Source organism: Macrotis lagotis, chromosome 4 (assembly GCF_037893015.1).
Source record: "Macrotis lagotis isolate mMagLag1 chromosome 4, bilby.v1.9.chrom.fasta, whole genome shotgun sequence".
In the NCBI taxonomy this organism is placed as follows: domain Eukaryota; kingdom Metazoa; phylum Chordata; class Mammalia; order Peramelemorphia; family Peramelidae; genus Macrotis; species Macrotis lagotis.
In genome coordinates, this window is record NC_133661.1 from 145711197 (window position 1) to 146287912 (window position 576716).

At 36.0% G+C, this 576716-nt stretch overlaps 1 protein-coding gene and 1 long non-coding RNA gene across 2 annotated transcripts; both read right to left on the bottom strand.

The window, feature by feature from the left end:
- Window positions 1-18125: 18125 nt before the first annotated feature.
- On the bottom strand, window positions 18126-432648 carry OTUD7A (OTU deubiquitinase 7A). The gene is made up of 15 exons (XM_074236215.1): window positions 432492-432648; window positions 321085-321200; window positions 221491-221630; window positions 199242-199297; window positions 197110-197170; window positions 179349-179503; window positions 132138-132326; window positions 96206-96307; window positions 89559-89686; window positions 85813-85925; window positions 62207-62334; window positions 60210-60359; window positions 26358-26472; window positions 25914-25998; window positions 18126-19715 (listed from the first exon to the last, which is right to left on the bottom strand). Exons 5-15 carry the CDS (start codon window positions 197136-197138, stop codon window positions 18297-18299), a joined length of 2613 nt encoding a protein of 870 aa, XP_074092316.1. The 5' UTR covers window positions 197139-197170; window positions 199242-199297; window positions 221491-221630; window positions 321085-321200; window positions 432492-432648; the 3' UTR covers window positions 18126-18296.
- Window positions 115829-128948, bottom strand: LOC141521575 (uncharacterized). The gene is made up of 3 exons (XR_012478009.1): window positions 128686-128948; window positions 121996-122123; window positions 115829-118357 (listed from the first exon to the last, which is right to left on the bottom strand). It is a non-coding gene; the product is annotated as an uncharacterized LOC141521575 (long non-coding RNA).
- Window positions 432649-576716: the final 144068 nt, after the last annotated feature.

Consider the following 576716-nt stretch of genomic DNA (forward strand, 5'->3'; position numbering starts at 1 on the left):
AGAATTGGTGGTTCAAACAAGAAATCATAGAAACATTCAATAATGTGCATGAAGGAAAATGACAACAATGAGGTAACATACAAAATTTATGGGATTCAGTACTTAGAGGAAATTTTATATCTTTAAAAGTTTACATGAATAAAAGAGAAAGAGTAGATAATAAAGGAAATGAACATGTAATTTTAAAAAGGTAGAAAAAGAACAAATCAGCACCTCCCCAATTAAATATGGAATTCAGAATTTAGAAAATCAAAGAAGAGTTTAAGAAAATTGAAATTAAAAAAGCTATTAAACTAATAAATGAAGCTAAAAGCTGGTTTTATGATGAACCCAGTAAAATAGATAGCTTTTGGTTAATTTGATTTAAAAAAGGAAAGAAAATACCATATTACCAATATCAAAAATAAAAAGGGTGAATTCATCACCAATGAAGAGAAAATTAAAGCAACAATTATGAGATATTTTACCCAACTGTATCCCAATAAATCTGACAACCTAAGTGATAGTAAGAATAGAATTGTCCAGGTTAACAGAAGAGGCAAAAAATTATATAAATAACCCCATTTAAAAAAATAAATTGAAGAAACTAAATCTCCAGACCATATGGCTTCATAAGTGAATTCCTCCAGATATTTATAGAAAAATTAATTAATTATTTGGAAAAAATATGCAAAGAAGTTCTACCAAATTCCTTTTATAATATAAATACAGTGCTGATACCTAAACCAGAAAGAGCCAAAACAGAGAAAGAAAATTATAAACACATTTCCCTAGTGAATATTATTACAAAAAATTAAATAAAAATATTAGCAAAGATATTACAGCAATTTATCATGAGGTTAATACACTAGGACCAAGTGGAGATTTATACCAGGAATGCAGGACTAGTTCAAAAAATGGGAAAATTAGCAGCATAATTGACTATATCAAATCCAGGCACTATATACACAATTACAGAACATTTTTCACACAAATAAAATCAGATCTAAACAGTTGGGAAGCTCATGGGTAGGCTAAATAATAATAATAATAATAATAAACAACTAATAAAAATGACAATTCTACCTATTTTAATCTACTTATTTAGTGCCATGCCATTTAAATTACCCAAAATTATTTTGTAGAGCTGGGAAAAATTATAACAAAATTCATCTGGAAGAACAAAAAATCAAGGGAATTAATGAAAAAAGATGTGAAGGTGTAGCCTAATTGTACTTAGTTGTATCTAAAACTATATTATAAAGCAGCAATCATCAAAATTATTTAGTACTGGCTAAGAAATAGAGTGATGGATCAGTGAAATAGATTAGATAGACAAGACATAATAGTAAATAATTATAATAACCTATTGTTTGATAAAAGTAAACTCCAGTTTCTGGAATAAGAACTCACTATTTAACAAAAACTGCTGGAAAACCTGGAAAACAAGATGGCACAAATTAGTCATAAATCAAAATTTCATATCTTATATCAAGACAAGGTCAAAATGGATATATCATTTAGACATAAAGGGTGGTACTGTAAACTAATTATAAAAAACAAGAAATAGTTTATCTGTCAGAACTATAGAAATGGGAAGAATTTATGACCAAACAAGAAACAGAGAACATTATGAAATCAAAAATGAATTATTTTGATCACATTAAAGTAAGAAGAGTTTGTATATATACAAAGCCAATGCAATCAGGCTTACAAGTAATTTTTACAAGTGTTTCTGATAAAGGCCTAGTTTCTCAAATATATAGAATGCTGAGTCAAATTTATAAGAATATAATTCATTTACCAATTGATAAATGGTCAAAGGATATGAACAGGAAAATTTTAGATGAAATTAAAATGAGCTCTTGTCATATAAAAATTGCTTTAAATTATTGTTGATTAGAGAAATTCAAATTAAAACAACTCTGTTGTACTTCCTCACATCTATCAGATTGCCTAATATGGCAGAAAAGGAAAATGATTAATTTTGGAGAATATATGAAAAAATTGGAACACTAATGCTTTGTTGGTGGAGTTGCAAACTGATCCAACCATCTGGAGAGTTATTTGGAATTATGTTCAAAGGACAACCAAAGTGTGCATATCCTTTAATCCAGCAAAACTTCTATCCCAAAGTGATCTTAAAAAAGGAAAAAGGACCTATGTGAACAAAATATTTATAGCAGCTTTTTTTTGTGTTGGCAAAAAATTGGAAATTGAGGGAATGCCCATCAGTTGAGAAATGGATAAACAAGTTGGTATATGAATGCAATGGAAAACTATTGTGCTATAAGAAATGACGAGCAGATAGATTTCAGAAAAAACTGGAAAGACTTCCAAGAACTGATGCTAAGTGAAGTGAGCAGAACCAGAAGAACATTGTACACAGTAACAGTGATGATCAATTATGACTGACTTAACTTTTCTCAGTCATACAATAATCTCAGATAATTCCAAAAGACTTGTGATGGACAATGTCATCCATATCCAGAAAACTGTGGAGTCTGCATGCTGTTTGAACCATACTATTTTCACTTTTTAATTTTTTTGTGGCTTTTTCCTTTTGTTCTGTTTGTTCTTTCAGAACATCACTTATGTGAAAATATATTTACATGATTCCACATACATAACCTAAATAAATTGCTTGCTGTCTTGGGAATTGGGGGATAGGAGGAAGAAGGGAGAAAAAATATGAAATTTAAAATCTTATAAGAAATGAATGTCGGGGGCAGCTAGGTGGTGTAGTGTATAGAGCACTGGTCCTGGAGTCAGGAGTACCTGAGTTCAAATCTGGCCTCAGACACTTAATAATTACCTAGCTGTGTGGCCTTGGGCAAGCCACTTAAACCCATTTGCCTTGCAAAAACCTTAAAAAAAAAAGAAAAGAAATGAATGTCACTATCTTTACATTTAATTAGAAAAAATAAAATACTATTTACCAAAAAAAAATTCTCATTATCTCTTAGCCATACCTTATTATTCATGGCATGAATAAAGAATTGGACCACAGCCATACTAGAAGTTGTTAAGTAATTAAATCCTTATGCGAAGGCTTGTTTCGAAAAGTGAACTGCCTTTGGTTTAACAATTCAATTTACAGTAACCTGGCTGGATTGATCCTGTCATTTAACCAAACAAAAAAGTGGGATCTGCATAGAAAGGAAATGGTGTAGGCCCAATCTGAATCTCCCAAGACTGGCCTCGGCTTTTCCACTGCTCTCCAGCCAGGAGTTAAGTAACTAAACACACCTATGAGTTGGCCAGGAGGGTAAGATAAAAAGTGACATGTCTAATTACTCCCTAAGTGATTGCTTGCAGACACATGCTAATAGTGTTCTGCATCCACATCAGCTTCATGGAGCCCTGTTGTGATGATCTAACTGTATTACTCAGTGTGAGTAATGCCCAGGAGGAGAGTTTGTCTTAGGATGGACATTACCATGATGTTCTGTGAACAAGACCTCACCGCTCTTGAACATGAAATAGGCAAGAGACCACATATTCCGCCCAGAGAGCCTGCTCTAGTGGAAATTCAGTGGAACAATATTCATTAAACTCTTATTGAGGACAATATGGTATAATGGAGTCTGACTGCAAAAATGAAAGTCCCTGCCCTACTGTAGGAACAAGATTAATTGAGGAAGACATAAAAGAAGTTGTATGACAGTAGAAAGAGAGCTTCAAAAAGAACAGTGTTCAAATCTTGCCTCTGATACTTACTGGTTGTGTGACCTTGGGAAAATTAATTTGACCCTTAAATATCCTTGGCAACTCCCTAAGTTTCAAATCAGCCTGAGAGCTTCTCTCTCTTATCCCCCAATACAGGAGGCATTAAATGGAGAGATATGAAAGGGTCAAAGACCATAGGTGGGGATCATTTGTAGCTGTAGGAAACAGAAGAGGCATGTTAAGGTAGGGTTTTGGTATAGTACTGTAGCAGAACAGGTTTAAACAGCTTTGAATTGATCAGAACCAATTTTTAATATGTTTAAACTGATTTTAACCTGTTTGAATTGTTCAGAACTGATTTAAATGTGCCCAAACCCATTTAAATGGATTTCAGTTTAAACTGGTTTGAACAAATCAGTTGGAACTATTTTAGACTGGTTTTAACTGATCAGAACTAAAATGGTTAGAACTGCTTTGAGCTGGTTTTAATTGATATAAATTAGTCTTAAAAAGTTTTTCCTCCATCACCATAGGAACAGGAACATATCTGTGAAAAGGAGGATATAAAATTGGGAGTAAACAGAGCAGTAAGTTCTTTCTCTCTATCCTTCACTCCTTACCTCCCACACATCTTGGGAAGCTCAAGCCTATATTACTGAAAGAACTATTTGAAAAGAATGGATTAAGAAAGCATTAAATAATATCATTAAATCTTCTGGGGGGGGAGAAAAATGCAGAAATATTTTAGACATGTATTTTAGCCACCTTTTCTGGAACTGGTTTTGGAAACTGTTGTAACCCTCATTATGAAGTATCCATTTCCTAAGAAAGCAACTTAAGTGCTCCACATAGAAACCCTCTTAATTCAAGTAGGATGTGTTTATGTGTTTTTTTTTCCCTTCACTAAAACAACTCGCTTTTCTCCCTATTTAGGCCCACTTCTGAATCAGGAACTTGGATTGATTCATCAACTCCAGATTCAGTCCAGAGAAGAACTATTCTTGCAATATTGTGACATGTTTAGAAGTTCTTTTCACATAATTCTGAAACCTTTCTGATGTATGTTAGCAAAGTAAGTCTCCTATAATCTTTTATCTTTCCAGGAAATAAGAAAAGAATTGCTGTCTTCTGATAGGCAAGATATTTTGGAACCCCAAGTAATGGTGGATACTAGAATAAAAACTTAAACATTTCTTACTGACAGTCTCACATTCTTTCAACTTAAAACTGGAATTTTTGAAGGAGAAATATTAGAGAAATATTTGTCAAACCTTTTCTGTAATATTAAGTAACTGTGCTTTTCTGACATTTTCTATGGGTCTCTGACACTCTTCCCATTGTTCAGTTTAGCCCTCTTTTCAAATGCAGATTCACTAAGAAAATTCTAAGCAACCTTAGTCCTTTTCTTCTACCCCTCCTCCACCCCTCTGGCTCCTAGTCTTCCAAGGTGTATGCCTGAATCCAGTCACATCCAGATGGGTCATTCCTTGATCTCCTTCCCCTGACTCCTTCATGCACAGGGAGTTAGACACCTGTGGGTTAGACTTCCTATCAAGGTTTGGCCAACCCATTTCTCTAGGCTGGATCCATGATGATCCAAGCCCAATCACCTTCTCATGGCTATTTCCCCTTCTTAACAATTTTACTATTCTCTCTAGCTCAGTTGGTAGCTGTCTCTTCTTTGCTTAAACTTATTATCTTATTAAAAATTCATCTTCTTAGGTATACACATATAACCAATGTTAGACTGCTTTCTGTCAGGGAAGCAAGGGCAGGAGAAAATGTGAAATTCAAAAACCTTAGCAAAAATGATTTTTTGAAAACTATCCTTGAATAAATAAATAAGTAAATAAATAAATATCTTGTTAAAGAGCCTAACCTGCAAACTTTTGTAGTACTCTGTGAATTAAAATCTATGACTTTTCTTGCCCCGGTTAGTCAGAGAGCCTGGTGAATTCATCACCCAAATGAACCCATATTGATCCTTAAAGCACCTTGTAGAGCCTATTTTCCCAACATCAGAATGAACTTTGCAGGTCACCAAATCTAACCCTCTTATTTAAAAATTGATGAAATAGACCCAGAAAGGTGAATAGGAGAATGTATCCAACATCATAAAGAAAGTAACAGAGATAGTATTCAAATAGATTCATTGTTCCTAATTCAGGAATTTCCCCCCCATCCCATACTACTCTCCACTCTGTCTTCCATGAGGAGATTTCTTTTTTATGAATGAAATAGTCTTAAACTAAGTCAATTCCTTATACCTTCTTTAATAAACTGGTATTTCATAATGTCATTGTCCCTTTGAAGAGTATTTTCCTTTGTCCTTTCCAGTTACTATTCTTCTTTTTCATCTGGAACTCCATTTGGTATCTCCATGACAGTAAATGTGATTTCCATTGTACACTCCTCTTTCTTAGCAAGTCTTTTCCCTGTTCCTTATTTAAATTTTAATCAACTCAATTATCAAATTCATAGTTTGGGAGCCAGATTATCATTAACCTGTGGAGGATAGTGTTCTATAGGTTTATGTTATGGGGTGAGGGCAAAGGGTAAGATTTTATCTCTTGCCCTCTTTTGGAATTCAGGCTTTTAAAAGGCTGCTCTCACTGTCTACTGGTCACTTAAAGAACCTTTAGAGTGGGAGGGACCTTAGATGTGAATGAATCAAATCTTAAAAAAAATGTTTTCATTTCCTTCTTTCCTTTTTAAGATTTCAAGTCTGGTGTCTGAATATTTTCAGTGATGAGGTAACCAGTGATAAGTTGACCATGCTCATGAAAGAATGCTCGCATGAGTGAGGATATCATTATTTGTGATCTTCTCTGTTCACTTTACTTCCGCTTAGGTCTCTATCCTTATTTCCAAAAAGAGCAGCCACTTTGGCATTCAAAGGGATGTATTGTCCAATTTATACATAGAATCTTGGCAGAAAAAGATCTTAGAAATCAAGGTCAACTACCTCTGTCTTCTTAAATGAATGTAAGAATGAGAATACATTTAATAAACTCCTGTGGACACAAATCCAAAAGTAAGACACTACCCCCTGTCTTCAAGAAGCTTTTATTCTAACAGGAGAGATAATATATAGAAGGAAGTGATAGCCAGGAGGACTGTTTTGGTTTGGAAAGTCAAGAGGGTAGTGATTGGAGGCAGAGGAGAGTGAAGTGATATGCCCTTTTCTGGAAGCAATGAGAATAGTGATTTGATTTTGGTTCCAGAGCTGGGGATTAGGGGTAAGCAAAGGAAGGGACTGTATCAGACAAGAACATGACTGTGAGGTAAAGTGAGGCATGGCCAGGGCTGGCAGGATATTGTAGGACAGGTGAAATATTCACAAATCAGGTCACTTAGGGCTCCTGGGGTGGAAATTCCAGGGCTAAGATTACTAATTTTAAAGATAAGGGAAAAAGGCTCAGAGTTAGGTGATGTTTCTATGGTCACATAGCTATTTGGTGGCAGAGTTGGGACTAGAGCCTAGATTTCTTGACTCTGAACCAGTACTCTTTCAACTACAACCCACTGTCTTCTAAGCACAATGCAAAATTCTAAATGCAATAATTCACATTTAAATTGGCAGATACACTGGGCCTTCTGTACTCTCAGCAATCTCCCCTGAAAGGAGTCTTTCAGGTCCTGTTCTGAAAGAATCCAGGGAAAAATTTATATTTTGTAACATAATAGAACATTTAGACAAAAAAGGAGAAACCCCACCCTTTAGACCCACATGCTGGACTTACATTAAAGCCAGCCCTGAGATTACTATAAAAGAATTCCCTCCTCTTTTAAATTACTAGTCCCATTTTGTAGTCTTCTTTGTTTTGGTACCCCAAGGCAGTTAACCATTCACTGGGAATTCCCTAGCATTAATTTAGAAAAGTGACCAAGGGGTGTCAGGTGCTGACTGCCTTCAAACTTTGGTCATCTCAACAACCCCCCCCCCCTTCTCTGATTTCCATTTTTCAATATATTTTGCTTCCTTGCCAGCATTTTTCAAGACAAAATATAATGACTGTTTTTAGACTGTATATTAAGCATCTAGATGATATTTGGAAGATCTGAGTTAACTGTGTGACCCTAAACAAATCATTCAGTTTCCTCCAGTCAGTTTCCTCAACTGTAAAATGGGGAAAAAAATAATACTAATTTCCTCACAGGATTGTTGTGAGGATCCAATGAGATATTGTTAAGTTGTCGGTATGGTATTTGACATATATTTCCACACCTATTGACAAGAGGATTGCCGGTGACATGACTGCAGCTTTTATCTAGATACTAATAACTGGGATTGCTATAGAATTTTCCCACCACAGGATGTATTTTACTATTTGTTTAAATTGTCTCTTCTTTCTTCATTGGCATTATTTCCTCTCTTGCTAATTAATTTACCTTCCTAAAGAAATCTCTTCCAATTGTTTTCCCATTCAGACAATTGAATTAAAGACTACTTAATTTGGAATGAGAAGATCTGAGTTCAAATTTTGTCTGTTCTTTACTTACATGGGGCAGCTAAGTGGCACAGTGGATAGAGTGCTGGGGGCTCAAATACAGTCTTGGACATTTATTAGCTTTATGACCCTGTGCAAATCACTTAATCCTATTTGCCTCAGTTTCCACATCTGTAAAATGAACTGGAGTACGAAATGGAATCTTGTCAAGAAAATCCAGAGTCAGAAGCAACTGAAATGTCTGAACAAATATATCCTCATACAGGTTTCCTTACCTGTAAATGGAGGTGATTAGATTAAATAAACTCTGAGGTTCAATAGTCCCAAATAAATGATTCTAGGAGTAACACTGACAAACAAGCTCTGTGGTAAAGTTGAAATATCTGAACCAGGAGTCAAAAGACCTAGGCTTGATCCAGTACTCTGGAACTACTACCTGTATAAATTTAAGTCTCTTAAATTGTATTGAGAGAAATGATTTGGGGAGATTCAGAGTTCTCTTCTTTTTTCTAAAGATATCATTTCAAAATTTTGTCTCTGAAAGACATTATTGATAATGAGATTGAATTACTCTCTTCTCAATTTTGTTCAGATCCCACCCAACCTTATAAAAAATTCAATCTAAGGTGGGGAAGTTCATTGTTCTTTACACAGGCTTTGGGTGGTGATAATTTTTTTGATTATATTGCCCAAGGCTAGGCAATTTAGAAGTGAATGGCTTAAAGTTATATCCCCCAGTCCTTCATTAGAATAGATCCACCTCTCATTGTATTATTCATTCTCTCTCTTTAATGTTAAATAATCAGAGTTGATTACCATCCTCAGTAACATCCATTTGCTTAAGAGCATAGAAACTATGAGCCCATCACCATGGATGGTCCTTGGTTTTAGAGAGTATCACTAATCCTTTTATTAATAATTATTACATATATTATATAATTGATATAGAATAACAATATTCTGTCATTATTAATAAAATGACTACCCAGAAACTTTGTTTCACCAACTTTTTAAATGTCACAATTTATTTCTTACTCCTCTCTCAGGATCAATATTAGGATCAAATGAGCTGGTCTATGAAAGCCCTTTGTAAAAGCAAAGTATCCTTATTGAATGATCCATGAGTGTGCAAAAGAATTCACACATGGCTACTTTACAAATAAGTTAATTTTATTGAATAGGCATTATAGCTTCTCTCTGTTTCAAATGATGGAGAAGCTGGGTCACACAGATTACAGAGCTATCATTTACTTGAAGTAATCTTTCATAAAAGAAAGAAATTAAATATACAGTTCTGCTATAAAAAGTGCGACAGTCATAACTTGAAGTTTTCCAAAACGAAAGCAAGGTTTACTACATATTGCAAAAATTGGTTTTAGTGCTTTAATACTTTACAAAGTAACAACCCAACTGCTAAAAACAGCTCTTACATGTCTTTCTTTGTCCAAGAATAGATCAGATTAAAAATAACATTGGACTTTAATCCGGATGACAATCACATGTAGAAAAAAAGTTCTTTATCACTTGCATTTTGTTCAAAGCAACAGAATTCAGGCCCATTTTTTAACATTGATGGTCTTGTTGATCCACTTCCATCAAGTAAGAAATGGTGAGAAACTAAATACACGAGAAAACAGTATTGTTTCAGCCAAAGACTGATGATAATCAGTCAATCAAACCACAGAAGGGGAAAAAATGTACCATTCACTCATTTCCACACCAGCTGAACACATATTTAAATGGACACATTGAACACAGGGTAACCCGGAAAGTCACTGTGGCTTTAAGAAACGCTTTTCTTCATTTCTTATAGTCACATGAAGTAGCCTTAGTAGAAATATCTGCTAGAATTCTTGAAACTTATCAAAGATGATAATAAACTTGGCTCAGCTCTGGTAAGGGCCAGATGGGGATGGCTTGGTTACTAAGAATTTTAATTCTCCTATAGAGTCAGGCATATTTAATTCTCATTGTTCTAACACTTGATTTATTTAAATATCTAAGAAAACCCTGTAACCCACCATCCAGTTATGGACCTGTGAACTGAGAAGAGGCATTTTTATCTCTATCACTGGGTACTTTGAATGCTCTTTGTTGGTGTATGTATTGGTTTTCTTAAGTCTTATTTATAGATTCTATCTTTAATCACTTCCACATACTAACTTTGGGCATCATTGAGTGGAAACAGCTTTTTCCTCCCCCCCCCCCAGTTATCCTTATCATCCTTGAGTTGCTCCAATTTCATTACTCAAATATACAGGATCTTTCCAACAAAGAAACATCAATGGGCATCCTTATATGATGAGTTGATGGAAGATTACATGATTTGGAAATGGGGGAGGAAAGTATAATCCCCTCAGCAAGAGTTCTCTTGCAAATAAGTAGAGGGCAAAGGTTTACAGCCAAACAGTTTGACAACAAAAGGTTGTTTTAAGGTATCTTTAAGGTATTTAAGAAACAAATTGCATGTCCTTGGGTACACACTTGAGAACCTATTGATTTGTGTTTTGGTTTAAGTTACAGACAATTGGACACTAGCAAAAAAAATGTGGTCAAGGCAGTGTCCAGAAATGCCATTGATTTGTCTTTTAAAAATGTGGTCAATGGGATCAAGGTCAGAGATTAAAGACAGTTGGGAAGGTTTTGGATTGTGCTCCAGTCTACCCTAAGGCCCTATAAAATATTAACAGCATTTTGCCACCAACCCTTAAAAAAGACAAAACTTAGCCAAAGTATCCAAGAAATAAAGCGCCAGTAGATAGGTTTTTTTTAATATATAGGGTTCCACAATAGAATAGATAATCTCTATGAGGGAAACTGGGCATTATGGAAATACTGTTGTCATCACATGAGAGGGCTTAGAAGAATGAGAAGGGTAGAAATTGCAAATTGAAAGCCATGAGACAAGAACCTGCCTTGTCTCTCTCTGGAGCTCCTTCCTTACTTAAGTTTAAGTTGTAAAGTCCAGGCTGATAAGGCTGTGTCCACAAAATGCCATAACCACTAGTTAAGAAGTAAGAAAAATCAGCCAGATTTGGGGCCTCAAAAGATGTTTTAGTTTTCATCTGGCTGACAACTTCCTCTTCTTTATCAACTTTCTCCTCCCCAAACAACCCCCCAAAATAAAAACCTAAGCAAAATCATAAAAAACTCACTTTGTGCTTGGGGATGTGCATAACTTTTTCAATCCATCCAAAAGTCCCAACATCTATCAGGTTTGCTCTTCCAACCTTTCGGGACAACTCCCTTGGGGATTGGTCCCTTGGATTAAAAGAGATACTTGCAAAAAGAATTAAGCTTAGTGCCTGAAACATGCTTATTTTTTCCCTCCCCCCTCCTCTTGGAGAATGGCTCACAAAAGCCACTCTAATATATTCACTTTCTTTAAAATATCTCATTATAACGATTGGAGAGGCAAAGTGGGAACTGTATAAAGAGCCTCAGATCAAGAATCAAGAAACCACTTCAATCCTGCACTTTCTATAAAGCAGAAGTTATTGGGCAGAAAAGAAGGAAGGAGGGGTGGGGGGGGGGAGAGGAGATGAAGAAAGAGACAGAGACAGACAGAGAGACAGAGACAGAGAGAGACAAAGAGATGGAGAGAGGAAGGAAGAAGAAAAGAAAAAAGAAAAGAAGAGGAGGAAGAGGAAGACAAGAAGGGGAAGGGAGAGGAGAGAAGGAGAATCACCAAGAAGGTTGACTCACAAGTAGTAGTGGGTTTCATTGTCATGGCTCCTGAGCCATTCTTGGCTTTAACTTTAACCTCTAAGATAGATAATTGAGCAGTCAACATTTATGGAATGATCCATTAGAGCAAAGTACAAATATTGACCACATTTATATTGCCATAACTGTTAGTTATCTATGACAGTCAGATACATATTCTAGAACATGACTTGGTGTAAGGAGGCAGGTGGAGAGATGGAATTCAACTAGTTTGCTTGATTTAAATGGTGATAGGAGTGCACTCAGTGGTTGGGACTGATGCTGAAATTCCCTTTTTCAGGCATCTTAAGGGCTCTGCTTTCCTTTCCTGTCAATTTTTTTTAAATTATGTTGACAGCCTGAAATAATTGAATTGATTGATTTTTCCTCACTAAGTTAGTTGATGTCTTGGACAGACAGTGAAAAACTGGGTTGAAATTTTATTTGTATGCCTTGGTTTTTGCAGAATGGACCGAGTTTTATCATTAACAGCAGGTATATTTATAAAGTTCCTTGAGGCACTCTCCCAAAGGGAATTTTTTTTAAATGGTGACATTATCAGTATAATGCACTGCTTCCATATATATAGATTTATGGTTTGTATTTTGATTTGGTTGAAGCAGACAGCAAAATTTAAAAAAAATGAAAATATCTCCCAATTATTTTTGCAAGAGACAATAAAAAGATGAATTCCTTGGCATTGGAAGGGGCAGTAGCTTCTGAAAAGCTCCTGCACCTGAAAGCATTATCCTGATGTGAAAGAAGAGAGGAAAGGCCAACAGGCAGCAGTTGCATCTGAGCGGGCTTAGGGTAGCCTATACACTCCCCATAAAATGGGAGGAGAAAATGAAATACTGAGGAAGACCAAGAATAGTTGCTACTGGCCTTGGACCTTCAAGAATGTTTTGATATTGGTTGTTGATGACCACCATAAAACCCCTTCTGAAAACAGATTATTACTATGTCTGATGAACTATTTCACCCCAGTATGGGCTAAAAAGGAACTCAATGTCTGGTTATATACCATTAAACAACTGATAGTCTAAGTTTTTGCAGGAGGATCGCCTCCTTCTCCCACTGCTTACAGATACATTGATAAACATTCTTGGTCAGGGTTATGGGGAACTTTGATTTAAATGCTTGGGCTCCCTTTCCTAATACCGTGTGTGTGTGTGTGTGTGTGTGTGTGTGTGTGTGTGTGTGTGTGTGCATTCTATGGATAAGCATAACTTACCAGAAGGGCTACACTGGTCTAAGAGACCTTCAAAGCTTTTTAGCAAAAGACAGAACAAAAGCCGGCAGAGCAACACACAATTGGGGCAATTAGAAGTATTTACAGCCATGATTACAGGAGGAGGTGGGGACTAGAGGCTGTATCTAGTTCAGTGACTCCCAGTCCCCAGGGAGTCACAAGTTTAAGGCTGTTTGGAATTGGCTGGCTGCTAACTGCCTTGGACCTTCCACAGTGTGTATGAACATCAGCCATTTATTTGTCCTTGGAATATATATATATAAATATATATATATATATATATATATATATATATATATATATATATATATATATATACACATATAGTCCCTGGAGATGAAAAACATCCTGTGACTTGGGCCTACAAGTTCATTTTTCAATAGGTCCAAGTTCCCCTAAAAGGGGGAACATCAAATACTGGAGCAAGAAGTAATGATGAGGGTTAAAAAGTAGACTGATAAATGTTTGAGTTGGCTAAGGTCTTTATCTAGGAAAATGCTCTTATTTTCCCTTCAATCACTTGTAGTATTATATGGTTTCTATGAACATAATCTACATGAACCACAGCAGAACAAAGAAAAAAAAAGACATAGATAAAGATGCAAATACATGCAATACATAGTCATAACTTTCCCTCTGGTGGTTAACACACAAATGAGGATTTCCCAGCTTTCCAGAAGAATAGGTGAGATTTTTTTTTCTTGCAATTTATCCACTGTTAATCATACAAGTCTCTTTAGTTCCTTAATCACAGGAAATATATTTTTGTGGGCACATTTGATTTTAGTGAAGTTTGCTCATGGATCCTAAATGAGATTTTAAAACAAGTCAGGTTTCCAGGTTGTGTGGCTGAATAGCCATTTTCCCAAAAGTCTTGGAAGAAGTAAGGGAAGGTTAAGAATTCAACTCCCTACTGTGATTTATTTTTCCCAGATATTTTTTGGGGAGTGGGGAGAGGAAATGGTGCACTTAAAAATTCATGACCCTTCTGACAGAAAGTCATTGCAAATTGTAAATCCACTTTTGGAAATGACATGTATGGATTCAAATTGTTCTGAATTTCAGTTAAAGCCATCTGGGACGTAACATGTATTTAGATAACAAAAACTCCACGATAATTTAAGGATTCTGAAGCTGCTTGTTACAAGGGAAAAATAAGGACAAAACTCCACCAACTGAAAACAAAATCAAACTTTTCAATGAAGGACATTTGCATGTTCCACTTTTCAATAGGCAATTCAGGTCACATACACAAAAATAGCATTCTTCTCCTGATTAAATGTCTACATAAGAATTCTCAAGTTACCCCACTAATGTGACAACCCTGTTTATAATAAAGGCGCAAAATATTGCTCTGTGGCATATTTTGAAAATAATATAAAAATAATTTCTCTATTACAATTTAAACTTGGCTTGTAAAATGTCAACATAATACAGCCTGAAATCTACAAACAGAATATACTCACAAACACCTTCTTTTAACAATAGACCTTTCTTTTTGTTTTAATCATATACACAGGCAATAAGTGTGCAAATAAATGTTAAGAAAATTACTGAAACAGCTTCCATTGTGTTTTATGAATATTTGATAAGCCTCTTTGAATCTTGTTTTCACATCAGTTAGGACACCAAATAAAAGAGTTAAAGCAACCATGTGGACCACCTACAATCATTTGCTCCCAGGTCTGGGGCTTTGATCATCTAAATATGGCAGTTCCTCTGGAAAAGGTTCTTCTTCCTAATGATACTTATTAGTTTTCTAGGAAAAAAATATTCCTTTACTATTTATAATCCTCTTTGTTACCTCCCCCCCCCCCTTTTTTACTTCCAAAAGTAAATATATAGAATCTTAAAGCAATGTCATCTAGTCCAACCCCCTCATTTTGGCTGATGAGGAAACCGGAGCCAAAAAGGTTAATTAATGACTTGCCCAGTGTCACTCAGTTAGTCAGTCAGAACTCAAACTCAGCTCTACCAACTCCCAAGTCAATAATCTTTCCACCATATCACACTGGCACTTTTCTAAAAAAATGATTATGCATTCTAAAATGCATCTTGTAGCAATGAACTAATTCTTTTTTTTACTGGTTCACATTCAGCATGATATCCATGATAATTTAGTCAGAGAAACCTGGTCAGTCTTTTATGCAGCATGCAACAACATATTGGTGTCTGGGATTATTAAATTATAATATAAAAATAGTTGGGTTTTTTTTTTTTGCAAATACTGTTGGAATGATGGCTCTCAAGAAAAAGGACAAAGGATGCAACTATTTTATAAAGTGAAATGAATGACTCAATCAGCAAGCTTTAATTAAGTGCCAATGTCTGGGCTTGATTGGTGCCATCAAGGCCTATACCATGCATGATGAGTATGCTGGCCTGATAAGGCCATGTTGTCTTGGACACACAGAACATTTTTATGGTGAGGCAGGTCTAAAATCTTAGCTAGGGAGTAGAGTTAAAATTCCATCTAAAGTCTTTTTTTAAAAAGACTGCAGACTATTTTTCAATACATCAATGGTGGCATTGGGGTAGGGGTGAGATTCTTTTTTTTATTTCAAGGGAAAAGACTAGGCTGTCACACTCTATTAGAAGTGACAGAATTAATTACTCCACATAGAATTTAGAATTTCCTATTTATGATGGGCCTTGGGGGGGGGGGGGTTGGAAAAAGGGGATTGTGTTTGTGTTTAAACCAGACAGAGTGCATGAGAAAGGTAAAACATTTGCATAGCAAGTTTTGTCTTTGAAAAATTTGACAGGCAGAAGGACTGTACAATTAGAAAACTAGAAACATTGACTTTGATGCTCTCATTGCCCCCTGGGGTGCCTGTGAGGCTCCTATCCATTTCTGGATGTGTATTTGAGCATCATTAAAGTTAGCTGTCAAATTTGTATTTAATCTTGTTAGAAGGAGCAGCCATATGTTCCATATGTTTGTTTTATCTGTGTCTATGTCTGGATTCTACAAACGAAGCAACCATTTTCCTTAATGTGGTACACTTGGGCCACAGGGCGATAGTTCTGGCCTGAATAGATGAGATAAATCCAAAGAGCTGCTGGAAAACCCTTACAAGAGTTTAAAAAACAAAGAAAAAAATATTTTTTTCTTCTTTTGGGTAACAAAAAATTGTAATAGGAGAAACATATGCATTATTATTACACATCCAAAGTATTGTTCAGCATGAAAATTAAAATTTTCAAAAAATTTCCAGTAAAGTTTTTTCTATTTACTAAAGAATTTTGACTCAAGGAATTGTTCATGTAAAACTCCAATAACTTGCAGAAAACCTCACATGCCGCAGAATAAAAAAATTAATCACTCACAGGAATTACTCTATTGTAATACTTAAAACAAGTAAAAAAGGTATCGCTTTTTTTGTTGTTTTTTGTTTTTGTTTTTGTGTTTTTTTGCTGTTAGTGTTCCTTCTTAGCATCTTCTCCAGTTGTGAAGCAGTTGGCTCAAATTAAGAGACAGCTCTACCTGTCATTTTTTTTCTGAGGTTTTAATATTGTCTTGACCTCACACAGAAGCAGCTGTCAAGGAGGAATCAAATGCTATTCTAAGGCTCTTAAGAGTACTTTTAATTTTTCTTTTGTCATTGAGGTTTCGGTCCCTTGTTTCTAATTCCTCAGAAACCAATGGGTTCTAAAATTTGACTGGAATGGCCAGTTTTGATGTTAGCCATTTCCTTGTCAAAGAACTGTCATCACTAGAGGTAACCCATGAAAGGACGATGGGTATTGCTGTACAAAAAGGGGTTGCTAAGGATACACTTTTGAGAAATTTATGTTTCCTATGGGAGGCACCACACAAGAAAAGGGGAAATTTAATGAGTTTCAGTCTCGGTCTCATCATCCTATGGTCAAAAACTGTTACGGGATCTGTAATATCTGGTGTTGGTTCTATCGATTCAGCACAGAACTCTAGAGGGGGGAATATGTCTCCCTCATCCCCTACTTCATCCAATTTCTCCTGTGAATGGGTGCAGGTTCAGAACTCTCTCAACCTCTCAAAACCACTCTCCCTAGTGAGCTCCCAAGTGGACCAAGCAAAAATAGCTCCCTGACCTATCATCTGCCGCACCCTTGGCTATGTAAGTTTTCCACATGCCCGTGATCAAAAGTCCATTAAAAAAAGGTGGTCAAATTAAAAATCTGTGTGGACTGGTCTCATTTTGCTCATGCATCAGGATGAGTTCATTGATCATTCCTTCATGCATCCCACCTGCCTCTGTGGTGAATGGCAGGAATTTCCTCCTGGTTCCCTCTTCAATAGCTCCTGTCATCTGAGGCTCTCCAAGCAGCTGACAGACTTGAACAGAAACCTCACAACAGCCCTGTGAGGTAGGTTATAGTGTACCCATTTTAGAGAGAACTGGGCTACTTTTGATGGCAGTGTCAATGTCGCCTCTAGACGGATGAACATGGGAAGAGGGGTTTGCTTATGAGATGAAGCCTTCTGCTCCTAAAGGGTCGATGACAATGATTACAATATTGGGGGGGAAAAAAAAAGTCAAAAAAGACCTTTCTGGCCTCCTCCCCACCCAATCGGAGTGAGTGAGGGAGGGAGCGGGAGGTGGAAACAACAAAACAAACCCCTCTGCTTAGACGTACCCCGCAGAGCTACCCACCCGGACCTTCTCTTCACATTTTGTTTCTACATGATGCGTGGCTAATTGAATTCGTACAAACGCCAACCACTGCGGAAGGTGTCAGTCCCCGTGGTTTTTTAATCTTTAAGGAAAAAAAAAAGTACGAAAAATGATCCCCTTCTCAAAACAAAGGGCTGTGGGGTTTGTTTTTCTTGAGGAACACAAAGCTTCTCCTGATGGCTATTGGATCTTCAACGTGTATGAGGCAGATGCTTTCCTACCGCGTCATCGCACCCCCAGTGTGATGACCCCCCCCATCCTTCTACTACCTGAGTGACATCAGTGTAAGTTCAGGCACCATTAGTGATTTCTGACCACACATAGACACAGCACTGACAAAAATAAAAACTAAAAAAAGGGGTAAACAACCTTTCAGCTGACCGGGGCGTGTAAAAAAAGACACTGACAAAATGGAAAATAAATTCTTTATGATAAATTCATCTCTGATTTCTGGGCTCTCCCCCCAAGAGAAGCCCCAGGCCCACAGCGGCTGCCACTCCCGTGGGGAGGGGCTGGCGCTTCCCTCCGCCATTTTCAGGGGAAACACAAAAGAAAGTAAAGACGGCGGGCGGCGGGCCGGCCTCAGTGGCGGTGGCCGCGGGCCTCCCGCTCCCGGCGCCGCAGCTCCTCCCGGTAGCAGTAGGAGCAGTAGTGGTCAGTCTCGGGGCGGCCGTAGAAGGAGCAGTGCTCTTTCTGGCAGCGGTTCTGCGGCCCCGAGCCCCGGCCCCGGCCCTTGTCGCCGCCCGGCCGCGGCCGCGGCGCCTCCTCGTCGGCGTACTCCAGGCGCTCGCGGGCCTCGGCCGCCTCGAAGCCGTCGCTGTAGGTCTGCGACTTGGGCTCGGCGGCGGCGGGCAGGGCGCACGTCAGCGACTCCACCGTGTTGACCGTGCGGATGCCGGCCGGCCGCGCCGGGCTGTAGCTCTGCGAGGACAGCGAGCGGTTCTGCTGCGGGTAGGTGGCGCAGGTCTTGAGCGCGCCCACGGCCGGCCGGTAGGCATCGTCCGGGCAGCCGCGGCCCGGGGCCGGCGCGTCGCGCAGGTGGATCACGCTCTGCCGCTGCACGGGCGGCGTATGGCTGTAGTGGGCAGAGACGGGGCCCGGCCCGGGCCTGGGGCCGGGCGGGGAGGGGACGGCGCCCGCGGGGCCGGGGCCGGGGCCGGGGCCGCCCGCGCCCGGCCGGTCTCTGAACTTCAACACCAGCTGAGTCGTATGGCTTTGGGGCGAGCCCGGGGCCGCCGCGTCCGGGGCCGGCTCCGGCCTCTCCTTGCCGAAGGCCTCGGGCTCCGGCTTGCGCGCGGCGGCGGCCGGCGCGGCCTTCTTGTCGGCCTCCCGGCGCTTCTGCTCCTGCTCGGCGCTGAAGCGCTCCTGCGCGCTGCTCAGGTAGTAGCCGATCATCTCCTCGTGGAACTGGTGGCGGTGGCTGGTGAGCAGCAGCCCGGCGAAGATGAACTTGCGCTCGCCCTGCATGGCGGCCCGCAGGATGTTGAGGCTCAGCTTCACGTCGGTGCTGTACTTCCAGGGGTCCGCCAGCGCCCGGGGGGGCTTCTCGGCCGGGGAGGCGCCGGCCCGCTCGGTGGGGGACGGCGTGCTCTTCTCGGAGGGCGAGGTGCCGGCCGACTGCGCCTCCTCCTTGCTGCCCTTGCGGGCCTTGGCCTTCTTCTCCTTGGGCCGCTCGGCGCCGCCGCCGCCCTCGCCCTTGCCGTTGCCCGCGCTGGCGCGGCCCATCTTGCCGTGCACCAGCCCCCCGAGGCCCCCCATGTTCTTCTTGAGCTTGATGCCCAGGCTCTTGCTGAGGCTCCCCAGCTTGTTGGCCACGGAGTCGGCCCGGGTCCGGTCCTTGTCCTTCCTCGGCCGCTCCTTGTCCTTGTCCTTGCCGTTCTTGCCGTTATTGCTGTTGGAGTTGCTGCAGACGGAGTCCCGGTCCGAGTCCAGCGAGTCGGCCAGGGACTGCACGTCCTCCCCCGCCGACGCCGTGGGGGACTCGGGCTGGGCCAGCGGAGCCTGAAGGGGAACAAGGAGGAGCCGTGAGACCCGGGAGGACCCTGGGGGGGGGCTAGCCTCAGAAACAACCACACCCCCCGTCTCCCTGGGACTCTGCCCCCAGGCCCGGCGGACTGCTTCGGCCGTCCCTCCTGGGGGGCAGGAGCTTGGCAGCAACAAAGGCACCGCCAGAGCCGTCTATACTAATGCCCCCGGAGACCTGTGCCAGCACCTCTGAACACGAGCCCGGGCGACTCTTCTTCCTTGGTGAAGTCAACAAGGAGGGCGCCCGGAAACACAGCAGACTTGGGCTTTCTGTGGGGGCATGGGGCGGGCCAAGGGAGTGGCGTCTGTGGGGGTGACCCTCAGATAGCCGAGACTCTGGAGGGTAATCACTGCATCACGTTAGAGAGCCATGGGGTAAGTGGCTTGCCCAAGGCCACACAGTTAGGTAATGAAGTATCATCTGAGGCTAAATTTGAACTCAGGTCCTCCTGACTCCAGGGCTGGTGCTCTAGCTACCACACCACCTAGCCACCCCCATATTATGCCTACAAACATAACTCAAACTGCTTTTTGTCCCCCCCCCCCCCAAAAAAAAAACCCGGACAAGAAAAACTCATGATTTTAAATACAGGTGCAGGATTGTAGAATGAATTTGAACTGGAAGATCTCCCCTCCACCTCATTTTACAGAGGAAGAAACTGGAGACTAGAGATTTGTACAAGTCCTAGAGGAAAGAATGAGCAGACTCAAAATTTGAACTCACATTTTCCAACTTCAATTATCTAGTATTTATTCTCTTTGATCCACCTTATTCATCAATCCATCCACCCATCCATCCATTCATCCATCCAGCTCATCTATCTATCCATCCAGCTCATCTATCCATCCATCCATCCATCCACCCATCCATCCAGTTCATCCATGCATCCAGTTCATCCATCCATCCAGCTTATCTATCCATCCATCCATCCATCCAGCTCATCTATCCATCCATCCAGTTCATCCATCCATGCAACTCATCTATCCACCCAGTGCATCTATCCTTCCATCCATCCATCCAGCTCATCTATCCATCCATCCAATTCATCCATCCATGCAGCTCATCTATCCATCCATCCATCCATCTATTCATCCAGTTCATCTATCCATCCAGCTCATCTATCCACCCAGCACATGTATCCTTCCATCCATCCATCCAGCTCATCTATCCATCCATCCAGCTCATTCATCCATCCATGCATCCATCCATGCATCCATCCATCTATCCATCCATCCATCCATCCATCCATTCATCATATCCATCCATCCAGTTCATCCATCCATGCAACTCATCTATCGATCCATCCATCCATCCATCCATCCAGTTCATCTATTCATCCAGTTCATCTATCCATCCATCCATCCATTCAGCTCATCCATCCATCCATCCATCCATCCATCCATCCATCCATCCAGCTCATCTATCCATCCAGCCATCCATGCAGTTTATCTATCCATCCATCCATCCATCCATCCATCCAGTTCATCTGTCTATCCATTCATCCATCCATCCATCCAATTCATCCATCCATTCAGCTCATCTATCCATCCATCCATCCAGCTCATCTATCCATCCATCCAGCTCATCCATCCATCCATCCAGTTCATCCATCCATCCATCCAACTCATCTATCCATCCATCCATCCATCCATCCATCCATCCATCCATCCATCCTCATCCATCCATCCATCCATCCATCCATCCATCCATCCATCCAGCTCATCTATCCATCCATCCATCCATCCAGTTCATCTATCCATCCATCCATCCAGCTCATCCATCCATCTGTCCATCCATCCAGCTCATCCATACATACATACATCCATCCAGCTCATCCATCCATCCATCCAATTCATCCATCCATCCAGCTCATCCATCCATCCATCCATCCATCCATCCATCCATCTATTCATCCAGTTCATCTATCCATCCAGCTCATCTATCCACCCAGCACATCTATCCTTCCATCCATCCATCCAGCTTATCTATCCATCCATCCAGCTCATCCATCCATCCATCCATCCATCCATCCATCCATCCATCCATCCATCCATCCAGCTCATCCATCCATCCATCCATCCAGCTCATCCATCCATCCATCCATCCATCCAGCTCATCCATCCATCCATCCAGCTCATCTATCCATCCATCCATCCATGCAGTTCATCTATTCATCCATCCATCCATCCAGTTAATACATCCATCCAGCTCATCTATCCATCCATCCATCCAATTCATCCATCCATTCAGCTCATCTATCCATCCATCCATCCAGCTCATCTATCCATCCATCCAGCTCATCTATCCATCCATCCATCCATCCATCCATCCAGCTCATCTATCCATCCAGCCATCCATCCAGTTCATCTATCCATCCATCCATCCAGTTCATCCATCCATCTCATCCATCCATCCATCCATCCATCATCCATCCATCCAGCTCATCTATCCATCCATCCAATTCATCCATCCATCCATCCATCCATCCATCCAGCTCATCCATCCATCCTTCTATCCAGCTCATCCATTCATCCATCCATCCATCCATCCAGCTCATCCATGCATCCAGCTCATCCATCCATCCGTCCATCCATCCATCCATCCAGTTCATCTACCCATCCAACTCATCTATCCACCCAGCACATCTATCCATCCAATCCATCCATCCATCCATCCATCCATCCATCCATCCATCCATCCATTGACATCCATTAATCCATCCATCCATCCATCGACATCCATCCATCCATCCAGCTCATCTATGTATCCATCCATCCATCTAGTTCATCCATCCATCCAGCTCATCTATCCATCCATCCATCCATCGATCTATCCAACCAGTTCATCTATCCATCCAGCTCATCTATCCATCCATCCATCCATCCTCCATCCATCCAGCTCATCTGTCCATCCATCCATCCAGTTCATCTATCCATCCATCCATCCTTCCTCCATCCATCCAGCTCATCCATCCATCCATGCATATATCCATCCTCCATCCATACAGCTCATCTATCCATCCAGCTCATCTATCCATCCAGCCATCCATCCATCCAGCCATCCATCCAGTTCATCTATCCATCCATCCATCCAGCTCATCCATCCATCCATCCACTTTTCCATCCATGCAACAAAGTTTCTTAAGCACTTCCAGAAGACAAGTCAGAGTAGGTACTAACAAATTTAGAGATATATTCTCTCTGCTCAAAGTACTTATTACAAGTGGGGAGAGAAGGCATACACCTTTTTTTTTAGTTTTTGTTTTTGCAAGGCAATGAGGTTAAATGACTTGCCCAAGGCCACAAAACTAGCTAATTATTAAGTGTCTATGACCAGATTTGAACTCAAGTCATCCTGACTCCAGGGCCAGTACTATATCCACTATGCAAGGCATACACTTATAGAGAAGATAACTAGTATAGGAAAAGTGTCAGTAGTAGTGGTGGTGGTAAAAGGAGTAGAAGAATTTAGAGGAAGGAGTCATTTGTTAGGAGTGATCCAAAAAGATCTGGGGAAGTAGAAAGGGTTTAATAACTAGAGATTGAGGAAGAACTTCAAGCTTGAAGGGCACTATGAAGTAACCAAAAAAATATAAGCTATATTCATAGGACTGATTTTAAGGGCAGGAAGATGTAGTTTAAAGGTAAAAACCTTAGCTAAAACCCTAGCACAAAAAAAAAAATCTTGCCTCTTACCTCGAATTGTACCAGAAAGTTTACCATTAAATAATCACTCATTTGGTTCAATCACTGACTATTTGATCTTTTGGTGTCTCTTATTACAATTATTGCTGGAAATCTGGCACCTTAAATTAGCATCTATTTAGAAATTATTAATTATTAATTTTCCTTAAATTTTAAATTAATTTAATAATAAAAATTCAATAATAGCAATAGTTAACATTTTTATAGTGCTTTAAAGCCAACAAAGAGCTTTACATAAGTTATCTCAATTGTGTGAGGTAGCCACCATTATTATCTCCATTTTACAGATGAGGAAACACATTACAGGGGGTTTAAATGACTTGCTCAGGGGTCATTCAACTTGGAAATATAAGTCTGACGCTATGTCTACTGTATAGCTTAATAAAAGATTCTGAGGGTCAGGGTCACAGGACATATTCCACAACAAAGAAAGGCTCAAGGAAAGGAGATGCTAAGTTTTAAGTAGAGCAAATAGATCTTGAAGTTGGAAGTAGGAAGAAGCCAAAAATTAGCTTCAGTGTGATAGTCTTAAGGAGTAAAGGATGGGTCACTCTGCATTAACTACTCATTAAAAGAACTCATGACACCTGGTGGCTTCCTCTAGGACCTTTTCAGGCTGAGATTGCAATGTGGTAGGAGGTAGGCCCATTTCCTCCCTCTTAAGGATTCCTAAACCCAAAGATACAGAGCTGGATAGGTAATTTAAAAGTCCTATAGTTCAATCTCTTCATTTTATAGATGAGATAATTGAAGCTTTGTTTTATATTTTTTGTTTGTTTTTATTTTTCAGTTAAATGACTAACCCAAGATTACATAGATGTCCAATGGTAGAGCCAGGGTATCAGGGTATCAACCTTGATACTATGACTTCAAACCATGTAATCTTTCCACTGGACTATGCTTAAACAGCTAGGTTGGGCAATATGGGATGTGGAGTCTAACCCACAGTTTTAGACTAACCCTCCTCATCCTCACTTCACAACATTTCTACCACCTCCAAGATGCCAAGACATGAGCATTAAAACAGGGAAGCTAGGTGGCGTGGTAGATAGAGAATAGCAGCCTTGGAGTCAGGAGCACCTGAGTTCAAATTCTGCCCTAGACACTTTATTACCTAGCTGTGTGACTGTGGGCAAGTCACTTAACCCCTTGCAAACACTTTAAAAAAATCTTACAGAAGGCACTTAGAGTAAACCAAGTCTGAGACTAGAGAGGAAAAACAAATTGAAATCTAAGGAATTGAAAGAAAAGATGAGAGCCTAAGTTGTCCTTTGAGGAACCTTGGAAATAATTTCATCTGATTTCCCTTATTTTAATTATGAGGCCCAGGAGGGAAGAGACTTGTCCAAGGTCACAGAGAACACCACAAGACTCCAGCTTCATTTTCCTTACTGTCTACTATGCCAAACTAAATTTGAAAAACACTGCCATCATTCTCCCTCAGACTCCACTAATCAAATTACAAAATGGCAACTAAGTCATCTCCTTAAAGTGAATGGCGCTAAGAATTGTCAAGGCAGGGCTAAAACAGAAGCCCCCAACTCAGCCTACAGACTGGGCCAACCAGAAAGGGATGGGTATAGGATGACTTCCCCCAAGACAGCCTAAGGCCATACTTTTATTCCCGACTCCTGATGACTATCTTTTTCACATCACTGACCTGGTTACATGTAGGAAGAAAGTGCCACCTACCGGGAGAAGGAAGAAATTCATAGATTTTGTCTTTCATTCCTACCCCCTCCACCCCCGCTTCCATTCCCCATTATTCACATAAACACACAAAGCTTATAATTAATTCTTCTACAAGGGAGCACAGCATGTTCTGATCTTGGCAGAGAGGTATTTCTACGTTGTAACTTGTCTAAAGCCTGTTTTCTGAGCAAGCATGTTTTTCCTCTCTCCATATTTAAAAAAATAAAAAGAAATCCAGCCCTCCTCCCCCTTAGTCAATACACACACACACACACACACACACACACACAAACAGAAACTCAAAAACTCACAAAAGCAGGGGCTTTTTGACCTAATTCATACCCTAATCACAGGAAAAGAAGACAACAAGATGGATAGCATCTTTCTTATATGCTCTTTAAAAAAGAAAATCTTCCATTCATTAGAAAAAATGCAGCTCCTTTTTCCTCCTCCTCCTCCTAATCTCTGGTGAGAGTAAGAAATTATCTGAGAAGGGGGAAGGATAAGCAGTCCCCGTGGGAAGATGGGAATGTGGAGGAGAGCTGCTAATTTCTACTCTTAACAAGGGGGCCTCTGGAGGAGGGCACTTTGGGGGAGTTTCCTGAAGAAGGACAAGTCCAGACTAGGAGAGGATAATCATCAGGTGAAGAAGCTGAGGGAGCAGTGGAGTCCGGGCTACATCTGTTTTCTGCATTTCATTTTCCTATCATTTAGCAATTTGCCTCCAAACAAGAATACCAGGCCATGTTTGTTTCTGACCAGAGATGAGAGTCTTACCCGGGTTTCAGAAGGGATACGGATCCAGGTGACATTCATGTAGCTATGCAGAAGATTCAGCTTGGCTTCTAGAGACAGTATCAAACTGGGAAAGTTGGGAAAAATAAAACACAAAATGAGTCTAAAATGTCAGATGTTAAAATCAAGTCAAACATTTTCACTAGCTCTCTCTCTCTCTCTCTCTCTCTCTCTCTCTCTCTCTCTCTCTCTCTCTCCATTTCTCACCCAAGACCTTCTGCAACTGTTGGGAGAAAATGGTCTGACATCCTCCTCCATGCTTCCCAAGAATACAGTCACTCACTGGCCCCCTCTTAGATTCAATAGGAATGGACATTTAGCCCCTACCCACTCTAAAATTGGGTTCCACACCTCACTTCACTCTTCCCCTTTAGCATTAGAAAAAGGAGATTTGCACAGGTTGAAGGAAAATGGTCAGTGTCTTACTTGGCTAATCTGGCGTTATCATTGTCATCTTTTCCCCATTCCCAGTCCTTCCCAGGATCAACTGCAAAGTGCAAAGGTAGTAATTTGTGTTCAGAGTCGGTGAGAGGGATGACCGCTAGAGGAGAGAAAAAGAGAAAAAAGGGGGTATTCTATTTTGCTCATATGGAAGGATGCTTCAGAGATTATTAGATAGAAAAATGTGGAACTGGGAAACCAGGTGTTTTTTTCTCTTAGACAAACTTGATATATGAAAAGGGGGTTTGGCCATCTAGTAGAGAGACCTTGAACTTCCCACCAGGAAGGTGTGTGGGAGAAAGAAAGGAAGTAGAACTCCATTACAGGACATAGACCTGTCACATTCTTCTCTTCCTTTCCCCAGGTCCCCTGTAAATATTGGGAAAAGAAAAGCTGCTTCTTTCTAGGGGCAGACTTTTTTTGGTTTTGTTTTTTATTTGGCTGGGGAAGGGCCCTCACAGATTTCATTTTAAGCAGAGTTAAGACTCCAGACATCTTTTACAATTATTAAACTTCAAATGTAGCTAAATGGATGTTATATACATCAAGGCCTCAATCTTAGTTTTCCCTAGGGGAGTTTGCAACTTTAAAAGATGTGGCCCTGAAGCTAAAGCTTTTCTGGTGGTTAGTTCTCCACTGGGATAGAGAGTTCACAGCAGGTTATCCACAATCCCTTAAGAGTTATCATCAATGACAGAGCATGACCCCTTAGGACACCTATTTACCAATACTATATCTTCTACTTATAGCTTAAAGAGGAAAAAGAAGTTAAGTGTTGTATTAAAATTATTTCTTTATATTTTCTGTTTTTTTTTTTAATTCTCAGAGCACTGTAATTGGGGTGTAAATATCCAAATCATACGGATCAAATCAGAATTCTGTTCACTTTTGCTCTTCATTTCATAAGGAAAATCAGAGTAAAACTAAAAGGTGGAAGCTCTGGGGGCTTTAAAAAAAGGATGAAAGTGGATGCCAGTCCAAACCAATAAGTGCAGAAGCACTTTGCAATACAAAGGTTATATAAATATAGCCTATAAAATGATAGTTATTATTATCAGTGGTTATTTGCATAAGAAAGTTTCCTGTAGGGTTAGGCAAAGAAGTAGCCCCAGGAATGAACAGGATCTGCTTACTGGGAAGTCTCCAGGGCTGAAATGACTTTCCGCATCCTATGATACACTGAGCGATAGGCTAAAATATAGCCTATAATACCAAAATTACCTTTTATTATACCTATGGCCTTCTCAAACTCCTCTCTCTCTCTCTCTGTGTGTGTGTGTGTCTGTGTCTGTCTATTTTTGAGAGTCTGATATTTAAATCATAGTCCTTGACTCAGAAATGTTAGATTTGCTTACTGGTCCTTCCTCTTAACCTTTTAATTATGGATTTCTAGTAGATATCTACATATATCTACATATATATATATATATATATATATATACACACACACACATACACATATGGTTATATATGTATGTGCACATACAAGTGTATATGTGTATTTTACATATATTTACATAAAGGCTTGTAAATAAATCACATACATATCAGTTTGAAATCAGTACCTTAGATCTCCTTAGAACCATGTCTAATCCAACTCTGGCAATCATAAATTAACATTTAATACTGCTTAGTTCCAACATTTGACACCATTAATCATCTTGGAAGCTATGGCTAGAACCCAAAGGTGGAGTCTGAAAGACCTGAGTTTAAATCTCACCTCACTTACTCACTAGCTGTGTTACCCTAAGCAAGTCACTAAAGTTCTATTGGTTGGTTTCCTCATTAGGAAAATGGGAATGATAGTAGTACTTATCCTAAGATTTTCAGGAGAACAAAATGAGATAACATTTGTGTTACACTTTGCAAACATGAGTTACTATATAAATGCTAGTGGTGGTGTTGGTGATGATGATGATGATATAAGGATACTCTTCTTTCTGACTTTGTGACACTGCTCTTATCTGTCCACTCCCTTTCAACCTTATTTCTTAGTCTCATGACCAATAAACATGGATATCCCCCCCCTAAATATTGTCTTGGCCCCCCCTTGCCTTTTTCTTGATACTACCTCACTTAGTGATATATGATTCTCAAGTTATATATCTAGTCCTAAACTTTCTCCTGAGCTTCAGTCCCACATCACCAAGGGTCTCTTTAGCATTCTAACTGGATCTCCCAGAAACATCTCAAAATTACCATGTCTAAAACATTTCCCTGAACCCTCCCCCCCCCCCATTGACTTTTTACCTTGAAGGTAGCCCAGGCTCACATCCTTGGTTTCATACTTTACTTCCTCTAACTCATTCCACAAATAAAATTCATTGCCTAACCTTACCAATTCTACCTTCAGAACATCTGTCATAGAGGTCCCCTTTCTCTCCATTCATGGTCACCACTCTAAGGGCTTCATTATCTTTCATTTGGACTATTGAAATAGTTCTCTGACTATCTCCCTGCTTCTTGCTTGCTCCAGTGCATCCTCTCCTCTGCTGCCATGGTGATTCTTCTAAAGTATAGGTTTGCATATCCCTCCCCCTCCCCCAATTAATAGGTTCCAACATCAAACACAAACGTTTTTGTTTAGCCCTTAAAGTTCTTCTTATCCTGGCCTCTTTCTAACTTTCCACCCAAATCTCCATGTATTTTGTGATCAAGCAACCTTGGCTGGCCTATAACTCCTCAAATAGATTCCATCTTCCATGCACTGGTTGTCCCCTAAGGCTGGAATGCTTTTCTCCCTCCCCTTTACTGAGTAGTTTCCCTGACTTCCTTCAAGACTCAACTCATGTCTTACCTTCTTGCAGGAAGCCTTTCCAGGTTGCCTCTACTTGCTAGTGCCTTCTCTGCTTAGGACAGCAACTGGCACATGGCAAACACTTAAAAAATTCTTTTTTCCATTGGATTACAAGATCGAGAATGACCTTAGAGGCCATTAAATACAACCTCTTCATTTTATAAATGAGGAAACTTCAGACTCAAAGAGGTTAACTTGCTTGTTTAAGGACATACAGACAAGCAAATGTCTAAGATGGGATTTGATCCCAGGTCTTCCTAAATCTGAATTCAACATTCTATCCACTATAGCAGCAATTCTCAAAGGTGTCTGTTCTTAAGACCCTTTACATTCTTGAAAATTATTGAGGATCCAACAGTTTTTAATAAGGATCATATCTATCAATATTTGCTGTTTAAGAACTAAAATTTATAAAGCTGATAAAGTATTTAAGTATTTTTCTTATTTCATTAAAAAGAATAAATCTTTTACATGTTAACACATTTTATGAAATATCTAGCATATATTTATAACATATACATTAATAAATAATATAAAAACAGAATAGTAAATATATAATATATATGATATGTAATAAAGCCCTTAAAGTTCTTCTTATCCTGGCCTCTTTCTAACTTTCCAGCCAAATCTTATATATATAAGAATATATAATAAATAACATAGTTTTATAAAAATAACTTTTTAAAAAACAAAATAGTGAGATAAGTAGCATTATTTTTGCAAATCTCTAATATCAGGGTTAATAAAAGACAACTGATTCTTGTATAATAATAGTTGATATTTATATAGAGCTTACTATTTCCTCAAAATTGTGCTAACTACATTATAATTATATCATTTGATCTTCACAACCACCCTGAGATACAGATGCTCTTTTATAAACCTCATTTTTTTTTAGCAATTGAGGAAATGAGGTAGGCAGAGGTTAAAATGATAGGCAGCTAGGTGGCTTAGGGGATAGAAAGCTAGGCTGGAGTCAGTAAGACTTGAGTTCAAATCTGTCCTTATATACTTGCTAGATGTATGACCCTAGGCAAATAACTTAACTCTGATCATCTTAATCCACCAGAGAAGGAAATGACAAACTCCAGCATCTTTGTCAAGAAAACTCCATGGACAATATTGGGGTGCCATAGCCCACAGAGTCACTAAGCATCAGAAATGACTGCAGAGAACAACAATGTATCTGAGGCTGAAATTTGAACCCAAGTCTTAATGACTTCAAGTTCTGTCTTCTCTATCCACTGCTCCACCTCCCTACCCAAATCTACTTCTCCATTCAATTCTCTGTCCTATAGTATTGGAAAATATGAAGAAAATTCAGTTTCATACAGAGATGCAATTAGAAAAGGAAAGAACATTTTAATAGGCAAATTAACACCTGAATATCATGAAATTATTTTGACTTCATGGGCAACCTGAAAAAAGTCTCAGGGACTGCTGGAAGTCCATGAATTATACTTTGAAAACTGCTGATCTATTTACTATGCTGTCCAATAGTTAAGTGATAAAACCCTAAATTGGATTTCTTGTTTTGCAGTTTACTTGCTGTCTGACCATGGGAAAGTCCCTCAAAGTCTCCAAGCCCTAAATTTCTTTTAGATATAAATTGACGATAATGATGATGATGATGATGATGATGATTCTATGATCAATTTTCCCAGCTGTAAAATGGGAATAACAGTACTTGCTATCTATCTTTTACATAGAAATCTATATCCATATATCCATATTTACATACACACACACACACACACACATATATATATATAAATTGTCAAGAGGTTCAAAGGAGAGAATGTAAGTAATATGCTTTGTACATATGTAAATACCAGCTATACTCTTCAATATAAGTATTTCCATGTCTCTGTACCCAACATCTATCACTGTTCCTAGAACCAATAAGGTACATAATATTTATTGAATGAATTAGATGCATGAAAGGATGAGAAGAGAGAAAAAACTTCCCAGTGCTATCATTATTCTTTGCCACTATTTCATTTTCTACCAAGAAGGACTAGGAAAAAATATAGAATTCTGCTCTCAAACATTGCTATTCCCTTTCTCCTTTCCCTTAGGAGAAACAGAAATACTGGCAAAAGAACAACCAACTGTTTCCATTTAATTCTGAAAAATAAGAAACTTGCTGATCTCATCAGTTGACCTTTCAGTGATAGCATGCTGTAGGGGCAATGATGACTCTGACTTAGCAGCTGTTTTATTAGACAGCACTGACAAGTTTGCCAAGATAGGCAGGGTGATTGGGAAGACCCTGGGTCGAACAGACAATCTGTGACTGTAGTTACAATTGCTGATGGGAGAGACTTTTTCATCTTTTACCATGTTGTTTATTGTTCATACTGGAAAGAGTCATCAGTTTCACTAATGAACCAAGCAGAACCATGGAGAATCCCTCCAAAGTCTATTAAACCAGTAGGCAAATAAAAAAGAATGAGAACTCCCCTCAACTATAGCTGTGCAACCACAGATGGTAAAATGTGTACTGATAAGGTGATAAGAAGAGGATTTTTCTTCCTAAAACATGGGACTAGAGACTAGAGTTCCAGTTCATAGAATCCTATTATTTTTTATTCTCTCCTTTTGTAAAGATAATACAATCATGGTTCTCCTTTCTCATCTCTGAATTCCATTCCTTGTTTACTAGTTACTATTGAGAGGTAGGGGGCCTGAAGTCAGGAAGACTCATATTCCTGAGTTTAAATCTGGCATCAGACTCTTACTAGCTGTGTGTCCCTGGGTAAGTCATTTAACCCTGTCTGCCTCAGTTTCCACATCTGTAAAATGAGCTGGAGAAGGAAATTGCAAGCCACTCCAATATCTTTGCCCAAAATAGGTTCAACAACAACAATTGAACCACAAAAAGTATATAGTGGAAAGAACAATAATCTTTGGGCAGAATGATCTGGTTCCTAATTTTAATTTAAACTATAGAATTATAGATCTAGTAGAGGTATTAAAGAACTTTTAGATCAATGCCCTCATTTTTTCAATTGAGGAAAGTGAGGGCTATGGGAGCTAAGTGATTTTACATCTGACTCCAAATTCATCCTTTTTTCACTACTCTGAAAGAGCACTGGATTTGGAGTCAAAAGACTGGAGGTATGATCATGAGAAAAATGCTTCTCTCTTCCTGGAGCTCAGTTTTTTCATCTATGAATGAAAGAATTGAACTAGATGATCTCAAAGGTCCCTTCCATACGGGTAAATATTTAACAACCAGTTCTTCAAAAAAAAAAAGTACATATAATACATTTTAAAATTTAAATATTACTGATGCTTCCCCTTTTATTTTTAAAAATCTAATCAACAAAACAACCAAGCTTTGATTTGTGACTTTTGCAGATTTATCAGGTATAAATGCTGACTCAGGGAGAGCTGACTCTTGTTTATCCCTGCTTCTAGCTCTAAATCCTAAATCTAATCCTAAAATCCTATATCTATGTGGCCATTGAACAAGTCATTTAATTGTTTGGAGGCTCAGTTTCCTTGTGTATAAAATACGCAAAAATAATAAGTTATTCTTGTCTACCTATGATTTTTTGAATTATATAAGATAAGGTGCAACACACAGTTTAATAAAGTCTTGTGTAGACTGTATTCTAAAGCCCTTTAAAAATACTCTTAAAAAGCTATATGCCCATATTCTCTTAGCTCAAACTGAGAACATATGGTGTGATCTATTCCTTTTGTAAAAGCATCACCATAACCTCCTTTTCTTCAAATTGGGACTATATAGCTAAACACAAGTTGTTGAAACTAGATGGATGTAAGTTATTGCGATTATTATCTTTGTTTTCTATCATCCTCCCTCCACCCAGCATTGTAAACTGCTCTGTAAAAGTTTGTTAAGTAAATGCTGAATGAATTGTTAATTCATTATTATTTTCATTCCAACTGTTAAGACCTGTATTCATTTTTAAAGATTTAAACATGAACAAGCCAGCCACCTGGTGGCCAAAGTCTAGAACTACGGGCAGTTCTTGGAACAAGACTGGCCTTAGGAAGCTGGCCTTGGTGGCCAATACCACTTTTTACTGACCAGCCAATTTGAGGATGTGGAATCATTTGTCTTTTCAATTTGTGTCACTTTTTCAACTTTGAGCAATAATAATAGAGGAAGACGACTTTTGGATATCCTCTGTGCAGAGCTTTGAGCTAGACACTGAGGAAGATACAGCTTTGAGATCTAATTTTTACCTTCATGGAGTTTCCAGTCTAGAAATAACTCACTTTTATATGTGTCATCTATCTATCTATCTATCTATCTATCTATCTATCTATCTATCTATCTATCTATCTACATATGTCTATATATTACACATACAGTCTTATATATTTATATATGTATGTATACACATGCAACATCATAAGGAGTGTAAAAACCATTGTCCTTTGAAATGAGATAAGGAAACTGAGTCTATACATGCCCCTCTTCAGAACAGGGACTATTTAGTTTTGATTTTTGTACCTCCAGCACCTAGCAGACTGTCTGAAATGTAGTAGCTATTTAATGAATAGATTGTTCATCAAGAAAAGCTATGTGACTTCTTATAGAATGAGCCATGGTAGAACTTGAACCCAGGATTCCTGACTACAAATTTAGCGTTCTTTCTACCCCTCCTTACTGTTTTTTGAAGCAGGAACAGGCTTTTGGCACACTGGTCAATTTCTTCAACTCTTCTCTTTCCATCTTACTCATTTTCCTTATTCCTTCTAAATTGATTCTTTGCTCTCATTTGGATCTTCACTTCCTCAATTTGCTCTTTTTCTTCAAGTCTGTCAACTTTGTTCTGGTCTCCCTTTTTTTCTTCTTACTCTTTGAAAATTATCAGCTATTTTAATAATGTCTGCTTTTGCATCATTGAATCTCTTAGAGAATTGACCTTCTTGCCTTTCTGGCCTGTTGACCCTCAATCTTGGGAAACTATTGTCTGTTTAATTTTTTTGATCCTGAGTTTGAAAGCACCACTGGAAGAAAAGAGGAAATTAGTCCATTCCAAATTTATGTTCCCTAATTGCAAATGGAAGCTAGATAGTTCCATGGATAAAATGCTGGACCTGGAGTTAGGAAGATCTGATACAAATAAGATTTCAGATATTTAGTAGCTGTGTGACCCTGAGCAGTTCATTTAGCCTCTGATTGTCTTAATCTACCAGAGGAGGAAACAGAAAACCACTCCAGCAACTTTGCCAAGAAAACCTGATGGACAGATAATACTGGGATACTATAGTCCATGGGTTCATAAGGAGTTGGACATGACTAAACAATAATAACATTTGCAATTGAGCCTTCACTTATACTTGGCTATCTTTCTAAGATCTCTGGTTTTTGTACTACTGCTTTCTCATATTTCTTCTTCCTCCATTCCTTACTCATTTTTTGTTCTGTCTTGTCTATGCTTCACCCTCCTCCAATTCTTGAACATGTCCTCCAAAGTCCCATTTGAGGTCTTTTGCTCATCACTTGCCATTCTTTCCTTTAGTAAACTCATGCACCTTTATGCTTTTCATTATCACCTCTAAGCAGATGACTCCAAATCTAGGACTCTACCTTCACCTTTTCACCAGACCTCCAAGTTCTATGATACTGCCCCACCCACTAATCCATCTTTCCTATAATATTCATGTAACACCTGAACACTTATCAGTCCACGACCTCCGTATCTTCAATGGCTCCCCCACTGTCCTCAGAATAAAGTATATAAACTCATGATTCAGGCATTCAAGCATCTCCAGAACCTGGCTAAGTCCCAGGGACTTCTCTTTGGGAGGTCTTCCCCCCTCCCTAGAAGAAAGTAATCTCTTCCTCATTAAATGTCTCACAGTAGTTTTCTAAGACTTTTTGGTATTTATCTTTATCACTTTGTATCAGTTATTTGTGTATTGGTCTCCGCCAGTTAAGAGTTCAAGGTTTTGGGCATTTCTAGCACCCAGGGCAATGTCTCCTAAATAAGAGGCATTATTATTATCATTATTATCATTATTATCATCATCATCATCATCATTATTATTATTATTATTATTATTATTATTATTATTATTATTATTATTATTATGCCAATACTTTATTTTAGGTTTTTGCAAGGCAAACGGGGTTAAGTGGCTTGCCCAAGGCCACACAGCTAGGTAATTATTAAGTGTCTGACACCGCATTTGAACCCAGGTACTCCTGACTCAGGGCCGGTGCTTTATCTACTACACCACCTAGCCGCCCCTATTATACCAATACTTAATAAATGCTTGCTGAATTTATGAATTCTAATTCAGACCCTGACCTAGGTAGAATTATGAAGTTATTTAAATGTATTTAAAATGCCTTCTCCTTTTCCTTTCAATATAGCTATCCTTTTTCTTAATACTCAAATATACAGGCTTCTTGGGTTATGCTGTGTTTTCTATTCCCCAAGACTTGATCTAGTATATTAAACTAATTTTTCTTCCTCTTCTGAGATGTTACCTCAGAAGCCCTTAAGGTGGGGATTCTTTATCTGAGGTCCAAGAGTTTGGGGTTCAATATAATTGGCTTCTTTTGTAATCCTAGTTTTTTTTATTTTATTCATTTAAAAATATTATTCTGAGAAGTGATAAACAGAATTCATTGGATCATTAAAGGGGTCCAAGGCACCATAAAGTTAAGGATCTCTGTTTTGAGGTATTGAATTACCTTATTCCATAGGGAAGTTATATAAAAGGAGGAGACTCCAATACCAGTAAGTTTTCAAGACCTAGAAGAATGACTCATTTTAAAGGCATGTTAAAAAGGAAGATTAAAACGGTATTAAGGGCATGAATGACTGTAGCATATTACCAATACTTAAAGGTAATGAAGTGGCATAAGAGATTTTACCAGGAAATATCTGATGAAAAGAAAAAGGCCATGGACACATTGAGAGTTATTCTGTTACCCCCATGGAAAACTAAAAACCTAGAGGAAGTCATCTAGTACTGAGAGGAAATCCTCCAGGGAGCATTTATGAAAGGGTATAGCCAAGAATTACAAAAGATGAGAAGGTGTAAATGGGTTGTGGTTGGTATCTTTGGAGGAAGTACCCAAATATTTGAGGTTACAGACCTACTGAAGTAGAGGATATTTCTTGTTAAAAGGTCTCCTGGTATCCTTCAAATTAGACTCATAAACATCTTCATATCTACTATTCCTATTCCAAGATTATGAGGTCCTATTTTAATTGATGATGATACTGATGATAAGGAGAATTCACATGAATATAGTGCCTTATTATAGGGTATTCTATTTTCTTATTATTTGACCTTCATAGAAATTATTTTATAAGGTAAATAGCATAATAACACCCACTTTTCTATATGAGAAAACTGAGAATCAGAAGGACTGAATGACATGACCAAAGTCACACATTAAGTGGTAGTGTAAAGACTTGAAAACAAGGCCAGTGGTCTGACAGATTTTATCTTCCTGCTTCAAGTCTCTTTCTGCTCTACTCAACTGTCAAGGTAATTAATTTTTCTAAAGCATAGTTCTGACCATGTTAACATTCTGATCACCTAATTCCAGTGATTCCCATTACCTTCAACAGTGGAGTCAAATGCAAATAGAAATAGGGACCACTAAACTGCATAATCATAATAAGGATTCTTGTGAGTGCTTATTGATTTAGAAAATCTCATATTAACATTACCTATTTTTATTTATTCATTTAAATATTTCCATTCACTATCTTTCAAAACTCCATATCTCTGTACCATGAATAATAGCTAGTATTTCTATAGTGCTTTAAAGTATGTAACATATCTATCCACCCAACAACCCTGAAGAAGAAAAAGAGGCTGAGATGTTAAGTGACTTGTCCAGAGTCATGGTTAGTGACTCTGGCTAAGTATCTAAGGCTGAATTTGAATGCAGGTCTTCCAGATTCTAGGTACCCAACACTCTAATGGGCCAATGATTTGTTTCAGGGCAGAATGACTTGTTTAGTTTATACACTATTTATTGATACAAAGAGTTGTTTTCCATTTTGCTGCTAAAGGTGTTTAAAGAAGTTATTTTAAAAATCTCAATTTTTTTTTGAGATGAGCTCACTAATAGAACTGTGATATATTCTAATATCTAATATATATTCTAATTATTTTGAGCAGCAAATTGGAATAGTAGGTAGAATGTGACTAAAATATATTAAGTTCTTTGACCCAAGAGATTTCCCTACTAGGTATATACATCAAGGAAGTCAATGATTAAAGATTCTGACTTATTTTCAGATCTCTAAGAGATGTATAGAAGCACTTTCTGTATAGGAAAGAACTGGAAATAGAGGCAAATCCCATGATTTAGGGAATGGCTAAACAAATTGTGGTTCATGAATGTAAAGGATCTTTGCTATAAAAATGATGATTCTGGTGAATATAAGAAGCATGGGTAAACTAATATGAAGTACTGAAAGATGAAGCAAGCAAAACCATGAAAGCAATATGCAGAAGAACAATAATGTGATTGTAAAATATTAACAGTAGAAAAGAATGGAAATTAAATATCACAAAATTATAATGGCCAAGCTTCCAAAGAAAAGTAAGAGAAGACACCTTACAGCCTTCTTTGAAGAGGTGGAGTACTATGGATTTGGGATACTGTATATAATCAGACTATTTCAATGTGCTGGTTAGTTTGCTAAATTATTCTTTGTTTCATCTTTTTCTTTGTTATAAGGGATATCTCTCCAAGACTGGGCTTCAGATGTGTTCTATTTATTGGCAAACAAGGATGATGAGTCAGATTACAAAGCCCTTGAGATGTTCAAATTGATGTGATCTTTGTGTCATCTCTTTCATGGCTTCTCATACATAATAAAAGGACCTCAGATTCTTTACAGTTATGTGCACACAGAAGGCCTCCTGATAAATATACCCTCCCCAAATCCCCAACAAATATACCCAACTCTCCCTCACACATACACATCTTTCTCAGTCAAAAGTAATCAAACTTTTATTAAGTTCCTACTATATGTCATCCACTTTGCTAATTACTAGGGGAGGGGGTTGCAGAAAAATGCCAAAACACAGTTATTTGCCCTCATAAAAGCTCATTCTAATGGGGGGGGGAACAACATGTAAAAATTGTACATGAGATGCATACAATCTAAACAAAAGGTGATTATAGAAGGAAGATACTAGTATGGTGTGGGGGCTGGGGACAGAAAGAAGTGGACAAAAAATAGCCTTCTATAAATAAGGTGGGATTTCAGCTGAGTCTTGAAGGAAGTTGAGAAATTCAGAAGATTGGGGGTGAGAAGTGAGAAATTGAAAATATGAGGGATGTTTCTATCTATGATCAACTAACCCAGGTACAGTTCATTTTAGAAGAAAGATAGTGTCCCAAATGTATTTGTGCTTTCATTTCTTTTCTGTGTTTTGATGGCTTTCATTTCTTTTCTCTGTTTCGGTGGGTTTCTCACCACCTAAATGACTCTAGCCTATCTTTCGGTAAGTATATTTCCACTAGTATATTTGTGTTGGATCCAACTCTCAAAAAAACAAAAACAAAACATGGACAGTCAGATGCTTCCAGCTAATTCAGAATTCTATAATTTGAAAGTAAAAGCAGATCTCAACAAATGACTAGATCAATGAAATGACTTACTTGACAAAGGTAACACAGAGATCATTAGAAGAGGAGTCAAAACTACTACCACTAATAATAACTAACATTTAAATAGCACTTTATGGGGTAGCTAGGTGGCACAGTGGATAGAGCACCGGGTAGTCAGGAAGATCTGAGTTCAAATTTGACCTCAGACACTAAATAATTGCCTAGCTGTGTGACCATGGGCAAGTCACTTAACCCCACTGCCTTAAATAAATAAAAATTAAAAAATAAATAGAACTTTCCAATTTGCAAAGCATTTTACGTCTATTATTCAATTTTCACATCATGTCAGGGTAAGTGCTGTTTTTCCATTTTACAGATGAAGGAACCAAAATTGATGGGATTAAGTGACTCTGTTCAGAGTCATACAGCTAGTAAATATTTTAGGCTGTTTTTTTACTCAGATATCCCTGATTCCAAGTATAATATTTTTTTCCTACTATGGCACCTAGGTAGTTGCCAAATACATTAGAATCTAGGGTCTCCCAAATTCCATTTTAATGTTTTTCTCATGGTATCACAGTACCACTTCTGCATGTGCAGCTTATGGACTGTATTGCAGATGGTCTTTACATTCCTCTGATCCTTCCAACTTTTCTCCTTTGAACCTTCTCTATATTCTCTCCTTTACCCTTGAAAACTTTTTCATCCATTCAAATTATGTTTCTATCTTCAAAACCTTTTATTTCTAATCTAATAATATCTCTTAGTTCATGAACTCTTGTAAATACAATGCTGTGCTTTCTGTTTGGTTTAGAACTGACATAAATGTAAGGCTATTGTGGGGTAAGAATCAGCCTAACCTTTGCCACTCCTATAGCACTGATTCATCCCCAAGAAGAAAGGAAATGATGGGAATGTAGGTAAGACTGTTTAGCTTCTTCTGAATCAAAAAAGGAAGGATCTGTCAGTAACTTGGGAAGGTGTTGGGCTGAGAGTAGAGGGCAGCTGTCCCTTCCCTAGTAAGATTTTTTTTTGCATATCTACCACCTTATCCATTATAAGTTTGGTTGAAAATGAATGCAATCTGGATGGCAGTATTTAGGAGGCTTAGCCAATAGCCAGGGTATTGGTATGCATGGCATGGATATGTCTCTGAGTAGCTGGAGGCTGGTTCTGGCAAGAGTGGTTGCAGTGAGCATGTGTTGGGGTCTTGTCAATAGGTGAATGTTCAGGTTGAGAATATTCAAACATATAATTTGAGCCTGAGGCTCAGGAGACATCTTTTGGGATTGACTTGAGATTAGGATAGTATGGAGACCGAAGGCTTGATTATGGGCTAAACTAAGAGCAAAAAGGGTGGAGAGGTGGGAGGCTTCCATGTCATGGGGTTTGCCATGCAGGCCCTCCCCTTGAATGGGTCTTGTACAAGGATATGACTTAGTTGTTAATGTTCCACACACAGTATACGGCAATGTAGAGTGAATGTGGACAGTTGAATTCACTCTTGGCTTCTGTTTCTGGAGACGGAAGTAGAACTAAGAGGGCAGAGTAACAGGAAGACATATAGTGGAGCTTGACCCCACAATTTCTCTCCACACCAATCTAGAAAATGTATCAGATGAAATCTTGATCATGATATTCAAAAAAGAAAATCACAATGAGTCGTTTTACCAGTCCAAGTTGGCAAAGAGAGACAGAGAGGTCTCTGGACACTGAACAGGGTCCAGCAAAGAACAGCTATAGAGGGAAGGAAGAGATCCTGTATATGGGCGGGGGTTGGAAGGGGACTGACCTTGAACAGTGTCTAGGAACATGTGCTAACCATGAACTGTGAAGGGAATAAGTGCATATATATCTTATTATTGTAGCAAGCACAATGATAAACACTTTTTTATGAATATGATCTCATTTGATCCTCATAATGATCCTAGGAGGTGGATGATATTATTACCATCATCTTACAGTTGAGAAAACTGAGGCAGATAGAGGTTAAGTGACTTGCCTAGGGTCATGAGGCTTTTAAGTTTCAGAGGCTATATGTGAACTTTTGTCTTCTGGTCTCCAGGCCTTCTATTCTGGTTTTACCTATCAGGCAACTCTGTTTCTCATTCCCAATGCTAGGTCTTAGATCAAGGGTGAACTAAGGAGAGCTTAGAGGTGTCATTTCAGAGTGAGAAGTGGTCATGGGTCCTAGGCTATATACTGAGCAAAGCCTAAATTCCAAGGGAAATAGCAGCTCTATGGTTTGAACCCCAAAAGTAAAGTAGGATCTCAGTTCCAGGCTCTAGCCTAGTCTGAAGCCTGAAGAGAAATAACCTGGTCAGGAATTCCAGATGAAAAGTGAGTCAGTAGTTTGATCACTATGAACCAGAATCTGGTGTCTCCTATGACCTATATAGCCTTAGGACAAAAGGTGCTGTTCCTTCCCCTCTTTCCCTTCTGTCTCCCCATCCCCCACCTCAGCTCCCACCCCAGCACCATTTATTTTCCAATTCAAGGTTGTCTTTTATTTTAACTTGCCACAACCAATATCAAAATGTTGGGGGAAGAGGGACAAACCATATGCAAAATATGATCTTTTCAATGAATCCTGATTACCTCCAGAGTAAAGTTCAGATTCCTATATTTGAATGTTATCTTTTCTTCTAAGTCTGCCTTTCCTTCCAACCTCCTTATTTCTTTGTTAATGAAAGTATCTTTCCTGTCACTCAGGACCAAAGCAATAGAGTCATCCTTGACTATTTCATATTTCTCATCTTCTGCAAAAAGAAATTCCTTCTTATCAATGCGTATTGAACTCCCCCTCCTCAGATGGCCCTAGAGCATTTTATCTGACTCTCTTCTTTGCTATATCATGGAGAATGCTCCACATTTGATGTCATGAATCTTCTTGACAACAGAGTAAGCTTCTAGAGGGCAGCAAGTGTGATTTGTAATCTTTGCATCTTTACTTTCACCTAGTACCTGGGCACAATCGATGATTAATGTACAAGTAATAGTTGTACTTTTGACTAATATTCAAGGTCAGCTACAGTATGCTTCCATTGTATTTTTCTAATGACCTACACTGGACAATTCACTATTTTCTCCATACATACATACTCCACTTTCTTGCATCTATTTCTTTGTTCATATAGCTCCCTAAGGCTCAAATAATGCTTTATCCATTTTTTTCCTGTTGGATTTCTTTCCAACATAGTTCATAACTCAGACACTGGCTCAAGGGCATTGTAGAATGGTAGATAGGATACTAGAGTGGGAGTCAAGAAGATCTGCATTCAAATCCCATCTGATACACCAATTGCATGACCTTGGCTAAGTTACTTAACCTCTCTTTGCCTCCATTTCTTGATTTGTGAAATAAGGAGGCTTTTGGACTTCCAGTTCTGATCTTATATTAAAGCCTCCTCATATTCTCCCAGTTGATAATATCCTCTGTCCATCTTAAATCTCACAAATTTTATTTGCATAGTTCTTGTACATTTATCATGTACTTTTTTTTAGGGTTTTTTTTTTTTTGCAAGGCAGTGGGGTTAAGTGGCTTGCCCAAGGCCACCCAGCTAGGTAATTAAGTGTCTGAGACCGGATTTGAACACAGGTACTCCTGACTCCAGAGCCGGTGCTTTATCCACTACACCACCTAGCCGCTCCTAATGTACTTTTTTTAAAAAAATCATACTTATTTCTTTTTCTTATTCTTCTACTATTCTATGAGCTCCATGACAGTAGGGACTATATTTTAGCTAAATTTTATGTCTTCCCCAGTTCAACCCACAGTAAAGACACAATAAATTTTTATTGAATAAAATTGACTTACTTAGCCTGCATCCATGAAGGGACATCCTTGCCATCATTCTTTACATACATAGCAACATTACCAAAACAAAGTAACTTGTCTGTAATTAATGAACTTTCCATTTCCCTTTTAGCTACAATGAGATTCTTATTAAAAGGAAAACATTTGACTCTTTTTGGTCTAGAAATCTCAGTTTACATTCTGGTTTTTCTAAGGATCAAATTTCTCCTGCTGAAGTCTGAATGACTCTACTATCTTTTGCAAGAAATAAAGGTTTCTGTTGTTCTTCCTTGGAAATCACCTCAACATGTATCAGAACAATTAGGTGATGGTCGTACTGGCCATATTCCACTAGATGGTGCTGCATAGCACAATTTCTTTGGTTCCTTTCCTGAAACCCAGAAGCAGAAAATCTGAAGTACAGAAATAGTTTCTGGTATTGTCACTCCATTAACAAATGGACCACTTTCTTATGGTGCTGGGCTCAGGTGGAATATTAAATTTAATTGCTTCTATGATTTTCCCCAGGTAGTCTGGAAGCTCTGCTGATGCATCTTTCTAGGAGATTTCTTTGTATATACATATATGTGTAGAGCAAGCTGGGAGTGTTCAGAAAACTCTCCTTATTCACCCCCTTCACTACATCTTAGTGTTTATAGGTCCTGTTTTTGAAAGCCTGGCCTTGAGGTCATATGATTTAGGTGACTTTTTTTTTAACTTAATCTGTTTCCCAGATACATTTGCTAGTGATTTCCTAGAACAGACCAATGGAGACAAAAGAAATCAAGCTAAAGGGGACCTCACAAAATTGTCTATTATACAGAATTTTAATTTAGATACCAGATTTGGAGTCAAAAGGATCTGAGTTCAAATGCTGCCTTGGATAGTTATTAATTGTGACTCTGGGTAAATTGACAAATCTCACTGGGTCTCTGTTTCCTCATCTATAAGAAAATTTGTCTTGATGACTCTCTGGTTCCCTTTAGACTCTAAATCTGTGATTCCATGATCTGGCCCAGCTGCCTGCCTTCATATAGAGAAAATATGATTTGTTTGTCAATGGGTCAAGAAAGGCTAAGGTAGCTTACCCAAGATCACTAAGAGGCAGAATGGAAGAGTGGCCTTTGCCACTTACTATTCATGTGATCCTGGGCAAGTCCCTTTATCCTGCTTAGCATTTTTTCCTCATTTGCAAAATGAGGCAGTCAAAGTAGATGATGTCAACTGTCCTGGCATTCTAAGTCTTAGATACTGATATAGATGTAAGAATACACTAGAGAGAAATTTTTCCTTCTCTAAGAGGCTACATGAAACTTACTGGGCCGTGCTACTAATCATTAACATTATCATTGACTCACATTACACAGTATGTATTTGACTGAAATCATTCAATATGTCTATTTTTCTTTCTATCTATCTATCTATCTATCTATCTATCTATCTATCTATCTATCTATCTATCATACTATATAGTTTGCAAAGGACCCAACACATATTATCTCATTTGAGCCCCCAAAGAAAGAATCTGGTAAGGTACGATTATCCCCATTTTACAGATTACGAAACTGAGTATTAGAGTGGTCAAGTGACATATCCATGATCACGAAGCTGGTAAGTGTCAGAAGCAGGACAGAAAACCACATACTCTAACAACTACACTATCTTGCTTCTTAGTTAGGAAGTAGTTTTTATCAAGGTGGTAAATTTGTCATAAGCCATTGGACCTATTTCAAACTTTTCCTTATTCTGTTTGAATATCCTGTCTATACTTTTCTGGAAGAAATGCTGCTGGGCAGCTAGGTGGTGCAGTGGATAAAGCACTGGCCCTAAAGTCAGGAGGACCTGAGTTCAAATATGGCCTCAGATACTTAATGATTACCTGTTTGACCTTGGACAAGTCCCTTAACCCTATTACCTTGCAAAAAATAAAAAAAAATATTTCCTTCCATGCAAGTTAGTTTTCTTCTATTTGTTGTTTAGATAATCAAAGGATTTCTCTTTTGATCTCTTTCCACCATTCAAATTTCCAGCCTTTTTAGGACATTCCCATCTTCCATTTTTAGTGGAAAGAATGTTAGATTCAGAGATATGAAACTTAGATTTGAATTTGCAAGTTTCTTTGTTTACTTGGAGGATCAGGGTAAGTGACTTTAAAATCATTGAGTGAGAGTTTACACATCTATAAAATGGGAATAATATTAATATTAATGGCCTCTCCTTTGAAAGATTGCTGTGAAGAATGTCCTTGATCAGTCAAAGGATTTTGAATTGGAAGGGATCTCAAGGATAAAAGCCAACCTCCTCATTTGATTGAGTAAACTGAAGCAGTGCCAAACCTGAGATTTGAACATAGGTTGTTTGCAGTGCCATATAAACTTGAATTATTATTGTTAACCATATCCTCTAATGACTTTACAGATTTTGATGAAATTATTTCCAGATTTTGTCTAGACAGATTTGTTGAGTTGTCCTCTTCTGGATCATTGCCTGCTCTATTATATCTTCCCTAGGGTTAAGTGTCCAGGGTTGCCTAGTCTCCATGTGTGGATACAGGCATCACCTTCAGCAGAGACTGGACAACAAAGAAATATAATACATAACTTGTCCTTCTTTTCATCAATCCTAAGAGACTCCTTCAATTCAAGGAAGGTTATAGAGGGGGAGAACTCAACTTCAAATACTTTAGCAGCATTTATGTCTGAATAAATAGAAAAAGTAGGACCTTTAGGGTGAACAGTCTTAACTTGGGCAAACAACTTTCAAAGGAAGACTTTGTGTAGACATACAAATGGAAAGCAAATATGGATAGGTAAGGTTTTGGGGGGGGTAGAGAGAGAGAGAGGGAATAGAGCGAATTATTTGCATAAATGTTCCAGTTTTCCATCTCTGTGTATGATCCCATATCAATTTTCTTTAATTCCTGAAGAAAAAGAAGAGTTGCTTAAAGAAGGAAATGTGAGTCAAAGTTGGCTCTGCCATTTTAATGAATGATATTTTCCTGAGGTCATAAACTTGGCAGAATTTCTGATTTATATCCTATATTGATCAGTCTGTATTTGACATATAGGGCAATTTCTGGACATCACATTTTAAAAAGGGAATGCTCCAGTAAGGAAAAACTAGGACCAATGAATAGCATTAGAGAAGTAACTCTGAATAAAGAGTAATAAAAAAGGAAATTAAAAAACAAAATAGAAAATAAATACAATGAGGAGGAATAAAAAAGGAAAATTTTTTATAAAGATTTGAGTTGTCCAAAAATAGAATAGGCCACCTTTTGAAATAATAAATTCTCCATCACTAGGAATATTTAGGAAGAGACTGAATGGGATGTAGAAAATTTAGATTCCTATTATGTCCTTAGTCATGGTGTGAGCATATGCAAGTGGCTTACCCTCTCTGAGTCTCAGAAACCTCATCTATAAAATAGGTATGTACCTATCTTTCTGGGTCATGTGGAACAAATGAAGCAACACATGTAAAATGTTCTGCAAATGTGAAAGAGAAATATGCAAACATAAGTTTTTCTTATAATTATTGTTATTGTATTGCAGAAAGGACTCTGGTCCTAGAGAGGAGACTAGAAGATCTCTTCCTTCTCTAAGAGTCTAGAACTCTAAGCTAGGAAGTGGCTGCTCAGGACCTGTCCCAATGGGCCAGTAACTGGTTTTAATGACAGGACAGAGCAGCTCTGAGGAAATGGACTTCAAAGAGAAGCGAAATGAGCATTTCAATGACTTTCAGGAAGACAGTTTTGTGACATCATATCCCCAAAGACCAGGCTACTAGCAGCTCTTGCTGCTGAGCAGTGCTGATGACAAAGGCAGGACTGAGTCAGGAAGAAAGGAGGCGAGGAAGGGTGCTTGCCTTAAAGCCCGCTCTACTGGTGTTTCAAAAAAAGAAAATCTAGGACTATATTTGGTTTTTTTTGTTTTGTTTTGTTTTGCTTTTTGCTTAATTTTTTTGTTCTTCTAAATGTTGCAATTCAGGTGTTATTCTCTTGAGGCAAGAGTGTAAAGTTGTGGTTAGTCTATATTTAAGAGAGATGGAGAGAACACAATAGACTCTACGTCAGTGAGACACCCAGACAGTAGAGGAAAGCCAGTTTATATAGATCGGAAAGTTTATCATTTTGAACTGAAGCTGTCATAGGTAGTTTAACTGTACAAGAATCACAGAACATGTCCTGAGAATAGGTTGAGTTATATTTAAAGACAAAACAAAAACCCATATGATCTTGGGCAAGAAAATTCTCATCTCTCAGTTTCTGGGCCTCAGTTTCTTCCCCTGGAAAATGAGGGAGATAGACTAGACAATTTCACAGCTGGCATCCAGCCCTAGTATTCCATGAGCCAGCTAAGATAGATGTCTGAAGCTGGGAAGGCCAATGAACTCATCAGTTGTGAATCCTGTTGTAAAAGATAACATGCTATTCTTGTTTACTTTAAGAACCAATGGTTTGAGCACAAATATTTTAAGGTATAGATGAAATTTCACTTTCTCACTTGAAGTCTTCTCTAACCCAGTCCACAGAATTCACTTCCTTCTCTGAGCAAATTTGATATGAGCCAAAAGAGTTCTTTAGCAATTAAATGGGCTAATGGCTTCAGAGGTCATATTATTAGAACACCGCTTCATGGGATACCACAGTATTGCCATAGTTAGCTCATGGGAAGTAGGGATCCCAGGAAAATTGACCCTATTCAAAAGAAATCTGATAAATCATGGTCAGTGGTACCTCATCTTAAGAACAATAAAAACATCAAGTGCATTGAAAGAGACTGAGATCACATCTTAGGAAAAACAAAAGAGATTAGAAATGTCTACTTTGGAAAAAAGATTAAGCTGCCTTCAACTACTTAAAGGACTATCATTATAGCTGACACATAGATCATTTTATTGTTTGTGTAACAATATACATATATAATCGTATGTAACTAGGTAGTAGAATGTATGGTATAGCTCACTATTTGGTAGCCAGGAAGACCTGAATTCCAATCTTATGTCATTGGGTGATTCTACAAAAGTCACTTAACCTCTCTGTGCTTCAGTTTCCTCATCTGTAATATGAGGATAATAATAATAGCACCTACCTCACAGAGTTGTTCTGAGAGTCAGCTGACATGACATTTGTAAGACGCTTTCCAAGTTTTAGAGGGTTTTATATAGATGCTATATCTATCAATATCTCCAAGTATCTAGGCCTGGAGTCAGGAAGACCTGAGTTCAAATCCAGTCTTAGACATTTACTGTGTGAACTCATGAGCTGGAGAAGGAAATGGCAAACCACTCCAGTATCTTTGTCAGGAAAACTCCAAAGGGGCTCAACAAAGAGTCAAACACAACTGAGACAACTGAACAACAATAATAAACACCATCATCACTGCTTTGTGATATCCAAGGGAACAGAACTTGGATCAGCTGGTGAAAGTGATAGGCAGATACTAGGTCAATAAATGGAAGAACTAATTATGACAGTTGTTTAATAGTTGGCTGCTGGGCTTCATGAGGTAGTAAGCTCTGTTGCTGAAAATATTTGTAGAAAGATAGGATAATGGACCATTCAGGAATATTACAAGGAACTCTCACTGTGGGCAGTACTAGATGTCTCCATCTCTGAGGTCAACTTCCAGTCCCTTGATCCTGAGACCTCTTCCCAAAAGTCTTATCAGTACCATTCACTGATCACTTAATTTAACTGTCATATATAATTATCTTTTTTATGTATATTTGTCTTATCTCTGCAACCAGATCATCAGCACAGAGTACAGGTATCATGTCTAATGCTTCTTTGTATTGTCTCACAAGGATCTAGTTCCATGGCATGAACCTTGGAGATAAACTAGGGGTTAACTGTTATCACCATTAAGTCACAGATTGATAGTTAAAACATACCCTGGAAGTATGGCCAGGGAATGGGCCAAATGACTTGGCTGATTGCTGAAGTTAGAATCTGTATTTTGGTTGCCAGTAGAGGCAAGGAAGGGAGGGATAGTGGTATACATGATCACTGACTGAAGGGCTGCCATGCAAAGGAAAGATTTGAAGATGGTGATCATGCCCATCACCTCCTATTACCCAACAATTCTTTGATCAGTAAGAGTTTTAGGATTTTTTTTTAATTTGGCTTGATTGAAGGAATGGAATGTTTGCCAAGGTCATGCCTTAAGGGGTTCCTTGAATGGAAAGGTATTGCTATTAGAGAGTGCTTTGGGTTATGCCAGAGAATATCAAGCCACTATCTAGTGCCAGAACAAAGTCAGGCCTGTCTTAAAATAACACTCTTTCAAGAAAATATTGTGGTAGGGGAAAAAGCTTTGTATTTTCTTAAGAGCAGCTCATGGTTTTTAGAAATAATCATTGTCAAGGAAAATCTGGTATTTTCTTTCAATTTTATTTATGAAATGTGGAAATTCCTTTGATAATGCTGTCTTTTATGTTTGAAAATGACACCAAGGTGGGGGGGGATTGGTATTTTCCACAGGTAATAAAGAGATTGATGCAGAGCTGGAGAGAACTGTCAATCCAGCATCACAAAATCTCAAGAGTTAGAAATGATCTATGAGGCTCTCTAGACCCCAAAGCACCCCAACAGTATTCTCCTCTACCACAGAGTTCTAAGACATCTGCCCTGAAACTCCCACATTTCCACAATCCCACACTTCAGAGTGCAGTCCTCCTGAACCACATTAAAATGTAATTGGGATATATTTAACAAGATAAAAAATATAAGATGTAGACAATGTTAGTTTGTGACTTTCCAAGTCAATATGCACCTTCAAGGATGCTAATGTAGATTTAGTGGCCCAATTTCTATTTTTTTTTTTTTAGGTTTGTACAGGGCAAATGAGGTTAAGTAGCTTGTCCAAATCCACACAGCTAGGTAATTATTAAGTGTCTGAGGCCACATTTGAACTCAGGATACTCTTGACTCCAGGGTGGGTGCTCTATCCACTGCACCACCTAGCCACGCCCCTCCCCAATTTCTATTTGAGATTGATAATATTTTTTCCACAACATCCTCCAGGCTCCTTCTTCAATGAAGCAAATCATCCTACCTCTAAGGTAGCTTTTAACTATCTCTAGATTTTCTTTACATTGAGTTGGAATTTGCCTCTCTATGTTTTATAAGATTTGACTTAACAAACATTTATAAGTCCAAAGTACTTAAGACTGTGTGACTCATGGGACTTAATACTGTGTCAGTGGGAGTAGGATGGCCTAGTGAATAGAGCACAGGGCCTGGAAGACAGGAAGATGACTTCAAATTTGACCTCAGATACTTATTAGTTAGTTGAAGGACCCTTGGAAAGTCACTTTACACTATTTGCCTCAGTTTCTTCATTTGTAAAATGAACTGGAGGAAAAAGTAGCAAACTACACCAGTATCTTTGCCCAGACAACTACAAATGGGATAAAGAAGAGGTGGGCACAGTCAAAATGGCTGAACAACAACACAAAGAAGCAAAAAACAGTAGAAGGAAAGTTGGCCATGGACTTAGGAAAAACTAGGCTCAAGTCCTACCATTGATACATCCTCATTAAGTGACCCTGGACAAATCACTTTACATTTTAATGCTCTGGGTAATTCTTGAAGATTTTGATATATATATATATATATATATATATATATGTATGTATATATATATATATATATATATATATGTATATATCGGTAGAGGAATTTTTTTAAAATTTGGAATCTTATGCCAATGAGAAAGACCAGGTCAAATCTTAATCCTTATGTCTGGGAATATGAAGATAAAAAGGATAGTGCTTCCTTTCCCTTCCCAATTTATTTTTCACTATGGATATAACTTGTACACAAATAAGTAAATGGAAAGTAATTTAAAGAGAGAGTGAAACTATGTTGGAACCATAAGACAAGGATTTAGGGAAGGAAATAGTACATAAGCCTATTTTTAAAAGACGGTCATGTCACTTTTTAAATCTTGCTCTATGAAAGCTAAAAAACCCTAGTTCCTTCAATTGAATTCATATGGCATGATTTCTAGTATTCTCATCCTTGATGCCCTGTACTCATTTGTGAATACTCTACCTAAAATTTGTCATTCAGAACTAAATATCTCTTAGAACTTTTCTGGGGGGGGGGGGAGTTAGTGACAAACTCTCCAAATAAATCTTAGTATCACACACAGAAAAATATTAAAAGTTAAAAGTAAGCATTTATATTACCATATTGTTTCAAATATACACCCTCAAACAAGATATTTTGAAAACAAAAAAACTAGATATATACTAAAAAGAAAAAAAAAAAGAAACACCTTTTATAAACTCTACCTTGGATTTCTATCAGATAGATTAGGAATTCTATACTTGTGCTTATCTGGTATATAAAACTACTTAAGGCATAGTCCACCACCAGGAATGCTTGGTTTCTTGGTGGCTTGTAGCATTTTAGGAAACATCTTATTCATTACAAAGGAAGTACAAGTAGAAAAACAAAACCTTTAGCCTCAAGCAACTGGGCTCTTCAAGGCTATTATATTTCTTTTAAATTTAACATCCCACTTTCTCTGGTTTCCAACTCATATTTTTGTGAATGTCCCTCAATAATTCTCAATTTTGCATCTTGCCTGCCTACTTCTCTGCTCTCTCCATCCAACTACCTTTTCCAAATCTACTCCAACTGGGGCAAGACAGTCCCATTAAAAGCAGCGAGGATTAGAGTTAGTGCTGGAGTCAGGAAGACTTGAGTTCAAATCAGAACTCATAAACTTACTAAAAGTGTGAACCCAAGCATGTCTCTTAATCTCTACCTCTGTTTCCTCATCTGTAAAATGGAGAAAATAATAGGACCTACTTCTTCAGGTTGTGAGGATAAAATATTTGCAAAGCTCTATGCAAGTTTAAAGTACCATACAAGTGTGAATTATTATAATCACATCTATTATTTGGGGACAAAATTTAATGACTTGAGGGAAGCTAGGTGGCAACATGGATAGTGTTGGGTCCAGAATCAGGAAAACTTACCTTTGTAAGTTCAAATCCTACCTCAGATTTATTAGTCCTGTAACCCTCAGCAAGTCACTAAACTCTCTTTATCTCAGTACTTCATCTGTGAAACGAGCTATTTCAATATTGTTTTAAGAATGAATGTTATTTTGTCTATTATAAATACCCAAACTAACTCTAAAGGAAATATGAAGAAAGATGCTATCTGTATCAAAGAAAGAACCAATAAATAGAAAGTATATAGCATAATTTTACATTTTAACTATATTCTATATATCCATATATCCATATCTATTTGTGTATCCATCTTGGGGAGGGGAATTTACTTTATTTGGCTGTATATTGGAAAGCAATAGCAAGATGTGCATAGTAGACTGTAGTTTTATGTACAATCATCTTTTTTTATTACACTATGTAATGAAAATACTTGTTTTTATTTCATAAATTAAAAATAAAATTAAAAGAAATGAACTATAGAAGGAAATGGCAAACCACTGAATTATTTTTGCCAAGAAATCCCTGAATGAGGTCACAGAAAGTTGAATGCTGCTAAAGGGACTGAAAGCAAAAACAATTCTATTGTCAACACTGGCTCTATGGTCATGGAGTTCAGAAGAGACATCTTCAGAGGCCTTTACTTGATTAGTTGTTTGTTTTTTTTTTTTACCTGAAAGTTTGTCTCTCTTCTTGAGGTCTAAGTTCATAGTCTTCTTGCCCAAAAAATGTGATGCTAGGTTACTTTCTAGTTTTGTCCTTTCCCTCCCCAACTTCTTAGCAATGTTAGAAAGGACTTGCTGATAGACAGTGTGACAGAAAATGCTTTATTCTTCCATAGGAGCTTGGAATTCTTTCTCAGGAGCTAAGTCATGGATTGAGTGTATGTATCTGGTCTAACAGTCTACACTGATAGTCTAATGTTGCGCTGCTGTTCCAAATGAGAATAATATCATCTTTCCCATCTAATAAAGATGGTGTGAAGATGATTCAATTTAAAAATAAGCGTTGGGGAGTATTGAATTCCTAAGAGGTACACACTAGATTGAAAAAAAACCATGGATAACAACAATAAGCACTAATAGAAGGTAGGGGTGATAGGCTATAAAATGGTGGAAAAACAGAATCCTTGCCTTGAAGGACTTAAAATCTGGTTGGAAGGGCAAGATAAAGCAAACTATTATCATTATGCTAATGATGTTATCTGACCATATAACTGTTTAGCATTTATAGATTTATCTTTCAATAAATTAATACATCTTCTATCAATAGGACTTTAGTATCAAAGGAATCAAAGTTTTGATTTCCTGAACTGACACAAATGACTGTCCTCTTCTTGGATGTAAGAATAATTAACATTCAATCAAAAAGTCCTATTAGTTATTTTCTCCTGGGCCTCCATTTCCTTATCTGTAATCTTTTTATCTGATAGCTATGACTATAAGCAGTTTGCAGGTATGAGATGAAAAATGAAGCCACCTGGGTTTTTACTTGCTTGGCAAGCATCTGGTTTGAAGAGGCAGGATGTGGAGGAGGTGATGAGCTGAAGCTGCCAAGCTATATTTCTCTTCATGGGTTCAGCAAGCACCAGGATTTAAGGGAAGTTGTTTTTCTGCTTGTCACTAATGAACTAGGCATTTCCATATCTTTCAAAATTTCCTAGACAGTCTTAGGATTCTGGGAGGTGTTTTTCATTTCCACAGAACTACATACACACAAACATACATACATACATACATACATATATCTATATCTACATATTTGTGTGCTTGTATATATATTTTCTGGTTTCACCAGAAGGATTTAGAGGTACATCGTTTTAGTTTTTTCACCTCACTTAATATATTTTTGATCCTCTGACTCTGCTTTGAAAGCAAAGCAAAGTTTAGTTGACTTTGATTGAGTCTCATCAGGATGAAACAAAAGGTTTGATTGGAGGAAGAAGATCTTATTCATGAATTTCTATGATGACCGATGGCACCCACTTCAGAAATAGTCTGAAGTGATCCTTGCATTGTGCTAATGATTATGGAAATCAAATCTAACTTTCCAAGTTAGTATACCTTGAAGACATAGTCACCTCCAGATGGCCTTCAACTTAGAAAATTATCTTGTGGGAGATGAGTTTCATTGTTCCAAGATAATTTTCTATTTGTGTCATCTTTGGGCGAGTTATTTAACCTCTCTCAGCCTCAGTCTCCTCATTTGTAAATCAAGGGAATTGGATTAGATGACCTGCAAGATCCCTTCCAACTCTAGAAAGGACCTGCCATGAAGTGAAAAAAACTGAACCTACTACCTCACACTTTAATAAATGCTATTTGAATGAGCAATTCATTGCCTTCAAATAAAAACTCATCTACTTCAAATTAAGAGTCATTTATAATATTTGCAAATATCATTGTCATATGCTATGACTCAAACCATATCCTAAGCCTCAGGTTTTATTTCCTGGGTTCAATGGGTGCCATTTCATTTTTTGACTCTAGGTCAAATGAAGAACCATAAGGATTTGTTACCAATCACTTCTTCACTGACTCAATTGTCTTCTCCCAAGGCAATAACCATGAAATGCTAGGCATCAGACCCATTTTAAAAGAGTAAAGGAGAGGCAGCTAAGTTGCACAGTGGATAGAGCACTGGCCTTGGAGTCAGGAGGACCAGAGTTCAAATCCAGTCTTAGACACTTAATAATTAATTGACTGTGTGACCCTGGGCAAATCACTTAGCCTTGTTTAAAAAAAAAAGAGTAAGGGAGAGAGAGAAATAAAAGGGGTAATAGTGACTAGAGCTCATGGAATCACAGACCTACAAATTTAGATTTGGGAGGGACCTTAGGAATTATCTATTCTAACACTTTCACTTTACTTATGGAAAGACAAAACCAAGGCCAGAGAGCTAATATAACTTGCCCAAAGTCATGATAAAAATAAATATCAGTTCCAGGACTGAAACCCAGGTCTCCTAATCCAGCACATTTTCCACAACATCAATTAATCAAACAAAAAGCATTTATTAAATGGCTCTTAAGAACTATGCTAAATGCTGAGGATAAAAGCATCCTTTCCCTCAAGGAGCTTTACACCAAATTTTCCTTTAAACATCAAATTACAAAGAGAGTTTGGGATGCCTTTGGAAGGCAATTGCATACTGTTCTGTTACCCACAGTGGTCTGTGGGTAATCTGCATTTTTAAAGTGGTGAAAATATGTTTAGTCTGGGAGCATTACTGCTCTGCCACCCCTGAAAATTCCCTCTTTCGATGTGGCCTTGTGGGAATTTGCATGGCCTGCCTTGTTAGAAGCTCTACCAGACTTAGGAAACCCATCCCCCTTCACTTAACATCAATACAACACATTCACTGAGTTATTTCAAAGCACTGTTTTAGAAGTTACTGCAGGTTTGGATGACAGAGTATTTACATTTAAGGAAGTGAAGTGATGGCTCCTCTATTAATAAGAGGCCACTTTGAGTTTACCTAGATTTTTCTGCTATGGGGTTATTGTTTTCCCCTACAATCATTTCATCCTATCCCAAAGGGATAGATGGTGGGACCTTGTGAGACTTCATCATCAATTGCACTTCTCATCATGAATCAGGAATAGTTTGACTGCAGAGATATCACTTCAAGGCCTGTGGAGGGGTTTAAGAGGGTAGTGCAGGGAATGAATGTTTTCCCTTTGATCTTATCCATATTCAATAGTACTTCCTCTGAGGTGATTAGACTAATCAGGAAGAAGTGGCTGTCTGCTGGAGTTCTCATCTATGAGAATTAGCTGAGTTCAAGAGGAGAAGCAAGTCCAGACTGAATTCTCCTAGCAAAGTTACTGTCTTTGAGAAACAATTCAGTAAAACCCCAGGTTTCTACCTAGCTAAGAAGCAACAGCTAGCATGGAGCTAAGAATATAATCTATAATACTGGAAAGAGGATTAGGGTCAAAGGATTAGTGCTTTTTCAGAGTATGAAGCTAGAAGTTACCATTCTTTTGACAAGTTTTCACTTGGACCTTTACTAAAATGAAGCCTGAAGACCAACTAGATAAAGACTTAGTTTTTCCTTGCTGGAGGAGCACTGCTATGTGATTAGGACAAATAAAGGGACAGAACACCTACATAAAACAAGTCCAACTCTGAAGTTAGGATGGGGAGAGGTTTAAAAGAAAGTAGAGATAAATAATTGCCAGGGGAAAAAAATCAAAATTTCAATGGGTCATTTATGTCTTTAAACATCAGATTTACATTGGCTTGTTGGGAGGGCATGGTTTTCTACAAAAACTTCCAGTAGGCTTCAGATGTCCTATAATGACTAAAACTCATCTTCCCAAATAGCACTGAAAACTTATTGGGAATGACCAACAAAATAAGAAAAGCTATTTAACTCCTAGTCTCTTTGTATACCATTTAAATCAAAGGGTGCTTTGAGCTATGAGGGAGTAGAACCATTGCATTTATCCATTTAAGAAAAATCACTCTTCTTTAAAGGAAGTTATTGTGCCTTTGAATTGAGAAATTCATGAATGATGGCTTTTAAGAATAATCAACCAAACCTCATGATTAAAAGAATGCCAAGATGACAGTTACTTATTTCCTAGGAAAGGTCTAGAAACTAAGGAGTTCATAGCTAGATTTTCTTTTCTTTTCCAGTCATTGATCTTCAAAGAACACCAAACCTCTCTGATTAAAAAGAGAGGAGAACTTCAGATAGAATCCTCTCACCTTCTGTTTAATATAAATGAATGAATGACACCTTCTCAGACATATTAAAAACAAATTGTCACTGCTGTCAGGGTTTATTTCATGACACTTTTCTGCTTCTTTCCCTTCCTATTACAGAACTCAGATTTTCTTTTTAATTAAGGTAAAGGAATGGGAGTCAATTTTTTGTCCCTTGCACTCATTATAAACCTGCTAAGAAGTGGTTTGCTTCAGTAGCTTCCTCTTGAAAGGTTCAGTGATGAGAGTACTGGGCCTGTAATCCAGAAAGGCCTGAATTTATATTTGGCCTCAGACACTGTCTACCTGTGTGACCATGGGCAAGTCCTTTAACTGCCGTGCCTCAGTTTCCTCATCTGTAAAAATAGGGATAATAATAATGTTTAACTTTCAGAGTTGCTGTGAGGATTGAATGGGGCAACTTGGTGAAGTGCTTTGTAAACCTTACAACTCTATACAAATTGTTATGTTCTAGGTGCATAGGAGAAACTGTATATAAGAAGGAATGAATCTTTCATTGCTTTATAAGTAATAGTCTCTTTACCAAGGAAGTCATTTCTGGTCACACATGCTAATCCTGCATGGATGCAAACTGGATTTTATTTTGTCTCTCCAACCATGGGGAACCAATAAAGGATGCCATTTACTGTCTGTTTAGTTTTCATATCAGATTTCTGGTAAAATTTAAAATCAACCTGGGAAAGATCCTTCTAGGTGCTCAAGTAGCCAGAGAGAAAGAGAGGAGGAAACTGAAAACCTCTTCACAGAAGTTTGATAGTTACAAGTGTGATCAATATTCTGATAATTCCATTTGGTGCTGGCTTGAAGTTACAAGGATACAATCATGAATTTAGAGCTTGATCAAACTTCTGAGGTCACCTAGTCCAAACCCCTTATTTTACAGATGAGAAAACTGAGGTCCAGAGAAGGAAAGGGATCCCCCCCCCCAAGGTTACACAGTGGCAGAATGGGAATTTGAATCTAGACTCTTCTGATTCTAAATTTAGCAGTCTTTCTGCTTTACTACAAGGGAGTCAATATATTGCATAGAAAACCCTTCAGGAAAAAAATGATATCATTGCATAGAATCAATCACTGAAATAGTGCCTGGGATTAGTTATTTATGATAATAATAGTAGCTCAGTTAGATAGCCCTGGATTGTTGATAAAGCATATTCCCCCCTGCCCCCACTTACTTTCCTCAGGGCCTTGCACAGATTGATGCACATATCTATAGCATCTACTCACTGAATGTTTATTGTATAGTTTACAGAGAAGGTTGACTGAACAAGAATGTGCAGATAATCAGAAAATGGCAGTGGGAAAGGAACAGAAGAAAATAGGAGATTACTGATAAACAGGTAGAATCTAAATAGAATAGTCTCCTTCCAACCACTGGTTATACCTAATGTAAACCAAATATTTCTGGGCTTAAAAAGGAATTTTAAAGAAAATGAAATAAATTACAGCATTCCAGTAAAATGGATCATAGATAGTTAGAGATGTAGAAACAAGGTTGGGAAGAAATAAATGGGTCTAATCCTCTAATTTTGCAGAAACTGATATCTAAAGATTATGTCATTTACCTTAGGGTAGGGATTCTTAACTTGAAGGCTGTGAGTTTGTTCTTAATATGAATTTATTCTTAAAAATGTTTGGACAACATTATTTCAATATCATTGGCTTCCTTTGTAATTTTTTGTGTTTTTATTTTATGCATTTAAAAATATTATTCTGAGAAGTGGTCAGATAGCCCATTGTCGGTCCAGGACACACAAAAAAATTACGAACCCTTTGCACTATGATCAAATTCTCCTCTGATTTTTCACAACCTGATAATATTGAAGTAATTTGATATTTTCTTCTCCAGCCTATTTTACAGATGGGGAAACTGAGGCAAACACAGTTAAATGACTTGCCCAGGGACACACACACACACACACACACACACACACACACACACACACAGCTAATAATTGTTTAAGGCCAGATGTGAACTCAGAAAGAGACACCAGGAGAAATAGAAACCAGGCTCTTGATTCCAATCCAAAGTTCTAATTAGAGGTTCCTTTCCCATTTCATGAGTACACATGGTAACTCTTGAAGATAGTTATATGACAGCTGCATATTAAGAAAGCTGGATTTGGTTGGAGTAAGAAAAGATGTGAGTGGAAATTCTACCACTGATAATTATTCATTGTGAGACCCTGGGCAAATGACAGAATCTCTCTGAGAACTCAGTTTCCTCATCTGTAAAGTGAGAGATAAATAATACCTTACAGTACTTACATCACAGGACTGTTGTATGGATAATCTATATAAAAACCTTTTTTCAGAACTCAAGGTGCTATATATATATGTCAGTTATTACAATTAAAAAGGTGATGGTGACTACAGCTGAGACACAGCAGAGAAAACCAAGAAAGCCTTTCACTTCTAATTGGTTAAATATTTTTCTACTGCAAAAGTGATATGTCTGGAAATAGTGTAGAAAAACAACTTTATATTTCCATAACAGCTGGTTTCACAGAATTTTGTCTTAATTTCCTCTCTGACTCACATCACCTGGCCCACACCAAGATGTGTTATCTTTCCATAGTTTCTATTTCAGGTCTATGCAAACACCTGGGAAACTTAAACATGATGAAGTTTTAACAATTTAACTTTCCCATGTTTTTGATGATGGATCACTTGCAGGAGAAAAAAAAAGACAGAAAGAGAAATAGAGATATAAACAGAGAGAGAGAGATAGAGAAAGAGAAAGAAAAAAAGAAAGAGAGAGAGAGAGAGAAAGAGAGAGACAAAGGAAGGAAGGAAGAAAGAAGACAGGTGAATTGAACAGGTTCTATATTTTCACAGAAAACCCTGTCTTGAGGAAGAATACTCATTTTCTCTACTGCTGTTTTTCTTTTGAAGTTTTTCTGGCGACAAATTTCTTGAGGTATTTACATGACCAAAATAAGATGTCAAAACTTTAGCTGCCTTAGCTTCATGTTTCTGAACATTCTTCATTGTGGTTAGCAAATTCCTTGAAAAAAAAAAAAGCTCAGCAGCAGGGATTTTGGAAGCAATATTGATCTGACTTTGATCCCAGTTTAATCACCAACAGCACTTGTTTGCCTCATCCAAAGGCACAAGCTGCAACACTCTGAGCTAGATTCCTTTCACAAAATCATTAATATAAGATAAACAAAGAAAAAAAAAGGCAGCCACAAATATTAAAAAAAAAACTAAAATTCTACTTTTAAACAGATATACCTTGATAATACAGATATCTCTACCATGCTAATATATTCATACAACTTGAAAGGAAGTATCCATTAGAAACTCGAATGTGAGGATTTTAATGAAAACTCTGCCTTTCTAATTTAATCACTTTAAGTCCATCATCTATTGGCTGTGTGACTTTAGGTAAGTCACTTAACATCTGCCTCAGTTTCCCTAACTGAAAAATGGGGATAATAGCAACTAATTCCTAGGGTTATTGAGAGTATCATATAATATATGTTCACATATCTGTATGCATATATATATACACATACACACAAATATATATATGTATTTATATGTGCAAAACATTTAGCATAATGGCTGATTAACAGATGCTTATTCATTTATTTTGCTTGTTCTTGTCCTTTGCAGCTATATAGCAGCTTTATGAACCTGGGCAAATCACTCTATCTTTTCTTCTGAGAGTCAATAATATTAGATTATGAATTATGGACAAGTTGATATGCTGTATCTGGGGAGGTAATTCTCAATGTTGATGAAATAATTAACATGTACAAAAAGACAGAAACATACATATATACCTTGATAATACAGATACCTTCATCATGCTAATATATTCATATAACTTGAAAGGAAGTTTTTCTAATTTTCCTTTAAATAGAAAATACAGAATTTTCTGTTAAATTATTAAAAGCTACTATGTTCTTCCTCCTGGGTTGACAGAGTCCTCCTTCAAAGTTCCCTCTAAACCTACCTTGCTCTCTTTGTTGATCTTTTTGTTCCATGGACACAAGGGCAGAGAAATGAGCTTGATCATAGGCTAGGACCAGAGGAGAACAGTGACATCTGTTAGGTGGAACTTCCAGAGGCAAGTAGATTCCTCCAAATGGAATCGGAGCAAATGCTGTATGAAGACAAATATGATTTAGGAAATTCAATTCCATTTAATAAACCTCTATTAAGCATCTGCTAGACATCCAGATGATGAATGTAGAAGGCCAGCTTGCAAGGTTCAAGTCCTCCCCTGATGCATACTGGCGCTCAGCGCCTGCAGCTAACTCCTTTAAGTATAAGTTACTATATATTCAGTTTGGGGAGCTTCCACAAGAATTCCACTGACAAGATGAAGTTATAGATAAAATCTTTTCCCTAACCCCTAACTATATATACAAAGTATTTGAGATATAAATATAAAAACCATATAATCTCTGGCCTCAAGGAGTTTTGCAACCTAGTAGGAACATGAAAGTAGAAGATTTGGTGGAGAAGTTTGAAAGACTTGTCCTGCAATCATGATTCTTCAGAGAAAGTAAATAAGGTAAATCTGGCAGTCCTTCACACTGATAGGTCTGAAGTGACTGAGAGAAAACTGACAACTCTGGAGAGATGACTTGGCCAGATGGTATTAAAAAGATCTGGAGTTCATGCAAATAACATTGGTTCATAAATACCATCCCTCCTTTCCTCATCATCTTCCATACATCCTTCAGGACATTATCACTATGAAACCCTGGTCTGATCTAAAAGAGTGGGGGGAGAGAGTATATCTGCACCTCAGGACTATGCCAACTCTCAAACTCTTCTAAGAATGTATTTATCATGATCTAAATTGCATGAGAAGACAAAAGGGGCTAAAAGGCACATTGCTACAGAACATTTCAACATTAAAATCCAGTTATGTCTTATAGAAATAATGCTCCTGGAACACATAGAAGACCAATCTTCTTCCTGTCAATAATTTTCCTCTGGTTTATTTCCTCTGGTTTCCTCCAGTTTATTTATTTATTTATTATTATTATTATTATTATTTCACTTCCATTTCAAATTACAAATCTACTTGTATTCGGAGGCAATCAATTAAAATATTTCAATTTCTTAGTTATTAAATTAAGGCTGGATATCTATTCACTAGGCCAAGCTGGAACTCTGGACTAAGAAAAAAATTTCATGGACTTCAAGGTTTAATCCTTATTTTACCATTCAAACTTATCCAAGGGCAAGGCTATCCTTCCTTTTGATGCCTCAGCCAGTTCATGAATCACATAATTAGAGCAGGAATTTGGTAGATTTTTTTTTTTAGTATATCATGGATTCCTTTAGTAGGCTACTGAAGAATTAAGCATAAAATAAAATACAAAAGCTTATAAAAGAATCTACTTTGATTGAAATAACTGATTTAATTTTTTATAAACCTCCTGAAATCTATTAATGATCTTGGGGTCTATGAATCACAGGTTAAAAACCCCTTAGTTTAGAGTGAGACACAAGGGACAAGCAAATTTACTATACCTATAATTTTTTTTAAATATAATTTACCAAAGGGATTGTGAATTACTTCAGATAATGCAGCATCCTGTGGAATAAGTACCTCTATGTCTGAATTGCTTAGGCATAGTCTAGTTTGGTTTTAAAGAGAAGTTTTCTAGGTTTCTTTCTAACCTTTTTATCCTATTCTTTCCAGAATAAATCTCTATTCAAGTCAAGCTTTCTTAACAATATCTAGTATTGATAAAAAGGGATAGGGTTTAAAGACAGAACAAAATGCAGCCTTCCCTCCTATTCAGTCCTGTTGAGCAGAAAGCATCCCCAAATATAAAATTAGAATCATCTTTGAGTTAGAAGGACAGTACATACTGACTGATCTTATAAAAAGTTCCATATAAATCTTTAATTTTTCTCATCTTTAATAGGTAAGTGGAAGAAGATAATCTGTATGAAATGTATGGGACTTACCCGCCCAGGTCAACTTACCTTCTCCCCCTGAATCTCTTAACATTGTATCTGCTACAACAACAATTGGTCTTCTTAATATATGGGCTAGGACAAAAACATGGAACTCTTCTAAGCTTTCATATACGGGATCTTCAGAATTGTCCACCCTGGAAAAGACAATAAAATGGGATCAACTAATCATTCAAAACCTGTTTTCACAGTAAAGAGATAGCAGACAAGATAGAATGTCTCACTTTTGGCCAAGGATCACTTTGACTTTAGCTCAAACCCCTGCTGATTAAAAATTATCTGATGGCTCTTTCCCAAGCTGTTAATGTGTTAGTCTAAGCCAGAACCGAATTCATACCATTCCAATGTTTCAGTGAACTTAAAGGGTTAAAAAGACCTTTTTAAAGTATATACTCTCTTTCTCCCACCATCAAGATCCTAAGTCACATAGGACTGGAAACTTAGAGCTGGAAAAGACTTTCAGAGGACATCCAGCCAAAAATCATAACTAAATAAATGAGGAAAGTCAGGTCCTTGGAAGTGACTTTCCCAAGGCCATTCAATTAGTATATGCAATTTGAATCTTTGTCCACTGACTCCAAACCCAGTGTACCTTGTCTCTCCCAGAAAGGGAAAGGAAAAAATACATTTAGAAATGGGTGATAAGTTCCCTATCTGTATCATTCGGTAGTGCTGAGAACTGTAGGACCACAATGTGAAAGTGAGTGAGTAAATGCATAAAAAAGTCCTGGAAGTCGAAGGGAGATATCCCATCTGCAATTGACTTTAAGGGGCCAGGGAAGGCTTCACAGAGGTATCCTTGAAACTGGAGCTGAAAGGATAGGTTAGATTGCAATAGAAGCAGATGGAGAAGAAGAGGACAGCCCAAGATTTGATTTTAGACAAGTTTGAAAGTCAACTTTGGAGACCGATGACTTATTAACAAGAGGGATTTGGCTGCTCAAAAGAGCAAAAGTGTTAGGAGAAATGTCAAATGATAAGAGAGCAATTGAATTCTGTCTGCCAGTAATGTTTTTATTTAGCTAGGTTATGGTGACCTCTATATTTTTGGCCATATACGAATGAGTCAAAAAATAACTCAGACATTATAAGGGTTGTACACAGATTAGGGAAAACTGATCTTGCTCTTGCATAACAAAGACTTTATACAAAATTTTCTACAGGGTCCCTGAAGGGACAGTTATATGGATTAAGTGAATTCTAAAATATGAAAATCAACCATTCAAAAACAGAACAAAAGTTACACCCTGCTTTTGCTAAAGACTTCTTTACTTATTCAATGGGAAAATTAAAGGCATAATTATATTAGGAAATGATCTTCATTTCTGGGAAGGGACTACTAAGTATTATATTTGCAAGTTGAGTCTCATGGAAACTGTACCAAGCACTTCATTTATTAAATATGCAAACTGATGAAATGACAGGTCAGAACTTCCAAATAATAACAATTACATTGATATGATATTTTAAAATTTACAAAATGCTTTTTTCTCTCCTAAACCCTATGAGATAGGTAATGCAAGTATTATTACTTCTATTTTACAATGGAGGCACAAAGAGGTAAATAACAATAAGAAAAATTTATGGAATATCTACTAATAAAAAATTAAGAGGAATTATGTTAGCTGATGAAAGTAGAAAAGACAAGGGGCGGCTAGGTGGCACAGTGGATAAAGCACCGGCCCTGGAGTCATGAGTACCTGGGTTCAAATCCTGTCTCAGACACTTAATAATTATCTAGCTGTGTGGCCTTGGGTAAGCCACTTAACCCCATTTGCATTGCAAAAAAAAAACCTTAAAAGAAAGTAGAAAAGACAAAAATATAACTATCTTTCTCTTTAAGTATGTTTCACAGTGCAGGGAATTTTTATATACACAGAATGTACATCTGAATTCCTATGTACATAGAAACTAGGAGCATCAAGATAGAATATTCCAGCAATTTTTTCCCAATTATTAGATAAGACTTTTAAAATATCATTTTTACTATAGCAAAATGATTCTGAAAAATCATGACCTTCAAATATTAGTCCATTCCCTCCCCACCTCATTTTAACAAAGGAATGATGTAACTGAAATGACAAAGCCAGTTACTACTGAGAAGGAATATCATCCTCGGTCCAAACAAGTAAAATCATTTGACTAGTTAAGCCATTGAAAGTCAAAGGCAGAATGAAGTTTTACATCACCATTGTCCTTTGGCATCAGGCTAGTTTGAACCAAGGAAGAGTTGAATTTGATCAAAGAAAAGAAGCAAGATTAATATTTTGCCTGTAATGATGAAGGCATGGGATGATTTAAAACTGCTGACTATCTGGTTGTTTTGGCCTTGGCTGAATTCCAATTGAGCCTTGGCTGAATTCCAATATTGAGCATATTAGGAGTATTGAACTAATTATCAGCTGTAATCAAAACTATAAATTAGGTGGTCAGTTAATAAGAATTTGTTCAGAGCCTTCTAAGGTATAGGAGATATATCAATGGATTATTGGATATCCCCTCCAGCAGTATGGAATACAACCTAACCCCATCTAATCCTATGTAGCTCTTGTCTATATCTTCTCCTTAATCATCAGATGATGTGCCCAATGCCTCCCACTAGATTCTTTGACACTGTGTGAATAGCAAAGGAGCATATGGGTTGCTCATTGGTTGTCTCTCATTCCCACTAGCACCTACTTTTCTGACAATATATCTTTCTGACGACATCTTTGAGACAACTTCTCCTGTACAATTACTCATCAGTAATACATCACAGAGAACTCATCATGCTCACTGTATGCTTCTTTATTGCCCTTTGAAAGACCCACAATTCAGATTCTTCAGGGAATACGAAATTCCTAGTCATAGCATCATTAGTAGTATAAAGATACTTAAAAGATGGGCTTTTGTTTCAAGGAGAAGCTTTGGGGGGGCATTAAAAGGACCTCACTGGTAGCTGGTTCATTTTCTTCTTGTTCAGTTCTGGGTCCAACTCAGTTCATTTTGTATCTGTCTGATATACATGAATACATACAACCATAAGTACTGTGGACAATATATCAGCCTTGCTTTTCTCTGTACAAGAATATCACACACACACACACACACACACACACACACACACACACACATACATTTTCACTGATAAATTATACCTATCCCTGCTTGATGCAGTCTATGTATTGTCCACAATATCCAGATATTCTTCGTTCCCTTGGTGCTTTTTTCATTGAACAGTATAGTATGGTCAATTCTTTTGAGTAACTACATGGATCTAAGAGGGCTCCTTAGTGCTCTGTAGCTGGATGCAACCAATATCCAACACACAGTAATATCTGAAAAATCTCACCATATCTAGGGGATACTTCTTCCTCTTGATCTCTTCCCTAGATATTGTTTATGACCTTTTTGCAACGATCTTCTTGTTTTAATAATCAGAAAGCCTTGAATAAAGTTAATGTCTACAGTTGTTATATCTTTCAAAGAATCTTGTCTGAGTTGGCATCTGACTGAGGAGTGGGTTTTAAATATATAAATATTTTATTTGTTTTCCTATTACTTACAATAGTAGTGTCTACCAATAGTGTTTTGCAAAGTTTTGAATTTTACAATTTTTTGCTTTCTTAATCCCTTCTCCCTCCTCCCAACAGAAGACAATCTGATATAGGCTTTATATTTTCTTCCATGATATGCACAGATCAAAATTAAATGTGTTGAGAGAAGAATCATCCAAAAGGAAGAAAGAAAACATTAGAGATAGCAAAATTATGCAATACATAGGACAACTTTAAACAATTGAAGATAATAATCTTTGGTCTTCATTTAAACTCCACAGTTCCTTCTCTGGTTACAGATAGTATTCTTCATCACAGATCCCCTAAAATTATCTCTGATTATTGCACCGAGGGAGTGAGCAAGTTCATCAAGGTTGATCATCACCCCATGTTGTTGTTAAGGTGTATAATGTTCTTCTAAATCTGCTCATCTCTGAGGAATGCTTTGTTAAAGAGAAACCTGAATATAACATTTGTTCCACTGCATCAAATACTTTTTTATAGTCACATAATAAGTACAAAGGAGTCTTTTATTTTTCTTTTCATCAATTGTGTGATTGGAAAGATACAGTCTACTATAGGTTGTCATTATCAAACTTTTCGACTCCTCCTCAAACCTTCATCATGCATTTACATTTACATCACATACATTTACATCATTCTCATTAGAAATTTACAGAAAAGGAAAGTAGGCATGTGAATCATATTAAAATTTCTCAGCTGCCCTTTTTGGAATAAGAATAAGGCCTGCAATTTTCCCCCCACAGGTCTTTGGTATTTTTTGCTCTCCTAGATATTTTGAGACTTGATCTCTCTGTGCCCTCTCTCTCATTTCATACTCTTGGGTCATGTTTTCAGACTTTAAAAAATCTTCCTTCTCTATATTCACTTTGGTATTGAAGTTCCCAAATATTAAATATATGTTACTTTGGTGTTTACTGAGTTTTTCACAGAATTTCTCTATGTCTTTTTCATCAGCAATAAAATAGTCTTCCAGATTAAAGACATTTTTTTCTATTTGTATGAGAGAGATAGAAGATAATAGGAGAAAAAAAGACAAGGTAAAATATTTCTTTTGGGGAAGAAGAAAAACATAGTTCAGAGAAACTCAGACTAGCTCCCATTTATGTAGAAATGTGGGGATAACAAAGCATTTTCCTGACAACAGCCCTGTGAGTCAAGGAATGCAAATATTGGCATTCTCATTTTACAAATGGGAAATTCAAGGAAGGCCAGAGAGGTTAAGTGATTTATCCACTATTGCATAGCTAGAAATTAGGGCTGAAGTTCATACCCAGGTCCTTTGAGGCCAGTATCCTCCATGTTGCTTTAGAAAATCTTGATTTTAAAGTACAGATGCACTTCTAAGCTATACAATAAATGGGGTGGGGTGGGGTCGGAGCAGAGCAGGTAATAGCACTCTGGGGAAAGTCAGTCCTTTTCCTTTTCTGGATGAAGGGAGGGGAAAAAAAAAGATGAACCCTAAATTCATCATCAGAAAATATATATTCTGGGCCCGATGAGTCCTATAGGAGTCAAATAGCAGAATATTCTAACCACTTATTAGTCTCTGTGTTTCTATTATGCAACTTTCATACCATAATAGGAGTCAATGATGTTCCAGATTCCAATCAAAGATGTCAGGAATCCCAGGGTCTTCCCCCAAAGCATAGCTCTGATGGCAAACTTTACATTTGTATTACAGCCTCTTCCTGCTTTACATTACAAGGGGAAAAATAAAAATTCCCAGATCAATAAATATGGTTAACATGTAGTGAGCAGACTTTACAGACTGAAAAATGAATTTCTTTTCAGGACAACATAACCTCTGTCTACTTTTGTCTGAGAGGTGAATATCAGGAGGAAAGCCCCAAATTGGAGCCTGCCTTTTGTCAAGAGAGTGCCCTGTCCATGGCAACTGCTCTTAGGAGAACAGTTTTGGAAGTTCCCAGAAAATAAAATACAAAGAGAGGCAAGATGAACCCAGAGTGCCCTCCTTCAAAAAAAGAATTATATAGCAATTTGTGACATTAGTGACTATCCAAGAAAAAGCATCCAATTGATGGCTGGGAGTCGGTTTCATATAAGGGGAAGAGGATTCATTGTCCCCTGGAGATTGTGATGGGACTGCTTTTTTTTTCAATTACAATTTCCAAAGGCAGGGGTTTGGGGGTCAGTAGGAATTCTGTAAAAATTAAATTTGAAAAAATCCTATGTATTTGAAGGGCATTTGGGGATCATCATTACAGAAGGCATCTTAAATTGCTGAAATGTGTTCTAAGCACCGAGGGTGAAGGTGAAACAAACCTCTGAGCTCATTCTCTTTGCTTGGTCTCTAGAAAGGAATGGCTGCAATGCTGAAATTAAAGTCTTCCAGATTCCCTAGCTGCTTTAGTTTGGTTTTTTTTTTTTTGAGGGTTGGGGAGGGGAGAGAAGAAGGGTATAGAGTGTTTGGAAAGCAAAGTAATGGAGAATTTAGACTCTAGTAACAAGGCTCTGAAATGTTCAGAAAAGGGAGGGCTGACTGTTAAAATGCCAGTAGGGACAACAAGGAAGAATTCTTCCTGGATACTCAAAGTATTACTGGCAGCTCATCACATGCTTCATTTATAAATCTAAATATACAAACTTTGCTTCCTTTAGGGAGTAGGATGCATTGACAAGTCACAACCTCTCTTGGCCTCATTTTCCTATCTGAAAATGTGGGGACGATTTAATGGCTTTGAAAGCCCTTGCAACTCTAAATCAATAATCCTATCATTTTATGTAAGGGATCATGTTAAGATTAAAAATGCTTCCTTTTCCCATTTTCCCTTGACCTTTTTTTCCCTTCCAAATTCCTGTATAGGAATTTGCTATTCTTTATAACCAACATGCCAGCTACTGTCCCTAGTAGAGCTAGTGGGATGTGAGTGCCAGCTGCCTTCAAATTTAATGACAAGGAAGAGGATGTTAAGAACCCTGAAATTTACCTTCAGACATTATGTGTTCTTAGGCTAGGACTGTCCCAAAGTGAAGTGTTCAAGAAGCATCACAATGGCCCACAAAGTTACTTTTATTAAGATTAAGTACTTTTCTTGTACTTTGTATTTGTTGCCTGCTGCTTTTATAATTTAATTAATAATCTCTTTGTGAAAATTTTCCCCAAATGGTTTCAACTGCATCCTCCTTCAAACTCTTCTAAGTTGAATTAGTTTGGGATAAAATTCTGCTAGTGCTGGGGTGGGATGCTATTGATTTCCCTCCACATTTCCATTAATTGATCTATCTTTTCTCTTCAAAATTAACCTGAACCCATTTTCCATATACAGTGCAGGTTAAGGGGATCTGTTTTAAAAAGTTTTGATATATCTGAAGTTACTCTATATTTGGCAACAAGACAAAGGGAATGGGAAACCTCAAATCTTTATATACAATTCAGATCCTTCAACAAACTTTAGGGACTCTAATCCTATGTTTATGATTTCTACCTGTTTCTGCTGAGGGAAGTTTTGGTCATTCAAGGCAAGCTCAGAAGAAAGGCCCCTTGGTCGTCATATAGTCCAAACTTGCCAACAAAGGCCAGGTTCTGATAGTTTTTGGTATTAGTCAGTGTAGCAGTCTGCTATGCTGGCCTCTTTCAGTGACTGTATAACCACAACTTTCCCTATAAAGAACTGACTTCACTTTATAGCTTAGAGACTTTGCATCATAAAACCATTTAGAGTTATAGCTATTCCTGCTGAAGGCCATAAAGATGAAATACTGGGTAAACTTTGCCAACCAAACTTCAGAACAAAGGGATAAAATAGGTGTAAGATGCATACAACAGAAAAAGGAGGCCTTTCTGGATCTGCCCACCATCCCCCAATCGCTAGCTCTCCTAGATTCTTATTTTTTAGGATTTTGCAAGGCAGATGGGGTTAAGTGGCTTGCCCAAGGCCACACAGTTAGGTAATTATTAAGTGTCTGAGATTGGATTTGAACCCAGGTACTCCTGATTCCAGGGCTGGTGCGGAGCCGCTTCTGCTCTCCTACATTCTTGAAAATACTTTCTATTTAATGATTATTTATCTCTCTCCTTGTTAGAATCTAAGTTCCATGAAGGCAAAGACTATTTCCTTTTCTCTTTTTATCTCTAATACTTAACATAAAGCTTTGTACATATTGTCATTTAATTGATAATTATTTGTTAAAGAAAAAAGATCTTGGGAGAATCCAAGTAAGGTGTTTTATCTAGACTACATAAAAATAGGATTCTCTTTCATTTATTCTTCTTCATACTAAATTCTCTAAAATAGGGGTTGTGTATCCCAGGGGATGGTGGCATGATCCTAAGGAGTGTGTGATCAACTGGAGAATAAGAGGATAGACAGCCCAATCCATCAAAGATAACCAATGTTGTGCTTGTCTCCAAGGATTCCCTTTATCTATTATAGTTCAAAATGCACTCATTGACCCCCTCTCACTGCTGGCATCCTCTGCTTGCAAACCCTTCTAGCTGGTTATTATTTAATTAGAACTTGCTTGCTACACAGGCAAAATTCCCTGCCTGATCCCACAATCCCTAACACTTTAAGTTGTGTCCCCAGGGATGCAGTAGGCATTCCTCAACACTGCATTTTTTGTGGGACAGAGTGAGTCAATCAGTGGAGAGGCTAACCTCTCATAGAGGAGAGGTTAGTAAGAATGGCTTATGATCTGCATTACCAAGCTCATTATTTACTCCTCCTAACCCAAATCTTTATTCCACACTTCTTGCCTCACCAATCCTCCAGTCACCCAGGCCTTCAACTTCAGTGTCATCCTTTACCCCATATAACACCCACAGCCATCCCTTTTCTCTACTCACAAAGCTATCTCCTTAATTCTGACTCTTTATCATCTCTCATTTAAACTACTGCAAAAGAATTCTAATTGAACTGCTTGCCTCAAGCTAATATTTTAATGTTAAGATGGCAGAAAGTCTCTAGTGGAGTACCCCAGGAATCTACACCTGGCCTTATGGTATTTAACATTTTTATCAGTGATTAGGATAAAAACATGTAGACAGTTATGCAAATGATGCGGAACTTGGAGAGACAGAGTCAGTTTCCAAAAGAATTGGGTCATTTTAGAATCTGTCTCTGTTTTTTCAAGGAGTGTAAAGGCTAGTTGGAAGGAAGAAGGAAGAGACAGAATAGGCTACACTGGAGTAGCAGGCATGTTCTTTTTTATTTCTATTTTTTTTCCTTCAGCTACATGCAAAAACAAGTTTCAACATTTACTTCCAAACCTTGAGTTCCAAATCTTCTCCCTTTTTCTCATCCCATTTCACTCCATTGAGAAAGCAAGTTACTTGGTACAGATTAAAAACATGTAGCCATGAAAAACATTATTACAATAGTCATGTTGTAAAAGTAAATATACCCCCCTCCATAAAGAAAGAGAAACTTCAAGAAAAATAAAGTGAGGGGGGGAAAGCATGTTTCAGTCTGTATTCAGACATCATCAACTCTGTCTTTGGGATGAATAACATTCTTTCTCATAGGTTCATCAGAGAAATTTGCTTCAATATTTTTCCCATAGTTGCTAATGATAGCTATATTTCCTTCCATCCACACCCCACCCCCAATTATTCTATTCTCTTTCTCCTTTCACCCTTGCTCTCCTCAAAAGAGTGTTGTACCTGACTACTCTCTCTCACAATCTTCCTTCTCTTCTATTACGTATTCCCCCTCCTCCCCTTCCCCCTGTCCCCTTCTTTTACTGTTTTCCTCCAGGGTAAGATAGATTTCTATACCCAATTGAATGAACCACTTCTGATGAGAGTAAGGCTCACTCACTTCCCCTTACCTTCCCCAACTTCCACTCCACTGAAAAAAAGCATTTTCTTGCCTCTTTAATGTGAAATAACTTACCCCCTTCTACCTTTCCTTTTCCTTTCTCTAGTACATTCCTTTCTCCACCATTGACTCCATCTTTTTAATATATTACACCTTCAAATTCAATTCCCTCCTGTGCCTTGTGTGTATAAGCTCCTTCTAACTATTCTAATAAATGGGAAGGTTCATATGAGTTATTAGTATTATCTTCCGATGCAGGAATACAAGCAATTCAATATCATTAAGTCCCTTATAATTCAGCAGGCATATTCTTGCAAGGGAAAGACACAGTCCTGCAAACCCTTGCTATCATCAACATTTTACTCCCTGTCAAAATCATTCAAGGTAATTGTACTAAATAGGAGGCATCCAGCAGAAGAGTGAGAACTATGGCAGGGTCACTCACTTAATATTAAAATCACTGAAATTTCATCAGTCACCTATTTTACCTAATACTCTGCTGGGTTCTCTCCCCATAATACTACATAAACATAGATTCCATCTTGTAAGAGCTTAAAGAGCTCAATAGGTTACTTAAAAAAAATACACTTTCAGTTACAAAACTTGGACCATTTCTGCTACTTATCCTCCCACGGAAATGTGGCACAACCCATTTCATAAACCACATTCCAGACATTGCTAAATGTTTCATGATGGTCATTCCATCACTTAGAAATCTACAATTCCTTCTCTGAGGATAGGAATGAATGTTTGGAAAATCATAACCTCAAAAACTAGGCTTCTAAATAGGTCTCTATTCATATTGTTTACTTGGGTGTCTGTCTCCCATCAGTCTCGAAGGATTCTAAGTTTGTCTGGATACTAGAAAGCCTGGAAAACAACTCACTAAGGGAGGATTACAAGAAGAAAATACTGTAACCAAGGCTGGAAAACCTATTCACAGAAAGACCCAATTCAAATGTGAAAGAGAACATGCTAGACTTTCCCATTGACATAATTTTTTCTTCAGGATAGTCACTTTTCTCAAGGTAGAGTTCAGTTGGGGAAATCAAATGTGTCAAAGAGAAATACTTTGTGGATGACCCCCGAGACTAATTTGTCTTACCTTTGGCAAAATAAGGAAAAAGAAAAAAAATTCTAGTTTAGTCGAGCTATCCCAATGAAACATTTATCCCTCTTTTAAAGTGATAGAGTGTGGCCAGTTTCAACAAAATATTATGTTACTTTACAATGGGAAAAACCCCAGCATCAATAAGCCTAGGATATTAGATTTTTTTTCTGTTTGTGTATGGGAGAGGCAGGAAAACCCAAGTTCAAATTAAGCAGCTGATACTATCCTTGAGAATCATTTAACCTCTCTTCTTCAGGCAACTCCTTAGGACTTATCTTAGAAGTTGAATTCTCCTCTCTTTTGTACCCCATGTTCACCTTCCCTTTTTTATGTTTTTTGCAAGGCAAATGGGGTTAAGTGGCTTGCCCAAGGCCACACAGCTAGGTAATTATTAAGTGTCTGAGACTGGATTTGAATCCAGGTACTCTTGACTCCAGGGCTGGTGCTTTATCCACTGCGCCACCTAGCCGCTCCCACCTTCCCTTCTTAGAAGCCCTTGTAACACCTTCTACTGGGATTTACAGAGAAACATGAAATAACTTGAAATTAGGCTTGTTCTGACTTCTAGACCTATATTCTTTCTGCTGTGTGTGTGTGGGGGGGGGGTGGGGGGTAGAAAGAGAATTCAACTAAAAAGATCTAGGTTTGAGTCCAGATTTTGAAACTAGTTGTATAACTAGTGGGTAAGCCACTTAACTCTCTGTGATTCAGTTCCATTTGTAAAATGGGGACACTGATACCTACCTCTCCATACTTAATTTTTTCAGGTTGTGAAAATAAACTAATGCATTGTATAAATAGGACCTATTATTAATTTTCAATTGTGTCTAACTCTCTGTGACTCCATGTGGAGTATTCTTGGCAAAGATGTTGGAGTATTTACCATTTTCTTCTAATTTTACAGATGAGGAAACTGAGTTGCCCATAGTAGTAAGTGTTTGAGGCTAGAGTTGAACCCATGAAAAGGAGTCTTCCTAGTGCTCTATCCACTGCATCATCTAGCTGATCACTTATTATTAATATCTATCCATAATTATCCATTAGATAATGTCTTGAAGCTCTAAACCCAGGATTCAAATGAATGTTCCTTAATGTTACAACTGAAATTCAAATTCAAATTACTTCATCTTTGTTTATGGAAAACACATCTGAAATTTTGTTAATCTGAATATTTCTCTCTCTCTCTCTCTCTCTCTCTCTTCCTTTCCTTCCTTCCATTCTTTTCCTTTCTTCCTTTTCTTTCTTGTCTGTCAGTAGAATTTCTTGGACCCTTTATCATCTATACTGTTCTCAATGAAACTATCAATTTCCTTCCTTTTTATTTATAAATCTTAACTATCTCCCCTAACAATAACATAAATTTGTGGATTTTTTCTTTTCTATATAGATGGAGGTAGGCATCACATCCTCCTGAGCACTGTAACTTCTCTGAGTAGACAAATACCTGCTAAAGATTTGCTAGGACAATTCTATATCTCCCAGGCAAGCACAAATCTCTATCCTGGGCAAGAATTTATTGTTTTCAACTATATCTCTAGTTTCTCTCTGGAGTTCCCCAAAATTCTTCATTTTTAAGATGAATATATTCTAAGACACTAAAATCAAGTGCAAAAATCATTGCAAACTTTGAATAACTTCAGTGCTTTCATAGACTAGTGATTTTATTGGTGAGGGTCTTTCTATCACCTCATGTGACTCATATATATATATATATATATATATATATATATATATATATATATATTACACAGTATCATAAATCCCAGTCTGTAAGGAAGCTCTGATATTGTCTGCTGGCACTGACAGCAAATAAAAGGGAAAGTGATCTGTCTGTGAAAAAAAAGCAGCAAAGATGTGATTTGAAACCAGGTTCTCTAACTCCAAATATTGTCTTTTTTGCTTTTCCTCACTACAAATTGTTTTCTTTCTTTGAGCTTCCATAAAGAATTCACTCAATTCACTAGAGGCCTATTCCTGATTCATTTAATATTATATGAATTCCAGTGAAAGTCTTGGGCCATCCATCTGTTTATCTGTCCTTTACTGTCTAGCAAAATCTTTAATAAATCAATAACATATTCACTGAATATTAATGGTATATAATACAGAACCTAATTAATAATGACTCTGTAAAATATATATACTTCTTAGATTTGCTAAAGTACCTATATCTGTATATGTATATACGTGCAATTTCTTTATTTTGTTCTTTCTGTTTTCATTAACTTGTGGACTCTAAATCAATTCAGGGCATCATTAAAGCTACTTATACATCAGTCTGGAGGACTAGTCATGGAGGAAACTAGAGTATTTTGGTATGGGAAATCAAATCTGAGTTGTGGGGATCAAATGAGATAACATTTATAAAGCACTTAGCATAAATGCTTGGCATGTAGTATATGCTCTATAAATGCTGAAGAAGGGGAAAGAAGAGGGACAGGGAAGGAAGGAAGGAAGAAAAGAAGGAAGGATGGAAGAGGGAGGGAGGGAGGGAGGAGAAAGGGAAAAGAGAGGGAAGAGGATATGAAGAAGAAAAAGAAAAAAGAAGAAAATGAGGAGAAAGAAACGGAGCAGCAACAGCAGTAGAAGAAAGAAGAGGAGGGAGGAGGGAGGAAGAAGGAGAAGGAAGAGGAGGGAGGAGAAGAAATGAAGGTAGTGAGGATAGCTAGTCTGGAGTGCTAAAATCCACAAATACTTCAGGGTCCTTTTTGTAGCCATTAGGGAAAATGATAGGAAGAGATGAATAAATAATTCTTGAGTAACTGAGAAATTCAACATATATATATATATATATATATATATATATATATGTATTTCATGAGTCTGAATTTTTTAAAATCTATAAAAGATTTATTAAACATTTAGTTTAAAACACTGGGGGAAAATATAAGAAATAATGAAATATTGTCCCTAGAGGTACAGGGTGCTCTGGGATATCCAAGGGAAAAGAAAAACATCTGGCAATGCCATGTGCAGAAAATGAAAAGATTTGTCCACACATTCACAGAGCAGCTGTATTTGGAAAATGATATAGATTCAGGCTATCATTTATTTATAAGGACTGAGATTCAGAATGCCTCTATCTGAAACACTGCCTGCAGTCTGATAAGAAAAACAGAAAATATGATCCCATTATTAAAATAAACTTCCTGAGAAGTGGTGGAAAGAATTGAGTTAGCAACTATCATTGTCGCTAATATACTAAAGTCAAAGTTTCTGTCCCATTTTCTCTGTTCAGTTTGCAAAGTTGGACAAAGGAGTTCGACATTTAGTGAAGAGAGTACGTGACTGATTTCTTCATTTTAAATTACTTAGTCTTGGAATTGTGGAATGAAGATGTTGCATTCTCTATGCTGTTTTGTGCTCCTCTTTTTATGCATTTGTTTTGTTTTCATATATCTATATTCTTTCCTTGGAGGTTGAGCTGAAAAGGACTTTAGAGTCAACTAGTTTAAACACTTCATTTTACTTATAAAGAAACTGAGGGTCAGAGAAGGGAAGGAATATTTCTAAGGTCAACTGGTAAGTAGAGCTTGAATTCCAACATGGAAGGCCTTTCTGACCTCGAAATACTTTTCCTGTGTTCATCTTTATTATTGCTTAAGATTATATCATAATTGCTTTTTTAAAAATTTTGGCTATAATTTTAATTTTGATCATTAATTTGTGGTTATAGTAAAGGATGGATGTGATTTTTTTTACAAGAAAAAAAACCCAAAATAAAATTCTGCTTAATTAGAACTGTGAAGACATTCTGATAGGTGATACTTGGGGGCAATTATTTCAATTGGGACAATTTTTTTATAAATCTAGGGACATCAATGGAATTTTATAACTTTATAGTGAGTTTGATTACATTGTATGAAGTTGTTTCTGCATAAAACAAAGCTAGGATAAGCCACTTATATATAATACAGCTCTGTTAAAGTTTTTGAATAATGTTGAGCTCTGTTGTTTCTCACTTTTTTTTTCAAGGCAAATGGGGTTAAATGGCTTGCCCAAGGCCACACAGCTAGCTAATTATTAAGTGTCTGAGGCTGAATTTGAACCCAGGTACTCCTGACTCTGGGGCCGGTGCTCTATCCACTGTGCTACCTAGTTGCTCTGTTTCTCACTTTTAAGAGACTTGGCTTCCTTTCCCAATATCTCTATTGATTATTTCCTTTTTTATTCTGTATATAACTTTTCTGTACTTTGTTGTTTCCACTTTGTCTCTACTATTAGGCTATTAGTTTCTTGAGAATAGGGACTGTCTTTTGCCTTTCTTTGTATCCTCAGTACTTAGCACAATGTCTATTTTACACACACACACACACACACACACACACACACACACACACACAAATATGTATAGTAGGTGCCTAATAAATTTCTATTGTCTTCTTTACCATAAGCAGGTCCTCAGACCTAGTGACCCATGGCAGCAATTACTATTTTATTTCAAGTCCCTTTGAAGATTTCAAGTCTTTTCTGCCATTTCTATCTAGGACTTTTATTACAGAGGAAACTCCTCTGAGTTCTTCCACCAAAATAAAAAGATATGTACCCCAGACAAGATACAAAGACAGTATGTACCCCAGGAGTCAACAGGATCATACACAGAAATCAAACAACTATAGATAAGTGGGAAGTGAATGCTAATCCATGTACTTGGAAATTTGATACCATCTTGTGAATTTTGATAAGCTATGAATGTTGATGGCAGGCTAAGAGACATGCTGACCTGCTTCAAGGACTGCTATTTAGGACACATTGCTGTACTTAGGGGTCTGGATTTAAGTAGTGGCTCTGTTACTTCTGATATAATGACCTCAATGATCACTTAACCTCATCTGTAGAATGGGGGAGGGGGAATGAACAAGATGACCTGTGAGATACTTTCTAATTCTTGTATATATGATTTCATGATCCTAATGAAACTTCTGGGAGGGGAGACATTTATGACATTCATAATAAACTGAATTTTCTTCACTAAAGATATATTTGTGATGTATGTATTTGAATCTGGCTTTTCAGGCTGAAAAACAGTAAAGAGTCTGTAAGTCAGGTAATATTTGCCAGCAACAATACTTTATTGCTTAAAATAGTTCTTTAAAATAAATTCAATACATTTTTATTTACTAATGAGCCCTACATCCTCTCTTCCAACCTAGCACCATGTTGGGGTTCCCAATATACTTGTCAATTGACTGATAAAAACCCTTCATCTTTTAAAGGTGCAGAAATATTTGAAATAAAAATAAGAGGGTATGAAGATATTTTGGGAAAATACTTCCAAACTCTTCCACAGGTTGATGGATTTTTTACTTCAAAAGAATTCTTTAGAAATATTTAGTTTTTTATTCTTTTTAGTATCATTGGGGCTGACAATTTCCTTGGTATATGTGATTACTTGAACTTTAAATCTCTAGCTGCCAGCATTCCTTTTACAGACATCTGCTCCTCTTTTAGGTTACCTGATAGCTTTTTCTTTGTCAAAGTATGGTGCCTTGCAAAGTCAAGATATCTAGGATTTATGCTTAGTTTGTTCTCTGGGGTCCTTTTACTCTCTGTGGTAGCTAGGTGGAACAGCAAATATTGTGTTGGACCAAGAGTGAATACCTGAGTTCAAATTTAGCCTAGAGATTTACTGTGTGACAAGTCATTTAACCTCTGCCTGCCTCAGTTTATTCATATGTTTAATGATCACAATGGGATCTATTTCTCAAGCTTGTTGTCAGAGGCAAATGAAATAGTATTTATAAACCACTTTGCAAACTTTTAAGTGATGTGTAAATGCTCAAAAAATGTTTCTGGCTCTGCCACTTCTTAGCTGTGTCACCTTGGACATGTCATTAGCATCTTTGGGTATTATTTTCCTCATCTGTCAAATAAAGTTATTGGAATAAATGATTTAGAAGGTCAAAGTTCTATGATATTGGGAAGATATACTTAGGATAAGAAGCCACCAATTCTTCTTGTTTATAAAAGTTTCTAATTACTGAGTCTGGACACAACTCAGATTCTCTTGAAATAACTAAATAATGTTTAAATAAAGCATTGTAAATTCTTCCCTTAGCCCATATCTTGCCTTTTCCCATGATCCACCTTTACAATACAGAAAAAGGTAGATGAGATGTGAATTTTTGTGAGGTTCTACTTGATTTCAGTCCTGGTTCCCTCGTGAGGCTAGATGAATCACTCAATTGGGGTACACTCAGGAGGGAAGGAATAGCTATTTTCTTATTTGCTCCATTTTGCTTCTTCCTGTGTTATGGATATACTCCTCCTCAGTATGTTCTGTGATGATAGTAGCAAACTTATAAATTCAGGAAAGGGCAGCAAAAGAACTTTATAAACTTAGTTGCTACTCGAGAAAACAAAATGAAAATGAGATCGGTGAGTTCAATGACCACCTATTTCTAAGGTGGTGAAGTTCAAAAGTCTATTTTTCAGAGGTTCTTCTCAAGGTAATTCATATGGTTCAGCTCATTTTAGTACCAAAGGAAATGAACTCATTTTCATTTTACAAGTTGGTGAAGAGTCCAGGAGAAATACAGCGAGCTCATTATGTTGCTGCATGTCTCCCTGCTCCTGCACCCACTTCCCCACCCCCTCATGCCACAAGCGATGCTGGTATCTTTGATGTTTTAGGAAGCATGTTTTGCCAAGTTAGGAGGTTTAATGAATCTGTTTTCTATTGTGTTATAATCTAAATTGAAAGCTGATGTTTAAAATCAGTCAATTCTTCCTCCCAGATCTTTGTTGGGTTTCTGGACTGTGTTTATAATTTAGTCAAGAGGAATGAATTCATAGAATATTTATTATTCATCCTTATTTGTCAGGGTAGACCATCTTCTGCTCTGGATGCCTGTCCTTCATCTCAGGTTTATGGAAGTTTCTGCCCTGGTTTTCCCTACAGCAACAATGGAAGGCTTCAATACTATCCTAAGCTGCTGCGGTTTTACAAACTACAAACCATTTGGCTCCCTTAATAGTTTGATCAGTCCCATTAAGAGACAAAGCAAGGACTGAGGTGCCAGTTGAGGACAGAACATATTAGAAATCAACAGAATTTACCGTAGTATAAACAAAGATGGAAGCACAGCCCTGGAATTAGATGCAAAACAGGACCAGAGATCAGTAATACTGATGTGTGTGTGTGTGTGTGTGTGTGTGTGTGTGTGTGTGTGTGTGTGTTTGTTTTAGGAAATTTCTAGTTTGGCAACAAGAAAAAACCCAAAGAATTTTATGAAACATTCCATGAGGGGGGTCACTTTTATTTTTTAATAAATGTCTAATTAATAACTTATATTGAACATAAATGCAATTGAGGCACCTTCACCTTTTCTAATTCTTTCTGATATTTTTCCACATTGGAAATTCAGAGATGGATGAAGAAAGAAATTTGGTTTCTGACAAACATACTCACTGGGTCAAACTAACAGTCTGTCCAGTTCAGTCTTTGGTCTCTTGTCAGTTGCAAGACAGCAAGAGTAGGCAAACCCCAGCCCAACAGCTAAATCTGGCCTGCTTCCTGTGTCCTAAATACAATTTTATTTTTAAAAAGTAAAAAAAAAAAAGACCATTTGTAGTTTGCTGTCTTAAAAAAAAACAGGTGGTGGATCAGATTTGGTTCACAGGGTTATAGTTTGGCATCTCCTGCAATGCAGGATGATCTAATGTTATTACCTTAAAGACCAGGTATAGTACAACCAATAATAAATCATCTAACAAACATTTATTAAACCCTTTCTAAATGCTAAGTGCAAAAGCTGGTAATACACAAACATAAAAATAAATGATAATCCCTGCCTTTATGTATTTTATATTCTAATGGTAGAAGACAATACATAAAATGGAAGCTGAAAAAGTTGGGGCTGGAGGAGGGAAAGGGTAATGGATCAAGTAGAAGGAGATGATAACTGTCTAGGCCCATCACCATAAAAGTTCTATGAAGGGACAAGCAGAAAGAGTTAGAAGGCAGCAAGAGGCATAGAGGCTAAGTTCAGATAATCAAGGATGAATGGTCTAAAGCTCCTCCCCAAGATGAAGATTCCAGGAATACTCACAAAGTCCCTCAATTATGGAAAATTATGAATCCATAAATTTACTTAGATTCTTCTTGAATGTCAGTAAATACCTTTTTCAGCCTATTCCTTTAGCTAAAATTCTGAAAATTTTCACCCACCTGGTTTAAGTGCTACTTCCTTTCATTTAACTAAAACTACATTTTCCAACTTCAAGGAATATTCTGTAGTTGTAGTATTTGGTGAGCAATTCCACCTTCAACCTATTTATACACTTTATTTAGAAATACAATCATATCATACAAATGACAATCTACCCCCCACTTTGTCTTTCCATATTGAATTATTATTATTATTGCTGTTATTATTATTATTATTATTATTATTTTAACATGCTCTGACTCAGAAGTCTCTTTATTCCCTTGTCTAAGTTGCTCTTCTTTGGACTTTTAGAATTTGTGAAGTACACTAACTAGAATGAGCAGAGAATATCCTTTATTGGCACACTATGGTTCCTAAAAAAGATTTTCCATTTGATGTTCAGTTTCTTTTCTAATGAATTTTTTTAATCACTGGAGAAGTAACTTGCATTGATGTCTTCTGGGAATAATCTAAGGGCTAGCAAGCATGATAGCCAACAATATGTAATACTTTAAGGTTTGTAAAGCAATCCAGATAGCCTCTCATTTTTACAGCTTTAGTTTAGATTATTTTTCCTCAAATACAATTAATTTAACTATACCTGGTCACAGTCAGCTAGAAGATATAGTGATTAGAGTGCTGGGAAGACCCATCTTCCTGAGTTCAAATTTGACCTCAGACACTTAATTGTTATGTGACCCTGGGTACAACACTTAACTTTCTTTGCCTCTATTTCCTCATCTGTAAAATGAGCTAAAGGAAAAAAAAATGGCAAATCACTCTAGTATCTTTGCCAAGAAGACCCCAAAAAGGGTCATGAAGAATCAGACACAACTGAAAAATAACTGAAATACCTGTTCATACTAAACTTTACCTGCTACTTTTCTGCCTACTCCACTAGAACATAAGTCCCTTAAAAATAGAAACTGTTCCATTCTTTATATCTCTAGGGTCTATCAGAGTTCCTGGAAAATATCAGATAACTAATAACTGTGTGTTAGCTTATCTAATGACTGATATAATTACATCAGAAGACTTTTCTGAGATTTATCCCTATGAAAGTGACAGAATAGCCCAAAAAGTTTGGTGCTGCATATGTATTTAGGGATTTTTCTGATGGACCTTTTCTTGCAGATAATCTATTAAAATGCTAAGTAATCCTGGTTCTTGTCCTACTCTCTCAATAACTATATTGTTTATAGTTCTCTATTGGGAGAAGTGTCTGTTTTTTGATGATTTTTTTCTTTCAGTAAAATAGCATTTCATACCTAATCACAAAGAAATTCAATCTTTTAAAAAAGTTTTTTGAGAGTCTAGATGACAGAGATTGCAGATCTGCAATAACATAAATTTAGCTGATTTTGAGAATGTTTTGAACATTCTCAGAGATAACTTGGAATACTAGAGATTAAATGTTAGATTAGGAAGGGACCTTAGAAATAGTCTAAACCAATTCCCTTATTTTACAAATAGGGAACTGAAGTGTACAAATGGGAAGTGACTTTACCAAGGTCAGATAGTGAACTAGTGACAAAGCTAGCAGGAGATCCTGGTCCTTTCAATTTCCACTTCAATGTACTACTCTCATTATATGCTGCCACATTCTTCACATGTACGTTTTAAAGCATAAGTTAACCTTGAAATCTCATGACAAGTGCTTCTGTGAATAATTTAAAAAATAGGACTTCAATTTTCATGGATCATTTTGTTTTCTTAACACCACTTGCTTTCAAGAATTATCTTCATCAAATAACACAACCCCAATTTGATCTTTTGGTTTCACTGAGATTCCTTTTAAACTAAAAATTAAATAAATGCTCATTAAAAATACAATAAACAGATCAAACACTAAAAGTTCCCTTGCATAATCTCTGTTAATGAAAATGTAGCAGTAAGTAGCCATCATCTTGCTTTATTATGCCACATGTGAGACCAATAATGGAACACAGACATCCACCCTGTGGAGCCAAAATTGCAGGCATGTGCCTGTTTTTATTGTCCAATTAGTTACAGAAACTTCTTTCTCTGTTTCTGCTGAGTAGAGATTTTATATCCAGTGACCAGAATAAGTTGTATTCTTAGAAAAAGAACCCAGAGAAAAATAGCAAATTGGTTGAAGAAATTACTCATTTGCCTGAATCCCCTTGTATCTAGTGAAGATGAGAACCTAAAAATGTATGCATTTCTGAAAGAAGACAGTCTAGAAGTTTATATAATGTACATTGGATTTATGATGCTCTTCCCCTACACTTTGTACTTCAAATGAGCATAAATTGGTATTTGGATAGCTGTGTCACAGAATGTTAGGAAATTTTTTTTAAATGTCAAAGACTTTACATTGGTTTCACACTGTGAAACTAAACAAAAAACCCCAATTTTTTAGTAATTTATGAACTTTAATGAATATCAAAAATAGACACTTATTTTCCTGTGCCTAGTATATTTCTTCTAATGAGTAGGATACCCTGCCACTTCATATTATAAAATGAGAATGGTAAGGATTCTGTGTCTGCCATGGAATCCCAGGAGCATTGATGGACCAATACTTTCAAGCATCCTGAACTTTGAAGACAAACTCGGAACACTACAGTTTAGCTTAGTTTGCTCTCTGGAGACTCTTTACCCTCTGATTGCTTATCCTGTGGAATATTAAGTGCATAGGGAAATATCTTGCTGCTACCTATGTCAATGAAGAGTTAATATGAACATTCAAGAGTAGTTTTAGGAAACGTGGTCTGGGCATTAGAAATCCAGATGATGGAAGGGAAAAAAATTTTAAGATGTTTTTAAAAGAAGTTTAGTATTAACTTGGTTCTCCTCTTTGTACTAAACCATTTTAAGGATGGGTCCTGGGGCTCTCAAATCATAGATTCCCAGGGAGGAATTAACTTAAGGAATCTTTACCTTTGAAGACAGAGTAATCTTGACAGATCATTAACTTGGGGCCCATGGATTTGTTTTTTAAAGATATTTTCATAACTATTTCAATTTAATTGGTTTCATTTGTTATTTTGAGTACTTTATTTTATATATTTAAAAATATTATTCTGAGGAAGGGTTTATAGCCTTCCATAAGAGGTCAAGTTTCCATAGCCTGCCAAAGAGGTCAAAAAATAATCAACAATTCAGAATCTGCGCTCTATGTGGAAACCTATTTTTTATAGTTCATTAGAGTTGTGTCAACTAAAGGTAGCACAGTGATTAGAGTACTGGGCCTGGAGGAAGGATGACTCATCTTCCTGAGTTCAAATCTAGCCTTAGACATTTATTACCTGCGTGACCCTGTTTACCTCGGTTTCCTCATCTGTAAAATGAGCTGGAGAAGGAAATGGCAAATTACTCCAGTATCTCTGTCAAGTAAACCCCAAATGAGGTCATGAAGAGTTGGGCACAAATGAAAAGTGATCAAACCACAACAAAAACAATTAATGTTCAATATTCTGCACTACTATGACTGTGGTCCTGATATCCTGATACCCCACCTCTACTGAGGTGCCTTATTTCTGGCAAGCAACCATTTTCCTCCATTTTGCCTCCCTCCCAATACCCCAGATTGCTATTTTCTCAGGGCAGTTGGTTATTTACAAAAGAAAAGGCTACTTTAAAATATAATAAATATAAGGTTTTAGTAATAATTTTTTTTAAAAAAGGCATCTACCTAGCAACCACAGACTTTTAATACTCTCCTAATTAGTTGCTATTTCCTTTAGCAGACTGGTTGGCCATGATTCTCCTGGGTCTCAGAACATTCTGTTTTTGTATGATTTAAAAAAAAGAAAAGAGAAGGGTGTCTTGTCCTTTTGAATACTATCCTGATTTGGAATTAACATAGCCAGACACTATGGACCAAATTCATACATCTGGGACATCCCTAGCCAATCCGGAAGCTCTTGATTGATGGTACACTTTTCATGCTTCACCCTTATCTTCTCACTTTACTCTCTAGAGAAGTAGTTGTTATGTTCCTGCTTCAAGGGGATAATATCACATGACTGTGGGTACAATACTCCAAGGACCAACAGTATATAACCCCAAGCAATATATAATGCTCAAACTGAAGTGAAATTTATTCTCTTTCCAAAGTCCAAAAGACCCTTCTTTTTTTTTTTTTAACCATCTCTTTACTATTGTGTTCACATTATTATTGTTGTAATTTTTGGATTAATTCTTTTGAGCTCTTAACTTTCCTTTAAAATTAAAATTAAGTAAATGCTTTCTATAAAATAAAGTAATCCAGTACTAAAAGTTGCCCCAGAATAAACTCCATTTATGAAAACTAGAGCAGCAAGTTATCATCTTCTTTCTCATGCCACCTTCCAGGCCTGCAACTTGGCTGTGCCCATTTTGTCTTTGCCTTTCTCTGCTGGTTGTCAGAAATCAGATGAAGAGTAGGAGAGGGAGAGATGATTCATGAGCACTATATGCCAATGTCTTTGAAATAAAGATGTTGGAATGGGCAAAAGCCTCTTCTAAACACCTGGAAAGTTGCCAACCTACTTTCTTCTCTACCAATATGTCCCTTCTCAAGTAGCATTTATGTCAGGCTCTTCTTGGTTATTTGGAATGGAAGAGTTCTAGAGAACCAAGATGAGACATTTTTCTGCCTACCCTAAGGCATTACCTCAGTAATGACTCTGTGGCTGGAATTTGGTTGGGACTGGAGAGAAGTTGGGCTTCAGTGACCCTCCTCTATAATATGGCTTGGTGCTCCAGCTGGTGGGCTTAGCAGACCACCAGAGTTCTAGGTGACTTCAGGGGTGTGCTAACTAACATGGCACATGCCACAGGAGTCAGGAAAACCATGAATCCATTTGCATGAGATCATACACACATGCAGACACATATAATATATAAAACACACATGGGGCAGAATACAGAGTTCTATGACACGTAGATAATTAAATAGACTGGAACAAATTGCAAGTAGGCATTGTTCTGTATATCTCTGGGTTTAGAAAAATGCATTCTAGTGGTTAATGATGTCATAAGAAGGCACTGGAAGGCAGTAACTTACCCACCACCGGTGCCTCCGTTTTTGCTGAAATGAGTTCGAGGTTCACTGGATGCCAGCTTCAAGAGCTCATTCCACTCTCGCTCCCATTCTTCTTCAGTATAAACTAACCCTGACTAAGGAAAAAGAAAGTATCTATTTTAGGAAATAGAACTGAAACAGATGGACAATGGCCACCTCATCCCTACCACTTGACGAAAGGAATAGATGCTGGTACAGTATAGTGGACAGTGCAAAGAAGATGTAGGTTCAAAGTCAGCCTCTGATACTTTTGAGTTGTATGACCTTGGGAAAGTCATTTGCCATCTGTTCCTTCATTGGTCAAATGAGGGGTTTGGAGCTGATGGCATCCCTTCAGGCTCTAATCTTTGATCCTTTAATACAACCATTGGAAGCAATTATAAACATTGCCTTTGGATCATCTCAGTCCATTTTGAAACATAGCACAGGGACAAAGACAAAAAGGTCTTTGGTAGTGACTGCATAGTTATAGCTGTCTCTGATTTATTTTTCAACTTTGTTGCTGGTAAAAGTTGTTAAGAAAATCTTGAATTTATACTATTTGCTGCAGGGAGTTTTTCTAGCAATAAGGAGTTTGACCTTAGGCAGCCTTGAGGGCAGGATATGACCTAATAATAACTTGCAGGTTAGTCCAGTTTGAAGTAACCCATTAAATTTTAAATGAGTCCAAAAAAAAAGGACTTTCTTTAAATAATAAGCAGTTTCTTCTTCTAGAAAAGTCAGATCCAGGTTCTACTATGAAATAACTCTTAAAACAGGAATAGAACAACATTTGGCATGACAACTGAATAACTCAAAATGGAAACAAATAGCTTTTCGCCAAGAAATACTGCTTGATTCTTTTCTTTAAGCTACCCAGTCTTTATATTTATGTGACTTTTGTGGAGCAGGAAGGAGGTTCACCCCCCCCCCCCGCTCTTTATTGTGCAGAAGGGGAAATTAAGGTTCTTAGAGGGTAACTGACATCCCAGGGCCACACAGCAAAGAGCCACCTTATCTTAGAAGGGAACCCTGCAATTACTTGGTTTCAAATAGCTATATTTCCATGCTATAAAATATGTACCATTATAACAAGAGAGATAAACTTTCCATTCTTTCAATCTAGGTATGAAAACTTACCAATAATTAAAAGACAAGTTGATAATTTATATAGTGTATTCTAATTTCTAAATAATTTGCTTGTAAATGGGAGTTCTTTATAGAATTGGTTTAAAAACTTTTCTGGATGGAATCAATATTTGTCTTTTCTAAACTAGTGGAATGAATTAAAAAGTCCCAAATGAGAGTATTTAGCATTGTGACTTTTTTCTTCCTATTTTCCTGTCTTTTTAAAGGAGTAGAGATTCCCTAACTATAGTTCCTCCTTAATTTCATTTCATCTTTTATGTTTTGTTCTATTTGAGTATAAATTCCATGAAGACTGAGATCATTTCAACTTTTTTTTTTATGTCACTCCTTTGATTTCTTACACAGCATTTCTCAAATGTTTCTTGAATGACTGAAAAGCAAAAATAAAATAATCCATCTCTGGACTGATCTTAGAGAAGAAATCTTTGTATGGTCTTTCAGGCTTTAGAATAGAAAGCACTATTATCATTAGCCAAAAAAATATAATTTTACTAATCATAGTTATAGTGTAGGCAGCTAAGTGGCACAATAGATAGAATGCCAGGCCTAGAATCAGGAAGACATATCTTCTGAAATTCAAATATGATCCCAGACACTTACTAGCTTTGTGCACAAGTGTCTTAATCTTGTTTGCTTCACTTTCCTCATCTATAAAATGAATTGGAGAAGGAAATGGCAAACCGCTCCAGAACCTTTATGATGAAAATCCACAAATAGGTTCACAAAGAGTTGAACATTATTCAAGAACAACAACAAAAATTATTGTATATTGTGAATAATGTCCATAAATTATCCTGACTATATGAGATAAGACCCCTCTAAAAATTTCATGGATTATTTATCAGTTTATTTTCACTTAAGATAAATTGTGCAAGTTGAAGGTAGTAAAAGTATTTATTACTATTTATGCATAATGCTAATTGTTATTTTTTAAAATCTTGTTTGATGTGCCAGAAGATCTTATTATGTAAGTTAAACAAATAAGCTATTAAGTTAAGAAGAGCTATGAGAAACTAGTTTATTAACTTGGTGATTAGTGAAGCAATTAACGATAGCATATACACATCTACCTCTATACATATATACATACATACATACATAGATGTATTCTTTCTAGCCCTCAAAATGCTATACCCATTCAAAATTTGGTAATAATAATAATGATGATGGTAATAATAATAATAAGAAGAAGAATTCATTTTCCAGTGTTTTAGGCTTCCCTCCCAACAACTCTCTGTAACTATTGTCATTCTCATTCTCAGAGGAAGAAACCTCAGTTTCAGGAAAGTTAAGTCATTTGCTTAAGTTGATTTGATTGATGTTTTGTCCTTCGTTCTCAAAGGAGATCATGATATCAGGGAGGTGATGTTATAGTTACCCAGTTCTTGGTCTTGATCTTCTGAGAGAACAGAATTATTGGGTCTAGCATTCTTTACACTAAGTCATATTTTTCTCAATGCATGTTTGTTAAGGAATTTATTTTTTTTTCAGGCAGATAACAAAAAATGTAAATGTTATCCAAAAATAATACACTAATTCCTATGGTGAAAGAATACTCTCTAGGGTATATGTCCTAAGGAAGGATCTTCCCAAATAGGGATGTTTTCAGTGCAATCACCTTAAGCATAATGATTTTTTGGGTGGAAGGGGGCGGTACACACTGTTTACTTCTGGATAGTGACTTGAGAAGACACTGTCCAGGGAGAAGGTAACTGACAGTTGGTGCTGAGTATGACCCCAGATACATAGATATTAAATAAAACCATAAACTTCCATTTTCATAGTCTCAAAAGTATTTCTACGCTTGATTCACTCCTTGGCAATGCCCTTGACTTAACCGGTTATAAAAACTTTGGTAGGGGTAAACCCATATACAGTAGGATGTGTCATGTATCCAGGGATGGTCCCATTCACAAAACAAGAGGAAGGGGAACTAAAAATCTGAGAGATGACAAAAAAAAGGATGGAGAAGATTGTTCCAGAGCTTGCTTAGGGAGAAGATGCAAAGGAAAAGTGAAGGAAGTGTATGGATTTAGAGGGAATAATTTATACACTGGAAAATTCACTGCCCAACAAGATTCCAAGCTGAAGAGTCAGAATAAGTCAATATTCCCTTTCGGATCTGTACACAGTCAGTCACTTGGCTCTTCCAGATGGCCAGATGTAAAAAAAGGTGCTGAGTTGTATAATTTTCAGTCTAAACAAGGTCAAAGATAGAAGTGAGATGCAGCTCTCCTATAGGATATCTGTTCCCAACCATTTCTCCATTGCCCTCTATGAACTCTGAAGCAGCTGAAATTTAACTCCCTTTGCCAGAGGCTTTTTATTTTTTGCTCTTGACATTTTTGTTGTGGTGTTTTAATATGTTCCCTCCCTAGTGCATTGAAACTGAAGCTTTAATAATCTACTGCAGCAATTTTAGTATGGCACCCAGGAAGATGGAACACTGGCTTACATGACCAGCCCCTGGGGCTTGTATTCTGAACTCCGTTACACCCAACCCTGCCATCAGTCAGAAAGATGAGAATTAGCCATCAATCATGGCTTACTGGAGGGTAAGATTAGGGCCGGGTTTTTAAAACATGTCAGTGGGTACAAACCTCCTTATTCTGCTGGGTCTGTTGCCACCTCCACCTCCGCTTTAAAGCTTCCCTTTCAGCTCCACTCCTCATCATGGTATAGAGAGCCTTTCGCAAAACCAGGTCCCGGTCATGAAATCCCCACATACCTATGGAGTAAAGGTATACTTGTGAAAAAAAGGAACAGAAAGTGGAAACGAAGAAAAGGAATCATTAATAAGGGGTTGCAAAAGCTATTAAGATCATGCCCAACACAGTCCTCCCATTTCTGCAGGGATAAAAACAATTTTGTTAATTAATTGCCAAATTCTCCTCATTAGCTAATGATTCTCTTTCATTATTTCTAAGCCCTCCTAATGGAACCCATTAGTGTAAACAGACTAATGAAGAAAAATGTGACCTTTTAAGCAAGCTGATAGCCTAGTTAAAAAAAAACACAACAATAAAAAGCTATCACCACTCTAGTCTCTCTGATTCCAGTGGCAACTAGGTCTCAGTAGACTTCAACTTTACTACAAGGAACCAAATAGGTCTTGGGTCTAGGCTTAGAAATAACATCTGTGCTGTGTCACCAAGAGGTGGGGAATTGGAGGTAACAATAGACTCCTTTGGACTTGACTAAATCAATGACATACATTCTCATATGTTTCAGTATAGTCAGTGAGAAGCAGCAGTGAGTATGCTGCAAAGTTTTGATCGAGAGAATGGCATTACTGGTGTCTAGAGTGCTAAATACAGGAGTATTTGTTTGGTGGGGCTTCTGCTTGCCCGTAGGAGTAGGTTTCATGGTTTCAGTCTAACAGGTTGGATATGTATTCAGGTCATAGAAAATTTTGAGCTTTGAGGTGGCATCAGTTGCTCCCTATGAAATAGGCCTTGGATTAGCCTTTTACATCCACAAATGATGTATAAAGAAACCAGGATTGTGTTCGCATAGGAATAGAAATCCTAACTTGTCTGTGATCCAGTAGATAATTCCTATGAAAGGAAGCATTTGACATTAAGTGCCTCTCTAGTAACACAGGCATGATTTGAATATTGGGCTCCTTTATTCTAAGCTCTATCCACTATGCTACACTGATTCTACTCTTAATAGTATATCTAGTAAACATAAAATGGCCAATCCTTATATAAAAGAATACATACATTCATATCTATTTATATCCTTATAGAAAATAGTTTGGATCTGTCACAGAGATTTTCCTTTAACAATCCTAATCATTTGTCATTTTGGCATTTCAATACAAAAAGAAAACAACTGAAACGAAGTCCTAAGTTCCATTCTCTCACCATCCCCTTCACTTTCCCTCTCTCCCTTTCCCCACCCTGTCAGCTCTTGATTCCAAGTGACCAGGGACACAAGAGCTCTATTCACTTTGAGGATGTCCGGAGGATGCTTAGCAAAAAGCAAACTGGAATAACCAGAAGTAAAGCTCAGCAACCAATTCAATCTGTGCCCGAGTCCACAGTCAAAGACTTAAGGGCAAGTGGCTAGGGTCACCTGTAATGTCCACCTTGAGCCCAGGACAAAGCAATGATGTCTACAGTTTCACAATGGTGTGATGATTTTGTGAAAAGGAGAAATTTCTTTTTTCCTTCATGGAATTCTATTTGGATCAAAAAACATTATCCTTAATAATGTCTCTTCCATTTATGTGTTTCTTTCCATTCCCATTGTAATCATGTCAATCGAGGCTCTCATAATTTCAAGTCTAGATATTCTCAAGTCTCCTAATTGGATTCTTTGTTCTCGTTTCTCTCATACCCCTCAATCCATTCTTCAAAGTGCCTATAGCTAACCTTCCAAAGACTGCTTTATCAAAACCTTACATGTTTTCCTATTGACTGAAGATGAAATGGTAATTCAATAGAGCAAATTATTACTAAGTGCTTCTTATATGCAAAGATATGTGCTAAGGGAACCAAAGATAAAGATGACAAATCATTTTCTTTGAAGAACTTATATTTTCTATTCAGTGTAGGAAGAATATAAACATATATAATTATATATAAACATATAAGGTAAAGCATCTATATTTGTATATAACTATAAGTTTATTAAAAAGTGGAATATATATATATATATAATCTATACATATAAGGTAGTGAGTGATGGGAAAAGAATAAATATCAACAAACTGCTTCAGGAAAATCTGAGGAGTGAAAGAAAATATTTAAAGGGGAAGATGGAGTAGAAGAGTCAGAGGTTTCACAGAGAATGTGGTACTAGAGTTGAATCTTGAAGAAAAATGGATTTGGAAAAGCTAAGATGAAGAAAAGGTGTGTTCCTGGTATGGGAGCCCAATACAAATGGATAGAAACAGTTGGTAGCATCTTGAAGTCAAGGGATAGTTTTTGCTTCTGAAGAAGGTCAGAATGTAGATGAATTCTTCCAACATTTTCCCCCTTCCCCCCAAAACCCCAACAACTTTGAAATAATACCTCAAATCAAATCTTGGAATTCAGATGGAGACATTTTCCAACCTAAGACAACATAGGAGATCCATAGGAGAGGTCTGTAACACTGAAGTGGGCCCAGATCTTGAGTGTGGCAGAAGCATTAGCTCTTGACCTGGGAGCCAGCTACCAAAGCAGCAGTAGAAGCTTCTGAAGCTCTCAGTTCCCAGATAGCAAGAGGGCTGGACAACTGGTCAGAAAGAGATTACAGAGGGCCTTCTGCTGGTCCTTATGGTAACTGGTGCTGAATGGCACCTCTATTGCCCATAAGCAAATTTTGAGTTATGGTTCTAGGACAGAAAGGAGTGCTTACAATACATTATAGGGGAACAGGGGTCCTAGTCACAGTTCCAAGACTAGACAAACACCAGACCCTGCAACTAGAGGAGTCAATGAACTTGGTCACAGTTGAGGCCAAGAGGAACACTATACTTGAGGCTGCAGGGGAACAGGGGCACTTTTTGGATAAAGACTGGAACACAGAGCTGGAGAGCAGTGACCACATCTCTCTTAGGATAACAACATCTTGGAAACACAAAAATTTGTTGACCCCTCAAAACCAGCTCTGTAAATGGTAGCATGAAAATACCTACACTTGGCACAGTGGTTTTCTACCCCCCACCCCCACCCCAGGGTAAGCAGAGTTCAAATTTAAGCATAAATTTCAAAGTAAAGAAAGGAGCTGGGGAAATGAGCAAACAACAGCAACAAAATGAACTTGACCATAAAAAGCTAAAATGGTGGCAGGGAAGGTCAAAACACAAACTTAGAAGATAATGCAAAAACAGCTACAAGCAAAGCTTCATAGAAAAATCCTAATTGGACCCAAGACTATCAAGAACTACTGGAGGACTTGATGAAAGAAATACATGATAGAGGAAAGAAATGAAAGTGATGTAAGGAAAAAAATACTGAAGAAAATGTCCTCTTAAAAACAGATTGGCTTAATGATAAAAGTGGCAGAAACATTTACTGAAGAAGAGCTTCTTTAAAATCAGAATTGGGTCAAGTAGAAAAGGGGGCATAAAAACTCACTGAATAAAATAATTCCTTAAAAATTAAAACTGAGGGGTGGCTAGGTGGCACAGTGGATAGAGCACTGGCCCTGAAGTCAGGAGCACCTGAGTTCAAATCTGGTCTCAGATACTTAATACCTAGCTGTGTGGCCTTGGACAAGCCACTTAACCCCATTTGCCTTGCAAAAAACCTAAAAAACAAAACAAAAAAAATCAAAATTGAGTAAGCAGAAACTAAAGATTTCAAGAAACAATAAAACAAAATCAAAAGTTAAAAAAAGAAGAAAACCTGAAATATGTTATTGGAAAACACCATAGGAGAGATAATTTAAGAATTATTGGTCTACCTAAAAATCATTATCAATAAAAGATCCTAGCTATCAAATTTCAATATGTTATCAAGGAGAACTGTTCTTACATCCCAAAAGCAGAGGGTAAAATAGAAATTGAAAGGATATATACCATCTACTATATTTACTATATAGTATCTATATCTATATGATATTATCTCCTGAAAGAGATCCCAAAATAAAAATCTCTAGGAATATTATAGCTAAATTCCAGAGCTTCCAGGTCAAGAAGAAAACATTACCAGCAGCCAGAAAGAAATCATTCAAATATGGAGCCATAATGAGGATAACACAAGATTTAGCAGCTTCTACTTTAAAGGGTAATTAGAAGAAGTTATAATAAAAAGAGGGCATAGGTGTAAATTGATCACATTAGGATGGTCTCCAAAAAGAAGAAAGGTGAAAAAGAGGAATGCACTAGGAGAAGGGGGAATGAGGTAGAATGTGGAAATTTTTCTTTTATAAAGTAAGTACACAAGGAAGAACTTTTATAATGGAGGGGAAAATGAGGGGAGGATTGCACTTTCATTGTAATTGGATCAAAGAAGTAAGAATACACACACACACACATACACACACACACACACACACACATTCTGTTGGGTATTGAAATCTTTCCCAGTAAGGAGATAGGAGGGTAAGAAATGGGGGGGGGCATTAAAAGAGGATTGGGGGAGGAAGTCGTCAGAAGCAAGACTTTTGAGGAGGAACAAAATAAAAAGAAAGAATGAGAAGGATATACAGAAGAAAATGGGATGGAGGGAAATGAACAGTTAAGTGATCATAACTGTGAAAGTGAATGGAATGAGCTAACTCATAGAAAAGAATCAGATACCAGAATGAATAAGAAATCAGAATCCAATAATATGATGTATACAAGAGACACACTTGAGACAGAAGGACTTTTAGAGAATTGAATTAAAGGGCTGGAGCAGAATCTGTTAAGCTTCAGATGAAATGAAGAGGGCAAGGGTGGTAAATCATGATTTCAGACAAAGCAAAAGCAAAATTAGCTGATTGAAAGTGATAATTAGGGAAACTACATTTTGCAAAAGGTACCATAGTCAATGAAGTAATATAAAAAAATTACAGTAATTTCAGTAATTTTCTCTGATAAAGGCCTCATTTCTCAATTATATAGGTAACTGAGTCATATATACATACATATATATATATATATATATATATATATATATATATATGTGTGTATGTATGTAAGAGCCATTCCCCAATTGATAAATGCTCAAAGGATAGGCTCAATAAGCTATTTGCCAAAGAAGATATCAAAGGTATATGCTGTCATATGAAAAAATGTTCCAATTCACTATTGATGAAAGAAATGAAAATTAAAACAACTATGAGTACCACCTTACACCTATCAGAAATGACAAATGCTGGAAGGAATGGAGGAAAAATAGTTACATTAATGAATTTTTGGTGGAGTACTGAATTGGTCCAACCATTCTGGAAAACATTCTAGATCTTCGCCTAAAGGGCTATAAAATTGTACATTTTGAAACAGCAATACCTCTGCTAAGTCTGTTACCCAAAGAAATCAAGGAAAAAATAGGACCTATATGTATAAAATATTTATAGCAGTTCTTTTTGACAGAAAAGAAATGGAAATCGAGGGGATACTCATAAATTGAGGAATGACTGAACAAACTGAAATGACAAGGGATAGTTTCAGAAAGAAAAAAAAACAGGCAAAACCTTTATGAACTGAAAATGCAAATTGAAGCAATATAAACCAGGAAATCATTGATGTACAGTAACAGCAATATTGTGAGACCTGTCTACTCTGACCAAGTCAAGGATCCAAGACAACTCCAAAGTACCCATGATGAAAAAAAAAATATTATCTGCTTCCATAGAATTGATGAATGCTGAGTGCAAACTGAAGTTTAATTCTCCTGTTTTCTTTATTTTTTTGCTTTTTTGTCTAATATGGCTAATAGAGAAATATATTGTGTAAATCTTGTTGAATATTTGATTGATATCAGATTGTTTCATTTTTCTGTAGGTGGGGGCGAGGTGGTAGGAAAGGAGACAATCTAGAACTCAAAATTTAAAAAGTAAAGATAGGTAAAAATAAATAAATAATAATCTTTTTTTAAAAGTTTGGAAAGGTAAGTTGGAACCAGATTGTGAAGGCTGAGAATGCTGAGAGCATTTGTGTTTTATCTTAGACCCAGTAGGGAGTAAATGATTTTTATTTTTAATCAATAGAGAAACATGATCAAGTCAGTGCCTTTAAGGAGATTATTTTGGCAACTGTGTGAAAGACAACTTGAGAAGGACAAAATGAGAAGCACTCCAAAAAAAAACAACAACTCCTTAATCTGGTATCCTGAGAATTCTATTACCTTTCAAACATGATCTCCCACCATCTACTCATCAGCATAAATCCTCCATTTCAGCCAAATTGATCTACTCATTTTTCTTAAATATTTCACATGTATTCTTGAATCAACAATTTGTTCCTATTGTTCCCTCTACTGGATATACTTTACTCTTTTCCTGCCCTAAAGGTGCTGATCATCATCCAAAGTTCATTTCAAATTCTATATTTACTATGCCTTCACTAGACTTCTCTTAACTCTTTATTTTATTTGTATAATTTATTTTATTTTTTATTTTTTAGGTTTTTTGCAAGGCAATGGGGTTAAGTGGCTTGCCCAACGCCACATAGCTAGGTAATTATTATTGTGTCTAAGGCCGGATTTGAACTCAGGTACTCCTGACTCCAGGGCCGGTGCTCTATCCACTGTGCCTAGCTGCCCCTTTAATAAAGAATCTGAAATATTTTGGAAATCTATAGTTCTCTACTCATTGTTGGACTCACCTAGTGAGGCAGCATGTAAGAGGCAGTTTCCATCCCCTGTTGTTGCCAATGGAAGAAGACGCTTGCAACTTGTACACACCGTTGACCACCAGTTCAGACGACCTGAAATGGAAACTTAACTTTATTCACAATGTAAATTCCAAGAAGCAGTGGTTGTGATGCTAATATACATGCCCTAGAATGTCAAAGATAACCAGTAGGTATTGAATAGTTAAAAGTTTCATAGAAAATAATTTTGGTCTGTGATTATAAAAAAAGACTTTCCCAACTTCTTAAGCAAAACTCATTTTTTTTTCCCTTTAAGAAAAAGATGAGCTGGGGTGGCTAGGTGGTACAGTGAATAGAGCACCGGCCCTGGAGTCAGGAGTACCTGAGTTCAAATTTGGCCTCAGACACTTAATAATTACCTAGCTTTGTGGCCTTGGGCAAGCCACTTAACCCCTTTGACTTGCAAAACAAACAAACAAAAAAAAACTAAGAAAAGAATGAGCTACAGACTGGCCAATATAACCAGAAAGGATAATGATCATTGTTTGGAAGGATTGTGGGAAATCTGGGACACTATTACATGGTTGGTGGAGTTGTGAACTCATCCAACCTTTCTGAAGAGCAATTTGGAACTATGCTCAAAGGGCAACAAAAATGTGCATACCCTTTGATCCAGCAATACCACTACTGGGTCTATACCCTGAAGAGAACAAAAATATTCATAGCAGCCCTGTTTGTGGTGGCAAAGAATTGGAGCCTTGGCTGAATTCCAATATTGAGCATATTAGGAGTATTGAACTAATTATCAGCTGTAATCAAAACTATAAATTAGGTGGTCAGTTAATAAGAATTTGTTCAGAGCCTTCTAAGGTATAGGAGATATATCAATGGATTATTGGATATCCCCTCCAGCAGTATGGAATACAACCTAACCCCATCTAATCCTATGTAGCTCTTGTCTATATCTTTTCCTTAATCATCAGATGATGTGCCCAATGCCTCCCACTAGATTCCTTGACACTGTGTGAATAGCAAAGGAGCATATGGGTTGCTCATTGGTTGTCTCTCATTCCCACTAGCACCTACTTTTCTGACAATATATCTTTCTGACGACATCTTTGAGACAACTTCTCCTGTACAATTACTCATCAGTAATACATCACAGAGAACTCATCATGCTCACTGTATGCTTCTTTATTGCCCTTTGAAAGACCCACAATTCAGATTCTTCAGGGAATACGAAATTCCTAGTCATAGCATCATTAGTAGTATAAAGATACTTAAAAGATGGGCCTTTGTTTCAAGGAGAAGCTTTGGGGGGGCATTAAAAGGACCTCACTGGTAGCTGGTTCATTTTCTTCTTGTTCAGTTCTGGGTCCAACTCAGTTCATTTTGTATCTGTCTGATATACATGAATACATACAACCATAAGTACTGTGGACAATATATCAGCCTTGCTTTTCTCTGTACAAGAATATCACACACACACACACACACACACACACACACACACACACACATTTTCACTGATAAATTATACCTATCCCTGCTTGATGCAGTCTATGTATTGTCCACAATATCCAGATATTCTTCGTTCCCTTGGTGCTTTTTTCATTGAACAGTATAGTATGGTCAATTCTTTTGAGTAACTACATGGATCTAAGAGGGCTCCTTAGTGCTCTGTAGCTGGATGCAACCAATATCCAACACACAGTAATATCTGAAAAATCTCACCATATCTAGGGGATACTTCTTCCTCTTGATCTCTTCCCTAGATATTGTTTATGACCTTTTTGCAACGATCTTCTTGTTTTAATAATCAGAAAGCCTTGAATAAAGTTAATGTCTACAGTTGTTATATCTTTCAAAGAATCTTGTCTGAGTTGGCATCTGACTGAGGAGTGGGTTTTAAATATATAAATATTTTATTTGTTTTCCTATTACTTACAATAGTAGTGTCTACCAATAGTGTTTTGCAAAGTTTTGAATTTTACAATTTTTTGCTTTCTTAATCCCTTCTCCCTCCTCCCAACAGAAGACAATCTGATATAGGCTTTATATTTTCTTCCATGATATGCACAGATCAAAATTAAATGTGTTGAGAGAAGAATCATCCAAAAGGAAGAAAGAAAACATTAGAGATAGCAAAATTATGCAATACATAGGACAACTTTAAACAATTGAAGATAATAATCTTTGGTCTTCATTTAAACTCCACAGTTCCTTCTCTGGTTACAGATAGTATTCTTCATCACAGATCCCCTAAAATTATCTCTGATTATTGCACCGAGGGAGTGAGCAAGTTCATCAAGGTTGATCATCACCCCATGTTGTTGTTAAGGTGTATAATGTTCTTCTAAATCTGCTCATCTCTGAGGAATGCTTTGTTAAAGAGAAACCTGAATATAACATTTGTTCCACTGCATCAAATACTTTTTTATAGTCACATAATAAGTACAAAGGAGTCTTTTATTTTTCTTTTCATCAATTGTGTGATTGGAAAGATACAGTCTACTATAGGTTGTCATTATCAAACTTTTCGACTCCTCCTCAAACCTTCATCATGCATTTACATTTACATCACATACATTTACATCATTCTCATTAGAAATTTACAGAAAAGGAAAGTAGGCATGTGAATCATATTAAAATTTCTCAGCTGCCCTTTTTGGAATAAGAATAAGGCCTGCAATTTTCCCCCCACAGGTCTTTGGTATTTTTTGCTCTCCTAGATATTTTGAGACTTGATCTCTCTGTGCCCTCTCTCTCATTTCATACTCTTGGGTCATGTTTTCAGACTTTAAAAAAATCTTCCTTCTCTATATTCACTTTGGTATTGAAGTTCCCAAATATTAAATATATGTTACTTTGGTGTTTACTGAGTTTTTCACAGAATTTCTCTATGTCTTTTTCATCAGCAATAAAATAGTCTTCCAGATTAAAGACATTTTTTTCTATTTGTATGAGAGAGAGATAGAAGATAATAGGAGAAAAAAAGACAAGGTAAAATATTTCTTTTGGGGAAGAAGAAAAACATAGTTCAGAGAAACTCAGACTAGCTCCCATTTATGTAGAAATGTGGGGATAACAAAGCATTTTCCTGACAACAGCCCTGTGAGTCAAGGAATGCAAATATTGGCAATCTCATTTTACAAATGGGAAATTCAAGGAAGGCCAGAGAGGTTAAGTGATTTATCCACTATTGCATAGCTAGAAATTAGGGCTGAAGTTCATACCCAGGTCCTTTGAGGCCAGTATCCTCCATGTTGCTTTAGAAAATCTTGATTTTAAAGTACAGATGCACTTCTAAGCTATACAATAAATGGGGTGGGGTGGGGTCGGAGCAAAGCAGATAATAGTACTCTGGGGAAAGTCAGTCCTTTTCCTTTTCTGGATGAAGGGAGGAAAAAAAAGATGAACCCTAAATTCATCATCAGAAAATATATATTCTGGGCCCGATGAGTCCTATAGGAGTCAAATAGCAGAATATTCTAACCACTTATTAGTCTCTGTGTTTCTATTATGCAACTTTCATACCATAATAGGAGTCAATGATGTTCCAGATTCCAATCAAAGATGTCAGGAATCCCAGGGTCTTCCCCCAAAGCATAGCTCTGATGGCAAACTTTACATTTGTATTACAGCCTCTTCCTGCTTTACATTACAAGGGGAAAAATAAAAATTCCCAGATCAATAAATATGGTTAACATGTAGTGAGCAGACTTTACAGACTGAAAAATGAATTTCTTTTCAGGACAACATAACCTCTGTCTACTTTTGTCTGAGAGGTGAATATCAGGAGGAAAGCCCCAAATTGGAGCCTGCCTTTTGTCAAGAGAGTGCCCTGTCCATGGCAACTGCTCTTAGGAGAACAGTTTTGGAAGTTCCCAGAAAATAAAATACAAAGAGAGGCAAGATGAACCCAGAGTGCCCTCCTTCAAAAAAAGAATTATATAGCAATTTGTGACATTAGTGACTATCCAAGAAAAAGCATCCAATTGATGGCTGGGAGTCGGTTTCATATAAGGGGAAGAGGATTCATTGTCCCCTGGAGATTGTGATGGGACTGCTTTTTTTTTCAATTACAATTTCCAAAGGCAGGGGTTTGGGGGTCAGTAGGAATTCTGTAAAAATTAAATTTGAAAAAATCCTATGTATTTGAAGGGCATTTGGGGATCATCATTACAGAAGGCATCTTAAATTGCTGAAATGTGTTCTAAGCACCGAGGGTGAAGGTGAAACAAACCTCTGAGCTCATTCTCTTTGCTTGGTCTCTAGAAAGGAATGGCTGCAATGCTGAAATTAAAGTCTTCCAGATTCCCTAGCTGCTTTAGTTTGGTTTTTTTTTTTTTGAGGGTTGGGGAGGGGAGAGAAGAAGGGTATAGAGTGTTTGGAAAGCAAAGTAATGGAGAATTTAGACTCTAGTAACAAGGCTCTGAAATGTTCAGAAAAGGGAGGGCTGACTGTTAAAATGCCAGTAGGGACAACAAGGAAGAATTCTTCCTGGATACTCAAAGTATTACTGGCAGCTCATCACATGCTTCATTTATAAATCTAAATATACAAACTTTGCTTCCTTTAGGGAGTAGGATGCATTGACAAGTCACAACCTCTCTTGGCCTCATTTTCCTATCTGAAAATGTGGGGACGATTTAATGGCTTTGAAAGCCCTTGCAACTCTAAATCAATAATCCTATCATTTTATGTAAGGGATCATGTTAAGATTAAAAATGCTTCCTTTTCCCATTTTCCCTTGACCTTTTTTTCCCTTCCAAATTCCTGTATAGGAATTTGCTATTCTTTATAACCAACATGCCAGCTACTGTCCCTAGTAGAGCTAGTGGGATGTGAGTGCCAGCTGCCTTCAAATTTAATGACAAGGAAGAGGATGTTAAGAACCCTGAAATTTACCTTCAGACATTATGTGTTCTTAGGCTAGGACTGTCCCAAAGTGAAGTGTTCAAGAAGCATCACAATGGCCCACAAAGTTACTTTTATTAAGATTAAGTACTTTTCTTGTACTTTGTATTTGTTGCCTGCTGCTTTTATAATTTAATTAATAATCTCTTTGTGAAAATTTTCCCCAAATGGTTTCAACTGCATCCTCCTTCAAACTCTTCTAAGTTGAATTAGTTTGGGATAAAATTCTGCTAGTGCTGGGGTGGGATGCTATTGATTTCCCTCCACATTTCCATTAATTGATCTATCTTTTCTCTTCAAAATTAACCTGAACCCATTTTCCATATACAGTGCAGGTTAAGGGGATCTGTTTTAAAAAGTTTTGATATATCTGAAGTTACTCTATATTTGGCAACAAGACAAAGGGAATGGGAAACCTCAAATCTTTATATACAATTCAGATCCTTCAACAAACTTTAGGGACTCTAATCCTATGTTTATGATTTCTACCTGTTTCTGCTGAGGGAAGTTTTGGTCATTTCAAGGCAAGCTCAGAAGAAAGGCCCCTTGGTCGTCATATAGTCCAAACTTGCCAACAAAGGCCAGGTTCTGATAGTTTTTGGTATTAGTCAGTGTAGCAGTCTGCTATGCTGGCCTCTTTCAGTGACTGTATAACCACAACTTTCCCTATAAAGAACTGACTTCACTTTATAGCTTAGAGACTTTGCATCATAAAACCATTTAGAGTTATAGCTATTCCTGCTGAAGGCCATAAAGATGAAATACTGGGTAAACTTTGCCAACCAAACTTCAGAACAAAGGGATAAAATAGGTGTAAGATGCATACAACAGAAAAAGGAGGCCTTTCTGGATCTGCCCACCATCCCCCAATCACTAGCTCTCCTAGATTCTTATTTTTTAGGATTTTGCAAGGCAGATGGGGTTAAGTGGCTTGCCCAAGGCCACACAGTTAGGTAATTATTAAGTGTCTGAGATTGGATTTGAACCCAGGTACTCCTGATTCCAGGGCCGGTGCGGAGCCGCTTCTGCTCTCCTACATTCTTGAAAATACTTTCTATTTAATGATTATTTATCTCTCTCCTTGGTAGAATGTAAGTTCCATGAAGGCAAAGACTATTTCCTTTTCTCTTTTTATCTCTAATACTTAACATAAAGCTTTGTACATATTGTCATTTAATTGATAATTATTTGTTAAAGAAAAAAGATCTTGGGAGAATCCAAGTAAGCTGTTTTATCTAGACTACATAAAAATAGGATTCTCTTTCATTTATTCTTCTTCATACTAAATTCTCTAAAATAGGGGTTGTGTATCCCAGGGGATGGTGGCATTATCCTAAGGAGTGTGTGATCAACTGGAGAATAAGAGGATAGACAGCCCAATCCATCAAAGATAACCAATGTTGTGCTTGTCTCCAAGGATTCCCTTTACCTATTATAGTTCAAAATGCACTCATTGACCCCCTCTCACTGCTGGCATCCTCTGCTTGCAAACCCTTCTAGCTGGTTATTATTTAATTAGAACTTGCTTGCTACATAGGCAAAATTCCCTGCCTGATCCCACAATCCCTAACACTTTAAGTTGTGTCCCCAGGGATGCAGTAGGCATTCCTCAACACTGCATTTTTTGTGGGACAGAGTGAGTCAATCAGTGGAGAGGCTAGAAGGCCACTCATAGAGGAGAGGTTAGTAAGAATGGCTTATGATCTGCATTACCAAGCTCATTATTTACTCCTCCTAACCCAAATCTTTATTCCACACTTCTTGCCTCACTAATCCTCCAGTCACCCAGGCCTTCAACTTCAGTGTCATCCTTTACCCCATATAACACCCACAGCCATCCCTTTTCTCTACTCATAAAGCTATCTCCTTAATTCTGACTCTTTATCATCTCTCATTTAAACTACTGCAAAAGAATTCTAATTGAACTGCTTGCCTCAAGCTAATATTTTAATGTTAAGATGGCAGAAAGTCTCTAGTGTAGTACCCCAGGAATCTACACCTGGCCTTATGGTATTTAACATTTTTATCAGTGATTAGGATAAAAACATGTAGACAGTTATGCAAATGATGCAGAACTTGGAGAGACAGAGTCAGTTTCCAAAAGAATTGGGTCATTTTAGAATCTGTCTCTGTTTTTTCAAGGAGTGTAAAGGCTAGTTGGAAGGAAGAAGGAAGAGACAGAATAGGCTACACTGGAGTAGCAGGCATGTTCTTTTTTATTTCTATTTTTTTTCCTTCAGCTACATGCAAAAACAAGTTTCAACATTTATTTCCAAACCTTGAGTTCCAAATCTTCTCCCTTTTTCTCATCCCATTTCACTCCATTGAGAAAGCAAGTTACTTGGTACAGATTAAAAACATGTAGCCATGAAAAACATTATTACAATAGTCATGTTGTAAAAGTAAATATACCCCCCTCCATAAAGAAAGAGAAACTTCAAGAAAAATAAAGTGAGGGGGGGAAAGCATGTTTCAGTCTGTATTCAGACATCATCAACTCTGTCTTTGGGATGAATAACATTCTTTCTCATAGGTTCATCAGAGAAATTTGCTTCAATATTTTTCCCATAGTTGCTAATGATAGCTATATTTCCTTCCATCCTACACCCCACCCCCAATTATTCTATTCTCTTTCTCCTTTCACCCTTGCTCTCCTCAAAAGAGTGTTGTACCTGACTACTCTCTCTCACAATCTTCCTTCTCTTCTATTACGTATTCCCCCTCCTCCCCTTCCCCCTGTCCCCTTCTTTTACTGTTTTCCTCCAGGGTAAGATAGATTTCTATACCCAATTGAATGAACCACTTCTGATGAGAGTAAGGCTCACTCACTTCCCCTTACCTTCCCCAACTTCCACTCCACTGAAAAAAAGCATTTTCTTGCCTCTTTAATGTGAAATAACTTACCCCCTTCTACCTTTCCTTTTCCTTTCTCCACCATTGACTCCATCTTTTTAATATATTACACCTTCAAATTCAATTCCCTCCTGTGCCTTGTGTGTATAAGCTCCTTCTAACTATTCTAATAAATGGGAAGGTTCATATGAGTTATTAGTATTATCTTCCAATGCAGGAATACAAGCAATTCAATATCATTAAGTCCCTTATAATTCAGCAGGCATATTCTTGCAAGGGAAAGACACAGCCCTGCAAACCCTTGCTATCATCAACATTTTACTCCCTGTCAAAATCATTCAAGGTAATTGTACTAAATAGGAGGCATCCAGCAGAAGAGTGAGAACTATGGCAGGGTCACTCACTTAATATTAAAATCACTGAAATTTCATCAGTCACCTATTTTACCTAATACTCTGCTGGGTTCTCTCCCCATAATACTACATAAACATAGATTCCATCTTGTAAGAGCTTAAAGAGCTCAATAGGTTACTTAAAAAAAATACACTTTCAGTTACAAAACTTGGACCATTTCTGCTACTTATCCTCCCACGGAAATGTGGCACAACCCATTTCATAAACCACATTCCAGACATTGCTAAATGTTTCATGATGGTCATTCCATCACTTAGAAATCTACAATTCCTTCTCTGAGGATAGGAATGAATGTTTGGAAAATCATAACCTCAAAAACTAGGCTTCTAAATAGGTCTCTATTCATATTGTTTACTTGGGTGTCTGTCTCCCATCAGTCTCGAAGGATTCTAAGTTTGTCTGGATACTAGAAAGCCTGGAAAACAACTCACTAAGGGAGGATTACAAGAAGAAAATACTGTAACCAAGGCTGGAAAACCTATTCACAGAAAGACCCAATTCAAATGTGAAAGAGAACATGCTAGACTTTCCCATTGACATAATTTTTTCTTCAGGATAGTCACTTTTCTCAAGGTAGAGTTCAGTTGGGGAAATCAAATGTGTCAAAGAGAAATACTTTGTGGATGACCCCCGAGACTAATTTGTCTTACCTTTGGCAAAATAAGGAAAAAGAAAAAAAATTCTAGTTTAGTCGAGCTATCCCAATGAAACATTTATCCCTCTTTTAAAGTGATAGAGTGTGGCCAGTTTCAACAAAATATTATGTTACTTTACAATGGGAAAAACCCCAGCATCAATAAGCCTAGGATATTAGATTTTTTTTTCTGTTTGTGTATGGGAGAGGCAGGAAAACCCAAGTTCAAATTAAGCAGCTGACACTATCCTTGAGAATCATTTAACCTCTCTTCTTCAGGCAACTCCTTAGGACTTATCTTAGAAGTTGAATTCTCCTCTCTTTTGTACCCCATGTTCACCTTCCCTTTTTTATGTTTTTTGCAAGGCAAATGGGGTTAAGTGGCTTGCCCAAGGCCACACAGCTAGGTAATTATTAAGTGTCTGAGACTGGATTTGAATCCAGGTACTCTTGACTCCAGGGCTGGTGCTTTATCCACTGCGCCACCTAGCCGCTCCCACCTTCCCTTCTTAGAAGCCCTTGTAACACCTTCTACTGGGATTTACAGAGAAACATGAAATAACTTGAAATTAGGCTTGTTCTGACTTCTAGACCTATATTCTTTCTGCTGTGTGTGTGTGTGTGGGGGGTGGGGGTAGAAAGAGAATTCAACTAAAAAGATCTAGGTTTGAGTCCAGATTTTGAAACTAGTTGTATAACTAGTGGGTAAGCCACTTAACTCTCTGTGATTCAGTTCCATTTGTAAAATGGGGACACTGATACCTACCTCTCCATACTTAATTTTTTCAGGTTGTGAAAACAAACTAATGCATTGTATAAATAGGACCTATTATTAATTTTCAATTGTGTCTAACTCTCTGTGACTCCATGTGGAGTATTCTTGGCAAAGATGTTGGAGTATTTACCATTTTCTTCTAATTTTACAGATGAGGAAACTGAGTTGCCCATAGTAGTAAGTGTTTGAGGCTAGAGTTGAACCCATGAAAAGGAGTCTTCCTAGTGCTCTATCCACTGCATCATCTAGCTGATCACTTATTATTAATATCTATCCATAATTATCCATTAGATAATGTCTTGAAGCTCTAAACCCAGGATTCAAATGAATGTTCCTTAATGTTACAACTGAAATTCAAATTCAAATTACTTCATCTTTGTTTATGGAAAACACATCTGAAATTTTGTTAATCTGAATATTTCTCTCTCTCTCTCTCTCTCTCTCTCTCTCTCTCTCTCTCTCTTTCTCTCTCTCTCTCTCTCTCTTCCTTTCCTTCCTTCCATTCTTTTCCTTTCTTCCTTTTCTTTCTTGTCTGTCAGTAGAATTTCTTGGACCCTTTATCATCTATACTGTTCTCAATGAAACTATCAATTTCCTTCCTTTTTATTTATAAATCTTAACTATCTCCCCTAACAATAACATAAATTTGTGGATTTTTTCTTTTCTATATAGATGGAGGTAGGCATCACATCCTCCTGAGCACTGTAACTTCTCTGAGTAGACAAATACCTGCTAAAGATTTGCTAGGACAATTCTATATCTCCCAGGCAAGCACAAATCTCTATCCTGGGCAAGAATTTATTGTTTTCAACTATATCTCTAGTTTCTCTCTGGAGTTCCCCAAAATTCTTCATTTTTAAGATGAATATGTTCTAAGACACTAAAATCAAGTGCAAAAATCATTGCAAACTTTGAATAACTTCAGTGCTTTCATAGACTAGTGATTTTATTGGTGAGGGTCTTTCTATCACCTCATGTGACTCATATATATATATATATATATATATATATATATATATATATATATATTACACAGTATCATAAATCCCAGTCTGTAAGGAAGCTCTGATATTGTCTGCTGGCACTGACAGCAAATAAAAGGGAAAGTGATCTGTCTGTGAAAAAAAAGCAGCAAAGATGTGATTTGAAACCAGGTTCTCTAACTCCAAATATTGTCTTTTTTGCTTTTCCTCACTACAAATTGTTTTCTTTCTTTGAGCTTCCATAAAGAATTCACTCAATTCACTAGAGGCCTATTCCTGATTCATTTAATATTATATGAATTCCAGTGAAAGTCTTGGGCCATCCATCTGTTTATCTGTCCTTTACTGTCTAGCAAAATCTTTAATAAATCAATAACATATTCACTGAATATTAATGGTATATAATACAGAACCTAATTAATAATGACTCTGTAAAATATATATACTTCTTAGATTTGCTAAAGTACCTATATCTGTATATGTATATACGTGCAATTTCTTTATTTTGTTCTTTCTGTTTTCATTAACTTGTGGACTCTAAATCAATTCAGGGCATCATTAAAGCTACTTATACATCAGTCTGGAGGACTAGTCATGGAGGAAACTAGAGTATTTTGGTATGGGAAATCAAATCTGAGTTGTGGGGATCAAATGAGATAACATTTATAAAGCACTTAGCATAAATGCTTGGCATGTAGTATATGCTCTATAAATGCTGAAGAAGGGGAAAGAAGAGGGACAGGGAAGGAAGGATGGAAGAAAGGAAGGAAGAAAAGAAGGAAGGATGGAGGAGGGAGGGAGGAGAAAGGGAAAAGAGAGGGAAGACGATATGAAGAAGAAAAAGAAAAAAGAAGAAAATGAGGAGAAAGAAAAGGAGCAGCAACAGCAGTAGAAGAAAGAAGAGGAGGGAGGAGGGAGGAAGAAGGAGAAGGAAGAGGAGGGAGGAGAAGAAATGAAGGTAGTGAGGATAGCTAGTCTGGAGTGCTAAAATCCACAAATACTTCAGGGTCCTTTTTGTAGCCATTAGGGAAAATGATAGGAAGAGATGAATAAATAATTCTTGAGTAACTGAGAAATTCAACATATATATATATATATATATATATATATATATGTATTTCATGAGTCTGAATTTTTTAAAATCTATAAAAGATTTATTAAACATTTAGTTTAAAACACTGGGGGAAAATATAAGAAATAATGAAATATTGTCCCTAGAGGTACAGGGTGCTCTGGGATATCCAAGGGAAAAGAAAAACATCTGGCAATACCATGTGCAGAAAATGAAAAGATTTGTCCACACATTCACAGAGCAGCTGTATTTGGAGAATGATATAGATTCAGGCTATCATTTATTTATAAGGACTGAGATTCAGAATGCCTCTATCTGAAACACTGCCTGCAGTCTGATAAGAAAAACAGAAAATATGATCCCATTATTAAAATAAACTTCCTGAGAAGTGGTGGAAAGAATTGAGTTAGCAACTATCATTGTCACTAATATACTAAAGTCAAAGTTTCTGTCCCATTTTCTCTGTTCAGTTTGCAAAGTTGGACAAAGGAGTTCGACATTTAGTGAAGAGAGTACGTGACTGATTTCTTCATTTTAAATTACTTAGTCTTGGAATTGTGGAATGAAGATGTTGCATTCTCTATGCTGTTTTGTGCTCCTCTTTTTATGCATTTGTTTTGTTTTCATATATCTATATTCTTTCCTTGGAGGTTGAGCTGAAAAGGACTTTAGAGTCAACTAGTTTAAACACTTCATTTTACTTATAAAGAAACTGAGGGTCAGAGAAGGGAAGGAATATTTCTAAGGTCAACTGGTAAGTAGAGCTTGAATTCCAACATGGAAGGCCTTTCTGACCTCGAAATACTTTTCCTGTGTTCATCTTTATTATTGCTTAAGATTATATCATAATTGCTTTTTTAAAAATTTTGGCTATAATTTTAATTTTGATCATTAATTTGTGGTTATAGTAAAGGATGGATGTGATTTTTTTTACAAGGAAAAAAACCCAAAATAAAATTCTGCTTAATTAGAACTGTGAAGACATTCTGATAGGTGATACTTGGGGGCAATTATTTCAATTGGGACAATTTTTTTATAAATCTAGGGACATCAATGGAATTTTATAACTTTATAGTTGAGTTTGATTACATTGTATGAAGTTGTTTCTTCATAAAACAAAGCTAGGATAAGCCACTTATATATAATACAGCTCTGTTAAAGTTTTTGAATAATGTTGAGCTCTGTTGTTTCTCACTTTTTTTTTTCAAGGCAAATGGGGTTAAATGGCTTGCCCAAGGCCACACAGCTAGCTAATTATTAAGTGTCTGAGGCTGAATTTGAATCCAGGTACTCCTGACTCTGGGGCCGGTGCTCTATCCACTGTGCTACCTAGTTGCTCTGTTTCTCACTTTTAAGAGACTTGGCTTCCTTTCCCAATATCTCTATTGATTATTTCCTTTTTTATTCTGTATATAACTTTTCTGTACTTTGTTGTTTCCACTTTGTCTCTACTATTAGGCTATTAGTTTCTTGAGAATAGGGACTGTCTTTTGCCTTTCTTTGTATCCTCAGTACTTAGCACAATGTCTATTTTACACACACACACACACACACACACACACACACACACACAAATATGTATAGTAGGTGCCTAATAAATTTCTATTGTCTTCTTTACCATAAGCAGGTCCTCAGACCTAGTGACCCATGGCAGCAATTACTATTTTATTTCAAGTCCCTTTGAAGATTTCAAGTCTTTTCTGCCATTTCTATCTAGGACTTTTATTACAGAGGAAACTACTCTGAGTTCTTCCACCAAAATAAAAAGATATGTACCCCAGACAAGATACAAAGACAGTATGTACCCCAGGAGTCAACAGGATCACACACAGAAATCAAACAACTATAGATAAGTGGGAAGTGAATGCTAATCCATGTACTTGGAAATTTGATACCATCTTGTGAATTTTGATAAGCTATGAATGTTGATGGCAGGCTAAGAGACATGCTGACCTGCTTCAAGGACTGCTATTTAGGACACATTGCTGTACTTAGGGGTCTGGATTTAAGTAGTGGCTCTGTTACTTCTGATATAATGACCTCAATGATCACTTAACCTCATCTGTAGAATGGGGGAGGGGGAATGAACAAGATGACCTGTGAGATACTTTCTAATTCTTGTATATATGATTTCATGATCCTAATGAAACTTCTGGGAGGGGAGACATTTATGACATTCATAATAAACTGAATTTTCTTCACTAAAGATATATTTGTGATATATGTATTTGAATCTGGCTTTTCAGGCTGAAAAACAGTAAAGAGTCTGTAAGTCAGGTAATATTTGCCAGCAACAATACTTTATTGCTTAAAATAGTTCTTTAAAATAAATTCAATACATTTTTATTTACTAATGAGCCCTACATCCTCTCTTCCAACCTAGCACCATGTTGGGGTTCCCAATATACTTGTCAATTGACTGATAAAAACCCTTCATCTTTTAAAGGTGCAGAAATATTTGAAATAAAAATAAGAGGGTATGAAGATATTTTGGGAAAATACTTCCAAACTCTTCCACAGGTTGATGGATTTTTTACTTCAAAAGAATTCTTTAGAAATATTTAGTTTTTTATTCTTTTTAGTATCATTGGGGCTGACAATTTCCTTGGTATATGTGATTACTTGAACTTTAAATCTCTAGCTGCCAGCATTCCTTTTACAGACATCTGCTCCTCTTTTAGGTTACCTGATAGCTTTTTCTTTGTCAAAGTATGGTGCCTTGCAAAGTCAAGATATCTAGGATTTATGCTTAGTTTGTTCTCTGGGGTCCTTTTACTCTCTGTGGTAGCTAGGTGGAACAGCAAATATTGTGTTGGACCAAGAGTGAATACCTGAGTTCAAATTTAGCCTAGAGATTTACTGTGTGACAAGTCATTTAACCTCTGCCTGCCTCAGTTTATTCATATGTTTAATGATCACAATGGGATCTATTTCTCAAGCTTGTTGTCAGAGGCAAATGAAATAGTATTTATAAACCACTTTGCAAACTTTTAAGTGATGTGTAAATGCTCAAAAAATGTTTCTGGCTCTGCCACTTCTTAGCTGTGTCACCTTGGACATGTCATTAGCATCTTTGGGTATTATTTTCCTCATCTGTCAAATAAAGTTATTGGAATAAATGATTTAGAAGGTCAAAGTTCTATGATATTGGGAAGATATACTTAGGATAAGAAGCCACCAATTCTTCTTGTTTATAAAAGTTTCTAATTACTGAGTCTGGACACAACTCAGATTCTCTTGAAATAACTAAATAATGTTTAAATAAAGCATTGTAAATTCTTCCCTTAGCCCATATCTTGCCTTTTCCCATGATCCACCTTTACAATACAGAAAAAGGTAGATGAGATGTGAATTTTTGTGAGGTTCTACTTGATTTCAGTCCTGGTTCCCTCGTGAGGCTAGATGGATCACTCAATTGGGGTACACTCAGGACAGAAGGAATAGCTATTTTCTTATTTGCTCCATTTTGCTTCTTCCTGTGTTATGGATATACTCCTCCTCAGTATGTTCTGTGATGATAGTAGCAAACTTATAAATTCAGGAAAGGGCAGCAAAAGAACTTTATAAACTTAGTTGCTACTCGAGAAAACAAAATGAAAATGAGATCAGTGAGTTCAATGACCACCTATTTCTAAGGTGGTGAAGTTCAAAAGTCTATTTTTCAGAGGTTCTTCTCAAGGTAATTCATATGGTTCAGCTCATTTTAGTACCAAAGGAAATGAACTCATTTTCATTTTACAAGTTGGTGAAGAGTCCAGGAGAAATACAGCGAGCTCATTATGTTGCTGCATGTCTCCCTGCTCCTGCACCCACTTCCCCACCCCCTCATGCCACAAGCGATGCTGGTATCTTTGATGTTTTAGGAAGCATGTTTTGCCAAGTTAGGAGGTTTAATGAATCTGTTTTCTATTGTGTTATAATCTAAATTGAAAGCTGATGTTTAAAATCAGTCAATTCTTCCTCCCAGATCTTTGTTGGGTTTCTGGACTGTGTTTATAATTTAGTCAAGAGGAATGAATTCATAGAATATTTATTATTCATCCTTATTTGTCAGGGTAGACCATCTTCTGCTCTGGATGCCTGTCCTTCATCTCAGGTTTATGGAAGTTTCTGCCCTGGTTTTCCCTACAGCAACAATGGAAGGCTTCAATACTATCCTAAGCTGCTGCGGTTTTACAAACTACAAACCATTTGGCTCCCTTAATAGTTTGATCAGTCCCATTAAGAGACAAAGCAAGGACTGAGGTGCCAGTTGAGGACAGAACATATTAGAAATCAACAGAATTTACCATAGTATAAACAAAGATGGAAGCACAGCCCTGGAATTAGATGCAAAACAGGACCAGAGATCAGTAATACTGATGTGTGTGTGTGTGTGTGTGTGTGTGTGTGTGTGTGTGTGTGTGTGTGTGTGTTTGTTTTAGGAAATTTCTAGTTTGGCAACAAGAAAAAACCCAAAGAATTTTATGAAACATTCCATGAGGGGGGTCACTTTTATTTTTTAATAAATGTCTAATTAATAACTTATATTGAACATAAATGCAATTGAGGCACCTTCACCTTTTCTAATTCTTTCTGATATTTTTCCACATTGGAAATTCAGAGATGGATGAAGAAAGAAATTTGGTTTCTGACAAACATACTCACTGGGTCAAACTAAAAGTCTGTCCAGTTCAGTCTTTGGTCTCTTGTCAGTTGCAAGACAGCAAGAGTAGGCAAACCCCAGCCCAACAGCTAAATCTGGCCTGCTTCCTGTGTCCTAAATACAATTTTATTTTTAAAAAGTAAAAAAAAAGACCATTTGTAGTTTGCTGTCTTAAAAAAAAACAGGTGGTGGATCAGATTTGGTTCACAGGGTTATAGTTTGGCATCTCCTGCAATGCAGGATGATCTAATGTTATTACCTTAAAGACCAGGTATAGTACAACCAATAATAAATCATCTAACAAACATTTATTAAACCCTTTCTAAATGGTAAGTGCAAAGCTGGTAATACACAAACATAAAAATAAATGATAATCCCTGCCTTTATGTATTTTATATTCTAATGGTAGAAGACAATACATAAAATGGAAGCTGAAAAAGTTGGGGCTGGAGGAGGGAAAGGGTAATGGATCAAGTAGAAGGAGATGATAACTGTCTAGGCCCATCACCATAAAAGTTCTATGAAGGGACAAACAGAAAGAGTTAGAAGGCAGCAAGAGGCATAGAGGCTAAGTTCAGATAATCAAGGATGAATGGTCTAAAGCTCCTCCCCAAGATGAAGATTCCAGGAATACTCACAAAGTCCCTCAATTATGGAAAATTATGAATCCATAAATTTACTTAGATTCTTCTTGAATGTCAGTAAATACCTTTTTCAGCCTATTCCTTTAGCTAAAATTCTGAAAATTTTCACCCACCTGGTTTAAGTGCTACTTCCTTTCATTTAACTAAAACTACATTTTCCAACTTCAAGGAATATTCTGTAGTTGTAGTATTTGGTGAGCAATTCCACCTTCAACCTATTTATACACTTTATTTAGAAATACAATCATATCATACAAATGACAATCTACCCCCCACTTTGTCTTTCCATATTGAATTATTATTATTATTGCTGTTATTATTATTATTATTATTTTAACATGCTCTGACTCAGAAGTCTCTTTATTCCCTTGTCTAAGTTGCTCTTCTTTGGACTTTTAGAATTTGTGAAGTACACTAACTAGAATGAGCAGAGAATATCCTTTATTGGCACACTATGGTTCCTAAAAAAGATTTTCCATTTGATGTTCAGTTTCTTTTCTAATGAATTTTTTTAATCACTGGAGAAGTAACTTGCATTGATGTCTTCTGGGAATAATCTAAGGGCTAGCAAGCATGATAGCCAACAATATGTAATACTTTAAGGTTTGTAAAGCAATCCAGATAGCCTCTCATTTTTACAGCTTTAGTTTAGATTATTTTTCCTCAAATACAATTAATTTAACTATACCTGGTCACAGTCAGCTAGAAGATATAGTGATTAGAGTGCTGGGAAGACCCATCTTCCTGAGTTCAAATTTGACCTCAGACACTTAATTGTTATGTGACCCTGGGTACAACACTTAACTTTCTTTGCCTCTATTTCCTCATCTGTAAAATGAGCTAAAGGAAAAAAAAATGGCAAATCACTCTAGTATCTTTGCCAAGAAGACCCCAAAAAGGGTCATGAAGAATCAGACACAACTGAAAAATAACTGAAATACCTGTTCATACTAAACTTTACCTGCTACTTTTCTGCCTACTCCACTAGAACATAAGTCCCTTAAAAATAGAAACTGTTCCATTCTTTATATCTCTAGGGTCTATCAGAGTTCCTGGAAAATATCAGATAACTAATAACTGTGTGTTAGCTTATCTAATGACTGATATAATTACATCAGAAGACTTTTCTGAGATTTATCCCTATGAAAGTGACAGAATAGCCCAAAAAGTTTGGTGCTGCATATGTATTTAGGGATTTTTCTGATGGACCTTTTCTTGCAGATAATCTATTAAAATGCTAAGTAATCCTGGTTCTTGTCCTACTCTCTCAATAACTATATTGTTTATAGTTCTCTATTGGGAGAAGTGTCTGTTTTTTGATGATTTTTTTCTTTCAGTAAAATAGCATTTCATACCTAATCACAAAGAAATTCAATCTTTTAAAAAAGTTTTTTGAGAGTCTAGATGACAGAGATTGCAGATCTGCAATAACATAAATTTAGCTGATTTTGAGAATGTTTTGAACATTCTCAGAGATAACTTGGAATACTAGAGATTAAATGTTAGATTAGGAAGGGACCTTAGAAATAGTCTAAACCAATTCCCTTATTTTACAAATAGGGAACTGAAGTGTACAAATGGGAAGTGACTTTACCAAGGTCAGATAGTGAACTAGTGACAAAGCTAGCAGGAGATCCTGGTCCTTTCAATTTCCACTTCAATGTACTACTCTCATTATATGCTGCCACATTCTTCACATGTACGTTTTAAAGCATAAGTTAACCTTGAAATCTCATGACAAGTGCTTCTGTGAATAATTTAAAAAATAGGACTTCAATTTTCATGGATCATTTTGTTTTCTTAACACCACTTGCTTTCAAGAATTATCTTCATCAAATAACACAACCCCAATTTGATCTTTTGGTTTCACTGAGATTCCTTTTAAACTAAAAATTAAATAAATGCTCATTAAAAATACAATAAACAGATCAAACACTAAAAGTTCCCTTGCATAATCTCTGTTAATGAAAATGTAGCAGTAAGTAGCCATCATCTTGCTTTATTATGCCACATGTGAGACCAATAATGGAACACAGACATCCACCCTGTGGAGCCAAAATTGCAGGCATGTGCCTGTTTTTATTGTCCAATTAGTTACAGAAACTTCTTTCTCTGTTTCTGCTGAGTAGAGATTTTATATCCAGTGACCAGAATAAGTTGTATTCTTAGAAAAAGAACCCAGAGAAAAATAGCAAATTGGTTGAAGAAATTACTCATTTGCCTGAATCCCCTTGTATCTAGTGAAGATGAGAACCTAAAAATGTATGCATTTCTGAAAGAAGACAGTCTAGAAGTTTATATAATGTACATTGGATTTATGATGCTCTTCCCCTACACTTTGTACTTCAAATGAGCATAAATTGGTATTTGGATAGCTGTGTCACAGAATGTTAGGAAATTTTTTTTAAATGTCAAAGACTTTACATTGGTTTCACACTGTGAAACTAAACAAAAAAACCCCAATTTTTTAGTAATTTATGAACTTTAATGAATATCAAAAATAGACACTTATTTTCCTGTGCCTAGTATATTTCTTCTAATGAGTAGGATACCCTGCCACTTCATATTATAAAATGAGAATGGTAAGGATTCTGTGTCTGCCATGGAATCCCAGGAGCATTGATGGACCAATACTTTCAAGCATCCTGAACTTTGAAGACAAACTCGGAACACTACAGTTTTAGCTTAGTTTGCTCTCTGGAGACTCTTTACCCTCTGATTGCTTATCCTGTGGAATATTAAGTGCATAGGGAAATATCTTGCTGCTACCTATGTCAATGAAGAGTTAATATGAACATTCAAGAGTAGTTTTAGGAAACGTGGTCTGGGCATTAGAAATCCAGATGATGGAAGGGAAAAAAATTTTAAGATGTTTTTAAAAGAAGTTTAGTATTAACTTGGTTCTCCTCTTTGTACTAAACCATTTTAAAACTTGAGGATGGGTCCTGGGGCTCTCAAATCATAGATTCCCAGGGAGGAATTAACTTAAGGAATCTTTACCTTTGAAGACAGAGTAATCTTGACAGATCATTAACTTGGGGCCCATGGATTTGTTTTTTAAAGATATTTTCATAACTATTTCAATTTAATTGGTTTCATTTGTTATTTTGAGTACTTTATTTTATATATTTAAAAATATTATTCTGAGGAAGGGTTTATAGCCTTCCATAAGAGGTCAAGTTTCCATAGCCTGCCAAAGAGGTCAAAAAATAATCAACAATTCAGAATCTGCGCTCTATGTGGAAACCTATTTTTTATAGTTCATTAGAGTTGTGTCAACTAAAGGTAGCACAGTGATTAGAGTACTGGGCCTGGAGGAAGGATGACTCATCTTCCTGAGTTCAAATCTAGCCTTAGACATTTATTACCTGCGTGACCCTGTTTACCTCGGTTTCCTCATCTGTAAAATGAGCTGGAGAAGGAAATGGCAAATTACTCCAGTATCTCTGTCAAGTAAACCCCAAATGAGGTCATGAAGAGTTGGGCACAAATGAAAAGTGATCAAACCACAACAAAAACAATTAATGTTCAATATTCTGCACTACTATGATTGTGGTCCTGATATCCTGATACCCCACCTCTACTGAGGTGCCTTATTTCTGGCAAGCAACCATTTTCCTCCATTTTGCCTCCCTCCCAATACCCCAGATTGCTATTTTCTCAGGGCAGTTGGTTATTTACAAAAGAAAAGGCTACTTTAAAATATAATAAATATAAGGTTTTAGTAATAATTTTTTTTAAAAAAGGCATCTACCTAGCAACCACAGACTTTTAATACTCTCCTAATTAGTTGCTATTTCCTTTAGCAGACTGGTTGGCCATGATTCTCCTGGGTCTCAGAACATTCTGTTTTTGTATGATTTAAAAAAAAGAAAAGAGAAGGGTGTCTTGTCCTTTTGAATACTATCCTGATTTGGAATTAACATAGCCAGACACTATGGACCAAATTCATACATCTGGGACATCCCTAGCCAATCCGGAAGCTCTTGATTGATGGTACACTTTTCATGCTTCACCCTTATCTTCTCACTTTACTCTCTAGAGAAGTAGTTGTTATGTTCCTGCTTCAAGGGGATAATATCACATGACTGTGGGTACAATACTCCAAGGACCAACAGTATATAACCCCAAGCAATATATAATGCTCAAACTGAAGTGAAATTTATTCTCTTTCCAAAGTCCAAAAGACCCTTCTTTTTTTTTTTTTTAACCATCTCTTTACTATTGTGTTCACATTATTATTGTTGTAATTTTTGGATTAATTCTTTTGAGCTCTTAACTTTCCTTTAAAATTAAAATTAAGTAAATGCTTTCTATAAAATAAAGTAATCCAGTACTAAAAGTTGCCCCAGAATAAACTCCATTTATGAAAACTAGAGCAGCAAGTTATCATCTTCTTTCTCATGCCACCTTCCAGGCCTGCAACTTGGCTGTGCCCATTTTGTCTTTGCCTTTCTCTGCTGGTTGTCAGAAATCAGATGAAGAGTAGGAGAGGGAGAGATGATTCATGAGCACTATATGCCAATGTCTTTGAAATAAAGATGTTGGAATGGGCAAAAGCCTCTTCTAAACACCTGGAAAGTTGCCAACCTACTTTCTTCTCTACCAATATGTCCCTTCTCAAGTAGCATTTATGTCAGGCTCTTCTTGGTTATTTGGAATGGAAGAGTTCTAGAGAACCAAGATGAGACATTTTTCTGCCTACCCTAAGGCATTACCTCAGTAATGACTCTGTGGCTGGAATTTGGTTGGGACTGGAGAGAAGTTGGGCTTCAGTGACCCTCCTCTATAATATGGCTTGGTGCTCCAGCTGGTGGGCTTAGCAGACCACCAGAGTTCTAGGTGACTTCAGGGGTGTGCTAACTAACATGGCACATGCCACAGGAGTCAGGAAAACCATGAATCCATTTGCATGAGATCATACACACATGCAGACACATATAATATATAAAACACACATGGGGCAGAATACAGAGTTCTATGACACGTAGATAATTAAATAGACTGGAACAAATTGCAAGTAGGCATTGTTCTGTATATCTCTGGGTTTAGAAAAATGCATTCTAGTGGTTAATGATGTCATAAGAAGGCACTGGAAGGCAGTAACTTACCCACCACCGGTGCCTCCGTTTTTGCTGAAATGAGTTCGAGGTTCACTGGATGCCAGCTTCAAGAGCTCATTCCACTCTCGCTCCCATTCTTCTTCAGTATAAACTAACCCTGACTAAGGAAAAAGAAAGTATCTATTTTAGGAAATAGAACTGAAACAGATGGACAATGGCCACCTCATCCCTACCACTTGACGAAAGGAATAGATGCTGGTACAGTATAGTGGACAGTGCAAAGAAGATGTAGGTTCAAAGTCAGCCTCTGATACTTTTGAGTTGTATGACCTTGGGAAAGTCATTTGCCATCTGTTCCTTCATTGGTCAAATGAGGGGTTTGGAGCTGATGGCATCCCTTCAGGCTCTAATCTTTGATCCTTTAATACAACCATTGGAAGCAATTATAAACATTGCCTTTGGATCATCTCAGTCCATTTTGAAACATAGCACAGGGACAAAGACAAAAAGGTCTTTGGTAGTGACTGCATAGTTATAGCTGTCTCTGATTTATTTTTCAACTTTGTTGCTGGTAAAAGTTGTTAAGAAAATCTTGAATTTATACTATTTGCTGCAGGGAGTTTTTCTAGCAATAAGGAGTTTGACCTTAGGCAGCCTTGAGGGCAGGATATGACCTAATAATAACTTGCAGGTTAGTCCAGTTTGAAGTAACCCATTAAATTTTAAATGAGTCCAAAAAAAAGGACTTTCTTTAAATAATAAGCAGTTTCTTCTTCTAGAAAAGTCAGATCCAGGTTCTACTATGAAATAACTCTTAAAACAGGAATAGAACAACATTTGGCATGACAACTGAATAACTCAAAATGGAAACAAATAGCTTTTCGCCAAGAAATACTGCTTGATTCTTTTCTTTAAGCTACCCAGTCTTTATATTTATGTGACTTTTGTGGAGCAGGAAGGAGGTTCACCCCCCCCCCCGCTCTTTATTGTGCAGAAGGGGAAATTAAGGTTCTTAGAGGGTAACTGACATCCCAGGGCCACACAGCAAAGAGCCACCTTATCTTAGAAGGGAACCCTGCAATTACTTGGTTTCAAATACCTATATTTCCATGCTATAAAATATGTACCATTATAACAAGAGAGATAAACTTTCCATTCTTTCAATCTAGGTATGAAAACTTACCAATAATTAAAAGACAAGTTGATAATTTATATAGTGTATTCTAATTTCTAAATAATTTGCTTGTAAATGGGAGTTCTTTATAGAATTGGTTTAAAAACTTTTCTGGATGGAATCAATATTTGTCTTTTCTAAACTAGTGGAATGAATTAAAAAGTCCCAAATGAGAGTATTTAGCATTGTGACTTTTTTCTTCCTATTTTCCTGTCTTTTTAAAGGAGTAGAGATTCCCTAACTATAGTTCCTCCTTAATTTCATTTCATCTTTTATGTTTTGTTCTATTTGAGTATAAATTCCATGAAGACTGAGATCATTTCAACTTTTTTTTATGTCACTCCTTTGATTTCTTACACAGCATTTCTCAAATGTTTCTTGAATGACTGAAAAGCAAAAATAAAATAATCCATCTCTGGACTGATCTTAGAGAAGAAATCTTTGTATGGTCTTTCAGGCTTTAGAATAGAAAGCACTATTATCATTAGCCAAAAAAATATAATTTTACTAATCATAGTTATAGTGTAGGCAGCTAAGTGGCACAATAGATAGAATGCCAGGCCTAGAATCAGGAAGACATATCTTCTGAAATTCAAATATGATCCCAGACACTTACTAGCTTTGTGCACAAGTGTCTTAATCTTGTTTGCTTCACTTTCCTCATCTATAAAATGAATTGGAGAAGGAAATGGCAAACCGCTCCAGAACCTTTATGATGAAAATCCACAAATGGGTTCACAAAGAGTTGAACATTATTCAAGAACAACAACAAAAATTATTGTATATTGTGAATAATGTCCATAAATTATCCTGACTATATGAGATAAGACCCCTCTAAAAATTTCATGGATTATTTATCAGTTTATTTTCACTTAAGATAAATTGTGCAAGTTGAAGGTAGTAAAAGTATTTATTACTATTTATGCATAATGCTAATTGTTATTTTTTAAAATCTTGTTTGATGTGCCAGAAGATCTTATTATGTAAGTTAAACAAATAAGCTATTAAGTTAAGAAGAGCTATGAGAAACTAGTTTATTAACTTGGTGATTAGTGAAGCAATTAACGATAGCATATGCACATCTACCTCTATACATACATACATACATACATACATAGATGTATTCTTTCTAGCCCTCAAAATGCTATACCCATTCAAAATTTGGTAATAATAATAATGATGATGATGATGATAATAATAATAATAATAATAATAATAATTCATTTTCCAGTGTTTTAGGCTTCCCTCCCAACAACTCTCTGTAACTATTGTCATTCTCATTCTCAGAGGAAGAAACCTCAGTTTCAGAAAAGTTAAGTCATTTGCTTAAGTTGATTTGATTGATGTTTTGTCCTTCGTTCTCAAAGGAGATCATGATATCAGGGAGGTGATGTTATAGTTACCCAGTTCTTGGTCTTGATCTTCTGAGAGAACAGAATTATTGGGTCTAGCATTCTTTATACTAAGTCATATTTTTCTCAATGCATGTTTGTTAAGGAATTTATTTTTTTTTCAGGCAGATAACAAAAAATGTAAATGTTATCCAAAAATAATACACTAATTCCTATGGTGAAAGAATACTCTCTAGGGTATATGTCCTAAGGAAGGATCTTCCCAAATAGGGATGTTTTCAGTGCAATCACCTTAAGCATAATGATTTTTTGGGTGGAAGGGGGCGGTACACACTGTTTACTTCTGGATAGTGACTTGAGAAGACACTGTCCAGGGAGAAGGTAACTGACAGTTGGTGCTGAGTATGACCCCAGATACATAGATATTAAATAAAACCATAAACTTCCATTTTCATAGTCTCAAAAGTATTTCTACGCTTGATTCACTCCTTGGCAATGCCCTTGACTTAACCGGTTATAAAAACTTTGGTAGGGGTAAACCCATATACAGTAGGATGTGTCATGTATCCAGGGATGGTCCCATTCACAAAACAAGAGGAAGGGGAACTAAAAATCTGAGAGATGACAAAAAAAAGGATGGAGAAGATTGTTCCAGAGCTTGCTTAGGGAGAAGATGCAAAGGAAAAGTGAAGGAAGTGTATGGATTTAGAGGGAATAATTTATACACTGGAAAATTCACTGCCCAACAAGATTCCAAGCTGAAGAGTCAGAATAAGTCAATATTCCCTTTCGGATCTGTACACAGTCAGTCACTTGGCTCTTCCAGATGGCCAGATGTAAAAAAAGGTGCTGAGTTGTATAATTTTCAGTCTAAACAAGGTCAAAGATAGAAGTGAGATGCAGCTCTCCTATAGGATATCTGTTCCCAACCATTTCTCCATTGCCCTCTATGAACTCTGAAGCAGCTGAAATTTAACTCCCTTTGCCAGAGGCTTTTTATTTTTTGCTCTTGACATTTTTGTTGTGGTGTTTTAATATGTTCCCTCCCTGGTGCATTGAAACTGAAGCTTTAATAATCTACTGCAGCAATTTTAGTATGGCACCCAGGAAGATGGAACACTGGCTTACATGACCAGCCCCTGGGGCTTGTATTCTGAACTCCGTTACACCCAACCCTGCCATCAGTCAGAAAGATGAGAATTAGCCATCAATCATGGCTTACTGGAGGGTAAGATTAGGGCCGGGTTTTTAAAACATGTCAGTGGGTACAAACCTCCTTATTCTGCTGGGTCTGTTGCCACCTCCACCTCCGCTTTAAAGCTTCCCTTTCAGCTCCACTCCTCATCATGGTATAGAGAGCCTTTCGCAAAACCAGGTCCCGGTCATGAAATCCCCACATACCTATGGAGTAAAGGTATACTTGTGAAAAAAAGGAACAGAAAGTGGAAATGAAGAAAAGGAATCATTAATAAGGGGTTGCAAAAGCTATTAAGATCATGCCCAACACAGTCCTCCCATTTCTGCAGGGATAAAAACAATTTTGTTAATTAATTGCCAAATTCTCCTCATTAGCTAATGATTCTCTTTCATTATTTCTAAGCCCTCCTAATGGAACCCATTAGTGTAAACAGACTAATGAAGAAAAATGTGACCTTTTAAGCAAGCTGATAGCCTAGTTAAAAAAAAAACACAACAATAAAAAGCTATCACCACTCTAGTCTCTCTGATTCCAGTGGCAACTAGGTCTCAGTAGACTTCAACTTTACTACAAGGAACCAAATAGGTCTTGGGTCTAGGCTTAGAAATAACATCTGTGCTGTGTCACCAAGAGGTGGGGAATTGGAGGTAACAATAGACTCCTTTGGACTTGACTAAATCAATGACATACATTCTCATATGTTTCAGTATAGTCAGTGAGAAGCAGCAGTGAGTATGCTGCAAAGTTTTGATCGAGAGAATGGCATTACTGGTGTCTAGAGTGCTAAATACAGGAGTATTTGTTTGGTGGGGCTTCTGCTTGCCCGTAGGAGTAGGTTTCATGGTTTCAGTCTAACAGGTTGGATATGTATTCAGGTCATAGAAAATTTTGAGCTTTGAGGTGGCATCAGTTGCTCCCTATGAAATAGGCCTTGGATTAGCCTTTTACATCCACAAATGATGTATAAAGAAACCAGGATTGTGTTCGCATAGGAATAGAAATCCTAACTTGTCTGTGATCCAGTAGATAATTCCTAGGAAAGGAAGCATTTGACATTAAGTGCCTCTCTAGTAACAGAGGTATGATTTGAATATTGGGCTCCTTTATTCTAAGCTCTATCCACTATGCTACACTGATTCTACTCTTAATAGTATATCTAGTAAACATAAAATGGCCAATCCTTATATAAAAGAATACATACATTCATATCTATTTATATCCTTATAGAAAATAGTTTGGATCTGTCACAGAGATTTTCCTTTAACAATCCTAATCATTTGTCATTTTGGCATTTCAATACAAAAAAGAAAACAACTGAAACGAAGTCCTAAGTTCCATTCTCTCACCATCCCCTTCACTTTCCCTCTCTCCCTTTCCCCACCCTGTCAGCTCTTGATTCCAAGTGACCAGGGACACAAGAGCTCTATTCACTTTGAGGATGTCCGGAGGATGCTTAGCAAAAAGCAAACTGGAATAACCAGAAGTAAAGCTCAGCAACCAATTCAATCTGTGCCCGAGTCCACAGTCAAAGACTTAAGGGCAAGTGGCTAGGGTCACCTGTAATGTCCACCTTGAGCCCAGGACAAAGCAATGATGTCTACAGTTTCACAATGGTGTGATGATTTTGTGAAAAGGAGAAATTTCTTTTTTCTTTCATGGAATTCTATTTGGATCAAAAAACATTATCCTTAATAATGTCTCTTCCATTTATGTGTTTCTTTCCATTCCCATTGTAATCATGTCAATCGAGGCTCTCATAATTTCAGGTCTAGATATTCTCAAGTCTCCTAATTGGATTCTTTGTTCTCGTTTCTCTCATACCCCTCAATCCATTCTTCAAAGTGCCTATAGCTAACCTTCCAAAGACTGCTTTATCAAAACCTTACATGTTTTCCTATTGACTGAAGATGAAATGGTAATTCAATAGAGCAAATTATTACTAAGTGCTTCTTATATGCAAAGATATGTGCTAAGGGAACCAAAGATAAAGATGACAAATCATTTTCTTTGAAGAACTTATATTTTCTATTCAGTGTAGGAAGAATATAAACATATATAATTATATATAAACATATAAGGTAAAGCATCTATATTTGTATATAACTATAAGTTTATTAAAAAGTGGAATATATATATATATATATATATATATATATATATAATCTATACATATAAGGTAGTGAGTGATGGGAAAAGAATAAATATCAACAAACTGCTTCAGGAAAATCTGAGGAGTGAAAGAAAATATTTAAAGGGGAAGATGGAGTAGAAGAGTCAGAGGTTTCACAGAGAATGTGGTACTAGAGTTGAATCTTGAAGAAAAATGGATTTGGAAAAGCTAAGATGAAGAAAAGGTGTGTTCCTGGTATGGGAGCCCAATACAAATGGATAGAAACAGTTGGTAGCATCTTGAAGTCAAGGGATAGTTTTTGCTTCTGAAGAAGGTCAGAATGTAGATGAATTCTTCCAACATTTTCCCCCTTCCCCCAAAAACCCCAACAACTTTGAAATAATACCTCAAATCAAATCTTGGAATTCAGATGGAGACATTTTCCAACCTAAGACAACATAGGAGATCCATAGGAGAAGTCTGTAACACTGAAGTGGACCCAGATCTTGAGTGTGGCAGAAGCATTAGCTCTTGACCTGGGAGCCAGCTACCAAAGCAGCAGTAGAAGCTTCTGAAGCTCTCAGTTCCCAGATAGCAAGAGGGCTGGACAACTGGTCAGAAAGAGATTACAGAGGGCCTTCTGCTGGTCCTTATGGTAACTGGTGCTGAATGGCACCTCTATTGCCCATAAGCAAATTTTGAGTTATGGTTCTAGGACAGAAAGGAGTGCTGACAATACATTATAGGGGAACAGGGGGTCCTAGCACAGTTCCAGGACTAGACAAACACCAGACCCTGCAACTAGAGGAGTCAATGAACTTGGTCACAGTTGAGGCCAAGAGGAACACTATACTTGAGGCTGCAGGGGAACAGGGGCACTTTTTGGATAAAGACTGGAACACAGAGCTGGAGAGCAGTGACCACATCTCTCTTAGGATAACAACATCTTGGAAACACAAAAATTTGTTGACCCCTCAAAACCAGCTCTGTAAATGGTAGCATGAAAATACCTACACTTGGCACAGTGGTTTTCTACCCCCCACCCCCACCCCAGGGTAAGCAGAGTTCAAATTTAAGCATAAATTTCAAAGTAAAGAAAGGAGCTGGGGAAATGAGCAAACAACAGCAACAAAATGAACTTGACCATAAAAAGCTAAAATGGTGGCAGGGAAGGTCAAAACACAAACTTAGAAGATAATGCAAAAACAGCTACAAGCAAAGCTTCATAGAAAAATCCTAATTGGACCCAAGACTATCAAGAACTACTGGAGGACTTGATGAAAGAAATACATGATAGAGGAAAGAAATGAAAGTGATGTAAGGAAAAAAATACTGAAGAAAATGTCCTCTTAAAAACAGATTGGCTTAATGATAAAAGTGGCAGAAACATTTACTGAAGAAGAGCTTCTTTAAAATCAGAATTGGGTCAAGTAGAAAAGGGGGCATAAAAACTCACTGAATAAAATAATTCCTTAAAAATTAAAACTGAGGGGTGGCTAGGTGGCACAGTGGATAGAGCACTGGCCCTGAAGTCAGGAGCACCTGAGTTCAAATCTGGTCTCAGATACTTAATACCTAGCTGTGTGGCCTTGGACAAGCCACTTAACCCCATTTGCCTTGCAAAAAACCTAAAAAACAAAACAAAAAAAATCAAAATTGAGTAAGCAGAAACTAAAGATTTCAAGAAACAATAAAACAAAATCAAAAGTTAAAAAAAGAAGAAAACCTGAAATATGTTATTGGAAAACACCATAGGAGAGATAATTTAAGAATTATTGGTCTACCTAAAAATCATTATCAATAAAAGATCCTAGCTATCAAATTTCAATATGTTATCAAGGAGAACTGTTCTTACATCCCAAAAGCAGAGGGTAAAATAGAAATTGAAAGGATATATACCATCTACTATATTTACTATATAGTATCTATATCTATATGATATTATCTCCTGAAAGAGATCCCAAAATAAAAATCTCTAGGAATATTATAGCTAAATTCCAGAGCTTCCAGGTCAAGAAGAAAACATTACCAGCAGCCAGAAAGAAATCATTCAAATATGGAGCCATAATGAGGATAACACAAGATTTAGCAGCTTCTACTTTAAAGGGTAATTAGAAGAAGTTATAATAAAAAGAGGGCATAGGTGTAAATTGATCACATTAGGATGGTCTCCAAAAAGAAGAAAGGTGAAAAAGAGGAATGCACTAGGAGAAGGGGGAATGAGGTAGAATGTGGAAATTTTTCTTTTATAAAGTAAGTACACAAGGAAGAACTTTTATAATGGAGGGGAAAATGAGGGGAGGATTGCACTTTCATTGTAATTGGATCAAAGAAGTAAGAATACACACACACACACACACACACACACACACACACACACACACACACACATTCTGTTGGGTATTGAAATCTTTCCCAGTAAGGAGAAAGGAGGGTAAGAAATGGGGGGGGCATTAAAGAGGATTTGGGGAGGAAGTAGTCAGAAGCAAGACTTTTGAGGAGGAACAAAATAAAAAGAAAGAATGAGAAGGATATACAGAAGAAAATGGGATGGAGGGAAATGAACAGTTAAGTGATCATAACTGTGAAAGTGAATGGAATGAGCTAACTCATAGAAAAGAATCAGATACCAGAATGAATAAGAAATCAGAATCCAATAATATGATGTATACAAGAGACACACTTGAGACAGAAGGACTTTTAGAGAATTGATTAAAGGGCTGGAGCAGAATCTGTTAAGCTTCAGATGAAATGAAGAGGGCAAGGGTGGTAAATCATGATTTCAGACAAAGCAAAAGCAAAATTAGCTGATTGAAAGTGATAATTAGGGAAACTACATTTTGCAAAAGGTACCATAGTCAATGAAGTAATATAAAAAAATTACAGTAATTTCAGTAGTTTTCTCTGATAAAGGCCTCATTTCTCAATTATATAGGTAACTGAGTCATATATACATACATATATATATATATATATATACATATATATATATATATGTGTGTGTGTGTGTGTGTGTATGTATGTAAGAGCCATTCCCCAATTGATAAATGCTCAAAGGATAGGCTCAATAAGCTATTTGCCAAAGAAGATATCAAAGGTATATGCTGTCATATGAAAAAATGTTCCAATTCACTATTGATGAAAGAAATGAAAATTAAAACAACTTTGAGTACCACCTTACACCTATCAGAAATGACAAATGCTGGAAGGAATGGAGGAAAAATAGTTACATTAATGAATTTTTGGTGGAGTACTGAATTGGTCCAACCATTCTGGAAAACATTCTAGATCTTCGCCTAAAGGGCTATAAAATTGTACATTTTGAAACAGCAATACCTCTGCTAAGTCTGTTACCCAAAGAAATCAAGGAAAAAATAGGACCTATATGTATAAAATATTTATAGCAGTTCTTTTTGACAGAAAAGAAATGGAAATCGAGGGGATACTCATAAATTGAGGAATGACTGAACAAACTGAAATGACAAGGGATAGTTTCAGAAAGAAAAAAAAAACAGGCAAAACCTTTATGAACTGAAAATGCAAATTGAAGCAATATAAACCAGGAAATCATTGATGCACAGTAACAGCAATATTGTGAGACCTGTCTACTCTGACCAAGTCAAGGATCCAAGACAACTCCAAAGTACCCATGATGAAAAAAAAAATATTATCTGCTTCCATAGAATTGATGAATGCTGAGTGCAAACTGAAGTTTAATTCTCCTGTTTTCTTTATTTTTTTGCTTTTTTGTCTAATATGGCTAATAGGGAAATATATTGTGTAAATCTTGTTGAATATTTGATTGATATCAGATTGTTTCATTTTTCTGTAGGTGGGGGTGAGGTGGGAGGAAAGGAGACAATCTAGAACTCAAAATTTAAAAAAGTAAAGATAGGTAAAAATAAATAAATAATAATCTTTTTTTAAAAGTTTGGAAAGGTAAGTTGGAACCAGATTGTGAAGGCTGAGAATGCTGAGAGCATTTGTGTTTTATCTTAGACCCAGTAGGGAGTAAATGATTTTTATTTTTAATCAATAGAGAAACATGATCAAGTCAGTGCCTTTAAGGAGATTATTTTGGCAACTGTGTTAAAGACAACTTGAGAAGGACAAAATGAGAAGCACTCCAAAAAAAAAAAACAACTCCTTAATCTGGTATCCTGAGAATTCTATTACCTTTCAAACATGATCTCCCACCATCTACTCATCAGCATAAATCCTCCATTTCAGCCAAATTGATCTACTCATTTTTCTTAAATATTTCACATGTATTCTTGAATCAACAATTTGTTCCTATTGTTCCCTCTACTGGATATACTTTACTCTTTTCCTGCCCTAAAGGTGCTGATCATCATCCAAAGTTCATTTCAAATTCTATATTTACTATGCCTTCACTAGACTTCTCTTAACTCTTTATTTTATTTGTATAATTTATTTTATTTTTTATTTTTTAGGTTTTTTGCAAGGCAATGGGGTTAAGTGGCTTGCCCAACGCCACATAGCTAGGTAATTATTATTGTGTCTAAGGCTGGATTTGAACTCAGGTACTCCTGACTCCAGGGCCGGTGCTCTATCCACTGTGCCTAGCTGCCCCTTTAATAAAGAATCTGAAATATTTTGGAAATCTATAGTTCTCTACTCATTGTTGGACTCACCTAGTGAGGCAGCATGTAAGAGGCAGTTTCCATCCCCTGTTGTTGCCAATGGAAGAAGACGCTTGCAACTTGTACACACCGTTGACCACCAGTTCAGACGACCTGAAATGGAAACTTACTTTATTCACAATGTAAATTCCAAGAAGCAGTGGTTGTGATGCTAATATACATGCCCTAGAATGTCAAAGATAACCAGTAGGTATTGAATAGTTAAAAGTTTCATAGAAAATAATTTTGGTCTGTGATTATAAAAAAAGACTTTCCCAACTTCTTAAGCAAAACTCATTTTTTTTTTCCCTTTAAGAAAAAGATGAGCTGGGGTGGCTAGGTGGTACAGTGAATAGAGCACCGGCCCTGGAGTCAGGAGTACCTGAGTTCAAATTTGGCCTCAGACACTTAATAATTACCTAGCTTTGTGGCCTTGGGCAAGCCACTTAACCCCTTTGACTTGCAAAACAAACAAACAAAAAAAACTAAGAAAAGAATGAGCTACAGACTGGCCAATATAACCAGAAAGGATAATGATCATTGTTGGAAGGATTGTGGGAAATCTGGGACACTATTACATGGTTGGTGGAGTTGTGAACTCATCCAACCTTTCTGAAGAGCAATTTGGAACTATGCTCAAAGGGCAACAAAAATGTGCATACCCTTTGATCCAGCAATACCACTACTGGGTCTATACCCTGAAGAGAGTCAGTCATACTGGGAAAGTGTAGCACTTGACACCAGACTTCTACTTGGTCCCTCTCTCCTCCAAAGGTTGGGAAAGAGTATTTAGACCGTTGCTTCAGATGAAGTGTGGTTGGGAGAGAATTATGAGGTGGGATGTAATAACAATGGTTGTTCCAGCGAAATCATCATGTCCCAGGAAAAGGTACCCATAGTCTTGGGGGAAGACTCCATTAGCCCTAAGCTCTGATGAAAATATAATACAATGAAATGTGAGTTATAAGGGTATCACTTACAATCTGAGAAAGGAAATTTCCCAACTTTCAAGTTGTGTTCTATGAATATATATTACTAGGGACCAAATAAACATGATATAACTGACTTACCATGAATGGAGATTTTTTTTTCCTCCCCAAAGCTGGGGAGTTGAGCTGTGTTGACTCCATTCATCCATTCAAGCTTTCTGATCCCAACCCATATTTGGACCATCAATCAATATGCATTTGTGGATAGTGTGAGACGTGCCACATGATGTTATTAAACTGTACTAAAATGTTAAGTATTAGAAGTCTGAAAGAGGCAGTCCCTTTGATGTAAAAAATAGCTTCCAAGTGTTAAAAGATCAACTAATGGGAAACAGCTGTTTCTAATACAAATAATCACATAAAATCTTCTTTCTTCTTCTTGTCCTCATCTTCATCTTTGTCTTTCTCCTTTTTTTCTTCTTCCTCTTCTTCTCCTTTTCTTCTTCTTTTCTTCTCCTTCTTCTTTTCTCTCTTCTTCTTCTGTCTTCTTCTGTTCTTCTTCTCCTCTTCTCTCTTTTTCTTCTTCTCCTTCTCTTCTTTTTCTCCTCTTCTTCTCTCTTCTCCTTCTCCTTCTTCTTCTCTTCCTCTCTTCTTCTTCTCCTCCTCCTCCTCTTCTCTCTTCTTCTTCTTCTTCTCTTCACTTCACCTTCTTTTCTTCTCTCTTCTTTTTCTCTTCATCTTCACCTCCTTTTCTTCTTCTCCCCATCTTCTCCTTCTTTTATCTTCTTCTTTTCTTCTCTTCTTCTCTTCATCTTTTCCTTCTCTTCTTCTCTTCACCTTCTCCTTTTCTTCTCTTCTCTTCATCTTTTCCTTCTTTTCTTCTCTTCTTCTCTTTATCTTCTCTTTCATTTCTTCTTCTCTTCATCTTCTCCTTCTTTTCTTCTTCTTCCCTTCATCTTCTCCTCATCTTCTTTTCTTCATCTTCTCCTTTTCTTCTCTTCTTCTTCTTCTTCTTCTTCTCTTCATATTCTCCTTCTCTTCTTCATCTTCTTCTCCTTCTCCTTCTTCTCTTCTTCTTTCTTCTTCCTTTTCTTCCTTCCTCCTCATCTGTCTTTTTTCTTTCTGTCTGTCTCTCTGTCTCTCTGTCTCTCTTTCTCTCTCTCTCTCTCTCTCTCTCTCTCTCTCTCTCTCTCTCTCTCTCACACACACACACACACACACAACACACATACACCTCAAACCCAGATTTGTCTCCACTCTAGAGTGTGAGTAAAATTTGGAACAGGAAATTGTAATGACAAAAGTTATTGCAAAAAGGCCTCCTCCAGTATCACCCTCACTTGAAAATTACAAAGTTCCTGGTGCTAGGAAGTACAAAACGTCTTTAGGACTGACAAAAACAAATGTCAAGATTACATTTGCATCTCTCGACAGCTCTTGCTATGCTAAGACTTAGTTGCCATTTTGGGCACCAGGATTTCATAACAGAGAGACTAAATAAGAATCCAATTATGTAGCACTTGAACATCCAATTTAGAAACCCTAAAATTTGAATTCTATTAAAAACAGATGGGATTATTAGCCAGGCTTGATAAATACAGCTATAGCTAGCGTAGAATACGACATCTTCATGTAATATCTTCTTTAAAAAATCAGATGGTGGCAGATAATTGCTGCATTTATTAGAAGAGAAAATACCTAAGATTGTAAGATGTATTAAGATTTCAAAATGGATAATCACATTATATTAAAGCTACAACAGTCCTGATTTGCCCCATTTTCCATGTCTGAAAACTACGTATACTGCAGTCTTTGGTTCCTTAGGGGTGATCTGGTGGTGAAAAGCTCAATGTTAGAGGTCCTTCAATGAGATCTTTTATGAGGTGATACATGTGGTTAAGGAGTAACCTTGTGTTGAGTAAAAACCAGATGGTGGTAGTTGGGGATGGAGGTGGAAGAATGTTTTCTAACCTGCAGAAATGAATAAAATACACTGACCAGGAAGGAGTTCTGAGCAGAACAACATGCCACTTCTACAGTCTGCCATCTTCATGCCCTGCTTTGCAGCATTCCTTTCTATAATCTCCCTTCTTTATAATAAAAGTTCCTTTGGGACAGGGATTACCTTGCCTTTTTTCTGTCTGTTTCTTTAATACCTGGTGCAGAGTCTAGCACAGAAAAAGTGATTAATGAATGCTCTATCAACTAATCAAAAGTCTCTTCTGCTTCAAGATTAAGGAATTTGAGAGTTTTGCTATTGTTTCTTTTTTATTTTTTAAAATTGTTATTTTTTTAAGGCAATGGGATTAAGTGTCTTGCCCAAGGTCACACAGCTAGGTAATTATTAAGTGTCTGAGGCTGGATTTAAACACAGGTCCTCCTCACTCCAGGGCCAATGTTCTGTCCATTGTGCCAACTAGCTGCCCCTTTGTTGTTTCAATGATATAATATTAGCAGTTATCTTCAGTAACTTGTGGATCTTTTACCTCTGTATCACACTACCTCCTGAAATCTTTCAAGAAGATAAGTATAATTATTTACCTTGGGCAATGTCATCCTGTCTTTGAAGACAGGGTCGTTCAATTTTGTTCACCTGTTGGGATGATTCTCTCTCTGGCTGCTTGTAGTATTTTCCTTCATTGAATACCTGTGGTAGATTGGCTGTATGAACCTGTCGGAGTTGCTCATAGTCACTCAGAGCTGCAGTCAAGTCCCAGTTTTTGCCTACAAAGAAGGACAAAAGTTATGCTGTCTGTTGTGATCATGGTAGAGAATACCTAAGCTCATAATGTAATCAACATCTTTAATCATTTAAAATGGCAAGCACATAAAAGAACCACAGAGGGAAGAAAAAAGATGAGTAAGATATATGATTAGCCTATGAAAAGGAGAAAATACATATACAAAAGTAGTTACAAAAAACCCATTTCTGATTTTTGAGAGGAAAAAAGGAAGTACTTATGTAATATAATTTGTTGGGGATTAGAATCGGAATAGTTTTACATGTAGTATGTCTATCCCATAGTATAATGTAGCATTGTACTATTTTACTGTTGTCTAGAAAAACAAAAAGTTATTTGTACAACTTTCATATTACCATTGTGAAAATCAGAGGGGGGGAAAGACTTTTCCTGAAGCATGTGATACAGCATGTTGTGACAGGAAAATTAAAGAAATTATTTGAAGAATGAAAAAAAATATCTCAGAATATGAATTGGAAAAGATCTATAGTCTGTCTAGTCTAACTCAGACTTGAGGAGGAATCTCCTATAATACATATTGAATCATAAGTAATTGTCTGGCCTTTGCTTGAAGAACTCTAATAAGGGGGAATTCACTCCATGGGCAATGCATTTCACTGTTGGATAATGTAATTATTAGGAAGTTTTATTTCTTCTAATATAAAAATTAAATTTGCCATTTTACAATCCATCCATTGCTGTTAACTCTGTCCCCTCTTCTAAGGAATAATTCCTCAACTATGTAAAGAGGGAAACAATGCTATATCCCCTTCCCTGTACTCTTAGGTTCTCAATTCCTTCAACTGATCTTTGAATTAGCAATGAACTTGAGATCCTTCAATCTCCTGATTATCATTTTTTAGATCTCTACAGTGGTAATCTCAAATTAATTTACCAAATTCTCTCACTCACTGACTGAGTTATCAGTCATTAACTAAATTATCTCACAATCCTTTACTCACTACTGAGTTTGTATGTGAAAGGGTTCTAAGTCAATGAAAATGTGCCTATTTTAAGCTTAGTGTGTGCAGTCTAAACTCTAGTAAAAGGAGGGAAATATTGTACACAACTTTTTGAATTCTGACACTGTAGTGGTTTTGAAACTGGCCAATAGAATTTTAACTCTAATTTCATGGATCAAATAAAACTATATCTTCCCTTGGTTAAGTATGAATCACATGTATTAATTATTTTGATTAATTATGTATTAACTGAATTAGTGAATATGGAAAAACAAAGCCTTAAAGTGCAAAACAAAATCTGTACATCTCATTTTCTATTTTTGAAGCATGCTCACCCCAATCAATCATAACATCTCAAATTGTATTGCTTATTTTGATTTTGAGTACATTTTGGTACTGCCCATGAGCAAAGCAATAACAAAATATCTTAATTCATAAAGATCAGAAAAGTAAATCAATGTACTTTGAGTAAACAGAAACCAGAATTAAGCAGTTTTCTTTGGGGGGTAGAGGAAAGATTAAAAAGAGACATTTTATATATATACACATATAGTATATATTATATATTATATAGTATGTGAATACAAGATGTTATCATTATTATTTTAATTATATTTTATTTGGGATTTAATTTAAATATTTGGAAGAGCAATAGAATAGAATCTAAGCATGCATTTATTCTCTATACTGTCAGTCAGGAAATAAACATTTTAGCTCCATAGTCCTGGATTCTATGTGGTTTTCCATGAAAGCTATTGTATTTGTTTCTGGAGCATCTCAATCAATTCTTTTGACTGAAAATTCAGTTAATTATTCAATAAATATTGATAATCTGTTATAGGTTAGATACTTTGAAAAAAGAGAGCTCAAAGTGGTCATAGTCTAGTGAGGGAGAAAATAAGGGAAAAAATAGGAACAAATTATGCACAAGATAAAAATTGAAAAATCATGATTTATCTGCATAGACATATAACAATTTGTATTCTGAAGTCTCTTTCCTTTCTAATCCAATTGACAATTTTATCAAATGTGAACATTAAATGTTTCAAAAATATTCAGTAAGTCACTTGATGCTGAGAGAAATTCAAAGTGTGCATCAATATGACATGCAGATATTTAAGTGTCAGCAAGAACTGTAATGCATAATCCTCTATGGTCTTTTCTGGTTCTAAATCTAATTTGGAGAAAATTAGGTCACTGAGTATGTTCCACAATATCTGGTCAACACATTCCCCGACATTGTCCCTTGCTCACTGTTCAGACCAACACATTCGGCAGAAGGAAAAGTAGCCTCTCCAATCAATGATTCTGTAGCGTTTCCTGCCATCCTGCTAGGGAAGTCTGATGCAATTCAATTCAGTAAGTATTTTATCAGCCCTTATGTGTAAGCATTTGTGCTTCGCTAGGGATAGGAAGACTAAGAGAAAAATGAGTCAATGCTGACAAAGTGTTTGTGCTTTACTTGAGATTACAATGTGCATAGACAAATTGATATCATTTAATTTATGAAGGAGAGAACACCATCCCTTCTTGAAGGATTCTAAGAGAAAGATGGATGGCATTGCAAGAATGGTGGTTTTTGACAGAGTAAAGATGGGAAGTAAAATACCATGGATGAGGATCAGAGAGAAGATCAGTTGGCTTGGATTGTAGAGTGGGAAAAGGAATAATTTCATGAAATTGGAAAACTAGACTAGGGTCAAGGATAAAGGGTTTTATTTTATCTTGCAGGGCAATTGGGGTTAAAGGACTTGCCCAGGATTACACAGCTAGTACACGTCAAGTTTCAAAACCAGATTTGAAGATCTTTTCCCCAGTCCATTATCCAGGGTGTCACCCAGTTGCCCCAATAAAGGGCTTTAAAAGAGCAGTTTGCATTTGATTCTAGAGGGAATAGAAAACCACTGCAGTTTATTGAGCAGGAGAACACCATAGTAAAATCTTTCCTAAAGAAAAAAAAATCATTTTAGAAGCTGTGGGCAGGATGGACAGAAATGGAGAAAGATTTGAGGCAGAGCAAACAATTAAGAAGCTCTTGCAATAGTTCAGGCAGGAAGTGATGAGGACCTGAATGAAGTTGGTGGACAGGTGGGTAAAAAAAAAAGTTGTCTTATGTGATGGAGATGTAATTGAGGTAGAAATGTCAAGATCTGGCAACTGATTAGATATGTGAGATGAGGGAGAAAAAGAATTAGGCATAACAGGATTTCCATGGATTATCAAGGTGGAACACTGGAAAACTGGTGGTACTATTGAGAGAAAAGAGGAAATTTGGTAGAGGGGTAGGTAAATAGGAAAAGAAAATGAGTTCTGTTTTAGATAACTGAGGATATCTAGTTTGAAGTGTCTATCAAATCATTGAAAAATGTATAGAAAGGAGGGGTGGCTAGGTGGCGCAGTGGATAAAGCACCGGCCCTGGAGTCAGGAGTACCTGGGTTCAAATCCGGTCTCAGACACTTAATAATTACCTAGCTGTGTGGCCTTGGGCAAACCACTTAACTCCATTGCCTAGCAAAAAAAAACCTATAAAAAAAAAGAAAATGTATAGAAAGGAAAAGTGAAAAGGGCAGAAAACAGAGTCCTGGAGCGCATGCGCACGCGCATGCACACACACACACACACACACACACACACACACAACACACACATTCGTGGGAAGTGATTTTGGCAATAAGCTAGCAAAACATGCAGAAGACAAATAAGAAATAGAACTAGGAGTCCTGCAATAGATGCAATAGATTAAGGTATTGCACTAGTCAAGAAGTTCAGGAGCAGCTAGGTGGCACAGTGGATACAGCACCAGCCCTGGAATCAGGAGGACCTGAGTTCAAATCTGGCCTCAGACATTTAATAATTATATATTTGTGTAAACCTGGGCAAGTCACTTAACCCTGATTACCTCTAAAGAAGAAAAGAAAAAAAAAAAAAACTCCAAGCTCAAACCCTGGCATCCAAAAAAGCTATGTGAACCCTGGGCAAATCATTTCATCTCTGCCTGCCTTAGTTTCCTCAACAATGAAATGACCAATTATTAATAATAGCACCTACCTCTTGGGATCAATGTGAGGATTAAATAAAATAATATTTGTAACAATATTACCAAGGTGCTTGGCACATATCGGCACTTAAATAATGTTTGTTTCATGCCTCCAAATAGGAAGAATAGACTGAATTAATCCTGTGCTTTTGTGTGCTTATCAGACCTCCATATAAATCCAAAACACAGATTTTCCTCATTCTTATAAACTGCAGTTCAGAGAAATTGTGCTTAGTATGCAGCAGCAGAGCAGATATTAATTCTTCTCTCTTAATGTCATTTCCACAGATAAAGTCATATCAATATATGACAGTACCATGGACTTTGTATCCCAGAACTTTCTTTTTTGGGTCTTCAGTAGCTGTGGTCATAGAATCCATACATCCATGGAGGTTCTTTCTCAGGATGATGGTTGAAGGTAACACAAGCTTTTCATACTATTTTAAAGAAACAATGTGGGGGGGGGTAGGAAATAATATGGGCCATGTGTACCTTCAATTTCTATCTAGGGCATTTAAAAAAAAAACTTTCTCTTTTATTTTCATTTTGAATTGCCTTCCTCCTAAATCCACCCTCCATACAAGAAAAACCGAACCCATTATAAGCATGTATGGTCAAACAGAATGAACTCTGCATTACCCAGGACCCTCCTCCCAGAACCCCCCCCTCCCCAAAAAAAGTCACCAAATTCATTCTGACAGGTCTAGAGAAACACTTGTCTCTCCCTTCTTTTCTTTCAACTCTGTATCTGGAAGTGGGTATCATGTTTCATCATGAATCCTCAGAATTGTGTTTGGTCATTGTGTTGACCAGAATTGCTTAGTCTTGTAAAGTTGTCTTCACAAAGTGTTTTCTTGGTTCTTGAGAGAGTTGGGTCTTGACAACTATTTCAATTAATTGGTTTCCTCTGCAATTCTATATATTTTATGCGTTAACATAACTTTTTTTTTTCTGAGAAAGCATCTATAGAGTTCATCAGACTGCCTGCCAAAGGGGCTCATAATACAAAAAAGACTAAGGACTCCTGACTTAGGGAAAAGGGGAAGTCATTCATATTTGATCATGAGAAGTTTTGCTTCTTATTCATATGACTTATTAGAATTCTTTAATCGAAGACTTGCTTAGGGAGGTTGGGAAGACAAAGGCATATGTGGCCACTGACCCTAAAATATTAAAGGTCCTTAAGTGGGGGGAAATCTTTATAAACATGTTTGAACACACTTGTCTCTCCTTTTCTTTCTCTCTTCCTCACTCCACCTTTAAACTGTATTTTTTTTCAGTGACTTGCATGTATGTAACTCACAGGGTTGTGAAAACTGCATGAGAAAATGTATAGAAAGTATTTTATAAATGTCAAAGCCCTATACAAATATCAGCTATAATTAGGAGAAAATGAGTCATTAGTGTGCATTATCAACTGGGCATAAATTAATTTGTGTAAGATAATTATATCCTGGTTTGACTTGAAAGAAGTAATCTAAGAAGAACATGGAAGAGAAACTATTAATTTCTTACTGTCATCCATCACATTCAACTCTGTTTCTTAAGTAAAATACATGTTTTCCAAAGAAAACAATGGGTTCAAATAGAAAGGGTACCAGGAAGCACTCAATCCCTTATTGTTTTGCTAATAACCCCAGTAGGGATCTCCTAGGAGACAGAGAAACTAAAGTCCTGGCTGCAGCAAGGGTCTACAATAATTTGGTCAGTCTCCTTTGAATTCTTCAGTCTAAAATGTAGCCAAATTGACTTTTTCCAATTTCATTAAAGTGGTGTAACCTAAACAAGGAAGTTAGAATGATTGGCTTTTATTCTAAAAGTAATAGTTTTCTGAAACACATAGAGAGATAGACTATTAAACTTGATAAAATATTTCTTAAGCACCTACTATGCACAAAGCACTGTTGTAGCCCAAGGATACCGACTCCTTACTCTCCAGGAGCTTGCCATTCTACTGGGGTGATGCAATCTGTACTCAAATGAGTAAATATAACTTAATAACAGGGTGTGAAGAGTATTAAATTGATCGAGAAAGTTCTAGAGTAGGAAGTAGGGCAAAAGCTGTATTTTGAAGGAAGCTAGGGATTCTATTTAGATTGAATGAGGAGAGATTGGATATGCCAAAAGGGAAGTCATATCCCCAAACTCACCTAAAAGCTATAAATGACTGGCTATGGTGGTCTCCTTATGATCCCCACTACTGGGGATAACTGAGGTTAGTTGGATTCCTTAAGTTTAGGAGTTCTAAGTTGCAATACAGCTGAAGTCTGATGGTGTCTGTGATAACTGGTAATATCTTCCCCCCCAGATCCCCAACAAAAGGGGGGCTATCTAAGAAAAGATGAAGTGGCCCAGATTGGAAAAGGGAGGAGGTTAAATTGGGATCAGACCTGTTGATGGATGCTGCACTTCCATGACTTATATTTTTTTAAGCTATAATTTCCTACTAGAACATAATGAGCCCCTCAATCTTATACTAGGCTTTGTAAAGCATGATTTTCAAAACAAAAACTTGTTTTCTGGGCTTCAAACACTTGTGCCACGTATGACTGACCTTGGGCAATATCTAGAAGGCGTATAAAACATGTTTGTTAGATTGAACTGAAGTTTTGCCAGTGATTTACCTTTCTATTTCTATTTGTCTGGTACATCTCTACTCTCTTGATTATCTAAGGGTATCTGGACACCCTACCCTTGTTGTTGTCTGAGTAAAACACCAGGACTTATAACACCATTTCTATTCTCACTGAACTCCAGATTTTCCTATCCTGCCATCCAAATCCTGGCATGATAGCTATGTCCTTTTTTTATAAGTACAGTCTCCATGTAGAAAATGGAATTAATTCAGCATTCCATTAAAGAGAAATTTCCAAAAACTGATTTCATCTTTCTGATATTTTCACAGGACACAGTGGAATAAAATTCTGCTTAATTTCACTTTGTTCCCTGGTCTTCTGTTACCCTTGGCTGGTCTCCTTTCAGTTTTTTTTAAATAAGGGATACCTTTTATTTGTTGATCTTTTGCTTCATTGTGACTTTCTTAAAGTGATTTTAGAGAAAGCTTAGTTTAAACAGAACCCTCTATATTGTCATCTTTATGAGAAGATCTGGTGTCTGATAACATCCTTTATGGTACTTCTGCATATTCCTTATTGGTAACATATTAATGTCCACCATGACTTTCTTTATTGTCTTTTATGTGGATATCTACTTAATTTTCCAGTATTTTAGTACAATATTCTACAATTTCCATCATTACAAATTGCCAGGGTAAAAAGCTTAGGGTCATTAAAAGATTTATTTAGTTTCTCAAAGTGAATCCAGACTACTTTTCCTCCTTTTTTCCGTTTTTAAAATGTTTTTGTATTTTTTCCAATCACTTATAATTTTCAACATTCAATTTTTGTAAGACTTTAAATTCCACATTTTCTCTCTCCCTTCATTCCCTCCCCAAGTACAGCAAATAATCTGATATTGATTATTCATGAACAATTATGCTAAATATTTTCTCATTTTAGTCAAGCTGTGAAAGAATCAGAATAAAAGGGGGAAAAACCTCATGGTTTCTCATGAAAGGAAAAAAAAAACAAAAAATTTTAAAAAGTAAAAATATTATGCTATGATCTGCATTCAGACTCTATAGTTCTTTCACTGGATGTGGATGGCATTTGTTTTTGTTCAGCTGTATAGTTGAGAAAAGCTAAGTTTATTATAGTTGATTATCACACAAGGTACTATTGCTGTGTACACTGTTCTCCTGGTTCTTTCACTTTACTTAGCTTCAGTTCATATAAGTCTTTCTAGGTTATTCTGAAATCTGTTTGCTCATTACTTCTTATAGAGAAATAATATTACATTATATTCATATACTACAACTTTTTCAACCATTCCTCAATTAATGAGTATCCCCTCAATTTATAATTCTTTGCCACCACAAAAAGAGTTATTATAAATAGTTTTGCACAAAAAATCCTTTTCATTTTTGTAATCTCTTTGGGATAATACAGACCCACTATTATTATTATTATTATTATAGCAAAGGTTTTTTAGCCTGTTGGGCACAGTTCCAAATTGCTTTCCAAAATAGTTAGATCAATTTACAACTATACCAAAAGTGCATCAGTGTCTCCTCCAATATTTAACATTTCCTTTTCTGTCATACCGGCCAATCTAATAGGTGTGAAGTTACAACTCAGAATTATTTTAATTTGTATTTCTGTAATAAATAGTGATTTTTAGAATTTTTTTATAATACTGTAGATAACTTTGATTTATTTATCTGAAAACTGCCTGCTCATATACTTTGACCATTTGGGAAAGACTAGTATTCTTATAAATTCGACTCAGTTTTCTGTATATTTCAGAAATGATGCCTTTATCAGAGAAATTTGTAAAAAAATTTTCTCCAATTTTCTGCTTTCCTTCAAATCTTGGCTGCATTTATTTTGTTTGTGCAAAAACTTTTCAATTTAATGTAATCAAAATTATTCATTCAAAAATTCCATAATCCTCTCTATCCCTTGTGTGGTAACAAATTCTTTCCTTATTCATAGATCTGACTTATAAATTATTTCATGCTTCCCTATTCTAATGATGCTGTCTTAAAAATGAAGAAAACATATAGAAGAGACTTCAGGTTTTTTTTATATTTTCTGAGAATACAAAAAGGGCTTTTCCTGAAGTAAATTTGTTTCAGGATGGGCTAGTCACTGAAATACTAAATTTCTCTAGGTCCCATTTACCAGATTATTTTTATGCCCAAGGATGAAACAAATTACAAATAATACAAGGAAGAAATAGTGTCTTGGGATAGGACAATTCAGTCACAGTTTTAGCCAGGTACACCCTCCCCCCCCCCACTTCTGCATCCTTATTTTTCTTCTTCCTATATAGTACATGTCTCTCTCTTCATCTCTCATTCTCTTGAGTGTGAGTAATCCATCGATTTAACAAACCTCAATCTTTTAAATGTTCTATATCAAACAGTTACAACAAATGCATTGAAATGAAATGTTCAATCACTATATAAGTGAATTTCCTAGGTAACTAAAACTTTCCCTTCCAGTATAGTGTGTAGTAAAAATGCATAGTAGGGGCGGCTAGGTGGCGCAGTGCATAGAGCACCGGCCCTGGAGTCAGGAGTATCTGAGTTCAAATCCATCCTCAGACACTCAATAATTACCTAGCTGTGTGGCCTTGGGCAAGCCACTTAACCCCATTTGCCTTGCAAAAACCTAACAAAAAAAAAGTGCTTAGTAAAAGGGACATTGATTTGGAGTCAAATAAAAGTAAAAGTTCAAATTCAGTCTCTGCTACTTATTTTCTATGGTTCCTTGAGCAAGTCACCTTACCCTTTCTAGGCTTCAATTTACTCACTTGATGTAGTAGAAAGAACTTAATTAGATAGTGCTACCTCATTTTAGTCTACCAAATGGAATTTCAGAGGCTGGTTTATGTTACAATATGACAATGAGTTCTCTAATTGAATGCTAAGCCAGAAGAATTGATAATTCTGGGGTTTTGAGGAGAGAAGCGAGTATACACAAAAGAGGTGATCTTATCCTCTATCAGAGAAAAGGAAGGACTGGTCTACCTACTCAGTCAGGTGCTATGAGCAAATGACTGATCTTTCTCTTTCTGTTTCTTCTTTCCTGATCTTAGGTGAATGAATTACACAATATAAAACTGTTCTAACAGCAACTCTGTGATATTCAATAGCTTTGAAGGTTTGTGGCTACAGGACAGGTATCCACTAGAGCTGATAGCAGCATTCACCATGAAGGCCATAACTAATGACAATGGAAGGGGCTGCATTAGAAGGAGACAGACTTTTCTAGGATGCAAAGTTTTAGAGAATTTCACACATCCCTCAAGATGCAGAGAAGTTCCAGCAAGGGACCCTACAAAGGTATACACAAGCCCTAAGATCCCAGCAGTTACACCTATGGGAAATTTGTTACTACTCTATGATAGGAGAAAGAATCTCCTATCACCAAGAATTGTATTACACTTTTGCCACATGAATTCTCTTCAAGTGCTCCTCATTATCATTACACTTTGAGTCTAAACTGCCATTACCATATATAGTTTTCCTTAAATTTTTTTGGCCATATACCTTCACATCAGAGCAAAAAGTTTGATTTTTTTTCTTTTATGGGGTGTTTACAGTTCCTAACTGTAAAATTGGGATTAAGTATTTAGTCTTGGGTTATGTGTGCTGTCTGCTGCTTCGTGAGTCATCTGCAACTTCCACAGACCTCCCCCAAAACTCTCATTTAATTTCTTATGCCAACTCATAATATAGCTAAACCACAATGGAAAAAATGCAATGTGGAAGGAATAATCTAGGTTTTAGGGGAATGTGTTTTGTAACAACAGTTACTACCTTAGTAAATGTCTTTTGCTAAAAGCTAATTGTCTACTAGCTGATTGTTGATAAAAGCACCTCAGGGCTACCCCTAGAATAGTGGAATAGTAGTTAGTTATACCAATCTGTGAATATGAGAGCAAGTTTTGAGAAGTATCACTAGGGAGGGAGGTGATACACAAAAAGTTGGATTAGAGAATATCTCTAAAGTACCTTCTAGTTCAAAATCTATGATTCTTTGTTCACAACTTTATCACTTAGGATTAAAATCTTTCTAAAATTTGTTCTTTTATGCCTTGCCCTAAATAGAATTTGACCTTCCTTTAATGGTTCAGGATCAACATTATGGGTCATTGTTACTATACCTTGATATGCTTAGGTATGAAGGTAACTAGTGGCTCATTTTCCCTTTAGATAAAAGCTTCTAGACTGCTGTATAGTCTTTTGTTTCTTCCTTGACTTGTCAGATTGTCTTCAGACATTTATTGACACTATCAATGTGACTGCCTCTGGCAGTCCCCTCACTCATCTCATTTTCTGGGGCTGATTTACCAAGGACACAGAAGGAGAGAAAACCCAGCAGGATAGAATTATGCATTACATAATTGTCCAGAAGGCTCTCAGTGAGAGCTTAAAGGTCTCTCCCATGGAAGAAATTACATAGTATTGCTTCTAGTGTTTGAGCTACGGGACAGTTATGTTTTGCTCAGAAGTCTTTTTCACTTACTTCCAAGTTCAAAGGTGTATCCCAGAGAACATGTAAAAGATGAAGCTTGAAGTCTGGATAAAGGGCTTTTAATGTGATGCTTCACTGTAATCTACTATCCTGAAGGTAGAAAGGTTTATAAGTTACTAGTGAACTTCAGTTCGTTCCCTATAGGTCATTTGCCAACTTTTTTTTTTTTGGCCCTTTAATAGGACAGAGTTTAAAGCAAGGTAACAATTGTACAATATCATAGTTCATACACTGAACCAGGAATTCTTAGTCTCAGGTTATGAATTTAACTCAAGCCATGGCTTTTCCAATGAAATTGGGTACAACCTACTGGTACTTTTATCTTCTCAGTACTGAAATAAGATCAGTCAAAGGTACCTACTTACCACTTGACCTGAATGTGGAGCTACTGAACAATTAATTAGTTCCTCATTTGAAAGTACTTGAATGCTTATAAAAAGAGCAGACAACCCAACTGCTACTCCCAGTAAACTTCCATGCTAATTTGCATTAGGATTCAAGGTAGTATGACAGCTCCTAAAATGAAGCCTTTCTTAAAGTCCCTCATCTTTGTTAGCTCCTCACCCCTTGGGTTTCCTTTGCATATATTTTATATTTTCTTTTCCAAAGCCAGTTACTTGAAGCCTAGCATTGCTTTTGTTTTTTATATTTACTTGTATTCAATACCTAACCCTGGAACATAGTAGGCTTTTTAATAATTGCCCTTTGAATGAAGAAAGAGCAGCAAGTCTTCTGATGATTTGATTGCCTTATTGAAAATAAAGTTTTTAAGGGTTCTTTGAAAGAAAATAGTTAGATCTATCTTGGATCAAAGACCAAATCCCTTCCCTCAAAATATTGTGGCCCTTCTATGCTTCAATTTGGATGTCATTTGCATTGAGTAAACTCAATTACTAAAGGTTATGATGCAGAATGAGATGTAATTGGAGGCTTCTAATCTCACATGAAGATATACATAGAAGACTTTTATAAAAAATAAAGAGTTGCCTTATTATATGAAATCAGTGGCCAGTCAACTCAGTAGTCAAGATTGTCAGACCAATAAGGTCAGGCCAGTCTTATATATGGGAAAGATAGGAGATTCTCCATGTGGTATAATGTGGGAGGCTCCAGGAGAGCCTTCATTACTTTAAACATATATCCCAATCCAGAGTTCTGGCCCCTAAATTCTGCCATTCAAGTTCCTTTTGACTTCAGCAAGATATAATTTCCATAGTCTTCTATTAAAATACCAATATCTAAGGAAAAGATAACATGAAGACACTAATATACTGACAATTTATAGGAGGGACTGGGACAGTGGTAGGGGAGTATAGGGGAGTAAGGATACCAAACTGCTGTTAGAATTTGGGTGGGGGGAACAGGGTGAGGATATGGGTGATAAGTATGAGGGAATTTTAAAGGAATAAAAAAGGGAGACGAAAAGTAGCAGGAACAAGTGTAACAAGTTTGCTAAGGGACAATGTTGCTTCTAGTGACCCCAAAAGATATTTGGTTAGCAGAGATAGTCATAATTCATTCTTTGTTCTGGTTTCTGAATACTTTTCTCAAATACTTTTACTTAAAGATAAATTTAGGTAAAATATTTTACCTAAAGATAAATTTAACTTTGCAGATTTAAAGGATGAACAGTTAAAAACTCTTAAAATTTAACATATAGCTATAACATATTAAATGGCAGGCTTACAATGGAACACAAGCTTTTTCAAAACCCTAAAGTCTATTTAGAACACATGCTTTCAGATAGGACTTATGGAACTTAAGAGATATGAAACTCAACCGGATGAAAGGCCTACTGGCCCAAGGGGAGACATGGCTGTAAAGGTAAGGAAAGTGCTCTATGTAGGAGTCCAATGACAGGTCCACTATAAATTATAGAGCAGGGCTTGCTTAGACAGAAGAAAATAAAAGTAAAATGAGATGGATGCCAATGAGCAATGTGCAAAAGCCCAAAGATAGCACATTATAGGTAAACAAAGAAAGCTTTTAGGATAATTGGTTCATACCTAAGAAGCAACAGAATGTCATTGGTTAGAATGAAAGAAGGGTGAATAGAACTATGGTCAATTGAGAAACCAATATTACATAAGAAAATCACCTTCTAATAATGTTCTTGAGCCCCTCATGAAATGAAAGAACATCAAATAAATTCAAACTATAGAACTGTTTCCTGAGGACTGATGAGTATAGGATGCCCATAGCCTAGCTGAGTTGTCTTGATGATTCTTAAATTAGAATTAAAGGATCATAGATGGAGTTGAAAGGGAGCTGAAAGATATAACTAATTTAGTCTTTACCCAAATTACAAGTGTCATTTATAAACTGACTGAAAATATCTACTTAATATATCTACAATATCTACTTAAAAACTGGTAAAAGAGAACTCACTACCTGGAAAAGCAATCCATTTTAAGCTCTGACTGGAGAAATTTCTAGAGAGTTATTCTTGATGGTGAGGTGAAATCTTTTTAATTTTTTTATTTTTTTAAAATTCACTGGTTTTAGTTCCAAGCCAAGCAGAATAAGTCTGGTCTATCTGCTACATAAATATTTGAAAACTGATTTCATGTCTATCCCCTAAGCCTTCTTCTCCAGGTTAAATATCTCAGATTCCTTTAACTTAACCTCACATGATATTGTTTCAAGTCTTCTCATCATTTTGGTAAGTATCCTATGGATACCCCTCCAATTTGTAAATATAACTTGGAAAACCTGGAGCCCAGAGTTTCCATTGTACTTTAGATGTAGTATGACTTATCTATAACCTCTTTATTTCTGGATGATATCCTGATCTTCCACAATCCCTTTTGCTTTTTGCTCTTCACTAATAAGCATATAACCAAATTGTGACACAGAACACGATTTCCAAGAATGGCTTTTACATGTACCCTATATCTTATAGAAAAAGCTAATGATTTGGTGTCAGAGCTCACAAAGTTTTGTTTTGAAAATACTTTAAACAATCTGAATTCATCTTTGATATTTCTTAATCGATGTTATTTTCAAAAGAAAATAATTATCATATCTTCCAACTGTTCTCACAGGTAAGTAAATTCCTATTTTTTCTTTAGTTTTGATTGGATCATAAGTGCATGCATGAGGGGAGAACGTTTTTTGTTTGTTTTTAATATCTCCTCCACAGTGTTGGCTTCATGGTAGCTACTCAACAAATGTTGGTGACTATTCCTACCTCTGAAGAACTTGATATGTGACAGTGAGCATGTTACTTCCCTTTTTTAGGAATCATTTCCTCATCTGCAGAATGATGCAATGAACTAACTAAATGATCTTTTGCATTCTTCCTAACATTATAATGTTCTGACTCCAGAATTTAATTATTTGCTGCCTTAGCATTTCCACCTTTTTAAAAAAAGGCAGAAAAGATTAGGAGAATATCACATATTACCTTAATATCAGGAATATAGGATTCATAACTTTACTGAATTTAGCAATCATCTAGTCCAAACACTTTTTTTAAAAATAAGTGTCAAAACTGAGGTCTAAGTGATTTCACAGGATTTTGAAGTAAGAAGGAATCTTCTGTTTCAACTTGCCAAGGTCATACAAATTCTTCCTTGATAAATCCTTTGTACTCCACCCAGATGAAATCTCATACAGAACATTATGCATAGCTTTGGACTCCACATTTTAAAAGGGTCACTGATCAAATGGAGCATGTTCAAAGGATAGTGATAAGGAATTTAATAGTATAACATGAAATATTGAAAAAGAGGAGATAGAAAGTACATAGCAGAGAATGGATGTGAACACAGATCTTCTTATTCTAAATCCAGTGCTCTTTCTACCATTTATAGATTTATTTTACATCAAAGATTTGATGCAATTTTTAAAACTGAGAGACTTTGCTTCTGTACCAATAGTAGGTAGCACATAAAAGTTATTCACAGAATGAATATTCATGCTATTATAAAAAAGATTATTTAATAGAAGAAAGCTTATATTTTATAATGTTAAATTGTTATAGAAAAAACGAAATAGGAAAGTTCATTAACATTTCAAATATCCAAGGGAAGAAAAAATCTCATTTTCAATAGTGCCACTTAAGATGATTATGCATAGGGCCTACATGTAAAGCACATGTGCCTTAAGTTGCTTCTGATTAGAAATACACCAAGCAAAGTAGGGAGGGGAGAGTGGTACAACTGGCTGGAACACAAAGAATCAGCTGAAACTACAGAAAGTTTAATGCTCTTGGCTCTTTTCACTTTAGATGTTCCACATAAAACCAATTATATGATCACTATGAATTTAAAATACTGAGAAAAGCTTTCTTTTCACACTTCTTACACAGCATATAAAACTAGATTTATATAAAAATAGATTGATAATTAATACAGTATATATATTCATAATTGATAAAATTGGGAAAAATTATTAATAAGAGCCTACTGTCATATACATACTCACATTGCTAAATCAATCAATTGAAAAATGATAAATTTAATAAGCCAATTAGAGGCAGGTAGGTGGTGCATTTGAATTGGAGTTCAAAGCTGGTTTCAGACAATAACTGTTTGACCTGGGCAAGTCACTTGACTTTTGTTTGCCTCAATTTTCTCAGGGGTAAAATTGGGCTTACAGGTTTGTGAGGATCAACTTAGATAATATTTATAAAGAGCTTAGCATAGTACCAGGAGCATCTAGAAGACCCTCTAAAAATTCTTCAGCTTTCCTCTTCCCCTTTCCCTCAGATCAATTACGCCATTTATGCTTTTCAGAATCTTTCTCTTCTTTACCATTGTTTACCTGTCATCTTTTCAGTGTAGCCTTTCCTTATCCTCCTTTGTCAAACAATCCTAGAAGACTTTCACCTAGATTTCTCCTTTGTCCCCCATCATTCCCTACTGGATAATATATGTGTGTGTGTGTGTGTGTGTGTGTGTGTGTGTGTGATTCTTGCATCTTACCAGTCCTTCTCTCTTCCACAGAAACATATATGTTCCTTGAATGCAATATTTGCTTTTTGCTTCTCATCTGAAGTGACAGCAATTAACTGAATACTTTACATAAAGTAGATGCTTAATTAATGTTTATAGAGAAGGTAAGATGACAGAGTAGCAGGGAAAACAAGTACTGTGAGCTCTTTTTCACAAAACTTGTCCAAAAAAATCTAAAAAAATGTACCAGACTAACTTGTGATGGGAAAATCCAAGAAATAAATTTTTCCAGTCCAGGTCAGCAAAGGAAACAGTGTCCCTTGTGTATGCTGGGATTTGAGCCAGAAGAATAATCCAATGCCTAGGAACTGAAAGAAGACCAAGAAAGACAAGGTTCCAGACCCCATAGCAGGGCAGCTCAACCTTGTGTAGGGTTCAGGAACAGGAGCCAACTGGTAGTCATGTCACTCAGAAGAGTTGGTATTCCAGGGTGAGGAGCAGTAGTAAGCATTAGGCTGCTGAGAACTGAGCAGATTCAGAAATGAGCAACAGCTGTAGGGATCTTGGACACGAGGGGTAGATCAGGGCCTCAACCCTAGCCTCTGGATCATTCTGAAGCTTGCAGCAGAATAATCACGGAAGAAATCCCAGACCAAAGGGAAGGCCACTGTTCCGTCCCAGCTGGGGAGAATACAGCAGCAGTTTACTGAAATTCCTATGTAGGGAAACCCCTAAGTCTAGTGCTCATATTGAAAGAAGGGCAAGAACTTACAAAGCTCAGACTTGCCCTGGATCAGAGCACTACAGGAACAAGCATGAAGATCCCTAGGCTGAACTGTTCTTGACGTCCTAGAATAACACAAATCTTTATAATCCAATAATTCATCCATTTGACCCCACTTCAAGGCATAGAGAGCCTTGACTTAACATAAGTGAAGTATGGTGGAAAACAATGAGCAAAGGAAAAAAAAAGTCTGCAATAAGAAGCTATTATGATGTTGTAATGCCCAAGACACAAACCCAGTAGAGAATGGTTTCAAAACATATACAAGCAAAACTTCAAAGTGCAGCATAGTTCAGACATAAATTCAATTGAAATTCTTGGAAGGAATAAAGTAAGGGTTTAAAAAAAAGTTTCAAAAACTTTAGATTTAGTCTGGAACACTATTACTGGATGAGCTGTGAACTCATCCAACCTTTCTGGGGAGCAGTCTGGAACTATGCCCAAAGGGCAACAAAAATGTGCATATCTTTTGATCCAGCAATACCACTACTGGATTATACCCTGAGAAGATGATGAAAAAAGGGTACAAACATCACTTGAACAAAAATATTCATAGCAGCCCTGTTTGTGGTGGCAAAGAATTGGAAATCAAGTAAATGTCCTTCAATTGGGGAATGGCTTAGCAAACTGTGGTATATGTATGTCATGGAACACTATTGTTCTATTAGAAACCAGGAGGGATGGGAATTCAGAGAAGCCTGGAGGGATTTGCATGAACTGATGCTAAGTGAGATGAGCAGAACAAGAAAAACACTGTACACCCTAAAAGCAACATGAGGGTGATGATCAACCTTGATGGACTTGCTCATTCTATCAGTGAAACAATCAGGGATAATCTAGGGCTGTCTGCAATGGTGAATACCTTCTGTATCTAGAGAAAGAACTATGGAGTTTGAACAAAGACCAAGGACTATTACCTTTAATTTAGGAAAAAAGACTGATATCTTATTGTCTGATCTTGCTATCTCTTATATTTTATGTTTCTTCCTGAAGGATATGATTTCTCTCTCATCATATTCAATTTGGATCAATGTATACCATGGAAACAATGTAAAGACTGGCAAATTGCTTTCTGTGGGGGGGTGTGGGGGAAGGGAAGTAAGATTAGGGGAAAAATTGTAAAATTTAAAATAAATAAAATCTTTAAAAAAAGAAATAGAAAAGAAGCATACTAAAAAAATTTAGATTTCAAATGAGAGCCCTAAATGAAAAAACTAAAACAAAAAATAAATGAATGCTATGGAAAAAAGAATTGGAAAGGGAACGACCAGCTTGGCCTAAGAAGTATGAAATCTTGCTCAAGCGATAGACTCTCTGAATGTTAGAAAAGAATGGACATGTTATTAATTTTATGGGACAATAAAAATGTTAATGCAGTCAAAAACTAAAAGAAAAAAAAGAAAATTTAAGGTATCATATAGTAAAAACAACTGATCTGGAGAATAGGTCAAAGAGAAAAAATGTAAGGGTTATTGAATTACCAAAGCCATTACCAATAAAAGAGCCTAGACATAATAATTCAAAAAAAATCATAAAAGAAAACTCCCCAGGCTCCTAAGAATAAGAGGGCAATGTAGAAATTGAAAAAAAATCTTCTGATCACTCCTAAAAGAAATTATAAAACAATAACCCTTCAGTAAAATGATAGCTAAAATCCAGTTTCTAGATTAAAAAAACAAAACAAAAAACAAAACATATTACAAGCTGCCAGAAAGAAAAAAGTTCAAGTGCCAAGAAATCAGGATATTTATCACAATATTTAACTCTCAAAACTACAGAGGAGACTACAGTTTGGAATACAAATTCCAAGAAGGCTAAAGATATAAAGTTTATATCCTTTACTGGATAAGAATATCTTATTAATATATTTGCAAAACTAAGGGTAATCCTACTGGAAAAGAAAATTAAACTCTAATGAAAAAAAAGGACTTCCAAGCATTCCTGATGAAAAAGCAAGATCCATGTAAATGCTGACATAAACACAGAAGTTGAGAAACATAAAAAAGTAAAGATGGATGAACAATTATGAGATTAAATAAAAATAAACTAATTATTCTCCAATATGAGGAAATAATACATGTGTTCCATCTGAACTCTATTATGATTAGGGGTCATAGAGGAAATCTAATTAGATAGAAGATCTAGGAATGGTTTCATTATGTCTTAATGATATTAAAAGAATGGAAAGGGAAAGGAAGAAGAATATAATGGGGGGGGAAAGGAAAGGAATTTCAGGGAAAATATTTCTCATAGAGTGTGAAAGTAGAAGTCTATAGACACAAGGAGAGAGGGGTAGGGAGAGCAAGTTATACTTGAACCCTTACTTTCATCAAAGAAGGGAAGAATATATACACAGATGGATTCAGAAATATATTTCATTCAATTGAGTAATAGAATGGAAAAAGGAAAAAGGAAGAATAAGGAGGATAGATTAAAGGAAACAAGTAAAACAAATTCTTACTAAGATATACAAAAATATTTGCAGCTATTTTTGAGATGGCAAGGAATTAAAAACTAAATATTCATCAAATAAAGCATGGCTAGATAAATTAGGGTATATAAATTTTGATGAATACTATTACACCATAAGAAGTTATGAAGGGGAACTTTTCAAGAAACCAGGAAAGACTTGCATGAACTGATTCAAAGTGAAATGTGCAGAACCAGGATAATAATTTATAAAAATTCAACAATATTGTACAACCAACTTTAAAAGACTTAGTAACTTTGAATAACATGAATATACACATTTCTAGAAGTCTCATGATGAAAGATACTATCCTCTATTGAGAGAGAAGTTAAAAAATTATATATGAAACACATATATTTTGAGGAATGGGAAGGGAGAGGTATATGACCAATATGGAAATTTGTTTTATTTAACTGTACATGATTATAATAGAGAACCTGTTTTTCTTTCTCAGTTGTATAGGGCATAGGATGAGAAACAATAGTATAAAGATGAAAAAGAGAATTTTAACTAATTAAAAAATTAAAAATCAAATATTAATTGAATTAATTAATTGAATGTTAATAATTACAATAATATTAATTATAATTAGTATTTATATGTAATTTTATGGCTTTCAAAGAGCTTCATGTATATAATCTTATTTGATCTTCACAGTCACCCTTGGGAAGGAGATGCAATGTTTAAGCCCATTTACATTACATTACATTATGATGACTCAGATAGTAAATCTGAAGTTAACATTATATTTTAGTACTACAGTTGTACAGTTATCTTTATAAACCATTAGCATATGAGTATGATGGATTATTATTTTATTTCTCTATATTTGTATTTAGTTCTTTTGACACTTTGTGTCTTTAGCAGTTTCTTGATAAAGGAAAATCAGTTTCCTATATCTAATCTCCATATGGTTATATAGAAGCATTTTCTATAAAGGACCTTATTTACATAATTTTGGGAATACCCTAGACAAGAGCATTAACCTAATCTTTGTATAGGCGATTCCCATTGAGTCATCTCTGCTTCTGGCTCTTCATAGTCAGATTCCCCCAGAATAAATCTGCATGCGCTCAGAGTCTCTTTCTCTTACGTTGTAGGTCTCCTGGGGTACAGCTGAATTTTGTTACAATTTAGGGCAAGCTGGGTAACGTTTTGTATAAGAATACTTCATATGCCTGATTAACTTGCCTTTCAAACTTGGCCAGGATAAATAAATAACTTATCTTCTATCTAAAAATTGCTGACTGAAATTAGAAACAGGGGAAAAATCATATTCATTCATAAGGGTCCTAATTAATCATAGGCAAGAGATCCTGTCCTAACTACAAAATTATATTTCAAATAAAATCTGAAAATATTTTTAATAAAGCTGAATTCAGGTGAAGTGCATTGAATTGTACAAATGACAGTTAAATTCATGTACTTCATTGAGACTAATATTCTTTCTCTTGAAAGTTGCATTTATCAAAGAATTCCTTTTCCTAAATATAAGCTTTGCCATAGGTGAAAATAAGTTCAGATGCTATTTTAAAGGCTCTCCCATCACCATGGATGTTCAGTTAAGTATTCCCTGAGGCAGCCTCTTTAAAATCCAATCAAACTACATACTAAAGATTTTAAAAATAACAAAACAGGATTGTTCTCTTGGAAGGTTGCCATCCTGACCTCTTGATGCAGTCTTGATTTGTCTCTTGCAAATGAGTTGTACTTCAATTAGCCAAATCCTGCCAGGAAGTAAGATACACCTGGGAATAAACTGGGTGCTGTGATGAAGCATGTTAGGGTTTCCAACCACGGGGTGGGGGGGATAGGTGTTAAAACTGAAGGTGCATTTTATCATCACCATCTTGAACTAGCATTCTGTGTAAACATGGTTTTAAAAAATCTATAAAAGCCTATCCTTCATTCCCTTCCCCAACTTTTCAGAGTCTTTTCACATGTTTATTTTCAATGGACAAAATAACCAGGTAAGCTGGCCCTCATCAAATTTCTGGCTTGGCTGGTAATCAAGCACAGCTTTCAGATGTTGAAGTTGTCAAGGTTCCCTGGCAGATTCAGAGATTCATTCATATAACAAGCATTGATTAAGACATCAGTCACAAGCAATAATGCACTATGCTGGGAAATTACAATCCATGGGTGGGGGTGATATAAGATATGTAAGAAAACAAAGTTCACAGACATCACACTATGTGTTATCATACATATGTATGTATGTGACTATTGATCAGGTGTTCAGAAAGATGATCTGCACAGTTAATTTCTCCAGGTAATAATAATAATATTATGTTAAATGTACATCATCCATAAAAATTTACAGAGCACTTAACAAATATTATTTCATTCGGTCATTAAAACAGTCTTGTTGGGGAGGGTGTGCAAGTATCTTTATTCACATTTTGTATATGTGGTAAAAGAATATAAAAGACACTTTCTTGTCCAAGGTCACACAAAGCGTGTCAGTGCACAGACTCAAAGACAGGTTTGGCAGTTCAACCATACCATATTATTTCTTTATGGTATACATGAGTTACGGAGAAGCAGCCTCATTTCTTTGGAAGAAAAGTATTCACCTAACTTCTAGTACATGAATAAAAATTCAAAAAGATCTTTGCATTCCAAACTGACAGATTTGTATTTAACAAGATGGAATTCAATAGTGATCAGTATAAAATCTTGTATTTGGTCACAAAAAATAATCAACTGAATAAGTTTAGGGTGAGAGATATTTGGTTATAGAAAGCAGTTCATTTTGAAAAAGATCAAGGCAAATTTAGCTGACATCAACCTTTGACTCTCCTCCCTATATAATGCAGCAGTAAAAGGACCAGAGTGCTCAGAGCCAGGGAGATGTGAGTTCAAATTCAGCCTACTCACCTACCTTCTCTGAGGACTTCTAAACTGAGAGGATTGAACTAGATACACTCTAAAGTCCCTTCCTGCTCTAAATTTCTCATGTTGTTTCATGAGCTTATGAATTAATAAATATTTATTAATTTCTTACCACATACCAAGGTTTGGCACTGGGGTTACAAAGATGAAAATTAAACAACTCCCATCCTCAAGAAACCTACAATCTATTTGTGAGAAAAGAATAACATGGTCACATAGGTCAGAAACATATAAATATATATACATATATATATATGTATATATATATATATATATACACCTAGGTACACACATGTGCTTATATCTGAATATACATACACATGGTATATGTATGCATACAGGTATAATACATGCATCTATACCAATAAAACAAGATAAATTCAGATAATTTCAGAAGAGAGTAGCAGTTGACAGAGGATCAGAAAAGGCTTATATGAAGGGCTGTAGCTCTTGAATAGAGGTAAATTAGGGATGATAAAAGGCAGATATGAGGAGGGGATGCATTCTAGACAAGGGGGTAACCTGTGCAAATGCATGAAGGCAGGGGAAGACTAGAAGGTAGAAGAAGCAACAAGTAGGAATGTAAGAATCATTAAAATGATGAGCCTGGAAAGGCAGGCAGGAGCCAGACTGAAAAGAGCTTTAATTATTCAATAGATTTGATTCTAGAGTCAATAGCTAGACCACAAGAGTATTTTAAGCAGCAGTAAAATGGTCAGACCTGCGCTTTAGGAATAGTTCTTTGGCAGCTATGGGACATGATTAGAAGGGGGGGGGGGAAGGAGAGACTAGAGGCAGGGAATCTAATTAGAAGACTGTTACTTTTGTCCAGATGAGAAGAACCTTGAACCCCAGGTTAGAGCCTTGAACTGAGTGGCAAGAAGCGGAAGGGTAGGAGAGATGTGGTGGACTCACAAATGTATATGTATGGAAACTGATTAGATATGAGTTGTGAGGAAGTGTGTAAAGTTGAGGGTGATTGTAAGGCTGTCATACTGGATGATGAGGATGGTGGTATTCTTCACAGAAAGAAGTTGAGAAGACAGGTGGGGTTAGGAGGGGAAAAAATAAAGAATTATGCTTGGGACAATGAGCTTTCAAGCTCTACATTTTTTTTTCTTTCTTATGTCTTTTTTGTTTGTTCATTCTACTCTACTGCCACTCCTCCAGGAAGCCTCTTATATACAAAATGTATTTGCCTAGTCTCTCTATCTCTAGCTTTCCCCTCTTTTCATCACTGTCACATTAACCTTAACACATTGCTTTTACAGAAGCCACTAAACCCATCCTTTATAGCCTTTAACAACCCCACAGAACTTTTAGAATAAAACCCCAATAGGATCACCCCCCCCAACTAGACCTCATCTACCTCTGAAAATTTATTTTCCTCTAATAGCTTTTATGCATTATTTGCTGCAAAAATACCACTTCACTCATTATTTTCAACTGTGGAATGTATATTTTCACCTCTTCTCATACCATCCTCCTCCATGGAATGTCCTTCCCTCTTGTCTCCATTTGATTAAATTTTAATCCTTCTTTAAAGATAAAAAATCAAGTTCTCCTTCCTCCACAAAGGCTTCCCCAACTTCCCTAGCTCTCAGGGATCAGACCCATCTCTGAACTTCTATAGAATTTCTTAGTTATCCCATTTCTGTTGATTCTCAGAAAGAGTTCTCTCCTTCCTCCAGAAAGGCTTCCCCAACTTCCCTAGCTCTCAGGGATCAGTCCCCTCTCTGAACTTCTATAGAATTTCTTAGTTATCCCATTTCTGTTGATTATCAGAAAGAGTTCTACTTATATAACTTTGGAATAAATAAGGGAGACAAATATTACTCCAAATAACTCAAGATCTGTTGAACATTTGGACCACATAACATAGACTACTATATTCTTCTTTATGCGTACTTTCCAATAGATCAACCTGAATACTATAAGGACACAAAAAGAAATAATTCCATCTAATTCATTCAAATAATAAATCATTATTTAATAATTGTTACTGACAATGGAAATTTAATTCTACTCAACACAGATTTATCAATCAACCCCTACTGTGTGTGGATGTATTGGATGGGGGGGGATACATGAATTTATGAATTCATGTACATAATAAATAACAAATGGAGTGCATTACTTTTATATCATCTGATTCCCACAATAGTCCTCGGAGGTAAGTGCTATCATTCATATTCAAGAATATATTTTGAAGAGAAGGCAAATTCAGACTTGCACATAGAAATGACTTTTAAGATATCTTTTCAGAAAAACAGTTAAGGAAACGGAGGCAGACAGAGGTTATGAAATATAGTCAAGGTCACATAGCAAGATACTGTCTATGGTCAGATTTGTACTTAGATCTTCCTAATTCCAAGTCCATTATCCACTACGCCACCAAGATAACTAAAGTTTCACACACTAGAGGAAATAAAAATTTTAGTTTAGTCATGGTACCTGTACTCATAGAGGCTAAATTCTAAAATATTCTGGAGAAAGTAACATCTGAGTTGCTAGTAGGTATGTAATAGACCAAAAAAGGCAGTGATAAAATTTTAGGCACTGGGAAAAATATGAAAAATAGCAAGGTGGTAGGAAGTTAGAAAATGCTCAGGAGAAAAGAAAAACACTGAAAAAGACTATAGGCTCAGACATTTAAAATTGTATGAGGTCATCTCACTTAACCCCTTCATTTTATAGAGGAAGACAGTTTAAATAGTGGTCCAAGGTCCTGAAGCTAGTAAGACAAAACTGAGATCTGAAACTAGCTCCTGTAACTGGAAATCTAGTACTTTTCCTACTTTTTTATTATTTTTTGTTGCTCAATCATTCAGTTCTATTTGACTCTTTTTGACTTTATAGACTAATTGCCCCATAGGATTTTCTTGACAAATATATTTAAAAGTTACTTTTTCCTTCTCCAGTTTTATGCAGGCAGGGCTTAAGTGATCTGATCAGAATGACCATTTAGTAAGTATCTGAGGTAGCATTTGAATTCTAATCTTTCTTTTTTTTCTGATTAATATTTTATTTTAGTTTTCTAATTGCATGTTATGAAAGTTTTTCAACATTCATCCACTTTCATATTTATGCTACGCATTTTTCTGCTATCTTCCCTTCCCAACTTCCTCCCCTCAGAGGCAAATAGTCTAGTAAAACTAGTCTAAATGACACTAGGTTCTGTGCTCTATCCACTGCACCACTCAGCTTCCTCTCAAAGAATTAACAGTCTTGCTTAAGAGTAACCTGAAAGCTGTCATATTTTATATTAGTAACTATTTACTTAATTTAGAAAGGTCTAAGGGACAAGAGTTGGGATTTTAGAATATCAAAGTACCGATAAAGCTATTTCATTTTCTATTTGACAAAAATAATATTATTTTTCATCACAGCAAAAAGTGTCCTACTCTGTTCCTTGGTACCAGGACATTAATTATTTCAAGAAATAGTAAATACTCTATTGAGAGGATGGGCAAGTCAGAATTTGCTTTATGTTTACTCTTGGGAGCTATTCCATCACATACAACATACTGTGGGTTCAGCAGTTCATGGGGATGGTTTAAATACTGTCATCTTCGAGCTTCTGGCATATATTTTGCAGAGAATGCAAATTCAGACTTGTATATAGAAATTACTTTTAAGATATCTTTTCAGAAAAACAGAGCTAAAAATAAAAACACAGATTCCAGTTCTATTTTCCACACAGGAAAACAGATTTAAGCTCCTCAGTCTATTATTTGAGGTGGTTTTGCTTGTTTGTTTGTTTAGAACAAAAACAAAAGACAGAACTCACCCCCACATGCCAATAGTGGGCTAAAAGTTATTTCAAGTGGGGACAAGTCATCCATGACTTAAAATAGTCCCTGACTCCATATATTTCTTTAATTAAGTTGTTCTTCCTTCATTGCCTTAGAGTAAAACATTTACACCTGAATTTTGCCTTGAATGAGATTTACTAATTGGATAATATACTCAAAAGTCTCAAATGGAAAGATTATTGACTCTAGCCATTAGAGGATCTGGGTTCATATCCTACTGATATTTAACTACTTATGTGAGTGTGATCACGTACTTTAAACTCATCTAGAAAACAAATAAGTTCTGATAGATAACTTCTGATGTCTCTTCCAGTTTTAGTTTTCTAAGGAAAAAATAAGAAAACAATATAGCAACGACTATGTCATTGATATTTTTGAGTAGAGCCTGAGAAGTTAGATTTGATCTTGTATTTATGTGGGATAGGGCTGGTGGGGAAGCGGTTGTTATTGGTGCTGATGTTTGTTCTTTGTTCTTGAAGAGGACCATGACATCAGGGAGGTGATTTTATGACATTGAAGTGAATTGGATTTAAATGAAGGATGTCTGTACAAATTCACCAGATTCACTTTCTCCTCCAGATCTATCACTGTCCAATAGCCAGATGGGGATCAGAATGAATGGAGATGGTCTCAAATGTAGTAGGAGATATTGGCCTTTTTAAATTAGGTTCTTTAACATATTTCAGTTTGACTGAACCAAAGTCCATTCAGTGATTAAGCTAGGTGAGGAGGTGGAGTGGAGAAGGAGATAACACTCAAAAGTGATGCTGCCTATAATTCCTGATAGTCCCAATGGTGTCCAATAATCATGTCATTTATATGAATAAACCATTTGTCAGTCATGTCTTCCTAAGTTATAGTCTGCCTGCATTTGGAATCAAGACTGCTTGCTTTCAAACACCTGACCTCCAGTCCTCTAAGTTGGCAGACCATCAATTATCATTGACAATCTCTGGAGTTACAGTACTAGCTGTGACAAAGAGGTCAGTTTTTTAATCTTCTTGTATTATTAACTTGGTAATTGTGCTTATTCTGGTGATTTTTTTCCCTAATGGGTAATGTCACTGCAAATCATCTTTATACTCACCCTCACCTTTTACTAGGTTCTTGCTGAGAACTCAGTAGAGGCAATTGTGGAACAAATTGATTGGGAGAAAGAAGAATCCATTGATTTTTGGACTCATTTTCCAAAATGGCTTAATCTCTGCTCCAAGCCAAATAAGAGCTCTGTTGATTATGTGGAGATTTCTAGTAATCAAGCTCTTGTGAAATTTATTCAATGCTGCCCTGAACACCTATAAATTTAGACCTTCAAATAAAGATGTCTCTAGATCCATATTCACATATACCCACTTAAACAAAAAGAGAATAAAGAAGCAACTGATTCAAATAATGAAGAAGTACTATTACGGAAAAAAGAAGTTTTTCCAGTTGTGTGTAATCTTATAGGATCATGAGATTTAGAGTTAGAAGGGATCTTAGTAATCTTAGAATTAGATACTTTCATTTGATAAATGAAGAAACTACAGTTTTACAGAAGTGATATTACTCAAATTGACACAACAATAACCAAGATCTACAAGATCTATACAACATTAATGGTAGGTAATTTTAGAGGGTTGGCATGAGAAAAAAAGGTACCCTATGAAAAAGGGATTTGGCAAAAATAAAGAGGAAAGTGGATAAATGATGAACAGTGAGTAGGCTAGTATAAGCTGAATCATGGAGCATACAGAGGTGAATAAGATGGAGTAAGAAAACTAGAAACAGGATTTTGTATTTGAATCTGGGGATAATGGGTAGTCACTGGGGTTAATGGAAATGAGAGTGTCTGGAACAACCATTGGGGTGAGTGGGTTAAGTAATTAGAGGTGCAAAAGTATTACCTTGCTACACTGTGTAGGCACAGTTGACATGTAACATGAATTTGTGGTGGACTGAATATGATTTCATGACTTCTTTTAGTTCTATCCAGTCTCACAAATAAGAGCCAAGTAACCCTCGGGAGAAAATGAAAGTGTTAAAAAGACTTTGGAGGAGGAAGTGTTTATGTGGGCGGTGGGAGTGGTGCAGGATGATGGCTGTCTGCAAATATATTAAAGGCTGTCAGATGGAAGATTTAGACTGGTTTTGATTGGCCCCAGAGGTAAGAACTGGTACTAAGGGATGAAAGAAGCAGAGAGGCAGATGTTGACTTCTAACAATTAGAGCCTTTCAAAGGTAGAATGGATTGCCTTTGTAGGTAGCAAGCTCTCCATCACTGAAGCAGCTAGCCAAAGAACAACTTGTCAGGGATGCTGAAGAGGGGATCTGGTCCCGTATGGGTTTTATTACACAGCTTCTGAGATCACCTAGAATTCTCAGTGCTAAGGATGTATGGGCAGGATAGAAGCCTTAGAACATGCTGACAGTTCAGCCTGGGATCATATCTGGTATTTGAAGTGAGGGGAGAGAAAACACATTGTGAGACAATCAAGCTCTGGACTGAGTTGATAATGAGTCAAGTCTCCCTTGCACATGACCCTTTTGTATTCTGACCCTAGCTAGTCATAAATCTCCATTGAATGGGGAAAAGGGATTCCTTAGCTCTAAAGCCAGTTTCAAACTAGTTTAAAAAAATCCTCAGCAGTGGATGTCACATCTCAGAATTTTAAACAACCATAAAAAGCAGCTGTGACTATTTAGGACCATCTTGAGATAGCTACCTTCTCTAAACTGCCATTCATTCTTTAAAAAGCCTATGTAAGCAAACCAACTGAGAGCATGCTCCATTTGATAGACAAGGAAAATCCTTTGAATTACACTAAAGGGAGAGGTTTTTAAATATATCTTCAGAAGCGATTAACATCCCATTCCAAGCTAAAAGTAGTTTCAATTTTAGACATATCTTCAGGGTAATATCTAACCTATGTTCATAAAATCAGCAATATGGAATTTATTTAGTTAGTGGTGACAAGAGTTAATTGGCTGTCAATATTATCTGACATGTTTGAAAGAACTCTGATATGATGTAGGTTCCTGGTAATATTAGCTAGATAATGTTAATATTGACTTGGTATTTTTTTTTTTAGGTTTTTGCAAGGCAATGGGGTTAAGTGGCTTGCCTAAGGCCACACAGCTAGGTGTGACATTAAGTGTCTGAGGTCGGATTTGAACTCAAATACTCCTGATTCCAGTAGTCACCCCCCGGTATTTTTTTAAATCATTGTTTTTAAAACATTTTACTTTTGTGCATAACAAACATAACCATGGTGAACAAGGGTAATATCATCTTAGCATCCAGGTGCAAACTTCTGTGTTGTTATTGTTGCTATTGTTTTTTAACCAAATAATATTTCACTAATTTATTGATGTTTAAAATAGAAATTCTTGAATGGGCATGCATTACTCTCAAAAAGGTTCTTAAATTCCAAAGTTCACTTATAGCTTAGAGTTAGTATGAGGGTCCCTTAGGTAGGGAGACTCATTTTCCTACTGTCCATGCTTGATTAATTTGTTTTTTAGGTTGGAATTTTTAAAATGTTTTTTATATTAAGGAACATTTTTTCAATTAGAAAATATATCTTAAGGTATACATAAATATAGCTTATATTCAAATCGTTTTACATTAAAACTATGAACTATGCACATATGTATATTTGCTTCAATCTATAATTGTACCCTTTTAGTCTGCCTGCCTACCATGATTCATCTTTAGCCCAAATTTAACTGCAGAGTACTAGCAGTCAACCTCATGCCAATGGAACTGCTAATTAGGTGTACTGAAGCAATTAATGAGTAAAAAGCAGGGGAGGATGCTAAAAATCACAATGTTCTAATGACAGTGGTCATTGATGATATATACTCGATCACCGAAAGGAAGGGAGAGCAACATCTATTAAGAATAATTGAACTTAGATAACATAGAGAGAGAGTAAAGGAGCCTAACTTTTCCAATTATGAGACAAGCCTATTTATAAAATAAGATTCATTATTTGCAGAGAGCTTATGAGAACAAATTTTAATGCTATTGCTATTAGATCCACTTCAGAGATAGAACCTATCATTAAAAGTCAAGAGGTTAGGGAGTCATACAAATAAAAATGAGTAAAAAAATAACAAAAGAATTATGGGGAAACTATTCTGCCACTGACCTAGTTACAGCAATATAGCTTTACAAAAAATTTTCAAAACTCTTAAGTGGGAAAGATATTTGGCTCATTAAATAGCTTATTGTCTTAGCAATAACTTTTCTTTTCTTCATTAAGATTCATATGTTCATTAAAATATTTACATGCATGGCTCTGTTAAGGATACTTTTTCTGTCCTTATTACTAGATTATAATCACAAAAGTTGATTTAAACAATAAAAGCAGTTAAAAGAGAAACATGTTTATATGACATACTACATGGCAAGGATATTATGGCTCTCATGTGCTAGAGCAAGGCCTTTTTGTCAAATTTTGCAAAATATTCTAGGATTGAAATGTATGTAACATATGAAAACTTCCCTTTGTTGCTGTTCAGTCCTGTCCAATTCTTAATGACCCTATTTGGGATTTTCTTGTCAAAGATTTTGTCAAAGATTTCCTTTTCCAGCTCATTTTTACAGATGAGAAAACTGAGGCAAAGAGGGTTAAGTGACCTTCCCAGGATCATACAGCTAGTAAATTTCTAAGGCAAGATTTGAACTCAGGAAGAGAATCTGATTCATGGTCCTGTACTCTATCCACTGTGCCATCAAACTTCTCTACTCTCCTAAATTGAAGTGTTTGTTTCAATTCTAGAATAGTAATTTGATTCTTTTTGTTTGTTTCATTTCCAATTTTACCTCCTGATGTTAGTTCAGTTGGTCTCCTTGGTCTTGTCAGGTAATCCTAGCATTTCCTCATTTAATTCAGTCTGGGGTTGGATTCATCTGCAGGCCTCTAACCTCCTTTGCAATTTTATAATAGCCTGTGGGACAATGATCATCTAAACCTAACAGATAAAAAATGGGATGGAGAGCAAAAGATCTAAACTAGAACTAGCAGTATTGGCTAGTGCAGCTCCTATAACTCTCAAAAGATTATCTAAGTTCAAACTCTGAATCTTCTGTTTGTATGTCTGGATAATTTCCTTTACTCTTAAGATTCCTCTTCTTTAAAATCATGGCTTTAAATAACCTTTAAAGGTCATTCTGGTTTGAATCCTTAAAATGTTAAAAGGAAGTGTTTTGGAATAGATTTCATCTGTCTCTTCTATCTCTAAAATTTCAAGATGTTATATGGGGAAACTAGATTAAAATGTAATTGGAAAATATATAATAAAAATAATGGCTTTTGCCTTTTGTTCTCAAAGAAGACCATGACTTCAGAGAGGTGAATAGCTAAGACAAGCAGGTGAATTGGATTTGAGTGATGGGGTGTTGTCCTAAGTCACCAATCTTACTTTCTCCTCCAGAGGAATCTGGGTCCAGTGGCCAGATATGAATCAGGATGACTGGAGATGGTCCTGGATGCAAGGCAATCAGGGCTAATTGACCTGCCCAAGCTCACACAGCTAGTAAGAGTCAAGTGTTGGAATCAAATGGATTCAAACTTCTGTCCTCCTGACTCCAAGACCAGTGCTCTATCCACTGCACCACAAAAATAAATAATGAAATAAATGAACATATACACTAAAACATAGATGATGTCAATATGTGGTTTTCTAAGAAAATTTCTGGTCCACAGGTATACTGATATATATATATATATATATATATATATATATATATATATATATATATATATATATATATATATATAGCTTAGTATTCCCAGTTCTCTTGACACCATTGTGCTAAATGGATATATCCTTCATAGGTAGATTCACATCATTGGTCAGCTCTGGAATGTCTCTGCTCAAGAAACAACGTGACAGGGTCTTTATTTTGAACTGATTATCTAAAAAATATAAAAAACCTACATATATCACAGTTGGATGCAGAACTATAAAATGATGATGAAATAAAGAGTAACTCAGGGAAGTTAAATTATTCTATCAGGTGATCCTGGCCAAATAGATGTCCTCAAATAAAATAACTTGAAAACGTATATTAATTTAGGGGGGCAGGACTCTGAACAATGGTGTTTTGCCATCTCATCGAAAGAGAAATCTGTGGTTTCACTTTAGGAATGTGACCTAAATGTTCTATCTTCAAAGTCAAAAACTAGACATTGTTATGGCTACTGGTCTCTTTTCCAGTGGTTAATTGATATTTGAAATAAATGGTGAAAGTGAGAAAAACTTGCCTTATAATTGCATGCTTATTTAATTTGATTGAACCATCCAGGATTTAAATGGAAGAGCAAGATACAAGTGATTGTTAAACTGCAGGGATGCTAGGGATTGAATATCAAGATAAACTTTACATGTTCTTTTCATTTGCTCCTTTAATCAAGCAAATTGTTAATGATAAGAGCCCACTTAATTAGTACTTCAATGACTATGTATGGGCCTGGAGATAGACTGTGTGTGTGTGTGTGTGTGTGTGTGTGTGTGTGTGTGTGTCTGTGTCTGTGTCTGTGTATGTATGTGTGTCTTTGTAGAGGTTTAGAATCAAAAGCTTGGCTATCAGACCATAGCTTTCCACTCCCCCCCCCATAACAATTCATTTTCATTGGTGGAGAGGATAATAAAATCATAGTTTTTGAAGAAGGGAAGAGGAATATGTTATAGAAGTCAAATAATGCAAGTTGACAAATCATAAAATCTTCAGTCTGAGTTTTATGTCAACGGATTTGTGAATTAATCAGTGCTCATGCACCATCCAACAGGGTACATCATAATCCATCTATGACCTCATCTTGTCCAACATTATTGAGTTTTTTAAAATTCTTACGCAATGTCCAACATGTGAAGAACTTTTTCCTAGATCCCTTGACATTCACTGTGTGGGCACCAATGAAATGCATGGGCTAACTATCTGTTATCTTCTACTTTTGCTGTGAGTGGGCTCCCCTTCTTTCTGCTCTTTATATTTCTAATGATAACCTTTATATCCTTTTGGTGTCCAATTCTTTCTTGGTAAGACAACAGCCTACTCAGTCTATCTTTTTTTTTTTAGTTTTTGCAAGGCAGTGGTGGGGTTAAGTGGCTTGCCCAAGGCCACACAGCTAGATAATTATTAAGTGTCTGAGGCTGGATTTGAACTCAGGTCCTCCTGATTCTAGGGCCGGTGCTCTAGCCACTGCACGACCTAGCTGCCCCTACTCAGTCTATCTTGAGCTAAGTTTAAAGCATATCAAGAACAGAAATACAATTTGTTTAAATTAATGTAAGCTTTATCTTGGGGCCAATCCAACTGGCTGGGGTAATTATCCAAAATCTTAGCTGCTACTGTGTCATGTTGACTCATTCTGATGAATCTGAGTTTGATGCTTACTTTTATGTAGTCAATCATCTGAGTCTCTACTTGCCCTAAATGGAACATGGCTGTGAGTGATTAACTTCTGACTGATAGTGAATGATTATGGCCAACTGGTGCTTTTATGTATTTTTTAAGTTTCTGGGGCCACATTGTGATTCACCAGAGGTCTTTGCATATATTTTCCTAGACAACTGTATGCCACATTGGACTCATTCGATGGACTTGGAGTCAAGAAGACCTGAACTTAACTTCAGACATAAGGCAAGTCTTTTAACCTCTCCGGGTCTCACTTTCCTCATCTGTAAAATGGGGGGGGGGTTGAACTTGGTGGCCTCTCAGTTTCCTTTCTTTTCTAAATTTATAATTCTATTATTAAACATATGTCTCTTTGCACTGGCTATTGGGTGACCTGCAATTTAAATTACTCAGAAACTGTGATATCTCATGTCTGGTATCTACACAGTATCATAAGCAATACTGGTATTAAGGAGATGGCCCTATGTTCCAGGAAGAAGCTTAGGATCATTAACAGCTTGCATAATTTCCTAGAGGCATTCTATCCTACTATTTTTTTGATGAACAAAATGATTATCTGTAGTAATTGTCCAAAAGAGGAACACTGATGAACTAGTTGTGGGAGTTACCCTTCCAATTCCATGTTATAATAAAAAATAGTTTCCAACCACTTACTTTGATTTATCTAGTTAGGCCAAAATCTTATAAATCTCATTCAAGAGTTATAGGAATACAAAGGACTCATTTCTAAAATACACAAAGAACTGAGTCAAATTTTCAAAAAAAAAAGCCATTCCCCAATTGACAAATGGTCAAAGGGTATGCAAAGGCAATTTACAGATGAGGAAATCAAAGCAATCCATAGTCATATGAAAAATTGCTCTAAATCATTACTGATTAGAGAAATGCAAATTAAAGCATCTCTGAGGTACCACCTCACACCTCTCAGACTGGCCAGTATGACCAGAAAGGACACTGATCAATGTTGGAAGGGATGTGGGAAAACTGGAACACTAATACATTGTTGGTGGAGCTGTGAACTCATCCAACCTCTCCAGAGAGCAATTGGAATTACACCCAAAAGGGCAACAAAAAATGTACCCTTTGATCCAACAATACCACTACTGGGTCTATACCCTGAAGAAATTATGAAAAGGATGAAAATATCACTTGTACAAAAATATTCACAGCAGCTCTGTTTGTGGTGGCAAGGAATTGGAACAAAAATCATAAATAGGTCAGATTGGAACTACTTTAGGTTCACTCCATATGTTCTCATTTTTATTCTTCCTTTTAATTTGCTATTGGTTTTTATCTTTTATTCAAATAAGCTGATGACCTGACTATACAGAACTTATATATTGGAAACTATTCTTTCATCAATAATCACTCATTTCCTGTTTGTGAAGATACAGTTCACTTGGAGCTCCTAAATTCCTTTATGCTTGCAAACATAATATTTTATTAGAGAGATTTTGAAAATATAAACTCTCATTTTTCAGTCACTTCTCTGACCCCAAAGTAGAAAAATTTATGTCTTTCAAGTTGTTCTGCTGCTCTTACCCCCATAACATTACTGAAGTGAAACTGGCCACCCTTTCTCCAAGGGACTAATATTTGCATATCATGCTTTTGCTATTATCTGTCTGTTATGGCAATATCTGTATCAAAGGCATCATAAAAAGTATTCACTGAACTTCACATACTGTTATTTGTTTGACTCCTTTACAAATTCCACTGAAATCATCCTTTCTATTCCTATATGGTATGGCAAATCTGGGAAATGATACTGCCATTTTGTGACAGGGACTGGACAACAAATGATAGAGGCAACTCATGAGGAACAGGAGGTAAATAAGCTGAAGAATAAAAACCTGAGTTTCCTAAACATATAAATATATGCAAATAAAAAGATCCTGAATTTCCTAAACATACAAATTTTCTTGAAACCATTTGTCCCTCTTTCACCCCTGGTATGCCTGCCAGTCAGTTACCAAAAAATGTGGAATTTTACTTTCCCACTCCCACACATGCCTCCTTGTTCCCCTTTATGTCTTTAATACCCTTTCAAAGGTTCATTTTAACTTAATATAGCTGTATTAACTTAATAACTGTATTTAACTTAATATACCTATATTAAAATAGAGATGAATGAAACAAGTAGAATCTTTTATCTGCTTCAGCATCCTCTAAGGATTGTACTGTCTTCATGGTAAAAACAAAACAAGAAAAGAATACACTTCCAATTCATTGAAGTGACTCACTAGCGTTAGTCCAAGGCAAAGGGGTTGTCTTTATTACTTTCCCCTACTCCCAGGTGTACTCATTTTTTCAGATGCCTTCATGTTTTTCAATAGTTGCTGAAGGTCCCCAACTCTGCATCCTTCTCTCCAAACTTCTCTCCTCTCCTATCCAAATCTGATTTTCAGCTAAATTTAGAAAGTGATGAGTTAATGCTATATATATTTCATGGATCTGTCAGCTCATTGAGGACAATGGCAATACTTTAAGTTGAAGAAATGAAATGCTAATGAAGACATGTTGGTGCAATGGAAAGAAGCCTGAATCTTGTGTTAAGAGGACGTGAATATTTTTAATCTGAGATCCCCAATTGCCTATTTACTACCTTTATTTTCCTCACCCATAAAATAAAGGAACTACCTAAATGACCTCCAGAATCTCTTCCAGAAACAAATCTATTATCCCAATGGTAGAATTTTTTGGTTGTAAAGGCATAGTACTCATCTAGGTAAATGGTAGATCTTTTAACTTGTTATCAGTAGCAAGTGCCCATTTAAATTGCTTTTTCAGTAGTAAGTTATGCTTATCTAGGGTTTTTACCCACTATGTTTTAAGAAAAGCCCTGGATTGGTAAGCCTATATACAGCTTGTAACTAGGGAATAGGACAAAGATCAACTGAACCACCTATAAGTTGATTCCGTAATAGTTCCTTTTGAGATCTTTTTTGCAGGGGGCAAGGTGCATGACGATGATGATGATGACAACAACAACAACAACAACAACAATAGATAATCATATAGTATGGCTTAGAAGGCAATAGACATGCTATTTTATTTAACCCTTTCATAATTACTTAGGTTAGGCAAAGACAGAATCAGATGTTTAAACTAAGGTACAGAGAGGTTTTATTGCCAGTAAGGTTTTTTAGCCAGTAAGTGATCAAATAGAGATTGGAACCTAAGTTTTTTGAATCCAAATACAGTGGGTTTTTTTCCATTTTGATATGACTACTTCTTAAGTACATAACATATAGTTTTGAAACATATAGTTAGATAATTTCTTCTCTTTCTCCCCAAATATAATTCTTTCATTTAAAGTATCTGAAGTAGAAGTATACCATAACAGCAACATGGGGGTGATGATCAATCTTAATGGACTTGCTTATTTCATCAGTGCAACAATCAGAGACAATTTTAGGGTATCTACAATGGAGATCTGTATCCAAAGAAAGAACTATAGAGTTTGAACAAAGCCTAAAGACTATTACCTGCAATGTTTTAAAAAAAGTTATCTTATTGTGTAATTTTACTATCTCTTATAGTTTATTTTTTCCTTAAGGATAAAATTTCTCTCTCAACACAATCAATTTTGATCAATGTATAGCATCGAAACAATGTAAAGACTATCAGACTGCCTTCTGTGGGGGGTGGGGGGGAAGGAAGAGAGATTGGGGGACAAAACTTTCAAAAAAGTAATCTGAAGTAGAAGTAGTAGTAGTAGTAGTAATAATAGTAGCAGCAGCAGCAGTAGTAGTAGTAGTAGTAGTCGTAGTAGTGGTGGTGGTGGTGGTGGTAGTGATGTAGTGGTATTAGTAGTAATAGTAGAAACAGTAGAAGTAGTAGTAATGAAAGTAATAGTAGTGATAGTAATGGTGATAATAGTAGTAGTAGTGGTGATGGTAGTAGTGCTACTAGTGGTGGTAGTAGTAGTAGTAGTAACAATAGTAGTAGTAGTAGTAGTAGTAGTAGTAGTAGTAGTAGTAGTAATAGACAGTAGCATTTATGTAGTTCCACAAATATCATCTCATTTGATCCTAATAACAATTCTGGGAGGTAGGTACTATTATTACATTCATTTTATAGTTGAAAAAACTGAGACAGAGGTTAAGTGACTTCCCAAAGATCATATACCTAGTAAGTTATCTGAGGTAGAATTTGAACTCAGGTTTTCCTGACTCTGGGTCCAGTGTTCTGTGTACTATGACCTTATCAAGCTACTCAGTAATGGCTAATATTTCCTTTTGAGGAAAAAAACAAAAAAACAAAAAATGATACTAGAAATTTTGTAATATAATTGTGAGTTAAATAACTTTAGAAATGGTTGATAATAGTTTTTAACCCAATGACATATTCTACTTCCAGATTTAATGTTTCATAGCCATGTCTCCTCTATTTCTATTGGTTTCTTCACAGGAAATACAAAACAATGTAATATTACCCTACACAAAACAAAACCAAAATTTATCAAAGTGAACTATATCTCTTCACTATACATATTTTCCAACACATTCCAAAGTGAAATGATGATAGCATTGAGGTTATGTATAAATCATATTGGCAAATAATGGATCCTTACCTCTTATTCATATATGCCTGATCAAGCAAAAAAAAAAGCATGTGCTTATTTCAAAATTATATTTATTTCATTCTCTGGGGATTTAGGAGACTCTCTATCTAGTTCATACCTTTATATCCTCTTTCAATAACTGATATATAGGTGACTTTTTTGTACTCACAAATAATTCCAATAATTTTATATATTAAATTATTATATTTTAATGTGCATGTTATTAATATATACATGAAATTTCTAGATACTAATTGCAACCTGTATCCATCCTAATTTTCTAAAGTATGAACTATTTTCTAATATCTCAAAGAACAAGGCTAAACAAAGGAAAAATCATGATTGAGATAAATAGTTCATCAAATTTTGTCTTTTTATATACATTCATCCTAAGTTGGATGCCTTATATCTAGATCTTTTTAACTGAATGCAATATATTTTTACAAGTAGATCACTTGAAAGAAATCCCTTAATGACTGAGTAGCACAGCCAAATACACATATTTGTAGAGAAATGGTAGGTACTGTATAGTATTAAGTGTAAGTTACAAATTGTTCACAGGCTGTCCCATACTGTTCTGTCCCATTCCTTGCCAGCATCTCAAAAAACTTTTGACTGATGTCTTTTTTGGTGGATTGCCATATTATTTAATTTAAGAATTAAAACTATGTCAGTGAGGTATCAAGTCACAAAACATATTATCATGATATCCAAATGAGATCACCACAAATACATGAGTCTATCTTACTAGTGAAAAATATTAAAAATATTAGAAATTTTTTGTTATGTGATACAGCAGCTTTGTCCACCATCATGTTCCACTGCCAACACTGCCATGCTAACTGGTCCTGCTTTTTCTTCTCACTGACTTCTGTCCACAATAACTACCTTAATGTAAACAAATGCCTTCAAAAGTTTTTCCTTCCCCTCTAATAAACAAATCTCTGATTTCTTTATCAGCCTAAGCCTAAGACACTTTAAAGAATAAGAAATGATCACACAATGAGAACCATTATAACATTGGTCTAAGGGGAAAATATAATTTCAAATGACTCCAATAACCAATTCATAGGATTTAGTTATGTTCTTTGGAGAAAAACTAATGGGGGCCACTAATATTTAGGACTTTAGCCTGCCTGTCAAGTAAGCTGGTGATGAAGAAGTATTAAGAATCTTGGGATCAATAGATTATGCCAATTTAAGATTTCATATAGCTAAGGGTCAAGCATAAATAGTTTTTAGGGAAAAGATTTCAAAACATATGGATGAAATATTGATATGATATTAATGTCAATTACTCTTGAAGGGATTAGGATTAAAAAGGAATAAGATTTAAAAATAACTTTTTAACCATAGATATATAAATTATTCCAAAGAACAAGAAAAGGAGGAGTTATCTAAAGAAACAAATATGACTATACAGATAATTTCTGTGATCTCATTTTGTGAAATAACTTATCAAAAAGAATGAAAAAGGTCCATTTCCAGTCAAATTAAAAGTAGGATAGTGCCAGGAAAATAAAGTAACAGATATTCAGAGGCTTGGGAAAATGCCTGGTACTAGAAAAAGGTTTATTTTAAGCTATAGTTGGAACAAGAAGAGTGTGAAAGATATCAGTCTATTATTTTGGAGAAGATATTGTAACTTTAGATTAACAATTCAACTTCATCCAGCCTCAGACACTTAATAATTACCTAGCTGTGTGGCCTTGGGCAAGCCACTTAACCCCATTGCCTTGCAGAAAAACAAACAACCCCCCCCCAATACCTAGTTTTCTTAAATGAGATGAATTTCATCCCAAGAATGAGAAAAAATATGATCAGAGAATCACCATAAGTAATTTGTGGAAGAATGGAAATAATTCTTGATGAGAATAAATGGCAAAATGTTGCCTCAACTTTTTAAAGAGGGGAAAAAGATTTCAGAAAATATAAATTGGTTGGCTCAATGTTATTCCTCAGAAAATATTTTAGGATAAATTATTAAACACTTGGCTGATAATTGCTTGAGCACGAGAAAACAATATGGGTTCTCTAAAAACAAGTAATAATAATATATAATCTTGCTCAATTTATCAGTTTCCTAAGTTAGTTGATAAAGGCTATCCTAAAGACATAAATAAATTTTATTTGAACAAGAAACTTGACAGCAACTCATAATATGCTCATAAATAAATATATCATAAGTCCTACTTTCTTTAGATGAAACTTTTAAGGGAAAAGGAAAGGTTTCAGTTGGAAGCAACAAATATGCAGTAGCAAAATGAATTCTGGAGGCATTTGTAATCAAATAATTCTTTGGGTTTCTGTTTGGTCCTGATCTCCATTTTGCTTGAACAAAAGGACAGGCCAAGTGGTATTAGCCTTTCATTCTTTCAGAAACATATAGAAGCATGAGATATACCCTCTCCCCCAACTCCCATCTGGAAGAATGTTGCAGAGAATCAGAGCAAGCTAAAATATAAAGAAGAAAATGCACAATTCACAAAGACTACCATAGTCCAGTGATCCACTTGAACTGAGTGCTTCCAACTTGCTCTTATACACAGACTTTGTTGCTACAGAATAGAATGTATAATGTTATTCTGTAGCAACAGAGTATGCATATTAGCATTGCCATCACCCTTATATTTATGGATAGTACCATTCTTGAAGGAATCAGGAATTTCCAAGGGCTATTTCCTGCATATTGCTCTATCCCCTGCTGAAACTGTATTAGGGTTCATTGATTTTTGCTCCTGTCTGCATAGAAAAAGTATTGGATAGATGATAGAAGAGTGAGGTGAATTAATATCTTAAAGGTATTAATTAATAAATTGATGGTTATTTATCATTAACAAAATAATGGGAAGGATAGCTAATACACTAGGTGACAGAATCAAAATTCAAAAATATCAAGAGATTAAAATGAATTTTTTGTTTGTTTGGGTTTCTTTTGATTTTTGCAAGGCAACGGGTTTAAGTGACTTGTCCAAGTTCACACAGCTAGGTAATTATTATGTGTCTGAGACCAGATTTGAACTCTGGTCCTCCTGACTCCAAGGCCGGTGCTCTATTCAGTGAGCCATGTAGGCCCCCCCCCCCACCATTAAAACAAAGTGAGGAGGTCAAATATATAAAGTCTAGCATTTAATCTCAATAAATCAGATATTAAAATATTTTGAATATAAGGTCTTTTTATCTTAGTGAACTATTTGGGTTTAAAATCTTAGCTGGAGAATTGATTAAACAAAAGATATGGATATTTTCATCAGTTTCTTCAAGTAATTCCAGATTTCTCTCTAGAATATTTAGAATAATTCATTGCACCAACATGTCTTTCCACGACCCTTCTAACATTAACTATTCATACTTTTTCATATTTGTTATTAATAAAGTAATAATTCAGCTATTTTAACTTGAGTTTCTTTTTTCTTATTAGAGATTTGAAACCTCCTTTCTTAAGCTTCTTGTTTGCAATTCATTTGAGAGATGTTTGTTTATGTTCTCTGGACAGTTAATGATTCAGAAAACTGATTTTAGTCATATGTACTTCTGTTAGTTATAACTTGGAAATGAAACCTTTATCAGAAATATTTGATTTAGATTTTTACAAGTCCATTGCTTCCCTTCTGCATTGTTATGAAGAGACTTTTCAATTACATGTAATCAAAATTACCTCTTTTTTTGGTAATTACTTCAATTGTTTGGTTAAGAACTCATTCCCTAGCTATACTGTATATAATGAAAATTCTGGTTCTCAACTTATAGCTTTTTATATGTGAACTTTAATATTGAAGCCATGTATTAATTTTGAGTTTATTGTTGTATATGTTGTAATAAGCTTAATGAACTTAATTTCTACATTAATTTCTGATTTTTCCAGTAATTGCTATCAAATAAATAGTTTTTCAAAAGTAATTTATGTTTTCGCATTTATTGTACCATGGGTTATTGAATTCAATTTTTTCTCATTCTTCCTTAGTCTATTCCTTTTCTTTTTTCAAAACAATACAAGTAATTTTACTGATTACCACCCTGAAAGCACTGTTCTCTATTCATGCATGCCTCCTTTTTTCCTTTGATATATATTTTTTATTCCTCCAAATAAATTTTATCATTTTTTCAAACTTTTCAAAATGTCCCCTTGGTAGTTTGATTATAATAGCACTAAATCTATAAATTAATTTAGTTTGTCATTTTTATTACATTGGCACAACTCAGAAGCACTAAATGTCTCTCCAACTATGTGAGTTATTTTTTTATTTCATTAAGAAGTATTTTTGCACTCTTTCCTATACAAATGTTAAATGTCCTTTTGTAGATTAACTCCCAGATGCATTTTTGTAGTGGTTTTTGAATGAGATTTCTTTTTCTATTATTCCTTTCTGGATTTTGTTATTACAACATAGAAATGTGGTTGATTTTTGTGAGTTTATTTTGTTACTTTACTGAAACTCTTGTTTCAATTAAATTAAAACTTTAAATTCTTTTTTTGCTGTTGTTGTTCCTTTTGGCCAGGAGATCCCACTTCTAGTACTCCAAAATATATAAAGGAAAATACTTATAGCACCATTTGTAAAGAATGGGAAACAAAATAAATGCCTATTAGTCAACAATTAGCTTAAGTTATTGTACATGGAATGTTACTATATTATACAAAATAATGAATATGATAAATGCAAAGATCATGGGAAAATATAGGAACCAATATAGAATGAAATAGCTAGATGCATAGATGCATATATACAATGAGGGTGGCAATGTGAATGGAAAGAACAAAAAAATAAAAACTGAATGCTGTGAAATTAAAATGATCAAATTTAACCCCAAAGAAAAACTACATAAATGCACATCTCCCTTTTTTACCCTGGATGTCTTTAAGGGACAATAGGGGTGGAACTTTGAATAAAAAAATATAAGACTTGGAAATGTTTTGGTTAGTTTTTATGAACTTTTTTTTTCTTTTCTCTTTATTCTTTTTTTTAAATGAAGTATGACTGTAAGAAAATGAGGGGAAAACACTTTGGGAAGTGTTAATAATGTAAGAACAAAAGATATCTATAAAAATTCATTTAAAGTCCAGATGTAGAAGCAAAGGGTAGAGAAATGATATCTAATAATTCATAACTAAAAAAAGAAACACAAAAAGCAATAGTTGTATACAAACTCAAAATGAACCAAAGGTGTGATGAGTGCTAAATAAATGCTAATGAAAGATGCATTGGCAAGATAAGTGTTTCTGGACTCTGGACTCATTGGTTGATGAAATCTGGAGTATTATATTCAGTTCTAAATAGCATAATTTTAAAAGCAACCTTCAATGTATCTAAAGGAGGGATAAAGATTTTTAAAAAGAGGCATGAAATTTTATCACAGAAGGGCTAGTTGAATGAACTAGGTACGTGCAACCTACAAGAGGAAAGATTTAGAGCAGGTGTATCTAACCAGACTCAAAATCCATTCATGCTGTGCTATCACATTTTTTATTATATTCATTGACTATAGAGTTTACATTGTAGTCCTAAGTAAATATTAAATTCTACATGAAGCCCTTGATAAGTTTTATATTGGGTGACATGATCCAGAAGAGGTAAAAGGTTGAACACCCATGATTAAGAGGATAAATAAAATGCATTTAATATATCTAAAGGCAAGTCAGGTAGAGGGAGAATTAGATTTACTCCAGGATCAAAGAGTAGAAAAAAAATCAATTTTTAAAAAGAATTTATTAAGTATCTACAAATACTGTGCCAGACTCTATGATACACAATATAGAAATATCTCATTTAATCCTTACAACAATCTGCGCTATTTCTATGATCTTCATTTTACTGTTGAAGATATTGAGGCAGGGAGGGACAGAGGTTAAGTTACTTGCACAGGGTCACATAGCTAATAACAATCCAAGGCTAAATTTGAACTCAGATCTTTCTGATTCCAGTCTCAACACTCTATCTACTGGGTCACTCAGCTGTCTCTATAGAAGATTTTAACTGAAGAATAGGGTGCCCGTACTATAGGAACAAGTCCAGGGAAGAAGCATTTGGTGCCTTGAATCCTGGAGAATGGAAATCATCCCTGAGTCTCTTCTCTGTTTAAGACAAAAAGAATGAGCCTAAACTGGTCAACTTACTAGGGTCTACTAATGAGAACCAACTTACCACTAAGACTTATTGATAAGAACATATTCTACTGTATCACCAGTGCCTAGGCAGACCAGGTATAACCAGGTAATATGCATCACTTTTATATATCTTCCACTGCCTAACTCTAGGACTGTTTTTATGACTCATCCTCTTCATCTTGAATCTTGAATCTTTCCCTTTTGAGTGGTCCTTTTTGCTTAGCTTGTAAATGTGTTCCAGTCATCTCCATCCTAAGAAACATCTCATTTCTCAATTGTTAAACCACAAACTCATAATACTTTTTGCACATCTTATCTTCACTTCCATATTTTACACTGTAATATGATTATTTATATGCATTTATCTCTTTTATGACTTTATAAGGGAGACTGACATTCTTTGTTTTACCAACAATACACAGGTAGGTATTCAGAAAATGTTTACAAGTCAAATGAATCCATTCAGAAATTAGCTAGAGGTGGATAAGGGAATGTTTATTTTTTGTTGCATGAGCAGCTATTTCCTGGAAACCCAGAAATTCTTAAGCTATAAGAATCAACAATTAATGAAAATAAGGACTTAATAATTAGATATATCTACTATCTCATCCATACAGGTCCTAACTCCTTTAAATGAAAGTTGGGATTTACAAAAAGGACAAATTAGGAGATGATCACTCATTTAACAAAAATATTCACTGGTAGTTGCCCTTGAATAGCAATGAACTGAGGTATGATTAAAATAAAGTTCAATAAATCAAAATTCACATTACATACAAATGTGAAATTTTTATTGAATAAATTGATATATATCTAGTCATCAGTTTGAAATTCAAATTGCAGCAGTTAATTAGCTGTGGTTAACTTGCCTCTGAGGTATTGCATTTATTAACAATGCAGCATATATTAAAGGTAATATTCCTTTGTTGGTTTCTGACTCCATTTATCAATCTGATTATTATGTAATCAAACAAAAAAAATCTGAAATAATAAGAGGTTAGCAGGGACTCATCTCATCCAAAGGCATTTTCAGTTGAATGGCTGAGTTAAGAGGAATATTTTAAAAGCCCTTTAGTCATCTCAGGTTTCTACTCCATAATCAAGACACTTCCTCTCTGCTCCCTAAGAATAAATATGTTAAGAATTCCCTTGAACTCAGTAACTTCAGTTACAATAGAGGCTATTAAGGATGACATTCAAGGATTAAATCAGGAAAGACCCATGTCAATGATCTTCTAAATCCAGAGTTTAGCAAAGGGACACAGGACCTCCAAAAGAGGCAAGCGGGACTCAGAAACAGGCTTTTAACCATTAAATTCTGGGGATTAACCATATTCTTATTAGTTATGATTTTCCTTATTACCGCTTCTAAGGAGTTTTAAGAGACCCTAACAAGTTCTTTTTTTTTTTACTTAATAATTTAACTGAAACATCACAGCTAAACTGAGTAGCTACTTCCTGCAGTCAAAGGTTTAATTAATTAGAATACTGAATGATGCTTTTTTAATTTTAAACCAGGTTTAAAAATTAGATTCACAGAAACATAAATTGCTTTTAGGCCATACATTTTTTTCTAGATGGATTTAGGCATCATTGTGACTTATAAAACTACAGTCTTGGTAAGTGCCAGTTTAATTGAATAAATCAAAATAGAACAAAAACTAACTTCAGTTTATGACACCAACACAAATACTATATAGCATCTTAAGGTTTGGAATGAGCTTTCTTCACAAAAAAGAGCGGAGTTGAGACTTTTGGACTTGGAGTCAAGAAGACCTTGGTTTTCTAGCTCTACGATCTTAGACAAATCAGTTAAAATACTCTTTGCTTCAGTTTCTTTATTTGAAAAAGTGAATGATTTGGACTTCAGTGGCTCTAAGGTCCCTTCCCATTCTAACTCTATGGTCCCAGACAGGTTGTATAAGCATTTTTGTGCCCATTATACAGGTGAAGAAAATGGAGCTCTGAGAGGGTTAAATGATATCTAATATAACATAGTAAATAAGTGTCTAAAGTAAGATTCAAAAGAAGAATCTTCTTTCACGACTGGCATTTTCCCACTATACTTAAGAGCAATTATTTTCTTTTTTAGTCACTTATTTCTAAATTTCAATATGCTATTATGTTCCTAATCTTCCAAAAGAAGAAAAAAGTTAAACTCAAAAAACCATACCAGATTCAGAAGTCTGTGATAATTTTTAGTCCAAAAATTCATGGCTAAACAAATATCCACACAGAAACACCATCAACAGCCTCATACCACACTCAGTTTTTACATAGTTAATGATATCTGTTCTAAAATAATTCTACAGGCTGAACATTATCAGCTGCTACTTGTGAGTAATTCCTACCAACTTCTGTGGAAGCTGTGTGGGTGTCTGATGGAAGAATTTGGCCCAAAGTGTTTTTCCAACTTAGAATTAAACTAAAAAGTTAAGGTCACCCATGGAACCATTTTCTTAATTATTGTGTCATATCTTCTCTTACTAAAAAAAAAAGCAGTCTAAAATGTATCCATTTCAATTCCCATTTATTTATCTGCCCAGTAGAGGGAGAATTAATAAAAGACCAAACCTAGCTAGTGCCTTAGCATTAATCATTTGTGTTTTCTTGAATGTCAGTAGGGGCCATACCTAAAGTTAAGTTGACAATATAATGATGTTTCCACTAAATACTTATCAAGTATTCTTCCTTAAATAAATTGAAATGACAAAATATTGGCTATTGTTTAGGTAGCATAAATACATGTTGAATATTTGTCTCATTGGATGAAATCTTCCCATATAATCTCTCTAATAATAATTTGTACTTTTAGTTCTTACTTCTTCTCACAAACACTGAATATTCCAAGCCCTGATTCATCTTTCTACATTTCACATTCTAATTTTTAAAAAAATCGAGCCCAAATTCATAGATCCCATCAAGGGGAAAATATTTTAGGGAAGTTAGAATTACTCACCTTCCAGCAGGTCTCTTGCCAGACCTGGTTCTGCCCCTGTGGACCGAACAAAGTCTGACAGGACTGCGTCCATATCAAGAGTCATGTGATCATGTAGAAGTGCTGCCCAACACTCAGCAGAGGTGGGGTTCAAGAGCAGACTAGAAGCCATCCATCTGTAGGGGGGGAAAAAAGGAATCTTACCTATTTATAGGACAAAGTAGCAGTGGTGAATAGTTAACTATCTCTCTTGGACACCATTTTTGTGTAACCGCCTTGAATGACATCCACCTTGCTCAACATGCATAACATTTTCAACAATGTTAAGACTAATAGAAGATTTCTACTGTGAATGTTAAATAGTTAGTTCACTTTTCCTATTCAGCAAGAGCTTGGCAAGTATAAGTACCAAATATGACCTGACTATACCTAACATTTGTGACCAGCAACTCATAGAACAATCAAATACTGAAAAACACAAATGTTATTTCATAACCACAAGGGATTCTATAAACCAAGCATTTAGGTAAATGAATTAAAATAACTAGCATATTCTTCTGTTTCCCCAAATTATGCTAGAGCCATCTGCCACTGATATACATACATAACTCACATCGATATTTTGCACTATGTGCTTAAATTACATCCCAAGAGAAATACAGGTAGTTCCCAAAATATGGATTTTGCTCCAAAAACATGCAAATAAGGAACTTTGGAAGGCATTTTCAAAAATAATGTATGTGATGATTAGTTTCTTAGGTCAGCTAGTAACAGTATGTTTATAATGATGCTAAGTTCAGTTCTATAATAAATGGTCACAATGTTTTTATAGGATGGTACATTCTATCTTCTGACTTTTGACAACAAGAATTCATCTTTCTCCATTACCCAATCCTCCCAAGGGGATTTGAGACTCCTAATTCTATCTGACAAGTTATAAGACGACAGACTTTCGGCTCCATGGTCTTACCCTTGTGGTTTGGGACTGAGACATTAGCAAGTTAAGGTGGGAAAAGAAAGGAGAGAAGAGAAGGGATCCTGGTGAGAGACAAGTTTTAAGGTATGAAACTATGGAAAGGTATTCTTTTTGTAACCCAGGTGTTTAGCATAGGGCTTTGTATACAGTAAATGTTTAATATATGCTTTTCTATCCATGTATTCATTTATTCATTCATTCACACATTCACAAGGATGAAGAATTGCATTAGAATTGGACAGAAGACAGTTGTGCAAAGGCATCAGTCTCACTCCTCCAGAGTTATCAAAGTCCAATGACAAGACAAAGGTCAAGATAACTGATGATGGCCTGGGATATGGTGGGTGACCTTGGCCTTTATAAAGAGAACTAGGTTGTAATAGGATTGACTCTATCCCTTTCTCCCTGAAAAAGGGGGGGGAGCAAAAAAAACAAAACAAAACAACAACCAAAAATACTTTAGTAACTAATCTGTACTGGTTTCCCTTCTCAATATATTTATTGTTCATTAGCCAGATTTTTTTTTCAAACAGCCAAAGTCATTTTTCTGAAAACTCATGCTGACTGTATCAAAGAATCTCATAGTTGGAAAGGAATGGGACTCTAAGGTCATACAAGTAGATTAAAAGATTTGGATAAAAGTACATGAAGGTCTTTGAAATTTTTGGGAGACAAAAAGTAATCCTCAAACTTAGAAGTAAAAGGTCTACTTAACAAGATCATTGCTGTTAAACTAGGAACCTAAATCTATTGCCCAGAAATCATTATCTACTTGGCTTTAAAGAAACTTCCAGGTGGACAAAATTAATGCTAGGTTCAATACTCAAAATTTGGAGTTTCTTACTAAACCCAGTGAACTATCTCATTCTCAGACTCCAAATAACCTTGAGGAAGTTAGGTTTTCTTAAACAGAATTGCTGTGATTGTTGAAGGGTAAGGTGATTAAAAAAAAAGGTAGTCTGTTTGAACCATGAAGTTGAAACAGCTAAAGTACTAAAGTAGGAGAATTCTGTTGTGATCTTTTAGTATTGGAAACTTTTTCTGTACCAGTGGGGGGCAGGGAGGGTGCCAACCATTCTGTGTTGGCTCTTTGTGAACTTCATTTCCTAAGAAATGTTGGTTGACCTTGGTCAAGTCATTTGGGGCAAGAGTAGGCTTAGTCCTAATGAAACCTGTTCATGCCCAGTGAATGCCATTACCTAAGGCATTAGCCAGTCCTTGAGGATTATGGCTTGCACCTTGGAGAATACCTGAAGCCAGGTGCTAAGCCACTCCTCAAGTACCATCCTTGTTCTGTCCACCAGTGTAATATATTTTAGCAAGGTTCCACCAGGGGCTGTCTTCCTTTTCTCCTGCTAAATCTGTTGCTGTTCCCACTTTTCTCTTCCTTTCTCTAAGCTGGATCCACGAGTTCTGGTTCATGCTGCTGGACCAATATGATTCCAGGTCCATGTATTTGGATCCATGATTATCTCAATTTCTTTTCTTTTCCCTTTTTAAAACTTTATTACTTACCTCCTTTCCCAGTTTGTGACTATCTGTATAAAATGACTATTCCCCCTTACTAGTCTCTCTCAACCATCTCTTTTGCTTAACTATATTACCTTCTTAGAAACTGTCTCCTTTAAGAAATTCACCATCTAACTGCTTCTCCAAAGAACTTAACCTGTGAACTTGTAGTAACTTGTGCAATCTTTGAATTAAAGTCCAAGGCTTTATTAGCTCCCTGAGATAGAGAGTGGTGAGTTCCTCATAAAATGAACCTATATAAATTCTGAAGTCCCCATTCTCCAAGCCCAGTTTCTCTTACTTTCAGTTAAATATATATATATATATATATATATATACATATATATATATATATATATATATATATATATATATGTAAAACAATAACTCATGGCCTGGGAACTATTGCCACAATGGCCAAAGGAACCTCACTTTTAGCTGACCTGCAAATGTATTCTTGCTATTTTTTTAAAAAAATACACCTAATGGAAACTTCTATGTCAGCAAGGATGCTTATTAAACCCCAAGCAAGGGAAGTGTTTAAGTAGGAAAAATTCTTGAATAATGCACATTCTTTCCTTTACATCATGTATAAATAAATATATTTGTTGATAAAGAAAACAGATTCTTTCCTTTGCCATACACTTAGTCTCCTGGCACAAAAAACAAAAACACTTTCAACAAGTTATATACTGCAGCTCAGATCAAGAACCATGAAGTTGGGGCTTTTAGTGAAATCTACTGGAAAAACTTCTTTTTCATAGTGGTTTAGGATTGAAGAAGAAAATCATTCTTAAAGTTTCATAAGGTAAACAGGTAATTTAGTCACAGAAACTTCAAAACTCTTTCTGAAATAGTAGCTAGCAAAGATGTAAGCTAAGAACCAGAAGGCATGACCAGTTAAAGGACTAATTTATGAACAAACCATGGAATAACTATACAAATAAGTGCTGACTTTAAAAATAGTCTTTTTCTTGGCAGACCAGATGCCTAATATAATGATGCTGCTGCTGTTACTCTTATTTCTGGATTTCTTCTTAGAGATTCTCTTAGAAACCTATGAGACCTTTTTTTTTTTGTCCTCAATTGTGATAAAACTTCATCCTTAAAAGAGGGTTTGACTTCTGGAAAAAGATGAGGATTTGGGAGAATATTGATTAAGGTCAGTGAATAAATAGGACAAAACTGTTGGGATGGGACAATTGTTAACAAATTCAGCAGATTGATTTTCTTAGGTGTCTCAAACTGGCATTGAAATCAGTCTATTTAGAGAAGTTAAATGTTTCAAATAATCAAGGTAGTGTAGAAACATAGTTTCACAAGGTACCAATTTTAAGGGAAAATATTCCTGTGGAGTTACAAGATTTTTAAAAATGTTTTGTTACTTTAATAGTCATATTTTGCATTTTATATTGAACCTAAAAGGGCATATTTTTCTTTTAAGTTCAGTTCAATTCAATTCTGTAAAGAATTCAGTAGGAGGTACTGAGAACACAGAGATGACAAATGACATAGATCATCACAATAGATACTTTTAAAAATTATTTGCTCTGATAAATAATTATAAAGTCTTTCTTCCTAATCATGCCACATATTATAAGCAATTGACAAGAAAGAAATTGAAAAAGAAGACTAAAATTATTTTTAAGACTAAATTATGGCATAGCAAATAGAAGAAGTAGCCTTGGAGTTAGAAAGACTTGGGTTTATGTCCTCACATGTACTAGCTATGTGACAATTTTCAATTTACTAGACAGTTAATACTCTAGACAACTTTATTAATGTAAGTTAGAGAATAGCTGCAGATCAACATTGGTAACTTTCTACACCAGAACCAAAAAGCAAAAAATAAAAAAAATAAAACCTTACTCTAACCTTGTAGAGGTCATTACAAAAGCTTTTGTTATAATTCCTTTTGCTAATAATGCATTTGTAGAATGAGGTAGAAGGAAGGAAGAAGGTGACAGAAAGGTCATTGAGAAAATACTTCCTTCTTAGTGTTTTAATGCTCCCAAACTTACCTAGATAACTAGACTTACCCTCTCATATCATTTACTAAGGGTTTTTGGCAATTTTGAAATTTTATCAATTTAATTCAGGAAACCTTTTTTTTTTTCTGCCAAGGGCCATTTGAATATTTATAACATCATTTGAGGGTTATTAAGTCAAACATCTAATTAAATTACTCTCTCAGTTTTATCAAAATCATTCAAGAGTCTATGAAAGACATAACAGAAATAGCCTCTGATCATAAACATCAACCGATGCATAAAACAAGGAGATGTCTGGTTACCAAAAGTAATTCCATTGAGATGGGAAAGTCACTCAAATGTAAATTAAAGAATTATATCCCAGATATTACCATTTGGAGATCACACTGGGAATGCTCCCTCAAATGTTGGGATGCTACAGAGGCCTCTGGAAGAGACAGCTAGGTAGATAAGAGTGCTCAGTATAGAGTCAGGAAGACTTAAGTCAAAAATCCTGTCTAAGACACTTGCTCTTTCTAACAGTGGTGAATCTTAACATTCTGTATGTCTCAGTTTCCTTATTTGTAAAATAATTGGACTTGATGGTCTCCAAGGTCCCTTCCAACTCCAAATCTATGCTTCTATGAAGAGAAAGCTATAAGTTTTCAGTGTTTGGCTGATAATCCACAAAGGAAACACTATTAGAAAATTCCTATTTCCCAGATAAATCCTATCCATCAATATGTATACACATATATACATATACAAATATGTTAAAATATATGTATATACACACATATATGCATGGGACAAAAAATAAAAACAAACAAAAAACAATAAAAAATACACAATAATTTGCATCTGAATTTGAAAATTACATAGCTCCTCCAAAGATCCTGTTTCCGTGGAAACAAAGGTCCATTTTTCTTACCAAACAGCCTACCTATGGCAGACAACTGTCTCCAAATACTTAAAAATGAATACCACATAGAGGTTAATAGAGAGTATGGGCAAGATGTAAAGTTTAAATAATGCATAATTCAAGAGAAAGGAGAGATGTCCTCAAAGGAAATCTATCATAGGTAGGTCATGTGGCAAGAACGAGAGTCAGAGTGGACCACTGATACCATATCAATATCAGGAGAAACTAGGGAATGTCTCCAGCTCATTGAGTGAATTCTGGTGACTTCCTCTGCCTCGACCCAGGCATGGGTAGAGGCAATTAATCATTCAATAAATAAACAAAGGAATGAATGGACAAACAAACAAATAAATAAATAACATCACAGATCCATTTGAATATTTTTGGAAAACTTCATTAGGTATTTTTTGACTATATCACAAAATTGATTCAACCTGAGTTTGCCCCCCCCCTTAAAACTCCAAGACATTGTCCTTGTTGCTACTTGTCTAGCCATATCTCCACCCTATTATTGTATACTTCATTTTACTCCAAATGGAGGAATTTACGTTTATTCTTGATAAATGTTAAAAATTCAATATAAAAATCTATGTGGCAAATAGCTTCTGAGCAGATCTTCCCAAAGGAATTATTTTTTAAATTCAAAATTACATTTGCTTTTTTTTGTTGTTGGTCTTTCACAGTTAACTGCTGTTTATTGTAACTTCTAAACCTTCAGGCATCATTATCCATCTTAATGATAATAACATAAACAATAATAGCTAGCATTTTTGTAGTGCTTTAAGGTTAATAAAGCATTTTCCACACAACAATCATATGAAACATATGTAATAAAAGCACTCATATCTTTACTTAATAGATGAGTAAAAACAAAGGCTCTGAAAGCAACCTAAGTATTCAAAGTCACACAACAAAAATATCGGAGATCCCTAATGGTATTAATGATAACAAAAAGATAAAAATACCAAAGACTATACCTCATACTTATAATTACTCATATTATAAAGTCCTTTGAGTTTTTAAAATGCATAATGCACTTTCTTTATAACAACCCAATAAATAAACACAGAATTAAAGAATCTAAGAGCTGAAGGAAATTCAGTTTTTTCAGACCAACAGAATCTGAGCAAAAATTTCCTTCCTAAGAAGGTTGTGTCCCAGTTTCTATTCCACACAGAGTTCTGTAAATCCACTTGCAATAGGTTTTTGACATTTACATTTCTTTGCCACTTTTATCAATAGTGACATACTTGTAAATCAGACTATTTCCCTATGACCTAATAATAAATAGTAAGTATTACCTGGAAACCGCAAAAATCCAGTATATAAGAAAATTGCAAAACCAGGCAAAAGCACTATGTGGAAGTAGCACAGAATCTGAATTCAGAAGACAGGATTTGAATCACAACTCTAACACTATGTGGTCTTCACTAAGTCACTGAATTTCTTTGGACCCTAATATCCTCATCTGAGTTGTATAAGTTCCCTTCCACCTCTAAATCTTTTTTTTTAGATTTTTGCAAGGTAATGGGGTTAAGTGGCTTGCCCAAGGCCACACGGCTAGGTAATCATTAAGTGTCTGAGACCGGATTTGAACCCAGGTACTCCTGACTCTAGGGCCAGTGCTTTGCCCACTGCGTCACCTAGCCACCCCACCACCTCTAAATCTTAAGGCTTGCCAAGTATGTTTAAGGTCTTCCTTTCTCTTCTCAAACTTTGGCAGAATGAGATTTTTCTACAACTGTTGACTTCTATATTAAAAAAAAAACTTATTTGTGATAATGGCTCTTTTTTTGCTCAAAACCATGCAAAGACTCCTTATTGACCAATGAATAAAATAAAAATCCCTTTGCCTTGCATTCTTGGTTCACTTTAATCTGGTAGCTTTACAGTAGTTACTTCCTGATACTCTTTTCCATATCTTCTATATTGAAATCAAACTGAATTACTCATAGTCTCTCATATACATCTCATGCTTTCCTGACTCTCTAATTTTGCTCCCACTTTTCCTTCTGCCTTCCCTTCACTTTTACCTTGTTGAATTTCTTCCTTTAAACTCACATGTCACTTCCAGAGAATTTCCCGAATAACTCCAATTAAATATTTTCATAGAACTTTGTCATATACTATATAATTATTTACGCATAGATCCTGTCTCTTTACTAGACTAAATTTTGCAAAGGCAAGGACTGTTTTATTTAATCTTTTTAAGCTGGTACCCAGCACAGAGCTCTTCATTTCATCAAGTGCTTTACTAAACATTTTCAAAAAATATTTGCTCAAATTCCATTAAAGAGTATTATCTCCATGTCCTACTGCTGCAATGTAAATAGAAGGTTAAAGTGACTATGATGATCCTATTATTCTTAATCCATTCACATTTCTAAAGTTGAAATAAACATTTCAAAACCAAAGGTGATACCACTAGTGTCCACCAATTGTGTTTGTAGATTTTGTTCTTTGAAATACAATTTCAGCTATAACTTCATGTTAGCAAATTTACTGATCTCAAGTCAGGGTCCTATATCAAAACCCTGGGGTTGTAGTATGATGTTTATGCCTTAATAAGTACTAAAATAAAATATTTTCTCAAGTAATTAGTTTGTATTCAGATTCTGGGACTTTTCATTTTTCTTTTTTTATTCCTTAAGGCTAAACAGGATCCAATAATAATAGATAACATTTATTAATACCTACCATTTGCCAAGCACCTTGCTAAGCACCTTACAGTTATTATCTCATTTAACCTTCACAATATCTTTGGGAAGTAGATACTAGGATTATTCTCATTTTACAGATTAGGAAACTGAGACAGAAAGAGCTCCAGGAACTTGCCAAAAGTCATTCAGCTAGTCAGTATTTGAGGCTGAATTTAGATCTTTCCGACTCCAGGTTCCATGTTCTATCCTTTGCTTAGATACCTCGATGTCCTTGAGTTCAAAGAAAAAAAGTCATATACTTGTTCCGTGTGTGTGTGTGTGTGTGTGTGTGTGTGTGTGTGTGTGTGTATTTCTTAAATTTCCATGCACCTATGCTAGTGAAATTGTCCCCTTTCTTTAAGATTTAACTCTGGTGTCACCTTTACCCCATTGATGAAAGTCAATTCTTCAACTAGGTGACACAGTCAAGAAAACACAGGACCTGGAGTCAAGAAGATCTAAATATAAATCAGAATTTGGAACTTACCACCTGAATGACCCTGAGCAAGTTATATTTAACCTCTAATAACTCAGTTCCTTTAATTGTAAAATGGAGGTAACTGCATCTACCTCACAGGGTTGCTGTGAGGATCCATAGAAATGTTTGTAAAACACTTAGTATGGTGCCTGCAACAGAATAGTCACTTAACAATTCCTTCCTTTCCATTTTTCTTCCTTAATTTTCTCTTAGCACCTTGTAAAACTGCATTATAATTCTTATAATCTATCATATTGTCATTGATGCAGACTATTCATTTCCTCAGACTGACTACTTAAGGATTAGGACTGAGGGTACTGAAATTTGAGACTGACTTCTACCCAGTTTTTAACAAAGGAACATAACATTGGAAGAAATGAATCTTATCAAAATGAAGACAATATCTGAAATGCTGTATTGGTCACCAAATTTCAGGAAGGATGCCCATAAGCTTGGGGGTATTCAGATATGGCCAACTAAGCTAGCAAAGTGACCATTCCATGGGGAGATCAGTTGAATGATCTGGGAAATTGGAAGACTCAGCCTGGAAAAGAGAGGGTAGAACTCTAAGGAATGGGAGGGAGTTACAAAATGGCAAATTTAGGTAGAAGGAAAAGAAAGAAAAAAAGCTACTTCCTAACAAGGTGAAATTTGAATAGATTTCCTCCAAAATAAGTGTTTCTTCTCACCAGAGTTATTTTTTTTAAATCAAAGGCTGGGCAATAATTTGTCATACATATTATCTTTCAAAGAAAATTACTGTTTAGGCATGATTTAGGTATAATGTAGAACAGATGACTATTGAGTGTTCTTTTTAACTCAAGATACTTTATAATTTATGAAACTTTCTTCCTGTATTGTTTTGCCCACCCCTTTTACCACAGTGCCATGCATATGATAGGTATTTAATAAACTTGTGACTAATCAAATTGAATTTGAAAAACAGATACCTTCAACTCTCTACAAAGGTACCAAGAACAGGAGAATTTTTAATATTGGTCATCTTTAATGTCAAAACTGTTCTCTATTTAAAATCAAAGTTAGAAATTGGTGAAATGTTTTTTCTCTCTTTGCTTCCTAATAAACAACCTACACAGACTAGCCTAAAACTAAAAATTACTCTCAGTAATTATAAACATAATTATAAATAAATATAACTATATTATATATAATATAAGCATATATGAACAAAGTATATAAATATTAAAATATAAAAATTATAAAAGTAAAATGCGGATGTGATAGATCTCAAATATCATAGTGGTGTATTTCATATATCTGTCTCTCTCTATATGTATTTATATCAGCATAGTTAAGGGGTAGAGTGATTAACACCTCTCCTTTGCTTAATGTCAACACTCCTCTCCCCACCATACATACTCTCTTGCTTAATTATCTTTTTATAAATAAATAAAATCTGATTTCTTTCTTTGAAAGCAATTTTCAGAATGCTGATTAAAATCGAGGTTTGTGATCATTTGTTTTTGATGGACCAAAAAATTCTAAGTACCTAATATTTTATTTTTCAAATTAAACAGATTTACTATTATTCATCCTAGCCTCTTAACTGAAGAGAAATTACTTGAAAACAAGTCTAGGTCTTGTTTTGTGCTTGAATGGCAGGGAAGACTTATATTTCCTCTTCTGTACTAAGTACTGTGAGAGGGCTGACTCTGTCCCTTTGTCTATGAAAAACACAAAACAAAACAAAACAGCAACCAATAATGCTACACTAGCTAACCTTGATATATCATAAACTGTTTGCAGCAACCAGCCTTGCACATGTTTCCCTTCTCAATGTATTTATTAGCCAGATTTTCTTTTTAACAGTCATTTTTCTGAACTATTTATTATATGCTATTATATATATAATATACATTATATATCATATAACATACAATATATAAATAATATAATAATACATAAATATTATATGTGTATCTGTTATATGGTATGATCATATGATTGATATGATATTATGCTGCACTATTATAGAATCTCAGAGTGAGAAGGGACCTTAGATGTCTGAACCATACCTGAACAGTAACCTCTCTACAGCAGTCCCAATGAAGAATCCTTTATGGCTATCTGAAAGTTAGGGGTACATTGAGGGACATTCCAATACCTCTGAAGACAAAACATTCTACTTTTAAAACAGATATATTTGTTGGGAAAGTTTTTTATGCTATTAAATCTAAATTTGTCTCTTCCTAACTTCAATACTTTCGAGGTCAAGGATAACAAGTCTATTCCTTTTTTTTCATTTTAGGACAGACGTGTTGACTCTCCATAAGTATGGTAGGTCCTTCAGGGTGGAATAAATGAACTAAAGATCCTCAATACTGTTTTCATCCCTAACTAATGAATTATTAGAGGATGACACATCTAACCTCCACTGCCCCTCCCAAATGTCCTATTTTCTTCCTCTCCTGGACAATTTGCCATTCTTTCTATTCACAACTCTACAACGCCTCATGACATTTGCAATGTTCTTTCTATAGCTGAATTGAAATTTAATCTCCTTTTCACAGCTAGTCCTGGCTAAGTGGAGGCACCCCACTCGACTCCTTAAACTTGTTCTTTTATTCAACTCCAATGGAGCTCACTTACATTCTTTACAGAGGGTAACATACGATAAGTAATTAGCTTTCTAGTTATATTTAACATCTTGCATGTAATCACCTTGTCTTATTAGACCCTGTATATTAATTGCACTGCAATTCAAAATACAATTAAGCAAGCCCTTATTAAAACATCAAAGTTGATATCTAAAGCAAAGGTTACCCAAGGTTACTCTCTAATGTTTCATCATTCTGTACCTAGTACTTCCTGAACTTTATCCCCTTTAGATTGTAAGTGATTATAGGCTTGAAATTTTACTAGATTTGTTGACTTTGTAAAAGGCTGAATATAGTATCATATGCATCATGGCCCTTATTAAATTCTTTCTGATAAACAGAATCTTTAATGGATTGGTGTACAACATATTACCCAAACACAGGCAGATTCATAATTAATCTGGTTCACAATTACTCTGAATACACTTCATTTTATAAATATAAATATCAAAATAAATGTTATCTTTTCCATATTTATGTCACCCCATGCCAGCCATATTCACTTCAAAACTGGACCAATCCTTAACTCCCCAGACAACTTTTTCACTGTGCCCTCTATGTATCTATAGGTCATTCCTCTCCCTACTTCAGCTTCTTTTAATGTATTGTTTCCCCCATTAGAGTGTGTTAGCAAATTATACGTAACAGACTTGCAGTTTCATGTAGAATTATGTTTTTTCTATTGTACTTTGCTATGACCATATTTGTTTTCTTAAGCTCAGAATAAAATTTTAAAAATAAAAGTTTTTAAGGGCAGAGATTGTTTTTTCTTTTCTTTTTTTAAAATTGCATTTATTTAAGGCAATGGGGTTAAGAGTGACTTCCTCAAAGTCACACAGCTGGACAATTATTAAGCGTCTAAGGCCACATTTGAACTCAGGTTCTCTTGACTCCAGGGCTGGTGCTGTATCCACTGTGCCACCTAGCTGCCCCTGATTGTTTTTCTTTTTGTTTGTATTTTTATTCCTAGCAATTAATACAATATCTGGCACAGTAAGCATTAACAGTAGCAGTTAAATGCCTGAGCTTTCCTCTATCTATCTATCTATCTATCTATCTATCTATCTATCTATCTATGTAGCTATCTATCATCTAACAGATCATGTGACTGTCACAATGCATTTTGAGGGACTTTCCTTCCCATTTCCACACATGGGCCCCACCATATGTTATGCCATACATATAACAGCTACTGAAGAACAGCTATTCAGTCTTTGACCATTAAACAAAGAGGACTAAACTTGTCCATAAGTGCATAACAGTCACAATTTTGATATGGTTAACTCCATAAGCCATAGGACTATAAAAATTACTTCTACTAGTGTGCAACATAATACAGTGAAAAGTATTCTAAATTTGGAAACAGAGGATCAGAGTTTGAATCTGCTACTTACTACCTACTTAACTTCTCTGGACCTCTGAACTTTCTATACCTGTAAAAACAAAGATTGAACTTTACCTTTCCTCATTAGCTCCCATGGTTTCAATGATCATATATCTATGCTGATGAGTCTTGCCCATTTATCTACCAAATTCTTTGTTTACCTCTAGTCTTGAATCTCCAACTGGCTATCCAATGGACATCGTAAACTCAAAATTTCCAAAATTGAACTTAATATCTTTCCAGCTTCTCTTCTTTCTAACTTCCTTATTAATGTTAAGAATCCTACCATCTTCCCAGTTACTGAGATTTACAATTTAGGTGAAATCCTAGCCTCCTCACTATATCTTAATCCCTGTAACTTATCTGTTGCCAAAGGCTGTTGATTTTACTTATCTTATATGCCTCCCATATAGCATCTCTTTTGGCCCTCTGACTCTGCCACTATCTTGGTACAGTTTCTCATCACCTCACAACTGACCTAGCAGGATAGCCTGCTGGTTGGTTTCCCAATCTCACTCCAATCCATTGTCCACTCACTCTCTGCTATCAAAGTAATCTTCCTAAAGTCTGACCACATCATCTCCCTACTATATGAACTTCAGTGGCTCCCTATTAGTTCAGGGTCTAATAGAAAAATGGCATTCAAAGTCCCTCATAACTTTACTTCCTATGCCCCCAGATAGACAGATAGATAGATCCAATCTTTTTTATAACAAATATCCCTTCCTCAGGATCTAGTGATTGAGCTCCTCACTACACCTCACAAAATATACTCCATCTGCAAATTCTAGGCATCTTCATTAGACTCTCATTCCTCAAACCCTATACTTCTTTATCTCTATTTCCTGGATTACCTTCAGGTAATCCCCACCTTCTACAGGAAGTAATTCCCAAACTTCTATTCAGCCTTCAGGAGGGGCTTCCACCTGATATTTTGTTTCCATCTGGAAACTTCATTTTAAGAAGAATGTTCAAGCTGAACAGGTCTTCATTCTTCTTAATGTTAACACTCAAGATTCCCTGGACTTTCTCTATCATTTCATTCCTTTCCCCACCAAGTACCTGGATACCATCATCTTTCCCCAGCCACACATTTCAGTTTCCCTTTATGTTTTACCTTCTACCATTAGAATGTAAGCTCCTTGAGGACAGGGACTTATTTTATTCTGTTTATGTCTGTATTCCCAGGACTTAGCCCAATGCCTGGGCTAACAGAAAGCACTTATTTGGCTTTAGAATCATTGAACGTTTCTGGACTTTAGAACTTGTCAATGGAGTAAAGAAACTGATGAGAAAATTTGCCTTTTGATGGTGCGCACACAAAACTAAGTTGTAATTTATTTCCAACTATCCTGTTTTACTGTGTGTGTGTGTGTGTGTGTGTGTGTTTGTGTGTATGTATATGTTTGTGTTTAAATAGAGTTGTTATAATCTAGATTAAGGCACCAACAGGACAGATGATACTGAGAAAGGTTGGAAGTCTAGACAGACTCTTAGAGTCAGGTATAAGTATGGTGCAAAAACAGAACAAGAAAAGGGACTTTTAGTCTCTGCATGACCATCCAAGTTCTGAAGATGGTTATAAAAGTCAGACACTTAGTTCAAAAGGAGAAGGGACAAATGGAAGGGAGAAAGCAGTGTCATGTAGTGGAGAGAGAACTGACTTGCATAAAGAAGTTTAATCTGGGCTACATTGCTTACTAGGTCTGGGAAATATACTTAAATTCCTTGTCCTCTGTCTGTAAAAGGGGGATAAAAACATTCATACTACCTAACTTCATGCAATATATGTTGTTGTTATATTATTTTTATTATTATTCTTATGAGTAGTATCAACAAAGGTTCCAACTGAGCCAGAGAGTAAAAATTACAAATATATTGCATAGAACCTTTGGGCAGTAGATTATCAGTCCCTTTACTTTTACAGAGCTGATGTTGATTTAATTGTCAATCCTTGAAAAATATTGTGTGTGTTTATGTCCTGAATATATATACATGCAGCAAAAGGCTGTATGTCTTCTCTCTGATCCTGCTTAATACTCTCCAGTGGCACAATGGAAAGGCAGAGTGGTACAATGGAAGGCAGAGTAGCACAGTGGAAAGGCAGAATGGCACAGTGAAAAGGCATAGTGGCACAGTGGAAAGGCAAAAATGGCACAATGGAAAGGCAGAGTGGCACAATGGAAGGCAGAATGGCACAGTGGAAAGGCAGAGTGGCACAGTGGAAAGACAGAGTGATACAGTGAATGGACCTAATCTTGCCTCTGCCACATTGTAGTTATGATCACTGCTATCTCATTTAATCTCTCAATGTCTCAGGTAATTCTATAAGACCATAAATTGGAAATCAGCTGCTAATTAGAATTGGTAGAGGGAGCTTATTGAACCATGAAATAATAGGTCAGAACCAACACACACACACACACACACACACAAACACATAAACATACACACACTCAGATAGGGGTAGAAGAAAAAAGGGAGAAGTTTTATAGAATATGAATATGAATAGAACCAAGAGAATGTTGTACACATAACAACAGCCAATATTTTCCTAAAAACAACTTGAAACAATTAAGTCATTTCAAGTACTGTAAATACCCTAAATAATCAAAACCACTACAAGGACTATGAAGGAAAATACCATGTACATACAGGGTATATGAATGTGTGTGTGTGTGTGTGTGCGTGTGTACACACGTATATTTGTGTCTAATGGCAGCCTTATCTAGGACAGGGTGGGGAGGGAGAAAAAAAGCTCACAGCAGAGAACAAAAGAAAATTTAGAAGGAAGCATAGAAAACAGGGTAGTTTTGAAAATTATGTGTAGTTATTTAGTTACTAATTTTTCCAAATTTAAGTAAGCTGTGTGAAATGGAAATTCATGGTTTTATATTGAATCCTCCTTTTTTATGTTGGGCTGTGTACATGAATATGTTTTTTTATTTTTGTATTTAATTTCAAAATGAATTTTAAAAAATACACCCCCTCCTCATTTATATGCATATATGTGTATGCATATAGGTACATATACACGCATAAAAGAAGATGGATGTAAAAATTCATCTCAAAGAAAATTAAGTGGGTTTCCTTTAGGATAACCCTTTTTTCCTCTAATCCATGACTTCATTGATTACTCAGATATGTACAATCAAATACTAACCAAGCTTTAGTAACATTTTATTCTTGATGACTTGAGAGTCATCCAGTAAAATAAATCATACCAAGTACATGTTGGTATGAACAAAAGATGGAATTCATTACAAAATACAACTTTTCTTGTCTCTGACATAAAAATGTATATCCACACAATATTTCTAATTTCAGAAAGATTGTTGCTTCCTAATTTTTTTTTTTTACTTTGTTCTCCCTACTAACCAGAAAAGAAATTCATCACATGAGAGCCAAACCAGGAAACTTTCGGGGGAACTGGACCCGTAACTCACTATGCCTATTGTGTTGGTAGTACACATGCTTCAGTATATGTTTCCAATTCTGATTATTATGGTTCAGTGAAAATTAAGGTAGGCCCCAGGGTTCTGCTGCAGGAATGTTCTGAGTACCAGGTACGTCAGCCATGCCAATTAACCCAAGCCAGAAATCAGACTGAATCTAAAAGAATTATGCTATGGGCAAATACATTTTGATTGAAACCTGAAAATATGACATTATCCCACTACTAGCAATCCCTAACTTAAAAGTAGTTTGTGTTTCAAATGTTTGTTGTCAAATTAGTTATTTGGATAACTATTTACCAGGAAGACATTTTTCTATCCTTAAAAACAAATTATTAAAATGGTGCTTAGGTTCCCCCCAAAACCATTTAATATACAACACTGTGTCACCATAATATGAAACTAATAGAAATAGGGAGCTACTTAGAGATTATTTTATAGATGAAGAAACTGAGGTTCAACAAGAGGAAATGAAGACCAAGCTTAAAACTCAAATCTTCAGACTTCTATTTGTTCTTTTGGTCATTCAGTCATATTCTTCTTTACATGACAAAGATACCAAAGTTTGTCATTTCTTTTTCCAGTGTATCCCCATTTTACAGAGAAGGAAGTCGAGGCAGAGTTAAGTGAGTTGCTCAGTTACTAAATGTGTTTGACCTCAGAACTTCCTGACTCCAAGCCTAGTGCTCTATGAACTATGGCACCACATACCTACTCCTTGGACTTCTATACCAATGCACTAAAAGTATCACTGAATCAGAATATAGTCATTTTCCATTCACTTCAACCTTGCATTTATTAAGCTACTTCTATGTGGCTGACAGTGTCTCGGGCCCTGGGGCAAACAAAGAAAAAAGTGAAATAGTCCCTGCCTTTTAGATTGAAAGGAAATAATGTGTACTTATATAAGTAAATGCAAAATACAAAATGATTTCTTTAGGTATATTATTTTAGGTGGCCAAAATTAGGTGGCACAGTGGAAAGAGCCTAGCCCTCAAGAATCAAACTTGAGTTCAAATTTTATCTCAATAATTACTAGATCTGTAAGATTCTGGGCAAGATACTTAACCTTTCGGTGCCTCATTTTCCTCATCTGTAAAATGAGATTGATAACAGTACCTACTTCATGGAATTATTGTGAGGGGTAAATAAGACAATATTTAAAGAATTTTGCAAAGCTTAAAGGCTAGCTACTCTATAATTAGGGATAACTAGATGGTACAGTAGTAGATAAAGTGCTGGCTGGGCCTGTAGTCAGGATGAGTTCAAATCGGGCCTCAGACACTTACTAACTCTGTGATTCTAGGAAAACTGCTTAACCCTTTTTACCTTAGTTTCTTCATCTGTAAAATGGGCTGGAAAAGGAAATGACAAATCAATCCAGTATTTTTTGCCAAGATAACCCAAAACTGGATCATAAACAGTTGAACATGACTGAAACAACTGAATAACAAAAATTATTACTATTTATTTCTTGAGGAGAGGGAACAGGTCTGTTGTGAAAGGCAATTTGTCCAAAATTACAGGGAACAATGGGAAGATAGGAGTCTTTAGGGTAAGAGTATAGAAGTAATGAAGAAGATATAAATGGGAATGAGAGAGTAGGGAGATGGGCCAAGATTCAGCTCTTTTCACAAGGTGATCTAAAACCCTCAGAAGTATAGATACTGGGATGAGTAGAGCTATATAGTAGTCAATTGTTACTTCTGCAAAAATAATGATGATGTTGGGGGAGGACAAGCTATGCATAAAGCAAGAGGGGGTATCCTACCTCTGCTCCTGGTTCTGCCTAATCGTCATCAAGGAGAGTGTTGGTAGAGCCCCGGAACAGACTGGTTATAAAAGAATGAGACAAGAGTGAGCTAGTCATCTTCAATCATGTCAACTTTGCCATAAAACTCACTTCAGTGTTGAGTGGACTACTTCCAGGGTCAGGCAGAATGGTATTTATTTGAGGTCTAGTAGCTAGGCAGGTGTCTGGTTCCTGGAGTTTTCTGACTATGCCAAGATAAGGCTCAGTGGAATCCATGAAAAAGTGCATCCTGAATTTCAACTTGGGGTTCGAGAGTACATATTTTTAAGCTACAGATTCAGTGGACCACCTGTCTAAAAGTAAAAATGGGAATTCTCCTTGATACTAGTCATCTCTGACTTGTGCCATCAGCAAAGTGGAAAGAAGAATGGCAGCAGCATCTGATCAAATATAAATTTCATTTGTCAATTGGGATTTTGTAAATTGCAGAATGTCTTTATGATAGAATCATATACGTGCATTTAACTTAAACAAGTTCAACTGAGACCTTCTAAATACCAGAGACAGCCCCTTCCACTTTTGGAGAGCTCTAATTATTCAGAAGTTTCTCGTTATAGCAAACCTAAGTTTGCCTCCTTGCATTTTTTTCTTGTCCTCTGAAGCCAAGTAAAATATATATAACCCCTCTTTTTGCGTGCCAAAGCACAAGACATAAAAAAGGACTCTGACACCATCTTTACCCAAAATTAACCTATGAGACAGTTTGGTTGAGAATGTTTCTTTAGCAAGACTTGTTTACCTTAAGGGGATCCCATGTGAGCAATTCAGGCTTCCAATACTTCAATAACATGGCATTATGTTATATAAGCTAAATGTAATAATAACTTATTTGTTTCAAATAAATCTTATTTGAAAAGTTAAGATTATTTTATGCTAAAAGGATATGGTATTATCATTTATTGCAAACTAAATTTTACAAGAACAAAGGCTCATTTTTTGGACTAACAGCCCTTGAAGCAAATTCTAAGGACAGGGTATAGGGGGGACATGCTTTTAAATTGTGTATTTTTAATAGTAAGGTACTATTAGACAATGATGAAATATTCTTATTATCTCTAAAATCTAATCAAATTCATTCAAGCTATTTTAAATCTTCCAAAAAATTACAAAGATGTAACCCAGAGTCTATGGCTACTCACCAATATCGATGCTATTGGGGATTCTTTTGTCAGTAAGTATGGTAGATAAATGCCATAGTTCTGCTTATTTGCATGGAACTTAGTCTCCAAAAGATCTAAGTATTTTATAAATGTTATTTTACTCTTCCTATCTCAACTACATTTTTTAGGCAAAAAGATAAAGTGATTCATGTATTCAGTAGACTATTCTCAGCATCTCTGTATAGAGAAATAATTGAAAAAGTTCATTGGCTTGGTCATTGTGGTTAAACAAAGAAAGAAGAGTTTTAATAGCAAATCTTGTTCCAAACTAAATACATATAAATGAAAAAGCTGGGTTTTTTTTTCATTTTTAGATTTAAAACTCACATTTCCCAGATTGAACAATTGAAAATGCTTCACCAAATAAAATATTTAAAGACATATATGTTCAGAAGTAAATTCATAAAGATCTTTGACATTCATGCTCTTGCCTGTTAATGGTTTTCACAAAGTATAAAAAAGACAAGGCAAAAGCACGTCCTAAAATGAATTTTTTCATGCATAAAGCTAGGAGTGAATTTTATCACAAGCACTTTTAGAACTTTATAAAGAAGCAAAATGTTAGTTTTTGTCCAACTTGCATCTCTTAGAATATTTAATGCTAAAAATACAGGGAAGGATAATGATCTATTTCCAGGAGATAACGTGAACTTAAAAGTGAACTTTTTCAGACTGTGAAAACATGAAGTCAATTGTCCTGACTTGTACTAAAAAAAACACATTACTTTACTAACATAAATACATGTAGTCTATCAGTAATGATTAAACTTCAGGTGACTCAGGTGTCAGAGACATTATCTCATCACTAAGAATCAGCAGCAACATGTTTGACATACAACCATTCCACAAAGCTGTCATGAACAGTTTTATAATTATGTATGTGCTTGCACAAAAAAGATTTTTGTTTCAATTTTTGTCATACAAACCTACCTTAATATACTCAACCTCTGTATGATGAATTTTTGAATGGTTTGAAATCCATATGGCTGAAACACAAAAAACAATGAGTAAATTCACTAATAAAGATCAGGTTGATGCATTTATCATCAATTATAGTCATTTGTTTAAACTATATGCCTTTTTGGTTCACCAAAATTATAAATTTGAGGATAATATAAGGAACTTGAATTTCACAAATATGTATACATGTTAATGGTGCATTTCCTTGTATCCCAGATTTGTAGTCTATTTGCAAACAAAACAGGAATCTTGCTAAAAGTAACAAAGGATAGAATTCAACTGCATGAAAACCAAAAGGAATGAGACAAAATTGGGATTTTGAACTTTATAATAAAGCAAAATGTTATAGTGTACAATTTCCTCCTGATAAAGTATGGGGGAAAACCTTCCTTTCCTCTGGAACAGAGGTCCTGAATTCAAATCTCAACTCTGGTCAGTTACAACCTAAGTGATCTTAAATAAGCCATAGCTTCTTTGGTCTACAGGGATTTGGACTAGATGGAGCTGGGGTTCTTTCAAACTAAATCTATAGTGTTATGAGTTTATGACTTTTTAAAATTTTTATTTATTTTTGGAGACAAACAGGGGTAGAGTGATTTGCTCAGGGCCATACAGCTAGTAAGTACTTAAACCAGTTTTGAACTCAGGTCCTCCTGATTCCAGGGCTGATGCTACCTAGCTGCTACTAGAGCCTATGACTTTCAAAAAAAGTCCTTTTCTGCTATTCATCTTTTATGGTGTCTATCATGTCTTGGTATGACACTGGGCCAATGAACATATTTGAACAATGATTTAGTAGAAATTCATTACATCATTTATTTAAATTACATCACTTATTTAAAGTAGTTTTAAATCATCTTATTCATATGATTTTTGGGAGTCCTTAATAATTCTATTATTTAGAGGCAGTTTGGTGTAGAAGAAAAAAATAGCTTTATAATCAAGAGGAGACATGCATTCAAATCTTCACAATGAAAGCTAAATAAGATAAGAAAAGTGACAAGGTCATTGAATCTTAGTTTTTTAATCTGTCAAAGGCAGGTAACAATATGGTGAAACATAATTTCTAAACCTTATTCTACTATAAAAACACAAATTATTGAGTTTGGTTAGTGAACATGGCACTGTTCTTTCCTGTTTGCATACTGACAGCAAATCAAATCATTTTTATAATGATAGCAAATCAAATCATTTTATAATGACCTCCAGGAACTAACCAAATTCTTTTGTCATACATTTGTACTACCTAATATTATAATGCAATTCACCAATCAACTTAAACTTGTCAAAGACAAACATAACTATACAAATAAATTATTATAACCACATAATAGGTAAATTATATTACATTCAATGATGTAATTTATATATTATAATATAGGAGGGCAAGTAGGTGGTGCAGTGGAGAGAGTGATGAGCCTGGAATCAGGAAGACTCATCTTCTAAAATTCTAATCTGACCTGAGACACTCAACAACTGTGGGACCCTAAGCAAGTCATTTAGCCCTATTTGTCTCAGAGTCCATACCTATTAACTGCATTAGAGAAGGAAATGGCAAACTACTCAAGTATCTTTGCAAAGAAAATCTCAAATGGGATTATAAAAGTTGTATACAACTGAAACAACTGCAGACCATATTAAAATTTATATACTGTATGACACAATACTACATTTTACATAACACTATATGTCATATTTACAAATCAATTCATATACATATATGCATCTGACAAATCTAAGTTGATTTAACTGAACCTCACTTTCACATTCATGTCAAGAGTCAGACCATTTAGATTTATAATCTTATGACTAAAAGGAACTTCAAAGGTCATACAATTATAGATACTAGATGGTCTGATTCCTTTTTTTTAATATGACTATGAAATGGAGTTCAGTGCTATGAGAATAATTTCAGGAGTGCTAAAGTTCAGAACAAAGTGAAAGACTGGTAAGGAAAGCTAAGTATACTCAAAAAAGTGGTTTTTGGTTTTTCCAAATGCTATTATCAGGTAAAAGGAGGAGGATCAAAAAAAGAAGTAAGTTGGCTCCTCTGGTTGATGGAGAAAAAATGATAGTAATTGCAGTTTTGTTTTTTTTCTGTTTTCTTTTTCAAGAAGAATGATAATTAGATTGAAAAAGACAGTATAAAAATGGTTTCTAGAAAGTTGATACCCAAGATAAAAAAAAGTAGAAAAGAAGGACCCTAGCTGCCTTTGTTGAGTTTAATTTATCTGGCCCAGACAAATTACATTCTTGGGTGCTGAAAGACCTGGCAGACAGGACTTCTGAGACTCTTTCAATGATTTTTGCTAGATTATGGAGAATGAAAAAAGAAGTATTGATTTTCAATAAAATGAAATCTGCAAAGTGGAGGCCAGGGAACTTGACTTCAATTCCTGAAAATATTCCAGAATATATTATTAAAAGGGATGACTAGAACATGTAGAACAGGAATGTTGATTGCAAAGAGTCAGCCTGAATTTATCAAGAATTGGTCATGCAAGATTCATGGGAAAAGTCTAGAGAGGATGACCTATGAAGCAGTGCTTACTTAGCCTTTGTATTCACTAAAGGTCAAACTAACCTTTTTTCCTTTCTTTTCTTTTTTTTTTCTTTACAAGGTTATTCATCTGGTAGATCATGGAAATTCTGCAGATATCATTTACAAATATTAAAGTTATTTGGCAATATCTTCATATTTTTGTAGAAACAATAGAAGGCAATAAACTAGACAATAATATGACTATGATTAGAACTGATTGAATGAATGATCATACCCAGAGAAATTATCAGTAACTGGATGTGAGAAGGGGATATCTACTTGTGCTCTAGGGATCTGTGATTGACATTGGGCCAATGAACATATTTGAATAATGACCTGGATAAAAAAAATAAGCCATAATTTTCAAATTTACAAATGGCAGGAATCTGAGAGGGAAGGATAACATACTTGATGACAAAGTAATGATTTAAGAAGTAGATAAACTATAACAATGGTCTCCAAAGCAGAGGTCAGGATATGGTAAAGAGGGTGGGGGTGTTGATGGTTTAATCCCAACAGTTGTATAGACAACCAATCAGAGTGTGGGATTCTGGAATATATTCTGTCTTTTCCACAAAAGCAAATCCTGGGACATTTTGCATTAACCTCCAACTCTGGCCCATTTTGTCTTCTCCTTGTAATTGTACAAGATCCCATTTTCCTCCTTCCTGAGTCAAGTTGGCATCACTTGATAGCAGTTACACCACAAACAACAACAGTAGCAACTGTATAGGTGATACTTGAAAAATTCCCATTATCCTATCTCTTACTGCTATCTTCTAGAACACTGTGTCAGGAACTCTTTGAAGGGTGAGACTTGCATTCTAAGGGTAGTAAATAAGTGATTAAGAATCCCATCCTCTTCATCATTTGTTGTGAGATGAAGTACTACAGGACGAAGTGGAAGAGATGGGAAAGTAACTCTCATGATATCTTGGGTTTTTTTTTTGAAAGGCAGTGGAGTTATGTGACTTGTTCAAGGTCACACAGCTAGGTAATTATTAAGTGTCTGAGGCCAGATTTGAACTCAGGTCTATCTACTGTGCCACCTAGCTGCTCATCATGGCATCTTTTCTCCCAAACTCACCCCTGTTTAAAACTTCCATATTTCTCCTCAGAACATTATCGTCCTTTTGGTCACTCAGACTTATAACCTCAGAGCTGACAGCTCCTCACTCTACATATCCAATCAGTTGCAAAAATATTGTTTCTATTTCTCTCTCTCTCTCTCTCTCTCTCTCTCTCTCTCTCTCTCTCTCTCTCTCTCTCTCTCATATATATACACCTTACAACTGTTAAAGTGATATACCTAAATGAAGGTCTGGTCATTTCGCTATTTACCAGTAACTAAAAACTTTAGCATCAAATATTATTCCATGTTTATCTCATTCTTTTAAAATTCCTTGTTTTTGTATGTTTAGATTATACGTAATTATGAACAGGGCCTTGACCATCCTTTCTATCGCTGAACATTCTGTGATTCTTCTTGCCGTATGTAGGCCAATGGCTACAGCTTGGAAGTACTTTGTTAAACAGACATTTCTGTTATCTAATAGGATTTGGCTTTAATTTTTATTATTTTAAAATGATAAACAATCATAGTCTATTATTTTTTACTGTACATTTCATTTCCTAACTAGGATAATAGAAAAGAATATGAAAAATATGGTTCAAAATGACCATGTTACTGTTCGGAAGAGCAATATAAAGTAACCATTTAGTTAGAAACTGCTAATTCCTTCCTTCTCTGATTTAACAATTTGAAGCACAGCTCTGATAGAATGAACTTGAACACTCCATAAACTTCATCTAGTTTCTACTCTAAGAGTAAGATTTAAGCTACTTTTCCTACCTTAACTCAAACATCTTAACATTTTATGAGATTTGATTCCTTATTGAAACTGACTTAGATATGAAGTTGATGGTTATATGTTCAGTTGTTTGAGCCAAGAAGGGAACTGAATTTTTAAGCAGAAAAAATATATTTCCATGCTCCCCTGAGGGAAGACTGGCGAGACCAATTTCACTCAAATACTATACCTTTTGGCACAAGACCAAATATGGAGAGTTGCAGCCCTGAAGGAAAATTTTTCAGCAGTTTGAAACCATTGATAACAAGGTTATAATGATGAAAATCATTTTGCTACTGGCCAAGACTGGACATTTTTCCCACACACAAGAAGAGAGGCCTCTGGGGTAAAGCAGGAATAAGTCATCTATTAGTCCTCAGTCTTGAAATTCAGTTAGAGAGACAACATGGTGGTAGCTATTTCCTAACCCTGGTCACTGATTCACTTATTTTAATAAAGATTCTATCTCCACAACACCTTTCACATTTGTATTCTCTCTAGTCAAAGCTACCATAATAAGTGATGCCCTACTTCAAGTTTTACCCTTATCTAAGCTTTCCTTTCAAAATACATTTCCTAACTCATGTCCTGCTCTTCCTAAAGTCTTTATTGATTTCCCAGTGCTGATACAAATACCTCACATGACACAACATTGTCCCAACCTTATTCATTCTTATCTTATTCATTCTCTCTCTCTCTCTCTCTCTCTGTCTCTGTCTCTGTCTCTGTCTCTGTCTCTGTCTCTGTCTCTGTCTCTGTCTCTGTCTCTGTCTCTGTCTCTGTCTCTGTCTCTGTCTATCTTTGAAAGGTATATCTGTCACAATGATGTGAAAGATAGGGGTGAGGATGGGAATTTCCCAGTGGCACCTATGTAACTACTGCTGTTGTCTGGTTGTATTTATATTATAACTGTTACCATTGTATCAAAGCCAGAGGGTAGTGAACCTGGATATGGCTTGAGTGAAGTCAGTAGAGTAGTCAAAAAAGCTATTGTTAAGTCTACTAGATTTCATTAAGTCAGACAGAGTATTCAGAAAAATACAGATGAAAGTCCTTACTCCATCTGTTTATTTCCTTACTCTACCTGTCTACTTCTTTTAACTCCTCCCCTAGTGGAGGAACACCCCCCAGAAAACCCCATCCCAGTCTGCTTGCCTGCTCACATAGACTGACTAAGATGGAAGCCAGTTAATTCATTTTTTTTGATCATAGAGAAAACCAATGACCATTCGCCCAACGTCTACATCCTGCTGGTCCCCCAGTACTGTTATCTGAATATCTGGGTAACTGAAGTGTCCAAGGATATTTTTGGGTGCCATCCTACTATAACTTTTAAATTCCTTGGCCTTCCCATCTACCCTATACTTAACTTACTATAAGGAAGGAACTGTTTCTCCCTATTTTTATCTCCAGACCATGGCACATTGTTTGATACATAAGAAAAATTTAAATGCTTTCCCACTTTTTATTCTTTCAAGTTTCTTTTTTTGGTATATTTCTATTTGGTAGTTCTTTATACTGAACTTAGAAAGTCAGGAAAGGACCTTAGAATTGACATAGTCCAATTTCTTGCCTTTACAAACTAAAGTTGAGAAGTGATTTGCCAAGATGACACAACTAATCAATAGATGTTCTAAGCCTAGAAATTAGGAAAACCAGTAGGAAGATCATTCCTCTGGAGTTAGAGGACCACGTTCTAATGCCATATTTGCTACTTAGTCCCTGTGTGACCTCTCTGGGTTGTGTTTCCTGTAAAAATGAAGAGGTTGGACTCAATAACACTGACTTCTTTTCAGTTCTAATTCTATAATCCCAGGATTCCAAAATCAGAACACTTTCCATTAAACCACATTAATCTTTCTTCCTGAAATTTTCAATAAAGGGACATGCTTTGAAATTAAAAATTTTAAATGAGAAAAAATATTATTTAAAATTTCAGGCCAAAATTCTGCTTTTTCATGAGTTTTCATTAAACCAATAAGCAGGCTATCAAAGAAGCAAGATAGCAAAGTATAACTGAACAATTGCCATACGAATGGCAGATACAAGGAAGAAAAATACATGATTCCTGACTTCCATTGAGATTAAAAATTAAAACAATAATGCAGGTAGTACTGTAATTCAATTTCAGAGGAGGGAGAAATGACGATGGCTGGTCAGTCTGATCTGGATAGATAGACCATTGAACAGAGACAGAAGATGAAGGTTCAAACTCTGGCTCTGATATTGAAATCATAGGACCTTGGATGATACTTCCTCTAAGTTTCTTCATTGTAAAATGGAGAAGCTTTTCTGTAAGCAGGTTACATTATTTGTAAAATAAGAGGAAAAAAATCTTGAGTTCCATACCTACAATATGAATCAACTTTGGGGAAAAAGTAGTCAGTAACACTATTGTTATACACTAGACTTCAATGAGAGGCATAGTGTCCGGAATGACAGGGATAATACTCTAGTAGTTCTCTACATCCCCTTGTTTAGAGTTAATGGTGAAGTAAATGGTCCTCAAGGATGTGTCATCATTTTAAATGACAACTGTTATGTATGATTGATTTTTAGCCCAAACTATAACTATGTTCCCTCATGTTGAGAATTTTTCTTTGTTTGGGGGATACTATAAATTATAACTCTCATATGGCTTGTGTTTGATTTTCAAAGGCATGAAAAAGCTCTGTCACTTTGGATGCTTCCCTCCCTAAGCAGAAAGATAGAAAAAAACTAGTTAAATTGATAAACTGTTTCTGACAATGTCCCAAATAAAAGAGAGAATAGCATATTTTTTGATTATACCATGGAGAATCAATTGAAGGATCCAGGAATGCTTAGCCTAGAGAAAAGATGGGAACAGGGGTTGGTGCAAGGTGGAGAATACCCAGGTTCAACATTTTGAAGGGTTATCATATGGAAGAAGGATTCTACTTATGCTCATTTCCAGAGAGGAGTATTAGCAACAGTCTGTGGAAGTTCAGGGAGATAAGATTTCAACTCAAAGAAAAGCATCCAAATAAAATGAGATTTAATAGAGATAAATTTAAATTTTTCACTTTGGTACAAAAAAAAAATTCAAGTTTACAAGGACAAGGAGAATGAGATGTGACTAGAAAGTTCAGTTCATCTGGTGTTTTTGGTTGCAGGTTCAATATCCAGCAACCAAAAAGCCATTGTAATCTTTGGTTGCATTCAAGAAGAGGAAAATTTTATTACCATTGTCCCCACTTATCCTGATAAATTCTATCTGGTGCATCATATTCATCTCTATAGTCCATGTTTTGAGAAGGGCATTGAGAAACTAGAGAGCAACAAAGATCATGAAAGGTCTTGCCATGAAAGCAACAACTGAAGAAACTAGGGGTGTTTAGTCTGGAGAAGAAATGAGATATGAGAGCTGAATATTTGAATATTTCAAGGGTTATCAAGTAAAGAGGGATTAGATATGTTTTCCTTGGCTTCAGATAGCAGAAAGAAATGAGATTTTGGATTGAGACAAGGAATAACTTATTAAAAATTAATGCTGTCCAAAAGTAGAATAGGCCATTTTGAGAAGTAGGGGGTTCCCCCCTTCTTGTCACTGTAGACAAGATGACCACTTTGTTGTCAGTGTTACAGAAGGACCCTTCTTACTCCAAAATTCTGTGATTCCGAGTCATATTAAAAACTTTAAGTGTAGGGATTATTTTAAATGTTTTCTTTGTATACCTTATCTAATACAGAACCCTGAAAACAGTAAGTGCTCAATAAATGTTTAAATTGAATTTTATTACCTAGCTCATAAAACTATCTTAAGAAAAGTATTTTGCTTGACTATAAAAACTCACATAAAAGTTAGTAATTATTGTTTTTATTATCAAAAAGTTGGACCTCGAACAGTACTTTAAAGGCAAGGCACTTGAATGACTAAGGCAAAGGATGACTAGAAGAGATGAAAAGAGGTAAAGGACACTTTGAGATTAATTTTTTTTAGGGTTTTTTTTGCAAGGCAAATGGGGGTTAAGTGGCTTGCCCAAGGCCACACAGCTAGGTAATTATTAAGTGTCTGAGGCTGTATTTGAACACAGGTACTCCTGACTCCAGGGCCGGTGCTCTATCCACTGTGCCACCGAGCTGCCCCCAAGATTAATTTTTTTAAAAGGAGCAGAGATGAATGAAATATTCTTAGAGGAGCAGGGTGCAAACCAGTAAGGCTGGAATGAAGAGTTCAAGTTGGAAAGAGTAATGCAGAATAATAGATCTAAAAAATAGATATAAGATGAGACTAAGGAATAACTATCTTAATTATAAAAACTTTAGGAAGAAACCATCACTATCTGTTTTGTGCAATGACAGCTCCATAAAAGTTAAAAATTCAAGTCTAAATCTATGGAAAATATTGAGCAATACCCAATAAATAAAATTTATTATTATATTATTATTATTTTCATTTTTGTCATCATCATGGATGATATAGAAAAGTATGGATTCTAAATTCAAAATCATTGACATTGTGAATGTTTTACTCTGGATGAATAAAGTCCAGTCAATAAATCTTGCCACATTTTAAAAAAAAGTCAAAAAAAAGAGCTGGGAACTTCCATGTTACATTGCCAAGTATCTGTTAATAACCATTCCACTTCTATGTTCCAGAGACATCTCAAACTCAACATGTTCCAAACAGAGTTCCTCAACTTCCCTCCTAAATCTTCCCTTCTCTTTTAACTTTACTAATATTTTTGATGGCCATCCTCATAGTCATCTAGGCTTGAAATTTTGAGGTTATATTTTATTCTTTCTAATTTCACATTTCCCATATGCAATTAGTTGCCAAGTCATCTTATCCTACCTCCACTATATGTCTCAAATCCATTCCTTCTTTTCCATTCTCACTGTCATTAGCATAATTCAGACTCTAATTAGTTCTCTAAACTATTTTAAATTACTTTCTAATTGGTCTTCCTACCTTTGAAACAGATGCCAAAGACATCTTCATTTAGAGATCTAAGCACTTTTCAAAAAATCTACCACTTTCTACCTGTCTACAAGATAAAATATCTGTGCATTCAAGGATAATGACAATATCCTAAATTAACTAGCATTGATATATCTCTTACTATTTTAGGCACTTTACAAATATTATCTCATTTGTTTCTTAACAAGAACACTGGGAAGCAGATGCTATAATTATAACTATTTTACAAATGAGAAAAATGAGGCAAACAGAAGTTAAATGACTTGTCCGAGGTCACAAAGCTAGTGTCTCAGACCACCTTTGAACCCAGGTCTTTCTGACTCCAGGTCCAGTATTCCACTTACCTCTTCAACCTGTCTATCAAACTGGACAACTGCTTCTGGAACTTAATCCTGCCCTCTCCTTCCACACTATACTTACACAGACTTAGAATGGAGGCCCTCAAGAATTTCATTTGTTGAAATACTTTGATTCCTTCAAGTCAAAAAAACAAGCATCACATGTGTTTAATGAAACTTTCAATGATTTCTCTTTTCAGGTAAAAATAATCCTTTGCTCCATAATCACTTTCCTTCTCTCTTTGATCTTTTCTACATATTTACCACATTCTGACTAATTATCTGTGTTCATGGGTATGCCCTGATATAACTATCTGGTATAAGAGATAGAAGGTTAGCCTTACAGTCAAGAAGGCCTGGATTCAAATCCCATATCTCATATTTATTGTTCAAGTTTTTTTTCTTTTGTGTCTAACTCTTTGTGAACCCATTGGGATTTTATTGGCAAAGATACAAATTAAGGCAAACAGGGCTAAGTGACATTCTCAAGGTCAGAATAGCTAGTAAGTGTCTGAAGGCAGATTTGAACTCATGAAGATAAGTCTTCCTGACTCTAGTATCCACTGGCAACTCTCTAAGACAAGACTCAATCTGAGGTTTCTGAATATATATATTTCCTTTGTAATTCTAAGTATCTTATTCTATGCCTTTAAAAAACATTGGTCTCAGAAAAGATCCAAATCCTTCAACAAACTGCAAAGGGGTCTATGTCACAAAAAAAGGGTAATAACCTTTGCTTTAACACCAAGCTAGAAATGAGGAGACTAACCACACATGTGGGAGAAATTTGTTCATGGGTACCTTCTCTTTTCATTAGACTCAGCAGCCACTGGCATGCCCACCAGAGCCACAGAAATTCTGTAGGGTCTGCCTTTGGAATCTTCCATAAGATCTTAAATCAAACCCCATGATTATGCATTTATGTTCATGAATGTTGCAGTTAATTGGATTGATTATTTGACATGTGGCAGTGTATTCTGTTCATATGTTCCCTCATATATGGGGAACTACTCCTGTTAGATGGATTATTCATAACATGGCAACATAAGACATGTCTGCTGCCTCTGAAGAGACAAGCTTCTCTCTTCTTAGAAGTGTTATATTATGACAAGATCCAGTCATGCTACTCTCCTGCTACTCTACCTCTCACATCACCAATATACTAGCTTTCTGGCCCTCAAATGGTAACTTATTTCCTTTCTCCCATACTTCATAGTTCCCCTCTATGTTTTATTTTCTCCAGTTCCTGGAGAGTAGGGATGGTCTTATCCTCTCCTTTCTGTGTCCACAGTGTTGCGCACAATCTATCTATCTATCCATTAATACATTTTTCTATCTATATATCTGTTTACTATCCATCTATCTATCCATCCATCCATCTTCCATCATATTTCTCTCTCTCTCTCTCATCTATCTACATATCTATCTTCTCTATCATCTATCTACCTTCTATCTATCCATCTACCATCTATCTATGTTTTCATCAGTCATCTATCTATCAATCTATCTATCATCTGTCTATCACTGGGCTAAGTTATACAAATATAACAATCTATATAAGAAAATGAGATGAGAGCAATGAGAAGGGAAAGAGAGATGAAGAAACATTTGTGGGATAAGTTGCCAGCAGTGCTTCAGTACCAGTGACTGTGCATACTTACTTATTTCCCACACTACTATGCATTTCTGATCTTCAGGATCTCCCTGGGGCCTCTTTGTTGGAATGCTTTTAATCTGTTTTCAAGTAGCTTGGTGACTGCTTCAATTTCATTACATAGAAGCAGGTTGAGAGAACAATAATGCTTATTCAGAGCAAAGCTCTCCATCCTCTAATTTCTCCATCCCTTCAAATGGATATTCTAGTCCCATGCTTTGGAGGAAAATTGGGAAAATATTGCCTTAGTTTCCCCAACCAAAGAAGCAGTTGTAAGAAAACTTTGTTCTGCTCAGACTACTTTATTCAATTTCTCTGAAAATGGTTCCCCATTAACTAATAGGGATTAGCCAAGAAATATCTCTGGAAATCTCCTCTCCTGGCTTCATTCAAGTGGCCATCCCTCACTGCATCTTTGGGGCATTTATTATGCCCTAGAAAAAGACAGAAAAGAAGGGGAAAGAAAAAAGGCACTACTTTAGGTGAATTTAAGTATACCCACATACTTTTGCCTTTATTTTTATCCCTAGCAGACAGCAGACCTAAGGACCTGGAAGTTTCCTCATAAACACTTATTGATTTACTCCTTTGCTATGAACATATGAGTAATGGTTATTCTTCCATGATAACTCAGAAAACATCTTTGCAAATACTTAATGGTACAAGGAAAGACAAAAACAAGGTCCTGTTCTCAAAGAACTCCAATATAATATAGACAAAATGCAAGATGTGTAAACCTGAGGAAGAAAGGATAAAGTAGAGATAAAGTCTATCTCTAGCTAGATATTGGAAAATAGCCCCTTCCTCTTCAAGGAATACCTGGAGTTAATTTTCCCATATAGGAGTGTCTGCATAAAGGAGAAGATAACTAGATGCAAGAGTGTGCTGAAGCTGACTTGAGGACTAATTGTTATAATGTTCAGTGTGAGGATTTAGAAAGTGGCAAATGCTTAAAAACACAGGGCTTTATTTACTGTTCTGTTGATTGTCTAGATTTAAGAAAGTAATGGAGAAAATATTAATAATTCAGTTAAACTTAAAATTAGGTTGTGTGGGCATTATGTCCCCTCCTCTGGTTGTTGAGCATTATCTTTACACCTTCATATCATGGCATCAAAGAGTCTCTATGTGGGTTATTTCAGCAGAATCAATAAATATAAGGGGGATCAATCAGTTCAGAAGACACCAGTTAAATGGGTCAAGGGATAGAAAAAAATAGACATTCTTTGTTATGAACATTTCTTCAGTTATAACAAATAAACATTAAGGTATAGAGTTTATTCTGACATCCCAGGTTAGTCACAGTCTGGTTCCTCTCTACCTTTTCACCTTCATCTCATACTGTACTCCTTCAGGACCCATCTGATCCTTTCACCATCTATAGGTATTTGACCCATATGCTTGACTTCCTGTTTCCCTCATCTCCATTGAAATATCACTCATTCTTCAAAGCTGAGCTCAGGTAACACTTCTATGAGACTTTGTTTAATAGTCCAGTTATAAGCAATATTCCTCACCTCACCCTCTCATCTCTCACAGCACTTTATTTCCACCTCTCTAATGTGTTTAATATATCTATAGGATCATAGATTTGGAATTAAAAGGGACTTTTAAAGATCACAGATCTTTGAGGCAGCTAAGTAACCCAGCTGATCCACCATCAGGCATGGAAACAGGAAAAGAGTAGTTCAATTCCAACCTCAGACATTTTACTGGTTGTATGATCCTGGGCTAGCTACTCACTTAACCCTGTTTGGTACAGTTTCCTCTTTTGTAAAATGAAGATAATTATAGCACCCAGAGTTGTTATCAGAATCAAATGAGATAACAATTGAAAAGCTTTAGCACAGTTCCTGTGGTAATCTCTATATAACTTTTAGCCATGATGATGATGATGTTGGGATCAGACATAGATAGAATAGTATATCTAAAGCCAGAAGGAATCTCAGTAGGCATGCTGTTTTATTTTCTTAATTTTACAGATGAAGAAACTGAGTCACATGAGTTTAAATGAGTTACTCAAGATAATGGGCAGCTAGGAGAACCAGTGGATTGAACACCAGGCCTGAAGGGCTTCCTGAGTTCAAATCTAGTCTCAGACACTTATTAGCTGAGTGACCCTGGGCAACTCACTACACCCGGTTTTCCTCAGGTTCCTCATCTGTAAAATGAGCTGGAAGAAGACATGGTAATCCACTCCATTATCCTTTCCAAGAAAATCCCAAATGGGGTCACAATGAATTGGACACAACTGAAAAATGACTTAATAACACCCAAGGTTGTAAGTCATCTAGTTCAATTCATCTAATTTTACATAGGAGGTTAAAAAGAGAGACTATGACTTGCCCAAGATTGTATAGAACAAGTGTTAATTAAATATCGACTATTGTGGCAGCTAGATGGTGCAGTGGAAAGAGCACCAGGGCCCTGGAGTCAGGAGTACCTGAGTTCAAATCAGACCTCAGACATTTAATAATTACCTAGCTATGTGTCATTGGGCAAGCCATTTAACCCCTTTTGTCTTGCAAAAACCTAAAAACCAACCAAACAAACAAATTACTATTTTTCCATACTCTGTGCTAGGTACTAGACACAGAAAGAGAAAATCAAAAATCAAAACATTCCCTGCTCTCAAGAAACTTCTCTCCCAGTAATGATAGGAGGAAATATTAGTAGACTCAGGAATCAATCACAGGTCACCCAATAACCAAATCCAGTATTCTTTCCACTTATTCTACAGTCTTCTTTTTAATCATAGTTACTTGTGAGCTGTTTTATCCCTTCAACCAAGATATTCACTCCTTGAGGGCAGGGTTATTATGTACTATTGTAGGTAACAGGGCCTTGAACATAGAAAATGCTTCGTAAATGACTGTCCAATGTTGAGAAAACTAGGTGGGAACATAGATAAGCATTGAATCAGATGGAGAAGAGGTACCCACTATTGCTGCATTGATGCTAGCCTGCCCCATGATGCAGAAGCTACTAAACAACTTCAGAAGACTGGAAAATCCAAAGGTCACATTGCCAAGAAACATTTTGCCTCTGCTCTCTGAAAATCCTGGATTCATACAACAGGAGAAATGTACTCCATATGTTTCTGTTCTTTCAAGTTGAGCTTATTAGATTGTTCCTCTCCTCCTCTCTTTATAAGAAGCTATTCACAAGTTCTTTCCAGTCTTCTATTAGATTTCATTAGCCGCAGCCATTGCAAATACCAGGAAGCTTCAGCTGCTCCATGCATAAATCCACACAATAAGCATAAACCTTGACCCACATTGTTGAAATAACCATAATATATTCTTAGGGATTTTTTAAGAAGGGAGGGGAGGGAGATCCTGGTTGAGGAACTTCCTGAAGCTTGGCATCTTCCCCACAATTTATAGTTTATTAAGTTGCCTGGAGGTACAGACAGCTTAAGTCATTAGACAGGGTCACACAACCAGTAGGTTTCAACCAGTTAGTCAACAGTGTTTATTAAATATTTTATATATGCCAGTTGATGGGAAATGCAAACTTAGGTTCCTGTCAAAGAGGAGTTTACATTCTAATGAGGAAGAAAACACACAAACAACTAGATGCACACCAGTACATAGGGGTAAGCTCAGGAGCAGGTAGAGGGTGTGGGGGATAGGTGATGGGATCAAGACAGGCCTCCTAAATATGGGGGATGGCATTGATGGGGGTACTTGAACCCTGGACTTCCTTACTCTGTAACCAGTTGTCTATTGTATCATGCTACCTCTCTCTAATATATTGAATCAAAACACAGAATTTTAGAACATGAAAGGATTTTAGACATCATCTACACCTACCATCTGAATTTGCAAATTGGGAAACTGAGACTCAAGAGTGATAAAGGGACTTGTCAATAGTCACCTCGGTATATATAATTGGTGGAAGAGTCAGGTTTAAAGTTTTACTCTTCTGAGTTATAATTCTGGGCTCTAACCCACATGAGAATAAAGCAAATCTCACTTCCTCCTTCTATCTTTCCTTCTTTCTTTCCTCTCTCCATTCCTTCTATTCTTGATTTCTTCCTTCATCTCTTCTTCCTTTCTTTTTTCTTTTTTTTTCGATTTTTGCAAGGCAAATGGGGTTAAGTGGCTTGCCCAAGGCCACACAGCTAGGTAATTATTAAGTGTCTGAGACCGGATTTGAACCCAGGTACTCCTGACTCCAAGGCTGGTGCTTTATCTACTACGCCACCTAGCCTCCCCTCTTCCTTTCTTTCTTTCCTTCTTTCTTTTCTCTTTCTTTCATTCTTCCTTCCTCTCTAACCCTCCTCTTTGTTCTTTCTTTTTTGCTTGCTTGCTTCCTCTGTACTATCCTTCCTCTCTATTCTTTTTTCTTTCTTTCTTCCTTCCTTCCTTCCTTCCTTCTTCCTTCCTTTCTTTCTTTCTTCCCTTCCTCCTTCCTTCGTCTTTCTCCTTCCTCCTTTCCTTTCTTCCTCCCTTCTTCTCTCCTTTCCTTTCTTTCTTTCCTTCTCACAATGTTCTAACATAGAGGCCTTTCCCACTCTTCTTTTCTCTTCATTTTCAGGATGAGTTACAAAACATTTGGATCTCATCAATTATAGAGAAATTTTCTAGCTAATGCTTACTACTGGTTGGCTGATCATTCCTAACAGGTCTGAAAATGCAGTCCTTCTAATTGTCTGTCAGTGAGCCAGGTTCCTATCTTGTATTATTTTTAGCCTACTTCTTAGGTCCCTGAGGGTAAGCAAAGAAAGGCATTTTGATTTTGAGCCAAACAGAGAGTTAAAATGGGATGGAATGCCATCCATCTTCTTTCCAGGAAAATCTGAAATTGATCCACTACATTTCAATGGACATAAAACCTTTCCATAAGTAGAGATGTACTAAAAATAAAAACCAGAGTAACAGGTGGATTTGACGACAAGGGAGGCCTCAGAACCTCAGACCCTAAATAACTATAAAGCTTTAATTAAAAAGCAAAGCATAGTGGTAAGTTTTTACATAAACTCCAATTACTTATTTTTTTTCCTATCTGAATGGCATGCAATTAAAATATTTCACATCTCCTAATCTAGCCTATAAGCACATAGTACTTATTATTAACATTATTTATGTTGTGTTTTATTGTTAAATTTTATTTTTAATTTATGGAATAAAATTTAAAAATTTTTAATTTTAAATTTAAAAAATATGATTTCATACAATTGTTAAATTATATTTTCAATTTATGGAATATAATTTTTATTGTTAAATTACTGTTAAATTTTATTTTTAATTAATGGAATAACTTTAAAAAATTTAATTTTAAATTTTAAAAAAGATTGCACACAAAACTGCAAATCTACTATGTGCAACTTGCTTTTCCTTTCAAATACACAACAAAATTATCAGTAAATTTTTATTCCCCCCCATCCTAGAGATGGTTACCATTAGGTACAAATAGGTGTTTATGTACACCTATTTGTCTACTATATATACCTGCTTTTGCCTAATTTTGAGTCAAATATATATATAAAATTATTGTATACATACTTTTATTTATCAGTTCTTTGGATACAGATAGCATCTTTCTTCAAATGTCCTTGTTGTATAATATTTTAATTTAATTGTTTACTATCCCCCCACTACATTTTAATTTGGTTCAGGCCTGTTTTAGCTGATTTACATTATTTAATCCATCAATAAATACATTTTTTATTACATAATGGGCTATGATCTAAGGACATAAAGTCAAAAAATGAAACAGCCTCTGCCTTTGAAGAGGTTACATTCTATGAAAGGAGACCAATAAGGATATATGCATATAGATAGAAGATATAGAGATATGGAGAGAGAGAGAGAGAGAGAGAGAGAGAGAGAGAGAGAGAGAGAAGAGAGAGAAGGAGAGAGAGAGAGAGAGAGAGACTGACTATACAAAATAAATAGAAAATAAATTAGGCAGGTACTAGCAATTAGGGGAATATTGGCACTTATCACATTCTGCCATTTACTTATATATATATATATATATATATATATATATATATGTATGTATGTATGTATTTATAACAGGGTCACAGTTATCTCTGCAAAATATTGGGCCTGAATTCTTAAAAAGTCTAAAGTTCTTTGAATATAGTAGGAGTTTAATAAATATTTGTTGCTTTATTGTTCATATTACTATGACTATAATCCAATTTGGAAATACTTTTTATCACACCTAGTCTTAATTAGGATATTAGTAGTGGTGAAATCTTCAGTTATATATTCTGTCCTATTTATAGCAAGTTTTATATTTTGATCAAATAGTGAATGAAATAGCTTTAATTTGGTAGCGACAATAGAGATTGACTACATATAGTCCTTTAATGACTTAAAAAAAGGGAATGCCATTTTTCTTTTTTGGTAAACTGCATAGATCAAAAGAGTTAGTGCTTTCTCCAAAGACTCAAACTCTTCCCCAAGGAGGAAATCAGAATACTTTTGGTTTCAAAAATAATTTCCAAGAAAACTGGAAAGGAAATAATGGACTGTTCTACTTCCATTTTTAAAATCTTTCTTTGGCCTGCCATTAAAACTTGCCATGTTTCCATTTTTATATAAAGAGCACTATGCCTAAATAGTTAAACTTTAGGTGATATACCAAAGTACTCTGGGTTCTCTCATCATAGGGTCTCTGATATTCTGTAACTATAATGAAGCAAAAATCTATAAGACAGCACATTTTTTTGCCAAATAGCATATTCTTTCATTTCCAAATTATATTAATTTTCATTTATCATATCCAATTGGCTTTAGTAAAGTAAGGAAGCATGCTATGCCTGAGTATGAGTCTCCTATGTTTCCTCAAGAAATGAATAGAATAAGTTTCATCCATCATGACATTTCACCAAGTTTAGCATGGAATGAATACAGGAAGTACTGTGTCAGATCTTTCTCCATGAACATTAGAGGGAAACATACTGCTTTTATATAACTAAAAATTATATATATATGCTATAAAATTATTCCTTTTAAATATTTCTTTTGAGAATTGTAGAAAAGCTGTTTTAAGAAAAAACTCACAAGATACTTTACCAAAAAAATCTCCCCTCTAATATCATTTTTGAAGCCATCTCTTTCAACACAATGTTTATAACTTAAAACGTGCATCAACCTGACCTATTCTCTCACTTAATTATCATTCAAAATGTACTGAAGGAAGAATTCACTGTAATGGCAATACTGACCAAAGAAAATGACAGAAATAGGATTTAATATAGAAGAATCCAAACATCATGAATCAATATATCTAGATTGCTAATATAAAGCACAAGAATGTAGACAAGAAGACATGCCACTGAATTAAGGGAATTTAACCTAATTCTATCCTACATTCAAACAACCAGATCAAAGAATATTCAATAATTATTTTTACCTATCTAAACAACTGAAGCATAAGTTAAATAATCTGTTCTGCCTTGGCCATTCATATTCATTTAGACAAATAAAATGAGTTGGTCATCAACAAATACCAAATGAACATCCTCTGCAGTAGGCACTGGGGATACAGACCTAATTCAATTGGCATTGTGAAGTTACACCCATTAGAAACAATTTGAATTAATAGTTTCAGCCATTTTTAGTTCCATTCAAGTCTTTGAGACTCCATTTGGGGTTTTCTTGACAATTTATCATTTTACTCTTTAGATCATTTTACAGATGAGGGAACTGAGGCAAACAGGGTTAAATGACTTACCCAGGGTAAACCAGTCAAGTGTCTGAGGATGGATTTGAACTCATGAAGATGATCCTTCCTAATTCCAAGACTGGCACTCTCTCCACTGTGTCACCTAATTACCCTGGTCTAATAGACAGAGAGCCCAAATCTTCCTTGTCAAGAAGACTTGGGTTCAAGTTTTTCCTTTGATAGATATTACCCTTGTCACCCTGGGCAAGTCATTTAATCTCTCAGTGGACCCAAGCAAATCACTAATACAGGAAATTGAAAAATAGGAGCTGATTTGTATTGGTACAAGGAGCTTTGTACACTGGGGAAAGCATAGATCTGGATCAAATATGCAAGTTGTTGAGATAGACATTAACTCAAAAGAGATAAAGCACATAGAGTCCTGTTCCTTTCCTGTCCTTAACTCATCCAGTCAAGAGTCATAGTCAAAGCCACAGATTTAGAGCTGAAAGGGACTCTAAAAATTTTCTTTTCTGAGTTCTATGTATTTTACAAATAAAGAAACAGGCCCAGAAATTTGAAGTGACTGTCCAAAGTCAGACAGATTAAAATAAGACAAATTTTGGGGGTTAATCCTGGTCCTGATTCGGGTATTCTTTTTGTACTTCACTGGGTATTCCTTTCACTAAAGACCAAAAGGAATTCTTCCAATTAAATTTCAGAATAGTACTTTTAAACACCAAGCTGCAACAATGATAAATGCCTCTGAATCCTCCCTATCTGAAATGCTAAGATTTACCTTCTTAATGTAAAACTGTGATCGAGTCACCTTCAAGATAAAAAAACATATCCTAAGTCCTTGATTCACAAATATTCCTGCTCCAGTTTAGCTGGAAAGACTTATCTCATGCCTCTTCTACAGTGGGGACCCAGCTGGGCAGGAAAGCAAGAGAAGGAAAAATAGCTAGAAGGAACAATCATTCATGCTTCAATACATGCTTTCCCCTGAATATATTCTGAATTTTTTGCCTCTGAAACCTGTGTTCATGGCATTTTGTCAACTAATTGAAACCTAACTCATCCTTCAAGGTCCTGCTTAAATGTCATTATTTTAAAGTAGCTGATCTCTACAAATCAGACATCATCTCTTTGACCTCAAAATTCTCTAGGACCTTATATTTCTCTAATTCACATGTATGAATAACAGCTCTATATCTGTGTATCCTCTTCAAGCCATCCATTTGTCTATCCCACAGTCAGTTGTTATACAAATATTTATAGAACAAATATTACCATCCCCATTTTATGGATAAGGAAATGGAGGCTCATGAAAGGTAAAACAACTTGTTCATGACCAAAATCTATTAAATGCTTGAGAGAAGATTTGATCCCAGGTTTTCTGATTCCAAATCCAGTGATCAATGCACTGAACTGTTCTGCCTCTCTTGTACTGCATTTGTAGACAAGCCAAGCTGCTATATAGGAGGTTGAGGTGCATAGCACATAGTGACTGCAAATGTAAAATTCTCTTTTTAATCTGCAACCACAGAATGCAAAGGCAACCAAAATATGACCAGAAAGGATAATTTACCTTTGAGACAAAGAATAAATAACAGGTTCACAACAAATAAGAACCAAAGACATACCCTGTCAGCATTTAGTTTTCTGAAACTCACGTTTGCTCCTCTCATTAAGCCTAAATTGTTTATATAGAATTCAAAGAATCATAGGAATTAAAGAACCTCAAGAGGTCATTTCCCTTACCCTCCTCCCCCAGCTCTAAGTCATCCAGTACAGATGAACGTCTATTTTATTTAGATCTCGAGGGAAGAAGAAGAAGCCAGACCTCCCTCAGTAATGTATTTCAAAGTTTAGGAGACTTTCAGTCAAGACATTCTTCTTCATTTTTTTGACATTCTTCTTTCTGCCATCATTTCCAGCCCCAGTGTCTTGTTCTGTCCTCAGTAGAGATGGGGAACATCTGGTTACCATCACTTCCATAATAACACTCATCCCACTCATGCTACTGCTTATTTGTTTCATTTGCTTTTCAAACATTATATTTCAGAGCAATTTGTAAATATATTATTAATTTATAAATCTTATTCAAGAGATTTTGGAATAATCTGAACATTTTTAGAGCAGTGAATTCAAGTACATACCACAGGTTTAAAATGTCCCTTTAAAATAAATAGCATGCAGTAAGAGCTTAATATAATATGCTGAGTTTCTACCTAACATTAATCTCACCCTACAGATATTAATATTTATGTTGGGAATATTAATAGAGGGTGTGCCCCTTTTATGTTTGAAATCCTTTATTATAAAATTGTTTGTATTTGAGAAATAAAATACAAATATTTTAAAAACCTAGGTTCAAGATAACTAACTTAAACATATTCCAACAAGGTACTTTGTAGTATATTCTGGGTCTTGATCTTTGAGAATGGGACTCTTGGACCAACTCTTTTTTTACACATTAGGATTCAGTTTTATCATCTGCATTAAATAATGAAGCTTGAAGACAGTTTTTGAAGGGAACGGGGATGGGACTTGGTTTGCCTGACCCCAGAGAGCAGAATGAAATATAATGGGTAGAAGTTGCAGAAATGCACAAATAGGTTCAAAATAAAGGAAATTACCTAACAATCCAAAGGGGAAAGGGCTTTGTTCTCATTCTCTGGAGGTCTTCAGGCAAAGTCTAGATAACTAATTGATGGATGTTTTCAGAAGCCACTTAGCTATGAAACTCAGTGAGATTATTTTGTAAAAACTCTGTAGACTGAAGTAGATTTAGATACAGGATATTATTAAGTTTAGAATTCTTTTCCATTTTTGCATCCCTGGGCTGATTGTGGATGTTAGCATTAAGCTGAGATTAATGGAAAATTGGCCCAGAGGTAGACAATGCACAACAGATCTTTAGGGTACCAAATCTTAATATTTATTTCAAAAGTAAACTGTGATAACAACAGAAAAATCCACATTGGAAGACTCCTTAGTCAATTATGCTCCACAGAAAATATTGTATATTGACTGATTGAGATAGTTTAATTCCAATACAATAGGAATCTTTCAAAAACATTCTCTGTGAATTTTAATCTATAACACTCGATTTTCTCCTTTGGAATTGATTTTCATGATAATTTGATCATAGCACCAATAATTAGTTATTGTAGCCTAATTACAGTTTCTAACATGAGTTCCCAATATAACGGTGCTTACTTACTGTTCACAAATCATCTACAAATTATCCATTTGACTTACTTTTAACAGACTTCAACGTCTTCTGGAGGCATGTGGCAGTCAAGAATTATGCTTTGTCAACATGGTACTTTCCACTGTTGAAAATAGTCCATTTTTGCCACAATAAAATGTGTGGTGTGATATCACAACCCCTGAGAATTCTGAAAAGGGGAAAAAAATAAGAGAGCATACTAAATTAACATTAAACACTGCAATCAAAAATAATTTTGAAAATTAAAAATAAAATAAAAAACCTGTTGGCATCAAGATGAAGAATTTTTTTTCATTTTTCTAAGTTTTTGCAAGGCAAATGGGGTTTAAGTGGCTTGCCCAAGGCCACACAGCTAGGTAATTATTAAGTGTCTGAGACCGGATTTGAACCCAGGTTCTCCTGACTCCAAGGCCGGTGCTTTATCCACTATGCCACCTAGCCACCCCAAGATGAAGAATTTATCAATTCAACTCCCCCTTCACAAAATAAGAGTCCTTTTATTTTTAAATTCATCCAGATGTCAAAAGGTATCAGCTGTTTCAATGTTAAATGTCTTTTAAAATACAGAAACTTATTCAAGTGATTCTATTGTTCAGAGTCAGACTCAATGAAACCTGTTGAAAGAGATTCAGGCCCCGAATGAAATCAAATTCTGATGTTACACTATTTTATAAAGTAGATACACTACAAGGATTAAAAACATATTTCAGACTAAGTGAACACACATTCCATATTGAGAGCTATTGAACATAATAATTCCTTTTTTTCCCTAGGACTACTTCATATAGCCATTATTCCTGAAGGCAAGTTTTAATATACTGGTTATTCCAGGAGTATACCAGAGGTATTATGCTACAATGGGAAGTACTGTACTGTACTGTAGTTGGAGCCTATGGACTAGCCCCCTCACATAGTGCCTGCCATACAGGAAAGGCTTCTTCATAAAGGCTTGCTGATTAACTGGTTTACTTCAAATCTTTGTTTTGTTACAGAAAAGTAACATTGGGCAAATCACTATAATTTCCTGGGCCTGAGTTTTCTCATCTGTAAAATGAGGGAATTGTACTAGATAATCTCTAAGGTCCTATCTAACTCTAAATTTATGTTCCTATTTATGTAAAAGAAAAGTGCTTCTTATACAGTGAGAACCCAGCAGGGCAGGAAAGCAAGAGAGGGAAAGATAGCTAGAAGGAACAATCATCCTAAAATAAACGGGGTTTGTTTTTGAGATTGGAGGAAGGGCGGCAAAGAATAAATGTGCATCTATTTCAAAGGTTCACTATCTAGACCTGGAGTCTTCAGGTTCTCAGCAATTTATTCTTTTGCTTTTATGATAAAAAAAATACATTTCTTTTTGGCATTTAAAGATTCTGACAGTCTGGTCCTGTAAGTCATATGCATTACTCCCCATCTGGACTACATGCTAGTATGTTTGCTATTTACAGTACTGCACTTTTGCCTCTATTCCTTTATCTATATTGTCTGTTCCTTGAAATCACTTCCTTTTGAAATCCACCTCTTGCAATTTCTAGTTTCCTCCAAGGTTCTACCTAACACTATCCCCAGAGAATATAAACCCTATGCCCTAGGGGCAGCTGGGTGTTACAGAGGATAGAACACCAGCCCTGGAGTCAGCAGGACCCCAGTTCAAATGTGACTTCAGTCCCTTGACTCTTTTAGCTATGTGACCTTGGGCAAGAGACTTAACCCCGATTGCCTTGCATTCAGGGCCATCTCTAGTTGTTCTCATTAATAACTGGCCACTGGACCCAGATGTTGCTGAAGGATAAAATAAGGCTGATGACTTACCACAATTCTGTGCGCCCCCCACCCCAACTCAAACCCAATTCACTGGAATGACATGGTATCACCTCTCTAATGTCATGGTTTTCTTCGAAAATGAAGCACAAACATCTTCTGCTAAATTAGTGACTTCTTCCTCTCCTGAAATTACCTTGTATATATTTTGCATTTAGTTATTTGAGTACACATTGTTTTTCTCCAAAGTTAGCTTTGAAGTAAAATCTGTTTCATTCTTGTCTTTTGTATCTCTACTGCTTGGCAATACTGGGAACTTGTTGAATGATAGAATGAATTTTTATGGGCAGATTTCAGAGAGCCTTTTGGCAAAGATGATCTAAAAAGTAGTACAATCAATCAACACCATTTGAATGATTATTGTGGACAAGACATTATAGGAGATACAAAGATGAATAAGGTCTAGTTTCTTCCTTAATGGAGTTTTCTATCTATTTAAGGAAATAAAACAAATACATGAAAAGATTAACTTTTGTAATTAAATTTATAAAATTTATAGTCTTTAAAGTCTCAAGTATAGTTAAGAATAAATACAGAACATTGTGGGATGAGATACTTAAAGTTTCATGGAGAGAGGTGGCATTTGATTTAACCCTTGAAGAGAAGATGGAATTCAGGTAGACAGAGTGAAAAAGAGTTGGTGTGAGGAATAATGTGAACAACAGAAAAGAAGTAAAATCTAAGGTATAGCTAAGGTTCAGGGAGTAAACAAGTATGGCCAAAGAGGGTCAGAGACCCTCTTATACAGGAGTATTAGGAGATAAGATTGGAAAGGAAAATTGGGACCAGATTGTGGAGGGACTTCTAGAATCAGGTATAAAATGAGATTTTCTTTTCGGATGTCAGCATTGATTATCACAGGAACAATACACAGTAGTGCTTTTGTTCTTTGAAAGTTTTGTTATTGTGAATGTTAACAAAAACAAGACTGCCTGAAATAGATAAATATTTTCCCACATGACAGGTATGAGAGCTATATTACAAACCAACTGGTAGGGAGAAATTACTGACCTAGCCTTCTACAGATTATGTGACAATTTCCTATATTGCTAGCTTTTAATTAAATAGTCTTGAATGGGTTCTGTGGTAGAACTAGAAGTAGAAATACTTTCACCTGGAAAAAACAGTTAGGGGAGAGTGACAGGGTAGTGACATACCATGTGAGGGGAAAGGGTAGTTAACACAGAGGATGTGGATTTGAATCAGTAGAGAAAGTGACCCATCACCCATGAGGATTTATCAAGGAAGACAGGATCTAAGAAAGGAGAACCATAATAACTGGACCCTAAGTAGCAGTCAGAGTTAGGACAAGGACCAGGAGGCAATGACCAGGAGATTATGTCTTATATGTGTGTGTTCAAGGGCTGTTCCTGTCGTTCTTCTTCTTTAATTGCAGTTGTAACCTGCTCCATGTTCATTAACCTAGAAAAATTCTTTCTTATTGGTTAGTCTAGGGGGTTGACAATAAATGCTACATCATAACAAAACTTAGGATAGCTCTCATATCCTGTCTCCCAAGATTATCTTTTTTAAATTTTTAATGAAAACATATACAATTCAATTATTTCATGCCAAGGCATTAGGTGAGAGGTAAGATTCTGCCTTTTGTCAAATTGAACTACCTTAATCACCTATTACCAATGCAGGGTAGGTGATGTAATACCAACGTTACAGTGATGCCGGAAGAAAAACAGGCAGGAAACCGACAACAGAATGATTAATTCCAAGCGCTGAGGAAGCATTGACTGAGATCATGGCAGCCCTTCCCTGGGGCTGAGTCTATCATAGATTGCATAAGTAGCTGGCAGCCTATTAGGAACATCTAAAACCATGTGTGAAGGACAGATGGAGAGAGACTAGGTCTCTTCACTAAGGCCCGTGGAAAGAAACAGGCAGGTGTGGGATATCACAGGTCAGCATTACATAACATACTGGCCATGTTGACAGTAGCTGAGCAATGTCATGCTGAATGGCCACACAGGGAAGACAAAGCACAGTCTCCCCCAATGTCCCTAACTAGGTTCTAAATCATATTCACCCACTCCTAGCCTTGACCAGTTCCTAGATAATCCATGCTCCACTAAGTTCAGAAAAATCAGTGAAAAGAACACTTGATTTAGAGACAGAAGATTAAAGGTTGGAGTCTTGGCTCTGCCTCTAATGACAGCTGTGTGATTTTGAGCCACAGCACTTAAGCCCTGAGCTTCGGTTTCTTTTATCTACAATACGAGGAAAATAATAATAACTCTGCCATTTTTATTGAAGTTTAAGATTTATAAAGCTCTTTCATAAATTGCAAGCCCCTATGATAGGCAGTTATTCTCCATAAAGTCTATTTTCCCATTGTTATATATAAAATTAAGTTTTTGGAATGAGGATTTGAATTCCAGGCTTCTGCTGCCAAATCCAGTCTTCTTTCCACTACCCCACTTTTGTACTTGTCCTGCTATCCAATTAATAGGATTATGATAAGGTTCAAAAGAAATGTATATTTAAAATATATGTGGAAAACATATCAAGGGATTTTGAGAACCATAAAGCACTACATAAACATGCAGGGCAATCATTTTTTTAATTAGCACTAAAAGAGAAAAACAGAGAATAAAGAAAGAGGAGAGAGAGAGAGATAGAGAGAGCATTTGCCAAAGAAGTTGTGTTCTCCAGGGGGGCCTAAACAACCTTATGTTTAGGAGCCAAGGATTTTAGTTAAATGCTTAGGCTGCCTTGTGGAGAATTTGTCTGTGCCTTAGGACAACAGAAGTCATTAGCAATCATTCACATTTGTCTTCCCTGCTCTTCTAGTTAGTAAAACACATAAGTTGCTATTTAAGGGCCAGAACATAGGACCTAGGAATGAGGAGACCTGGGGTGGGGTGGGATGAGTTCAAATGCTGGGGTGGGATGAGGTCTTAAATGCATTCACTAGTTCTGTAAGATTCTGGGACTCTAGAATAAGGCACTATGTTCTGACACTATGAAGAGCTCAGGAGGCAGAATACTTATTCCCATAAAAATATGGACAATTCATCTAACTCTCTAGAGTCTTGTGTATTTCCATGACAGTAGATAAAATTTATGTAGCACTTTAAAGTTTATAAAGTGCTTTAGCTATATTATCTCACTTGATTCTCACAGAAAGCCCATAAAAAATGCCATTATTATACCTATTATACTGAGATACTCAGGATCACATGATTAGCACGTATACAAGGCAGATTTTAATTTAGGTCCTCCTGAGTCCAATTCTAACTTTATCCCCATCCCACTTATCGGCCTCATCTGTAAAATGAGGGGCCTGGATGAGTTGGACTTCTGAGGTTCCGGCTAGCTCTAGAGCTATAATCATGTAATACAAATTGGATGTCAGGCTTAAGTCCAAAAAGAGGAAGGGGAAGTATCACTACCATCTAGACTAATTCATTAGTCCCATGAATATTGTAGTTAACTTTTAATAGCAGAGACCCAAACAGAATAGTCTGGTATCACCAATATCAATCAACAACCTGAAGAGCCTCACTTTATAAAACAACAGCATTTCCCTCAGGAAAACTTCTATACAGCCATGATTTTAATGGTGTAAAAACTTTGCTCCATGAAAGGATCCATAAATTTCTATGGATAAAACCATTCATTTATTTGTTTTTTGTTTCCATGTTGTACCTTGATCCAAATTGGGTGTGATGAAAGAGAAATCATATCCTTAAAGAGAAGTCTAAGAGGTAACAAGATCAGACAATAAGCTATCTGTTTTTTTTTCTAAATTAAAGGGAATAGTCCTTGTACTTTGTTCAAACTCCACAGCTCCTTATCTGGATACAGATGGCACTTCTTTGCAGACAGCCCAAAATTGTTCCCGATTGTTTCACTGATGGAATGAGCAAGTCCTTCAAGCTTGAACATCACCCCATGTTGCTGTTAGGGTGTACAGTGTTTTTCTGGTTCTGCTCATCTCACTCAGCATCAGTTCATGCAAATCCCTCCAGGTTTCCCTGAAATCCCGTCCCTCCTGGCTTCTAATAGAACAATAGTGTTCCATGACATACATATACCACAGTTTGCTAAGCCATTCCCCAATTGAAGGACATTTACTGGATTTCCAATTCTTTGCCACCACAAACAGGGCTGCTATAAATCTTTTTGTACAAGTAATGTTTTTACCCTTTTCCCTCATTTCTTCAGGGTATAGACCCAGTAGTGGTATTGCTGGGTCAAAGGGTATGTACATTTTTGTTGCCCTTTGGGCATAGTTCCAAATAGCTCTCCAGAAGGGTTGGGTAAGTTCCACCAACAGTATAATAGTGTCCCAGATTTCCCACATCCCTTCCAACAATGATCATTATCCTTCCTGGTCATACTGGCCAATCTGAGAGGTGTGAGGTGGTACCTCAGGGAAGCTTTAATTTGCATTTCTCTAATAATTAATGATTTAGAGCATTTTTTCATATGGCTATGGATTACTTTGATCTCCTCATCTCTAAATTGCCTTTGCATATCCTTTGACCATTTGTCAATTGGGGAATGGCTTTTTGTTTTAAAAATATGACTCAGTTCTCTGTATATTTTAGAAATGAGTCCTTTGTCAGAATCATTAGTTGTAAAGATCTTTTCCCAATTTACCACATTTCTTTTGATCTTGGTTACATTGTTAAAACCATTCATCTATGATGACCAATATGTTGAACATCTCTGCACTTAATTGACTTGTGTGGATAATAGATGGCTAATTCCCTTACTAGGATCATAATGGAAGCCTTCCTAATTTGGTAGGATCTAGAAGACCAGAGTTTTTATTAGACTGACAGTCTTTGAGACCCCAAGATCACTTCCACTGCAAAACAAATAGGTTATGGTGGAGAAGAAAAAACAAAGATTATCACAAGACTCTTTCATGGGGTTGCTAGGCTGATTTACTTTATAATTTTCTAATCCTGTTATGGACATGTACTAGCCATATGTGGACAAGTCACTTAACTTCTCTGTGCCTCAGTTTCCTCATTTTTAAAAAGGGGATAATAATCGCATCTATCTTGCAGGATTGTTGTGAGAATCAAATTAGATAATTTATGTAAAGTGATTGGCAGATATTAATTTTTTATAAATGTTGCTATTATTGCTATCTATTTAAAAAATAAAAATGTAGGTATTAAAGAATAGATGATTTTAACAGGATAATGTCATCTAAGAATTATAAGAGAAAAAGGAAATATTACAATAAAAAACTTTCATTTGCATAATGATTGTCTCCAACTGGGACACTTCATCCTTTTATGCCAATAGATATGACCCTGGATTCTTAAAACTTGGTTCAAAAGACCCCAAGCTCTGTATGACATCACCAAGTTAGCAAGGCTGCCAGTATGGACCTGGTATATGTCTCTTACCTGAAAACCAAGCCTCCAGGAGGGAAAAGATTCATTACCTGAGGTTCATTACCAGGTTGTCCAAAGGGGGATGAGTCTGTGGCCCCCTAAAATTTAAATGCTTATCTATCAATTTATAGAATTAGTGGAGAGAGTATGATGTAATGGAAAAAAGAATTGATTTGTAGTCAGAAAACCTAGGTTAAAATCTTTTTTCTGCCACTTACTACCTATGTGACCTTGAGCAAAGGTTGAATCACTTAACCTCTCTTTGACTTAGTTTCCAGTTAAATAAGGGGGCTGGACCAGATGAAGTCTGATGTCCCTTTTACTCTAAATCATTCTATAAAATTCTATACTCACACCAATGAAATAATGGTTTGTTGAAAAAGTGAAATATAACATGCCATTTTTGGGAAGCACAAAAACCACAATACCCTAGGGAAGGTCTGCTTTTTTGCTTAGATTTTCATCTCACCATGTCAGGACTGTTACTGGTGCTATTTTCTTTCTGGTTTATACAAAGCAGTCAAGGCCACACCACAGAAGCAAATTTCCAGGAGATCCTCACTAAATTCTGAAAAAAGACTACTTTTTTTTTTAAAAACCAAGTCACCATATAAAGATTAAGCACTGCAGGACTGAATATATCAGTGCTATTAGTTGCAGGATTTAATTCATTAAATTCATTAAAAAACAGCAATGACAACATGTTATGTAAAGGTCAGCAAGGATGGAGTCAAATAAATAGCCTTCAAATCAGAACTTCTCCTAGGTAGAAATGCTAGAAAATTGCTATTGATTGAAAAACAAACTCGAGAACATGAAGCATGGACAAAGTCCATCAGCCAAAGCTAAAGAAAAGACTAATGGTTCATACTCGCTTCAGTAAGGGAAGGAACAATGGATTCTAAAATACAAATGGCTCATATTAGGCTATTATAGTTTTCAAAATGAAAGAACGCGGCTGGATTATATTCAGTAATGCTGGTGGCAATATAATCCAAAAGAACAAAAGGAACATTTTATTATACTTCATCTGAGCGACTAAATATAATGCTTCTTGAACACAATTTCCTATGACTTTAAAAGAAGGACTAGAAATAAGGGTCTACAACAATTACAAGCTGTTCATTATGGAAGTTTCTTGGTATGAGGTGCATTAAAGTAAAGGGAAACTATTGAGATGCTACTCTTTATTTTCTTTCACAGAGAAGTAGAACAATATAACTCTTAGAAAAAAATATGTCAATAGTTAAGATAGAAATGAAATACACATCTGGAGCATCCTCTGGATGACTGAAATGGGAAAGATTAGGGCTTCAAAGTACCTATTCCTATTTGCCTCAATTTCTTCATCTGTAAAATGAGCTAGAGAAGGAAATGGTAAACCATTCCAGTGCCAAGAAAGCCTCAAATGGGGCCACAAAGAGTCATACATGGGGGAGGCTAGGTGATGCAGTGGAAAGAGCACCAGCCCTGGAGTCAGGATGACCTGAGTTCAAATCCCGCCTCAGACACTTAATAATTACCTAGCTGTGTGGTCTTACACAAGCCCCTTAACCCCACTGCCTTGCAAAAAAAAAGAGTCATACATGATTTAAATAACTGAAAAACAACAAAATGGTGCAAAGTAGGGCCAGTAAAATAACAAAATCCAACAGCTGCTTAGAAGACAGCCTAGAGGTAGCTGCCTGGATGAAGTTCTTCATCCTTATTCCTTAGAGTTTCCCTAAGGTGAAAATGAAAATAAGGTTGCGGACAATTCTTCATAAGCTCAAAGTCAAAGCGAAAAAATTTGGAACCAAAGTGCAAAACAATATACTTTATAGTACAATATGATGGGAAGATAGCAAAAGAAAAAAGCATTGTCTGATGCCTATAGGTCACAAAGTTAAAATTTCTGATGAAGCTGACTACTGATTGATCAGGCAACTCAAGTGTTCAAATTAAATTGTTTTAATTTTTTCTCTGTAAATTGAGCCTAACTTTAATCCTCTCTTATAATCAAGCTGGTCCATTTGCCATGCACATTTCTGCTTCAAGGCCCACATTGAAGTCTCTAATGTGAACTCTTCTGTAATTTATAGTCTTGTGCCTCAGAATTTAACATATAATTTATATTCACTTCTATTATTATATACATATACATATATATTAGTCTTATTTTGCTAACTAGAATGTAAGCTCTTTGTGGGTACTGGATTTCATCTTGAATCTTTTGGAACCATCTTAGATCATCATATTGGTCAGTCAATATGACTTTCAAAATGAGAAATGATCAAATGGGGGGAAAGGGTGAAAAATTTAGTCCTTTTATAATTATTTGTAGTTTTTGAGGTAAAGCAAATGAGAAATCAGATAAACATTCTTTTTCTTCTTTAAGGAATTTCCGTTCCACTCCATTACTTTCAAGTGGGTTAAAACTATGCCCCCAAAACCAAAGCTGGTGCTTTCATAATATTCTCCTGTTCTGCCAATTGGACTCAGTCCTGGAAGTAGTCAACTGCAGGTAAGCTTTTCTGATGGAGTTAGTAGAAGAAAAGCTTTGAATAAAAAAAAAGCAAACTCAGGGGCCAGAAAAAATGGGTCAATTAAATAGAAGAAAGTCTAGGGCTGCAGAGTGCTTCTGTGAAGAGCAAATGTGAGAAGAACAAGAAGAACAACTTTGAGTGACTAAGATATTTTGACTATTATAAAAACCCAAATTAACTACAAATATCCTGTGAAGGAAGATGTTATGATGTTATCTTCATCTGAAGAAAACAACTGATAAATAGAAGTATGTATGGAATGATTTTAGTATTTATCTCTATCTATATACACACACATAGTTGTATCTAAGAGTTGCTGTCTCTAAAGGGAAAAAGAAAAAAGGGGAAAAATAAAATTGCATGACAACTTTATTATATATTTAAAATAGCAAGTTGAACAAAATAGCTTTGCAATTTCATGTGTAATCATCTTTTCTTATTCTACTATTATGAAAATGAAAATAAAAATGCATATGTATATGTATATGTATATGTATATGTATATGTATATGTATATGTATATGTATATGTATGTATTTTTAAATGCCAAGGGAGGATTCAGTACCAAAACCACAACTTCTGAGGTAAGATCAAGAAAAGTCACAGTCACAGTGCTGATAAATCCATGGAAAAATTGTCTAAAGCGAAGAACACCTTATAAAGTTGGGGTCAATGCAATGGCATAAACTTCAAGCTAGGTGTGCCTTCCGAGGTTTTCCAATAGATTCCCTACCTATTTCCACTTTTTATTTATAGTATTTCTTCTTCCCCCCCCATCATGAAAAACCCAAACTAATCAGTAATCAAGGAAGGGAAAATTAAAACTAGAGTATAGGATCTTCTCTAGGGATTTTTCCTGACTCTAGCTCAGTTTATGTGTCCCAATACTACTGACAGATTAATTTTCCTTAAATCCTGCTTTATCATTGTCCTGATGATAGATGATGCTTAATTTCTTAGGACAATTTTGTCAAAGTAGAGAAAGCTTATCAACAGGAGTTTCACCATTAGTTGCTTCCCATAGCCAATTTCCATTTTTTCTCTCTTCCTTCATAACACAGTAATCTCTCTTTACTTTGAGGTTCATGATATTTATATTTATCACTCACTCAAAATACTGTTAGCTATTGTGTATGAATCCGTTATGTCCACAGTATGACCTCCAGTTAAACTTAAGACCCTTCACTAAAGTCATTCTCTAGAGGCTCACTGTGATACATAGAATTCTTATCCTTTCCTTCCAAAAGCACCTCTCCTCAGAACTTCTCTATTACTATCAAAAGCAGTCCCATCTTCCAGTCACCCAGATTTGTAGCCTCAGTATCACTCTCAGTTCTTGACTCTCACCCTGCCTACATTTTCAATCATTTGACAAATCATATCATTTCTCTCTCCACAACATCTCTTGGATATATCTCTGTCCCCATTCAAAAAGCCACTACCACCTCCCTAACCTAGAAAGTGTTCTCCTTGTCTCTGGTCTTTCTACACTATAATTGATCTTCCACACAAATCAAAATGTGATTTTCCTAAAGCAAAAGTCTGACCACATCACCATTATACTCAGTAAACTCCACTAGCTTACTCTACCCTCAGAATCAAATATAAATTCTGTAGTGGGGTATTGATCATTTTTTGAAATCTGGTTCTTTCCTCTCTTGCCAGTCTTCTCACATATTAATTCCTTCTTGTACAGTTCAGCAATAATATTTTCCCTCAAATTAAACCCTTGATCTTTGATATCAATATCTTTGAACCATCTATTTCCTCTATATTTGGAATATTTTTTTTTCTCTTCCTCTTTACCTCTTAGAAACCCTGATTTTCTTCAATATTCAGCTCACACACCACCTTCTGCAGGAAACTCCACACATCCTCCCCAATCCCAATGCTGCTATCTACTCATCCCTCAATTAGAACATAAGCATCTTGAGGTTAGGGAGAGGTTTTGCATTTTCTTTTTATCCCACCACTTAACCCAATATTTGGCCATGGGGCTTAATAAATAATTGCTAAGTGTAAACTCAGGCCAATGCCATGCTAAGTTGGAAAGACTTCAAGTATAAGACTATCAATTGACTGTAGATCTCTCATCTAAAGATTTATCTAGTTAAATTCAGATAAACTAAACACCAAAAGGTTGAATATTGTGTAATGATTTTTAAAGATGACCTACTAAGACATAGGGAGATTATGATCTGTTCCTATAGAGAGACACAACTAATAAAAGCATGGTTTCTTATAAGTAAAGTAAGACCCCACTGGATCTCAAGGGAACTAAGTTGAAAGAACTGCAAAAGAATTGAAATTTATCTCTCTATATTATGGTTTTTATCCTCTATCTGAGTCAGTGCCTTTAAAGCAAAAAGCTAGTCTCAAGGAAAGATATGAAACTCATTCATACTTTTTCTAATCCCTTTCAACAATTGACAGGTCTATCATAGATAACTTCTCTAAAATTCCATTTAGGTTCTTAACTTTTATATTGTTTTATTTTTTTTGCAAAGTAGGGATTAAGATTTATATAATCTTATATATATATGTATAATAATATAATATAACATAACAATATAATATAACATAACATAATATAACATAACATAATATAATATAATATAATATGATAATCTAAAAGGTATACATTGAAGTCTCCCATTATTGTAGTTTTATAATCCATTTTCCTTTGTAATTCATTTAGTTTTTTCCTTTTTTATATTTAGCTACTATGCCATTTGGTGTAGATATGTTAAGTACTGAATTTAATTCATTATCTATTACCTTTTCAGCAAAATGTAATTGTTCTATTTATTCATTTTGATGGTCTCTTTTCCTTCTGTCTAAACTGAAATCATAATCACTACTTTTGTTTTATAGTATTCGGCTAAGGTATAAAAGATTTTCCTTCCTTCCTTTAATGTAGCTTTGTGAGACTTGATGTTTCAAATATGTTTTTCTGTAAACAACCTATTGGATTTTGTTTTCTATTCCAATGTACTGTCCTCTTCTATTTCACAGGTGAGTTGGTACCATTGATAATGATAGTTAAGGACAAATAAATACTAGCACTCAACCTAGGGAGAATGTACATTTTGACATCAAACAAAAAAGTCTAAAAATTCAGAAATGAAGCTTCTATAGCCAAATTTTGGGCATTAAGGGATTGTGGAAATACAGGAGAGATTTTGCAGTTCCTGAAATGTTACCTAAAATGAAAAGTTGGCTCCCAAAAGAAAACCTTCTATTCATGATCTTAAAAGGTGAATGGTATTCACTCCTGTTTTTGGAATTGTGATTTTTTTTCTATCATGAGAATCTCAGAGGGATATTGGTCCAAATTTTGTTAGCTAGAAGACAATTCCTAAGTTATTGTGTAAAGACAACTTTTGTACCACCAGATAAAAATACATGGACTAGAGGAAAAAGCATCTTCTCCCACAACCAAGATTCCTGCATCACAAACACATTATCCTTCCTCTAGTCATAGGGAGTCTAATCATTTGTACTTTATGTTAGAAATGTCATCACTTGGTTTTTATGGGTGACATCATTCAAAGGGTTTTGGATAAGGATGGTTGATTATCCTGTTACAGAAAATGTTCTTTAGCAGCAACTTCCTTTGCTTCCAAGGTAGGTAAAATGCTACAGTTCAATATACCTGGGACTGCTGGGGCCAGTCTTTTTTTTTATTTAATATTTATTCTCATTTTGCACAAATAATGTTTTTTATACATTAATAAAATATTCTTGTTTAAGAGTAAATGAAATACCCCCCCATAAATATAGACTCGGTTAAGCGATAAAGGGGAAAGAAAAAAATTAAAATTAAAAAAATAATAGTGATAATTGTAGGTATGGCTAGGTGGCGCAATGGATGGAGCACCAGTCCTGGAGCCATGAGCACCCGAGCTCACATCTGGCCCCGTACACCCAACAATCACCCAGCCATGTGACATGCAAGCCACCCCAAGCCCACTGCCCTGCAAAAACCAAAAAAAGAAGAAAAAAAAGACCCAAAATAAAATAAAATTGTAATAATAGTAGGGGTGGCTGAGTGGCAGACAGAGCATTGGCCCTTGAGCCAGGAGCACCCAGGTCCAAATCTGGCCTCAGACACCCAACAATCACCCTGCTATGCGGCCCCAGCCAGGCCACCCAGCCCCATTTGCCCTGAATTCCCCCCATAATAATAATAATAATAATAATAATAATAATAATAATAATAAATGTGCTTGAGTCTTTGTTCCAACACCAACAACTCTGTCATGGGTGGATCACATTCTTTATGATAAGTCCATCACAAAAGCTACTTCCATATTTTTCTACCATTGCCATTGCTGATTGCAACCCCCTCCTTTCATATTTCTCCACTACCATGTACTATATTTTTTCTCTCTCCTTTCACTCTGACTCTGCTGTAGGGTAGCTGAGTGGTACAGCAGAAAGATCCTTGGCTCTGGGGCCAAGAGGCCCTGAGTCCCCATACCACCCCTTAGGCCCAGCATCCACCTGGCCCTATAGTCCTGGACAGGCCTTCCAATCGCAGCTCCCCACAAGAAGTGAAAAAGAAAATGTGTTATATCTGACCACTCACCACCCATGGTCTATCCTCTCCTCCATCACTCACATCACCCCCCCCTTCCCCTGTCCCCCCCTCCTTCTTACTCCAGATGCCTATACCCCACTGAGTATACATACGGTTTCCTTTCCTAACAATCTCTGATGAGAGCAAAGATTCCCTCATCCCCCCCTTGCCTTCCCCCTTCCATATCACTGCAATAGCTCATTGTAATAAAGAAAAATCTTATTATATGAAATATCTTGGCCCATTCCCCCTCCCCTCTTTCTTTCTCCCATTACATTTCACTTTTTTCCATTGACTCCATTTTTACACCATATTTTATCTTCAAATTCAGCTTTCTCCTGTGCTTCAACTATAAAAGCTCCCTCTATCTGCTCTATTTAGTAAGAAGGTTCATATAAGTATTATCAGTGTCATCTTTCTATGCAGGAATACATGCAGTTCATCATCATTAAGTCCCTCATATTTTCCCCTTCTCCACCAATCTCCATGCTTCACCTGAATCCTGTATCTGAAGATCAAACCTTCTGTTCAGCTCTGGCCATTCCAACAGGGAAATTTGAAATTACCCTGGTTCATTGAAAGTCCATCTTTTTCCCTGGAAGAGGACATTCAGCCTTGCTGGGTAGTTTATTCTTGGCTGCATTCTAAGCTCTTTTGCCTTCCAGTATGTTATATTCCAAGCCCTACGAGCTTCCAATGTAGCTGCTGCTAAGTCCTGTGTGATCCTGACTGCAGCTCCATGATATTTGAACTGTGTCCTTCTGGCTGCTTGTAATATTTTCTCTTTGACTTGGGAGTTCTGGATTTTGGCTATAATATTCCTAGGGGGTTGGTTTTTTGGGGATCTCTTTCTCAGGGGAATCTGTGGATTCTCTCCATTTCTATTTTTGCCCTCTGCTTCTAGAATATCAGGGCAATTTTCCTGTAGTAATTCTTTGAAAATGATATCAAGGCTCTTTTCCTGATCATGACTTTCAGGTATTCCAATAATTTTTAAATTATCTTTCCTAAGTCTGTTTTCCATATCAGTTGTTTTTTCAATGAGATATTTAACATTTTCTTCTAATTTTTCGTTTTTTTGGTTTTGAAGTATTAAGTCCTGTTTTCTCATAAATTCATCAATCTCCCTGAGTTCTGTTCTTTGTCTGAAGGATTTGTTCTCCTCAGAGAGTTTTCTTATCTCTTTTTCCATCTGGCCAGTTTTGCTTTTTAAAGCATTCTTCTCCTCAGTAACTTTTTGACCTAAGCTGATTTTTAGCATGCTATTTTCTTCAGCATTTTTTTGGATTTCCTTGACTAGGCTGCTGACTTCATTTTTGTGTTTTTCCTGCATCTCTCTCATTTCTTTTCCCAGTTTTTCTTCTAACTCCCTCATTTGATTTTCAAAGTCTTTTTTGAGCTCTGTCATAGCCTGATCCCAATTTCTGTTTTTCTTGGAGTCTTTGGATGCAGGAGCTTGTGCTTCCTCATCTTCAGACTGAGTATTTTGATCCTTCTTGGGCTCATATGCAAAATATCTCTCAATGGTGTTCCTCTTGTTTCTCTGCTTGGTCATTTTCCAAGCCTGAGCCTGGTTTTGGGGTGCTTCCTGAGCTTTTGGGACACTCCCACAAGGGTCTAGTGTGTGAGGCTCTGTCCTTCCTCCTGGTCTGTAAATGACCATATGCGCCCCGTTCTGCCATGGGGCTGAGGTGGGGGGGGTCCCTGCTGTTCTGTGGGGGGCCTAGACTGCGATCAGGGTCTGAATGTGGTCAGAGCCCCAGAGTCCTGTTCCAGGGGCAGAGCTCAGCAGTTTCTCTCTCTTCGCTCAATGGGCTCATGACCTGGGGGCTCCTGCTTACTCTGCCTGCTTATGTTTCCTGGACCTGGAATGCAGTGGCCATGCTGCTCTCTGTGTGCCTTGAGGGCTGGGCTTCAGGTGCTTGCTCTGGCAGAGGTCCCTGCTGTTCCCCCAATTTGTGCCTGGTGCTCCCTGGGGCATAGCTCAGGAAACTCCCCTGCTGCCGCGGCTCCCAGCACCCTGGGCCTGCCTCTGGGAGGCTGAAGTTCTTTCACTCTGGCAGGCCACACCTCTGGCGGGCCACCCCTCTGATGGGCCACCCCTCTAACCCCGGGGGAGCAGAGCCTTTCTGCTCTTTTCCAGGTTACCTTGAGTAGGAGAACTGCCTCTTGTGTCCCTCTGTGGGTTCTATCTCTCAAAAATTTAGTTACAGTCCTTAGCTTATAAGTTTTATAAGAGAGCGCCTAAGACCAGATCCATTCTTGTCGCCATCTTGGCTCCGCCCCCCCCCCCCCGCCAGTCTTATAATTAAATCATCAATGAATCAATCAACAAATAAGCATTCACTATTTGGTGCCTACTGAAAGAGGTATAAGACTTAGTCCATATAGTTTAGAGACAAAGAAGTTGGGAGAATTGCAAAGCCAGCATCAGGAGTTTTAAGTCTGGTATGCTTAAACATTTTTTTTAAAAAAAATATTGTGTCAGTCTTATTTTAACATGATTGATTGGGCTTTTTAAATCCTATATATGAGGTGATATAAAAGTCTCTTACAGTAGCTTTAAACTTTAATAGCTTAAAACTGTGCTAAGAATTTTGAAATACCATGTATTTTATTAAATGCATGTAGAAATATCATTCTAAAATGGGGTGGGAGGGCTCTTCAGATTGCTAGATAGATCTATGACACACACACAAAGCTGAGAATCCCTGCAATATTTATTTGCAGAGTCAGGAAGAATCAGTCACTAAGGGTGGAGGAATCTCAGGCTTCATAACAGAGGATATTCTGGGATTACCCAGCTATATTCTAATTTCTTTTTTTATGGTATTCAATGTTTAATTTTTAAAAAAAAAATTAAGTTTGCATTTATTTAGTTTTTCCCTTTGTGCTCAGTACTCACTCTGATACACTGGATAAGAGACATGAGTTGAACCCTATAGAATCTAAAAAATATAATTTCAAAGACTTGACTCAAGTCCATAAGCCAGAGGTTGTTAACTCGGGGTCTGTGAACTTGCTGTGTTTTTTTTTAAATTAATATTTTTATTTCAACAGAATTCCTTTCCTTTGCAATCCTTTGTATTTTATGCATTTAAAAACATTATTCTGAGAAGGGGATACAAAACCTTATTCATTTTGCCAAAGGTGTTCATGACATAAAAAAGATTAAGACCACACTGCTATTAATACTCTCCTTGAACACACAGACAAAAAAAACCCTTTCCCTTATCTCTCCCCCCTTGTTTTTAACTTTCCAATCAGATTTTTCCAATTGTCTAGTCCTAGAGAGCCTCCTTGAGAGCCACTCCAGATATATGGCTAGTAAAAAGCACTCAAATATATCACCCTGAAACCTATAAAGGTCTAGTCCTTATAGTTCTACCATAGCAAGGAGGCTTTTTCACAGGAGGGAAAGTACTCAAGATCACTAGGGATTTGTCCTCTTTCCCCAAGACTTGAACAATTTACATAATTCATAATACGTTAAAGACAAAATCTTGAATTTATTCTTCTCAATATGATGGCTCAAGTTCCCTGATGCTGCTTGGCTCTGGGTTCTACTTGAGATGAATATTTTTTTACCTTGGGTCTTAAAGTTCAGAAAAGCTATGTTATATCAATTCTTTTGCTTGTCCAAGAATTTCCTCCTTTCCTCTATTCCTGCAGTTCTTGAATTTCCCCAGGAAATCCTCATTCATTCTCTACCTCCATGGCCTGCCACCCTGCAGTCTTCTGTTCTACTGCTGTTTATAGTGTCCTAGAGAGCTGTAGGTACCAGAGACACAGTGGTATTCTACTGGTGTCTCTCTGGCCATTTTAATCAATTTATCTTCTGTTCTTTAGACCACCTTTTGAAGGTTGCATTTTTTTTTATATGAATAGCTCTCATCAATCTTCCTTGGCATTAAGGCTCACAATATTGTCAAATTGATTCTCCTAAATCAAAGGCCTGACCATGTCATACACACCCTCACTCCTATTCAGTAAACTCCAATTGTGCCCTGGTCGCTACAGAATAAAATGCAAAATGGAGTCAGGAAAATTTGAATTGAAATGTAACCTCAGATAGTTTCTAGCTGTATGATCTTGAACAAATTGTTTAATGTCTATTTGCCTCTTAATAATAATAATAAGTATTATTATTATTATACATTTTAAAACCTGATCCCTTTCAATATTTCCTCTTATACTTTACCTTTAAAGAATGGATTAAATTTCATCAGGATTGTTGCTATCCAAGAATTAAAAGAGAAGTATGAATGTTCCAGAAAAAGTCTTTCAATTTGAATATTAATTCTTCAAAACTAGGTCACTTAATCTTAGATATGCTGTGGAAATCAATTATGTTTCTCAAAGCCTAAGCTCCAGTGCAACTGATCCTAAATTTTGGACCAAGTCTCAAAAAGAGGAGAGGCAGGGGCAGCTAGGTGGCACAGTAGATAGAACACTGGCCCTGGATTCAGGAGGACCTGAGTTCAAATGTAACTGCAGACACTTAAAAATAACCTAGATGTACGATGTTGGGCAAGTCACTTAACCCCATTGCCTTAAATAAATAATTTAAAAAAAAAAGAAGAGAGGTTCATCATCAGGGGGAATTCTCAAAAGCTGTTGATTTTTTTTAATGGAAGTCCTTATGTTGGCATATCCATGTTTTAGAGAAATATTCAGCATTTCAGAAGAAATATTTAATGATTATGTTATTGCAGCTAAATCAAGAACAAAAAAAAGAGTACTTAATAGGACATTTGTAGACTTCTTGTACTATCTCTCCAGCCTCTCCCCTACTTCCTGCCCCCCCCAATTGATCACACAGAATGGGAATAAGAGCATTAGACTTAAGAGTCAGAAACCTAATATCAAGTCCCAGTTCCATCTTTAACTAGTCAGAGTATCTTGGAGAAGTCACTTTATATCTCTGGGTCTCAATACTGTGTCCTTATTTGTAAAATGAAGACAATGGACTAGACCTTCTAGCCCTGACATTCTGTGAATAAATGTACAATTATTCATAGCCAAGATGATATTACTAAAACTACTATGCATTCTGACTTGGTTTTCTAGTAGCAGGGTTAGATTACAGTGACAGTGACTCTCCCCCATAACTAAGATTATAACTTTAGAGAAATCTAGCCAAGATTGATTAAGTGGATTGTCTGTGGTTATAAGAACCACAATTTGCCATAAAATATGAATCTTATATGGATTTTTGAGTCATAGAAGGCATTTTTTTATTTACCGTGGAAATGATATAGCTTATGTAAGTATACTACATGTGGTACCAATGTGGGTTTTGTGAATTCTAACTTTGTAATGACCCAGAGATTGTCTGACAGGAGAAACAGCTTGTGGTTGGTTTGGTTCTAGAGTGCCTATTATAGTGTTCTTCCAGGAATAAATGTTTAAGAAATATTTGGTATGTATTTGAAGTATGGAAGAAGAAGAATTAAAAGAAAGATTAAAAGGGGGGAAGGGAGAGAAAGAAAAAGAAAAATAGATGAATAGATAGATGATAGATATTTAGAACGGCAATGACATGGATGGATGTATGGATCTAGAAGGAGAGCAATATGAGAAACTCAAGGAGGAAAGGAAAGGAGGCAATGAGGAAGACCAAAATATTAGTTGATCAGACCAGGAGCTATGACAGTAGTAACAGCTGGTCTAGATTACTAGTGGGGGGAAAAAACAAACCAAAAAAACCAAGGAACAAATTTCTGGGTATGTATAGCAACAAACTAGTTGTCTGGGACAAGGGAGAACAATTTAGTCTGTACCTGGGAGTTTTCTTTAGAGAACAGAGGAAAAAAGATATTAAGACCAGAGGATGGAAACAAATTATTACTGGAGAAGTAAATAAAGTAAAACTGAGGAAGAAAGCTTAGCAGACTTTTATGATCACCAACTAAGTGCAAGGCACTGTTAGAAAAAGGATAATAATAATTAATGATAATAATAATAATAACTTATATACTTTAAGATTTGCAACATGCTTTACATAGGCTATATCATTTGAATATTATAATAATCCTAGAAATTAGGGGCTTTATTATTATCATTATTATTATTATTATCATTAGTATTATCATTAGTATTAGTATTTGTATCCTTAACTTATATCTGAGGGGAGTCCCAAAGAATTTCAGGGACTTGCCCAGGATTACACAGTTAATATGAGATGCAGGATTTGAATTCAGGCTCCCTATTTCCAAGTCTGTCACTCTATCCACTAAGACATCTAGCTTCTTCCCTCAAAAGCTTCTGATCTTGTGGTGAAAATGTAATTTTAAAATGGTTATAGAAAATAAGTTTGTATATGTACAATCTATAACAGATTATTTGTGAGGAGAGAGAGGAGAGTAGAAAAATATGAAACTCAAAAGTTTACAAAATGATGAATGTTGAAAACTATCTTTGCATATACTTGGAAAAATATAAAATAAAATAACATTAAAATATTTTAAAGAGTGATCCTAGAGCTTTAGTGAAAGGAAAGAACTTCTGAATTGTCATAAAAAAGTAGATTGGCTCTTTTGATGGAATGAGTGTGCTGAAGAGAAGAGGAATCACTGGGAAAAAACTGGTAAGATAGGTAGAAAGAACCAGGACAGCACAATAAGATAGATTCTAAAAGAATGGTGGATGAAAAGGGAGGGAGAAGAGAAAGGAAAAGAGGTAACCAACCAAACAGGTCAAACAGGAAAGAAGTCATTTGGTTTGTTGGGAGGTCATTATTGATGGTCCCCAGAGTAAAGGACTGGATTGATAGTCAGGACACTGGAGTGTCTGAATCCCAGACCTGCAACTTATTACCTTTGGGGCCTTGGCCAGGTTGTTTTACTTCTGTGGACTCCAATGACCTCACTCATAAAATGAAGCATTTGAGCCAAATGCCCCAAAAGTTTCTCCCAACTCTAAATTTATGATGACTACTATGAAAACTGAGTACATAAATGGGAGTATAGGGGGTTAGGGATGGAACTGAAGATGATGAACTAAGGAACTTGTGAGTGTGGACCATGGGTTCAAGAAGTCTGGCAAGCAAAAGGGGAGAAAGCAGGAACTGCAAAGAGAGAAACAGCTGTCAAATGATGGGTTCTTTTTTTTAAGATAAGAAAGACAGGAATGTTTAAAATCTTTAGAAAATAATTAAGATAACAGGAACTTAGATTTAGGTCTAGAAAGAACTTTAGAGAGCAACATCTTTTATTCTACAGATAAGGAAATTGAGGTCCAGAGGCAAAGACCCTTGCTGGAAGTCATTCAACAGGAAAATGCCAAAGGCAGAATCTCTGTCTCCAAATCCAACTCTATTTCTGTTGAAGTCAAAGTCATAAGAGAATGGATTAGCTTTACAATCAGAAAATAAAGAAGAAGCATTCCCAGGATTATTGGAAGGGAGGTGAAGAAAGAGCTGTCTCCTGATTTGTAGAAATAATGGTGGAGCTGGAGTGGGGTAAATAAATGAAGGTAGCATTAGACTAGCTTTACAACTTAATAAAGTGAATTTTAAAAGTTATAAAATTTTATCACCATAATAATCCTATGAAATAGCCAGGGTAGACATTAGCCTAATTTCATAGATATAGACACAAAGGGAAAGTGACTGATCCAAGGCTAGTAAGTGGTGGAGTTAGGCTGGTCCTGGAATTCAAAATAAAATTCTCTGACCACTACAGATCAATAGATTGTCATTCAACTACTGCCTTCTTAGCGAATTAGGTCACCTGCTGAAAATGAAAATGGGTTAGAAATACTGGGGATTCACTGGGAGCTTGAAGAGGGGGAAGTATAGAAGAATTCCTGGCATTTTTTAAAGAATTTTTAAGTCTTGGAAAGCATTTTTTCCAATATTACCTTATTTTATCCTCATAACAACACCTGAAGGAGGTTATTATTGTTAGTATTATTATTATTAGTAGTAGTATTAGTATTAGTATTAGTATTAGTATTAGTATTAGTATTCCCCACTTTACAGATGGGGAAACCAAGGAAGACAAAAATGAAGTTTCTGTTTGAAATTAGATTTGAACCAAAGTATTCCTGACACTTGGTTCAGGGTTCCACAGAGTTGCTTTTGTTACGTGTGTGTGCGCGTAAGGATTAAGAAGAGGGTTTCAGATAGAGAATCAATAAAAAATGAGTGGGAGTGTTTTAGACCAAAATATATTTCAGCAGCTCAGCTGTGATGCCTTTGATGTGAAACCAGAGGAAAACAGACCATTTTGGGGTGGGGGAGGGAAGGGAGAAGTTTATATAACTTTGAACTAGAAATTAAATTGGATGACATGATCTCAATCATTTTAACTTTGAAATTATCCTTGGGAAAGTGAGAGTGGGGGAGGGAGAAAAAAGTTATTGTTTGAAAGAAGACTTTAGATGACTCTTCCTGATTTAAATCAGTAGGAACATCCATTAAGGAGCCCTAACAGGCTTGTCGACAGAGGCAATCAGGAAAGAATGACACTGACCAAAAGCCGTACTGGGCCATGCTTAACCTTTCAGTCAATTAAAATGATTCCTCAGAGCTTCAGAAAATATAAGGATATTACCACAAAATTGCTTTTCAAAGAGGGGAGAACATTTTTAGCTCTGCAATTTCTTTCCTAAGCTTTATGGACAAACAGAACCTCCTATCCCTTTTTCACCCACCCAGCTTTAAGAGAAACAAACAAAAAACATCATCTCTCCTCTCTCCTTCCCCCCACATACACTGGAAAAGCCTCACAACTCTGCCAGATTCCCAGGCAACTTCTCCCTTGACACATTCCTGTGAAATACGGTTCCACACCCACAGGTTCTCTGCTAGAACAATTTTGCTGTGACAATGGAGGCCCCAAAAGATAAAGGAGAGCTACTACCTTCTGCAAAGGCCTAACTAACTTGCTCCCTCCTCCCACAGTTCTCTAACTCAGACAGCTGGGCCGATTTAATTAAGTGGGCCTCCATACACTAAATGCCTTTTCTATCACTTCTTCCCCCATACCCTTCAAACACACTGACATACACACACTAGGAGAGATGCCTGGGATAAATGAAAGCTAGCATTTATATAAAGCTTTAAGATTTTGCAAAGTGATTTACAAATATGTTAATTTAACCTTTCTCCCACCCTTGGAGGTGGGAGCTATTATTGTTCTCATTTTATAGATGAGGAAACTGAGGCAGACAGAGCTTAACTGTCTTGCCCTAGGTCACACAGCACCCTCATCCCCCTCACTTCCCTGTTAAATATTGCTTACCCAGCCTTTAAAATGTGTGACACATGAACCACTCCAATTTGTATAGATAGTCTGAGAGGCTAGAAAACCATTTGACCCTTGCCTAGTAAGAGTAGCTTATCTATATATTTCTAAATATATTAATATAATAAACTCATAAAAATACAAATTTTAACTCGGGTCTTCCTAATTCCAGAGCTGGGCCTTTATCTATTTAGGTTACTGACTAACAGAATGAAACAAAACACTATTAAGAACTTGTGTTTCTATATCATTTTCATTTCTGAAGATATCTCTACCCATCTGTTAATAACAAAGAATAAAAAGGGAGGGGTAGTTTAGCCCTCATCAACAAACACATTAACTGAGTCTGAACAAAATAAAAAATGGTCCACACTCCAGTTCCCTCTTCCCCTGGCCCCTTGTCACAAAGAATAGATGGAAGTAGTAGCTTACATCTCTATGGAGAGTTAATTTTAATAAGCATATGTGTGGGAATACATATATATATATATATATATATATATATATATCACTCTATGGATAAATAGATATAGATATAAGGATCTTCATAACAACCCTGTGAGATAGAGTTATCATGCCCATTTTACAAATAAATGAGTAAGCCAAGACAGTGCAGTTGAGCATACAGCTAGTGTCAGTTGGGTTATCTGAGGCCTGTCCTCTTACCTCTCAGGTTCGGCATTATATCAATCATATCACCTTACATCTTCTCTCACCTGTTATAGAGTGTTTATCTTAAAACAATCCAGTGGAAGTTTTGTATGAGTAATATGAACAGAACCAGGAGAACAATTTATAAAATGAAAGAATTAGGAGTTCTAATCACACTAAATGACCAGATAGGATTTCAAAGGGTCTGATGATGAAATATGCTACTCATTTCCAGACTTCCTGATAGAAGTAAAAAATTTACATACACAGAAACATATACTGTGTGTGGATATATCTCCATACATATATACATATAGTTTCAAAATCAATATATGTATGTGTGTATAAATAAATGTCTACATAGCCAATAAACATATATATATATATACATAATGCATATATTGATTATATAGATATGTGTATATGTATGATATGTAAACATTTGTGTGTATTCTTTCATTCTCAATTGAGAGAGGGGAGGAAGAGAAGACAGAGTTTTGTGGAAAAAAAACACAAAAGAAAACCAATGACATCACAGGTGATATCTCGACTTGAGCATGAATTGGCAATAAGGGTAAAAGGAACCCTTTTTGAGTCTTCTTTGAATATTGGGGGGAATTTCCACCCACCTGGAAAAATTTCCATTAGTGACATTGGATATAATTTATAGAAATTCTCATCCTTTCCCCTCATGAGCTATCTAGTTGGTAGACTGTCACAGACTAAGGTATCCACATTTGTCATATAAGCCATTAGGATTAAGGGGATCTTTTGTGAAGAATATTTAGTTACTATAGCTAATCCTTTGTTTTCTTGTTTGATCTAATATAAAGTTGGAGACAGTCAGAGCTTAAGTTGAAAAATATCCCCCCAAGACCTTTAAATAGCATAAAAAATTCATGGTAAATCAAATCTATTGTTTAGAAGTCTCAGACTTTAATTTTAAGGAGCAAAACAAAAAATACTTTGGTGGATATTATAGTTGTCTTCTAATATGTCATAAATTTATTCAATAGCCATTTATTTAAGTGCATGTATCTTATAAAATACTACCCTATGTTTTGAACAAAATATAAATATAATTAATACATAGTTTGGGCTCTCATGTAGCTTACAGTTCAGCAAGGTTCTTATGACATAGATAGATGTACAGTAACAATACAATAAAGCTCAACAAAATAAAATGATAAGATGAGAACTACATAATGTGACACTGGGTCCAAGACAGAAAGGATCCTCCCCAGGGATATTGGAGAAGTATTCATAGAGAAGGTGGCACCTGAGTTAGGCCTTGAATGATAGGCAGCATTTTCATTGGTACAGATGAGTGTGTAGTGGGAATAAGACAAGCCTGGCACAGAGAATGGCAAGTTTGGAAGTCAGATTTCAACTTCAAAAACCAGAAAGTAACTACAATTCTAATTTTCCTTTAAATGTGATGGAACAATTATTTGCATATGTAATTTTTCATAGCATTTTCAGCTACCACAATCTATTGGAGGAAATAGTTCCATATGTAGTATCATTTCCATTTGCTCTAGATTCTAGAATTATATCTGTAAAGTTTCAAGAGTATGTCACTCAGAAACAGGATTCTAGGATTTGGGGAACAAATCTAATTTATGAGATCATTCACAATTTTAATCATTTACAGTACTGACTCTTAATCCCAAATATCTCCCTAAAACAAACAGAAAAACACCCAAGAAAGTTAAAAATGCTAATGCTCTGCTGATGATGATGCAAGCTCCATATTATAAAGGTGTCAATGGTCAATTGGGCATAAGCAGATGGAAGCATATATCAATGATAACTTATTAGCAATAATCAACTGACAAATGCTAATTGTATTATATTCTACTTACGAGGCGCTATGGGAGACATAGAAGGGTAAGATTATATTTAGTTTTATGCCCTCAAATTCTTATTCCCATCAAATAAAATAAGATATGTAAAGTTAACTAGCAAGGCAAGAATTTATATAAATGAGGAAAGTCTTCCAAACAGCAAAACCACACATAGGATTTCAGAGTAAGGAAAAAGCAGCAGTTGAATAAGTCAGAGAGATAGGGTTTCACTTTATCCAATAATTCAATTATTGCATTTGCTCTTGCATAGTATCTATGCTATGAGGCTAAAGATTAAAAAAATAGCCCAATGCAAAGCCTCCATCTAGTTTACAATATAGCAGAAGGAATAAAGATACAAATATAACTATAATACAAGTAAGAGTAAAGTGTCCACAAGAAAAGATCACTTCTAGCAGGTCTTAGGAAAATGAGAGCATCTGAGCTAGGCCTTAAAGGGGGAAAGAAATTCAATACAAAAAGATGAAGAGTCAGGAATTGAAGGTAGGAGTGTGTCAGGGTGTACAAATGTCCTGGTGTTGGGGTAGGGCAAGATGACTTCAGAGAACAGCAATAATTTGGATAAATGGGGAAGAGAATGAAATAAAGCATTCTTGACAGTGTAGGATGAGGTAGAACAAACTAGTTGGTTGAAATGGAGGATTGATGCTGAAAAATATTAGGGAGAAAGAATTGAAAAGTTAGATTAGGGCTAGATTGTGGTCAGGATAAAGAATTTAGACTTTATTTTCTAGACAGTGAAGAGCCATTGTGAATTTTTTAAAAAGCAGGACTAGGATAGTAAGTCATTTTTTAGAAATATTAATTTAGTAGTGATATGAGATTAATTTATCAGAAATTAAATGAGTGTCCTCCTTTGTGTAATCCTAAAAGCTAGCAACTTTTATCTCCCACTGACTAGAAAGAGGGGTAGAGAAAGAAAAAACATATATTACTATCAGGTAAAATTCTAATTATGGCAGATGATTGCAGACTTGGGAGTAGGTTAACAGGGTCAGGAAGAAAACCTAGTAGGCATAGTAGACAGAACCTGGAGTCAGCATGACTCATCTTCTTAAATTCAATTCTATCTTCAAAGCCTTTCAAACTGTGTGACCCTGGGCAAGTCACAACTTTATTTACCTCAGTTATCTCATCAATAAAATGATCTGGAGAAGGAAATGACAGACCACTCCAGTTTCTTTGCTAAACCCCAAATGGGATCACAAAGAGTCAGACACGATGAAAAAAATGACTAAACAACAACATATTGTTGAAAAATATGAGGTCATAGTTTTAAATCTAGAAAGGACCTTTATTTATTTACTTTTTTTTAGGTTTTTGCAAGGCAAATGGGGTTAAGTGGCTTGCCCAAGGCCACACAAGTGTTGGAGGCCAGATTTGAACTCAGGTATACTCCTGACTCCAGGGCCAGTGGTCTATCCACTGTACCACCTAGCCGCACCTAGAAAGGACCTTTAGAAGTCTATCTATAATAGCTAGCAATCATTTATATTGTACTTTAAGATTTGCAAAGTCTTTTACAAATATTATCTCATTTTTATCCCCATAATAACAGCAGGAGTTAAATGAATAATAATTGTCATTCAGTCATTCAGTTATGTCTGACTGTTCATGATGAGTCCATGGGGTTTTCTTAGCAAAGATGCTGGAGCAGTCTGCTATTTCCTTCTCCAGTGTGTCCTCATTCTACAGATGAGGGACTGAGACAAATTGGAGTAAAGAGACTTGTCTAGGATCACACATCTAGTATGTGTCTAAGACTGAATTTGAACTCAGATCTTCCTGATTCCAGGTCCAGGGTTCTATCCACTGTACCACCCAGCTGCCCAAAGTGAGTAAAAATAACTGGCATTTGTATGGTCCTTTGTGGCTTGTAAAGTGATCTACATATGTCATTGCATTTGATCCTTACCATCACTTTATGGGATGGGTGCCATCATACCCCCATTTTATAGAGAAGGAAATTGAGGCTGAGAGAAGTTGGGTGACTTTCCCAGATCACTCAGCAAGCAACTATCTGAAGAAGGACTTAACCTTTCTAGTCCAACAACACCATTTTGAAGATGAGACAACAGAAATTTAGAAACATTAAGTGATTCACACAAAGTTACATAAATACTAAATAACAGATAACAGGATTTGAACTCTAATCCACTTTCTCAAAATTTAACATGCTTTTCATCATGCCACTCTGAAAGGTATGAATCTACTTTCTTGTCCTGGTAAAGAAAGTAATGAAATGAAGTCTTTCTCTGTTTCAGGAACAGATCGGTGACTATGACAGTTCTAATGCTGTGGTACTCTAGTTGTGGTGGAGAGAGGGATTAAAAATATATTAAATGCAACACTGATGCCCTCCTAGAAAATGCCTTACAGAAATTTATTTTTGTATGATTGGTCTTTATCATAATAGTGGAATGTAGAAAATAAGGGTGGTTAGTTGAGAGTTCCACTTAGTTAAGTTTTGGTTAACTAAGAAGTTGTTGTTGTTGTTGCTATTATTTTACTCAAGCATTTGATCTCTGAAGATTCTCATTTTACCAGAATAACCTAAATAGATTAAATAGATTTAGAATTATAATTTCAAATTCTATCTAGCCCTTGCCTATTTCACAGACTTCACAAGAAAAATTAGGTAAGAGATTTTCTGAACCGAAGACATGAATATGAACCTCAAATGATAAGTTGGACATGGATAAGCAAGCTAGCCTGCAAAGTGTCTGGTCATCAGTATCACTGAGGATCAGGGAAGGTATCGATAGGAAATGTCAGTACACACACACACACACACACACACACACACACACACACACAGTCCCCTGGATCTGAAGGGATGGGAGGTGATATGAGAATAGGCAGTGATCAGCACTTCTTTCTAGAGCTACCAGAATTTCTATTCATCTCCCTCAGAAAGAAATAAAGAAAAACAAGCACTAACCAGGATGAAGTTTTGTGAGGATGGAGAATGGAAAAAAACTGCATTATGTTCAGGACACTGTGCTAAGTCCATAGGGAATAGATACAGCCTATTTTCCTCTAAAGTTGGTCATCTCAGCTTCTCCATTTGGAGGAGTAAGCAGGAAAGAGAGAGGAAAGGAGAGGGTGAGGGAGATAGAGGGAAAGAGAGGGGAGAGGAAGAAGCAGAGAGATAGGGAAAAGGAAGAGGGAAGGGAAAGAGGAAGGAAATAAGGAGGAAGATAGGAGGGAAAGGAAGGAGATAGGTAGAAAAAGGAAGGGAGAGAAGGGGAGAGATGGGGGTAGGAAGGAGAAGTGTGAGAGAGAGCATATATATGTATACACCAACACCTACAAATGTACAGTAGGGGGAAATAGTGATAAAGAACAGTGTGAAACAGAGGGTGAGGGAAGCACCTGATTCTTTCAGAAGTAGCTCCTCAAAAGCTGGTATTTAGATCTTTTTCGAGGCTGTCTGAGTCTTTACTTGGATACCTGGCAGAGGTCTTGTTTTAGTGTCCTCTTTGTAGCCAGGGTAAATAGATTACTTGTAGTTCCAGCGTCTAGCATATCAAAATAAATGCTAATGACTAGAATTGCTATCAATAAGGACTGAGTCTGCAATTTCATAGCTACAAGGCAATCTTGGGTGAGGAAACTCCCTCTACCAAAGCAGGACAGCACCTTCTATAGTAACTGGTGTAAGAAAGCTCAGGTGAGGAACCATCAGCTACTAACATTTATAATCTTAGAGAACTGCTTAGAGAATTGAAATGATAAATGACTTGCCCAGTCATGGAGCACAACCTATAGGGGAGGATTCAAACCCAGATCTTCCCAGTTTTAAGGTCATATCTCTATCTCTTATGGCATACTGCCCATTCTTATGAATACTAAAAGTACTAAGAAGAAAACAGTTAAAAAGTGGATGAATGTCCCTCTATGTATGGCTCCACTATGACTTTCCCTATTCTTCCCATTACCACTGATTAATCTTGACATGTCTTAACCTTGGTTTCTGGGAAAGAAGCCAGTCAGAAGAGAGTGATGATGAGGTTAAAAACAAGTGCCATCGAAGCATAGTTTTTTTCACCTTTATTTTTTTTGCCTTTTTTAAACAACATAGTTAACATGTTTTGCATGACTTAACGTGTTCAACAGTTATCATATTTTTTTCCCTTCCCAGTGGGTCAAGGAGGGGCAGAAGGGAGGGAGAGAACTTGGAACTCAAAAATTAAAACAAAACATGAAGTGTCTTAAAAACCTGAGTCACCAGGGATCTACCCACTTTCTCACTTGGTATATTCTATGATTCACATTCAGCAAGACTTAGAAAGTGAGGTGGTAGAAGGTTAGATCTTGCCTTGATTCTCATCCCATGGATATGAGTTGAACATCATGCCTTTGAAACAATGGCTTATCTCACCTTCATGGGATCATGGACCAGAAGAGGAAAATCTCCTAAAAGATCATTGTTTATTTATGTGCAATATTATAAACTGCCCTCCATCCCTCTATTTAAGACAGCTCTTCAAAAGAGTGGGTAATGATGGGCAAGGGGACAGAATGATAGAACTGAAGGATAATAGGAAATGAAAGGGAAGAATAGAAGGAAGATGCTTCATAATTCTGCATATTTCAAGTGTGTTTTATTTTCCAGGTATTAAATTTTCTACTTGACCAAGAATATACAGCAGTTAGTTGAAAAGTAAATTGATTTTACCTTTCTAATAGGAATTTCACTACTTGTCTCTTTGGGAAGTTTGGCGGGCTCAAAAGGTCAGCATTGTGTTTGCTTAGGAAAAATGGCATCGCATACAGATATCACTTGGGCTGCCACTAAATCCTGACCTTTAAGTGAATGGAGTGGGTAGATTCAGAAAAGTCTGAGAGGAGGGAAGTTATTCAGCACCAAGCTTCCCAATCTCACATGATATAACTAAGAGAAAGAACAGAGATGATAAGACCTGATGGTTAATCAGCAGTGCCCTCTTAGCAACTAGAGATGAGGAGTTACCCTTGAAATCAGCAGCCTTGTTTCTTTGGAGAAGTCATGGGTGGAATAAAAGTTCAAGGTGGCAAAGCAGCTATAATTTAAATTCCTGAGGAAGGTGGGAGGCAGTTTCCTACTTTAACTTCAGTCAGAAATGCTTATTTATATTTACATTTCAATTTCCTCAAATTGTGTTTTTTTTATGAAACAGCCTTAGGGTATAAATTTAAGAGAGGAAAAAAATAAAAAACACTGAGATATGTTTAAAAAGTCTCCAGCAGAGATGATGAAATCATAGAAATGAAAAGACAGACTAAAGAACTGAAGAAAGAATCCACCATTTGGCCACCTTTTTAGGTAGGTCAGGCTAGTTTAAAAGGAAAGGTCTGGAACAGTGTCTTAAGCCTGATTACACAAATGAGATGATCAGACCACTCCAGGGTTGAGGGCCCTTCAGCAGAAATGCCCTGTTTCTCATGAAGTGTTAAGTGGGGCTATGAAAGATAGCCCAGTTTATTTAGTCAGCATCTTTCTTAAGACCATACAAAAGAAAGAGTAACAGAGAGAAACAAAGGTCCTGTGTATAAACAGAGTAGGGTATAGCCTGTACAGTATTATTTGAGAACTACCAATAGGTACAGTTTTACTAAAAAATGTTTCTCATGCTAACTTGACATGTTACCTAAAATGCCTATGTTTAGAGTCATTGTTGTGTATATCTACAGGGAGCCTGCTAGAAAGCAAATATATTTACTTTAGAAAGGTTACATCTGATGGGTCTAAGTTTTCTACTCCACTCCTGATGCCCAAAGAGAATGGTAGGAGGAACATCAAATGACAAGGACCCTAAAGATACAGAGAGTGTTATGTTTCATGTGCCCCCATGCTAATCAGAAAATGTCCAACCTAGAGGATACTTAGGACAAGAAGACTATCACTAAACTTGGAGGCTCCAGAGTGTTATAAAAGATTTACAGGTTAGAAGTACCTTATAGTCATCTAGTCCAAAACTTTCAGTTTATAGAAAAAGAAACTGAGGCCCAGAAAGGTTGAATGATTTACTCAAGATCCTAGAGGTAGTGTCTGAGTCAGGATCAACAAAGTAAGGAAAGGTCTCTTAAAACCAAGATAGCACATCTCTTCTGGTCAAATAATGATACCATCCACACCTAAGTATTCCATTAAGTTACCACCTCATGATAATAACAACTTAATAGTCTCCAAGAGCAGTGCTAATGTTGCCAATCCTGGCTCAGAGTTACTCTTCTATTTTGGGGATCCCTAATTTATTGGTTTTTGGACCCTGCCTTGATCATCTATATATCACATCAACTTTCTAGTTTATTTTTTTCCTAATAGACCTTAGAGATGGGAATTGTCCATCTTGTGGCATTTTTAACACTTCAGCTGACTGAAGCTCACTTGTCTGGCTTCTGTCAAGTGCTCAACAGGAAACTGTCCGGTTATCACCTGATCCTACCCTACCTGAGCTTTTCTATGGTATCAATAGCACTTAAAAGGCAATCAGCTAATATCCACTAAGAAACCACAACAAGTCAAGAATCTTGTGGAAGAAAGGAAAGGGGAAAGGGAAAAATAAAATGAAAAAAAAAATAAAACTTGGAGCACTCCATAGGGAAAATAGTAAGCAGCCTGCCAGTGACCCTTTCAGGATTCTGAAAATCTACGGGGATAGGAGAATCAAATGGGAAGTCAAGAAGTTAGTGTGAACTGAAGGCATTTATTTTTGATATATCACTTTTTTTTTCCTGGGTCTATTCATTATTTCTGCCCTCTTGGTTTCTCTGAAGTATATAGATAGAGTATAGAGTACATAGAATACTCCATAATACAAGGGAAAAGAGACCATTTGGTGAAGGATGTTTCAAAAGGAAGGAAATCCTGAGTTTCCTTTACACTTACATTTTAAGTCTTTGGAATGTAAGGGTGGTTTAAACTGCATCTTTATGATTATCTATCATTCATATGAGTAACTTTTTACTTTGATTGAAATTTCTCTAGGACCAAGACTACATAACAAATAATTAACATTTATAAAGCAGTCTGAGAGATACAAATTACTTCTCAAACAACAAGCCCATAAGAAAAAGAGACTACATAGCATAGAGGATAGAGGGCCAGTCTAGAAATCAGGGCAGACCTGGCTTGAAGTTCTTATTATCTCTGATACACACTGTGTGTCTTTAAGGGCTTGTTATTTAGTCATCAGTATCATAAGTGACTCTCTAAGACAAAGTTACAGGTGCCAAAAACCATTGATAAAAGAATATCTACTCTGGAGCAACTAGGTGGTGCAGTGGATAGAGCACCAACCCTGGAGTCAGGAGTACCTGAGTTCAAATCCAACCTCAGACACTTAATAATTACCTAGCTGTGTGGCTTTGGGCAAGCCACTTAACTCCATTGCCTTGCAAAAAAAAAAAAAAAAAAAAAACTTTAAAAAAAAGAATATCTACTCTGAGAGTTTCCAAAATAAATGAAACCACAGTTCTCGGCAAAACAAAAAAAATTAAAAAACCATTATGAGATAGCTAGTACAATTATTATATGCCCATTTTATATATGAAAACAAATACTGCTTGAGTTGACCTGTCCATGTTCACTCAGTTTGAAACCAAGTTTCCTATTTAACTCTCAAGTCCAGAGTTCTTATTCTAGTCATCAAACCAAGTTCCACTGGAAGAGATATATGTTAACTTTCTGAAGACTGACTATTCAGAAAGCTTAAAAAAGTCTAGTTCTTTCTTTTCAAAAGGTATCTCTGCCATACCGTCAATTTGGTGGGGGGGAAAAAAGAAAACCCAGTTTGCTTTTTGCCTATCATATTTAAAGTTAACTTGCTTGACTCTTCCCCTTCCTCAGCCATCAAATTGATTGTTTGGTTTGGCACTGTGGATATAGAGCTATAATGCTATTCATTCAACAGATATTTATAGTATTTTTCTGTAAAGAGCTTAGCAGTGTTTTTAAATAATCCGGATGCGGTTTTAGGAATCTCAAAACTGCAAACAAGGACTCACCAAATTGTCCATTCACTTTAAGCACAGAAATGTCTTTTCCTCATCTTTCCCTTTATAGTATCCATAAAGTCTATGATAGAATGAAAAACTCTCGTTTTCATTCAGGTAAAGTGAGCCGTCAGGAAATCCTGAATTTTTTGATGACTTTTCATTTGTCAGTGAAATAAACCCAGATAGTTCTTTTAAAAAAATTAACTTTTAATTTATGGAATAAGATAAGCATTTCCACACCATAGTAAAATTTAAAAAGATAACTGCTCATGAAACTGCAAATCTATTATGCACAACTTGTTCTATGGGTCACATCCATGCTTTGAACTCTCCTCTGCCAAAAAGGGCATTTGCATTTCATGATCTCCAGAAATCCAACCTGAACATTTAAATGTTTTAGACTCTCACAGTTGGTTATTTCAGTCAGAGCTATAAAAAGACTATTCCAAAGCCAAATAGAACATGTAAGGATACTAAGTGATTTAATTTTTGCTTCTGGTAGGTTCCCAGTCTTAGCACTTTAGACATACCATGGACATACCATGAACAAACTGGATCTATTCTCAAGGTCTGAAAGGAAGTGGAGTAGTAGAGCTTGCTATCAGATAAAAGTACTTGGCAAAGAAAATAAACATTTCTATATTCTAAAAATAAACAACAAAAAAATGACCAAGTACACCATTTCTCAAATGGAATTTGTGTCCTGCTTAAATGAACTTTTCCTAAAAAAGATATACCTGACTTTTACTTTAAGGATCCCAAGAAAGGAAACCTGATTATTCTTCACTTTGTTCTTACTAGACTTCCATCCATCTGACATTTCTGGGCATTATCTGTACATTCTTTAGTTTCTTTCAGGTATCCCTAACCCCTACAAACCTTGCAGCTCTGATACCTAGCATCTGCACATCCTTCATAAGACTGGAATTATTTCCCTGTCATTGTTGCTATTCACTGAAAGCTTTTTCAGAGCTTTTACTCTATTACATGTAACTTTTATCTTATAGAATATCCACAAACCAGGGATAGTAAAAATTTCTGGTATTAAACAACTGTCTCTGATGACTTATAGAATAGAGACAAAAAAAAAATGGGCTCTTGAAGGCTATATCAGTAGAGAATCAGCTCTTCCCCAGTCCTACCAAGCTATAAAGGCTTTGAGTAAAGTTCCAGACTATACTTTCTGACAACCACCAATCAACTTAAGATATAGAATCTCACTAGCAGTAAATTGGACACAACATGATGAATTATTTGTCCAGGTAGGCTTCTCTTGCTCTGGTTCTAACATCTTATTCAATATCTTTAGTCAACTACAAGCTCAAAAGAAATTTTTGGCTCAGTTTCCAACTTTTCAGCAATTACAATTGACTAAGTTTGCTAACAATATATGATATACCATCAGTAAAAAGGCTTTAATTGATGGTTAACTTATTTTGCTGCATGTGCTTTCTCCATCTTTTTCCATCAGACCTTTGCCAATGATCATCAATGATTTATTTAAATTAGCATTCCTTGCCCCCCAAATACAAAAAAACTATTAGTGTCTATTTTTGACACCAAATACAATTTAAAAAAAGAATTATACTTATATGATACTTTTAGGATAATAAAATTCACCTAGGTGTAAGGCTGGTGTCCACATTTTGTCATCCCCATTTGACAGAGGAGGAAAAAAGTATCAAAGAATAACCTCAGTAACAAAGGGTCTAGAGTAACATAGTTTAAGAAATACTAGGGGCAGGACTCAAACCTAGGTGTTCACTATGCCACTCTATTACTTTGCTAATGCTGCAAATAATTTTGCAGAGATATAACCTATTAAGTTACATTAATTATATTATATATTATTTTATGTATTGTATATTATAGATCATATTATTGTTATATATTCTATTGTTTATTAATTCATGGTTCATTATATTTAATATGTTACAGTAATATTGTTTATTATGTTATATCAAAATACTATATAACAAATATTAGAGCTAGGCCTATTTTCAATCAAAATATGATCTAATAGTCTTTTTTAAAATTACTATTTTATTAAATATTCATTTCTCCTGGAATTCTAGAAAAGCTAAGTAGTTTCAAGAATTCACTAATTTCCTTCCAGATGACTAGAAAAAACTAGAACATTTGGGCTGGAGTAAATGATCTGCGAATCCTTTTAAATGGCAAGCACATTATTTGTGGTATCATTTGCTATTTTCAGAGTCTTTCCCTGTGCATATCTCTGACCTCTTTTCCTTATGGACTATTTAGTGCTTGAATTCAATGATTTTTGAAAGTTGTGCTTATATGATATAGTTTTCATCTAGAGGAAATATCTTAGTTGGAATTAACTCCCCATTTTCCCCTTGACTACCACAGGATGGTATATTAAAATTAAAATATTAATTAATTAATATTAAAAATTTTTAATTAGAATAACCTACCCATTTTACTATTAGCAGGTAAAGGTATTTATCAGATTAACACTAGGCTCTGTGCTTACTCATGTCAGATAAGCATCATATAGATATTAAGCTGGTGGTCCATCACCTGGCAATTTATCTGCCTCTATCTCTAACCTTCAATATCCTCTCAGTGTTATTAGTTGGGCCTAGTACCATGAATAAAGTAAAATCTTCTCCTATCGTTTGACTCAAAAATACCACTGCTAGGCATATTTCCCAACGAGATCAAATACAGACAAAAAATGCTCTATACCCGTCAAAATATTTCTTGTAGTCACTATTTTTTGTAGTAGCAAAAAAAAAAAGATACTAAGTCATTGCCCATTAGTTGCAGAATAACTAAACAAACTGTGTAACACATAAGTATTAAAAAAAAGTATCCTGAGAATGAATTGTGGAGTTTGAAAAGACCAAAGACCTTTAATTTTTTAAAAAAAAAACGTTATCTTATTATGTAATTCTGCTATATCTCATACTATATGTTTCTTCCTTAAGGATATGACTTCTCTCTCATCACATTCAAATTAGATCAGTGTATAGTTTGGGAACAACATAAAGACTAACAAATTGCCTTCTGGGGGGGGTGGGGGGAGGGAAGCAAGATTGGGGGGAAATTATAAAACTCAAAATAAATGAAACCTTTCTAAAATTAAAAAAATATTTCTCTGCCAGAAGAAATTATAAACATGAAGAAAACAAAAATGTGAGAACACTTACATGAATTAATGCAAAGTAAAATAAGCAGAACTGGAAAAAACAATAAATACAATGATTAAACAATGTAAATGGAAAGAAATCATCCCTGTTCTAAATTAAACTGAATACCTTAAAAATTATGATTGAGCTTGGCTCTGAAGAAAAAAATATAAGAATGTATCTATCCCCCACCCTTTGGATAAGTGAGAAGAGATGTGTAGATTAGTGTGCATTCTGTCAGACTCAAGAGGAGTGTTGATTAGTTTTCTGAACTACTTGTTTTTTGCATGTTTTTTATTAATTGTTATAAAAGATGGTTCCCTGGATAGAGTGGGGGGGGAGGTCATATTAGGAAATAAATGAAATAAAAGCTAAAGATATCAATAAAAAATTTAAATATATTTGAGATCCCCTTATATTTCACAGTGAACTATATTCAACACTTTTGCAATGCATTTAACAAGTATTTGTATTTTACTTAATAAATTTATAAATTTGTGACTTATTACTTTACTCGATTATAGATAAGTTCAATGAGTATTGGAATAATGAGAAGGTACAGACAAGCAATCTAAGCTAATGTAAATTCTATTATAGTTATCTAACCTCTCCTCATCTTTTTCAGGATAAACATCCACTTCCTTCAACTAATTCTCGGATGACATGGTCTCTAGTTCCTACTTGATTCTAGTCACCTATCTTACTTTACCCATGTACTTCTGAAAAGGCAATTCTTGGGATTAAATAAAGTAATCCAGTAAGTTTTACCAAGACAAAATACAGTAGGCTATGACCTACTTACATTAGGGTCATTATTTTTGTTGTTGTTGTTGATATTCAATCATGTCCAATTCTTTGTGACCCCATTTGAAGTTTTCTTGCTAAAGATACTAGAGTACTTTGTCATTTCCTTTTCTAGCTCATTTTATAGTTGAGGACTGTGGCAAATAGAATTAAATGACTCGCCCAGGATCACCCAGTTAAGGAAATGACTGAGGAAAGATTTGAACTCAGAAAGATGAGTCTTTCTGACTCCAGACCTGGCACTCTATCCACTCTGTGACATCTAACTGCCCTGTGGTCACTATACCTCTCTTGTTTAGTCTAAATTTGCATTAGTTTGTTGGAGGCCATATTGATCTTTTAGTCCACTAAAAACTTTCAGATATTTTATATTCAATCTGTTGTCTAATAAATCTTTTTTATCTTGTATTTATATAGTTGACTTTTTATTGCAAGTATATATACATGCATATATTTTTATAATTTTCTTTATTAAACTTGATTCAAGATTCTATCTAGCCAATTCAAAAATTGCAATTTAATTCAACATAAGGAAAATGCAAATGAAATGGAATGCCTTTGAAACAGCAAACTATCCTCTGGAGGTCCTCAAACAGAGCTAGAGGTTGACTTGTTGGGGAAAAACTGTAGATAGAATTCATCATCATTTGAACTTAAATATGACATTGCCCTACTCAATAAATTCCAATGGCTCCCTCTTTTCTCTAGAATCAAATATAAGCTTCTCTGCTTAGCTGCAAAGTCTTTTACAATCAGACCCCTATCTATCCTAATCTTATGAATTCATTATAATACTTTTGACCCTCAGAAGTTCAACAAAACCATTTTTATCATTTCTCATACAGGACACTCCATCTTTTTCCATGATTCGCAATTCCCTAAGGCTAGAATGCACCCTTACTTCACCTCTTTATCTAGCAAGTCCTTGATTCCTTTAAAACTTGCCTAAAGTTATATCTTTGGCACAAAGTGCTTACTGATTTTTCCCAGATGCTAGCACCTTTCCCTACAAAAATTTACTTTCTATTTATTTTGTATGACAGAGAGTAAAACATACCAAATAAAGAACTTGGCTCAAAGTCAGGATGATCCACTTTTGACACTACTGACTGTGTGACCCTGGGCAAGTTACTTAATGTCTCTGACAATCTCAGGGACATTGTTGACTTGCATTGACAGAGGAAATTCCCCACCTGGAAGTTCTCTATACCAAGGCTTCATCTATAATTTATTTATTTTGAATATTCTTATATACATGTTGCCTTCCCTATCAAATGCTCCTGGAAGGGATGTACTGTTTTACTTGTGTTATAACTCCAATACCTGGTACCTAGTAGGCACACAATAAATTCTTCATAATTGATTGACTGAATAGTTGGACTAGATTACCTCAGAGTCTCAACCATATTTAACATTCTTATTCAAAGTAATCATATGATTTTAGAATTTGAAGAAAATTTGAAGATTATATTGGCCACCTGACTTATAGCAATTAAGTGATTGCCCACAAGTGACAAGAGCCAATATATGAGCACTGAACTTTTAACTCCAAATACAGTTTTATATTCTTCTCTCTGATTCTATAATTTGTATGAGTTTTAACCCAAAAGTATATGAAATAAGTAAAAAAAATCTGTGATTTCCTCAGTGTGAACACCAACTTATGTTTGAGTAGGTAAATCGCTGGTTAAGTAGATGACCTAAAAATTAATTCAATTGTCCAGGATCACCTGGTTAATACATTTCAGAAGCAAGATTTGATTCACAGACTTTCTGACTTCAAGTAATCATGCTATTCACTATGTCACATGAACTTTCTTCATTAAAAAAGACGTACTGGTTTTGCAGCTAGTGTTGCTGGGTTAGCTATATCATTTGTTTGCATATATTGAACTCAACATCCTTATTTATAAAACGAAGGAGTTGTACTAGGTAGCATCTGAGATCTCAAACAGTTCTGGATCAAAGAACGTAACTGATTGATAATATTTCAACAGTAGTTTTTATTTGCCATACCAAAAGGGGGCGGCTAGGTGGCACAGTGGATACAGAACTGGCCCTGGAGTCAGGAGTACCTGAGTTCAAATCCAGCCTCAGACACTTAATAATTACCTAGTTGTGTGGCCTTGAGCAAGCCACTTAACCCCATTTGCCTTGCAAAAAACTTAAAAAAAAAAGAAGAAAGAAAAGAAAGAAGAAACCAAAAGGAAAGTGTCAATAGCTGTGGATATGAAACCAGAACCCACCCAGAAATGGCTGAAATAAAAGTGCATGTTAACAATATCAATTCCCTTTGGAGAAAAACCCTTAAGATTAATTACTATATTGCACATCCACAAAGGAAGTCTCCAGTGATTTTGCTCCCACATCTAAGAAAGGTCTACCAGTCTTCCTAATGCCAGAAGCTTGTCAACAAAAATTAGATTTCAAGCAAAAGCTAAAATGATGCTACCTCCTCCATTCAAAAGAGAGATTTCAACCATGGTATCTTGGGTGAAACTACTCAAAGAGGATTCAATTCTGTATCAAGTGAATTGAGCAGTCTTTATTCCTTGTTCTAAGTTCTTTCTGATGTGGAGAATTGTACGGTACCTCTGATGAAATAGCCATCATTTACCCTGAAAAACATGTAAAAAAATTCAAGCGTCTTCTGGATAACATACACAACATCAGTTTGCTTTCAGAAATAATCAGTAGTAATGTCTTAAACACAGTTTCTATACTACCTGAAATTATTTCTCTAAATATATTATGAACTGCATGAAGAAAAAATTTCCATGTAGAGTTCTTTAATTTGTCTATTTGAATTCACCAATTAAATCCCCATCTAGCTACTATAAGGTTAAAAAAAGTCAGTATATTTTTAAGTTGATTTTTATCATTTTTTCCTGTTCCTTATTTCTTCAAAAATCATGCATGATAATTGTGTGGTAAAGAAGATATGAGTGATTTAAATTCAGGAGATTGTTTTTTATGTGTTCTTGGCACACTTCTAATATTTTTTTAAAATATCTTATTTTTTTTATATTGTGACTTCCTGATATTGCCCTAGGTCAACAATTTTTTTCTGTTAACAAAAAAAAATTCAGTTAAGCAATGTAGACTAACATATTAGCCATTTCTGATAATGAACATTCATTTTTCACTTATAGATCACCATTTTTCCACTGTCTTATGTAGAGATGAGTCATATAATTTAATCTGAATTATGAAGTCTTTTAATGTCATTTTCCCTAGTGTGGTCCTTGTGCATTTGTTCTGTTGGCTCTGCTTACATTATAGAGTTTATAGTGACATTCCAAAGTTATTCAAAGTTCCTCATATTTACCTTTTTATGGTCCAATAATATTCATTATATTGTAAACTACAACTTATTTAACCATTATCCCCCACTTTGTTTGCAGATTTTTGATATTACAAACAGTGCTGCTGCAAAAATTCTGATGCACACAATGTCCTAAAAGTCTTAATCCAGTTTTAAATTAATTTTTGTCTCTAGGACTTCTTTGGCATATATGCCTAATAGGAGGATTGATGGGTTAAAAGATATGAACAACTAAGTTAAATTCTGCCATAATTCCAAGTTGTTTTCTTTATTAATAGTATTAACTCACAGTCTCACTATTACCATAATGAGGGTTGGTAGAGGGAGGGAATGATGCAATTTCACACACAAAAAAGAATTAGGAGACAATTTCTGGAAAGGTATGATGAACTATAATAATAGTACCCTGCTTTCTACTTTGGAACTATCATAGACATTCTCTAGCTGGTTCTGGTCTGCTAACCATGAGATGAAGACAAATTATTGATTGGCCACATAGCCAGGCCTGGGGTTCATTAAAAAGGCACTAGGTCAGCCAGAGATGCTCTCTTGGCTATGGACTTTTCTGTCTAAATGCATTCCAGTGAAAGAGACAAGGCTGAGAGGAGAAAAACCTTAGGCTTTCCAATTCAAGGTCAACATGTGGCCTATCCTGCACCTTAGTGTTTATTATTTCCTGATTTTAGGTGAAAGATACTGGAGATAGCTATGATTTGGGGAGCTTTGAAAAGTCAGGAAAATGAGCCCTAAGAAATCTTGGCAGAATGCATGCCAGATTTGCCAGGAGCCAGAGGGAAAAGGAAGTACTGAGTGAGCCATCTGGCCCACTTCTTGAGTAACAGAGATGCAAATTCATCCACTCAACAGCCTTGCTGCATTTGGAACTCTGATGAGGTAAATGCTGTTTAGAAACTGCATTAAGTCTGAGTTCATTCTCACTAAGGTGGTAAGGGGGAAATTATTCTCTCCTTGCTATATTTTATAAGTAACTATCTCTTCATAAAATGTTATTTGTTTTAATTGTTTGTAAGTAACCAGAGCATAAACCCCCAGCAACTAACAGTGGAGGGTGGAGGACCCTGGGAATGGGGGTCCAAGACCTCTCAAGGGTACTTCTAGAATCCTGAAGGGGGTGGGGGTGGATGCATCTGACCTCACAGAACACAAACAAGAACTATCTCTGCATCAGTTTTTTTTCATAAACCTTACAGTCCTGATTATTCCTATCTTCACATTGGGTATCTCCTATTCCTGGAATGCTCTCCTTGTGCCATCTCCTAGAATTACTGGCTTCTTAATCAGCTAAGAAATCACTTTTTCCTGTAGGCCTTTCCATTCTCTTCAAATGATACCATCTTCAATGCTAAGGTTCCTTTGTATCTATTCTGTTTCTTGCTTTAGCCTATTTATGTATCTATTGTCTCCTGCATGAGAATTTACCTTTCTTGAAGGCAGGAACTGCTCTTACTTTGTAGCAACAGACCAAAACATGGTAATTGGCCCCTACTAAATGCTAGCTGATTGTGCTGAGTATATTACTCAGTATTTTTTTTTACTGTCACTTCTTTTGATATTTTGAGTGATCTGTGATTTCATAGGGGTGGTTACTTTTTCAATCACAACTCTTAAAAATATTTAGAAATTTTGGGGGGAAATCCCCAAATTCATCATTTGCCCAGTAGACAGTTAATTTTTTCACCTTTCAATTTTTCACCTTACCAATTTAATGGAATTTACCAAAACTTGTGTTCCTCTGGCATTGTAGGAAATCATACTTTCATGGCTAATCAGTCACTGAAGTAAAGTTTCAATAATTCTGAATTTAATTGTAAATAATTTGTTTAACAGATTTTAAATAGAACTGAAATTATAAACCTAAAAAAGTAAAAAAATCTGTATTATCTTTGTTCTCAGGCTGTAGAAATATACTAAAATATTCCTATTATATCTTGGGAAACCAATATAAAACAAAATTTCTAAACATAACGCTATTAGATTTTTTTCAAATATGTGAATAAAATATAAATAGCTTCCTCTAAGAAGTATGGCTATTGGATAGAGAATCCACCAGGAAAATGATTCAAATCAACCTCAACTCAAATCAACACATAAGGGAGGATTAAAGGCATTCTATTTCCAGGATTTGCATTTTTCCATCTTTGAATGTATCATATGTACTATAGATATTATCATATACTTCTCAATTTAGTTTTCTTTCTCTTTCTAAAGAGTAAGGCAGTTTTCAAGGTGACTTACAGAAATCAAAGTTTGCAAAATCATGGAGAGTAGAGATAAGGAATAAAGCACTAGAAGAAATGGAAAGTGAAAAAAAATCTGAGCAAGGAAGACTTCGAAATAAGATGTGGTTTGAAGTTTAAAGGGGAGAGAGAGAGAGAGAGAGAGAGAGAGAGAGAGAGAGAGAGAGAGAGAGAGAGAAGACCTAGAAACAGATATTTCATACCAAGAGAAATGCACATATGAAACAGGTTCCTGAGAAGTCAACTGAAGCGAAGAATGTAAATGAATTCAAGACACAATCACCTAGTTTTTGCCCCTGAAAGAATAGCTAATTGAGAACCTGAAGTACATTTTAGAAACATTAGAGGGAAATAAAGATTCACTGGACAATAACAGGTCCTTTCCCAGTCACAAAACAGTCTCATGATGGACTCTTACCATTAAACAGTATGGAAAGATAAATTTCCACACCATGAGTTTACTTCTCATTGATCATTCTAAAAAACTACTCTGATTTAGTCTCATCTATAAAACTAGAAATTAAATAGCTAATTAAATATTTCTGTAAAATATAATATAAAAATCTGTGATCGTCTTAAAATAACATGAAAATGAACAGGCATAATCTAGCAAACAGATATCTGAGTGATTTCCAAACATAGTTCATGAGGCTTATTATCTACAAATTCAAAAATCAAAAGAATTAGATTGAGCCAAAGTGGTGCCGTGAACCAAAACCCTGTTTGTTAAAGAATAGTGGTTGCATTCAAGTCTAATTTTTGTCTTTCTTTTTTCTTTAGTTTATCACTCAGATTTAAACCTAGATTAATTGCACCAGAAAATTAAAAATGAAATCAATTTGAACTGGAGTTTCTTTTTTCAGTCTTTCTCTAACCCTTTGCTAGTCACTGGAAAAGTAGAGCATATAATTCAGAGTTGAGGAGGGGTGGCATCCAACAACTTAAAAGGCATTGGGGGGAGGGGGGATGAGGTTGCCTTTAGCAAATTCAGCTTTTAAGAATTCTTACTATCAACAGTAGGAATAGATGGAGCCTTTATGATGCTTATCTAAAATGTCTGTTAATTCCTCCCACTATACTTACAACAGAACAGATAGACTTACTAGTGAGGGCATCCACTTGTAAGGCTCCACAATTGAAAGGATGTGGCTAACTTGTATGACTGCTCAGGGCAGGGAGTGAGGGGGAACTGTATGTTCAAGAAAAATTCAGAGAGGGAAAAAAATTAAGATTAAAAGGTTATGAGAAAGGGAAAAAAAAAGCTCTGAATGATTATAAGAGGGAGGATAATAACTAATTGTTCTCCATTTCCCTAAAGGGAAAAAGAGAAAATGAAAACATAAAAAAAAATGTCAGATATAAAAATGAAGTTTTTGAGTCTAAGACTTACTTATACTGTTCTACTTGGGGAGGGGGGGAGCAGAAGGTGGGAAATGGCAAGAAGCATGCTTCTGGGTACAGTGGAAATTACAATTGTAAATTCAATTAGGCAATCATTTGTCAATTCCACATCAATTCAAACCCAACCTCTGATACTTAATAATTCTGTGAACCTGAGCAAGTCATGTAAGAACTATTTACCTTAGTTTCCGTATCTATAAAATGGGATGAAAACAATAACTCCTATCTTCTAGAGTTGTGAGAATCAAATAAGGTAATAATTATAAAGCTCCTTCAGGAATGCTTGGCACATAATAAAAATTATATAGATGTTTAACTATTAACAAGCACCTCTTATGTGAGTGGCAGTATGGTCTAGTGAATACAAGGTTCAAGAAATACCATGTTCAAGTACTGACTATAGGGACATAAATCACTTAAATGCTCAGCCCAACCTTCCCTCCTGACCCTTCAAAACCATTATTTTCAGAACAGAAACTAACTTTACAGTAGTGGAGGGAGTTTCTCCACCAGGAGTTCCATAACTCAATGAACCCATAGGTTTGATGCAAAAAAAAAAAAATCTTAAAATTGTGCAAGATATTGTGCTCAGCACAATACAGGAGGACTACCAAGACAGGAATAAAAACTGTCTCCTCACTCTAATAAAGAACTTCTCTTCTACTATGGGGATATAGGGAGACCTAGGTGGTGCCATAGTATAGGAACCTGAGTTCAAATCCAGCCTCAGACACTTACTGTGTGACCCTGGGCAAGTCACTTAACTCTATTTGTCTTATTTCCTCATGTGTAAAATGAGCTGGAGAAAAAAAAGTCAAACCACTATAGTATCTCTGTAAAGAAAACCCCAAATGAGGTTATAAAGAGTTAGACAACTAAAAGCAACTGAACAACAACCAACAAAAAAAGCTGGAGATATAATAAGTAAACAGATAAGTAAATATAAAGTAATTAGGAGAGCAAAGCAAGCAGTAATGAATGGAGAGAGCTCTTCAAGCAAAAGTCTTATAAAAGAAATGATCCCTGTAGGGGACAACTAGTTGGCTCAGTGGAGAGAGCACCAGCCCTGGAGTCAGGAGTATGAGTTCAAATTCAGTCTCAGATACCTGATACCTGTGTGACCTTGGGCAAGTCATATAAGCACTATTTTCATCCATTTCTTTATCTGTAAAATGGGGATAACAACAACCCTTACCTTCCAGGATCATTGTGAGGATCACTTAACCCCATTGCCACACACACACACACACACACACACACACACACACACACACAATCCTTAAGCAGATCCTTGAAAGGAGTTAAAAACACCAAGAGTCCAGTTTGGCTGGATGGAATGTACGAGGTAAAGAATTTCAAATAAGTCTGAGAAGATGCCAGATGCTGAAGGGCATTAAATGTCATAGTAAAGTTATGTTTCAGAGATTGAATTTGACCCACAGCACAACCAAATGTGTGTAAAACCTGATTGGCTTAAATGCACTCTCCTCTACAAAGCCTTCTATAGACAATATACCCCAAAGGGATCTATTCTTCTGACCTCCTGTGATTCTATTGTACCACAACTATTTTATTCTATACCATTCTTGTGACATTTGTCACATACTTACATAACAAATTAATAGCAATTTGCATATGTATCTTGTCTTCCTTATTAAACTTTAAACTTTTAAGGTTATTAGCCATCTCTATCTTATCTATATATTCTGTACAATGCCTAACACCATGCTTTGCTCATAGTACTATATCTTCAACATACCCAATGTACCCAAGCCATAATAAGATGTCTTGATAACACTAGAAATATAGAGACATGATTTTTCCACTTAGTCCAGGAGAAAAACTATGATGCTTAGAAAAATCATACATAATATTCTCCTAGGTTAACTAGGCACTGAAAAGGAAAATAGCTAGGTGATTTAGTGGATAGAGCACTGGAACTGGAGTAAGAAAGATGAGTTCAAATCCAAACCCATATGTTTTCTGGCTGTGTCACTTTTAAGCAAGTCATTGCACCTCTACCTCAGTTTCTTCATCTGGAAAGGGAATAATAATAATGATACTATCTCCCAGGATTGTTGTGCGGATCAAATGAAAGAATATTTGTAATGTGCTTTGCACAGGGCCTAAAATATAGGAGATGTCTCCCTAGATAAATTCTGACTAATATTATTAAATCAAGATGAAAGTTTATTCTTTCCTCTTTTGCTGCATATATCAATTATCAACAATTTGTGGGGAGGAGTTGAGTACAGATTATTATTTCCCATATGAGTCCATGATTAACCAACATGTGAAGATGCTATACTCATCTACAGCAAAAGAACTTTGAGACTGAATAGAAGCAAAGTATGATTGACTGAATGAAAATAATTAAATATATTCATTACACTGGACAGACTACAGAAAGCTTGATCCCAGTGTGACTACCTATAAAATCAAACTCATTAGGTAAACACAGATGGACTACTTCTGCTTTATTCGCAGAAAAAAATGCTTTGAGAAAAATATGTAAAAATTATTCCTTCTTAAGTAAAATGGTAGGAAATATATTTAGTGGGAACAGTAGGACAACCATTTAAAAAAAGAATTTGAATAACCATTTTTGTTTGCCCTCTAATGCATAAATAAATGTGTAAATAGACTGGATTTGGATCAACCAATGCTCTATTAAATAACAGCAAATGATAGCATGAGATAAACCAAATCTTTTTTTAAACAAATCAATTCCATTTAATTCAACAAACATGTATCCCAAGTGAAATGCAGTTTTGGTCAACTCTGTTGAACATCAGTTGCTTAACATTCTTGGTCTATGATTCTGTGTGTGTGTGTGTGTGTGTGTGTGTGTGTCTGGATCTCCCTTCTATTTCAATAGTCTTGCTGAAATAGTACTTGCTTTACCTGTATAGCTCATAAACCATTCTTTTCTTTGGGGGGGTTTGCAAGGCAATGGGGTTAAGTGACCTGCCCAAGGTCACACAGCTAGGTAACTATTAAGTGTCTAAGGTCACATTTGAACTCAGGTCTTCCTGACTTCAGGGCTGGTGCTTTATGCACTGAATTCATTTCTTTCCAATTATAATTTTGTCTTCCCTTCCAAAGATCCTTTTAGTAGTGTATACACACAAGTACCATACCTCACTATTCATCTGTTATCTAGTTCTCAATACAAAATGAACCTATCTTCTTTTTCTGGTAATCAGTATGCATAATAATGTATTTTACAGCACTTCTCATGCACAAGCTATTGTTAGTAATATCTTAACAGTTATACTCTTCATACATCTTTCCATTGTCATTTAGGACACTTAAAACTTTGATTCTTTTACTTCTATGATTTGTTATGAGAGTGTGGATATTAAAAAGATAAGCTTTGAGGGCAGGAATCAACTTGGCATCACTAAAAGTGCAGTCTCATTTTCCAAATTATCCATTATCCAATCTTGGATTCCATTAATTTTCTAACTATCATGTCTATCTAGTACATATGTGTGCATGTCATGGCATCACTTCCCTGATGTCATGGTCTTCTTCAAGAACAAAAGACAACATCATGTATTTATAGCCTAAATCAATGAATTTCAATAGTGAATAAAAGATTCATTGTTTCTACTTATAAATCGGATAATATTATTTTACACAATTAATAAATAAGTGTATGTTATTGTGAGAATGTGTTTTTGAACCAAATTTTATCTACTCAAATTTAACTGTGTTCAATCCAAGTCAACTCAACAAACATATATTATTTCTATTTATGCAAGGGATTGTACTAGGTGTTGAAATAAAAAAATTAACAAGAAGCAATCCCTGGCTTCAAGGAGCATGCATTCTTCTGGTACATTCAGTATATACATAATTATGCAAAAACAAGGTAAATTAAGAAGGGAGAGAATACTAAAAATAAGGGAATCAGGAAAGGCTGCATGGGAAAAACAACACCTAAGCTTAAGTTGTTAAGAGAGGAGAGAAAGGAATGAAATCCAAGTTAAGAATTTTGCAATTAACACAGGCATAGGAGTGCACTCCTCATGTGTGATAATCTGTGTGACTGGTGTTCAGAGAAAAAAGATGATATGATGAGTTTGGAAAGCTGCTGACAGACTAGTCTAGTTATAATACAAAGTAAAGAGGGCTAATACAAAATAAGGCTGAAAAAGATAAATTGGAACTAAAGGCTTCAAATTCTAAGCTAAGGAGATTGTATTTTAAAACACAATCAATGAGAAGCCACTGAAAATTTTTAAGCTGAGAATTACATGGTTAGAACTGTAACTTAGGAAAATAATTTTTGGCAGATGTGTGAAGAATGGATTGGAGATGGAATAGACGAGGAACAGTGAGACCAATTGGGAGCTACTGTAACCAACCCACAAAGGAATAATGGGGCCTTTAACTAGAGCAGCAGCTATGTGAAAGAAGAGAAGATAGATTCAAGATACTTTTTAAGGCAGAATTGATCAGACCACAATTGATTGGAATGAGTCAAAGATTATAGAATGATTCCAAGATTATAAACCTGAAATAATGACCATGTCCTTAAAGAAGACAAGATAGAATTAGGTGAAAATAAACAGTTCTATTTTAGACATGTTGAGTTTGGAATCATGGATTTAGAGTTTGAAAGGTCTGATAGAGTCCAATCTCCTCATTTCATTTATTTATTTGTTTGTTTGTTTGTTTATTTTTAGGTTTTTTGCAAGGCAAATGGGGTTAAGTGGCTTGCCCAAGGCCATACAGCTAGGTAATTATTAAGTGTCTGAGACCGGATTTGAACTGAGGTACTCTTGACTCAGTGCTCTTTCCACTGTGCCACCTAGTCGCCCCAAACCTCCTCATTTTAGAAAGGAAGAGTTTCCTCAAATGTTCATGTAATCACAGACAACTCAGATATGTAATCACAAGTGTAAAGTAGATATTAAGAAATTTTCCTACTACTTCACAATAAAGTGGTCACACATGATGAGGTTTTAATATGTAAACAAGACCACATCTATGCTCTCTGATCCTGTCACAAGGCTGAATCTTTACACTTGGGTCAAGAATGGGGACTGAATGATTGGCTGAGAAAACAAGTTAGACATATTTTTAGAAGTTTTAAATAGCTCAATAAATATTGGAAGTTTGAATTTCAAAAATTGAATAATGTTGGCTCAAAAGTACATTATAAAGGCAGACCTCTTTACCCAACAGGCATCAGTTTGAAGGAGAGGGATTTTTCTCTACCCTTCTTAAGCATTGGCAATGTCATTGGAGCTCCTGAACCAATAGAAGGCAAGATATCCAGCTAAAAGAAGAGACATAAATTAATTTCACTGATACAGGGTGATCATCATGGATATTCATACTACCTTGGTAATTCATTTGAAAAAAGTCTACTGGCTATTTGTTAATAGGGAGCACACTGGTGAAAAATTGTGAGTTTGATTAAAAGTAGCCACCTAACATAGGTTCCTGAGACCTGAGGTTAGATATTCTCTAAGTATACAACCTATGAGGCTGGTGCAATCCTAGGGGAGGATCTCACAAAGGTTGTCACAGATAAACTAATTTAGGCTTTAAGAGATAACTGATTTGTTCAAGGTCAAAAAGGTAAAAAGTAGGCCCAGGATTTTAACCCAAGTTCTATGATGCAAAATTGATTCAATGGGATACCCAGGTGGAAATATCCATATAAGAAGTTAATTATTTAGGATTAGAGTTTATGAGGAGGATTAGGACTTAGCTCTATATTGAGATAACAACTGAATTAAGAATAAAGGAATGGTACCAAAAAATTATAGGGAGCAATTTGCAGAAATTAGAATTAGACCCAAACTTCACACTAGATACTAAAATAAGTCCCCCAAAAGATGCATGATCTAGACATAAAAGGCCATATCATAAATAAATTAGAGGAAGAAGGAAAAATTTCACTTTCAGATCTAGACCAAACAAAGGATAAAGAGGATCAAAGAAGTCAGTCTTAGAAAAGATGATTTTTGATGAAATAAAATTTATAAGTTTTTGCACAAACAAATCAAATATAGCTAAGATTAGAAGGAAAACATTAAAATAAAGTTAGGTGGTAGAAGGGGCTTTTGCAATACATTTATCTCATGAAGGTTTAATATCCAAGAAAATAAGGAAATACTTCAAATGTATGAGAGTAACAGTCATTCTCCAAATGATAAATAATCACAAGATATAAACTGTTTGCAAGGGAATCAATTCAAACCTATAACCATATGGAGAAAAATTTCCAAATCACTAATAGAGAAGAGTAACTTAAAGATTCTACCTCAACTATCATATTTGGCAAAACTGACAAAAAAAAAGGAAAATGTGAATCATGATAGTAAGATCATCAAGAGAAAGGGTGTCTACAAAGAAGAGATGAGGACCTAGGACAGAGTTTCACATATACTAGTGTTTGGAGGACAAAACACAGGATGATGATTCAGCAAAGAAGGACACCTATGTAAGATGGCTAGTTAGAAAGATAATCAGAAGAAAACATCGTGGAGGCCAAGGGAGGAAAGTTTGGTTAAGAGTATCTGAATCTGTAGAAAGATCCACTAAAATTTTTTTAATAATTAAAAAGCTATTATTTCCCCACCCCCACCTCCCCTAGAGTATTTACCCATTCTACTATAGCATTCCTTATATTTGAACTGTGGTAATAAAAATAATAGATCAAATGTTCAACTTTGGAAATAGGTATGCTGAAACACCTCTGTGCAGTAGTGTAAAAAGGACTTACTTTTGCTTATTTTTTTTTATCCATTCTGGGATATTCCTTTGAAAAGACAGCTCACTACTGAGCCCTTGTAATTGATGACTCATGAAGTCTATGCTGAAAGTGGCAACTCAGACTAAAATCTCAAGAGGCAAGAAGAACATGATACTCATTTACATTGTCATGTACTGGATCCTTATTGTTCCAGTATAATGCTTGTCTCATAATAGCATTCGATTGGAACAGTTTTGTATTAAGTGGTTTCTGTGGTTATTGAATGACTCAAGTTCCTTTTAGTTTTTAATCATCCAATCTATTTCCTGGCTATAACTATTTTCATTTGTATCTACCCAGAGAGGGAAATTGTACATTTGCTCATGGCCAGTGTTTTCCCAATGCACAGATTTAAAAAAAAAAAATTCTGGATACATATATAGTAAATATTCTTTTCCCTAAAAACGTTGAATAAATCAGTATAATGTTTGTGAATAAAGAAGAGGTTAGAGCTACTCTGGCCTATTTGTCAAGAGGATCCAATTGAATACAGTTTCTACTTGCTCAAAAGGTAACTTAAGGCCAGAAATGTAGTTTTTTCCCTTCGTATCCACTAGAAGTTTTTTGTTTTTGTTGGGTTTTTTTTAGGTTTTTGCAAGGAAAGGTTAAGTGATTTGCCCAAGGTCACACAGCTAAGTAATTAAGTGTCTGAGGCTGCATTTGAACTCAGGTAATCCTGACTCCAGGGTTGGTGCTCTATCCACTGTGCCACTAGGTACCCCGAAAGGGCACATTTCTTACTTTTAGAATGTAGTTTCCACATAAAGCGAGACATCAGACAAAAACAGGGGGACAAGAAAGAAAGAATTTCCCTTTCAAATTTATAGAGAAGGGCAAAGTTCTAGACCAAACAAGATATAGAGGGGATCACAGAAGATAAGATGGACAATTGTGATTACATAAAATAAAAGAAAGATTTTCACTAACAATCCTATGTTCCTAGGATTAAAATGGAAAGAGTTAAATGGTAGAAAATCTTTTTTTTTTCACAAATGTCTGATAAATATCTCAAGGGAAATGATTTGAATTTGCAGGAATAAGAATCATTCTCCAGTTGATAAATGGACAAAGGATGCAAATTAGCAGTTTGCAGGGAAAGCAATCCAAGCTGTCTATAAGTTATATGAAAAAAAAATGTTTCAAATAACTGATGATTAGAGAAATGAAAATCAAAGCAATTCTGAGGTTAAACTCTATACTCATTAGATCTGGCAAAGTTAACAACAAAGGAAAATCACAAATGCTGGATTTGCTGTGGGCATATTATTAATGCACTGTTTGAAGAGCTGTAAATTGGTCCATTCCTTCTGGAAAGCAATTTGGAACTATGCCCCAAAAGTTACTTGGTAATACCTAAGAGATCAAAGAAAGAGAAAAATTTAGATTATATGTATGGATGTGTATTATACATACATATGTGCATATATGTACATATATATGTATATATAATAGTTCTTTCCACAGCAGGTAAGAAATGCAAATTAAGAGAGTGCCCATCAATTGTGGAATAATTGAACAAACAAATCATGATACAATAATGTAAGGGAATACTATTAGGCCATTTAAATTATAAAGTAGATGATGGCAGTGAAATTTTGGAAGACATATAAGAACTGTTGAAGAGTGAAGTGAACAGAATCGAGACAAATGTATATCATAAACACAATACTGTGAAGACAAATAATTTTGAAAACCTTTAGAAATCTGATCAAAGCAATGATGAATCATTCTTCCAGAAGACTGATGATGAAGAATGCTATTAACTCCTGACAGTGAGGTGATGAGTTCAGAAGCAGAATGAAACAGTTATTTTTTAATGTGACTAAATGTTCTTTTTCTCTCCATATTGGATAGATTAAAGTGTGGGAGGGAAAGAAAACTGATTTTTGATTCTTAATAAAAAAATAAACTTTAATTTCAGGAAATATAGGCACTTCATAATATACTCCCTTCCAACTGCTCTAACATATTTACTTTTCTTGTTTTTTCTTAACTCTTAAGATTGCATTCCAAAGCTCCTCCTCAGCTATAGACACTTCATCTGAAATGCTTAAATATTTCTACTAGCTAACATTACATAAGTCATCTCATTTGCTATCATAACTATTTTACAGGTGAGAAAACTAAGGCTGAGAGAAGTTGTTACTTGCCCAGTGTTGAACTCCAGTAGATAAAACATGTTTATTTGTTTTCTATTTGCCCCAGTATAAGCTTTCACATTAACCCTCTTCTTTACCTTGACATGTACTTTTATGTTCACTTTCTTTGCAATTTTCTGCCAGTCTTGGAGGAAAAGGTATAACACTTATCTAAAGCTAATTTTTCCATTCGATGCTCCAAATTTCAACCGTCTCCAATGTCTTTTCTTGGTTCTACAAGTTTTTCTCTTAGCCAATTATAGTAACCAGGACACAGCTCTTGTTGGCTCTTGTTGATGATAATACCACCATAATTCTCCCTATATAGATTATGACTATTTAAAAATAAGATTAATTTGATACCTTATAACTCAGCCAAAATGCTGAAAAGATTGAAAATGAAGTGGACTAGAAAATAAAATCTCTTAATAAAACATTAAGAGACATTGGGAATATTCATCCTAGAAATGAAAAGGTTGACCATACGAAGTCCTATTCTAATGTCTCACTAGTTTAGTAGTGTAAGATTCCAGAAGGCTCTATCAGTAAAAGAGAAAGTCCTGGTGGGATCTAACAAACTCGACAGACTTCAAATATGGTCCTGGAAACATGATCTCTCCTTTTTCAAAGAACCAGCCTATCTAAGTAAAAATAAGCTCATATCCAGTAACTGGATATTTAGTCATGAATTCTTGGACCATGGTAATTAAGCAAACTAGTAAAAAAATATAAAATGGCTCTCAATCCTTTCTAGTCCCCTTCCATTCTTCCATCACTATAGATAGCATCATGGTAAAAAAATAAAAAGGTAGAAGAGGATGCTAGAAGATTACAGTTTTAAATAACTTGTAAATATTAATTATTAGTATCCTAAATCAATCTTGTTCAGTGACATCCTATTTAAATCTTGAAATTGCCACTACAAAATCATAGTATCATAAGTTTTAAAGGACCTCTGAGATCAACTATACAAGTATTCCTACCTTCTCATTTTACTAATGAGGAAACTGAGGCAGATGTAATAAGTGACTTCTCTAAGATCAGACAGTGGTAAAAGGTAAAGCTGAGATTTGATCCCTCTGACACTAAATATTCCAACAATGTTCCCAGCATGCTTACCCATGAATCCAGAAGGTAAAAAAGAGACTGTAGCTTACAAAACCTCCTCAAAGACTTAAATAGAGAAAGTTTTCCATCAATTTTATTACATAGTAAAAACAGTAACAAAAAAATCATTTCATGGAACACTTGGTCACTTCATATTGTTCTAGTCTTGATAAGTATTTCTTTAAAAAAAAATAACTATGCAATATTCTCCAATCTACTCATTGTGTGAGTAGCACAACCCTGGAAGTTGGGTGGCACAGGGTATAGAGCACCAGGTCTGGAGTAAGGAAGACATGAATTAAATCCAGTCTCAGATACTTGCCAACTGTGTGACCCTGGGCAAATCACTTAAGCTTGCTTACTTCACTTTCCTCATCTATAAAATAAACTGGAGAAAGAAAGGTAAACTACTCCAGGCTCTTTCCCAAGAAAACCCCAATGGGATCATGAAGAGTTGGACACTACTGAAACAGCCTGTAACAAAAAAGCACAATCCAAGGTGTTTATCCCACTTGAAATCTTATTCTAGTTCTTTTCATCCTAAAAACCTAGCTCAATTCTTCTGATTGTCATTGTAACTTATCTTAACTCTTAAAACTCTTATTGTCTCTCTTCCATTCATTTGGCCTTTCTCTACTTCTATTTTTTGTTATCTTTTTATATTTATTTTAAAGCTTTTCACCTATGAACACTTTGAACTAAAGGATTACAGTTTAAACATCTTCTGTGGCCACCAATATGAGGCTACAGAGATAAGCAAATATCTAATTGGTGCTCAATGATTCAAATGTACCAAGACATCAAAACAGATTAATGCATCTTAACATTTGTAACAAAGTTTGAAGAAAAAAAATTCAGCCATAAAAAAGAAAGCAGAAAAAAAATTCCTTGAATTAATGTCAACACCCTATTCCCTTGAATCATTAAGCATGGCAACTTTTGACAGTCTCTTTCATGATGTCAATAGAAATAAAATTATTCATTAGCATCAGTAGGGCAAGCTGGATTTCATCCCATTGACTTCCACATTGCTTAGAGATATTAAGAGCAGCAAAAATAATAGTCATTAGCCAAAGGACTGATGGTTTTGGTATAGAAAGGACAGCTAGACATACCATTATTCCAGTTATACTCTCCTACAAAAATGACATCAGCCTCAAAAGTTACATCTCAAAATGACACAGATATTCATTTCTTCTTTTTTAGGTAAAGTGTGCTTAATATATCAGATTGGATTTGGGAATCCTGGATTTCCTAGCTAGCTTTGACTGTTGACAACACTTAATAATCTTCCCTTTGAATCTGCAAAGACCATGATTCTGTGCTCTACTTTGACATGTCCATGAAATAGGAATGATAAAAACCATGGTTCACATAACAGTCTAATCTTGACATATAGGTCTGTAAAAAAGGGCTTTGCAATTTTCACATAAACATGTGCCCAAGCTTAGAAAGATTTAGCTTCCATTTCTATTAATCTTTCTATAGATATCCTTGAAACAAGACAGAATAATGAATATTTAGTACTGATTTTGTATTATGTTTATAACTAATCTTTTAATTCACTATGAAACATCTCATTTAGTCTGTGATTAACAGAGATGAGACCAATTTCTCTTAGCATATGACCTTTTATGGTTTGGACTTTACATATTATCTTTTGGATAATCTTTCTGTTTTAGCTTTTAAAAAAATCATTAAAGTCTTGTGTTTTTTTTATTCAATTGTTATTTAAAAAAAAATTCCTCTATCCCACCACTCCCTTTGTAACAAAGAAAACAGTTTAGCAATAATGATCAATAAAAAATGACCATGTTTGACAGCACAAGCAATGTTGCACTTCTATAGTTCTCTGTGTTTCTATTGAGAAGAGGAAAATGTATTGTCACTATGATTAGTTCTCTCTCACTAAGATTAGTAATCACAATTGATCTGATTTAACTGCCTTTTAGTATTATTTTCTGTTGAAATAACTTTAAATAACTATAAATATATATATATATATGTATTAAATAACTATATATTTACAGACATAGTTTGACTGGTTCTTATTTCCTTCTGGATCAGTTAATAAAAACTTGCTGTGAATTTCTCATTTTCAAATTTTTCTTATTGCATAATAGTGTTCATCACACTTACTGACCCTAAGTTGTCTTTCAATCATTGCTCAGTTTTAGCTGCTCAATTGATCGTTTTGGAAAAGTCATTACTGAGAACTATTCTGAGTGCATAGTTAATAGTAAACATTCATGTCTTCTTTTGATTTGAAAGAACTTTAAAATTACATATGGTTGTCATATGGGCACTATTTCTTAGAAAATGTCTAAAGCAGTCATTGAAAAGTCATTTCACTGGTAATTAATTTAATAAAATATGAGATAATTTCCATAGTGCATTTCATATTACATATTTTCACGGTTAGAAATGAAACATATTCCATCACTTTTCCCACAGATTAAAACAAGAATTCCTAATAGTAACTTGTCGAGATAATTTGCTGTTAACACTTAAGAATTGCAGACTAATTATTTCCCACTCCCTGGCAAACTGTTCAGTTTAATTCAACAAACATTTATTATATGCCTAACTATGTGAAAGGTAACATGGATAGTACTAAAGAAACTATGGATAGAGATAAATAAGACAGAATCCCTGCCCTTGAGGAAGACCTTATTGTCTAGTATGGGAGAGCCTATTCCATTCAACCAACCTTTATTAAATATCTTCTAAAGGTAAATCACAATGGACACAAAGACAAAAAAAACAAAACAAAATAGTCCATGACTTCAAGAAATTCCTATTATTTAAGGAGAGCTAAATATTCACAAAGATAGGGTCTAGATGTGGGATTTCACTATATAGGGTATGCACCAATGCTGACTGGGACTGTCTCTGGAACTTATAGACCCAGAGAATTGCCTAAAACATTTGAGAGGTTAAGTGACTAGCCCAGTGTCACACAGCCAGTGTGTGTGTGTGTACACACACACACATACACACACACACACATATATGGATCAGAACTCCATTGGACCCAGTTCTTCCTGGTTTCCAGATCACCTGTCTATCCAACCTACCACACTGACTCAAATTCCAAACATACTCATACCAACAATAATTACAATAATTAATACAATATTTATAGAGTGCTTTAAATTTTGCTAAGATCTTCTGTGTGTATTTTCTCATTTTAGTCTCACAATCACCTTGTGAAGAAGGTGCTATAATTATTATCCCAACTGACAGGGGAGGAAACTGGTTAAGAGAGGTTAAGTAACTCACAAATCTAAGAAATGTCTGAGGAAGAATTTGCACCCATGTCCTTATCCTGGACTCTATTTGCTTAAATAGCACTAAATTAGCACTGCTTCTAAAAGTAAGATATCTTCAAAAATAAATAAAATAGAAAACAGAAAGTGATAAGTAGTCAGAAGTATTATAAAAAATCAAGAGCAAAAGAGACCCAACTACTGTTGGGGAGGTTGAAGACGACTTCAAGAAGGTAACATAGTGGGGCGGCTAGGCGGTGCAGTGGATAGAGCACCGGCTCTGTAGTCAGGAGTACCTGAGTTCAAATCTGGCCTCAGACACTTAATAATTACCTAGCTGTGTGGCCTTGTGCAAGCCACTTAAGCCCACTGCCTTGCAAAAAAAAAAAAAAAAAGAAAAGAAAAGAAAAGAAGGTACCATGGGGTCAGTAACTGTACAGTAAATAGGGGAAAGGCACACTACTCATTAGAAATGGTTTGAGTAAATACATATAGGTAGAAGAGCACTGATATGTGATTGAACAATGAGTTCGATTAAAGTAAAAAGTTCAATAGAAGGCTTTGAAATCTAGGTTTACTTGTTTAAGAATTTGTTATATCATCAGGGAAACAATGTAAAGATTATCAGATTGCCTTCTGTGAGAGAAGGTGGGAGGGAAGGAAGGGAGAAAAAAGGGTAAAATTCAAAATCTTACCAAAAACGATATGTAGAAATTATTATTTTATATAATTGGAAAACAAATAAAATATTTATATAATTAAAAAAACTATTTGTTATGTCAAGGGAAACCAGTGATATGGCCTCAGAGTCAGAAGGACTTGAAGTTCTACTGATGGCATAATATATATATATATATGTATATATATACATATACATATATATGTATGTATGTATGTATGTATGTATATTGGTATATGGCCCTGGACAACTCACTTAACCTTTCAGTGACTCTGGAAACTTATACTATATTTTGCAGAACTACCAATGATTTATATTGATTGAGGGGATATTCCTCACTAAGAGGAGAAAGATTAGAGGTTAGTGAAATAGTAAAAATGCCATTTTAATCATTCAACTGAGAAAATGAGGTCCGAATTGAAAGGAAGAAGGAAAAGGAAGGATATAGATTTCAGAAGTATTGAATGGATACAACTGATAGGATTTGGCAAATTATTATAAAGAACAGAGAAGAGACAAAAACAAATAATAAGAGCCTGCTATGTGACAACTAATGTACTAGATGCTGATAGTATAAATACAAAAGAATGAAACAATCTCTAATCTCAAGAAATTTAGATTTTGTGACTGTTTGACAAGGGATTATAATAGAATTATAGAAGTTTGGAGGGGTTGTATGTTTGACTGTAAATATAATTAGTTTGGAACATATTAACTTTGAGATGGTGGTAAGATATTCTAGTAGAGCTATCCAGTAAGCAGTGGGAGATATCTGAAAAACCAACACAGATTTGGAAGTCCCCCCACAAAAATCCATAGAAACAGATGAGATTGCCAAATAAGAGAGAACAGGAGGGAAACAGAGGATGTCAAAAGTCTTAGTGCATTTTTAAACTCTAATAATTTTGGGAAATACATACATATCTGTGAGGGAAAGCAGATACCAGAGATAGAGAAACAATGATCAGGAAAGTAGGAGACCAAGAAGAACAAAATGCCAGATAAGCAAAGGAAGAAGAAATATGAAAAAAAGGGGGGGGATGATCATCAATAACACCAAAGGCTAAAGGAGGGGTTCAAGAGGATAAAAACTGAGAAAAGGACATTGAATTCATTAACTAGGAAAATCCCTGGTTTTCTTCAAAAGAGATGTTAGGGATAAAAGTGAGATTATGCAGAGTTAAGGGCTAGGGGGTGGGGTGTGAAAAGTAAATGGAAGAAGAATGCTAACCTTTTTTAAAGGAAACTTTTCAGAGAAAGGTTGGAGAGAAGAGGAAGGAAGAGAAAGGAAGGATTTTGAGGACTAAAGGATAATTGAGCATATTTCTAGGCAGACAGGAACTAATGGAAAAGGGGCAATCAACAATATAGACAATAAGTCGTGAATCATTGATAGGTGCCGGTACTCAGAAGAAGAAAAAATATACCTAAGGACATTGAAAGGTAAGTCTACAATTTATGTCAGATGGCTTTGACAATCCCAGTAAAATATGTGTGTTTGTATATGAACGGTATATGTACATGCATACACACACATACAAAATACATAGATCAAGGTAATCTTAGAGGAGAAGGTATTAGTGCTCTGTGGATCAGGGAGAGTAACCTACAGAAAGAGACCTTTAAGCTAAAGATGGTCAGTCAGTCAGTCAACCATACATACAGATGAATGTGTAAATTTAAGTCAAGAAAATTGAAAAATTCTAATTAGAAATCAAGAAATAATAATATATTCATCATGAATTCAGTAGAATTTTATTTTTTGTTGTTTTCAGCTTAATTTCTAAATATATTTTGTACTCCAAAGTTAATTATCTAATGCACCTGTACTCTGTGAAGGAATAATAAAATGTTAAATGCCAATAATTATAATAATGGCAAATTAATTAAAATATGCCTTTCAAAGATGGGGAGCATAGCCTAAGAAGCAGAACCAGAATGTCGGGAGAACAATGTCATTCTGGCATTTACTTGCAAAGAACAGAATTATTTAAATGGAGCCTACTTGATTTAAAAGGAAATTGTTTGAGTGTAATATTTCTTCATATTCAATAAAAGAATTCAATCTCATTTGCTTTTTGTGAGGTCAATCCATATAAATTGATCCTGGACTAATCCAGCTACCACATTAGAGAGCTGCATTTCAAATTTCTTGACAAGCAGGAGTAAAGGGTTTTAGAATAATCTCATCATTTCAGTAAAATGCAAGGCAATATGGCTTAAATGGTGTGGCAGAGGATAAGATATGATGTTACACAACTTAATGTTTTTGTGACATATAAGCATGGTAGGTCATATGCTCCTGTGATCTCATTCCTTCCCTTACATAGCTATTTTCTGAAATCCTTCATCAATTTGCCTCCCATTATAGTACCAAGTAGTAAATTAAAAGGATTTTTAAAAGCCTTCCAATTAAAAATCAAGAATAAAGATCTTAACTATCCATTTTGTTTCACATTATTGGAGAAATAAATCCATTATTCATTTGGTCTAAATAAAAATATATGGAGTACATTTTCAGGAATTTTTTTCCCATTGTCACTATGCGGAACAGACTTGGGTGTGCTCAAATTCACAACCATAAAGCATCACTAGATGTGTGTTAAAAAGATGATTTTTTTCCCCATATCACAGGTCAGTTTGGAAATAGCTAACTGCCTTCAAAACTCAGTTCAAATGCTTCTTTTTAAAGGAGGCTTTCCTGTTCCTGCCAGTTGCTAATGGGTTTTTTTTTTTATCTCTAAAGTTTTCTTGTATCTCCTCTAAGTATTTTATACAGCCCCACTTCTGTACATGTTATTTTCCCTATAAGAATGTAAACCTCTTCAGGGCAAGGAGGGTTCACTTAATCTTTCTATCTCCAGAACTATCACAGTACCTGGAAAATAGTAAGTCATTGATTGATATACTGACTTTTTACAAACTATACTATAATTTCACAACTCCTCTTTATTCATTTCTGGTCCTAGTTCAATGTCCATTGGAACTGCCCATTCAATACATTTATATTGATAGACTAACTCAAATGAGATGCTCATTGAAATACATCATCCAAACCACATACATTCTTCATTTTTTTTTAATCTTTGGATGTTCATGTCAATCTTTCTTCAAATGATAGATTTGCCTGCAAAAATGTTGTAGTAGTCTAGAGTTTAATGACATCAGCAAAAAAAAAATAATAATAATCATTCTTAGCTGGAGCAACTGGAGAATTTCAGTGTCTCCTCCATTTGTATTCTCTGCAGGAAATCCTCCAAGACAATAGTGAATCCATTCTCCTTATTTTGGGCTTATGTTAATATAGATGGTTTGTACTAACAGTCATTTTTAAAAGTTGGATCTAATTTTTTATCAACCAGTAAATCACAACTGACTTTAACATATATATGGGAGACATGGACAATGGCAAATAGGACACCCCAGGTGCTACAATGGTATCCCCACAGATTAATTTTTAATTAAATAATTTTATTAATTAATTAAAATTAATGTTTTTAAAAGACCTAGAGGAAGGTCTCCAATGTCTTAGGTAGATCACCTATAGAGTATTTGAAAGGAACTTTGTGGAGCAGCTAGGTGACTCAGTGAATACAGCAATGGCCCCGGAGTCAGGAGGACCTGAGTTCAAATCTGTCCTCAACCACTGAATAATTGCCTAACTGTGTGACTTGGGGCAAGTCACTTAACCCCATTGTCTTAAATAAATTTTTAAAAAGAAAAAAAAGTCTATGAACTACTATTCTCTTGGGTAGAAGGTGTGAATGAATTATAATGATGGGCTACATCATTCAAAGTGATACCCCCTTAATAAGATCATTGGATCATTGTAATAATCAAATAATGAAATGTCTCTTGATGCTAATTTCCCTTCTAATTTTCAAGAAAATTTATTTTAAAATAATACTGATTTAGAGATTGGGCTATCAGTAGAACATAATTCACAATATGTGAAAAATGCATATTACTTATACCAAAGACAAATGTGCAACCTATGACTTGGGTAGTCAAAAAAACAATATTTTGTATAATCATAATTTTTCCATTCCTATTTTCTACTTCAGAATTTAGTATCAGGCTTGATTTTTCTATGTAAGGCTCAGCATGGACAGAGCCAGTAGATCACATTGTCAAGTGATGTGAGTACAGAATCAACGGCAACTGAATCTGAGCAAGGATGTCAGAGAACAGGGAGAAAGATTAAAATTGATGTCCCCAGGATGAGAATAAGAAATGCAGAGGGAGAAAGAGGGAGGAGGCCCAAGAGGAGTGGAAAGAGAATGAGTAAAAAGCTTTGGGGAGAAGAAAAAAAAGGAAAGGCACAGATGTCAAGAAGGAAGGCCTAGCAGAAAGGTACGTAAAGAAAATAAAACAAGAGAGAAATGTTATGAAGTCGGAATAATTTAACAAGAAGACATGGAAGCATTGAGTTCAGGGACTAAAAGAGAACTTAGAGTTTCTATCTCTAACTTCTCCACTTTTTGCCTTTCATTTTATAGATAAGAAAACCAAGATCATTTAATCACTTGGTATCACTTAGTGGCATAACTGGGACTAAAGGACAGGTTTCTTCTCCTGGGCCAGGGTTCTTCCTACTGTGTCACAAAAGCTCCTGAAGTCACACAGCTTAAAATGATTGCCAGACACCAAGACAATCAAATGGAGGAGGGAAAAAAATACATAATTGAAAGGCATCAATTTGTTAAGTGATCTAAATTACAAAATTAATAATAATGAAGACAAATGACAATATACATATATGTATGAATGCATGTATTTATATATGTATGTATGTATGTATTCGTGTATGTATTTTGTTTGTTGTTGAGTTGTTTTTTAGTCAGGTTCAATTCTTTGTGACCCCATTTTGGAGTTTTCCTGGCAAAGATACAAGAGTGATTTGACATGTTCTTCTTCGGCTCATTTTATTGATGAGAAACTGAGATAAAACAGGGTTAAGTGACTTGCCCAGAGTCACACAGCTAGTAAGTGGCTGAAACTGTATTCAAAAATTCATGAAAGTAATCTTCCTAGAGGACAAGCTGCCTGCTACTCATTTTACTTATTACTAGCAAACATTGGATTGATGTTGCCTTGGCAATATGGTTGCATTAAGAAATGAACAAAGCAGAGAAGCTGCTCTGAATAAGGTATTTGTTTAATACACCAAGATGTTGCTTAGCTAACCAAGAGAGTGCTTTCTGGAGACCAGTATTCAAAACTCTAACTCTAGATACTATCCTGGTCCTTTACAGAACAAACCCAGCAGGAAAAGGAAAAAAAGTTTCTTTTTTGGAAGAGATATCTCTATGTCAAGACTGACATAGACATGAAGATGATGATGTTGATGATAGTAGTGGTGGTATTGATGATGATGATGATGGTGGTGGTGGTGGTGGTGGTGGTGCTGATGATGTAGATAGGATGGTGGTGGCGATGATGGTGATGGTGGTAGTGTAGGTGATGATGATGATGAGGGTAATGTGCTTGTAGTAGTGGTAGTCAATATTTCCATTACATTTTAAGGTTTGCAAGGGTCAAACTTTAGTTGGTGAAAGAATATAATATGAGATAAAATGTGCAAAGGTAGGAAAGTACCAACTTGTGAAGGGTCAGTTGGAACTCTATTTGACAGGCAATAGAGAGCCACCAATGTTTGAATAATAATAACTAACATTTATATACTTTGTGCCAGGCACTGTGTTGCACAATTTACAAAATATTATCTCATTTGATCCTCACTGGGCAGCTGAATGGTGCAGTGGATAGAGTATCAGCCCTGGAGTCAGGACGATCTAAATTCAAATCCAACCTCAGACACTTAAAAATTACCTAGCTGTGTGACCTTGGGCAAGTCACTTAACCCCTTTACCTTGCAAAAAATCATTTGAGGCTCACAATATCCCTGAGAGTAGATACTATTATTATCTGTACTTTATGGATGAGGAAACTGAGGCAAACAGGGTTAAATGACTCACCCAGGGTCTCACTGCTATTAAGTGTCTGAGGTCAGATTTGAAGTCAGGTCTTCAAGGTCTTAAACTCTATCCACTGTACCAATTCTTAGAAAAGTCAGTCAACAATCATTTGTTCACTAACTACTGTGCACATATTCCTACTAGGTTCCAGGGAAAAACACTTAAGTTGAAAAGCAGGGTGATGTGGAAGACAGTGCACTGAACCTGAAATTAAGAACTGAGTTGAAATCCTTAATAGAAATCAGTGTATGACCCTGCTACAAGTCAAATCTGCAGATGTTTGTAAGCTTTTACTATGTATAAAGCCTACATATAGTAGGTATAAAGTAGTATAAAGCCTACATATACATAGTAACACTTGAAGCTTCTTCCTAATCAAAAGACCTCTTCCCAACTACCTATCCTAGTCAGCTAAGGTTATTGAAATATTTAATGTATGTAGATGACAACAAATATTTCTCCAGGCTTCACATCTCATTTGGTTCTCAAAAAATCCTGGGTGTTAGGTGCTATAATTATCACCATTTTGCAAATGAGGCTGCAAGAGTGACTTTTCCAGGATCACTTAATAGATAAGAATTTGTTATAGGATTTGAACTTGAGTCTTCCCTGAATAAGTCCAGTGTTTTGTTCATTATATCACCTGCCTTCCAAATATGAAAGTAAACCTTTCAGATTCTCTCTCCAAATTATTCAAATAAAACACTCAGATTTATTGGGAGCTATGACACATGGGTTCATTATCTCATAACAGGGATTAGTGATTTGAAGGAATGATAAGAACATTCTGATGGTTAGGAAGGGGTGAGTTTATGTTAGTGGTTTGAGAAGGCAATCTTTGGTGAAGTAACAAAAGTTTCAGGAGAATTATGAATGTGGAGAAATACATGAACACAATCAGTGTTGTTCAATTCACACTTCTGCCAAGGACCGGCCTTGTTATGGATCCAACTTAAGAAAAGAATTAGAGCTTTGCAATCAATGAGGTTTTGATCTGAGAAGATCAAGGGCACAAAAATAAAATCATTTACCATTGACTTAGCAAGTACCAACAAAGACAAACAACATAGTAAAAACTGAAAACACACACACATAAAGGAGATGGGGGAGAAGAGATGGAATTTAGGTGAGACAAAATGAGAGATGGTTTTCTCTATCATTCCGAGGAAAAAAGTCAACAGAATCACCTGCTAATCAATAGTTAGCATTAAAAATTAGAAAATCTCTGTATATCAGGAAAAGTGAGCTTTGGAAATTCAAAACTTGGTTCACTAATTATGTTTCGCTATGAAGATACTAGACTGGAGAAAGGCAAGTTGCATATATACTCAGTCTGATTGTGGATCTTCAAATCCCCTAATATGTTCCTCTTCCCTACTACACTGTTTATTTTACAGATGAGGAAATGAACACCCAAGGAATTAAATGACTTTCCCACATCACATAGTAAGTAGCCCCCAAATTACTAGCTATGTGAACAGAAAAAGTAATTTAATCCCAATTAAGCAGCCAGGTGGCACAGTGAAAAGAGCACTGGTCTTGGAATCAGAAAGACTCATCTTCATGAGTTCAAATCCAGCCTTAGATATTAGCTGGGTAAACCCAAGCAAGTCATTTAACCTTGTTTGCCTCAGTTTCCTCACCTGTACAATAAGTTGAAGAAAGAAATGGCAATATACTCTAATATTTTTGCCAAGAAAACCCCAAAAAGGAATCACAAAGAGACAGACACAACTGAAATGATCCACAAACTGATTTTAGTTAATAGTTGAATTCCATAAACTATTGTGATTTTATCCAAAGAATCACTCTGATTTTTTTTTATTTTCAGTCGCTCTAATGTCCAGATTCAGCTTGTGTGGCACTTTCCATGTTTGTCCTCAAATGGAAAGTATCATCCAGTACTGCCTCTTGACCAGAATGAAGCAGGTAAAGACTGTGAAGGAGACAGAGGGCAAGGTAAGGCTTACTAGTAGGCAAGTCTGCTGCAACTTCATGAGAATTCAAAATGAAAGGCAAAGTGGAACGAGGCACATAGGATCTGCACTCAGAGGACTTTACTTCAAATGCTTTTGTGATCTTGGGCAAGTCTTTGAACTATGCTGGTTCTGAGTTTGCTTACCTATAAAATGAGTTTGTTGGACAGATAACCTCTGAAGGTCCCATCCAGCTCTGACCTTATGATCCCAAAATATTCCAAATGTCTCAACCAATGACTACATTTTATTCAATAATACTTATTATGTAGAATGTCCTCAGGTTCTTTCAGAATATGTCAGTACAGCACAAGTACATAGCACATAGGATCTGCACTCAGAGGACTTTACTTCAAATGCTTTTGTGATCTTGGGCAAGTCTTTGAACTATGCTGGTTCTGAGTTTGCTTACCTATAAAATGAGTTTGTTGGACAGATAACCTCTGAAGGTCCCATCCAGCTCTGACCTTATGATCCCAAATATTCCAAATGTCTCAACCAATGACTACATTTTATTCAATAATACTTATTATGTAGAATGTCCTCAGGTTCTTTCAGAATATGTCAGTACAGCACAAGTACTAGAAAGGACTACAAAGCCAGAAGTGTCAGATCCAAGGACTAATACTAGTTAAGATTGAACAGATTTTAGATTAAATTAGCATTTATCAAACACTATGCACTAGGGAATACAATTACAAACAAAAAGACAAGACTCTGCCCTCAAGGAGTTTCAATTCTGATGGATGGAGAAAACAATATTCAGAAGGAAGATGAAGGTACCTGTGCACAAGGTATAATTTTAAATCATGGGAAATCAGAACAGAACCAGAAGGAGAATGAAGGTTGGTCAACCTAGGCCTCACCACAAAATGGAGGCCTTAGGTGATAACTCACCTGAAGTTCTCTGACCTAGTCGAGGAATATTCCAAGTTGAGAAAGTCATAAGGATTGTTGGATATTCCTGGATGAGGAGGTCATAGAAAGTGCCAGAATGAGACAGCCATGGAGTTATGACACTAAAAGTCATGAGCTAAGTCCAAAAGGAGAATGGAGACTTACTATGAAGAGATGAGCCATAGAATGTTTAAATTTTTGAAAACAGCAATTCCAGATACTTTGTACCAAGGTTGCAGGGATTTGGTTATATTTGTGTATGAGCCCATCTTCAGAAATTACACATTTTTTGAGGCTTGGTTCAGACACAGAAAATAAAAAGACTGGAGGGAGAGTGGAAGTAACAGGTCATAATGGTTCCTTTCTTTGAGAAATTCACGATATAACTAGAGGATATGAAGAATGCTCTAAAACAGGGGACAGTCAGTGTCCCATATGACCTATTTGTATAACTCTGAGCTAAACTGTCTGGTATTGGCTAAGAAATAGAGTTATGGAACAGTGGAACAGACTAGGTAAAATAGCAGGAATTTATTATAGTAATGTATTGTTTGATAAACCCAAAGAGTTCAGCTATTGGGATAAAAATTCTCTCTTCTGGACTCAGACATTTTACCTAGCCATGTAACCTTGGGCAAGTCACTTAACGCCATTGCCTTGCAAAAAAACCTAAAAAAAAAAAAGCCCTCTCTCCAATAAAAACTGTTGGGAAAATTTGAAGTTAGTATCAAAGAAACTTGGATTAGATCCATACCTCACACCATATACCAAGATAAGATCAAAATGGATACAGGATCTAGACATAAAAAACAATGTTATAAGCAAACTAGGAGATCAAGGAATAGTTTACCTGTCAGATCTATGGATAGGGAAGCAGTTTATGATCAAAGGAAGAGTTGGATTACATTATTAAAAATAAACTAGACAATTTTTTCTTTTTATTTCTTTTTTAGGTTTTTGCAAGGTAATGGGGTTAAGTGACTTGCCCAAGGTTATGTGGCTAGGTAATTATTAATCCAGATTTGAACTCAGGTCCTCCTAACTCCAGGGCCGGTGCTCTATCCACTGCACCACCTAGCTGCCCCTAAACTAGACAATTTGGATTACATTTAATTTAATTTTGCACAGACAAAACCACTGTAACCAAGATCAAAAGAAATGTAGTAAATTGGGAAACAATTTTTATGACTAGTACTTTTAATAAAGGACTCACTTCTAAAATATACAGAGAATTGACTCAAATTAAAAAAAAAAGACAAGCCATTCCCCAATTGACAAATGGCCAAAGGATTTGCAAAAGCAATTTACAAATGAGGTAAACAAGGCTATCCATAGTCATATGAAAAATTTCTCCAAATCACTAATTATTAGAGAAATGCAAATTAAAGCATCTCTGAAGTACCACCTCACACCTCTCAGACTGGTCAATATGACCAGAAAGGACAATGATCAATGTTGGAAGGCATGTGGGAAATCTGGGACACTAATACATTGTTGGTAGAGCTGTGAACTCATCTATCCTTTCTGGAGAGCAAATTGGAGTTATGCCCAAAAGGAAACAAAAATGTGCATACCTTTTGATCCAACAATACAATACCACTGTTGGTCTATATCCTGAAGAGATTATGAAAAAGGGTAAAAACAACACTTGTACAAAAATATTCGTAGCAGCTCTGTTTGTGGTGTCAAGGAATTGGAAATTGAGTGAATGCCCATCAATTGGGGAAATGGCTTAATGTATTGTGGTATATGTATGTCATGGAACACTACTGTTCTATTAGGAACTAGAAGGGATGGGAATTCAGGGAAGCCTGGAAGGATTTGCATGAACTGATGCTGAGTAAGATGAGATGAACCAGAAGAACATCATACACCCTTAACAGCAACATGGGAGTGATGATCAACTTTAATGGATTTACTCATACCATCAGGGGAACAATCAGGCACAATTTGGCGGTATCTGCGACAGAGAATGCCATCTGTATCCTGAGAAAGAATTGTGGAGTTTGAACAAAGACCAAAGACTATTACTTTTAATTTTTTTAAAAATGTTGTCTTATTATATAATTCTGCTATATATCATACTTTATATTTCTTCCTTAAGGATACAATTTTTCTCTTATCACTTTCAACTTAGATCAATGTATGCTGAAAACAATGTAAAGACTAACAAATTGCCTTCTTGGGGGGAGCAATATTAGGGGAAAAAGTATAAAATTCAAAATAAATAAAATCTTTCTAAAAATTTTTAAAAAGTACAATAAACCTTTATTTAAAAATGTAAAAACCCATTCTAAGGAAATTGGCTATAGTGTCTGTCTAGACCAATGCGCTACAGTCCCAGCAATACTAATGCTTGTAAAGTCTCCCTGCTCCTCAATTACTTTCACCAAGAACCATATAAACTAGCACCTTACTTATACTGACAAAGATCTCATTTTCTTTTCTCCTTTTACCAAAGTAACTAGCAAGACTTTGGAATGAGAATAATTTGCAAGTTCTGTTAATTTTATGCCTTCCTTAAGGAATATCATCTTTACCTGAGCAATCAATTTGCAACATTTATGAACTGTAAAGTATTTGCTCAGTGGACCAAACTAAGATTTGATTTAGGGCTTTTCTTTATTTTCTAAAAGCAGCTGAAATTTAAAGTTTCCAAAGTACTTTACATGCATTATCTCCTTTGAGTTTGAAACCAAACTGTCAAGTATTCTTTAATTCCCATTATACAGATGAGGAAACTCAGACTCAGAGATTCAGTGGATCAGCCACAAAAGATAAGAGGAACACTAAGTTTTAGGGATGGAATTCAAACTAAGGTCTTCCCATGGCACTACACTAATCTTAAAATTTCCTATCCTTTAATCCCTACTATTAAAATCTTATCTTCTTTTAATCTTTATCCTAGAACTTCCCGGATCTATTATAAATAGTATTTTGTTCTATAGAGATTCCCAGAGAAATACATTTGGAAAAATCAAATCAGAGGGAGTCTTAGAGAGAGGCTTCAGTTCAACCTCTTCATTTTATAGACAGAAGCTATACCAGAGACATTAGTGAAAAAGGCTAAGATTAAACACAACCTTCAGACTCATATTCCAGGTCTCTTTTCACTATAATGACATTTTCAGAATTGTTCAGACACATTCTGTGTGAATCAACTTCCATATTGAAGCAATCAACCAGTGAACAAGGATGTAAAAGGAAATTATAATCACACATGAAATAAGAGTTCCCTTTAGATAATTGGTCCCTTTTAAATGATAAACAAAGGAACACAAATCAAACTTTTATAAATTCAAAATATTCAATATGACTAATATTATAGTTTCAAAGTTACTTTATCTTCATTTCTGATTGGTAATGGTTCCTAAACATTTAAATTTCATTTTTCCATGTCTCTCATTTTACAAGTCAAACAGTAATTTACAAACAAATATTTGTGTGTACTAATGATCTAAGCAGAGTAGAGTAGATGAACTGCCAGCTTGGACTATGGAAAAGCCAGATCTCATGCTTAATGACTCGAGATAAAGCATTTAATCTCTTAGAAATTCAATTTCTAAATCGATTAAATGGGAATATTGATTTCTATTTTATCTACCATACTAGTAGAGTTGTTATAAAGGTCAACTAGGATCATGTATATAAGAACATAGGCTCTAAAAAGCATCAACATCCTTCTAGTAACCCAGCCTAGAACCTTGAAGCCATCCTTAGCCCTTCCCTTTAACTCAACACCTAAATTTACAAGCATTTGTAAATTTTTGTGGATCCTCCCTCTCTCAAATATTTTTGTCTTAAGGTGCTGAAGACAGAAAGACAAAAGTGTTTGTTGAATTCAGTATTTCTGAAGTCAGAGAATTAAGGAGGTAGCACTAAGGAATTGGACACCCATAAGGAATTGGAAGCTCATTAAATAAGCATTTTCATGGCTAGGGAAATATCAGAGAAGTCACATTAATTTCATCTGCACAGTGCCTAACTCATTGTAAGCACTAAAGGATTTAAATGTGGAAATATAATTATCCCCAACTCCCCTTCTAGAACATCACTCTGTTATATTTGCCTCCTACATTTGCTAAAAAATAACAGAAAGGTAAATGAGCCAAGTATCTGTAGAAATAGATTTTATTCTTAATTTTCCACTAAATGTCATGTGAACTTGAGGAAATCATCTCATTTTTCTGGACCTCCATTTCTCATTTGGAAAAAAATAAAGGGATTGGATTTAATGAACTCTAAAGTATCTTCTAGTTGAAAAATTTTCTTCTAGGACTCTCCAGTATTCTGCACATTGAGAGTTTGTTTAAATTTTATTTGGGTTAATAACACACAATCGTTTCCAATTTTTACTGTTGGAGGAAGAGAGTGGTTGGAAAATATAAGAATAGGAGAGGAAGGATGCAAAATGTAAAAGGAAAAGTTTCAGCTGTGTGGGTGGTAAAGATAGGAATAAAGAACGAAAAGATGGATGTTGTCCAATCCCACAAAATAGAAATCATGTAGGATGGAAAAGGAAGTAAAAGATGACTTTTTTATCACTGGTAACACTCTTCATCCATTCAAATTTGAGAGATTTGGATCATCTTCTCTACATAGAGTCTCAGAGGAATTGTCTTTTAAATCATTAGAATAATGATGCTATAGTGAGAGGCACCTTCTACAGAAGGCAAAATCCATAGTAAGGTGAATAGTGAATAAATGACTTAGTTGCCTCCCAAAATTAAAGGACAAGACTAGCACATAGCCAACTTGTCGTGAGCAATGTATCCCACAGATTATTGAGTTTTGTTGACTTCTTTGATTACATAAAAAAATAAAATTTTATACTGCAACTGGTCACAGAAAAATGTCAAATTTAAAACTAATTATATGTTCATGTATATTGTATCGTCCTTGAAGACATATAATGACTATGATTCATTTCTGTCTAGTCTATTGCTTCTTGCAAGGAAAAAACATGTGTTAATATTCTTTCAAAGAATAACATTGCTACAACTGGCACTAAATACTTTTTCTCACCAATGACTCCATTGCTCTCTCTGACTTCAAGCCAACACAGGTCCTTCCTTTCTTGAAAAGTCTTTCATTTGGTCCTTTTGCTTCACCCAGTGATCACCCTATTTTTCTCTTTCCTTTTACAAATTTCTCACTCTAATGATCTCACCTCATTGCCCTAGTTTCATTTCAATCATTTCCTCTCTAGTCCCTATTGCTCTTGTCAAATTATTTTCTTAATGATCTCAGATATCCTCTTTGCCATTAAATCCAATGACTTCTGTCTTCAATTTTTTTTGAGGTAGATTTCTCTTTGCCTACAGTATAATTGACTTAGACGCTATAATGGGAAAAATGCCCCAATAAACAGCACACTTGTAATCATAATACCTGAATCCTACATATGTGACTTCCTGACTATGTGACTTTGAGCAATATAATTCCTTGAACCTTAGTTCTCAAATCCACTTAAACACACACACACACACAAACAGAGAGAGAGAGAGAGAGAGAGAGAGAGAGAGAGAGAGAGAGAGAGATGTACTATCTACTTCAAAATTTGTCAAAAGGATCAAATTGGATACTTTCATAACTATAAATCTTTATCATCATTATCCACCCACTCTTGAATTCTCCCTTTTACTTCATTCCCATGGTATTTACCCTACCCTGTCTATTCCCTACAATAGTGGCCATTTGCCCTATGCTACTTTTCTGATTCCTTAACCTTTTTCAACTTCTCATTTCAAAAAACCCCATGTAGCTCTTCTATCCAAATGCTTTCTCTCTTCATAGAATTCATCCAGTTTTAGGGGCAGCTAGGTGGTGCAGTGGATAGAGCACTGGCCCTGGAGTCAGGAGTACCTGACTTCAAATCCAGCTTCAGACACTTAATAATCACCTAGCTGTGTGGCCTTGGACAAGCCATTTAATCTCATTGCCTTAAATATTTTAAACTTTTGTTAGCACTGCTATATAATGATCTAAAATTGTTATCACTGAGTCTATCCTTTCTCCAAAACTCTAGTCCCTCTTTCAAAGTCCCTCTGTTCAATGGGTATTTTTGCTTGAATTTATCTCTACATATTCAATGTATCTAAAATATTTCCCATATACACAAACCTCCCAATAAACAAATGTATACATGCTTACAACTTATAGACACAGAATCACAGATTTTTATAGATGGAAGTTAGCCAAACCCTCCAATTCCTCATTTAACAAAGGAGGTACTGAGCCTGAATTTGAGGCTAGATCTTTCCTGTTTGTTTTCAATGAAACCATTATTCTCCCTGTCATCCAAGATCAAATGTAGAAATTTTTAATTCCTCCCTTGCATTCAGTCACTATATCCAGTCACCAGCTATAGTTCATTTTTTCATTCTTTCATTCAGGCTCTCACATTCCTTACTTTCCTTGTGTTTCTATTTCTAGTACCTAGAACTCTAAGACCCTTGGGTGGCACACATTTAGACTACTTCAATGGTTTTTATCTGGCCTCATTTCTCTATTACATTTCATCCTCTATGCCAGTGAATAAACTTCCTTCAAAAACTATCATTTTAACCATATTTCACTACCTGCCAAAAAGTTTCCAAAAGTCTATCCATCCATCCATACATACATACATACATATATACACTGTATAAATATATATTATATATATATAGAATATAAATATACACAAAGGTATTTTATGTTTTATGACATATAGATCTGTAAATTTATACACACACACACACACACACACACACACACACACACAGAAATTTATTTCTCCACTGACCCTTTACTAAACATCATGTACTCTTCTTTTCTTATCAGTCCATATTCACTATTACCTTTCCTGTCTCTATATTTTTGTTCATGTTCTATTTTTTGTTTGTTTCTTTATCCTATCCAAATTTATCTGAAACCCACCCAAACTCTGTAGTCCAAAAATAAGTTCCATTTTTTCCATGAGGACTTATCTGATGACTATTAATCACTGGTATTCTCTTCCCTTAAATTTCTATAGGTGCTGTAGTCTATTCTAAATACCTTGGCAAATATCCACCCCAGATCTGTGATTTCATTGATATCAGGTACCTCAGATGAAGAAATTTCTTAAACCAAAGCAGAGAGGCAATTATTCTATGATTTGTAGTAGTCTGGGCCACTGAGAGATAAAGTGATTTAGGAAGACTTTCGTAGCAAGTAGCTTACATGATCTCTCTATCCCAGTCCTGCTCTACCAAGCCATGTTGCCATTCTCAATTATACTAATTTCTATTTCCATCTATATAAGACCTGTCTCTCAAACTAGGTTATAATAATATATTTAATTAACATTTAAAGGTCCTTGAGATCAGAGACCACCTTGTACTCTGGAATTCCTACAGTGCCAAGAAAAATGCTTAGCACATTATAATTGCTAAATAAATACTTGGTCACTGAATTTTATACAGCCAACACGGATGGAGCTTAGGAGGTTTGAGCTATTTTTCTAGGAACTCATTAACTTATTTAGTTTTTTAAAACATTATTTATTGGTATTAGCACCAGAGCCAAAGATGGTAATAGTTCACTTATCTGAATTTTAGATTACTAGCAACCTCAACCCTCTGGACCTATATTCTGTGGAAAACTTTTCTGAACAATAATTTTCACAAGGTCTCACACGTTCACGGTGTCTTAATTCAATTAAATGATGGGCCAGACCATATACTACTAGATCTAGGGATATAAAGATATCTGATACCACATCTGTTCTTGTTGAGTTTATAAATTCATAAGGATGAACAAATATGCAGACAATTATTTACACAAAGTGAGGTGTGTTTAAGCATAGGCAAATGTCTTGAAGAGTAAGAGGTCATTTTTACAAGGTGGGTGGGGAGAAGCAAAGCTCAATGGAAGAAATGGTATCTGAATCTAACCTTGAACGAAAGGGATGGGGGACACTTCAAAAGAGTAAGAAAGAGATAGGGTTAGGGATTTCATTCTAAGCCTGGAAGGGGGGGGGACAGAAGAAGAGGAAGGGAGATGGAAGAGGGGCAGATGTAAATGAAATGAAGAGCAATTGAGTCTAGCTAGGAAACAGGACTAGAAAGAGAATTGTATGGGTTAAAACTGTAAAGATAGGTTGAGGCCAAATTACTTCTCCAAAAAAAAAGATTTTAATTAGCTCGATTTTCTGTTTTCTTAGCCCATCACAAATTAGAAGTGGTCATCTAAGAAGGCTATTAGGCATACTGCAAGTAGTGAAAAGTGACAGCTTATTAGCAAAAACTTGTGGTATATGAAAATTATTGCAAGGAGTTTTAGAGTTTTTATTTCAGTTTCCAGGAAGGCAGGGAAATCTGGAAAATGTGTGAATTACAGTAAAGAAATTTGCTACAAAAAAGGAGAACAAAAGAAAAAAAGAAAGAAACATTTTTTGGAGGTGGAGGTGTGAAGAAGTTTTTTTGCTGATATAAGAAGGTCATTAGGTTATGAAATTCATATTACCTTATCCTAATCTAATAAGTTTTAAATAAATTTTGTCAAATTATATTTAAACCAAAGTATTAATCAACAAGGAATTATATCACCCCTGGTTATTAACCTTTTTTTGTAGCTTGGACCCCTTTGGAAGTGTGGTAAAAATTATAGACCCCTTCTCAGAATGTTTTTTTAAATGTTTGATATGAAATGCATAGCAAGAAAAAAAAGCAATTATAATGAAATACAGTTATCAAAATATTTGACATCAGGTTAAGAATCTTTGGCTTAAGAGTTATAAATGAATTTCCAGCTCATTCTCTTGACTTTTTCCTGACTTCCTGACTGATCCCGGCAAAGGGCAAGACTGTGACTCCCTCTATTCTCATGTTGTTGCCAATATGGCTTCCACACCTTAACATACTTCCTTAGGTCCTTAGGAAGTTTACCTCCAAACCTCAAATAAACAGAAGCTTTGCCTACATCAGTTTTGTTTAACAATACAGTAAGACCTACCCTCGAGAATATTTTTCATTCTCTTGTGTTAACCTTAACAGAACTCTATGCTTTGCATTTTAGTATTGCTTCTTATGTATCTTGATTTAGCTTTTTACAGAACTACAGAATTTTTAAAAGACGGGAGGGACCATAGGGCTAACTAATCTCACCTGGACAAGAATCCCTTCTACAATATGTTGGACATGTAGATTAAACAGTTTTTGTCTGAGGACTCCTAAAGGCATCCTAATACTTTCAACTTTTGTTAAAGTATTTTTTTTTCCCTTTTACCAAAATTGATCTTTTGGCAACTTCTACTCATTGTCCCCTGGGTTCAACTCCCTGAGACCAAATACAACTAGATTAATCCTTTTTTGCCAGAGCCCTTAAATACTTGAAGGCAGTCCCTCTAGAATCTTCTCTTCTGAAGGATAAACAAGTAATTGGACCAACACTGGCACAAACTTGGGGTCTCAAGTTTCTTCAGCTACCAAAAGAGAAGGGTTGACCTAAATGAGTTTTGAGATCTTCTTAAGCTTTAGAAATATGAGTCTATGAACCTTCACCATATGTTACTAACCTTATCATCAGTTCTGTGTTCTTCCTAAATGTGGTCTGATCAGGGCCAAATACACAGTGGTATAACTGTATTCATATTCCTGCATGTTAAATTATTTTAAGACCACATTAGTTATTTTTGGATGTCACTTCATACTATTGACTCATACTGAGCTGTCTACAAAAATTCACCATATCTTTTTATTTAACTTGCTTCATAGCCAAGCATCCCCATACTTGTGTCATTAATTCTTTTTTTTTATAAGGCAATGGGGTTAAGTGGCTTGCCCAAGGCCACACAGTTAGGTAATTATTAAGTGTCTGAGGCTGGATTTGAACTCAGGTACTCCTGACTCCAGGGCGGGTGCTCTATCCACTGTGCCACCTAGCTGTCCCCATCGTGTCATTAATTCTTGAAACGAGCTTTAAAATTTAACATTTACTATTATTTAATTTCATTTTGCTAAATCCAGTCCAATTTCTTAGATTGCTAAAGTGCCTTTATATTTTAAAAAACAGCTAGTGCAGTGACCATCCTTGAAAAGTTGGTGTAATCTGCAAATGGGAAGGGAATGCCATTAATGCCTTTATATAAGTCCACTGATAAAAACAAAAATTAAATAAAATAAAATAAAATTTTAAAAATAACCTTAAAACAGCATAGAATCAAGCACAGATCCCTGGATCATTGCACTAGAGACCTACTTCTGAATACAAGATTTATATGAATTTGGGGAAATGAAAGAAAGACTCCAAGTTGGGGGAACAAATTAATATTTGAATTTCTGTGGATTGTAAAATGGATAAAAAGGCTGAGAGAGACTCTGAAGGCCCTTAATTGTCAAGGAAAGGAGTTTAGATTTTATCTTCTTAGCAATGAGAAGACCCTAAAAATTTCTAATGATGCTCAGCAATAATTTAAAAACGTTAACCTATATCAAACTACCTACCATTTTTACAAAGAGGAGAGAAGAAGAAAGGAGGAAGAAAAATTTGGAACTGAAAATCTTGTAAAAATGAATGCTAAAAATTGTCTTGACATTTAATTGGGGGAAAAAGTAAAATACTATTAACAAAAGAAAAGGGAAATTAAAATAATACTGTATAAGTTCTATTTAAGGGCTGGAGAATAAGTATTCATTAATTAGCGACTATATGTTAGGCACTATTGAAAGGGCATTTCCAGTATTATCCCATTTGATCACTTGTTTTATAGAAGGCAGATAGGTGAAAAATAACTTTTACAAATATTTCTATAGACATGTACACACAGCTGAAATGGGTGATTTGGGCATGTAAAGAGTTAAATTTCAGTTATCTGAAATGATGATGTCAATGTCAAATAGAAAAAAAATCCCGTTTGACTTAGAAAACCAGAAATTAACTCTATATACGTTGTAGTATATTTTTATTTTTTTAATCATTTCTCAGTTGTTCAGTCTCACTTGGAAGTTTTATAGGCTCAGAGTCTAACACCTTTGACTGGAAAAATGCACCTGGACAAGCTTGACTAACTCAGGATACTGAATAGTTTAAATTAAATGTAACTAGAAAGATATTTTATTACTGCATGCTGAAAAAACAAAAGTTCCTAGAAGCTTGATTCTGTTTTATTTGTATATTGCATTTTAATCCTTTTATTTCTTTACAGCTTGACATTTTCTTCCCTTTTCTTTCATTTGTCCTTCTTAAATACTCTCTGAGAGGCTTTGTTACAGTAAATCTTAAAGGAAGAAACCAATAGCTTCACTGGAGAATAAAAAGCCTAAAAATTGACATGACTTTCCCTCCTCTCCTCCCAATTTTTTCAATAAATGCTTTGAATTGGGCAGTTTTTATAAATATAGTATGGAAGATTTGGAGCTTCCACTCAAAATATAAGAGAAATGAGTAGAAACTTAGGAAATTCAAAAGGATATTGTAATCAAGCAAGCATCTGAGTGAGGGAAAAGAAAGGGAGAAAAGGATACATTTTTAAAAATAGCTAGTCTTTGCATATCACTTTAAGTTTTGCCAAGATCTTGTTGTTGGTTTAGTGTTTCATTCATGTCAAACTTTTTTGTGAACCTAGTTGGGTTTGTTTGTTTGTTTGTTTCTTCATTTTCTTCCTCATCTTACAGAAGAGGAAGCTGAAGTAAAACAGCGTGAAGTGACTTGCACAGGGTCAAACAGTGTCTAGGGCTAGATTGCAACTCAAGAAGATGAATCTTCCTAATTCCAAGGTTCATGCTTCTACCTACTGCATCACCTAGAAGTCCATGCAAATAAGCAGGAGTCCCTTAGTGGATGTCCCCAAAAAGTGAGCTTTCAGTTTTCATATAATGACATCTAAATAACTTGAAATTAAATATTTCTGATTATGGGTAGAATGAGTAGCCTCTTCATTCTTCCATTAGATGTCTCTGATTTCTAGAAAGTTTTTCTTTAGACCAAAATCTAAATATATTTCTCTGTAGCTTTTAATCATTACTTCTAGTTTTGTCTTCTGACATTGAGCAATACAAAGTAACTCCCTATTTTACATGACAAATATTGAAATATTTGACAGTAGCTAGGACACTTAAACTGGACCAAGCTTAAACATCACTAATTTCTCAGATAACCTGTTCTTTGGTCTCATCATGACCTGAGTTTCTTTCCTTTGGATACCTTTCAGCAGCTCACTGACCTTCCCAAAATATGGTATTTACAACTGAATATAATCTGAGGATGTGGTTTGAGAAGGGAAAAACTACAGTGGCATTGTTATCTCCTATGTTTTGGATACCAGTCCCCTCTTTATGAAGCCTAATAATATTCCTTAGCTTAATATAGGCTGCAACATCACACTGCTGATTGATGAAGAGCTAACTCCCTGTATTTGTCACAAAAAAATGTTGTTTAATCCCATCTCTACTATCCTTTATACATGGATTTGAATTTTAAAACTAAAGTGTAATAAATACTTTACATGTAATTCCTATTGTTTCCCCTTATTAGATTTGGTCTCTAAATAAACCGGGAGGGAGGGAGGGAGGGAGGGAGAGGGAGAGAGAGAGAGAAAAGAAATAGGAAGAGAGAAAGATGGGTGGTACAGAGGGTAGAGAACCAGCCCTGGACTTAGTTCAAATCTGGTCTCAAACACTTAATAATTACCTAGCTATGTGACCTTGGGCAAGTGTCATTTAACCCCATTGCCTTGAAAAAACACACACAAAAAAGGAAGAGAGGAAGAAAGGAAGGAGGAAAGGGGGAGAAAGAGAAAGATAGAGACAGAAAAAAACAGAGAAAAATGAAAAGGATTTGAGTAGGGACCTATATTTTAGCTGAATTTTGTAACTTCCCCAGTGCCTACTATATTGCTCAGTACATAATAAATATGGGCTCATTTTTGACCACTGCAATAGCCTCAGGACTTACAGCGGTCTTTTCACAAGAGTTAAATTAACCATTCATTATTACAAGTAATAGGCCTTTTTTGGAGGGGGGGAGGAGGATGTTTAACTCGTGAAAGGGAAGTCAATAATTTGAGTAGGAGCTCCAAGAGTGAAGGGGGGGGAGAGCCTAGCCCCCCCCAAAAAAAGGACTTTTATAAGGACTTAATAAATGTTTATGAAATTGAATGTCAGTCTCTTTACTAATACCATACAGTGACACATTGTAGTACCTTTCTATAATGTAGGTGTATTTTGTAAATTTAACTATACATATGCTGTTTTTCCATTAAATGGACACACTCATAAAGAGACTTTAATCTTAAGTAGGAGAAATACTTAGGACCAATGGCCCATCACCAATATCTGTGCATTCTTTCTAATATAGGGATGAAACTTAAAGGTTTCTAACACAATGCAGAATACCCTGTAAATTCTCAATAGATACCTATTGACTAATTCCTATTAAATCTAGGGATTAGCTTTAACAAAAGGCACTCATAGGTTGTATTTCTCTGAGGTTGTTTTTGCTCCCCAGTTTAGCCCCTAAACATATTGCATTCCTTTCCTCACAATACTAATTTTACATTTTCCTTTGCCCAAAGAAACCATCAAAAGTAAATGGTGCATCAATAATGTTTGTGTTTTTGTCGGTTCCTTTTCCTTTTCTTTTTTTTTTCTTTTGCTGGACGCCGCTTCCCCACAGCAGCCTATTGAGCTGCATATCCTTTAGAGAGTGCAATTAAATACTTCCAGAAGCAGGCTGTACATCCTGAATGATGGTTAAGTTTGTGGGGGGGCATGAAGGAAGTGGCATGAAACAATTGCCCAACTCCCTTGTTTGTTCCCACACCAGGAACAGCTGGCTACCACATGAGGAAAGAGCTACTTAGGGAAATTAAAGGAGAAAAAGGATGGGCTAGAAGAAAGGAAGAGAAAAAAAGATGATTTCATTTTCTATCACCTTCTTATTGCTCTAAGGATAGCACAGGATGTATCTCTAGGGAAAATAATTTCTAGAGAACCCTCGGGAATCTATAAATCTACTGTAGAGCATATGTATTACAGGAAGCACAAAGCATTAGTGACTGATGCAGAAGAGATTGTTCCCAAAATTGTTCCTAAAGCAAAATTCTTTGAACGGCCCATCTTTCTCTTCATGGCTCTCCCTAATCTAAATCATACAAGAAGCCCTAGGTGCTAATCTTTTAAGATAAAGAGTATGTCCCTACTCAAAATCCTCCACTGCAGCAAGAGAGGATAATGTCAGACTTTTTCACTGTGTCACAATTTGCTTTGCTGAATTTTTTTTCTCTTCTTCTTCTTTTTAAGATTCTTTATAATAAGGCACAGCTTTCTGAAAGGGCTTTTTAGATCCCCCCCTTTGTGCAGTCTTTTCCTGTTAGAATGTAAGATCTTTGAGGGTATGAGCCTGTCTTTTCAACTTATATTTGTAAGCTAGTCCCAAGTACAATAATGTTTGATAAATACTCAGACAATAAACATCCATATATAAAAAGCATTTTCTCATACATGAAACTGGATTTGGACTCAGAGAATTAAAAACCACAAGAGCTAGGGCAGGCTTGATATGCTCAGATTCTCTTTCCTATTCCTTTTTTTTAATTTGATCTTCATGGAAATTTATGTCAAAATAGTGGGGAATGGGACTGGAGAAGATGAGGTACCCTGGCTTCATTTGCTGTATATCATATATTCCATTTCCTTTTGCTAGGAAAGGATCCAAGGAGTAATAAGAATTATAGATGGTTAGGAGGGAGGAGTAGCAAGGGCAAACAAAAGAAGATTTCATAAAATGTTTCCAGACATAAGCTTTGAAAGCTACTTGCAAAGCTGTTCCAGCCAGCATAGCAATAGGGTAAATAATTGAGAACAACTGAAATGAGAAGTTTTTTACCTAAACTTTTGACTTTTAGAAAGAGAATAGGGTCTGTATTACAAAAAGAAATAAATGTCATTAAGAGAAAATGGTGTCTTCATTTATTAATTAATCTCCCAGAGGAAAAAAGAAAGAAAGAAAAAAGGGATGAATGTCATTCAACTCAGCCTCCTTAAGGACCTCAGGAATCAAAAGGGAAACTAAGTTTCTTCCCTAAATCTGAGGGGAAAAGTCCATGTGGGACTAAATTTCCAGTGAGTATAAAAAAACTATCCAAATACATTTAGTAACTGATTTGTTTGGGATTCTATGTATAACAATTTGTCGATCTCTTTTAGGGTCTAAGGAAAGAAAAGGGAAGAAGTGATTTATCTTGATCCATAGAGGCAATAAAAAAGCAATGTTTTGTAAAGTCATTTATTGGTATCTTTGCAAAGAATTGTTACAACAATGCATATTTTCCTAACACTTTTTAGTGGTTTACAAATCACTTGTCATATATCAACCTGGTGAAGCAGGTAATGCCAGTATCACAGTTTACCAATAAAAGAAGTAAATGTTAGATAATTTGCCCAAAGTCACAAATAGCAAGGAGAGTCAGGATTCAAACACAGTCTCCTAAGTATAGAATTCTAGAATATTAAGAGCTAGAAAAGACCTGAGAGGACTTCATGCCCAAACTCTTCATTTTGCAAGTGACAACACAGGCACAGGTTGGAAAGGACTTTCCCAAAATCATAGCAACTTAATAGCAGAACCAACTCAAGGCTACTAACTTCTTGTCCAGTATCCTTGCCACAACATTGTGTCAGCTTTCTGGGCAACTACTGACTCGGTTTACTTTCAAGGAGAAGTTAAAGACTCAAAACTTCTGAAGGGGACCGAGTTCAAATCTTGATTCAGACACTTAATAATTACCTTGGGCAAGTCACTTAACCCCATTGCCTTGCAAAAACAAAACAAAACAAAACTTCTGATCAAAACCCCCCTTTCATGCTTCCTTTTATTTACAGGAATTAAACACAATTTACCTAGCCGAGCATTCAAAGAGCTCATCATTGTACCTCCAAATTATTCTTTTTTTAAAGCTTTATTTTACATTGGTCTATTTCATAATCTCAGTGTCCTAGCCAAACTGTTCTACTCACTATCCCGCAAATTTAACCAGTCTTCTACTACTACCTCTGGGCATTCAAAATGGTCATCCTCCATGTTAGAATGTACTTACTTCATTCTCATCATTACCTTTTGGAATCTTACTCTTCCTTCTGGTTTGAGCTCTGCTATAACCTTCTCTATGAAGAATTCTAGAGTCCACATTCCCTTCTCCCCCCAAAAAATTTTTTCTCTTTAAATTTTCTTAGAGCACAGTGTATCTATCACATTCTATCTTATAGTGTGTGTGTGTGTGTGTGTGTGTGTGTGTGTGTGTGTGTGTGTGTGTGTACAAGTCATATTTCCCCCCTTATTTTACTATAAGCAAAGACTGCCATTTTTCATCTTTGGAGCTCCAGCACCTAGAACAGTTCCTTACACTTACCACACAGTTAATATAGGTATATTAAAGTGAAATCTTTTGAAAATAATTTAGGGAAGAACATAAATACTGTACAGAAAGGGAAGGCATGAATAGGCTGTAACCTTTAATTTTTTGAGGGTGCTCACACTAAAGAGATTATAGACAGATGAATCAAAGTCTTATAATTAATAATAATATCTGATATGGGTCAGTGAAGCAGTGAATAGAATCCTAGAGTTAGGAAGACTCCTCTCGCTGAGTTCAAATCTGAACTCAGAGACTTACTAGCTGTATGATCCTGGCAAGTTGCAACCCTGTTTGCCTCAGTTTCCTCTTCTCATAAAATGAGAAGGAAAAAATGGCAGATTATTTCAATATCTCTGCCAAGAAAAAATCTCAAATAGTATCATAAAGAGTTGGACAAAACTGAAAAATGACTCAAAAAAACTACAAAATCTGATAAAAAGAAATCTGAGGGGCGGCTAGATGGTGTAGTGGATAAAACACCGGCCCTGGAGTCAGGAGTACCTGGGTTCGAATCCAGTCTCAGACACTTAATAATTACCTTAGCTGTGTGGCCTTGGGCAAACCACTTAACCCCATTTGCCTTACAAAAACCTAAAAAAAATCTGAGCTTATATTCAAAATGGTGGAGTCCATTCTATCCTCCTAAATTCTAAGAGGAGGCAAATAAAAGTTTGAGATGAATAAAAATAATGCATCAATTGGCATTTCAAGTAAGAAGTAGAGTAGATCCAAGAGACTGCTAGAGCCAAATAATAATGGCTTGTGAGCTGATTGTTAAAATATGACAAATAAAGGAACAATTTATTGTTTTACAGATTGCCCAGACTTAAGAAGGTGATGGAAAAATATTAATGAAGATTAAACTTCATGGTAAATCCTACACAGAAGGGTTTTTGTTTATTTTCTTCAGAGAGCTGATTGTTCAGCATTTACCAGCATACCCTGGTTTGGTTTCTCTGTCTTTCCTAAGGAATAGATCCAAGTAACACATGATTCCCTCTTTTACCTCCAACAAAGTAACTGAGTTGTGACCTCAACTTGTTAATATGGTTTCAATATTTATAAGCCATCATGTAGTTTTTAGGTTCTAGAAGAATCTAACTACATTCAGTATAAAAATACATTGAACAGAGAGGACTAACAAGATATATTCTGCAGTTTTTGAATTTCCAGGGAAAGAGTACTCACATAATATAAATAAAAGGATCTGGACCAGTTACTGCAAATGAGGTTATGTCCTCTGATGAGCAACCAAACAATGAAAGTGTTATTCTTGACCCAAGAAAAACAATGAGCAGACTTTCTCATTTAAACAGCAGCAAAAATATACACCACTGAATGGTATGAAAATATTCTTATAAAACAAAAATACAAGTTGTGTGAACTTTGATGAATGCATGAAAAATAGATTTTTTTAAAAAAAAAGTCAGTTTAAAAAATGATTAGATGTTACTGTGGATTTTCTCAGAGGGGAAAAATGGAAACACTGAAAATTACAGAATTCTTTTTTTTAAAAAATCATTGTGAATATAAAGATTCAGAGAACATTTAGGATAAAAAAATTCATATAACTCTAATACATAGAAAATGAGGAAAATGGGTCTCTCATACAAAGCTCTTCATTATTTTTTCCAATTTTATGCAATATGAGGAAAACAATTATTCAATGTTAATTCCAGTAGTTATTTGTTTTCCTATCAAGATAGAAAAACTCTTGTGAAAAGGATATCTAAGCTCCTGTATTTATGAAAGGCACGTGAAAACATTTAGAGAATGAGTAGTCTACTTAATTGAACATTTTGCTCAATTGAGAGTAGTCAAAAGTAACAAACATGGATTACCAATTATCAAAAAATGAAAATACAACTAAATTTATTTTCTAATAAAACCCTATGTAAAGACAATGTAGCCTATTAAATAAGAAGGAACACCTGGATTCACAACCTGCCTCTAACATATATTGGTTGTGATAATCAAGTCCCTTAACCTCTCATTGCATCTGAGACTGCTATATTACAAGCAAGTTCAAGATCTGCATCAAGAGAAGTACTTTCCTCAATGAGAATTCCTGACAAAGATGAAATCATAGGTTCAGAGGAATCAGTCAAACAAAAATCCAACCAAGCATAACTGAAATTTTCTTTAATGACTCAAAGGATGCATTAGGGTATTTCATAGAATTACAGATATAGATACACAAGAAGCCTTAGAGGACAGCAATCCCAACAACATTATTTTACATATGAAAAAATGGAAACTGAGGATGGCTAAGGTTCATCATTATAGAGTTCCATCACTTAAAGGTTAATGGAACCTAAAAAATCAATCTATAAGAAGTTAGTGACTGGTCCTCCAAATACCACTTCTCATTGGGAAGAGGATATTCTGGTTATTCAAGTTTTCTGTCTATTTAGCTTCTAGATAAATGAGAGAATCTATTCAATAATATTGGGGTTTTTTCCAATTTCTATTTTGTAGAAGATGGTAAATATGACTTTTATTTTACCAATGAAGAAAAAGACGAATTACTTAAGTAATATAATTGGGATTTGGAATAAAGAGTGGTACCTTTATTCCTCAAATCATGGAAGTTTGAAAACTTTTAGCCATTGATTTTTCACAGTTCCTGAAAAACAAGAAAAAAAGAAATACTCTTGCATACTAGGTTTCCTTAAATCTCCTGAAAGTGGAAGACTTCAAGGATTCTCTCTACCCCACCCGCCACTTAATTTCCCCCATTTCTCTAATTCTTTCACATCAACTTATTTTAAAAAAAAATTAACTGGACTGCATATAACTTGGCATGGTGATATTAAGATTAAGAGCAACAGATTTAGAGTCAGAAGGTCTGAGTTCAGATCTTAGTTCTACTAGGGATTTGGGGCAGGCCACTTACCCTCTTTTGTCTTTAATCTCTTTTTATCCTCACTTAACATATGAGAAGATAAGACTGAATTATCTTTAAAGACCCTTCCAGCTCTAAATCCTGGGACTCTATGAAGCACTTCAAAGAAACATACAACAGAATGGTGTTGGGGAAGGAGGTTCCATAGCCACAGATGAAAAGGTCAACATTTGTATAAACTGAAGGGATACTTATAACTCAATTCTCTATTTTAGGGGCGGCTAGGTGGCGTAGTGGATAAAGCACTGGCCTTGGAGTCAGGAGTACCTGGGTTCAAATCCGGTCTCAGACACTTAATAATTACCTAGCTGTGTGGCCTCCAGCAAGCCACTTAACCCCATTTGCCTTGCAAAAACCTAAAAAAAAATCCTCTATCTTGGCAACAAGTACAGAACTCCCTATTGCCTAACTTACTTCTGCCCACTCTTATTTCTGATGGTCACTTTCCTTGCTATGAATATGGATGGCCAGGGTTGCTATTTTTCAACCCTCCAAAATCATAGGGTAGGTATGTGACACTGGGGGTTGGGCAAATTCTTTGGAATTCTGTCCTTAGCTCAGTAATTCAAGAGAATATCTCTTCTGACATATACTGTAACCTGGCAAAGCACTTCTAATCCACCCAAGCTATAGATTAAAAGCAAATTTCTTTTGAAATCTTGCCCTTGACTATCTTCTGCTGAAGAAGCACATAGGACCTGAATAAGGAGCTTTTTTTTATAGGACTTGGTTAAGTAGTTTCCAATAAAGGCCTTATGGTCCTCAACACTATATAGTCCTCAACTGGGTTCCAGATTTAAATGAACCTCCCCCAAATGCTCCAGGGATCAACAACAGAAAGTTCCCAAATTCTATTTAACTGAATATCCTGATAAATTGAGGGTAGCCAAATTGCTAATTATTCATTATTAATAACAGCTAATTGTTATTTTCAAGCTTCAAGGCTTTCAAAGTACTTTACATATGTTAACTCATTTGATCTTTATACCAACCCTGTTAAGTGGTATAATTATTCCCATTTGACAAAGGAGGAAACTGAGGTTAAGAGGAGATAAGTGACTCACCCAGAGTCACACAATAAGCTAGTTTCTGAGGCAAGATTTGAAGCACAGTTTTCCTATCTCCCTAGCTGCCTATTCACTTATGCAAAAATATCCACTATAGTACTTTTATAGCAGCAATTTTTTTTTTTAGAAATATAGTAAATGCACCTATACTTGGGTATGGTTCAAAATATGCTAACTCAAACACTTAGCAAATAGATAATCCTTGTTATATCCTTTCATCTCACTATGCTTAATTTGCTTCACCTGTAAAATGGGAATACTAATAAAAATCTACCTATGTCAAAGAGTTGCTAAATGAATAAATCAGATCATACACAAGGCAATAAATAAAGGCAAGTTGTTCTCATCATTATTATTATTATTTAATGGGATATCATCACAAGATTAGAATAGAAGATATATAAATATTTTGAGGAAAAGAAAGCAGTAAAATGGAGATCAACACAGAAAATTTAGTGAATTTAAATAGTTTAATGAAAATAATATTTTAATAATTGAAATGAAAATTTAATTTAATTTGAATGAAAATAATTTTAAATGAAATTTAATGAATATAATTTAAATGAAGATAATATTAAAAAAATTAGAACTCAGATTAAATATGACAATAAACTACTGTTTCCAGTACTCCAAAGACAAAATATATTTCCCTTCTTTTGGAAGAGAGGAGATGGACTGAGGATGTGGGGACTAAAAGAATAAGAAGGAACATTTCTTTTGGTGGTAGAGGTGGCAGGGGCAGGGAGTCGTTTAGGAAAGAGCTCTTGAAAAGTAACTTCAGAATAAAAAACAAGCATGAGTAAAATATTTGAAAATTAAACAATACTTAAACTGATTTCATAATATTAGATAATTTGTCCAAGGTTCTATAGCTAGTTAATTGGCAAGGATGGTATTCAAACACAGGGTTTCTGACTCCAAGCTCAGTTTTCTTTTCTTTTTTTTTTAAGGTTTTTGCAAGGCAAATGAGGCTAGTGGCTTGCCCAAGGCCACACACCTAGGTACTTATTAAGTGTCTGAGACCGGATTTGAACCCAGGTACTCCTGACTCCAGGGCTGGTGCTTTATCCACTGCGCCACCTAGCCACCCCCCAGTTTTCTTTACAGTGAACTCAGTCTCAGAGACTCAATTTCCCATTTCATGATAATTCATCACAAACCCAGGTTCTGGATGTAGGCCTTGATAACAATCACTTTTAAAATAGGTCTATGATTTCATTGGAGTAAGGAACTCCAGAAGAAGAAACTCCTTATGTCAGGGCAAATAAGTAACTATTCTGCAACTTTTATCTTAAAGACTGAGATGTTACAATACTAACTCAGGATCACATGGTCAGGATATATCAGAAATGGAGCTTGAACTGAGGTCTTCTGGATTCCAAGGTCATTTCTCTATATTTTATACTGCACTACTTCTTAGATATGTTGCAATAACAAAAATTTCATTGGCAAGGTTCATTATCAACATTCTCACCCATAAAAATACAAAAAAAAAATCACTCTTAGAGTCATATCTGGCATTCAAGGGCTTCCCTACCACAATCCAAAATCATTTCTTTAAATCCCCTGATCTATCTCAATAAAATTAGTTTACTCACTGATACCTGGACAATCTTATTCCTTCTCATTTTTGTCTTTGCTCAAACAATACCCTCCACTTTTCTACCATATCAAAGTCAATAAAAGAATTTTCCTTATTAATATATCGAAAAAAGTTGTCATATTCTGTATTCTGGGACTCTGTTCTGCAATCAGGAGATGGATAGCATTTCATCATTAGTCTTCTGGAATCCTTGATTATTACACTGATGAGTTTAGCAAATAGTATATCCATCACTTGTTCATCCATTCTCCCATTCTTTGTTACATCAAAAAAAGGCAATAAATATTTTTGTACATTCTTAGAATTTGCTTCACTTTAGCACTAATCCCTCTATTAATCTACCTTCTAATTCCTTCTCTACACTTCTCATTCCTTCTTTTTTTTTTCTATATTTTAACTGTGTGTTTTTGTATAGGTATTCTTCCTTCATTTGATCAATTCAGATGAGAGTAAAATTCAAATAATGATCAGATCCCCATTCTTTGTTTGTATAGCTATCTACCTAATTATGGGAGATAAATTTCCCTAAAATTCCTTTCTTTCCTTTGTAGTTTATTCCTCTTTACCTCTCTTTCTTTTCTCTTTTAAACATCAAGACAAATCAGACCACTCTAATTGGATTCTTTGAATGAAACTTAATGATAATAGGGTTCAAATAAGTCATGGATAATCTCCCATTTATGAATTTAAGCAGTTTATCCTTGTCTGATCCTTTAATCATTATTGTTCATTAATGTTTACCTTTTTATATTTCTTTTCAGTTATGTGTTTGAACTTTGTGATTTCTGCTCATCTCTAGCCTTTTCAGCAGAAATGTTTAGAAGTTGTCTCTTTTATTAAAGATCCATTTCTCTCTCTCTCTCTCTCTCTCTCTCTCTCTCTCTCTCTCTCTCCCCCTCCCTCCCTCCCTCCCTCCCTCCCTCCCTCCCTCCTGTAATATTATGCTCTATTTCTCTGGGTAAGTATTTCTTCTTTATAAATTTGTTCCCTTTGACTTCTAAAATATCATAGTCCAACTTCAAATTAGGTGATTTTGACTATGGCTCCTTGGTACTTGAATTATTTTTTCTCTGATTGCTTTTTCTGGTTTTGTTTATAATGTTTCTCAGCATTTTTATTTGGGGGCAACCAGCAGATTTATTTCATTTTTACTTTGCCCTTTGGTTCTAAGATCTGGCCAATTTTCTTTCTATAGATCTTGAAATATGATGTCCATGCACTTTTTTTGGTCATGGCATTCAAAAAATTCATTCTTAATTTTTTCCCTCAATTGATTTTCCAGGTCAGTTTTTTGGGGGGGTGGATGGATTGGATGGTGGGTTGTTTTTTCTTTTTTCTTATGAGATACTTTATACCATTCTTTTTACAGTCTTTTGACTTTGCTTTAATATTTCATGTTGCCTCTTGGAATCAATTGCTTTCATTTGTCCATTCAAATTTTCAAGACATTTGGTGTTTTGGCAATGTTTTATAACTACTGTGCCAAAGTGTTAATTCCCTTTACAATTCTTTTCTCCATTGTCCTCATTTCTTTTCCATTTTTTCCCTTAGACACTCTCATTTCTCATTTATTTAAAAAACATTTTTAAACTCTTACCAAAAAACATTTGCTTCTTCTCTTCCAGGATTTCCAGTTGAGTTTGTGCCCAATCTAAGTTTTATTTTGTTTTGTTTTCCTTGTAGATATTTTGGGGTCATTCTCATCTTCTGTATTTGTGTCTTTAGTTTCATTGCTATCATAAAAACTCATTATGATGAAAGGCTCTAATTTTTTTTTTTGCTTTTTGTTTGCTTGCCTATTCTTTCAACCTACCTTCTGAATTATAACTTGAGTTTAGAGCTAAACTCTGCCACACATCTGGAAGGAAACTTTGAGTTGGTCATGTTGCTACTTTCCTAGGGTACTGAGTGTAATGTCAGGGACAGGCTGAGTATCTACTTTCATTACTCCCAACATGGTTTGAACTAAACTCTGTAATTTCCTGAACTGGATTTGGGTCTGAACAAGAACAGATTGTGTTGGACTCTGCCTCTATTGCTCAGATGGAAAGTTTTGTTAATTCTAAGTAGCAAAATTAAAGACTTCTCTTGGGTCTGAGATTCCTTTCTTGGCTATTCCTCTGTAGGCTGGGCTAAATGCAAGAAGTGAAATTCTGCTCAGTGCTTGAAAACTGAGCAATACCACTGTTGCTGTTGCTTTCTGAACTACTTCCAGAAAGGCCAGTCTTCCTACCAGAGAATGTCATTACTCTGCACAGGTCCCCTTTTCAGTCCACTCTCAATCGGTCTTCCCTGTATGCAGACCTTCCTATCTGTCTCCATATGCTGAGTTGATTGGAGAAATGACTCACTGTCACTTTTTTCTGGCTTTCCCTTCAGGATTCTTTCTGTTGCATTTCTAGCTATATTTGGAGGAGTTTTGGGAAAGGATTTCACTCTACTATTTTCTACCACTCCATCATCTTGGCTCTACTCTTCCCTCTTCCTCTGAATTCTTATTGCTTACTGTCTATACCACTTATGAGATATGTTATCATTACTATGTCTTTCATAGTAATTTCAGAATCATCTATGATTAATTTTCTTCATTTTGACACTTTGGAACTGTGACCAAATCACAATTAGCTGTGGTAAGTTACTTAGTAACTCTGAGTCTTAGACAACTCTCTATAACTCATTTATTAAATGAATAATGGGTTATGCTCCTCAGCAATGAAAGGAGTACCTAAACCAATGAAGTAACATATCTTAATGTATTGATGTGGTTTTTGTCATGTGCATAATACTTATCTCCAAAAAATAAGATGGCAAAATTCTGATGACAGGGATGACATCTTATAATCTTTTGTATGTTTTATGGACTCTTATATGGTGCCTTACACAAAGGCTGTACTCAACAAATATTTCCTGACTTTATTATTTCATAGTTAACTAGCTGCTGCTACTCTTTTTTCTTGAAAGACAACCTTATACCAATTCATTGAGACAATCCCTGATACCACTATCCAGCTCCAATTTCACTACTGGAATCTACTTTTCTTAATTACAATGAGTATAACTGCTATAAGACTTGAAATAATACTTTGGTTTAGACTTCTGATTTTATCAGCATGGGTAACACTAGGTACAGAGCTACTCTGTATTGATGAAGATCAGTTAATTCATTTGTAACTCAGTCTAAGAAAGTGGCCTGGGGGACCCTAGAGTCTCAAGCCATTTGTCCATCAAAGTCACATGGCAACTGGTTGTTATAGGCAGGACTTTAACCCTGCTTTTCTTACTCCAGTACTATTCCTCTATCCATGAAAGCTGTCTTTCATTTCAAACCATGGAAGCCATAAAGGACAAGCTTTATTTTGTTCCCAAAGGATATACCATTTCCTTCAAACTTGATAGAAGTTCTGGGATTCAAATAAGCAAAAACACATAAAAGATTATATGAATGACTAGAAGGACTAAGGTATACTTTACATAATTTCCCTCAGTAACCCATGACACTCCCAAATTCAGTCAGAGCTCACAGGGAAGTACACATTGTGGCAAAACTTCCATGCTGGTAACAGGGACTGAAAATAACAGCTCTGTCTTATGTGCATTTCTTTAGGGCAGCATCATATAACCTACTTTGTTTTGTAACTGATTATTTTTTCCGTTTCAGGAAGCTAAGACTGAAAGCTACCTACATGTCGGGTACTCTGCAATGTAACACTATTCTTACCATCTTTTGATCTACACAGACTGCAGATGGGAGATGTAAGAACTGTCTAGAGAGTCATCCTGATGAGTCATAGCTCACTTCATATTGCATATATATATTGCCATCTGTATGTATATGTGGGTTGGGTACAGATGGATGTATTGTAGGAATTAATATTATAATGGATAGAGGGCCACACATGGTCTAGGATCCATTCCTCTTTTTAAAATAATGCTGTCTTGGTGTTTTTACCTCTCAGTATCCCACGTGACTTTCAAAGACTCTTAAGTTATAAGAAGTGAATATATATGTGAATATATATGCCATAAAATATAGAATAATATAATTAATATAACATAAGTAAATATATGTACACCATGGGAATCCTAAACATACTTAGAAAACAACAGATATACTTACTATCTTCATGACATTGGGCAAGACATTAACTTAACCTCACAGGGCATTGGTTTCCTTCATCTATACAATCAGGGAGCCTGACTACACAGTCTTTAAGGTTGCTTTTACCTCTAGACTTATAATCATGTATATAGACTTGATTTAAATTGTAAACATTTAATTAAATACCTCCAAAGGAAGAAAAAAAACAAATCTTGATTTTGTTTCATAAGACTCATTCACATTTAGGTCTACCAAATTTTGCTTGTATTACTAATGTCTTTTGCAATTTATTCAACAGACCAGCACACACCCAATGGTAGTATTATACTAAAGCCTAAATCAGGGCCAAGTACATGCATCTAATAATGTCCAACATATGTTCAAGAAATGTGCAGTTCTTTGTTTAATCAACTAATACAGTTGAACAATCAGTTGTTTGGGTAAAATTAACAATATCCCAAATAGTTGTTAGTTTACATTGCATTAGGAGGATGGAGGCCTCAGGTCAGTGTTGATTCTGTCATGCTATGGCGATGAGCAAGTCACTTAAGTTTTTCTCATCTGTAATATGAGGGAGGTTAACTAACTTGCCCCCATATCATTTTTAGATTCTAGTTCAATCTTTTAGTTAATATTGAAAAGCAGTGGGCTGAGTTCAACAAGTTTAGTACCCAAAGGTGTTCATGCATTTCATTAAAGATTGAGCATCTACCATAAACAATTATATTAATCTCTTCCCATTCTTACTGCTGTCATTGAATTCCATCCAGATTACTCTCTATACTTTCTTTTAATTGCCTTATCTGATTCATTGTTTTTTGCCATAATCTTCACTACTTTTAATATTTACATTATATTTACATTTACATTAATAGTTACCCCTCAACAACCTGACTACAATAATGTCTCAATTTACATTCTGCCAACAGTAGCATGATTCTACCTTACAATTAACCATCTCTCAGAATTACACAATTTTCATGATGCAGAAATTCCATTCTCTAAATTCAACAAATTATCTTTTTGCCCTAACTCAGCATATTACTTACATCATTCTACTTTTCACCCTTACCAAAACCTATTCTGTTCTCTCAGCTTATATTCCTTATTCTGACTTCACTTATCTTCATACCCCATCTGAACATATTGATGTTTCTCTAGTAGTAACCTAGAATGTCTTGCACCCTTGACACTCTATCATTCACATCCAGTAAATCTTTACCCTTGGATAATGACCCACATCATCCATTTTCTTCACTTTTGTTTCAAGGCTGTTTGTTATAAGCTGTTGTTAGTCCTTCATGACTTCACTAAGGTGATAGCAAACACATGAATTGGATTTGAGAGGGGGAGGGGGATGCTGTGCTAAGTCACCAGCCTCACTTTCTCTTCCAGAGCCAGATATGAATCAGGACAACTGGAGATGACCTTGAATGTGAGGCAATCAGGGTTAAGTGACTTGTCCAAGGTCACATAGCTAGTAAATGTAGATTTGTAGAAAGTGATGAAATACAGAGTGATTTTACCCACTACACCTTGATAGTAGATAAGTCCTTGATATTCTTTACCATCTTCTCTATCCATATCAACTCCCTATCACATTTTTCCAGAGTGACTGGTAAACATTTTCTTCTTTTCCTCTCTCCACAACCATTTCCCTTCATAGCAAATGTCAATCTGCTCCAATACTATAAAGCTGTAGGTCATGACCTCCCTAAATTCCACTGTTCTATTACTAAAACCTTACCCATATCTCCCTTTCTCTTTGGTGAAAAAAAAAAATGAATCCCTATTTTTCACCAAGACTTTTAAAATCTACCTTTTCTTTCACCTCCTAATCTCGTTTTAGCACTTAAACAATTTCTCAAGTGTATTTAATCTCTCCTTCTTCTCTAGCATTTTCCCATTTACCTGAAAATACATACGTCTTCCTAATATACTTTCCCCTCCCCCCCAAAAAAAGCCTATCTTTGAAAAATGTTCTATTTGAGAGAGCATAAAAATCAGGAAAAGTCTCGCATGTTCGAAAACTTTCATAGCAGCTTTTTCTGTAGTGATAAAGAATCAAAAATTGAAGGGATGCCCATAAATTGGGGAATGGCTAAACAAGTTATGGTATATAAATGTTATGGAGTATTAATGTTCTAAAAGAACATTATGAGTGACTAAATTTTAGAGAAGCATGGAAAGACTTGTATGAGCTGTTATAAATTGAGAGAGAACATTTTACTCATTAACCACAACATTGTGAGATGATCAACTATGTATGATATTTGCAGTTCCTCTCAGCAATTCAGTGATCAAGAATAATCCTGAGGAATCTGTTCAGGAAAATGCCATCCAAATCCAGAGAAAAAAATATGGAATCTGAATGCAGAGCAAAGCATTCAATTGTTTACTTCTTTCATATTTGTCCTTTCTTTCTCATGGTTTTTCCGTCCTTAGTTCTAATTCCTTTTTCACAACATAACTAATATGGAATTAGATTAAGCCCAATTGATTTTACATGTACAGCTTTCACCAAATTACTCTTGTCAAGGAAAGGGGGGAAGGAAGGGTGGTAGAAAAATGCAAGAACTCATAAATTTGCAAATGGATGAATGTTGAAAACTACTTTTGCATGTAATTGGAAAATTTAAATAAAAGGTAAATAAAAAATGTTCTATTTGCATGAAAAGCATTGTTCAAATTTGCGTACAATGCCTGCTCTTAAATAAGACATATTGCCTTCCCTCACAGAGCTTTGCACAAACTATTCTATGTTTGGAATGTATTCCTATACCTGCTTGTCAGCTGAATCTTAATCATCATTTGGAGCCCAACTCAAATATGACCTATGTAATATGCAACTAGGCAGTGCAATGAATAGAGTACACTGGAAAACCTTAGTCCAAGTCCAGTCTTGGACACTTATGAACTGTGCATCCTTGGGCAAGTCACTTCATCTCTGTCTTGATTTTCTCAACTGAAAAATGGGGATAATAATAGCTCACAGGGTTGTTGTGAGGATCAAATAAGATAATATTTGTAAAGAATCTAACATAGAGAATCTATATTGTTTGTTTGTGTTGTTCAGTCTCATTCAACTCTTCATGACCCCTTATCTGGTGTTTTCTTGGCAAAGGTTCTTCTCCAGACCATTCTGAGAGATGAAGAAACTGAGGCAATTGGGGTTAAGTTCTTTCCCAGGATAACACAACTTGTATGTGTCTCAGGAACTCAAATGTTCCTTACTCCAGGGCTGTCCCAGTATCCACTGCCCCCTCCCCACCCCACCCCCTGACTGCCAAATACAATAGAAATGCTAACGAGTGTTAATACTACCTTGCTTCATAATGTTTCTTTGATCCTCTCCCACCCCAATTCATAACTTCCCATTATTTCCTTTTACAATTTCCCAATATTCCTACTCTGCAATAGTTTATATCAAAGTTACCTCTGTTATCACACTAAAATATCTATGAGGGCAGAAAGCAATTTTTTTAAGTTCTGAATATTGAACAATTTGAAAATACTTTCCACTCAAGAATATTAGTAACAATAATAACTAGAATTTATATAGGACAACTAAGCACAGTGGATAGAGCACCAACCCTGGAGACATTAGGACCTGAGTTCAAATCTGTCCTCAAGCACTTGACACTGACTAGTTAGTGTGACCCTGGGCAAGTCACTTAACCCTAAATGCCTGGAATCTAGGACCATGTCCAGTCAGCTTGTTTCATATCAGGCCACTGGACCCAGCCTTCCCCCTCACTCAAATCCAATTCATTTGCTTGTCATGATATCACCTCCCTGATGTCATAGTACTCTTTAAGAATGAAGGACAAACACCAAGCTGGGCAGAATTTTTCCATTTGACCTCATATATTAAATAAGGGAAGATAAGTGGGATGGCACAGTCAATAGAGTATTAGAATCAGGAAGACTCATCTCACTGAGTGCAAAGCTGCTCTGTGACCCTGGACAAGTCACTTAATACTCTTTGCCTCAGTTTCTCTCATCTGGAAAATGAGCTGAAGAAGGAAACGGCAAATCACTTCAGTATCACTGCCAAGAAAACCACAAATAGGGTTCAAGAAGAGTTGAATACAACTGAAAAGACTAAACAACAAAACAATGAGATGTGACTTAAAAATGCCTGAACAATTAAGTGATGGGCACTCAATAAATCTAGGTGGATTTGAAGATAACAGTGTTCCTTACTGTGAGGATTCAAACAGGAGGCATGGTCCTTTGCTTTTCAGGACCTCACAGACTCTTTGGGGCCACCAGATAAATGCACAATCAGAAATTAAACACCACTGCCAAATCATCCATATTCCATGCATAATGAGTAGTTCAAAGAAAAGTTGCTATAGGAGATAGAAAGGAGAGATTGCTGTGCACTGGAATGGAAAAGGATGACTCCATAAAGGAGATATAAGGAAAAATCTGATTCCCTTGGGAAGAATCTAGATAGAAAGGGAGTACCCTGTACCACAAAGACTATGTAACTTTTTAAGATTCTCTGTTAATTATCAATTACCTGAAACTATTGAAAATTACATGCTATTCAAGTGAAATTTTTTGCTCAAACTTTCCTAACAAATGCAACTCCTGGCATTGAAAATAATGAAAGAAAGAAGGAAAAGCAGGGGAAAAAAAATTCAGGATAATTTAAAAGCATTGAAAACATTTATTCCCTTTTATCACCAGCATTTAAAGCGGGAGGGAGGAAAAGGGACTTCCTTCTTTTGTGGAAGAGAATGCTCTGGATGAGGTTTCTCTGAAATATGTAATTATGAGCAATTTTGATAAAGAAGAAAAAAATCACCATAGGCCTTGACTAAATTAAGGTTCATCTCTTCTTTAGATAGAGTCCATCAGTTTCTCTCCTTCAATTAGGTAGAAAGCCAAAAGCATTAAGAGAATGGTTCTTACATTCACATAAGCTCTCAATCTACTTTTCTGGGTTTTTCAAGGAATTGTTCTACAAACCTGAAGCAAGTATTTTTTGGCGGTTTTCCTGTCATCTATGGTTCCAACATTTTAGTTCTTCTGGGCCACATTATCCAACAAAAAGTTGTCAAGGGTCACATGCAGAATCCATTATGACTATAATGTAACCCACATTACCAATGAGCATAATAATAAAATATAATAATGGGCTTTGAGGGTCACATGAGGCTGGACACACCAAGAAGCCTATTTCACAAAACCTTTTGATAACTACAATAAACAAATACAGGCAAATGTACTATTAAAATCTTGATTAGGATTTCCAATCTATCCATCCCACTTCTTACTATAGATTTACTTCAAGCATCCAATTTCAAGTATTTACACTTATATGCTAGCATTGGCTCAAGCACTGGGGAATCCAAGAAAAGCCAAACAAACAAAAAAGTTCCACCTTTCTTCTTTCTAATAATAACATGGAAATTACATTCTCAATTCATAACTACAAGGAGGTGATATTCTTTTTAATAGGACAAGGTGGAAGGAAAGACAACTTTAGTTTTAAGAATAATTTATTCAAAAGATAAGCAAGACTGACTGAGGAAAATAGAGACCTAGCTTAGAAGGGATCAAAATTACCTCATCATCAAACTTTATCACATTTTAGCTGGTACTCTGGTCCAAGTTAAAGCTAACAGGACCAAATCAGCTGTGCCCCTTGGTCAATTTTGAGGTCAAATATTAAGCTCTTTGCTCCTAAATAAACCATTGAATCTTCTGGGGAAGGGAAGCAGGGAGGAACCAAAGACCAAAATACTCACTGCTAGTTATTTATTTCAGCAACAGTGGTTTCCATTTGGTGTCCAGACATCACTAAGCACAACTTCTGATGGAAACCGCAGAATTGATAGCAGCCCTCTAGGAGACACTGTCAACCCTATAAATTAGATTGGGGGGAAAGCATCACTGAAACAGCAGAAAGCTGGTAAACATTTTCTTCCTTTATAAGAATAAACTAACCATGGAGGACACATGGACCACACAAAGAAGAATAAGGATTGTCAGCAACCTTACTGTCCTGCTCAGGCTGCTTTGATTATGAAAGCTTGTAGTTTTATTCACTGATTGGGTGGTTCTGGTTAGTAGCAAAGTTAAGAAGGGGTGATAACAAAACAACACAATTTATTCCTCCACCCTTTTCCCACCCCACCCCTTCCCCACACATACATGGATACTTTATAGAATTAGCATTTAGGAAAAGTAAGGTTCCAGTGAAATTTGACTACAGCAATCAGTCACCTTTAATGATCTTTTTTCTTCCCGAATTTCTAAATTTCTAAGTGTTTAAATATATAAATGTTCAAGAAACATACAGAGCTCTCTCTCTCTCTCTCTCTCTCTCTCTCTCTCTCTCTCACACACACACACACACACACACACACACAAGACAAATAGGCTAAGCCCCAAGACACGGTGGTTTGTTGATTTTCAGAATGATCATTTCTCATAAGATGGTAATATTCTTCATCTAGGTCCATCCAAATGAACACGGATGTGGTTGAAAAGACAATTTATATATGAGGTCATAAAGATAAGACATTTTTTCCCCAACAACAGATCATACGCTGGGAGTAGGAAATAGGAAAAGAGGATTAATAATATAAAGTATATTTGCTCAAGAGATCAAAATCCTGCATGCGTTAATCAGTGCTTGAACTTTAGGGCAAACACGTTCATTACTTTCTATTTATCATAAGGAACACAGGATTTATTTGCTTCTCAACTGTTTGATTTCAATGACCAGCTCATTTTCAGTTTAACATTCATCAAATTAATATATAAAGGGTGAAAAAAGATGCAACATTTCTATTTCCAAATACTAAATAAACTGGAGGAGGGCAGCAGTGCTGCAGAAGCCTATGCAGAAGTCTGCTGTCCAGTTTCACACTGGGAAATGCCAGCAGAACTACAAGGAAGCTTATTTCGGCAGATGGGAAAAGAGCTAAGGCCAGGGCAGCATGGACAGAGAAAATCAATCAACTGGGCTGGCAAAAAAGGGTGACTTCACAGCTGACAGTGCCAGCCGTGCCGAGTAATGATCTTCTGGAGTAGGAAAAATGCAGAAATACAGGGCACTTGGGGTGGGGGGAGGGAGGGAGGAGGATATAAGAGTGGAGCAGGGGAGATAGTTACTTACCAAATCTGTTCATTATTTGCAGGCAGAAAATTAAACCATATTTCCTGTTTATCTGTAAGGCTGTGAGTAGAGAGATTCTGAGGGATGATGAGCAGTTGATTCAGCCCCTGCCCCCTCACTGCTATTACTGCTCACTACAGCGTTCAGATGGCTCGGCTTGCCTCTGTTACATTCACAGACTCAAAAATGTGGCTTATCAGCAAGGGCAGTCCCAGTTCTCAGCAGTGCCACTGTGGCCTGGCCATATTTGACTTTATTCCCTCTAATACCACTGATTTATGAAGCTGATAGTGGAAAATCTATTTTCAAGTCATTTAGGCTTTCCATGGTTCTCTCAGAAAGTTATGCTGTGAATGACCTCAGGTTAGGTCACAGAGAGCAGTAATGGCTCCAGGGCCCATTGACTTTGGGTGTAAAACAACAAATTAGGCCAAACTGGGAAATTACACAAACAAACCACAAAGCATTTTATTTCTTACCCTGGAAAGAGGACAATTTTAGTTAAACTTGAAGGGCACCTTACAGATTCTGTAATTCAATATCTTCATTTTAAAGATGTAGAAAATGAGGGTAAGATAAATTAAGTGACTTGCCCAAGGTCATGCAGTGAAGTAGCAGAAGCTGAATTCAAATTTCAAATCCAACTCTTTCCACTGTATTGTATCTTAAGAAGAGTCAAAAATATTTCAAAAGGATATACAGCTTCATCACTCCACATTGGCACAACCAGACTGACTTTTGTTCTGTTAATCTATGAATTCATTTACCTTATTGAGGACATTAAAACTCCATCTAATTAGTATAGGGTCAACAAGATGGTACAAAGGATAAAACACCAAGTCTAGAGTCAGGAAGAATTCATTCAAATATGGTCTCAGAACCCTGACTAGCTGTGTCCTTGGAAAAGTCACAACTCTGTTTGCCCCAGTTTCTTCATCTGTAAAAGGAGCTGGAGGAGGAAATGGCAAACCACTACAGTACCTTTGCCAAGAAAATCTCAAGTGAGGCAATGAAGGGTTGAACACAAGTGAAACAATTTAACAACTAGGATGACTGAATTCCTCATCAATTCATTCAATTCCTGTCATTTTTCCTTCTGGAAATTGATCCTCTCCCCTCCCTCATTTAATGCTTTTGTGTAATAAAATTTCTATAAAAAATTGCACAAAAATGTCAAAAATCAATATAGGCAAATAATGTGTTAATAAAGTGGTAACTTTATAACTTCAACTCTTATTGAAAATTTTTCTAAAAATGGATTAGCTCAGTTTCCTAAGTAAGTGCTTCAGTGACTACAAGAGCTTTCTTTTGATTTGGGAATCTTACAAGGGCCTCAAAATTATTCTGATTACAATAAGAACACACATAGAGATGTTATTAAAGTTTAAAACATTAGTTGCCATTGTGCAGGGCTACAGAGAAATAAGGTGTAGGAGGTCAAGCTATATCTACAGTGACTCCTAAGAACATACCTTCTAAGATATGAACTTATTTTCCTTCTGATTAAAGGAATTCTCCTCAAAATAGAGTGTGGAAAAATAAATCTAGTTGAAAGTAATTTGTGGTTCTGATTAATTGAGGTTTTGCTTCAAGCACATTCCCAATTGAGTCACCTGAAACAAGAATTTTACAAATTAAATCCAATTTTCTCTTTAATTGCCATTGAGAAATGGAACCTGCTTTCCTATTTGGAAATGTGCCTCTAAGCGTCAATGTCCTTATATCAATATGCATGCAGAAAAATTTACTGGTCTCATAGAACTATAATGGAATCATAGATTTAGCTGGAAAAGTTCCTCAGGCTTCCTCTATGCCAACTCCCATATGTTACAGATTGAGGAAACTGAGGTCTAGAGAGGTTAGGTATGAAGAGACAAATGTTGTTTTTTTCCTCATTCCTCTGTCCCAACTGCTCTTGCCACACAGTCAAGAGTTACTATTCTTGTCATTGTCTGTTCATAGTACCCAAATGGCCATAGCTCTCCATTTTGGTGAAGACAAATAATTCATCATACAGTCAATTCCAAGACATGGAACAGGGAAAAACTCAACTAAGAATCCTATCATTCAAATTCTTCCACTAGGTTTATTATAGTGCCAAGAGGTCTGGCTCATGCTATGCCAAGAATCCAGATGTCTACCATGGACTGCTTATTGATAAAAATTGCTTGTTAAGGCAGAAGCACCTGCAGTAACAACCATAGCTTTGGTGGAACCTTCAGTACCCATCATCATTGCCTAGAAAGGTAATGGAATAGGTCACAGTACCCAAGAGTTTGTTGATTCTTGTATTATGCTCAAGGAAACCAGTTAATTTCAATTGCCAGAACTTTTACTATTCTTATGTATGCAGTGATAGATAGCAATAGGAATGCAGAGCTACCTCCAAATATCAAAAATTGTTTCTGTTGTTTCTAATATTGTAGGATCATGTAGAGTCTAACACTGCCATGTTGCCTCCTCTTCTCTTCAATCCGGGAAATTAGCAAAGCCTAGTGCTGAGATTTCACATTGATCTACTGGTGCTGTGCCTACCTTGAGAAATCAGATCAATGGACTGCGCACTAAAATCCTGGGGTCTGCCTGCTCCTTCTCTTCCAAGTTACAGTTTCCCAGGAGAACAAAAAAGAAATAATGATTGGTCTTCTTTCCTATTTCTTAGCTTTTGCTGGGACCTTACAAGAGACTCAGAAGGAACCATATATGCCAATTATTGCTTATTGGCACCATTGGTCAATTCAAGATGGCCCCTGGAGAAGAACTGAGTATTTCATAATAGGAAAGCTTCAAGAAAATAGTAAATTGCTTCATTCTTTAGAGGATACAATATAGCGTACTTTTAGAATTGAGTGTTTTTATGTTAAGAGATATCTTGAAAGAAATATGATAGAAGGAAAAGAACTCAAGACTAAGAATTAGATTTGGGTTCTCATCTTGATTTTAAACATTTGATTGTGTTACCTTTAAGAAAGTCATCACAACATTTTGCAGAAAGGCCTCGATACATATAATTTGAATTGAAGTGAATTGAAATATTATGGTCTTTAGTTTTCTCCCCTATAAAATGAGGATATGAATGTAAGTAGGCAGTCAGGTGTTGCAGTAGATAGGGAATCAGGACTGGAATCAGGAAGACTTCAGGTCAAATCTGGTCTCAGTACTAGTATGACACTACCAGTATGACTGTAGGTAAGTCATTCAACCCTGTTTGTCTTAGTTTTCTCATTTGTACAATGAGCTTGAGAAGGAAATGACAAACTACACCAATATCTTTGCCAAGAAAACGTAAATGGGGTCACAAAGAGTTGGACATGACTGCACAACAACAAATTGAATGTAAACACCTTTAGCCCACTTTTTAGAAGTTATCAGTTTTATAATTCTATATATTTTATGACTTGTATAATCAGGGTAGAAGGGAAAGAATAGAACTAAAAGTTTTCAGACCTAGATTACAGTAGGACAGACCAAGGAAAAACTAGGAATGTCCAGGACCCAAACACTAGACAATGAGATGAGACATCTAGGCACTTAGTCCTTAGGGGAGCCTAGCAGTAGATAAATGTACAGGATAGGCAGATGGTAGAAATTTCAGAAATCTAGACATGTGGACTAACCTTCATGTGCTTCTTTATGTCCTGGAAAACTTAGGGGAAAAACCTCTAGTCCTAAAACAACTGACTAACCAAGTAAGAATTCAAATTTACTTGAAAAGTTAGAAATCTAGGTCAGTAAAATATGTCACTGAAATCATAGATAACAATTTTTTTTCAAACCCTGAGTCCATGGGTCCTTATAATGCTCATGAGCAATGTATGGAGACATATGTTCCCTTAATATGTTTGCCAGCATCATTGAAGATGCCCTCACAGTGTCCAAACAAAAGAATTTAGCATGTCAATCTGCTAGCTAAATATTCATGAAGTGCTGGGTGTAGAATGAACTCCCTTTTCAATTCTAATTTAAAAATGAGTATTAACTTCCTTTAGATTCAAGTCATTTTATTCTTCCTTTGTGAAGCCTTCCTTGAACTCTGCCCTTGTTAATATCCTGTCTCCTTTCTCAAATTACCTTGTTTTTACTAATCTGTGTTCATGTTATATCCTTCTAGTAGGTTGAAAGTCCCCTGTGCACAGAAATTGTATTCTTTTTGTCTTTGTACCCCTGACATGCTTAGACCTTACTATATGTGTCCTAAATTAAATTGTTTGATTGCACATATATAACCTATATCAAATTGCTTGTCATTCTAAGGAATGAGGAAGAGGAGCATGGAGGGAGAAAAATTCAGAACTGAAGATTTTTTGGAAATCAATGTTAAATGTACAACTATATCAGATTACTCACTGTCATAAGAAGGGGAGAGGGAAGAGAGGGAGGTAGAAAAATGTGGAACTCAAAAGCTTATCAAAAAATAAAATATTGGAAACTAACTTTGCATATAATTGAAAAATAACATTCAAAATTTTTAAAAAGAATGTTAAAAAATCATCTTTACAATTTAATAGGAAAAAATATTAAAAATAAAATAAAATAAAATTAATGGTTACTAAAAGATTCCCTTTCAATGGTGAGATTCCTCTAATAAGTCTGTCTTAAAATGACATTTTGCTACATAAATGACATTTAAAATGACATGATGCTACATGTCGACTTCTGCAGAGGGTAACATTCCTAGAAAATGGCAAGAAAGTAAAATATGTGAATGCTGATGCTTCTATGATCCTACGGGAAATAGGGGGTTTGGATCTCATAATCACCAAAAACTGTAATCTGAAAATATACTTTTCTGCATATAATTCTCTATAATAAAACATTAATTCTGTAATTTATACTTTTCCTAACAAAAAAATGAAATAATTCATAAAATTCAGTATTCAAAATAAAATTAATACTAATATAGTCATCAAAAAATATTTCAGACAATATTTACTTTTTGATTCCCATGAAATCTGCAATACATAACTACTTTCCTCTTTTTTTTACATATGATGAATAGTCAATTGGTTAAACTCAAGACAGTGGCTACAGACATTTCAATATGAAGTTTAACACCTTTATTTTCTCACCAAGCCACAATCCCGTAATTTAACACACTTGAGCTTAGAACCCAAAGGACTTGCATTATTCTTTGCAGCATAACTGCAACACAAAACTTGAGTTTTAAAGGCAAACAATGAAAAGATGCAGTGAATTCTGTGGAGTGCTTTATTCTGTAATGGTAGGGAGAACAAGACCAGTGAGGTATCTATTAGGATACCAACCATTCCACAAACTTGTGGAATTCCACCACTCATTATTTTCTCCACTCTGCAAAGATGCAAATGTGCATGGTTGTCAATGAAGTGAAACTGAATTTACTAATAAAATCAGAGAATTCTTGTAGTTACAAAAGTTAAACATGCAAATATTGAAAATGGACTGTAATTGTATCAAACCAAAGAATATTACAAATAGTCCTAAGTGAAAACCAGTTATGTGAAAAAGATTGGGATATTCAATCAAAATGGATGAAATCACAGATGATATATGTTTAAATAAACCACTGCATTGAGTCAGTCTAACTATCTGTGTAAGCACAGTGGTACACACATACATACATACACACAAATATGAAAGATAGTCAACTGACAGTGAAAGATTACTGGATTGGATTCAAAACACCTGAGTTCAAATCCTAGCTCTCCCAAATACTGCTTATGTCCTTTGGGCAAATCACTTAATTACTTTGGGCCTCAATTTCTTTCTTTATAAAATAAGCAGGTTAGACTTTATGACCAATAAAACCCTTCCATCTCTAAATATATATATATATATATATAATCCTATAATTCAGTTAGGCTCAGAACAGAAAGGACATGGAGATCATGATAGATTACACTTGAGAAATCATGCAGGGTTTTCCATTATCCCAAACTGCTTACGGCTGCAAAAACACTGACACTATATGTCCAAGAACCATGATAGCAAGAAAATTAAAATTATAAGTAACTCAGAGGGCAGTCACCTTTTCATTAGGTGCAAATATTTTGTAGTATGTTACCTAGATGATTCATGTATAGAAAATGACATGGCATAATACTCAGGATAAATATAATTTTAAAAAAGGATGGTTCAGTCATTCTGTGAGAATGAGAGGTGTCAGGTGTACAACCCATAATGGTGGCAAGAATAGTGATGATGATAACTGAAACGTATGATATTTTAGATTTTCAGAAAATTTACATGTATTATCAAATTTGAGAATTACAGTTACCCTATGAGGTAGGTACTTGTAGGTGTTCTCTCCATTTTATAGAAAAGAAAACTAAATGTTATGCGACTTGTCCCCCCAACTAATATGAGAGATGAAATTTAAACTAGGGTCTTACTGAAGTCTAACACCATAAAAGTGGCATACCTCAACACACACACACACACACACACACACACACACACACACACACACTTAAAAGAACTAGAGAAGATTTTCAGTGAATTGAGTTTTCAGAGATTTTCTGAAAAGATAAGCTTAAAGATCACAAAACATGAGGAGGCATTTCTCATTTGCTGGAAAGAGTGCTTACAACTGAGAATATCACAGATCCATTCCAATGGCAAAGTACCAAAGAGAAATCTGGTCCCTGGGCTATGTCTTCAGGTTAAGTGCCTGCAGGGACTTTGACTCCAGTACCACCACAGAGACTTCAGAGTAGGACGTCAGGCCAGTCACTACAGAATTATCATAGTAAACAGAATACTCAAAGAAAACCCTCAGAATTCCTATCATCCATCTTGTTTCTAACAACAAAGAAGGACAGTTGATTTTCTTAAGTTTTTAATTTTTTTTAATCTTTTACTCCTTTCCAAAAATCCTTTATTAACCTTGCTAAAACTTGCAGAGTCCCCAACAAAGAATCCCCAAACAAAAAACCTTCAGATGAGAAGGTTCGGATTTTCGCTTTGAAATGAATAGGCTTATTATAGTCTAACCTGGATATGAAGTTACTTTAGGGAGAAATGGTAGTGCCTTAACAAATCTCTATGAATTTCTCTGTTTCAAGGATCATGTAGAGGAATGGTTTTATAAAGATATCTAACCTCTGGTCATAGAGACATTAAAGAACTATATCTTCCTTCTCTTCAGGTGTCCTTTATGAAACATCTACCCAAAGAAGTCAGATTGTTTTGTGGCAATTATGAATGCCAACAATTACTATCTTAAATAGGAACCAGTCTCAATCTCTCTTCCTTCCTTTCCCTCCTGCTCTTTGTTATCACTCAGATGGCCACAAATATTGAATATTTCTGTTACTCTGTACCTCCGGGACCATGACTGTAGAAATGGATGCAAGAGCTAACTTGAACCCTATGTAAAATCATTTGAAACAACCTTATTCATCATTTAGTAAGATCCCAAAGAAGTAAGCACCAAACTGAGCTAAACTCTTTAGGAACAAATGGAAATAACATTCACTAACAAGAGTTTTTATCATAAAACACATAGGCATCTTCCCATCTGTCCTAACCCAAGACAAATTTGCCCTGCATAATTTTGTCTACTTCCCTTTGGATCACCAAGAGTAATTTCTTACATTGCCTCTAGCATATAGAAGGCAGATTGTCTTTGTTTTCATTAAGACAGCAGAACTGGTTTGGAAGCCTATCAACCTTGACCTCTTTCAGTTTAATCAAAATATTCTCTGTATTCCTTCAATTCTTTCCTCAGACTATGAGATCTATTTCTGGTATTATTTTGGTTGGACTTCCAGAACCTACTCCCCAAGGTTGCTTACAATCTAAAAAATACCTTTGTACATATATTATGAATGTATGTATGTATGAACATATATTATATATTATATGTAGAGATCCTATTTTTGCTAATTTGTTTATGATCTTGGCTAAACATGGCTCAGTACTAAGTTCCTCATGACAGAACATTGCTGATTAGTTTAAAGTGATTAAATTTACACTGTCTCTGTCAAAGTAGAAGTAATGAATCTAGACATTTAATTTTGCTACCCATCTCCCAGAACACTTTAAAATAAAATCACATGCAACTCATTACCATAAGAACACCCAAAACCAGGATTTTTGGTACACTCTTACCAAAATATCTAATTCATCTTGAAATAAGAAAATTTCTCCTAATGCATAAAAAAAGAGATCAAATTTCAAGGAATTACGGATTAAAAAATATTTCCTTAGATTATCCTTCTTATGGTTTCACTTTTATCTAATAATAGCTTTGAATTTATTAGACCAAAAAGAAGGTAGAAAACAAATAATGCTAAGCCAAAAAACCTTCCTTATAAATCCAACTATCTAGGGGAGAAAATCATTTGCAATGTTTTTATTTATTGAAATTTTGTTTATTCCCCTTTTTTCACACTACCCTCTGTGTAGCCTTATTTATGACTTACCACTAACCCAATATTCTCAGCCAATTCAGTCCACAAAAGTATATACCCAACTCCATTTCAGTTCAATGGAAAACCACATGGAAGAAAATCAAGATGGGCTCTGGCTTGGTACCATCTGCTGAAATCAACACAAGGGGCTTTCAAAATACATCTTAGTCTTTCTAAGTTTGTGGCAAAGAAACTGATCCCCCCCCCCATCAGAACAAAGATAATTATCAAAACTAACAATATTACCAAAATAGCTTCTAGTAAAATAAGCAATCAGAAGAGAATTTTCTTGTACAACTAGAAGGCCCATCATTAAGTAAATCAAGTTGATCACAGAACAATTAAGTCAGAGAAGGAAAAGTATTGTCTTCCTAAAGCATGCTATTGTTCTTCAGTATCCTAGAAACTGAAATATATAGTAACTTCCAAGTACTTAGGTAATTGTAGAGTTTTCACAATACCTCTCTGAGACCATCTTTATTTCAAAGACTTGGAAATAAGAGAGATAAATTAAAGTGTCAATCACTTTCTACAGTAGATCTCTTTCTAGAAGTAATGACTAGAATCTCTATAAATCAAAATATTTTATAAAACATACTGAAGGAACTTTTCAAAAGACCTCTATAGGGAATCTTAAAAAAAAAAAAAGAGAGACTTCTTGTGGAAAAAATGATCATTGCCAATAGCTTGTAAAATTAGATTTTCATGCTTGTCTTGCTAAAGTGGTGGTACTCTTCCTTATGTGTTCAAAGTCATTAAGATCAAGTATGTCAATTGACACAATTTTTTAAAAATTTCACTATAGTTTATTATAATTTCTCATAACTTTACAAGTATATCTTAAATACAAAAAAATATAAAATACTATAATTTTGTTGGTCTTGGTGTCATGTCTGACACTTTGTGATCCCAATTGGGTTTGTTTGTTTTAACAAAGATTCTGTAGTGATTTACAGTCTTCTTCTCCAGTTCATTTAACAAATGAGGAAACTGAGGCAAAGAGGGTTAAGTGATCTGCTCAAGGTCACACAGTTAATTAATATTGGAGGCCAGATTTGAATTCAAGAAGATAAGTTTTCCTGCCTCCAGGCCTGATACTCTATCCACCAGACCACCTAAAAACTACCTTTTTTTAAATCCATTAAGATGAAAATATAGTAGGATGAAAATTTTGATTATAATTTTACTTTGAATGCACTAGATCAAATGACACAGTTTGGTCTTTCCAGGAATTCTTAAATTCTGATCTTTCTAGGATTAAATGGGTCAGGCAGAGGGCAGCTAGGTGGCACAATGGATAAAGCACTGGCCCTGGAGTCAGGAATACCTGAGTTCAAATTCAGTCTCAGACACTTAATAATTACCCAGCTGTGTGGCCTTGGGCAAACCATTTAACCCCATTTGCCCTGCAAAAACCTTAAAAAAAAAAGTCAGGTAAAAAAACAAATAACAACAACAAAAAAAACAACAATCACTAGAGTTTGTCCTCAACCAGAAGTTTTCCTGCTTAATAGAAGGTGGGGCAGAAGGGCAGGACTCAGGTAGAATGTTAATGGTTTAAACAAACTGAGCTTCAAAGTTTCTTTTCACAGTGACAATGGCAAAATGTGGGCTATGTGAAATTAAATCTATGTTTTACCAAGTACTTGCATTTATATACATTTGATATCTAAACCACCTCTATGAGGCAGAGTGAGGCAGGTATTATAATACCTATTTTAACAGAGAAAGAAATAGAAGGTTCAGAAAGAGATCTAGGGACATGCCCAGAATCGCATGTCATAGGAAGGACTGACAGATTTACAGTTGGAAGGAAACATTGCTGTTTGTCCTTCATTCCAAAGAAGACCTTGACAGAAGGGTGATGATGCCAAGACAAGTACATGAATTGGATCTGAGTGAGGGGCAGCTGTGCTAAGTCACCAGCCTCACTTTCTCCTCCAGAGCCATCTGGGTCCAGTGGCCAGAAGTGAATCAGGATGAATGGAGATGGTCCTGGATGTTGGTTAATCAGGGTTAAGTAACTTGTCCAGAGTCACACAATTAGCCAATGCCAAGTGTCTGTGGCTGGATTTGAATTCAGGTCCCCCAATTCCAGAACCAGTGTTTTATTCATTGCATCAGTTAGCTGCCTCTAGGAAATTTAGAGATCATCTAGATACAATACAATTTAGAGGAAAGAAATCTGGATTTAGGAATCAGAAAATCTTTGGTTCTGTTTTAGAAATGTGTTAACTGTTTGACCCTCAGTAAATCAATTAAACATTTTGTGCTTCAGTTTCCTCATCTGTAGAACCAGGGTGGAAGGTAGGAATAACCTTGAGGTCCCTTCCATCTCATAATCTATGATCCTATTATATAATCCAATCTCATCATTTTATCTCAGATGAAGAAACAAGGGAAAGAAATAAGACTGGATCACAGAGGCCTTGAAAGTACAGAGACTGGATTTGAACCCAGGTCTAATGATTCCAAGATCAGGGCTTTATCCACTATAGCCAAATTGCTTCCCAGGCACACAGAAATAGAAATATTATTTAATAAGATATTACTGTTTGGGGCAGCTAGGTGGCGTAGTGATAGAGCACTGACCCTGGAGTCAGGAATATCTGAGTTCAAATCTGGCCTCAGGCCTTGGGCAAGTCACTTAATGCCATTTGCCTTGCAAAAACCTTTAAAAATATATATTATTGTTATTGCTCAGCATAAATGTCTGTTTTCTTTCTTTTTTAAAAGAATTAGATTAACATCTCATACCAATTTTCTATTCTTTCCTGTAATCACTAAAATGTGGTTCACAATGGACATGTATTGCTCACAGTCTAACAGTTTTGGGGGGAAAATTAAATATTACTGCATAACACCCAAATAAAAGAACTACCAAAAAAAGCAACAGTGTGCCAAACAAAACCATAAATTGAGGGGTCAGAGATGGAGAAGGAAGGAACACCTATTTTATGATAGACACATTTTTATAAACTTATTTGAGCTTTGAATGTTTCATTGCCAAAAATACCGTTCAATTCATTTCAAGAATGTTACATCGTTAGTTGCTAATTCTATTATAAATGAATTTTAAACCTTTTATTCTCTCATCAGAAGTACAGTATTTATTTCTGTAGGCCAGATATTCCCCTGTGGTAATTGAATTCCATTTCGGCCATGGCACAATTACACAGAACAAAAATCTGGCCCGGTATTCCAAAATTCAACTCTGGGTCAAGCAATAGCCATCTTAGAGCTAACTCATTCTGAAAAGTATATTTCATAGATTTTTATTTTCACTCTGGGGCAACCATGAAATGTAAACAATTTCTTCACATTCTGTACAGTCAGCAGGAGAAACATTTGTTTTTCATAAGGTGAACTGATTGCATTACCATCATCTCACTGATGTAATAAAGCAAATCATTTCAAATGAATGGCAATTGACAATTCATAAGGAATGGCACATTTCCCCTCCATAAAATGTATTTTATGGAACAGTGGCAGGTAGAGAAATAAAGATCTCCTACTTTATCTAGCATCTGCATATAAAAAAAAATTTAATGGTTTCAATTTGGATAGAAAACCTAGAAGCAAAGTCAATCAGTCACTACCCCTCAAAGGACAGCTTTCATGACTCTGGTGAGATTTCCACTAGAGATGTGCAAAGAGTCACTGTAAATCAGATGCCTCAAGTGTCCTGTGAAGGATTTATATAAAGGGGAAAAGGAGAGAAATGAAAATGAAAACAGGAAAAAAACCAAAATACAGATATCATTATTACTCCTTTATCTTACCCATTTTTCTGCATGTTTCAAGGCGGCCCTGTCCTACTATGGAAAGCATAATTCAAAACTCGTCTTAGGATCTATATCCAGTAATAGGGGTTGTGTTGCATTGATTTATCTACACTTTTACTTACATGGTTTTGTGGTACTATTTTTCTTGTGTCTTCTCTCTTTTATTCTAATGAATTGCTGAATCACGTTCACTTCATCTCAATTTTCCTGGTATTTATTCCCTTCTCTCTCATATTGCAACCATCCTAGTTCAGGTTTTCCCCACCTCTCACAGGAGCAATGAAATAGCTCTCCACCCTTGAATGTACCCTCCACCCCAGAGCTCAAGTGCTTACCATGACACTGACATGAACAGAAATTTCCTAGGTAAGGACATAAGCTAAAGACATTTCTAAGAGACTCCCTCCTCCCCAAGGATATCTGAATCTCAGACATCAAAGTCTAAATGGCATATGACTTGTACATCTCTGGCTGATACCTATGTCCTAAAACTAAAATGTGCTTTTTTCCCCATCAATAAATAATTCAATAAACATTGAATGAGCACCAATTATGTAAAGACCAGACTTTGGAAAAGAAATAAAGTTCAGATGCAGCACAATTACTTGCTTTATGTTGTAGGGATGCACGGCACATGTACAAATAACGATATGCATAATGCATGTGATCAGGGATGCAACAAGATTAGTGCTATGCAATCAGTAGTTTTCCTGAAGGGGATGACGATTAGGATAGACTTAGAAAATATGAGTAGGAAGGAATTCATCAGATTAGGGAAGTGGGGGAAAGTATTCCAAAAACAAAAAATGGCATAAGCAAGCATAAGAGGAAAGGAGAAATGCAAAGCATAGACAGATGGTATCAAGTAACCTAGTTTAGTTGAAGGATAGACAATGAAGAGGAGTTTTTAATAAGCTAGAAAGGTAGGATGGCACTAGATTTTATCGGGTCTTGAAAACTAGGAAAATGAGACAGTATAATGTTTATTCAGGCAATCGGAAAACATTGAAGGAATTTAAGAAGGAAAGTACTATGATCAAAAAAAATTTGTGCATAAGGAAAATAAATCTGGCATCACTAATAAATAGTAGCTTTGAAAGGAGTTTGACAGAGGGAATAGAATTGAGATAGGAAGCCTTGTTGTTAGGAGACTGGTGCAATTGTCCAAGAGGATTTTAATGAGAACTTGTACTAGATTTGAAGCAATTGGGGACGGGGGAGGAATTGAATGTACAAGATATCACAGAGGTTAAACTCAATAGACTTGATAAATGACTGGTTATCAGAGAAATGGGCGTAGGAAAGAGTCAAGGATTGTTGCATGATTCAAAACTAAGAAGACTAGGAAAACAGGTATATAGATAGATAGATAGATAGATAGATAGATAGATATAGATATAGATATATAATATATGTTATACAATTTATATATATATACATATATACATATACATACATACATACATTCAGAAATAGTGAATTAGGAAGAAACAAACAATGGAAGACAGATATTTTCTCCATTATCATTGAAACATAGGGTTGGAATAGGCCCTGACAGACCATTATATCTTTGAGCAAAAGGCAGTTCTATTCTTTTATGAAAAACCTTTCAAAGAAAACCCGTTACATGAAAAGAAATTTGCTATCTAATTCTGTAAAGCATTTTGATTCACTTCTAGAAAAAAGAAAAAAAGACAAAAAGACATTCATGTAAAATTTTGATTACTTATATTATACAGATTTCTCAAAAAGTATTTCACACTTGGCTAAGCCAAAGTTTATTATCCTGAAGCTTTAGAAGAAAAATCATTCTTTTCACCAGTATTATTCTTTGGTTAGGTATGAAAATTCTAGCTTTAATTAATTGACCACAAGAAAGTGAAGAATGGAATGATTATTGAATAAAAGTAATGATTCATTGAGTATAGCTAAAATCTGGAAGCAGAACTGTCTATAAGTATCTAGCTCTTAATACAATTTTTGCTTCAACTCTCTTTCATCTTACAAATAAAATAGATCATATTCTAGATCTTGGAAGTTACCCTCACCATCTAGTAGTTGACAAAAGATGGGAAAACATTTCCTACTCATATAGCATTTTTCCTAACCTCATGATTAACTACATTGGAATTTTTCTTGACTATTTTTGATATGCCAGCCAAGATTCTGGGCTTACATGCTCATGAGAAGACCATGTGTTTTATACTGCTTAGAAAGGAAAGGTATTTTGGCTGTTAGAGTTTTGAGTTTCAATTTGACTCCCTCCTTCCAAACCCCATATTAAAGAAGGCCAACATTTTATATATCTATATCTATATATCTCTATAGATATATAATGTATAAAAACTCAAAACACATACATATGAATATGTGCATATGCACATACCAACGTATATCAGTTCTTTCTCTGGAGGTAGAAAGCATTTTCCTTCTTAAATTCTTTGTCCTTGAAATGAATAATCATTACTCAGAATAACTTAGTCATTCTTTCAACAATATTGCTGTTACTGTATACAACACTGGCTCATCTCATTTCACTCTGCATTATTCCATAAAAGTCTTTCCATGCCTTCTAAAACCAAGTGGCTTATCCATTTCTTAATATTTCAAGGTAGTGATTTTTATAAGAGGATTTATATGCACACTTAGATTAGGAACTAACTCATTTGATGTTTAGTTATTAAAGTAAGATTTATTGATGCTTTCTTTTGTTTTTCTTTCTAGTTTTCAAGGTCCATCTTTCCCCTTCATCCACCCACAAGAATTGAAATTTTCCTTGTAATAAGGAAAAAAAAAATAAACCAGTAGCCTAGTTTGGTAAAAATGTAGAGTACCTGAAGGGAACTAATTAAAATGATGGAAAAATAGACTACAGGGAGACTGTAGAGGGTCTGAAACACTGGGTAAGAATTTATATTTTCACTTATAATAACCAAAAGCCACTATAGGTTCTCATGCAATGTCACAGACACACTCATGTGCTTAGAAGATTAAATTGACAAAGTTTGTAATATGAAATGTCAGAGAAGAAACCAGAGGCAGAGAAACCAATCAGGGAACAATTGTAATAGCTCAGGCAAGTGTTGATGACAATTATATGAGATAAGTGAAGGGGATATGAACAAGAGAAGTAGTGATGGAATCTATAGAATAGGGCTTAGTAAATGGATATATACAGAGGATGAAGGAGTGGAATACTGAAAGATGACTGGGAAGTTTTGAGCCTGCTCTTTCAGAGTATGGTAGTGCTGACAACATAACTAGAAGAGATGGAAAGGAAAAAAAGTAGAGGGAAAATATGGCGAGTTTTCACCTGGAGAGAAATTGAATTTTGGGTGTTAGTGGGAATTCCAGATGGAATTGTATAGCAAATGGAAAGTAAGTGGCAATGTATATATATAGATCTGGAGTTATCACCATAAAAATGATAGTTTTTTCTTTAATTATTTATTTTTATTTATTTTATTTTTGTAAAAATGATGTTTTTTATACATTTCTAAAATATTCCTGTTTAAGAGTAAACATGATACCCCCTACCCCCAAAAGATATAGACCGTCATGAAATAAAGTAAAGGAAAGAGGAAAAAAATTAAAATTAAAATTAAAAAATAATAATAATATGGACAGCTAGGTGGCGCAGTGGACGGAGCACCAGCCCTGGAGTCAGGAGCATCCAGGTTCAACTCCGGCCTCAGACACCCAACAATCACCCGGTTGTGTGACCCTGGGCAAGCCACCCAACCCCATTTGCCCAGGAACCCCCCCCAAAAAATAACAATAGCAATAATAATAAATGTGCTTCACTCTGTGTTCCAACACCACCAGTTCTGTCACAGGTGGATCACATTCTTTATATGATACATCCATCACAAAAGCTACTTCCATATTTTTTCACTGTTGCCATTGCTGATCACAACTCCATTCATTCATACCTCCCTACTACCATATACTATATTTTCTCTCTCCTTTCACTCTGTCCCATTTCTTAAATGTGCTGTAGGGTAGCTGAGTGGCACAACAGACTGATCACTGGCCCTGGGACCAAGAGGCCCTGAGCCCCCATACCACCCCTTAGGCCCAGCAACCACCCAGCCCTGTGGTCCTGGACAGGCCATCGCAAGAAGTAAAAAGGAAAATGCATTATATCTGACCACTCTCCCCCACGGTCTACTCTCTCCTCCATCAATCACATCCCCCTCTTACCTTGTCCCCCTTCTCTCCTTTTTACTCTAGATGTCCATACCCCATTGAGTATATATGCTGTTTCCTCTCTGATCCATCTCTGATGAGAACGAAGGTTCCCTCCTTCCCCCTCGCCTTCCCCCCTTCCATATCATTGCAATAACTCATGCAATAATAAAAAAATCTTATCAAATGAAATATCTTAGCCTATTCCACCTCTCCTTTCCTCTTATTCCCATTAATTTCCCTTTCAGCCATTGACTCCATTTTTACAATATATCTTCAAATTCAGCTCTCTCCTATGCTTCATCTATAAAATCTCCTTCTACCTGCTCTATTAAATGAGAAGTTTCATATGAGTATTATCAGTATCATTTTTCTGTGCAGGAATACATGCAGTTCATCATCATTAAGTCCCTCATAGTTTACCCTTCTTTTCCACTCTCTATGTTTCACCTAAGTCCTATCCTGTATTTGAAGATCAAACTTTCTGTTCAGCTCTGGTTGTTTCAACAGGAACAATTTAAATTCCCCTGGTTCATTGAAAGTCCATCTTTTCCCATGGAAGAGGATGTTCAGTTTTGCTGGTTCTCGGTTACATTCTGAGCTCTTTTGCCTTCTGGAATATTATATTTCAAGCACTACAAGCCCTTAATGTAGTTGCTGCTAAGGCCTGTGTAATCCTGACTGCAGCTACCTGATATTTGAATTGTGTCATTCTGGCTACTTGTAATATTTTCTCTTTGACTTGGGAGTTCTGGAACTTGGCTATAATATTCCTGGGGGTTGGGTGTGTTTTTTGGATCTCTTTCCGGGGAAGATCAGTGGATTCCCTCAATTTCTATTTTGCCCTCTGCTTCTAGGATATCTGGGCAATTTTCCTATAGGAATTCTTTGAAAATGATGTCTAGGCTCTTTTCCTGATCATGACTTTCAGGTATTCCAATAATTTTTAAATTATCTTTCCTAAATCTGTGCTACCTAGCCACCCCCCAAAGGTGTAGTTTTGTCCGTAGTCCTCAGGAAGATTTGAAAATAAGGCTATAAAGTTCAAGCAAAAGAGTACAGACCAAGGGGCAACTAGGTGGCGTAGTGGATAAAGCACTGGCCCTGGAATCAGGAGTACCTGGGTTCAAATCCAGTCTCAGATACTTAATAATTACTTAGCTGTGTGGCCTTGGGCAAGTCACTTAACCCCGTTTGCCTTGCAAAAACCTAAAAAACAAACAAAAAAAACCCCAAAAAACAAAAAAAAAGAGTACAGACCCGTATTGGTTGTAAGTAATAGAATTGTATTATTTCTTCTTCCTTCTCTGTGCCTTCTGTCTTTTCTGGTGGTCATGATAGAAGAAAGATACTAAGAGATCCCTCTGCCTCAATAGTCTATGAGAACTTCCATTTTAAGGGCTTGCCCAGATCAGCCATGCTCACTCCTTTACTCTTCTCTAGACTTTCTTCCTGACTTTCTGGACCTTTCTACCATTATCCAGCAGCTTCTCATTTTGGAAAGTATCTCTACTCCTCCTCTGATTTGAGATTTCCTCCTCAAACATCCATTTTGAAAACATGACCTAGATAGCTATTCTTAATCCTTTATTCTTCTCCTATCACATTTCCTGACTTTCCAGTCTTATCCAAAATTCCATGTTGATATCTTCTCTCCTCCTCTTCCTCTTCCACTTCAGTTCCTTGTGTACTTTCTCCTCCATTAAAAAGAGAATTCCTTAGGGGCAGCTGTGTGAAAGGCTGAATGAATCTGATTAAGCCACTTAACAACTCTTTTTGCTTATATTTTGATCCTCAATGTTTAGCATGTAATAAATGTTTAATAAATGCCTTTGACTTAGAGACTTGGAATGACTGAAAAGTTATAACCTTTGGTTGGTAGAATTTCACTTATTTAAATATACGAAGTTATAAAGGACATTTGTTTTATTGATAGCCAACACTTTAATAGCAAAGCATTAAAATCTTTTAAAATGTTAGGAATGAATACAATGTCATGTTGGTTCACTTGAGGTCTCAACATTAAAAGATCCTGAAATTAATTGGAATTTTAAAATATATACATATACATATATGAGGTATATGTATGTATAAATTCTCTCTTTTTTTAGTTTTTTAGTTTTAAAGCATAGTGGTCTCTCGAAAGGGAATAGAACTTTTAGTTGCATTTTTATATCCCTTTCCCCATTTCTCCAAAATATGATAAAAGACTAGAATTACAGAAGAAAACATTTCATTAACTACATTGATATATTTATCTGACATCCATCTACATGTATCTACATTCAACTTCTAGACCGAAGGACTTTGCCATCCACCCTGGTGAAGCCTCAGAAACTTTCAGGGAATAAAAAGGTTGACAAAATTAGAAGGAAAGCAGAAAGCTTGGAAACAATCTTCACAATTAAGTTTTCTGATAATGGTCATTTCTAAAATATCTAGAGAATTGCATCAAATTTACAAATTCATTCCTCAATTGATAAATGGTCAAAGGATATGAATATACAGTTTTCAAATAAAGAAATTAAAGCTGTGTATAAATATATTAAAAAATGCTCTAAATCATTACTGAGGGGCAGCTAAGTGGGGCAGTGCATAAAACACTGGCCCTGGAATCAGGAGGACCTGAGTTCAAATTTGGCCTCACATACTTAATAATTACCCAGCTGTGTGACCTTGAGTAAGTTACTTAAAACAACTCCCCTACTGCCTTGCAAAAAAAAAAAAATTATTGATTAGAGAAATGTAAATTCAAACAATTATGAGGTATCACCTCACATCTAACAGATTGCCCAAGATGAGAAAAGGGGAAAATGATCAATGCTGGAGAGGTTGTGGGAGGATTGGGACATTGATGCATTGCTGGTGGAGTTGTGAACAGATCTAACCATTCTGGACAGCAATATGGAGCTATGCCCAAAGAGCAATAAAAATGTTCATACCCTTTGACCCAGCAATTCTAATTATAGGTCTATATCCAGAAGAAATCACAAAAAATGTTAGAAGTCCCACATGTTCCAAAATATCCACAGCAGCTCCTTTTGCAGTGGCAAAGAATTGCAAGTTGAGGCAATACCCATCAGTTGGGAAGACTAAACAAGTTATGATACATGAATACTATGGAATATTATTGTTCTTTAAGACCACAAATGGTTGGACTCAAGAAGCACAGAATGAGTTACAGGATCTGATGCTGAGTGAGGGGAGCAGAACCAAGAGAACAAACAATGTATACATATTAACAACACTATGAGATGATCAACTTTGATGGAAGTAAATGCTTTCATCAGTTTAGAGAACTAAGACAATTGTACTAGATGGGCTATGGACAATGCTATCCCCATGCAGAGGAAGAAAAACATAACAAAAAACAAACAAACAAAGAAAAAAGCAAACCCTTCAGAATCTGACAAACACATTATGAAAATCTCTTATATAGCTCTTAACCTTAATCCTATTTCCTCATAGCTGAAATGACTAATCTGTAAACATTTCATTAAAAATATGTGTATACAATGCTAGCCTGACTGCTTGCTGTTGAGGGGGGGGTGAGAAGTGAGGGTGCATATATGGATGAAAAAAATTTTTTTTTTAATTTAAAATTTAAAATTCAAAAAAAAAAAAAAAGAAACCTTCAGGGACTTATGATGTCTTGATTGGGGAGTATCTCGCATAGTCCATTATATCTAGCCTGTTCTTGCTGGGACCACCCTGGCCATATTCCAATCTACCCTGCTATAGATAAACAAAAAGGTGGGTGTTTCTTCTCTTGCTTTCCATTCCTTCCCAATTACATGGCTTATGTAATACAAAATACAAAATTTAACAAAGATATGCCCATCCTTCAATTCACTTCTTTTCTGCTATAAATGCATTTTTTTCCTTTAAGATTTCCATTCCCTTTAAAATCTTGCTTTATGAAAACACCAGGTCCCTTGATTCCAAATTCAATATTCTTTCCACTATATTATTCTTTAAAATGCTTTCTTTTTTTTCCACAAATTTGCCTCACAGAATTATTAGAACATTGAACAAAATACAGGCAACTCCTAATTTGTGAGGATTTGTTGTTTGGAACTCAGAAACTATTCCTTAATAGAAATGATGCTATATATACAGTGATCAGGTTCCTAACTCTTCATACAAAAGCCTATTTAATCCTGAGTATGCTTGAAGAACAGCATTGCATTATGTTGTCTTTCCTCCCTCACATGGAGCCTTTTATTTCTTTGCTCTTAACATATATCATTGTGTGCATATTAGTAATAATAATAATATGCAACATTCATATAGCACTTTGAGTTTGCAAAGTACTTCAAAAATATTTTTGATGATTACAAATATTATTTTTGCTTGCTAATATTTGCAAATATTATCTCATTTATTTCCTATAAAAGCAGTGTAATGTCATTCTATTATTATCCCCATGAGTTCTGAGGAATCAAAATTCCAGTGATCCAAAGGACAATCAAAACATGTTTGGGTTCAATACATCATCAATAATAACAACTATGCTGATATAAAAACCTAATTAAGAATACATGTGACTAGAAAGGAAGGTGGGAAGATCAGAGAGTGAAACTGAAAGATAACAACTGGATCAAGGACATTAATGGTAACCATGGAACATTACAAGAATCAGAGTAAGCTTTCTAGTGCACTTTATAAAGGCTTTATAGAGCCAGTTAGTTGACAAGCATTTAGTAAAAATGTACTGGGTATTAAGCACTGTGCTAAGTGCTTGACATACAGAGAAGGGTAAAAATAGTCCCTGCCTTCAAGGATCTCACATTCTAATAAAGACAAAATGCAAATAACCAGATATGTATAAAATAGAGGAAAAATAACTGGAAGGTAAGAGAAAAAGGAATAAACAATAAAGGGGAATGGAAAAGCTTTCTTGAAATGAGATTATTGAAGATTTTCAGAAAGACCTGAATAATCCCATAGCATGAGGACCAAAAAGATTGTAATCTCCAAGGATAGAGGGACCACCTACACAAATGAGATGAGGACTCTATCAAAATCACATGTCTATTCAATCTGCTGAAGTGTAAATTCCAAAATACTCAGGCACCTGAGTATTTTCTAAATTTTGTATCCTAATGCCTATCCCAGGGTCAAGTCAGGACACTGGTGACATCTCCATGTTGACTTCTAAAGTGGAAAGGGGTCTCTTGTTCCCTCTGCCCTACTCTAATCTATAAGGCAAGAACAACAGAGACTCTTTCAATACCAGGAAAAATGACTATGCATACAGTCAAATTAGGTAGCAAGCTCAGTTTAAAAGGTGAGAAACTTGTAAAGGAGGTTGTCATGGGAAAAAGTCCAGAGAAAAGAAAAAAATGCCCCCATGCCTGGATCATTCTGGAGCACCCTAGACTATAGCAGCTGCTCTGAGACAAGTCAAGTTATCTCTCCAAGCTTTCAAGGTCCTCTACCAAGGACCTAGTCCTCCCAAGACTGCAGCCCAGGTGAACTTCCCTAGGACCATTCTGGGGGGGGGGGAAATGACCTGATGGAGGGGAACAGAGGGGTTCATTGGGAATCATCTCATGCTCTTGGGAGACATGTGGGAGGTGGCATCATTTGAGAATGAGAATAAATAATTAGGATGAATAATTGCTGATTTGATTCCATGCTATTACCTTACTTTCTGTTTTATTTAATGCTTCTTGATTTGAATTCCTGTGTCATCTTTTTGACCTGATTGATAGGGGTTCAGAGCTGTGAATCTGGATAACAATTATGCCCAATAGCATTACAAATTCAGATGTAGTTGAAGTATAAGGGACAAGGGGGTCCCATGCGTGAGTATCCATTCTTGTTTCCTTTCCCCCCACCAATGTACACACACACACACACACACACACACACACTCACACTTGAGATGCAGGCATACACATGTTAACTTCATATATTAAAAGATGCAATGGTACAGTGCTTTAAGATGTAAACAATTAGCAGTTAAGCTAGAACTTTTCTTTATCATTAAACAAAAAAGCAAATGCCCTGAGCAGCAATTACTTAAGCAGTAGTAGAAGCTGCAATAATAATAGTTAATAATATTTATTATCATTAACAATATCTATTATTATGAATCTGATATTCTCTGGAAAAAATTGTAATAATGCAAAGTTTGATCATTAAAAAAAAACAACTAGATTTTGAGTCAGAAGACCTGAACCTGTATGACCTTAAACTTTCTAGAACTTCTTTAGTTTTTCTTACTAGGAAAGGGGTTCTTAACTTTTTTTTTGTTATCATGCACACCTTAAATGGTCTAGGGTGATACATATGGACTCCTTTTCAGTAAAGTAAAATATAGAAGATTACAAAGGAAACCAATAAATTATACTGAAAAAGAATTATCAAGTTTTTTTTAAAAAAAACCTCCAGGTTAAGAATCCCTGGATTAGAAGATCTCTAAAGTCCCACCTTGTTCTAGAATCCATGATTTTAGATCAAAACATATTGTTAGAATCCAGTCAATGTGATTCTTGGAAAACAGCTGTCTTGAGAGTCCATTTCAGATGATGCCACATGCTCAAAACATTTTGGAACTCCTCTTTTGGCATTCCCCCAAAACCAATTTATGAACCACAAAAGAAATTGATGGAAGCCTATAGTCAAATATTCTTTTGACTAAGAATCATTTTTATCCAGCTTGATCACTTACCTTATTCACTGAACTTGTCTTCAGATGACATGTGGCTGTTTCTAGGATTAAAAAAAAAAATCAAACTATTCTCAAAGATATCGCCACTATTGAGGCCACTCAAAAGAATGTGGCTGTCTTTTACAATTTAAAGTAGCACTTTTGAGCTTCTTCCAAGTGTTTTCATATACAATACCTAATTCAATCCCCATAAAACTCCTTTGAAGCATTTTTGCGGAAGTCCCAGATGAAATCAACAAGGCAGCTAAATAATGTATCTAAGGTCACAGAGCTAGTTAGTGGTAGAGCCAGGCTCCTGACTTCTGCTCCTCAACTTTCTTCAGGCATAAACACATCTTTTCAGACTCAGTGGTCCACCAAAGTCATAAAAACTGCCTACAGCAGCATCTCCAACCCCAGACCACAATGACCTATTAACACAGTGATGATGCTTTACCAACCACTGACTTAAAAATCTCTTCCACTGTACCATAGCACTATTGTCTCTGGGTTAAAGTAGTAGTTAGAACATCCTCTTCCTGTAAAAGCCCCTCAATCGTTTTAGAAGAAGTAAAGGAGTACATTTAATACACTTCCAGGAGTGTATTTAGGAATGAGCAAGTTGAGTAAAGATGAATTACTCAAATGGAAATTTGACTAGGATTTTAAGAGTAAACTTTCCTTTTACTGTTGTGTGATCATCCATGATAAGAGACTGTATAATTTTACACTAGAATATAAAAGCAAAATCCCTCATAGAGTGCCAGGGCCAATTTGATTCTTTAAACTTAAGTGCTTATTATATGTGCTAGGCATAGTGCCAGGGTCTGGGAATAATATCAAGATAATACCTGACCTCAAGACCTTACAGTGGGGATTGAAAAGGGGAGGGGGAAAAGTATAATATATTATATATATGCATAAAACAATATTGCCCAATTGCCATTTATTATTATAGCTACTGTCTTGATATCCCAGCTTTCTATGCAAAAAAAAACATTTGCATGGGGTTGATCACTTATTACTATCAAACTTTGGGAATATGGTATAAATTCATTGCTTACTGTGGTTCTGCTTTGATCTTGCTTGAAAATATTAGATGAACACATATTTTAGAAAAAACAAATTGATGTTAGGGATTATTAATGTGGGGTTTCTACAATTATTTTAGATTATGTGGTCAGTAGAAATTTGGGGAAAAAACCCACCATATCATTTCAAAAAAGGATGCCATGACTTCTGTTATGCACATGTGATCTCCCCTAAGAGAACATAAGCACCTTGAGGAGGGATATGGTTTTATTTTTTGTCTTTTTTCCTCCAATGGCTACCATGGAACTTTGCACATAGTAGCCTTTTACTAAAAATAAATAGTTGCTGATTGATTGAATTTTTTATAATTCTTAGATATGAAATTAGGGAAAGAGAAAACTCTCAAAAAAAAGCATATTATATATCTGAAGCCCTACTCCTACATACATATTAAGTCCCTTTCCTTGAAGCTAAGGCAAGGAAACTCTCCCTAAGAAGAGAGGGCAAAAAAACCTTGGCTGAAAACCAGAATCTTGATTCTTTCACTTTCTAGTTGTATGACCTTGGGCAAGTCACATATCCTCCTAATACCATGATTTTTTCATAAGTCAAAGGAAGATAATTATATATTAAATAGGGATATTACATGGAAAACTTTGAGAATTCCACAATACTTTAAAAATAATATAAATTATTATTATATGTATGAGAGATGCAAGATAAGAATTATTCTTGTTTTTATGGTTGAGATTAACCAAATTGATATTCAAACTGATTTAAACTATTCATCTAGTCACTATACTAAGATAGGGAAAATCTATAGTTTAAAATGGAAATTATTTATATGTATATTATAGTAGAGACCTCTCTGCCTCTATAAGCTATCCTCAGGGCAGGGATAATCATTTTTGTGTCATGGATCCTTATGGTAGTATGATGAAGTCCATAGAGCCCTCCTTAGAATTATGCTTATAAATGCTAAAACAAAATACATAGGATTATAAAGAAAGCCAATTATATTGAAGTAGAGATCAATTTAAAAAAAAAAGCAAAAAATCATGGGTGCCAGGTTAGTTAGGAGAGCCTTAGAAAAGCAGGGTGGCTGGTTATGTTTAGCAAGGTAGATAGGGTAAGTAAAAGAGTCTGAGGGAGTTTCGATGACAAAAAAAAAGGTTCAGCAGCATTAAGAAAACTGAAAGAAAAACAAACAACAAAAAAAATAATCGCTGAAAAAAGCATTTATTAAAAACCTAATTTTATGCCAAGCTCAATGCTATATCACAAAGGTGCCCCCCCAACCAAGAGGAACAAATTATGATCTAATACTCAAGTATAATTTAATTAATGAATCTCAGAAAAATTTAATTCAACAAGCATATATTAAGAATAAGTTACTGTGCAATACACTATGAATATAAAAACAAAAAAGTAAACAATACCTAAATTCAAGAAGCTTACATTCTATGGCAAGATTCAAAGAGTTAACACTGAAGCATTCTAAAACTTCTTGGAGGAGGTAAATTCATAAGCTGAGTTTTTAATTTTGGGAACATGAGGTAGAATCCAGACTTTGGGGAACAATTAGGAATCCAGTTTGGCTAAAACAAAGTTCATCAAGGGGAATAGTATGAAATTCGTGTGAGATATCCATACCAATACATTTACAACTTTTTTATAGCCTTTCACATTCTCTTACACACATTTACATAAAAGCACTCTATCTACTAAATTAAAGATGGGTAGATATTTTCAGGCAGGGCTTCAAAAAATACATCAGAACTGCCAACTACCCCATTCCATTCCTCAAAACCACCCAAAAAGTTCCTTTCATAATGACTCCCTTCAACCCAAACTAGTTCTGTGTAGCTGGGTAGACATGGCAGTTGTAGAATACAATACAAAGGCACCAAATTTCAAATGACAAATCTGGCTTTCAGATCAAAGCACAATAGCCCCTCTGTCATCAACATCAAAACTACTGAAATGGCCCAATTTCATCTCCAGGAATAGGGCTCAAGGACACATCTTTCCTCTGATGTCTGTGGTGGTGTGGGAGGGGGTTGTAAGGAGGAGAGTAAGGACAATGATGGTGTGGTCTATGAAATATTATTCCATTTTTAAATCAGTGAATGAAAAAATGGATAGTTGGATCACAACAGAAAATATAAGCAACAGAGTAATGACCTTCCACTGGGCAACTGCAAGTCAAAAAAAGGAAAAAATGTTTTGAGGTTAAAGATCATCTTGAAGCATGAAGAAAGAAGCAAGAACAGACAAACAAATAAAGAATTGGAGTTCAGGTCTTTTTGAACAAAGATTTTGAAGAATTGTAAATACCATTAGGTCCTGTGAATACCAAATCTTGTCACAGAAAACAACAAATAGCCTCTGTCTGAGTGCATGGGGAGGAAAGACAACTAGTCACAACAGCCATATACACCGATGGTTACTCAGATAAGGAGGATTATTATGAATATTATTTCATTGGTGTCGGAAAGTCACAGAATAGAAACTCCTTTCAGAGATTTTGAGACAACTGTCTGCAACTGAGAGCCCTTGAGAGTTGCTTAGAATGCTTAGGAAATGACTTGGTCATGGTCACATAACAAGTATGCAGCAGACTCAAAAACCACTCCTCAATACACTGTGCTCTTTGCCTTTGAGCAAAGACTTACTAAAATCTCCCATTGCATTCAGGGCCTCTCCAGTTCAGATGGCTCTGGAAGAGACACTTTATATAGCCCCTTAAGTCCAACTCACATACACATCATGGCATCACCTCCCTGATGTCATGATTTCCTTCAAAAATGCAGTACAAACAACAAAAACAACAACAATAACAAATATACATAGAGATCATGGGTAAAAGTAAAAATATTTGCACACAAAGAAAGGATGTTTTAAGACTAAGGAATATTAGCTAAATCTGGAACAAATAGAATTAAACTGTAACGGTCTTTCTAGATTCAAAGGAAAGAGCTTTCAATTTATAACAGGAAATTCACCTATACATAATTATTTAGAATAAAATAAAAAGATAGAGTAAAAATGTGCACTTCTGTGATATAGCCACCCTAGGTCTCAATTTTTAGTCTTGATTCTATCGTAGGATATACCTCTACACACTTGAGGACCAACCAAGAGCTGATCAGGCCTGTCAAGACAATAGATTAGCCAAAGCAATAAATAAAATTAATAAAGTTAAGACAGAAATTCTTTTATTCTGAACTAGTTAATCACCTGTTAAATTCCAAAAAGCATCAGCTAAATACATGCTTGATCTGCTATCTCAGGTAAAATGATGATCATTCTAAAATTCTCTTAAGGCATTTGTTACCACCTCTGTTAACCTGCCAAAGATTGAAGACTTCATAAATATTTTCTAATGGATTGTTTGTTTATTAAGAGCCATCAGTGACGTTTTGCTCAGTGATGGGTGGTGAGGTCCATGACTGGGGAGGCAGGAACAATATCAGAGTCAAGATTTGCATTGGATGAGGTAGCACAGGCAAGCCCTCTTCATTGAAGCAGATGTACTAAAAACCTCATTGGTGGTTTCTGGTGTAGTTAAAATCAAAATCAGCAATACTAAATATGTGAAATGCATCATTGAGACTATAGAAATATATGTTATATAATAAAAAGAATATATAAATATTAAATTGATGCCATAGAGAGAAATTACAACAGGTACATACTTATTGCATGCATTCAACCTAGGTTGTGAGGGATTGTGCAATCTGAGGTAAGAAACAATTCTTTCCCTGTATTGGAGACAAAAATATGCAAATTCAGTTGTTTTTGTCTATTAAAATGATTGAATCATGCAAAAATTACATATATAATGGAGTTCATTGAACAGATATTAACATTTATTTTATCTTATCTTTTTTTTTTTACTTTATATGATGTCAGGGGAAGCTCTGCTTACTCTGCCTCTCCTGACTGCACATCTCTGATTTTGCCTTGCTAATACCCATCCTTCTATATATCACTGACTCTTGCTTTGAATGGTCCTAAATGGTTTTCTGAATTTGAAATAGAGGCCATTTGGTCACTTACTGATAAATGAGCCTATGTATAACGGGGTGGCTTCTACCTGTATTTAGGGCAACATTGGATTTTTACAGTGCCTTCTACTGTCCAAAGCACTTTTGTAACCATTCACAATAACTCTAATGTCAAAGGTGGAACAGGTATTTTTATTCCCACTTTACAAGAGAAGAACTTGGTGTCCCAAGCATTATCACTTTGCCTTTCTTGCCCGGAATGCATTTCATGTAACTCCCCTTCAACCAAAATTAGATCTGAGTGATTGGGTAGGTAGGCAGAGCAGTTGTAGAATATAATACAAAAGCGTCAAATTTCAAATGACAAGTCTGACTTCCACATCAAAACACAATGGCTCCTCTGACATCAACAGGAGAACCTTGACTCTCAAACATCTAAATCTTCCTTCAGAGCTCAGCACCTCTTCAGAGAAGTCTTTCCTGACTAGTCACTCACCCCCCCCACCTATTCTCAGTGCTCACTCTCCTCAAATTACCTTGCTTTTACTTATCTTTGCACGTGTCACAGGAGTTAAAAGGGGCCAGTCCAAACTTTTAATTTTAAAGATAAGGAAACTGAAGCCAAGAGAAATGAGTTGTCCAATGTCAGTGACAGAGGAAGAATTTGAACTCAAGTCCTCCTAATAATTATAATATCAATATAAAAAATGAATTGTAAGTCCCTCAAAAGTCAGAGTTGTTTTTGATTTTTTCTTTATATTCCCAACATCAAAAACATGCTTTGAAACATCATATTAATAAATATTGATTTAATTGAAACTGAGACAAATTGAATCATAGTAGGTTTGGATCCTAAGTCCTTGTCTATTCATTTTTATTCTAAACAATACTCAAATGAACTATAACATTTTCTTATATCCAAGGTGTTACTACAAAATAATGAATCAAGGTAGGAACCAAGGTGGCTACTATATGTATATGTATTTATTCAAATGTTGCACATTTTAAAAATACCTACTCTAAGAAAACTTTTTTTATACAAGATATGGGATTAAGTGACTTGCCCAAAGTCACACAGCTAGGTAATTATAAAGAGTCTGAGTCCGATTTGAACTCAGGTCCTCCTGACTCCAGGGCCAGTGCTCCATCCATTATGCCACCTAGCTGCCCCTCCCAAGAATATTCTTACCTATATAAGGAACTATCTGTTTTCTAGACCACCTACTCCAAGCATACTCTTACCTTTATATAATAAGCAATCTTTTTCCTTGAGTTCCCCTTAACAAAAAAAATGAAACTCCTTTTCATAAACCCCTATTTTTTTTTAAACAAAAGCACATGCTCAGGTTTCTACAAATAGTTCTTGGAAGCAAATACCAACAAAAATTTCGAACCTCAATTTGTTTTCATAATGAGCAATCACTAAAGAATTTACTACTAAACACAAATAGGTCTTGTCCCTGAGCAGGAACCTGGGATTGTGTTAAGCTGAGTCAGGGCTTGAAATTCCAGATTAATAGTTAACCAAGTGCATAACAACAGAATTGCACAGAGTCCCAGGAGAGGAAAGATGATCTGTTCTCACACAATCTAACTTGGGGATGGAGGATCAACTGAAATTCTTATGCTCCTGACAATATTCAGAGGCTTCTAACCAAGACCTATAATAGAGAGGAAGACAGAAACTCCAAAGATACAGGGAATAGCAGTTAAGGGTTAAGGGTACCCAAGCTAAAAATTTATCATCTAGGTCCTCTAAGATGACAGGAAAAAGAGTCCCTAGAACTAAGAAGACAACAGGAGCATAGAATCATAGTCCCAGAACACCTAGTCCAACAGATTCATTTTATAGATGACAAAACTGAGGAACCAACTTGTCCAAGGTCACAAGGTTCCTGTGCTCTATCTACCAAGGTCATGCACTACTATTTGTTGTGATACTTATCTAATATATCCAAAGTTTTAAACCTTTCTCATATTTCACCAATAATACCCTAAAAACTGATACTCATTATTTTTGGGGGCGTCTTAACAACTTACGGAAATTTGAATTTATGAAAATTATGCATTAGGGAAATAGAAAAGGAAAAGTATGGTGGTGCCATTTAATTTTTTTTTCATTAAAGTAAATTTAAATTCATTTTGAGTAAGTGGGATGAAGGTCCTCAACAGTTCTAAGTATCAAGGTAAGGAATCACTAAGGAAATTAGTAAGGAAATACCTCCTGGTCCCACAGAGTGAATACATTTTCTAAACATTTAACTGACTAAGGTTCAGGGATTTTTAAATGATACCATCAAAAATTCTGTAAGAACAAGACTAGACAGATATACCCAAAAGATATACCCAAGTGATAAAGGGTTACTTTGTCTCTGCTACCTACTGGCTACCCTATATAAACCTTACAAACCATACCTTCCCTCGGTAGAATGTAAGTAGCATGAGGACAAGAGTTATTTAGCTTTAGGTTTTGTATAGCCAGTGCCTAGCATAATGCCTTACTCATAATAATGTTTATTTAATAATTGTTTGCTGTATTCTCTTCTTGAGAGGTTATGGGCAGGTTTTATAGATGGGGAAGAAATAAAGGGAACATGAAACAAAAATCTATATGTTTTAGAGCACATAGGAGTGGAATTAGAACTCTACATAATTATATTATTAAAAATAAGTTGAGTACCAGTGTTTGGTTCTAATGAATGGCCTCCCTGTAGTTCCTAGAGTGGTTATTGGAAACACAGGTATTGGAGAAAACCCCAGAGTCACGATACAATGTAAGAACAGCACTTTATTTATTCTTTTAACATGAATGACATTTTCCCCACTTTCTTCTCTGACATTTTTACTCTAAAAATAGGGATGTGGGAGAAGGAACTATTTGAATTCTAATATACAGTTGGCATAGCAATCTTTACTAACTAGTAAGATTTATTATTATCCCCATTTAACCAAAGGTGATTCACTGAGATTTGAATGATAATCAACAGCAAAATCAATGGAAACCTATCTGGCTCCTCCCTTCCTTCAGTAATCCTTTCATGTTAAAGGACAGTTAGAAAGTTCACTAATTCTACTTATATGAACTGAGGTAAAGTCAAAGTGAAATAGAAACTAGAAGACAATAGTCACAAGCACTCCTACAGTATAAAGAAAGAGAACAACTAACAACAAAATCAAAGTTGAATCCTGGGCAACCATAATGATCTAGTTTAAATCCAATAAAGAAAAAATATAACAAGGTATGCTTCATTGCAGAAGTTGGGAGGGGAGAGGTGAGGATGGGGACTACAGAAGTGGAGCATTTCATGTATAGTTGGATGTGACTGATGTATCAATAGTTTTGATGGACTGCTTTTTTTCTCTTTTGAAATCCTTTTTTTTTTTTAGAGGGATGACTCTCTGGGTAGAAGAGGTAGGAGAGGTATGTTGGAAAATCAAGGTAATATACAAAAAAAAAGAGAAATTATAAGAAAACCCCACTAATTCCAATAAAGCTTGTATACATACGGGTTTCCCATGTGATTTTTCCTACCCTTGATTCTGTGATACTGACAACTGCCACTTATCTCAAAAATTGGGACTGAGAAAAGCTAAGCTTCTTCTAGTCTTAATGGGAGAATATAACAGAGAAGCACAAGGAAGATTTTAAAAAGTACTATGTAGATGAGATTAACCCTTGAGATTCCAAATGGGAAAAAGACCAGATATAATCTGCTAAAGTGCTAGACAGCTTCCTGAGCTTTCCTGAATCTCTCCACTTTATTTAGGGTTCATGGGACCAAGTAAAGAAATTCCTTATATTTTCAGATGAATGAAAGTTGGAGGGTGACAAAGGAAGAGAAGGGAAAAATTCAGAAGTCTGATTACTAGTGTGCATAGTTCAGAAAATTGAAAACCAATAAAAAATGGTGAACCATACAACTTTTTAAAACCTGGAAACTAAAGAATCCTTCTAATCTAATGTATCATTTTTACAAATTGAGGAAATGGATGCATAGGGAGCATGAGTAAAAATCACAATCATCCAACAGAGCTAGGACTCCAGGACAAAACAGCTGACACACAGAATAAGTTTCTTTCTTTGTGCTATAAACATGTAATAAGAGGAACAGAGTACTGTATTAAGAGCTTGGAGAGATCCAAAGACATAAGACAAGTCCCTGACTTCAAAGGTCTTGCAATGTAGATGCTAAAAATAAATAACCATTTCTGTATTCTTTAAGTACAAAGAGTTCTTTCTACTACATATCATTCAGGTCTTCATTTAACTACTTGTATGAACTTGACTGTATCTATGTAGTTGTATGACCATTAAAGCATGTGGGTATCCATTTGGATATTTATTTCTTCATCTGTAAAATGAGATGGTTTAGATTAGGTGATCTCATCTTGAAATTCTACTGGTTATTTAAAAGCTTTGTCAGCCTACACCTCCATTCCCTCTTTGCATCCTCCCCCCTCAAGAAGGAAAAATGTTCCTTTCACAAAGAAAACAAGTTTTGTTCAGAAAAATCTAAGAATCTTAAAACTGAAAGGAAGCTGAGAAGTCATTGATACAACTCATGTCCAGGGAAATAATTCTCTCCACAACAACTTGTATCAAATGGTCATCTGACTTTTTCTTAGAAAGCTCAAGTACTGCTCCCTCCATATTTCATTTTTGGACATATTTGTTAGGCAGTTTTTGTATTTTCAATTGAAATCTACTTTTCTGTAACTTATGCTCACTTTCCCTAATTCTTCCTCCTTTCTGTCTGTCTTAAAGCTTCAAAAGTCAGAAACAAGTGAAGATGCCCTTCCTTCTTCCAACAACTCTCCTCATCAGGATAATGACTAACTGCATTGCCAGTGAATCCTTAAATGGCTTCCATATGGTATCTATTCATCCCACCATCTTCATTATTTTCTACTTGATTTGATTTAGATAAGCAATATCTTTCCATTAAAACCTGTCACCCAGAACTGAACAGAATATTCCAGAATATTCTGACTTTGGAAGAGCACAAGGATCATGACACCCTTTACAACTTGTTCCTTTCACTTTTCTGGTCTTCCAATGCTTTACTCACTTCCAAACACTCTATGACTCAACTAAACTGTCCTATTTGTTCTTTGGAACACATAACATTCTGTCTCCCAATTCCACACATCTGTATTGGCTATCTCTATCTCTTGGGCCTGGAAGTTTTAGCCTTTTCACTTATGCAGAGTAAGAGATAGGCAAGCTGGAAGTTGTACAAAGGAAAAAAAAGCAATTATATAATTTTAAAAGGAATTGACATTAGGCTTCCTGATGTCTGTCTGTATCATCAGTCACTAGTCAGGTTTATATGTTAAAGAATGATTTTGAAAGACATTTGTCCCCCCACAGTGATAAGACAAAGCATCACTGTGCTGCACTCTGCTTCCATTGAATTAATGCTGTTTTCTATCTCCTTGTTAGTTTTGATTGGTTGACACTCCTAGTATATGTCTTTTCTTGGGACTTCATAGCCCTTCTCTTCCCCACCCCGGTTTATGCTGTATAGATGGACAGTCTTTATGAAAAACAAGCTAAAGCTGACCTCTTCCTTCCTGAGTTTGTCTCACAGAGGAACTCCCTAACCAGCCCAAGCTTTGTTTGGCAGCAATGGGTATATTCACAAAGCAAAAAGACATAGATATGTAGATGTATAATTGAGAGAAGGAAAAAGACAGAAGGGAATAGAGGGAGGAGAGGGGAGGAATGGAGGGGGTAAGGAGAGAGAAAGGAAAGAGGGAGGGAGAGAGAGAGAGAAAGATCAGAGAGAAATATATATATCTATATTGATATCTATATCGATATCAATATCAATATAGATGATATAGATATGGAGATATAGATATAGATATAGATTAGATTAGATATAGATATAGATATAGATGATATAGATATATCTGGAGAGAGAGGGGAGGGGAGGGGAGGAAAGAAGAGAAGAGAAATTCTTTTGGATAAAAACAAAACAGTTTCTTGACATCTTCAAAATATATGTGGAGGAGAGGGAATCACGGTCTTAGGGAGTGGTGGAGTAAGGAGAAATTTAAGTGCCTAAACAGTATATGATGTGATAGAGAAAGCAGTTTTCCTCCTCCTCTGGCCAAGGACAAGGTAAATTGCTCCACTGGGAAGCAAAGAATGGGTTATAAGGAGATAAAATGAAAGCTAAAATGAAAGGACTAGAGAAATTTATTGAGGCATTACTTTGAATAAGCTCGGTCCTCTTTTCTCTCTCCCCCTACTCTTTCACTCAAAGGGAAGGAAGTAGGAGTAATATTATATACCCCTGGAAGGTAGCAACTAATAAAACAGAAGGGACAGAGTTAGATCGTTGTAATATAGAACTGAAGAAAAGCAGTGTTGTCACATTTAGACACAGGACATAAAAATGACAGAATTTCGGACCTGGAGTTTCCTTGTTTTTGTGGGGATGTTTGTCTTTTAATTTCTTTTGCTCTGAACCAAGACAGAAGTGTATATGTTGATCTATGAGGTTTTCCTCTCAGTAGGAAGCCTTGAAAATGGCAAATAGTATTTCTGCTGAGCAATCAGTTCTAGCAGATTTCTGATTGTGTGACATACCCAGCTGAACTCCATTCCTATAGAGAAAGTTCCCTGAGATCAATCGGTACAAAACTCTAATCCATTTAAAATAGTAGAAAAGGCACAGCTTATGCATAATGGATGCATTTCTCTATTGATTTCTCATTCATTAAAAGTACATTTTAAAAAAAAAATCCAGAAATAAGTAGCAGTTTTGCTTTCATTTAAGGGAGCAGAGAAAGGGGACAGATAAGGAGCAGTTGGAAAGTAAGCTACATTATTGGCATTACAATTCTCTGTAGGAAAAAAATTCAGTGATCATAATAAAATTGTTTACAGAACCATGACTCATCAGAACCTGAGATCAATACCCTCTTCAAACTGTTCTATTACATTATTTGAAGACCATTCATTTAAACCCACTGGGACAGCTCTCTTCTCTTCATCATCATCTGGTAAGACTATGGAGGAAGTCATAAAATCACCAAGCAAAGAGAAAACAACCACCTCCCATTGATTTAGTGTTTTCCTCACAACAGCCCTGTAGATAGTTAATACTTCCCCATGATACAATTAAACTTCAACAAACATTTATTTAGCACCAAATAGAAGTTGGGGGTACAAGGACAAAATATAAGCTCCTTCCCCTTAGAGATTTACATTCTACAGAGATCATTCCAGGCTCATTCTGCATTAATCCCCTTCATGTATTCTATGGTCTTGGAAAACCTTCCTTCTTGTTTCTCATGCACATTACATGTTCATCTCTGGTCCTTTGCATGGGCTATCGCCCATGGAAGGAATGTACTCTCTCAACTCAGTTTAAAAAATTAAACTCAGGGGCATCTAGGCGGTGCAGTGGATAGAGCACCAGTCCTGGAGTCAGGAGGATCTGAGTTCAAATTCAACATCAGACATTTAATAACTACCTGGCTGTGTGACCTTGGGCAAGTCACTTAACCCCATTGACTTGCAAAAACCAAATAAATAGTTAAAAATTAAAAATTAAACTCAAATGCCAGCTCAACATGAAACTCTACCTCATCCCCTCAGCTGTCAGGAAATCTCCCTCAAATCACCTTTCGTAGATTTGTACATGTTTTCTATATACTTATTCTTGTATGTGCTGTTGTCATTCTCAACCTCCCATCCCCACTCCCAAATATCCAATGTGTGGTTTTGTATCACTAGCACTTAGAACAGTTTCTGGCCCACAGAAGGTAGTCAATTAACCAGTGTTTGTTGGTTGACTGGTTGATATCCTGGTTGATCTACTGAGGTTGATCAGAAACCCTTTCATCACTTTAGAAAGAAGTTGCAGTGGTAGGGGGGGAAAATGTCATAACCCTCCTGGTAGCTAATCCTTTATGGGATGAAGAGCATCTCCTCCCTTACTGAGTTGACCTGAGCTTCCAATTTTTAATGCCTCACTGAACTGATATTCAAAACTTTTCCAGTTTAGTAGGACCTGCTGAAGATTATGCTTTTCAATTTTTTTGGCATCTAGTCTTTGAGAATGCAGGATCTATCACCTCCACACCATCAAGGATATAATGAAATTTAATGGAGTAATTACATCATGACCATGAAAAAGTACAGATTTTTAAAATTAAAATTCAATATTCTCAGTCTGCAACAGATCTTAGTCCTTGTACAAAGTAAAATACAGTAGAATCATGTTCTAAATACTCCAAGATCTCTTTCAAGCAAATTTACAAACCTATATTTAATATAGTGCTTAAAGAGTTCCATTCAAATGAGAATTCTTTTGGGTCACACTAAAAAAGGCAGTGTGTTAGAACAAATTGAGAGTTCTGGTCTTTGAACCAGGAAAACCTGGGTTTAAGGCTTGTATCTGATCAATACTGAGTGGTGACTTTGAGTAATGACCTAACTTTTTAGTATTCCATTCTACTCATGAAAACCAAAACACTACAGGAAATGATGAGCTCTTTGATTTTAGAAAATCATGAAGTCTTGCATAAAATAATGAAGAGTGAAATGATCAAAAGCAAGAGAACATTGTATTGAGTAATAGAAATATTGTTCAAAGAATGATTGTGAACAATTAAGTGACCCTGAGTATCAGAAATACTCAAATCAATTACAAAGGAAAATGCTAAGCACCTCCAGATAAAGAACTGAGACACAGAAGTATGCTTATATAGTTTTGCATATATGAGTGTGTATGTGTATATACATACATATATATATATATAGATATTGATATTGATTTAGAGAGATATTTGTGTCAAATGACAGCCTTCAAGGAAGGGTAAAGAGGGAGCATGACAGTTCAAAACTTAAAATGCAATAAAATAAATTAATTTCTAAAAAAAGATTATATACTTTAATTACCTAGCTGTGTGACCTTGGGCAAGTCACTTTAATCCCATTGTCCTGCAAAAAAAAAAAAAAAAGACTATATACTCCAGAGAAGTTGCCATTCTATATTCAAAGAAGTTTTCCCCATCAAAAAAGAAAAAAGAAAAGTCATGTCACCTCAATATAGTCAAATGCCACCTAAAGTTTAAAGATTACTTTTATATTAAAAGGAGTCCAATGTCATACCAGAATATAAAATAACATACCACAATACAGGATGTTTCAAAAGCCATTTTAAGTTATTAATATTTAAAACTTCACTAAAGACTTTTGGGACAGTCTATATAAATACTGTCACTCAAGCATTTTCATATACATATATATATACATAGATGTATGTATATATGCATGCATGTATGTGTATAGACAGCTCTACCTCTATGTGCTGAGTTGGGATATTCTAGTTTCCATGGCCTTTTAATACGCTTGGTAAGGATGTGGTATTAAGTTGTAGAAAAAAAGCCTGAGTTTAATTCTTGGATCCAGTATTATTTACTGTGATCATGGGAAAATATTTTTTTTCTTTTCTGAGCCTCTGTTTTTTATTTATAAAAAAAGAGCATAATCATATTTGTATCGCCAGCTTCAGCATTATTCTAAGCAAAGTTCTTTGGAAATCCATATATATAAATATACAAGGTAAAACCAGACCTTTTTTTTTTTATCATTTTACTTTTTCCTCCTTCAAAAAGAAAAAGAAAGAATTCCCATATTGGCTGTCTTATTCTGCATATTGAGCATCTAAAAATGTCATTGGCAAGGGGTGACAGAGACAGTCAGACAATCAAAGAATGTGCTACATTGGAATCCATGAAGGCCTTCTTCATCCTTACATATTTGAATTTGGGGGGGGGGAGCTGAACAAGAGTTATGAATTGGAGGGGATATGTGGAGATAATCATCTTTGAAGGGATTACTTGAGTGAATTAAATTCAGATCTAAACTATGGAAGAACTGTATATAAAGAGAGAGAAATAAAGCCAAAGCTGTTAATTTTAAAAATCTTTAATAGTTATTGACTAATTGCTATATAAATACTAACTGAAATAATTATCTACATAATTTAGGGGAAAATACCATAGTCTATCTTTTCCAGATTAAAGGGAATCTGAAGCATCTTTTTTTTTAATATGTTAGATTTGGGGCAGGGAGGTGGCACAGGAGGACCTGAATTCAAATCAGAATTCAGACACTTAAAATTACCTAGCTGTGTGACCTTGGGCAAGTCACTTAACCCCATTGCCTGGGGGGGAATATATATACATTTATAATATATGTATATATAAAAGTTAGATTAAATGTTTCTGTAGTCCCTTCTTCAGTCTCAAAAACTTACTAATTATGTGATCCTGGATGGAACATTTAAACCATCTGCCTTATTTTCCTTAACTGTAAAATGGCGAAAATAAATAGTACTTATCTCACAGGTTATTGAGAAAAACCAAACTAGATGATATTTATAAAGCTCTTAGTGTGGTATCTGGCACAGACTAATTACTTATAATTTGTTTGTCCTCTTCCTCTGTCTTTCCAATCCAGAGATCCAATATTCGTTGTTTTCTTTTTTGGGGGGGGGGCAGTTCTTTGTTTGTTTGTTTGTTTTTTTGCAAGGCAATTGGGTTAAGTGGCTTGCCCAAGGCCACACAGCTAGGTGATTATTAAGTGTATGAGGCTGAATCTGAACTCAGGTACTCCTGACTCCTGGGCCGGTGCTCTATCCACTGCGCCACCTAGCTGCCCCAGGGATTCAATAATTCTAATTCTTCTAACTCAAAGGTTCTTAGAGTGGGATGTATGTATGTATGTATGTATGTATGTATGTATGTGTTTCAATGTAATTGATTTTCTTTGTAATTCTATGCATTTTATTCTAAATATTGAAGAACATTATTTGAAGAAAGAGTCTATAGGCTTCACCAGACACCAAAGAGTTCCCATAAGCCATATGCACAAAAAAAGATGAAAAACCTATGTTCTAAATTGATTACATAATTATCTTAGAAAGTTAGATAGGGGGCAGCTAGGTGGCGCAGTGGATAGAGCACCCGCCCAGGAGTCAGGAGTACCTGAGTTCAGATTCAGCCTCAGACACATAAATAATCACCTAGCTGTGTGGCCTTGGGCAAGCCACTTAACCCCATTGCCTTGCAAAAAACAAAACAAAAAAAAAGTGAGATGGACAAAATGCATGGGGAGCCCTCCTCCTCAAGTCTGGAAGACCAGGGTACAAATATAAGCCGGCAGTATGACCTGGGCAAGTCACTTAAGTTTTTGGCACCACAGATAATTCTCTTAGACTAAACTGTAGAACAAATTAACAGTGATAGAAATAAAGTTCTCATCTTCAGTTTTTTGTTAATAGAAAATCAGTTCAACTTCTATTGCTTCAATATGTAGGAAACACACAATTTTTTAACTTTGTTTTAATCCATAGGTTTCCATCACCTTAGAAACCTATTCTGACAAGTTAAATAATTACAAATAGAATTCTAAAAAAGAAAAAAATATATAAATAAATCACTAGCCTTCAATTTCTGCAAAACTCATATATCATACCTAGAAATAAAATGTGTATAATTAGAAGCACCATTCTTACTGGCCACTGAATATAAATAAATTAGATTGCCCAATAAATGTTTCTTCTCCCTCTTTCTTCATATTTTGAACTTTCTAACTATCTCTGATCTCTGACAGCTAAGTTCACCATTGAAATTTTGTATTTTCTACTTGCTTTCTCAGTGGATGACCTGATAATTCAGACACAAAGTGATCTTTTATTTTAAGACATTTTGTTCTAGGAAAGATTCAATTTCTTTTCCATATATGCTGGATAGCCTAGAGGCTGAACTTGGGGTTTGTCTGAACACTATAACATTTTTTTTTCCTCCTAGTTCACTAGGGAAACTGTTCCAGGGACAACTTGGTCAACAGTTTACGCAGATTGTACCAAATCAGCAAAAATCTCATTCTCAGTTTATGGTTCGTCTAGCATATGAATTTTCAAGAATTAGTTCTTACTCGTCTGATATTTTACCAAGGATTTTTGGGAGTAGAGGTGCAAAGAATGTAAGTGAGGAACAAACCAAAAACAAATCTATAAAATGAATTGAAAAGAATATTGTTAAAATTGCTTAAAGAAAATTAACTTAGACCAAATTTACATAAAATAAGGATCATATTTATTACTTACACAATTCAAACTCCCCCAAAAATCCTTAAAATATAATAATGCTGAGTAATTTTCTAGTAGAAGGATGTTGATATTCAACCCAAACTCTAGTAAGTGAGGAGCTCAGAGTCATGTGAAGAGATGTAATTAGTCCCTGTTAGATGTGAAATATTCTTTTTGGGTGCAGTCTTTATCTCTGGTCCATCCAGTGTCTAGCTCCAAACTTTTTCTATAGAACAATCTCAATCTCTCTCTCTCTCTCTCTCTCTCTCTCTCTCTCTCTCTCTCTCTCTCTCTCTCTCTCTCTCTCTCTCTCTCTCCTGCATCTCTCCCTGAGCATCAATCTTGCTTTCTGACCAGAAGAAAGAGTAAGCTAGACAGAGCGCATGTATCATCTTCCAAGAACGACAGACTGGTTTAGACACAGCTCCAATACATAGCTGTCAAAATAACAACCAGAGAGAAAGACATTACCAAGGGGACTTGATGCAGGGAAACTACCCAAGCTAAAAAACATCCCATTTGAAAAATCCTTTCACTCAAAACATCCTCAAGATTGACAATACACCTACATTCAACCAGGCTGCTTTGAGGCACTGCAAAATTATAATACTTTGGTTCCTAACAAAATGGATATGATTTCCATGCCAAGAAGATCAACTACTAAAGAATAACCCACAAGGAGAAAAAAAATGACAAGATTATGGATGAGCAATGTACCAAATTAATATGACAGATTCTATAAATCATGTTTTTTAAAAACCTATAAAACTGAACTAATTCACTCCCAGAAAAGCCTTAGATAAATTTCATGACCTTTACTCTTGTTACCCAGCAGGAATATTAGGGAAGGGTGGGCTATGGAAGCTGGGGTGAAGTGACAGAAGCCTTCCCAGAGATAATCATGAAAAGAAAAAAAGGCTAATGCTTGACCCTTACCTCCCCTCCTTTGCCCTCTCCCAGTCCGAGCAGAAGATGAGCTAGCTACTGACCACTGAAATGGATCGTTTAGGACCAATCCAACTTTCAAACCCAGTTCACCACAAAAGGAGTCACAAAGGCCATGGGACACCCAGATCAGCAGTAAATTTTGCTACCAACGGAATCCAATGTCAAGTGGATTGTAAAGCTTCAGTTCAGTTAAAAAAAAAAAAAAACAACACAGCAGGTGGAAAATAAGCCATTGTGGACTCATACTTGAGGACAAGACAACATGTAGAAAAAGAGAATCCTTTTACAGCTCAGTTCATGCTGATATGGAAAATAGAATGGTGAAAGAAAACTGCCTAGCAACCTGAGAGGGGCTGGAAGTGAGACAGCAGAGAAGGACGTCGTAGGGAGCGCCACAACCTTGAAATCGGGCCAGTAGCAGAATCTCCACTGGGGGCATTGTCTCATCTGCAAATGTCCAGAACTCATCCCCTCCTCCAGCTCCTGATACTGACAGGGAGAAAGGAAGAGAAGAGACGCAGCAGAAGATTTCTGAAGGAGGAGATCCGTTTATTTCTCTCCATCATACATCCCACTGGATGGATGGAAGGGATTGAAGGGCAAGTGGGAAGAGGAAGGAAGAGGGGTACAGTGAAGGGGAAAAAAGAAAGGAAAAGAGGTAGGAAGGTGAAATAAAAATGCCAGGGTTGGATAATGAAGGTCATGGGCTTGGAATAAATTGGATTAAAGAATGGAGAACTTACCTAGAATCTTGTAAGAACTAGTTTGAAATCCTACCTGTGACATACCGGCAATATGATTGATCCCCTTCTCACTGTTCTAGGAAATTCTCAGGGAGGTCAAGTCAAGTAAAGTTGCAGAGAAGGTACCAACATGTACCCATCTAGGAGATCCCTGTACTACTGAAGTCACAGATCCAGTTCTCATGTCCCTATCCATTAAAAACATTTGTAACTTTAAGCACCCTGGCTTGCAGTTTTGCAGTTATTAAGAATACCAAACATGTTCATTGGAGCAAAACACATTTTAGAGAAATTATACCAATATTTCAAGCCCTTTGAGCTTGAGTGGCTAAGAAAATAAACTTATTTAGTTTATCCTAAGTACAAAAATCTCATACTCCATCACAAAAACCAGAATTCATATATATATATTTTAGTGAGAATGACAGAATTAGAGAATTATATTAGGAAGAACAAAGAACATCTAGTTTCACCTCTACAAAAACTGTGAACCAGTCCTGCTGTCAATTTTAATTCTACAAGTCATTCTAGTTGAATATCCTGGAGTCATCCTTGACCATTTCCTTTCTCTTGTTCTTCCCCTGTCCAAATTCCCTTTCAGTGTCTCACATCTATGCCCTTTTTGCCACTTCCATCAAATACTACTTCTCCTGAAGCTACCTATTGAATCTTCCTTCCCCCGCTTTAAGAACTGCACTTAAGTAACCATGTGTCTAAGGCATATCCCAAGAGTATCCCCCCCAAAAAAAGTGATTTTTCTTTCCTTTAATTCTTATATTTAAGATCCTTGAGGGCAAGGATTGGTTCATGGGGTTTTTTTTGACTTGGTATTTTTATTCTTTTTTATTTTACTTTAAAGCAATAGGGTTAAGTGACTTGTCCAAGGTCACACAGCTAGGCAACTATTAAGTGTCTAAGGGCAGACTTGAACTCAGGTCCTCCTGATTCCCAGGTGGGTGCTCTATCGACTATACCACCTAGCTGCCCCTTCCTTAATATCTTTAAAACAGTCCTTGGCACATAGGCTGTCAAAAATATTTGAATTAAATTAATAGCATTCTGTTGAGATCGCTTTTGTGGCATTTACACTGCATCCTAGTATAGTCACAGAAAAATATATTTGAAATCTTTTCCTAAAAATCTTATGTTTCATGAGGATAGGAGCTATGTTTTTGTCATCTCTGTATAAATCATAATACAATGCAAAGACCTAATACCTATACATTAGGTACTCAATAAATATTTCTTAAATTTATTACTAAATCTTTTCTAGAGTTAGACCTAATTTCCCCTTCACCATTTTATGCTCATTTCTACCTTTGAATCTTTATTCATATTCATACTTATCCTACCTACCCTATACTTTCCTTTTTCTGTCTAGAGAATATGCCAGGGGAACCACATAATTTGGCAGCTAATTATATTTTGCTTCACATTTCTTTTCAAGTATGCATACTACATTTGCTCACTGGGTAGGATCTATGTTCTATCTCTCATACAGCCTGTAAGTATTGCAATCTCAACATCCCAAACTCTTCTTTCCTTATACTTCTCCCTAATGGTGCTTTGAGAACCATCATTGTCCCTTCAGGTTCATAATCTCAGTGCAGCCCCTTATTCCTCACTTGCAGTCACCCCACATTCACAATATGTTGCCAAGATTTGTTGTTTTAATCTTCACATTTCTCATACATATCCTTTTCACTTATATAACTTAACCACTTTAAAGGTTCCCATCACTTCACACTTGGACTATTTCAAGACCACTTTATTGGTTTCTTTGCTTCAATTCTAATCAGGAAGGAATGATCCTTTTCTAATAAAGCCCTAACATGAGTTCCTAGTAATGGACATTTATAAAATATATTTCTTCAGGTGAAAAGTAATGCTCAAAGAATAACCAAAATTAAAAATAGACAACTAATACTTTTGGTCTTTTTATAATTTTCCAGAAATTTTTCAACAGTAGAATAATTTCTGGAAAATTGATATAATAATCACATTCTAAAAATTGCTGAATTATACTTTTTTTAGGTTTGTTTTTTATTTTTGCAAGGCAAATGGGGTTAAGTGACTTGCCCAAGGCCACACAGCTAGGTAATTAAGTGTCTGAGGCCAAATTTGAACTCAGGTACTCCTGACTCTCTATCCACTGTGCCACCTAGACACCCCTTGAATTATATTCTAACTAACTTGTTACAACAAAGGAAATGGCTAGCTTTCATTTCTAGCAAAAGTTTTCTTTTATGGCTTCTTCCACCTGGAAAACCCAAATTACTTTATGCCATTAACTGGTCTGATAAGGCTTCTACTGTGGTACTGCTTTACTGACTACATTTCTATGATTTAACTCTTTCTATAGGTAACATTTGGTCAACTTAAAAGTCCAAATTCAAAACTGCATTTGCAAAATATTTCTTTCCTGTTTTATAGCAAAATTTTCAGCATTAACTAGAACAGAGATATGATACATTGCAGTGGAAGAATATTGAATTTGGATTCAGAGGACCTCCAATTATTATTATTTCACCTTGAACAAGTCACTTAATGTTTGGGTCTCAATTTCCTCATCTACAAAATCCAATCCAATTTAATGAGCATCTATTAAGTACTTACTTTGCATGATTCTCTGGGGAAATAAAGACAGAAAGAGAGGCTATTTAAATGAGGGATTTGAACTGGATGATAATGGAGGCAACACTGTACAATGGAAAAACTCATAAGAGTCAGAAGAGAGACTAGGGTCACACTGAGTGTGTGACCTTGGGTAAAGTCTCGTTTTTCTCATCAATAAAATATATGGATCATAACATTGTTGGTGTCTATTTTACATCTTCATCGTGAGGAGATAATGTCTATAGTACAATTTTCCAAGCGCTATATAAATGTAAGGCAGCTAGGTGGCGCAGGTCCTGGAGTCATAAAAAACTGAGCTCAAATAAGGCCTCAGTCACTAGCCATATGACCCTGAGCAAGTCACTTAACCCTGTTTGCATCAGTTTCCTCATCTGTAAAATGAGCTGGAGAAGGAAATGGCAAACCACTGTAGAATCTTTGTCAAGAAAATCCCAAATGAGGTCATGACTGAAACAAATGAACAAAAACAAAATATCAGTGCCAGCACAATGTATGATCCCTTGGCAACTTTTAAATACTATGATTCTAGATTAAATAAATCAATCCAATCCAACTACTTCCTGAATAATAGAAGATATTCCAGGTGCACTTAGTGTTCTTTGAGATGCACTCGATTTCTTGTTTGGGGGTTAGCTGGCAAAATGGAAACTTAGCACCTGAATAATTAGAAAAGATGCATTGATTACTTCCTAAGAACCCTCACTTCAATTTTCCATTCTTCATCTTCGCCTGCCTTTAAAGTAACTGCAGAAGGACCCATTTTCCTTCTTGAACAGGTATGATTTTTGCTTTGCTCCTTCCAAGCTCTGGCACAATGATCGTATTAAACCACAAAATTGAAGGATGTTCAGGCTATCCATGTCTTCAATCCTCTTCAAGTCCACTCTCCTGGATTTTTCTGCCACACCCATCCCTGCTCAATCCCCTCTTTGATGTGGACTTTCCTAGAAGGAAGTTTCTGCTTGTATTTGTATCACCTGAGTATTACCTAGCTGGTGGCTAGGTGGTACAGTGGATAGAGCACCAGCCCTGGTGTCAGGAGGACCCGAGTTCAAATGGCCCCTTGACACTTAGTTGGAGTGACTGGGCAAGTCACTCAACCATCTCCAGTCACCCAGATCTATATCTGGCCATTGATCCCAGATGGCTCTGGAGGAGGAAAGTGAGGCTGGTGACTTAGCATAACACCCCCTCACTCAAATCCAATTTACATGCACGTCATGGCATCACCATATAGTCATTCAAGAATGGAGGACAAATAGCATTACCTGGGGTTACTTAACTTGATATTTAAGTTGTTTCAGTTATTTCTGAGTCTCTTGAGACCTTTTGGTGGGAGGGGCAAAGGTAGTTCTTGACAAAGAAACTAGAGTGGTTTGTCTTTTTCCTTCTCCAGCTCATTTTACAAATGAGGACAACTGAAACAAATAGAGTTAAATGACCTGACCAGGGTCATACATCTAATTAGTGCCTGATGTCAGATATGGAAACTGAATCGTCCTAACTCCAGGCCCAGCACTTTATCTCACTGAGCCACCTATCTGGTATATAGGCAAGCACTTAATAAATGTTTGTTGAGTTGATTTGACCTGTGATGTTGGCGCAGTCATCTTGGCCCTGTGAAATTCCTCTTACACATCCTAACCTTTCAAACAATGAATGTCACAGATGTTTATCTGAGACTATGCTTATCTAATTATTTCCAGGCTTCAAACACTCCTTCTGAAGGCTATGGCTCTCAATGTGATGGTTCTCAAAAAAAAGTGATGAAGGACAAAATAATGTTAATCAAAGTGATCATGTGGCACTATATAAACATAATGTACTGCATAAATATTAAATAGGAAATTGACTCTCTCAGGGGAAAGGTGTTATATGCCAATGAAAGCATAATAATGATAATCTCATACAGAACTTGGTTTTCTGAAAAGTCTTCTAATCCTTTGTATACAAGAGTACAAGGATCACCTCATTTAGCACAGAAATTCAATCCCACTTGCAAGGGAAGGGTGACCAAATTATGTATTGTCCATATTATGCACACTATCCTGTTGACTCATCATCAATAGGAATCATGCATTGAATTTCCTGAGGATGGTTTTGTTTTTAGCCTCACCATCAATCCACACATTCTTTCTCAGTTTTCTGAGTGGCAGATATCCACAAGTAACAGATTAATGCCTCTTATCACCATTGGGCTGTGTCAGGTGCTTGGGGAGATACAAAGATAAATAAAGCAAAAAGACGATAGGGACTGTATCATCTGTGCTCAGTTTTGAACTATAAATTTCAAATTGCACTATACATATGGGGCAGGTAGGTGGCAAACTAGGAAGAGTATTGGGTCTGGAGTCAGGAAGATCCAAGTTCAAATCTGGTCTCTGACATTTACTAACCATGTGATTCTGGATAAGTCAATCTTGTTTACCTCAGTTTTCTCATCTGTAAAATGTGCAAGAGAAGGAAACAGTAAATCACTAGTATCTTTGCCAAGAAAGCCCCAAATAATGTCATAAAGAATAAAATACAATTAAAATGACTATGCAACACACACATGAGAGTATCTAATAGCTAACTATTTTTTATTCTAATTTCATTCAATTGATGGTTACTTAAAAGAACCTGTAGAATAACATTACACTATATCTTTATTACTATAGTTCCTTGATTTTCTTTCAATGCCTCTCAATTTAAAATTGTAAATTAAATTACAGCATGATCTCAGAGATCTGTCAGATGCCTTTAGATGGCAGCTTATATTCCTATAAGCTTACAGTCTAACAATTTTGAATCTGGTTCTGGTTTTATAACCTGCTGTAGAGTAGAAAAAGCATTGGATTTTGAGTCACAGAGGCCAACTTGAAATCCTAGGTCTGTGGTACCATGGGCAAGCCATTTCATCTCTATTGACTTCATTCTCTTCATCCAGAAAGTATGGCAATGGAGCTATATGATCTCAAGGGTTCCTTCCAACTTAAACTCTGTCTCTATGTCAATGATTCTAAAAAGAGAGTGGATGATAAGAAATGCATCCTTTGCATTTTTGGAGAAGTGTAATATTCTACCAGTAAACCTTTCCTCACAATTGTCCTCACATTAAGATGTTTTTAAATTTTTTTAAATATATTTTATTTATTTATTTTTCCAACTTCATGCAAAGATAGTTTTCATCATTTTTTGGTAAAAAATTTCACATTTTTCTCCCCCTGACAAAAAGCAATCTAATATAGGATATATGTGTATTAATATTTTTTAAATATATATATATATCCATATTAATCATGTTGTAAAAGAAGAATCAAATTCAAAAGGGAAAAAATTAGAGAAAAATACATACTAAAACTTTTAAAAATTGAAGATAATTAGCTTTGGCTTGCATTCAAACTCCATATGGATATTTCTCTGGATATGGATGTTTTTTTTCAGTGTTGCTGTTAATGTGTACAACAGTCTTCTGGTTCTGCTCATTTTACTCAGCACCAGTTCATGCAAGTCTTTCCAAGCTTTTCTGAAATCCCACCCAACATGATTTCTTATCATGAATACATAAACACAATAGAATTCCATCACATTCACATACCACAATTTATTCAACCATTCTCTAATTGATGGGCATCCCCTCAATTTCCAATTCTGTGCAACTACAAAAAGAATTACTGTAAATATTTTTACATATGTAGATCTTTTCTCCTTTTTTGTGATCTCTTTGGGATATAGTGTAGTGCTATTGCCAGATCAAAGGGTATCCACAGTTCCATTCGCTTTTGGGCATACATTAAGACTTTCTAAACATTTACATGATTTTACTCACTGGATTCTCTCTCTTCCAGTAATCTTCATACTATATTTGTTGAAGGTTAGTAATAATACTGATGTTTTTCTTAAACATAAACAATAAGAAGTAAATTCTTAAATGGAATATACCAAAGTGAACAACAATCTCATCTCTGAATGTTCTCATTTGTTCTGAATTACTTCAAGTGCTAAATTTTGTTCAAAACTTCAGTTCACTTGACTTTGCCCCCTGGAATTTAAAAAATTAACATCTTTGATGAGAGAAACAGATAAATAATCATGAGATCTAGGAGGTCTTTTGCATGTGTCCAGATTGTGACACCTCAGAATACTTTTAGATGGAGGGTCCATATGGACACATGTGGACTAAACACTGTGATGTTAGATCGAGAAAACTACCATTAAAGAATAAAAGAACTAACTCACCAGATGAGCAGAGGATTAAGTCCTTTAGGAAATGTAAACAAGAGTCACCCATTATTAGATAATGATTTGAACCATCATTTCCTCAATGAAAAGTGGGAAGAATATGAATAAAACTAGATTAATTCAGAAATGTTAGGTTTAATTCTAGGTACAGTGATTTAATAAGTCATGGCCCTTCCAAATCTCAGTTCTCATATTATAAAATGAAGGGAGTATAATTGTATTCTCTCTGAGAAATCATACAGTTCTAAATCTTATGACACCATTTTTAAATTAGTTCAATCCAATCCAAAGGCTGTGGTCCTAAAGTAATAGATAATAAATTACTCTACCCTGGGCAAAATCCCTGCCTCAATTAAGTACTCTAATTGTAGACAACTATCATTTTTCTTGAAGTGCATTCAAATACCAATACAAAATAGCATCTGTCACTCTTCCCTTCATGAACAAAACTGGGAAGAAATGTTTTAAGAAAAATAAGCCATGAAAGCTCTTTAGAAAATCTAATTTTCAAATAACTCTGAAAGGAACTCTACGATACAGCACTGAAAAGGCTTTTGTAGTAGGGTTTTGTTTGGTTGGAGTTTTTTTTTAACATATGTCTAGCCTTAAAAAAATGCTTTATTGGTGCTTTATGTGTTCACATCACAGTTATTTCTCACTTGTCTCTTCTTGATTGAACCTTCCCTTGTAACTAAGAAAAAAAAATCACTAAGCAAAAACATCCACTATAGAGACCATACATATGTGACAAAATATCCTTTATTCTATCCTAGTAGTCACCTACCTCTGTAACATAAAAACAATGTTTTAGTATCTTTTCTCTTGATCCTTCATTGCTCATTTTTTAAACTATTCAGCATTCTTCCCCATCTCCAAATCAATCAGAAAATGGCTATTTAAAAAAAAAAACTATACATCAAGATAATTTAATATTGTTGCTATGTTATAAAAATAATATAAAAATAGGGATACTGGAAGACATACATGAATTAACGCAAGCAAAACTGGAAAAATATGATATGCAATAACTAAATCATGGAAATGGAAAAATAGCAAAAATCCAAATAATACAATGGATATGATGCTCTTTTGCCTTCTTCTTTGGAGAATTAAGAAACCAGAGCACCTGACATATTGGCCATTTTTACCTGTATTTGCTTCTCATTTCCATTTCTTTTTTATTCTCTGTAATATTCGCTTCTTTATTTTCTGATTAGAAGATGGAGGATTAACATTTCTGGAAATGATCTAGCCCAGCTATTTTATTCCATAGATGAGAAAAATTAAGCTCCAGGGAGTTAAAGTGATTTGCCTGAGGTCACAAGGTAGCAAGTAGAAGAGTCAAGATTTAAACCCCATGTTTTCTGACTCCAAATATAGGTATCATTCCAATAACCCATTCTTGACTTTCCTATGCCTTATATGAAAAACATTTTATAATTAAAGAGGTCCCACAGACACCAGCATTTCTGACCTAAGAGCTTCAGCACAACATAAACATTTATCTACATTAGCGTTCTTGGTCTCATTGTATGTTTAGACTTGCAAAGTAACCTTAGAAACCTTGTATTCTGGTGACACATACATAATAAGAACTTTAGACTGAAGACAGGTTTCAAATTTCAACTCTCTCATTTACTGAGGTAAGGTAACCCTGTTTAAATCAATTAACCTCCCTCAGTCTCAGTTTCCTCATTTGTAAAATGGAGATAATGATACCTTGTCCATCCTGTATATAGGATTGTTGTGAAAAAAGTATCATCTATACCTACATTGCATAAATTATATATATATATATATATTATATATATATATATAATTCTAATGTTATTAACAGCAAAAAAAATCACATTTTATAGTGCTTTAAGACTTAGAAAGTATTTTCCTCTCAACAACCTAGTGATGCAATTCATATTATTATCCCATTTTACAGAGGAGGAAGTCAAGGATAAGAGGAAAAATTATCTTCATAATATTTTATATTCAGAAATGTTAAATTTATGAAGCACTTTACAATTTATGGATTGCTACAGAATTTACAATGTTTACAAATGTAATATCCTATTTGATCTTGACAATAACTCTATAAACAGGAAAAATATCATCCCCCATTTTGCTAATGAGAATACAGAGACTCTGAGATGTTAAACTATTTACCCAAAACTACATAGCTAGTCAATAGGTAAAGTGGAATCTGGAAGTAACATCTAAGTGTCTGCTTCCTTCATTTTATAGATGACCAAGTCATTGGTATTAGTTTCCTCATTCACATTTTACAGTCACTAGAAGTAGTTAAAAAAAATTAAAATCCAAGCCCTTTCACTCCAGATCCTCTTATCACTACATAGAGCTACAATGATCTTCACATCCAGAACTCAATAAATTTTAAAGTTTAATCATGTTGACCAATTATCCTTTATTGAGTTTAGCCCTTTGGAGCAAGCAATCATAATGTTTAACCTTCATTCTTGAGGAAGACTATGACATAAAGGGAGGTGATGCCATAACAAACATGTGAATGGGATTGGGGCAGGGGCTAGGTTAAGTCACCAGCCTCCTTCCCAGCAGCCTGATATGAATCAGGACAACTGGAGGTGGGAGGCAATCAGGGTTAAGTGACTTGCCCGAGGTAACACAGCTAGTCAGTGTCAAGGGTCTGAGGCCAGATTCAGACTCCAGTTCTTCTGACTCCAAGGCCATGCTCTCTATCCATTGCTGCCCTGGCAAGCAATCGAGAACTAAGATGAAAGGTGAGCACTGCAAAGGAAGAAGAAAGTTGAGAATGGGAAAATAATGGAAGTCAATTGGGTATAGCAGAATGGCAAAGTGAGAGGTAAAGAAGGAAATAAGAAATTAAACAACAGCAGAAACAGCCAAAGGCTGTTGTAAGGTGAAATGGGCTGCACTTCCATGGTCTGAATTCAAGAATTACACATTAACCACAGCTTAACAAACGCTCCTGCTGCCAGTACCCACCACTGACTTCTAACTTGCTCCTGATGCTCTCTCCACATAACAGACACTGGAGACGATTCCTGGGCTTCTCTCTTTGCAAGGAGAATCTCAAGTCACCAGTGTGTCTCCACCAGGAGGGTGAGAATGAGGAAGGGCAAGCATCCAGAACATTCGTCTTCTTCTCCACTGAGTCTCTGTGTCCTGAATGTTCACTTTTGGAACAAAGCATTTCAGAATCCATCTAATGAGCTCAGCAACAATCATTAACCCAAGTCACCAGAGCTGAAGGAAGGGGCAGACCCCTCTGGAGGTCTGCAGAATCCGGACCAGCTTCCTGAAAGTCCGCCTGGACCCACTGACTCAGATTTATGACCAGAAGGGGCTGAGCTCATTCAAAGCCTTGCACTAAATCCTAAAGAAAACCAAGAGGCACAGGGTGAGAAGGAAGGGGCTCCAATCACAAAACCAACCAACTGTGTCTGAAACACTAAAATCCAATTAAGTTCTGCTAAAAGCAATCACAGACAGACACTAATATGACCATGGAATAAAGGCTGCCTTTTCCTATAGTCCTGGTAAACATCTCTCAAGTATTTTCTTATTTAAAAGAATACAGACAGTTTTGAAGTAGGCCAAGGACTGTGCAATATTGAAAACCTGGGGGAGAGGGGGAAGGGAGAGGAGCAAACCCACCCCCACCCCCTACTGTTCCACACTGAAGCTAAAGGTCTTCTGTTGGAAAATGGAAATGACTTTAGCTCAGAAATTTCTACCTGGTGACTGATTCTCACCCATGGCCTTTAATACATGAAACAGGAATTTCAAAATTTTTTTTAAACTTAGGTTTTCAAACCTTATAATTAAGAAGAAATGAAACAAATTTAGTCAAAAAAGATTATGAAGTGAGAGGAGCTCAAAAACAAAACAGGCCCTTACGTTGTGTCAGAATTGTTTCCATAATTGTAATTACCAAGCCAAAAAAAAATAAACTAAAATAGGTGATTCAGTGATTATTCTGTTGAATAAAACCCTGGCACCTAACTCTACCTGGACTTTTATCATTGCCTAAAGAATTGGCAATAAGGTTCTTCTTCAAGAGACTAAAAAAGGTCTAGAGACCTTTATTTGGTCATAATTCCCTTTGCCACTTTAATGAAACCTATGGTCCCTTTCTCAGAAAAATATTTTCAAAAGCATAAAATATATAAGATTCATGTGGGAAAAGTGAGACACTTAAGATAATGATGGTAGAACTGTGAACTGACCTAACCATTTTGGAGAATAATCTGGATTATACCCATGGTTATGAAAATATGTACATCCTTTGACACAACAATAACATTATTAAGTCTGTTTCTCAAGATGACCAGGGAAAATGGAAAAGCACCTTTGTGTTCTAAAATATTTATAGCGGCTTTCTTTGTGGTGGAAAAGAAATGGAAATTGATGTCCATCATCTGGGGAATAGCTAAACAACTTGTAGTATGATTGTTTTGGAATACTGCTGTGCCATAAGAAATGATGAGTGGGTTGTGTTTAGAAAAACACGGAAAGACCCTCATGAAATAATGAAGAGAGAAGTGAATAGATACAAGAGAACATTATATACAATAACAGCAACATGAATGAAGAATAACTGTGAATGTCTAAGTTTTTCTGAGTAATATAAATACTCAACTTCAAAGGATCTATGAAAAAAAGATGCTATATCCACTTCCAGAGAAAGAACTGATAAATAGAAATATGTATAATATTGTTTTACATATATTTGGATGTATGGTAGCCTTCTTTAGTGAGGGAAAAGAAGGAAATAAGACAGAAGTTAAAATGTCACAAAAATTAATTTAATTTTTAAAAAGACAAGTTCATGGATATAGGTTAAGAACCAAGGGTCTAGGGGCAAGCTAGGTGACACAATAGAGCACTGGCCTTGGAGGCAGAAGGACCTGAGTTCAAATCTGATCTCAAATACTTAATAATTACCTAGTTGTGTGAACTTGGGCAAGTCACTTAACCCCAATGTCTTGCAAAAACAAAAACAAAAAGAATCTCTGATCTAGAAAATTTAAAAATAACAATAACACCATCTTCTCCCCAAATATGTAGTCCCTTCCTCAATTCATGAGCCTCACCTTCAAAGAGTAGCACATGTTACTGATTTTAAGGAATTCTTTTCTGATAATATCTCTTATTTTGCAACTGATTAAGCTAAATTTTAAGTGAAAAAGGCTTGCATTGTTTTAGAACTCTGCTAATCCAGATTTTCAGATCATACCTTTTTTATACTTTTTGGAAGGGAATGTTTTATACTTATTGGAAGTGAACAAGGCTGAAGATTCACTGAGTCTTTCTGCACATATCTGTACTACTCTGGCAAACTAGGAGGCAAGTCCTTGGGAGGAAGCACAATATTAAAATGTATAGTTAGCTTCCCTGAGGACCTTACCAGTTACACTGACACTTTCTCCATAACATCACCCCTGCACTGGACTATGTCCACCTCAGCCGACCATGTTGTAACAACATCTTCCCAGCATTTCTGGTAACTGAACCATCTTGGATAGGATCCAAAACGGACCTTTTGTACTGAATTCTGGGCTTCAGCAGATTGCCTTTTAGCAGTACTCCATTATAAAAGCCAGGAGGCTCATTCAAGCATTATTGATTCCCTACTCTCTCTCTCCCCTTCACATCCATTACAGAGACCTAGAAAATTGCTACTATTACACCACTGGTCCTCAACAATCCCAGAAAGCTACGAGGCCCTGTATCACACACAGGGACAACTTGCTTTATGGAATAGATATGCTCCTAAAACAACATAAAGCAGATTTTCATAAATCCAACCAAAATTTAAGAACATTTGGAGAATGTAAAGTCTTTTGTAAAAATGATGAATAGTTTTGGGATACAAATTTATCCATAATGTCTTTGTTTTGATGTTGAATGTTCTTAAAGGAGGAGACACCTATAAATTCATTTGCAAATTCCTCATCTAATCAATTTAATTTAATTAAACAAACACTTGTTAACCACCTACTCAGCAAGGCTAAAGGCACATGAGAAGTACAGCACATGGCAGAGTTCTTAACCATTTTCATGTCATGGACCCTTTTGTAATCTGGTGAACTTCTAAGAATAATATTTTTAAATGTACAAAATAAAATTGGATTACAAAACAAGCACAGTAATCAAAACATAAAAACAAGGAACGTGTTCATGGACCCCAATTTAGGATGCCTGTGCCTGGAGGATAGAGGGGCTGGTTTAGGAGTAAGAAATACCTGAATTCAAGACTCCACTCCAACACATACTAGTTGTGTAACTGAACAAGTCACTTAGCTTCTCGATGCCCAAGTGATGATTGCCGCCTTTCTCTATCCAAAGGACAGCTCCCATGGGGGAATTACCTACACTGATAAAATGTAAGGAAAGAAGGGAAAGAGAAAAGCAGAAAAGGATAGAGGAGAGAAGGAAGGAAGGAAGGAAGGAAGGAAGGAAGGAAGGAAGGAAGGAAGGAAGGAAGGAAGGAAGGAAGGAAGGGAGGGAGGGAGGGAGGGAGGGAGGGAGGGGGAATGGAAGAAAGGAGGAAGGAGGAAAGGAGAGAGGAAAGGGAGAAAGGAGGGAGGAAGGGAGGGAGGGAAGAAGGGGAAAAGGAAGCACAAAAGCACATAACTTTTTGCTACCTGGGAATCTAAAAAACAAAAATAAATCTTCCTGCCTGCTTGATGTCTATGTTCTATTAGAGGATAAAATATGAAAAAATCAACAAGTAAATACAAAATAATTAGAGTAAGGAAAGAGGTCTCAGAATTCATTAAACAGCTTTTAGTTGTTTGTTTGTGAGCCAACTTTGACTTCCACGAATCTCTTTTTCACAAACATTTTTTTTTTGTCTCATCAAAAGCCAAACACCGAAGAAATCTAGGTGGCAGGGACCACAAAAATTCAAAAGCAGCCCTGTGACCTCCTTCCCTCAGTGCTCAGACAACCTTTCCTCCTCCAGCTTAATGAGATATTTCACTTTGCTTTGACATTCACAGGAAAGCTAGGGAGGTGTGGGTGAAGAGAGAAAGGGAAAAAGTCTATAAAGAAGTTTTTATTCTACCTAAGGCCCCCAAAGTGGAACGTTTCTCTCATTTAGAAACTTACTAATGAGCTTTCTGTGTCACACAGTATTTATCAAGTCAGTGACCTCTTAATGAGTAGTATAGAAGGTGAATAACTCTCTGCTCACTTTCTCCTCAAAAGACAAATGGGGAGTTTGTTTGGCCTGGTAGGTACAACTCATCCAAAGGCGAAGTTTAAAATTTGTTTATGTTTTTATGTTACCTCTCACAGTCCATAGCTCAACAGAGTTTGGCTCTTTGTATCCAACTTAACTTGGTCCAACATAACTAAATCCCACAAACTTAACAATATCAAGACCATCAATTTAATGCAATAAAAACCCTGTAATAAAGATCCCTTCTCTCTTCACACTGTTTTACTTCTCTATGTAGGTGGTTTCCAAACTAGTGGAAACCTGTCTCTGTTATTTGGTACAACTCAAGGATGCCTGGGAATGAGCACCACTTAGAAGCAATAAGACTTGATTGCTTAAGTTTCTGTGCTTGTTTATCTTTCCTACTATGGAGGGGAAGTAAATCTTGAATAGATCACATATATTAATACAACAATTATTTATTAAGTACCTGATATATACAAAGGGAATGGAAACATGCTATAGGAAAGTGGTCAAGTCTTTGATTAGGAAGGCAAGTGTTCACATATCAACTGCCTCTGAAACACGGTATCTATATGTCCATGGGCAGGTGGTCAGAAAAAATTCTAATACTCTAAGCCTTAGAAGAATTACCTAAGGGGCGGCTAGGTGGCATAGTGGATACAGCACCAGCCCTGGAGTCCGGAGTACCTGGGTTCAAATCTGGCCTCAGACACTTAATAATTACCTAGCTGTGTGGCCTTAGGCAAGCCACTTAACCCCATTGCCTTATTAAAAAAAATTATCTAGTTAAATTGGAGAAGGAAGTTTCTACACCATAAGTTCCCCACACTAATGCAATTATTATGGTACTGTATGTCATTATCAAAATAAATATACAAATAAATGTATATATGTTTATGAACAGGATGATGATGATGCTTGTCCTTCATTCTCAAGGACCATGACATCAGATGTGATGCCATGACAAGCACACGAATTGGATTCTTATCCAGAGTCATCTGGGTCCAATGGTCAGATATGAATTGGGACAATCAGAGATGGCCCTAGATGTGAGGCAATCAGGGTTAAGTGGCTTGCATAAGGTCACACAGCTAGTAAGAATGAAGTGTCTGAGACTGGATTCAAACTCCTGTCTCCTGACTCCAAGGCCAGTGCACCACCTCGCTCCCCCTATGAAGAGGATAAAGGTTTAAGAACAAGTATTTATATATTACATTTTTGTGTATATATAGGCATGAATATGTATATTTATACACACATACATGCTTGCACAAATGTATATGACATATATAATAAATGTACAATATAAAGATGTGAAATGTGTCATTGTGTATGTGCTTACTCTTTGTCCAGAGGTGTGTTGAAGCCAACTCACACTGGCTCCCAAGAACCAATCTTTAAATTTGCAATGTATCTTCACTTTTGAACCTGGCTAAAAACAACAAATCAAGGCTTCATTTGTGGTTTTGTTGATTGTCTAGACTTAAAAAAATAATGGAGACAGTGATGGTAATACAACTTAACCTGAAAATAACCTGTGGTTAAATATTTACTAGCACACCCTGCCTTTTTCATATGGATATTTTGGTTGCTAAAAAATTCTGAAAAAGAACATTTGTGAACTTAAGAAATAACCCTCAGGGAAAGATTCTTAAAGAGAGACAGACTATTCTGAAGACCTAAGAGTCTTAGATTATGCCATCCATATAAATGTTCTGAGAGCAACTGCTTTAAAGCAGAGAACTGACTGAGGTAATGTTGTCTGTAGTGCATCATGGGCCATCAGTTTATTTACATATGACTATTTTTTAATTTTGAAGGTTATAATTGAGTTATAGTTTGAAGGTAATAGAGACTCTGAGATAATTATATAAGGACTATGGGAGTCATAAGTAACAAAAAAATGCGTTTGGTTTTTTTTTGAGTTTCAAATCATAAGAGATGTGTCACTAAACACAAGAAGGCCATGACTGAGATATTAGAAACCAAAGATGACCAGATGAAGGTAGAAGATGAGAAGGCAGAGATGTAAAGAATGAGAACCACCACTTAAAGAAAGACATTGACAGCAGAGGTGACCCCATGCTGCTTGAAATAAGCAAAGGAGAAGCTGAAGATAAGAGTAATGCTTTGGGCTGTCATATGCCTGAAGGCGGGCAAGTTTGGTTCTCACTGGAGCCGAAAGGTACTGGAAGCTGATTGGAAAAATTAAAATCCTCCTCCTCCTGAAGAGCTGGCTAGATTTCTGGCACCATCTACAGCTGAGAGAAGAAACCTCTTTAGTTGCCTGTGTTGTCCTTTATTGCCTTCTCAAACTTACTTTTAAGGAAGAGTTGGGAAGGAAATCTAAAAAGGACAAATATTGCAATTGTTTTGCTAGGTGCTATGTTGATTTACATTTTTGCTAAAAGAACATAACACTTCTCAACATCATGCCAAGGATGGATATGTACTAAAAGATCTTGACACTGCTTCAGCAACCTGGCAGTAGCAGAAAAGCAGCTCTGCCCAGCAATAGAACTGTGAGAATCAGAAGAGCAGTGGCTTACTAAGAAATAGTATTTTCTTAGCATAGTAATACATTGTACAAACTGTATTCTAAAGAGAGCAAGAATGCCAAGCTTGCAAAAGTGTTAAGTATCCTAAATACATGGACTTTTCTATTAATATGCCCAATGCTATGTTTCCAAGTATGCCCATTCTACTCATCCATACATACATAGTTTTGCATTTGTGAGAAAGTGTGACAAGATTTATTAGGCAGGCTATAGCATTGTGATTATTTCTGCTTTTATCTTCCCTTGAATAAATTTTATGATTATTATTCTGGCAATCTTCTCATTTATCATGTTTCAATCAGTGTTGTCATTATGGACTTTTTTTTTGGGGGGGGGAATGAGAAGCATACTGGATTTTAATGTAGCAAGTAATAGGCATATATATTTCCCCTAACACCAGTTACACAGAGAATCCTGAGAAATAAGTGGTTGTCATCCAGGTATGTCACCAACCTACTCACACAGATAATATTACAGCAGGCATGAAGTATGATAGGGTCTCTGTCATACTTTTTCCTCTCTTTTGACTAACTCACTCAGCCCAATCTGAGATTTTTCCATAAAGAGTGCTCATCATGGTTATGGCTATCATTCAAACTGTCCCAGGGTTGTTTATTCTTAAGTTACTTTTATTAGTTTCTCACAAATTCTTTTTATGCCCCTTTCAGTAAATAACCAAACTGTCCATTTAACTAAGAAGATAAAAACACATACACAAATATAGATCTACACCCATATGTAAGCAGAGTTACGACCCACTCACATAAATATAGCATATATAATACATATAAGCAAGTATACATATTATAGGCCACATGTATATTGGGAGAAATACAAAAATAAATAATTTTTACATTCCCTAAACCACAGAATTAACACAATCTTTACTCATCTTGTAATTAGAGACATAGTGTGGTGTTGTGGACAAAGCATCAATCTGAAAATTGAAAAATTTTAAGTTCTAATCATAGACATGCCATTAATTTGGTGACCTTGGACAAGTCATATATCCTTAGGTATCAATTTCCTGCTAAGAAAAATGAAGATTAAATTAAATTTTTTTTATGGTTCCTTCAAACTTTAAAATTTTTGTTCTAATGAAAAGCACTAACATCAACAATCACAGTTTGAACTTAATCACTATACCTGAGACTATACACTATACCTCAGACCTTTTCTTTTGATGACTGTTTCTTTCTGACATCCTCAGGCTGGGTCCTTCTCATTCGGCACTGTCCTCTGAGGAATTTGACAAACACAGCAAAAACTACTTCGTGGATAGGTAAAGGAATAGTTAATGTTTTAAAAATGTTCAAGTCAGAAGATTAATTTTAATATCATTTTTGTACTCTACTCCTTTCATACAAGCCTTATTTAGGCTGCCCTTGGAGGAAAAGGGAGGAAATAGCCATGAGAAGAATGGCATGTGATTTTTAATAACAGCTCCTGAGAAAAAGTAAGGCCTGAAGCCAATGTGTGGAACCACTTCGGAAGGATAGAATTACATCCTTTTGTGGCAGGGCAGATTCAAGAATGTTTCCTCAACAACAAAAAATGTATTATTGCACTCATGTAAAGAAAACCCCAAACTGATCAACCAAAGCCAAAATGCATAAAAGAAACATACCAGGGAGAAATAGTATGAGTTCAAGTACTATAAACACCATTTCCACTCCCCAGTTCTCAACCCACAACTAAATCTTTAACTCACATGCCCTCATTTATTTTTTCATGCAGAAAAAATGACAGTGGATGAAGCTCCTAGCTTATGATTAGGAAAGATTCAGGTCTAAATCCCACCTCAGATGTCACCAGGTGCACCTCATCAGAGAAAAACTAACATCTCAGAGCCTTGATTTTCCTCATCTGGAAAATGTGGTTGATAGTATCTATTGTGCTGATATTGCAGGGTTTCTCTAAGAAAATTCATGCAGCAATATAAATATAAAGGACTTAAAACCTATATTAATGCCAGCTATGAAGATGGTAAAGGTGAAATTTCTATTTACTTGAAAAGAAAAAGACTACATTCAATAAATAATCTTTTCACAGCTTGCACAAATTTCCCAATACTGAAGTCAGTGAAGCTAATTTTTAGGTTGCAAAGTGCTTATATTGAATTTAATACTCATAAAGAATCTTAAAGAGTTTGTATCACTAGGCATCACAAATCACATGCAAGGGGCAGCTAGGTGGCACAGTGGATACAGCACCGGTCCTGGAGTCAAGAGTACCTGAGTTCAAATCCAGCCTCAGACACAATAATTACCTAGCTGTGTGGCCTTGGGAAAACCACTTTAACCCCATTTGCCTTGCAAAAACATAAAAATCACATGCAAAAACTTCTTATATGAGACCTTTCTTGATCTCCCTAGCTGTTTATAGCTCCCTGGCACCAAAATTACCTTATGTTTATTTAGCATAAATTTATATGTATTTGTTTGTAGGTAAGATGTTATTCCCTAATAAAATATGGGACTTTTTCATTTATGTCTTTGTATTCCCAGGAATACAAACTCCTTAGTATATAGTAACTCCTTAGTAAATGGTAGGAGTGAAATCAATGCTTATAATCTTCTCTTTAGGGGCAGTTAGGTGATGGAATGGATAGAGTTCTGGACCTGAAATCAAGAACATTCATCTTCCTGAGTTCCAGGACTCCTTATTAGTTGAGTGACTCCAGGCAAGTCACTTAACCCTGTTTGCCTCAGTTTCCTCATCTGTAAAATGAGCTGGAGAAGAAAATGGTAAAATACTCCAATATATTTGCCAAAAAAAATCCAAATGGAATAGTAAAGAGTCAGACATAACTAAAACAACTCAACAACAACAATCTTCTCCCATAAGTTTTATATGTTACCAAAAAGGATTTTAATAAATTGTTTGGGCAATAGCAGACAGAATAGTTAACATCGATATAATGAAATAGGCAACAGTCTTTCTAAAAGAGACTATATAAAAATCTGCAAATTAATGTGGTGAAACATTCCATAAAATGAAAAATCATTCTGTGGCACAAAAAAAGAAAATGGCAAATGTTGGGAGAAACTGCAGGAAAAAGAGGCACATTAATGAATTGATAGTGAAGTGAATGATCATTCTGGAAAAAAATCAGAAACTGGCATCCTCTGACAACAAAATTATTATTACATCTATACCCTAAAGAAATCAAAGAAAGAAGAAAAATATTAATATGTAGGAAAATATTTATAATAACTTTTTTTGTAGAAAGTAGTAAGTAGCAAAGAAAAGAATAAGAAAGTGCTTATCAATTGGGTTATAACTGAACAAATTGTGGTATATAAGTGTAATGGAATACTATAAACCATAAGAAATGATGAATTGGGAATGGTTTCAGAGATATCTGTCAAGACTAGTATAAACTAAGGCAGAGTAAAGTGAACAGAATCAGGAGCATAATTTATATAACAGCAACAACAACTACATTGGGAAAAAAACAAGCATTTTTGAAAGTCTTAATAACTGATTAATGTAATGACCAATCATAAATCCAGGGAATAAATGATAAAACACTATCCACATTGTGACAGAGAAGTGACTCGGCATGCTGAATAAGACATCTACAAAGTTTTCCAAAAGTTTTAATGCAATTTTGAGCTTTAAAGGGGGTGGAAAGGAGGACGGGAGAAAAAAAACTATTCTTGTGCATTCAAATAACTTTGAATTTTGAAGGAAAAAAAAAGATGAGAAGCTCTATCATTGTTGGAAGTTTAAGTTGCCTCTCCATATTCCTCAAGTAGAGGACTCTCATGTATGATCTTTGTACTTCACTCTTCCCTACTGATGGTATGTATATGTGTGGGAAAATGTGCCCCAAATTTGCTATCCAGTAAATGCCTTCACTCTAGATTAGTTGTGTCCACTGGTTGACTATGAATGGGATTATAATTTTTGAAATAAAGACCCATAGAGTAACTTTAAACCTGGGATACCTGTCACCCAGGGAGTCACACATTTAGATGTGAGTTAGGAGAAACAGCCAAGAGAGGTACTATGCTAGATCAGATAAGTGGTTAAATGGCTCCTTAAGATCCCTTCTAACTATTAGATTCTCAAAGACTCAAGATTATTTTTTCCGATAATACCATACTTATAAGTATAAGATGAAGGACCAGTAATCTTATCAAGGTCAATCAATACTGAATAGAAAATTCCAAGGCAAAAACAGTTGCTAAATCAATAGCCAATAAGTGTCTCTTTTCTAATATGGTAGAAACTTGATTAATAATTATTGAAAGTCTGGAAGGAGGTAATTCTACTAAAACACACAGGTATACCTTACTTGATGCAATAAATATGTTCACAGGAAATTAGATTGAGACCTGGAAATGAATATTAAGGGCCATCTAGTCTCACCCTCCATTTAAATATAAGGAAACTGAAGCCCAGAGGTTGTAAGTTTAATAAGATCACAAGAATTAAGTGACTAAAATAGGATGTGAAGTCAGGTCCACTAACTCTAAACACAGTGGAAGTTCTTTATTCCTGAAAAGTAACATGCTTATCAAATTTTAACTGCAATAATGGAGATAGTTACTAGAAAGAGCCACAACACAAACTGGTATGAAAGGGAATAATTACCCCTCAAGGTATCTTTCATAGAAAACAGAATGGTCATCTATTACTTTTACTTAAAGTCAGGCAAACATGCACAGTTAAGCACTGATTATAAGTTCCAAAATGTTTTCACTGAAATGTTAAAGTACTCGTCACCTGTAAATTCTAAATGAAGACTTAATTCTAAACTTAATCACCTTATCCAAAAAATAGGCATTCAAAACACAAATGCTTATATTTCTAGGTCACCAAAATCAGGAGGAAATAATAAAATAATAGAGCACTAGTACAGCTGTTTCCAGTCTTCAAGTTAAATATGCTCTGGCTTTCACACTCTTTAAAAAATGGTGCCTGCTCAAGTCCCTTGGGGCTACAGCATACTGGCTTTTCCCAGGTCTATATATTTCAAGGTCATTCTTTTACCTGTCCTTGGCTCTCGTACCTTAATGAATGTTACTACTATTCCCTTAACTTAGGTTCAAATCATTTATTCAGCTCCTATGCAGGCACATATTTTATCTTCATTGCATTAAATCAATCTGATTCTATTTGGCCCCATTAGTCAATTATCTTCCCTTGCACAGGGTGCCATTATTACTAGTCCAGGTTTTGCTAGAAACTCTGTAAGTTTTTAAACCCTATATTGACACACAAGAGGAAGGAAACCTTCCCATTTTATAAGGAAAATAGAAATAATACCAGGAGGGATGTGAATTCAGAGAAGCCTGGAGGGATATGCATGAACTGATGTTGAATGAGTTGAACAGAACCAGAAAAGCACTGTACACCCTAACAGCAACATGGGAGTGATGATCAAACTTGATCGACTTGCTCATTCGATCAGTGCAACAATCAGGGACAATTTGGGATTGTCTACAATGGAGAATATCATCTGTATCCAGAGAAACAACTGTGGAATTTGAACAAAGAGCAAGGACTATTACCTTTAATTTAGGGGGAAAAAAACTTATCTTTGTCTGATCTTGCTATCTCTTATACTTTATGTTTCTTCCTTAAGGATATGATTTCTCTCTCATCACATTCAGTTTGGATCAATGTATACCATGGAAACAATGTAAAGACTGGCAAATTGCCTTCTGTGTGTGTGGGGGGGGGTGGAAGGAAGTAAGATTAGGAGAAAAATTGTAAAACTCAAAATAAATAAAATCATTTCTAAAAAACTAGGGGCAGCTAGGTGGCACAGTGGATAGAGCACCGGCCCTGGAGTCAGGAGTACCTGAGTTCAAATCTGACCTCAGGCACTTAATAATTACCTAACTGTGTGGCCTTGGGCAAGCCACTTAACCCCACTGCCTTGCAAAACAACCTAAAAACAATAGAAATAATGACTGTTTACATTTACATGGCATTTTACAGTTAGAGCTCATCCTAATATCACTCTGGGTATGTTTGGTAGGACAAATATCATTGATGGAAGAAGAAACTAAGGCATACAGGTTAACGAACTTGCTCAAGGTCAACTAGTTAGTGTCAAAGTTGGAATTCACACCTGGTGGGCCCTCTGAATTCCCCTTCAATATCTGTTTTTGCATTCCACTATCCTTTCTCCTTTTCAAAGAAGTTAAGGATCCCCCACCCCCAATTTACTTGTTTTGCATCAAGAAGGTTAAGCCATTTTCAGTCATGTGCAAAGTTACAGGAATGGTTTGGCATTTCCTCCTCCAGCTCATTTTACAGGTGAGGAAACTGAGGCAAACGGGGTTAAATTGCTTGCCCAGGGTAACACAGGTAAGTGTCTGAGACTAGATTTGAACTCAGGAAGATGAGTTTTCCGGACTCCAGGCCCAATGCTCTATCCACTTCTCCACCTTTATCTCTCAAAAATAATGAGCTAAAAGTTGAAAACACAGAAGCAAAGAAGTCTAAGAGCTTCCTGCTTTCTTTTTTGTTCTTTTAAAATATTCTATATTTAGATATGCTCCAGAAAACTGTTTATGTACCACTATAAATGTTAACAATTTTGACTTCTCTTCAAATTTATTTTTCTTTATTAATCAGTCTGTGGGGGGTGGGTGGGAGGGAAGTAAGATTAGGAAGTAGGTAGGTGGGTAGTAAGATTAGGAAATAGGTAGTAGGAAGCTACTACCCTTAGCTGAAGAAGAAAAAAATTGAATTAAAATCTAAATATCAAACACAAAACATGTAAAATGTTGTACATATGAAGGTTATTCTCAAAGAATACTTCATTTACAATATATTGTTTATAGAATTCCTTTAAATGCATATTTAAGTATTTGAAAGAAATGAATAAAGATAGGAACACTAAAAGGATTAAGGGATTGTTGCTGATTGGGATCAGATCAGTCATGAGTTCAAATTAACATCTTGGAAATAATCATCTAATAGGGAAAATGTGTAAAAATTTCTTTTTCTATACATAACTTTCCTATTAAGGAAAGTTTCTCTAAAATCAGAATTACGTCTCTTTGAAATATGACTTTTAAAGGAAACTGATGAGTATGGTATATTTAGATCAATTCTTCCATACATTATAAACCTTGCAAAAAAAATTCCAGTTCAGCTACAGGTGATGTACAGGACTGTCAGTGTGATCATTAGTCAAAGGGTACAGTTCCAGACTTAGGTTTTGAGTTAAGAGCTTGTCCTTGGCAATATGCATCTGCTGTCTGCACTTTACATTTGAATCATTCAACATGTCCCCCTATCTACTTCAGATAAATAATAAATACCAGGTTGACTCAGAAAATGCTGACTCAAAACTATTTTTTGTTGAGAGAATACATTTGATTCCATTATTCATTTCTTCAAGAAAAAAAGAAAGTTGCTTTTTATCATAATTCACAGCTTCAGCATATTTGAGGTAATCCAAGCTCTCTCACTTAGTACCTGAGTGGCCTTGAGCAAGTCCACATTTAATCCTTGTCACCTTGGTTTCCTTATCTGTAAAATGAGGGCACTGGCCTAGAGGACCAGTGTGGTCCTTTCTACTTCTAAGTCTGGGATGACAGAAAGCCTAAAATATCATGTATATGTTTATTTATACAAAGATTGAAAAAAATAGGCTCAGAAAAGTTGAGTGACTTTCCCACAATCAACCAACTATTAAAGTGTTGGGATCTGACCCAGGGGCTTCCAGCTCTAGTTTGGGTACTTTGGCATAGAATCATTCCAGAGCTGAAAGGAAACTTGGAGGTCATTTGGTGCATCACACCATCACTAAGCTTTATAAAGTGCAACTACAAAACTCCAGATGATCATCTTCTTCTTGAAGACTTCCTGAAAAATTCACTATCAACAGAAACAAGTTATTTCATGTTAAGGTAGGTCTAAATTAGAATTTTTTTCTTTATATGTAGCCAAAAATCTGTCTTTCAGGCAGGTCAGATTGGATATATTTTTAAGTAGTAAGAGGTCACATATTTTGTCTTTAAACAAAGTAAGTCTTAGTTTTATAGTCTTAGACTGTCCTGAGAATCCTGCTGGGGCATCTCACAAATATGAGTTATTCAAGAAATTGGGCAAGAGGATATAGATGACATAATATAGATCTGTCTATGAAGTCTCTGAATGAAACCTAGGAATCTCACTGGATATTATGAGTAAAGAGCCTACTCTTACATAGAATAATGACAGAAGACAATGGCATGATCTTAGTCTTCTCTAGTCATGCCAAAGGCAAATTAGCTCAAAGAAAGAACTGTGTTATAGACAGATATCTGGAAAGCTACACATTTAAAGAAAGAAATAATTCTCTATTTTACTTTTTCCTGTGGATGAAATATACCAAGATTCATTTCCTAACAGAGAGTCAGATTTTAAATTTGGTCAACTAGGGCATAAGTGTGTGGAAAAAAAATGGGTACTTTTTAAAACAAAATTTTCAATTACAGTGATTTTTTTCCCAGTAAAGATATCCAGGGTATTTGGACCACACAAGTCTGCCAGAGTCAAACATATAATTTCCTATAAATAGACCACTTGGTTATTAGAATCCCAAAGAGGTTTCTTTATCCTCTCTTGGTAGCACTAATAAAAAGAAAAATATTTGCAAAAGAAAACATTTTGAAAATCTTAAAGACCTTGGTCAATTCTGAGGTTCAAAAGGGTGTTATGAAAAGAGTTGTGAAATTTTATTAGCTTTTTAAATATATATTTTAACACCAAAAGGTCACCAGATATCAAATTTGAGCATGGAATGAATAATACTTAGCAAGCATAAATTCATGCAGAAATCCTCATTTTAAATACAAGATATTTGTCCCATAAATTGGTCTGTTGTCAAGTAATTTTATAACATATTTAAAACCCAATTGTTATCTGTCCTGAAAATTTCTGAAATATTTAGTGCAATCTTAATGCAATCTTCTTCAATTTTTCATGATATAAATATTATAGAAGTTTTTAAAAAACATGTATTTGGGCAAGTTCTTTCTCCTAAATAATTCTTTCTGACCTAAAATGACTTTTAAATTGCAAATGTCTAAAACACCAACCAAATTATCACATTGAATGAGCTCAGTCCTCCAAAAGACAGGTGCTATGCTCTGTTTCTAAAACTTGAACAGTATAAAAAGAATTGTACTTATATTCAAAATACTTGATTTCAAGTACCTTCTCTTCCTCTTACCTGTGTGAGATTGAGTAAATTCGTTAAACTCCATGGACTTTAGTATTCTCATCTATAAAATGGGGATAATGACCACCTGACATTCCTTATAAGGTTGTGGTTAGGATCAGTTCATACATTTGGTAATCTATAAATTTATATGCATATATATATTATATATATATATAATATATATATATACATACACACACACACACACATACTGTTTCTCTTTTTTAGACTCAATCAGGGTTAAAGGACTTGTCTGCTGGGTCATACAGTTAATAAGTGTCTGAGGCCTCCTGACTTGAACTCAAATCCTCCTGACTCCGGGACTGGTGCCCTGCCCCTAATTTTTACTTTTACAAAGGAATATTTGCTGAGATATAGCAAGAAGAGAAGTAAAAACTCTTCCCCTAACAACAAAGATACCCCATACCCCTCAATCCCTAGGAAGAGTAAATTCAGACTTATTTCAGATTCTATATCACATTCACTATATCAAGTTCACTTCCATATTCATCACTGCTGATAGATGGGTATGTTCACATTTTCCTATTACTGGAATGCAAATAAATTCAAGGAATAAATAAAATGGAATAAATTCAAGATGGCACGATTAATAATGTCTTACCTATCACAGGACTAGACTTCTGTACAAATCTTGGAATCTGTACAGAGTGAATTCCATAAACCACAGGTAGACAGAATCTTCAGATTTCACCTTCGCTACATGTTAGTTGGCTTTAGCTCTCTTCTTTTTTTTTATATCTGCACCAATTACTTCTTGGTTTTCAAATGATTAATGACTTCTATCTTTATTTACAACCATTTTTAAAAAAATTCTAGTAATCTCTTGTGAACCATGTAACCATATGGTTTAAGCTATGCTAAGCCAGTCAAAAGGAAAGAAAGACAAATCCAGCATATTGAAACAATTTTGTACCAAAAAGGATAAGAAGTATAGTAGCTATGCATTGCTCACAGAGCAAATGATGCATTTTTACTTAGAATTAGGGGGATAAAAATACATAATACTGTTACAAAGATACAAGAGAATGACAGAATGACTAGAAGGTGAAATCTTAAAGTATTTAACCTTCAGTTTTCATTATGTTTCTTCTAAGGGACAGGAATGATAACAACAGCATATATTTGAGATTTCCTTGATTCACCCAATTCCCCATCATATTCTCCTTAAGCATGTCGTCTGATCATTCTTTTGTCCCTTCACATACTATTTCCTCAGCCCCACCTTCTCACCTTATAATGTGATGTAAGATCTTTAAAATACTATAGTTTTTATAAAAAATTATTTTTCACAATATGGAACTATGTCCCAAAGAGCAATAAAACTGATCATACCCTTTTGACCCAGTAATACTGATACTAAGCCTATATCCAAAAGAAACCATAAAAAATGAAAAAGGTCCCACATGTTCAAAAATATTTATAGCAGTTACTTTTGCAGTAGAAAAGAACTGGAAATTTCGGATATGGCCATCAATTGGGGAATAGATGAATGAGTTATGGTATATGAATGCTGTGGAGTATTATTGTCCTATAAGAAATCATGAATGGTCAGACTTTATAGAAGCATGAAAAAAAATTACATGAACTGATGCTGAGAGAAGGGAGCAGAACCAAGAGATCATTGTATACATTAACAACATTGTAAGCTGATAGGCTATAATGGATGCAGCTCCTCTCAGCAGTTCAGGGAGCTAGGACAACCTTGAGAGACCTGTTATGGACAACACCATTCACATTTAGAGTAAAAAAACAAAAAAACCCCATAGAATCTGAATACCATGTCATTTTTTTTAAAACTGCTCTTATGTTTTTCCTTCCTATCCCATGGTTTTCTTTCTTTGCCCTTAATCCTATTCCTCATATATAAAATGACAAATATGTTAAATACAAATGTACATGCACAACTTTTATTATTTACTTCCCAGGGAAGGGACTGGGAAGGGAGGATGCAAGTGAATGAATGTTGAAAAACTTTTATAACATATAGCTGGAAAAGCATAAAAAGAAAAAAAAGAAAAAAGTTTCTCTAGCAGCTAGCTCAGAGAAAAGGTATCAATTTCTGTTAGTTAAAAATAGAAAAAAATATTAAATATCTATGATGGGCAAGTCCCTGTGCTAGGGGATAGGAATTAAAAAAAGGGGGATAAAATTATTTCAACGTGGCTACATCTTTCTTAATTTGGGGCAGGTTCAACTGAAGTCATTTGAGTACAAGTCCATTAGGGTCTTTCCACCAAAGTACATGTATACATTAAAGAATATCCTTTTAAAATCCAATTTATATACTGCATTCAAATTTCTAGTCATGGATAATCACACAGAACCACTTTACCATGACCATATTATTTAGTATTCTAGGTCAAAAAGGTAGAGAGGGTACTAGATTTTAAGATCGGAAATTCTCAGTTCAAATCTCTACTATTAGCAAGCTATATGATAATGAATAAAGCACTTAATTGCTTTGGACCTCAATTTCATCATTTGTACAATGGAGACAATATAATAACCCTTGCACAACCTACTTCAAAGAGTTGTTGGGTGGATTAAATTTGTAATCCAGAAATTACTACAAAAATAATTAGCTCATATTACTAAACTGGACATATGAGTTTCCGTGATATCTCAATAACAAAACTATTTAATGCTATATAACAGAAAATCTCAAAGATGGAAAGAACCCTAGACATTTCTATGCATACATAAACAAGACATTCAACAATTTTTCTCACTGGGTGGTAAAGTCAATAGACTGCTTCTGTGAGGGATCCCAAGAGATAGCAACTAAAGTATTGGTAGTAAAGTGGATTTGAAATAGACTAACAATACAACATGGAAGTTTTGTCCTGTGGCTATCACCCCCCAAAATTATGTTCATCAATACAACCCAAGATTTCATCAGAACAGATACAGCATGCACTCACACAGGATACAGCTTTTCTTTGCCTTAACAGACAGTCTTCTGAGTTACTTTGATCAAAAAATTCTTTCACCTAGCATCAGCCAATCTTCTAGTTTATAAAACTCCCCTGAATCAGCTAGGCTAGACTTTGGATAGCAAACATGCCAGCCATTGATTATTCAGAACTGAAGCCTTTCCAATATCACATGTCAGTACTTCTGTTCTACTGGCATGACATTCAAGAACCCAAGGTCAATGATCTCCAATAAGACACTCAAGCATCAATCTCCATCACAAAAGGGAATTAGTTAACAAATACAACAAAAACTACTCATTCATTAGAAGAAAGATAAATGTTGTCTTATTATAAATTCCTTAAGGGCAGAGCTGTAAGATTCTTATTCTGTTTTGTATTTGAATCCTTCAAAACTAAGATGGGAATAATTTGATAGAATCAATCAGTTCTTTCTTTTGAATGGTTAAGTTCATGGCTAGAAAATTATTTTAAACTTTTTTTTCCTTTAAGCTGAGCCATGCTGTCTTGTTCTAGTTGATTGTAATATATACTCTATAGCTGACTCTATAGTAGGATCCAGATTGGATCAATCCAGATCAATAAATTCAGGACCACAAAGACATGGAGTAGTCACTAATATTTAGTTATCTCAAAGTAAACTCATTACTATGATTGAATTCTTTGTAAGTATAGATGTTTCCTATAGATATGGAACTTCTTACCATGTAGGTGGTCCTAGAGCAGTTATCTTCATGGGTTAGAAATGAAAATGTTGAATGGCTTCAATGGCTGGCATATAATAGCTGCTTGATAAATGCTAATTGACTCACCAACTTCTGGCATTCTAAAACACCAGATTACTTATAATGTTTGATATTTAATTGTGGGAAGACAGATTTTAGAACATTGTTATTGAATCACAGGTTAACAAATGTCTTTGGAACAAAGGAATGAATAGATTGGAAGAGAAAGTACATGAAGAAGCATTTAAGTTTTTAAATAAGTTTTGTGCCAGACAACTGTATTTACTTCTAGGGATATACAGAAAGTCAAAAACATCATCTCTGTCCTCAAGTACTTCACATTCTGATAAGGGAAACCACATGTACAAATATAGAGTTTATAGAGTACAAATAGATCTTCTCAAAGGTAAGAGGAGACAAGGGAAAATTGACATTTGATTCATCATAGTTTTTTTTAAAGGAAGAAAAACTAGAAGGCAGAGGTGAGGAAGAAAAGCATTCCAGTCACTGGGCCAGACTTGGAGGGTATGTGTGAGACAGTGAAGGGAAGGGTAGATTAGAGTAGGAAGCAAAGAGACCAAACAGAAGACTAATACAATAGTCAAGTAAGAAGTAAAGAAGACCTACACTATATTAGCAGATGAAGACACCCATAGTTAGCAGCCATGGCCTGGAGAAAAATCCATCAAAGAAGACTTAGATGGAATGGTCAGATAGGTAAGAGAAGATTCAGGAGAGAACAATGTCTTGAAAACCTATAAAGTATTTCAGAAAAAAGATTATGATCCACAATGTCAAAGGATGCTGACAGATTTTTTAAAAAATCAAAGAACAAAAACAAGCAAAAAAATGAGGATTGAGAAAGAGCCTTTGGATTTTGCCTTAAAAGATCCATGATAACTTTGAAGATAACAGATTTTAGCTCAATATTGAGGTCAGAATCCAAGTTGCAGAGAATTTAGAATAGAGAGATGGGAAAAGAAAAGGAGACATCAAGTGTTAAGCAACTTCTTTAAGTATAGACATAAAGGGGAAGGGAGATACAGGATTCTATCTAGCAAAAATGATCAGATCAAATGAAGGATTTTTTTTAAGAATCAGAAGATATTGGTATGTTTGTCAAAAGAAAAGAATCCAGTTCATGGATAATAAGACACTGAAGCCTGGATAGGAAGCAGGGAGAGGAAGAGCGATATCAGCTGAAGAAGATGGAATGGAATGGAAATCACTTGTGTCAGTGGAAAGGTTTGTATTTGTACTGGAAAAGAGAAAAACTACATCTTCAGATGGAGTCAGGGGTGAAGAAAATTGTGGGAAAAGATATCTGAAAAGCATGAGATGAGGAAAGGAAAAGAGAAAGAGAGCTCTAATGAACTGCTTTGAGTTTCTGGTAAAGTATGAGCCAAGGCTCTCATCTGAGAGAATCGGGGGAAAGATGCCATGAGAGGGTTAAGGAGAGATGGAAAGGTTGAGATTAGGAATGAGTTTAAGTGTAGCCGTTATCTCTGTATTTCAGCAATGACTGTCTGGGGAAGAACTATGGGGGAAGAAGCATTAGAGGTTATAATGAGGACAAAGAATAAGGCTTACAGTTTTAAGGAAAAGACAGAATGATAAAAGCTTGCAATCAGATAAAGGAATCTGAGAGTTCATGATCATGGAAGTGGAACACTTTTGGGTAATGGCAAAATCAAGGCCATGACCATTTCAATGAGTGACTAAAATGAAGTGGAAGAGTAGGTCATGGGAACTGAGTAGACTGAGGAGCCTGTTACATGCTTTAGGGAAAACCCTAGACACAAGTCATAACTAATCTATGTTTTAGAGTGTTTCCAAACATTTTAGAGAGCCAAAGAGATAAATAGAACCTCCTGGGATTAAGCTAGAGGCTATCAGTGGCAATATACTGGAGAACTTGGAATCAGGAATTAGAGAACTTGGAATTAAACTCTCCAAGCAGATCCCGCAGATACCTGTGTTTTCTGAAACACGTCACTTAATCTCTATGAGCCTCATTTCTTCATCTGTAAAATGAAGGAGACTTCCAGTTCTAAATCTGTGATTTTAAGTCATCCATGCCCTGTGACCCCTACAAACTACCCTAGTTTCAAACATATTTAGTTAGAACAATTGTTGGGTAACAACAATTGCTTCAAAAGCCCACCAATTAACCCATTCATTAGTAGTCTCTTTAAAATTACTTCATATAACTTATTTGTGTATTTGTTGTGATCCCTCAGTTTGAGAACATGGGATCCCAGATTTAGAGCTGAAAGGGATCACAAAGGTCATTTGGTCCAGTCTCATTTTACAGACCTTGGCCTAGGTGAGGCAGTTTTGTCAATGAGCATCTATTGTGTCGATGCCAGCATGCCAAGCTCTGAGGACTGAAGGAAGCAAAAAAAAGTTCCTGTTCTGGAGTAGCTCTGGAGCTAATGAAAGAGACAAAAGGCAAACAACTAGGTACAAACAAGATAAAGACAGACAAGATAAATTGGAGATAATCAACAGAGGAATGGCATGAGCATTAAGATCACACAGGCAATAAGTAACAGATACAGATGGTTTGTGATGTCCCTCAAGGGAGAGAGTTTGCATACTAAGGAAATCACAAATCCTTGATTGCACATATACCATGCTGACAGGCAATTAAATTGCAATCTTCTTGGCTCTAGTGGACCATTCAATTAAGGTAAAATATTAATTTCAACCCTAAAAGTCACCATCTTAGTTATTGCCCATGTTTAAATGACCCTGTCCCAAGTTAGATCATATTCACAGAAACTAAATTTTTGTTCTTTAAGGCACTTTTAAAAATCCCTTCATTTTAATAGCTGAGGAAGCTAAGTATGAAAGAAGAGAAGAGACTTGTCTAAGGACAAAAGCCTCCTACTTCCATTCCAGTACGTTTTTTTCTATTAAATAACAATAAGTTGGGAAGCTCAAACAGAATACTGCCACACTCAGCAAGTAATCTGGACATACCATTAATATGCCCCCAGGTAAATGGGACTGTCTAAAGGGACAATACTAATAGCTTCATAAAAGGAAATACTACATGTAGTCAACAATTACCCTAAGAGGCTGTAAGTCTATAGGATGAAAACATAAAGAGGTTTAAGCAGGATTTAGATAAATCACTGGGGATTTTAATGAAAGGGATGCTCCCTATCCCTGAAGTTAACATCTTCTTCAGTAACAAGGAGGCTTTTTCCTTCCCTGCCCCCATCCTTTCTTAGCAAGGTCATTGTCAACAACAGGATGTGGGGCTGCGGCATCAGCTGACTCTTCAGACCCAGGCCAGGGTTTCAATGATTCTTTGGGTCACTGCTCAGAATAAACATATTCTTGTATTGGAATTTTTTTGAGGGGGAGGGGGGAATCCAGGCCATCACATTTAGATTTCTTTAAATCAAAGAGAATTCTCCATCCAGTATCAGCTAAAGACTGGGAAACAGCTAGAAGAAAAGAACTCATGGATATGCATTCTAAAGAAAATCCCTTTGGGACAAGTAAATAGTCAAGGTGACTGGAAAAGAACTCCATATAATTTTATCTTCAAAAAAAAGAAATCCCCAAGTGATTACTATTGACATGAATTCACTCCATCCAGACTTTGCCAATTAGAACACTTAGAATTTTAAAATATTTGAAAGCAGGTTATGATAACAAACACATTATAATAAAAAAGTATCTGTGATAGTTTCAGGTTTGTAAAATATTTGACACATTTTAAAGACAAGGGCAGCTAGATGGCACAGTGAATAGAGCTAGGACCTGAATTAAAATCCAGCCTTGGATATTTACTAGCTCTGTGACCCTAGGCAAGTCACTTAACCCTCTTTGCCTCAGTTTCCTCATCTGTAAAATGAGTTGGAGAAGGAAATTCGAACCACTCCAGCTTCTTTGCCAAGAAAACTCCAAACAAGTTAACCAAGAGTTGCAACCAAACAACTAAACAACAAAGAAATCATCTCAGAGAGATAAAATGATAGGCTTATGATAAGAAACATGGCTAATAAGTCCTTAAATTGAAATCTGAATTCAACTCACCTGATTCTAGATATCAAAGTGAATTTGGAGTCAGAAAACTTGTGTTTAAATCAAGGCTTTGTCATTTTATTAGCTTTGCAGTCCAGAGCAAGTCACTTGTCTTAGTTGGTTCAACCATAAAATGGAAGTGGTAAATTGGCACTAGGACAGGGACATTTAGAAGGACTTTGCAAGCTTTTAAAAACTATATAAAAATTAGCTTTTCATGACTAATATGGAAATATGTTAAACATGACTGTACAACCTTGCTGTCATGGTGAGGGGGTGGGAAGAGAGGGTGGTAGAAAAATGTGGAACACAAAAGCTTAAAAAAAGTTGAATGTTGAAATTCATCTTTGTATGTAATTGGAAAAAATAAAATAATATTCCAAAACAATCGTTTTCTGGAATAGTTTTCTGGAAGGAGGGAAGTAGAAGGAGGACTCAAGAACAAATTTAGACTCTATAAAAACATATGACATCAATAAAATTTCATTTACAATAAAGACTATAAAACATTTTCAAATAATTATATAAATGGGGGCAGCTACGTGGCACAGTGGATAAAGCACCGGCCCCGGAGTCAGGAGTACCTGGGTTCAAATCTGGTCTCAGACACTTAATAATTACCTAGCTGTGTGTCCTTGGGCAAGCCGCTTAACTCCATTTGCCTTGCAAAAAAAAAAAAAAATCTAAAATAAAAATAATTATATAAATGAAAATCATATTCTTTATCTCCTAACTGCTCTATTTTTTCAAATATTAATTTAACTTTTTAAAAAACTGTAGCTTTCTTACAAGATTATTTTGGAATATCAGCTTTAAAGCTGGAAGAGACTTTGTAAATTACATAGTACAAGTCCCTCATTTTGCAGCTGGGTAAAATGAGATATATAGAGAAAAAGTGACTTGTCAAAGGGCACATAGGCAGCAAAGGACAAAGTGGACACATCAATGCAGTGCCTCTGCTTCTCAAGCCTAGCATTCACTCCACTACATTCTTCTTTTTTTCGGTAATGCAGTTATCTAAGCCTTCATCATTACCCCGCCCCTCCTCATCAGAATCAAACTCCATAAAGTCAGGGACTTCAGTGATCTGTGAGCAATAGAAGGTTGACAAAGGTCTATTGAATTAAAGATATCATTTTGAAATATTCTTTTAAAAAATCCTTTAGGATTTATTTGACCTTCAAAAATCTACCTGATGGATGCAATCTCCAAAGGTGATAACTTTATTTGTATTTTTATTTTATGGAGTCACAATTCAAAGACCCACCTAACCCTACATAAGAGTCTTGGAGACTGGCCATTGTACAACCTGAATAAGGATTCTTTTATCACCTAACTAATCACCCATTTGGTTCCTTTGAAATTATGTTGTTGCTCCTCATACAGCATCCCAGGCTGAGAAGTCCTAATGAATATTTTATGTGACATATTAGTTATCATTTATTTCATAGAAGTCCAGTTTTTCAAAGGATGCTAGGTTCTCCACTTTGAAAAAAAGCACTGTGTTAATTCTGTAGTTCTTATGAAAAACTGGAGCAAATCAAAGGTACATCTCAGAACCTGGCTATCATTTTGATTTTGTAAATTAATGAATAAGGGGATAAATAGCTTTCTCAAAAGATTTTTCTGCATATCAAAGCCTCTTTAATTCATGGTTCATTTTTCTTGCCTCTAAAAGAGCTATATAGAAATAGCCTACTCAAAGAGATACAAATTTTTTATTTTGTTCTTTAAAAAAGTACATCAAACCTTAAGAAAAATTTTTAAAAGCTGCTAAATCACAGTTCATTCTACTATAGGACTTCACAAACTATGACCTACAGGAAAAAAATCATATTTAAGTTAAAATGTAAAGGAAAGAAAAGCTTCCTCCATTTAGTATTCTTTAATAAGTCATAGGGCATGGGTCAGCTAGGTGGTGCTGTGGATAGAGCACCAGCCCTGGAGTCAGAAGAACCTGAGTTCAAATCCAGCCTCAGACACTTAATAATTACCTAGCTGTGTGGCCTTGGGCAAGACACTTAACACCACTGCCTTGCAAAAAAAAAAAAAAGCCTAAAAAAAAAGAAAGAAAAAAGTCATAGGGCATGTAATATCAGCATGATTAATAATAACTTCCATTTATATAGTTCATTATGGTTGTAAACTATATTACATCCATTCTGTATAATATTCAAATGTATTATATTCATATCAAATATCTATACTTGATCCCTACAGTAATCAATAAGTAGGTAATACAATTCCTCCCATTTTATAAATGAGAAAGAAAATGAAGACTTAGCTGGATCAAGTGACCTACTGAGGACCAAACAGCTAGTAAGTGGCAGAAGTCCTTCTGACTATTCAATACTCTTTGTACCAATACCATATTACCTCTCCAAATACCTATACTCAACTCATAAATCCCTTCCATCAAGAACAAGGAAAAACAAATGAGGAAGTCCACCAAGATACCCATTCTTAGGATATATGGCAACCTTTAATGATTTTTCACTTTAAGGTAACGTGATCATTTTAATCTTAGTTTACCTATAAAGGGAGAATTCAAAATGGGCATGACAAGAGGTTGACTTCAGGTCCTAAATCTCTCCTCTAGGGAACTACCTTCTCTTATTTGGGGGGCGGGGGGGTGGGAAGAAAGGACAGGGGAAATGCAGGCTCTGTGAAATGAAATAGAATCAAGGAATCTTCAGAGAAAGGATTTTTCTCTCTTGTTGCCTATAGCTGATTTCACACTTATATTTTGAAGCTAATTGTTTCAAATATTCTAAAATCCGTGAGAAATAAATATGGGTTCCAAACTGATAGGTTTGCAAACCAGGAAATTGCATTACATTGTGACATTAGAGGTTGTTTTTGTTGTTTGTTTTATTTTAAATCTAATGAATATTAGCTTTAATTTAATAATTTCACAAAGGAATATTTTGAATATAAGGGATTTCAGAAACTATCCTATGTCTTCTCAGAATTAAATGAAATATTGATAAGTTTCTATCACAGTCTGGAATATTATTTTGAGGGAAATTTCATCTATTGCTGCAAAAATATACCTGTAACTGGACAAAAAAAAAAGATTAAAAAATTTCAGTGCAACCGATATCACTCTGAGTAAGAAACAGATTCATACAGTTAGACCACTGCTCATTATCTTCAAGAAAGGAAAACCCGGGAAAAGTCTTCATTCAATAAAAATGACTCATAAAATTGGACACCAGTATGGTGCAAAAATGGGTTTAGACCCACATTTATCACTATATGATATTACAATAAGTTCCACTGATTTAAATGGATCAATGACTTAAATATTTAAAAATATATATCATAAAAAATGCAATGTTTTATGTCTTACAATTGTAGAGGTTAAAATGTTAAGAATAAATATGATAAATGATTAAGTGCTTTTGCACAGAATATATTCATAATAAGAAAAAGAATAGGAAAAAATAAGTATAATGAACATCTCTGATATAAAACCTAACATCCAAAAATCTATACAAAGTTGACATAGATTTATATAGGAGTACTATCCCTTCCTTAACTGTTAACAAATTTATATGACCAAGTGGTTCTTAAAAGAAAAAAATCAAATTATCAAGTATATTTAGAAGTATTCAAACTCTCCCCCAAAACAAAGAAATGCAAATTAAAACAACTCTGAGATACTATCCTGCCCCGATCAAATTGAAAAAGATAATTTAAAATGATGCAATAAACACTAGTGCAGCTGTGGAAAAATAATATATCATATCATTGATATATCCATACCAAATACCTATACTTGATCCCTACAGTAATCAATAAGTAGGTAATACAACTCCTCCCATTTTATAAATGAGAAAATCAAGAGACTTAGCTGGATCAAGTGACCTACTCAGGACCATCACACCATTCAAAACTAGCACAATCGTTTTGGAAAGCAATATGGAATTACATAATAAAAGTTACAAAATTTGTCAGCGTTTGTCCCAGTGATTCCACATAGGATAGTATTCTAAGATTATTTTTGAGGAGAAAAAATTACTTAAAGAAAAATATTCCTGGAAGCACTATTCATCAGAGTAAAAACCTAGTCCCAATCTTTATGTACAGTAATAATAAAAAAATACTTGAAATGTATACAATCCTTTAAGATCTGCAAAGAACTATACAAATATATATATATATAATATATATATATATATATATATATATACTAACTCATTTAATCATTAATTAGAAAATAGCATAGTCAACTGTGGTATATAAATGTAATAATATTAAGACAAGAAATGGCAAATATGAAGAATACAAAGAAATGTAGGAAAATTTATATAAAATGATAGTGAAGTCAGAATAAAAAGAACAATAAAAATACTATTTTTAAAGAACAAAAAATAAGCAAATCTGGATAAATACCATGAAAAAAGTTCAGAAGAGAACAGGAAACACAAAGGATGTTGGAAACATTTTTTAAAAAACCCAAAATTTAAATGAACTATCCTGAACAAAAACAAACAAAAATATCATTTGCCAACATTTCCCCCCTATGATTAACCTAAAAATCCAGAAATTTGCTAATAATTTGCTAGAAATAAAAGCTTTTAACTCTGCTGGAAATAGGCATTATTACTGGGTCCTTGCATAAAAATAACATCATTTCACATCAACTTAGACTTTCCTTGAGCCCAGGGGATACTTGTTGGAGTGTGTATACTCAGATAAGCCAAATGTCTTCATATTGAAATTTAAATACATTAGCTATTTGGTTTTATTTATTTTCCATTAAAGAGTTTTACAAAGGTTTCTGAGGCTACAGAGGTACAAATGATTTGAAGATAGGACAGTTAATCTAAAAGTAGAACCAGCTACCTTAAAACACTGAGTCTCTACATCACAGGAAATGAAACTATATGGTCAGACCTATATTGAAGAGAGGATTAAAAATTCCTTTAGTCGCAGACAGGCGGGATGACTACTAGCCCTAATGAATCTTTCCAGATACAGGATTGTTGACTTTTCAAAAGAGTACATTGACGGGAACATGAGAAATTCAGGGACCCTATTTTCCTGACTTCTATATCTCTTTGCCCCCTCCCACCCCACTTCATTTGTAAAATCTTCTTTTAAAAGCAAAATGAAATGTGTTCTGAGGTTAGTATACTTCCTAAAGTCAAAGACCTTCTCTGAGCTGCGCTGTATTTTGGGGGTGTTGACTTTTTTCATCAGTTAGTTAATCAATTATTTAGTTCCTACTGTATTGGAAGGACAGCTAAGTGATATAGTGATAGCACATCAAGTCTGGAGCTGGGAAGATCTGAGTTCAAATTCAATCTCAGATAATCACTAGCTGGGTGACCCCGGGGAAGTCACTTACCCTGATTTGCCTCAGTTCCTCATCTGTAAAAGGGGACACACTGGAGAAGGCAATGACAAGCTACTGCAGTAATTTTGCCAAGAAAACACCATTGACCAAACCAAAAATGAGTCAGACACAACTGAACACCAACTATTCCAGGGAAATAAATTGCAAAGATGCTTTAATGACTGCAAACATTTTCCTCCTGAAACAAAGAGCCATCTTTTTACCAATACCAATATTCTACTGTCTTGGTATATGATTGTAAGTTAGGCAACGCAATAACCATAAATGAATTAAAAATGAATAACTTGGAGAAATGGGCAGAAGCAGACTAGAACATGTAAGAAATACAGAACTCCAAAAAATAACTACAATAAGGCATGTCATCAAAGAAATGTATTGTTGAAAAAAAGAAGAAAGTGGGCACATAGCAAAGAGAAAAGGATGCCCAACAGACAATTCAAAGACTCCAACTCTTCATGATATGAAAAAAACAAAACAAGAAAGGTCTCCAAAATGCTGGGTTGTTCCTGGATGGTCAACTAATGGGAGGATATGAACAAGAGTCATGGTCAGGTATCCTGCCCTGTATATACAGTCTATTGAATAGACTATAGGTGGAGCAGCAGATAGAGAACTAGGCCTGGAATCAGGAAGAGCTAGGTTCAAATTCAGTCTTAGGCAACTTACCTAGCTGGGTGACCCTGGACAAGTCACCTAACCTCTATCTGAGGTTTCCTCTATTTTTCTCAAAGGTAAAATGGAAATAATAGCACCTACCCCTCAGGGTATTGGGAAGATCAAAAAAAAGATAACATTGGTAAAACACTTAAAATAGTGACACCAAAAACTGCTTATTTCTTTTCTTCTGGAATTCTTGGAGACAATAAGATCACAGATTCAATTTAGTGTTTGAATATATTTTCTTTGATAGGCTTCTTCAAGTGAAATATACTGCTTACAAGTTTCAAGTTTACAAGTTTCAGAAAAAAACAGAGGAATATGAAATAGTTCTCAAGACCTGACCATAATCTCTACCTTGTATTGTTGCAATTTAATTTGTCATGACTTATCCAGGCTCAGTGCAAAAACAAAAACAAAAACAAAGAAAAAGAAATCTAAAATGATAAAGATATATACATATATATATATATACTATATATTTTAGTATTGCTTTTATACAGTTTCATTATTATGTTAGACAAATATTACTCATTTCAACTTGAAGAAAACTAATACAAACCATTTCAAATGTACAAAGGGAGGATGCTTTATCATTTCAAAGAAAATTTGTGGAAAATCAATGTCCTTCCTAATTTATCTGTGTTTTAGGACATAAATTTAAAATATAGATTTTGTATATTGGATTTTCTTGGGAAAAAAAGTACTTACAAAAATCTTTTTTACACAAGATATAATTTTGTAGGACATATTTAACAAGTAATAATGTTTTCCTTATTTAATTCTGTCTCCTTATGAACAATCCCCACCACACATTCCACCATTACACAAAAGGAATAAACTGTGTGGTCTTGAAGATCCATACAGACCATTAGATGACATTGTGCAGAGAATACTTGGCCTTGAATGAGAAAGGTCTAAGTTCAAATCTGGCCTCAGATGCTTCCTTAATAGATGTGTGACCTTGGGCAAGTCACGTAATATTTATCAGCCTTAGTTTTTTATTTAGAAAATGGGGATGATAAGAAAGCAGGGTTCTTAAAAGAATCAAACATAACAATAATTTTAAAGCTCTTAAGTACAGACCCTGGGACATAAATAGATGCTAAATACTTATTCTCACCCTCCTCTGCCCCTATTTCAAATGAACCAAGTAAGACTATAAATACTAAAATTGGGATAAGAATGTTTTGCTCCAGGGGCAGCTAGGTGGTGCAAAGGATAGAGCACTGGACCTGGAGTCAGGGGGACCTGAGTTCAAATCTGGACTCAGGCACTTAATAATTACCTAGTTACATGACCATGAGCAAGTCATTTAACCCTACTGCCTCGTAAAAAAAAAAAAAAACTAAAAAAAATGTATAAAAAAAAGAATGTTTTGCTTGAAGTCAAGATGGCAGCATGAAGTTAGGAATTCCTGGAAACTCATTCCCCAAAAAACTGCAAAAGTCATCAAATTATGACTCTAGCAAAACTTAAGAGGGGCAGAACCCACAGAAAGACTGAGTGATACAACTTCCCAGTCCAGGACAACTTAGAAATTCTGCAGGAAAGTTCTATTCCACCTGGACCAGGGCTTGGAAAAAGCTGCAGCACAGCCAGGCCAGGCACCTGAGTCCATGGGGCGGGGGGGCAATTTCCAGACCTCTTGGCCCAGGGATCAGAGACAGCCCGAAGGAGTGATAAGAGAACTCTGCAGCACCAAAGTAAGCACTGAGCAGAGTGCCAGCCTCAGAGCAGCCCTGCGGTGAGAACCTGCAGCGGGAGTCAGCAGAAGCACCCACACGTTCAGAGCTCTCAGCCCATAGATGGCAAGTGGGTCAGGGGAGATTGAAAAGATCTCTCTGCTCTCCCTGGGCCAAGGCTCTACTGTTTGGGCACACTCATATCCAGGTTGCATTTTGAGCTCCTACAACATCACTATAGCCAAGCAAGGACCCTCCTTACAGCTCCAGGGCAGAGAGGAGGGCCTCAATACAGGCAAGAGAGCAATCAGAGGAATTAAGGTCCCTGTGGGGTGACCCCAAAACCCCAAAGCCTTGGAAGTGTAATAAATCAGTCGTAGTCTGAGGAAATGAGCAAACAACAGAAAAAGAAGAATCTGACCATAGAAAATTACTTTGGTCACATAGAGGATCAAAATACATACTCAAATGGCAACAAAATCAAAGCTTTTGTATCCAAAACCTACAAGATAAATAGAAAATAGGCTCAAACTATGGATGAGCTCAAAAAAGGCTTTGAAAAGCAATTAAGAGGGCAGCTGGGTGGCACAGTGAATAGAGCACTGGCCTTGGAGTCAGGAGTATCTGGGTTCAAATCCAACCTCAGACACTTAATAATTACCTAGCCGTGTAGCCTTGGGCAAGCCACTTAAAACTCACTGCCTTGAAAAATCTAAAAAAAAAAAGCAATTAAGAGGGGTAGAGGAAAAATTGGGAGGAGAAACGAAAGCGATACAGAAAAGTCATGAAAACCAAGTCAGCAACTTGGGGAAAGAAATATAAAAAAAATGAGGAAGAAAATAAGATGTTAAAAACCAGTTTAAGCCAAATGGAAAAAAAGCAAAACAAAAGGCAAGTGAGGAGAAGAATGCCTTAAAAAGCAGAAATGGCCAGCTGGAAAAGGAGATAAAAAGCCTCTCTGAAGAAAATAACTCCTTCAAATGCAGAACAGAACTAAAGGAAGCCAATGACTTTGCAAGAAATCAAGAAGAAATAAAACTCTTCCAAAAAAGCCAAAATTTAGAAGAAAATGTGAAATATCTCATTGGAAAAAACAATCAACCTTGAAAACAGATCAAGAAGAGATAATTTAAAAATTATTGGGTTCCCTGAAAGTCATGACTAGGAAAAGAGCCTAGACTTCATTTTTCAAGAAATAATAAAGCAAAATTGCCCTGAGATCCTAGAAGCAGAGGGTAAAAATAGAAATAGAGGGAATTCATCGATGCCTTCCTGAAAGAGATCCCAAAAGAAAAACTTCCAGGAATATTACAGCAAAACTCCAAAACTCCCAAGTCAAAGAGAAAATACTAAAACCTGACAGAAACAAACAATTCAACTATCATGGCTCTATAGTCAGGATTACACAGGATTGGACAACATCTACATTAAGAGCTCGTAGGGCTTGGAATATGATGTTCCAGAAGGCAAAAGATCTTGGTTTAAAACCAAGAATCAACTACCCAGCAAAACTGAACATCCTCTTTCAGGGGGAAAAGATGGACTTTCAATGAAACAGGGGACTTTCAAATGTTCCTATTGAAACAACCAGAGCTGAACAGATAGTTTAATCTCCAAGTACAGGACTTGAGGGAGCCATAGAGGTGCACGAGAAGGACCGACTATGAGGAACTTAATGATGTTGAACTGCCTACTTGTGTTCCTGCATGGGAAGAAGATATGGACTTGCTCATTCATAAGTGCAGTTAGAAGGAGAAAGCACAGAAAGGAGCTGAAACTAATGATATTTGGAGTCAATGGGTAATAAAGGACAGTATTAGGTGAAAGAGAAAGGAGTGGAAGAAGGAGCTAAGATATTCCACATAAGAGTCAAGAAAAAAGCTTTTACAATGGAGTGAAATAGGGGAAGGCGGGGGAGAATGAGTGAGCCTTCATTCTCATCAGAAATGGCTCAGAGAGGAAATAACATACACACTTAATAGGGTATAGAAATCTACCTTATCCTAGAGAAAAATGAGAAGAAAAGGATGGAATAAGGGGAAATGGGGGGGTAGGGAAGGGGGGAGTAGATGATACAAGAGAGGGAAGATCATGGGAGAGGGTACTCAGATACAACCCACTTCTGAACAGGGACAGGATGAAAGGAGAGAGAATAGAATAAATGAGAGTGGGGAGGAATAGAATGGAGGGAAATACAGCTAGTAATAGCAACTGTGGGGAAAATATTGAAGCAATTTCTTTATTGGCTATGATGGGGAAGGCAACTCATCCCAGAGACAGAGCCATTGGAATATGAACACAGATTGAAGTACATTTTTTTTGCTCTCTCACTATTCCTTAGGTTTCTCATCTGGGGGGGGGGGTATGTTTATTCTCACAATACAATTATTGTAATAATATAAAATAAACAAACCCCCCTAAAAAAGGAAAAAGAAACCACTCTCCCCAGGGATCAAGGTGGTATTGGAGAGAGTATGTTCCCAAAATATATGAAGAGGGATATTTCACTAATTACTAAATCATTAAAATAAAATCCCTAGAAAATAAAATAAAAATCCCTTTATTAAAAAAAGAATGTTTTACTCATTTCTTACCCCCTCTTTCCCTCCTTCCCTCCCTTTCTCTCTCTCTCTGTTTCTATCTCTGTCTCTCTCCCTCCTTCCTTTACTCCCTTTCTTTCTCATGCCCTACTATTCTTAAATTTTTTGAAAATTGCTATTTACTAAAATAGGTACACTTTTAGTAGATTCAATGCCTGCTCTTTCAAATCTATACCAAGGTATTGCTACTATATTTATGTAATCTGTCTGAATATCTGAGGCTAAAATTTTTAGAACATATAAAGGAAGACAGAGAAAGAGTAAAAATTATTTCCAGTTCTATTCCCAGAATTTTTTTTATTCCCCAAAGACCTTTTGTTTGGTCATCTTCAAAGAAGAATATTTTCATCAACCAATGGGTCCCCTGTGATTAAAATCCAATAGAATTCTCTGCTGATTTTATTTAAGGAAAATAATCATTAAAGAGATAGGGATAATAGATAGGGATGGGGAAGTCAACTCATCCCAGAGACAGAGCCACTGGAATCTGAACACAGATTGAAGTACATTTTTTTTGCTCTCTCACTATTCTTTAAGTTTCTCATCTTGGGGGGGAGGGAGTAAGTTCACTCTCACAATAATATTATTGCAATAATATAAAATAATAGAAAATAGAAAAGAGTCATTCAAGATTGACTTGGCAGAAAGGTAATCAAAGTTTGAAATTTAACAATATCAGAATTGCTTTCCAAATTTTGACAAAATTCGTGACTTTGTCCAAATCTACCAATGACTCACCTGTGATCTTGTCAAAATCCAACTGTGACAAAACTCTGACCTACTTAGTGTCGAGAAAATGACTGCAAAATTAAATCTCTTCAATCCTATGCAAAAGAATGTCTCTCATACCTAATGCAATAGTTGAATATTAAAAAATAATTCCAATTTCTGCTGGAGTCCTTGGTGTTCCAAGAAACAGGTTATATCTGTTAACTTAAAGGGAAAAGGCAAGACTATTTTTGGAGTTCATCATAATTAATGTTGTAAGTGCAATTGGAAAAGATTATGAAAGATCCTTGAGGTGAGGCAGCATAGCACACTTAGAGACATGGCCTTTATGGTGACTGTATATTCTTACACAAGAAAGAAGAATCAATGGAATGAAAGGTTGGTATGCACCAAGAAATCTCATTTTCTTACAGAAAATTCCCAAACATTTTGAACTTGTAACATAGTACTGACGCTATCTACATAAAGCCTTACGTCTTATTTAACATGCAGTATAGGCAGTGACCTAATTAAGCAGGACAAGCATGGGGAGGAACAGAAGGAAAGAGAAGAGTTTGCAATAAATGTGGCTCATATCAATTTTTTTTTCCTAGGCAACCATAAGGAACCACAGAGAATATCCCCACTGCAATACTGTGCAGATATTTCAGTTACCATGCTTCAGTCAAAACCTATTCCTTTCCCCTACCCGCCACACCCCTTCTCCACGTCACCATCACCTCCAGTGACTACAAAATCAGTTTAGGAAAGCCTCCATAATGTATTGCCAAACTCCTGGAGAACTGGTCTTAGAAACTGCAGTATACTTTGCAACAACATCAAAAACAACACCAACAAAAAAACATAAATTAAGGTTAAGATGTACTTCCTGGAAAATGAAAACCAAGGTGACTCTTCAATTAATTTTGTCTCCTTATAACACGTTTCTAAAAGTGATGGAATTTTTATCCCATCCAAAATTTGTCTAGCTATTCTTTAACCACAAAATAGTAACAAAAGGTGACTATAAAATTTCCATTTTAAATGATTATTTTGTTTCAGTATAGTGGTGCAGATCTTTTTTAAAAAGTGATAAAGGTCACATTTCCATAAAACATCTGTAATAACATGACAGATAAGTCCTTGGCTCAGCTCCTGTTTATCCTTGGGACAAAGAACAAAACCCCAGTTGTGCAGCATTCATTACTTTTAGCCTGTTTATTTTTTCTGCTTCGCTGATGAATCAAATGTAGCAGGTCAGTGGACCTACAACTATTCGGGGTCTGCCTGGCAGTGATGGGAAGAAGGTACTTCAACATATTTCTGTCCTAAGGGGAAATTATGAAATTCTGGGCCAATAGATGGATTTGGGTTGCTACCAAAAATCAAATGTTCCATGGGCAGTCAAAATTATGACTCCATCAGAACAATGAGAAGCAGTGCGCTGAGCTCAGTTTAAGAATCAAGTTTGCCTTAACCCCCCATATTGGTCTCCTAGACCCAGAATTCTTAATCTGGGCTCCATGAACTTATTTAAAAAATAATAACTATATTTCATTATAACTGGTTTCCTTTTGTAGTCCTCAGGGATTTATTTAATAATATTTTTTTAAATATTTTGAGAAGGGAGCTATGGATTTTTCACTAGAAGATACAACACATGAAATGTTAACTTCATGATGAAATGGCAAAATATTTCAGTTGTCCAAGTTAGAAATGAGGAAAGTTTAAATTGGTTAGTAGAGTGGAGAGGATGTGTCCATGTTATTAAAAGGATGAAAGAGACAAGATACGGCAGTGGATTAGATAAGTGGAGTGAGGAAGAACAAGCAGTCGAGGCTGACACAGAAATTGTAGGCATGAATGACTGGGAAAATTGTGGTGCCCATGATTAGAAACAGGGAAATTCAGAAAAGGAAATAGTTGGGGAAAGGTGTGGGTGGGAAAATAATGGATTCTGTTTTGACCATGTTGAGTCAGAGTTGTCCATGTGATGATATATGACCAGGGCTCAGGAGGGAAATAAGACTGGGTTTAAAGAAAGATGATCTTTGAAAATGTGGAAGCTGAGGAAATTGATCTTTGTCTTGACTCTGTACTTTATTATTTTTTTTTTGCAAGGTAAACAGGGTTAAGTGGCTTGCCCAAGGCCACACAGCTAGGTAATTATTAAGTGTCTGAGACCGGATTTGAACCCAGGTACTTCTGACTCCAGGGCTGGTGCTTTATCCACTATGCCACCTAGCTGCCCCCTGACTCTGTACTTTAGTTGACTTCCCTGGACTTGGCCTCTTAACCGCTGAAACCTTTCCCAATCTAAACTAGCAAAATTTCTGTCCTTCTTCTTTGCTAGATGCTGATGCTGACTATACTAAAGTCCAATATTCCCTCTTATCAACCTCTTTGTGTATTCCTTACCATACAATTTTTCCACTGAGATCACAAATAAACAGGTGCATTCATTCTCATACTCTAAGAATTGCTTTAAAATTGGAAAAAGCATGATTCTTTGACAGCTTTAAGCTTTCTTCATCTTAGAGAGTACTATTAATCCTCTCATCCAGAATAAGTCTATTTGTGCTATTACCTTCTGTCTATTTTAGGACATAAACCTGTTAAGGCTAACTTCACACATGACTTATTCAGCATCTGATATACTCCCCTTTCCTATAAGGTCGTAGGATGATAGATAAGACAAGAGATTTAGGATATCAGAGATCTCAAAAGCCATCTCTTCACTTTATAGACAAGTCAACCAAGACTCAGAGAAATGACTTGCCCAAAGTCATGCAGGTGGAAGTGACAAGAGATAGTACTGGAACCCAGGATATCAGACTCCAGATTCAGCATGCTTTTTGCTTTACTATTCACCAAATAAAGCATAAACATTTATGAACAGGAACAACCCCTACATCCATCAACATTCAATGATTTTATTTGACTTCTTATATTTTCTATGGACAGGTCTATAGAAGAAGGAACATTTATGACAAACATTAGGATCACCTAAATTCTATATTTTACAAAAATGGGTGCTGTCTCTATCAAGTCAAACACTGTCTTCATCCTCTATCCATATAGTATCCTTGAATGGCAACGTCAAGGACAGACACCCAAAAGTCAGAATTAATTGCCCGAAATGGCATGGGAAGTGGTAAAGTCAGAATTTGAAACCTAGTTCTTTGCTTCCACATATAGCATTCATTCCTACTAGGAACATGAAATATTTGCCTCAATTTCTTCATCTGGATGATAATAATAATACCTATTTCATGGTTTCTAATGAGGATCAAATGAGATAATAATTATAAATCACTTAATACATTATAAGTGCTATATAAATGCTAGCTATTATTGTTACTATTATTAATTATTAATTGAATGTTAGTTGATATTACACTTAAGAGAAAAGTGTTACTTAGTGGAGATTTTTATAAATGATCTTATGACTATTTTATAACATATTTTTGATGCTGGATAATATGCATTTGCATTTTAAAATAATGTTATCACATTTTTTGAGACGGGGGATCTAGCCATAGGCAGCCCATTACCCACATCTGCCAAATTGCTGTAGTCTTGACGGAAAGCATGTTAGCGAAGAGGCCAGCTGTTCCATTTCTGAAAAAGCAAGCCAGAAAACATTTCACGGCTTCTAATAGTATATTAAAAAAGGGGTGACTTGAGGTATTATTTATTACTTGGTAAAAGTGGACATTCTCAATAACTAGAACTCATAAACAAATCGGGATAACTGTCTCCAGATTCCATAAAAAAAAAATTAAATTAAATTCAAACTACCAGACTGACCACTGATCAGTTGCAAGCAGTTCATCCAATATTTATTAAACCCTTCCTATGTGAAAGGTACTGCATAAGGATCAAGTTCTGAGTCACTCAAAACATCTTAGAGCCACAAATAATCCAAGATATTTCTTCCCTGATGAATATCTGACCTTTGCAAACCTTAAAAACAACAGAAAAACAAATCTATTGCACTATGGAGAGTAGAGTATGACAACAGGTCAGTCAGCCAACAAAAGTTTATGAAATGCCTGCTAGCAGCAAAACACTGGCTAAATGTTTTTAAGTTTGGAGAAGGCTGCAAAGACATCGAAGAGAGTTGCTGCGTAGTATATAAAGAATGTATAAAAGTTGCTTACTAGAGATGTGGCGAGGTCATTGAGCATTACACATGAAGTCTCAAGACTGAGTTCAAACTTCACTTCTTACCTGAGTGGTAAGTCACAATTTCTGTGAGTCTTAGTTTCCTCACTTGTAAAATGGTCATAATAGTATTTGCAGTATCCATTTCATAAGATCATTCATTGATCTAGAGCAAGAAGAGATCTTGGAGGCCACCTAGTTCAATCCCCTCATTTTACTGCTGAGGAAGCTTTAATGTCCCAGGGACATCAAAGGACTTACTCAAAGGTCACCCAAAGAGTATAAGAAGGAGAATTAGAACTCATGTCCTCTGACCCTAAAACTGGAACTCTTTGTCACTATACCAAATTATCTTCATTTTAAAGAAAGCATTTATTAAGCTGGGTAAAATCAAAATTATTAATATTTGGCTTTCCAAAGGCTTATATCACATAATTTCCCTTTCCATACTTTGTGTTCCAGTCAAACTGCTCTACATTTTTCCTCTTGAATTGGGCAGTTCACCTCTGGTGACTTAACCCAGACTGCCATGACCTCCTTTCTCTGATTCCAAAATATCATTCAAGATTCACCTCTTGTCCTATCTCCTATGGGAAGCATTTCTTGATCACCCATCAAATTAGAACAATGATCAACCATAATTCCAAAGGACTCATCATGAAAAATGCTATCCACCTCTGGACAGATAGCTGATGGGATTCAGTTTGTAGACTGAAGTGTATTACTTCTTTTTTTTCCTTGCTATTTTTTTATGGGGGGGGTAGAATTTGGCTTTTGCAGATATGTTTTGCATGTCTATGTATTTGTAACAGGGTTTGAATTCTTGACTTCTCAATGGGCAGGGGAAACAAGGGAGAGAATTCAAAATTGAAAATAAAAAATAAAATTGTTTTAGCAATCATGTATATACATAAACATATATATATATATATATATATATATATATATATATATATATATATATATAGTAATTTATGTATGTGTCACATGCCTTCCCATCCCCATCCTCAAGATATGTTTCTTGGGGTGGGGTTGGTTTTCATTTTGTCTTTCTATCCTAAATATCTTCTACAGACCTTATTCAAAGGTATATAATGTACGCTTGTTAGATTACATTAGACCTAAAATATCAGATAAATATCAGTAACTGGCTATTTTCAATAAAAATATCAGTTTCTTGAGAGTAAGGTATTTTATTTTTGACTTTGCATTTAACGTGCCTAGAAAATAAGATGTTCTTAATAAATGCTTGATGAGGGACAGCTAGAGAACCCAGTAGCTAGAGCACTGGCCTGGAGTCAGGAGGACCTGAATTCAAATGTGACCTCAGACACTTAGTAGCTATGTGACCTTGGGAAAATCATTTAACTCCACTGTCTTGCCAAAAAAAAAAAGGAATAAATGTTTGATGGTTAACTGATAAAACAGATATTCCTATAAACCATAAGCTCCTCAAGGTCTGAGATAGACTTTCTTTGAATCCCTGCCATTTAGCATGACAACTGAAATGAGCCCTGAAGGATCAGTAAGATTTACAAAGGCAGAGAAGAAAGGGAAAGGAAGGGAGAACATTTCAAACAGTATCAGCAACATAAACAATGAACAGAAATAGGAATGTAGTTTAAAAAGATAGCAAGTAGAGATTGGCCTTGGCAAAGAAGAGAGTCTGTCACCAGAACCTGGTTAGCCTATTATAAGGAAATGTCGAAAACAAAATTCTATCACAATAAAAGGTTGGCAAGAAGGAAAAGAAGATTTTGGTTATCAGTTGTCATCTTTTCCTCTATGAGTCAATGATCAAAATCTAGAAGTCATGAAAACTTAGGATTCAAGTTAACTCAACCAACCTAAGAAGCCCTTTCAGGAATAATGACAGGAGAAAAATAATCACAGGTTCTCTCCTTCCTTCATCACTAAGTAACCTCCCTTCCTTTAAGGTTCATGCTATTCATATCTACCACTCAATCAAAATCCTGGTTGCTACTGTCTATAGATCTCTAGATCACTCTCTTTCCTTCCCCAATGAGAAGGGTAAATGACATATTTTTCCTTTCCTCCCTAACTCCTACCCTCAACCATACTGACTCTCCTTAATATTCCATCCACTTAATTCCTCAACAACTCACTTCCCATGACCTACTTCTATATCTATTCTGCTTCAGAGACACACAAAGATGGTCATATCTTTAATCTTGCCAACACCCACAAATGTCCTACCTTCCATATTCAAGATCCCATTCCAGCCTGTCTCCTTCAACATACTATCCCTCTTTCAACCCATTCTATCACTTATTTTTACTGCTAGAATATTTTATTTTATCTTTTTTTTAAAGTTTTATTGATATTTTCTGTCTCTTACATCCTCTCCCAGAGACTCCTTCTATATGACAGATAATATTATTTTGGACAAGAGGAAATAAAAAAATCTGCCCAACTTATCAAAGCATTGAAAAAGTCTGAAAATGTGACAATGTTTAATAATTGTGGACTTTCCACCATCAACAAATGGTAGGTTGGAGGTATCTTCTTGTATTTCTTTATTTGTTATATATTTTCCCCCCTCTTTTTTCTTTCAGTTAGTCAAGTAGATTTCCTTTTCCTGTCCTCCCTTTCAGCTTGTCATATTCCTTAGATTTGATATTTCATTTTTTGTGCCCCTTTTCAAAAAGGATTTATTTCTCTCTCTTCATTATCCAGGTTTTTCTTTCTGTTTTTCTCTAGGTCCTTATTCTAAGATTCATGACCCCTATAATTAACTCTCTTTTTTCTCTGTATTCTTCTATCAATTAAAGTTTCCAAAGTATTCTGGATTCTCCCCTCTAGTTGCTTCCTGACACTGCCTTCTAGGACCTGCTCCATGGATTCACCTTTTCCATTATGTCTAACTTCAAGAATAATGCCAATTTATTGCAGGTATTGTAGGCATCAGAGAAAATACTGCCCCCTCTCCCATCACTGATCTATTCCTTCTGTCATTGGTCTTTTTTTTCTACATTTGCCCAGAAATTTCTTCCCTGGGTTCATGCTCTCCTTGCCCCAATCATTTTCCAGACCCTAAAACTCGTATTTCTTTCTTTCAAAAATCGAGATGTGGATTATTGTAATAGTCATCTTAAACTCAACGTGTACAAAAATCAAATTTATTATTGTTTTCCCTATACCCTCCCCAGTTCCTGTTTTCTCTGATATTTCAGAGGGCAATACCATCGTCCCAATTCTCAGGCTTGCAACCCAGGACTCATTCTCTAGTCTTCACTCTCACCCTCCCCACGTACAATCTGTTGTCAGGGTCTGTTGATTTTGCCTTTTCAAAATCTCTTGAATAAGCCAAGTCCCTTTTTCTCCTCTGACCTGGTACAGACCCTCATCCCCACCTACCTGAACTATAATAATAGCCTGCTGGTGGGTGTGCCTACCTAAAGTTTATCTCCACTACAATTCATCCTCTATTCAGTCTCCAAAGTGATTTTCATTTACAATTCCCACCAAAATCTAGTGATTCCCCATCACCTCAAGCAGCAAATACAAAAATCTTCTATTTGACATTCAAAACTCTTTAAAAACAAAAACAAAAACCTAGCACTCTGCTACCAATCCAGGCTTTCTAGCTCTTACTCCTTGTATTATGCTCTTTTGATCCATAACACTGGTTTCCTGGCTGCTCTACCAATGACATCCTCTATCTCTTCACTCCTAGAATTTTCTCTTGTCTGTCTCCCATGTCTGGAAGGCTCTCCTCTCAACTTCAACCTCCTGGCTTCCCTAGCTTCCTTCAAGTCCATCTTCTACAAGAAGCTTTTCCTAAGCCCTCTTAATTTTGGTACCTCCCCTCTTTTAATCATTTCCTATTTGTCCCATATATAGTTTATTCGTACATATGTATTAGCTTGTTGTCTCCTCCATAAGATTGGCAGTTCCATGAGGGCAGACATTTTCTCTTGCCTCTTTTTCTATCTCCAGTTCTTAGCACAATGCCTGTCAGATTACTAAACTACTTGATAAATATTTATTGACTTAAAAGCAGATTGTTTGCCTAAAAACAAAAAAGCATTATGATATAAGGAGAAAGACACTGGCTGGGATTCAGCAGCCTTGGGTTTGAATTCCTGCTCTGTCACAATTTACCTATATGACAAGTTATTTTACCTCTATGTGCCTCAGTTTCTTCTTTTGTAAAATGAGATTAGACAAGATGATATGGTTGTCTTTAGCTCTTAATTGATATTCCTAATATCTTAAACTCAGAAATTACTAAATGCCACACAAATCCTAGCTCTGAAACCCTCCCCAATATTTTCTCCTATAGTTTCTCAAGCTAGAAAAATCATATCAGATATTCACATTAGAAAAAATAAGTAAATAAATTCAATATCTATACAAATATCCCCTAAGAGGTAGTTTTAAAATTCCAACACACTTCAAGAAAAAAAAATACAGAAAGCAAGAAAGACATTTAATACTTCTGTCACTTCATTATTCCTACAAAACTTAGCAATGCTTTCATGAGAGAGTAAGGTAAAGGATGTATGTCAAATCTGCTCTAACTTTGCCAAAACATAAGGAAACATCTTTCAGTTTGTAGAATTAGAGCTCAAAAGTAACTTCTGGCTTCACACTTGAAATCTCAAAGGTCCCTTAGGGTAATTTATACCCTAAGAAGACTCAGTTCCATCATCTCTAACAAACAGTGCCCCAATCTCTGCTTAAAGACTTAATTTTTATTTATTGCTTGTATGCATACATTTTGTTCCTCATAATAGAACACAAGCTTTCTGGGGACAAGGACTGCTTTGTTACACACACATATACATACATGTATGTTGTGTGTTGTATGTATATAAGTAGTTTGTGTACATGTGTGCATATGTTGTGTGTACATGTGTGTTTACACACACACACACACACACCAGGAAATGTATAAGGGCCTAGGGAAACAAGGAGATATCTCCCTAGCCCCTCATATGTTTCCTGGTACACTTAAGAAAGAACTTAAAAATGATTGTTGATTGGGGCGGCTAGGTGGCGCAGTGGATAAAGCACCTGCCCTGGAGTCAGGAGTACCTGGGTTCAAATCCGGTCTCAGACACTTAATACCTAGCTGTGTGGCCTTGGGCAAGCCACTTAACCCCATTTGCCTTGCAAAAACCTTAAAAAAAATGATTGTTGATTGACTAAATACCTCTAGGCTGACTTCATTTTATAGAGGATAAAAACTGAAATTCTGTTAATCTATTCATCCAGTCAGATAACTCATATCTTCTGACTTGTAAGCCCAGTATTTTTTCCCATTATTATTCCATACTCCCAAATGAAAATTTGGGATTATTAAGAATGATTTCTCACAGACATTCTGGGAACATGCCAGTATTGAAGCAAAGCCAGTATGGGATTCAAAACCAGCTGCAGGCATTCTCCCTGAAGACATTCATGGGTGGAGATTATTTCTCAGTTTTTTACGTGTGAATCTATCTATATAATTACAACTCCTATGAGTTCACCAAAGTTTACAGAAAAGTTTTCTAAATAAAGACAATTCTTTTTCATACACAAAAGCCCTAAAAATCAGTAAGACCATAAACCACAGTGAACAAGAGCAAGGATACTTTGTTTTTTTCCAAAAGAAGAAAAAAAAAAGAAGTAAAATCAGATACAGAAAGTCAAGAAGCAGGGGAATAAATAAAGCAGTCTTCTCATTATCCCATTAGAGACCTACAACCCAGAAGTCCATTTCAATGACAGTTCATTGTCAACATGGTGCCTCACTAAGAGAGGAAGGTCTGTTGTTGTGAGTCTTCCATTTCAACAATGGAAATAAGTAAATAAGTTCAGAACTTAGTCCAGATAACTGAATCTAATCCAGTCAATGGCAATTCCTCATTTAGGTTTGGTTGAATAGCATCACTTTGTGAAACAAAGTTTGGGGCTTAAAATAGACAATTGAAAGCTTCATGGAAGGTGGATGTGTCAGATGTGTCAGAAGAGGGTGTGGATAGACTGGGGTTGGTGAAAGCTGCACATGGAGGGAGGGTCTGGATTCAAGTCTTGATGCCACTGCTTGTATGACCTTATTTTAAAAGGTCACTTAAAACTCTTTGAGCCTATTTTCTAATCTTTGGAATGAACTGATTGAACCACATATATACATTAAGATATCTTATAGCTCTTATTATTTACACAGGGCCTCTAATTCAGTGTTCAGCTACCCTGTACAAAAAGGATGTAGAGAGCTCTGAGTTTATTCCTAGGTGATTGGTGGTCTAACTAAATCTACCTTCTACTCTGCCTAAGGACTCTCTAGAAAGAATTTTATAACATTATCCCTAGGTACGCCTTCTGGTAACAAGCTAAAATGTCTACTTTGAACATCTGTTAACTGTTCTTATGCCCCTAGTTTAGTGACTGCTTAGCCATATTATTTTTAACTTAACATCTTTATGTTCCACCTCCTGCCAGATCCTCCTTTCTTGGCATCATTTTTGCTAGATTTTCCTGAATTATTTTTTTTTCATTTAAAAAAGAAGGGTGGGAAAGATTTCTGACATACCTGAGTAAGTCAATATCAATATCATTTCTCTAGAACTGAGTCCAGGGATGTATTCACCTCCTTCTTGGTGACATGAAACCCTCAGGAATGCAGTCCCAACTAGCTGTGACTTTCTCTTGGCCATCTTGATACCACCAATGCTCATCTGCATTACAGTCTGTTCTCTTTCAATCTTACTGAAATTATAGCAGCCTAGACAAATATCACTTCATTAAAGAGTCCCAAAGTTAACATCATTATGCAACTATAGGTCTGTCTTTGTGTACATGTATTTGTAAGTAATTTGGATCCAAAACTACAATTTAACTGGCACAGAGCACTCATACTGAGGATCTTCTCTCTTACAACTAGATATGAAACTGTTTTGTGATATAGAATTGCCTCAGGAGCTAGTTAACTAAGAGATTAAGTAACTAGTCTAAGGTCACATAACCAGGGAAGACTATCCATCATATTATTCTACTTCAGGGAGTGTGTGTGTGTGTGTGTGTGTGTGTGTGTGTGTGTGTACAAACATATAATCTCTTTTCTGAATATTAGTACCAAGTATGTTATACCTAAGCTACTGTGGGTATACACATTTAATTTGCATTTACCAAGTACCCACTATTTTCCAAACACAGTGCTAAACACTGAAATTACCAAGAAAAGTGAAAAAGTAGGTGAAAAATTCTCAAGAAGCTCATAGTCTGGGGGGAATGACATGAAAACAATAAACAAACTCAATATACACATGATGGCTTGGGGAGTAATCTCAGAGGGAAAGGGGCAATTAGGAGATGGGGATCAGGAAGGCTGAATGTTCTAAGCATTTAGGATAGTCAGTAAAAACAATTATACATAGATGCTATGAGATCAGAATAAACATCTAAGTATCATTGGATCACAGATATGAAGAGGGGAGTAAGTTGTAAAAGACTATAAAAGTGGGAAGGGGACAGGTTATGAAGGACTTTACAAACCAAACCAGAGATTTCCTATGACTGTTCAGATAAGGCCTTTAACATATTTGATTTACTGTCAAACTCATCTTCTCATTAATTTTTACCTTTCCTCTAAGGAAATTCTTTCTTCTCTGAAGGCAGCCAAATATCACTAATGTGACCTTTACTTTCTCTCTACTGTTAATATTCTCTAAGAGAACATTGAAAGTTTCTATTGATAAATGAGTGGGGTTTTTTTTTTACCCAAAGAATCTATGCTATGCTACCTTAATACCCATAGGCAAGAATGGTTGAGATCATACATGTCTTTTGCTCTTTAAATACATTACTTCCATTAAACTTATATAAAAAATAATTGCTTGATGTTTCTTCAAATAATTGACATAAAATAAACTATGGTACCAGTCAACTGTTAAGTCATCTGCTAAGTCATAACAGAGCCAGGCAATAAGACAATCCACAGAACTACTGATCCATTGGTTCAAATATCAAAATGCTTCAGACTCATAGTTCATAGAATGTATCATATTTCAGAGACTCAGAGAAATTTAACAATCTAACAAATCTATATAACTTTGAACTTTCTCAATATAATGGTTGAACAATCCCAGAAAGAGAAAAAAATAATGCTATATCTTATATCCCTAAGACTACTAAGAATATTTCGTATTAGAGTAACTCACTATTAAAATTTATAATTTATTTCAGTCCTTGAAGTTGATGAAAGATAAAAAGAATGCAAGTAATAAAAAATTGTTCTCTTCAGAGGAATGATGGATTCTTCCTTGATTAACTAGTCAATATTTATAACTACTCAATGAAATGCAGACGCCAGCCATTGCTTTTGAACCCAAAAGAACAGGAGTAGAAAACATAATGCCATATCTGAACAACATAAAAAATATCAAAATAACCTAACTCAATGCAAAAATATTTGTAATTCCAGGTTGGCACTATGCTGTTTCTTTAAGTATTTTCCATGTTTTAATAAAGTTCATCAAACTTTCAAAATAGAATACTCTGATCTTATACTAATAAATTCTAAATACTAAGCAGATTTGTCCAAGTGAGGGAGAAGGGGGAAAAAAACTCATTTCAGAATTACTATATAACAAGGCCCCAAACAGCCTGAAAGTACTCTCCTTTACCCAAGATTTCTTCTTTCATTTTACACCATTTTTTGATGCTAAACTTCAAAAAACAGTACTTGCCACTATTTTTACAGGAATAACAGAATACCAATAACAGACCTTGGGAATCCTATTTAAAAATCAAAATAAATTTAATTGTCTTATATATGAAGGAAGATGCATGACCCTTGCACAGTTGATTTTAAAATGATTGTAATTGACAAACTGAAGTGCCAAACACTTTAAAATATCTAAATAAATTAATAACCAAAAAAATTTAAGTCATATAATGATTAGCATCTGTAGAATGTCTATGCTAACTTATTACAATCCAAATTGCAGACCACATTTTTCAAAAAGATCTAATTTAGTATTTCAATTTGTGCCTACAATAATCAATTTGTATATACATGTTGCCAAGTTAAGCAGATTCACCACAGAACTTTTTTTAGGTTTTTTTTTTTTGCAAGGCAAATGGGGTTAAGTGGCTTGCCCAAGGCCACACATCCACAGAACTTTCAAACACAATTTAATAAATTGTAGACGCAACTAATGAATAGTCTGTTCAACCCCTATTTCTGTGTCTTCTTGAACAACATGTATTTCCAAATTATACAAGGGAAGTAGTCCATTTCTATCACTTTTCTATATTCTCTATTTCTATATTCTCCCTCAGCAAAGGAAAGGAGAGCTTCCCCCTGAGTCAATTCTGCCTTCCATTTTTGGGTTGGGGGGAGGGGGGGAAACCACCACAGTACTGGACATATCAGAACAATTTTTTAGTGACTAACCCATCAGTATTGGAGAGGGGGGACAACAAAGACAGATACCAGAAGGATACTTGAGAGTACATATAGCCATAGGTTGCACAGTGAATAGAGCACTGGGCCTGAAGTCAAGAAAATTAAAAGCTGTGTGTGACACTGAGAAAGTCACTTTAATGTCTGTCTGCCTCACAAAGTTACTATAAGGATGAAATGTGCCTTTATAACCTAGCAAATAATAGGTAAAATACTTCCTTCCCTCTCCTATAGATCCCAGAAGCTGTTGTTCAATCATGTCTGACTCTCCATCCATAACCCCATCTGGGGTTTTCTTGGCAAAGAACATGAAGTGGTTTGCCATTACAAATGAGGAAATTAAGGCAAACTGAGTGAAGTGGCTTATCCAAGGCAGTCAGTAACTGGGGAAAAGGAATCTTACTGATAACAAGTCCAGAGTTCTTTCCATCTCACCACTCCCCTGCCTTCAGATTTTGTAAGTAAAGTTGTCCTAAAGGTGTTTTCTCTCAAAATGGGAATGGGATAAAATCTAGTGTTTTACTCTCCCCTAAAAATCTAATTGACTCATTCATTTAAAAGGGGAGATATTTCTCGACTTATAAGTTTACATGAATTCATACCCTAAAATTAAAGGTGTTTAAATTTCAAGTTAAAATGTTAAGGAATTGATAGAAAAAGATTAAAGCAAATTTTAGGGGCGGTTAGGTGGTACAGTGGATGGAGTACCAGCCCTGAAGTCAGGAGTGCCTGAGTTCAGATCAGCCTCAGATATTTTAATGATTGCCTAGCTCTGTGTCCTTGGGCAAGCCAGTTGGCCCCATTTGCCTTGCAAAAACCTAAAAACAGAGAGAGAGAGAGAGAGAGAGAGAGAGAGAGAGAGAGAGAGAGAGAGAGAGAGAGAGAGAGAAGATTTTATTTTTCTTCTCTATGAATGTTTTTAATTTTACTATTCTTTTAAAAATTCTCTAATATAAATTTAATAAACATGGACAATTCAATGTACAAGAAATAGAAAAGAGGGTTGTATATAAACCTTTGTGTTCTTCTTAGTTTATTTTTTATTAATGTGCATATTAAATTTAACATAATAGTAACAAAACTGCATCCCTTGTCTGTGTTCCCTTCTGTCCTCTTTCCTATAAATTTTCATGTTTCATTGGAATTATTTTCTTTTCTTTTGTTTCACAATCTGCTTCTCCTGCTACTTCTACCTCCTATTTCTCCTTCACCCCCACAGATAGAAGTTCTCCCTTGTAACAAAACTACAGCTATGCAAAAGAAATAAACACAATGGTCATATTTGAAAACACATGATCACATTCTGCCCCTATATTCCTACATTCTACCATTCTTGTCATGGGTTTAATATTTAATTTTTTCTTTGGTTTGGTATTATTACTGAGACAGCTAGGTAGTGCAGTGGATAGAGCACCGATCTTGGAGACAGGAGAATCTGAGTTCAAATCTGACCTCAGACACTTAATAATTACCTAGCTGTGTGACCTTGGGCAAGTCACTTGACCCCATTGCCTTAAATAAATAAAATTTTTTTAAAAGATGTTTTCAGTTTAAAAAAAATGTATTATTCCTAACCCAAGACAAAAAAAGGAGCAAAACTAATACCACCACAAAATAATTCCTTTAATTCAACAAATTCTCTACTGAATGCCTGTTGATTTCCTAAATTCTTTGAGAAATACACAAGGAATATATGTTTCCCCACAAAGAACTTATAGGACTACGAATTTCCCATTTACATTACTATTGTTGCTAAGATGTTGTAGTCATTGAATTAACAGCTCTATTGAAGAGCTAAATCTAAGAAGACACAAGGAGACCTCAAAGAAAAAGCAACCAAGTATTTATTGAGAAAGTGCTTGAATTAACTCAGCAGATAAATGCCTCTAAATGGCAAAAGTTGGAGCTTTAAAACTCATCAATACAAACCAGCAGACAAATTAATGGACAAATTGAAACAGTGAAAATTGAATGGGCTAAACATTAAGTGATACAAAACTTATCCCTAGGTCTGAATTTGAAGCACCCCAGAGTGTTTCCAATTATCTCAAAGGGTATCATGAAATTCTCTAAAGATTCTCAAGACAAAATTAATCATTGTAGAAGATATTGAGCAGCCTCTTCTAAGGCTCATAGAATCTTAAAACTTAGTCTGGTCCTGGTTATTTGGTTCAAGTCTCGTAATAAAAATAGAGAAACTGAGGCTCAGAAAATTTTTGGCATTGCCTATAAAGATCAAAGCCATGACTCAAAAGTGAAATAAATTTGATTACATCGACTAATTTTTATAAGACAATTCAGGAAGATAGACTCAAGGAAGTAAAGGAAATTATATATGCAAACATGTAAAGCCCACATTAGAGAAATCCTACAAAGATGTGTTGCTAAACCTAAAATGTTCTCTCAAAAAGGAAAGCCATTGGAAAACAAATTGGGGTTCAACTGTCAACTGAAAAGGAATTCAATTTTTTTAATAAATTTTTACATTTTTCGAGGTATATTTTCTATCCCAGGATTTTGTGTATTACAGAAAAGTCATTGATCTGCATTGGCCTACTAAATTTGTTCTCTGTGGGGTTTCCTCACCAATGAAACCACAGATCCAAGCTATATTTCAAAAATAGTCTACAAAAGTCAAATGTGATTAATTCATGGAAAGTATTTTGCAAATTATAAAGCACTATATCAATATTAGCTATTATTATTATCCTAATTAAGTCTCCTTAGATTTGCTCATAAACATTACATGTTTACAACAAGAATGCATGATAATAAATTATACTGAGATATATGGCATATTGTAGGAAGATGAAAATCAGAATATTTTATAGCTGACAGTTAATGTATTTATTTTCCATTTATCCACTTGTGCCAAAAGAGACATGTTCAAAGTCTACTTTGGGGAGGATTTGAAGATTTATGTAAATGAGCTCTTGCTACAGCAGAGCTCATTTCATGAATTCAAAGAAGACTTAATTGGAAGGAATTTGAAGGAATACCTAGTCCTTCCCCACTAATTCTGCAAATGAGGAAATTGAGGCAGGAAGTAATTTGTCCAAGATCCCATAGCTAGTTAGTGGCATTCAAGCCTAGAATTCAGGGATTACCCAAATCTGAGTTACTTCTACCATACCAGGCTGGTACTGTTTTAGTTACAAATGCCACTCAACTCAAATACACAGACCCACTCTTCTTTCAAAGAAGAATTAACTACATATAGGAAAAGACTTCAAAGATAAACAAAAGGATAATCAGTCCCATCCTGTACAATATTATCAAAAAGGGAAATCATCTGTACAATTTCAAATTTTATAAAGCATTTATTGTTCACCTAATATATATATCAGATACAATACTAGATGGTAGAGATGTAAAGGAAAGGAAGGAAGGAGGAAGGGAAGGAAGGAAGGGAGGGAGGGAGGGTGGAAGGAAGAAAGGAGGGAAGGAAGGAAGGAAAGAATCAAGGAAAGGAGGAAGAAGGAAAGAAGAAACAAAGAAAAAAAATTGCTTGCTGCACAGCATCTGGAGGTAGGGAGAAAATACTATGGGTTTTTTTTTTTTTTTAATACTGTCTGCCTTCTGCCTTAGAAACGAATGTAAACTACCTACCAAGCAATTTCTCCCTTTGTATGCCTCCAATGAGCTCTACTAATGCTCATTTTTCCCTTGGTCTGAGAAAAGGCTCCCTCACTCACTCAGAGCCATGATGTGCAAAACAGCCAGCTCTATCAGTTTAAATGGTTTTAAGATACCTAGCTACCAGAAGCAGTTAGAGCAGAGGTAGATCACCAGGCCTGAAATCACAAAAACATCCTACTGAGTTTAAATCCAGTCTCAGATACTTAATGGCTATGTGACCTGATAAGGTTAGTTGCCTGTCTAACTTACTTTCCTCATCTGTAAAAATGAGCTAAAGAAGGAAATGGCAGAGCCCAAATGGGGTCAAAAAAGAGTTGGGTACCACTGAACAATAACAAAGGCCCCTACCAGCATCCTGCAGGAGTGGGGCCTCCGGTCTAGGAACTTTCATAATTGGAAAATGCTTGACCTTGGTGCCGGCATTTTCAAGGCTGGAGCTTTTCTGAACTGAAGTTGCTTTCCCTCTGTGAATCTGAGATACTGCAATCTGATCTGTAGCTAGAAGTGGACTCATTCTCATCAACACAATCTTTAAAACTATATTGACTCTTGACTCTTCCCTCTATCCCAAACCTTACAACCAATCAATTTGCAGGTCTTATCCATTCAACTTCCACAAAATCTCTAACATCCCCCTCTTTCTTTCCCATTTACACAACCACCAACCTAGTTTAGACCCTTATCTCTCCCTGGAGATTACCACAATAGTTTCTTAATTGGTCCCTCAGTTTTCAGTCTTTTCCCTCTCTAATCTATCCTTTGTTCAGCTGCCATTACCTTCCTAAATAAATTCCAGGTCTGCCCCATTACTTTCTTATTCAGGAATCTGCAGTGTCTCCTCAATAAGCCTAAGAGAAAATAAAAACTCCTCAGCTTTGCATTCAAAACCCTCCAAAATCTGACTCCAGCCTAACTTTCCAAACTCATTTTATATTCAAGCACTCTACAATAAAACTGGACTGTTAAACTTTTCCCAAACTCAGCATTCCCTCTCCACCTCAATGGGAGAACAGATTTGGAATCCCCCAGATCTAGAATGCACTTCTTACTCAAGACCTTCCTTAGAAAGCCTTCCTGCTTCCAAGACTCAGCTCAGTCAATTCTGGTTCTCTCTTCTGAAAAAAGGATGGAGTTGAATGAGGTAGGCTCCTACTGTCCTTCTAGCTCCAAATCTATGATCATATAGTTCACATGGGAGGCCTTTCTTGATTCCTCTAGTTTTTAGAACTCTCTCTTCTGTCTCAGATTCCCTCCTCTTAATGAATCATATCTCCTAGGGAAATTTAAATCCCTTAAAGGTGGGGCCTTTCCAAACTTAATATATATGTCTATCATTCAAAGCAATCTTCACCCTAGGCAAATTGACCTTTTTATGGTTCCTCACCCACCATATTCTATTTTTCCCTCCCATCTCCTCATCTCATTCCTGAACACACTGCCTACTCATCACCACCTCTTAGAATCAATTCTTCATTTCTTTCTGGGCCCAGCTGAAAAGTCATTTTTAACATGAAGTGGATATGAATTTTCCCAGCTTGCAAGCACCATTCTGACAAATTACCATGTGTTTATTTTGTGTTATAAACTATCTCCCCTAAATAAAATTAAAGTTTGTTAAGGTCTCATTTTTTGTTTTGGTCTTGTGGTGTTTTGTTTTTGTTCCCCAGTACAATTTATGACACGAAGTAGATACTTAACAAAAAAATTTTGGGATTAAATTATGTTCAGAAATGAATACAGGTCTATGGGTTCACATTCAATTCTATGGAAGGTTGATAAAGTTAAATGAAGAATTCCATCTATCTTTGTTTGACTCTGGAGTCAGAGGACCCAGATTCAAATCTCATCTCTAACACTAATTTTGTGACCTTGGGTAAGTCATAACCTCTCTGAGCTTTAGTTTCCTGGTTTATAATTTGAGGTGGCTAGACTAGATGGCTTCTAAGGTTCAGTGAAGCTTTAGTTATATTGCCTTTGGTATTGAGAAGTCCACTTAATCATATGAATTACAAGCAAATATTTCACAATTAAATTTTAAAATTTATCAAGGTTTAAAGTCTATTACAACATGTTACTACAGCATTTATTATTGTAGCATTTACTTCTATTCAAATTCTTGTTATTTTTATTTCCTTACATACTACTCAAAGTGACAGCTCTGCTGATAGTTTTGCTGGGAAGTACAACTTCCAAGAGCCCTGTTCCTCAATCCCATAACACAACTTTCCAAAGTAGGTCTTAAAAGTCGTTTGGTTAACTGGAAGATATAGCACAAAATTTTAAGAGATTTTACAGTCATAGTTTTGAAGATATAGATATAAATGCTATATGTGCCCCTATATAGAAGATAAATTAATTTTTAAATTTAAAAGGAAAATTTCTGGTAAGAAAAGCATTAAAATTCTCCAAATACTTTATGCATGTGTGGATAAATATGATTTCTCTAATTCTCTTTCCTATTGTGCCTGGGCTACTGGGAAGTGCATTAAGAAATGGGTAAGAAAAGGTTTTAAAGCAGTTGTTTTTTTAATTCTTTAATCAACTATTCAAATCATTTCCAGTAAACAATAACACCTCTTCTTAGTAAAGAAAGATTCTAATAACCATTCTAAGGAACACAGAAATGTTTTACCATCATATTTGCTTCTATGAAATGTAAGCAAGCGACCCTACTGTGCTATACTTCTTACTGTCTAAGCTCAGCTACTGCAAGTAAAATGTCTTTTTCTTGCCTAATGCCACACATGGGAACATGCTGTTAAATAAACTGGCACATACTGAAAGTCAGATTAACTACATTTAACTAAAAAATACAATTACCTTGTTTCTCCCCTCTTCATTTTCTAAAGGGGTAAAGTTTTAAAGGTTAAATGTTTGGCTTTCCTTTACATAAACACAGCAGGGCCAACAACTATGGTAAGAATGGGCAGAGTGGCCCTTTCTTTGAGGCTAGAACTGTTAAGTTGCTAAAACATCTAGCCAATGCAGTCAAAACATCCAACTGTGTGTGTATGTGTGTGTGTGTGTGTGTCACACACACACACACACACACACACACACACACACACACAGAATCATAACCAACAAACCTTTAGACACAACCTAAAAAGGAAATTCCACATGTGGGTCACCTGTCTCCCTACTCTTCTCTAAGATGCCAATCTAAGAGTCCAGAATTTGAACTGAAAAGTATACTAAGCAACATGGCCTTTCTTCTATTAATTTTCCAGTAATTTTCAGCTAAACAGCCCAGCCCTTCTCTTCAATACAATTGGTTAAGGTTTTCTTTAAGGGTAGTTTGGCCAAAGCCTTCATCAAACCAAGCTCAGTACTCCCCCTGCCGGTGCTCCAAGAACTGACTCACATTATTCAATGGGTCTATAGAGGACCATGAAAATGAAAAGAGGAGGCAAAAATAAATAATTAATGAATAAATAAATAAATGGATAAATGAAAACTCCTGTCAAATTTAACTTCTCAAAGTAAACCACTTCCTGCTTTAAATAATGAAGTTGAGAGGTTGTAAACCGTTTTTTTTTGTTTTATTTTATTTTGTTTATTAAAGATTAGCTGATCCTCACTTAACTTCATTGCCTTAAATAAATTTTTATAAAAAAATAAAGATTAGCTGATCCAAGGTTTTAAGACACATCTGAAACAATTTTTTTTGCACTTAGAGGATTAAAGTGGTCTTTAAAAAAATTATAAAGTGCTATCACTTCAACAAATATTCTAAAAACCATACCTACAAATGAAAATTTGACATTTTCTTCAATATCTATTAAGATACTGGATGGACAATTTCATCAATCTCCATGATATTTATTGAGGCTAGGCCTTCTGATCTGACCCATTCTAGAAACTTTTCCAGCTTCATTGAACATATCAGAAGGTGAAGCCTCCATTATCATCTGAGACTTTAGACGAGATTAAATCAACTATATGCTGTAGAACTAAATCAACCAAATAAAGCAAGTTTCCAACCTCATCTCTTTTTCATGCTTGAACTGCTAAGTGAAAGTCCAACTCTGTGGACTGCCCTTACAAGATCCCAACATTTAGATGTGGAAAGGGTTCAAACTACTTTCAAGAAACAGTTTGGTTTCCAAATTTATTCCATCATCTTCAACTTTAAAAAAAAAATGTCAATGGCACTCTCAAAATAAGAAGACCAACTCTCCACCAACTAGTTGCTACAAATTTTACACCCCAAAATAAAGACTTTAAATTACTATTCTAAACACCAGAAAAGCAAAGGGGCAGTGTTACTTATACTGGACTTTTTTAAACTTATTTTCTGGTCTGGGTCCTCCTAAAACAAATTCACGTGTGGCTTGAAGTTGATACATTCCTGATCCCTTCAGCGTGATCATGGGAATAATTCAAGGTATGTTCATTGCAATCAATTATGAATTTTCATACATTATTAAGCATGAACACAATGATACATCTGCCCCTATTGAATGTCTTTTGTTTAAAAGGCATTAATGTCTCTATCCAAAAATTGCCTGGAATTCTCTTACCTCTGTTCCCCTAATGGTACTCACAATGAAACTTATTCTCTACAACATGTGGCTTATATATATGAAAAATGATTCCTAGAGGACTTGGAATTATCATTAATCACGGTGACTTCTTGCTACTCTTTAGGTCTTAAGAAACCAAGGGAACAGGACAGAAAGGGAAGTTAAAAAGAATGAAGCAGTCATCAAAAGCTTTTCTTCTGGGAATGAGGAGCCTTCACTCTTGATCATTCTTAAAGTGTTGGGGTCTAAAATCCCTTAAAGGTAAATTCAAGTTGGCTTTGATACAACAACCTAGCACTATATATATATATATATATATATATATATATATATATATATATATATATATATATATACACATATACATATACATACATATATGTATATGTATGTATATATTTTACTCAAGTCTGGCTACTTTCTTACTAATGCAGGCAACTATATGAAATTTGTCATCATCTTTTCCCAACTGTTCGGTCTTAGCCAACATCTTCACTTATTTCTTTTAAAATGGTAGATGAGAGAGTCTGGGTTTTGTGTACATGTGTCTGCAAAGCCTTTTTCCACTGTGAAGCACAGACAGATATGATAAAGATCTAACAAGTTTCCATGCAGAACTATTTGGATGGCTTATTAGTCAATCCCTCCACTTCCCCCTCCCCCAAAGCGCTCATTTTTCACTTGTCTGTCATAGTTGTTGGAGGTCAAGTTGAGAAAAGTTGAAAACGCAAGGCTTCGGTTTCTGATACATTAAAAAGGGCTTATGAGGCTTCCACCGCTATGTCTAGAGGTGGAGTGGATTCAAAAGGCTGTGCATAGTGAAGGAAAGTTTCTGTTAATGATGACATCATTGACATTTCCCAAATTTAAAGGGGCATTTAAGGCACAGCAGATGTGATTTTTTCCCCTCCAGTGAAGAGATACTAGAGAAGGCCTCTGGGTACATGGTAAAACATTTTCCCTAATTGTCTGCATTTCATTCGGACCGGAGCAGAGAAAAGCGAACTGTTCGTGTTCAGTTACCAGGGCACGTTTCCTGTGACATTCTCTGCCCCAAGTTCATGAGTCCCCAAAAGCTCAGACCTGAAGTGTTTTTCCATTATAAAGAGCCACGGAAAGACAGTGATTACTGGTAATGCAGCGTGTTAGAGACAATCGCAAGGGTCGCTGAGGAGGCGATAAGGAATCGCCTGCATGCAGGGAGGTTGAACATGGAAATCCAACGTTCTGTTATAGATAAAGGTGCTTTCTGCAATCGCACGCTAATGGGGATGAGGGTGCAAGGTGGGGCGGGGGGGCAGGGAAGGTAGGAAACGGGTCGAGATTCCCGAGTTCGCGTCCCGGAGGGTGCCAATCCATCCCCATCCCTTGGGCTCCCTGCAGGGGCAGACACACAGACACGCACACGTACACACAGACACGCAACCGGACCCCCGGAGCCGCTACCTCAGAGGCTCGGCGGCGGCGGCGAAACAATAATGAATTCGGGGTGCGCTCCTGCAATGCAGAATCCTCCCGGAATCTCATTACCGGACGGAGGTGAGGGGCGCCCGCGACGCGGGCACAGGCGGAGGGGCGGCCGCGGCATCCCCCGGCCCCCGCACACCTGGGAGCCTCTCTAACTTCTCCTCGGGCAGCGGCGCCGGGCGGCACGGGGCTGGGGGAGGGGGCAGGACCCCGAGCGCCCCGGGCCCGGCCCCGGCCCCGGCCCCGGCCCCGGCCCCGGCCCCGGCCCCGGCCCCGGCCCCGGCTGCAGCGGGCTGGGCGGACCGCGGCGGCCGCGGCGCACCTGTCCCGTCCTCCCGCCGCTGCAGTGGCACCCGCAGACCCCGGGCCCCCCGCGGGCGCCATGGAGCGGCCCCAGCAGGGCCCCCGCGCTCGGCCGCTTCTCACCTGCTCCGCACGCCCGCTCCTCTCCTTTATTACCCGACTTCCATTTTCTTTTGCTTTAAACTAAGCAGGAAAGCAGACGAGCCGGCTTGTTTTCCTCCTCCCTCTCCCTCTCGCGCTCTCGGTCTCCCCTCTCCCAGCTGCCGCTCTCGGTGCCCGGGATCCTCCTCCTCCTCCTCCACCTCCTTCCCCTTCTCCTCCTCCTCCTCCTCCTCCTCCTCCTCCTCCTCCTGGCTCCCCGTTGCCTGGAGGAGCAGCTGCTTCTCTCTCCTACTCTCCCCTGCAGAAGCAGCTTGGCACGGATGCCCCTCCCCCGGCCCTGACGTCACCGGCTGCGAACTCCCCCCCACCCTGCAGAAGCCGCCGCCCCTCCCTCCTGGCCGTGCTCCCCGCCTCCCGCGTGACGTCACGGGCCGCGAGGCCCGCCCACGCGCCCCTCCCTCCTGTCCTGCGGAAGGCTCGGCGGCCACCTGCTGCCCGGCGGCGAGCGGCGCTCCCCGCGGTGCCCGGCCGGGAGGGACCGGGGAGCCGGCGGCGGCGGCCGGGAGCCGTCCTGCGGAGGAGGCGAAAACGCCGCCAACGAAGCGCAACTTTATGTGTTACCGGAAAAAGGATTTTTTTCAATCAAGAAATAAAAATAAAGGTTATCAGGGACAGGCTTCGGCTCAAGAGCACGCTCTATGCTTTTTGATACTTTCGTTGCTTTCTGCTTCTCACGCCGCTTTTCCCCGGGCCGCCGCCTGCTGTCATCGGTGACATCTCCCTCTCCCGCTCCCCCCGCACCCCTCCCGGGATGGCGGGTTAACCCCGGCTTTCCCCATCTTTCTCCCCATCCCAGCGCCCTTCAGCTTCTGCCTCTCCTCATTCTGTGGACCCGGAGCTGCTCGCCTCCCTCATTTTATGAAATAAAAAACTAAGGCGTTAAAACCCCTCTTTATTTTTTTTGAAAGAAAGATTTTACTTATTTTGAGTTTTACAGTGTTTTTCTGGTTCTGCTCATCTCCCTCAGCATCGGTTCATGCAAATCTTTCCAGGCTTCCCTGAATTCCCATCCCTCCTGTAAAGCCCCCTTTTTAAAATACTTCTTGTTTCAAAAAAAAAGGGGGGGTGGAAGCAGATCTGTGATGAAATCCATTTTTGAGATTTTAAAGAATTGCTTCAAAAGACCTTGGGCAAGTCACAAGCCCGATTGCCTCAAAATAAAATAATAAAAAAAAATGCATGTGAAGCTGCCGTATAAGCAGTAACTTGTTTAATCATCTAATCTTACTCTTATGTGTTAGTTTAGATTGGTTTTGTACCGGAAATCAGGAATTGCAAAATAGAATTTAGCAATGAGCCAAGTAAGTGGAAGAGAGAAAGATGTCATTCTTGGGTGAGGAGGTTTCTTTTGAAAAGGATTTCCTGAATTTGGTTAGCAAAGAGAGATTCCATTACATTACACCATCATCATTTAAACATATAAATATGACTCTTCCTCTTTTCAGTCCCTGAGCACAGGAAGCAATGTCTAAAAGTACTAACTAATAATTGTACTTGACTTCATACTAGTTTGTGCTCATTGAAAAATATCAGACTGGAACTGAAAATAACCTTTAAAATTGAATTCACCTATCCTACCTGCTAGATATGAGACTGCACTGATAGAAGTCTGGTCTCCAGAAAAGGAAGTTTATGGTCCTCCTGCCCTCTACCCTTGTTTGGGCACAACTGGAATATAATGAGATTAGTTTTTTGTTCTTAAAGTGCTTTACATACATTATATCACTTGATGCTCCTAATACTTTCTGGGGTAGGGACTAGAGGTATTATTAATCTCTTCTTACAGGGAAGAAAACTGAGATGAAAGGTTAAGTAGCTTACCTGAAGTCTAATAGTTCCTGAAGCATCAGTTAGAATTTGAATCCAGGACTGTCTGACTCCGCACTACTCTAGCATAATGTCCATTAGCTCATGAAGTACTTGATACTTTTAGGGAGAACACTGACAAACTGGAGATTTCCACAGTCTGGCTCCTACCTACCTTGCCAGACATTTTATATTCTTCATTTTCATACTTTCCCTGTTCTAGTCAAAATGGTCTAATACCTATTGTCATCCTTCAAGACTCAGATCATGTTCCACCTCCCGTGAAAGGTGAAAAACCTTTCCTGATCCTCCCCTGGCATCTCTTGCCCTAAATTACCACACACAAATTGTTGGTATTCACCTCCTCCTGAAATTACTTTGGACATTTATTTATTTGTGTATATGTTATTATATTCTCTTACCTCTTGAGGAGAGGGCTTTCATATTTTGTCTTTGTATCTTCAGCATTAGAATAGAGCCTTGAACATAGTAGGTGCTTTATGAAAATCTGTGGAATTAACATTAATTTATGTAGCACTCTTTCTGAGTTATAACTAGAATACAGTGAAACACAGCAACTTGTGGTGTTTTCATGTCAACTGGTTGGCAGTTACATGGAAATTTCTTTAAATACCTGTGAAAAGCACATATTCAACCCCCAAGCTATTAGTCTGCCTTCTATACTAACCTATGACAATAAGAATATATAGATATCAATGTAATAAAGACAGTAAATAATCAAACCCAACTCTTATTGAAAATCCAATTTGTATTCAGTATTGGTTTTTGCCATTTCCATGATGATTTAATTACTACATTTTAATAAGATCTTGAGCTACACAATTCATATTCAAAATGAAGATAGACTCAAGGGATATCTACTTCTTAAATGCAGGGAAATTTTATAGAGAAAAAAATGATAGCAGATCTACAGAGACATGTGTCTATCAAATTTTGTAGATGGCATTATATTTTCCCATTGCCATAAATTAGTGTAAACAAACAGGGATCAAGATAGAGCCACCATGGCTTCAACAGAAATGGATTAATGAACAAAAAAAGAATAGGTTATGGGAGATTAACCTCATTTTAATAATGAAAGAATAATTGGTGGCATTTATCCCACTTGTTATGTGTCAGCCACTGTGCTAAGTAAGCACTTTGCAAATATTATCTCATTTGATCCTCACAACAACTCTGGGAGAAAGGTGCCATTATTATACCCATTTTATAGTTGAGGAAACTGTTGAACTCAGATCTTTGTGACTCAAGGTCGAGAACTCTTACTGTACCATCTGCCTTCCCTGAGAGAACAACTTTAACTGATTAGTGTGGGTAATCCCATAGATGCCATTAATGGAGATTTTAGCAAAGTATTTGAAACAGTATCTCATTCTATTCTTCTGGAAAAGATGAAGAGACATGGACTAGTTGACACTGTAATAAGATGACTTATGAGCTAGTTGATATGGGTGAAGACAGCAAGAAAGCACTTGCCTTGAGGAATTTAATATCAGACCCAGATCAACCTCTACTGAAAGTATCTTCTGCTATTGTTGTAAAAAAAAAGACAGAGACGATAATTTAATCAGATGGATTCAGATCTGATTCAATAACTTGGCTCAAAGAGTATTATCAACATGGCCCAAACTAATTGACAGATTTAAAAGACCATGGAAAAATGAGCAGTACCACAAAACTAGAGAAAGTTGAATATTCTGATCTTTGCAGGGGAAGTGGTATAAGCAGGGGGTAAGGGGGAGAATGGAGTCTGAAAGCTACAGACCAATGAACTTGACTTTGATTCCTGAAAAATTTTTAGAAAGAATCATTAAAGGAGAGAGCTGGTGAATATCTAGAAATAGAAGTAATAATTAGAAAGAGCCAGCCTGGCTTCATCAAGAACAAGTCACGCCAATTTAACCTTATTTCATTTTTTGACAGGATTACTAAACTTAGTATATAAGGGGAATGGTTTGGATACAGTGCTTTTGGTAAAATGTTTCATTTTATTTTTGTTGTGAAGCTGAAGAAATATGGACTCAATGATAATGTAATTTCATAGATTCATAACTGATGAGATGGCTGAACTCAAAGGGTAGTAGTGTCAGTGTGGCAGGAGGTATCCAGTAGAATATGCCAGACATCTTTACTTGGCACTATACTATTTAATATTTTTATCAATGATTTGGCTAAAGACATAGGCAGCACCCTAATCATATCTTCAGATGGCATGAAGCTAGGCAGGATATCCATTGCACTGGATGAGAGTCAGGTTCTACTGATATAGTGGAAATGTGCTGGGCTTGCAAGGTGGAAGACCTGAGTTCATATCCAGCCTGAACACTTACTAAGTGTTTAACCCTGAGCAAGTCAATTAAACTGTTTGCTTCAGTTAGCCCATTTATAAAATGGGAATAATACCAACACCCACATAACAGGATTGTTGTGAGGTTCAAATCAGTTAATATTTACAAAAAATATTTAGCACAATATTGGAGAAAATAAGCATTATGTAAATGCTTAACCCCCTTTTTCTTTTTCCCCAAAAGACCTTGACCAGCTAGAGCATTGAACTGAAGCTACTAGGCTGAATTGAATAGAGAAAAATAAAATATCTTGCACTTGATTATTTTAAAAAATTCCAAAAATATAAGTTGAGGGAAGCATAGCTAGACAGCAATTCTAAAAAGATTCTGGGGGGTTTTAGTGGACTACTCTCTCAATATGAGTCAGCAGTGTGATGTGCCAGCCAAAAGAAAAAGCAAATGTGTTCTTGAACACAAGTTTTCCAGGAACAGAAAGAGAATAACCCCACTGAACTCTTTTTAGACTTCCTCTGGAGTAGTGTATTCAGTTCTGGGCACTATAGTGTAGGAAAGACATCAGTAAACCCTCTGGCTTATGAATGTCTAGAGAAGGGCAAGCAGATAGTGAAAAGCCTATGTCAGATAAGGATAGATTGATGAAGCTGGATATGGATATCATAACTGTACTCAAATTTTTGAAGGACAGTTATGTGAAAGATTAGATTTTTCTTTTTTCTCTCCCAAGGGCAGAGCCAGGAGCAGAAAGTTTAAGTTACAAATAAGCAAACTTAGACTAGATGTTGGGAAAACCTTCTAACAATCAGAGCTGTCCATTAGGGGAATGGATTGCTTTGAGAGATGTTAAAGTTCCTTCTCCTTGAATGTCTTAAAGCAGAGTCCAAAGGAAAAATTGTTAGATATGATATAGCAATGGTTGCTTCACATGAGTTGGACTGGATGATTATTGATTATAGGAAGAGGATGCCCAAGGCTCCTATGTGATCTTGGGATCTTGCCTATTTGACACAGTCAGATTACATCCTATCTTTGGAGTCAAGGGATTTATTTGCACTAGTATATAATGAAGAGACTTAACTAGACAATAATTAATATGAAAATATTCTGGAATGGACTTTTGGGGCTGCTAATTCAAATGTGTACCATATAGAAGCTACCTTCATCTGAGGCTGTATTGAGAAGGTATATTGTCCACAACAAAGGAAATGATAGCTAGCCCCACTGTACTCTGCCCAGGTCAGGCTACATTTGAAATGTTGTTTTTAGTGGGGGAGCCACATTTTTTGAAAGATTTTATTTATTTTGAATTTTACAATTTTTCCCCTAATCTTGCTCCCCGCCCCACTCCCCACAGAAGGCAGTTTTCTAGTCTTTACATTGTTTCCATGGTATGCATTGATCTAAGTTGAATATGATGAGGGAGAAATCATATCCTTAAGGAAGAAACATAAAGTATGAAATATAGCAGAATTACATAATAAGGATATGATTTTTTTAAGTTAAAGGTAATAGTCCTTAGTCTTTATTCAAACTCCACAAGTCTTTCTCAGGATACAGATAGTATTCTCCCTCACAGATATTCCAAAAGTGTGCCTAATTGTTGCCCTGTTGGTATAAGCAAGTCCATTAAGGTTGATCATCACTCCCATGTTGCTATTAGGGTATACAATGTTCTTCTGGTTCTGCTCATCTCGCTCAACATCAGTTCATGCAAATCCTTCCATGCTTCCCTGAATTCCATCCCTCCTTGTTTCTAATTGAACAATAGTGTTCCATCACATACATATATCACAGTTTATTAAGCTGTTCCCCAATTGATGGACATTCAATTTCCAGTTCTTTTCCACCACAAATAGGGCTGCTATGAATATTTTTGGACAGATGATGTTTTTATCCTTTTTTCATAATCTCTTCAGGGTATAGGAGCCAGTACTGGTATTGCTGGATCAAAGGGTATGCACATTTTTGTTGCCTTTTGGGCATAATTCTAAATTGCTCTCCAGAAAGTTTGGATGAGTTCACAGGGAGCCACATTTTATCAAAGAAATTGCCAGAACTGAGTAATTCCAGAGGAGGGACATTGGCCTAAACCAAACCATATCAGCAATGGTTGAAGGAAGTGAAAATATTTAGCCCGGAGAAGACTGGTGGGAGGCATAATAGTGTCTTCAACTATTCAAGGAGCTTTCAAGAATAATAGGGATTAGACTTGTAGTTTTTGGCTTTACAGTTCAGAAGTGGGAACTACTAGATGGAAGCAGGAAAGGGACAGATTTAAGCTCACTAGAAGGGAAAACTTCACAACATTATTGCCTGAAGACTGACAGGGTGCCTCTCAAAACAGTAGGTTCACCCTCACTAGAAGTCTTCAATCATAAGTCATATGACCACTTGGGGGGGGGGATTTTGAAAAAAAGGATTCCTCCTCCCACATTTGTTGGAATAGAGGAGCTAAGGGATCCCTTCCAACTCTGAGACTATGACGCTGCTATCCAGAAAACTTTTCTCCCTGCTACCATGAAATTACAGGTGAAATTTATCTAAAATTCAACTATGGCATCCAGGGAATGATATACACCCACACTGCAAAACTGATTTTTACAGTATTTTTAATGTAGCCTGCAATTACCGTATTTCTTTGCATAATTCCCACCTCCCCCTTACACATATAATATGCATATATATAAAGTTCAAGCATATGTACATATGTCAACTTTAAAATGGGGGTGGAGGATTATGTGCATGGTTTTTCACATAACTAAAAATGGCCCCTGCTGAAATCAGGAGGAAGGCTTGGTTTCACAGCTGAATGGTTACTCTTAGCAGCAGAAGCAGCAGGTACAAAGGCGGAAGAAAGAAGAAAGCAGCCGAACGAAGTAGATTTTTTCCCCCTAGATCATACCATTTCCATTTGATCTCATCATCATCATATGAAATCTTCCTATTAGCCTTCAAAATAGATCCTGGCTATTGGTTATGCCCATTAACTAAGGTTAATAGATACTGGATTCATTGTCAGGAAATGAAGAGTTGGGGGGGGGAGGAATATATATTCTTGCGGCTGTGGAGGTAGGAGTTTGAACTCTGAAAACCTTTTTTGTTTTAGGTACAGGCTTGGTCATGGTTAAGACAAAGAATTTATACTGTGATTTTTATTTTCTCCTAAAGCCAAGAGACTTTACATTGACCATGTTTATCAATTAGATGTGTTCCAGACAGGATGGGCCTGGGTACAATTGGGAGAAAGGGGACAAAAATTGCTTAAAATATCTTTCAGGTTGATAGTCCCAATCAGAGAAACCTGGGAATGACACTTTCCTGCTCAATTTCTTAAAATCTCATTAGATACCTCCATTAAAGAATATCCTGGTAGGTTACTTCCTGGGCTGTTTTGTTTCCCCAAAGGAGAGCTCTTTATGAAGTATGCAGGCTAATAAGACTCTGAGTATAGGACAAGTTTAAACTTAAGAAAAATTCAGAGTGGGTTCATGCCTAAAGTCCTTAACTATTAGAAAAACCTCCCTTTTACTAGAATGCATCTAAGTGACCTTCTCTGCTGTTGGATCTCACCTTGTATTCTTCATCTATATAGTCTATATATCTCAGAGAATCAGCAAAGGTATAAATCTAGGTTGATGCTTTCCTTCTGTGATGTTATTTCTGATATTAGCAAGGATGAGATCAATAGCTTAGCTCCTCACCATTGGGACCCCATGCCTCATGAATCCATGGAGCATGAAGTTACTTATTATATCTATATCTTTGGTATGAGTAAAGGAAAGAGTCATAGATTTGCTCTTTACTCTGACTCTCTGTCTCCATTTCTTTTTTTTAAGATTTTATTTATTTTGAGTTTTATAATTTTTCCCCTAATCTTACTTCCTTCCCCCCACCCCCACAGAAGGCAATTTGCCAGTCTTTACATTGTTTCCATGGTATACATTGATCCAGATTGAATGTGATGAGAGAAATCATATCCTTAAGGAATAAATGCAAAGTATAAGAGATAGCAAGATCAGAAAATAAGATATCAGTTATTTTTTTCTAAATTAAAGGTAATAGTCCTTGGTCTTTGTTCAAACTCCACAGTTCTTTCTCTGGATACAGATGGTATTCTCCATTGCAGACAGCCCCAAATTATCCCTGAGTGTTGCACTAATGGAATGAGCAAGTCCATCAAGGTTGATCAACACCCCCATGTTGCTGTTAGGGTGTACAATATTTTTCTGGTTCTGTTTGTCTCACTCAGCATCAGTTCATGCAAATCCCTCCAGGTTTCCCTGAATTTCTATCCCTCATGGTTTCTAATTCAACAATAGTGTTCCATAGCATACATATACCACAGTTTGCTAAGCCATTCCCAAATGAAGGGCATTTACTTGATTTCCAATTCTTTGCCACCATAAACAAAGCTGCTCTGAATATTTTTGTACAAGTGATGTTTTTACCCTTTTTCATGATCTTTTCAGGGTATAGACCCAGTAGTAGTATTGCTGGATCAAAGGGTATGCACATTTTTGTTGCCCTTTGGGTATAGTTCCAGACTGCTTTCCAGAAAGGTTGGATGAGTTCACAGCTCCACCAACAATGTATTAGTGTCCCAGATTTCCCACAACCCTTCCAACAATGATCATTGTCCTTTCTGGTCATATTGGCCAGTCTGAGAGGTGTGAGGTGGTAAATCAGAGATGCTTTAATGTGCATTTCTCTAATAAGTAATGATTTAGAGAAATTTTTCATATGACTATGGATTGCTTTGATCTCCTCATCTGTAAATTGCCTTTGCATATCCTTTGACCATTTCTTAATTGTGAAATGGTGTTTTTTTTAATAATTTGACTCAGTTCTCTGTATATTTTAGAAATGAGTCCTTTGTCAGAAATGCAAGTTGTAAAAATTTTTTCCCAGTTTACTACATTTCCTTCGATCTTGGTCACATTGGTTTTGTCTGTGCAAAAGCTTTTTAATTTAATGTAATCAAAATCATCTAGTTTGTTTTTATTGATTTCTCCATCTCTTCCTTGGTCAAAAACTGCTTCCCTTTCCATAGATCTGACAGATAAACTACTCCTTGATCTTCTAGTTTACTTGTAATATTGTTTTTTATTTCTAAATCTTTTATACATTTTGATATTATGTTGTTATAGGGTGAGATGTTGGTTTAATCCAAGTTTCTTCCATACTAACTTCCCAATTTTCCTATAATCATTTCCTACTATTGCACCTAGTCTATCCCACTGGTCCACCACTCTATTTCTTAGCCAATACCAGACAGTTTTGATGACTAATGCTTTATAATATAATTTTAGATCTAGTAGGGCTAAGCCACCTTCTTTTGTACTTTTTTTCATTGAATCTCTGGAAATTCTTGACTTTTTATTTCTTCATATGAATTTATTTATACCTTTTTCTAACTCATTAAAGTAATTTTTTGGAATTTTGACTGGTAGGGCACTAAACAGGTAATTTAGTTTTGGTAGAATTGTCATTTTTTTTCTATTAGCTCAACCTATCCATGAGCAGTTGATGTTTACCCAGTTATTTAAATCTGATTTTATTTGTGTGAGAAGTGTTTTGTAATTGTTTTAAAAAAGTTTCTGAGTCTGCCTTGGTAAATAGACTCCCAGGTATTTTATATTGTCTGAGGTTACTTTGAATGGGATTTCTCTTCCTGCTGTATCTTGCCAGTCATATATATACATATAGAAAAGTTGAGGATTTATGAGGGTTTATTTTATATCCTGCAACATGATATATTTTGAAACTCATTAATGACTTTGACAAAGAACACCATTCAATTGTAAGATCCTTGAGAACATGGAATATTTCCCTTCCCTTTCTTTATATTATTGCACTTATCTCAGGACCTAGCAGCCTATTAGCAATAAATGATAATTGGCTGACTATGATAGAGTAGACCATCTATGTTTTAGTTAAAATGATAGTTTTTAAAAATATTCATTTTACTGTAGCAGTACAAATAACATTATTGGGACTTTGGGGTCATGATTTTTAATTTTTTCTCTATGAATTTTAATTGCTATAAACTAATTCTCTTGTGTAGAAGTAGAAGTGCTAATGGTTCTCTCTTCCTTTCTGTCTCTTTGACTCTTTTTTTCCCAAGTTTTCTGCCAAACACATGAAAATTCACATATACTCTGAAAAGAGAAGAAAGGGGGAAAAGAAAGAGAAGGTAGAAAGGAAGAAACTAAGAATTAGAAGATATTTAGGAGGTATTTCCACCATTTTAAGGAGTGGAATAAAATTAAGAGACTTAATCAAAATAATGGAATGCTATTATCCTTCCCACCTCCTCCTGAATGTCCCTTTTCCATTTCATGTATCCCTTCTCTAGATCTCTCCAGTGAGTTATTTGGAAAAAGATGGCTAAACTATGGGAGAACTGTCAACTCATAAAAGTTGTTGGACCCAAATCTGTCATAAACAAAAATGAACCAAATGCAGTCTAAAACAGTTTGTGTAAATTGAACTCTTTGGGTATATCACAGGGCCTAACATACAGTGTGTGTGTGTGTATACATATGTATATGTGTGTATTATATATGTATTTCTGCATACATGTATATGTATTTCTGCATATATGTGTATGTATATATGTGTGTGTATTGTGTGTATGTTGACTATCATTAAGAGTCAAAACACTAAGAGTATGAGAAGCAGTCCTTCTTTCTGGGTCAAGCTGTAACTAGAGAAGGGCAGCTATAGGGTTTTGCTAGCAGGATTCTCACATTTTGGGGTGTGCCAGAGGACTTCTGATTAGTTTTTCCCCCACCCATGGTCTTCTGGCAGCTGTCTTTGCATACCATTCTAATAATTCCTTTCCAAATCGTGTCAGTTTCTCGTGGAAATGAATTCTCCTTAAAGCGTCCCCTTGCCCATTCTTTCATCTTCTGGGACTATAAGACCACTGCTTCATGCTGATTACACTAGTCCTACCTCTTTCCCCCCACAACTGAGTTTGTCCCAGGTGCCAGAATTCAAAGATACTCTCTGCTTCTGTTTACCCTTTGTAACCTTGAAAATTAACTAACCTTAAATATGTCTGGCATTATGGGGAATTTTGGTCCTCTACTATAATTTATGTATCTATCTAAGTCAGAAATTAGGGAGCCCCACTATAATTGTAATACTTAATGCAGTTAACAAATGTATCTTCTTCCAATTATTTTTCTCAGAGCTGTATTCTACATCTTTAGACAAGAGTAAAATTTTTTTCTATCCCCCCATTCAATTAAAAAGATGGGATATGTCTCAGAATGAATACTTCTATTTCTCTTTTGATTTTACAAATGCACTTGGGGGTGAGAAAGATCTACAATTTAATAGAGATTTTTAAATTAAGATTTCATATCCTTAGGAGTTGCTTTCAATACCTTCTAAATATAAAGCAGATGTATTAATCATAAGAATGGGAGGGGCTGAGTTATATAGACCTCAAAAATAGAGAGCTTCCATAGTTATCAAAGGGGATTACATACATATAATTACACAAATACACACACACACACACACACAAACACAATAATTTGTAATTTCCATGGCCACAGTTGAGTTTTTATCTGTAATTTATAGCAATTTATATACTCTATTTATAGCCAACAGAAGGAGTCTATATTTTCCACTAAAGGCATCAATATATGACTGTCAAGAATAGTTATAATTGCCCAATATTTGCTTAGAAACTAGATCATCAAATCCAATCCAACCCAGTGAGTATTTATTGACTATTATTCTGGGCAAGACACAGTATAAGACACATTTTAAGACTAGATGACTGCAGATACCCTTTCAAGTTCTCAAACTGAGCTTCTATGATGCTGTGAAAACCTGAATAGATTGGAATCAGACAATGGGCATGCAAACTGATACAGAGCTATTGATTTTGATGAAGCACCCACAGGCATACAAATGAATATAATCACACCCCAGGAGTGTTCAGCTATTCCTGCATGAGGTACCAGTTAAGCACACCTTGTTCAAGAATTTAGTCCAATCAAGACTAGAGGGGAGGATCTATGGTCTTTGCTACAATTAAAGTCTGCCAAAGGTCAGTAAATTAGTAGGCTCTATGCCTTAGGTTAACACTTCTGTACTTAATTAATCTCATAGATTTGTTTATTCAACTATCCTCATTAAAGGTTCCAGCATCTTAAAAGTGTTTGATAAAACACCAGTGATTAGCTTTGTCAGGTAGAGTAACATAAAGTACCAGCAACAATTATCACTTTGCCAGACTCAATAAATATCATGTTGATGCCTATTAGTCCAATACTGAGCACAAACTAGAGTCAGCTTGGTGATACAAAGGGCAGAGTGTTGAATTTGGAATCAGAAAGACCTATGGTCTAGGATAAATCACTTGCATTTTCTTAGCCTTCTTATAAAATGAGGTTAAAATTAGCACCTACTTCACAGGGTTGCAATGAGGATCAAATGAGATTATATCTATATCTATCTGTCTCTTTCTACATATATATGTGTGTGTGTGTGTATGTATTATATAAAACTTTAAAACCTTAAAACATCATAAGCTATTATTACACTTGGAGAATAATATTTTCAACTGAAAAATGATTTTTAAAAAATGATTCAGGGGCAGCTAGGTGGTGCAGTGGATAGAGCACTGGCCCTGGAGTCAGGAGTACCTGAGTTCCAATCCGGCCTCAGACACTTAATAATTACCTAGGTGTGTGACCTTGGGCAAGCCACTTAACCCCATTGCCTTGCAAAAAAATAAAATAAAAAATGATTCAAACAATTGATTAATTGCATCCATTTACCTCCTGTAATGAAATTAGAAAATTTTCCTGTCTTACTTCAAGAAGGAGATTCCTGGTGGGATAGAATGGACAAAATCTGGATTTAATTCCTGAAAGAAATCTAGAAACTACAATACAGATTCTTCAAATTGCAAGTTACTATGGTATTTGAATGAGAGAGAGAGAGAGAGAGAGAGAGAGAGAGAGAGAAGAAGAAGAAGAAGAAGAAGAAGAAGAAGAAGAAGAAGAAGAAGAAGAAGAAGAAGGAAGAAGGGGCAGAGAGGATTAGAGACAGTTACAGAATTTTATAATTATAAAGAATACTTGAAATCAGCATTTCTAGTTCATTTAGAAATTGTTTTCACACACAAGGTTTGCTGTTTTGTTTAACCCTGCATTTGTTATTTGTCAACATAAATAATTTGAGAGGCAGAATGGAAATGTGATAAAATTGTCAGTTCCAAGTTCAAATCTATATATTTTTTTTTATCTTAAATTTATTTTTTATTCTCATTTTGTACAAATGTTTTTTTACATTAATAAAATATTCTTGTTTACAAGTAAACAAAATACCCCTCCTCCCCCCGAATATAGATAGACTTGTTTGGGCAAAAAAAAGTAAAGGGGAGAAGAAAAAAATTAAAATAAAAAAATAATAATAGTAATAATTGTAGGTATGGCCAGGTGGCGCAATGGATGAAGCAACAGCCCGGGAGCCACGAGCACCCGAGTCCACATCCAGCCTCGTAAACCCAACAATCATCCAGCCGTGTGACATGTAAGCCACCCGATCCCCACTGCCCTGCAAAAACCAAAAAAAAGAAAAGAAAGAAAAAAAAAGACCCCAAAATAAAATAAAATAGTAATAATAGTAGGGGTGGCTGGGTGGCAGACAGAGCATTGGCCCTTGAGCCAGGAGCACCTGGTTCCAAATACAGCCCCAGACACCCAAAGATCACTCCACTATGTGGCCCCAGGCAGGCCATCCAGCCCTACTTGCCCTACACCCTCCCCCAAATAATCATAACAAAAAATGTGCTTGAGTCTTTGTTCCAACACCAACAACTCTGTCATGGGTGGATCTCATTCTTTATGGTAAGTCCATCACAAAAGTTATTTCCATATTTTTCCACCATTGCCATTGCTGATCACAACTCCCTCCTTTCTTATTTCTCCACTACCATGTACTCTATTTTCTCTCTCCTTTCACTATGACTCTGCTGTAGGGTCGCTGAGTGGCACAGCAGACAGATCCCTGGTCCTGGGGCCAAGAAGCCCTGAGCCCCCCATACCACCCCTTAGGCCCAGAATCCACCTGGCCCTGTGGTCCTGGGCAGGCCTTCCATTCCCAGCCCCTTGCAAGAAGTAAGAAAGAAAATGTGTTATATCTGGCCACTCTCCCCCCATGGTCCATCCTCTCCTCCTTTATTCACATCCCCACCCCTTCCCCCTGCTCCCCCCTCCTTCTTACTTCAGATGTCTATACCCCACTGAGTATATTTGCTGTTTCCTCTCCTAGCCATCTCTGATGAGAGCAAAGTTTCCCTCATTCCCCCTTGCCTCCCCCCTTCCATATCATTGCAATAGCTCATTGTAATTAAAAAAAAATCTTATATGAAATATCTTGGACTATTCCCCCTCTCCTTTTTTTTTCTCCCCTTCCATTTCCCTTTTTTTCTATTGACTCCATTTTTATACCATATTTTATCTTCGAATTCAGCTTTCTCCTGTGCTTCAACTATAAAAGCTCTCTCTACCTGCTCTATTAACTGAGAAGGTTCATATGAGTATTATCAGTGTCATTTTTCTATGCAGGAATACATGAAGTTCATCCTCATTATGTCCCTCATATTTCCCCCCTCTCCTCCAATCTCCATGCTTCACCTGAGTCCTGTATCTGAAGATCAAACCTTCTGTTCAGCTCTGGCCATTCCAAAAGGAACCTTTGAAATTCCCCTGGTTCATTGAAAGTCCATCTTTTTCCCTGAAGAGGACATTCAGCCTTGCTGGGTAGTTCATTCTTGGCTGCAGTCTAAGCTCTTTTGCCTTCCAGTATATTGTATTCCAAGCCCTACGAGCTTCCAGTGTAGCTGCTGCTAAGTCCTGTGTGATCCTGACTGCAGCTCCACGATATTTGAACTGTGTCCTTCTGGCTGCTTGTAATATTTTCTCTTTGACTTGAGAGTTCTGGAACTTGGCTATAATATTCCTAGGGGTTGGTTTTTTGGGATCTCTTTCTCTGGGGGATCGGTAGATTCTCTCCATTTCTATTTTGCCCTCTGCTTCTAGAATATCAGGGAAATTTTCCTGTAGTAATTCTTTGAAAATGATGTCAAGGCTTTTCCTGATCATGACTTTCAGGTATTCCAATAATTTTTAAATTATCTTTCCTAAGTCTGTTTTCCATATCAGTTGTTTTTTCAATGAGATATTTCACATTTTCGTCTAATTTTTCATTTTTTTTGGTTTTGAAGTATTAAGTCCTGGTTTCTCATAAATTCATCAATCTCCCTGAGTTCTGTTCTTTGTCTGAAGAATTTGTTCTCCTCAGAGAGTTTTCTTATCTCTTTTTCCATCTGGCCAATTTTGCTTTTTAAAGCATTCTTCTCCTCAATAACTTTTTGAACTGTTCTATCCATTTGACCTAAGCTGGTTTTTAGCATGCTATTTTTTTCAGCATTTTTTTGGATTTCCTTGACTAAGCTGCTGACTTCATTATCATGTTTTTCCTGCATCTCTCTCCTTTCTTTTCCCAGTTTTTCTTCCAACTCTCTCATTTGATTTTCAAAGTCTTTTTTGAGCTCTATCATAGCCTGATCCCCATTTCTCTTTTCCTTGGAGTCTTTAGATGCAGGAGCTTGTGCTTCCTCATCTTCAGACTGAGTATTTTGGTCCTTCTTGGGCTCATTTGCAAAATATTTCTCAATAGTCTTCTTTTTGTTTCTCTGCTTGTTCATTTTCCCAGCCTGGGCCTGGTTTGGGGTGTTTCTTGAGCTTCTGGGACACTCCCACAAGGGTCTCAGTGTGTGCGGCTCTGTGCTCCCTCCTGGTCTGTAAATGACCATAAGCGCCCCCCGTCTGCCAAGGGGCTGAGGGGGGGGGGCTGCTGTTCTATGGGGGAGCCTAGACTGCGATCAGGATCTGAATGTGGTCAGAGCCCTAGAGTCCTGTTTCAGGGGCAGAGGACAGAGCTAGGCAGTCTCTCTTCACTCCCCTCCCTCAGCTCCATGGGCTCATGCCCTGGGGGCTCCTGCTTACCAGCTCGGCCTGCTTCTGTTTCCTGGATCAGGGCTGGGGAAAGAGGATGCTGCTTGCTGTGTGCCCCGAGGGCTGGGCTCCACGTGCTCGCTCTGGCAGAGGTCCCCCTCTGTTCCCCCACTTTGTGCCCGGTGTTCCTCGGGGTGCAGCTCAGGAGACTCCCCCGCTGCTGTGAGCTGAGACCCCCAGCGCCCTGGGGCTGCCACCGGGAGGCTGAGGTTCTTTGGCTCTGGTAGGCCACCCCTCTGATGGGCCGCCTCTCCAATCCTGAGAAGCAGAGCCTTTCTGCTCTTTTCCAGGTTACCTTGAGTAGCAGAACTGCCTCACTGGGTCCCTTTGTGGGTTCTGTCTCTCGAAAGTTTAGTTAGAGTCCTTAGCTGATGAATTTTATCAGAGAGCTCCTAAGACTCCATCCCTTCTTGTCGCCATCTTGGCTCCGGCCCCCCAAATCTATCTTTTAACTGAAATTTATAATCCTCAGTAAAAATGATAAATCTCTATTTGCCTCAATGTAGTCATCTCTAAAGTGGGAATGATCATATATTTAGAACTGGAAGGAACATAGACCTACCTTTTTATTTTGCAGTTGAGGACACTGAGGTCCATCCAAGGAGGTTAAGTGATTTTCTTGACCAAAGTGACTTAGGCAATAAGTGACAAGTGGCATTCAAACACAAGTTCTTTCAAGGAAAATCCAGTGTTCCCTCTATGCAATTATTTACTTCAACCTGTGAAGTACATCACATAGTTGCTATTGTGAGGTTCAAATGAGAGATTATTTATAAAACTCTTAGCAAATTTTAAATATTATATAAATGTCAGTATTATTGGGGTTTATGTGGTCGTTATTCCCGTGAATTTGTAATTATAAACTATTCTACCCAACAGAGATAGTAGCCAATAGATAAAGTAAATAAACCATTAGGTCAAAAAAGGCACCTAGTAATACCAATATACCCATCACTCTAGAGATGGAAAAAAACATTTGATAACAGCAACATTTATATGGCACTCTAAAGTAGAAAAACTTATGTACAAAGATCACTATGCAGACGACTATGTTAGCTAGATTTTTTTTGGTTTGGGATTTTTTTGTTTGTCCTTCATTCTCAAAGAGGACCATGACATCAGGCAGTGATGACATGACAAGCACATGAATTGGATTTGAGTGAGGAGGTGCTGTGCTAAATCACAAGCCTCATTCTCCTCTGAAACCATCAGGGTCCAGTGGCCTGATATGGATCAGGATGACTGATCATGGTCCTGATTTAGAGGTAGTCAGGATTAAATGGCTCACCCAAGGTCACCCAGCTAGTAAGTGTCTGAGGCTGGATTTGAACTCAAATCCTCCTAACTTCAGGACCAGTACTCTATCCACTGCATCATGTCACAGCAGGGAGTAGAGCACTATCTTTTAACTGAAACTTGCAATCTTGGGTATGTTGCTAAACGTCTAGTTGCTCCAGTTTGATCATCTCTAAAGTTGGAATGATAATAGATTTGGAACTGGAAGGATCCTTAGAGACCATCTAATTCAACCTTTTTTTTTTACTAGATGAGGACATTAACTGTGTGACCTTGGATAAGTCACTTAACTCTGCTTCAGGTCCTAATCATTAAAATAAGTTGGAAAAGGAAATGGTAAATCACTTCAGTATCTTTGCCAAGAAGACCTCAAATGGAGAATTGGACACAACTGAAATAATTACAACAGCAACAATGCAGGTGGCTTCCATATCCATATATCCAACCTTGGTTTCTGTCCTTGATAGGGACCTACATCATAAATTGTTTACTAAGTATTTCAAGGTGAATATCCTGTAGGTGGATATCTGATTCATTACCTTAACAACAATAATTCATCTCCTTAGGACTTCTCTCTTACTGCTGAAAGGACTACTTTCTTTCTGCTCATCCAGGTTGATTATCTTGGTGTCCTCTTCAACTTTTATTCACTTCATATATCCAGTTAATTGCTAAATTTTATCATTTCTATCCTATATAATTCCCTGAATAAGCCTCATTCATTGTCACCACTTTAGGTCAGGGTTTTATCACTTACCACTGACCACATCACACATCTGGACCACTTCAATGGCCTCTTAATTGGTCTTCCTAATTTTAATCTCACCCCTCCCTAATTAATTCTTTACCCATCTTCCAAAGTCATTTTCCAAAACCAAAAATTTCACCCTATCTAATGCTACTTAATAAATTCACTGAATTAAATTATTAAATTCCCTTTTACTTCCAAAAGAAAATAGAAATTCCTCTTCCTGGCATTTTAAATTCTCTGCAATATGGCTACTTTTTCAGTCTTCTTAACTATCACTTCCCTCTTCTTACTCTGTGTCCAGTCATCTCATATCCAAATTTTTGTATGGATTTCCCTCATCTCTGAAATGTACTCCCTCTTCATTTCTGGAATCCTTGACTTCCCTCAAGAATCAGATCATGTGATACCTTCTACAGGAAACCTTTTCTGGTCCTCCAGTTAATGACACCTTCTCATTTAAGATTATTTGTTTTCTTTTTTAAATATAATTATAGATGCACACATTATCTCTCCTATTCCCCTGCTCTCAGGTAAGTGTCTTGACATCAGAGACTATCAGTTTTGCCTTTTTTATTCCAGTGTTGAACAAATGTATGGGGATTGACTGATACATCCATTATCTCTTTGGAGTCTCATAATAGCCATGTAAGGCAGGTTCTATAGGTATTCTCTAGAGAAAAATTGATACTCAGACAACTTAAATGACCTTGCCTGTGGCCACACAGCCAGTGGATGCATGAAGTAGTATTTGATCTCAGGTCTAAGAAAAACCCTATATTCTTGTAAGTCACTCTCTTCATTCAAATAGTAATATATTAGCATATGATATTTCTAATTAACAGCACTAATTATTTAATTATTTTGCAATACAGGTCATGAAATCAACCAATTTCTCTTACCTTGTTGCTTCTTTATTATCTAGCTAGCATAAAGTAAATTAATGACAACGTCATTAGTAAAATTTTGTTTGTTCAGTCATTTCAGTACAGTCTAACTCTTCATAACCATTTATGGTTTTCTTGGCAGTGGTTTGCCATTTCCTTCTCTAGTTCACTTACAGATGAGGAAACTGAGGCAAACAAGGTTTTAGTGACTTGTCCAGGATGATACTGTTGAAGCCAGATATAAGCTCAAGTCTTCCCAACCAAAGCTTTTTCCTGTGCCACCTAGCTTCCCCCCCCACTGGGAAAATACCATCAGAACAAAAGAAATAGCTGTTTAATATGATATCCAAATAAATAAGAAAAGTTATATGTACTATATACAAATATAATCTTTATATAATACCAAAACACTTCTCTCAGAGAAGTTGTAAGGAACAAATAAGAAAGCAAACTATATGACTTTGCAAACCTTAAAGCATTTATATAAATGCTTAGTATTAAGGCCTCTTATTGCTCTAAATCCACAATCTATGAAACATACTTCCCCTCTTGTAGAGAGTGGGGTGGACTGTGGGTTTCAAATATCAAGTCGTCAGATGTGGTCACAGTGTCAGTTGGTTTTGCTTAACTGTTTTTCTTTGTTATGTGTGAAGATTCTAGATGGGAAATTTATTAGAAAATTTGTTTTAAACTGTGAGTAAAACATTTTTAAAAGAAAGAAAATTAGTTTAGCTAACACAACTAGAACCCCAGTTTCCGGGACTCCCAAGGCAGTACCCTTTCTAGACACAGCAATGGATGAATATCTGATGCTCAGGGTAAACATAATTACTGAATTTGTTCCAGAAATTGCTGCATGTCTAGAAGTTTGGCCTCTTGTTTGACCTAATCACAGCTTTCAGTGCATACTTTCAATATACAGAAAGGTGAGAAAGAGAGCATACTCTTGTTTAAGGTCAAACAATAGCAGACAACAGAAATAAATCTTATGTTTCCCTACTGCACAGTGGTGGTCTCACACCACCTGATTCCCCTGATGCTTTATGTATAAAGCATCTGTATAAAAAGTTGGCCGGGGAAGAATATTAACCAGGCCAAACATGCAGTTGTTTGGAAACAGCTGGTTGTGTTTTTCACTTTTCACCCAAATGTTTGACTTTGTATAAATATTGCTGAGGACTGTCTTATGTTTGAGAGCACAGATCTAAAACTGAAAAAGTCTATATAAGTAATCCAACCCCATGATTTTACAAATGAGGAGACTGAAACCTGGGATCTGAAACTCAGTAAAGTGACTTTCTAAAGTCCAGGAGGCAGGAAGTAGTAGAGCCAGGATTCATATCTACAACCTGAGACTAATTTCAGGGTTCATTCCACTATCTCATAGCAGCCTCTTTAGTGGTGGTCACACTGTATTTAATCTGCCAAAACATTCCTCTGGGTCTAAATCAAAGATGCAAATTATCTCAGTAGCCCAGGAAGAATCTTATGATACTGAAATTTTTAGTCTAGAAATTTGCAACTCTTTGCTGAGTGTTCCAAAGACATCTAATAAATAATCAACAGGAAAGAAAACAGAGTAATACAGGGGGAAAAAAGGTAATCCTCTACCCCCCCAATTCCTTACTATAAATTCATGTTTTCTATGTGATTAGCATGTGTATTTTGTCATTTTTTTATGTCTACAGACCTTAATTCGAGGAATTTCGCCCATCTTTTTTTCTCCTACAAGCTTCCATAAAACATGAAATAGTAGATGATGAATCTTTTAAGAACTACTCAACATTATTTATCTTTCTCCAGTGTTTTCCACCTTCATATCTTAGAGAAAAGCAGTGAGTGAGTGATTTATTAAGACATGCTGCCATACAGGGCCAATCTTATTACGTCTTGGCAGGCAAAAAATAAAATAAAATAACATAAAATCCACTCATCTCTACCAGAATCACCTCACCATTCCAAGTTCATTGAGACTCTGGGAATTATACCGCAAAATTCAAATATCTTAATATCATGAATAAATTAAATTTTATTAGATTATCAGAGATTAGCAAGTTAACCACCTAATGGAAAAAACTTGAATTATATTTAGGCAAATTGAACAGGAGGGAAAAAAACAGTCTTCCAGATGTTTCCAGATATCTACATATTTGCCATGGTACACACAAACATTTGATTGATTGACTATGCTTGTCATTTTTTCTCTCCTGATGGTAAAGCATCAGAAGCATGAGGAATGAGGACAGAACCCCGCTGGGAGCCCTGAGAGTCACCAGAGTAAACCTGAAGGTACAGGGGGATGGAAAGCATTTAAATAAAGGAAAGATGATGAAGTTTGGGTTGAAAATAAATTTCATCCTCTTTACAATTTTGATTAGAAATAACAATTCCACTACTAGGTTATATGTTTTCATGTGTTGGAATTGTGAAGAGGTATGTGGAAGAAACATCTTGGGGATTTGCATATTCAGTGAGTTTTATAAATTTTAATTCCAGTACCCCAGACTAGATTTTGCAGTCCCTACCACTCTCAATATATCCTGGAAAAGTTGTTCTTTTATACCCATGTATTAAGTTATGGGGGGGGGTGACTAATGCTTTCAGTGTGTGTGTTTATTCACCTGTGATTGCTCCATTAAAGCCCCCCTTTGAAAGTCTTCCTGTTAACTTTTTGGCACAGGACATGGGTCACCAACATTTTTGTGGGGACAAACTATCTTTAATTTCATTGAAACCTTGAACTCTCCAACAGAGGCGGAAGAAGAATGGAAAGGTGTTAACAGTGAAATCCCTTAGTGAATGATGGGACAGTTTCTGGCTCTATGCCTTCTTCCCCACAGGTTAGGGTGAAGGGAGGCATGTACCATATCACTGGTTGAATCATACTTCCTAGCCAGCCTATGGCCTAGGACCTGTTTACATTCTTGAGTTTCTTATTCATTAAACTATAAATTTTCTTTCAATTAGATATCACCGTGTCCCTGACAAGGCTTGAATCTAGCTGGTCAAGTCTTGACAAGAGTCCTGCTTGTAGGAAAATCCTCATGCTGTTATTTTGTATACCAACATTCAGGGGAAACCCTGGGCCAGGGTATTTTTTGCCTCAAAAAGGTTTATTTGAAGAAAATGGAAAATATGCAAAAAAGCTGATAGAGTCCTAATTATAACTTAGTTTATTATCTACAGCAATAGCATTTAGCATCTATTAAAAAGACAAAATACCAATTTCTGGGAAGCAGCCTTTTTTGTGACTAAGTGTCCTGAACATAAGTCTTAAACTAAGATTATTTACACATTAGAATGTGATTTATAAATACTGTAATTGCAGTCTTTCTTTTGACAGTCAGTAGAATGTTGGTAAATTTCTGTGCCTATTTGTTTCTGGAGAATTCTATTAGAAAGAAGTTTGGTATCTAGGTTTTAGAAAGCTTTTTTGTGCCTTACATTAAGGAGCTACAGTGAACCACTTTATACTTTTCATTCAAGAGACATTCTCTAAAATATAGTAGCTTTTTGACAACTACTAAAATAGTTAATCTTTTGTGGATAGGGAAAGAAATTTCAGCAAAGTGATTATTACAAAATAAAAAAAAAACTAGGATTTCATTGTAGCTCTCCTGAGGACTTAAAGAGAGAACCCTGGACAATCAGTTCAAAAACAGTTTTTAGCTTTTTTCAATTCTATTCAGCAAACTTAAGAACCTACTATGGGCAAGGTCCTATATTACCTGCTGACACACACACACACACACACACACACACACACACACACACACACACTCTCTCTCTCTCTCTCTCTCTCTCTCTCTCTCTCTCTCTCTTAGAAAATCCAGTGTGATAGAGGAAAGGAGAGATTATTATAGGTCTGACTGCAAGAAGTATAAAGAAAGAAGAGAACATGGCTGATCTAAGAAGGTTTCATGAAGAGGAGCCCCTTGAGCTACATACAGAAGGAAGAAAAGCAGCCTGAAAAGTAGAGATGAAATGAGAATGCCTGGAGGGGAGAGACAGGTAGAGATATAACAATACACTTTGGCGGTGACAGAGATTACATGATAGGAATAAAATGAAAATGGATAGGTCCTCCTGACTCCAGGCCCAGCACTCTAGCCACTGAAACACATTATGTGTTCATAATAAGGCATCGGAGCAGATAATATTTGGATGTATTTATCACAGTGACTGATACATAGTAGGCCTTTGATAGATGCTTCCTTCTTTCCTTCCCTCCCTCCCTCCTTCCCCTACTTCCCTTCCACTCTTTTTCCTCCCTTCCTCCTTCCTTTCCTCCCTTCTTCCTTCTCTCCCTTCCTTTCCTTCCCTCTCTCCTTCCTTTCTTCCTTCCTTACTCCCTTGCTTCCTTCTCTCCGTCTCTCCCTCCTTCTCTCCCTTTCTTTCTTCCTTCCCTCCCTCCCTACTTCCCTTCTTCCTTCTTTCCCTCCTTCCTTTTCTTCCTTCTTTCCTTCCCTCTTCCCACCTTCATTCTTTCTCTCCTTCTTTCCCTCTTCCCTCTTTCCTTCCCTACTTTCTTCCTCCCTCCCTCCCTCTTTCCTTCCCTTTTTCCTTCTTTCCTTCATTTCTTCCCACCCTCCTTCCTTCTCTCCTTCCCACCTTCCTTCTCTCCCTCTTTCCTTCCTTTCTTCTTTCCCTCCCTCCTTGCTTCCCTCTTTCCTTCCTTTCTCTTTCCTTCCTTCCCTCCTTCCTTTCCTACTCCCTTCCTTCCTTCCTTCCTTCCCAATAATGCCATTTTTAAAGATTTAATAGCTTTAAGCTGTTAACTTTAAATAGCACTGTAATTTTTTGGACACCCTGGATTTATTTTGAACTATAAATTATTTATTAATAATAAATATTCTGATTAAAACTAAAAGTGAAGGGTCAGATCAGCTGAAGTTGAGTCAGTGAAGATTTCGTGAAAAGATGTAACTTGGCAGCAACTTCCATTGGGAATAAGCACATTTGAATAATGTTTTTAGTTGACAAATGAAGACCTGCAAGAATGCATGTGAACCACTTCTGAATAGGTGGGTTTCATGTAGGCATCTTCTGTTCACATGAGCAGTTTCTGATATGTGCCCAGCCTCCACTAGATATCTGCTTTTGCAGAGGCAATAACTAGATGCTCTTACCAGTGACATGGTCCAGTTTTGTACCATCTTCCCCTCTGACTTCTGTGTCTCCTCCCCAGAGCACATCTTTGTTGTTTTCCAGATTTTAAGTTGCTGCTGCTGCCCCTGCTAAGTTTCAATGCCTTGAAATTACTGTCATTTTCTGTTCCCCTCCCTCTCACCACAGCCTTGCATCCTAGGCAGGCAGTTGCCTTGTTTATAGTTCTCTGGAAATACTGCTGTCTTCCTGCAGATGTTCCCTGCCCCCCCACCCAAGTCACTGGTAAATAACAGCTAGCCTGGGGAAATGTTTGCAAGTCGTCTGGAGCAGTCACCACTGGCCTCAAAGCAAATGAGTGTTTTGCCATAGTCATTGAAACAAGTGTCTCTGTTGAGGGACATTTACCAGTGAAATAAATGTGTGCCTGAGAAATGAGCACTGGGTATAACCAATCCATGGAAACATATTTTATTGAGCCCAAGTCAATAAAATGTAAATGCAGCAGGAAATAGTTAAAACCTGATCGCTTATGGATGTTGTTAATGCACTTTAGTACCATTTTCCATCACTCTGGTTTACTGTTCCTTCATTTCTGCTATTCAAGTCACCATAAGTAAGGGGAAAATCATGGGTAGCCAAGGCGTTTACAACAAACCTAAATTTTGATGCAAAAATTGATTTTTCAATTCATGAATATAAAAGATCCTATTTCATGCTTTTCTATAATAAGTAATTATGGGAAATCTGTTTCCTTCTATAAAAATGTCTGGAGTCAACTTTTTTAAAAGGCTTTTTTCCCCTGGAAATCTTTCAGTTAAATATTTTCTATTTTCTAAAATTCTTTGTCTAAAATTCTATTTAAAAAAAATTCTTTGTCCAATGAAATCTCCAAGATTGCAGATGACACTAAGCATTCCCAGATAGCAAAATGCCATATAGACAAGAATAAACTTAGGGTAAGATCTCACAGATTTCATAAGTGATCAGAAAAGTCTCTGAGTCAGTAACTCACTGGTTCCATGTCAAGATAGTTGTACCACTAGTCTTGTTCTGACCTTGGTCCCCAAATCTGGTCTTTGCCCTTTTTCCTTGCTCCACAATGTGGTTTATTTTCTGAATTTAGTCACTGTATCTCAGTTTTCTCCCTGTGATAGGGGTGATTGCTTTGGCTTTCTATCTGGCATCTCAGTTCCTCCATGCTTGAATTGTCTCCCCCGCCCCGGTATTGCTACCTATTTTAGACTTTCCAACTGGCAAATGTCCATCTTCTTATACTTCCACCTATTGTCAGTGACCAGCTACCTTGATACTGTGCTCTGCCCATCATGTGTTGAAAGTTTTCATTTTTTTGCCAACTCTTTGACTTCCCTGATATTGACTACTCATTATTCTGGATCCTTCAATTGCCTGGAACATGGTTTTCTTTCTGGTACCATTACAGATCTGTCTAGTTTTGGGGATTTGGTCATTATCAGTTTGGGCTATAACAATGATCACTGAGGCACAGTTATGACAAATGAGCTTCAATGAAAGCAGGTATAAAGCAATGTATTTAAAAGGAAAATACCCTAAGCTATGCTACAACAGTAGTCTCTGAACTATCAGTTATAATTCTAGAAGGGAAGCTAAGGTAAGTTACTTCATGAGGAAGGGTTTTGAATTTTGGGTTTTTTTTTGTTTTTTAGGTTTTTTCAAGGCAAATGTGGTTAAGTGGCTTGCCCAAGGCCACACACACACAGCTAGGTAATTATTAGGTGTCTGAGGCTGGATTTGAACTCAGGTACTCCTGACTCCAGGGCCAGTGCTCTATCCACTGCACCACCTAGCCACCCTGGGTTTTGAATTTTTAAAAAATATTTTTCTATCCTGATGTTAAACATTGGTGTGACCATGCAAGCAATACTGAATATCATTCCATTTCCTGTTTCTCAAGCAAGAGCTAGAACAGAACCAAGAGAAAGCTGTATATAGTGACAGCTGTATTGTTTGAGCAACTAATTCATTAGTTGCTTTGAGCAACTAATTCATTTTGACTATTATAAATATCCACATTAACAACAAAGGATAGATGAAGGAATCCAGGGAAAGAACTGATAGATAGAAATAGCTATAGAATTATTTTAATGATAACCATCTCTAGGATGGGGAGAGGGAAAAAGAAAGAAAAAAAGAAATTTGCATGATAATTGAATTATATATTTAAAAGGAATAGTAGGGAATGCATAATAGATTTGAAGTTTAATGCAAATTATCTTTTTTAATTATACTATTATAGAAATGTTTGTTTTCTTATAGAAATTGAAAATAAAATAAATCAAATGTTTTTAAAAGAGAGAGAGAACTAGTTTAATGAAGCATAGAAAGTAGCAACAGAACCAATAAAGAACAGCTAAAGTAACCAGGTAAAATTTTCCCATGAAGATAGAGGTTGGAAAGCTAAACTTGGAGTCAGAAAGATTCATCTTTGTGAGTTTAATAAGGACTGAGACACCTATTAGCTATGTGATCTTGGGCGAGTAACTTAACCCCATTTACCTTAGGTTTTGTCAATTGCAAAATGAGCTGGAAAAGTAAATGGCCAATCACTCCTATATCTTCCCCAAGAAAACCCCAAATAGTGTCACAAAGAATAACAAAGATACACACTGTAACACAAAGATACAACTGAAACAACTGAACAACAAAACAACAAGGTTGGAAAGATGAAATCAGAGGTTTAAAGTGAGAAAGGCCCTTAGAGTTCATTTGTTCTAATTCTAATTTTACATAAGCCTTTGGTAGTAAAGTAATTTGAAAAATGTCATACAATTTGGAAGATGAATTGAACCCCATGATCTTTATCTATGAAGCCAACTGTTTTTCCCCTGCATTGTATTATAATGGGTTTTAATCAAAGCATTCAATCCTAATGTTAATCTTTGGGAGAAAGAGGGGACCAGGCTCATAGAATCTCATGTCATATTTTTTCTGGTCTTTTGTTGTAAATGACCACAGAATGAAAGCAGAGGAAAAACCAATGCCATTGGCCTGATAAACATTTAGTCATTGCATGGATTAAATGTGCCTCAGGCATCAATAATCATTAAATACCTTTAAGTATGTAAAGTTTTCAATCCTAGATACCAAAATTGTGATTTTTCTAGGGCCTGCTCATAAAGACACATAAGAGAAATAGAATGACTGCAAGTATGGGAGAAGGCATATTTGTTTTTGGTTAGTCATTTCTCAGTCATGCCAATTCTTCAAGACTTCATTTGGAGTTTTCTTGGAAAAGATACTGGAGTAGTTTGCCATTTCCTATTCCACCTCATTTTACAGATGAGGAAACTGAGGCAAGCAGGATTAAGTGATTTGCACAAGATCACATAACTAGTAGAGGTTTAAGGCCAGAAAGATGAATCTTTCTCAGCATTCTATCCATTGCACTACCCAGTTGACTCCTCTGTAATAGGGTATAATGGTGAAGGTTACTTTCAAAGGATGCCTGGGTAGCTAAGATTCATAGAGTGAACTTTCTTCTTTGTTGTATAGCAATGTGCAGTATGACATGGCATGAGACATGTCTGCTACCTTCTAAGTTGCATGGAAGTTTATGAAGGTCCAGACTTCTTTGATATCATTTACTTACCTGTCTGCATAATCTCCCCAATTATTCTATCACTTAGCACAGTGCCTAGAATATAGTAAGAACATGACAAAATCATGTTAATTGATGGATTATCTTATGATAGATCTTATTTGAATCATGATTCATACAACTGACTATGCTTCTTTTAATTTTGAGAATTTTATTTCTATTGTTTTTGTAATCCTATTCCATTATATTTTATTTTATTTTTCCCCAACTACATGCAAAAGAAAGTTTCAACATTTACTTCCAAACCATGAGTTCCAAGTTTTCTTCCTTTCTCCCACTCCACTCCCCCCACTCCGAGAAAGCAAGATACCTGATGTAGTTTAAAAATGTGTAGCCATGGGGTGGCTAGGTTGCACAGTGGATAGAGCACTGGCCCTGGAGTCAGGTGTCCCTGAGTTCAAATCTGACCTCAGACACTTAATAATTACCTAGCTGTGTGTCCTTGGGCAAGACACTTAACCCCATTTGCCCTGCTAAAAAATCCTAAAAAATGTGTAGCCATGAAAAATATTACTACAATAGTCATGTTGTAAAAGTAAACATAGCCCCCATCACAAAAAAAGAGAAATCTCAAAAAAATGAAGTGAGAAAAAAATATGCTTCATTCTATATTCAGACACCATCAGCTCTGGGATGGGTAATATTCTTTATTATAAGTTCATCAGAGAAATTTCTTCAATATTTTCCCCACAATTGCTATTGCTAACTGTATTTATGTCCATTCTATTCTCCCACCCCCATTTATTCTATTCTTACTCTCCTTTCACCCCATCTCTCCCCAAAAGGGTGTTGCATCTTAATACCCTTTCCCAGGATCTTCCCTCTCCTATTACCTACTCCTCCCCTCCTACCCCTGTCTCCTTTCTTCCATTCCTTTCCTCTCCTATTTTCCTCTAGGGTAAATTGATATATCCAATTGATGTGTATGTTATTTCCTCTCTGAGCTACTTCTGATGAGAGTAAAGGCTCACTCAATCCCCCCTCACCTTCCCCCTCTTCCACTTCACTGCAAAAGCTTTTGCTTGCAACTTTTATGCGAAATAACTAACCTAATTCTACCTGTTCTTTCCCTTTATTCCAGTACATTCCTTTCTCCCCAATTGACTCCATTTTAAAATATATTTACCTTCAAATTCAACTCCCTCCTGGGTCATGTCTATATATGCTCCTTCTAACATAATTGAGAAGGTTCAGATGAGTTATCAATATCACCTTCCCATGCAGGAATGCAAGCAGTTAAATTAAGTCCTCATGATTTACCCTTCCTATCCATCCTTTCTATGTTTCACCTTAAATACCTGAAGATCAAACTTTCTGTTCAGCTCTTATCATTTTATCTTGAAAGTTTGAAAGTCCCCTATTTCACTGAATAACCATCTTTTCCCCTGAAAGATCATGTTCACTTTTGCTGAGTGACTGATGCTTGATTATAATCCAAGTTTTTTTTGCCTTCCAACATATCAAATTCTAAGCCCTATGAGACCTTAATGAAGATACTACTAAATCCTGTGTAATCTAACTGTAGCTTCACAATATTTGAATTGTTTCTTTCTGACACTTGTAATATTTTCTCCTTGACTTGAAAGTCCTGAAATTTAGCTATAATATTCCTGGAAGTTTTTATTTTGGGATCTCTTTCATGAGATGATTGATTGATTCTTCAAATGTCTATATTACCCTCTGGGGTAGCTGGATGGTGCATTGAATAGAGCACTGGCCTTGGAGGATCTGAGTTCAAATCCAACCTCAGACATTTAACTCTTACTATAGCTATGTGACCTTGGGTAAGTCACTTAACCCTGATTGCCTTGTATCCATAGTCATCTCTAGTTGTCCTGATTCATCTCTGGCCATTGGATCCAGATAGCTCTAGAGGAGAAAATGAGGCTAGTGTCTTTGTATAGAACCTCCTCACTCAAATCCAATTCATGTGCTTGTCTTGGCATCAGCTCCCTGATGTCACAATCTTCTTCAAGAATGAAGGACAAACATTACTTTACCCTTTCCTTCTAGGATATCAGGGCAATTTTTCTGGAGAATTTCTTTAAAATGACTTCTAGGCTCTTTTTTTGGTCATGACTTTCAGGTAGTCCAAGAATTTTTAAATTATCTCTTCTGGATCTGTTTTCCAGGTCAGTTTTTTTCCCAATGAGATATTTTACATTTTTTCCTCATTTTTCATTGTTTTGGTTTTGTTTTGTTTTTTTGATTTCTCACATTCATCAGCTTCTCTTTACTCTACTCTGTATTTTAAGGAATTATTTTCTTCAGCAAGTTTTTGTATCTTCTTTTCCATCTGGCCAGTTCTTCTTTTTTTAAGGCATTCTTCTCTTCATTCACTTTTTGGACTGCTTTTTCCATTTGACCCAAACTGGTTTTTAATGTTATTTTCTTTACTATTTTTTTGTATCTTCTTCATCAAGCTGCTGACTTGGTTTTCATGATTATCTTGTATCATTCTTGTTATTCTTCCCAATTTTTCTTGATTTTTCAAAATCTTTTTTCAGCTCTTACATAGCCTGAGACCAGTTTGTATTTTTCTTGGAGGCTTTGGATTCAGAAACTTTGACTTTGTTATGTTCTGATTGTGTATTTTGATCCTCCACAGGACCTAAGTAAGTGTCTATGGTAGGACTTTTTTTTTCTTCTGTTATTTGCCTATTTCCTGAGTCTATGACTTGATTTTAACTCTTTGTTAAGGTGGGGCTCTGCTTCCAGGGTAGGGAGCACACTGTCCCAAGTTTTTGAGGGTTTTTGCAGCTATTTCCAGGGTTACCCCTGCTTCTTCCCTCCACTTCCTCCAAGGTCTTATGAGAGGCTCTGACTGTTCTCTCACCTGTGCTCTGGTCTGTGAATGATCACAAGCACTCCAGGCTAACCTGGAACCTTGAGGAGGGGCCCTGCTCTGTTATAGTTATAAGCTCTGTTATTCTTCTGCTCCTTTTTCTGAGACTGTGGTCCCATGTTACAATCTGGATCTAGAATATGGGAAGATGCAGAATCTTGCCTCAGAGATAGCAAAGAGACATTTGCAATCTCCCCCAACCCTCTTAACTTCTGGGAACTGAGAGCTCTGGAAGCAACTGCTGGGTGGCTCCCAGCATGGTAACTCCTTGGGTCTTTTCCTGGTTCTTTGGGTCTGGGTCTGAATTGAGGCCTCTGCTGGCCTGGGCTACCCTCTCACTCTGGTGTAGCAGAGCTTCCCTTCTGCCCTTCTGAATTGTCCTTGGCAATCCCTGGGTTGAGAGGTCTGGAAACTCCACCAATTCCATGGACCCAGGCACCCCCAGGGACCACTGTGATCTGTTCCTGGATGCTGGAGTCAGTTAACTCATGTGACCAGGGTTATACTTTGGGGTTCTTTCTAACCCTGGTGTAACAGACCCTTCCCTTAGATTGTTTAGGTTGGAAATTTTTTTTCACTCAGTCTTTTTTTGGGTTCTGCCACACTAGAATCAATATTTAAAGGTTTTCAAAGAAGTTTGGGGGGAAAGCTTACAGGAGTCCCTGCCTTTACTACACCATCTTGGCTCTGCCCCCCTCTATTCATTATAGTTTATACATTTTTAAATATTATTCTGAAAAGAGGCCCATAGACTTTTCCAGACTGTCAAAAGGGTCCTTGATACTAAAAAGGTTAAGAAACCCCCAGTGGGGAATATGAAGAGCTTGCACAACTCTAATCATGTAAAAATTTTTAGACCAGGAGGTTTTTAAAGCAATAAGGATCACACCTATATAGGGATCATTTCCTCAGGAAGAGGGAAACACGCTAGTGAAGCAAGAGTTTTGTATAAGTAACAGTCCTAAGTTATGTCAAATGCTAGTCAGCTTCAAATCAGAAATCAATAAATTTCTCTAAGGTCACCACAAAAACATGAGTTCAGATAAAGTCAAAAAGGAAAGTATGACTATCTCATTCCATTGCTATGGGCCAGACTCAGTAGCAGAATTTAACAACCCCTGGGTTTTTAACTTACTTCAGTGTCCGAAGAGATGCTTCATCTTTGTGGTTATTTATGTACCCAATGACATAGGTCTATAATGGCCCAAATAAGATTGTTATTTTTCTAAGGAAAGGAGACCTAGACCAAGAGAGCCCCAGTGTAAAAATTCAACATCAAGACAAACCATGTGTTCTGAAAGATAGGCTTGGAAAAAGATGTGATAAAGTCAGTGCCTGTATGGTCAAATCATTTAAATAGAGGAATTATAGCAGAAGAAACAGAAAACACATGGTAAGGAAGTTATCAAAAGCTATGGTTCTTACTACTTAGAATTCTAGATGAGAGTACTTTGAACTACCATCAGCAAAGTTGAAAGGTCCTGAGGAGCTAAAGTCTATGATGCTTTCTGGTTGAAACCTGACTAAAACATTATTATACTTTCAGGGTCAGTTTTGAGGAGGATATTGGATTAAGTATGCAGGAAAGCTAGTCAATATGAGCTGAATTAACACCATCCTGAAGAAAGCTCAAATCTGCAAAAAGGCAAAATCAACACAAGGTTGGTAAGGTAAGGTAGACTGCTATTCTGCATTATTACAGATTACTGAGGTTTCAAACAAATAAGCTTATACTTCTTTAGCTGTTTTGACATGTATCCCTATTTCAAGAATGGTGCCATACCTAGTAGTGGAGGAATTCCTAGAAGAATAGGAAAAGTTTTCATATTTTTGATAATATTGTCATAATAGGGTACATTAGTTTTTTTAATTTAACATATATAATCTCCATAGTGAATCACCAGCTATTTCTATTAGCTTTAGATAGAAGTTTAAAGTTTTTTTTTTTAAATATAAAACTGGAAACAAGATAGGTAGCAGGTGGAACTAGGTGGAATAACTAGGAACTTGACAATGAAGGGGAAGGTGAGGGTTCTAGAATCAGGTTACTGGTTCAGAGCAGATATGAACAAATGCCATAGGACAGCACTAGGAACCAAGGAAGCCCCATGGATAGGCTTAGAACCCAAGGAGTTCAGGGATAGGAAGAAAGTCCCCATATACAACAAAATATTTATAGCAGTATTTTTTAAAGTAGCAGAGAATTTAAAGTAGCAATTCCATAGATGGTGGAATGGCTAAATAAATATGATACATAATTATAATGTAATATTACTGTGCTGACAAACACAGGAAACTATAGGAAAGCATGAAAAGATCCACATGAGCCGATGCAGAGCGAAGTAAACAGAGCCAATGAAGCAATAAACACAAATGTAAACAAACATAATGTAAATGGATAGACCAGCCTCCATAATTTTTCCAATTACATGTTATGAAAGTTTTTCAACATTCATCTACTTGCATATTTATGTTACACATATTTCTACCACCATCCCTTCTCACCTCCTCTTCCCTCAGCAGGCTAGTGAAAGTTGCATGTATATATTTGCATTTAACATGTTTACATATTAGTCATTTTGTGTATGAAGAATTAGGTCTAAGGGAAAAGAAAGAAAACCATGGGGTAGAAAGGAAATATACAAGAGAAGTTTTTTTAAAAAAGTGAACATAGTATCAATTCAGATTTTGTGATGGTTTTTGTTTATTTTTTGTTTGTTGTTTTTGTTTTTCTCTGGATAAGGATGGCAGTGTCTGCAACAGGTCTTCCAGGATTGTCCTAGATATTTGAACTGAAAGCTCTATTTGTGATGGCAAAGAACTGGAAATTGAGAGGAACATCAATTGAGGTATGGCTAAAAAATGAGTTGGTTCATTTTAATTTAATTATTTTTTAATTTAAGGCAATGGAGTTAAGTGACTTGCCAAAGGTCACACAGCTAGGCAATTATTAAGTGGCTGAGGCCAAATTTGAACCCAGGTCCTCCTGACTCCAGGGCCAGTACTCTATCCACTGCACCACCTAGCTGCCCCCTAGTTGATTAATTTTAGAAAAACATGGAAAGACTTACATGAAATAATGAAAAGTGAAGTGAGCAGAATCAAGAGAATATTGTATACAGTAACAGCAGTATTGTTTGAAAAATAATTTTGAACAACCAAGTTATTCTGAGTACTATAAATACTTGTATCAATTATAAAGGACCCATGAAGGAAGATGCTTTTCACATTCAGAGAAAGAATTGATAAATCAAACCATGTATAGTAAGGCTTCACATGTAATTTGTAAATTGCGTCACATGGTGGTAAGGAGGGAAGGAAGGAGACAGTTTAAAACTTAACCAAAAAATTATTTGTTTTAAAATTTGAATGCTTAAAAATGACAAAGAGCAAGTATAGCCTGAAAGAAGAAGAATGTTTCTTTGCAACAGTGGGAGGCCCATAGGTATAGAACACTGCATGATCAGATTTTTCTGGATTATTGACCAATTTTGCTGATTGTTTTTCTCTTCTCATTTTTCTTTAAAAAAAAATTTTTTTTTGTTATATAGGACAACTGAGGGAGAGAGAAAGGGATCCTGGGAGAAATTCTGGTTATATAGAAAACAATATATATCAATAAATATGTTTTTTAAAACTTGAGGAATGGATCCATAGAAAACGAAGGGACTAAGATAATGGAGGCATATTTCAATGGGGATGCTATGATACTAAGGAAAGATTCTGTTCCAACTTCTGTAACAGGAACAAGTCCCAGGATATGAGATCTTGTTCCCAACAACTCAACCTGTCTGATAGATGCTGACAGAATGAAAGAAATCTGCATATCTTCACCATATTCTGGATTGTTAGAGTCAAACAGAATGTAAATGAGGAAATTTTTTAATCAAATAAAATATTATTTTTTGAAGTAGATAGCAAATTTTAATTAACTTTGCCAAAGTAGATAGTTCCTTATGGAACTTGATATTTTCTCCCATTCAGTTTTGAATACAAGTCTTATAATATTAAATTTAAGAAGTACTAAGGTAAGTTGACAAATAATAGATGCTTTCATTGAGGCAGCTCAATGAATAAAGTGCTAAGAATGGAGTCAAGAAGACTCCTCTTCCTGACTTCAAATCTGCTCTCAGATACTTACTAGTTTTGTAAATCTGAGCAAATCATTGAATCCCACTTGCCTCAGTTTCCTCATCTATAACATGAGCTGGAGGAGAAAATGATAAACCATTTCAATATCTTTACCAAGAAAATACCAAATGGGGTCACAAAGAGTCAGACGTAATTGAAAACCAACTGAACAAAAGATTCCTTAATTAGAGAAATCAGGGATGTCTATAGTATATGTCTTATGTTCTCTTTTTCTCTCTCTTTTTTTATTTCTCTTCCTTCCTTTCTTTCTTTTATTTTTTTCTTTTTTAAGATAGGTCTCCCTGAATATGAAGTGGAAAGGAAGGACCCTTCCCATAACACTGAGACCCTCTGAGGATTAGGACAAAAGTTCTAATCCACTCCATTTCTGACCAGTGCTCGTTTTCCCCTCCTTGGTTAGTCTGGTTCCCTTCTCTTCTTCCACCCCACCTCTCCTGGTGCTGGACTTTCCAGGAATAGTGACTGCAGGAATGCACCATTACTCCAGAATCTACTTATTAAAGTAGGTATTATGGAGAATAATCACATGTTCCTACAAAATTTGCCTCATGTCCTTCTACTGGATAACCCCTGTATAATGGAAAGAGAACTGGACTTGGAATTGGGAGATTCAGTTTTGACATTTGTACAATGGGGATGTTACTTGTACTCTCTATCTTCATGATTTTTGTGAAGAAAATGCACCATAAACCTTACATGAGACATGTGTAGTATCATTTATTAATATTTCTTTAACAAAAAAGTTACCATACAAGTCCTTGGTAAAAAAGTTAAATTCACAACAAATATAATTAGAAATAATGATAAAACATTGAATAAATTAATAAGAGATAGATCCAATCAGAACTAAACACTGTAGAACTAAACACTGAACTAAATAGTTCAATAAAGTGGGGTGGAAGAATAAAATATCCTTTAAGCTTTGTAGCCAATGCTACTCAAAGTTGGAGTATAGATAGATGGTTGCCTGGATGAACTGATGGAATGGACCTACCTTCAAATCTCCATTTTACTGGTTGGTTGCAACCCCATCAGATTAATTCTTTTGAACAAAAGCATTCATTCCCAGAAGTCCCTAGAAAAATCTATAAAATGTTTCACAAAGATTAAAGTACTACATTAATGAGAATAATGGTAACAATGAATATGCATTAGCACCCACATCATAAAAGAAAAATTTAAAAAAAAAGAAAATATCCTGAAAGAGTAAAACAGTAGGGGCAGTTAGGTGGTGCAGTGGATAGAGCACAGGCCCTGGAGTCAAGAGGACCTGAGTTCAAATTCGACCTCAGACACTAAATATTTGCCTAGCTGTGTGACCTTGGGCAAGTCACTTAACCCCACTGTCTTAAATAAACAAAATTTTTTTTTAAAGAATAAAACAGTATAGTTAAACTTTAATGTATAATAAGACTAAAGGGAGGTCTTAGGTCAGTACCCTGGAGGGAGAGGGAGGATTGGATTCAACTGCTAACTTGGAAGGTCAAATATAATGAGAAAAACATTAAATTTTGAACAAACTTTGGGAGGGAAAAAAAGCCCCTGCTGAAAAATGGATGAAACCAAAGGAGATGCTTCAAAAGAACAATCAGGCCCCCCAAATCCAGCCTACCTGATACATTAGGATGTTTTCTTAAAATGGTCTTATTTGCAGTATAGGTTCCAACATGGAAGAAAGTTGTATACACAAATATCCCATTTTCTCTATTGGAAAATATACAAATGGGGGCAGTTAAGCAGCACAGTGGATCTCTAGAGCACCAGTATTAGTCAGGAGGAAAATATTCAAAGGCAAATGTCCATCTGTCCAACACAACATGGACCATCATTACTAATAGTGTAACTGAATTAGCATAAGCAGTAATTATTGCCTACTGGGGTGTTAAGCTCCCAGGTTAGATAACTGCTGTTTCAATAAATTCCTTCAATTGTGTATTAACAGTTTGCTTGAAAATAAGGACCTGAAAGAGTTGTACTTGCTTTGTATGACATAATAGATGTACATAAAAATTTACATAGAAATCTATTTGGTTTCTTTAATTATTGGTGGTAAGTAATATTACAGACAATTCAGGTGCTTTCATATCTTCCTTTTCCTGGAATAATCATGTTGGGTTGGCTTTCATCTAAATTAAACAGATATGTATCAGACTTTTTCTTATTACCATATGCTCTAGAAATAATTCCATCATTTGTGAGGTGAAGGGGTTGAACCTATGACTTAAACTTCTCTTACTGGTAGTGACTTAGGGGAAAGTTTGTCTCCAGTAATAGTCTTGTCAAATGCCAACTTCTTCATTAAGAAGAGCAAGGAAAAAGCTGAGATCATTGTCCAAGGCAGTCTATTATTTGTAGCTAATGGAGGAAAAAGAAGTATCAGAGAGTGTTATTTCCCCATAGTTTCAGAAATATCTTGAATCTTATCTCATTAGTGTGGGCATTTTCTACCACTTCAGATCTCACTCAACCCTTCCCTATCCTAAGTGATTCTAGTTCATGTCTTTTAATAATTCTTCATAGAGCATCTACTCAAGATACTGGATATCTTTCTATAGTTCCTTTAAATATCTCTCAAGTTGTCTGCATTTTCTTACTCATTTTTGCTACATGACAGCTCACCTCCTTATGTATAGATGTCCTCAGTGGACACTTTTGACCCAAAATCATTGTTAAAATAGTACTACCCTCTTGGGCACTTCTCATTTTGATTTCTTCTGAGCTTGTGGTGTTGTTATTTGTAGTCATTTGGCACCACAATGAAAATATTGATGTTGAAAAGATGACCTGTGTATCAGAGAGCAACTTGTGATTGATGAAAGCACTTTAAAGTTTCCCAAACGTAACCAGCCTGCTTTTCTCTTCCTATTCAATTCTCTATCCAGTGTTCTCTCCCTGCTTTCTTCCCCTCACCCCACATTGCATTCATTCTGCTTGTATTTGTTTTCCTACACTTAGCTTGGGGCCTGGTTTTTAATAAATTCTTAATAAATGCTTCTTGACATTATTGGCAGATGTCACTGAGAAGGCCTGATGGTATTCAAGGTCTTGTATAATTAGCACAATGTCACCTGCAAACTTCCTTGTTGTAGTGGTGACTCATATTAAATTTGAAAAAGAAATAATCAGTGTCAACATCTTTACTTTTGTCCATTTCCATTTGTCAGCATGAAAGTTTTTTAAAAAGGTTTATTTGAAATTATTATATTCCCATGTAGCATATTCTTATTTTTACCCCTTTTAAAAAAGTCTAATTTGATCTTTACCTAGATCCTTACACTAATTGGTCAATAGTCAGACTATATAAAGAGAACTGATTCTGAAGTGACTGATGCATCTGGAATCAGTAATTTCCTATTTGTTAAGAAATAATCAATATCACTTTTTTGTAATATCATTCCATGGAGACATTACTACTCTATTTTTTTGAAGCAAACATAACTGACATTCAGAACTGAGGCTTCTGCAAAGTCTATGGGCTTTTGTCTTCTTCCATTTTTTTATCCCAAACGTGTAGACTTCACTATCCACCCTCCCCTTCCTATTTCTGTATACTGAAATCACTATAGAAGTATGTTTTGTGACAAACAGCAACCTAGATGTACTGTTTAAAGGCCAGAATGTAGAGTTAACTGCAAAATGTCCTCACATGTGTCTGCCAGTATATCTGAGTCACTTCAAATGCCTAAAAATTACTTTCCTTTACCCAGTGTTCTGCCTGCAAAGCCTGGTCCTTCTTAGAACAGTGGATAAGATTGGGGAAGGATGGAGAGAGAGGAGAGGGAGATAGAAAAACCTTGAAAACCTGTCAGTGTTCATCCATGAGTTATTGATAAAGTTCTCGGGAGAGCAATGAAATGGGCTACCCTATGACCCATCACTTATTTTATCCTCCTCCCCCACAGCACTCCTTTGCCTTACCAGCTGGGAGAAGATAATAAGATAATTCAATTTAGCTTTCTCCCTCCTACCAGCTGGAGAAGGGGAGGAGGGATTGATATTTTTTTTTAACTACAAAATGTTCTCCTGGTGGTAAACCTTGTTGTGGAGTGGCAGAAATTTCTTGGCAAAACAAGCCCTCAGGGAAAAGAGGGAGGGGAAATTTAAAATGGAATTAAAATCCCAATTAATATTTGGGTTTTACATTGCAGATTACAATCAGTACAGAGGCTGACTCTCTCCCTGCCTTTTCCTACATTCATGCATAGCAGTTCAATTTTTGGCACTCTCCGAAAGACTGGGAATTTCTACTTGGGATAATTAACAGTAACTTCTTTACATGTCAAGCAAGGAGGTTTCTCAGGGTGTGTATGGGAGTGCGGGAGGGTGGGGGAGAGGAATAGATTTGAAGATGACTGCAGAACTAGTTTGTTCCCTAAATGTATTAATGTAGCTTGAATGTACACTACTAAGGAACCATGCATTCATGGACACTATTATCTTTGACCAAACAAAAGTTGACTTCTTATGGAACCCATGAATTATTTATTAAATGGAAATGAATTTAGAAATCTAGTCTAATATTTTCCTTTTATCATATGGGGAAACTAAGGTACTGAGATGCAAAATGGCATATAACTCTATTCAGTTGACTTTCAGGTCTATTTCTCCAGCCCTAAATCTCTCTTCTGATCTCTCTAGTCTCATATTCCTCTTGGATATCATAAATTGAATGCCTTGTAGGTATTTCAAACTCAATATTTCTGAAACTGAATCCACTCTCTTTTCCTCCAAATCTTTCCTTTCCCTCTTCCTAAATTTCCCATTACTATTAAGGACACCACCATCATCCAAGTTCCCCAGGCTCACAGTCTTGGTGTTACCCTCAACTCCTCACTCATACACACATATCCAATCTATTGCTACGTTTTATTGTTTTACCTGCACAGGATCTCTCATAAATTGCCTCTCTCCATTCACACACTCGCTACCCTGGTGCAGGCCCTCATCACCTCTTTCCTAGATTTCCCTCCAATCCACTCTTCACTTTGTTTCCAAAGTGATCTTCCTCAAGTGCAAATCTGACCATGTCATCTCCTAACTCAATAAATTCTAGTGATGCTATATCTCCAGGATCAACTATAATATCCTGTTTGGATTTTTTAATTATTAAATAATAATAAATAATTAAAAGCCATTATTAAATAATGGTTCTGTATTTATTTATTTATGGATTATTTTAAGGTGGGGAATTAAACTTATAAAGCATATATTCAACAAATTGAATTTTTTTTAAATTGGAAGGAAATTGTGAAAGTATCATCTCTAATGAACATGGGTTGTCTGGGGAAAACTGACATTTTCTAAATTAGTCTTTAATGCCCCTTCTTCCTTTCCAATCCCTCTAACTTATGTTTTGGCTACTTCCCAGATGCTGTTACTCCTTAGAAGTTGAAGTTGATGTCTTTTGTTGTTTACATCATGGTTTTCCTTAACTTATCTTACCTCCTATATACTTCTTGAAGGTTTCTTTTGCTTTTAAAGACCTTCACAACATAGCTTCCTCTAACTTTAGTTATTCATCCTCTACAATCTAGTGAAAGAGACAACACTCCATTTCTAGATTCTATGCCTTTCCATTGACTAACCACAATCCCTGAATACTTTCTCTCCTCACTTCTACTTCCTGATTTTCCTGATTTGCTTTAAGACACAACTGAAATCCACCTCCTTCGAGAAGACTTTCCCAATTTCCCCCGATGCGAGTTCAACTTCCCATTTACTGTATACATCATCTTATACATGCATAATTATTATTATCTTGTCTTCCTCATTAGATGAGCTCCTGCAGGGCAAGAACAGTCAAAAGTTATATTATTCATATGATATCTATAATGAATCTAATAATAATAATGTAGTTTCTAGAGGTCCTTTTCACAAGTAGGTTCTGGGCCTGGAAAAACAGTGAAACAAAGCAAATAAGAATAATTTGTTTTAATCATGACAGGCCCTGCATTTTTCCCTGAACTGTGATTGCTTGTGGTAAGTGAAATGTATCAAGATAACATGTACTGTTCTATAACTCCAAGATTATTCAATCAACTCGGTTATTTCCAAAAGATTCCTACTTGGATGATCACAAGTGATGTAACTATTGTATTATCCTTTAAGATGGGTCTATCCTGGGAAAATCACTCAAGCCCTAGATCTAATTGTTTGAATGATGCCCTTGACCACTTAAGATTATATGCAAAATATCTGGCTCCACATCAGCAAAAGGAGCTCCAAGGAATGGAGCAATTCCATGATTTGTAAATTGGTTCCATTTAAAGAAAGTAATCCTCTATATCATTTGCTAGGCAATCTGTCTCTGGTCTGTTTTGTCAAAACCAGGTTAGAGACATCTCAGTAAAAACTTGGTTAACACCATTAAGAAGACACTGAGTCTGGAGATGGAGTGATACAAGTGGAAAAGAAGGAACAGGCCAGTTTGTGTTTTTTGCTTTGCTCTGTATCCCCAATGTTTAATACTTATTGATTTGACTAGCAAGAAGTAGAGCCAGAACTAGAACCCATGTCTTCTCACCAGTCTTCTTTCTACTACACCAACCTTCCTCTCATTTTGCTTCTCACCAGAAAGACTCCTTAGAGTGCAGCATGATCAGTATCTCAGTTTATTTTGGTATGAATTTATTTAATTTAGTTTAAATTAAAGTGAGTCAAACTCAGAAATTCTCTATAAATTAGAGGTAGGCACAGTGGATAGACCACTCTATTTGGAATTAAAAAGACCTGAGTTCAAATCCAGTTTTTAACACTAGCTATTGGACTGAGCAAGTTACTTAATTTCCATTTACCTCAGTTTCCTCTTTTGTAAAATAGGAATAATAGCACCTACCTCCAGGGATTTTTGTGAGTATCAAATGAGATAATAATTGTAAAGTGCTTAGCAGAGTGACCAGCACATAGTACTATATAAATGTTAGTTGTTATTAAATAATGGTTCTGTATTGTTTTAAGGTGGGGAATTAAACTTATAAAGCATATATTCAACAAGTTGAATTTTCATAAATTGGAAGGAAATTGTGAAAGTATCATCTCTAATGAACATGGGTTGCCTGGGGAAAACTGACATTTTCTAAATTAGTCTTTAATGCCCCTTCTTCCTTTCCATTCCCTCTTACCTATTTTTTGGCTACTTCCCAGATGCTGTTACTCCTTTGAAGTTGAAGTAACCTGCTCCCATTAGCTCTGAACAGGACATCATGCTTCCCACCTCTACTTCTCTTCAAAATTTAGTAATCTAGTGTCTTCTTCCTTCAACTGCGAAATGAAAGAATATAGTAATAGGTTTTAATTCAGGCAAATTAATTTCTACTAGGTGAACATAATTTCTTAACCTAGTTAGTTGATAGATAGACCTTCTTTAAAAAAATATTTAAAGAACGTATTGGATAGGTGTTAGTCATCAGGGACAGAGAGGTGGTCCTCTCTCATTCCCATATCCATTATTTGGAATCAGTGAGCAATCATACTGGAGAAATAAAAGAATGGCCTTATGGTACAATTCATTTACTCAGTGAAACTTTATTGAATGAAAATTGAAAGGCAAATGCTAGGCAATATGACACCTGAATATCAGAGGAATTTTAGTTTGAATCTGTTTCCTGAAAATGGGAAGTATATCATATTTAGAAATTATAGGTGAGAGAGCTTGAATGGAAGACAGACCATGGAACTTAAGGAGAATTTAATTAAATTGGAATCACATCATAGCTGAGGGGAAGGAAGAGTCAGAAATCTTGAAAAGAGGGAATCATGACAGATTATTCAATGATGTGCAGAGCAACTGGGATTCTCCTAGAGCTCCCAACCTGGGGGCAAGTGGGACTATGGACATTAGATTGAAAGAAGGACCCAAGCAACACTAGACTTCTACTTTGCTCTGGCAAAATCCAGTGACTGAGGGGCATAAAATAAATAACTGAATGCATCTAATGTTTTCCTATTCCCTAGTATAAATGACATTGTGTAAACCATTTTTTTAAGTGAGTGAGTTCTCATTTTCTACAAATATGTTATTTGAAATAGAGGATTGGTCCAGGGTTCCACACTAGCTGAATTAAAAACCTAACTGTTTGGGGCAGCTAGGGGGTATAGTGGGTAGAGCACTAACCTAGGAGTCAAAAGGACCTGAGTTCAAATGTGACCTCAGATACTTAATAATTGTCTAGCTGTGTGGCCTTAGACAAGTCATTAACCTCATTGCCTTAAATGAATAAAATTTTTTAAAAAACTAACAGTTTTGATGTGGGAAGTTAAAAGACCTAGGAGTGATTGAATTACAGCTGATCCTATAGTTTCCCAAATAGAATGATAAAACCTAGACCTGAGGCTTCTCTGAGATTTTTCCTGGAAGAATGAGTCAATTGAAACCTTGGTGCTTCTGAGAATAGAAGGGCTATATTCTGAAGTCAAATGCTGTCCCTTTAACCTGAAAGGAGAATGGTGGATGGAAGGGGATAGAGGGAAAAGTCTTGCTTTTGAGTTAAGCCAGTGGGTGTGGTCTATGAGGATTTTGACTTAGTCCCTTTCTAGACAGGACGGGAAAGTGAGGATTGCACAGGTCCCAGCTTTCTTGTGTTATACAACAACATCCAGTGTTCTAAGTCTTTCTGTCTCTAGATATGTGCTTGTATATGCTATCTTATACAAGCATAGAATCATAATATCGTAGGTTTAGAGTTGAAAGGGACCAAACTAGTCCGATTCCCTTTCTATATTTACTTAAAATCTATTTAGGAGCATGTACTTGGAGCTAACATATATAAATAGATACATGTACATCATATATATATATATATATATATATAGTGAAAGCTATTTTTATATTATAATTAAAACAGAGTACTTTTATCAAAATGCATATACATACATATATTGATTAAACATGGCTTACTAACTGTTTAAATGACAGGATTCATGACTGATTTAATAGTCTGTCCTCTTAGTTATAATCCTTTTCAATGCAAAGGGCACCACTAAGTGAGGAGTTTATCACATTCCATGACAGGTTTAGAAGAGGAAATATTGAAGTGTCTATCTTTTTGAAGCCTTCAAATAAAACCAAATAGAAGTGTTATCTACTTGACCTAATTATATTTCAGTCTAGTAGTAATAGATTGTTGTTTGTTCTTTGTTCTTGAGGAGGACCATGGCATCAGGGATGGAATGCTGTGACATGCAAGTGAATTGGAATTGTATGGGAGAATTGTGTAAAATCATCAGCTTCATTTTCTCCTCTGGAACCATCTGAATCCAATGATCACATATGAAGCAAAATGACTGGAAATAGTTCGGGATGCAATCAGAGACCTTGGCCTTCTTAAGTTAGGGTCTTCAGCAGGTCTCAGTTTGTCTGAAGCAACACCCATGAAGTAAATAAGACTACACTGTGATTCATATAATCTTCCTTAAATCTTAATACCCAGGGGCAGGTAGGTGGCTCAGTGGATAGAGCACTAATGCTGGAGTCAGGAGGACCTCAGTTCAAATTTGGCCCCATATACTTAATGTTCACTAGCTGTCTGACCCCAGATAAGTCATTTGACCTTAATTTGCCTCTTAAAAAAACCCAAAATAAATCTAAGGATTGGATTTTATCTATAATACTTATTTTTAACCCTTTCCATAGGCTTTCCATTATCAACTGCTTATTATTTTTATGTTTGTCTTTACTATCTACTATACTATAAATTTTTTAATAATAGTAACTGACATTTATAGGCATTTAAGTTTTACAAAATGTGCATTATCAGTGCAGATGAACTGTGTAGGTATTATTAACCTCTTTCTTTGAGATAAGGAAAAAGGCTCTTAAAGGTTAAGTTCACATATGGCTACAATAATAGTTAATAATTCATGCAGTATTTTAAATTTGTTCATGCATGTAGAGATACAAGTTTCTTTAAGTCAGAGATTATATTGCTTTAGTATTTACATTACAGTAGACAATTAACAAATACTTGTTGATTTACTGATTGAATTATTTGGTCACAAAGTTAAGTGATTAGAGAGTCGTATGGGATCTTAGGGAGGACTAATGCCTCTGGTATGAGGGCTACCAAGCCCTTTTAAGGGCTGTTTATCCACATTTGGTATCTATCTTTCACATAACTCTCACATGTAGCTTCAAAAAGCTGTAGCCTGGGCAATGGCTACACCCCAGTAAAACCATCTCAGCAGACAGGCTAAACTAGATTGAAGGTAACTGATAGCCTCAAACCTGTCAGTGAGTTAGGGTATACCCACCCCAAGTATGTGAAGACTTTCCCTAGTGGAAATTTTGGGTGGGAACATTTTTGTTCCAATGATCATGAGGGTGGCTGAAGTAGGTGCTATGGAGAACTTGATCAGACATCAAAGATACTAAGGTCATCCACTGTTTCCCAGGTCATTGCCAGTCACCTTGACTTTTCTCTTGACACTGGACTTCAATGACTCTAGAAAAGAGAGTGAGGTTGATAACTTTGTGTAACTGTCCTACTTAAATCCAATTCACTTACAAGTTAAGGCATCACTCCATGATGTCATTGGTCCTCTTCAAAAGGAAGGATGAACAACCAAGTGAGTGCAGGACCTGGAGTCAGGAAAACTTGAGTCTAACCTTGGCTCAAACACATTAGTTGTAGGATCCCAAGCAAGTCACTGATCTGTTTGCCCTGGTTTCTTCATCTATAAAATGGAAATAATAATAGCATCTATTTCCTAGATTGTTGCTTTTGGGTGGATCAAATGAGTTAATATTTGTAATTATGAAAGATACTGGCTTGGGAAGAAAAGGTCTTCTTTTGCATTTTAAAAAGTATTTGCATTTTTCTTAAAAATTTCTTCTTTTGATAAATATCTTGATATACATTTTTAAGTTTGTTTCAATTCATTGTTTCATGCTAATATGCAGCTAAACTCTTCATCCATAATACAGTGGTTTTTCCTTTCAATCCATAACAGCACCAATGAAACCAAATGATAAATGTAGTGATTTGGAATTTTAACTTTTGCTTTTTATGCTTTCAACTTTGTGTTTCTACTTCTTCACTGTCTTCTTTATTTTTGATTGCCTGCCCCAATTTCAGTTACTTCACTGGATTATCTCTTCAAACTCCATCATTTCACTTTTTAAAATAGGGATAGTTTTTTAAAAATTGTACTTTAATTTAATTGTTGAAAAATTCAAATTATAACTCTCTCAAGTTATTTCAACTTTTTGAGTTACCTATTTAAGCAGCCAACATATTATATTTAATTTTACCAAAGTGATTGACAAAGAGAAACATAATAGACACTACAATATTTTTCATTTCAACATAAACACATTTCATGTATAAAGGCTTCCAGCAGGATGACAATAAAGTTATTTATGTCACAAACCTATACAGACTGATAGTAATGGTGGCAAATTATATACTCACATTGAAATTTAACACACACACATCAACTCAACTTTTACCTTGTTTGTGCATTTTATACTGAATAACTAACTGATGCTTTGCTTCACTTTGGAGTGAATTCAACATGTTAGTCCCACTTTTGACTTTGATTTGGCATCTATTTAATTGAAAAAATGGATGTATATTTGCTGAAGTTGTACTTGAACTTCTCTAATCTTTTTGCAATGGTTTCATATCTCTCCAGAGAAAAATTCTGTCTTCATAATGAATTCCAAATGGATAAAGATGTGAAAGTAGGAATGTCAATGGATATTTGGATGACAATGAACAAACTAGTATTTACTGTTGTTGTTCAATCATTTAGTGTCCAATTCTTTGTGACTCCAGAGATACAAATAGTACATGGGGTCCTTCTATCCTCCACTATCTCCCAAAATCTCTCCAAGTTCATGTTCATTACTCCCATAATACTATCTATCCATCTCATCTCCTGTTGTCCCCTTTTTCTTTTGCCTTCAACCTTTCCCAAAATCAGAGTTGTTCCTAATGAGTTCTGTCTTTTCATTACATAGCCATAGGATTTAAACTTCAACTTCAGTATTTGATTATATGGACCTTTGTAAGCAAGAACTTTTAAGTATGCTGTTCAGACTTGCCATAACTTTCCTTCCTATGAATGTCTTTTAATTTCATAGATACAGTTGCTGTCTTCAGTGATCTTTGAGGCCAAGAATGTAAAATCTGACACTGCTTCCATTTCTTCTCCCTCTGTTTGCCAGGAAATGACGAAACTGGTTGCCAAGATCCTAGGGGTTTTTTAATGTTAAGTTTCAAACCAGCTTTTATATTCTCTTCTTTCACTCTCTTCAAGAGGCTTCTTAATTCTTCTTTACTTTCTGTCATCGGAGTGATATCATCTTTAAAATTGTTAATATTTCTCTCCTTAATTCTGTCTTGTAATTCATCCATCCTGGTATGATGTGCTCTGCAATAAGTTAAATAAATAAGGTGACAATATGCAACCTTGTCATACTCCTTTTCCCATTTTAAACTGATCAATTGCCCCATGTTTGATTCTAAGTGTTTTTTCTTGACCAACATTCAAATTCTTCAGGCTGACAAGTAAGGTGATCTGGAAATCCCATCTCTTTGTGCACTTGCTACATTTTGTTGTGATCCACACAGTCAAAGGCTTTAGTGTAGTCAATGAAACAGCAGTAAATGTTTTTCTAGTACTTTTGCTTTCTCCATCGTCCAGTAAATTTCTTGCAATTTTGTCTTTAACTCCTTTGCCTCTTTGAAAATCAACCCGCTTTTGTGGTAATTCTGACGTCACATAATGTTAAAGTCTAGTTTTCAGAATTTTAAGCATAGCTTTGCTGGAGTAGGGAATTAGTGAAATTGTTTGGTAATTTGATTTTTTTTGCATTATCCTTCCTTCAGACTGGAACATAAACTGATCTTTTTTTTCAAACCAGTGACCATGATTGAATTTTCCAAATTTGCTGATATATTGCTTTAATAGTATCATCTTTCAGGATTTTAAATAACTAAGTTGGAATTCTATCATCCCCATCAGCCTTATTGTTAGTAACACTTCCTATTGGTTCACTTGATTTCAATCTTCTTGATATTTGGCTCTAGTTTAGTAACCATACCATATGGTTATCAGGAATGTTAAGCTCTTTCTTATATAATTCTGTATATTCTTGCCACCTCTTCTTCTTCTGTTAAGTCCCTGTCACTTTTGTCTTTTATCATTCCCATTTCTTGCATGAAATATTTCTTAACTATCTCTAATTTTCTTGAAGAGTTCTCTTGTCTTTCCCATTCTAGTGTTTTTTCCCCTTTTTCTTTGCATTGCTCATTTCAAAAAGCCAAAGGCTTATGTTGAGGAATAAGGAGAAAGATCAAATTGGAAAAGTAGATAATGATCATGTTGCAGAGGTTCTTGTATAAAGTTCAGGAATTTGCACTAAACCATTTGAGCAGAAGAGTGACATATTCAAAGTTTCATCATATTGATTTTAATAAAAAAAGTCCAGACACCCCATTCTAGCCAAAAATATCATCTAAATATGACTTTATTTTTCTTGGTACATTTCATTTGACCAGTATAAAATTATGACCTTAATAGTTATCCTTCATTTCTAAAAGGTATTATATTCTTGGACTTCAAAAACTAATTTGAATAAAAATGAGTCAAATATTATCATAGTTGATATTTTAATTATATGTATACACAAGCTTCTTTTTTGTTTCTTAAGTTTATATTTTCCCATTATTAACTTTTCTAAGTGCATTTATTTTACAAACACATTATTTAATTATTTCTTTCTTTTTATCCCTCTTATTCAGCCTATTCAAACAAATATTTCCTGCCACCAAAACTGAGGCTTAAAAGCACAATATAAAGGAAAATAATTAGTCAGTCTCCAAACTACTCTGTTTAGTTTAATTTAAGGATCCAAAGAAGGCTTGCAATATAATGAAAAGGAAGTACACAAGGGTAATGCTTGACAGTTGCTGCCAGAGACCCTGGGACCAATTCTTTCCTTAACATGCAGTATAACTTCCATTAACACTAATGGAAATTCCAGGGAACACACTGAGTGTATGAACTGACCCTATTGTGTAAGCATCACTGGGAAAGATGAATGGATTTTCAGTGCTATGGTAGGGCAGTGGATGGTAGGGCAATGCATAAGCATTCATTGATGCTAGAGAAGGTGAATGCCAAAAAGAAGCAATGTCTATATCATTGTCCTTAGAAAAAGGAGATGCAATCAGATAGAATTATGAAGGGGAATAGTTTATTTGGAGCATCCTCCTTGTACCAGTTCTCTCTTCGTTCCCACCCACCCACCCTTACTTTACTAAAATTTCTCTTCTGAAGGACCTTTCTATCAACAATTGTTCTTGCTTATTTTCCTCAATTAACAAGTATTGATTTGGGATGGAGAAAGGTAATGATACATTGATGTAGCTGGCTAGGTGGCCCAGTGGATAAATACTGGACCTGCAGTCAGAAAGACTCATCATCCCTGAGTTCAAATCTTGACCTTGGCCTTGACTGTTATGTGATTCTGGGCATGTACCCTAACATTATTTGCCTCAGTTTCTTCATCTATAAAATAAGCTGGAGAAGAAAATAGCAGGTCATTCCTTTTTTTTTTGATAAGAGAACTCCAAATAGGGGCATGTAGTCTAAAGACTAAAAATAACTGAATAGCTTAATGAGAAAATATTGCTTTTAAATCCAAAGAAATGAATCACTATTGAGATTTCAAGCATTGTTGCTCCAGGATAAGGGTAATATTGTTAGGTTACTTGTCTGTTTGAGTATGGGAGTAGGGGTGGGATTGTTTTCATTTTCCTTATACTTCTGGAAGGGAAGAGATAGCTCAGTGGATAGATCCCTGGGTCTGGAGTCAGGAAGACTTGAGTTCAAGGCAAGTCAATTTTTATTTGACTTACTGGAGAAGGATATGAAAACTCCAGGAACAATATGGTCCATAAGGTCACAAAGAATCAAATAGAACTGAACAGCAATAACCTCTGGTAACCACAGAGAAGTATTTCCTCCTCTGACTAGTGAGTGTGGTTTATATTTTAATAAAACATTGAAAATAAAATTATGCCTCCCAAACTGAAAGGAATGAATTAAGTATTATGTATCAGTATTTGTTTGATTGTTTGGTGGTACTTCAAGTTTAATCTACTGCTTTACAGTGATTTCACTTTGGAGAACAAGTTGCCCCTCCCTGGATAAATTAATTGATTCTAATCTCATCAACCTGTTATTAACTCCACCTTTACTGATACTATCTCCTTCAGTCTCTTATGACCTAGGGTTAGAGGGCTTCTCTTGTCCTTCAAGTCATCTCTCTTGGAATTTTTCAACCTACTTTAAAACTGGCCTTGAAGTCAAACAAAACCTCTTGCTTGATATTCTCCCCCCCACTCAGTAAAATAGATATTATGATTCATTTGGTAATGTGAGTAAAGCACTTCCCTCATTGAACTGTTCTCTGTCTGAGGATTAATCTGAAACCTTCTCTAGCCAGCCCACTATTCCCCCTATTACTTACTCATAGCTGCAGCTACTTTAGGTCACTTTTGAAAGTGTGTCACCAAGAAATTCATTATCAGACTGAGGTCATATAGTATAAGAATTTTTTAAATCAAGGATAATGAGATTGAGTCAAAGCAATGTATATAGTTATATGATGATGTCCTTCATTCTTATTCATTTATCCTTCATTTCCAAAAAAGACCATGACATCAGAGAAGTAATGCCATGAGAAGCAAGTGAATTGGATTTGAGTGAGGGGTTGTTGTGCTCAGTCACCAGCCTCACTTTCTCCTCCTGAGTCATCTGGGTCCAAAGGTCAGATATGAATCAGGTCAACTGGATGCAAGGCAATCAGCGTTAAGTGAATTGCACAAGGTCATGCAATTAGTGAGTGATAACTGTCTAAGGCTACATTTGAACTCAAGTCCTCCTGACTCCAGGTTTGGTGTTCTATCCACTGTATCACCTAGCTGCCCTATATACTTGTGTAGCAGGAGGTGAGAACTGGTCATGAGAACTTCTGATTAACTGATTTCCCCTCTGCTTTCCCCCAGATTATTTGAAATAATAGATAAGAGGCAAATAATAGAGTTTATATCTCAAAGGAAATATGAAGGTCTTATACTTTGCTATACTTTTGGAAGGTGTGAAAAACATTGATAAAAACTGATGGAAATCGAAAGGCAATTTGACACTGACTGGCCAAAGAATGATCAGGATCCTAGTGGCCCTTTAAAAGTAAGATACTCTCTAAGCAGAGATTGGGGAAGGAGTCAGTTCTGAGAATTGAGCTCAGGAGTTTAGACTGGAAACAGCTCTTACAGGCCTGACCTTTGTGAATTGAGAAGAGAGCCATCCCTCGAAACTGACTGGGAAAAGAGCAGGGCAGAGAGCTCGATCACTACCTGAAGAACCCAAACTTTGTGCCCAGGGAGAGTAGCCTGAAGATACTGTGAGAAGGGAAAGGATCTCAGAGCCTGTAGTGTCTGAGGGAGTTATGGGCTGCATTGGCCATCTGTTCCCCTGAGCGTGTGTGCCCCTCTACAGGTGCACTCCAATTACACACTTACTTTTCCCACCAATACTTTGTATAGATATGGGAGAGTGATTCCATAATTTATGGAAGGAAAGTTTTATTGCATTGTTTTGAAATTACATTTCAGTAAATGCTTTTACTTTGCTAATTGTAAACTAGATTGTAAGCTCTTCCATTAGATAGAAAGCTCCTTGAGGGCAGGAACTGTCTTTCACATCTTTTTTTTTTCTTTTTTAGGGTTTTCAAGGCAAATGGGGTTAAAGTGGCTTGCCCAAGGCCACACAGCTAGGTGATTATTAAGTGTCTGAGACCGAATTTGAACCCAGGTACTCTTGACTCCAGGGCCTTTATCCGCTATGCCACCTAACTGTTCCTTGTCTTTCACATCTTTCTTGCATTTCTAGTCCTTAGCATATGGTAGGCTCACAATAAATGTTTATTGATTGTTGATTGACTTTTAAAAGGCAAATACATCAATACTATCTTGAATCTGAGGCAGCTATACCATGAATTACCCAATTATGATTATTTGTGAAATAGCCCAAACAGGGGATATTATGGTTGTTTACATATTTTTGGTTATATATGTTATTATCATGGGGTGGTTAGGTGGTACAGAGCACTAGCCCTGGAGTCAGTAGGAACTGAATTCAAATCTAGCCTCAGATTCTTGATACTTCCTAGCTATGTTGCCTTGGGCAAGTCACTAATTGCCTTACATCCAGGGTCATCTCAAGTCTTCCTGATTCATATATCTGGTCAATGGACCCAGATGGTTCTTGATGGTTCTGAAGGTTATAGTGAGGCTGATGGCTTAGCACAGCACCCCCCCACACTCAAATTCAATTCACATGATTGTCATGGCATCAGCTTTCTGATGTCATGGTCTTCTTTTAAAATAAAGGACAATCATTATTATCATTATTATTATTACATATTTTATGTAGGTAGCTCCCTTTTTCTCAAATGGTTTATAAAAACTTTATATTTATGGTCTCATTTTTATCCTCTGAATTATCCATGTACCTCAATTTAGACACTATTTTGATAAATAGTTGACCAAGGTACAAACCTATAAGATTCAATGAATTTGTACATGGCTAAAGTACTTCCTTAGAATGAAAACTAGCTTCTTCTTCACTCTTAGCACTTCCCTTTTTCTTTCCTATTTTCTGATGTATTTTCTAATTTCCTCTCCTTTGAAAGAATGGGAACTGTTTTGGCTCTGGATTTTCATTTTCTGGGTTTGTTGCAGGATTTTTTTCTCTCATGTTACCAAAAGATGACCCTGGTCTGAATTTCTCAAGTATACCTTTGACTCAAAATGACTGTTCATTTCCTAGCATCTCACCATGGAAAATGGCACAAATTCATTGAATCTTATAGCTTTGTATCTTGGTAAATTATTTACCAAGAAAGATAGTATCTAAATTGAGGTACATGGGTGGTTCAGCAGATATTATGAAACCATGAATATAAAATGTTTTTTAAAACCAAATGAGGAAAAGGAAACTATCCCTATTTTATTGCCTTTTCATTCCTATTTCTGCCTCTCTTCAAATATCCTGTAAAGTGGGGCTGAGCAATCATTGAGCCATCCCTAGTATAGCCTCAGCAGGTCATGGTGGAGGGACTGAACTGAACCTGAAACAGAATTGTGATCATTACTTTTGAATAGACATAGGGAGGTGATAGGGGACAGCATTACTGTCTATTTATTGGGCAAGTGGGAAGCTCAAATTTTAGAGTATTGGACCTAAAGTTAGGAAGATCTGAGTTGAAAGTTGGAATTAGACAATTATGACCTATGTGAGCTTGGGAAAGGAGAATACCAGCCCTCCAGTCAGGAGGACCGAAGTTCAAGTCTGGCCTCAAACAATTGTCACTTACTAGCTTGGGTAAATCACTCAGCCCTGTGTGCCTCCCATGCAGTCTTCCTGATCTATACCTGGGCACCAGATCCAGATGACTCCAGAGGAGAAAGTGAAGTTGGTGACTTTGCACAGCAGCTCCCTCACTCAAATCCAATCCACCTGCATGTCATAACATCACCTCCCTGATATCATAGCTTGAATGAAGGATAAATATCACCAGACCTTGGACTACTGATCTTACCTCTCCAGTCCTTGGCTTATTTACTTGGACTTTTAAAAATTTATTTGTGTAAAATCAAAGCCTTGGACCAGATGATATCTAAGGTCTTAGAGCTCAAATGCCTATAATAATAGCTAGCTTAATATTAATATTTATAAAGCACATTTTATATACTAGAAGCCACTGTGCTTTATAGACATCTCATTTGATACTTACAACAACCCTGGGGTGTTGATAATGTTATTATCCCCATTTTGCAGATGAGGAAACTGAGGCAATTAGTGGTTTAAATAACTTGCCTGGTATCAGAGATCAGATTTGAATCGAGGTTTTCTGATTCCAGGCTCAGCCCTCTATCCACTTTATCACTTAATGTATTTGTAGTTTTCCTACCATTTATTGTACAATATCTATCTGTATTTCAGGTATAACACCTTTTCTATTTGCTCTTAATATGCACACATTAACATTGGAACACCTTTTTACCATAAGCCCTCACATGAAATATATTTTTCTCAATATCTGTATGTCTGAATTCCATTTTGGAGAGACCCAGTTTCTCTCAAAATTTTCTTAAACTGACACCTTTCAACAATAGAAAGTAAGAAACTGCCAAGAACTAAAGCTCATTGAGAGCAACAAAAAGAGAGTGAGTGATGCATGTCCCTTGACTTGTTTGAATTTCTTTATTTATGTAATTAATATTTTAAATTGTGTTTATATAATACTAAGAATTCATATTGCATGAAGTTTAATGTTAAAGTTTTACAAAGTATTTAAATAAATTATTTCATTTAGCCCTTAAAACAATACTGTGAGCAGCTAGGTGATATAGTAGATAGAGCACTGGCCCTGGAGTTAGGAGGACCTGGGTTCAAATATGAACTCAGACACTTAATAATTGTCTAGCTTTGTGACCTTGGGCAAGTCACTTAACCCCATTGACTTAAATTAAAAATTAAAAAAACCCGAATATTGTGAGGTAGGTTTTTCCTCCATTTTGCAGATGGAGAAATTAAGTTTCAGATGGAAAGACAGTATATTATTTTATAAAGCTATTAATTCATTCAATTAACTTTTTATGTAATCCTCAGAACAAACCATCTATCATCTTCATATAGAGATAATTTTGCCTCTTATTGCTTTTACTCATTCATATAATCTCTTTGTCTGGTCAAAGTTAGCATTCTTACATTATATCAGCTAATAGTCAAGATCCTTGATTTAACTGAAAAAGTTTCTATCACTTCTCCATTAAAAATACTATTGATTCTTGGTTTTAGATATGCACTATTGAGCATATTAAGAAGTGATTCATTTTTTCCTTTGCTTTTTAGTGTGTTTTTAAATATATGTATATATATATATATATATATATATATATATAAATTAGTGTTAAATTTTCTTAAGGCTATTTTTATATATTGATCTTATTATATTGTGATTTATGTTTATAGTTTCCCTAATTTGAACTATGTCTATATTTCAGATATAAGTATATCTCATAAATAATTTTGAATGTTAATATAATCTCTTTGCTAATATTTTATTTCCCATTTTTGTATCAGTATTAGTTATATTGATTTATATTTTCTTTCTTTGTTTCACTTCTGATTTAGGTATTACTACCATATTTATCTCATTGAAGAAATTTAATAAATTACCTTCATTATCTAGTTTTGCAGATAGTTTATGTAGCATTTTTGTTCTTTAAATGATTGATATTATTCTCATAAAACATCCAGTTCAATTTCATTTTTTGAAGTATTATTTTTGGCTTGTTTAAAGTCTCTTTCTAGCATTTAGTTATATAGATTCTCTAGTTTTCATTCTATTACTCCAGATTTTTGTTTATTTTAGATATGCATCTATTCCTTCTAAATTTTCAGTTTCGTTGGCATATTATTGGATATAATTATTCAGTCATTTCAGTCATGCTCAAGTATTCCTGATCCCATTTGAGTTTTTTGTTGCAAAGAATCTGGAACGGTTTTCCATTTCCTTCTCCAGTTCATTTTACAGATGAGGAAACTGAGACAGACAGGGTTAAAGTGATTTGCCCATAGTCACATAATTAGTAAATGTCTGAGGTCAGATTTGAACTCATGAAGATGTCTTCTTTACCATTGGGCCATGCTCTAACCACTGCACCACCTGGCCACCCACTGAATATAATTCTTTGGGATAACTTTTTTAATACATTTATTGTGAATTCTCCTTTCTCTTTTTATTTTTGTAATTTCATTTTTTGGGGTTCTTTATTTTGGGGTGGCAGAAAGAAGGAATCAAATCAGTTAATGATTTATCTAATTTGTTTATATTTTAAACAAATAAATGATAAATTAATTGAGCATAAAGCTAAAAACATTTAAATCACCAAAAAAGTATAAAAAAGAAATTATAAAAATAATAGATCATTATAATTTAAAGACAGAAAGATCATTGCAATAATAAATAAGACTTTGACACTGAAGTAATCTATCTAAACTCATGATTAGCTACCCCTCCTTTGAGTCTTTGGTAGTGGTAGTCAGTAAGGGGCAATGAGTAGAGTAATTGCAATTAACTTTAGTGGTTTATTGAGGGTCTTTGTTGATGGTTCCCCCACTCTCTTCATTTCGTTTAAAGCTTTCTCTGACTCCATAATTACTGTAGCTCCAATTGAACAAGAAGTTCATAAGGGGGTAAAGACAGGGATAGGAGCAATAGTTTAACCTCTATTTTTGTTTTTTCATTTAATTTTTATAGGTATGACTTTGTCAAAATTTCTCTTTATTCTTGAAATTTTATCATAGTTCCTTTAGTTCATTTGACATATTTTTTACAATTTTGAAGAAGAGATGACACACTGGTTTGAGCCCAGTCTTTCTATCATTTTGGAACCTGAAGATCAATGAACTCATTTTCTTTGGAAAAAAGAAAGCATGAAAAACTGGAAAAAGATATATTTGGAGCCAGGAAGCTCAGTTTGAATATTACTTCTATCTATTTACTAAGTATATGACTTTGGGCAAGACACTTGACCTCTATAGACCTTACTTCCCTTGTCAACAAAATGAGATGGTTATAACTAAAGAACTTCTAACTTCTCTTCCAACTCAAGAAACATTAGCCTATGAAATATACCTTTTCAGATTCTTCTATCATCTAGATAGGCTTCTGGCACCTTTGGGCATAGAATAGAAAACTCTCAGAAGGCCAATCATGCATATTCTTAGACTAGCTCCTGGGCTTGGAGGAAACAGGAGACTAATTTGGATCTTTATTGGAATTTTTAACTTGACAATTAAAAACAAGGTATCAACCTTTTCTTTTGAATTTTCAAGGGTAAGAAATAGAATGTACCAACATAATTAAACCCAAGAGCACACTGTAACTTAGAAAACATTTTTGTGTATTTCTATATACATATTCATTTTAATTAGCTGAAGACAAGTATCAGTTCTCTGAAAAATTGCCCTTGACCTCAATGGACTGGGAATACATGATGATTTGAAAGTAAATATTTAATATCCATTTAGATACTTCTGTGTGATTCATTTTTTAGAACTTTAGGGCAAACATTTTGATCATCATGTATTTAGGAATCAGCTTTAGTATCTGCCCCGGGGAAAAATAAGTCTCTTGCTTCTAAAAGCAAGAATTAACACATTTCTTACTAATGTACTGCTTATCTACATTCATGTATTCACTTTCCTAGAACTTTCATTGTATTACTTTAAATTAAATGGATCTGAAAGAAAATACAACTAGACATTTAGAGTATTGAATTTTCTAAGTAGGATCTTCTTGAGAAAGAAAGAATGGAAGGAAGGAAGGAAAGAAGGAAAGGAAAGGAAAGAAGTGATGAAAGAAGATAGAGAGGAAGGGGTGAGAGAGAGAGAGAGGAAGAGAGAGGAAAAATGAAAAACTGAAGACTGAAATTCTGGATAACTTGAACAAATTTTTTAAAAATGCACCTTTTCTATAATAGTTGATTAGAAAATTCAGAACTAAGTATTTTATCTGAATTATTGATTCTAACTGAATTATTGATAATTGTCTTTGTTCTCCACTTAAAATTACTAAATGGAGAGACATGGTACAATTAAAGGAGCCCTAGATTTTCAGTGAAAAGAAAGGTTCTGAGTCTGAGTTGTGCCATCACTGAGTTATATGACCCGAGGAGGCATATTAGAAAATGTAGTGCTTTGGACATAAAACCCTTGAATTCTAATCCTGCCTTTTGTGGCTTTGTGCAAACCAATTAACCTCTTGGGGTTGTTGTGAGGAACAAATAATGCATATAAATTGAATTATATAGTTCTAAATGGTTGATTACCCTGGGCCTCTGGGTCTGAGTTTCCTCATCTGTAAAATGAGGGGTTTGGAGATTTACAGTCCTCTAAGATAACTCTACATTGAAGAACCTGGGAAGTAAATAACAGCATCACTACTGCTTTGCACATATGAATCCAACTTTGAAGTGCTTCATCTAGTCAGCAAGTCTTATCCCACCTAGTTAAAAAGCTGTTTAACTAAAGCAAAGGTCATTGGCAAATATTTATTGAATATCTACTATGTACATGGCACTTTGCTAGGCACTCTGGGGACAAAGCATCACTTGCAGATAAATATCTAATTAACCAACCACAAATTTAGTCCAGGATTTAGGTTCTATTAGGAAGATCGAATATAATCTTTTTGGTGAGGGAGAGGTTGAGAGAGAAATTTGCTATTTCTTCAGTTTGAGGAACCTCAGATGAAGAACTCCTTTACCAATGCAGATCAACACCTTTTATGCTGCTGAGACACTGCGATATTAGCTGATTTAATGAGTCATATAACTGGGATGTGGCAAGGTAGAACTTGAATTGGGATCTTTTTTGTTTGTTTGTTTTTGTTTTGTTAAAGCAATAGGGTTAAATGACTTGCCCAAGATCACATAGTTGGTAAGGATTAAGTGTCTAAGGGTGGATTTGAATTCAAGTCCCCCTGACTCCAGGGCTGGTGCTCTGATTTTCTTGCCTCCAAAGGAGGCTCTCTGTCTACACTGCCACACTGTGGTCTACCAATAGATATGCTAAATCAGTTTAAATAAGTATATTAGTTGGTATCCATCATCATTACCAAATTGCACTTATTAATTACTTGACCATGCAAGGCTTCACTCTCTGCAGGACTCAGAGAACAAATGAAAAAGGTTTAAATATTGTTCTCAAGGGTCCTTTAATAAGATAGTTCATTTTAATGTCTCAAAAAGCTTGTAAGATCTGCATCAGAGGTATTATTGTCACCCCTGTTTTACTGATAAGGAAACTGGGGTGTGAGCTGTGATCTTATAACTAAAAAGTGCAAAAAAGACAGATTTTGAATCCAGGTCTTCCTAATGTTAAGTAACATTCTTTCCACTATTTGCCGTACAAATTAATTCAGATTTCCAGGTATTCAGGTCAGAATTATTCTTAGTTTTAAACCAGTTATTGGAGGAAAACGTCAAGAGAGATTATAAAGGAACTAGCATCCTGAGACCAATCATTGCATTAGTAGGGATCTACAGTCCCAGGAAGACAAGAGGAAAAAAAAATTCTTCTATCTAACTTAAACCCCACACACCATAGCATAATCCCATTTCCTTTTGTTCTGTGCTCAGCACAGCTGGTTCCCATCACACCCATAGAGACCCATGAATATAATTAAGCAATAAGGCATGATATTGCAGAAACAATAAACCCTGATGTGGATAGTTAAATGCCTGGGGCCCCTTCTCTGTAAGATGGCAGAACTAATCTCCAAATCTCTATGGTTGTTCATTAAGAGACCAGAGAGTTCAACTCAGATCTATTTTTTCCCCCTTCTTTAAGCCAAAGAAATGAAAAGGCTAAATGCCAATCCTATGTTTAAGTATTCCTATGTAACAATTTATCCTCAAATGCTTCCCACCAACTAATTTTGTGACCTCCAAACAGGCATTTAATCAATCAGCAGATACTTGTCAGTTATAAGGCACTGCGGCCATCCCAAGGGCATCTACTTAAGAAAAGAACTGTGATTGGGTCTCAAAGGTTAGGAAAATTGGATTTGTAAGAAGAAAATTTCTACCTATAGGATTTTGAGATGGGAAACTTGTACAAAACTAATGAAACAAGAACTTTTTATCAGAAGCTAAATGCAATGTAATTTTGGTAAACTGACATTTTATAGTCTTTCTACAACCTTAAGACCTTTTTTACTTACCTCACAATAAAAGATTATCTTTCTATGAACTGCAGTAAAGGCTGATCCATGACAAACTTATTTAGAAATTAAGAAACCTAATATCTAGAAGGAAAAAAGAAAAAAAAGATTATGTGGCATCAGGAAATCTCAGAGAATTAGAAATGTGTTTGACAGTGAACAATACATGCTGCTACATGCCTATTTGTCCTCTATTCCCAAAGAACATCTCATTCAAATTGTCAGTTTTGACACCATATATATTTGGTTTTCTGTCACTGAGAGTATAAATGAAAAAATTTATCTGGGGAGGAAAAGTCAGAAAACTAAGCTACTATGACTATTATTAACATTACTTGGTTGGGTAAAGAAGGAACTTAGAAAATGTTATGATCCTAGATCTGGAAGGGATCTCTATCTACATTAGTTTATAGTTGAGGAAACTAGACTCAAAAAGGTTAAGGGACTTGTTTAAAATCATGGGGGTAGCTGGCTTCAGGGTTAGGATTTGAACTCTATCAGCATTCTTTCCACTGAATGAAATTATATCCAAATGATTGAAATAAGCATGATTTTGGATTGTCAATTGTATAGATGATTTCTTCACATCTTCACTTTATTTTATAAATAAATTCCCAAGACTGCTTCACATTTTAGGACCTCAGAGATTTAAGGACCCTTAGAGGCTATCTAATTTAGTGCTCACAAATCTAAAATTCCCTCTATGTTTTTCATGACAAGGAACCTTCCAGTCTTTATTTGAAGTCTGCTTGTAAGGGTGAATCCGTAACTTCTCAAAACAAACCAACTCATCTCTGTATAGCTCTAATTGTTAGGAAGAGAGAAATGTCATCTCTATAACTTCAACCCATTATCCTGAATTCTTTCTACATGCTTATAGTTTGTTTTTCTTCTCTCCCTTTCTTCTGGGAAGCCAAGCAGGATAAACCTACTGTATTCCCCCATGTATAAGATGCTCCCATGTATAAGACTCACCTTAATTTTAGGGTCTGAAATTTGAAAAAACAAATGTATTACATAAAGTTATTGACCACAAGTTTTATTCATCATAAAATTCATACAACTCTTTATCACTATCAAAACTCCCATCCATGAGTTTGTCCTCATTTGTGTTTGATGACAAATCACTGTCTTAGGACAGGCTCTGCCTGCTCTCCTGCCTGTGCCCTGGTCTGTGGTTGACCCCCCACATTCCCTGGGCAAGTCTGGTGTGTGGACACATGCCTATAGGAAGAAGTCCATTCCATTTCATGAACCTGAAGCACCCATTGTGTCCTCCTTTGAAATCAGTCTCTTCTTTTTCATCAGCAATTCTTCTGGCCTCCTGCTGAACATCTTTATGGACACAGGAATTCCAACTGCCCTTTGCTCGTCCATCCATCTCTCTTCAATTTTCTCTCTAATTCAGGCCATTTGGCTGACTTGTCTCTCATGGTTGTCTTCTTCTGTGGAGTTTTCAGGAGGGTTTCTTCTTCTTGTAGGCAATCTCGGATTATTTTCTCAGATGGAGGAGGACCAAACTGATGTTCAGCTGCAATTTTCATTCACTTTTGCAAATTGGATCACTTTGAACTTGAATTCAGCATTGTACAAAAATCTTTTCTGAGTCATTTCTGATTAGAACAGGAAAAATATAACCTAATATACCAGTAATAAAGGTGAAACAATGAGCACAAAGACAAGAATGAAAAAGAAGAAAATACAAGTAAAAAAATCTATATCTACTTTACAAGATGCTCCCAGTTTTTAGACCTCACATTTTTCAGAAAAGGGTGCATCTTATACATGGGGAAATAAGGTAATTCCATTTCCACAGGACAATCTTTCAATTACTTTGAGACAATGGATCATGTCTCCCCTCATTCTTTTCTTCTCCAAGTTAAACATTTCTCATTCCTCCAACTGATTCTCACATGGGATGATATCAAAGCCTCCTACCAGGTTGATTGCTATTCTTTTAATGCTCACCATCTCATATGAATGTTATTCTAAAATTATGGTGATGAAAACTAAAAACAAAACCCCATATGTGAGTTAATGAGGAAAGGGTAAATGAAAATGCTTTTCTCTCTAGTTCTGAACACTATGCGTTGTTTAATTAAGTAAGAGTTTGAATTATTTTTTATTCTTTATCAATTTATTGAATTATAATGAACTTGCCATCCATTAAGATTTAGTTCTTTGATTTTAGTTGTTTACTTTATTAAGATCTTTTTTCCCCATTTTTTAAAACAAAAATGCTATCTTTTGCCAAAGGTTTATTATTTTCTTTTATAGATAGCTGGGATTTTAGCTGAACTAATATGCTTATATTTTGCTTAATATTTTGATGATAAAAAACACAAAAGTTTTTTAAATGTTTTTGTCAGTATGCTTCCCCTATGTATACTTTTGAAATTGAACATTTTATCCTAAATGGACCGATTACTTCTATTGTGTTTCATCTTTTTCACTTCAGTCCAATAATCTAGCTCAAAGGTAGGAAAACTATGACCTAGAAGGCAATAGACTACTGCCCAGGGTCATTCGTTGCAAACAATAGCTAATAATAGCTCAAATTTATGTACAGACAATGTGTTTCTCATTTGCTCTTCAACAACTCTGTGAGGTAGGTGCTATTATTATTATTACCATTTTACAGATGAGAAAACTGAGATAGACAGAAGTTAAATTTTTACCAGTCACACAGTTAACAACTATTGGTGGCCAGTTTTGAACTCCAAAGCTCAGCACTCTATATCCTATGTCATCCAGTTGCTTGGACCATGCCTGGACCCCTCCCTCATTTGTTAATATCTTTTCTGGATCCTGATTCTGGTATCCATCAATCCTCTTATTTTTCAAGAACTGTCCCTCTTTACTTTTGGTCATTTGCAATACAGATGCCACCACATAAGCCTTTATTCATGAAACTGACCATAAAAAAAGGTCAATCAGTACAGGACCAAGGACAGAGCACAAGGGAACTCTGAAAACATCTTTCCAAACTGACACCAAATCATTAATCACTACTCTTTCTGTTCAACTTTTCAATTAGTTTTTAATCCACCTAATTTATTCTGTTATCTAACTTACACCTCTTTATCTTGTCTACAGTAGCCCCAGGAACTTCATTCAATACAGTTATTAAAGTACTAACTAAACACTGAAGTCCTTTTGTTGCTTGGACCAAACTTCATAATCTTTAGTAATGCTGTAGTTTTTATTTTTCTGGCAGCTTCATTTGTACCCACATAAAGTGGTAGAAATGAGGAGTATTCATCAAGTTTGACAGGTCTTGGGAGGTTCTCTATCATGTTCTGGATGAATGCAACACTATCAAATGTCAGACATTCTCAACCTTCTGAAGTAGCTGAAGATCAGAAGTAAGTGAAGGGGAAAAGGAGAGTTCTGTAAACATGAGGTGATAAAAGTAGATTAGATGCATCATTAAATCAAGATTTGTTAGTTGATTAGAAAGAAAGGAGACACATCAAGCCTTACCAGCACTGTAGTCAGGAATTGTGGGAGAAATAGAAGGTAGAATAAAATGTGGGGGTGGGGGTGGGATGGGGATAGAGGTAAAGAATGAGAGGGAACTAAATGGTTCTGAGATCCCTTCCAACTATGAGATTCTGTATTTCTGTGAAAAGCTCAAGAAGAGGAAGAAAAGAAAGTATTTATAAGCATCTATTATGGGTTAGATATTGCTGAAGCTTGTATAAGTATTATCTTATTTGATCCTTACAACAATTTTGTAAGTGCTATTGTGATATTAATTTTCCAGTTGAGGAAATGAGACCAACTGAGTTTAAGTGACTTGTCCAAGGTCACATGGTTGATAAAAGCCTGAGATTCAATTTGAACTCCACCCTTCCTTACTCCAGGTTCAGTACCATTCTATAACCTGATAAAAATGAATGAAGAATAATGAGAAATGAGACTGGAAGTACAGGTTGGAGCAAGATTGAAGTATCCTTTCAAAGTTACTTAAAGGAATTTGTAGTATATTTTTGCAATGCTTAACTTTGATACAGCATGTAAACTGAAGTAATACCCTTAAGTTTTAGTCTTAAAAAATAAATAATTGCATTAAATATCTTTTAGTTTGGTATTCCTTTGAGATTTTTCTCTCCATGCATTTAGCTGAGGGTTTAGTTAGTAGCACAAATTCATCATTGAAACTAATAAAAAGGGGAAAGGTACATTCTCAAGGGGGATCCAACAATCTCTTCAGAATTTGTCACAATATAGAAACAAAGAAAAGAAACAATGTCCAATAGGCATCAGATTCAAGGAGAGTAGGACATGTGACAGAGAACAAGAAAAGGTAAGAATAAAAATAGTCTATAGAAAAAATAGAACCATGAATAGTAGAGGCATAGGAGAAGTTATAGTGGAAAATAAAAATATTCCAGTGATGGTCTATTTAATCCCAGTAAAAAATAACAACAGAAAAGAAAGATGGTCTCATGGGAAGAAACCAAAGAAATAGTACCTAAAATAAGAACTCTTAAACCTTGAGTCTGTGAACTTGAATGAGGAATATACACATCTATATTTATATCTATATCTACATTTATATCTATATCTATCTGTATGTATATTTACTTATATGTTTTGTGTGTATATTATATATATTATATATATATAAATTTATAACCTTTATTTTCACTAACTTCTAATGGAAATTGGGAATTTATTTATCTATTTTTAGGCATACTTGTTCTTTTTTTCAATTTAAATATTTTTATTTATTCATTTTCCCAACTAAATGCAATGGTAGTTTTCACCAATCATTTTTTTTCAAGGTTTTGAGTTTTACATTTTACATTTAATGACATAATACTTAAAAAATTGAAGATAGTAAACTTTGGTCAGCATTTAACTCTACAGTCCCTTCTCTAGCATTTTCCATCAAAAGTCTTTTAGAATTGTCTTTGATTATTGTACTGCTGAAAAGAACAAGTACATTACAGCTGATCATCACCCAATGTTGTAGGTAGTATGTATAATGTTCTTCTAGTTCTGTTCATTTCACTTAGCATCAGTTCATGTAAGTCTTTCCATGCTTTTCTGAAGTCTCATACCTCATGATTTCTATTTTTAATGATGTTTTCTTTTATTTACACATTACTAAAATATTCTTGTTGTAGGAGTAACATAATACCCCCTCCCCCCACAAAAATATAAAACCTCATGAGAAATTACGTGAAAAAAAGAGAAAAAAATGTGTTTTAGTCTGTGTTGTGATACCAGCAACCATCTTGGGTGAATCACATTCTTTATCATAAGTCCATCATAGAAGTTACTTCTATATTTTTCCACAGTTGCTATTGCTGATTGTAATTCCCTCCATTCATTCCTCCCCACTACCATCTATTATATTTTCTCTCTCCTTTCACTCTGTCCCTCTTCAAAAATGTGCTGTGGGGCAGCTGAATGGAGCAGTGGACAGAGCACCAGCACTGGAGCCAAGAGTCCCCGGCCTACATCCCACCCCCAGTACCCACCCAAGCCCAATCCCACCACCTTGCAAAAAGTTAAAAAGAAAATGTGTTATATCTGACTATCCTCTCCTATGATCTACCCTCTCATCTATCACCCTCCTCTCCCTTCCCTCCCCCATCCCCCTTAGTGGGATACCCCTTCAATGACCTGTTCTTTCAAAGTCTTTTGGGAGGGTCTGATTGCTCTCCTGGCCTGTGAATGACACAAGCTCACCCCTCTGCCCCGAGACTATGAGGAAGATTCCCTGCTTTGTGTGGGCCCCAGACTTCGACCAGGGTCTGATTATGGTCAAAGTCCCAAGGTCCTATTCCAGGGACAGAGGACAGACCTCAACAGTTTCCCTCCACTCCCTTACCTTCAGTGGGCTGAGTGCTCAGGGAGCAGCAGCCTGGAGGCTTTTCCTGGGCGGCTCCACAGGCCTGCTTCTGTTTCCTGGGATCTGACTGCACTGAAGGCCAGGGCCACGCTGAAGAGGGCCACTCTGACCTGGGCTTCATGCTTGCTCTGGCAGAGGTCTCCGTGCTGATCTTCCAAGTTGTGCTTGGTGCTCCCTGGGATGGCAGGTCAGGAAACTGCTTTTGCTGCCAGGAGCTGGGGCTCCTAGGGACCCAGGAGCCCTGGGACTGTTCCTGGAAGGCTGAAGCTCCTTTGCTCTGGCACACTGCAGCCCTCTCCAACCCTGAGCAACAAAGCTTTCTCATGATTTTCCAAGTTACCTTGGGCTGGAGAATTGCCTCACTGGATCTTTCTGTGGGTTCTGTGTCTCAAAAATTTGCTTAGTCATAATTTTAAGGTTTTTTGAAATATTTTTTTTAGGTTTTTTACAAGGCAAATGGGGTTAAGTGGCTTGCCCAAGGCCACACAGCTAAGTAATTATTAAGTGTCTGAGACCGGATTTGAACCCAGGTACTCCTGACTCCAAGGCCGGTGCTTTATCCACTATGCCACCTAGCCACCTAGCCACCCCCTGTTTTTGAAATATTTTGAAGAGAGCTCCTAAGAAAGGTTGTTCTCTTACCACCATCTTGGCTCTCCCCCCTTCCCCCTTCATGATTTCTTTTTTTTCTTTTAGGGTTTTTCAAGGTAAATGGGGTTAAGTGGCTTGCCCAAGGCCACACAGCTAGGTAATTATTAAGTGTCTGAGACCAGATTTGAACTCAGGTACTCCTGACTCCAGGGCTGGTGCTCTATCAGCTGCGCCACCTAGCCGCTCCCCTTCATGATTTCTTATAGAACATTTTGTTCCATCACATTCATTTACCACAATTTGTTCAGTCATTCCCCAACTGATGGGCAGCCCCTTAGTTTTCAATTCTTTGCCACCACAAAAAAAAAAAAAAAAAAGCTGCTATGCAGCCCTGTTTGTGATGGCAAAGAATTGGAAATCAAGTAAATGTTCTTCAATTGGGAAATGGCTTAGCAAACTGTGGTATATGTGTATCATGGGACACTATTGTTTTATTAGAAACCAGGAGGGACAGGATTTCAGGGAAGCCTGGAGGGATTTACATGAACTGATGCTGAGTGAGATGAGCAGAACCAGAAAAAACACTGTACAACCTAACATCAACATGGGAGTGATGTTCAACCTTGAAGGACTCACTCTTTCCATCAGTGCAACAATCCGGAGCAATTTTGGGCTGTCTGCAAAGGAGAGTACCATCTGTATCCAGATAAGGAGCTGTGGAATTTGAATAAAGTGCAAGGACTATTTCCTTTAATTTAGAAAAAAAAACCAGATATCTTATTGTCTGATCTTGTTACCTCTGAGACTTCTCTTCTCTTCTTTAAGGATATGATTTCTCTCTCATCACACCCAATTTGGATCAAGGTACAACATGGAAACAAAGTAAAGACCGACAGAGTGCTTTCGGGGGGGGGGGGGGAGAGGGAAGCAAGATTGGGGGGGAAATTGTAAAACTCAAATAATATCTTTAATAAAAATAAATTTTAAAAAAGCTGCTATGAATATTTTGTATATGTGGATTTTGTTTTTGTTTTTTTAACCTGGTTTCTTGATCTCTTTGAGATACAGACCTAGTGGTATTATTACTGATCAGAGGATATACACAATTTTATTGCCCTTTGGGCATGATTACAAATTGCTCTTCAGAAAGACTGAATCATTCACAACTCTACCAACAATGCATTAGTGTCCCAGTCTTCCATATCCCCTCCAAACTGATCATTTTCCTTTTTAGTCTGTTCAGTGTGAGGTGATACCTCAAAGTTGTTTCAATTTGCATTTCCCTAATAAATAATGATTTAGGGCAATTTGTCATATGACTATAGAAAGTTTTAATTTCTTCATGAGAATTGTCTTTTCATAAACCTTTAACATTTATCAATTGAGAAATGACTTATTTTCTAATAAATTTGACTTAGTCCTTTATATATTTTTGAAATGAGCCTTTATCAGAAACCATAGTTATAAAAATTGTTTCCAACTTATTGCATTCCTTTTAATCTTGATTGCATTGGTTTTGTTTGTACACAAACTTTTCAATTTAATATAATGAAAATTATCCATTTTATCTTTTATAATGTTCTCTATCTCTTCTTTGGTCATAAACTTCTCCCCTTTCCATAGATCTGACAGGTAAATATTCCTTATTCTCCTAATTGACTTTTATGTCTAAATCCCGCACAACTTTTAATCTCACCTTGGCATGAGAGGTTGGTCTATGCCTAATTTCTGCCATACTATCTTCTAGTTTACCAAGCAGTTTTTATTAAAGAATAAATTCTTATCCCAGAAGCTGTAATTTTTTAATTTATTAAACAACACATAACGATAGTCATTTACTATTGTTTCTTTTGCACCCAAATTATTCCACTGATTCACCACTCTATTTCTTAGCCGATATCAAATGGTTTTGATGACTGATGCCTTATCTTATAATTTCAGATCTGGTATGGCTAAGTTGCCTTCTTTTGCATATTTTTTTTCATTATTCCCCTTGATATGCTTGATCTTTTGCCCCCTCCATTTGAATTTATTATTTTTCTAGCTCAATAAAGTAATTTTGAAAGTTTGATTGGTATGCCACTGCATAAATAATTTAATTTAGGTAGAATTGTCATTTTTATTCAATTAACTTGGTCTATCCATGAACATTTGACATTTGCCCAGTTATTTAGATCTGATTTTATTTGAGTGAATTGTGTTTTATAGTTGTTTTCAGATAATTTCTGAGTCTGCCTTGGAGTATTTTAGGCTGTCTACATTACTTTGAATAAATATCTATCTCTTGCTGCTGTGTCTTATTAAAAATATACAGAAATACTGATTATTTATGTGGATTTGTTTCTATATTGTGCATCTTTGCTAAAGTTGCTAATTGTTTCAAGTGGTTTTTAGATGATTTTCTAGCATTCTCTAAGTATACCATCATATCATCTGCAAAGAGTGAGAGTTTTGTTTCTTCATTACCTATTCTAATTCCTTCAATTTCTTTTTTTCTCTTATTGCTAAGGCTAACATTTTTAATGCAATATTGATTAATAATGATAATATTGGACACCCTAGTTTTACTACTGATATTATGAATGCTTTTAGCTTATCCCCATTATATATAATGCTAGTTGCTGGTTTTAGATAGATACTCTTTATTATTTTAAGGAATATTCCATTTAATCCTATACTCTCTAGTATTTTTAATAGGAATGGGTGCTGTATTTTGTTAAAAGCTGTTTTGCCATCTATTGAAATAATAATATAATTTTTGTTAGGTTTGTTATTGATATAGTCAATGTTGACAGATTTTTCTAATATTGAATCAACCCTGCATTCCTGGTATAAATCCTACCTGATCATAATGTATTATCCTATTGAATATTTTATTTAAAATGAATTCATTCATTTATGGATCTTTAAGAGTCTATGGGCTGTGGCAGGTTGTGAAATAAAGAAAAAATTTAAGAGCCCTCATATTAGAAGAACAGAGTAAATTGGGTGAGGTATGGTCTTTCTAAGGCCTCCTAAACAAGGTGTCAATGTGCTCCAATAAAAAGAGCACTAAGGCCAAAGGATATGAATTCAAATCCCACCTCTGACAATTACCAACTCTCTGACTTTGGGGAAGTTGTTTAAACTCCTTTTATCTTAGTTTCTTTATCTGTAAAATCAAGGACTTGAACTAGAAGGTCTCTGGAGACTTCTAATTCTAAATCTGTGCTCTTAGATATCTGAGTATCTCCTAAGGAAAAAGAAACATTCATTTTAAGGCTTTCAATAAAATAAATGCTGTTCATAATGAGAATCCTGAGAACCTGTCCAAGAACAGATTAAATTGTGTTCAATGTTGTCTATTTACTATGTCAGTGAAACATTTAAATGAATTCTATTAAACCAGAAGAGGCAAATAAGTGGTTCAGTCGATGAATGCCAGGTCCAAAGTCAGGAAACCTCATCTTTCTGAGTTCAAATCTGACCACTTATTTAGCTTGGGACCCTGAACAAGTGTCTTAACACTGTTTGCCTCTGTTTCCTCATCAGTAAAATGAACTGGTAAAGGAAATAGCAAACCATTCCAATATCTTTGCCAAGAAAATCCCAAATGAAGTCATGAATAGTCAGACACAGCTGAAAAGCACTTGAACAACAATAATCAAATCACAAGCTTTTAATAAGTACTTATTATGTGTCAGACACTGTCCTAAGTATTAGGAATACAAAGAAAAACTTAAAATAGCTCCTGCTTTCCAGGAGGGGTTCGTTCTGATAGTGGAGACATTAATAGTTCTATACAAGTTAGACACAAAATAGAAGCAAGGTAACTTTAAAGGACAAGGCACTAAGAGATGGATCAGAAAAGGCATCTTTCAAATGGTAGGACTACAGTTGTCTTGAAGAAAGTCAAAGAAATCAAGAGGCCAATGGGCAGAGAATGGAGCATTCCAGATGGGGGGGAAGGGAGGTGGGTAGTCACTGCAAAGGTGCAAATATGATTGATGGGGTTTGAATGAGAGTTTATGCATAGACCAATATAAATGGATAGAAGAATGGGCGGGAAGGAGTAAGATATATAGAATACTGGAAAGGTGGGAGAGAGTCAGTTGAGTTTGTATTTGTCCCTAGAGATAGGAAGGAATCAGTAGAGTTCACTGAACTGGGAAGGGACATAATCAGATTTAGAACTAAACTGTAAAAAAGTCACTTTGACACCTGAGTGAAGGTTGAATTGGAATAGGGAGAGATTTGAAGCAGGGGGTCCAGGGCAAGGGTTATTGCAATAGTTCAGGTAAGGAGTGATGAAGGCTTGGACCAGGATTGTGGTTATGTGATCAGAATTAAAAAAGGAGATGCATAGGAGAGAGATATAGTAAAGGAAGAAACAATAAGATTTGGCAATAGATTAAATTCAAATATAAGAGCCATTTTCATATAACTCTTTCCAAACATTAATATCTTATTTTTAGTTTGAATAGGATAGCTCTAGAGGAAATGAACCTGTTATCCCAAGTCAAAATGACCATGTCATCCCAAGTCAAATGACTTTCATCCAAGTCAAATTAATAATATTTCTGTGATGCAAGTTGGAACACATGAGGATTCCTCTTGGTAGGTGGGTGGTGACTTTCTATGTAGCTCTAAAAAAATAAGATAACAAATGCATAAGGCAATTCAATCATTATACAAGTGTTCAAGACTAGCTGTGAATTTTACTGCTACCCAAGTGAGAACTTCAAAAGTAAGCTTGTTCAGTAATTTTTATGCCAGATACTGGCATTCATATAGCTAGTCATGAAACAAAGAGAATGAAGAAAAAGGAGTAATACATTAGACCATGTGAGACAACGCAAGACTCTCTCCTTATCAATGTAAGTAAGCACACAAGTAAATACACATATGTTAAAATAATATATGAGACTTAAATTTAGATGGTTGTACACACAAATGCTTTCCAGAATAACATTTTCTCCTATGTTGGACTGTACAATAGAGATTTCAGTTTTGTGATCTATTTATTCTTTAAAAAACAGAAAAGCAATCTTTTGTTCATTGAGGCTGAAATGAACCTGATGCTAGCCATTATCATAAGGAATAAATATTTTAATTCTTTTGATGGCTGCAATTGTCTGTGAAGCATTCTATAAAACTTTGATTTGATTGATGTAGAGCAAAAATATAAAAGAAGCTTACTTATTAGCATTTATCCACTTGCAGGTTACAATATTCCCTCAAATATCCAATCTACTAAAAATTAAATAAACTCAACACACTTTCCATTGTATTTACTATAAATTAAGTGATTTTTCCTTCATTATATAATTCTTTTTAAAATAAACCAAGTGTTTTTAATTTTTAATTTCAATTCAATTCAGTTCCACATTTCCACAATTGCATGGTCATTAAAATCCACTGCTAGGAAATGCAAAATCCATTGCACTGGAAATACAAAGATAAAAAATAACATATCCCTATCCTCAAGGAGCTTACAATCTAGTAAGGATAAAAGTTTTAATATGATTAATAACCTGGGACCTTGGAAAGGCTTTTGAAGGAGGTATCAAAAGTTGAAAATGTAGAGACAATCCATTTCAAGCAGAGAGAACAATGGCTTACAAAAATATATGGGAATAAGAAAGCAGAATGGATCAGGGAACAGCTAATAGTCAGTCTGAACTGGTTGAACATCAAGAATATGATAGGGAGCAATGTGAAATGGGCTTAGATTTTGATTGTAGGTTTAGTTTCAGAAAGAAGAAAATTTTGAAGACCAGCATAATAAGTTTTTAATCTTTTAGACAAAAAGAGTCAATGAAGGTCTTTAAGAAGTGGAGGGATAAAGATTACATAAAGTATCAATAGGTAAGGGGGGGGAAGACAAGGAGATCAGTTAGGGTACAGTGGAAGGTTAAGAAAGGAAAAAAAGGCCATTTTTCTAGAAAAAAAACTACCAAGGGTATTATGTTGACTCTTTTTATACTCAAGGGGAGACATCAACCTTTAAACTGAAATGAGACTAAAAGGACTAATCCTTTCTCTTTCAATAATCATGGAGAGTGGCTTTCCCAAACTTTTTTCTAATTCCCTTTGATAAGATATCAAATTTTTTTAAAAAAATGTTAAAAAAAATAGCATCAATTTTGAGATTTCCATTAATCAAAGGTAACTGCTCAACAGAACTTTTATTTTCACTGGAGAAAGCACTGGCATAATTACATTGTCCCATTATATTTATTTTTGATTCAATTAAGCACTTAATGATAGCCTACTATATTCTAGGTACTATGCTAAGCACTGGTTATGAAAAGATAAAAACAAATAAGCCTTTACCTCAAGCTTATATTATGTTGAGAGTGGGATTGGGGAAAGACAACATGTACATAGAAAAGTAAATACTCTCATACAGATATATTTATGTGTACATATATGTATATATGTATGTTTATATGTATGTATATATAAATATATACACAGAGAGACAAACTGTGTATATGTGTGTGTATATATAGATATAATTGTTGATGTTCCATTGTTTCAGTGATATTCTACTCTCCATGACCCCATTTGGGATTTTTCTTGACAAAGATAGTAGAGTGGTTTACCATGTCCTTCTGCAGTTATTTGACATATGAGGAATTGAGATAAATGAGGTTAAATGCCTTGCCCAGAGACAATCTAGCTAGCAAGCATCTGAGATCAGATTTGTACTCAGAAAGATGAATCTTTGGGACTTCAGGCTCAGCACTCTATCTATTGTACCACGGAGCTGCCCTTTAGGTATATATGTTTGTATATATGTATGTATATACATATATATATATGCCAATACACAACTATATGTATGCATACATGCTTATATATATATATATATGATCTATCTACATATTGAAACTACAGTTTCATTGGGAGTTCCTGATAAGGAATTTCTTCTATCAAGGTTAATTGTCCCTTCTCTGCAACTCTTCATCTTAGATAGGTCACTAAAGGATAAAATGATTTGCCTAGGGTCATGCAGATAGTATGTGTCTGAGGAAGAAATTTAACCCAAGTATTCATCATTGCAAGGCCATTTCTCTTTCCATTATCCCAGGGGTCAACAAAATACAATTTATTTCTAAAACCAGTTTGTTACTTTTTTTGTATAGTATTTGAGCTAAGAATGGATTTTCCTAAAGAGACAGCAGGAAATGACTAGAGTAATCTACTGTAAGATAAATCCATTCTGTTTCTGGGATAAGGACTCATTCTTTGGTTTGGGAAAACTAGAATATAATATGGCAGAAATTAGAAACAGACCAAGATTTCACACCCTATACCAAGATAAGGTCAAAATGGGTGCAGGATTTAGACCTAAAAGGTAATATTATAAGTAAATTAGGAAAACAAGTAATAATTCACCTGTCAGATCTATGGAAAGGGGAGTAGTTTATGACCAAAGAAGATACAGAGAAACTGGATAATACTGATTACATTTAATTTAAAAATTCTTGCACAAACAAAATGACTGTAACCAAGGTCAAAGGAAATGTAGTAAACTGGGAAACAATTTTTTTCAATTAGTGTTTCTGACAAAAGACTCATTTCTAAAATATATAGATAACTGAGTCAAATTTATAAAAAAAAACAAACCCAAGTCATTCCCCAATTGATAAATAGTCAAAGGATATGGAAAGGTAATTCTCAGACAAAGAAATCAAAGCTGTCTATAGTCATATGAAAAATTGTTCTAAATCATTATTGATTAGAGAAATGCAAATTAAAGCATCTCTGTACCATTTCACACATCTCAGATTGGCCAATAAGACCAGAAAGAATAATGATCAATTGTTGAAGGGGATGTGGGAAATCTGGGACACTAATGTATTGTTGGTGGAGTTGGGAACTGATCCAATATTTCTGGAGATCAATTTAGAATTATGCCCAAAGGGCAGTAAAAATGCGGATACTCTAGAACAGGAATCAGGAGGACCTGAGTTCAAATTCGGTCTCAGACACTTAATAGTTGCTTAGCTGTGTGACTTTGGGCAAGTCACTTAAACCCATTACCTTAAATAAATAAATAAATAAAGTTTTTTTGAAAATGTGCATACCATTTGATCTGGCAATACCACTACTGGGTCTTTATACTGCAGAGATCATGAAAAGGGGTAAAAGTACCCATATGTACAAAAATGTTCATAGCAACTTTGGCATGGAATTGGAAATTGAGAGGAGCCCATCAAATGGAGAATGGTTGAACAAGTTATAGTATCTGAATGTGATGGAGTACCATTGTTCTGTAAGAAATCATGAGGGCCAGGATTTCAGAAAAGCCTAGACTGACTTGCAGGAATTGATGCTGAGTGAGATGAGAACCAGAAGAACAATATCCATACTAACATCAACATGGGGTGATGACCAACCATGATGGACTTGTTCATTTCAGCAGTACAATAGTCAGAGACAATTTTATGGGATATGTGATGGAGAGTGCCATCCATATCCAGAGAAGGAATTGTGGAGTTTAAATGAAGACCAAAGCTTATTATCTTCAATTTTTAAAAGCTATCTTATGTATTATGTAATTTTGCTATCTCTAATGTTTACTTTCTTCCTTTTAGATTTGATTCTTCTCTCACAACATATTCAATTTCAATCTATGCTTATCCTGGTTGCAAATGCAAAGCCTATATCTTATTGCCTTCTGTTGGGGGGGAGAGGGAGGGAAGGGAAGGAGGGAGAAAAATTGTAAAACTCAAAACCTTGCAAAGAAGATTGTTAGAAACCATATTGTTTGTAATCAGAAAAACAAAAATATTTATATAATAAGAATGGTTTTGGTCACAAACCATGCAAAAATATAGACTGGACCAAATTCAGTCCATGAGTATGTTGTTTGCCAGATCCCAGCACTAATCCATTTGTCTTTGCTGTCTTTATGTATGCAAAATAATTACAAGATAATTTCAGAGGAAGGAGGGATCTTGGTTCTTGATGCTATGAGGAGGCATACCAAGAAAGAATTGAGGTTCACTGAGGCCATGCCCTCAGAATGTTTCTAATCTAATGAGAAGTTAGGATAAACATAAATGCAAATCTCATGCTGAAACTTTATATAAGAGTCTGACTACAGCTGTGCAAATTTACATAAAGATAGTCCAGATTCACCACAATGACATGCAGTATTCCTAGAAACTGCATCCAAAAGCAAATCATTATGCAGAAGTTTCATTTCCTTTCAGAAACAATGCTATAATCAGGGGATATCCTCTTGACCAAGTACTTGGCATCACATAAATCACAGGCATAATCAGCAATATATCTTAAAAAGAGATATACAAGAACTCTAAAGATCCATAATAGTTTAAAATAGTAAAGTTATGCTCCAACAACCCACAAAATGTGCACAAATATGCTAAATATATTGATCTTAGAAAGGGTTCTAATTTACCACAAAATATCTATGTACAAATAAAAAAGCACAACTCTGCTATGATATGGATTTGGCCAAAAATAAAAACCACAAGCAAAAGCAAACATTTGTTAAATATTTAATTACCAATCATTCTGCTTGCCTTTTGAAAATTTAGGAAAGTTTTAGAGAAATAATTGAGATGCTTCAAATTTCTTTAAAAAGCTATCTAGGGACATTTAAAAAGCTATCTAGGGACAATATAGACCTTTTTTTATATCTTAATCAATTGTCCTATATGAAGTAGGGTCATTCATAAACCTAATGATGAGACTGAAACTATCTAGTGCAACCCAATTATTTTATTGATGAGAAATTGAGGTCAGGAAGATAAAGAGATTTGATGAGATAGTTTAAAATACTTTCAGAGGAGGTGGTGTTATTTAGCCATTATTCATTCATATGTCTTGGTGATTCTATTTGTGCTTTTCTTGGCAAAGATACTGGAGTGGTTTCCATTTCTTTCTCCATCTCATTTTGCAGATGAAGAAACTGAGGCAAATGAGGCTAAGTGATTTGCCCAGGATCAATCAGTGAATGTCTGAGACTAGATTTGTACTCAGGAAGATTAAGTTTTCCTGACTCATCTACATCAACACTTGCCCCTTGTGGTTTGATAGAATTCATGCTTCCCTGCCAAAGTAAATAGACTTTATTGAACATGATTTAACCTGTCCTTGATGGCTCAGGATTCTCATTATGAATATTTATTTTACTGAGAACTTTGCAACTGATATTTCTTCTGTCTTATCCCTGCTACTATAGTGAAGTGACTTGCCCAAAGTCACAAAGCTAAATTTGAAGTCAGATCTTCCTTTGCCAAGAAAGCCCCAAATGGGATCAGGAGAGTTGGACACAATTGAAACGACACTATCATAACAAAAAATTTCCACTCTGGCCACTGCACTACTCAGTGTAGTAAAGAAGACCTGGGTTCAAATCCAGACCCAGATCACTTTCTGGTGGTGTGACACTGGTAACATTATTTAACTTTTGTCAGTCTCAATTTCCTGTGGCACAGAAGAGAATTCTCAGTATCTATCTGTAGAATGAAGACAATAACACTTGTATTGTTGTGAGGATCAAATGAGATAAGAATAATACTTGGAAATACACAGTAGGCAATTAATAAATGTTTGTTCCCTTCTATTTCCTTTCCCTTTCTTTCTCTCCCCTCCCCACTCCAAGAATTGAGTTGAGAGGACCCCCTTTCTGATTTTAAATCCCTCAAACACACCCTAATAGGCAGGCATTGGTAATTTCCATTATTGCCAGTCTGGACATTATTTTTTTTCCCTTAGGGTCAGAAAAATTTAGTTACTTGCCCAAGGTCACATAAGAGGAAAAATAGGTGGGGAAAGGACAAGAGTATGTGAGGTCAGAAAGCTCCACATTATGAGATGTGGCTGGAGACAGCAGGATTGAAATAACACCCAGGATTTTTGTGTCCAGTCATCTTCAGACTGAGTTCAGAGTTACCAGAAAATAACTTAGCTTCCTGAGGAATTATTTTATAATAATTTATTTTCCTTCAAAGGAAGAAAGGAAGGAGGGAAACAAGCATCTATTAAGTGCTTGCATTATTATTATTATTGTTATTATTGTTATTATTATTATTATTATTATTAAGCTTACATAGTAAGTTATGAGCCAGGCACCATACTGCAAGCTTAACAAATATCATCTCATTTAATCCTCACAACCCTGAAAAGGAGCCATTTTTGTTGTTCTCATTTTATACTTGAGAAAACTGAGGCAAACAGAGGCCAAAGGACATGTCCAGTGTGATACATACTAATTAAACAGCTGACGTTGTATTGGAACTCAGCTCTTCCTGACTCCAGACTCAGCCCTATTCACTGTGCCATAGAGTTTACTGAGAGGAAAAGAATGACAAAGAACGTGACAAAGATAAACTTGACTTACTTTTTATTTCTGCTAGATGTAGACTCAATGACTATGGATTTGAATTAAATTCTATTACTTAATATATTTGGAAATTTGGGTAAGCAGCACAGTTTTTCTGGTCCTTAGTTTCCTCATCTATAAAAATGAGATTTCTAGCCGTTGTTTGAATTTTGGTCATTCTATTTTTTTTAAAATAAAAACTGTAATTTCAATGGTATAGGGAATTCCCAATGAGGAAATTCCCTCTTATTGATGAAGATCAGCACCTGCTCTTCAGATTATGGCCTTAGAGATTTGCATGAGACACAGGGAGGGGAAAATTACCTACCCAGGGTCCCATTGCCTATATGTGTCCAAGGGAGGGGTGGAACCCCAGTCTTCTTGACTGCATGGCCACCTCCCTCTTCCTGACACCATGGTTCCTTTCTCTAATGCTTTCCTTATTTTAAACTGAAGATGATCAATTTACAATATAAGAAATAAGTTGTAAAACACTTCAAGTCTGGGGCAATCATCCTAGGTTCTGGCTGATACATGATATCATTGGATAGCATTGGATAGCATTGGATAACATGGTGATCACTGGAGGACCAGACTCCATCGAGGATGTCAGCACCTAGTTCAGGTAGTGCTTATCACAATACCTATTACATGGTAGACCCCTTGCTTCATTCACTCCAGTCAGACTGGTCTTATGTTCATCATACCCTGAAGTCCCTTCCCATCTCTATACCTTTGCTTTAGCAGTCCACCATACCTTCCTTATAAAAATTAATGTTTACAGAATGAGTAGTGGTCTGCACAACACTTTACATACTTTATCTCAAGATTACACAATGAATAACTGTATGAGAAAAGATTTGAACCCAGGTTTTCTTGATTCTAAGTCCATCACCCTATTATGACAGGCTCTGCTCAAACACTTCTGTCTCTATGAAGCCTTCCAGATCCTCTTGGTCACTATTGTCTTCAATTCAAAATTATCTTGAATCTATGTTGCATATGCCTATGTCTATGCATATTATTTTTTCTCCATAGACTATAAGCCCCTTGAAGGAAGGGCTTATGCCACTATTTTTTTTTTTTTTTTTTGGTATCCCAGCACCTAGCAAAATGTTAACAACATACTAGATACTTAATAAATTCCAGTTAATTGACTGTTTTATTCATGCTTTCAAAGGCAGCAGATTTAACCTGATATCCCCTTAAACATTCATTTCCAAGAGAAAATATCATTGATAGTACTATAACTGAAGAGTCTGAAAGTGAACAGGCAGTATGTTTTTTGGAGTAATGGAACCAGTCTACTAACATTAGTGATAAGCTAGACATTCTGAGACATTTATTTCAAGTTTTAAGAGGAAATGAAAGACATTATTTCAGTGCCTGCATGAGTGAAAGCAAACTATCCAGTTCTCTAACTGGGACCTATATACATCATTCTCATAAGAAATTGCAAACTCTCTTTGTAGAATTCTGACTAGGCCCTAGAGAAATGAAGTACCCTATTCCTGTGTACTTCCTTTTTCAAAAGAACTTTTGTTCACATCTTGCCAAGTTTATTTCATTCTTTCAGGAAATAACAGTATTTTCAGTTGGTGGCTTGAGTCCATTTTTGCCTTAACCTCTATTCCCTAGATACACATATGCTTTACCTTCGTGTACCTCCTTTATTTTTTTTAAACAGTAAAACATGTGCTACTTATTTTACTAGATAACCAGACAGTACTGGTTAGGAGGTCTGGAATAATTAGTTTCAATTCCTCAAGGAGTTGAGAAGTGCCTCTAACACTTGAGAACTATAGCAAATCTATGTTGGAACCATAGCAGTGGATACTAGGGTTTCAGCTTTCATAATGTTGGATATTAACAAAGATATCCCTTTAACCCAGATATTCATGTCATAATGGACATTATTGTTAAGCAGAGGAGACCTCAGAAGCAATTAGGGGAAGAACCTACTATTTCTTTCTGAGATTCACAACCTCTATTCTTAGAAATGTAATATAGTCATAGACCACAGCTAGGGGATCCATAATTGAAAAAGAAATCCTGGGAAATGTAGCCAACTTATTTGAGTGACTAGGGTCACTTTTGGACTATCTCCAATATTAATGTGCTAAGGATATGGTGGCAGGAACACAGACCCTTCTACTAGCTAGCTCTGTGACCTTGAACAAGTCCCCTTAATGCTTATTATCTTAATTTTCATACCTATTGTTGTATTTGTTGCTGTTATCTTTCCCATTAGAATGCAAACTTCTTATACATAGAGATTATTTCAAGCAATCTTTTTTTTATTCCCCAAAACTTACCTGTAATATATCATGTGCTTAATAAATGAACACAAATTTCAGAATTTAAAAGTTGGGAGAAATCTCAGTGGCCATCTTGACCAACCCCTTGCTTTCATATATGCATCATAACATACTAGGAAAGTGTTTGTGTAGAATACAAATCTTTAGAATCTCTCCTCAACCCCACCTTCACCTCCACCCCTTCTGCCTAAAGGGGAAGTAGGAGGTTGAGACAAGAGTCTGGCCACTGAAGTCTATTCAGAGAGTGGGAGAACTAGACTGGAATGATATCTATCCACTCCCTTAAATATTGTTGGTCTAGGGGAAATGATTTTTAAGTTAAAACTGTACTCCTAATCACTATCCCTTTGAAGGGAAGCAGTGACCCAAGTAACATATCCAAGATTTGATTCCCTTCCCACAATGAAAACATATTATGAATAAGAAAGAAACAAACTTTTATTTATGTTGGTAGTAAAACAAATCAAAGTATGCATAGGAGAATATATGCCAGATAAAATACAAAATAAATAAATTCTCCCAAAGAGACCAAAATAAATCATTTTAACAAAGTCTCTTTTTTTTAGGTTTTTTTTTTTTTTGCAAGGCAAATGGGGTTAAGTGGCTTGCCCAAGGCATCACAGCTAGGTAATTATTAAGTGTCTGAGACCAGATTTGAACCCAGGTACTCCTGATTCCAGGGCCGGTGCTTTATTCACTATGCCACCTAGCCACCCCTTAAAGATGGTCTCAGATCAAATTCCTATTGGGGAATTCCCTGAAGTCTCTAATATAATGCTTATAAGATCCTGAGTCCGGGTTGCTGGTTCTTCTACATGTGGCTTCTTCTCAGTGTCTTTCTTTCCCTTCTATTACAAGGTAAGAGTCTAGAAGAGTGTATCTTTTCTCTGAGTTGGAAGCCAAAAGACCAATATAAGTCTTCTCTTGACCTTCTACCATCTTCTCCCATCCCTTACAAAGGTGTGGAGCATTGAATCATCAGTCTTCACCAATAAGGAAACCATCCAAAGTACTTTGAGCCAAGGCTTACAATAAAATCCCATTTGCCTTTTAAATTTTTCCAGACATTGACCCCAATTTATCCTGCATTTATCTTTTTTGAGCATTGTCTTCCCCCATTAGATTGAACTCCTTGAGACCAGGGACAATATTTTTGCCTTTCTTTGTATACACAGTGCTTTGAACATAGTAGCTTCTTCATAAAAGATTCTTGACTTGACCTGGCTGGTAGTATGTCAGAGGCAGTACTTGAACCTAGATGATCTTGACTCTGAGGCTGCTACTCTACCACAAAAGAGATAATAGCTCCCTAAAACATAGATAATAATTCTGCTTACTTATCCTCCCGAGGTTATAGAGAAGCTAAACTACATCAAAACCTATAAAAGTTTTTTGGCAGGTTAAAAAAAAAACTCCACAAAAATATGCATTATTATTATCATACTTTCTATAAGACCTGCAAGGCACAACTCTCAAGGTCTCAGTTTATTCATCTATAAAAAAAGATGGATTTGGATATAATGATGTCTAAGGTCTCTTCTAGATAAAAGTATCAGTGATTTAGTGACATTTTATAATACTTACATTGTAACAAAATTGGAAATCATTGGACTTTTATTGATGGACTTTGCTTGAAAAATACTCCATGGCCAGCAACCAGAGAAGAACTTGGTGAATAGGGTGCTTTCTTTGAAACTAGTTCAGAATGGATAAGAGCTAGGTCCCTGGGTTCACTCATTTGAAATGGTCATCTCTCAAATGACAAATGCCAGATGGTGTAGCTCCAGTGAAATAGTATCAAACACTTTGGGACAGTATCATTAATTAGCATAGTATTAAAAAAAACTTAATTGGGATATCATACTACAAACATCTTTTTCTATATTTTGTGAATTCTGTTGGTAGTTTTTGTGGTAATTTTATGGTGGTTCTGAGAGACTTTTGGACAAGACCCCATTATTTGTGAAGATATTCATAATACTGTATCTCATTTCTTTTATAATCTTTTATTGATTGGGGTAAGGTGACATGAAGTACTTGTCATATAGACATTTTTCTAAAAATTCCTGAAATCTTATTCATTTCAGTGGGTTCAAAACTTTTCCTTAAATCTCCTTTTCCAAAATTCCAAAACCCTTTACTTTCAAACCCTCCACTCATAGAATCAGGGTAAGCAAGCTCCAACTTTCCTTTAACTCTCTACCCATTCTTTTCTCATCCCTATTTGCTTAAACTTCCTTCCTTCCTTTTTTTTTAATTCCTTCAGTGGACTTTGGTTATGGTCCTTGTAAACTTCCCCTTCCATTTAGTAATCTGATTTAGTGATCTGACACTTCTCTTATTTTCTTCTACTTGATCCATTCCTCTAGTTTTTATTTCCCAATCATATCCAAGACTGCCTACAGACTTAATCTTCATTCTAATGAATTTTCCTTTATATTGTAGTGCAAATTTTTGTTACACCAAATCAATTAATTACCATAATGTCACATTTGGGGATTCTTAAAGGTTTACAAATGCATAGTTCATACCAATTTCTTTGGACAGAACTTGAGCATTTGCACATTTTGGACAGTTATATTTAGTTACAATCACATAGTTTTAAAAGTGATAGTCAAATGAATCAAAATTCAACCTACTCAGCACAATTGCAAAATAAGACAGGTAAGTGGCATAGTACAAAGGTGTCAAACTCAAGGTAGGATTTCTAAGTGGGCCTGAATTAGGGAAATGTTTAACAAAATAAATAAAAATATAATGAAATCTAGATAAAATAAATCTGTGATTTTCTAAATCAATATGTGATGCAAGTTTCTGTTTGAGTTTGATTACATAGGTATAGTGTATAGAGGGCTGGACATGGAACAAATATGGCCTCAGACACTTATCAGCTATAAAACTCTGAACAAGACACTTAATCCTCTCTATATTTCATTTTTTTCATCTGTAAAATGAGATTGTTGGATTTAATAACCTTCCAGCCCAAAGTCTATGAGTCTATGACTTGAAAACTTGGAGGAAAACCTTCCCTGAGCCTTTCATTCCTTTCTATTCAATCACTTGTCAAGTCTTATTGATTCTACTTCTGAACTAGCTGTACTCTCCTCACTTTCACCACCCAAGGCCATCCGTGCAGCTAGTAAATTGCAAAAGTGTAGAATCAAAGTGAATATTCCACTAACAGGTATCCATTTGCATTAGGTTTTCTACATTTTTACCTAGTCCACCTAGCTTTTGTGAGATAACTAATCAAGGTTATTATGGATTCTGACTGTGGCTCTGAAATCGTGTTTTGGGGGGGTATGAAATTAAAGGGTTCTTTGGGGCATAAACCCATTAAAGACTTCTTTAACCCATTGCCCCTAATGTTGCCTTCTAGGGATAAGGTGAACATATTTGATCCTTTTTGAATAAAAGTTATTTGTGTGACTCAAAGACAATTATAATGGCCGGTCTGAGTCTTCCCTTCTCCATGCAATTCCTTTAGTCATTTCTTGTGTGTTGTGAACTAGAACAGAGCTATCATATACAACTGCTGTCAAGTTTTCTTTCCATCCACACTCTAGATTAAATTGTAACTGGGAAATATTTAACAAAATAAAAAATACAATACAATTAATATTTATCATATTTTCTAAATCAATGAAGTGAAGTTTTATGTAAGGTTAAATGGTCCCATGAGTTTGGCACTACTAATCTAGAAGCTTTTTACTATCCTGAGTGAACAGGATAGTTAACAGAATACAGGAAGTGGTAATAATTTTCAGATATTTAATGGTCTGCCATATAGAAAAGGGGGCAGCTGAATAGCACATTGGAAAGAGTTGTGAATCTGGAATCAGGAAGACCTGAGTTCAAATCTAACCTCAGACACTTGCTAGCTGCGTGACCTTGCAACTCTGCTTGCCTCAGTTTCTCATTTGTAAAATGAGCAAGAGAAGGAAATGGTAAACCATCCCAGTATATCTGCCAGGAAAACTCCAAATAGAGTCATGAAGGGTTGGACACAACCAACAACTGGAAAACAAGAGCCTCTTCTTACAGGGGGATTGACAATTGCTGGCCAGGATAAAACCAATTGCTGGTGAGAAATAAAGAACAGCCAGGTAGTGTCAGATATGATGGAATATTAGGGTGGAAAGGGACATTCTGAGAGAAGGAGTCTGAGGTAGGGGGAAAAAAAGCATCCCAGTGTAAAGGAACATATGTACACTGAGTTCAAAGTCAAGTATCTCTGAGAAGTGCTCTCAGCTGAGGGAGGAAGAACCAACAGCAGAACTTTGCAAAGCAATCAGTTTGCTCAACAAGCATCACCCTGGGCACTGTAAGTATTCAATAGGATGGTTGGGCACGGTCATCCATCCCTGCTCTGCTGGGTCATAGGCAAGCTGCTCTGGTTCTAAAGAGGCCCTCTTCTAAGGAAAGTAGAGGCATGCTAGGAGATCTTTGCCAGCCCTTCTGAATTGTGCAGAAAGAAGGTAAGACCCTATCTTTGTGGCAAACTGAGCACCTTTCAGGTCTTCCTGCAAAGTCAGTGTTCCAATTGACTGATTTGTTCCTCATTAGGACAACCAGCAGATCTTGAGATCTGGACCGCCAAGAAATTAAAGATATATATAATAGCTCAGACTGCACACAATATTCCAGATGTGGTCTGAATGGAGCAGAGCGCAATGGAATGGTTATCTCCTTTTATCTGGATGTTGTCTTCTAGTAATGCAGTCTAACTTTATGTTAACTTTTATTTATTTATTTTTTAGGCAGTTGTATCACCCTGCTGGCTCATGTTAAACTTGTGGTCAATTAAATTACCTGGATCTTTTTTTATATAAAGATCTGCCAAGCAAAGTTTCTTAGTGTAGTGGAAAGAAAATTGGATTTAGAGTCAGGAGACCTAAATTTAAATGCCAGCTCTACTATTTATTAGCTGTGTGATTCTGAGCAATGGTCTTTCAAGTATTTTCTAGTTCTAATTCTATAATCCTTTACCTTCATCTTTGTGGGCCTCAGTTTCCTTACTCATCAAATTAGGATTATACTTGCACTACTGACTTTTGGCTATTGTGGGAATCACACGAGAAATTTATATAAAGCATATTTTAAGCCAAAAGGTACTAAATAAAAGTCAGGCCTTATAGCAGATCAGCAACCTCTCACTATGATTTATTTTAAATAGGACAAATGAAAGATTTGATGTTATATTTTTATATTATAATATCACAAATTACAATAAACTATGATATTAAAATATATTTTATTTTTTACCTAGAAGCTTTGACCTGAGGAAAACACTCTTCTGGAAAGAAGACCAGGATCTCAACTCAAAAACATTAACTTTTACCTGACTCTGGAATCTCTTCAGCTAGATACTGAAATCTAATTCTGATTGTAAGAAGTGATCCTGCCTTTCAACATGAAGCCTTAAAATTCAGACAACACTAAGTGAACAGCACAGGGTAGTCAGTTAATAAGTATTTATTGAATGAATGTAAATATTTCTTGAATTGAGAATTACCTAGTCAAAGGCTTCTAGTATGGAGTGAATATTCTTGGAGTCCCTTTAAAATTAGAGAATTCTTCCCTGATAAGAAAAACTAACCAGAGAGGCTTGCATTTCCACCCAGATTGCAAGGCCTCAGAAGCACACAAAGAAGTCACTTTTCAGTTAAACTCTACCTCCTCTTGGACTTATGACCCTAAAAAGCATATACCAAGTTTGGATGGATAGAGAGGAAAACTTGTGTTCAAAAATCACACTGGGGGCGGCTAGATGGCACAGTGGATAGAGCACTGGCCTTGGAGTCAGGAGTGCCTGAGTTCAAATCCGACCTCAGACATTTAATAATTGCCTAGCCATGTGGCCTTGGGCAAGCCACTTAACCCCCTTGCCTTGCAAAAACTAAAAAAAAAAAATCACACTGGTTTTGTGACCTTGATCAAGTCATTTGACACCTTTGTTCTAGGCAATTCTCTAAGACTAAGTTGTCCAGAAAGTGCTGACCTGCATTGGTAGAGAGAATTCCCTCACCTAGTGATTTCCCCAAACCAATGAAATTGCAGGTCTAGTAATTATCCTCTTTATGCAGGGGTGAGCAGAAACTACCTGGAAAGACTTTTGAGAGATTGTTAAATTTTCATTGTGAAAATGCACACCTTGGAAATTGCAAAGGCAGCAAATTGGTGTTGACTTAATGTTTTGTTGATTATCTGGACAAGAGAGTGATGAAATAAAATGTTAATAATGCAAATTAAACTTGTATACTGTTTTTCTCCCAGAGAATCAGCTGTTAATTATTCACCACTATTCTACCTATATGTCATCACCTTTATTAGAATTTAGGCTCCTTGAAAACAAGTCTGTGTCTTGTTTTCCATTTTTTCTTCCCTGGTACTGATCACAATGCATTGCACTTTGTAGATGATGAATAATGTTTGAATGAATGAAACAGAAAACCAACAAGCATTTATTGATTAAACACCAATCATATTGTCAGACACTGTTCTAGGGTCTGGGTTGAAATGACAAAGAATAAAAAAAAATCCCTAATGAATAAATGAATGAATGGGAGGAAGAATATCTTTTATCTGGTTCTTCCTGAAATCTGAAGACCCTAGACTGCCTAAGCTTGTTATATAGTCTGATCTGTTCTGTCCTCATCCAGTTTCTGGAACTCTCTGTTCCCTGTCTGGCAAAGAGCACTTTACTTTTCCCTCTGTTAAATTTCATCTTGTTTGCTTCAATTCATCCTCCTCTCCTGTTGAGGTCATTTTCAATCTGATTCTGTCATCTATCTCATTAGCTATCCTTCCCAGCTCTGTGTCATCGAAAAATTTTGATAAGCATGCCATATGTGCCTTCATCCAAGTCTTTGACAAAGTCACAGTGATGTTAAACAGAACAGAGCCAAGGACAAATAGCAATACAGTGGTTCAATAACATTAAATAACAACACAGGATATGCCAAAAGACAGTATGTATAAAGTGCCAGATGAGTGAGACAAGGAATAAATGGAAGAAAAAAAGGGGAAGAAAAGAATTTACATGATAACTTTACTATATAGTTAAAAGGAATAGTAAATTGAACATGATATATTTGCACTTTCATATTCAATCATCTTTTTTAATTCTATTTTGTTATGGAAATTCTTGTTTTATTTCATAAATTAAGAATAATTTTTTTTAAATGTAGTTCAGAGAAGGAAAATATCATTGTACACCAGCATGGCTGGGTGGGACACTGACCTTGAAGGCAGAAGGCCTGGGCTCAAGTCCTAGCATGGTTTAGTTAGATCATGTGTGACCTTGGGTAAGCCCCTTCAGCTTCCTGGCTCTCTAACCAACTCTAACCATATTCTATGATCCTAGGAACCTGTTAGAAAGCCAGACTCAAAGTCAAGTCCCTCTTCTGACAAATATTAGCTGTACAACCCCGAGCAAATCATTTAACTCTTCAGTGCTCTAGAAAACTCTCTAAATGGATACATGTGAGTCATTAAAGCACATGAAATAATTCCAAATCATCATTAACTAGAGAAGTACAAATTAAATTACTCTGAGTTTCTACCACATACTCATTAGATTGGCAAAGTAGACCAAAAATAAAAAAAGGAAAATATAGTGATGCATTGTTGACAGAGTTATGAAATGGTCCAACCATTCTGGAAAGCAACTTGGAATTCTGCTCAAAAAGTAACTAAACCCAGAGATGTCACTACTCAATATATACTTCTAAAAGAAAGAACCTATATGTATGAATATGTTTGAAGGATTTGATAAGTGAATAAATACTGACTGTGTTATTGTTAGGCTTCTAATTTTCCTTGCATTGTTTTTTTGGGGGGAAATTATTGTATAAGAAATGCTATTAAATTGTAAAGTGATACTCAGAGAAAAAGAAAAAATATTTATAGCAACCCTTTTAATAGTGTTAAAGAACTAGAAACTAAAGGGGATTTCTATGAACTAGGGACCACTCTAAGACTAATTTGCTGAAAAGATACTGAAATACATTGATAGAATTTCCCCAACTGGTTCATATACCAATAAAATCACAAGTCCCTATCTCTTATCCTCTATTTATACAAGTTAATACCCACAGGGACTACAGAACTACTGTAATAACTCAGACAGCATGACCTGAGATGCAGAAACATCAAGAGTACATAGATGATGATATCAAAATGGAAAAGGAAATGGAACAGCTTGATGAATTCCAAAAGAGTGAATTGTGCATTTATCCCTATTTAACCTTTACCAACCACATCTGTGATGTTGTTCATTAAAGGACTCCTTGCCGGGAGCCACATGTTTGAAATGCTCTTTTTGTTATCATCTTTGACATGTTGTAGTAACCTCTTATCATAATTGTTTTGTGGTTAAACTGTATGTAACTAGTCCATACTTTACAGTCAGCTATTGGTGTTTGATGGCTATTTTTCACTATTACTGCTATGGATATTTTTCTTAGAACCCTAAGAAAATATATAGAAAGCTGTCTGGTTAAAATCCATTTTGTTGCATACCTGGGCCAATTGACCAGGGATGCCGACCAAGGGTCATAGAATCTCAAAGGCTTCTGCATTGCCCAAGAGAGAACAAAGCAATGAGGTGACCAGACAGAGGAGTTGGTTCTCAGGAAATCAGGGAAGGGGGCAAATATGCAACGGTTTCATTATTAGCTGGAAGGTCTGGAGTATCTGGGCAGTATACAGAGACTATTGAGTACAGAGCACCCTGAAATTTTTGATCCTAGAACTCTGACAACTATCAGAGATCTGAAGCTTTTCAATTTAGAGAAGTCCAGGTTGTCTATGTTTCCCCCACATCTGACAGATCCCTTAGATGTTAAAGATCTCTTACTAAGTTTCCTGGCTGTTGATATCTGCTGATGGGAACACCTTCTCTGGATTGATAATGGATGGATGGATGGATGGATGGATGGATGGATGGATGGATGGATGGATGCATAGCTAAAGCAACCTTGAAGCAAATCCAAAGACCATGGGCCTTTGACTTTTCTTCTTCACTGCAGTTTTCCTCTGAGTGATAACTAGGATCTCTGACCACAAGGATTCTTTTTTAAAAAAATAATGGCAAAACTATTTTGTGCTGTACGCTAATTAATTTATCAGACTTGGGAAATGAATACCAAGTTCTCATGAGTATAGCTTGTGATTTCCTTAGGGAAAAATATGGTCATAGCAATCATCTTCATTTAAATTTTTATTTGCTCTGGGATCAGCCAATATATTTCAGGTGGAGTTGAGATTACATGAGATGAAAAAAATGAATGAACTTAATTATAAAGGGAAACATCATAAACAAATTGGAGTAGCAAGGAAGAATATATCTTTCAGATCTATGGCTAGTGAGAAAGTTCAAAGGATAAAGAAAATCACAGAAGATAAAATGTATAATTTTGATTACATAAAATCAAATACACATATGAAATACAAAATATATAAAAAAATATGTTTAAATGTTTTATACAAACAAAACCAGTGCAAATAAAATTAGGAAAATGTTAGGTAAATGAGAAAAAATATTTTCAGAAATTCCCATTTCCAAGAAATACATGTGGAACTAATTCAATTTTATAAGAAAAGTCATTTCCCAATTGATAGATAGTTAAAGGATATGAATTGACAGTTGTCAAATCAATAAATCTAACCTATCAATAACCATATGAAAAAATTTCAAATCACTAATAACTAGACAGACTGACAAAGTGATTTGAAAAGGAAAAATAACAAATGCTAGAGAAGCTAGACAATTTGGTATTGGAACTCTGCCTATAAAGTAACATAAAAGATATTACTACTAAATCTGTACTTTCAAAGACAAAGGGAAAGGACTCATCTGTATGAAAATATTTATAGCAGCTTTTTGTGGGGATTTAAAAAAAATCTTGGGAACTAGAGGGGATTTTTATTAGAAGGGAATCAAAATCAATTATGAAATATGAATCTAATAGCATTCTGTTTTGCAATAAGAAATGATGCAAGGAACTGTTTCAGAGAAACCCAGGGAGACTTGTATGAACTGATGCAAAGTAAAGTGAACCCAACCAGGAGAACAATTTATACAATAATAGCAATGCTATAGATGGGCGGAGCCAAAATGGTGGCAGGGGAAGAGCCTCTCTTAGGTGCTCTTTCCAAAATATTTCAAAGACCTTAAAATTAAGACTAACTAAACTTTTGAGAGAGAGAAAACTCACAGAAAGATCCATTGAGGCAATGCTCCAGCCCAAGGTAACCTGGAAAATAGCGGGAAAACTGTGTTCCATGGGGTTGGAGGGGGCAGCACCATTCCAGAGAAAAGGAACTTAAGCTTCCTGGGAACAGCCTCAGGGCACCTGGGAGCATTGGCTCCAGTCAGCAGAAGCAGTTTCCTGACCTGCACCCCAGGGAGCACCAAGCACAACTTGGAAGATCAGCAGGAAGACCTCTGCCAGAGTGAGTGCGAAGCCCAGGCCCTCAATGCAGCTATGGCACTCAGCATGGCCATGGCAGCCCAGATACCAGGAAATGGAAGCAGGCCTGTGGAACTATCCAGCAGGAGTCTCCAGGCAGCTGTTCCATGAGCACTCAGCCCATGGACAGCAAGGGAGTGGAGGGAGACTGCTGAGGTCTGTCCTCTGTCCCTTGGACAGGACTCTGGGGCTTTGATCACATCCAGACCCTAGTTGCAGTTGAGGCACCCCATAGAGCAGGGACCCCCCCCCACACACAGCTCTGGGATAGAGGGTATGCTTGTGGTCATTCACAGACCAGGAGAGCAGCCAGAGCCTCACACACTGAGGTCTTTGTGGGGATGTCCCAAAACACTCAAAAGCTCAGGAAGCAACCCAAAACCAGGGACAGGACGGAGTAAACAGAAGAAAAAGGAACCTGACCATAGACAATTACTGTGGTCCCATGGAAGACCAAAACACACACTCTGAAGATAAGTCCAAGCTTCTGCATCTAAAGACCCCAAGAAATATAGAAGTTGGGCTCAGGCTATGATAGAGCTCAAAAAAGATTTTGAAAATCAAGTAATGGAGATAGAAAAAAAAAGTGGGAAAAGAAATGAGAGAGATGCAGGAAAAACATGAAAATGAAGTCAGCAGCTTAGTCAAGGAGATCCAAAAAATATACTGAAAAATAACATGCTAAAAACCAGCTTCAGTCAAATGGGTAAAACAGTTCAAAAACTTATTGAGGAGAAGAATGCTTTAAAAAGCAGAACTGGCCAGATGGAAAAGAGATAAGGAAGCTCTCTGAGGAAAACAAATCCTTTAGATGTAGAATTGAGTTAAAGGAAGCCGATGACTTTATGAGAAATCAAGACACAATAGTTCAACACCAAAAGAATGAAAAACTAGAAGAAAATGTGAAATATCTCATCCAAAAAAACAACTGATCTGAAAAAACAGATCCACAAGAGATAATTTAAAAATTATTGGGCTACCTGAAAGTCATGATCAGGAAAAAAAGCCTTGACCTCATTTTTAAAGAATTTCTACAGGAAAATTACCCTAATGTCCTAGAAGTGGAGGGTAAAATAGAAATTGAGAGAATCCACTGATCTCCCCCAGAAAGAGATCCAAAATAAAACAACCCCCAGGATTATTATAGCCAAGTTCCAGAACTCCCAAGGCAAAGAGAAAATATTTCAAGCAACCAGAAGGACACAATTCAAATATCATGAAGAGTCAGACAGGACTTAGCAGCATCCACAATAAAGGCTCATAGAGCTTGGAATATAATATTCTAGAATGCAAAAGAACTTGGAATACTATCAAGAATCAACCTCCCAGCAAAACTGACCATCCTCTTCCAGGGGAGAATATGGACTTTCAATGAAATAGGAGAATTTCAGATGTTCCTTTTGAAACATCCAGAGCTGAACAGAAAGTTTGATCTTCAAGTACAAGGCTCAAGTGAAGCATAGAGAGGGTGGAGGAGAAGGGTAAATTATGAGGGACTTAATGATGATGAACTGCATGTATTCCTGCATGGAAAGATGATACTGATAATACTTATATGAACATTCTCATTTAATAGAGCAGGTAGAAGAAGTTTTAATAGATGAGGCACAGGAGATATAATATATTACAAAAATGGAGTCAATGGGTGAAAGGGAAATGAGCTGGGAGAAAGTGAAAGGAGAGGTAGAATAGGCTAAGATATTTCATATAAAAGATATTTCATGTTGTAATGGTGTGGAAGGGAGGAAGCTGAGGGGGAATGAGGTAACCTTCATTCTCATTGGAAATGGCTCATAGAGGAAACAGCATACACACTCAATAGGGTATAGACATGGAGAAGAAAAAGAAGAAAAGGGAGATATAGGGGGAGGGGGACATGGGTGATAGAGGAGAGGATAGATCATAGTAGAGGATTGTCAGATATTACACATTTTCTTTTTTATTTTTTGCAAGATGCTGGGATTGGGTGGTCTTTCCAGTCCATGGGACCAATGGTTGCTGGGTCTCTGGGGTGGGATGTAGGCTTGGGGTCTTCTGGCTCCAGGGCTGGTTTTCTTTCCACTGTGCCACTCAACTGCAGCACAGAACATTTTTGAAGAGGGACAGAGTGAAAATATAATAGATGGTAGTGGGGAGGAATGGATGGAGGGAACTACTAATCAACAACAGCAACTGTGGAAAAATATGGAAGTAACTACTATGATGTACTTATGATTTAAAAAAAGTGATCCCCCCAAGATAGAACTGATGCCAGAACACAGACTGAAATGCATTTTTTCTTTCTTTTACTCATGTGGTTTTATATTTTTGTGGGGGAGGGGGTATAATGTTTACTCTTAAACAAGAATATTTTAGTAATGTGTAAATAAATTAGATAAAAATTTAAAAAGAAAAAAAAGAAAAAATAGCAGTGCTATAAAGAAAAATAATTTTGAAAGACTTAAGAACACTGATCAATGCAATGATCAACAGAGATTTCAGAGAACCCAACATAAAATACAATTTATATCTCCTAACTGATAGGTGATGAATTCACAGCAGAGAGAGCTGTCAATATTTTAGCCAGTGTAGGGATTCATTTTGCTTGATTATATGCTTTTTTATGGGAGGGGAAAATTAGGGGGAGAGAATTTTTTTACTTGTTAAAAAATAAAAGAAAATATGCAATTAACATTATACCTATGAATGTAAATGGGATGAAGTCATCCTTAAAACAGAAAAGGATAACAAAATGTATTATAAAGCAGAATGTAACAATAGTTTGTTTATTAGAAATATATTTGAAATATAAAGATTCACAAAGAGAAGCTGGAACAGAATTTAATTTTTTTTAGTTGAGTAGAGCTTAGTGGTTTCATGTAAAATCTCCTTTTTTCCTGTTCTTTGTAAATGAAACTGTTCATATTTTTTGATGTTTGTCAAAGTCAGAATAGTACAAAAATTAAATTAAAATTAAAATATTTTTAGAATCATAAATAATATGTAAAATGAGAAAGTGCATGCAAGAGAAATCATATTTATAATGCTCATGTACTGATATGGAAATATATTTAACATAGTTATATATGGGGGCAGTTAGGTGGCACAGAGGATAGAGCACTGACCCTGGAGTCAGGAGGACCTGAGTTCAAATCTGATTTCAGACACTTAATACTTACTTAGCTGTGTTATCTTGGGCAAGTCACTTAAGCCCATTTCCTTGCAAAAATTCAAAAACAAGAAAACATAGTTATAGATGTATAACCTATATTAGATTGCTCTCTGTTGGGGGTAAAGAGGGAGAGAAAGGAGGAAAAAAAATGTGAAACTCAAAATTTACCGAAAACTAATTGTTGAAAACTATGTTTGCATGTAGTTAGAAAAGTAATTTTTTTTAAAATAAAGAAAGTGAATAAAAATAAATAAGTAAAGTGATCATGCACTAGGAGAAATGAGAGTGATAGGTTCTTGCTAAAGTAAAAGTGACTAACAATGATGGGAGTGGAACTAGATGCCAGAAAGAAGCACAGAGGAAAAGAGAAGAGAAAACAGAGGTTACAGAAACCAATGAACTTCACAATGTTTTAAACTTGCCAAGTTTTAAACTGTGACTTGGTTTTCACATGGATAAAATAATGCAATTGGATAAAGTGATCTCGGAATTTTTCTGAATTCCAAATTCTTTGTTCCAAAGTTCCAAAATTATATTGTTCTTTGGTTTGATTTTACAATTATATATTTTCTCATTCTATGAAGAATATGGGAAATAGTGAAGGGGGAGAGTTAGCCCAAAAAATCATATTACTAAATTTGGATTTAATTTTTATAGACTGAATACCAATTTTAAGAATTAATTACCAAGTTAATGTATAATCTTGCCTAACTTTTGTCTGTTTCAGTTTTTCTCATCTGTTAAATGGGGATAAAAATAACACCTACCTCCCAGGGTTGTTATGAAATTAAAATGAGGAACCTTCCTCCAATGAAAGTTCCCAAATGATTTTGTAAACTTAACAGAATAGCAACATGCCCAGGAGACTCTTCTGAGAAAACACTTTAGAAGATTGGATTGAATGCTCTCCCAAGGCACTTTGTGTTTGACAGGAAGAGTCTATCATTGTTCTGTTTGTGCTGATGGGGAGAAAAATAATCTAGGATTGTCACATTATGAGTCCTTTCCTTCAACTCCCTTAGACATCTTGCTGAAAGCAGTGCTTTGCAGCAACAGGCATGGTGAGACTTTAATATCTGCAGGGACTGAAATGAAGTCATATCTAATTCTTTACTGCTCTATCTTTGATAAACTTCATCTAGAGGGCTTCACCAGTTCTGGGGACCCCAATAGGAAGGATGATGAGAAACTGGACAATGTGCAGGAGGAAAGCAATCATAATGGTCACATGAGGATTGATTGAGAGAAGACTCAAGGGGGATATAAGAGTTGAATATAAGTATATGATGAGCCATCAGATGGATTAATATTTGGATATTTACTTTTCTTGTTTAGTTATGACAGACTGTACTAAACCCCATGGACTTTTGTTCATGGTATTTTCTTGGCAAAGATACTGGAGAGGTCTGTCATTTCCTTCTCCAGTTTGGGCATGTTCTACTTGACCTCAAGGAACTGAGTTAGGAGCAATCAGGTGGCAAATATGCAAATTTGGACTTGATTTAAGCAAAAGCTTCCAAACCAATTTAAGCAATCCAAAAGTAGAATGGGTTGCCTCAGGGAGTAGAGTATTCTCCCTCACTGAATGTCTCTAAATACTAGTTAGACTAGATGGTCACCAAGGCCTCATAGAATTCTCAAACTCTCTAATTCTTTAGTTCATTAGAACCAGATTTATTTAGAGGGGTAGAAGTTATTAATTTATGTGCTTAGAACTGAGAGGTGCTAGAAATTATTCCTACCCATTCCTACACTGCCTTGGGTTAATAAAAAACTCTCTTCAATAAAATACAAAAGTCACCAAAAGAGTAACACCTAAAGACTTAAGTCATTTTTCCTTTCTAAAAACAAATTTGTTCATTTTGAATGTAAATGCATAAAGATAAAAAAAACAAAATTCATATCACAGTACAACATAAAAAGAAGACTCCTATAAAACTATGAATTTTCATTTTAGTTTACTTTTTTAAAAAGCTACTAATATAATTTTCAAAGCTAACCAGCTTTTCTGTTTCCTTATAAGTTTTCTTTTGTTCTTTGCTGTGCACTTTTTTCTCCCTCCTCACTTTGCTCTAGAGAAGGCTAATTTAAATATAGATACACATGTATGCATATAAATATATGTATACTCATGCTAATATATTACAATTTATCAGTTCTTCCTCTGGATGTGAATAGCATCTTCATAGTTCCTTGGTAGCTGATGTGAGTATCCATAATACTCAAAATGACTTAGCCATTAAAAATTTTTCTTAGAACAGTATTGCTATTAATGTGTACAACAATCCAAGGATTTTGTCTGAGACTTTTCAAGGGATATCTAATGGAGAGCTGGAAGAGGAAAGAGATCATACCCATGAAGGAAGTTTCATAAAGCTTTGGAATGGGAATGAGAGTCAAGCAAAGGAAGGAGAAACTAGAGAGTACTAGAAAAAAACACATAGTCTTGCCCAAGTCTGGTTTTCAATTTCAGATAATGGGGACTGGCCAGTCCTTATGAGTATATAGTGAGTGTATTAGCTAAAGGACTATATCTAAAATATCGAGACAGGGGCAGCTAGGTGGTACAATAAATAGAATATGGGCCCTGGAGTTAGGAGGACCCAAACTCAAATCTGGCCTCAAGACACTTAATAATACCTAGCTGTGTGATCTTAGGCAAGTCATTTAACCCCATTGCCTTGCAAAAAAAAAACCAAATAAAATAAAATATATAGAGAACTGAGTCAAATTTATAAGAATACAAGCCATCCCTCAATTAATAAATGTTCAAAGAATATGAACAGGCAGTTTTCAGATAAAGAAATTATGAAGGTGAAGAAGTTATCTGAAAAGAAGTTATATCTGAAGAAGTTATATGAAAAAATACACTAAATCATTATTGATTAGAAAAATACAAATTAAAACAACTCTGAGGTACCACCTCACAGCTATCAAATTGGCTAATATGGCATAAAAGAAAAATGATAAATGTTGAAGCAAATGTGGGAAACCTGGGACACTAATGCATTGTTGGTGGAATTGTGAACTGATCCAACCATTCTGGAGAGCAATTGAGAACCATGCCCGGGTGGCTATAAAACTGTGTATAGCCTTTGATCCATCAATGCCACTACTAGATCTGTAACCCAAAGAGATCATAAAAAAGGGAAAAGTACTCACATGCACAAAAATTATATGGCAGTTCTTTTTGTAGAGGCAGAGTTGGAAACTGGGGAAATGTCCATTAACTGGGGAATAACTGAACAAACTATGATATATGAATGTGATGAAATACTATTGTTCTCTAAGAAATGAAGAACAGAGTTCAGAAAAAACCTGGGAAGACTTACATGAACCGATGCTGAGTGAAGTCAGCAGAACCAGGAGATCATTGAATACCTTAATAGCAACATATTATGATGATTAGCAATGACAGACTTAGCTCTTTTCATCAATACAGTGATCAAAAAAAATTCTAAAAGACTTGTGATGGAAAATGTCATTCACATCCAGTGAAAGCAGTAAGGAACCTGAATACAAAACAAAGCATACTTTTTTTTCCCTCTTTTTAAAATGTGTTGTCGAGTGAGATGAATCAGAAGAACATTGTATACCCTAACAGCAACATGAGGGTGATGATCACCCTCAATGGACTTGCTCATTTCATCAGTGCCACAATCAGGGACAATTTTAGGGTATCTGCGACAGAGAATACTATCTTTATCCAAAGAAAGAAATATAGAGTTTAAACAAAGACCAAAGACTATTACCTTTAATTTTTTTAGTATCTTATGGAATTTTGCTATCTCTTATATTTTATTTTTTCCTTAAGGATATGATTTCTCTCTCAACACATTCAATTTTGATCAATGTATAACATGGAAACAATGTAAAAACTATCACATTGCCTTCTGTGGGGGGTGGAGGAGGGAAGCAAGATTGGGGGAAAACCTGCAAAATTCAAAAAACAATAAATTAAAAAAAGTGTTTTGTCTTTTGTCCTTTCTCATCGTTTTTCCCCCTTTTGTTTGATTCTCCTTTCACGACATGATTAATTATGAAAATATATTTAACATGACTGTACACGTATCAGATTTTTTGCTGTCATGGAAGGGAAGGAAGAGAAGGAATTCTGAATCTTATCATAAAAATGAATGTTGAAAATATGTTTATATATAACTGGAAAAAATAAAAATTAGCACAATAGAGAACTGATACAATTTGTGATAGATTGTGAGTGGAAGGATCACAATTTCAAGGTTTCCAAGTTAGACAGTTTGTTATCACACACAAGTCTATGGCTTCACAGTCCTTCAATCCTCCTGGCAAGCACAGCCAGTGCTGAGGACATACAATGGAATGCAATCCCTGCTTGAGAACACAGTTCTGGATCTGTGCCCTCATATCTTATGGGGTTTTTTTTCTGGGCAGATTGATAGGCACCAAGATAGAGAGGGACCTTTGGGAGCAGTCATTCTTTTTTTTTTTTTGGTAGAAGAATTGGAGATTACAACTTTGTGAATTTCATAAGATCCATCAAATAAGTAGTCCTGGCATTCATCAATGCTTAGTTCTGGGATTAGGGAATTCTGGGAGTCAGTTCTATACTGGGTTTTGTAGCCAGTACAGTCAATGATAACCTGGACTGCAATCCTTGCTTTATCTGGTACAACCAGAGCTATGAAGAAACTGTGCCAAATCTGAGGTCCCTCTTTCCAGAGATTGAACTAGTTAGGGGAGAATGTGCCCTCAAAGTGTTAAGGGAAAATGTTTTACTTTTATAATTACCCTATCTTCAAAATAAAAACTAATTTTGAAATTTTGAAAAAATTTGAAAAAAAAACAAGTGATGTTAAGTGGTTAACTGGACCTGGTGTTAGGCTGAACTGATGGCATTAAAGAAAAAAAAAGAATTCAATCCTCAGGATATCTCTAGAACCTGAAGTGGGGATATGTAGTTCTGGAAGGATAAGGCCAAAACATACTCGCTAACTTCATGAATTGAAGAAATAGTTGGCTCTTGACAATGAGAATATGTCCCAAATTAACTAAATATAAAGTATGTTGATGTTTAAGTTCTTTGGAATTGATTTAGAACAATGTCACCATAACTGTACTGTTAATGAGCAGAGGGGAAAGCCCTATATGACTTGCAATGAAAGAATCATGAGCACTAGAAAACAATCTTAACCCCCTCCTCCCTGATTTAAAGTTTACCAGACATTTTTCTCTGCACAAACATTGACTGTAGGAGCAATAGCTCATCTTTAGAAATGAAAACTTGACTTTGTGGTAGGGCATGCCAAAATAAAGGAAAATTCCTGAATGTTTGAATCACAAACTCAGGTAAAAGCCAAAAAAATTTAAAAAAAAACCCCAACTCATTTGGGTCCTAGAAAGAGTTGTTATTAGAAACAGACATTAAACTGCCACTAGATAGGTTATGTGGTTTGAAAATCTCTTCTTTTTTGAAGGGAGGCTGAAATAAATTATGATGTATGATTGTGATGGAATACTTTTGTTCTGTTGGAAATCAAGAAAAGAGGTCAGAAAAAACCTGAACACTCTCTTCTTACCTAAGATCAGGGAAAAATAAGTACAAAATAAACAGTGGTACCATTCACTCATGGACACACAAGAAAGTTAAAGGGAGAAATGGTGCAATTCCTACTTAATAACTCATAATAGTCTTCTTAACTGAAAAACCACCAAGGAAGAGACTAAAAGATCATCTGCTCAAATTTTTTTTATACATGCTCAGTTTTGTTTTGTTGGTGTTGTTTTTTTTCAATTTGAATGCTGTTTTTAATAGACTAGTCTGGGCAACACAATGAGAACCAGTTCTCTCTCTTCGAGGTACTCAGGAAGATAAACAAATGAATTGGTTCTGTAGCTGCTATAAAGGAACAGCGTGTGCCTCCCCCAGATCACAAACCAACATAATTCAGGCTAAACAATAAGCAGCATTTGAAGGCTGCATGAGGTAACAATTGCCCTTTTGGGATAGTGGAATCTGAGACAACCAACTCAAATGACAAAGCAACTTGAGTGGTCTTTTTTTGGCAAGATCTAAGAGCCAGATTTTGTCCAATTTATTTGACTAAATAAGACCCAAAGGTTGTTTCAGACCAAAGAAATAATAGATATGACCTAAGGTCATTGGTTGATGCTAAGGAACCTTAAGGCAGCTTAGAAGCAGACAACAAACCTGATGGTAGGAGTTCAGCACAGAGGCGAACCTCAAATCACCATGGGTAGCACTCTAATATTTCTTAGATCTTTTTTGTAAGTACTAACATGAATCCAAAAGGGTACTATCTGAAAGCAAATGAAGCAAAACTAATTCATATCCAATTGTTTCCCACAAATCATTGAAATGCAAGCAAAATGGCAGTGGGAGTAAGAGTTCTGTTTGACCTCACACATTTGGAGGGGAAAAGTGAGTTGCAGCAGAATTTGCTGAGGGAATATGGCTCACCTGGGACACTGGGCCAGGATTCAGAGCACCATGGAGTCAGGATAAGGTGCCATAAGCACCCATCTGATGCAATAGGGCAACTTAGTGATAAATAGGGAGCATGGAGACAGAGATCATACCCGTGCAGGGAATACTGGTTGAAGGGATCTGTCAAAACTACATAGTAGACAGACCTGTTAATGGTGGCTGCTCAGAGTCTGTGTCATACCTGTCACTCCTTGGCCTCTTATGAATTCATTGCCAGCTGCTATTTCAAGAGGAAACTGCAGGATTATTACCCTACCCTATCTCACTGTATAGTTGGGACCCTACTACCATTAGCACATATTCAGGGTAAACAGGGTAAGCTTCAAAAGGAGTCACATGTTGTAAAGGCACTTTAATGCCATCAGTTCAAACTAACACCAGGTCCATTTAACCACTTAACATCACTTTTTTTGAAATTATTTTCAAAACTTCAAAATTAGTTTTTACTTTGAAGATAGGGCAATCATAAAAGTACAAACATTTTCCCTTAACACTTCGAGGCTACATTCTCCCCTAAACTAGTTCAGTCTCTGGAAAGAGGGACCTCAGATCTGGCACAGTTTCTTCATAACTCTGGTTGCACCAGACAAAGCAAGGATTGCAGTCCAGGTTATCATCAACTGGACTGGCTACAAAACCCAGCATGGAACCAACTCCCAGAATCCCCTAATCCCAGAACTCAGCATTCATGATAAGTAGCTATAATCAGACAGAAAGACAGGTAGTCAGACAGAAATAGGTAGCTATAGTCAGACAGAAGAGGAGGTAGGAGTGGTGGCAGTGGCAGCAGTGGCTGCTGTTACTGTTACAGATGGGCACATAGACCATGGAGGGCCAGTAATTCTGCCAGTACCACTGTAGCCTCAGGTTAAAGTAATATTGGAACACTTTGCTATCTTTATTTAAGTTGCTACCACTTGGATCACATGAATAAGGCAGTGGCTTTGGGATGCCTCCAGGTTCTCCCTCCTCATTGAGTGGACCAATTGCAATGACAGTATAGTAATAAGAAAGTGCTGCTGGATGGTGCAATGGGGTTGGAGTCACAAGGAGATTGCATAGAGACCTGCAAGGACACAAAGGATATGGTATAGTGACAGTAGCAGTCTGGGGATCTGTTGGGCAACTTGACAACACAACAGGTGCCATGGAATTGCTACAGGAATTTGCATTTTTCACTGTTGGGCTCCTCAACATCTTTTGAGCTTATCTGTAGGCAGCACAGAACTCTCCATTCTGGAGAGATGAGTTAGCATTTGATTCAGCGATGCCTCATCTGAGTCACTAATCTTTCCAACTTCTCAGTCAACCAAAATACTTTTCATTATCATATATGTCTAACCCTCTGTCACAATGGCTTTAACTGATCTGGCAGTGGGCATATAGTGCAATAGGCGATTCATCAGAACAGGCAAATCTGGACATGTCTAAGAGACCCATGAGTTGAGCTTTGAAGGAAACTGGGGACTCTAAGAAGTGGAAGTGAGGCTGAAATGTATTGAAGTTGTGGGAAACAGCTAAGACAAAGACCTGGAGGTGGGCAGACAAAATACTGAATTAAGAGAATACCAAGTAAACCAATTTAGCTATAATATAGACTGTGGGAAAGGGAGTAATTTTGTAATCTTAAATTTCTGAAGAGTCAAATTGAAGGCAGATTGCAAAGGGTTTTAAAAGCCATGCTGAGAAGTTGTATTTTACCTTTGAGTCAGTGGGTATCCACTGAAGATTCTGGAGCAAGAGATTGACATGGTAAGATTTGTGTGTTTAGGAGTATTATTTTGACAGCTCTGTGGAGATGAGTGGATTTGAAGAGTAGAGATATGAAGCTAAGAGTCTATTAGGAAGGTGTTCCAAAAGTCCAGGCAAAATAGGTGATATTGGTCTACACTAGACTGGTGACAATGTGAGCAAAGAGAAAGAGGAGGATTTGGGATATATAACATTTGTATAATTGGTAAGATTTGTCAAGACAAAATGGTGTTGATTGGTAGAGGATAACACTTTTGTCTCATTTCTTTCTAGGCTGCACTCCCAACTTGCTTTACCTAGTTTTTCAGCTGTGTTACATTGTGGGGTCTTATTCCATTATATTGTAAACTCCTTGAGAGTAGGAACTGTCATTTTTCTGCTTATATTTGTAATTCCAGTGCTTAGCATACATAGTACCTCCAATATAGTAAGGTAATATAAAAATAAATACTTGATGATTTTCTGAAATAGTCCTTGTTCTTAAGGATTCTAGAAGGAAAACCATGAATGAATAACAAATGCATTTGAGAGGTGGCATACAATAAGCAGCATAGTAAGTTCTCTTTTAATGAATGAGATGATATTGATTGCCTTTGACTTTATTTTAGGTTTTTGCAAGGCAATGAGGTTAAGTGGCTTTCCCAAGGCCACACAGCTAGGTAATTATTAAGTGTCTGAGGTCAAATTTGAACTCAGGTACTCCTGACTCCAGGGCCAGTGTCTATCCACTGTGCCACCTATCTGCCCCTTCCATTGACTTTCAATAAAGTTCTACTGATCAGTCATATTGTATATCCCTTATGATAAGTAGCTATAATCAGACAGAAAGACAGAAGAGACAATTGGAAAGCATTTCTGTGACCAATAATTACAAAAGAAACAAAAGGCAGCATCAATTATATCCTCTAATATATAACTATCTGGATAGATATAGATGCCTTAAAATGTTTACACTGTAATAAAAAAATGCTACCCATCTATAGTGGAAAATGCTTTTTACTTTTTCAAATTAAAAAATCATTATTCATAGACAAACTTGTCATCAACACTTCTGATTTGGAAATTTTCTTTTCCTCATAGGCAATTATTTATTTAATTATGAGTAAAAGAGATTAACTATCTTGAGACGGCCACCTACAACCCATATGACATTGGAGCAAGTCACTTTAACCTTTCTTGGCCTCAGTTTCTTCTTCTATAAAACAAGGAGATGGCAGCCTTTCTGGAGAGGAATTTGGAATTACATCCAAAGGGTAATAAAGATGTGCATACCCTTTGATCTAGCAATACCACTACTGGGTCTATATCCTGAAGAGATCATGGAAAAGGGTAAAAACATCACTTGTATAAAAATATTCATAGCAGCTCTGTTTGTGGTGGCAAAGAATGGGAAATCGAGTGAGTGTCCATCAATTGGGGAATGACTGAACAAATTGTGGTATATGTACATTATGTAACACTATTATTCTATTAGAAACCAGGAGGGATGGGAATTCAGGGAATCCTGGACGGATTTGCATGAATTGATGCAGAGTGAGATGAGCAGAACCAGAACACTGTACACCCTAACAGCAGTGATAATCAACCTTAATGGACTTGCTCATTCCATCAATACAACAATCAGACACAATTTGGGGATATCTGCAATGGAGAATAACATCTGTATCCAGAGAAAGAATTGTGGAATTTGAACAAAAACCAAAGACAATTATCTTTAATTTTTAAAAAACCGTTATCTTATTGTGTAATTTTGCTATCTCTTATGCTTAATTTTTTTTCCTTAAGGATATGATTTCTCTCTCATCACATTCAACTTAGATCAATGTATACCATGGAAACAATGTGAAGACTAACAGACTGCCTTCTGTGGGGCGGGGGGGGGGGGGGGGGAAGCGAGATTGGGGGGAAATTGCAAAATTCAAAGTAAATTAATTAATTAAATTAGAAAATGAGATGGAATAGATGGTTTTTAATGTACCTTCTGATTCTGGATCTATGGTCTCATTATCTATGGGGACCAAAATTCTACCCCCAAATGGACTTATTTCACTACCATTACTAAGTCACAGAGTACACTACTGACTTATATTCCATTGTTATATGGTTATATGGTTATATGGTTATATGGTTATTGTCCTTTATTGTCAAAGAAGACCAAAAGGATATCACTATGAGACAAATTACAGTGTGTTCTACTGTGACATATCAGACCAATACATGTTTGGAAGGCTCCACCACAAGTCAGGCACAAATAGTCCACATGAACACCTGGGGTGGATTCTCTAAACTCATGGATGTCACGTTTCCTTTGAGCTACTTAAATTCTGCCTTCCTCAGAGAGGGCAGCACCTTCACTAATGAGGGCATGCCATGCTGGTGGTCTTGTGCCAGTGTCTCCCAAGCTGTAAAATCAATTCTCAAGTTCTTAAGAGAGACCCTCAGGGTCTCCCGGTATTGTTTCTTTTGATCCCCTTGGGAGAGCTTGCCCTGTATGAGTTCTCCATAGAATAATAGTCTTTTTGGCAAGTGTATGTCTGGCATTCTAACAACATGACAAGCCCATAATAGTTATGCTCTCTGTAATAGTGTTTAAATACTTGGCAGTTGAGCTTGAGAAAGGACCTCAATGTCTGGTATCTTCTCCTGCCAGGTTATCTTCAGAATCTTCCTAAGACAATTTAAATGGAAGTAATTCAGTTTCCTGACATGGCACTGGGAGACTGTCCAGGTTCCACCAATGGAGTGAAACAAGGATATGTCCTTGCTCCCATGCTTTTTAGCATGATGCTTTCAGCCACATTATCAAATGCCTTCACTGAGGATGAACATGACCTCTAGGTCAGCTACCACATTGATGGAAAATTCTTCAACTTGAAAAGGCCAGAAGCCAAGACTAAAATGGAGGGAGTGTTGGTGCATGGTCTTCTGTTTGCAGATGTGTATTCAATGCAGCCTCTGAAGCTAAGATGCAACAAAGTACAGATTGATTCTCTGCTGTTTGTGCTAATTTTGGTCTAACAATTAACACCAAGAAAACACAGGTGCTCCATCAGCTAGCACCACACCATCTATATGTGGAACCATTGATTACAGCAAATGGAGAAGTTTTGGGTACTGTGGACAAGTTCACTTACCTTAGCCGTGTCCTTTCCAGGGAAATACACATTGATCATGAGATTGACACACACATTGCCAGAACTAGCTCAGTATTTGGGAAGCTCCGAAAGAAAGTGAAGGGGAGAAGAGGTATTAGACTGGCTGCCACACTGAAGGTCTACAGAGCTATTGTGCTGACCTCACTGTTATATAATGATTTGGTATATGTAATTCTTTTTTCCCTACCAAAAAGCATTAGCTCCTTTATAGCAAGGCCTGTATTCTATACACATTTTAAAGCAGTGATGTCAAACTCAATTAGAAATTTAAACCACTACGCCATAAATAAGAATCCCTTGTAGTCATAGATTTACTTAGAAAACCACATATTAACATTATCTATTTCATTTTAATTTGTTTTGTTAAATATTTCCCAGTTACATTTTAAGTGCTGCCACAAATATTGTATGAACCTCTGTTTTAGCATTGACTTTAGCTACAGACAGAGATGAGAGCCTAATTCCAAACAATTCCCTTTTGATCATGCTTTCTGGTTTGCAGGTTTGGCTAGGAAGAGAGAACTTTAAGTACCTAAATGGGGTAGGAATAGGTATCACCAGGAGGGAATAAAAGAGCAGAATGGAGAGGCTCAGAGATTTGAAAAACAATTTTGCTTAAGGCTGGTATGGTTCTATATATTCCAGAGAGCCTAGCACAGTCCTGGATTCACACTCTAAAGCTTAATAACAATCGGTTGAATTTAATAATATATGTGGTGGTCTTACCTTACCAATGAGTTGTTTTCAAAAAAGTTAGTCTTTAGAATTTTTGCTTTTTTAGGCTCAGAAAGCACTTTCCCATTAAAAAAATGTTATAAATGTTTAAGTCCCTAAGACAATCCACAACAGCCTGTTTAGCTCATAATGTGATGGAATTATAGTACTAATGGGACTATTTCAGCTACATTATGGGTTTAATAGACTTTTGTAGATTATTATGGAAACATACCCACTGTACTGTTTCCTTGGAGAAAATATAGTCCTTTGGAGTGGACAAGAGAATACTGCTATGACCCTGGGAAATCATCCTTTCCAATTCCTTTCACTGCCCACTCCCTTACTCTACCTCCTGTGGCTGCCTGGGTAAAGAGAAAATCCATCTTCCTCTCTCCTCACAGCTGTAGTTGTGTGGTAAGAAGGGAGCATAGGGGCTGAGGAAACACTTTTTGCTTTCTGTAGAGACCCTGTCTCTGCCACCACCAGTCGGGAACAGGTCCCTTGCTTGGTAAGGAATATTTATAAGACCAGCAATATCAATATGGAGTACTCTGTTTACTTCGAATATGTTTATTATTTATTTGCTTATTTACAGATTAATTCCCTCAGTTGAATATAAGCTCCTTGAGGGAAGAGACATTTTTACTTTTTATCTTTGCATCCCTAATGTTCAGCAACATGTTTGACATATAATAACTATCCAATAAACACTTGTTGAACAGAATAAACTTGTCAGGTGACATAATTTCTCTGTAGCTCTCATTATATTTGTCATAATCTGTGTAATGCTAATTATGTGTGTATATATCTCATCTCCTACAAAAGTATAGACTGTTCTTGTTCATTTTTGTATCCCTCACTCTGTCTTCCGCATAGTAGAAACTCAATGAATGATTATTATGCTGAATAGAATTTAAACACTCATTAAAGTCAATAGGTGAAAATATCCTAACATATTAAAGCTCTAAGGGTCATTGACAGTAAGCAGTTGGCACAAGCTGGAAATGATAATATGTATTCCTGGAATGACTTCATCCAATTTAGGACTGATTTCATGCATGGAGTGGGAAGAATGTTTTTCATTAGTGGTTCATATGGAGACAAAAAGTAATCAAGGTAACTATGTTTCCTTGAGACTTTTTAAATTCTTTCAAAGAGAGGGAAAGAACTGGGGAAAAAATGTATTTCAGAGAATTTTTTTTCTTCCTCTGTCCATTTATTTTTAAAGATTTATTTAATTGATTTATTTTCCCAACTACATGTAAAGATAGTTTCCAACAATCATTTTTGTAAGGTTCTGAGTTTCACATTTTTCTCCCTTCCTCCCTTCCTTCCCCTCTCTCCCTGACTGAGAGCAATCTAACACAGGTTATACATGTATAACTATGTTAAACACATTTCCATATTAATTCTGTTGTGAAAGAGAAATCAGAAAAAAAAACTATCCATTTATCTTGATGTGGCCATGTGTGACCACTTTACAATACAGAATATAAGTCAAAGACTCATGGTAATTTATGGATTTTTTTCCTCCAATCAATGATGAAGTTAGGGAGGATTAAGAATCTGTTATTATCTAAAAACTGGTTCCTGATCCTATTTATCTGACCACTTAATGTTTTCCTTTATTTTTGTGTTTTAAAAAAAATCCAAGATTTTTTAAAAAAATTGATGCAAATTAATAAGCCTTGATAATGAGCACTAAATCTATGCCTACAAAATTAATATGAAGTATAATATTGAGATAACTGATCAGATAACACATTCCTGTTATGAATTTGTCTTTTTACCTAAATATTTTGAATGCTTCCTCATAAGGTCAAAGCCCAAAGCATTCAATAAATTGCTTCAATTCTCAATTTCCCAGTCTCTCAATGGAAATGACATTAGCTAATGACTAACTGCCAAATGCCTTCCTCAAGCTGGAAGTATGGGAAGGTTCTATGAAAGCTATGGTACAGAGATCTCTGGTTCAGCAGATATAATGCTAGATTTGGAAACTAAGTCAAATCCTTGCCTTCCTATTTGCTAGCCTTATGACCTTGAGGAGGCACTTAACTTTTATAGTCTTACTTTCAATTTATAAAATAAGAGAGTTGACCTAGATGACCTTTGAGGTCATTTAAATTTATGACTTAATAAACCTAATTCTTTTACCTGTGTGCCAGAAACAGATCACATGAATTTCTAGAAGGAACTCTTCCAAACTAATGCCTCTTGTCTCCTGCAACATAATAAGGTAATTTTGCATGTAGCCTCCCCTATATTTTTGCTAACTACTCAGGGTTCTAATAAAGGACTTTTACAAAGAAATTCAAATTATTCTTTTAGTATTTAAAATTTTACTTTAAAGTTGATTAAAATAAAATTTGATCAAATGTGCTTTGAAATGTTCAGAGATGGGGCAGCTGTGTGGTGCAGTGAATAAGAGCACTGGCCCTGGAGTCAGGAGGACCCGAGTTCAAATCCATTCTCAGACACTTAATAATTACTTAGCTGTGTGAACTTGGGCAAGCCACTTAACCCCACTGACTTGACAAAAAAGCAAAACAAAACACTGAAGTGTTCAGAGAAAATTTTAAAAAGTTTTTTTAAATTATTTTTTATTTTTTTTTTAGGTTTTTGAAAGGCAAATGGGGTTAAGTGATTTGCCCAAGGCCACACAGGTAGGTAATCATTAAGTGTCTGAGGCCAGATTTGAACTCAGGTACTCCTGACTCCAGGGCCAGTGTTCTATCCACTGAACCACTTAGCTACCCCCTAAAAAATGTTTTAATAAATAAATAAAAAGAAAATGAAATGGTCAGAGAAATCCCTTTAAGAAAAATGAAAGATGGGACAGCTAAGTGGTAGAGTGGATAGAGCACTGACCCTGGAGTCAGGAGGACCTGAGTTCAAATTTGAACTCAGACTCTTAATAATTGCCTAGCTGTGTGATCTTGGGCAAGTCACTCTTAACCTTATTGCCTTAAATAAATTTAAAAAAATAATGAAAGATGTAGGAACCAAGTAGGTGTCTACTATGTGTCAGATACTAACTGCTTTTTAGAAATACATCTTCTTTGATTCTCCCAATTCTGAGAGATAGATGCCACCCTATTTTGACAGTGGGAAAACTGAGGCAAACAGAAGTGTAAGTGACTTGCCGCAAAGCCAGTTGAGTACTTGAGCCTTGATTTAAACTCAGATCTTCCAGATTCTATGAACAATTTTCTATTCCCTCCACCACCTTAACTGCCCCAAGAATGGAAATAGGTTAGTTACTACAACTTTTTATGTTGGAGCAGGATCAAATGAGTAGAATATTGATGGCCAGAGCTCATGAATGGCAAAAGACATCAGACATGGGGAAATATCCTGTTGATGAAAAGTTCCCTCCAGTCCCAGGCCAATGTCCATAAGGTGGCTTCTGCTGAAACAAGATGATTCAGAGAATGTAAGCTGATGAAGGTGAGGGAAGGGCAATTTAAAGACTTCTCTCTCTACTAAATAGAAGCAATGAAGGACTTTTAACACCCAAGCTGCTAAATGACCTTGGGTTATTTAAGTAGAGCAAAATCCCCTAAAGTCTCTGAGGTTAAGAGAAGAATTAGGACATTTTTCTTTTGATTTCAATAAGCAGAACTAAAGTCATTTATTTATCAGGGGGTGGAGGGGAGAGTGGGGAGGAAGGGAGGAATTGAATTGGTCAAGCTTACAACAGTTAAGTACCAAGCACCTGAGGTTGGATTTGAACTCTAGCCTCCAGAAGTCAGTGCTCCATCCACCCAACCACTCAACTCACTAAATCTCTCTCTCTCTCTCTCTCTCTCTCTCTCTCTCTCTCTCTCTCTCTCTCTCTCTCTCTCTCTCTCTCGGCCCCATTCCCCTGAGGATCCTGTCCCAATAAATATGAAAGAGATTGCCAATTGCCTCTGAGGAGTATAGTGAGAATCATTTCTATTTCCTTCTATATTTATAAACATAACATACATTTGCAATTTATAATCTCACTTCAGCTCCAACTAATATGCATCTAATTCAAATCTGAAAGAAATTATTTATACCTGTTTCCTCAGTAACACCTGCACAAACCTCTAAAACTAGGCATACAGTTGGTGTCTGAAAGATCAGCATAGGAGACACTCTTGTACATAACTGTCCTTCTTGCAAAGAAGACTTTTTTTCAACCAAGTTAAACATCATGGGTTTTATTTCTTAGATGCCAACCTTTAATCTTACCTAGATCATTTTCATATAAGTTCCTTTCCCTGTATTCATGATTTAGAACCTAGATCACCTGTGGGCATATGTTTTCACTCAGGAATCCCCTACCTTGATCATCTCTGAGATTTGATGAGTGCTCCGAGCAAACTTGATAAGTGATTAGAGAACTTCCAAAAGGCCAAGACTATATATGTGTATGTATATATACACATGTACAGACAATATATACACACATATATACATAAGCACTAGTATATATGCCTGTATATACATACACATTCATGTACACATATATATATATATATATTCATATATATGTACATATATTTCCCTATATTCATTGGTTATTGTTCTTAGTGCACAAAGAGAATCAAAATGACATCTCAATGTTGGGGTCAACGTACTGTAGCTATAGCTGATTAGACCAATACAAGCTTGGAAGGCTCTTCAACAGGTTGGGCACAAATAGTCCATATATATTTGGAGTAGGATTATCTCTAAATTTGTGCATCTCGTGTTTTTTGAGCTACGGTGATTCTACCTTGCTCATGGGGAACAACACCTTCTTTGGCACAGGTACATCTTGCTGGGCCCATGCTGAGCAATGGGGTGGTAAGGGGTGTGTGTGTGGAGCGGGGGGGGGAGAAGCAGGGCAGGGAAGTCCAGCCCTGCCATAAATCCTAGCTCCCACCATAAGGTTTTGCTATGATGACCAACCTGACAGAGACAAATGACAGGCAAGGGCAACATTGATTTAAATTATAAATTAATTTGTAGAACATTTCAGAAATGGATGTTAAGTATAAGCAATATGATTTAATAAAACAAGAAAAAATAATGGAAGTAAAAACAAATCTATAGAAAGTATCAAATTTTAAATCTTTCAATTTTATGGTTTAAACCTTATAACTGGAAGGAAATGAGGTTCAGAAGTTATTCAATCCTATATATCTGAGCAAAAAAAAAAAAAAACCCTGTTATAAATCTTCACCAAGTTGTCATGCAGTCCCTACTGGAAGACCTTTTATGATGGGGAACTGACTTTTTTTGGTAAGTGATACCTATTAGCTAGGTTTTCCTATAGAGAGACAACTACTGGCCTCTTTGCTTATGATTCAGATTCACCTTCTTCAAACATCATTGTAGCCAATACCCATGCCCTTTGGGTTTTTTTTCCAAATAATTTTTCACTTATTTCTGAGGTCATACTTCCAGTGACTTTATAAGAACCTAAACTTAAACCCAATAATAAATGGAAAATGTCATGGAAATATGAAATAGATAAATAAATAAAACTGCATTATAAGATGCCCTCCCTCAGAACCCTTTTGACTTATTTAGTAGACAATTCTAACAAGCTTGATTATATTTCAAAGATATTTGAAACCTGTTAGAACTAACATAGTAGACAATATCCAAGGATTCATGATGAAAAATGCTATCCATTTGCTGATTGATGTACTCAGAGTATGGACTGAAACAAATATTTCATTTTTCTAATTTTTCTTATTTTTTCTCAATATGTATAATGTGAAAATATGTTTTGCATGACTTCACATGTAATGGGTCTCATATTGTTCACTTTCTCAATGGGTGGGAAAGGGGCTGGAGGGAGGAAGAGAATCCACAACTGAAGATTTAAAATAAATTTTTTTAAAGTAACATTCTAGAAAAGAGAATAAGGAAGGACGGGGTGAGCTTGTGGTAGGATACATCCCTACAGTGAAAGAAGTGACCTACAGGTAAGGGTCAGGAAAAAAGTAAGAGCAGACTAAATGCTCTCTGCAGCCTTTTGTATAATTCTAGGAAGCAGATGCAGAACTATGCTATAACATTTTATAATTAGTGTTCATAATAATGACCCTAAGTCATAAAGAAAAGGTTAAATTAACCTGTTTAAAAACTAGAGGTTTTAAAAAAGGCTCCCATCAAAATGGTTATTATAAAAAATATATTTGTCCATAAAGGGAGTAAGTAAACTTCAAAAGTCTAGAATTTGACTTACAAGGGTCAGTTCATATCACTATGATGATAAGTAAATGAAGTGTCTCTGCCTCTAACCCATTATTTGTTTGCTCCAGTCACTGATGTTAACGGATTTTGGATATACTTTTCCCCAAAACAAAAGATAATTCTGCTTATGTTGCTTTTAGCTTACTCTTTTGCTCTTGTTTCAGTTTGTAGCTGCATCTTTTTTTTTTCTAAAATTGGAGATTTGTCTTCTTATGGTTCAGCAGCAGAGATCTAGGAAACATCACTTGCAGAGAAATCCACACCCCCATGCCTCCTGTTATTAGGCTGAGATTGCAGGCCTCAGGTTGTGGAGATGGACAAATAGGCAAAGATATATTCTCAGAATTCACTGTTATTTCAGCTTTCCCCACATCTCGCCCCCTCTAATCCTTGCTCTGATGGTGAGAAAGCAGCTTCTTTGGGCTGGGAATGCCTGGCAAACACCAAGTGAATATTATCATTCCCAAAGAGCTTCTTTGTAAGTACTCAAAATACAATCTGAGAATAGGATAAAGAACTGATATGTAGAGGTATGTATAGAATGATTTTACATACATATATATGGATATATATGGATAGATAAATAGATTAGTTAGATAGAAATATTTATTTCTAATGGTAGCCATCTCTGTGGTGGGAAGGGGAGAAAAAAAGAAAAAATTTACAAGATCTCTTTATTATATATTTAAAAGGAATAGCAAGTTGCATATAATAGATATACAGTTTTATATACAATCATCTTTTTATTATGTGATGTTACTGAAAGCTTGTTTTATCCCATAAATTAAAAATTAAATAAAAGTTTTAAAAAAGAATTATCTAGGTGACTTCTCAATCACTAGGTTTCCAGTACATCCACGGCCAATCGGGCAAAATTTGAGATGCAAACTAAGTACATGCATCCAGGATACTCGCCTGTCCCTTCTTCAAGCATCCTCCTTCGGGTATTCAGTGTTCCCATGCTTCTGACCCTCTGTCTACTCAAGACTCTTTATTCAATCCAGTTGCTGTGCCCCAGATCTTTCATTTTTCTTTACCCCAATCCTCCTCAGTATTTACCTGATTTTTTTTTATCTCACAACTCCTCTAAGAAGTCATCCCACCTTTGGAAAACTCTATTAAAAAATCTTTCCTTATATCAAACCTAAATTTGCTTCTTTGCACTTGCCTCTAGGGAACTGGAGTCTTTTAATACATCAATCTAAGCAGGTATTTTTGAATCATTACACACACAGAGATTGGTAGAATGAATGAATGAATGAAAAAGCATTTCAGTGCTTGCTAAATGTGAAAAATTCTGGCAGTATAAATAAAAGAGAGAAAGAGTCCATGACCTCAAAGATATTATGTTCTAATAAGAAGAAATGGCACATATAGGGGGGAAAGGATATGTTAATTTGGGAAAGGATATGTTGAATTGAGAAGTCACTGAGTAAAACCATAGCAAATAGTTGACTTGATCTTTCCATAGCAGTAGCAGTATTAACTTGATTAGAGTTCTGTGTTTCCATTATGGAAATGTTGAGGAGGAAGAAGGGGAAGGAAAGATATTTGCTTGGTGGCTGAGAAGATGGCAAAATCTGATCATCCAGAAGGTATAGCATCAGGCAGGATGGCTGACAAAGAAGATGGCCAAGAGAAAAGCATAGAACACTGCCGGGCTGGTTAAATATAGTGGGCCTAGCTTAGAGTGTTGAGACCCCAGTGCATAATCTCTGGTCACTGGGTTTGTCATTGGATGGCAAGATTAAGTAGTAGGAAACTGTGATTGTTGTCAAGACCTGCCTTGTAGGATTTACCATCATTCTAGCTATTTCTGTCTACTTGTCCTCCTTAGGGTAAAGGAGCCAGTCTGCCCTACTATTTCTTAATAGTATTGCCTAATATTACATCTATTGCTCAGCATTCAACCTTTAGGATAGTTCCCAAACCACAAATTGATAAACTTAGTTAGAGGCCAGGACTAGAGAGATAAGAGAGCTGGGATGAGAAAGAGTCAGAGCAAGGTGATGAGTGAATAGCTTGGGTAGAAAAGAAAGACTTAAAGTATATGGAAGGTTTCTAGATCAGAGTTGGGCATTCAGAAGCTCAAGGTGGCAGGCAGAGTATATTAAAAACCTATGAATAGAAACTAAGATATCTGATGATGGGGACCCATGTAGATAGGGACACTGAGCAATGGAAGGAAAAAGGATGCAAGTAGGAAATCCCAGTCAGAGGTTTAACAGCTGATTGCTTCAGTAGTTGCAAACAAGGAAGCAGGTACCAGCATCAACCCCTTGCTTCAGGTCAGGTGGGTTCATGTATATCCTATAAAGAGAGGAATAAATCTCTTAGTTTAACTGGCTTGGTATTAAAAATAAGTGAAAACACATGACTGCTGCAGTGATTGATTGATCTAGAAAGTAGCCCAACTCCATTTCCCAGCAACCACCCTACCTACACCTGAGGGAAGGAACAAGACTGAAAACTCAGACCTTATGATGTCCTAAGGATATTGGCTCCTATTGTATATGAGTGGAGATAAACATGGGCAATAAGTTCATAAGCCATTCCCTGAAAGCAATTTATTTTAATAGAGATCTATATAGGCTCAGGATCCTTTCTCTGTTGTTTTGGCAGGGAAAAAGACATGATTAGGAATGACTGAAATAATTTTTTTTACTGTAAACATAAGCTTTGGTTTGAGGGGAAAAAAGACAAGAAAATTGGTAGTATGATAGAAAGAATACTGGTCCAATAGTCAGAGGACCTGGGTTCAAATTCTGACTCTTGACCTTACCATTTGTGGAACCTGGATAGACCCCTTAACTTCACTGGGCCACAGTTTTCTCATGCTGATTTTCTTTGTACTTAAACAGAACCATTCCTGAAATATTAATTCTTATTTTTAAAATTTTTTGTGTGTAAAATCTTGGTGACATTCTGTTGAAATAGAATTTTTTTCTATTATAATTATAGTAATGGCAACTTATACTCATATGAGGTAGGGAAGAGCTCCAAAGGGGCAAGGCACATCTCTTTAGCTCAGAAACAAAAAATGAAAAATGAATAGTCTAAACCCACAAGAATCATTAATGTCATCCACCCACTTTACACAGAAGTGAATGAGTCTTTATAGAGTACATCCAATATTGGCTGACCCTTTGGGTTCTGGAGACACTAGAGAGGGTTCAGAGGAAAATATAATAAAGGGAAAAAAACAGACATTAAAAAGAGATGCAAGAGAATATGCTGAATTGGCTTAGAGAAGAAAAACCTAAGAGATGTCTATATAGCTGCCAAGACTGTGCAGGATCTTACATAGAGTACAAAAGAAACTGTAAAGAGTTGGTTTGTATATTCTGGAGAATATAACAGTGTGAAAATTATCCTCTGTAGGCCAGATACCCTCTGTGTCTACTAGAGGCCAATATAGCACCAGCCACAAAGGTGTAAAAGGCTATTTGGCTGGGAGGCAGGGGAAATGCTGTTTTCACTTTGACAGCAATCATAAAAAGATAGAGGTAAAAGGGAAATCAGCTGAGAACCACCGAAATCACTTTGGGAAACCTTATAGAGACCTTAAAGGCTATGCTATCCAATCCATCTACCTTTGTTAGATGCCATTGTGAAGGGAGAGAGAGGGAGAGAGAGAGTGAGAGAGAGAGAGAGAGAGAGAGAGAGAGAGAGAGAGAGAGAGAGAGAGAGAGATTATTTACTTTAAGTACAAGTTGATATTTAGAGAAATCAGTTCCTTGATATGTGCCCTGATTTTCAATTTACCTCACTAAAGACTTCAGGGAATTTCCCTAGGTGAGATTAAGGATTGTCTTGGTTCATTTGAGACCAAGCTCCGGGGGAGAACACATCTACTTTCTGAATTATCTGACTTATTCCAATAACTTTTCTAATTTCTACTTGTTATTGACTTGGATGAATGGGTTGATATACTATTCAGTCTTTGTGAGCATCTTTTTAAAACAAGATATAGTTTTGGGTATTACTTTCCTGGTAAGTGATAGTGACCAAGAAAGTAGCTTGAATTTAAAAATCATTTCCTCTTGACAAAGCAAGAGGATCAGAGGATCAGATCATTCTAGACTGGTATCTCTATTGTCAGAAGAGCAGAACAGTCTCCATTCTGGGCAAGAAACAAAACCTCCCTTGGAAAGAGGTTGTTGAGCTTCTAGGGTTATCTATTTACACCTTCCATTAAGCCCCATTTAGATAAAACAGCATAGACATAGATATAAACTATTTGGGCAACACACACCCTACCCATAAGAAAACATCAAGACCCAGAGATGGTTAATCTAATTTACTCAGGGCTACATAGTAAATTAGTGACAAATCTGAGACTAAAAGCTAGGTCTTTTGACTCAGTCCTGTGTTCTTTCCATATCACAGTGCTGATGTTTTGGAAGATTGCAAGAGTGAAAAAGACATTCCTGTATCTATACTAGAGTAGGAGCCTTTATGAAATAGGAATTTTTGCAATCAAGAGAGTAGGCTAAAAAAAAAGAGAGTAGGCTTTTGGGGCAGCTAGGTGGTGCAGTGGATAGAGCACCGGCCCTAGAGTCAAGAAGATCTGAGTTCAAATCCCACCCCAGACAATACTTAGTTGTGTGTGTGACTTTGGGCAAGTCACTTAACCTCATTGCCTTTTAAAAAAAGATAGAGAGTGGGTATGCTCAGTGATACTAATCAGTCAGAAGGGACAAAGGCCAAAGAGAAGAAAAGGAATAAAAGCTGAAGCTAACTCTATTTCTAGTGAGCTTTGGACAGGGAGTCAGGAGACTTCTTGGCCTGACTCTTTAACAAGCTGTGTGATATTAGGTAAGTGGTTTAACCTCTCTGAACCTGTTTCCCCATTTATGAAATGAGATTGGACAAGATGATCTCTAAGGTTGTTTCCAACTCTTACATTTTATGAGTAGAATGAAAGTGTGAATACTTTATGAACATTTGTGGGAGATTAGTCATCTTATGCAAAGCAGGCTATATCTGTCTCTTCTCCTCTGTGAAACCCTCGCTTCCACGAAATTTATTTTAAGAACTGTGTGAGAGAAGAGAAAATGTCACGGGCAACCCTGTGAAAATTCAGTCATCCCTGAACATGTGAGCTCAAGTAACCTGGGCATCTTGCTGTTTGTTTCAGGGGTTAAAATGGTTAGAAATGTCACCTGTCCAGTAGCAGCTGAAGAAGGATGGTGCTTTGGGTTATAAATCAGGGTAGGGGGGCTGAATGCTTCAACTCTCTTTCCTCAGTGCTACTTTGGGCTGAGATGACCACAGACCATTCACTGAACCTAATCCACTGTTTGTAAAAACTTTGGTAATCTTTTGCTGAAGTGGCCTCTGGGTGACCCAGATGGGAGTGGGGAGACCTGAGTTCAAATCCAACCTTGTGTGATCTTTATACTCCCTTCATCCTCAGTTCCCATATCTGTAGATAATAATAGCATCCCATCTCTCAGGATTTTTGTGAGGATCAAATGAGATAATATTTGTAAAGCACTTATCAGACTTAAAAGAATTATATAAATGCTGGTTATTATTAGATACAAAGCATCCAGCTTACTCCCCCACAGTCTATAGAGGAAGGAAGAGGTTCTCAGGTATACAGGGTGGAAGTGAGTTATAATACAAAGAGCTTTGAACTAAATAAAAAGCAAAAGAATACAAGGTTTGCCTCAATTCCTTTTTAACCATATGATTTGAGCAAAGACATGTAAACTCTCTAGGCCTATTTTCTATGTAAAACTAGGGGGGAGAAAGATGTGAAATTAATGAGATTTAGAGTCCCTTCCCCAGTTATTAGCATTTTATTAACTGACTTGCCTTGCCATGGGGTTCCCCTCTGCTTGGGATGCTTTTTCTTTTTTCCACTTCTTGGAAACCCCCAGTGCCATTCATGGCTCAGCTCAAGAACCCCCTTCTCCATGAGAACTCTCCTGATTCTACCCAGTTTTTGTGATCATCTTTTAATAACTTTGTTTATTTGATATTGACTTGTTTGTGCAATTATTACATCATCAGTAGGATAGAGCTCCTTGAGGACATAGACTTTTATTTTTATCTTTGTTTCCTCAGCACATAGTAGGTGCTTAAAAATGCTTTTGGAATGGAATGGAAGAAAAGAGAAAAGAATAGAACAGAATGGATTAGAATGGAATTGATACATGGTCTCCCCTTCCCAACTGAAGAAGGCTTTTGAAAACAACTTAGTTGATTAATCCTCACCCCCAACCCCAGGAACCTAAACTATATAGCAGCAGTTTAATTAAAATTAAAGCCTTTCCATACCAGGACTAGAAGTTTCAAAAGCAGCTTCTGAAAGGACTTCATGGTGCTTCACAGTCATCTTTTGTCCAGTCATGTCCAACTCTTTGTGACCCCTTTTGAGGTTTTCCTGACAAAGACACTAGAATGGTTTTACCATTTCCTTCAGTTCATTTTACAAATGAGGAAACTGAGGAAAGAGGGTTAAATAACTTGCCCAGGGTCACACAGCTACTAAATGTTTGAGATTAGATTTGAACTCAGAAAGATGACTTGACCAGGCCTAGAACTCTATCCACTGTGCCACCTAGCTTCCCCCATCAATTGGAATAAGTCCTTTTGAAGTAGAAAAAGACATATCATATAATCTATATTAGATTATTCACTGTCAGGGGAAGGGAGGGAGGGAGGAAAAATGTGGAACTCAAAACCTCCAAAAAATATTGTTGAAAAGTACATTTGAATGTAATTGGAAAAATAAATTTTTTTAAAGTAAAAGAAAAAAGTAATATAATGATCAGCATCCTTACTTTAACCTAGAACAAAAGAAAAATAGAAAAAGACATGTCAGTAATCAGACTGTGCACAGGGGTGATTCACAGATATGGCTAAAGAGCTGATGCTATGAGGATCTGTGAAAATCGTAGTTTTAAAGCTGAAGGGAGTTTTTGAGATAATCTAGTCCAATGATCTCATTTTATAGATGAGAAACTGAGGGCAAGAAAAGCAAAGTGACTTTCCCAAAGTTTCACTGTAAATAGTGGAGTTAGGAACTCAACCCAGGACCTCCAATTCTAAATGGAGCACAAGGAAAAGGCAGAAGTCCTGAGAGATGACTGAATAAGGCCCCACGCACGTAATTCCTCAAAGCTAATGGTCAAAAGGGGGCAGCTAGATAGTCGGATGGTACATGGACAGAGCTTTGGGTCCAGTCCCAAACACTTGTTATCTGTGTGTCCCTGGACAGGAACCTTACCTCAGTTTCCTCATCCAAAAAGTCAACTAGACAAGGAAGTGGCAATCTTTGCTAAGAAAACTCTAAATGGGCTCATGAAGAATCTGACACAACTGAAATGAACAAACAGCAACAATGGTCAAAGGTCAATTCAGGCAACAATGGAAAACAATTCAAGATTAAAAGTCAAATGAGTGTGTAAATAGACTCCTCCTCTAGGAGTTCTGAGAAGGGAAAAAGAACAGTGAGAATCATAATAATTGGGGGAACCTTCAGAGGGTGGGTGTGAAGTGGAGAAAATAGGTAAGAGTTGAGTATTTAGTGAGGAAGGAGAAGTGGAAGAGGAGGACAATGGATTGAGTAGGTGAGAGGGAGAGGGATAGAACGTTATGAACAAAATGATAAAGTGGGAATGCATAAGACAGGATGGGGGCCAAATGATTCATGAAGCAAGACAACCAAGATTAGCTTTAGTTGAAACCTCAGTAGCCATCCACAAGTCTTAGAACTATTCTTTCTCCCTGTCTCTCTCTCTCTGTCTCTTTCTGTCTCTATCTTTCTATCTCTGTCTCTCTCTGTCTGTCTCTGTCTCTGTCTCTCTCTTTCTCTGTCTGTCTGTCTGTCTGTCTCTCTCTCTCTCTCTCTCTCTCTCTCTCTCTCTCTCTCTCTCACACACACACACACACACACACACACACACACACACACACACACACACACACAAACACAGACAAGAAAGGAAATAAGTGTAAATTAAGTACCTGCTTTGTGCCAGGCACTATACTAAGAACTTCAAAAATATATCTCATTTAGGGGGCAATGATCAACCTTGATGGACTCTCTCCTTCCATCAGAGCAACAATCAGGGACAATTTGGGGCTGTCTGCAATGGAGAATACCATCTGTATCCAGAGAAACAACTGTGGAGTTTGAACAAAGACTAAGGACTATTACCTTTAATTTAAGGGAAAAAACCTGATATCTTATTGTCTGATCTTGCTATCTCTTATACTTTATGTTTCTTCCTTAAGAATATGATTTCTCTCTCATCACACTCAATTTGGATCAATGTATACCATGGAAACAATGTAAAGACTGGTAAATTGCCTTCTGGGGGGGGGAGGAGGGAAGTAAGATTAGGGGAAATTGTAAAACTCAAAATAAATAAAATCTTTAATAAAAAAACTAAAAAGGTATATATTTCATTTTAGATATATCTCAATATCTCATTTTATCATCACAATAGCCCTATGAGGAAAATGCTATTATTATCCCCATTTTACAGTTAAGGAAATTGAGAGAGATAGAGGTTAAGTGACTTGCCCAAGATCACAAAGTATCTGAGGACAAATTTTACCTCAAGTCTTCCTAATTTCAGGCTCAGTGCTACTTAGCTGCCCCAAAGAGGCATTATGGTATAATTTTAAAGAATCCTTTCTGCTAAACTGAGTTACCTTGGCAAGTCACTTTAATATTTCTGAGTTTCAGTTTTCTCTCTATAAGAGAGAGAGAGACAGACAGACAGAGACAGAGGGAGACAAACACAGCAAAGACCCTAAAATGGGGTTCTTTAATTTATATTAAATGCCTCATGAGTGGTTAATTGTTATATTTGTCTTCATAGATCACTGAAGATAGTAAACCTGGATCTATATGAAGGGGTGGGGGAGGGAATTATAAACATGTCAGCAGTGAAAAATTCAATTCAAAAACTTTTTCTTCATTTAAAGAATTTTTCTTTGCTAGATTTCCTTCATTTCTAAATCAGATCCTTTGCCTTCTCACCTATAGAGGAGTCCCTTTAACAAGGAATAAAAAAGAAAGAAAAAGTTCAGTCAAACTAACCAATATATCAGTTTCATTTGGTCATACTGTATATACTGCCTCATTTTTGCAAAGATGGGGAGGTATATTTTCTCTTCTCATTCTGGAAGCAAAGTCTAATTATTAAGTAGCTACTATTGCCAAGCCCTAGGAATACAAAAATCAAAGCAAAAATCCCTAACCTTTGGAAGCCTATATTTAGGAGGGGAGAAGGTAGAGAATTATGACCTGAGAAAACTAACTACAAAATATATAAAAAGCAATTTTCAGAGGTAGAATATTTGCAACCAAAAGGATCAATATAGGCTTCCTGTAGGAGGTGGCAATTAAGCTAAATTTTTACTGAAGATAAGTATTTTTAGGAGACAAAATATTTCCCAGGCAAAGGCACAGGAAATAATACTGATTCTAGGCCGTTCTGGAGAAGCACAGCTTATATTCAGACCAATACGGTAAAACTGAGTTATTATTATATCCTGACCCTCTACAATCTGGCACCACTCTTATCTCAAACTACTCCTTGCCATGTACTCTATGCTCAGGACAAACTGGCTGTTCTCTGTCCTGGAACATATCCTGTGCCTTCCTGCCTCTGTTAGCACTGTTCTCCATTCCTGGAATGTCTTCTTTCCCTTTCTCAAAGGCTATTGAATCCCTGTCCTTAGTTAAGATCCACATAATTAAATGTTGTCTTTTCTATGAAACTTCCTCTGATCCCTTTAGTCACTAATAACCACCCTTCCCCAGGCCTCACATAACTCTTTGTTTTGCATTTCTCTAATGCACTTATGAATTCTTTTGTATTACTGGTATTTGTGTATGTATCATTTCCATCCTGCAACCTGTCTGTAACCACTACCTTACAAGGCTATATCAACAGGGTACAAGTTTTGGTAGGTTTATGATAGATTGATGGTGTAGTAGCTGTTTTGAGGCCAGCCTAGATATTCCAAGGCCCTTGTCTTGGTGAAACCTCCTCACAATGTGACAGGTGAAGAAGGGAGGTGTAGGAAAAGAATGCTGCATTTGCAATCAGAATACAATGGATTTAGAATTAGAAGGAACCTCAAACTCTATATGCTCTACAACTTTCATTTTACATTTATGTCAGTTGAGGGTTAGAAAGATAAAGCAGTTTGCCCAACCTCACACAGATAACTTCTCTGGTGAAATTTGAACCCAAGTCAGTGTTCTCTCGTTGACCTTGCTACCTCAAGTCAAAGCACTTAGGTTCAAATCTTGGTTTTGCTATTAACTGTGTGAACTTGGGCAAATTGTTTAACCTCTCTGTGACTCAATTTCCCTCATCTGTAATGTCAAAGGGTTGAATTAGATGATCTTGAAAATCCATTCCAGCAAGGCAATAAATTTTTCAGTTACAGTAACTCAAAGCCAATCTATTAAATAATAAAGGAATAAACCAAAGTGAAGGGAATATTCATCCAGAGGAAATCATAGAATCTATTAGAAAGAACTGAAGTCATGTTCCCCTACTGACAGAAAGAACCATGAAGGCTGTCTTATTTAAGGTTTGATAATTCTTACTGCTTAGAACAGTATTCTGCACAGCAGGCTCTTAATGAAGGTTTTTAACTAGAACTGAGTGGCACAATTGATACTTGATGGTAGAGTTTGAAATGCGGAAAATACATCAACTCAAATATGTCTCCTTAAAGGGATGCAGGGAATACTACCTTTCAATACCTTCATTGATTTTATTTTTCAAATAATAGTATGAGACAAATTTGGACTTAGACAGAGGCAGGTAAGTAGCTCAGTTGATAGGATAACTGGGCTTGGAGTCAGGAAGATCTGAGTTTTAAATCAACTTTTGAGCCCTATTCAATTTTATGGCCTTAGGCAAGTTAAACAGTCTGCCTCAGTTTTCTATAAAATGAGACTAATATTAGTCTCCTATCTCCTAGGGTTGTTGTGAGAATAACTGAGACAGATAGGAATACAACCAGTAAGTGTCTGAAGTCAAATTTGAACTCAGAAAGATGAATCTTCCTAACTCCCAGAACTCTATCCACTGTAACATCTAGTTGGCTTGAAAGTGCCATAAAAATGCTATTATTATTATCATTATTATTTTACAAAAATTTTTTATGTTACTCACTAGGACTTTTGCTCTATATCTCCCCCTTATTCTGTAAATTAATAAATGTCATGGAATAATAGGCATGACAGAAGTTGGGGGGTAAATTTTCAGCCTACCTTCCTTGAAAATTCAGGGAGAATCACTTACCAACAGATTTACATGCCTGCAGATGGGAAATAAATTCATTAAACACTAAAGAAGACTGCTTTCTGTACCTTAAAGTGACTACATCTATAGTTATATAATTTTTCCAGGCTTGCTTAAAGAAGATAGTCAATCAGCAGCATCTGTAGCATTTGAATGTACCATTAGGAAATACTCATTCCCTAAAGGGAAGTTGACCTGGAAAGTTCCCTGTTGGAATAATATTTGTAAAGTCACTGAAGAGTATGCTGCAAAGTTTTGTGTATTTGCCTAACTTGGGTGGAGGAAGTTAAGTTTGGGTTTGTTATTCCATCTTCAACAGAAGAGAAGGCAGGTCTATGAAGTTTCTTCTCTAGACTTGTAGAAGAATTGGGAGGGAGAAGGTATTTCAAAGTTAAATCACACATTCAATTACAAGGGTGTTGATTTTTTTCCTCTTGCAGGAACATGACGGAATCATTAGGGCACCTTTGGAGATTCTCCTTTAAAGCAACATGACATGAGTACAAAGTAGTTTGTATTTATTAAGAATTTATAATATTCTGGGAAATGTGTTAAAAACTTGAAATTTAAAGAAATTCAAAAACATAATTCCTGCTCTTAAGGAACTCACATTCTAATGGAGAAGAAAACATGCAAGCAATTTGATATTTAGAAGCTATGTATATATATATATATATAATATGTATATATATATATATATATAATAGATAGATAGATAGATATGCCAGGTAACTGCTCTTTCAAGTTGGTTTATTTTATTTTGGTGTTGGCAGGCAATTAGGGTTAAGTTGTTGTCAATTATTAAAGATTTAGAGATTGAAGACAGAAGATTTAAGGCCACTGAAAAGGCGAAGGAATTCACACACTCTCTGGGAATTTTAAGACTTCTCAGGATTTTATTATGGCAAAATATTACAAGTAAACAGATTAAAACTCCTAGAAAAAGCAGAAATCACTTTAAGAATAGAGTAAGTGAAATTTGAGTGAAAATGAGAGGGAGGAGGGATGATGGGAGGAAGAGAGAGAGAGAGAGAGAGAGAGAGAGAGAGACAGGCAGGCAGACACTCAGACAGACAGACAGCCATGACATTGGCTTAGTCTGGACACATGGCAAGGGGGAGCCCATGGTGTTCCGCATGACCTAAGAAAGAGTGTGAGGAAAAACCCATCCTGCTAGAGTCAAAGAAGAAGGAAATAGAAGAGCAGAAGCTGCAGCGCTTCCTGTTAAATACTCTTTTGTGGTAGGTTGAGCAAGGGTTGGTGCTTGGGGAATGGTTTAAGACCTTGGACCAGGGATTTTCCAATGGCAAGCTACATACGGGTCCTTCCTGTCCCAAGGTGCTTGTCATTTCCTGTCACTCCAGCATCTACAGCCAAGGTTAGGTAAAGAGGAAAATGGGGGACAAGATAAAAACAACAGAGTCAAAGGGAGAAGGGATACAATTAACAATCAAAGTCAGTTTACATTTCAGGAGCAAACAGCCTTCCACAATTAACAACATTTTAACAGCATTGAAACTACATTCATAATTCTCTATATCAAAGTTTTTTGTCTGGGGTCACACAGCTAGTAAGTGTCTGAGGTCAAGTTGAACTCAGATCCTCCTGACTCCAGGACAAGTACACTATCCACCAAGCTGCCCTTCATTTAGATAATTTGGAGGTCATTTCAAAAGGAAGACCCTATCTGTCATGATTTGGGGGGGTAACCTGTTGCTGAAGATGGAATTTAAGCAGAGTCTTGAAGAAAGTCAAAGAAGAAGCCAGGCATTGGAGGTCTGGAGGGAGAGCTATCTTATGATGTCCGTCAGTATCCCAAGGGCAGTTAGCAGGGATAGTTTGAGCAAATCCAGTGTACTAGGTAAGGGCCGAGCAACTGTGTGAAGTAAACAAAAATTGCTTTTATAATCCTATCCTACATTTTTGCTGTCTTCTTAATCATCAACCTCCTTCCCAAGAAACACCAGCCTTCCTTGGGTATTTGTCCAGATTCTAGGTCTTTCTAATCTCTTCCTTCTCCCAACGAAACCAGTCTGTCCAGAGTCCCTTTCCCTAGGGATCAGACTCTCAAATTCTCTGAAGTGAAAATTAGTTATCTGATAAGGTAATCTAGGATAAATTATTAATGACTGATAATGGAAGAAAAGGTTTCATCTCCCTGGGGAATTTACATTTCAACAGATAGACTCCAAGGCACTGACAAGTCACTATTACCCGAGCTAACTTGAGTGAAAAATATTAAGGAAACCCAGAAGTGCCAGTCTAGATATTGTCTTGGGCTGCCAGACATACTCTTTATTTTTAGGTTTTTGAAAGGCAAATGGGGTTAAGTGGCTTGCCCAAGGCCACACAGCTAGGTAATTATTAAGTGCCTGAGGCCTGATTTGAACTCAGGTACTCCTGACTCCAGGGCCAGTGCCCAAATTGTTTTTTTTTAAAGAAAATTTCATATTTATTATTTCAGAGGGTGAATTATTGCTAGGATTGACATTTTCTCATGGTAAACAGTATTTTGATTGCCATGGACAGGAAGGTGTTGCCATTGAGCAACATCTGAGAGTCATTGCTTTAGGCTAATAGAAAGGATTCCCCAATAAAAGGAATTTCAGACATATTTGAGTGGAAGACTAATCTCTTCAGGTCTTAACCATCAGACACAATGAATACAGTGATTGGCCTGATGTCAATAGGAAAAGTTTGAATCTAGTGTCAGACACTTACTAGCTTATGAGACCTCTGGATAAGTCACTTAACTTCTTTGGGTATCAGTTTCATCATCCAAAAAACTGGGATAATATTAACATTTATTTCAAAGGGTATTTGTAGGGAACAATGAGATTTGTGTGTGTGTATGTACATATATATATATATATATATATACATGTATAATTCTTTAAAAATATGTGTAATTGTGGATTGTTATTATTGTTATTGTTATTATATCAGAAGTTATGTGATACAATGGAAAGTTTGCTTGGTCAGTCAGTCAGTAAGGATTTATTAAGTGCCTGTTATAGTAAAAATGTCCAGAATCTGGTACTGGCATGTCTTTCTTGTTCAAGGAATAGTAAAGAGGACAGTGTCATTAGATCTCAGACTTCATAGTGGGAGAAACTGGCAAGTCAACCAGCCAGGCACTATGTTAAATTCTGGAGTTAGGAGGGGATCAGGTTGAGACGACTTTGGATGCCAGATGGGATTTTATATATTAGCCAGGAGGTGATAGGGAGTCACTGAATTGTAGGGATGGGGGTTGTGTGACATGGTCAAGTCTACTTTAGGATTACTAATGTGGGAGTTGAGTGGAAGATGAACTAGAGTAGGGGGAAGACTTGAGGAAGGGAGACCAACCAGTGGGCCATTGCAGTTGTCTAGACCTGAAGTGATGATGGCCTCCATTCAGGGTGATAGCAAAGTCAAAGAAGAGAAGGGAGTTTATATGAGAGATGTTTTAACAAAACTTGGTTGCAGATTAGATATGTCAGCTGAGGGATGAGAGTGTAAGGATTCAAAGATGGAATTTAGGTTGTAAGCCTGTGTGACTGGGATGATGGTTGTGCCCTGGACAGTATTGATATTTATTACATCTGTGATCTTGGTCATTTAACTTTCGTGGGTTTCAGTTTCCCTATCTGTAAAATGAAAGAATTGATGTAGATAGCCTCTATGTGGTACAGCTGAAAGAGCAGTTCTGGGATCAGATGACTAGGGTTCAAATCTCACCTTTTATACTTTGTGACTTTGGTCATTTAACTTCCTGGTCCAAAGTTTCCCTATCTTTAAAATTGATAGGTTAGATCAGATAGTCTCTGAGGTCCCTTCCAGCTTTAAAGCCATCATCCTATGATTCCTTCTAGGCTTAGAGCTATGATCTTATGAATAGGGACTGCCTTGTAACTGGGTAGTGTAGGGACATATAACAAATGTCAGGAGAAAACTAACTCAGAGACTAATAATTAATCACTTAATAATGTGAACTCTTTGCCCTTTTCCACAGTGAGAGATAAGAAAGGAGAACATTGTGACCTGGCATTCTGAGAATTTGCCCTCTTATTTTAAAGAGGTACCATGCACATAAAATAAATAGAAGTGAAGACTCAACTGCATTTGGGATTTCAATTCAATCCTTCCTCCTCCCCATCCCCATCCCCATCCCACTCACCCCAAAAAAGAGGGGTCACAGAGGTGAAGAAGGTTCCACTACCTTCCAATTGGTCATCTGCCAAAGGAACAAGAGAAAAGTCACCCTGGTTTTGGGCAGCTCAAAGATCCCTTTTTGGAGGCCCCACAGCTAGTAGAGGGAGCAGATTCCTCTGCCCAGAAGGAAAGGCTGATATTGCCAAGTTCCCCTTCTCCTAGATGTTTCTCCCCCCCTTCCATCTCCCTCCCCCTACATACTCTAAACATATTCATCAACAGCTGTTGTAGACATCTCTAATGTCAGAGACCCACTGGCATTCTTTGCTGTTGGCTAAGAGAGACTGGTGATTCCAGATTAAAGGTAACAGCTCCCTCTTGTCTCCAATGATCTCAGGGGCCTTTTTTGAAGTCTATTTCTCCAAAAGCCACTCCAAATGTGAGTAGCTCTGTGTTCACAGGGAGGTGCCCATCTCTGGGGACCTCATGACTTCTCCCACATGTCCTGATGGTCAGATCCTATGACACAATCCACAGTTGGTCATAGGAGCTTACTTAAGTAGTTTAGAAAGGTAACCAGATATAGACCTAGTAACTAAGATAAACAATTTGAACACAGATACCACTGCTTAGGCCAACCCTGATGAACCCTGGAGATCCCAAATAGTGGCTCAGTACTCATTTTATTTCTTCAGCCATAGGCAATGACTTCTATACGACGATTTTCATATTGGGCCATAATCACTGTCAAGAATACCACTTTCAGTTAATCAGAGGAGAATGAATTGGCTCACAATTTCCAAAATGAAGTTCTTTGTGTTCATCACGTCCAGGAAAATTCTAATAAAATTTTCTGTTCTATCTTTTTTTTTTAAGATTTTTTTTGGCAAGGCAATGGGGTTAAGTGACTTGCCCAAGGTCACACAGCCAGGGAATTATTTTGTCTGAGGTCATATTTGAACTCAGGTCCTCTTGACTCCAGGGTTGTGCCACTGTGCCACCTAGCTGCCCCATGTTCCATCTTTAACATGGAGATACAATAAAACAAACTACGATAATAATAGCTGATGTTTCTGTGATCTGGTCAGCATGTTATTTTCTTCAATCCATTGTGGCAACAAATAAGCAAAACCTTATTCTTTCTAATTTGGAGAGTGGGAGCAGAGATTCAGAGAGAAAGAGCTCTTACTGACTAGTCTTTGGGCAGACAGGGACAGATTGGAATTATTTTCAAACTCCCTCAAGATCAAGAAGTTGGGCAAAAAAAAGTCATGGAATCAAAGAATCTCAGGATCTGAAATCACCCAGTTAAGCATTGAATTGTGCTAGACAAGAGTTAGAAAGATTAAAAATGAAACAATCCCTGCCCTCAAGGATTTCACATTCTAATGAGAGCTACATGTGTGAGATTGTATCAATATTATCTTTTATATTATAACTCTAGAGCTTGGCACATAAACATGATTCCTCTGACCCCATTCTTTGAGGCTCAGGCCTATTACTTTCCACCTCCTCCACTTCCCCCTCCCCACCCACAAGGTTTTCCAAAAAAGGCTTTAAGCAGAAAAGGAGTCACTTAAGCTATTTTGAACAAAACCAGAGATTCTAAGAAATGCAAGTGAGGATTGAGAATATTCAAGACACAGGGGACATCCAGTGCAGCATTAAGGAAATAGGAAATGGAGTGTTGTGAATGAGGAATATTAAGTGGTCCAGCATGGCAGGACCAGTGAAACCATGGAAGAAAAGATTGGAAAGAGTAGAGCAGGATTGTGAAGAGCTTTAAATGCCAAACATAAATTTATATTTTTCCTAGAGGTATAGGAAGCCATTAGTGTTTATTAAGTAGAGAGTGATGTGGTCAGGCTTTGGCTTTAGGAAATTCACTTTGGCAGTTATGTGGAAGATGGATTGAAGTTGGGGAGAGATCTGAGGGAGGGAAACTAGGTGAGAGGGAAAGAGGGCCTGTGTCATTGGAAAGAAGGAGCATATAGAAGATACAGGGAAAGAAATGAAAGATTTGACAACTACTTGGCTAGGAGAGAGGAGGAATTAAGGACTAAGGTGATTGGAGAGGAAAGGTACCGGGAAAATTAATAGGTTTTTTTTTAATTTTAGAAAGGTTTTATTTATTTTGAGTTTTACAATTTTTCCCCCAATCTTGCTTCCCTCCCCCACACCCCACAGAAGGCAGTTTGCTAATCTTTTCTTCATTCCCATAATGAATGTGATAAGAGAGACATCATATCCTTAAGGAAGAAAAATAAAGTATAAGAGATAGCAAAATTACATGATAAGCTAACTTTTATTTTTCTAAATAGAAGGTAATAGTCTTTGGTCTTTGTTCAAACTCCACAATTCTTTCTCTGGATATAGATGGTATTCTCCATTGCTGAGAGTCCAAAATTATCCCTGGTTATTTCACTGATGGAATGAACAAGTTCATCAAGGTTAATCATCACCCCTATGTTGCTTTTAGGGTATACAATGTTTTTCTGGTTCTGCTCATCTCGCTCAGCATCAGTTCATGCAAATCCTTCCAGGCTTCCCTGAATTCCCATCCCTCCTGGTTTCTAATAGAACAATAGTGTTCTATCACATACATATACCACAGTTTGTTTAGTCATCAACTTCCAATTCTTTGCCACCACAAACAGAGCTGCTATGAACATTTTTGTACAAGTGATGTTTGTACCCTTTTTCATAATCTCTTCAGGGTATGGACCCAGTAGTGGTATTGTTGGATCAAAGGGTATGTACATTTTTGTTGCCCTTTTGGCATAATTCAAAATTGCTCTCCAGAAAGGTTGGATGAGCTCACAGCTCCACCAACAATGTATTAGTGTTCCAGATTTCCCACAACCCTTCCAACATTGATCATTGTCCTTTCTGGCCATATTGGCCAGTCTGAAAGGTGTGAGGTGGTACCTCAGAGATATTTTAATTTGCATTTCTCTAATAAGTAGTGATTTAGAGCAATTTTTAATATGACTATGGATTGCTTTGATTTCCTCATCTTTAAATTGCATTTGCATATCCTTTGACCATTTGTCTATTGGGGAACAGCTTGTCTTTTTTTTTTTTTAATTTGACTCAGTTCTCTGTATATTGTAGAAATGAGTCCTTTGTCAGAAACACTAGTCGTAAAAATTGTTTCCCATTCTACTATATTTATTTTGATCTTGGTTACAGTGGTTTTGTCTGCGCAAAAATCTTTTTTAATTTAATGTAATCAAAATTATCTTGTTTATTTTTAATGCTGTTCTCTATCTCTTCCTTGGTCAAAAATTGCTTTCCTTTCCATAAATCTGATAGGTAAACTATTCCTTGTTCTCCTAGTTTGCTTATAATATTGTTTTTTATGTCTAAATCCTGTATCCATTTGGATCTTATCTTGGTATAGGGTATGAGGTGTTGGTCTAATCCAAGTTTCTTCCATACTAACTTCCAATTTTCCTAACAATTTTTATCAAGGAAAGAGTTTTTATCCCAATAGCTGGACTCTTCTTTATCAAACAGCAGATTACTATAATCATTTCCTGATATTGCATCTAGTCTATTCCACTGATCCACCACTCTATTTCTTAGCCAATACCAGACAGATTTGATGACTGATGCTTTATAATATAATTTTAGATCGGTAGGGCTAAGCCACCTTCTTTTGCACTTTTTTCATTAAATCCCTGGAGATTCTCAACTTTTTATTTCTCCATGTGAATTTTTTTTTAGGTTTTTGCAAGGCAAATGTGGTAAAGTAGCTTGCCGAAGGCCACACAGCTAGGTAATTATTAAGTGTCTGAGGCCAAATTTGAACTCCTGGCTCCAGGGTCTGTGCTCTATCCACTGAGCTACCTAGCTGCCCCCCCATATGAATTTTCTTACAATTTTTTCTAACACGTTAAAGTAATTTTTTTTGGAATTCTGATTGGTAGGGCACTAAACAAGCAAATTAATTTGGTAGAATTGTCATTTTTATTACATTTGCTCCACCTATCCATGAGCAGTTGATATTTACCCAGTTATTTAAGTCTGATTTTATTTGTGTGAGAAGTGTTTTGTAATTGTTTTCAAAAAGTTTCTGAGTCTGCCTTGATAAATAGACTTCCAGGTATTTTATATTGTCTGAGATTACTTTGAATGGGATTTCTCTAACTCTTTCGGCTGCATCTTGCTAGTTGAGCATCTTGCTCAACATTTATAGAAATGTTGAGGATTTATGAGAGTTTATTCTATATCCTGTGACTTTCCTAAAGTTGCAAATTATTTCTAGTAGTTTCTTAAATGATTTCTTGGGATTCTCTAGGTATACCATCATGTCATCTGCAAAGAGTGAGTTTTGTCTCTTCCTTCCCAATTCTAATTCCTTTGATTTCTTTTTCTTCTCTATTGCTAAAGCTAACATTTTTAATACAATATTGAATATTAGTGGTGATGGTGGGCATCCTTGTTTCACCCCTAATCTTATTGGGAATGCCTCTAGACTATCCCCATTGCATACAATTCTTGGTGATGATTTCAGAGAGATACTGTTTATTATCCTAAGGAGAAAGTTAATAAGATGTTAAGGGGAAATAATTAATTTTTTTATTCTGTCCTTACTTCCACTTCTTGGAATCTCTGGTTTTATTTGTGACTTGGTTCAAATGTCTCCTTTTCTGAAGAAGACAATGAGTTGGATTTGAGAGGCCTATGGGACAGCCAGCCTGTGAAATGAGCAGAACCAAGAAGAGGTTGTATATGGTAACAAAGATATTGTTTTAAGAACAACTTTGAGTAACTAATTAATGTTGACTATTATAAATATAAATGTTATATTTTAAATTCTACATAAATATTATAAATATAAGTAATAAATATTTTAAAATACTAAAAAAGGACATATGAAGGAAGATGCTATCTGCATCAGAGAAAGAACTGGAAAATAGAAGTATGTATAGAATGGTTTTACACATTTATATGCATATATATGTGTGTTTGTGTGTATAGGTATGTGCATATACATGTATATATTTGTGTCTAATAGTAGTCATTTCTAGAATGGGAGGAGGGAAGAAAAAAGACTACATAATAACTATTATTCATTTAAATGGAATAGTAAATTGCACGCAATTGATTTTCAGTTTCATATACAATCATTTTTTCTATTCTACTATGATTAGAAATGCTTATTTTATTTCTTAAATTCAAAATAAAATAAAATTGAAAACAAACAAAAAAAATTATCTAGTTGTAGGCTAACGATAAGGTATTTCCAAAGTCTAACCTATACATAAAAAGGAATCTTTTCCAAAACATCTCCAGTAAAAAGGTCATTCAACCTCTACATGAAGACCTTTAGCAAGAGAGAACTCACCATCCTGGGGCGGGGGGGGTAGCAGAACATTCACTTTTTGGGTGATTTTCATTATTAAATTTTTCCTTATTCCAAGACTAAATCTACCCCTTTACAACTTCCAATCATTGCTCCAAGTTCTGCCCTATGGAGTCAAGCAGTACAAGTCAAATTTATCCTCTATCATATTTGAAGATAGCTATCATAATCTCACACTTTTTTTTCCCTATAGGCTAAATATTCTTGTCTCCTTGCTTGGTCTCACCAGTCCTCTTGCCAACCTGGTTGACCTTCCCTCGTATCCTTCTCAAAATATGATCCCCAGAACTGGGCACAAAATTCCATATGCATTCTGACTAGAGCATAACACATTATCTTTTCTTTATTCTATTTGTAACTATTAATGCCATCCAAGATTATGATAATTTTTTTTGCTTGCTACACCACTCTGGATATGCATATTTACAGTAAATTTACTAAAATCTTTTAGATTTATTTTCCATGGGAAATGTTTCCTGGACTTATAAAGCTGATGTTTTTAGATTTAAAGTGATGATTTTGCATTTTACCTTTTTTTACCTTTCTCTTAGTAAATTTAGTCCACCATATTAATTTTTTTTTTTAGTTTTTTTGCAAGGCAAACGGGGTTAAATGGCTTGCCCAGGGCCACACAGCTAGGTAATTATTAAGTGTCTGAAACTGGATTTGAACCCAGGTACTCCTGACTCCAGGGCCGGTGCTTTATCCACTGCGCCACCTAGTCGCCCTGATATTAACTTTTGAAACCTTTTTTTTTATATCCTGCTTTTTTCCCCATTCAATATCTTAACTCTCTCCCTCAACTTTGTCTTGAGCAAATTTGATAACCATGCCACCTGTGATTTTATCTAAGTATTTGACAAAAATATTGACCAGCACAAGACCAAGGACAATTCTTTGACATAGTCTAAGGAGACTTCCTTCCTAGCTGACACTAATCATTAATGACTACTCTTTAAGTCTAGTCATTCTGGATGACTAGACGAGTTCTGGATCTAGCTAAACATAAGATCATTGAACCTATTCCTCAATACTATCATTATCTTCAATAATAATAAATCAAATTTGTGTAGCACTTTAATATTTTCAAAGTAGTTTCCATAGAATAACTGTTTAAAATCACTCACAATAGATTTTGTTAAATGATTCTCTAAAATATTGTTTACACATATAAATGTTTACATATATATATGTATTTATATTTTTATGTATATAAAGTGTTTCCTTGATTCCAGTTGTAGAACCCTGTCACAAAATGAAGATTTTAATGTTCACCCATCATTTTTTAAATAGCACATTTGAAAATATTGTCAGAAATCAAAATTAAAATCATCAATTTAAAGATGTAAGACTCCCTTTCTTTTTTTGAAACTTATAATGATACTTGCCCTTCTCTAGACCTGTCACATCTCTGGGATTTTTCAGATGGCTGTGACATTTGAAAAGTGAGAGACACACAACTTCTGGGTAATTAGTCATTTCATTAATAATGTTAGCATTTTGTTAATAATATTTATTTATTAATAATGCTAGAATTTATCAGCAGCACTCTCAAATGCCAAAGATCAATCATGGCAATGACCTCAGTGATTATTTACCCTTGGAAGAGTGGGTGTTCTGAGGTGGCAATCAACTCTAATTGTTTAACAGTTAATGAGAGGGTAGCTAGGTAGTGCAGTGATAGAGCATTGGCCCTGGAGTCAGGAGGACCTGAGTTCAAATGTGACCTCAAGACATTTAATAATTGCTAGCTGTGTGATCTTAGGCAAGTCACTTAACCCCATTGCCTTGCAAAAAGGAAATACAAAACAAACAAACAAACAAAAAACCAGAAGCAATTAATGAAAGAATGAATATTACAATTAGGGGTAGACCATTTCAATAATTATTTATTCCAAAATTGTCCAGTCTTGGGCAATCTATTCAAATAAATTTTATCCACTACCCCAGTCTGAGCAGAACACAATAGGTTGGGAGTTTCACCTTTGATTTAATTGGGTAAAACTGGGTGGAGTAACAATATTTAGATGGAGGAGACAATTAATTTAATATCAGTTTCAATAATGTCCTTCAGAGACTGAACTTTGAAATGAGAACTTTAGAAAAAGGTAAACTCTGGATCTCCCCAAATCAATGGTGCTGAGATGCAGTTGACTTGCTGCATGGCAATCTGAACTTATGTTGAGAGAAAAATAGATGCTTTTTTATTTTTGCCTTCAATTACCTTTGGTTTCAATATCCACTAAATATGTTTTTTCTAGTTCACTGAATATTCTCCATGCTACAGAAAATAAAAGCAAAATAACAATTGAATAGTTCTTCTATCTCAGGATCATTTACTACTATCACCCCTTCCACTCTAACCCAAAGTCCTCGTGCATGTTTGAACTTCCCTTTATCCCAGCATGGTCAAGGTCTTTTACTTACAAGTGCTCTTCCTTCTAAGATTACTTGGTATATAGCTTGCATATGGCTATTTATGTACATGTTGGCTCTCTCATTAGAAAATAAAGCTCCCTGAGGACAGGAGCTTTTTAAATTTTTTTTCTTTATATCACAAGTGAGCTTATCACAGTATCTATACAAAGTAAACATAATATTTGGATTTTTTTTACAAATTTTACAAACTCTTTTACTTTTCTTCTATATTTATCAGTTTTTTCTCAGTCTGAACTTACTCATTCTTATTAAGAAAAGAGTCATTCATTTTCAGTTATATTCCACTCTACTTCCTTGCTTTCATTATATATAAATGATTCTAAGCACATGAAAAAATGCTCTAAATCATTATTGATTAGAGAAATACAAATTAAAACAACCCTGAGCACTACTTCATACCTATCAGATCATTCAATATGACAAAAAAGGAAAACGATCAGTATTGGAGAGTGATGTGGAGAAACTGAGACATTAATGCACTCTTGAAGGAGTTGTGAAGGAATCCAACCTTTCTGGAGAGCAATTTGGAACTATGCCCAAAGGGCATATCCTTTGATTCAGCTATACGTTTACTAGATTTGTAACCTAAAGGAATCATAAGGGGGGGGGGACCCACATGTACAAAAATATTTATAGAAGCTCTTTTTGAGAGGCAAAGAATTGGAAATTGAGAAGATGCCCATCAACTGGGAAATGGCTGAACAAACTATGCTATATGAATATACTGTTGTTCTGTAGGAAATCCTTAGTGGTCAGACTTCAGAAAAGCATGGAAAGACTTGCATGAATTGATGCTGAATGAAATGAACAGAACTAGAACACTGTACGTGTTAACACCAATCTTCGGTGATGATCAATTATGATATACTTGCTCTTTTAGGTAGCACAATGATCAGAGATAATTTTGAAGGACTTGGATTGAAAAATACAATCCACAGCAGAGAACTATGGAGTCTGAATACAGACCAAAGCATACTATTTTCAATTTATAACATTTGTTTTATATTTTATGGTATTTTCCCTCTCATGGTTTTTTCTCCTTTTGTTTTGATTCTTCTTTCACAACATGATTGATATGGAAATATGTTTAGCATGTATACATGTATAACCTATATTAGATTACTCCCTTTCAAGGAGAGGGGGGAGGGAAGAGAGGAAGGGAAAAAATGTAGAATTCAAAAACTTACTAAAAAAATCAATGTTGAAAACTATGTTTGTATGTAGTTTGAAAAAGAAATAATTTTTTTTAAAAAGAACCTAAGATGGTAAATTAATTCCTTCTGCATACACATTTATTCATTTATATTCAAGACTGAACTGTCCTATAGTGCTGTTCTAGTAGCTTCCTTGTGCTCAAATCTCTGGAAACTTTTGGGTTTCCAAGGATAGGGTGGTGTGTGCTCTAATCTTTTAGCATTGGCAAACTTCCTGGATATGTGCCATATAGAGGTCCGGAACAAAAAGCATTTGGTGTTTTAGGATGAAATGGTAACTACTGAATAGTTTGGTTGCCAGGGTAGAGTCATGGGTTAGTTAAAATAAGAGAGCTTCTAGTAATCACTCCTTGATTGCAAATCTCTCTTGCTCTGAGGCTACTACAGAGGGGGTTGGAGGATGTGTACTGCTAGTTCCCCAGCCCTTCTTCCCTAATCCTGACTCAACCAGGTGCTTTTGCTCTAAAATTTTTTCCATTTTGTGTTTCCTTTCCTGAGGGTTCAGTTTCCTGAACATGGATCTTGTGATTTTTGAAAGGTCAAGGGTTCTGCTGGGTGCAGTGAGAGGCTTTTTTAGTTTTCTTCTACATTGTGGTTGTGTCAACCAGTTGTATATGGAAGTGGCCAAAAAAGGTTTAGAATGGACTGACAGAATAGAGTCAAAGTGAAATGAAAATGCTGAGTGGAGAAGTGGTGTCCAGGGCTGCATGAACTTGGTTACTGCAATGAAGGACAGTGAATATTATAGCTTAAGGAATTCTCCAAGTGAATGGCTGTTTAATTCTTTGTCTAGCTCAACATTCTATTACTTCAGAAAAATCATTGAGCCTAAGGGTTTGAAGGGATTGAAAAATGCATCTAATCCTTCTTGAACCTGAATCATTATCCCCTCTATGACCTCCTTAACAGGCTAGAAAGAAGGATATCATCAGTAAAGAAGACCAGAAAGAGGAAATAATGGTCAGAAGTAAGCCAACATTAATACTGATGCTCTCATCACTATAAAGAAATAAACAAAGTATTAATAATAAATAAATAAATTAGTAGCCCTGATTCAGGTAAAGACATTTGACCGTATAGGTTCAATTATGACTTTGTGGGGTGGCTAGATGATGCAGTGGATAGAGCACTGACCCTGGAGCCAGGAGTACCTGAGTTCAAATCCAGCCTCAGAAACTTAATAATTACCTAGCTCTGTGGCCTTGGGCAAGCCATTTAACCCCATTGCCTTGCAAAAAAAAAAGTTGTTGTAATTATGACTTTGTGAGATGGAGGCTCATGATTAGAATATGGATATAGAAAGATCATCAAATGGTATACAATAGGAAAAAAAGGCAGGGGGAAACAGTGGAATAACATTATATGTTAATAAAATACCCATCATAGGAATGCCATCCAATCTGGTGACTAGACTTGCCTATTTAGGGTTTTCTCTAAATTTGTTGTTCTTTTGTCTTTCAGATCTATCTGTTTCTCCAAGAGTCTATTTGGGTTTTTTTTTTTTTTTGGCAAAGACACAGGAGTGGTTTTTCATTTTCTTCTTCCAGTTCATTTACAGATGAGAAAACTAAGGAAAACAGAATTAAGTGACTTGCACAAGATCACACACTAGTAAATGTCTGAGGCCAGATTTGAATTCAGGAAGACTATTCTTCCTGACTCCATGACTAGTACAATATCCACTGAGCCACCTAACTACCCATCTCTAACTTAAGCTACCCCATTTATTTATCCTATGCTATTTACTGAATCAAGAGGTTGGAAACTATTCTCTAATTTTCGTTATTGTTTCATTGTGGGTCCCATCTCCTATTGGTGAGTTTTTCCCAGAACCTCTATTTTGAGGAAAGGTTCAGATCAGTCATTATTAATTCTCTGGACTTTGGCACTGTACTTCAATTTCCTTTTTCCTCAGCACTTGTGGCTCCCTTCTGTTATTTGTGAGCTCCTCCCATAATCTCTATTTTGAAGAAGGACTGGTACTGGAGAGATTTCAGGATGTCTGGTTTTGAAGAGGCATCTGGAATATGGGATATAGATAGATACATATTAAGAATCTATCTATCTATCCATCCATTTATCTAATCTATCTATCTGCTTAGCTATGCAAAGGGAAGAATCTAGGGTGAAAATTCCTCCATAGTCTCCCAGACTGAACCCTTAAGGACTTTATCTCCTAAATCACTGGTCCTGAGAGTAAGGGTCAGGCATCAGAGATTCTACTATCATTGATTTCACTTGGATAATGATGGGACTGTGTGATATAGTGTAAAGAACATGAACTCTAGATTGGAAGGGCCTGTGTTTAAATCCTGCTTCTGGCACTTACTACTTATATGACATTTAGGCAAGTCATTTCACCTCTGTATAAGCCTCAATTTCCTCATCTGTAAAATGAGGATGTTGGACTACATGACCTCTGAGATGACTCTTATTTCTAAATCTTGGCTCTTCATAAGTCCTTCAGAACATTGCTGTTACTCTGGGCTCATGTAAGTCTTTCCAGGTTTTCCTGAGAGCATTCTGTTCATCATTTCTTTTTTTTAAATTTGTTTTTCCCACTATATCAATGGTAATTTTTACCAATCATTTTTTTGCAAGATTTTTGAGTTTTACTTTTTTCTTCCTCCCTCCCTTCCCTCCCCCCTCCCCTGACAGAAAGCAGTGTGACTTTGGGCAAATTATCTCAGCTTCAGTTTCCTCATCTGAAAAATAGAATAATAATATCACCTCAAAATGAATAAAAATGTTAAGAATAATAGCAACATCTACTTCACAGGATTATTTGGGAAGACTGAAAGATAGATAGATAATAGATTAATAGATAACATTGATAAAAATCCTTAAAGTCTTATATGAATGCTATTGTTATTATTATTGCCAGGAGCAAAAATATATCATTCCCCCTGCTCAACTATGGATCTGTTATTGAGTAGAGTATTATTTTATAGCATTGATGAAATTATCCCTGATTGAAGAGGTATTGGGAGAGAGAGGTGAATGAGGATAATAATGCTTGTTGCTGAAAAGTTCCTACATGGACCAAAGTCAGAATCACAGGTAATTTGAACCACTCAAGATCAAGAAACAAGCAGGGAATAAAAAAGGTTAGAAGTGAGTGACAGCATTTGAAGTGAAAGCCAATTCAAAACCAGGATTAATCACAAGGTCCCAGGAAGTATTAGAAAAAGAAGAGTTGTAGGGTTCATACTAAAATAGTTGACATTTGACTGGGTATTGAGAAGGACAAAATCTTTTCTTAATTTTATGCACAGAAGAATCATAGATTTAAAAAATAAAAAGAATCATAGATTTGGAACAGGGAGGGATCTTGGAGACAATTGTCAACTCCCTAATTTTACAGGTGAAGAAATTGAATCAAAGAGAGCTTAATTGACTTGCCAAAGGTCACACATAGTCAAGTGTTGGATTATGGGATGTGAAAGTCCATCTCTTGACTCCAAAACCAGAGTCCTTGTAAACCATACATCCAATCGGTTAGTACAGTTGCTTTAATAACCAGTCCTGACTTCCACTTTTCTTCTGAAATCCTTTCAGCTATAGAGCTCCTATTGCTACCACCCAATTTATTCTCCATGGCAACAGTCAAGTCTATATAGCAGAGGATGCCTACCCAGGTAGCTTTGTACTTGTCAAAACACTGTCATATCCATTATTTCATTTAATTCTCAGACCACTCAATGAGGAAGAACAATTACTATTATCCACAATTTATACACGAAGCAGAAAAGAATTACATGAGCGGTGTGATATTCTGTAGAAAGTCAATGGCAGATCCCATTGATCTGCTCATAACTAAAACTAGAATTTAGTCCATTTTTCATTTCACCATAAATAATATTTCCCTTACCAATCAGATACAAAGCCAAAGGATAGTTTCAGTTAAGTGAATGCCATGTTTCTAAGGAGTTTAAAGTATAATTGATTTTTCTTTTTTTAATAATAAATTTATTTATTTATTTTTCCAATTCTATGTAAAGATCATTTTCAGCATACATATTTATAAAGTTTTCTTCTTCGTATCCTTCCCTCCCCTCACTTAGGACAGCAAGTAATCTAATTAGGTTATGCATATATTATAATCAGTTATAAATATGTTACACATATTTCACTATTAGTCAAAGTGCACACCTTTAAAGCCATTATTGCTCCTTGGTTATCCACCCCCATACAGCATATTACACCTTAAGGGAAGCAAGAAAGGAAAGAAAAAGGTGAGAAGTAAGTAACAGTATTTGAAGTGAAAGTCAATTTAAACCAGGATTAATCATAAGGTCTATTTGAAGCATGACTACAGAGGGCCTGTTGAGATATGGTTTGAGGTGTTGGTCCCTCTCTCTTTTCAGTTTTGGCTGTAATAGTCAATATATGATGGGAGATGAATTCCAAAGAGCAAGAAATTTGTTTCATGAACCTTGGCCATTGATAGTGTAGAGGACCAGGGGTGGAGCCAAGATGGTGGCATGAAGGCAGCATTTCCTGGGAACTCCTTCCCCCCAAACTCCAAAAGCCAACAAATTATGACTCTAGCCAAAATTTTGAGGGGCAGAACCCACAGAAAGACTGAGTGATACATTTTCCCAGTCCAAGATAACTTAGAAGCTCCGAGGGAAAGGTGTATTTCACCAGACCAGGGGTTGGAAAAAAGCCACAGCCACAGTGCAGCCCAGCCCAGCCCAGCCCAGAGATCACTGGCAACAGTTTGAAGGGGAGGTGAGAGAACTCTGTCGCACCAGAAGGAGTGTGGCGTGAGGTCCACAGCCGCAGAATCTGCAGGGAGAATCTGGAGAAAACAGCCTGCACCCTCCAGAGACGATAAGGGAAGTCTGCAGGATTTCTCTGCACCCTGTCAGGGTAGGACTCTGCTTCCAGCCTACACTCAGATCCAGGTTGCAGTTTGGGCTTCCACATGAAGTAGCTAAGCTGGATTCCCCACTTATAGCTCCAGGGCAGAGGGAAATACTGGAGCCATCTACATATCTAAGCACAGCCAAGAAAGAGAGCATAAGACCTTAGAGGAATAAAGGTCCCAGTGGGGTGTCCCAAATAAAACAAAATCAAAGCCTTGGAAGTGCTATCTTGGTGTGAGGAAATGAGTAAACAACAGAAAAAGGAAGAATTTGACCATAGAGAATTACTTTAGTCCCATGGAAGATCAAAACACATATTCAGATGATGACAAAATAGAAGCTTCTGTATCCAAAACCTCCAAGAGAAATAGAAAATAGGCTCAGGCTATGGATGAGCTCAAAAAAGACTTTGAAAGGCAATTAAGGGAAATGGAGGAAAAATTTGGAGGAGAAATGAGAGCGATGCAGAAAAATCATGAAAACCAAATCAACAGCTTGGTGAAAGATATATAAAAAAATACTGAAGAAAATAATGTTAAAAACTAGTTTAGGCCTAATGGAAAAAGCAAAACAAAAGGCAAATGAGGAGAAGAATGCCTTAAAAAGCAGAGTTGGCCAGTTAGAAAAGGAGATAAAAAAGCTCTCTGAAGAAAATAACTCCTTCAAATGAAGGATGGAACTAAAGGAAGTTGATAATCTTGCAAGAAATCAGGAAGAAATAAAACTCTTAACAAAAAAAGCCAAAACTTAGAAGAAAATGTGAAATATCTCATTGGAAAAACAACCAACCTCGAAAACAGATCCAGAAGAAATAATTTAAAAATTATTGGGCTATCTGAAAGTCATGATCAGGAGAAGACCTAGGCTTCATTTTTCAAGAAATAATATAGCAAAATTGTCCTGAGATCCTAGAAGCTGAGGGTAAAATAGAAATCAAGAGAATTTACCAGTCACCTCCTGAGAGAGATCTCAAAAGAAAAACTTCCAGGAATATTAAAGCCAAATTCCAAAACTCCCAAATCAAAGAGAAAATTCTAAAAGCTGCCAGAAACAAACAATTCAACTACTAAGGGCTCCATAATCAGGATTACACAGGATCTGGAAGCATGTACATTAAGGGCTTGTAGGGACTGGAATATGATATTCCCGAAGGCAAAAGATCTTGGTTTACAACCAAGAATCAATTACTCAGCAAAACTGAATATCCTCTTTCAGGGGGAAAAGATGGACTTTCAATGAAACAGGGGACTTTCAAACTTCCCTATTGAAACAACCAGAGCTGAACAAAAAGTATGATCTCCAAGTACAGGACTCTGGTGAACCATAGAGGGGGATGGAAGAGAAGGACTAACTATGAGGAACATAATGATATTGAACTGTTGGTATTCCTGCAGAGGAAGAAGATACTGATAACTCATATGAACTTTCTCATTTATAAGATGTATTAGGAGGAGCATATATAGACAGGGTACAAGAAGGAGAGGAATATAATGGTATAATATAGTAAAAAGATGGAGAAATGGGTGATAAAGGAAAGTCCTGGGAGGAAGGGAAAGGAGATGAAGAAGAAGCTAAGAAATTTCACAGAAGAGTCAAGAAAAAGCTTTTTCAATGGAGTGGAAAGGGAAGGCAAGGAGGAATGAGTGAGCCTTCATTCTCATTAGAAATGGCTCAGAGAGGAAATAACATACACACTTAATAGGGTGAGGAAATCTATCTTACCCTAGAGGAAAAATGAGAAGAAAGGGATGGGATAAGGGGCAATGGGGGCAGGGAAGAAGGGAATAGGTGATAGAAGAGAGGGAAGATTGAGGGAGAGGGTACTCAGATACAACACACTTTTGGACAGGTCCAGGAGAGAGAATACAATAAATGAGAGTGGAGAGGAATAGAGTGGAGGTACAGCTAGTAATAGCAACCTTGGGGAAAATATTGAAGCAACTTCTCTGGTGGACTTATGATAAAGAAAGCAACTCACCCCAGAGACAGAGCCATTGGAATCTGAACACAAACTGAAGTAAATTTCTTTCTCTCTCTCTATTCTTGAAGTTTCTCATCTTCTTGGGGGGAGGGGAGTTTATGTTTACTCATGTTTGCTCTTATAACGCATTCAATTTACATCAATATATATAGCATGGAAACAATGTAAAAACTATCAGGCAACCTTCTGTGGGGTGGGAGGGAAGGGGGGATTGTAAAATTCAAAACCTTACAAAAATGATAGGTAGATACTACTCTTGTATATAATTGGAAAACAAATAAAATGTTAACGCACACAAAAAAAAAGATGTTAGTGTAGAGGACCAAGAGAAGAAAAACAGGGCTCTTCTCTTTTCTTCTGCCTTATCTGTTGGTCAAAAACATTTCACCATCTCTCCTTCTTAGTTTTCTTTTCTCCCAATACCACTTTTTCTTAGGGCACAGTTATCCACCAATCCCCCAAAAGAGGAATTGACAATCACAGAACCATATAAAGGGAAATGAACAATGGAACATATGAACCTGGCAGGCCTCCAGGCCAACATTCATGACTACTGCAGTGAAGGGGAAATTTATGGCAACTGCTCTGAACCATAATAGACCAATCAGAATTTGGACAATTCTGCCTGGAAGGAAGTCAAACCATCACAGGCACTAGCAACAGGTCAAGTCGATATGTCTGATTCATACAAAAGCAGTTGCTTGGTCAGGCAGAGGGAGACAACACATATTAAAATAATGAGTGACTGCACCAGTGATTTCACTTGGCCTAAGGTAAAAGAAAAAAACAGAAATTCAGGTTTTAGGACTTTAATTTGTATCAGAGTCAATTATTGTATAACAAAATCTGCCTCAGGAGTTAGGGAAACTATTATAGCCTTGATCCCATGCTAAGACTTTTAGTAGCCTCTAGCAATCATGTAAGCATGCTCCAAAAGACAAGTGTCCTTGACTGGAAGTCTGTTAACTCTCTCCCAGGATCTGCCAGAGAGGTATTTACTATGTGACCTGGAACATTTTCTTAATCTATCTCTACTCTAATTTCCTCATTTAAAATAAGGCTAATCATAGAACCCATGATCTCAGATGTCTATATATATACAATTTTGGAAAATGTACAGTAAATAAGCAAGATAAATAAGACAT

Coding starts and splice junctions, on each gene's coding strand:
- OTUD7A (XM_074236215.1), bottom strand. CDS start 197,138: ATGACGATTAGGCAGAACCAGGAGCAGAG. Junction 62,335..85,812: donor AACGGAGGCACCGGTGGTGG/GTAAGTTACTGC, acceptor TGTCTTTTCCAG/GGTGGACAATTCTGAAGATC. Junction 19,716..25,913: donor GTATCCCTTCTGAAACCCGG/GTAAGACTCTCA, acceptor GTTCCCCTTCAG/GCTCCGCTGGCCCAGCCCGA.